Below are 485,688 nucleotides of genomic sequence, written 5' to 3' on the forward strand. Positions count from 1 at the left end.
GTTTCCAAAGAAGGCAGAGTCAGCAGAACAGGGAGCTGCCCCTGAACTCAGGAGAAGGCCTCTTTTCTGTGGCTGCTACTTTACATCATGACTTTCGAGTTTAACTGGGGAGGCTTTCCCATCTCTCCATCCATAGAGACCGAAACAGGGTCTGTCCCCGCCGCTGCCCCATGCTCTGCGTGACTGGTCCCAGCCATTAAACAACTTCCCTCCTGAACAGGGGGAGGCCAGGGCACTTTCATGCAGGATAGGGGCCCAAATAGTCACCCCGAGGGGCCACCACCCTCCTGGTGGATGCTACGAAAGCACCTGCAGACGGGCCTCTTCTCCCAGGAACATACCTGCCACCATCTCAGACAACTTTTGAGGGCCTCTTTCTTTCTGTCCGCAACGAACACCGTCCTGCACACTGGTGGAGGTAGGAAGTGTCCTCACCCGGGCAGAGGCCTTGGTGGCTGCGGGGCCCACGTCCAGCCGGCTAAACTCACTGATCCCGCTTCGGACAGGCCAGGCTGGGAAAAGTCCAGCTAGCCACAAACAACTTTCTTCAAGAGAATCAAACCATATACTTGAAGGGTGTTCAGAATAAATTTACAGGTTGATTGCGCTATTCTAAACACAGGCTTTCTTTATTTTTTTTAAAAGGAGCCCTAACTCCAAACATGAAGTCCAGTGAGAGATGGTGGCAATTGTCTTGTATTGCAGGGAGTGACAAGGTGCTGAGGAGACAATCAGCTTGGGGGCTCATGCCCCAGGGAGGACACTCCTTCCACTCCCCAAGCCAGTGAAATTTGGCACAAAAGCAAACCCCCGTCTCCACCCCCCCCCATGCCACTGCCCAGCTGGGCTGCCTGTGGCCCAAGGGTGATCCTGGGCGTGAGTCCCATGGGGCAGGTGCGTTTGGGTTGTGGTACAGGGCACAGCGCACAGCAGGGCCTCGCCACACATTTTTTGTATGAAAACAATTCTGTAGTTCCTTGCAGCTGGACCCAGGGCCATCCCTGCCCTATCAGGAAGCTGAAGAAGCCTGAGGCCTCAGGCCTCCAAGCCTGCCAGCTCTTGACAGACTCAGCTTGGCCGAGGGGACTTTTTCCTGTCTCTTTCAGACCAAAAGGAGCACTGGCTGTGAGCACCCCAAAGGTTGCGGGGCAACTCAGGAGCTTCAGGAGCAGGCTAGGCCAGGACTGCAGCAAGAGGCTAGCTAACACCCCGGCCACGCACCGCCCCAAACCCTGAGCACCACTGGGTGCCTGTTGTGCTTATGGGTGACCTGCACCGTCTTGCAGGACTGCACTGGCAGGGTGAGGCCAGGCCGGGGACTAGGGACATGTGGGCTTGTTCGGAGGCTGCTGGCTGCATCTGAGCCCTAGGTCGCTTCTGCTACTGTAAGTCGCACGGGGACTCGGGGCCTGCTCAGCCTGCCTGCCTCTTGGGCACAGGTAGGAAGGGAGTGAACACAGGCTAAGCATAGTGCCAGGCCCCAGGGCTGCCTTCATTTCCATCACAACATATACTGAGCCCTCAGGGCAACTTTACATCTACAGTCCTGGTGGCTGAAGCCCAGAGGTGGAGGGTCTCCCCTGGCTTGCACGCCAAGGCTGGGCCTCTTGCTGTGGGAACTGCCTGGCCTGGCTCTGGGAAGCTCCTCAGGAGCCCCAGGGTGTGGGAAGTCATAGGCTTCACCTCACCCAGGCCTCGAGTCCAGAGGACAGCTGCTTTCCTGCACCTCACCCTGGGGTCCCTGACCCTCGCCCAGCCCCCTTCAGCAGTCATAATTTACGTTCTGTGGAAACAGATACTGAGATGGGGTTTGAGGTCCAGATGTTTATTGGGGGATGGGGTTTGAGGTCCAGATGTTTATTGGGGGATGGAGGCAAGAGGGACAAGGGAGGAGTAGGGCCGGGGGCAGGCCCCTCCAAGCCTTGGCCAATTGCCTGCATCTGCGGGACTGACCAGGCCCTAAGTCGCAGGACGTGGGCCGTCGTGAACGGGGGTGGGGCGGCCCTTCGCAGCGGGGACCTGGGTATAGCATGGCCGCGTCCACCTCCCAGCCTCACTGACGACCGACGGCCAGTGTCCTCCTTGGGAAGCTGGACCCTCTTCCTCTTGCGCAGCCCTTCCCGGCCGCCCTGGCCTCTCTAGACCGCAGGTCCCCCAGCAGTTTCAGGGAGCCTGCTCGTCGCCACCGGGTCCCCCGGGTACCTAGCTCCAGGCCACACCGCCCCGCAGGAAGCCCCCTCACGCCTCTCGCCGGCCAGCCGCGTTTGCGCAGCTCCCGTGGTCCCGTTTCTGACCACGGCACGGGCTCCGGGAGCGCAGGCACTTCAGAGGACCCAGGCCCCAAGCAGCTGCGCCCAGCGCCCGGTGCTCCGCGAGCGGGGGCGGCTGGACCCGGACCTCCCGCCTCCTTCCTCCTCCCTGAGGCACGGGCTCCCGCAAGGCCAGGCCCACGACGCGCCTGCTGGCGGGCAGGGGGCGGCCGCGCGCGGGCACGGCCTCGCGCCCGCGCGCGCGCCCGCGGCCCACGCCGGATCCCCAGCCGTTGGACCAGCCCCGAGCGCCGCGCGCTACGTCAGCGCTCCCACGGCCGCGCGCCCACGGGCTCGGCGGCGCCCGCGCGGGCCCGGCTGCGGACGCGGATTGGGCGAGCGGGCCGTGACGTCACCGCGCCCCCCGCGCGCTCCGGCCTCCGTGCTCCGGGCCCCGGGTTTTTGATTTTGCCGCCGCCCGGCGCGCGCGCGGCGGAGGAGAAGGAGCGGGAGCGGGGCGCGCACTCGGGCGCTGCTCGGAGGCGGCTAGCGGGGTCCCGGCCCCCGCCCCCTCCCCCGCGCCCCGGCCCCGCGCGGCGAGGATTTGAAAAGCCCGGTCCGCAGGCAGCGCCAGCGCGGCAGCCAATCAGCGGCGCTCGCTTTTCCCGCGGCGCCCGCGGGCGGCGGCGGGCGGGGCGGGAGCCTGGGCCTGGCCGCGCTTCGCCGCCGCCGCCGCCGCCGCCGCCGCCGCCTCCGCCCCCTCCTCGCCGCCCCGCCCGCCCGCGCGGCCCCCACCGCCGCCGCCGCCGCCGCGCCCACGGAGCCCCGCCGCCGCCGCCCGGAGGACGCGACGCACCTCAGGTCACTGGGCGGCCGGGCCGGCCCCGAGCTCCCGCCGACGCGGGGCCGGGCGGGGGGGGCGGGCGGGCGGGCTGGGCCGCGGCCTGGGCACCGCGGCGGCCCCGAGCGAGTCCCGGGCGGGCGGGCGGCCATGTTGGGCCCGCCGGGTCGCTGCACCTGTGCGGACCGGGCGGGCGGCGCCTTTGTTCGGCGGCGCCGAGCGGGCCGGCCGGCCTTTGTGCGGGGCGCCGGGCCCGGGCCGCGGGCGGTGGGAGGGGCGCCCCCGGGGCGCGGGGCCGCGGCTGGCCGACTCGCGCTGACCGTTTGTCAGCTTCGCGGGCGCGGGCCCGGCCGGGGCCTCGGCAGGTGGCGCGGCCTGGGGGGCTCGGCCCTGTGGGGGGCTCGGGGAGACTCGGCCCTGTAGGGGGGCTCGGCCCTGTGGGGGGGCTCGGCCCTGTAGGGGGGCTCGGCCCTGTGGGGGGCTCGGGGAGACTCGGCCCTGTGGGGGACTCGGCCCTGTGGGGGGGGCTCGGCCCTGTGGGGGGGCTCGGCCCTGTAGGGGGGCTCGGCCCTGTGGGGAGACTCGGCCCTGTGCGGGGCCCGGTCCTGTGGGGGGGCTCGGCCCTGTAGGGGGGCTCGGCCCTGTGGGGAGACTCGGCCCTGTGCGGGGCCCGGTCCTGTGGGGAGACTCGGCCTGTGGAGGGGTGCTCGGCCTTGTTGGGGGGCTCGGCCCGCGGTGGGGGGGGTAGCCGGCCGAGTGGGGCCTGACGGGCGTGGAGGGTGCCCGCACAGGAGCCGCGTGGTAAAATCTCGACATTTGAAACGCCGGCCGCGAGCTTCGCCAGCAGGAAAATGGACGAGGGCAGTTAGGACACTGCGGTCCGCCCGGAGGAGTGGCGCCTTTGACATGCAGTTGAAACTTGGTATCAAAACTGAGGTTCTAAACTGAGGTTCTGACGCGACCACTTTTGGGCAGATAATTAGGACTCCTTTCTTTTTATATTGTTTTGAACAGACCTTGTAAAAAGAAGGGCGATTGGATAAAGAGTGACCTCAGAGCTAGGTGAGGGAAGTTCTTCAGTTCTGCCACCCAGTTCCCAGGCCCTGACTTTTAAAGGTGTTAAATACCAACGTATGTTTCTTAATCCCCAGGCAACTTAAACACCTCACTTGACTATCATAGTGTTGGTGCATTAAGTCCATTTTATGTATTGTATTTAAATAATTGAGATGGACAGTAAGTTAGGGGCTGTTCCATTTATGAAGCTTGGACTTTAATTTTTCTGACTGTTTTAAATGTTCTAGTCACATATTTGAATACAGTGAGAGCAACGTTATTAAAAAGCACAACTCCTAATGGCAGCTTCAGGAAAGGTGTCCTTTCGTGGGTGTTTTCCATGGGCTCCTGCCTCTCACAACTGATGAAAGCTTACATCTCAGCTGCCGACTGGAAATGAAGGGTTCATGCCTCAAGCACGATGACTTTGAGTCATTTCCTCTTCTTTCCTTCCATTTTCTCAGCCACCCAGCAGTCTTCAGCCGGGGGCCCATGGCTGACCAAGCGAGGGTTACTGCAGGGCTGTGACTCTGCCCAGGCTTTTGTGAAGGACTCCTGTCTGTTGAGTACAAAAACCCTTCCCTCCCGACCGCCTGACGCCTCCCATTCTGGCAGTAGGCACCCGATTGAAGAGTAGATGAGTAACTTTACAAATTTCAAAGAATGATTAGCATTTTATTCGCATGTGTGCACATCCGTGGCATGTTCATGTCATTTGTAAACTAAGTCAACTTGGGATGTTTGGTAATATACAGAGCAAAACGAAAGGGTGAAAGGCTGCCGGGCTTGGGGACCTGGTTCACGGTTTGCTGGTCTTGGGTCTGTGGGTACCTGCCAAGGTGGAAGGGGCTCAGTGAAGGGAGTTCCCTTCAGCTGCACCCCCCTAGAAGTAGTCAGCCTTTAAAAGACTTGTTCCTCAGTCAGAGTGTAAACTAATTAGCTGCTTCCTTTTATGGTTTGTCGCTTCAGTGTCAAACATGTGAAAGTAGGGGAATTAGACTTACCGAAGAGTGCTGCTGAGAAGTTGGAAAACATTGGAATGAAAGTGTGCTGTATGTGATGCAGAATTCTGGTCGCCAGATAATAGCGTGGATGTGCCAGAGTGGGGCTAAGGATAATAATCCAAGCTTATTTCACGCCGTCCTTTTAAATCTGGGCAGATAACTTTTCTGAGTAAAAGCTTTGATCAGCGGGAACTGAAGACATAAGTCTTTGTCATCATTATTCTGAGATAGAGGTTTTTTTCCCCCAGATCGTGGCCTGTCTGTGGCTTTGGGGAAGCGTCTTAACCTCCTGGGCTTCTGTCTCCTTTTGCCCACCTGTGGTAACTGTGTCCTTGCTCCCCACACCTAGATGCTCTTTCCTGACCCCAGGCCTTTCACCGAAGGCTGTCCTTGGGCACAGAGCATGCCGTCTGCCCTGCCTTCTAATGGTACACTGCCTTTCTCCCTTGCTGGATGGGCCTCTGAGGAGGTAGACTTCCTGGTCCTCCCCATGGCAGGAACACGGTGTGAGCTGATGGACCAGTCTCATGGCTCAGGGCTGAGCAGCAGCCCTTTCAAAGCCCACGTCTGGCCTGTCTGCCTTTTCTCTGTCATGTTGGAGTAGAGAGGGACCCTCCAGCAAGGAGCCATGGGCCTGGCTGTGGGTCACACACACTGTTCTAGCCGTGTGGCTAAGGCCCTGTATACGGGCAGCCTGCTACTTTCCCTCCCTTTTTTTCACCGTAGCTGATACACATGTTGAAGGAAAAATAATTATGACACACTGCACAAATATAAGAGCAGCTAATAACATGTACCAGCCTCCATGATGACGCAAGAAGCTGTACTTCTGCTAGACCTCCTCGCTTGCCTATTTCTCTGTTGCTGGGCAGGGTAAGAACAAGAAGCTGTGCGATACAAGAGCTGGACCTGAGGTAGAAGCTTTAGAGGATTAGTCTCAGACCTTGTAAACTGCATTTACATGATTCGTTCATTTCTTTTTCAAGAATGGTTATTCTGTGTAAGCACTTTGGCAGAAAAAGACTTCTGTTGGCTTCCTAGGGGTTCTTCTTCATTTCGTCTGTTGGTTGCAGGGTAGCTGTTAAAGGAGCTGGTTGATGTGATGAGATTCGGTTTGCTGTTAGAAAAGAGAGCCACGACAGACCTTACAGTGGCTTTCCTAAAATCCAATGGCCATGGGTGAGTTTTCCAAGTGTCCTGATTTCTGCAGTGCTTCATGCTAGAGAATGAAAACTGTGAGTGTTGATTGAACTGAGTGGGGAGACTTCTCAGTGGATGTGTAGGGGAAAAGTGTGCTTTTTTTTTTACTGGAAGACATTAAGACATGAATTTTTAAGTTCACTGGTTGACTGAAGCTGGCATTGAGAGTTGCTGATACGAATTGTATTTGTTATGCTGTTAAGATATATGTGTAAATTAGCAATGTGTCCATGCTGCGTGTGTGGGTTGATATGTGCTTTAGCCGCTTTGTGAGTGGCGGTGTGTCCACGCTGTGTGTGTGGGTTCACACGTGCTTTAGCTGCCCTGTGAGTTGGTGGCATTTTTATGCTGCGTGTGGATTCACACGCACTTTTGCTGCTATGTTATGGAGGCCTAAGGACCAGAAAGCTGTTGGCATTGCAGTGGGTTCTCTATACCCTGGCCGGCCTAGTCTTTGTAGGAGGCAGGTGTGAGAGTGGCAGTGCCTGCTTAGTGCCTGTTGGAGTTGGAGTCCAGCCCTATGGGGCTTCTGGTTTTCATGGCACTTGGCATGTGGCCCACACCTGGCTTCTTAGCCTCATCTCTTGCTGTTGTGCTTTCTCTGAATCTTTGCATTGTCAATTTTTATACCCCTACCCCACCCCAGAAGCGTGTGTTCTTGCTTTCCCCTTTTTATTCCTCCTCTCTCACCCCGGCCTTAGCCTGGGCCTCCCTGCTGATACGCCTTTGCTAGTGCCTGGTGGAGGAGGCCCTCGCATGCTGACCTTGACACTTTGTGCTTTACTGATCTTCGAACCTTCTCTGCTTGTGCTCTGCTCCGGCCCTCAGTCACGCTTCTGCCTCAGATCATTGTGCCTCCCCAGAAACCTGCCTGGCTCAGCCCACACCTTCCCTTGGACTTTACTCAGCCTTCCCCTTCTCAGGGCACAGTCCCTGACCACTGCTTCTGCCGTGGTGATTTCTCCACAGCACCCATTGTCCCTGACAGTCTGTGTGTCCCTGCTTGTCGAGAGGGTGGGTGCACTCTCCTTGGCTGTGGTTGCCCTCGTCTCCCTGGCACCTAGAAGGTGCTGAATGGCTCCCTGGCATTCAGTGAATGTCGGGATAAGGGAGTCTTCCTCATTGTGCAGCACCTGGTCTGCACTGTGTTGCCAGAACCGTGTCCCTGACAGAAGGGTGGGAGCGCTGGCTCTGGGCTGGGGCTGGGATGACGAGGGCTCTGCTCCTGGGCCAGTACCAGGGATGAGAACTGTGGCTTTTGGCGCAAGTAGTGGGGGTGGGGAGGGGCAGACAGAGGTACAGAGTGAGGAGGGAGGTGGCTAGGAGAGCCTAGTATTTAGTTTGAAACTGGGTGGATGGTACCGTTTTTTTCTCTTGCTGTGAACCAATGAAAGGGAAGGTGGGCGTGGTTTCTGATCTACCTGTCTTGGCAAAAAGAACCTCTTATCCCACCTTGCTTCCTAAAGCGTGTTCCTGGTGCTACCCTGTCCACCTGGAGGAGGAAATCCTGCAGCTTGTGTGCAATGTGTGGCCCTGCCTGTCTCTGGCCTCTTCAGTGGCCGGTGCCTGGGGTTGCTCTGGGGCCTGACTGCCCTGCTGCCTGCGGCTCCTGATGATCCGATCACCTTCGCAGGGATCTTTGCTGGTGCTGCTCCTGCTTCCGGTGCGACTGTCTTTTGTTGCCGCCATCTTCACGGCTTGGTCCCTCACCACTCCCAACGCTCTTCTCATCCCGCATGTCACAGACCCTGTGGGCACTGGATTCTGTGGTGACAGCTAGCACACTGATGGGCTCTTGCCCCCTCCCTTCCCCTTCAGGTTGTGACCTATCCAAGCAAGTACCCTCTGACTTCTCTGCATCCTCTGGGCTTCCGCCAATGCCTGGAGGTACTCACTGAACACATGAAGGTCAATCTTGGTTTTTTTTGGATTTTCCTAAGGATTTTTAGTTCATAAAAGTAAGAATTCCTAGATTTTTCTTCATTAAAATAGTTGTTAGAAATAGGAGGCTTCTGTTGCTTCCCCCCCCCCCGAAGAATTCAGCATGGGTGCCACCTCTGTGGAGCTTTGCGTGGGCAGTGAGTGTCTACAGCAGGAGACGGGACCTCAAGATGCAAGGCTGTGAGGGATGGTACCGATTCTGTGCCCAGGGACTTGCTCTCTGCCTCCCAGGGGCAGTTTGACTTAGAGCAAAAGCTGTGGAAGGGAGAGGCCGTCATATGTTTGTCGGCTTGTGGGGCAAAGGACTTTTCTCCATTCCCTGAATGCATAATTGTGCACTGACCGTGTGATAGCAGTGAACAAAGACCTAAGTCCATGGCTGCATGCGACGAGAGGGGGGATAGGGTCATAGACACAAGGCCTCATCTGTGGAGACCTAGGTGTAACCTGGCCAAAAAAAGTCAAATTTGAGTCTGATTGAATCTCTCTGCCCGACAACCAGTTTGCAAGAAATGTAGAGAAGAGAGGAACATGCTAAATTATACCACAGAGTTGATATTAGCAAACTACAGGGTCAATAACCTGGTCTCTTCTGCAATTAAAAAAAATGAGATTGGTGCTGGAGCAGAGAGCTGAGGGCATTTGGGAGTTCACCAGGTAGTGGTGTGTGTGTGCGAATATTCCACACAATGAATGACAGGAGATTGGCGGCCTTTCCACTAATTGCAGTCGAGAGCTAATCTGCCCCTGAGTCAAACCAATTAGCTGTAGAAACACAACTAAAACCATTTTTGATATCTGAGATAATTTGAGATTTTGAACACTGACTAAATTTGTTATTGAAATTTTTTTTTAAGCTGTGTTAGTGGTTTCATTATGGTTTAAAAAAAGTATGCTTTCTTACGTTTTAGAGATGCATACAGATGAAATGATATGCAATCTGGGATTTGCTTCAGAGCTCTGTGGATGAGGGCTGGAGCCGGACTGCCCAGGTTGGCGGTGGCTTGGGTACTTGTGGTCCCGCTGTTCCATCCATCTTGATGTTTATTCAAATTCTCCGTAATGAAAAGCAAAAAGAGACTATGTTGAAGGAAAGACCCAGGTGCAAGTAGTAGGGTGCATCTAGCTGGGGGTTGGGGGTCAGGGAAAATTTTCCACTGAGGTTGGTGTTGGAGCAGAGAGCTGAGGACGTTTGGGAGTTCACCAGGTACTGGTGTGTGTGTGTGTATTCCAGGTAGAAGGAACTGTCTGTGCCAAGACCCTGGGGTCGGTTGGGGAAGAAGACTGAACCCAGATGGGAACTGTGTGATAACTGGGCTAAGTGTCATGGGGCTTTTCACCCTAAGGGCAGGGCGAGGCCCTGGAAGGGTTTTTAGCAGAGATGCGCATGAGCTGGCATGTGTAAGCCTGTGAGTATGCGTGCATATGTGTGTAAGCCTGTGAGCACGTGGGCGAGCGTGTGTAAGCCTATGTGCATGTGGGCGGGTGTGTGTAAGCCTGTGCACCCATGGACAGGCGTGTGTAAGCCTGTGCACACACGGATGGGTGGGTGTGAGCCTGTGTGCCCGTGGACTGGTGTGTGTAAGTCTGCACCCGAGGGCCGGCACATGTATGCATTTGCCTGTGGGTGTGTGAATCTGTGTGCGTGTGTACCTGTGGGTGCGTATGAGCCCTGTGTGGGTGCTCAGTGTGTGTAGATGTGGGCCTGTGTGAATCCACTTGCTTTGTCAGACTGCACATGTGGGTGCTCTAGACAGAGTTGATGAATGGGTGATAGGGAGAGTCAGGCGTGGCAGGCCACCCTGGAGAGTCTGTCCTGGGTCCTACCTTGCCTCTTCTCTCTGCTCTGTGTGCCCTTTAGGATCAGTGTCCCTGCCCCCTTGAAGTTCTGTGTGGCCACAGCCCTTGCCTCGGCTTGTGGAAAGTGAGGTGTCGCTTCCTTGTGGATGCTGAGGTCTGTGCTTTATCACATTCCCTTTTTCCATTCTCTAATTGTGGACATGCACAAATGAGCCACTCTCAGCCTGGGCACCGAGTCTCCTAGCCGGCCTGCAACCGTGTTTCCCATGAGGGAGAAAGAGACTTCCACACGTTGGGCTTGTGGCTGCGCCATAACCTCATCCTGTGGCTCTCAAAGCCTAGTGCCAGACTGACAGCACCCACTGACCTGGGAACTTCTTAGAAATGCAGATTGTCAGGTCAGAAGCTCTGGTGTAGGGCCAGTGATGTGTGGGCTAACAAGCTCTGTAGGTGCTTGTCATGCACCTTGGAGTGAGGGCCTGCCCTGATGGACACAGCCAGGTGGTAGAGTGCTGTCAATCCAGGTGAGAGAGGAGGTACCTGGAGCGTCTGGGAGTGGTCCATTTGGTTGCTTGGCTAGGAGGGGTGTCAGTGAAGTTTTTGTCTGATGGAACTAGATTTATGGAGCGTATAAAATGTTTTTTATACGCATTTATGTTTTTCAGGGTTCAGAAGCAAGTAAGGAAAAGCTTTGGGGAAATAAGGAAAATGTTGATTCACTCTGGATGTTAGCTTCTCACTGAAGCCCACATCGACCTGCTCCATTAAAATTGCTCCCTTTTGCCCTTCTGTCCCCTTTGCCCTGTTCACCCTTTCTTGCAGCAGTGATCAGCTCACTTGTTATGTTCATTACTCATTACTTGTCTCCTGGCCTGGATGGACGCTCTGAAGGCAGTGTTGCTGTGTGCCTGGAACCACACTAGCTGTGGCAGGTGCCTGGTGTGTGCACGCTGAAGGTGGGTGCACTTTGAAGGTGCTGGGAGGATGGCTGCCTGCAGAGGCCTCACCAGTAGAGACACCAGCACCCAGCACTGCTCTCACCAGGACAGAGAGCAGGTAGCACAGGTGGAGCAGGGGAAACGAGGCCCCCTGAGCAGCCCCTCCTGCGTTTGCCTGGGGCTGTGTTCCTTGTGGAGTCCCTGTCTTGTCTGCTGCACCTCCTGCCGCGTGATGGGCTTAGAGGGACGTGAGAGCACCTGGCATGAGAACATGGGGAAACCTGCCTTTAGGCAATATATGCCTCCCCAAACTGAGGGAAATGAGGTGCCAGGAGAGGCAGCACCCCCTGAAGCGAAAACTTGCAGAACAAGACTTCTGAAAGCTGCATGTGGAAAAGTTAGGTTTCTCTTAACTGTTCTTTATCTGAAATGGTGTACATTGTTTGTGGAGGCTGAGTTGCGATGATGTTAAGAGTTTACTGGGTTTTGTTGAGTTCTGAAATCTGCAAAAGAAGCCCCTCTCTCCTTGTGACTAGGCTGCTTTGACGTGGGGCTGGTTCTCGTGAGCGTCCGTCTGTGGAGGCTGAGCACTGGTGGGGTGGCAGTGGCCAGTGGCTTAGGTGGCCATTGCTGAATTCCGTGGGAATGTGTTCATCCGTGGAGTAAATGAACAAGGTTGTGGTTGAGGCCGGTCCCTTGGAGGGCCACTGGGGGTGTGTGGTGGTTCGGAGGGAGCGGGACAGTGTATCCTCAGCGTTGCCCTCCTGGCTTCTCTGGGGAGGGTCTGCTCATTCTGTGGACGCAAGCCTCTTAAAGGACACACTGTTGTCCTGCAGCATGCATCCAGGAGACTCGTTTTCAGGGGGATTTGGCCTGGCCTCTGCATCCCTGTCCTTGGGCCATGATGGGCTGGGACATGTGTGGGGGCTGGGCCCCCTTGGCAGGTTGTTCTCTTACATTTGGGACTCCCCTTGCTCCCCTCCTGAGGCCTTGAGCCACACACGTCCTTATGGTTTTGCGCACTTGACTGCTGGTGGTCCCTGGGCATAAGGGTTGGACAGGCTGTGATGCAGCAGAGGCTGAGCTGGGGGTCCGGCTTGGGTGGGCAGGTGCTTCAGTGCCTCCTTATGGCAAAATAGAAGGCTCGATTGTTTAAAATAGCTTCTCATCAGAAAATAAATTTTATTTCTACAATATGGAAAAGTAAAATTATGACTACATTATTACTAGTCACAACATTCAGATCTCTGTCCAACTTACCTTTTCCTCTGTCAAACTAAAACATGCACAGTAAAGGCAGTTTGTTCTAGGAGGCGTGTAACAAAAAATAAGCATTCCTAGTTCCCACTCTGAAAGGCAACTTCTTTGCTCTTTTAGCTGTTTTTTATGGTACCAAACTGCGTTTAAAAAACAACTTGCTTATTTTGCTGATTTTAGAACTTCAAACATTCTGTCTTAAGTCATCTGTGGGAGATGTGGAGTTTCTCTCACTCCACTTCCCTCTGTTTACCTTCCCCACTTCTTCCCAATGTCCTGCTGTTTCTGTCATCTACTGCTGCATAATAAGCTGTTCCAGAATTTAGTGGCTGAAAACATTGCTACATTTATTTGCTTAGAATTTTGCAGTTTGAGCATGGTTTGCCAGAGCTGTGCTGTGGGCTCCCTGGAAGGAAGCCCATCCGCCTGGTCTGCAGGCTGCCCAGGAACGGGGGGAGAGCCACAAAGAAGGTGTGGCCACTTTTTTTTGTGTGTGTATGCTATGTAGTGGGGGTCACGTTTCATTCTTTTCCATGTGACTATCCCGTTATTGCAGCACCACTTGTTTTTGTTTTCTTTCTTTGGCATGCATAGGCATGGGATCCAACCCAGGTCTCTGCATGGTGGCTGAGAATTCTACCACTGAACCACCTGTGCACCCTGTTTGGCCACTTTTAAAGCACCTCAGTTGTATAACAATTTTTGGTTAAAATTAATATTTGTCGCTTATTGTTTTCATCTAAACTATATACTGTGGTTGATTGTATTTACCTTCTTGTACGCTGTTTTGTTTTTTTTTGATGGTAATGATGAATCTTATTCACTTGGTTTTCCATGTATCTACTACTGCTGACTCAGCTGGGGTTTTCCAGATGAGCTGCATGAAGGGCTTTTATGATACAATTACCCTAGACCTGTCAAGCTGATTTTCCTCTCGACACTTCCTCCTCGTGTTCTGTCCTGCTCTAGACTTGGCTTCTTGAGACATGGAGCTACTGTACAGCCATTCCCTCCTATTCCCTCTTGTCTTCTGGAGTGGACTGCCATTTCTTGGCTCCCCTGTCTTCCTTGATTTCCTTCCTGTTTGCAGACTTCTTCTGGTTTTATCTTAGAAAGAATGTAGAGGATCACCTATTCTGTACGTAGGCTTGTTCCATGGCTTGACTGAGTTATAGGGTGGATATAGTGCAGCATTGCTTTGTTATTTTTGGACTTCCCATGGGTATTTTCTTCTCTTTTGAGAAGTCTGATGCCATTGGGATTTCTGATTCTTTGGATAGGACCTGTTTTTTTCCTCTTTCTTTCTGGAAGTCATGTTGGTCTTTTTTGCTTTTAGCGTGTGGACACTTGATGGCCCTGTCAGCTTTTTTGTTTTCTTTTAGAGCAGTTGTACGTTTGCAGAAACATCATGCAGAAAGTACAGAACTTCTATATACCCTATCTCCCACAATTTCCCTATTAACGCTTTGCATTAGTGTGGCAACTTTGCTACAATTTACGAAACAATAGTATTATAATCATGCTATTAACTTTAGCTTACTGTTTATGTTAGGGTTTACTCTTGTATTATACAGCTGTATGGTTGTGTGTATGTGCATAACCTACATACAACCTAAAACTTCCCTTTTTATCCCTTTTCAGATATACAGTTCAGTGTATTAATTACATGATAGAGCTGTGCCTCCATCCCCATCATCCGTGGCCAAAACTTTTCCATCAGCCCAGACAGAAACTTTGCACTGGTTGAGCATTGATTCCCCACACCTCTTCATCACTCGGCCCCTGGGAACCTGTATTGTAGTTTCTTACTTGATGAATATGCATATTCTGCTTATTTCATAGGAGAAATCATGCAGTACTTTTCCTTTTGCTTCTGGTTTATTTCACTCAGTACGTATTAAAGGTTTATCCATGTTGTTCCATGTATCAGAACTTTATTCCTTTTTACAGCTGAGTAATAAATATCCTGTTATATGTATATACCACATTTTGTTTATCCATTCACTATTGATACAGTTGGGTTGCTTTAATCTTTTGGCAATTGTCAGTAATGCCAGTTCTGAACATCAGTGTGCAAATGTCTGTTTGAGTCCCTGCTTTCAGTTATTTTGGGTATATATGTAGAAGTGGGATTGCCAGGTCCTATAATAATTCTGTTTAATTTTTTGAGGAACCGTGAAACTGTCTTTCACAGCAGCTATACATTCCCACCAGCAGTGAATGAGTGTTCCTATTTCTACACATCCTCTTCAACACTTATTTTCCTTTTTTTAAGAGTAGCCAATCTAGTGGGTGTGAAATGGTATCCCATTGTAGTTTTGATTTGCATTTCTGTAATGGCTAATGACTTTAAGCATCTTTTCGTGTGCTGATTGGCCATTTGTCTATCTTCTTTGACGGAGAAATGTCTGTTCAAGTCTTTTTCTTATTTTTTAATTGGGTTATGTGTCTTTTTGTTGTTGCTGTTGTTGAGTAATGGAAGTTATTTTGACATATTCTGGATTTTAAACCCTTATCGGATATGTGATTTCTAAATATTTCCTTTTTTTTTTTTTGTCACAGGCAGGCACTGGGAACCGAACCCAGATCTCTGGCATGGCAGGCGAGAACTCTGCCTGCTGAGCCACCGTGGCCTGCCCGGTTTCTAAATATTTTATCCCATTTTATAGGTTGTCTTTTTTACCTTCTTGATAAAATCCTTTGATGCTCAAAAGTTTTTAAATTTTGATGAAGTCCTGTGTATTTGTTTTTATCTTTTGTTGCTCATGCTTTTGGTGTCAAGTCTTGGAAACCAGTGCCTAACACAAGGTCCTGAAGACGATTCTGTATGTTTTCTTCTAGGGATTTTATAGTCTGGTTCTTACATTGATGTCTTTGATCCATTTTTAGTTAATTTTCATATGTGATATAAAGCGTAGGAGTCCTCTTTCTTTTTTTTTTTTTTTTTGCGTATGGCTACCCAGTTTTCTCTACACCATTTGAAGAGACTATTTCCCCATCGAGTGAACTTGGCACTCAAAAGATCAATTGGCCATAGATGTGAGGGTCTATTTCTGAGCTCTCGGTTCCATTGCACTGGTCTATAGGTCAGGCTCTGTGCCAAGGCCATGCTATTTTGACCACTGTAGCTTTGTAGTAAGTTTTATAAACTCTCCAACTTCTCTTTTCAAGGTGGTTTTTGCTATTTGGGGTCACTTACCCTTCCATGTAAATTTTAAAAACTGTTTTTTTTAAAATTTTCCAATTGACAGTTTATTCTAGGTATAAAAGACTCTTTTAACCCATATCTACAAGAAACACTCATTTATTCATGTGGATTAAAGAGTGAATTAAGTTAACTTTGTTTTTTTTTTCTTTTTTTATTAATTAAAAAAAGAATTAACAAAACAATTAGAAATCATTCCAATCTACATGTACAATCAGTAATTCTTAATAACATCACATAGTTGCATATTCATCATTTCTTAGTACATTTGCATCGATTTAGAAAAAGAAATAAAAAGACAACAGAATAAGAATTAAAACAATAGAAAGAAAAAAAAAAACAAAAACAAAAAACCTATACCTCACATGCAGCTTCATTCAGTGTTTTAACATAATTGCATTACAATTGGGTAGTATTGTGCTGTCCATTTCTGAGTTTTTATATCCAGTCCCGTTGTACAGTCTGTATCCCTTCAGCTCCAATTATCCCTTCTCTCTCTTTTTTTTTTTAATTAATGGAAAAAAAGAAATTAACCCAACATTTAGAGATCATACCATTCTACATATGCAATCATTAATTCTTAACATCATCACATAGATGCTTGATCATCGTTTCTTAGTACATATGCATTGGTTTAGAAGAACTAGCAACATAACCGAAAAAGATATAGAATGTTAATATAGAGAAAAAAATAAAAGTAATAATAGTAACATCAAAACAAAACAAAAACCTATATCTCAGATGCAGCTTCATTCAGTGTTTTAACATGATTACTTTACAATTAGGTATTATCGTGCTGTCCATTTTGAGTTTTTGTATCTAGTCCTGTTACACCGTCTGTATCCCTTCAACTCCAATTGGCCATTATCTTACCCTGTTTCTACCTCCTGCTGGACTCTGTTATCAAGGACATATTCCAAATTTATTCTCGAATGTCTGTTCACATCAGTGGGACCATACAGTATTTGTCCTTTAGTTTTTGGCTAGACTCACTCAGCATAATGTTCTCTAGGTCCATCCATGTTATTACATGCTTCATAAGTTTATCCTGTCTTACAGCTGCATAGTATTCCATCGTATGTATATACCACAGTTTGTTTAGCCACTCTTCTGTTGATAGAGATTTCGGCTGTTTCCATCTCTTTGCAATTGTAAATAACGCTGCTATAAACATTGGTGTGCAAATGTCCGTTTGTGTCTTTGCCCTTAAGTCCTTTGAGTATATTCCCAGCAATGGTATTGCTGGGTCGTATGGCAATTCTATATTCAGCTTTTTGAGGAACCGCCAAACTGCCTTCCACAGTGGTTGCACCATTTGACATTCCCACCAACAGTGGATAAGTGTGCCTCTTTCTCCGCATCCTCTCCAGCACTTGTCATTTTCTGTTTTGTTGATAATGGGCATTCTGGTGGGTGTGAGATGATATCTCATTGTGGTTTTGATTTGCATTTCTCTAATGGCCAGGGACATTGAGCATCTCTTCATGTGCCTTTTGGCCATTTGTATTTCCTCTTCTGAGAGGTGTCTGTTCAAGTCTTTTTCCCATTTTGTAATTGGGTTGGCTGTCTTTTTGTTGTTGAGATGAACAATCTAACTTTGTTTTTTAAACTTTTGGAAGAAATGTCTTAAAAAAACCACAAAAAAACCAAAAAACCCCAGACCCATATAGTGCTCAATCTATATTTTAAAAAATAGTATTTTATTTATACTCATATATGAAAAAAAATGGTTGTATTATCATGTTTACAGACATCAATACCAATATTGGAAACCATGTTCACTAACAAATCACATCTGCATTTTATAAGAACACACAAATAGTGAAATAGTGATTGGGTATAGTTAGCAGAGTGCGTGAAAAACCCATTAGCTATAATTTGTATTTTAGGTAAAGAGCAGAACCCTCTGGAAAGAATAAAACAATTAGTAAGGTCATTTATACTGCAAAATAACATATATTTATGTGTATACATATATTCCTACATATATAGTAAACATAGTGATTGTACTGATTTATTACTTTTGCTAAGCCATTTTTCTTCCTCACAGTCAATGCAAAAAATAAAACTGAACATGAAGAGAAATGTGTGCTCATTATAAATACTGATGTAGTGGAAAGGGTCTCTGAAGACTTCGGAGTATTATATACCAGGGAACTCTTAATGGCTCACGTGGACCAATGTTCCACTTGGCTTCTGAGCCACTGAAAAAGACCTTGTTCATATCTGGTGACTGAACTAACTCCATGGGGGCTGAAACAGACGGAACCATTTTTGTAGTGTTACTAGACCTCATAAATAAGAAAAGACCCTATATAAGAAAATAGTAACAGACTGAAAATTATATATGTGGTTCTTTCTTAGTGTAAGGTGGAAAAGGATCCTTGCTTGAGTACATGGATACAAGAGATATTATGGTCTAAAGATTGCTGGAGTGACAGTGTGCTGGTATAGTGAAGGTAAGGTCCTTATCGAGTCCACTGTCAGATTAAGACACTTCCACAGCTTGTCTCAGTTCTTCACATAGTGGAGCAGTTTCTTTTTCTAGACTGACAATTCATCCTGTGTTGGCTGCTTCTGGCCATGAAACTCACCACCAAAGATAACTATTAAAGTGAACCACCTGGCAGGTGTAACAGTAACATATAAAACTTTTGTTTTTTGAAAGTCTGTTTGCTTCCTTAGTCAGTGTTGCTGAGGCAGAAGTCTTAGTGTGTGCTCTGCGGCATTATCATCGGCCACTTTAGTGACAGATGCACCATCTCTGTCTGATGCAATGATGGCATGGAGCCCTCCAACACTTGGTAATTTTAAAAATTTTTTATTTAGGAAAAGAAACAGTACACTTATAACTACCAAAAATGGATATCTTTGTTAGCTTAACCATAGGCATATTTAAATAAAATGTCCATATAATCATTGAAAAGCCTGTGTTTGCACAGTAAGTTTTATAAAAGACTTGGTAATTTTTTATGCAGGAATTGTTTTAGGTCGTCTGCTTTGAAGAGCCCCTTTCCCCTGCAGGATCAATTTCCATGCCTGGATTGCTGTTCTTGTACTGCCCGGGCTCTCCCTGCTGTCACTTCAGGAACAGCTTCAAAGACAGGTTCCTCCACATAAATTTGATGATTGTCTTTTCCTTTTCTGCAGAGAAGGTTGTTGGGACTTTGATTGGAATTGTACTGAATTTGTAAATTGCTTTGGGTAGAAATGACATCTTAACAATAATTAGCCTTCTGATCCATGAGCACTGAATGTCCTTCTATTTATTTAGGTGTTTGATTTCTTTTAGCAATTTTTTTTTTTTTTTGCATGGGCAGTCACCAGGGATCGAACCTGGGTCTCTGAGAATTCTGCCTGCTGAGCTACCCTGGCCCGCCTTAGCAGTGTTTTCCCATGTAAAAGTTCTTTACATCCTTGATTACATTTATTCCTAGATATTTGATTCTCTTCTTTGCTGTTATAAATGGAATTTTTTTCTTGATTTCTTTTTCTGATTATTCATGGCCAGTGTATGGAAACACTACTGATTTTTGTGTGTTGATCTTATACCCCACACTTTGCTGAGTTCATTTATTAGCTCTAATAGCTTTATTGTGGAATTTTCAGGATTTTCTATGTATTGGATCATATCATCTGCAGACAGGGAGAGGTTTACTTCATCTTATCCTATTTTATTTCTTTTTCTTGCCTAGTTGCTTTGGCCAGAACTTCCAGTACAGTCATCCTTGTCTTATTCCTGATCTTGGGAAAAAGCTTTCAATCTCTCACTATTGAGCTGGATGTTAGCTGTTTGTTTTTCATAAATACCCCTTATCATTTTAAAGATATTTCCTTCTGTTCCTAGTTTTTTAAGTGTTTTTATCAGAAGAGTGCTGAATTTTGCCAAATGCCTTTTCTGTATTAATTGAGAGGATTGTGTGTTTTTTTTCTCTTCATTTTGTTAATATGGTATGAATTGATTTTATGTTGAACATTGCTTGCATAACTGAAATAACTATCATTTGATTTTTTAAAATTTATTAATTAAAAAAATAAGAAACAAAACAACATACATAATCAGTAATTCACAATATCATCACCTAGTTGCATATTCATCATTTCTTAGAACATTTACATTAATTCAGAAAAAGAAACAAAAGGACAATAGAAAAAGAAATAAAACGAACACAGGAAAGAAAAAAAAGAAAGATTATACCTATCATACCCCTTACCCCTTGCCTTCATTGATCACTAGCATTTCAAACTAAATTTTATTTTAACATTTGTTCCCCCTATTATTTATTTTTATTCCATATGTTCTACTTGTCTGTTGACAAGGTAGATAAAAGGAGCATCAGACACAAGGTTTTTACAGTCATACAGTCTCATTGTGAAAGCTGTATCATTGTTCAGTCATCATCAAGAAACATGACTACTGAAACACAGCTCTACATTTTCAGGCAGTTCCCTCCAGCCTCTCCATTACATCTTGGATAACAAGGTGATATCTACTTGATACATACGAATAACCTCTAGGATAACCTCTCGACTCTGTTTGGAATCTCTCAGCCATTGACACTTTGTCTCATTTCCCTCTTCCCCCTTTTGGTCCAGAAGGTTTTCTCAATCCCTTGATGCCAAGTCTCAGCTCATTCTAGGGTTTTTCTCAATCCCTCGATGCTGAGTCTCAGCTCATTCCAAGATCTCTGTCCCACGTTGCCAGGAAGGTCCACATCCCTGGGAGTCATGTCCCACGTAGAGAGGGGTAGGGTGGTGAGACTGCTCATTGTGTTGGCTGGAGAAAGAGGCCACATCTGAGCAACAAAAGAGGCTCTCTTAGGGGTGACTCTTAGGCCTAAATTTTAAGTAAGCTTGACCTATCCCCTGTGGGGTTAAGTTTCATATGAACAAAACCCAAGACTGGGGGCTCTGCCTATAGCTTTGGTTGTCCACACTGTTTGTGAGAATATCAAGAATTCAACTTGGGGAAGTTGAATTTTTCCCCGTTCTCACCACTCCCTGAAGGGGGCTTTGCAGATACTTTTCCACTCACTGATTGAATCACTCTGGGATTCATCAGGGGATCACTCTGGACAAATCAACAAAATCTCATGTCCTACCTGAGATTCCAAGTACTTATGACGTTCAATCAAACTATCTACATAAGTTATATTAGGAAATGCACTAGTCAAAATATAAATTTTGTAACAAATAAACATTTTTTGCTTTAGTCTCACATAGAAGGTGACATTTTAAAATATTAGTTATCATCTATTTTCAGTACCCTTCAATAATGAAATTCCTTTGTTCTTCCTCATGCAAAAACATTTTTAAAATTGTACCTTGTACATTTCTATCATTTGATTTTGTTGAATAATTCTTCTAATATACTTTTGGATCTGGTTTGCTGGTATTTTGTTACATAATATTCATGAGAAATATTGGTCTATAGTTTTCTTGTGATGTTTTTATCTGGCTTTGATATTAGAATGATGCTGACCTTACAGAGTAAGTTGGAAAGTGTTCCCCTGCTTCTATTTTTTGAAAACGTTTGGGTGGAATTGGTGTTCTTGGAATATTTGGTAAAATTCACCTGTGAAGCTGTCTGGTCCTGGGCTTTTTATTTGTTGGGACTTTTTTGATTATTGGCTGTTCAAACTTTTGATTTGTGGGATGGCTTCTTGAGTTATTTCTTTGTTTTCTTTTTGGAACTCCTAGTATTGATTGGCATAGTCCTCACATTTTTTTTTTCTCTCCTGTACCATGCCTTTCTTCTCCCCCTTTCCTGATTAGTTTTCTTTTCTCACTCCCTGTTTACCCTCTTCTCCCTTCCTTCTCTGCCACCCTCTTTTCCTTCCCCTCTTCCTTTCCAACTTTCCTTCCTCCTTTCCCTCTCTCCTTCCTCCTCTTCTTGTTTTGACTCAACTGTAGCTAGCCCTTGACGAGATTGCCGGCAGCCCCTGACATCTGGCTGTCTCTTCTTGTTGTCGCAGGAGCTGTATGGTACTGTTGGGTAGGGGGGGCTGCTGTTGGTATTGGTGGCCCTTGGCTGAGGGCTGATTTTTGGGTGGGAGGTCCCCGACTGATGAAAGCTCTCTGTGTGGGGTGGGAGGTGGGCCCTCCGAGCAGTCCTCTGGCTTCCTGCAGGGGCTGAGGGCCAGACAGGTCACCCCAGGACTTTCCTGAGACTTGCTGTTCTCAGAGGCCCCCTCCTACTTCATCGGGCCCCATCCTTAGCTCAGCCTCCTGTCTTGCTCTCGTAGGAGCAGGGTCAGCTGCCAGGCTGGGTGGCACAAGGCCGAGCTGTGACTGTCCGATGTGGCTGTGAGTCGATTCCCATTTAGACTTAGAGTGGTTCCGGTTTGGGGAGCAGATGCCTCTGCTGTATTCAGCTCATCATCCTTATGCCTCATGTATGTTTGAGAGGGAAAAACAGATACATGGCGATTTAACTTAATGTGCTTAGTACCTTTCCCATTCAACAAAGGATTTTACATATTAAAAAGTGAGAGAAAGTTCATGGAACATAAACGTCGCCATTTTCATCAATTTAACATGTGCACTTTGGTGGTGTTTTGTAGATTCACAGTATTTTGCAACCATTGCCACAAACTAATTAGAGAACATTTTCACCACCCCAATAAGAGAGACCATATCATTAAACAGTCCTTCGCATTACCTCCTTTCCTCAGCCCCTTGCAGTCCTGAATGTACCTTCTGTTCTAGATTTGCCTATTCCGGACATTTCCTATAAATGGAATCTTAAATTATGTAGCCTTTTGTGTCTAGGTTCTTTCACTTAGCATCACGTTTAAAGCATTCATCCATGTTGTTGCACATATCAGAACGTCATTCCTTTTTACAGCTGAAAAATATTTCCTTGTATGGACAGACCACACTTTGTTTAGCCATTCATCAGTTGACGAATGTTCGAGTTGCATGGGGCTATTTGTAAAAAAGCTACCATGTACATTTGTGTGCAGGAGTTGTGTGAACCTATGTTTTCAGTTCTCCTGATGTGTACCTAGGAATGTGTTTGTGGGGTGATTGTCTGGTAATATGAGGTTTCGCTTTTTGAGGAACTGCCAGGCTGTTTTCCACATGGGCTGCATTATTTTATATTCCTGCTAGCAATGCATTAAGGTTCCAAGGATTTGACATCTTACATTAAGAAATATAGAGTAAAATAGAACAGTCAATAATTGGGATCACAGAGAATGCCAACTTGTGTGTGATCCTGAGGCCCGGGCTGAGGCCGAGGGCAGGGCAGCAGGATGAAGATGCACCCAAGACTCCCACTTTCTTTCTTCTCTTTCTTTCTTTCTTTTCTTTCCCTCTCCCTCTCCCTTTCCCTCTCCTTTTCCCTCCTTTCTTTCTTTCATCTATCTATCTGTCATCTGTCTATTCATCTATTTATCTATCTATATCTATCATCTATCTATCTATCTGTCTGTCTACCTACCTACTTATCATCTGTCTATCTATCTATCTATCCCTTCCTCCCTCCCTCCATCCCTCCTCCCCTCCCCACCTCACTTCTTCATGGCCCAGACTCCCAGGACACAGGCCAGCAGCTGCTGCTCTGAGCAGACTCTCTGTTTCCTAAAGGGATGCGCTCTGTTGGCAGTGTCTTGAGTGGGAGTCCTGCCCAAGAGTGCAGCCTGTGTGGCGTTGGGTCCTCACGTAACCGTGTGCCTCACGTAACTGTGCTCCTCACGTAGCCGTGCTCCTCACGTAGCCGGGTCCTCACGTAGGGTGTTAAAGCCCAGAAGGCAAGCCTGGGGCTTGTGCTAGTGTTCCCTAGAGAACAGAGCCAACAGAAGAGCTCTGTAAATAGGTTTATAAAGGGGTCTCAAGCACCCGTGGGGATGGAAGAGCCCAGAATCTGCAGGGCTGGCTGCAAGGCTGGCGGCTCTGATGAAGGGTCTGGACGAGTGCCACAGGAGAGGCTCGCTGGCTGGAGAAGCAGTGAAAAAGCCTCTCTTCTTCCTTAAAGCCTTCAACTGATTGGATTCTCTTGTTGTGGGAGACACACCTTAGTTGATTGCACATCCAATCAGCTGACTGATGACTTAATACACTAGCCTTCTGGTTTATCAGCCAGCCATGAAGTATCCTTGCAAAGGTCAGGCCAGTGCTTGCCTGACCAGATACCTGGGCCTCATCGCTTGGCTAAGTGGACCCCAGACCCCAACTGTCAGCCACAGGGCTTGTGTACCCGCAGTCCAGGAGGGGAGCCCTCCCTCTCTTTCCCCTGCTGTAATACGTAGGTCTGACCTTATCCACCTCTCCCTCTAGAACGTAAGCTCCTCGCAAAGAAACAAGGAGCCTGTTCTCTTGGTGCTCCAGGACTAGTTTGGAGTGGTGGCTCTCAGTGGCCAGGTCCTTCTCCTGTCCTGCTGAAGGGGCCTGTGGCCCATACCACCCTGACCCCATTGTCAGGCTCTTAGCTGAGTGTGCTACCCAGTCCCAGCTGGGGGTCTCGTGGCTCTGCCAAGATGCTCTGGACATGAAGTCATGTGCTGCCCTAGGCCCCACTCTACCTGTCTCTGCCCTGCTGTGGGGCCTCTTCGTGCTCTTTTGGACAGAAGAGCAGTGGTGTTTTTAACAGTTCATGTTATAGTCTATGAAGAGCTTATGACCAAAACCAACCTGATGCTGACTGTTCCCACCCCTGATTCGTGAACCCCTCAGAAAACCATGGAGGCTCTTTTATTTGTTTTTACTTTTAATTTTTTTTTACAGAGACTCCTTTAACTATTAATTTTTGTTTTTAACCTTTCCATATTTCACTGAGTGCCTCACTATTTTCCTTCTTTTTTGCAGTGAACATGTTACATTTGTAATTTTAAAATATGTAAAAAGGAAAAAAAATATGAATAATAGAACTTCTTAAGTTGTTCGTCTTTTTACAGCACCGTGGTCTAACATAAACTTGATTCAGCTGAACCAACTTCCCCGGGCTTGACATCTCTCATCCCTTCTGTTTTCCGTGTCCTTGTGAATTTAAACCTTTTTTGAGATTCTTTTCATGTGATTTTAATTGGGGTTTCTGGTAGAACTGGAGATCAGTGTGAGAAGTGATGCCTCTGTCTTTTATTTATTAATAAAGGCATTCAGCATACAATACGAACATTCTTTTTTTCATCACATAGTTGCATATTCATCATCATGATCATTTCTTAGAACATTTACATCAATTCAGAAAAAGAAATAAAAAGCAGAAAAAACAAATTCATACATAACCATACCCCTTACCCCTCCCTTTCATTGATCACTAGCATTTCAGTCTACTAACTTTATTTTGACATTTGTTTCTCCCTATTATTTTTAATCCATATGTTTTACTCATCTGTCCATAAAGTATATAAAAGAAGCATCAGACACAAGGTTTTCACAATCACGCAATCATATTGCGAAAGGTCTATCATTATATAATCATCTTCAAGAAACATGGCTACGGGAACACAGCTCTACATTTTCAGGCAGTTCCCTCCAGCCTCTCTGTTACAGCTTAACGGAAAAGGTGATATCTGTATAATGCATAAGAATAACCTCCAGGATAACCTCCTGACTGTGTTTGGAATCTCCCAGCCACTGACACTTTACCTTGTCTCATTTCTCTTGTCCCCTTTTCGGTTGAGAAAGTTTTCTCAGTCTCTTGGTGCTGAGTCCCAGCTCATGGCTAGGATTTCTGTCCCACGTTGCCAGGAAGGTCCACACCCCTGGGAGTCATGTCCCATGTAGACAGGGGAAGGGCAATGGGTTTGTTTTTCGTGTTGGCTGAGAGAGGCCACATCTGAGCAACAAAAGAGGTTCTCTTGGGGGTGACACTTAGGCCTAATTTTAAGTAGACTTAGCCTATCCTTTGTGGGGTTAAGTTTCATATGAACAGCCCCCAAGATTGGGGGCTCAGCCTATTGCTTTGGTTGTCCCCACCGCTTGTGAGAATATCAAGAATTCTCCACTTGGGGAAGTTGAATTTTCCCCCTTTCTCACCATTCCCCTAAGGGGACTTTACAAATACTTATCTATTCACTGTTCAAGTTCTTCTGGGATTTATCGATCACCTCTGTCTTTTAAAATGTAAAGGTCGTTTTGGAATTCACAGCTTTTCTTCCCTCCCTTTTTATATCCTGTTCTTTCTGACCAAGTTTAGATTCTTGCTCAAATCTATCCTTTAGCGTTTGTTTTGTGAAATGCATATGAAACTCCCTTACTCTTTGCATGTCTGAAACGTATTACTTTGCCCTCATGCTTGGGTGATAATTTAGCTGGCATAAAGTTCTAGCTGGGTGCTGACTCCCTGAAGTGCTTCCAACGGCTTGTGTGCTTGCATACTTGGGGAGGCGGGACGTGAGCACAGCCCTCGTGCTGCCCCTGCTGTTGCCACGCCTCCTTTATCTTTCACACTCTGCACTTCAGTGTGATGTAGTCATCTGTGGATTGGTTCTCATTTATCTTGTGCAGAACACTGGTGCTCTTTTTTTCCCCTTAAACCTTTAATTTTGAAATAATTCCAAACTTACAGGATGGTTTCAAAACAGCCTTGGAGAGCTGGTTGTCTCTGTCATGCTGCTGGCACACACAGCACCTCCCGTTTGTGTCGTAAGGAGAGGAGCAGCCCCTTGTGCAGCCACAACAGGCAGTCCAGTCACCACACTTGAGCCTTATGGCCCCTGGAAGCCTTGGCCTCTGCCCGCATTTTCTCATGCCCCACTCATGCCCTTTTGGGACGCTGGGGGGCCCATGATGCTACTGCAGCTCCCCTGCCCCTGCCCCGGGGCCTGGCACCACACAGGGGCTGTGCTGCTGCCCCCTTTGCTCTTGATGGTGGGACGCGGCCCTCTTCATCTCTGTAGGCCATGGTGTGGGCCCTACCCCAGGGGTCTGCGCCCATTGCCGCGGTATTCAGCACTGCCAGAGCCGGTGCGGGGTGCATGTCCTCCGCCTTGGGGTGAGTCCTCCTGAGCCGCGGGTCTCATCCTTTGCATCCTGGCTGATTTGATCTGCTTACCGTTTGTGGTGATTTTTCGTCATACTTGACTGATCTAGGTCTATAATTTCTTTTTTCAATTGAGCTAAAATTCACATAACATACAGTTAGCCATTTAAAGTGTACAAACCAGTGGCATGTGCTGCACCCACTTTATAGCTTTTTTTAGCATTCACTTTTTTTCTGGTTTTGGTTTGCCAGCTTTGAATTATGTTTTAGGAACTTTCCATCATTGTATATGCTCTGGAATAATTTGCTTAATGGAAATAATATATTTATGTAGTAAATAGCATGCAGCAGTTGAAAGGATTGGCCTGGATGGGAGGGGTGGAGGCATTGCTGGGTCAGGTGGCAGAGCAGGGCATTTGAGGGATGTAGCCAGGCATGGCAGTGGGTGCTGCTGACACGCCATTTCGAGAATAAAGTGGACTTCATCTTAGTGTGTTTTGGTTTTGCCCTTCAGCACTGACCACTGACCTCTGACCTCTGAGAGGCAGCCCCTGGGGCTTGGGCTTGAATCTGGCACCTCAGGGTGGTAGGGGCAGCCTCATTTTCTCTGGATGCCCTCCCTCACGGGGTCCTAGACACAGCTCCAGAGCCGCGCGGCCCTCGCTGGGTGCTCTCTCGGGCCGGCCACCTCTGGCCGTTTCCTGTCCTCATCCTTGTGTCTGGAGACTCTGCTTATAACACACACGCTCCCAAGTCCAGGCTAGTTGTTGCCATGACCTGAAGCTCATTTTTCTTTCATTTCAAGAGGACCTGAAGCCAGTGTGGGAAAATGCTAACCATGGCCATTTTAGGGGAGACCAGGGCTGTGCTGCTGCCCTTTGTACTGCCCTAGCTTCCTGCTGCTTTTGGTTAGCTTTGATATTTCTCTTGAAATGCTAGACGAAGTGCAAGGTTTACTAATTTTTTGTTATAACTTTGATGAAAATAAAAACTTGTAAAGAGGTAAAGTGGTCAGTGGCTTGCAGTGCTGTAGAAGCAAAGGCAGAACCTTGGGGGCCCAGCCTTCCAGGGTTCCCCCCGATGCAAACTAAGGGCAGTGAGAGCAGAGAGAATATTACACAACACACAAATAAATGAGAAAATAAGGAGAAATAAGACTGGAAACACATACAGAGACTTAAGATATTTAAAATAGTGATACTGAGTATGTTGAAGGATTTCAGAGAAACTTTAAAACACCAGCAGGAAACAAGCACTTTGGAAAAGTGTGGGGAACACACAGACTGTAGTTAACAGACCCAGGCAGGCAGCTTGAAATGACGTCCTGGCTCCCTGTACTTCCAGCCATGCAACACTGGGTATACTACAAGAGAAACCAGAAGTTTGAGTTTTTTTGTATAAAGTATTTTTATGTAAAATATTGGCAGCGAATGCATATTTATCTTTCTTTTGGCTCTGCGTGTTTGTGTTATTTTTCAGTAGTTGGCCAGCTAAGAGTGCAATGTGTGTCCTCACTCGCCACAGTCCACCTGGAGTTACGTCACTGCCTCTTGGCAGCTGCTTGGGATGACTTCCCCCCCCCCCCCCCCCATCCCTGTCCGAGCTGCAGGTGGTGGTTTGGTCATTCTGTGTTGCAGCTATAGAATTTATAAGCCCAATACAAGGTTAGAATTTGTGCTTTATAGTTACATGAATTTTAAGGAAACTCAAGAGCAGGATAGTCTGTTCGGCCTTCTCATATATTTACCACGTCTGGTACCTTTAATTTCTTCCTAAAGACCTAAGTTTCTGTCTGATTTCATTTCCCTTCAACCTGGAGAACTTCCTTTTGCATTTTTGTAGTATGAGTTAGCAGCAACAGATTCCTAGTTTTTGTTTTTCTTTAAGTGTCTTTAATTTGCCTTCATTCTTGTAGGCTGTTTTTGCTGGATGTCAGATTCTGGGTTGACAGTTTTTCTTTCAAGTACTTTAAAAATGTCGTTCTGCTGACATCTGGCCTCTTTTCTAATCAGGTAAATGAACAATTGTATCATATTGTGTATATAGCAGGTCTTTTTAAAAATTTTCTCTATTTTCAAGATTTTCTCTTTGATTTTCAGAAGTTTGACCTGTAGCTCCAGATGTGATTTTCCTTTTTGCACTTGGGGTTTTCCAAGTTTCTTGAATCTATAAATTTATGTCTCATCAAATTTGGGAAATTTTTGGCCTTCCCCTACTCCCGAATAGTTTTTTCTTCTGTTTCAAAAAGACACTTAGCCTTTTTGGTGGCATTCATACCTTTTGATACTGTTCCACAGATAGCTGAGGCTCTCTTCTCTGTTTAAAACATACTTGTTCTCTGATTTTTTAGACTGGATGGTTTCTTCTCTTTTTCCCTGTCCCCTGACTCTTCTGTCATCTCCATCATGCCGTTAAGCCAGTCCTGTGACTCTTTTGATCTCAGGTATTGTATTTCTCAGTTATAGAATTTAAATTTTACTCTTTTTCACAGTTCCTTTTTCTCTGTTGGGATTTCCTTTTATTCTGTCATCAGGAGTATATTTTCCTTTATGTCCTTGAGCATAGTCCTTTAAAATTCTGTCTGCTAAGTTTCAGCATTCATCTAGGCCATCTCAGGGTTGGTTTCTATCATATGTGTGTATCTTCATGTACCTACTAATTCTGGGTCGTATCCTGGGTATTGTGAAAGGTGCACTGTACATGATCGGGATTCCTCTACATGAGGTATGTTCCTCCCATGAGTGATATTTTTGTTTGCTGCTTTTGTTTCTGTTCAGTAGCTGGAATCTAGTTCCAGGTATTTTCCAAGCTAGGCTTCTTGGAGCCTATTCCACACAGTGTCAACCTGAGATTGGGGCAGAATTTAAATGCATAATCTGGTGCTCCCTTTCTGTGGCTCTTGCCTGTTGGAGGTCCTGCCCCTCCTACTGCTTTTGCAGTTGCTGCAAACTCACCTTGGGCACAAAACTGTGAAGATCAGGAGATCCCCCCAGTGCTTTTACCTTTCTTGCAAGTGTTCATTTCTGATCCAGTCTCCCTGCTTTTGGTGGGAGTGCCATCAGGTAGTTTTTGATATTTTGTCCAGCATTTATAGGTGCGTCTGTGGGATAGCTGGTCTGGTATGAGTGCCTCAGCTGTTATTGGAGAAGGAATCTACTCTTAATTTGCCCTTTAAAAATCTGTGAGAATTGGTGTTGAGCAGTCTAATACCTTTTAAGCTAAACTGGAGTGTGAGGCTGTTTTAAATATTTTCTTTTCTTCCTTGGGGCCCCCTCCCCAGCCGCCTGGCTTCCACTCTGGCCTCTCCATGGAAACTGCAGGTGGCAGGCACCTATTGCAGTTCCTCGGGTTTCCCGCCTGGGTTCTGCCTGTGATCAGTTTGGGTTATTCAGTTCTTGGTCTCAACGGCTGCTCTCTGCAGCTCCCTGCCCCTTCACACACACTTGTGAGCAGCAGCCCCCAATCACGACCATCACAGCTGTTTCCAGATGGGGGAGCAGCATGGTCTCTGTTTGAGCACCACTAGCCCCCCCCATCAGTGAGCCTCTCCAGGCCTTATCGCTCTCACCTCCTTCCCATCTGCCGGTGCCTGACCACCACCATCTCCAAGGGACCTCTTGGGCACCTCAGCCTGGGTGGAATCTGCCTGTTTCTGGTTCCTGTCTGCCCTTTGATGTTCTGACCCACACACCCTGCTCACCTCACTGGGGTCCCCTGTCTGGGACCACAGCTGCTCCTTGAAGCAGCCCGAGGGTGATCTAAACCCAGCACCCGGGGGCCCTCCTGTGCTGCTGGTGCTTCGGATTAGTTGTTTTCTCCACATTGCAAAGTAGTGGGTGGCAGCTAAATATAGCATTCTCTTACTGCAGTGCTCCTTGTCCTGAGTGCTTGAACTGTGGGGCAGAGCAGAGCTTGGGATGCTCGACCCAGCACCCAGTGAAAGCTGCCTGAGTCATTCTCCCTTAGCGAATCGAATCTCTCTGGGAGGATGCTGCATCACGAACGGGCAGTCCTGGCCTGGTAGCCCCCCAGGAGCGGGTGGGCTGTCCTTGTAGCCTGGCTGACCATGTGCCATTGGGCATGTTGCTGTACAAGGAGGGCTGGGACAGATGGCTGAAGCTCCCCTTCCCCCCGTGACTATTTGTGGCCCACTGGTGTGGTCCTAGTATTGTGCTGGCTATATCCCCCGTCAGTGCTGCATTGTCCTGCTGCCGAGCGAATCTTGGGGATAATGTTCATTGAGTTTGGTGCCATCGCTACGTTGCTAGTTAGTGGCAGAGGTGGGGCTTGCCTTCAATGCCCCACCCTAACTTTGGTGTTTTTTTTTTTTTTTTTTTAATTCCTTGTGGCCTTTCCTTTCAACTTGATTATTTCGAGATTGTGTCATTTCTTATCAGATTAGAACTACCTCCTGTGACCTAAATCATTATATAAAACATTATAAATTGCCTCAGAAAACACAAAGTGGTAGAGGGATTGGCATACTTAGCCTCAGCTTTAAATGCAATGTATTTTTTTTATTTAATGCTACAGTGTTCGAAGAGCGGTGGCATCTGGGCTGAATGCGCTTCAGCATCAAACGGTGTTCTCTGCGGTTCAGGAAATTGTAAAGTGCATCAAGATGAAGCAGACACCAGAAATCCTTGGCAGTGCAAATGGAAAGACTCAGAACTGTGAAGTGAATCGTGAGTGTTCTGTATTCCTCAGCAAAGCCCAGCTTTCTACCCCTCTGCAGGAGGGTGCCATGCAGAAATTTAACGGCCATGATGCGCTTCCCTTCATCCCAGCTGAGAAGTTGAAAGATCTCACTTCCCGTGTATTTAATGGAGAACCTGGTGCCCATGATGCCAAATTGCGTTTTGAGTCCCAGGAAGTGAAAGGAATTGGGACACCACCTAACACTACGCCCATCAAAAATGGCTCTCCAGAAATTAAGCTCAAAATCACCAAAACATACATGAATGGGAAACCGCTCTTTGAATCTTCCATTTGTGGTGACAGTGCTGCAGATATGTCTCAGTCAGAAGAAAATGGCCAAAAACCAGAACGCAAGGCCAGAAGGAGCAGAAAGAGAAGCATAAGATATGACTCTTCGCTGGAGCAGGGCCTTGTTGAAGCAGCTTTAGTGTCCAAGATCTCGGGTGCTGCTGACAAAAAGGTAATTCTGAGTATTTCTGTCTGGGACTAGGTAGGAAGCAGCCGCACATGACAGCGAGCAGTCCCATGAGAGCTGCGAGGGGCTGACGCGTAGTGAGAAAGCAGGTGGGCAGCAGCCTGCGCAGATCAGAAGGCAGGTGGCCATACCTGGAGGCCCCAACCACTGCTGAGCGGTTAGGAGGTCTGGGGAGGTTAACTAAGGTCCATGTTAAAGTGGCCAGGCAGAGGCAAAACCAGTTTCTAAGCCTAGGTCTAGGCAGTTTCAGAGACCTTGACCTTCAGGCTGTCCCCCCTCCTAAGTCACATCTCCAGAGATGTGCTTCAGTCTATTTAAGGCCCCTGGAGATGGGGTAGGATTTGGCATGGGGCTCTGAAACCTGTACTGGAAGTGAGCAGGAGCAGAGCTGTTCAGTGGTCTTCTCTTTGCCCCATGCTTCCCTGTCCCTGGCCAGTGAGCACGTGTCACCTGGTCAGAGACAAGGCAGAACAGCCGGTGGCTCCATTTTGCCACCATCTTAAAATGACACTCAGATGGTCTGGGTATGTAAATGTGTGTAAGCTAAGTAATACAGCTGAGGAGACTTGGTCTTGGCAGGTGGCAGTTGGGGCCCCCTCCAGTGCCTGGGTTCACATCCTTGGGCCTGGCTGTCGGGAAGGTGCCTGGTGCCTTTCTTCTGACAGCGTTGGGCCTGACTTCTTGTTGCAGCCCCTCATCTACTTGCACTTATCAGTGCTGCAGCCTCAGGGCCCAGGAAAGGAAACAGGAAACCGGTTTGGGTTGGTATTGTTACCAAGGTTGGAATATTTAGTCTAATAGTCTAAACTATAGTTGAGGGGTTTTACTTAAGATTTCCACAGGTAGGCGGGGGAAAGGCCAGATTTTTTTGCAGTAGTTCATAATTCATTAAAGAGCTTCGAAGCTTTAAAAAATAGTTTTTCAGGTACCTGGGAGTTGGTTAGTTCTTGGTAATGATGTAATTCAATGGTGAATTTTTAAAAATCCAGTTTAGGACTGGACAGATGGTGTGACTTTGCAGGGCACCCAGGTGGCATGGGCCCTCATGCTCTTCCCCAGGAGTGTTCCTGAGCATGCTCAGGCCTGGTCTTCACTCCTAGCTCTGCCATGTGGCAAAATTTCGCCAAAATTATGAATCACTTGACTTTTGAATCTCTGTCTGCCCAACAGGGATGATAATACTCACCCTTGTGGGGGGTCATGGGGCTTAAATGGGACCATAAAAATGAGATGTCTTGCACACTCTGGGAGCGCATAGTGTGGCAGCTCTGCCTGTTCACCCTCACATGGCTGCTAGCCTCTTTTCATAAAGGAGGAAACTGAGTCCTGGAGAAGTTCAATGATTTGCCCAAGAGTTTAGAGTGGAGGATCAGCAGTTTACACTGAGGTCTCTTTAGTGTGACTCTTTCAATTGCTATCCTGTAATAATTTTATCCCATCGGATTAATTTAATGGGGTAAAGATGCCTGCAAGAAGAAACGGTGACTTGTCTCACCTAGGAGAGAGGGGGAAGCCATATGGTCCTTCCCCTTCCTTTGTAGTCTGGGCCAGTAGGCAGTGGGGACAGAGGATAAGGAAGGCTAAAAGCCTGTGCTGGCCATGCTGCTTCCTATTGGAGAGTGGAACTAGGAAGCAGGTCGAGAGAAGTTCAGCCTTCTCATAAGCCCCTGTCCTATAGATGAAGAGACTGAGGCTACGAAAGCTCCGGACCAGATGGCGAGGGGTGAGCTGGAACATGGGGTAACCCACTTTTCCAGAGAACTGATCTTTAGCCATATGGCTGTGGAGGGACTTCAGAACGTAGAGCCAGTGTTTCTGAGAATGCCATTTTTAGCACATGGATAAAGTACTGTGAAACACACTCGACAAGCTGAGGAAATAGACATCGAGACCTTCATAGGGTTGAGCACCCCCAGTGTGCCAGGCCCTGTGCTGGCCTGTAGTGGAGAACAGGGAAGGGGCAGGGGGCAGTGTTGATGACCTGATACCGGGGCTCCTACTTAAACAGTGAGTAGGAGCGGGCTTGTTTTTCAGGGGTGTGAATGTGCAGTAATCTTTTGTCTTCTGCTTGGGGAGGCCAGGTTGGATAGAGCTGTTTGATGTCTTAGGGTTTGTCTTTTGTCATTGTTCATTTTCAGACTACAATTAAGAAAGAGTCCTGTTCAAATATTGGCAGAGACAAAGAACATCTCCTGAGATTCAGCGTTGGTGACTTGGTGTGGTCCAAGGTGTCGGGCTACCCGTGGTGGCCATGCATGGTTTCTGCTGACCCGCTGCTCCACAGCTACACCAAGCTTAAAGGTACTGGGTTTGAGGCTGGGTCACTTTTGCAACTTTACTTAAAGTTTGTGATTGAATCAGATTTGATATATTACATTTCCTTTTGTATTCAGCTTGGATTTGTGTTTCATCTGATTAAGCTTAGATTGAGGCATTAAAAGATCAGCGGGTTTTACCTTGTATTGATTTTCAGGTTTTATGATAAATCATTTATTACTTATATGTATAATGATTTCATATTTCATGTAGCTTGCAGAAATAGTGTTATATACAACGTTTACATGAGAAAAATACGTAATTTTTTTTTCTTAAACCTGTGGGAAGACGGGGAAAAAACCTAGAAATTATTATCTTTGGTCTCATGAAACTTGGGAATTTAAATTTGTATATGTGACAGCTGAAGCGCGTGTTGCAGTATAATATGTCACTGATACAGGTTAGAACGGATAGTAATTTCACATAATGATTAGACAGTATTTAAATATGCTTTTAGAGGAGAAGCAAGCAAGGCATCTGGAGGTATGAGATTTTTCTGACAAGTTTTTCTAGAGTAAAGTTTGAATTTAGTTTGGGGAGATGCACTGTGGCAAGGAGAGCATCAGAGCTAAGCAAGAACGAGTGCTCCTTGGACCTGTACTGCCTTTAGAAGCATATGAGCTAATGCTCTTCTGGCTTGCTTTTTAAATGAAGCATTTTGTTTGTTTAAAAAAACTTGAGCTTATAGTTCAAAGTGCAGCGGTACAGGGGATACTCATCTAGGCTTCACTTAAGTCCACCAACTTTATTTTATATTGCACTTTTTTTCTTTTAATGCTTTTTATTGTGAAATGTAACAAGTAGTTACAGAGGAGATTTCAAAGTTTAACTAGTTGATGTTCTGAAGAGGCTAGCCCCTCTGGGTTTCAGGGCTTATCTGGCCTAGGAACCCTCTGGAGGCAATACGTTTCAGGAAAGTAAACTTAGTGCATGAAATTTTTATGGAGTCTTAGGTAGAGCCCTAGGTGTTCTTTAGGGTTAACAGGAATGATGTTGGTTGGGGTTTGGGAAACTGTGACAATTAGCAATATTTAGCTGAAGCTTGCATAGGAATAACCTCAAGAATAGCCTCTTGTGAACTCTCTTAGCCACTGATATCTTGTTTTGTTACATTTTCCCCTCTTTGCTCTGGAAGGCATTTTGATACCACGGTACCAGGGCCAGGCGTATCCCTAGAAGTCATGTCCTACGTTGCCAGGGAAACTTTCACCCCTGGATGTCATGTCCCACATAGAAGGAGGGTAATGATTTTCCTTGGACTGAGAGAGAGAGAGAGGGAGAGAGAGAGAAACTACAGAAATAAGTTTCATAAGAACAAGGCTCAAGATCAAGGGCTTGGCCTACTGACTTGGAAGTCCCTAATATTTGAGACAGTATCGGGTTTTCCCTGTGGTAAAGCTTAATAGTTCCATATTTTTTTCTTGTATTTTGTGAGTGTTTTTTAATTCACTCCCCAATATCTTCTGGGATGTATTCGGGTATTACGGTAAGCTGTACAGAATTTATAAGCCCTCATTCTTATTCTGGGTGCCATGTAGTTTGGGTTGTTTAAATGAGCTATTCAGACATGTTAAATTAGATTATGTACTTCAGGAAATTTAGGTTTTGGACAAAATAAACCTCTCTTCCTTTGTTCTCATACAGTAGTTGAAGTTTTAAAATACTGACAATGCCCTCCTTACCCCTGTATTCTGATTTACCTTATTCCCGACCCGATCGGCTTCATTCTTATCTCTAATTGAAGAATGGTCTCTTTTTCGATTTTTTAACAGTTGTTGTATGTAATAATGCTGCTGACTTTCAGAACTGCAGAACTCGAGCTCTGAGTCTCACGTATCACATAGGTAGCCAGATTTCCAGGGAAATACTGGGTTGTTAATATTAGCATAGCCTCTTAAAATCTAGAAATAACAGTTACAGCTCTGGACTAAATTTGACTGCTATACTAGCTTTTAATCTATGCCCCCACTTAATTATTATTTTTATTAAGATATCTTATGCACATATAGTTTATCCAAAGTATTACAATCACAGAATCATCACATATTTGTGTATTCATCACCATGATCATTTTTAGAACATTTGCATCACACCAGAACAAGAAATAACAAGAAAAAACAAATATATATCCCATACCCCTTACCACTTCCTCTCATTTACTATTAGCATTACAATCTGCCCAATTTTTTATTTTACTCTTTATCCCCTCCCCATTATTTATTTATTTTTTTGTCCTGTTTTTTTTTTTTACTCATCTGGATATCCAAACCCTGGATAAAGGAAGCGTCAGCCACAATATTTTCACAGTTGCAAGATCACATTGTAAAAGTTATGTAGTTGTACAGTCCTCTTCAAGAATCGAGGCTACTGGAACACAGCTTAACAGTTGCAGATACTTCCCTTTAGCCATTCTAATACACCACAAATTGAAAAGAGATATCTGAAGTCCTGAAACCTCGAGGGCCCAGACTCTCCAGAACATCAGCTAGTTACATCTCCCTACCCATATTATCGACTACCCTTCCAACATGAAAAAGTTAGAATGGCCATAGCCCAAATACCCCTAAAGAGTGAGAGGAAGATCAAGGGTGATGGTAGAGATATATAAAGAAGGTAGGATTTAACAAATGAATATGATTGCTGAATCATTAAGTTGATATTTCTTTTAGTCCCCAATATCTTTGAGCAGTTAGAAGTAAAAACCTAAAATTGTGAAATTGTAACCCATAGCAAACTCTGAGATCTGTTCTATAACTAGTTGTGCTGTGCTTTGACATTTATTGCTTTTTTGTATATATGTTATTCTTCACAAAAAAGAAATAAAAAGTCAACTGTGATGATAAAAAATATTTATTCCTTCGAGCCTCCTATATTCTGGAGTAGCTAGAAGGAAAATCTGAGAGGATCGCATGGTAGCCCATGACGGACTCTGGGATCTGTCCTATGACTACTTGTTGAAGAGTATTTTGAAAACTATTGCTTTTTTCTTTCTTTGCTTTGTGTATGTATTATACAGTAAAAAAACCTAAAAAACAAAAAAAAGGGGATATCTGTATATGCATAAGAATAACCTCCAGGATAACCTTTCCACTGTTTGAAATCTCTCCGCCACTGAAACTTTATTTTGTCTCATTTCTCTCTTCCCTCTTTTGGTCAAGAAGATTTTCTCAATCCCATGATGCCGGGTTCTGGCTTGTCCCTAGGAGTCAGGTCTCACCTTGCCAGGGAGATTTATACCCCTGGGAGTCATGTCCCGTGTAGCAGGGAGGGCGGTGAGTTCACCTGCAGAGTTGGCTTAGAGAGAGAGGCCACATCTGAGCAACAGAAGAAGTTCTCTGGGGGTGACTCAGGCCTAATTTTAAATAGGTTTAGCCTATCCTTTGCAGGAATAAATTTCATAGGGGTGAACCCCAAGATCGAGGGTTTGGCCTATTGGTTTGGTTATCCTCAGTGCTTGTGAGAATATAGGGAATTCTCCAAATGGGAAAGTTGAATATTTACTTCTTTCTTCCCAGTCTCCTAAGAGGACTTTGCAAATACCTAAGAGGACTTTGCAAATACTTTTTCATTCTCTGCTCAGATTATTCTGGGATGTATTGGGGTATCACACTAACTTGTACAAGCCAACAAGATCTCATGCCCTATTCAAGATAGTATGTAATTATGGTGTTTGAGAAACCTGACCATACAAATTAAATTAGATAATGTGGTGTCAAAAATATAAATTTTTCACCAAATAGACATCGCTTTCTTTGGTCTCACACAGAAGTTGAGGATTTGAAATAAAGACCCATCTTTTACCCGTATTCCAGTTTACCTTGGTCTATCCAGATCAGCTTCACTCGTAGCTATACTCAAATCTGATCACTTTTTAAAGTTTTTAGAAAGTTGCTGTATGGGGTAATGCTGACTTTTGCATAGCTTCAAAGCTCTTAACTCTGAAGCACAGGTGTCACATAAATACCCAAAGTTCTAGGGAATGACCAGGTTATACACAAATAGCTCAGTATCTCAGAATTTAGAAATAGCGTTTACAACTCTGGAATAGATGTGACTGCTGTAAGAGCTTATAATCTAGGTCCCTTTACAGTAGGTCCCAACCTTATAACGCATGCTCTCAGCTTCAGTTCTCTGAGTTTGTATGCTATAGTTAGTCCATATGAGTGAGGCATGATAATATTTGTCTTTTTTGTTCAACATACTGTCCTCAAGTTTTATTCACCTAGTTGCATGCCTCACAACCAGTTTTCTTATAGGTATTTTCTAAAAGATACTGTACAATATTTGTTCTTTTGTTTCTGGCTTATTTTGTACCATATAGTGGCCCCAAGGTTCATTCACCTCATTGCATATCTCACGACTTTCTTCTTTCTGTAGCTGCACGATATCCCATCATGTGTATACACCACAGTTCGCCATTCTGCTTCTCACTCAATGCGCATCTCCATCTGTTGGGCATCGTGTATAACGTCCAACGTCAACAATCCCACTGTCTCCCATTATCCTCGATTAGTTTTATAATCGTCATCACTCTCATTTTTAGACACTTTTCATTGCTCCAAAGAGAAAAATAACTGATAAACACACCCTCACCAAATAGAAAGTCCAAACCTCTCCTCAATTCTTGTCCTCCCCTCCCCACAATTATTTACCCCTGGAATTGCCGTGGGACTGTCGATGTCTTCCTGTTAAATATAGACCATACCATGCAATAGTAGTTTTCCTCCATACTCCTCTATTATTGACTCTTTATATGAGATTCGTGCCTTTCAAGTAGTTCATGCAAGAACTTATATTTGTAGTGTCAATCGGTGGAATACACGGCTCTATACAACGCCTTTCAATCATGTTCACCTTGAATATGGCAATATTTCTTATAGACCCATTAATGAACTGCGTTCACTTCTGTCCATTCCCTTACGTTTAAGTTCAAGCTCATTAGCTATTCATTCATCCATCTCTAGGTCCCCTATATTCTATATTATAAGCCTCTAAATTTACCTTTACCAGAGTGATAATAGCAAAATCACACCGTCTCTGTCTTTTTGTGTCTGGCTTATTTCACTGAGCATTATGTCCTCAAGGTTCATCCATGTTGTCATATGGTTCAGGACCTCATTTCATCTTACTGCTGCATAATATTCCATTGTATCAATATATTACATTTTGTTTATGCACTTGTCTGCTGATGGGCACTTGGATTGTCTCCATATTTTGGCAATTGTGCAAAGTCCCGCTGTGAACATCAGTGTGCAAATGTCTGTTTGTGTCACTGCTTTCAGCTCTTCTGGCTATATACTGAGTAATGGTATTGTTGGGTCCCTAGGGTAAGTCAGTATTTGGTTTTCTGAGGAATCACCAAACTGTCTTTTATAGTGGCTGTGCCATTATATATTCTCATCAGCAGTGAATAAGTGTCCCAATTTTCCACATCTTCTCCAACATTTGTGGTTTTCTGTTTAATAGCAGCCATTCTTACAGGTGTGAGCTGATAGCTCATTGCTGTCTTGGTTTGCATTTCCCTTATAGCTAATGAGAGTGAGCATTCATGTGCTTTTGAGCCGTCTGTATTTATTCATATCCTTTGCCCATTTTATAATTGGATTATTTGTTCTTTTGTTGTTGAAGTGTATAATTTCTTTATGTACGCAGGATATTAAGCTTTTATACAATATATAATTTCTTTATGTACACAGGATATCAAGTTTTTATCCAATATAGGTTACCAAAAATTTTCTCCCATTGAGTTGCTTGTCTCTTCACCTTTTTGATGAAATCCTTTGAGGCACAGATGCTTTTAATCTTACGGAGTCCCCATGTATCTATTTTTCTTTGGTTGTGTGTGCTTTGGTGTGTGAAGTTTAGGGAGCTACCGCCTATTACTTGCTCTTGAAGATGTTTCCCTCTAATTTCTTTTAGGAGTTTTATGGTACTAGCTCTTACATTTAGGTCTTTAATCCACTTTGAGTTAATTTTTGTATAGCGTATAAGGTTGGGATCCTCTTTGGCTATTGATATTCAATTCTCCCATGCCCATTTATTGAAAAGACCATTCTGTCCCAGTTCAGTGGATTTGATCAGTTGACCATAGATGTGGTGGTCTGTCTCCATACTCTTGGTTCGATTCCATTGGTCAATACTTCTGTCTCTGTGCCAGTACCATGCTGTTTTTGCGTTATAGTAAGTTTTAAAGTCAGGAAGTAATAGTCCTCCCATTTCACTTTTCTTTTTTAGGATCTCTTTAGCTATTTGTAGTCTCTTTCCCTTCCAAATGAATTTGATCACTAGCTTTTCCAAGTCTTAAAATAGGTTGTTGGAATTTTGATTGATATTGTTTCAGATCTGTGGATCAATTTGGGTAGAATTGACATCTTGATATTCAACCTTCCTGTCTATGAGCACAGAGTGTCTTTCTACCTATTTAAGTCTTCTTCAATTTATTTTAATAATATTTTATAGTTTTCTATGTACAGATCCTTGACATCCTGGTTAAGTTTATTCCTAGATACTTGATTCTTTTATTGCTATTTTAAATGGAATTTTGTCTTTAATTGTCTCCTCAGGTCATTACCTGTGTATAGAAATATTACCGATTTTTGTATCCCGCCACTTTGCTGAATTTGTTAATTAGCTCAGATAGCTTTGTTATAGATCTTTCAAGGTTTTCCATGTACAGGATCATGTCATCTGCAAATAATGAAAGTTTTACTTCTTTCCTATTTGGATGCCTTTTATTTCTTTGTCCTGTCTGATTGCTCTAGCTAATAAGTACAATGTTGAATATAGTGGTGACAGAGGGCATCCTTGTCTTGTTCCTAGTCTTAGGGAGAAGGCTTTCAGTCTCTCATCATTAGGTCCGCCACCTTTGAACGTCTTGTTAAACTGCAACATCACACTTCCATGTGGCCATACCATCTGAGGGCATCATGGCCTTCGCCCCTAGATAGGCCAGCAGGAATCTTCCATGAACAGGAACAACTCCTGACCCACCCAGTGCTGCACCCACCCTTATACAAACGTGGAATCGCCAACACAGTCACCGTTGTAGTCTCTACTCACATTTCCGTACTGTCCCTGGGATTGCCTTTTCTTCAGTCCAGGATTGAATTGTTTGTATTGCATTTGGCTGCCACACCTCTCCAGCCTTCCGCATAGAAGGCACTCCCGGCCCCCATGCCCATTGTTCATGCCATTGCGTCTGCCACGTCGGTCTGTCCCTTACAATCAGGTGTAGGTCAGAATGGTCAGGCAGGGCATCTCTTCAGTGCTGGAGGTGGTGGTGAGAAAAGTTGCTCAGGCTTGGAAGCTTGAAGTGTGGTTGTGACCACTCACTTCTGACTGGGGGAAGAAGTGGGCTGCCCCCTGCCAACCCCCAGTCAGAGGCCAGCAGTGTCATGCTTCAGCCCTCCACAGAGACGCCATCAGGCTCAGGGGAGAGAAGTCTGCCACAGAGGGCTGATGCTGTGTTAGAAAATCCATTTAGGAGAGTTGGGGCCTATGCCCTCCACCCAAGAAGAGACTTGAGATCCATGAGGAGATGTGGGAGTCAGGGAAGAGTAGAGAAGAATATGCACAGAGCAGGTGAGAAAAGCCGTTTGCCAGTCTCCAGGCACATCCCCTGTCCTGCTCAGCAGTGGCTGCTCACTTTGTCGTGGACAGAGGTGGATAGGCCCTGCTCAGAGAGACCAGGCTCCCACACGGCCTTGATGCTTGTCTGAATTGTGTATTTGTTGGGTTATAAAATGGTAACTGTCCACTTTATCATGCTTTACATATTCAGTTAGCTGATATTTTTCTGTGAAAAATGAACACCCTCCTAAAAAAAAGTTACTTATGTCATATAGTCCTTGTTTTTTTTTTCCCTTTTACATTTTAAAAATTGTGATAAAATATACGTAACATAAAAGCATTTTAGCCATTTTTAAGTGTACAATTTGGTGATATTAAGTACATTGACAGTGTTGTGTGACTATTACCACTGTTTCCAGGACAGTTTCATTGTCCCAAATAGAAACACTATACCCACTAAGCAAAACTTCCCCGCTCTCCCTCCCGCGCCCCGCCCCAGTCCCTGGGAACTTCTATTCTGTTCTCTGTCCAGGATCTGCCTACTCCAGACACCTCACCTCATGTCAGTGGAGTCCTGCAGTAGCTGTCCGTGTTGTCCCATGTATCAGGACTTCAATCCTTTAAAAAGGACTGACTCATAATCCACAGTTTAGATGGGCCACAGTTTGTCATCTGTTGATGGACACTCAGGCTGCTGCCACCTTTTGACTGCCATGAATAATGCTGTGTGAGCATCGGATACGGGTATCTGTTTGAGTCCCTGTTTTCAGTTGTTTTGGGTATTTTTCTAGGTATGGAATTGCTGGTTTATAATAGTAGCTCTGTCTTATACTCTGAGAAGCTGCCAAACTGTTTTCTACAGCAGTTGTGCCCTTTTACATTCCTATCAATGATGAGCAAGGATTCTAATTTCTCCACATCCTCACTAACACATGTTTTCAGTTTTTTGATAATAGCCATCCTGGTGGGTGTCATGTAGTATCTCATTCCAGTTTTAATTGGCATTTCCCTAATGGCTAATGATGTTGAACACCTTTTCATGTGCTTTTATTGGTCATTTGTATATCTTTCCTTTGTCCATTTAAAAAAAATCGTGGTAACATATATACAACATAAAGTTTCCCATTTTAACCACTTTTAAGGACCTTTTCCAGTTGTAGTTCTAGCTTCTACTCTACTATTTGGAGGCTCTGGTGCCCCCAGGGACTGACCGGGAAAGTGGGGTGTGGCGACCCTGCCCATTGTTCCCTTGGGCCTTGCTGCCCTGCCCAGTGCCTCTTCGTGCTTGTGAGAATGCCTGACATTGTCACACCTCCTGTCAGGTCCACCTCACACTGCCCATGACACGAGCTGTCAGTGAGACTTGCACATAGTCCCTTCAGCTGGGACAAAATGGAATTTGTATGGATTACAGAAAACCATAAAAGTAGGAGAAAATTGTCCTACGTTGTTACAAATTTCTAGATAGGAAAGAACTTTAAAAATGTTACTTGTATGTATTTTACAACTTTGGTCAGACTATAGTGTTCTCTTTTGCTTTTTTTTTCACCTGTCATGTTAGGAGTATTTTTCTGTGTCACTGATCACTCACAAACATGATGTAAGTTCATATTATTTCATCATTTATACTGTTACGGTGTTTTTTAATATAAATAATACTATGACATATATCTCATTTTTATGACCAAGGAAAGCTCTTTCAAAGTATCACAGTAATGGAAGAAGTTACAGATCTCTTTATGTCTTTTTGAATCATAAGTATTTTAAAATCAGAGACATATGCACACTTATAAACAAGTCAGATTGTACTGAAAGAATAATAGTGAGAAGTAATCCCTTGCCCTTCCCTCCCCCTCCTCAGAGGTAATTATTTTTTAACTCTTTCAACATTTTCTTCTAGCTTTAAGTGCTGTTTTTAAATTCATCACTTAATAATTTTCTAGTGACTTTCTGTTCTGGAAAATGAAGAGCGCTCACTTAGCAGCTCTTTCCCACCTTGATGCCCGTCTGGCCACACGGTAGGGTGGAGCTTCTTCCTCCCGGCTGAGCAGTCAGGCCACAGCCCTTGTGCCTGCCTGTGCCCCACCCCCTTGGCTGCCCCCCATGAACACTGGGTGTGAGGGCTTGCCTGTGCCGCAGGCTGGTCGGAGGAGCTGGAGTCGAGCCAGGCCATTGAGCTTCCTTGAGCTGGAACTGTCTCTTTTGCTGATGTCCTGTGTTGTTTCTTGACATGGCACCTTTTTGAGGGTTTTGCAAGGGAGAAGAGACAAAGGAGTGCATTTTCATCTGTCTGTCTCACTCAGTTTCGTATCTAAGTCACCTATGGATGAGCCAGTGGATTTTCCCTCCTTTGGCCTGGAGCAGGGCAGGGGTGAGAGGAATTGGATTGATTTCCAGGTTTGCAAATTCAAACAGTTTCAAGTAAAACAACTTCAAAGCAGCTCTCACCTGCACACCAGGAATTACTAATAGATTTGCTTAGGTTCATCCCAAATTCTCTATCTCAAGTTCTAACATTTTATTTTAAAACTAGGTCAGAAAAAGAGTGCACGCCAGTATCACGTACAATTCTTTGGAGATGCCCCAGAAAGAGCTTGGATATTTGAGAAGAGCCTTGTAGCTTTTGAAGGAGAAGGACAGTTTGAAAAACTGTGCCAGGAGAGTGCCAAACAGGCTCCCACAAAAGCTGAGAAAATGAAGGTGATAGATGGTTCTTTTATTAAGTAGACTTTCAGACAAAAATTTTATTTTTATTCTTAATATTATATATAATGTTTTGAACTTAAGGTTGCTTAAAATATTACAGGCTTCTTATTTCTGTTTGTAGTTGTTTACTTTTGCCTAAGTATGCTATGTTAGGAAATAGGACAGGTTTATTTAGACATAATTTATTATTGTTTACTCATTTGATAACTCCCAGAAGTGATTGGTTTTCCAATTTTTATTTTTCTTTACATGTAAAGAAAATAGATTGCATTAATTAATGGAATCAGAATTGATTTCTAGTTTAAAGAAACATTATTCATAATACTCAGTTTTTATGTTGAGCTGAATTCTGTCTAAATCCTTCTAAGTAAATTGGTTTTATAGTTTTTTACTTTTAAACTTACGTAACATTTCAAAGTGTCCTCCTTCTTTATAGTTAATTAACTTTTATATTTTTATAATGTTTATGTTTTTTTTTCCAGTTGTTAAAACCTATTTCAGGGAAATTGAGGGCCCAGTGGGAAATGGGCATTGTTCAAGCAAAAGAAGCTGCAAGCATGTCAGTAGATGAGCGCAAAGCCAAGTTCACCTTCATCTATGTGGGGGACCAGCTTCATCTAAACCCTAGCGTGGCTAAGGAAACTGGCCTCGCTGCTGAGGCTCCAGGAGAAGTGGCTGAACTCACAGGGGTCCCTGAAGAAGCTGCTGTCACCCCGAAGTCAGTGACAGAAGAGGGCGTTCCCATCAAGAGGAGGCGGAGAGCCAAGCTGTCCAGCTCTGCTGAAAACCACGATGGTGAGGCCGGGATGGCCAGTGCCACTCCTCAGAAAATGGCCGATGCAGACCCCAGAAGAGGAGTGGTGTCTCCTCCTGGGAGAAAGAAGACCCCAGCCTCCACCCCACGAAGCAGGAAGGGAGGCGCGCTGTCCCAGTTCTTGGTCTTCTGTCAGAAGCACAGGGACGAGGTCGGTGTGGTAACAGATTCTGAGTTGATGGGCCCTGGCCCTGGGTCTCCGAATGGGCAGGGCCTGTTGTGAGCCTCACACCTCACATCGAGGTTGGGTCTTAGATTGCCCAGCTTTAAACACAAAGAAGCCGTGTTCATGTTGCAGACCAGGGCATTTTGACCCTGGGGGGCAGAGCTCCTTCCTCACAGTGGGTTATTAGAATGTTCTTCAGAACAGGATGAGGCTACCCTGGGAGAGCTGGAAGCTGGTTTCCAGAGACTGTACTTTGCTAGGTGCCTGCCTTAATGGCCTGGCTCTCAGGGTAAGTTTTCTCCAGGGACCTGCCCTGATGCTTCCAGTAGGTTTTATACTCATTAAAAAAACCCAATGTATCCACTGGTATGAAGTGTGTTGAAGACTTATTTCTATGATATTTAAAAGGACAGTAATGTGTCAGTGACTAAGATATGTAAGTACTTCTGAAGGGTTTTCCTTGAAATATGTGTTCTGTTAGTACATACTCAGGGCTCAATTTCATTTTGAAGAACCAGAGGGACCAGGCCCCCCCCATTTTTTGTTATGTTAAGTATTACTTGAAATAACTGGGTTCTGTTTAGTCTAGGGCTTAATGCTTTTGTTTTTGCATTTATTTTAATTTTATTTTCTTGGGAATTTTCTATTCCAAAGTCTAAATCTATATGGTGATTAAAATTACCAGTATAAAATAGCATTGGCTTTCCACAATTTTTCTATGAATGTCTTTCTTTGGGGGGAGTATTGTGTGATGCATAGGTTGGGAATAGAATTTGGGTTTCACGCGTGGCAAGTGGGCATTATACCTCACAACCACCTGTGCACCCACCATGAGTGTTTAACCAGCACCTGTTTGTGGCGGGTGGCCTGGCTCAGTGCGGGGTGGGGGGGACCCATGGAATTCAGGCTGAGATGCATAAATGAGTGATTATGGAGCTGTTAGAAATGGTCACGATGCAGCATTTTATTCTCCCTGGGCAGAGTTGGCAGGGCTTCTGGACAAAGGCATTAGAGCAGTGCCCTCATGAATAGCCAGCAGGTCTTCTTTCAGGAATGCGAAGGTGGTTTAATGGCAGAAAATCTGTTTGGATTTACTTTGATAACAGATTAAATGATCATCACAGTAGATGGAGGAAAAGGATTTATTAAAATTCATTTCTCTTTCATGATAAAAAGTTAGCAAACCGTAATAGTAGGGGATTTCCTTCATCTGTTAAAGAGTGTCTGTCAAAAACTTTCAGCAAGCATCATCCTTACTGGTGAAACTTTTAGAAAATCATGAAAAAGGCCAGATGTCTCTGTCCCCAATATTAAACATTGCATGGAAAATGCTAGTTGTACAGTAAGACAAGAAAAAGAAATAAAAAGGCATCACTGTAAAGATAGAAATAAAGCTGTCACTCATTGTTGGCAGAGATGACTGGCTATTTGGAATCCTTGAGAGAGTCTGCAGATAACCTTTAGAATTAGTTAGAGCTCACCATGGGTTGGTGGGTGTAGGAACAATGCAAGATTCAAGGGCAGCCACCAGAGGAAATGTCGAATGAAAAAAGATGCTGTTCATTAGTAGCAACAGAAATGTATGGAATAAATATAAAGAAATATGTGTTTAACTTTGGAGAAAAATAATGGACGTTTTAGCAGACCTAAATAAATAGTGATATTATATTCAAATATAGGAAGATTCAGTATAGCGAAGTTGCCAGTTTTCCCTATATTAGTCTGTAAATTCAGTATGATTGTATTATAACCCCCAAGAGGGATTTCTGTGAACTTTATAAGCAGATGCTACATAGCCAAATTTGACTACTAGAGCTAATAAACGAATTCAGCACAAGTGCAGGCTACAGAATTAACACACACAAATCAATTGTGTTTCTATACACCAGGGGTAAAAATCAGTTGAAAATAGAAATTAAAAACAATTCCATTTTGCAACAGCTTCTAAAAATATAAAATATTGGGTGAAGGGTGCATGGGTGATTCAATGGTAGAATTCTCACCTTTTATGGGGAAGACCTGGTTCGATTCCCAGAACATGCACCCCCCCTGCCCCCCCCACTCCCCCCACCCCCCAGAAAAACGAAAGATGGTGGCACAGTGACAGAGGGCTCACCTGCTATGCCGGAGACCTGGGTTCAATTATGGGTACCTGCTCATGCAAAAAAAAAAAAAAATTTGCATATATATATTTGTATATACAAATATATATATAAATAAAAGTATATATTTATATATATATATATATAAAAGTATAAAATATCTAGGAATAAATTTAACCAAGGAGGTGAAAGATTTGTATACTAAAAGCTATAAAACACTGCCAAAAGAAATTAAAGAAGACCTAAATAAATGGTAAGACATCCCATGTTCATGGAAAGGTAGTCCTATTATGATCAGATGGCAATACTGCTTAAAGAGATCTATACTTTTGACCCAAACTCTACCAAAATTCCAGCATCCTTTACTGCCGAAACGGAAAAGCTGATCCTCAAATTCATATGGACTCAAATAACCAAATAACCAAAACTGTCTTGGTTTTGTGCTTCCTAATCTCAAAACTACTACAAAGCTACAGTAATTAAAATAGTGTGGTCCTGGCATAAGGATAGACATGGAGACCAGTGGAGTAGAATTGAGAGTCCAGAGATAAACTTGCACATCTATGGCCAGCTGACTTATCAACAAGAGTACCAAGTACATCGATTGGAGGAGGATGGTCTCTTCAATAAATGGTGGTGGGAAAACTAGAAATCCACATGCTAAAAGAATGAACACGGGCCCCTACCTCACACCATATACAAAAATTAACCCTAAGTGGATCAAGGGCCTACACATAAAAAACCATAAATCTCTTAGAGAAGAAGATAGGAGGAAAACTACATAGCTGTGGATTTGGCAGTGATTCCTTAGATTTTATACCAAGAGCACAAGCAGCAAGAGAAAAAATAGATTAATTGGACTGTGTCAAAATTAAAGTTTTGTATATCAAAGGACGTTATTGAGAAAGTGAAAAGACAACCTACAGGATGAGTGAAAATCATTAACTGTATGTATTAGTTTGTTAAGCTCCTGGAATGCAATATACCAGAAATAGAGTGGCTTTTATAAAGGGAATTTAATAAGTTACAAATTACAGTTCTAAGACCATAAATATGACCTAATTAAGGGATGCTAAGATAGAAACCTTGGCTCAGGGAAGGGTGATCTGGGAAGGCACGTGGTTGCCATCTGCTGTTCCCAGTTCCGTTGCTTCTAGTGGTTTCCTCTCTAAGCATCTGTGGGTCTTCACTTAGCTGCTCCAGGACAAAATTCTGAGTTTCATCTCTTAGCTTAGCATCTGCCAGGGCTGTAAGTCTCTTCTTTTTGGGTTCTAGTTATTTCTGTGAGTCCATGCTTAGCACCTGGGCTATTTCTCTCTCAATCTCTAAACATCTGCATTGGCTCTGAGCTTTCTCCAAAATGTGTCCTGTTTTAAAGAACTCCAGTAAACTAATCAAGACCTCCTGGAATGGGTGGGGTCACCTCTCCATTTAACTCAAAGGTCACACCCACAATTGAGCATGCCACATCTCAGTGGAGATAATCTAATCCGCCCTATAATATTGAATCAGGATTAAAGGACATGGCTTTTCTGGGGTACACAACACTTTCAGATCGGCATATCTGATAAAGGTTTAATGTAAAAAATACATAAAACAAATCCCTACAACTTATTAACAAAGACACAAACCAATTAAAAAATGGGCCAAGGAGTTGAGTTGCCGTTTCTCTAAAGAAGATATACAAGTGGCCAGTATACATATGGAAAGGTCAACATCACTAAACAGCAGGGAAGTGCAAATGAAAACCACAATGTGGTCCCACTTCACAAGCACTAGAATGGCTGCTATTAAATGGAAAATAATGAGCATTGGCAAGGATGTGGAAAAACAATATTCCTTATAACATTGTGTAAACTGGTGCAGCCACTGTGGAAAACAGTTTGGGCTCCTTAAAAAGTTAAACAAAATTACCATGTGACCCAGAAATTCCACTCTTAGGTATATACCCCCAAAAATTGAAAGTAGGGATTCACACAGAAATTTGCAGCGTTCTTAGCAGCGTTATTCACAATTGCCGAAAGGAGGAAGCAACCCAAGTGTCTACCAGCTCAGGAAGTGGCGCCAGGCTCACCGGTGGGGAGAGGGTCAGGGACTTGGGGAGAGGAGGGCTCTTCTTGAGTAAACCAAGTGAATCACCAACCATCAAGGAGCTGCATGAAAATTAAAATTTATGTGCAAAGGACACCATGAGCCAGATCAAAGGAAAGCTATGTTGAGACATTTGGAAGGAAAGGGAGAGAATGTTTGTTTGGCACCCTACAGAAGAGTGCTGGATGGGAGGAGGACCTCGGCCTCAGACTGCAGACCAGGTTTGCGTGGGCCAGGAGGCTCTGTCAGCACCAGGGTCCAGGAAGATGAGCTGCAATGGGAACAGCCTGCCCTGCCTAGGATCCTCACCAGGGTGGCCGAGGGCCACCTGCCAGAACCGCTTTTGGGAAAGATTTGGCAGCATCTGGTAAAGCTGAAGCTGCATGTTCTTTTGGTCTTACGATTTCCCTCCTAGGTGTCTACTCTGGAGAAACTTTTGCCCTTGTACCTGAGGAGACAGGTGCCCTGGCATTGAAGCTGTAAAGTGACGAGGGGGACAAGCCAGTTGCTGTATCTGGGGAGTGGGATCATGTGCACAGGTTCAAACGAGCCAGCTGTATGTCCAAGGGGAGAGCAAGTTGCTGCAGAATACACGTTATATTGTCTGTGGAAAGTTTGAAGAATGCAGCATAACCACTGTTTAGTTTTGCCCACTCATCTACCTACAGCCATCCAGAGAACGCTGAGATGGTACATGTCTGTCCAGGAGCTGAGAAGACCACCAGGGAGGTGCTGGCCTCTGGGGAAGGGCTGTGGCCCTTAAGCAAGGCCATGTGGCTTGTGGGGGCAGCTGGGATTGATGCCGCTTCTCCCGGTCCTGCTTCTTAGCTCAGTGGAGGCCCAGGTCCCTGGAAGGCCAGCATTCAGTCTCGCTTGGTGGGGGGAAGGCCAGACAAGGACCCTGTTTCCAGTCTGTTTCTTCAAGGCCTCTCCAGTCTCAAAACAAGATACATGAAAGAGTTGAAGCCACTGCCTCGAAGCCACCCCTTTTCTTTTAGGGGGCCCAAATTGATTGTGGGAGACCTCTAGTATCAGGAAATATTCTGAGCGCAAATGGAAGCTGGTTGCTCCTGAGAGTGTGGTCAATCTGGTCTGGGCCCTGAAGGCTGGGGCACATGGGGAGTTGCCCTCCCAGAGGCTTCCAGGCCGGCTGCGGGCAGAGGGGCTGCTACTGGAACCTCCTTGTGCTCAGCCAAGGGACACAGCCTTGTTCAAAAGGCTGCCTGTTGTGTTAGCATTGTCATCTTTCAGTTAGTGGTAGCGGTTATGAATTTTAGGCTTCTACAAAAATGGCCAGAAAAAAAAAATCCTATTACAAATGGGTCCACACAGGGATGCTGATTAAAATTAAGAACTTGCCCTTGGTGGAGGGCAAGATTCAGTCCCCAGCAGAGGTCAGTTTCCAGCTTCCTTCCTGTAAATGAGAATCGTGAGATTGACTTAAAGCATTCCTTTACCTTTGTCTCCGATGCTTTGCATAGATGTGCAGTTTCCGAATGTGTTTGGTGATGTGCTGGGAACACAGCGGCAGAACAGGTGTGGGAAGAGAGCTAGGGATGGTGTGGAGGGCAGGTGTCTGTGGGATGGAAGGAGGCCCGCCCCATCCCTTTGTTCTTTTGTGCATGCGAAGAACCGAGAGCCACCAGAATCGGGACCTGGGAAGAGCTCTCCGGGGACTGCCGTGTGGGCAGGACTCTGTCAGCAGCCTCTTCTGGCCCCCGTGTCTACTTTCGGGAGGCTTTTGAACCTCACCCACTACTCACTTTCAGAGATTCATTAGGTTCAGCCAGTGCACTTTGTCCAAGTTCTTTATCCCTTTGTTTTCGTGACCTTGAGTCATTGAAGCTCTGTGGGGTAAAACAGCCAGTTTATTATGTCACAGTGCAGATGGAGGCTTGTGGGACAGGAGGCAGAGTTCTCCCCACCTGCGAGCAGCAGTGGGAAGCTCTCATGGGCTCCAGCACGCAGGTGTGGGGAGCAGGTAGTGGGAGCAGAGGAAACACAGACTGGGGATTTGTTTTCAAGTGTTTTTGTCTGTCTGAAATACTTCGTAAAATACGTGGAAGTAGCCACTCCTTGAGTGCTCCCCACAGGTCAGATACCAGGCCAGCATGTCCCATCAGACTGTGCCCAGTACTCGTGACAGCCTCTCAAAGCAGGTGTAAACTGTCCCAGGCAGGCGAGGGGGCCCAGTGGGCGGGAGCTGAGGGCCTGGCGGGCAGTGGGCCCTGCCATGTGCATGGCGCTGACCATCGCCCCAGCACTGCTTCCTTAGGAAGCTGTGGGCTTTAGCGAGAGCCCCTGTGCTATTGGCCCGACCCTTGGAGTGCGCAGCATGTGGGGAAGAACGAGGGGTGCTGCCCCCTTCCCAATGGCAAGCTCCATGGGGGCGGGGTCAGAGGGATGGCTGAGGTTGGTGGGAGCTGCCTGGTGGGGAAGGGGGCTTCAGGGAGTGGCAGGTGAGGGGTGGCCGGGCTGTCTCTTGAGGTTAAGAAGCGCCCTTGTCGGGTGTATCCCATGTTCCCCAGGGCCGGGCATCTGGCCGCGTGGTGCCTTCTCACTGCCTCCCCGCTGTGTTTGCAGGTTGTGGCCGAACACCCAGATGCTTCCGGGGAAGAGATTGAGGAGCTGCTCGGGTCGCAGTGGGGCATGCTTAACGACAAGCAGAAGGCGCGCTATCACACCAAGTTCGCCCTTGTGGCCTCCCCCCACACCGAGGAGGGCTCTGGTAAACATACAGCTGAGCCGGGGCACTGCCTGGGCACACTTGGGAGCTGGCAGCGAACTCTTCTGTAGCTGCAGGGAGTGGCATCCACTCCTCACCTCCGACCTGGGGCGCCTGTGTCGCCAGGCGTGTTGGTTCCAAGAGGCATTTCCACATTTCCCCTTGGTCGCCATGAGAGCGGTTCTGTGCATAGTCCTGTCGAGCCCTCTCCAGCTGGGTGGGTGGCCTGGGAATCCAGGCTTAGGTGACTTTGGGGCCAGGCAGCAGACCAGCATCCCCGGGGTCAAGTGCCCTTTTCACACTGCTGTGGGGGGTTGGCTTAAGAGGCCATGGAGGGGGTGGCTGCGGGCTGACCTCGGTGGTGGCCTCTGTGCTCGTGCTCTGGAGGCGTCAGCCAGAGAGACTAATGGTGCTCCTTAGCTTTGACAGCGGCGAGATAAGGGCGACTCAGTACCACGAGATCCTGGAGAGAATGCGTAGTGATGAGATTTGTGGTCTCTGCTTGGATGCACAGGAAAATTGAACTTTTTAATGTAAATAAGTGTGGCTCATTTGAGAATCAGTTTAGAATATCAGCAATCGTGTATTTCTTAGGGCTCATCACTGAAGGGTTTTGAAGAGGCCAGATACGGAATGTGTCGGGCTCACCCAAAAGGAGGCCTTGGTGCCCTGGCTGGCCCCTCCAGCACAGCCCCAGTGCTCTGGCTGCAGCTGCTCATGCATCACACCTCCTTTCTGCTATTTCACAGATATTTCCATTTTGACTTGGGGCTTTATAGACCCTCTTGCCAATTTCCTGATTATATTAATGCTGGATTTTGTTCCATTTGCTCAGTGTGCATTGCATTCACTGTGACTTAGTAACAATCCACCTGACCATCAGTACACCAAATCCAGAAGAGTGTCACTGCTCCATGACTGGGTTTTAAAAATGAGTCCAGTTTTCCCAAAGCTGGATTGGACTTCCCTCTAGGTGTGAGCTGTGGTCTGACACCGTGCCATGTGTTTGGTCACCATAAGCAGTGGCTGGGGCTGTTGGGCGTGTGCTGGCCCTTGGGTGCCCTTTGACCTCCGTGGTAGGTGGCTTCAGTGCCAGCCAGCAAAAGCAGTCCTTGTTGTGTGCTATCACCTGTCCTGTTGTTTTGGTGTTAGTAGCTCACACAGAGGCCCACCTGGCTTATTTCCATAAGGAACCATCTCTGTCTTCCAGGGAAAAAGGGTGCACATGCAGACAGGATTCGTGCACTAGCTGTAGCCCTGGGGGCAGTGAGCTGGGTGCCTGTGCCACTCTGGCTGGGTGCTGCCCTTCAGCCTTGCAGGGGAAGGTGCTGAGGCTCTGAGCCAAGGGCTTAGGGGCTCTGTGTGTGTGCTGGCCAGGGGTCCTCTTGAGGGATGCCCGTCCCCGCTGAGGCCCCATGGCTGCCCTGGCCCTCCAGTGTGCGGGTCTGTGCGTCTTCGCGGCCTCAGTCTGTCCCTTAAGCCCGAGCCTCTGCCAAGCAGTCCTGCGAGTGAGTACGTCAGGTCTGTATTTACAGTGAGCACTGGTGTGTCCCTACCAGTCTTCTCTTTAGAGTTTAGGTTCGTATCATAGCCTTATCTTAAGACCAGAACCATAAGCCTTGGATTAATTGGTACTTCTGGACCCAGTACAGCCACAGCATGTAGAAAGCCCTTAGTGTGCCCACACAGTTGTAGTCTTGCTGCTTAAAGTGGTTCTTTGAGGAAATGTCTAAAAAGTAACAAGTTGTGTATTGTTTTCAAGTTCAACTTAAATTTCTCTTGTCTGTGCATGTCAGGAAGTAAAAGATTTTTTAAAATCCTGGGTTTAGCTGTAAGGCTTTTAGTACTGCTTAATATTATTATAGAAATGCCAGTCCCATAACTGCAGGTTCGATGAAAGTTTGGTGCTGTCGGGTGTTCTGGATGGGTTGGGTCTGGAATGCATAGGTCTCAGTGTGGGGAGGGGGTCTTAGGGCTTTCCAGAGAGGCTGGGCAAAGTTTCTAACGTGAGTCCTCCCCCGCCCCGATTCCAAGGTAACTTAAATGGGAAAAAAAGGAGCCACACAAAGAGGGTGCAGGACCCTGCAGAAGAATTTGAAGTTGAGGAAGCACCGAGGAAGAGACTGAGGACGGACAAACATGGTCTTCGGAAGGTAACTGCATCTGGGTGCGGCTGGCGTGTCCCTGGTGTGGGTCCCTGAGTGATGTGTGGGTACAGCTGTGTGAGCCCGTTCTAGATGCTTAGGGCTTCTCTCCCTGACCCCCTCCGCTGCAGGGGCAGACGCATCTGGGTGCCTTCTCCACCAGGGACGTTTACACAGAAACTGCCAGTGTGTGGTTAGCAAAGAAATAAGCATCCAGACACTTTAAGTAGCACTTGCCTTTTAGGTTTGACAAAATTGCATCTACAAATGTCCCTTATCATTAAGACTTCTTTATCTTTTGCTTTGTTTTTATGCTTAAAACAACAAAGCTTTATGTCTCAATTACACATTGTATAATTGTGAAACAGTAGAATATCTGCTCCCTATTTCCCGCATCCAGAGAGCATCATAGGTGTGGTGCTGGACAAAGAGAGAAATAGAGGATTGTGCAACACTCTTAAACCCTTCCACCCAGAAGCAACTTCTGATTTGTTTCCTCGGTCCAAGCAAATCACAGAGACAGAGAGTTGTAATCCTACTGTATTAGCGAGAAGGAGAGGTAGGAATAGTGGTGAGCAGCATTAATATTTATCACTGTCCCCAAGAGAATAAGTGAAAGGAAATAGCAAGATTTATTGTTCAATCTTGAAGAGCTTTATAGGGGGTGCAAGGGTAGTTCAGTGGTAGAATTCTGCCATGCAGAAAACCCGGGTTTGATTCCCAGCCCATGTACTTCCCCCAAAATACAGACAAGCAGACAAACAAAAAGCCAAATATAAAAATTCAGCAAATGGTGCTCAGTAACGGGATACTTACATGGAAAAAGAATGAAATGTGACCACTGCTGTACAGCATACCAAAAAAAAAAAAAAAAAAAAAAAGCTATATGTACTTTATATTCTTGATATGTGTTAAATATTTCAGGAAGGATATATTGATATAACGTGATATCACTATATAAATGTAGAGTACCAGATGGTAGAAAGGCTTAATTTCACTTTGTGATTTTATATCTTAAATATTTCATATCATATGTGACTACTGTCTACTCAAAATGTATTTAAAGACAAAAATGAGAATATAGGCCCTAAAACATAAAGGCTTGTGAAGGAAATCCACATTTGCCTCCTCTTGAAGAAGATTATATCAGGGTTTCCAAAATGTGTGAATCCAGAAGAGATTTTTATTTTTATTTTTATTAATAAAATCAATCAACATACAATATGAACATTCTTTTTTTCATCACATAATTGTATATTCATCATCATGATCATTTCTTAGAACATTTGCATCAATTCAGAAAATGAAATAAAATGAAAACAGAAAAAAATTCGTACATACCATACCCCTTACCCCTCCCATTCATTGATCAGTAGCATTTTTACTGGATTTATTTTGACATTTGCTACCCCTATTATTTATTTTTGATCCATATGTTTTACTCATCTGTCCATAAGGTAGATAAAAGAAGCATCAGACGCAAGGTTTTCACAAAGATTTTTTTTTAATTAAAAAAAATTTGTTTAAAGATCTGGTAGTCATGGCTTCTAAATAAGATTTCAAAGTAGAAGATACTTTCAACCTCAGAGACGAAGTTAATAGATCTTGTTCTGAAATGAACTGACAGTGATCAATGTCCATGAAAAAGATAGCAAGATCACCTATAATGCAGCTATCCATTTTAAGAACAGTTGATTCATAAATGCATTAGTTTGTGAGGAGTGAACTCCCTGATAAGTGTACCTTATGAAAAATATTAGACAGCAATTAGAGAGGAACTTGGGCTCTTGATGACAGCATAATGGATAGGACATACCTCCTCCATCTGTTCAAAGAAAGCCCAACTACTTTCTTTTGTTTTTATTTTTTTCCTCCTGCTCATCTTTTTTTTTTATCACAGTCTACTTTTTGTTTTTTTTTTCTTTTTTTGTGAAAGCCTCGTATATATAAAAGCAAATTTTCAAAGCACATTGCAACAATTAATTTATGGAATAGTTTTCAGAATTTGGTGTGGGTTGCAATTCCACAATTTTAGGTTTTTACTTCTAGTTGCTCTAAGATACTGGAGACTAAAAGAAATATCAATATTATGATTCAATAACAATGATATTCACTTGTTAAACCTTATCTTCTCTGTATAACTCTACCATCACCTTTGAGCTTTCTATCGCACTCTTTAGGGGTGTTTGGGCTATGGCCATTCTAAATTTTTCATATTGAAAGGGTCTGTCACTAATATGGGGTAGGGAGATGAAACTATCTGATGTTCTGGAGAGGCTGGACCCTCTAGGTTTCAGGACTTATCTGGTCCAGGGACCCAACCAGGGAGGTTGTAGGTTTCTGGAAAGTTACTTTAGTGCATGGAACCCTTGGAGTCTTAGATACTTCCCTAGGTGTTCTTTAGGATTGGCTGAAATGGGCCTGATTAGGGGTTGGCAGGTTATGATAGGTAGCACGGTCTGCATGAAGCTTGCGGTAAGAGCAATCTCCAGAGTAGCTTCTCGACTCTATCTGAACTCTCTCAGCCACTGATACCTTATTTGTTACAATAGGACTTATTTTTAAATGTGTAAATGATGAATTGACATGAGAACATAAAAATCCACTAATGATATGTTAAACTTCAAGAAGAAGTTTTTAAAAGATCCATTATGGGCATTAAAGGTAGACTTTTATGAGCTCCTTTATGAGCTCCTTCAATTTATTAGTAATTGTATTATTACTTCATGCCACTGTTTACTCACTGCAAACGGCTGTCAGGCTATAAAGGCCCACTGTGGGTGCAGCCTCGGGCCCAAGGGTCAGCATGTCCCCAGCATGCCCGGAGGAATGAGTCGCTTGGCACCTCGGGGTGAAACTCACCACCCATGTAGCTGATGTGCCTGTCTTGTGGCTGCTTCATCTTGTAGAAGCTGGGAGCCATTGTAGAGTACTGCCCAGCATGGATAATGTAACTGCTTAGACATCCCATGAACTTCTTCATGGGCAGGGCATTTCAATAGACTTGGTGCCTGGCATTTGTCTGTAGTTATTTTATTGTAGCTCTGATGGAGTGGTTGTATGTGTAGGACTTGAATAAAGTTTCATTCTGCTTTCTGCTGATTTAAATTGAGTGTTTCTCTTGTTCTGGTTTTGTTTTATTTGAAAGAATGGAAAATAAGTCTCACATATGCTAAAAAATAAGTTTGTGGTAGCTACCTCACTTAACCTATTTAAGTCACATTTGCAGTTCAGGACAGCAGGCAGCTGGGCCCCTTCTGCTGGCCCTCAGGGCACTCTGGGGCACCTGTGGTAAGATGAGTAATTGACAGTCACGGATCCAGCAGTGACTGGGTTAAATCTACCTTGAGTCACTGAAGCGCACAGTCTCCAGGAAGCACACAGGCAGTATCTCCTCTGTCAGGGGACTGTGAGCACACACTCTCAGCTTGGCTGGTTTGAGATGTTGGTATGAGGGATATACCTAAAAAACGTGTGATCCCTGGACATTCAAAATGTCAAAACACATTAGAAAGCTTCGTAGGAGTGTTTTTTTCACTAGTGGCTCACCTGCCATTTCTGTTTCACCCTTCTGATATGCAGGGCCCTGTTCTGAGTGCTGTGCACGTGTGGATTTGTCCATGTCCTCGTGACCCCCTCCTCCCCCAACCTGGGTGGCTGAATCACTTGTGCTGTCCCCAGGCAATTGGATCACAGGGGCTCTGCCTCCTGAGCTGGCGCCCTGGCCATGGGGCAGCCCTGCCTACTGCCTTCGGGAGGACATGTTCCAGCTGCATTATTCAGATTGAGAGCTGGACATGGTCTGCTTTCTTTTTTCCCTTCTGTTTTTCTCAGTTATAAAATGTGTTTTGTTGACGATCTTTATTTGTGAGGTTTATCCCAAGCTTGTCTCAGAATTGGAAATTGTCAGGATAGTGAATTAAAGCCCTAGTATGGATGCTGACATGACAGGGCTTACTTTTAAACCTTTAAACGGATCGGGCACCCTCGGGGCCAGAGGAGAATATGTGTCTGATTTACACCCGAATTCATAGCAAAGCTTTGGTAGCATCCTGAAAAAAATTCCCAGGAGGCATCCTACGAGCATAACTAGAGCAGCTTCGGGTGCTGCCTGCCCACCCTCACCTCCCTGAGCAGGAGCAGGTGTTTGCAGGAAGGCTTGGTCAACCCGGGCCGCTCAAAAGTTGCCAACGGGGCAGCCGCGGTGGCTGGTGCGTGGATCTCGAGTACGTTTCCCCAGGAAGGCACTTCTGTCCTGCAGCTCTGCAGCAACCATTTCCACCATGTGCATTCACATTAGACGTTTTCCTTTCTTTTTCTTTGTTCTTTTCTTTTCTTTTATAACAGAGAGAGACCATCACTGACAAAACAGCCAGAACAAATTCTTCTAAGGTCACGGAGGTAGCCTCCTCGCTAAAGAGCCAGGCAGGTAATGTGGTCGGTACCCCCTCAACCCCACTTTCTACTTCTGGGGGCTGGACTGCACTGGGGACTGGGCACATGTGGGGCAGCAGGGTGGCCCGGCCTCACACAGCCTCTGGTCTGCGGGGAGGGGCTTGTGCATGTGAAAAGCAAGTGTGCATGCATGTTTCACTCAGAGGGAGAGAGCAAGAGTGTGGTGGGTGGGGAGGCCCAGGGAGGCCCCAGAAGGGTGAGGGGAAGTCAGCTTGGTGCAGTGCGGGTGTTTGTGTAATTTAAAAAGAAGCCATTCGAACGTGAAAGTTGTTTTAAGGATTCAGCTACATTTTATTGAAGTCACTTTTCTATTGATTGCTATTTGACTTTGTTCTTTTCAATGTAAAGTTACAGTAGAGAAGTGCTCTAGAACAAACCTTTCCAGGTTTCCTTCTGGATGGTGAGAGCTGTGGCTATAGATTCCCCCATGCTCTGTGTCCTGGTCCTCCACATGTATTGACTAAAAACAGAAGTGGAGATGGCATGTTTCTACTCCACACTTGAAGAAACTATCTTCAAATACTTGTGAAAAATAACTAAACAGTGAAAGAGGTCATCAGATTCCCTTTTCTCATTTTTTCTCACTAGTTTTTTATATACCTGTCTGATAATTGGTCACAGAAAGTGCACCATCTCCCACCCTAGTTAGGAAGTGAAAACACTCACAGGAAGAGAGCACGTGACAACTAAGGATGGCTCGTCCCCTTATTTAGCAGGAGGCACTGTACTGTTTTTTTTTCTCGTTGAGCACGTGTTTCTCTCTGTTCATTTTTAAAAGTTTTATTCACACGTTATACTATCTAGCCTAATTGTATAGACGTGCCTTTGCCACCGTGCTTTGTCTGAAGATAATTCCTTTTCTACCACAAATAATCTGTACCCCTCCTCCCTGCACTCCCACCTGTTGACATTTAGTTTTGGCGCAATGCCTTTGTTACATTCAGCGGAAGCACATTAAAATGTTACTGTTGACTATAGACCCTACCTTACGTTGATTGTACTTTTTCCCATATATCATCTATTTTCAACACCCTGCAATACTGACATTCAATTGTCCTCCCTCATTAATTTGTACATTTAATCACTATCATTGTACACTTTAGGCATTCCTAAAATATACCATCTCAGTCTTTATCCTCTGTCTTTCCTTTTTTTTTTTTTGGTGTTGGATCTCATTTTTTTAAATTACTTTTTAAATTTTTAAAAACTATAGCAACAAACACAAACATTCTTAACATATGATCATTCCATTCTACATATATAATCAGTAATTCACAATGTCATTACATAGTTGTATATTTGTCATCATGATCATTTGTTAGAACATTTGCATCAATTCAGAAAAGGAAATAAAAAGAAAACAGAAAAAAATTCATACATACCATACCCCTTACCCCTCCCTTTCATTGATCACTAGCATTTCAGTCTACTAAATTTATTTTAACATTTGTTCCCACTATTTATTTTTATTCCATATGTTTTACTTGTCTTTCCGTAAGGTAGATAAAAGGAGCGTCAGACGCAAGGTTTTCACAATCACACAGTCATATTGCGAAAGCTATATCATTATACAATCATCTTCAAGAAACATGGCTACTGAAACACAGCTCTACATTTTCAGGCACTTCCCTCCAGCCTCTCCATTACACCTTAACTAAACAGGTGATATCTATTTAATGCGTAAGAATAACCTCCAGGATGACCTCTCAACTCTGTTTGGAATCTCTCAGCTGTTGACACTTTAGGCTTAATTTTAAGCAGTCTTAACCAATCCTTTGCGCGGTTAAGTTTCATATGAACAAACCCCAGGATTGGGGGTTCAGCCTATTGCTTTGGTTGTCCCCACTGCTTGTGAGAATATGGAGAGTTCTCCACTTGGGAAAGTTGAATTTTCCCCCTTTCTCCCCATTCCCCCAAGGGGACTTTGCAAGTACTTTTTTATTCACTGTTCAAATCACTCTGGGATTTATTGGGGCATCACTATGGACAAACCTACAAAATCTTATGTCCTACTCAAGGTTCCATGTACTTATGGTGTTCAATTAAGCTGTCCACATAAGTTATATTAAGAACTGCACTAGTCAAAATATAAATTTTATACCAAATAAACATTTTTTGCTTTAGTCTCACACATAAGTTAAAATTTTAAAATATTAATTGCTGTCTGTTTTCATCACCCTGCAGTATTGACATTCCTTTGTTCTTCCTCATGCAAAAACATTTTTAAAATTGTACATTTAGTCACTGTCATTATACACTCGAGGCATTCCTAGATTATACCATTTCAGTCTGTATTGTCTATCTTTCCTTTTGGTTTCACATGTACCCCCAGCCCTCTTCCCTCTATCGTTCTCACATTCAGCTTCATTTATTGTACTTATATTATTGTGCTACAATCAGGTAGTATTGTGCTATCCATTTCTGAGTTTTTACAATCAGTCCTGTTGAACAGTCTGTATTTCTTCAGTACCAATTGCCCAATCTTGACCCTATTTCTATCTCCTGTTAACCTGTTAAACTAATCTTTTAAAAAACTACATTTGTGAGCAATTGGAAGTTTCAAACCCTGGACATTTGATGCTATAAAGGGATTAAGTATGATACTGGTGTTGTGTTTATATGTAAACCTTTATTTTTTAAAGATGTGTATTAAAATTTTTAATGATTGAAATGAGATGTCTGGGATCTGCTTCAAAAATCTTGGGGCGGGCACCTGGACAGGGCCTGGCAGGCAGCTTTGGCTGGGTCTATGCTGATGGAATCGGGCCTAGGGCCAGGGCCAGGCAACCATGCTCAGGGCTCGTCGCACGGCTTGTCTGCTTTGTTCAGGTCTGGATTTTCCCACAGTAAAAAGTTTAGCCCTCAGTATCCAAAGGAACTGAAAAGATTCATCTTTAGAGCTTCATTTAAAAGAGGGATGATGATAAAATAGCAGAGAGATTGAGCTTTTAACATTTCAAGCTTTACTTTATAAACCAAAATTATTTTACAGCAATGAAAAATCTGTCTGATGCATGCAAACCACTGAAGAAGCGAAACCGGGCTTCCGCAGCTGCGTCCTCTGCTCTGGGGTTTAGCAAAAGTTCATCTCCTTCTGCGTCCTTAACTGAGAACGAGGTAAAATGCTAATAATGGTGGTTCCTGTGGCGTTCACGGGAAGGCCACTTTGTACCCCAGGGGAGTGGGCGTGGAGGCCAGGCTCCGGGAGCCGAACATTCACAGTTCCCAGAGACTGAGGCGAGTCTTAGGCCCTCTGAACTAGACTCTGAAGTTCATGAAATGGGAAAGCCACGGGTTTTGCCTGTTTGAGCATTTCAGGTATAAATACACTCACATGGCATAAATGTCGGTGTATATGGATATACTTCAGCATCGACGCAGTCAAATTGTTCTTAAACTCTGTCCTGCACACTTTGTGTCCCCTCTAGCCATCACACTGCAGTTTCCCACGTGTGTCAGCTGAGCTTGGTTATAGGCGCTTGGACCAGGGAGTTCAGTGTCGGTCCGTGTGCCCAGCCCAGGCTCACTGGAACAGTAGAAGGTTCCTTCCCCTCAGGCCCCCCCTTAGCTTGGGGGCTACACGTTGGGGCCTTTTGAACTCTTAGAGACCTGAGTGCTGAGGTGAGACAGAGCTGCAGGTGTCATATAAGACTTCTGTTTCCTGGACATGTCAAATATGCGATAGCAAAATAGTAGCAGTCTGAAGCTGCTACCTGCCATCATTGTAACATGACATGCAGACTTAATTGTCCTAGCTAAAGTCTCTGCCATTGCTAAAAATGAAACAAACAAAAAAACGGCGTCAAAGACAAAAAGTAAAAAAAATGAAGATGTGACATATTGTCATTTCTTTTTATTTTCAGAGGTAGTTTTGCATTCCTGATTTTAGTGACTGCCTTCGTGGGGCTTACTTTCAGCTTTAATTTCTCTGTGCTTTGTCCCCTGTGGTTCTGTTTTTGTAAGTGTACAGCGTGGCTGACCAGGCGTTACCTGGTGCTGTTTGGGCAGGGCCTTGAGGCAGCGCAGGGGGGCCCGTGGCTGGGACAGCCTAGCCTTGGCCCGTGCCCTTCCCCTGCTGCTCCCGGGACGGCCTTGTGGGTAGGTGCCCTGCCCAGCCCAGATGCCCAGGGATCTGGGCAGTATGATAGAGCATCCCAAGAACTTCGGGCCTTACTGCTCTCCACCTTGATGGTGGGGTGCTGTCAGGGGGCTCCCTTCAGTCACTGAGACCACCTGAGTGGGGGCATGGGGCTGCTCGCTGGGGGACTGGGTTCCCTTCTGGTTCAGCATGTATGTAATGCTACGTGTCCCTTGTGTTTGTACGCAGTGGAGAAAATGCAATAAGAATTCTTCACCAAACCTCTAGGAGCTATGGAAACACAAAAAGCAGATTTTATGAATTAAATACAAATTACTTTTCCTTTTCTCTTTTTTTTCTTGTCCAAGTTTAGTTTAATAAGCTAGATAATTAAATGAAAGGTGATCTACAATTCCAAAGAAGAATATTAAACCTAAAAAGTTTTAATTCTGTAGATCCTTTAACTTAAGTAGGCTTTTTTATTAAAACATTTTTGATGAGTGTTTCTTTCCTCATACATTGGTCCATTTACTTGGCTGAGTTTTTACCTAGACTGTGGTCAGATGTAGTTGGAAGAGAAGAATGGAGGCTCCTGAACTCTCGCCGGTGGCTCCTGGGCAGGAGGGAGCTGTGTGGCCTAAAGGCTATGCTTTGGAGCAGCCCTGCCTGAGGTCCACACCAACCTTCACCAGGATTGGTGAAGCCTCATAGCGTTAGGCAGTTGTTTTGAACTTGGGAAAACTGAGATGAACTATTTTATCATCACTACCCTTAGTTGATTTTTATTTCTGTACAACCTGGAGGCTGATAGATGATTAGTTATTAGAGAAAGCTCTTCCTGCATTTTAAGGTGTCCTAGAGACCCCGTGGAACGCACGGAGTCCCTGGCACAGAAACATCATATAATGCCTTTTCCATTAGGCCACCTTTGTGTGCTTTATACGAAGCTTTCATTAGAGTTAATTTTTATACAATTAAACTGTTTACTAAAACAGCAGTAGGTGACCAGAAAAGACTGATCTGTTACATATCAGTGGTATTGAACTGTTCTAGACATTCATGTTGAATTGCCTGTGAGCATGAGGCCAAATGTAGTGTTACATACAACACAAGCACACACACACACCCCTACCTGTAAATAGCTGGGTCCAGTTGTGCTGTAAACCGGACAGTGTGGGAGCTCCTGTCTGTCAGGGCTTGGGCTGACTCCTCACCAGAGTCTCCGCCTCCTGGGTGCCCGTGCTTTCTTCCTTCAGTCATGTTTGGTTGAGAGAAGGCGTTTTCTTAGGGTTGGTATTTCAGACACACACGTTAGGTTGTAATGTGGCTTACAAACAGAATTTGTGTTGAAATAACTATTCCTACATTGTACTGTTATGTTGCTTTAGTGAAGAGAATAGATTAACATTATTCATGTGCATGACAAAGGTGGGGAAGGAAGTGATGTGATTTAAGTGTTTTGTGACTGCATTCATTTCTTATTCCCTTGGCAGAGCCAGCCCTTACCTTTTTTGCCTTCACTGATAACAGCTTTTGTGGGAGCCCACATTAGCAAAGCTGGATGGGGGTGCAGCTGCCCTGCACTTCCCCCTCCCAGTGGAGCAGTGCCCGAGACCCTGCTGCCCACCACCTCTCCTCAAACACTCACTGGCATCCTTTCCACGACCATTTTGTGGAAGATGGGTGGCAGTCTGTTTTTACTGGTATTAATAAACACACATATAGTGAAGAAAACATCACACATTTTAAGACCAAGGTAAGATAACCTAATAAGGCTACTTCCTCAGCCACGCTCATCTCTGTGAGAGAAACACATTCAGATTCCAGCGATGAGTGTAGATTTCAAATTGAGACAGGGCACAGTGGAGCCACAGCTCTCTTGGGGGTGTGGTAGTGTCTCCGCCTTGTCGTTAGACGTGAGGCTTCTCTCTCAGTTCTTAGCTTTGTTTTTATTGGAAAAAATGTCAGTGTCTGTATCCTCAAAAACAAAGTAACAGCACATGTTAAAAGGAGTACTTGTCAAATATATTCTCATTGCCAATGGAATGTATTCAGTACTGTAGATATTAAACTAAATTTCTGACATAAAAGGCAGGAAGAGTTTTTATTCTGTCCTTTTTTACTAAGCAGTTTTGTTATATTATATGGAGTACATTTTTAGGAAAAAATAATCATTTACAGTATCATGGTGAACCATTTATCTCCCGACTTCAGATTCAGTAACTGCTCTCTAGTGGGTACCATAGTTGGGTGATTTAGACCAACTGGTTCATCAGTTGCTTGTGAAGAAACACAAACGCCCTTCAGCCATTGTGTCTGATGTTTGATTCTTGGGTTTCCGCATGCTTGCATGGTGAGGAGGCATTTCCCTTGTTCTTGAAGCACATGGAAGCAAGACACATGCTCTTCACGCCCTGGCCCATTCCCAGCAGGCGCACAGGTGTGTTTGACCCTGGTGCCTTTGTCTCCAGGGCTCAGGGCTGTGGCGCATGTGAAACCCCACCTCGGGCGCTGGCGCCTGTGGGGACAGTAATGGATATGACAGTAAAAATAATGAAATGACCATCATTCCGTTTTTGTCCAAAAATATTTGTTTTGCTTTGGCATGAAAGATGATTCTTTTGACTCCATCATGCGCGTGGGGATAAAACGAACCCAGAGGTGACAGAACACTGGGCTTGTTTGTGCGGCGTTTTAGGGGCCAGGACTGCTGGGCAGGTGGTTGGCTGCTCGTTTGGCCCTGCCTAAGTGCAGTGGAGGCAGCGGCATCAAGATGGCCCACGAGTGGTCTAAGCCAGGGTATTCCCAAAGGACACGAAAGAGCGCGGGAGGTAGAATTCTCTGACAGTCGCTAACTTGAAAAGTGTGAAGAAAGGATAGTTGATGTAAAGATGGCCTCACCCAGGGTAAAGACTGCAGGTGAAGGGCTTTGGGAGAGAACGGAGGGATTTTGTTGGAACTTGCTTCATGCTGAGTTGTGTGGGTAGCCAGCTAGCTAGCTGGCAGGTGATGGTGTGGCCCTGGAGGTATGTGCACGGTCACCCAGAGGACAGGGGATCTCCTCTACAGTGGAGAATGGAGTGTCTGCAGAGCATCCTCATGTCACTGTCCACTGAGCACCGAGGGCGTATGGAGGGCCAGCCTGGGAGTTGGGTGGTGTTCTCAGTGGGGCCTGGTACTCTTTGCCTGGGAAGTGACCAGTGAGACAGGGGCAGGTGGGCATAGCCTGTGGTAGTGGGAGGGACAGTCCCAAGTCAGGCGGAATTGTCCCACACCAACGCCAGTGGTGACTTGTGGAGGAGCACTGGAAGAGGGCAGATCATTCCAGCTTGTAGCTTCCTGAAGGAGCGGAGCCACAGGGCTCCTGTGGGAAAGATCTTAAGGATGGGCAGTAGTTTGTCTGGCAAGAGTTCAAAAATTCTTTATGCTACCCATTTAGCATGGAATTCATTCCCACAGCAAAGTGAAAGTGAGCACATTCTGGTCTGAGACATGCAGACTGCCTATTATTGAGTTGGGTCTCACTTATGCTATGCATGGCAGCATTGTAGTGACTTCACTTGGCTTTCGGCAGGATATCACAATAGTGCCTGTCACAGGAAAGTAGCTGTGGGGAAGAGCACTCCACTACAGAGCTCCGAGGCAGTCACGAGAAGTGAGTACCTGTCTGGATGTATGGCAGGTTAGATTGTAGGTGGTCTGGAAATTGCCTCCAGACCTGCACCCTACAGTGCCTTCCAAAGACAGAGCCAAGAGCCCTGGGCTGGCAAGTCTGAATACCTATTTCTTAAGCTGCTTGGGAAAAACCACCCCACCTGCTCCAGGTAGACCCCGTTTCTCTCTCAACCCTCTCTTCAGAGCTAAAAAGGTGTCTTTCTTCAGCTGTGATGAGTTGTTGTGGACATGCATCTCAGTCTTCTCTTCAGGAGATACTGTATTGGTTCGACTCTCCTAGCTGAAAATAATCCGTTTTTAAGAAATGGTTCCTAAAAATCAGTGGAACATAGGTGAAGAATCACAATAAGAAAGGGAAAGTTTCATCTGGAGCTAGGCAGGGGTCAGCTTGGCAGGAGGGTGGGGACCAGGCCCACCCCATGCCCCGTCCTGCCCCACCTTTGCCCCTTGCCCCTCTGAGGTGGGGTAGCCTACTTCTCTGTGGATGGAGTTCTGCGATCTCCACAAGGACTCTTTCAGCTTTCATTTAGGTTCTGTGGTTTTCATTGGAATAGGTCCTGCAGAGGCATAAAAGGTATTAGAGTGGAGTTCCCAGGGAATTCAGGAGTTGGACAGGGAGAAACCCCCGCCCGTCAAGTTGAGGCCGCCTGCAGTCCTGTGAGACCTGGAGCGTGAGACAGGGCTCCTGTGGCCAGAAGCCTGTGCCAGGGCAGACTGGAGAGCAGGGCTCCCCTGTTCCAGCCCAGAGGCTACCGAGGGGTGTGGCTGCAGGCTTGTTCTAGAAAAGGAGAAAGGTAAGATGCTCCATGAACATCCGGTTCTAAGCCTGCCTATTTTCTGTGTATGTGTGTTTGGCTGAAATGATAGAAAATGCCAGGAGAGAGTTCTCAGCCCCAGGCCTGGTTGTCCTCCAGTCCAGCGCGTGACCGTGTGGAGGGGAGGGAAAGGCCTCCGGTTGCATCTCATTCAATAGGAGGAGGAGAGCTGGCTAGCAAGCCCTAGGTGAAGCCACACTGGGAGAAGAAGGCTGGTTTAAAATGGGCCTCTCCTGTCTGCTAGTGATAGATGAAAAAAGTTACTCTCGCTTTGGTAAATTTACTCATTTCCTTTTCATTTGATTTCTGACTTCATGTACTTCTCAAACATATCCAGCCCTTCTAAATTATAAATTCCTTTTAAGGGTTTTTTTTTTGTTGTTCAGACTTTTTATATATAGACCATTTGAAAATCCTTTTAACTTTGTGTGATGCTTTGGAACTTATTCTTTTAAAATCAAGATTCATGACTTCAGCTTAAAAAACCATATACAAGAGAAAATCGGTCCTGAGGACTATGGCTTAATCTGTCTTTAGATTCTGAGTGTAATTTGCCACAAGAACTGATGAGCTCTCTATCTCACTGGGAAAGTTTTCTTGGAATGCTGTCATACCTCTTATTGGCTTACCTGCTTTAAAAGTTGTATTTAAAGAAGTAGACTGCCTCCTGCCCACTTGAGTAGTTTTAGTCAGTAGAATTAATTCTCATCCGCTTGTGCTCTGTTTACTGTTTTACCTCGAGGTTTAGAAAGTACTACCATCTCACCAGCAAGTGGACAATTGTATGCGTCGCATCCAGGCTGGGGGGCTTGTCTGCTGCCGAGAGGTTCCTGTGGTACCTGGTGGGCTTGAACCACCACCAGGTGCCTCTGAGCTAACTAGTTACATTCTAGACCCAAATTCAGATTGGCCTGTTTAGGGTGGACACGCACATACACTTCTTGGGCTTTTTGCATATACTGTTCTGGTATCAATTTTGAAGCACGACAGCCCTCAGACCTGCCTTAGCTGAGAGAACCGTCAGGTGTGGTGGGGGTGCCGTCCAGGGGGGAGGGGGCTGCCGGCCCGATAAGACCTGTCCACAGGGCAGCCCTTGCTTTCAAGTTTTCTAGGGTGACACTTGGCTGCAGACCAGGCCCTCCCCCAGGCCCTCCTTCACCTGCTCCCCAGGGGTTGCTCTGCTGTGGACGAGCTTGGGCCAGGGGTGGGCTGGCAGGAGGTTCTGGGGACCCATGTTACTTTTGACACGGGCAGGTATTGGGACCGGGTGCGGCCACCTCTGGGCCCAGTGTGGGTCGGAGGTGGCCGTGAGGCTTGGGTGCCCAGCGGCAGATTGGATGGCCTCACTGATCAGAGCCGGCCCTAGCCCTGCAGTCGGGAGGCAGCTAGGAAAGGCCTGGTCTCTGTAACCAGAGGGTCATTTTAACAAACAACTTTTCAACTGTAGTATTTCAGGTGATGGACGACTTATTTTAAAATTATTTTAATTCCACTCTAATATTTTATTGTGATGTTAACTTGATAGACCTGTTAGAAATTAATCTTTTGATTTTAAGCTCATTACGTATGCTGAGCACAAGATTCTTATTATTTGTAAATCCAGAACACTGTGTGAACCTATTTCTAGTTATCGATTTCTCCCTTTACAAAACGTGAGTTAAACATGAAAATGATAATGTTGGTATATAGAAATATTTATTGTTCAAGGTCTGTAATTGTATTTCAGAAACGATGTGGTATTCACCTTGTGAAGGGATTTGCTCTGTCAAAGAACGGGATTCAGTTTGTGTAACACTGCCCAGAGCTCAGAGCTTGCCTTCCAGTCACAGGGGCAGCGCCGGCTGCTGATGGAAAGCCAGGTCCTTCTGCACGTAGTTGTTTCTAGAAGTGGGTTCTGATATGTTCACTAGGTCACGTTCTGTTTTGTAATGCCATCCTGAAAACTCCCTGTAATTGTATTGAGGAAACTACATCCCCTGCACTAAAGTAATGTATTTCTATGACCAACAGGCAATTTGATGATATAACATAATGAGTAGAGATTAGAGAACATATTTTCAGATTCAAGAAATGTTCCCAAAGTCAGGATCCAGCTGCTTGGGAGCCAGCGACCGGGGTGGCTGTCGTGTGTGTGCAGAACGACGAGCAGGTCTGACGGTCTGCGTCGTTCTGCCACCACGTTTCTCTGTTCCAAATGCATCCTTCTGGATATGGATAGATCCCAAATGCCGTACTCTGACATGTGGGACTGTGGTGATGGGACCGTGGAGGTGAATTTACCGCTTTCACATGTGGCACCTGGAGTAAGTGCCCCACCTGCCTGTGGAGGAGATGCGCTGATGTGTCCTGCCCCTCCCTGGTGGGCGCTGGCTGATACCCGCAGGTGCGGGGGGTCTGGGGGGAGAGGTCACGTATCCTGGACTGTGCCATTTCAAGGTTTCCTCACACAGACATCACTCTGTACGTGTATCTCCGAGCCCAGGTAGCCAGCCCTGTGTGTGTCTTTAACATTTGTATTGCCACTCAAAGTATGTATTCCATGTTTATTTCTTCAAGACAGACTTTGTTAATTTAGGAAATAACTCCAAGTGGAAACGTGCTAACTTTTTCTGTAAATCTTAAATAAAAGGTGCTTTTCCTTCCTCTGACCCAGGCCTGGTCTGTGTTTTCTGTCTTTCTCTCCATACATTTTTTTTTAGCTTTTAAATTTGCCCCAGCCATGCTGAGGGGAGAACATGGGTTGGTGGGTCGAGCCCAGCACCCCCCGCATGAACCCACATTGGAGCTCACTCTTTTCTTTGTGCTCGGTTCTCTGTCAGTGAAGTGAGCTGGCAGTCATGGTAGCCCTGTGGGCTGCCCACTCTGCCCTGGCTGGCTCCCCACACGTGCGCCTAGCATGTTTCATGCGCGCACAGCACCCCCGTGACTCCACATTTGCGTGACACGATGCAGGGGGGTCTGAAGCCAGAGCGTTGTTTCCAGTTGGTTCCTTTCTGGGTACTGACATGAAAGGGGTAGGGGTCTGCTGTGTCAGGGCCAGCCTCGTGGCCCCCAGCCTTGGCGACATGGTACTGCTGTGGCTGAGTGTTGGCAGCGCTGCTACTTCCATCTTCCTGGGCAAGTCGAAAGAGCCACGCATGCGTCAGGCACACGGGGGGGACTGGGGTGGGGGTGGGCCCCCGTGTCCCCACCCCCCTACCAGTTAGAGTGGCCAGTGGCCAGCCGAGGGCCAGCGCAGGGCTGAGGACGGGAGGACTGTGGGCGGAGGCAGGGGGAGCGGCGGGCTGTGTCTCTCCGTATCCCCTGGTGCTTTTGTGGAGCCGGCTCTGAAAAGCTCACCAACAAGGCTTCAGGCCCAGCCGCTTGCCTGTGGTTTGTAACGTGGCCCAGTTCCCGTTTCCAGCCCTGCGCACCAGCAGCCAGCCTGTTCCCACCACCGTCTCCTTGGAGTGGTTGAGCATAGAGGGCGTGGAGCTTACCCTTTTGCTCTGTTCCCCTCCCCCAAATTCAGTTTTCACTATTTATTTACAAGACTTAAATAAAAAACAAACATTTTTATTTAAAAAATAAATTTGGTAGACAAGTTTTTCTCGTTATATACTGGTTGAGTGAGAATGGACTTGGTCGTTTATGTAGAACAACCAAGGTGCGGTTTTAACCCCATCTTGAAAGGTCTCTATAAAACAAAGGAGGACTGGAGGAAGCAAATGAAACACAGCTGGCAGGGCATTACATTTGCTCAAGATCCGGCGACTTTCTCCCAGGCCTCTTCCTCAAACTCCAGTGTTCACAAACGGACATATTTTAGCTTGCCTTCTCCTACCTTCTCAGGTAGGCAGGAGCAAATGGACTGTGAAATATCAGAAGAGAAAAATCCCACTGGGGAGGGAGGAGACATCAGACAGCTCAATCCCAAGTGTGAGGACTATGGAAAGCTGTGCCCTGCCAGGGGCCAGCACGCGCCGTATGTGTGTCCTTCCACAGCGGGGGCACTCAGCTGCCACCCTGACACTGCATCTGGGTCCCTCTAAACATTTGGTTTTAATATGCTCTTCTAACCTTAAAATGGTTGGACCTGAAGAAGGGTTAAGAAAGGTCAAACTTCTCAATCCACAAACCAGTCTTTGCTCACCTGTTAGAGCACATTGAGTTTTCATAAAGTTATTTCGTTTTTAAGAAATAGTAAGACAGTGTTAAATCTTACGCTTCTTGTATACATGTATGCTCAATATTCAACAGAATACGGTCCATTTCTAAATGCTCTGCACACCTTAATTGAGAAATTCTATTACCAGAAAAGCTAGCTGATGTGCACCCACAATAAGTAACGAGTGGAAGGGCCAGGCATGCCGCAGCCTCTTTGGTCCGTATCTGATGGGTTTTGCTGTGGACAGAGCATGGTGCGTGGCCCCCATTTCTTCCGCTGGACTGTGACCTGTCGCCCGCATCCTTCCCCTCCAGGTCTCGGATGGCCCAGGAGACGAACCCTCGGAGTCTCCCTATGAAAGTGCAGATGAGACACAGACTGAAGTGTCTATCTCGTCTAAAAAGTCTGAACGAGGAGTAACAGCCAAAAAGGAGCACGTGTGCCAGGTGAGAGGAAGGAAGCTGTTTGGCTTCCGCGTCACAGCCCCTGGCTGGGCCTGGGGCGGTGTGAGCTTGTCCATGGCACCTTCTATCCTTCCTCTAACCCCATCCTCCTCCACTGCTTTTGGCTGGAGTGAGACTGCCAGTGGATGCGAGGATTGGGGTGCTCCAGTGAGTATCTTTTGTCTGTTTGTAGTGTGTGTTCATCCTGCGCGTTCTATCTACACACTCACGTATAGACCAGCACACTTGTAAAGTGGAGAAAAACGGGTTGCACCAGGTGCAAGTGCACTGGTGCCAGGTTCTGGGCAGAGACGTGAGCTGGGTGGTCCCTTGGACTCGGGGGGGACCCTGATGGAGGGCCGCTGGGAAGTGGTGCTAGCCTGGTGCCTACCACACAGCCGCCGCTTGGTCCCTGTCAGTTAACTGGGTTGGGGTTGTCCTAGTTGTGTGTGAGGGAGCTTTAAGCAAGACCTGGTCTGGCTTCACTCGAAGCATCAGTACTGGGTGCTTCTTGGGCCACAGCAGGTCCCTGTGCGTGGACGACGATGGACAGAACTGAGCACTAGCCTTGCAGAAGGACTCGTGCTCGAGGCTGGCTGATGTCCCTTGTGTCCCCGCAGGTGTGTGAGAAGCCCGGCAGCCTCCTGCTCTGCGAAGGGCTCTGCTGTGGTGCGTTCCACCTCTCCTGCCTTGGGCTGGCCCGGAGACCGGAAGGCAGGTTCACCTGCAGCGAGTGTGCTTCAGGCAAGTCCTGTCCCAGCGACATGAGCAGAAGAGACGAGGGCTTTGTGACTCGTCTGCCTGTAGCACTGGTCCCTCTGTGCTTGCTTCCTGGAGAGGGTGCTGATCTGTGTTTATGGACGCTCCCATGCTGGTGGAGAGCCTGCCCCCTTCACCCACATCAGGGGTGGTGCTGGTGCTGTCACAAGTGCCTGACTGGCAACTACTGGGAGCATGCAGTTCTTTGTGAGCAGGCACCATAGATCGGAGCTTCAGCCTCGAGAAAGAACAGCCCTGAGCTCTGCTGTTGCCATGGGCCCCACAAGACACTCCCTCGGGCACAGTCAGGGTGATGCCTGGAAGCACACCACACAGCCACGGCCCCTCTGGCCACAGGTGTCCTCTGGTAATGAGACCCCCCTGGGTCTCGGGAGAGTCCCCTAAACCAAGGTGTGGCTGTAGAGCTCCTTGCCTCCAGGTGCGTTCCTGCCTGGGATCACACACAAGCTTACACTTGTCCCAAGCGACTGCACAGCCTGGGCCGAGGCATGGTGGCACCGGTCTGAGTAGTGAGACTCTTGTGTTTCCGGCGAAGCTGGGGCTCAAGCTTGGTAACCCTCGAGGGCTGGGTTTTCAGTGAAGCGTTCTTGGACTAGTCAGCCAGGTTGGAAATAGAACAGGCATGTCAGCCATGTGGTGGCCTCAGAGAAGGAGCTCGTGGAAATCTCACCCTTTGCATCTCCCACCCCTTTCTTAAACCCTTTTCAGGGATTCACTCATGTTTTGTGTGTAAGGAGACCAGGTTGGACGTCAAGCGCTGTGCTGTATCTCAGTGTGGAAAGTTCTACCATGAAGCATGTGTGCGAAAATACCCTCTGACTGTGTTTGAAAGTCGGGGCTTCCGCTGCCCTCTCCACAGCTGCGTGAGCTGCCATGTTTCCAACCCCTCGAGTCCAAGACCATCCAAAGGTACAAAGAGCTCTCACCTCTGTGTGCTGGCCCTGAGCCACCATGCAGGGCTGGTCCCGAAAGGTGGCCATCTCCAGCAGGTCTATCCTCTCATCCCTTAGATGAGCTAGCTTGTTCTTTGACAGAGGGCCTGCCCCTCCCTTTTCTTCCTTTGCTGAATTGCGTTTCAGAGGATCTTAATTTTGGATGCTGGGGGGAGGTATCTTTGACTCTTGACGTTTGGTTTGTTCTGGTTTTAATGATCCTTTATATCTGAGAAAGCGTATTTGAACCAAATTGCCACTGCAACATTTGCTGTTCAGTGGGTGGGGCTGAGGATGCCAAATTAAGTGCCCTTGTAGGCCCCAGTGGTTCTCACCGTGCACAATTCTGCCTTCCTGGGGATGTTCTGTGACGCCTGGGGACACGGGTGTTCCAGGCGTCCGGGGGTGGAGGCCAAAGATGAGGGCAAATGTCCCACCACCCCAGGACAGGCCCCGCTGCAGAGAACAAGCCAAGGGCGCCAGGCCCAGAAACACAGCATTTTCTTGAGCTTGGCATTTCCTCAGTGGCTCCTGCCGCACGTCTGCCCTCAGGAAATAGGTCTTCGTGACACCTCTAGAGTGAGCCTCCCCCTCCCACTGGAGTCACGTTTCGGTCAAATACCTTAAATTGGTTTCCACACTCAGAGAGACACAGCCCCTCACTGGCTAGCTTCTGGCCTGGCCCGCCCTGCTGGGGCGTCCTCAGGGGCTTGAGTGCTGTGTGTTTGCCCGCAGGTAAAATGATGCGGTGTGTCCGCTGCCCCGTGGCCTACCACGGAGGGGACGCCTGCTTGGCAGCTGGCTGCTTGGTGCTCACCTCCAACAGCATTGTCTGCTCGGGCCACTTCACCGCGCGCAAGGGCAAGCGGCACCATTCGCACGTCAACGTCAGCTGGTGTTTCGTGTGCTCCAAAGGTGAGGCGGCCGGCACGCTCCTGCACGGGGGAGTGGGCGTCGAGGGCTGGCCGTGCTGCCGCCCTGCTCCCTGTCCACTGATATCTGTAATGCTTTCTGTATTTTCATGTTTAGTAGTAGATCATGATATTTCTAAATTAACCATAATTGCTTAGCAGAATTGTGGATAAGTATTGCTGGTGAATGCAACACTTGCTTTTCTCTTTACTTCGATTGTTCCTTTTAAACTAGTCCTTAAGGCTCAGATGTGTAACAGCTGTAGAGGGCTCAGCAGCAGCTCAGCCCGCCCACAGCCCCCCACTTCCCTTGCAGGGGGAAGCCTCCTGTGCTGCGAGTCCTGCCCGGCCGCCTTCCACCCTGACTGCTTGAACATCGAGATGCCTGATGGCAGCTGGTTCTGCAACGACTGCCGGGCCGGGAAGAAGTTGCACTTCCAAGATATTATTTGGGTTAAACTTGGGAACTACAGGTGTGAGAAATAGAGTCCTATACTTTTATTTTTATGCCTTTTTATTAAAATGTGTTCATGTCACTTAGATTAAAGTACTAAAGTATTGAAATTATTGTTGCTCTTTCTGAAGACTCTGTGAACCCTGTTTTTAATATTTATAATAGATGGTGGCCGGCAGAAGTTTGCCATCCCAAAAATGTTCCCCCAAATATTCAGAAAATGAAGCACGAGATTGGAGAGTTCCCTGTGTTTTTCTTTGGGTCTAAAGATTACTACTGGACACACCAGGCGCGCGTGTTCCCGTACATGGAGGGTGACCGGGGCAGCAGATACCAAGGAGTCCGAGGGATCGGGAAAGTCTTCAAAAGCGGTACCAAGACGCGCGTGGGGCTTCCAGATGGGGGCGTGGCCGTGTTCTGCTCCTTCTCTCGGTCGTCATTTCAGGACTGAGCTGAATAGCTGTAGTTTTTATTAAAAATACACGAAGTTTTCTCATTGATTGGTTGAGGCGCAAATAAGATCTATTCAATAACTTCTGTTATGTTGGTTTGTGTTTAATTTCATTAGAATGCATTAAGACCTAGTTACAAGAAATTAATTTTAATATTAACTTAAAATAGTATTTATTTATTTTGTGTACCCCAGACTACCTTGGCTTATCTGGCGTCTGCCATCTGCATGGGCTGGGGTCAGGTGCTAGGTGTGGGCTGTGGGCGGGAGGAGAGCCACGGTGGCACTGGGCAAGGGCGATATGCAGGTGGCGTGCGGCCCCTTCCTTGGAGGGGCACGTGCACAGCAGGGGTGAACGAGCCTGCTGGAGGGGGCGAGCACATGCACTCGCTCCCTTGGGGGTACCCTACTGGGCCTCCCAGCACAGTTAGGCACCCGAAGGTTTAAAGAAGAGGGAGTGAGCATCAAGAGATTTTCAGAAGTTACTGTTCTTGGAAGACAGAGGCGCTGGGATGCTGAGCTGGACCAGCAAGTGCATGTTGCCATCAGCTGCAGAGAGGCAGGTTGGGTCTGACCCCTGTGGTCACCACTCACTGGTCTCAGCAGCCTGTTCTTTCTCGCTGGCCCTCAGCACCCTTTTCTGCCTTGACACAAAAAGGAGTGCATTTTTGTTTTCAGTGTTAGGAGAGTGAGTCCCAGGTACTCATGTACCTTATGCCACACTGGAGGGTGGGGAGCCCAGGCCCGATTTGAGCCTGTGCCGGGCAGCTGCCCTGGGCCCTGTGAACATTCAGGATCAATCCGTGGAAGCCAAAAAGTTGGCAGAAAAATGAAAATTTAAAGTATAGTGTTAAAAAATAGAGCTTGAAAGGGTAGATGCAATTCTCCACTAAAACTGTTACTAGCATTTTATTGACTTTTTTTTAGCACTGCAAGAAGCTGAAACTCGCTTTCGTGAAGTAAAGCTTCAGAGGGAGGCCCGGGAAACGCAGGAGAATGAGCGCAAGCCCCCACCCTACAAGCACATCAAGGTGAAGCTCCAGAATGCGCTGTATGGAGGGGGCCCTCTGCAGTGAGGGGTTGCATCGCTGGCAGAGTCCTGATGCTGGGGGCAGAAGGTAGTCCTGAGTGAGCTCGAGAGGTAGACAGCAAATGCTGCTGCCACCAAGAGTGTGCCCTGTTGGCACAAGCGTGACTGCCAGGCAGGGTGCAGCCCATGGCAGTTGGGGAGTGTTTGCGGGGAGTGGTCTTGGTTTTGCCTTCAGGTGTGCGGCTGACTTTGGTAGCTAGAGAGGGGCTGGAAGCCAGTACTGAGCAGGGCTCAACAGAGCAGCAGGGACAGTTGAACTGGCTGTGCTGAGTCATCCGCAGATGCTGCAGACAAACCCAGGTAGAGGAGAGACTGGTGGAGCCTGGCTTGGCCGGCCTGGGGTCCTTGAGGTTTTGAGAGCATTGGGAGACGATGGTGTGGGGGGCCATGGGCTTGGTGAGGGGCCACAGGGTAGAAGAGGGCATGGAGGTAAGGAAGGAGGTAGGTCCCTGGTTGTCCTGCTGCTCTAGCACTGGTTTTAGGAGAAAGTGCAGCCAAGGCATGCAGGTGTCTCATTTCTTCCTGAGTGTGCTTTGCCCCCTGTTCCCCTGTGTGGTCTGTGGTCTCCGCTTCTGATTGTACGGCTCTCCAGTAGGCTGCAACAACGCTTGTGCTGCTGCTTGTGCTCCACTAACTCCAGGGTCCCTGCTCGGCTTGTCCCATCTGGGCTGAGCTCTGATCTCTGTGGGTAAACAGAGCAGCCTCTGCCATTTAGCATTTCTTGGGATGGTTTCCCAGGAAAGGAAGCACTGGGCTAAAGAGCACAAATAGTTTTAGATTCTTGAGACGTATTTCCAGATTATTCTCCAATGTGTTGTACCAGTTTGCCTCATGACGAGATCTGAACAGGGCATTTTTCTCTAGAATTACACATTTCTGGCTTAGTTTGTTTTTGGCTCTCTGCTCTACTTTTTTTGCTTCGTCGCTCTTGTCCTGTCAGTGATACAGCACAGGCTTCCCGAGGCAGGGGAGCCCTCTGCCCAGGGCCTTGGCAGGACGTAGCCTCAGGTTGTTGAGCAGCTGGGGTGCTGCCCAGAGACTCCCTCCGAGGCCTCTGCTTGCCGCCCTGCACAGTGCGGGGCTGTCGGTACGCACTGCCTCTTGTGGTCTGTCAGCCTCCGCGCGCTCCCAGAGCAGGGAACACAGGTGCAGAGATGGAACAATGGGGGCTCAGGGGCTGTTCACACCTCGGAAATCTCCAGCTGCCTATGCCAAGGGGCAGAGAGAGTGGCTTCTGATGGCACCCCCCAAACCCTCAGCCTCCCAGCCAGGGCCCCTGAAGTTGGGGACCACTGTGAATGGCCAGCAGCCACAGGCTGGGGTGGGTGGGAAGGGGCCTGAGTCTTGACGTCTGCCGTGGGTCAAGGCGGCTTGTGTTCTCCATGCAGGTGAATAAGCCTTACGGGAAAGTTCAGATCTACACAGCGGATATTTCAGAAATTCCCAAGTGCAACTGCAAGCCCACAGATGAGAACCCCTGTGGCTCGGACTCAGAGTGCCTCAACAGGATGCTCATGTTTGAGTGCCACCCACAAGTGTGCCCTGCGGGCGAGCGCTGCCAGAACCAGTGCTTCACCAAGCGCCAGTACCCCGAGACCAAGATCGTCAAGACGGATGGCAAGGGCTGGGGCTTGGTCGCCAAGAGGGACATAAAGAAGGTGGGTGCCCTGAGCTCGCTGTCCCGCCGCTGGGGAGTCGGGGGTGGCAGGGTGTTTCCTCACTTAGGCTTTTCTGTTGCATTTTTGTATTCATGTCTTTTAAAAAATGTTAGGTTGAATGTTGTGAATCCATAAGTTACATGAAAGTTACGTAAAGTAAGCTCATAAATTCTCTTGAAACACATGTTAAGGCTGAATTAAATGTTTGCTGTCATGACATGGAAGATTTGAGAGGTAACATTTCCCACGGCCTGGCCGCCAGGAGGCTGGGTTGCTGCACTGGGCTGTTGTTGGTGGGGAGAGAGTCCTGGGCAGGGCTGGGCTGGGCGAGCCCTTTAGAAGAGCCGAGGCCTCTCAGATCTGCCCCCGAGGTGCAGGCTGGGGCACCAGGCCCACCCCCACCTGTACACCAGCTCTTGTTGCACCCCATCCCTGCACTCTGTGTGCTCAGGGCCACGCTTGGTGGGTGGCCGCAGACTCCAGGTTGGCGTCCTGGCTGACCCGGCTCAGGGACAGCTCTGGGACACATGGCCCGACTCCTGCCTGACTGCGGCCAGTGCGCTCGAGCCTGGCTGACTCTTTCAAGTCCCTTCCTCTGCTCAGGACGTGGACCCTGTGGGGGAAAGCTGTGTGGAAACGTGAGTTACGCACAGCGCCCTCGGGAGAAAAGAGAGGTTGGAAGCCAGGGTTTTTTACAGTGTGGCAACTTCAAAAATAAAGCTGGAATGGGTTTTCCATTGACAACCTTCATTTCTAAAATATGTATAAAGTCACTTAAATTATTTGCCCTTATGGGGACGTAGAAGACAGTGCCTCAGATTAGGACATACACATGGTGCCCTGTCCTGGAGCTCCTACTTTGATCTAAAGTTGCTGGTATGTTCTTTTTCATCGTCACGCTCTGATTTGCAGGGAGAATTTGTGAATGAGTATGTGGGGGAGCTGATTGACGAAGAAGAGTGCATGGCAAGAATCAAGTACGCCCATGAGAATGACATCACTCACTTTTACATGCTCACCATAGACAAGGTAATGCTGCATGTCTGCACAGCTGCCCTCCACGGGGGCAGGGGAACAGTGTCGTGTCTTCTACTTGGTTGCTTTCTTTGGACATCTGCATGCTTTCTCTCAAGTGGGCAGTGTCCTTGGGCATGTGTGCAAGCAGAGGTGGGAGCCGCACGCCAGATCCTAGAGGTCTGTGTGTCTGCGCATCGAGTGGAGAGTGCACACAGCAGGACAAAGTGCAGCTCAGGAAGGCCAGTGTAGCTTTCTGGGTAGGAAGCATGGTCTTGGATGGCTGTTTACTACTTGTCTAAAGCCCTGACTTTCAAAAATGTGGGAGCACAGATCTGCTTGAGGGTCTCTGTTCTCAGAGACAGAGCTGAATGTAGACAGCTCATGTGCAGGTGGGGAAGGGGGAGACGCTCAGACAACTCGAGGCAGAGGGCGGTGCTGTCTGTCAGTGGACAGTGGACGCCTGACCATGGTGCCATCGCATTTGTGACCGATGGTCACAGGTCATTTGCAGCCCCTTCACGGTGGCGGCCCCACCCACCCCGGCTCCCGTCTCACAGGTGAGGTGGCTGAGTTCGCGGGCAGGTGCCAGGCCCCGCAGCAGCCAGGCTTTCCCGGGCTCTTGTCCCTGGCTGGCAGTGTGGTCTGTCCTGTTGTCTCGAGCTTGTCCGCAGGCTGCCTTCTTCGTGTCTCAGTGCTGTTGGGAGGTAAGACAGAAGCTCCTCATTGATATCACTGAGGGATGGAAAGACCGAATCGAGAAAGCAGGCACAGTTCTTGTTTCTGCCCCATAGGGCCCCTCATCTCGTAATCCAGCAGAAAAGAGTAAACTAATAATAGTGCTTGAAAACAGGGTGGAAGATGATCACAGATCAGATGTTTTGAATAATTCGCAAAAGTGAGAAAGAAGATGTGATGGGCTCTCAAGAGCGGAGGTTGCTATGGAAAGGAGGGTGGTTCCAGGGGCCATGTCAGGGTCACTATGGAGCTCCCCAAGCTTTGCCCGGCTCTCATGGCCTGGACTCTCTCACCAGGCCAGTGGTACAAAGGCAGGAGGTTCTCGATGGCAGAGGTTGAAGAGATGCCTGGAGAAGTGTGTGTGCCTTGATTTGGATCCTGAATTGGGCAGGGGTGTGTGTGTGACACATAAAGGACATTTTTTGGACAGTGAGGGAAATTCTGATTCAGACGAGATGCTGTTTTTGATCTTTGGTGTCTCAGGTGTGATAGTTCAAAGCTATATGGAGCCCAGGAAAGCATGTTCTTAAGCCTAACCCACTCCTGTAGGTGTGGGCCATTATGAGTATGGTCTTTTGTGTGTGATACATGTTATTGAGGAGTCTTAATCCTTTATAAGAAGGAAGTTGAGACCAAGTGAGAAAACCCTGCTAAAGGCTGCAAAGGCGCACCTTGTCTGATCAGAAGGACGTGCTCCCCAGCCATCCCCAGGCCTCACACCCCCGGCCAGGAGTCCAACTCTGCTTGATGTTCACTGTGCTGGGATGGCCGAGGCCTGAGTGGGCGGCCCCGAGAGAAGGAACTGATATGTGTCTGACAATTTAGAATCATCTGGAGAATAGTGCTTGATGACAAAATGTGAGACAGAGCAAGGTCTGTGGTGTAGGGACTGCTGATGCGAATCTGTGGTTTGCGTGGAGGGTTCGAGATGGCACTGCACTTTGGGAGCAGCTTGGAACAGAGGCGCACAGACCACGTCTTTGGGGCAACCAGGGGACAGGCACACCCATCACCCTACAAGGACAGGCAAGCAGACAGAAATTCCTGAGGAGGAAGACCAGTCCAGGTCTGGGAGTTGAGGATACAGTGGAGCAGGACTGAGATTTTAAAAGGGAGCAGTTGTTGAGGGCAGCAGAGAGAGGTGTTGGAAGTGCCTAGGAAGCTGAGGGGACACATCTTGGAAAGGACTGTCTTCCAAAGGAAAGGAGGGAATATTCTGGAAGGCAGAGAGGCTCTGAGAGGGGCGTCCTGGAAAGAACCTTCCTGCAGCTCCCCTTGAGAAGGGCCGTGAGGCAGGAGGCTCAGAAGACTGCGTGGCCCACGCTGGCACCACCGACCAACTGTTCCAAGAAGTCTGATGCCTCCAGAGGGCTATGATAGGAAAGAAAAGGCCTGACTTAAAACAGTAGATTGCCCTGTAAATAGAAGAAAGTCACTGGAAAAATATTGCTAAAAAGTTGGTGAAAACTAGGCCCCAACACTCAATGCAAACTTTTTTTTTTTAACAAAAAGCAAACGGTTTCTTATTTCTTATTCTTTTTTTTTTTATTAGAGCAGTTGTAGGCTTATAGAAGAATCATGCATAAAGTTCAGAATTCCCATATACCTCCTTAAGGTATGGAGTTTCCATGTTGTTAAATTTCCTGTTTAACCACTTAGGAGTGTACAGTTCAGTGGTGCTGACCACATTCACAGCGTGGTTCTCCCATTACCTCACATGGAAGTTCTGTACCCATTAAATGTCAGGACCCTGGTTCTCACCCCCACCTCTTCTGCCCCTGGAAACCTTTATTCTAATTTCTGCTTATGAATTCACCTCTTCTTATTCTTCATATAAGTAAGATTGTACAGTATTTGTCTTTCTGTCTCTGGTTTATTTCACTCAGTATGGTGTCTTCTAGGTTCATCCATGTTGTCCCATACATCAGAACTCCACTCCTTTTAAAGGCTGGTAAGACCCAGTTACATGGATTTACCACATTTGTTTTCCCAGTCCTCTGTTGAGGGGCACTTGAGCCGCTTCCATGCTTTGGCAGTTGTGAATAATGCTACCTTGAATGGCAGTCTGCACAGTATCTGTTTGAGTCCCTGCTTTCGATTCTTTGGGATATGTACCTGGTCGTGGGACTGCTGGGTCATATGGCAGTGCTGTGTTTAACTTACTGAGTAGCTGCCAGGCAGTTTGCTACAGCAGCTGCACCATTCTATGCTCCCAGCAACATGGAAGGGTCCCTATTCCTCCACATCCTCGCCAACACTTCTTTTTTTTTTTGATAGTAGCTATTCTAGTGGGTATGGAGTGTTTTGTTTTTTTTTTTTTTAGCTTTTTTTATTAATTAAAAAAATTAACAAACAAAACATTAAGAGATCATTCCATTCTACATATACAATCGGTAATTCTTAATATCATCACATAGTTGCATATTCATCATTTCTTAGAACATTTGCATCAATTTAGAAAAAGAAGTAAAAAGACAACAGAAAAAGAAATAAAATGATAACAGAAAAACAAGATTATACATACCATACCCCTTACCCCTCGCTTTCATTTGCCACTAGCATTTCAAACTAAATTTATTTTAACATTTGTTCCCCCTATTATTTATTTTTATTCCATATGTTCTACTCTTCTGCTGATATAGTAGCTAAAAGGAGCATCAGACACAAGGTTTTCACATTTGCAGAGTCTCATTGTGAAAGCTATATCATTGTTCAGTCATCATCAAGAAACATGGCTACTGGAACACAGCACTACATTTTAAGGCAATTCCCTCCAGCCTCTCCACTACATCTTGAACAACAAGGTGATATCTACTTAATGCATAAGAATAACCTCCAGGATAACCTCTCAACTCTGTTTGGAATCTCTCAGCCATTGACACTTAGTCTCATTTCACTCTTCCCCCTTTGGTCGAGAAGGTTCTCTCAATCCCCTGATGTTAATTCTCAGCTCATTCTAGGGTTTTTATCAGTCCCTTGACGCTGAATCTCTATAGAGTGGTTTTTGCACGTTAATTTTATATCCCACCACCTTGCTGAATTTATTAGCTCAAGTAACTTTGCTGTAGATTTCTCAGGGTCTTCCAAGTGTAGTATGTCATCTGCATATAATGAAAATTTTACTTCATCCTTTCCAATTTGGATGCCTTTTATTTCTTTGTCCTGCCTGATTGCTCTAGCTAGAACTTCTAGCACAATGTTGAATTGTAGTGGTGACAGTGGGTATCCTTGTCTTGTTCCTGATCTCAGGGGGAAAGCTTTCAGTCTCTCTTCACTGAGCATGGTGCTGGCCATTGGTTTTTCATATATGCCCTATATCATATTGAGGAAGTTACCTTTGATTCCTAACTTTTAAAGTGTTTTTATGACAAAAAAAAATGTTAAATTTTGTCAAATACTTTTTCTACGTTCATTGAGATGATCATGTGATTTTTCCCTTTCAATTTGTTAATGTGCTGTATTACGTTAATTGATTTTCTTGTGTTGAGCCATCATTGCATTCCTGGTATAAACCCCACTTGGTCGTGGTGTATAATTCTTTTAATGGGTTGTTGGATTCACTTTGCTAATATTTTGTTGAGAATTTTTGCATCCGTGTTCATTAGGAAGATTGATCTGTAGTTTTTTTTTTTTTTTTCTTGTAGCAGCAGCTTTACTTGCTTTTGGTATTGCAGTCATATTAGTTTCATAAAAAGAGTTAGGTAGAGTTCCTTTTCCCTTAAGTTTTTGGAAGAGTTTGAGCAAGATTTGTGTTAGTTCTTTCTGGAATGTTTGATAAAATTCCCCTGTGAAGCCATCTGTCCTGGGCTTTTCTCTGTGAGAAGATTTTGATGATTGATTAAATCTCTTTATTTGTGACTGGTTTGTTGAGAGCTTCTATTTCTTCCTGAGTTCAGTGTAGCCTGTTTATGTGTCTCCAGGAATTTGTCTATTTCATCTGAGTTGTCTAGTTTGTTGATGTATAGTTGTTCATGATATCCTCTTATGATTTTTTGTATTTCTTCAGGGTCTGTGGTAATGCACCCCTTCTCATTTCTGATTTTGTTTATTTGCATCCTCTCTTTTTTTCTTCTTTGTCAGTCTTGCTAGTGGCCCATCAATTTTACTGATTTTCTCAAAGAACCAACTGTTGGTTTTATTGATTCTTTCTATTGTTCTTTTGTTCTCCCATTCCTTTATTTCTGGTTTAATCTTTATTATTTCTCTTCTTTTATTTACTTTAGGGTTAGTTTCCTGTTCTTTCTCAAGATCTTCCAGGAACTTTTTTTTTTTCCTCAATTTTTGCTCTTTCTGTTTTTTTTTTTTTTTTTTTCCCCGCATGGGCAGGCACTGGGAATCAAACCCGGGTCTCTGTCATAGCAGGCGAGAACTTTGCCTGCTGAGCCACTATGGCCTGCCCTTTCTTTTTTTTTTTTTAATATAGACATTTAGGGTAATAAATTTCCCTAAATTTCTCTCAGCACAGCCTTTGCTGCATCCCATAAGTTCTGATATGCTATATTCTCTTTTTTTTTTGAATGGGCAGGTACTGGAACTAGAACTCAGGTGTCCGGCATGGCAGGTGAGAACTCTGCCTGCTTAGCCACCGTGTCCTGCCCTGTATTTTCATTTTCATTTGTCTCCAAAATAGCTTCTGATTTCTCTAGCAATTTCTTCTTTGACCTATTGTTGTTTAAGACTGTTTTATTTTATCTCCATATATTTGTGAAAGTTCTTGTTTTTTTGGTGGTTATTGATGTTCAGTTTCATTCCATTATGATCAGAGAAAGTGCTTTGAATAATTTCAGTGTTTTAAATTTATAAAGACCTGTTTTGTGCCCCAGCATATGATCTATCCTGGAGAATATTTCATGAGCACTAGAGAAGAACGTATATCCTGGTGTTTTGTGGTGTAATCACCTATATATGTCTGTTAGGTCTAATTCATTTATCAAGTTGTTTAACTTCTCTGTTTCCTTGTTGATCTTCTATCTGATTGTTTTATCTATAAAGGAGATGGGGTATTGAAGCCTCATACTATTATTGTTGAAACATGTATCATTACTTCAGTTTTGCCAATGTCTGTCTCATACTTTGGAGCTCCTTGATTGATAGCATAAACATTTATGATTGTTATTTCTTCTTGGTGAATTGTCCCTTTTATTAATAGATAATGTCCTTCTTTGTCTTTTCCGATATCTTTACATTTAAAGTCTATCTGATATTGTATAGCTACTCCTGCTTTTTTGGGTTATAACTTGCATGGAGCATCTTTTTTCATCCTTTCACTTTTAATCTATTCGTATCCTTATGTCTAAGGTAAGTCTCTTGTAAGCAGCATATAGCTAGGTTATATATCTTTTTTTTTTTATTAATTAACGGAAAAAAAGAAATTAACCCAACATTTAGAAATCATACCATTCTACATATGCAATCAGTAATTCTTAACATCATCACATAGATGCATGATCATCGTTTCTTAGTACATTTGCACATTTGCATCGGTTTAGAAGAACTAGCAACACAACAGAAAAAGATATAGGATGTTAATATAGAGAAAAAAAATAAAAGTAATAATAATAGTAAAAAACAAAACAAAACCTATAGCTCAGTTGCAGCTTCATTCAGTGTTTTAACATGATTACTTTACAATTAGGTATTATTGTGCTGTCCATTTTTGAGTTTTTGTATCTAGTCCTGTTGTACAGTCTGTATCCCTTCAGCTCCAATTACCCATTATCTTACCCTGTTTCTAACTCCTGCTGGACTCTGTTACCAATGACATATTCCAAGTTTATTCTCGAATGTCGGTTCACATCAGTGGGACCATACAGTATTTGTCTTTTAGTTTTTGGCTAGACTCATTCAGCATAATGTTCTCTAGGTCCATCCATGTTATTATATGCTTCATAAGTTTATCCTGCCTTAAAGCTGCATAATATTCCATCGTATGTATATACCACAGTTTGTTTAGCCACTCGTCTGTTGATGGACATTTTGGCTGTTTCCATCTCTTTGCAATTGTAAATAATGCTGCTATAAACATTGGTGTGCAAATGTCCGTTTGTGTCTTTGCCCTTAAGTCCTTTGAGTAGATACCCAGCAATGGTATTGCTGGGTCGTATGGCAATTCTATATTCAGCTTTTTGAGGAACCGCCCAACTGCCTTCCACAGTGGTTGCACCATTTGACATTCCCACCAACAGTGGATAGGTGTGCCTTTTTCTCCGCATCCTCTCCAGCACTTGTCATTTTCTGTTTTGTTGATAATGGGCATTCTGGTGGGTGTGAGATGATATCTCATTGTGGTTTTGATTTGCATTTCTCTAATGGCCAGGGACATTGAGCATCTCTTCATGTGCCTTTTGGCCATTTGTATTTCCTCTTCTGGGAGGTGTCTGTTCAAGTCTTTTTCCCATTTTGTAATTGGGTTGGCTGTCTTTTTGTTGTTGAGTTGAACAATCTCTTTATAAATTCTGGATACTAGACCTTCATCTGATATGTCGTTTCCAAGTCTATATCTTTTAATTGGTAAGTTTAGTCCATTAACATTCAGAGTTATTACTCAAAAGGATTCAAAAAGTTTCTTTAATCCGTCATCTTATCCTTTGGATTTTATTTGTCAGATCTATATGTTCTTTTTCCTCTTTCTCTGTTTATCCTTTGATGTATCCGTACTGGTACTCTTCAATTCTGTGCCCTCCAGAACTCCCTTTAGTATTTCTTGTAGGGCTGGTCTCTCGTTGACAAATTCTTTCAGGCTTTTCTTGTCTGTGAACATTTTAATCTCTTCCTCAATTTTGAAGGACAGTTGACTGGGTACGAAATTCTTGGTTGGAAGTACTTCTCTTTCAGGATCTTAAATGTATCATACCACTGCGTTTTCACCTCCATGGTGCTAGTTGAGTAGTCTGAACTCAGCCTTATGTGGTTGCCCTTGTATGTAGTAGATTGTTTTTCTCTTCCTACTTTCAGGATGTTCTGCCTCTCTTCAACGTTTGAGAAACCAATGAGTATGTTTCTTGGAGTATGCCTATTTGGATTTATTTTATTTAGAGTTCTTTGACTTCCATATTTATGTCCTTTATCAGGGTTGCAAATTTCTCTCCATTATATCCTCAACTACTATTTGTAGCCCTTTGCTCCTTTCTTCTCTTTCTGGGACACCAGTAATTATTATAATTTGTGCACTTTCTTTTGTCCATCATTTCCCTGAGATCCAATTCAAATTCTTCCATCTTTTTTGCCATTTTGCTGTTTTGAGTGTTCAACATCATTTGTCCTGTCCCCTAGTTAACTTATTCTTTCTCATGCCTCTTCAAATCTGCTGTTGTGGGTCTCTAGTATGTTTTTTATTTGGTCTACAGCATCTTTAATCTCTGTGATATCTGCTATTTTTCTATTTATTCTTTCAAATTCCTCTTTATGCTCTTCTGGTGTCTTCTTGATATCTTTATCCCATTTATTTTATTTAGTAGAGTTATATGAACATCTTTGATTAGTTGTTCCAATGTCTGTGTCTCCTCTGGTATTTTAGTTTGGTTGTTAGTCAGGACTATATTTGCCTGCATTGTGATATGCTTGGTGCTCTTCTGTTGTCTTCATGGCATATAAATATCTTGATTGGTTTACTTTGGAAGTTGATTTCCTTCTGTAGTCTAAAGCCTTTTATTTGTGGGATGGATATGGAGCAGGATGCAGGGTGTGGCATGGGGCATATCAGTGTGGTGATGCATTGCAGCAGAGGTTGGGAATTCTATGCTGGTGCCTCTGGGCATGGGCGCCCAGCAGCAGGACGATGTGGCTGTGTGGGTGCATGTTTCTGGGGGGCAGGGCCTTGGTGTGCGCTGGTCTAGGACACGGGGCCCTTTGTGTGAATGCACAGAGCTCAGTGCTTGCCCAGGGCTGCGGGGCATGACTAGGGACCATGCACATGTACAGATGTGTGAGGGCCATGAACTGATGTACATAGTTCATCAGCCTGGGTATGGCTGTAATCGCCTGCACGCTTTACATGTGAACCACCTGAACAGGCAGGGAGGGGGAGGTAAGGCTCAGGGAGGGGTGGGGCAAGACTGCACTTGTGCAGAAGAGGTGGGTTGGGCTGGGGCAGGTGTGAGCGTGCTGGCGTTGGGATGTGGGGTGGGTGACGGGGTTTAGGTGTATGGGGTGTGGAGTGAGTCGTGGGTCGCAGGGCTGCACTGGTGAGGGTAGCGTGTTTAAGGAACATGCCTTGGCTTGCTTCCTGGTCCCTGTCTCCCAGTCCGTGCACTCCTGAAGGCTCTGGGCTTCTGCATTAGGCTCTTCACACCAGTTGGACAGTCTCTGGTTCTCTGCTTCTGAGTTCCTCAGCCTTTACAACCAGGGCCTCCCTATGTGGTGCAGAAGGTTCTCCCAGGTCAGTTGTACCCTGGAATCCCCATTTCATTTGCCCTTCCGTCCCTTTTCTAACTGTTAGCAGGGTTGAACTCGACCTATTCTATTCTGCCATCTTCCCGGAATGCTCATTGTGGTTTTGATTTGCCTTTCTCTAATGGCTGATAATGTTGAGCATCTTTTCATATGCTTTCTTGCCATTTATGTTTCTCCTTTGGAGAAATGTCTATGAAAGTCTTTTGCCCATTTTTAAATTGGATTGTCTTTTTCAGGCATAGCTAGAGTTCTTTTTATATTCTGGATACTAACCCATATCAGATAATATGATTTCCAAATATTTTCTCCCATTCTGTCAGTTGTTTTTTTCACCTCCTTGATAATGTCCTTTGATTCAGTAAAGTTTTCAACCATTATGAAGCCCCATTTATCTTTTTTTGCATCTCTTTGCTTGTGCTTTTGGTTTAAAGTCTAAGAATCCATTCTCTAATAAGTTTCCCAGCACGTCCTCCCTGTGCTTTTGTCTTGGCATTCCATAGTTTTACTGCTTATAGTTAGGTCTTTGATCCATATTGAGTTAATTTTTAACATGGTGTACGGTAGCATTCGGACTGGAATTGCATTGAATTTAGTTAGTCTTCCAATCCATGAGCCTGGGGTTTCCTTCAATTCATTTCAGTCTTCTTTGATTCCCTTCAGCAATGTTTGGTTTTATAGTTTTCAGAGTATAAGTCCTTTACAGCCTTGGTTGATTCCTAGGTGTTTGACTCTTTTACTTACCATTGTAAATTGGAATTTACAGTTGTCTTGGTTTCTTTTTCAAATGGTTCATTACCAGTTGTTCTAGTTTGAAGGCTGCTGTAATGCGATATACCAGAAATGGAACAGTTTTTAAAAAGGGGAATTTAAGAAGTTGCAAGTTTACAGTTGTAAGGCTGTGAAAATGTCCAAATTAAGGCAAGGCTATGAAAATGTTGACTCTAAAGCATCCAGGGAAAGATAGTGTATCGGTTTGAAAGGGTTACGTACCCTAGAAAAGCCATGTTTTAATCCTGATCCGTCTTGAGGAGGCAGCATTTTCCTTTAATTCCTGTTTGTACTGTAGGTTGGAATTATAATTAGATTATCTTCACAGAGATGTGACTTACCCAATTGTAGGTATTAATCTTTGATTAGAGAGAGATGTGACTCCACCCATTCCAGGTTGGTCTTGATTAGTTTACTGGAATCCTTTTAAAAAGGAAACTTTTTGGAGAGAGTCATGAGAGAGCCACAAGATCCACAAGAGCCAAGAGCCCATGCAGCCAGAAACTATTAGAGATAAAGAAGGAAAACGCCTCTGGGAGAGCTTCATGAAACAAACAGCCTGGAAAGAAAGGTAGCTAACATCGCCATGTTCACCATGTGTCTTTCCAGGTGAAAGAGAAACCCTGAATATCATCGGCCTTCTTAAACCAAGGTATCTTTTCCTGGATGCAGATTGGATGTTTCTATAGCCTTGCTTTAATTTGGACATTTTTGCAGCATTAGAATTGTAAAGTTGCAAGTTAATAAATTTCCTTTTTAAAAGCCGTTCTGTTTCTCATGTATCGCATTCTGACAGGTAGCAAACTAGAACTGATATCTTGGTTCAAGAAGGCTGATGATGTCCAGGGTTTCTCTCTCAGCTGGAAGGGCACATGGCGAAGTCTGCTAGCTTTCTCTCCTGGCCTCTTGTTTCATGAAGCTCCCCTGTGGATATTTTTCCTTCTTCATCCCCAGAGGTCTCTGGCTGTGTGGGATCTCAAGCTTTTCCCCAAATGGTTCTCTCTTAAAGGGTTCCAGTAAGCAACCGCACCTTGAATGGGTTGAGACACATGTCCATGGAAACCATCCGTTCTAGTTTGCTACCTGCCAGAATGCAACACACCAGAGACGGATTGGCTTTCAAAAAAAGGGGATTCATTGTATAGTTCTTCAGAGGAAAGGCAGATAACTTTCAACTGAGGTTCTCTTTTACATGGGAAGGCACAGGGTGATCTCTGCTGGTCTTCTCTCCAGGCCTCTGGGTTCCAACAACTTTCCCCGGGGTAATTTCTTTCTGCATCTCCAAAGTCCTGGGCTGAGCTGTGAGTGCTGAGATGAGGTATGCTGAGCTGCTTGGGCTGGGCTACGTTTTGCTCTCTCATTTAAGTACCGGCTAATTAAATCAAACATCATTCACTGCAGCAGGCACGCCTCCTAGCCTACTGCAGATGTAATCAGCAACAGATGAACTTCACATGCCATTGGCTCACGTCTGCAGCAGTAGAGCTAGGTACCTTCACCTGGCCAAGTTGACACCCCGAATCTAACTACCACCCATCTAATCAAAAGTTACCACCCAAAATTGAGTGGGTCATATCTCCATGGAAACAATAAAAAAGCACCTGCCCAGGGATTTATTCAAAAAAATTTTTTTTATAAAACCAAACAACATACAAACATGAACCTTCTTAACATATGAATATTCCATACTTGGTGTGTAATCAGTGGCTCACAGTATCATTACATAGTTGTATATTCATCACCATGATCACTTCTTAGAACATTTGCATCACTCCAGAAAAAAAGACATAAAAAGAAAAAAAATACTCATACTTACCATACCTCTTAACTCCTCTCGCTCAATAACTACTAGTATTTCCCTCTACCCAATTTATTTTAACATTTGTTCCCCCTATTATTTATTTTTAATCCATTTTTTTTCTCATTTGTCCATATCATCGATAAAAGGAGCATCAGAACAAGCTTTTCACAACCACACCAGTCACTTTGTGAAAGATGTATCATTATACAATCATCTTCAAGAATCAGGGCTGCTGGAACACAGCTCTGCAGTTTCAGGCACTTCCCTCTATCCTCTCTAATACACCTTAAACTAAAAAGAGGATATCTGTATAATGCGTAAGAATAACCACCAGGATAACCTCTTGACTCTGTTTGAAATCTCTCAGCCACTGACTCTTTATTTTTGTCTTACCCCTTTCGGTTGAGAAGGTTTTCTTAATTGCTTCATGCTGAGTCCCAACTTATTCTAGGATTTCTGTCCCATGTTGCCAGGAGGTTTACAGCCCTGGGAGTCATGTCTCACATAGAGAGGGGGAGGTTATTGAGTTTGCTTGTTGTGTTGGCTTAGAGAGATAGGCCACATCTGAGCAACAAAAGAGGTTCTCTGGGGGTGACTCTTAGGCCTGATTTTAAGTAGGCTTAGCCTAGCCTATCCTTTGCAGGGATAAATTTCATTTGAACAAACCCCAAGATTGAGGGCTCAGCCTATCCATCTAGCAATACTGATAGAGGATTAAAGAACTTGGCTTTTCTGGGTATGCCACAGTTTCAAACCTACACACCAGTGTATAGAAACATAACTGATTTTTGCGTGTGGTCTGTGCTCCAACACTTTGCTGGATTCGTTTATTAGCTGTAGTACCTTTGTTGCGGTGTTTTTTTTGTTTGTTTCGTGTATTTTCTGTATATAGGATCATGTCATCGGCATACAGGGAGAGGTTTACTTCTTTCTGTCCTATTTGGAGACCTTTTATTTCTTTTTCTTGCCTAATTGCTTTGGCCAGAACTTCCAGTACAATGTTGAATAAAGTGGTAACACTGGGTACCCAGGTCTTCTTCCAGATCTCAGAGGGAAAACTTTCAGTGCTTCACCAGTGAGTTGAAAGTCAGTTGTGGGTTTTTCAATATGACTTTTATTATGTTTCACATGACCTTTATCATCCTGAAGGTAAGCATTATCTTGTTCATCAATTCCAATTTTTTTCAGTGGATTTATCAAAAAATGATACCAGGTTTTGTAACATGTATTTTCTGCATCAAGTGAGATAATCATGAGAGTGTTTTTTACCTTCATTTTATTAATGTGGTGTCACATTGATGGGTTTTCTTATGTTGGAGCACCCTGATGTTTCTGAGATGAATCCCGTTGATTAAGGTGTGTAACTCTTTTAGTGTGCCATTGAATTCTATTTACTAATATTTTGTTCATAAATCTTCTATATTCATAAGGGATTTTTTCTTCTCTTATGATATCTTTATCTGGTTGGTATGAGGGTAATGTTGGCTTCATAGAATGAGTTAGGAAGTGTTCCCTACTCTTCAAATTTTTTCAAGTGTTTAAGCTGGATAGGTGTTTATTTTTTCCCTTTCTTTCTTCCTTTCTTTTCCCCAGAGAAGTTGCAGGTTAAAACGTAGTTCTTTTTTAAATGTTTGGTAAAACTCACCAGTGAAGCCATCTGGTCCTGGATTTTTCTTTGTTGGGAGATTTTGTTCATTTGTTTTTCCTCCTGAGACAGTTTTATTCACACACCAGACAATCCATCTTAAATGTACAATCACTAGCCCTCAGTGTAGTCACAGAGCTCTGCTCACTTTGCCACAGTCGATATGCAAATATTTTTATAACTCCAAAAAGAAAGCCCCATGCCTTTTTTATTTTTTTTTACATGGGCAGACACCGGGAATCGAACCCGGGTCCTCGGGCTTGGCAGGCAAGTATTCTTTTTATGCCTTTTATACCCCTATTACTGACCCTTAGCTTCGGTTTGGTACCTCTGTAACGGGTGAGGGAAGAGCATTATAATGTTACTGTTGCCTGTAGTCCATCATTTGCCTTAGGTACATTTTCCCTCTATACCACCTATAGCTGACACCTTGTATTTGTGTTGTACATTTGTTCTACTTCATAGAAGAACATTCTTATATTTGAATTATTAGTCACCTGCATAATCCACAACAGCATTCACTATGTTATTCAGTTCCATCTTTCATCCTTGATACACAGGACCCTAAAATCCCCTTTTAACCACAATCTCACGTGATTCAGCGCTGTCATTTACACACACGATAATATGCTACCATCACCTCTATCCATTTCCAGACACTTACAGTCAACCTTATTTTAAAAGTCCTGCACAAATTAAACATCAGTTTAATAGTGAAAGTTTTACTTCTTCCTTTCCAATTTGGGTGCCTTTTACCCCTTTTTCTTGCCTAATTGCAATAGCTAGAACTTCTTGCAGAAAGTTGAATAAAAGTGGTGAAAGTGGGCATCCTTGTCTTGTTCCTGATCTGAGAGAAAAATCTTTCAGTATTTTATGGTTGAGTACAATGTTAGCTGTGAGTTTTTCACAGATGCACTTTATGTGATCAGGAGGCTTTCTTCGATTCCTATCTTTCAAAGTATTTTTATCAAAAAAGGATGCTGGAGTTTCTTAAATTGCTTTTCTGAATCAATCGAGGTGATAATGTGGTTTTTTTTCCATTTGATTTATTAATGTGGTGTTCTACATTAATTGACATTCTTGTGTTGAACCACTCTTGCATATCTGGAATAAAACCCACTTGATGATGGCGTATAATTCTCTTAAGCTGCTGTTACAGTCGATTAGTAAGTATTTTGTTGAGGATTTTTGCATCTGTATTCATTAGAGAGATTGGTCTAATAGTTTTCCTTTCTTGTACTATTTTTATCTGGCTTTGGTATTAGAGTAATGTGGCCTTCACAGAATGAGTTAGTGTTCCCTCCTCTTCAATTTTTTTTGGAAGAGTTTGAGCATGATTGGTATTAATCCTTCTCTGATTGCTTGGTAGAATTTGTAAAGCCATCTGGTTTTGTGCTTTTCTTTGTTGGGAGGTTTGGATAACTGATTGAATCTCTTTACTTGTGATTGGCTTGTTGAATTTCTTCTCCAGTCAGATTCCAGGAAGTTGTCCTTCCTGGATTCTAAATTGGCTAGTTTATTGGCGTACAGTACTTCATAGTATCCTCTTGTGCTGGTTTGAAATGATGTATGTACCCTAGAAAAGCCATGTTTTAATCCTAATCCCATTTGTAAAGGTAGCCGTTTCTTCTAATCCCTATTCAGTATTGTATGTTTGAAACTGTAATAAGATCATCTCCCTGGAGATGTGATTTAATCAAGAGTGGTTGTTAAGATGGATTAGGTTACAACATGTCTCCACCCATGTGGGTGAGTCTTGATTAGTTTCTGAAGTCGTATAAAAGAGGAAACATTTTGGAAAATGAGAGATTCGGAGCGCGCAAGAGAATGCTGCAGTACCACGAAGCAGAGAGTCCACGAGCCAGCGACATTTGGAGATGAAGGAAAACGCCTCCCGGGGAGCTTCGTGAAACCCGCAGCCAGGAGAGAAAGCTAGCAGATGACGCCTTGTTCACCATGTGCCCTTCCAGATGATAGAGAAACCGTGACTGTGTTTGCTATGTGCCTTCTCACTTGAGAGAGAAACCCTGAACTTCATTAGCCTTCTTGAACCAAGGTATCTTTCCCTGGATGCCTTAGATTGGACATTTCTATAGACTTGTTGTAATTGGGACATTTTCTCAGCCTTAGAACTGTAAACTAGCAATTTATTGAATTCCCCTTTTTAAAAGCCATTCTGTTTCTCATATATTGCATTCTGACAGCTAGCAAATAGAAATATCTCTTATGATCTTTTTTTACTTCAGTGGGGTCAGTGGAAATGACCCCCCCCCCATTTCTGATTTTATTTGTTTGCATCTTCTCTCCCTTTTTCCTTTGTTCATCTAGCTGAAGGTTTGCCAGTTTTATTGATCTTGTCAAAGAGGTGACTATGATTTTGTTGATTTTCTTTATTATTTTTGTTCTCAACTTCATTAATTTCTGTTCTAGTTGTTGTTATTTCTTTCCTTTTCCTTGCTTTGGGATTACATTGCTGTTCTTTTTTCTTGTTCATTCAGGTGTGCAGTTAGATCTTTGATTTTAGCTCAAGATCTTGCTCTTTAATGTGTGTTAAATTTAATGTACAAATTTCCCTCTCAGCACTGCCTTTGCTGTATCACATAAGGTTTGAAATGTTGTGTTCTTGTTTTCATTTGCCTCAAGATATTTACTGATTTCTCTGCAATTTCTTCTTTGGCCCACTAATTGTTTACATTTCTGAATTTTTGTATTTATCTGAATTTTCCAGTGCTCTGGCTGTTACTGATTTCCAGATTCATTCCATTATCATTAGAGAAACTGCTCTGTATAAGTTCAGTCTTTTAAAATTTTATTCAGACTGTTTTATGCTCTAGCATGTGGTCTATGTTGGAGAATGATATCTGAGCACTTGAGAAGAATGTGATTCCTACTGTTTTGGGATGCAATGTTCTCTAAATCTGTTAGGTCTAGTTTATTTATAGTATTATTTAGGTTCTCTGTGGCTGTTTTTTTTATTAATTAAAAAAAGTAACAAACAAACAAAACAATAAGACATCATTACATTCTACATATATAATCAGTAATTCTTAATATCATCACATAGTTGCATATTCATCATTTCTTAGAACATTTGCATCGATTTAGAAAAAGAAATAAAAAAGACAACAGAAAAAGAAATAAAACGATAATAGAGAGAAAAAAGTTATACATACCATACCCCTTTCCCCTTGCTTTCATTTACCACTAGCATTTCAAACTGAATTTATTTTAACGTTTGTTCCCCCTATTATTTATTTTCATTCCATATGTTCTACTCTTTTGTTGATATGGTAGATAAAAGGAGCATCAGACACAAGGTTTTCACATTCACAGAGTCACATTGTGAAAGCTATATCATTGTTCAATCATCATCAAGAGACATGGCTACTGGAACACAGCTCTACACTTTCAGGCAGTTCCCTCCAGCTTCTCCACTACATCTTGAACAACAAGGTGATATCTACTTAATGCATAAGAATAACCTCCAGGATAACCTCTCGACTCTGTTTGGAATCTCTCAGCCATTGACACTTTGTCTCATTTCCCTCTTCCACCTTTTTGGTCGAGAAGGTTTTCTCAATCCCTTGATGCTAAGTCTCAGCTCATTCTAGGATTTTTCTCAGTCCCTTGATGCTAAGTCTCAGCTCATTCCAGGATCTCTGTCCCACGTTGCCAGGAAGGTCCACACCCCTGGGAGTCATGTCCCACGCAGCGAGGGGGAGGGTGAGACTGCTCATCATGTTGGCTGGAGGGAGAGGCCAGATCTGAGCAACAAAAGAGGTTCTCTTGGGGGTGACTCTTAGGCCTAAATTTTAAGTAGACTTGACCTATCCTTTGTGGGGTTAAGTTTCATATGAACAAACCCCAAGACTGGGGGCTCAGCCTGTAGCTTTGATTGTCCACACTGCTTGTGAGAGTATCAAGAATTCGACTTGGGGAGGTTGAATTTCTCCCCGCTATCACCATTCTCTGAAGGGGGCTTGCAAATACTTTTCCACTCACTGATCAAATCACTCTGGGATTCATCAGGGCATCACTCTGGACAAGCCAACAAAATCTCCTGTCCTAACTGAGATTCCAAGTACTTATGACGTTCAATCAAACTATCTACATAAGTTATGTTATGAAATGCTCTAGTCGAAATATAAATTTTGTAACAAATAAACGTTTTGTGCTTTAGTCTCACACATAAGGTGACATTTTAATATATTAATTACCATCTATTTTCAGCACCCTGCAATAATGACATTCCTTTATTCTTCCTCTGCAAAAACATTTTTAAAATTTGGACATTGTACATTTCACTATTGTTATACCCTCTAGGCATTCCTAGATTGTACCATCTCAATCTTTAACATCTATCTTTCTTTCTAATTTCATTTATGTCCCCAGCCCTCCTCCCTCTATCATTCTCACATGCAGCTTCATTCAGTGTTTTCACATAATTGTATTACAGTTAGGTAGTATTGTGCTGTCCATTTCTGAGTTGTTTTTTTTTTTTTAATTTTTTATTAATTAAAAAAAATTACAAGAAACACAAACATTCCCAACACATACACTCAGCAATTCACAATATCATCACATAGTTGCATATTCATCATCATGATAATTTCCCAGAACATTAGCATCAATTCAGAAAAAGAAATTAAAAGACAACAGAAAAATATAACAAACAGAAAAAAATTTTTTTAACGTGCCATACCCCTTATTGATCCCTTTCATTGATCACTAGCATTTCAAACTAAATTCATTTTCACATTTGTTCCCCCTATTATTTATTTTCATTCCATATGTTACTCTCATCTGTTGACAAGGTAGATAAAAGGAGCATCAGACACAAGGTTTTCACAATCACACAGTCACATTGTGAAAACTATATCATTATACAATCATCATCAAGAAACATGGCTACTGGAACACAGCTCTACATTTTCAGGCAGTTCCTTCCAGCCTCTCTGTTACATCTTGCATAACAAGGTGATATCTACTTAATGCATAAGAATAACCTCCAGGATAACCTCTCGACTCTGTTTGGAATCTCTCAGCCATTGACGCTTCGCCTCATTTCACTCTTCCTGCTTTTGGTCGAGAAGGTTTTCTCAATCCCTTGATGCTGGGTCTCAGCTCATTCTAGAGTTTTCTCAGTCCCTTGATGCTGAATCTTAGCTCATTCTGGGATTTCTGTCCCACACTGCCAGGAAGATCCACACCCCTGGTAGTCACGTCCCACGTAGACAGGGGGAGGGTGGTGAGTTTGCTTGCTGTGTTGGCTGGAGAGAGAGGCCACATCTGAGCAACAAAAGAGGTTCTCTTGGGGGTGACTCTTAGGCTTAATTTTAAGTAAGCTTGACCTATCCCCTGTGCGGTTAAGTTTCATATGAACAAACCCCAAGACTGGGGGCTCAGCCTATAGCTTTGATTGTCCACACTGCTTGTGAGAATATCAAGAATTCAACTTGGGGAAGTTGAGTTTTCCCCTGTTCTCACCATTCCCCGAAGGGGACTTTGCAAATACTTTTCCACTCACTGATCAAATCTCTCTGGGATTCATCAGGGCATCACCTGGACAAACCAACAAAATCTCATGTCCTATACAAAGTTCCATGTACTTAAGGTGTTCAGTCAACTATCTACATAAGTTATATTAGGAGATTCACTAGTCAAAGTGTAGATTTGTACCAAATAAACATTTTTTGCTTTAGTTTCACACCTTAGTTGAAATTTTAAAATATTAAATACCCTAGTACTTTCTTCTACTATTTTTCTTTCTGGATTTTATATGTCATAATCAAATTTTCCTTCTTTTTACCTTTACTCATAGTCTTCCTTTCTACACTCTTCTCCACACCTCTCTCTTCTGTCTTCGTATCTGTCTCTAGTGTTCCCTTTAGTATTTCTTGCAGAGCTGGTCTCTTGGTCACAAATTTTCTCAGTGATTTTTTGTCTGAAAATGTTTTAATTTCTCCCTCATTTTTGAAGGACAATTTTGCTGGATATAGAATTCTTCGTTGGCAGTTTTTCTCTCTTAATAATTTAAATATATTATCCCACTGTCTTCTCGCCTCCATGGTTTCTGCTGAGAGATCTGCGCATAGTCTTATTGGGCTTCCGTTGTATGTGATGGATTGCTTGTCTCTTGCTGCTTTCAAGATACTCTCTTTCTCTTTGACCTCTGACATTCTGATTATTAAATGTCTTGGCGTACGTCTATTTGGATCTATTCTCTTTGGGGTGCGCTGCACTTCTTGGATCCGTAATTTTAAGTCTTTCATAAGAGTTGGGAAATTTTCAGTGATAATTTCCTCCATTAGTTTTTCTCCTCCTTTTCCCTTCTCTTCTCCTTCTGGGACACCCACAACACGTATATCCGTGCGCTTCATATTGTCTTTCAGTTCCCTGGGTCCCTGCTCATATTTTTCCCTTTTTTCCTATAGGTTCTGTTTCTTGTCGGATTTCAGATATTCCGTCCTCCAGTTCAGAAATCCTATGTTCTGTCTCTCGAAATCTACCATTGTAGGTTTCCATTGTTTTTTTCATCTCTTCTACTGTATCTTTCATTCCCATAAGTTCTGTGATTTGTTTTCTCAGACTTTCAGTTTCTTCTTTTTTTTCTCTCCTTGCCTTCTTTATATCCTCCCTCAATTCATTGATTTGGTTTTTGATGAGGTTTTCCATGTCTAGTCGTATATTCTGAATTAATTGTTTCATCTCCTGTATGTCATTTGAATTGATTGTTGATTTGTTCCTTTGACTGGACCATATCTTCAATTTTCCTAGTGTGATTTGTTATTTTTTGCTGGCATCTAGGCATTTAATTACCTTAATTAGTTTATTCTGGAGATTGCTTTCACTTCTTTTATCTAGGGTTTTCTTGCTGGATGAATTTGTTGTCTATCTGTTCTTTGACATTCCGTTCAGCTTTATCTGGACCTTTTGCTTAAGTTTTGTTTAACAGAGGAGAATTTTTCAGTTTTTGTTATCTTGTTTCTTGCCCTGCTTGTGTGGTGCCTTTCCCTCCCCCCACACACACACTTAGGAGGGTCTACTTAGATATTATAGACCCCAGCCAGACTTTTCCAGACCAAACTGGCCTCCTATCAGGAGGAAAGAGTCACCTGCATCGGTTTTCCCTGAGGGTGGGACCCAGCATGTTGAAAGACTTTCCTGTGACGTCTCTGGACTCTGTTCTTCTCATCCTGTCCAGTATGTGGTGCTTGTCTGACTGCAGGTCCCACCAGCATAAGATGATGCGGTACCTTTAACTTTGGCAGACTCTCCCTGCTGGGGGTGTGGTGGAGACAGAGGAGAGGTTGTAGGCTGGTTTTAATGGCTTCAAATTACCAAGCCCTGGTGCCTGAATTCCTTGATGGAGGGATTCCACCTGAGTTGGGCTTCACCCCTCCCCTGGGGAAGGCACAGGCTACAGATAAGCCCCCAAAAGAGCTCACTTCTGCCTATGCCTGGGGCAGTTGCAGCCTGAAAAGTCCTGCCGCTGTATCCAGAGGCAGTCAAGCCTTTGTAGAGACACAGCCACAAAAACCTCTGTTTCCTTCTTTTTTTTTCCCCCCCTTTTTCTGTCAGTCCTTCCCCCTTGGTGCAGGGGCAAAAATGAGCAACATCCGCTTTGATCAGGTTCACCTAAGCTGGGGGCCTATTTTTAGTAGTCAGAATTTGTTAATTAGTTCCACAATTGGCGTTTGATTGTGCCCAGTCCCTGCTGCTGGTAAAGTCCTTTCCTTTTCCCTCTGGGAAGCGGCCTGTGGGGGAGGGGCGCTGGCCGCCACAGCTTTGGGAACTCACGGTTCTGGGGGGTGCTCGCAGCAGGTCCAGCTGGTCCAGACTGGGATATGCTGTGTGTCTGGCCACTGACATGGCACCAGCAGCTGTTCTGTACTGTTTCTGGTTATTCAGTAGTTGTTCTGGAGGATGAACTAAAATGTCCACCTTGCTAAGCCACCATCTTTGTCCCCCTCTGTAGGTAGATTCTTCTCTGTGGCTGTTTTGATCCTCTATCTAGATGTGTTCTCTCTATTGAAGAGAGTAGTGTGTTGAAGTCTCCAAATATTATTGAGGAGATGTCTATTGCTCCCTTCGGTTTTGGTAGTGTTTATGTTATGACATTGGAGCACCCTGGTTAGATTCATAGATACATGTATTTTTTTTAGCATGTTAATATTTATTTTAAAAATTTTATATATTTTTTACACGAAAGTACATTTATTTTACTTGTACTGATGTTGTTTTGAAACTGATATACTTTTTTATCACCAGAACCTACTTTTTTGCTTTTTTTGTGTGAAAAATAACATATATATATAAAAAGCAATAAATTTCAAAGCACATTACAACATTTAGTTGTAGAACAGCTTTTAGAGTTTGGTATGGGTTACAATACCACAGTTTTACGTTTTTACCTTCTCTGTATAATCCCATCACTTTTGAGCTTTCTCCCAGTCTTTAGGGGTGTTTGGTCTATGCCCATTCTAACTTTTTCATGTTGGAAGGGGCTATTGATAATATGGGATGGGGGATGGAATTAGTTGATGTTAAGGAAAGGCATGCCCCTCTGGTTTCAGGAGTTACCTTGTCCAGGGACCCATCTGAAGGTTGTCGGCCTCTGGAAAGTAACTCTAGTGCATTGAGCCTTTGTAGAATCTCATATAAGCCGTAGGTGTCCTTTAGGGTTGGCAGGAATGGTTTTGGTTGGGATTTGGCAACTTGGTAACAATGTCTAACTGTAGTTTACTTAAGCATGACCTCCAGAGTAGTCTCTTGACTCTGTTTGAACCCTCTAAACCACTTTATTTGTTACACATCTTTTCCCACTTTTGGTCAGGTTGGCATTGTTGATCCCATGATGCCAGGACTAGGCTCAACCCTGGGAGTCATCTCCAATGTTGCCAGGGAGACTTTGATCTCTAGATGTCATGTCCCACGTAGGGGGGAAGGCGATGGTTTCACTTACAGACTTGGAGTGAGGACACATCCGAGCAACAAAAGGTCCTCCAGAAGTAACTCTTAGGCATACCTATAAGTAGGCTAAGCTTCTCTGCTACGTACATAAGTTTCACAACTGCAAGCCTCAAGATCAAGGGCTTGGTCTATTGATTTGGGTGTCCTCAATGTTTGTGGATATATTGACAGGGGTTTCCCCAGTGGTAAAGTTTAATAGTTCCATATATTTTCTCCCATCCCTCAAGGGACTTTGCTAGTAGTCTTTTATTACCTGCTTAATATACTCTGGGATGTTTTCAGGCATTACATGAAGAAATACAGGATTAAAGGCTCTCATTCTTATTCTGGGTTCCCTGTGTTGGGTTGTTTTAACGATCTATCTGAACAGGTTGAGTTAGATTATGTGCTACAGAAAATTTAGGTTCTGGATAAAATAAACTTTTCTTCCTGTGGTCTCACAGAATAGGTAAAGTTCTAAAATATAGACAATGTCTTCTTCACCCCTGTGTTCTGAATTACCTTAAGGCTGACCTGACTGGCTTCATTCTTATCTCTAAATAGCAGGTTATACATACATAAACAGCTTCTCAAAATCCAGAATTAAGAATTACCACTCCAGACCGAATGTGACTGCTTTAAGAGTTTACGATCTATGCCTTTTTCTTATAAGTATTTTCTAAATGAGACTATACAATAATTGCTCTTTTGTTTCTGACTTATTTTGCCTTGCCAAATATCCTGCAGGCTCATTCACAGTGTTGTATGCCTCACAACTTTGTTCCTTTCTGTAGCAGCACAATATTCGATCATGTGTATAAACCATCATTTGCAAATCTACTTCTCAGTCCGTGCATCCTTCAGACACCTCCATTCATTGGACATCATGTATAATGTCCAAAGTCAGTAGTCCATCAACACTCTCAATTTTTACATACTTTCGTTGTTCCCAAGAGAAAGATAACCAATAAACATACCCTCACCAAGCAGAAAATCTCAACCACACTTTAATTCTTATTTTTCTTCTTTAAAAAAAATTTTTTAGGGCCACAGTGGCTCAGCAGGCAAGAATGCTTGCCTGCTATGCCCGAGGACCTGGGTTCGATTCCTGGTGCCTGCCCATGTTAAAAAAAAAAATTTTTAAACATAACAACATACAAACATGAATGTTCTTACTATGTGATCATTCCGTTCTTGGTATGTAATCAGTAACTCACAATATCATTGCATAGTTGTATATTAATCATCATGATCATTTCTTAGAACATTTGAATCAATTCAGAAAAAGAAATAAAAAGAAAAAAAAATTCATGCATTCTGTTTTAGTTTTCTAGCTGCCAGGATGTAACACACCAGAGACAGACAGAATGGCTTTTAATAAAAGGGGATTTATTTAGTTAACGTATAGTTCTTCAGAGGAAAGGCAGCTGTCAACTGAGATTCTTTCTTACCTGGGAAGGCTCAGGGTAATCTCTGCTGGCCTCTCCAGGCCTCTGGGTTCCAACAACTTTCCCCTGGGTGATTCCTTTCTGTATCTCCAAAGGCCTGGGCTGAGCTGCGAGTGGTGAGATGAGGTATGCCGAGCTGCTTGGACTGGGCTACGGTTGAGTTCTCTCATTTAAGTACCAGCCAATTAAATCAAACATCATTCATTGCAGCAGGCACACCTCCTAGCTGACTGCAGATGTAATCAGCAACAGATGAGCTTCACATGCCATTGGCTTATGTCCACAGCAATAGAACTAGGCACCTTCACCTGGCCAAGTTGACACTTGAATCTAACCACCACATGTCCACCCCTTGTCAACTAGGCAACTACATGCATCACCTTAAACAATATTAAAGTTGCAAAAAATTCTCTTCTAGCTGTGGATCTATCCCAAAACAAGTTATCTGGTGCCAATATGCAAAGGAGGACATTCACAGGATACAGGTTTTCATTTCCTTAGGGAGAAACTGGAAGGAACACAGGCATCACAAGACCCAAACAGTTCTGCAAACCTGCAGGGCAAAGACCATTGGATTTCAAAGTCTGAAACTCATTTATCCTTCAGCTTTAGAAAGTGGCAGTCCCACCCTTTTCAAGGGCCTATACAATGGCCCACCTCTTTCCAAATCAACTACAGGGGACATTGAGGAGATCACCTTTTTCTCGGCTCCACCTTCTCCAGGCATCGGGGCCACACCTGGGCTGTCTGCCATGTATGGGGCACACGCTCAACTCTTCCATGTGGTGGCAGCCAGGCTCCCCCTAGTCCCCAAGGAGCGTGCTGTACCTTTTCCAAGGCCTCAGGCGGCAAAACTCTTCCACTACAACAAGGTGGGGGACTCATTGTCTCCATGTATATGGGTGAATCACTTTCCTGGCCAGATTTCTTGGCTTCAGACCTGAACTTCCATGGTTCTCACTCTGCATGGTTCTCACTCTGCAAACTCCAATTTTTCCCTCTTGTTGTCCCCCTTTGTCCAAATTGGTGGTGGTAGTGTTAACATCCACAGTCTTGTCAAGCACTCCAGGACTTCTCCATCATTTTCTTCACAGTTCCTCCAAAATCTTCCCCTTATCCATCCAAAAGACTGTTCCAACATGTCTGGTATTTGCAAACTGCAGCAGCCTCCCAATTCTGGTACCAAATCTGTTTTAGTTTGCTAGCTGCCGGATTGCAACACACCAGAGACAGATTGGCTTTCAATAAAAGGGGATTTATTTAATTAATTTATTGTTCTTCAGAAGCAGGGTAACTTTCAACTGAGGTTCTTTCTTACATGGAAAGGCACAGGGAGATCTCTGCTGGCCTTCTCTCCAGGCCTCTGGGTTCCAAGAACTTTCCCCAGGGTAATTCTTTTCTGCATCTCCAAAGGCCTGGGTTGAGCTGTGAGTGCTGAGATGAGGTATGCCGAGCTGCATGGGCTGTGTAACGTTGAGTCTCTCATTTAAGCACCAGCCAGTTAAATCAGACATCATTCATTGCAGCAGGCAGGCCTCCTAGGTGTCTGCAGATGTAATCAGCAACAGATGAGGTTCACATGCCATTGTCTCATGTCCACAGCAGTAGAACTAGGCACCTTCACCTAGCCAAGCTGACACTTGAATCTAACTACCACACATTCCATATCCCTTACCCCTCCCTTTCATTGATCCCAGCATTTCAATCTCTAATTTTTTTTAACATTTGTTCCCCCTATTATTTATATATTTTTAATCCATACATTTTACTCATCTGTCCATACCATAGATAAAAGGAGCATCAGACACAAGGTTTTCACAATTACCTACAGTCATATTGCAAAAGCTATATCATTATACAATCATCTTCAAGAAAGATGGCTACTGGGATGCAGTTCAACATTTTCAGGCACTTCAGATGATATCTAAATAGTGTGTAAGAATAACCTCCAGGATAACCTCTCGGCTCTGTTTGAAATCTTTCAGCCTTTGACAGATTTTGTCTCATTTATTTTGTCTCATTTCTCTCTTCCCCCTTTTGGTCTAGAAGGTTTTCTCAATCCCTGCATGCTGAGTCCCAGCTTATCCTAGGATTTCTGTCCCACGTTGCCAGGGAGGTCCACACCCCTGGGAGTCATGTCCCACGTAGAGAGGGGGAAGGGCAGTGGGTTTGCTTGTCGTGTTGGCTGAGAGAGAGAGGCCACATCTGAGCAACAGAAAAATTTCTCTTGGGGTGATGCTTATGCCTAATTTTTCAGGCTTAGCCTATTCTTTGCATAGATAAGTTTCATATGAACAAACCCCAAGATTGAGGGCTCGGCCTATTACTTTGGTTCTCCCTACTGCTTGTGAGAATATCAGGAATTTTTCACATAGGGAAGTTGAATTTTCCTCCTTTCTCACCATTCCCCTAGTGGACTTTGCAAATACTTTTTTATTCACTGTTCAGATCACTCTGGAAGTTATTGGGGCATTACTCATGATTCAGTTAAACTGTACACATACCTTATATTAGGAAATGCACTAGTCAAAATATAAATTGTGTACCAAATAAACATTTTTGCTTTAGTCTCACACATAAGTTAAAGTTTTAAAATATGAATTACCATCTATTTTGAATACCCTGTAATATTGACATTCCCTTATCCTTCCTCATGCAAAAGTATTTTTAAATTTGTACATTTAGTCACTATCATGATACACTCTAGGCATTCCTAGATTAAACCATCTCAGTCTTTATCATCTATCTTTCCTTCTGATTTCATTTGTGCCCCCAGCCCTCCTCCCTCTATCATTCTCCCAGTCAACTTCATTCAGTATACTAACATTATTGTATTGCAGTTAGGTAGTATTGTGCTATCCACTTCTGAATTTTTAGTCAGTCTTATTGCACAATCTGTATACCTTTAGCTCCGATTACCGAATATCTTACCCTATTTCTATCTCCTGATGGTCTGTGTTCTTAAGTAAAATTCTCCAAGTTCATAGTTCATATCAGTGAGACCATACAGTATTTGTCTTTTTATTTCTGGCTAATCTCATCAGCATAATGTCCTTAAGGTTCATCCATGTTGTTACATACTTCATAACTTTATTCTGTCTTACAGCTGCGTAATATTCCATCATATGTGTATACCACAGATTGTTTAGCTGTTCATCTGTTGATGGTCATTTTGGCTGTTTCCATCTCTTGGCATTTGTAAATAATGCTCTGATAAACATTGGTGTGCAAATGTCCGTTTGTGTCCTTGCCCTCATGTCCTCTGAGTAGATACCTAGCAGTGGTATTCCTGGATCATATGGCAGTTCTTACTTAGGTTTCTGAGGAACTGCCAAACTGCCTTCTACAACGGTTGTACCATTAAAAAAAATTTTTTTTATGAATTTTTAAAATTGAAAAAAAATGACAAACACATTCTTAATATATGATCATTCCGTTCTATATATATAATCAGTAATTCACAACATCATCACATAGTTGCATATTCATCATCATGATCACTTCTTAGAACGTTTGGATCAATTCAGAAAAAGACATAAAAAGACAACAGAAAAAGAAATAAAACGAAAACAAAAATTATACATACCATACCCGTTACTCCTCCCTTTCATTATCACTAGCATTTCAAACTAAATTTATTTTAGCATTTGTTCCCCATTAGTTATTTTTTATTCCATATGTTCTACTAATCTCTTTTTTTTTTTAAATTTTTTTATTAATCAAAAAAAGAAAAGAAGTTAACACAACATTTAGAAATCATTCCATTCTACAAATGCACTCAGTAATTCTTAGTATCATCACATAGATGTATGATCATCATTTCTTAGTACATTTGCATCGATTTAGGAAAAGAACTAGCAAAACAGCAGAAAAAGATATAGAATGTTAATATAGAGAAGAGAATTAAAATAATAATACTACTACTAATATATATATATATAAAGGAAAAAGAAAAAAACAAAAGATACAAACACACAAACAAACAAACAAAAAACCATATTTCAGGTGCAGCTTCATTCAGTGTTCCAACCTAGTTACATCACACTTAGGTATTATTGTGCTGTCCATTTTTGAGTTTTTGTATCTAGTCCTGTTGCACAGTCTGTATCCCTTCAGCTCCAATTACCCATTATCTTACCCTGTTTCTAACTCCTGCTGGTCTCTGTTACCAATGATATATTCCAAGCTGATTCTCGAATGTCGGTTCACATCAGTGGGACCTTACAGTATTTGTCCTTTAGTTTTGGGCTAGACTCACTCAGCATAATGTTCTCTAGGTCCATCCATGTTATTACATGCTTCATAAGTTTAGTCTGTCTTAAAGCTGCATAATATTCCATCGTAGGTATACGCCACAGTTTGTTTAGCCACTCGTCTGTTGATGAACATTTTGGCTGTTTCCATCCCTTTGCAATTGTAGATAATGCTGCTATAAACACTGGTGTGCAAATGTCCGTCTGTGTCTTTGCCCTTAAGTCCTTTGAGTAGATACTAGCAGTGGTATTGCTGGGTCGTAATCCATTCTGCCAGTCTATGTCTTTTGATTGGGAAATTCAGTCCATTACCTTTTAGTATTATTACTGTTTGGATAATATTTTCCTCTACCATTTTGGCTTTTGTATTATATATATCATATCTGATTTTCCTTCTTTCTACACTTTACTCCATACCTCTCTCTTCTGTCTTTTCATATCTGACTCTAGTGCTCCCTTTAGTATTTCTTGCAGAGCTGGTCTCTTGGTCACAAATTCTCTCAGTGACTTTTTGTCTATAAATGTTTTAATTTCTCCTTCATTTTTGAAGGACAATTTTGCTGGATATAGGAGTCTTGGTTGGCAGTTTTTCTCTTTTAGTAATTTAAATATATCATCCCACTGTCTTCTAGCTTCCATGGTTTCTGCTGAGAAATCTACACTTAGTCTTATTGGGTTTCCCTTGTATGTGACAGATTGTTTTTCTCTTGCTGCTTTCAAGATCCTCTCTTTCTCTTTGACCTCTGACATTCTAACTAGTAAGTGTCTTGGAGAACGCCTATTTGGGTCTATTCTCTTTGGGGTGCGCTGCACTTCTTGGATCTGCAAATTTAGGTCTTTCATAAGAGTTGGGAAATTTTCAGTGATAATTTCTTCCATTAGTTTTTCTCCTCCTTTTCCCTTCTCTTCTCCTTCTGGGACACCCACAACACGTATATTTGTGCGCTTCATATTGTCATTCAGTTCCTTGATCCCCTGCTCAAGTTTTTCCATTCTTTTCCCTATAGTTTCTGTTTCTTTTTGGAATTCAGATGTTCCATCCTCCAGTTCACTAATTGTAGCTTCTGTCTCTTTAGATCTACCATTGTAGGTATCCATTGTTTTTTCCATTTTTTCTTCTTTGTTCTTCACTCCCATAAGTTCTGTGATTTGTTTTTTCAGATTTTCTATTTCTTCTTTTTGTTCAGCCCATGTCTTCTTCATGTCCTCCCTCAATTTATTGATTTGGTTTTTGAAGAGTTTTTCCATTTCTGTTCGTATATTCAGCATTAGTTGTCTCAGCTCCTGTATCTCATTTGAACTACTGGTTTGTTCCTTTGACTGGGCCATATCTTCAATTTTCCGAGCGTCATCCAGTATTTTCTGCTGGTGTCTGGGCATTTGATCAGATTTCCCTGGGTGTGGGACCCAGCTGGTTGAAAGCTTTTTCTGTGAAATCTCTGGGCTCTGTTTTTCTTTTCCTGCCCAGTAGGTGGCGCTCGTGGCGCTCGTCTGTCTGCACGGCAGTCGGCCCGGGAAACCGCGCGTGGAGGCAGGGGTCGCTGGCCGCCGTGGCTTAGGAGAGTGCTGGTCCTAATTGTCCAGCTGGCCCGAAACGCCAAGCGTGACGGGAGGGCCCCGCTATCCAACGTTCCCAGTCAGACTGGGGAGCCACATGCGTGGAGGGGACCCCAGTCGCCAGCCGCCCCGGCCCGGAAAATGCGCGCCCCTCGGGTATCTCACCGCAGCAGATTCTCCCTGCCCGTTCAGCTGTTCCAGAATGGGGTACGCTGTCTTTTTGGTCTCTGTCGTGACTCCAGGAGCTGTTTCGTATTGTTTCTGTTTCTTTAGTTGCTTTTCTGGAGGAGGAACTAAGACCCGCGCGTCTTACTAAGCCGCCATCTTCTCCGGAAGTCTGTTCTACTAATCTCTTGACAAGGTCTGTAAAAGGAGCATCAGACACAAGGTTTTCACAATCACACAGTCACATTGTGAGAGCTATATCATTATTCAATCATCCTCAAGAAACATGGCTACTGGAACACAGCTCTACATTTTAAGGCAGTTCCCTCCAGCCTCTCCATTACATCTTGATATAACAAGGTGATGTCTACTTAATGCATAAGAATATCTCCAGGATAACCTCTTGACTTTGTTTGGAATCTCTCAACCATTGATACTTTGTCTCATTTCATTCTTCCCCCTTTTGGTCAAGAAGGTTTTCTCAATCCCTTGATGCTGGGTCTCAGCTCATTTTAAGGTTTTTCTCAACCCCTTGATGCTGAGTCTGAGCTCATTCCAGGGTTTCTGTCTCCCGTTGCCAGCCAGGTCCACATCCCTGGGAGTCATGTCCCGTGTAGACAGGGGAGGGTTTGCTTATTGTGTTGGTTGGAGAGAGAGGCCACATCTGAGTAACAAAAGAGGTTCGGGGTGACTCTTAGGCCTAATTTTAAGTAGGATTGACCTATCCTTTGTGGGGTTAAGTTTCATATGAACAAAGCCCAAGACTGGGGGCTCAGCCTATAGCTTTGGTTGTCCATACTGCTTGTGAGAATATCAAGGATTCAACTTGGGGAGGTCGAATTTTCCCCTGTTCTCATCATTCCCCGAAGGCGACTTTGCAAATACTTTTTTATTCACTGATCAAATCACTCTGGGATTTATCGGGGCTTCACTCTGGACAATCCAACAAAATCTCTTGTCCTACTCAAGGTTCCATGTACTTATGGTTTTCAGTTAAGCTATCTACAGAAGTTATATTAGGAAATCCACTAATCAAAACATAAATTTTGTACCAAATAAACATTTTTTGCTTTAGTTTCACACATAAGTTGAAATTTTAAAATATTAATTACCGTCTATTTTCAGCACCCTGCAGTAATGACATTCCTTTGTTCTTCCTCATGCAAAACCATTTTTAGAATTTGTACATTTAGTCACTATTATTAGACACTCTGGGCATTCCTAGATTATACAATCTCACTCTTTATTGTCTATCTTTCCTTCTGATTTCATTTGTGCCCCCAGGCCTCCTCCCTCTAACATCATGACTTTTGAACACAGAATACTTCCATAGTATGTAACACCTTAATTGCAGTTATCAAGTTCAAGAAATTTCATGTTGTTAAAAAAGCTTACATTCTACATTACAGTTTTTTCTTATGTATTATGTATTTTCTTGTATTACATATACGTAGTATCGTGCTGTGCATTTCTGAGTTTTTATATTCAGCCCTGTTGCTCAATCTGTATCCCTTTACCTCCAATTACCCAGTATCTTACCCTATTTCTGTCTCCTGATGGTCTCTGTTACCAACGAAATATTACAAGTTCATTCACTAATGTCAGTTCATATCAGTGACACCATACAGTATTTGTCCTTTATTTTCTAGCTAATCTCACTCAGCATAATGCCCTTAAGGTCCATCCATGTTGTTACATACTTCATAACTTTATTCTGTATTACAGCTGCATAATATTCCATCGTGTGTATATACCACAGTTTGTTTAGCCACTCGTCTGTTGATGGACATTTTGGCCATTTCCATCTCTTTGCAATCATAAATAATGCTGCTATAAACATTGGTGTGCAAATGTCCGTTTTTATCCTTGTCCTCATGTCCTTTGAGTAGATACCTAGCAATGGTATTGCCGGGTCATATGGCAATTCTATATTTGGTTTTTTGAGGAACCGCCAAACTGCCTTCCACAGTGGTTTTACCGTTTGACATTCCCACCAACAGTGGATAAGTGTGCCTCTTTCTCCACATCCTCTCCAGCATTTGTTGTTTTCTTTGGGCATTCTGGTGGGTGTAGATGATATCTCATTGTGGTTTTGATTTGCATTTCCCTAATCGCTAGGGAAGTTGAGCATCTTTTCATGTCCCTTTTAGCCATTTGAATTTCCTCTTCTGAGAAGTGTATGTTCATGTCTTTTGCCCATTTTGTAATTGGGTTATTTGTCTTTTTGTTGTTGAGTTGAACAGTCTCTTTATATATTCTGGATACTAGACCTTTATCTGATATATCGTTTCCAAATATTGTCTCCCATTGTGTAGGCTGCCTTTTTACTTTCTTGACAGAGTTCGTTGATGCACAAGTGTTGAAGTTTCAGGAGTTCCCATTTATTTCCTTCTTTTTTCAGTACTCATGTTTTGGATGTAAGATCTAGTAAACTGCCTCCTATTATAATATTTATAAGATACTTCCCTACATCTTTTTCTATAAGTTTTATGACCTTAGATCTAATGTTTAAATCTTTGATCCATTTTGAGTTAATTTTTGTATAGGGTATGAGATATGGATCTTCTTTCATCCTTTTGCATGTGGATATCCAGTTCTCTAGGCACTGTTTATTGAAGAGACTGTTCTGTCCCAGTTGAGTTGGCTTGACTTCCCTATGAACAATCAGTTGTCCATAGAACAATCAGTTGTCCATAGATGAGAAAGTCTACATGTGAACAATCTATTAGATTTCATTTGTCAGTATATCTATCTTTATGCCAGTACCATGCTGTTTTGACCACTGTAGCTTCATAATACCCCTTTCAAGTCAGGTAGTATGAGACCTCTGACTTCATTTTTTGTTCTCAGGATATTTTTAGCTATTCGGCACCCTGCCCTTCCAGATAAATGTGGTTATTGGTTTTTGTATTTCTGAAAAGTAAGTGTTGGGGATTTTAATTGGTATTGGACTGAATTTATAAATCAATTTAGGTAGAATTGACATCTTAACTATATTTACTCTTCCAATCCATGAACACGGTATGCTCTTCCATTTATTTAGGTCTTCTGTGATTTGTTTTAGCAATTTCTTGTAGGTTTCTTTGTATAGGTCACTTGTATCCTTAGTTAAATTCATTCCAAATGAAATAAAAATAATATTTTATTTTTTTGATTGCAATTGTAAATGGATTTTTTTCTTGATTTCCCTCTCAGATTGTTCATTACTAATGTATAGAAACACTACAGATTTTTGAGTGTTGATCTTGTAACCTCCCATTTTGCTGTACTCATTCATTAGCTCCATTAGTTTTGCCATGGATTTTTCATGGTTTTCAACATATTGTATCATATCATCTCAAACAGTGAGATGATATGTTTAGTTCTTCCTTTCCAATTTTGACGCTTTGTATTTCTTTTTCTTGTCTAATTGCTTGGGCTAGAACTTCCAATACAATGTTGAATAACAGTGGTGATAGTGGACATCCTTGTCTTGTTCCTGATCTTAGGGGGAACGTTTTCAGGTTTTCCCCATTGAGGATGATCTTAGCTCTGGGTTTTTCATATATTCCCTTTATCATGTTGAGGAAATTCTCTTCTATTCCTATCCTTTGAAGTGTTTTCAACAAGAAAGGATGTTAAATTTTGTCAAATGCCTTTTCTCCATCAATCGAGATAATCATGTGGTTTTTCTGCTTTGATTTGTTCATATGGTGTATTACGTTAATTGATTTTCTTATGTTGAACCATCTTTGCATACTTGGGATGAATCCTACTTGGTCAAGGTTTATAATTCTTTTAATATGCTGCTGGATTCGATTTGCGAGAATTTTGTTGAGGATTTTTGCATCTATATTCATAAGAATGATTGGTCTGTAGTTTTCTTTTCTTGTAGTATCTTTGTCTGGCTTTGGTGTGAGGGTGATGTTGGCTTCATAGAATGAGTTAGGTAACATTCCCTCCTCTTCAGTTTTTTTTGAAAAGTCTGAGCAGGATTGGTACTAATTCTTTCTTGAATGTTTGGTAGAATTCATATGTGAAGCCATCTGCTCCTGAACTTTTCTTTTTTGGGGAGCTTCTTAATGACTAATTCAGTTTCTTTACTTGTGATTGGTTTGTTTAAGTGCCGTATTATATTAATTGATTTTCTTGTGTTGACATACTTGCATTCCTGGTATGAACTCCACTTGGTCATGATGTATAATTCTTTTAATGTGTTGTTGGATTCAATTTGCTAATATTTTGTTGAAAATGTTTGCATCTATGTTCATTAGGGATATTGGCCTGTAGTTATTCTTTCTTATAGCATCTCTGCCTGCTTTTGGTATTACAATGATTTTAGCTTCATAAAATGAATTAGGTAGTGTTCCTTTTTCCTCCATTTTTTTGGAAAAGTTTGAGCAGGACTGGTGTTAGTTCTTTTTGGAATGTTTGATAAAATCCTCCTGTGAAGTCATCTGGCCTGAGCTTTTCTTTGTAGGAAGATCTTTGATGATTGATTGAATCTCTTTACTTGTGATCAGTTTGTTGAGATCTTCTGTTTCTTCTGTTTCTTCCTGAGTCAGTGTAGTTAGTTCATGTGTTTCCAGGTATTTGCCCATTTCATCTAAGTTTTCTTATGATTTTAAGATTAGTATCGTCTTATGATTTTTTTATTTCTTTAGGGTCTGTGTTAATGTACCCCTTCTCATTTCTGATTTCATTGATTTGCATCCTTTCTCTTTTTTTCTTCATCAGCTTTGCTAGTGGTCCATTGATTTTATTGCTTTTCTCAAAGAACCAAATTTTGGTTTTATTGATTCTTTCAATAATTCTTTCATTGATTCTTTCGTTCTCCTATTCATTTAACTCTGCTTTAGTCTTGTTATTCCTCTTCTTTTTGCTTTGGGATTAGTTTGCTTTTCCTCCAGGTGAGCAGTCAAGTCCTTAAGTTTTGCTCTTTGTTTTTTGTTTTGTTTTGTTTTTTTCTTTCTGGTTTTTTAATACAGGCATTTAGGGCAATAAATTTCCCTCTGTTCATTGCCTTTAGCACATCCCATAAGTTCTGATAGTTTGTATTCCCATTTTCATTTGTCTCCAGATAGCTACTGATTTCTCTAGCAGTTTCTCCTTTTACCCACTGGTTGTTTAAGAGTGTGTTACTTAATCTCCATATATTTGTGAAAGTTCTTGTTCTTTGGTGGTGTTTGATTTCCAACTTCATTCCATTGTGATCAGAGAAAGTGCTTGAATAACTTCAATGTTTTAAAATTTATAAAGAACTGATTTGAGTCCCAGCATATGACCTGTCTTGGAGAATGTTCCATGAGCACTAGACAAGAATGTATATCCTGGTGTTTTGGGGTGCAACGACCTATATATATGTGTTTTAGGTCTCATTCATTTATCAGATTGTTTAACTTCTCTATTTCCTTGTTGATCTTCTGTCTGGTTGCTCTATCTATAGAGGAGAGTGGTGTATTGAAGTCTCCTACTATTATTGTTAAAACATCTATTGCTCCCTTCAGTTTTGCCAATGTTTGTCTCATGTACTTTGGAGCTCCTTGATTGGGAGCATAAACATTTATGATTGTTATATGTTCTTGGTGAATTATCCCTTTTGTTAATATATAGTGTCCTTCTTTCTCTCTTATGATATCTCTATATTTAAAGTCCCTTTTGTCTAACATTAGTGTAGCTACTCCTGCTTTCTTTTAGTTACAGCATGCATAGAACATCTTTTTCCATCTTTTCATTTTCAATCTATTTGTATCCTTGTGTCAAAGGTGAGTCTCTTGTAAGCAGCATATAGCTGAATTATATTTCTTTATCCATTCTGCCATTCTGTATCTTTTAATTCGTAGGTTTAGTCCATTAACATTCAAAGTTATTACTATAAAGCATTTCTTGAATCCACCTTTGGAGATATTATTTGTCAGATCTATATATACTTTCCCTTCTTTCTCCTTTTGTCCCCCCCGCCCCTTTCTTTTTTATCCTTTAAGTTACCCTTACTGGTGCTTTTTGATTCTGTGCCCTCTTCCAGACTCCCTCTCCTGTTTCTTTTTTTTTTTTTTCCCCAGCCGACTGAATTCCCTTTAGTATTTCTTATAGGGCCAGTCTCTTGTGGACATATTCTCTCAGCTTCTGTTTGTCTGTCAAAATTTTTATTACTCCCTCATTTCTTTTTAACATTTGTTTTTTTATTGTGAAATATTTATATCAAAAAGTAATAAAATTCCAAATACTTTTAACAAGTAGTTATAGAATAGATTTTAAAGTTTGGTGTGGGTTACAGTGCCACAAGATTGTTCATTTTTCCTTCTAGCTGCCCCGAGACCCTGATGACCAACAGAAATACCAGTAGGATCATTCAGCAGTCATACTCATGTTAAATCCTATCTTCTCTGTCATTCGCTTCCTTCTCTTTTTTTTTTTTTTTTTTTTTTTAAAGGAAAGACAGAGAGAAGGAAGGAAGGATGGAAGAAAGGGAAACATTTTTAAACATTTTCTTGTTTTATTGTATTTTGTTTTTCCGTTTTTTGTTACATGGGCTGGGGCCGGGAATCGAACCGAGGTCCTCCGGCATAGCAGGCAAGCACTTTGCCCGCTGAGCCACCGCGGCCCGCCCCGCTTCCTTCTCTTTAAATAACATATACATTGTTCTAGTTTGCTAGCTGCCGGAATGCAATATACCAGAAACAGAATGGCTTTTAAAAAGGGAAATTTAATAAGTTGCTAGTTTACAGTTCTAAGGCCAAGAAAATATCCCAATTAAAACAAGTCTATAGAAATGTCCAATCAAAGGCATCCATCCAGGGAAAGATACCTTGGTTCAAGAAGGCCGATGAAGTTCAGGGTTTCTCTCTCAAGTGAGAAGGCACATGGCGAACACAGGGCTTCTCTCTCAGCTGGAAGGGCACATGGCTAACACGGTGTCATCTGCTTGCTTTCTATCCTGGCTTCCAGTTTCATGAAGCTCCCCGGGAGGCATTTGCCTTCTTCATCTCCAAAGGTTGCAGGTTTGTAGACTCTCTGCTTCACGGTGCTGCAGCATTCTCTGCTCTCTGTGAATCTCTCATTCTCCAAAATGTTTCCCCTTTAAAGTACTTCAGAAACTAATCAAGACCCACCCAAATGGGTAGAGACATGTTGTCACCTAATCCAGCTTAACAACCACTCTTGATTAGGTTACATCTCCAGGGAAATGATCTAATTACATACAGTATTGAATAGGGATTATTCTCCCTCTACGAAATGGAATTTTGATTAAAACATGGCTTTTCTAGGGTAGATCATTTCAAACCAGCACATACATAAAAGCAATAAATTTCAAAGTACATTGCAACAATTAGTTGTAGAACAGATTTCGGAGTTTGGTATGGGTTACAATTCCCTAATTTTGGGTTTTTATGTCTAGCTGTTCTAAGGTACTGGAGGCTAAAAGAAATATCAGTATAATGATTCAGCAATCATATTCATTTGTTAAACCCGACCTTCTCTGTATAGCTCCACCATCACCTTTGATCTTTCTCCCACTCTTTGGGGGTATTTGGGCTATGCCCATTCTAACATTTTCATGTTGGAAGGGGCTGTTGATAATATGGCATGGGTGGATTGAATTAGTTCATGTTCTGAAAGGGCTAGCCTCTGTGTATTTCAGGACTTATCTGTTCCATCTGGAGGTGGTATGTTTTTGAAAGTTACCCTAGTACCTGGAACCTTATAGAATCTTATATAACACCCTAGGTGTTCTTTAGGATTGGCTGGAATGGTTTGGCTAGGGTTTGGTAAGTTATGATAGTAGCAATGCCTAACTGAAGCTTGCATATGAGCAACCTCCAGAGTAGGCTCTTTACTCTGTTTGAACTCTCTCAGCCACTGATACTTTATTTGCTACACTTCTTTTACCCCTTTTGGTCAGGATGGTATTTTTCATCCCACATTGTCAGGGCCAGGCTTATTCCTGGGAGTCATCTCCCACGCCACCAGGGAGACTTTCATCCCTGGGTGTCATGCCCCATGTAGTGGGGAGGGCAGTGATTTCACTTGGGCTTAGAGAGAGAGGCCACATCTGAGCAACAAAAGAGGTCCTCTGGAGGTGACTCTTAGTCATATCTGTAAATAGGCTAAGCTTCTCCACTACATACTTAAGCTTCACAAGAGTAAGCCTAGATCAAGGGCTTGGCCTTTTGATTTGGGTATCTGGGGTTTCCCTAGTGGTTAAGTTTAATAGTTCCATAATATTTTCCCCATCCCTCAGGGGACTTGGCTAGTCCGTTTTGATTATCTGCTTAATATACTCCAGGATGTATCCAGGCATCACATTACGTTATACAGTATTAAAGACTCTCATTCTTATTTTGGGCTCCCTGTGTTTGGATTATTTAAAAGATCTATCCAGACAAGTTGAGTTAGATTATGTTCTCCCTCATATTTGAAGGATAATTGGCTGTGTGAACAATTCTTGGCTGGAAGTCTTTCTCTTTCAGTATCTTAAATATATTATACCACTGCCTTCTCACTTCCATGATGCCACTTGAGTGGTCCAAACTCAGTCTTATGTGGTTTCCTTCATATGTAGTTGATCGTTTTCTCTTGTAGCTTTCAGGATTTTCTGCTTCTGTTCTACATCTACATTAATATGGGTCTTGGAGTACGCCTATTTGGATTTATTCTATTTTGGGTTCATTGTACTTCTTTGATTTGCATATTTATGGGTTTTATATGGGTTGGGAAGTTATCCCGAATTATATCTTCAACTATTCTTCCTAGCCCTTTATTCTTATCTTCTCTTTCTGTGACCCGATAATTCATGTATTTGTGTGCTTTGTTTTGTCCATCATTTCCCGGAGATCTAATTCAGTTTTTCTATCTTTTTTGCCATTTGCTCTTTTGTGTGTTTGAAATCAGTTGTGCTGTCCTCTAGTTTGCTTATTCTTTCTTCTGCATCTTTAAATCTGCTGTTGTGTATCTCTAGTATATATTTTATTTGGTCTACAGCATCTTTAATCTCTGTGATATCTATTTTTTTATTCTTTCTATATTCTAGTCTTCTTGATCCTCTTTATGTCATTAGCCATCTGATTGATTTTATTTAGTAGAGTTGTATGAACACCTTTGATTAGTTGTTCTAAAGTCTGTGTCTCCTCCAGTGTTTTGATTTGGTCGTTAGCCTGGGCTGTGTCTGCCTGCATCGTGACATGCTTAACGATCTTCTGTTGCCTTTGCGGCATGTAGAGTCTTGATAGGGCTACTTGGGCATTGATCTCCTGCAGTAGTCTGAAGCTCTGTATTTGCAGGATGGATGTGGATCAGGACGTGGGGCGTGGGGTGGGGCACCACAGCGTGGTGATGGAGGTCTGTGCAGATGTGCGGGCCTCAGGGTGTAGGGTATGGGACACACAGGTTGTGGCACAGACACCCACGTGAGCACCTGCCAAGTGCGGGAGCAGGACACTTGTGCTGCTAGGTGGGTTGCAGGGGTTGAGAGGTTGGTGCACAGATGCTTTGGGTGCCTTGGCGGGCAGGATATTGCTGCGCATGTGCACGAGTCTGGGGTGCTGGGCCCTGGTGTGCATGGCCCTGGTGTGTGTGTGTGCACAGAGCTCAGGGTGGGTGGGGCGGGGTTGCAGCACTGCAAGGGCTGGGGACAGGTGTGACCTGGTTATGCAGGTGAGCACCTGCAGCCTGGCTGCACAGGTGAGAGGCTGGGAGCATGTTTGTGGGTCTCAGGAGGGTTCGGGTAGGCATGTGCGTGTGTGTGGGTTCAGGATGTGGGTCAGGGCAGAAGTGTTTAGAGCACGGTGCAGGGAGGCGAGTGATGGGGTTCAGGTGCATGGGACGTGGGGGGGTCCGGGGAGGGGGCTGTGCACATGGGTGTAGCATGTTCGAGGAACGCAGCATGGCTTACTTCCTAGTCCCTGTCTTCCCGTCTGTGCACTCCTGAGGGCTTCAGATTCCCGTTCCGAAAGGGGCGCCATAGGCCGTTTGCACGAGCTGGACGGTCTCTGGTTTTCTGCATCTCAGTTCTTCAGCTTCTGCAGCCAGGGCCTCCCTGTGTGGTGTACAAGACCCTCCCAGGTCACTACACCCTGGGATTGCTGTCTGGGTCATTTTTCTGTCACTTTCTAGCTATTTCTTGGAGCAGGGGTGAACCTGACCTATCCTATTCCACCAACTTCCTGGAACTCTCTCTTTTTTTAAGGTAATTAGAACTCTAAAATTTCCTCTCAGCACTCCCTGTGCTGCATTCCAAAAGTTTTGGTATGTTTTTGTTGTCATTTGCCTTAAGTTATTTCCTGATTTGCCTTGTGATTTCTTCCTTGACCCATGTTTTAGTTTACTAAAGCTGTGGAATGCAGTATGCCAGAAATGGGTTGGCTTTTATGACGAGGATTCATTAAGTTACAAATTTACAGTTCTGTGGCCATAAAATTTCCAAACTAAGACATCCAGGGAAAGATACCTTGACTCAAGAAAGGCGGCCGCGTCGGGAACCCCTCTGTCAGCTGGAAGTCACATAGCTTGTGTCTGCTGGTCCTTTGGCTTCTGGTTTCAGATGGCTTCCTGAGGGCGTTTCTTTCTACATCTCTAGTCGTGTCTGTGTCGGCTCAGCTCTTTCCCTCTCTCTGAGTTCTCCAAAAGACCCCAATAAACTACTCAAGACCCACCTTGAATGGGAGGAGTCACATCTCCATGGAAACAACCTAATCATAGTCTCCACCCTACAATATTGAATCAGGTTCAAGGAACGTGGCTTTTCTGGGGTACATAACAATTTTAAACAAGCACAACCCATTTGTTGTTGAACAGTGTACTGCGTGATTTCCACATATTTATATATTTTCCAATTTTCCTTCTGTTACTGGTTTCTAATTTCATTTCATTGTGGTTGGAGAAGATAAGTTGTATGATTTCAATATTTTAAAATATACTGACAAATGTTTGTTTGCTCCTGGAGCACGATGTGTTCACTGGAGCGGACTGTGCGCTCTGCTGTTGGGTGGAGTGCTGTGCGTGTGCCATTAGGCCTGATGGGTCCAGAGTAGCGTTCACGCCCTCTGTTTCTCATTGATCTTCTGTCTAAATGTTTTATCCTTCATTGAAAATGCGGTATTGAAGTCTCCAACTATTATTGTAGCATCATCCATTTCTCCCGTCAGATCTGTCAATATTTGTTTCATACATTTGGGGTCTCTGCTGTTAGGTGCATATGTGTTTATAACTTGTTGAGTTGACTTTTTCAATCAGTGTATAGTGTCCTTCTTTGCACCTTGTAACACAACTTTTTAAATCTGATGTTGGTAAAACTGCCTGTATTAATCACGATTTTCCAGGGAAATATATGAGATTTATTATGGGAATAGGCACCTAATTCTGTAGGGCAGGCTGCAAGCTTATAACTCCAAGGAAGGTTTTGATGAATTCTCCAGTAGAAGCTCACTTGCAAAGTAGAGATGAAAATCATTCTTTCTGACTGCCGAAATCCTTAGTTATCCCTTTAAGGCCCTTTGACTGGAGAGTAACCATTTATATTCAAAGTAACTTCTGTTAATGCAGGATTTCTGCCAGTTTGCCATGTGGATTTTTTAAGTCTCATACCTGTTTTGCTTATTAATTCTTCCATCTCTCCCTACTTTTGTATTTATTTGGTCTTTTCTAGCAAACTGTTTTGAGTATATTTTTCACATTTTCGTCTGGTTTCCTGGGGGCTTAAATTTAATTTCTTAACTCTGTAACAATCTCATTTGATTTGATGGCAGCTTAACCTCAGTAGCCTATACCAAGTGTGTTCCTGTGCGCCTCTGTCTTTTATGCTATTCTTGTCACAAATGATATCTTTATGCATTTTGCTTCCATAGATTTAGCATTACTCCTTTCTTTAAAAATTTTTTTTTGTGAATTATATATAGGAAAAAAAGCAATAATTTGCAAAGTACATCTTAACAAGTAAGTACAGAACAGTTGTCAAATTTTGGTATGGGTTACCATTCCACATTTTCAGATTTTTCCTTGTAGCTGCTCCAGAACCCTGGAAGCTAAAATAAGTATCATTTTAGTGATTCAACAGTCATACTTGTTAAATCCTATCTTCTCTTTTATACCTCATCCTTCTGTGATCCTTCTCCCAATCTATAGGGATCTTTTGTGTTCTGTCTTTACTGTTTCATTTTGGAAAGGGCTGTCGATAATATGGGATACAGGGATGGAACTGGTGGATGTTCTGGAGAGGCTGGCCCCTCTGGGTTTCAGGACCCATCTGGTCTAGGAACCATCTGGAGGTTGTAGGTTTCTGGAAAGCTAACTTAGTCCGTAAAACCTTGTAGAGTCTCAATTAGAACCCTAGGCGTTCGGTTGTTTTTTTTGGTATGCTGTTTGGTGGTGGTCACATTTCATTCTTTTCCATTGAGTATCCCCTTATTGCAGCACCCTGTGCTGAATTTTTGTTTCTTTGGTTTTTCGTTTGTTTTTTTGCTTGCTTGTTTGTTTAGGAAGTGCATGGACCAGGTTCAACCGTGGGAATTGAGTCCCACATTGTCAGGAAACTTTCACCCCTGGATGTCATGTCACACATTGGGGGAGGGTTATGAATTTCCTTGCACAGTTGGGTTTAGAGAGAGAGAGGCCACATCTGAGCAACTTAAGACGTAACTGTTGACCATAGCATGCAATTTTAGCTTTCCCCCTATATCCCTCTATTATTGACACTTTGTACAAGATCAGACCTTTGAAGGAATTCATGCAGCGCTATTTATAATTGTAGAATTAATTGGTGGAATACATGGCACTATACATCTCCTTCCATTCATAATCACTTTCAGTATGGCAATGTTACTTACAGCCCCACCCAGTACATCCTATCACTTCTGTCTGTTCCCTAACATTTATGTTCAGCCTCTCTGAGTAGCCTTTCCCCCATCTCTAGCATCTGTGTGCCTCTAGGTCCCCTATATTCTACAGTGTGACCTCTGAGATGACCTTTACCAGAATCATAACAGCAAAATCACACAGTAGCTGTCCTTTTGTGTTTGACTTTTTTCACTCAGTATTATGTCCTCAGGGTTCATTCACATTGTCATGTGCTTCGGGAATTCATTTTGTCTAACAGCTGGATAATATTCCATGGTATGTATAGACCACATTTTGTCTATCCACTCGTCTGTTGGTGAGTACCTAGATTGTTTCCATCTTTGGCAGTTGTGAATAGTGATACTATGTACATCAGTGTGCAAATGTTTGTTTGTGTCACTTCCCTCAGCTCTTCTGGGTGTATACTGAGTATTGGTATTGCTGGGTCATAGGGCAACGTAATATTTAAGTTTTCTGAAGAACTGCCAAACAGTTTTCCCCCAGCAGCTGTACCATTATACTTTCCCACCAGCAGTGAATAAGTGTTCCTATTTCTCCACATCCTCTCCAACATTTGTAGTTTTCTGTTTGTTTGTTAGTAGTTATTCTTATAGGTGTGAGGTGGTATCTATTGTCTTGATTTACATTTCCCCTATAGCAATGAAGATGAGCATCTCTTCATGTGCTTTTTAGCCATCTGTGTTTGTTCTGTGGGAAAATGTCTATTCATATCCTTTGCCCATTTTAATTACAAATTGGGTTGTTTGTTTTTGTTGTTGTTAAACTGTATAATTTCTTTATGTACACAGGATATCCAACTTTTATCCGATACGTGACTTCCAAAAATTTTCTCCATTGAGTTGGCTGTCTCTTCACCTTTTTGACATAGTCAAGGCACAGATGCTCTTGATCTTAGGAGTTCCCATTTATCAATTTTTTCTTTGACTGCTTGTATTTTGGGTATAAAGTTTAAGAAGCTGCCTCCTGGTGCCAAAGGGTACAATGATTACAGACCAGAAGGGGGAGTTGTGGTGTGTACCTACAATGGACTACTGAGGCCCCTGAGGCATATGCAACTAGGTGAATGAACCTTAAGAGCTGTATGTTGAATGAAAGGTCAGGAACGAAAAGAGAAATATTATCATGCTTCACTCATATGGGCTAACTATAATATAAAAATTTGGTGAACTAAAGTCGAGAGCATGGGATATCAGGTTGGGGCTTATTATAAAGGGTCCTAGATTGTAAGCTCCTACAGCAGTCACAAAAATTCAGGAGGTGTAACTGTTAATTCTAAATTCTGAGATACTGAGCTGTTTGTATATAACATGATCAATCCCGTGATGCTGGGTCCTGGCTCATCCCAGAATTTCTGTCCCATGTTGCCAGCGAGATTTGCACCCCTGGGAGTCATGTTCCATGTGGTGGGACACTTGCCATGTCAGCTTTAGAGAGAGGGAGGCCACATCTGAGCAACAAAAGAGGTTCTCTGAGGGTTACTCTAAGGCCTAATTTTAAGTAGGCTCAGCCCATCTTTTGTGGGGTAAGTTTCATATGAACAGACCCCAAGATCAAGGGTTCAGTCTGTTGATTTGGTTGTCCCCACTGCTTGCGAGAATATCAGAAATTCTCCATGTGGGGAAGTTGAATATTTTTTGCTTTTTCCCCATTTCCCCAAGGGGACTTTGCAAATACTTCTTTATTCACTGTCTATATCACTCGGGGCATCACACAACCTGGACAAACCAACAAAATCTCATGCCCTATTCAAGATTCCATGTATTTATGATGTACAGTCAAACTGACCACACAAGTTAAATTAGGAAATGCACTACCCAAAATATAAATTTTGCCCCAAATAAACATCTGTCCCTTTGGTTGCACACAGAAGTTGAAGTTTTAAAATATGGATAATATCATGACCTTACCCAGTCTTTTGATATAGTTTAGTCCTATCCAGATCAGCTTGTAGGAAGATTTTTGGTGGCTGATTGAATCACTTTATTTTTAATTGGTTTGTTGAGCTCTTCTGTTTCTTCTCAACTGAGTTATTTTTAGTTCATGTGTTGTCTAGGAATTTGTCTAGTTTGTTGGCATATAGTTGTTCATAGTATTCTCTGATGATTTTTTAAAATTTCTTCAGAATCTATAGTAAAGATCCCCCTTCTCATTTCTGATTTTGTTTGTATCCTCTCTCTCTTTTTGTTTGTCCGCCTAGCTAATGGTCCATTGATTTTATTGATTTTTTTAAAGAACCAACTTTTAGTTTTATGGATTCTTCTTTTTTTGTTCTTGAGTTTTTTTATTTCTGCTTTAATCTTTGTAATTTGAAATCTATTTCTCTTATGGTTAGTTTGCTTGCTTACGCTTTCTCTAATTTCTCCAGTGAGCATTTATGTCTTTGAGTTTTCCTTGTTCTTTTTTAATACAGGCATTTTAGGGCAATAAATTTTCCTCTCAGCACTACCTTTGCTGCATCCCGTACATTCTTATATGTTGTATTCTGATTATCATTTGTCTCTAGATATTTCCTGAATTCCCCCAGCAATTTCTTCTTTGACCCACTGATTATTTTAAAGTGTGTTGTTTAATCTCCATATGTTATGAATGTTCTGGTTCTTTGGTGATTATGAATCTCCAGCTTCATTCTGTTGTTGTCAGAGAAAGTGCTTTAGATAATTTCAATCTTATTAAATTTATGAAGACCTGCTTTTTTGTCCCTGGATATGATTTATCCTGGAGAACATTCCGTGAGCCCTAGAGAAGAGTATGTGTCCTGGTGCTCTGTGTTGTAATGACCTATATATGTCGGTCAGGTCTAGTTCATTTATCCCGTTGCTAAAGTTCTGTGGTTGTTCTCTTTGTAGAGGAGAGTACTGTACTGAAGTCTCCTACTATTACTGTTGAAACATCAATCGCTCCCTTCAGTTTTGCCAGTTTTTGCCTCATGTACTCTTTTGCTCCTTGATTGGAACCATAGACATTTATGATTGTTATTTCTCCCTGGTGAATTGTCCCTCTTATTAATATTCAGTGTCCTTCTTTGTCTCTTATGGGGTCTTTACATTTAAAGTCTATTTTATCCGATTTTAGTACTCCTGCTTTCTTTGGTTACAGCTTTCATAGACATCTTTTTCTACCCTTTCACTTTCAATGCTTTTGTGTCCTGTGGTTTAAGATGCGTGTCTTGTAAACAGCATATAGATGGATTTTTTTTTATCCATTCTGCAGTCTGTATCTTTTAATTGGTGAGTTTAGTCCATTAACGTTCAAAGTCATTACTGAAAAGGCATTTCTTGAATCCACCATCTTATCCTTTGTTTTTTATTTGTCAGATCTATATTTTCTTTTCCTGCTGTCTCTTTTTATCCTTTAAATAACCTTTACCGGTAGTCTGCAATTCTGTGCCCTCCTCCAGGCCTCCCTCTCCTGTCTTTTTTTTTTTTTCCCAGCTGACAAGGGTCCCTTTAGTATTTCTTGTGGGGCAGGTCTCATGTTGACTAGTCCTCTAAATCTTTGTCTTTGAAGATTTTAATCTCTCCTCCAGCTTTGAAAGATAACTTAGCTGCTTAAAGAGTTCTTGGCTGAAAGTCTTTATTGTACATGATGATACCGCTGCCGTCTGAACTCAGTCTTATGGGGTTTCCCTTGTATGTTGTAGATTGCTTTTCTAGTGCTGCTTTCAGGACATTTCTGCTTTTCTTCATCATTTGACAGTGATGAATATGTGTCTTGGAGTAGGCACATTCGGATTTATTCTATTTGGAGTTTGTTGGTCCTCTTTGACTTGCATATTTACTTATTTTATAAGGGTCGGGAAATTTTCCCGGGTTTTATCTTCAATTAACCTTCCCAGGCCTTCTCTCCTCTCCTCTCCTTCTGGGGTACCAGTGATTCTTATATTTGCTTGCCTCTTTTTCATCATTTCCCAAACAGTCAGTTACATATTTTTCCATCTTTCTTGTTATTTGTTATTTTGTTTCCTCTTGTTCTATTGTTTGGTCTTCTAGCTCACTTATTCTTCCTTCTGCTTCTTTTATTCTGCTGTCGTATGTCTTTGGTGTATTTCTAGTATGTCCCACAGTATCTTTCATCTCTGTGAAATGTGATATTTTTCTATTTAATTTTCCTAATTCTTTCTTATGCTCTTCTAGTGTCTTCTTAATATGCTCTATTTCTTTATACATATTCTTGAGAGTTTTTCATTATTCTGTGTACCCTGCAGTTTTTTTATTTGATCAATTTGCTTGGTCATGGCCATTTCTTTCTTTCTTCTTTTTTTATATTTTTATTGAGAATTCTTCATACACATACAGTCCATTACTGTAGGCAGGTCAAGTGGTGACCCAGGCCTATGGCCCCTGAGCTGGGGCACACGGGGTGTGAGAGCTGCATTCTAAAGACATCTCTGCTCCTGGGTTTACTTGGCCCAGTCACATGCATAGCTTTGTCCCAGTTCACGGGCGTCATCGTTGTGGAGACATCTCTTAATACTCCCCGCACCTTGGGGTCACAGCCCTGTGACCTCCACACCCTGCAGGGATGGGGCCTCCTAGCCCCACAGAGGGCATCTGGAGTGCATGTTCACTGCCCTGCCCTCCTTGCCTCCTGAGTGAGGTCCCCAGCCAAGCAGTGAGATCTGGAGTCGTCTGTTTTGGTTTCTGGTCTGCACAAAGCGCGTGCCTTGAGCTGGGTTGTTTACAATGGGGATTCACTAGATCCTAGTTGTGAGGTTCAGGGTGTCCTCAAGGTGATGCTTTCTCTGAGACGTGCTTCGGCCTCACAGCCAGGCTCGCTGCCACGTCTCTTAGTCTCTCCCTTCTCTTACAGCGTCTCTCACGGGCTTTGTTGATTTCAGTTTCTTGCTTCTGTGACTTTCTCTCACTGTCTCTTTGCATTTCATTTTCTTATAAAAAACTTCAGTAAAAGGATGAAGCCCCACCCTGATTGAGCCCTCACCTTAGCTGATGTGACCTCATCCAGAGTCCTACTTGCAGTGGGTTCACACCCACAGGGATGGGTTAGATTTTAGAACACGTTTTTCTGGGATACGGACAGCTTCAAACCACCACAGCTTCCCAGGGATGAGGAAGACTGGGCTGCACTCCCACAACTCACCATTTTCCCCATCTAGTGACTGGTTCATTTCCCGAGTGGGGTGGGGTCTGCCTTGCTGCTCAGCTCACCTGGCTTGGCCTTCTCCATGTGGTCTCGGCCACCCGCAGAGAGCGAGAGAAAGGGACTGGTTTGGGGGTGTCCCTTCCAAGTGGACAAGGGCCACCATAGTTTCCAGCACAACAGGCGATGCACTGCTGCTCCATTGTGACTGTGGCACTGGGACATCCCCTTCCATAAAGCTGGTCTTGGGTGGGCGCCATGCAGAACGGGCCTGAAGCCCAGTGTTACCTTCCAGGACCGGATCATTGATGCTGGCCCCAAGGGAAACTACTCACGGTTCATGAACCACAGCTGCCAGCCCAACTGCGAGACACTCAAGTGGACAGTGAACGGCGACACGCGGGTGGGGCTCTTTGCCGTCTGCGACATTCCTGCAGGTACAGGCTTGGGCTCGAGGGGCTCTGGGGGCTCAGGGGGCTCTGGGAGCTCGGCCATCTTGCCCCATTCTTTGCAAAGGGGTGCTGCTGCAGGTATGAGTCATGGGAGTGTCACGTGCCAGTCTGAGGCACCTTCAGCCTCACGAGGACAGCGTCCCAGTGTGGTGCCTTCTCTTTCCTCTCCTCCCAGGTACAGAGCTGACCTTTAACTACAACCTCGATTGCTTGGGTAACGAGAAAACAGTTTGTCGGTGTGGAGCCTCCAACTGCAGTGGATTCCTTGGGGACAGGCCCAAGGTAAAGTCGTGGCAGCTTCCCTGCAGAGGGCTGTGGGCTCCATAGCTGACGCAGCTCCCACTTATGGGGCCTCAGGGGCCACCAGAGCCCCGTGATCTCCCTGGGCTCCACGGGACTCTGGTCTGAGGGCCACGGCCTGTGTCACAGCTTGGGGTAGGAACTCCGACTTCGGTGTCTGCCGCATCACCAAGCAGAGAACAGTGCTGCTCCCACCTTCACAGTGAACCCACCGCAAAGGATGGGGCGCCCCCTGGGCCTTTGCTCTGATTCCTGTGCTAAATAAGTGAGGTCCAGGAAGAGCCCCTCACCTTCTTGTGCCTCCCGAAGTTCCTGTGTCTCAACACTGCCCACTGAGCCCCGAGTTTGCCTTATTGCAGTGTCAGGCTGTGTGGTTCTCGTCTGGAGCGAACCCTATTTCATTCTTTATTCTAGACCTCGGCATCCCTTTCGTCAGAGGAAAAGGGCAAAAAAACCAAGAAGAAGCCCAGGAGGCGCAGAATGCGAGGTGAAGGCAAGAAGCCGTCGGAGGACGAGTGCTTCCGCTGTGGGGATGGGGGCCAGCTGGTTCTGTGTGACCGCAAGGGCTGCACCAAGGCCTACCACCTGTCCTGCCTCGGCCTGCTCAAGCGGCCCTTTGGTGAGCACCCGCACTGTGGGGGGTGGCTGGGGGGGCAGCGCCCTGCCCTTGTGTGGCCAGGAGCTGAGGGACCCGAGTCAGCTGAGGGGGCCTGAGCTGGCTGAGGGGAGCGTCTGCAGAGGGAGCTTTTCCCACAGGGAAGGGCCCAGGGCAGCCTCAGCACGTCTGGCCCCGGAGCTTCCGGAAGCCGACAGCTGGATGCAGCCCGTCTCGGGGAGAAGCAGCCTCTGGTCCCCGGGGGGCACAGACCTGGCTCCTCACGGGGTGTACGGGGGCTCCACTTATTGCCACCACCCGTGTCAGATTCTGGATGGCAGGTGGCAATTTTAGGATCCCAGCAGAAAAATTAAGTGACTCTTCCACAAAGACAAGAAATCCAAAAGCTAAGTGAGTTAGACATGTTTGACTGTAAACCAGACATACAGTTCTCATGTGGCTAAGAGGACAAACGGAGGCTAGAGCAGACAGATGTGAGGGAAACACTTTTGGCGGAGGTAGCCTGGCGCCTTTACAAGGTGACCCAGAGAAGCTCCAGCAGGGCGCAGGGTGAAGGGCGGGCCGGCGCGGCCCAAAGTACCAGCTCCTGACAGCTGGACGAAGCCCTCGTTGCCGCCCCGTGTAAGGAGTCTCAGCAGGCGTGTGGAGCCGAGGCTCCACTGTTTGTGCTGACAGTCTGTCTCCTTGCAGGGAAGTGGGAGTGTCCCTGGCACCACTGTGACGTGTGTGGCAAGCCTTCTACCTCCTTCTGCCACTTCTGTCCCAATTCTTTCTGCAAGGAGCACCAGGACGGGACGGCCTTCAGTACCAGCCCCGATGGGCGGGCCTACTGCTCTGAGCACGACTCGGGGGCTGCGGTGGCCCGAGGTGCTAAGACTGAAAAGCCCCTCCCTGAGCCCGGGCGGCTGAGGGGGCGGCGGCGGCGACGGCGGCGCAGGACCACAGACACCAAATAGCCCCGGGCCATGCCGGGCCGCCCGGGGCCAGCGCCTGCTCCCTGGGACACGGCCCGGGGCTCCTGGGCTCCCTGCACCCGTGTGCCTGCACTGACACCCCCGAGGCCGCCCAGGGCAGGGCGAGTCCCTCTGCTGCCTGTGGGGCCACGTTAGGTGGGAGTGGAGGCGCACGTGAAATGGTTTATCTCACCCGAACCTCTAGCGTAGTCTTTCCCCAAAGGGTCACTATTAACTCTCTAACCTTCAGCGTGACTCGGCCACCGTGCAGGCATCCCTGGAGGCCAGTGTCGCGGCCACCATCTTGCTCTTATCAAAACAGATGTATGATTTTTGTACTAATGTGAAATTTTTTCCTCAAAATGCTGCTTCTTGTCCTAGTGAGAAGCCAGCCCGTCTGCTGGGAGCGCCAGGCTTGGGGCAGCATTTTGGGAAAATGTTTTGTATATTTTTCTCATTTGGCTCTTTTTTTTTTTTAACGAATTTCTGGCTTTTATTCTCAGTATATTTTTGCTTAACTCATTTTACAAATCACCACCGACCGAAATGTGTTTCCTGCTGTGTGTGTGGCCTGGGGGAGGAGGCCCGGCCGGGCAGGGTGGTGGGTGGCCTGAGCCTGGACCGCCGGCCACCCAGGGGCCTCACGGAGACCCAGACAGGGGCCTACGAGGGTTCTTGAAATCCCTCTCCCAGTCCGACGACAAGCTTGGTGTCCCCAACTGCTGGCGCCCAAAGCCCCTTCCTTTCTCCCAACTGAGGGGTCCGCTCGCAAGAAGCCGCTGCCCTAGTGGGCTCCCAGTTACCCTGGCTCGTCCCACAGAAGGAAAGCACTAGAGGAGCAGTAAGTTTGCTATGGAGGACTTTTCTTTGCTGGGGTTTCCTCCAGCCCTGCAGTTTGGGGTCTCTGTGAGTGGGGGCCATGCCCCTCACAGCACCCACCCTAGCTTCTTAAGGGCCCAAGGAGAGCACCCATGTGCAGGGCAGCTCACATATTGTGGTCGGTGAGAATCAGAAAACTGCTACTGACCTCCAGTCCACTTCGCTCCTCATTTTTGGTTGTGGCCTCGTGAAGTGCAGAAATTTCCGACTCAAGCCTCACTCCCCACTTGCCCACTGGAGGGTCTGCTCCGGGTGGAGGTCTGGGACACCCTCCCCAAGCCCAGGCTGTCAGGGATGATGGACCAGCCCGTCCTTCTGGCCCCTCTCCCTGTCTTGGTGCTGAGAAACCACACACACCAGAACACCTTTGTAGAGACCCGGCCTCCTGGGAGTGCGCATGTGTCCGGGGGACACACTTGCCAGGGAAGGCCTGGCCACCTGGGGTGCGTTCCCTGGAGCACTGACCCCTCCCAGCTGCCCACAGGCCTTCACAGTGGCAGCTCTGCATGGTGAGAAGCCATGCTCCCATGCCTCTGTCCCCTGGTGGTGGAGGGCCTTTGGGGACCCTGCTGGCCAGCACAGCCAGGGCTCTCTGGAGTTCCAGAAGACCCTCACACCACTGCAGGGACCCTGCACAAGGTAAAACCTCCCAGGTGGTTTTGCAGTGCACTTTGGGGAGTAGATTAACTTATTTTTATATTTGGCAGTAGTAAAATCTTGCGGCTTTTGACTCACGTTGACATTGCTACCCAATCCTTCTATGATCTTTCTGAAGGAAATACTGCAAAAATTATTTCAAATATAGTTGTCCTCTTTCTCCAAACTGCTTAACTAATGAGGAAATAACACTATCTTTGAAAGTCTGTGGAAGAGCTTCTACAAGCTGAGTGGGAACACAGCTTTAGGGGCCCGGCTGCATGGGGAGGGCCGTTCCTGCACACACACCCCTCCCTGAGGCTGGGGGACAGACCTGTGCCCCTGGCTGCTGATTCACTCGGGAGTCTGGGGGGCCTTGTTTTTGATTCAGTGACTTTCTGACTGTTGGCACCAATCCTTTGTCATTAATGTGAAGCAGACACAAAACAACACAGAACAAAACTGCCCAAATACCTTAGAATTCCACGGCTTCAGGAGTCGCCCCCAGAATCTGTCAGGTTGGCTCTGGTGGCGCCTGCCAGGCCTCACGTGGAAATGCCATAAAACCTCACCCTGCCGTGCTCCCGGGCCTGGCACAAGCGCGGCGCCACAGTGCTCAGGCAGCACCGGACACAGGCGTGTCGGGTCCCACACCCTACGCTAGCAGGACCGTGGGGGAGAGCCTGGCTTGGAGGCCCCCGCCTGGGCCCGCACACACTCAGGTCTGTGCCCCGACTTGCTGGAAGGATTTACCTTGATACATAAACCGTGACGTGTTTCATCACCCACTTTCCAGAACTACCTTGTTTTCAGAAACTAAAACCCATTTCAATTAAAGTTACTGCAACAGACTGTCAGTTGCCAAATATCTCGACCCTCTGAGCAGCTGTGCGAGTGCCATGGGCAGTGAGCCTGGCCCCACGTGGGCCCCCGAGATCGGAGCTCCGCGGCCCAGAGCCAGCGGGGAGCAGGGGTGCCCGCAGGTGCACGCAAGGCCAGGCAGCAGCTCCTCCTAGGCGTCCTGGGTGCTACCGCCAGTTCTGATAGTTAGACTTAAAAACTTGAAATTCTCTTTTGGGGGAAATATACTGAAATGTAGATTTAAGCATTGCCAGTTGGGGAAATAGCATTTAAAGTGGAAAGTTGTGTTCTAAAATTGTGTATGAGTATTTTTGTATTAAAAACATTTTAAAGGCTTTTTTCTTAAGCTTATTTTCATGAGGGGTTGTGTCTGGAAGCTCTGACTGCTCTGGCCCCTGGGAGGTCAGTGAGGGGTGGGGTTCACCCTCCTCAGCGGGGGGTAGGAGGGTGGGGGGTCTGATGCGGCCCCCACACCCAGAACTGCCACTCAGCCTTCGGCCTGCAAGAGCAGCAGCAACTCTGGAGCAGACCCTTGCAGATTTAGAGTTCCTTCGAAGACTTTCCCCTTTTTAAAAAAAAGTTTAGTTCCAAATATCCATCAAACATAAAATGGTCCCAACCATCAAATTGCAGCCGGCTGAGCTCAGCAAGTCACAGGGCACCCCACCTTGACCTGAGGCGGGGCGGGCTGGGAGCTGCCCCAAACACAGCCCTGGGGCCTGCTTTAGAAAAAGCTCAACTTTAATTATTCAAATTGTTTTACAAAGAAAATAGGTACCTGAAGACTGGTCTTAAATGTTCACGACTATACAAAAGACAAGTACAAACCCCCCCCCCGCCCCGGGGAAGCAGGTGGTCTTTGGAATTGTCGGGGTCCCTGCCCGGTCCCCTGCAGCGTTGGACGCGGCCGCTGGCCCCTCAGCCTCGGGGGACGGGAGGGGTGTCCCCACAGGCTGGGACAAGCCCTTGGCCATGGTCAGTGGAATATCTTTAAGAAAAAAATTTTAAAAAAAGGTAAAAGGCTAACAGGTGGAGCTGTTGCTAAAATTAGGAAGTTACAACTTTTTTGGTTAACTCTCAGAATTATGGTACTGAATCCAAAAATCTTCAATCACACACAAAATAACCCATATTAAAATTTTAAAAATAAGCCCAAACACCCTGGAGAAATTAATCTAAAAACTTAAATAGGCTGGGGCTCAGCCGCACATTGGGAGACCCGGCCTGCCGGCTGTCCATCTGTCACCCAGCTGAGCCAGCTCCGCGTGCCGGCCCTGCGGCGGGGGCCTAGGACCCGCTGCTCATTGGCTTGTACTTCTTGAAGCGCGTCCACTGGCCCGTGGCGTAGTTCATCTCGAACACCGTGTCCACCAGCATGGTGGTGCTGCCCTGGCCGTCGGCCTTGGGCAGGTCCTCTGTGTGCTCGCTCAGCTTGATCTGGATCACGTCACCCTGCTCCTGGCACGGGTTCTCTGTGGGCATGGGGGGCACTGCTGGGCCGGCCTCCCCCACCCGGCCTGCACCCACCACAGTGGAGCGGGGGGGACGCACCTCGGGAGCCTGCAGTGAGTGGAGTGGGGGGGTGCTGTACCTCGGGAGCCCGCAGTGGAGTGGGGAGGGGGGAACGCACCTCGAGAGCCCGCAGTGGGGTGGGAGGGACGTACCTCGGGAGCCTGCAGTGGGGTGGGGGGGACGCACCTCGGGAGCCTGCAGTGGGGTGGGGGGGACGCACCTCGGGAGCCCGCAGTGGAGTGGGGAGGGGGGAACGCACCTCGGGAGCCTGCAGTGAGTGGGGTGGGGGGGACGCACCTCGGGAGCCTGCAGTGGGGTGGGGGGGACGCACCTCGGGAGCCGGCCATGAAGCCGAGGATCAGGGCCTTCTCGGGCCGCGTGACCTTGTTAGCAGTCTTGAACATCTCCTGTGCGGCGAACATTTGCTCCCGCTGTGGGCAAGATGCGGCGTGAGTCCCAGCCTGGCGCCCTGGACTGCCCCCGCCCTGGCCCCGGCTGGCGAGGGCCACCCACCGTGAGGGACAGGCGCTTCTTGGGCTGCTGCTGGGCGGGGGGCTGGGCCTGCGGGGTCACGATGGCCACCGGGGGTGCCTGGGCGGCAGGGGCGGCGGCAGGGGGCGAAGTGGGCGTCAGAGGCGAGGTGGGTGCCGTAGGTGTGGCCGGGCCCAGGCTGCTGCTGTACAGTGGGGCACGCTGCTTGAACTGCGCCGGGAGTGCGGGACTCGGGGCGCCGGGCTCCTCGGGGGGGCGGCTGGCCTGCAGGCTGGCTTCCCGGGCCGACGGTGCTGTGGGCAGAGGGCGGTGAGCAGGCATGGAGGGGGAGGCTGCCCGACAGCACCCCCAGGCCAGAGGGTGCCAGGAACCTGGTGCTGGTGACGGGGTGGGGTTGGGGGGCTCACCAGGCGGCGTCTCAGCAGTGGGGGTGTAGGACGACGCTGGGACCACGCTGGGCGTGGCGGGCAGGTAGCTGGTGGATGGCAGCGCCGGCTCGCTGTTCAGAGCCCCCAGTTTCTAGAAGACAAGAGTCCTGGTCCCTCCCAGAAGAGGCCCCCCCACTGTGGGACAGGACCCTCCTCAGCGCAGGGCAGAGGGTCTGGGAGGGGCGGCTCCCGCCAGCTGCCCCCAGGGCGTTACTAAAGGAAAGCCCGTTCGTTCACACAACACTAGGAAACAGCCATGTGACAGCAGCCCCCATGCAGGGCCAGAGCTGGGCACCGCCTTGCCCAGGTCCCCCAACCCCCCACTACCCCCATGCCCGGATCCCTCAAACCCCCACACAAGACCCCCTGAAACCTCACACTCGGAGCCCCTTGAGACCCCCAGGCCAGGACCCCTGAGTGTCCTATGCCAGGATCCCCCAAGTCACCTGTGCCAGGACCTCTCATGCCCAAACACCCCCCAGAGGTCCCCAGGCCCAGACCCCTGAGCCATCTTACTCTGCTCCCCTCGCCTCCTGGCCCCTCATAATCTCTCTCGCGACTACCTGCAGGGCAGGCATCACCACCCCTGCCTGACAAAGGGGAAACTGGGGCGCAGCACTGAGGGAACTTGCCTGATGAGACTTGGCAGAAACGAATCTCCTACCCACGCATGACAGCACAGTGGGTGCCGTCACTCACACACACACACACACACCCTCGCTGTCCACATATGTGCACGCACACACACACACTCTTGGGGAAACACGGCAGTGCACAGCAGCTGGGACAGCAGCGTAGCCTTGAAGCGCAGGGAAGCCGCTGGGAGCCCACCTGAGTGGACACTAGGCCAGCCGCGTAGTCCGGCGTGGCATTCTCGATGACCGTCTCCTCCTTGGCCTGCTTCTCCACCACATCCGCATCTAGTGACAAAAGTAGAGTCCTGAGCAGGGTCTGGCAGCAGCCCCCAGGCACAGGGCTGCGTGCGCCGTCAAAGAAACTACTGCACAGGAGAGGTGCTGGCACCGCATCCCTCCCACTGGACCGTCCTCTTGCAGAAAGAGAGAAGAGCTGTCCGTGCAGTGAGAGTACGAGCCTCCACTGTCCAAGGAGGCACGGTGTGCTCTGGACATGAGCCCCCGCGTGTCTGGCTTGGGGTGCGGCCCTTTCCCGGGTTACCATGGCCACTGGGCCCATGGGTGCCTGGCCACCCCCAGCACCCCCAGGGAGCTCCCGGGATGGGGCCCTGCACCCACCTAGCGTCTTCCTTCTTCTCTTTGCCTCTCGGCCAGCACCCACCATGTCCAGCTCCGAGATGTCCAGCAGCTGCCAAAACACACACATCTGTGCACTCAGCAGGGGCTGGGCGGCAGGGGCAGCAGCACCCATGGACCCGGCCTGCCCACCTTCACTCCACGTTCCTTCCGCAGGGGCGTCCTCGACGGCGGGATGGGCGTCCGGTTCCCCGTGGGGCTGAAGACGCTGGGGGTCGGGGGGCTCCGGAACGGTGCCTGCTTCGGGATGCCTTTGAGGGGGGCTGGGGAACAGTGGCCTGGTCAGGTGCCGCGGCACCCAGAGAGGGAGCTGTGTGGGCTCCCTCCCTTCCCTGCCACACCCCCACACAGAGTGCCCCCAGGCCCCCAACACACAGGACACCCCCGGTCCCAAATACACGGGGCCCCCAGGACTCCAAACACACAGGGTGCCCCCAGGACCTCAAACACACGGGGCACCCCCAGGGCCCAAACGTATAGGGTGCCCCCAGACCCCAAACACACAGGGCACCCCCAGGACCCCAAACACATGGGGTGCCCGCAGGCCCCCCAACCACTGAGGGCACCCCGCAGACCCCTGAACCACTGCCTGAGACAGTGTCTTCCTAATCCCTGCTGTGACGTGGCCCAGGCCCTCCACCACCTGGACCCCTGCAGGGCAGGCGGTCTGCAGTGGAGACCCTCGCTGGCAACCTGACCACGTGCTCTGAACACAGGAGACTTGTGTCCTTTCTCAACATGGCTGTCTGGCCGGCCTTCTCCCTCGCGCCCGGGGTGCCGCGACTGCCATGCGAGGGCAGAAGGAGCTGGTGGGAGACGGCAGAAGTACAAAGCCAAAGGCCAAGGGGTCTGGCCTGAGTGGGGAGCCCCTGGTCAGCACCGGGGCAGGAGCAAGTGGCAGGCGTGGGGCCTGTCCCCATGCAGTGAGTGGTCAGCCAACGCCCAGTCCCCTGGCCGGGTTCCTGCCTGATTCCCTGGCCCTCATCGCTGGGCCGCAGGCTGGGCAGCCGGGTAGGAGAGCACGAAGCCCATGGGCCACGAGGTGCAGGGCTGGAGGGACACGACTACCCTCTTGCCCTTTGGGCCGCACTGCCCAGAGACTTGTGACAACACGGCCCGGTCCTGGCTGGATGCCGGGAGGCAACCCCCTTTTCTTGTCACAAACTTCCCGTTCTGCTTGCTGGGTGTGCAAAGGACTGTGCTCCCCTCTCTACAGAGTGGCGGGCACAGATAGAGAAGGAAACTGAAGGGCAGGCGACCCTGCGGCGGATTGGGGGGCTGGTCTCCAGGCCGCCTCTGCCTTGTTCCCCAGCAGCAGGAACCTGCTGGAGCCCCAGAGCAGCCCCTTGCGGACGGATGGTGCCCCAGACTCCCCCAGGACCTGGGGTGAGGAATGGAAGACCGACTCCTGCTGTGTCCAGCCAGGGTGCCCTGGGGCCCAGAGTCACGGCGGCCGCAGAGGGCTAGGCAGACGGCCCTGGAGCAGCCTCCCCCGCGCAGGGTGCCCACGAGGCCAGAGCTCCTCTGCGGGAAAGGCCCTGCCCTGCGGCCGACTCAGCCGCCGGCGCGCGCTCACGTGCTGTCGGGGAGAAGACGTGCGCGCTCAGGGGACCCCGCTCCCGCCGCGAGCCTTACTCGTGGTGTCCACCTTCCGGAGCAGCCCGCGGCCCTTGGCGTGGAAGGGCACTCCCGCGCTCCTCTTCAGCTGCTGCGCCGTCTCGGTGGCTGCAACGACAAAGCCCGCGTCAGGCCAGCCCGGACGCCAGGCGCATGCTCACGTTGTGGACGCGGCACCCCGAGTCCCCAGGCTTCCTCACAGGCACCCCTTTCCTGCGAAGACCAAGAGAACTCAAGGCTACAAGATTTTCAGGCAGACCCTGTCCTCTGTCGAGTGGCCCCGCACCCTGGCGAGCAGAGCCCCGCGGGAGGGGCCGGGGCAGAGCCTCGAGGGCCGGCAGCAGCACGAAGCACACACAGCCCAGCCGGCGCGTCTCGGCACAGTCTAGAGCCTGCAGACAGGATTCCACGCGGGTGGGGGGAGGTGGGGCGACATGAGCAGGCTCCGTGTGTGCGCACGCGCGTGAGCATGCACGTGCAGGGGGTGTGCGCGCGCACGCGCTCTGAGCAGGCACGTGTGTGGGGGGGTCATGAGCAAGCTCCGGAGTCAGCAGGGCAGACAGGACGACGACGACCTCGGGACGGAGGGCCGGAGCTGGCTCTGACCCCAGGTAGGGTGGCAGCGCTCAGGACAGCTAGTCCGGTCCCCTCGCAGCCGCTGTGAGCGCGGTCTGGAGTCTTTGCAAACAGGACCCTGACGCCTGGGGGGGTTCCGGACCACCCACTACTGAGCGGTTTAGTGAAATCTGGCTTTTCCTCTGCTTCCCTGCCTCCCCCAGCCCCCCAGGTGCCAAGGCCGCACATGCGCACAGCCCCCCCAACAAACCGCACCTGCGCACAAGCCACACCTATGCACAGGCCCCTCCAGGCTGCACCTGCGCACATGCCCCCCCCAGGCAAACAAACCACACCTGTGCACAGGCCCCACCCCACCCCCAGGCCGCACTTGCGCACAGGCCACCCCCCCCACCCCCAGGCACACAGGCCGCACCGGCTCCGCAGCAGTGAGAGGCTTCCCTAGAAACGCCCGTGTCACCGCCGTGCTGCCCTTGGCGCGGCAGCAGCACTCACACTTCTGCAGCAGCTCGGCCCGCAGCGTTGCGCTCTTGGGCTTCCGCTTCAACTGGAAGTGCTTCACGGGCGGTGTGAGGGGCCCGGCCAGCGCGGCCAGAGCGTTCTTGTTCAGGTACTGGCACTCCAGCGGCAGCATGGCCGACGCCTCGCACTCGCTCACTGCCCGGGCGGGACGGGACACCGTGAGGGGACCACGCAGGCCCTGGAGACCCGGCCCGGCCCGGGCAGCGCCCCTGCTCTCCAGGGGCTGTGACCCCTCTGGGGAGGCCTGGCCGAGAGCGCAGTGGCCAGGCTCAGGGTTCCCGGCTCCACCGCCCCGCCCCCGGCGCACCCTTCTCCCTGAGCTCCCCGAGGACGTCCTGTACGTTCGGGTTCTGCTCCTCCAGGTCGAGGTTGAGCAAGCCCGTGTCGGGGAAGGACTTGAGGATGTCGGCTACCATGAGCACCCAGGGGTCCGAGTCCAGGGCGGCCAGCTGCACGATCTCCATCAGGGCATCCTTCATCTGCCGAGAAAGAGCACGCGGCCCTCAGCAGGCTGCAGGATAGGCGCCAGCCACACCCCGTCCCTCCGGGGACCCCTCACCTACTTCCCAAAGCACCACCAGCCTGTGGCGCGGCTGGGCCCCATGCCTGAGAGCCGTAGCTGTCCGCGGGCCCGGAGCACCCACAACTCCGTCCACAAGCACGGGGGGCTGCCCGGGACCCTCCTGGGGCATCTCGGCGGCCAGGTCCTCACGGGACCCTCTCCTGCCCTGACCGCTGTCCCAGCCTCCACTGAGGACAGGCTGGGTGATACGGCTGCCTTGCTTGTGCGCAGGGAGGAGAGGAGCCCCGGGGACAGAGGGCACCAGCCGGGGATCCGCAGAGAGGGGTGTGCAGGGGAAGAGCAGGTCCCCGCAGCACCCAGCGCAGCAGCTCCACAGCTTGGGGCAGGGTGCTGGGGCCAGCGAAAAGAGGCAACTTGGGCCATGTGCACCTGCAAGCTTTGCAAGGCTGCCCCCAGGCCGGGGAGCATGAGGGGGGCCGGCTGTGCCGCGCCTGGGGGAGGGGGGCAGGGAGCAGGACACGGGCCTCCCCACCCATTGCTCGGGGCTCAGGCCCTCTCCCTCAGACACGGGAGGAAGGGCCGCGTGGTGGGGGGCAGGGCTGGTGGAGCATGTGGCCCCTGCAGGCTGGGCCCGCAAAGGGTGGGCACCCCTGCCCTGCGAGAGCTCTGAAGGGCCCCCATCCTTGTGCGCCCCAGCCACGGCGGCCGGGAGTGGTGGTGGTGGGGGGCGCAGGTCCTCTTGGGTGGTCCCCCACCACGGCAAGCACTGGGACGCCAGGCTGCTCGTTCAGCCGTGCCAGCAGCCAGTCTGCCCAAGAGGACCTGTGCCCCGCCCCGCCCCCAGCTGTCCCTGGCAAAAGAAAACGACGGACAAGACCCTTGAGTCTAAATCTGTCTCTAGTGGCCGCCAGCAGTCACCCCAGACACGCCCTTGGTGCTGGAGGAAGGTGGCCACCCACAGCCGCGTGGCACACGGCCTCAGGCCCCAGGAGGTGGGAGGGGCACAAAGAGCCAGAGCCCTGGGCCCTGCTGGTAGCGATGCAAAGGGGCAGTGGCTGGAGTATTTGGCAGCTCCTGAAAATGATGACACAGGTGCTGCTAAACTGTATATTTCAAAATGCTTCAAGTGGAAGTTCTATGTTAGGAGTTTTACCCAGTGACAACAGTTAAACGCAGGTCATTGCAGCCCCAGGAGCAGGGGCAAGCGAAAGACCACACCTCGGCAGCTCCGGCAGCATTATTCGTATCGGCCAAACATGCAGACACAACACACGTCCATGGACAGAGAGGGACACAGCAACGTGGTCTCAGTGCAGCCGCAGAGGGTCAGCTTCCACCCACGTACCAGGGACGGCCCCTGAGACCACGGCGCTGAGTGATGGGGAGACTGTGGCAGCCGGGGATCGCAGTGGGTGGGGGTGGCCACCCCTGAGCAGGGAGCTTCCCTCGGGGGTATGGCCCCGGTTGGTGATGGTGATGATGGGCGCACCCCTCTGATTATTCCCAAAGCCATGAGTTGTTTTGTTATGTACAAGAATGGGTTTTATGGGACATGATTACATCCAGTAAAAAAATTATATGAGCAAAAACGGGTAGGTAGCATCCAAGGGGCATGTGCAGCCAAAGCCCACAGCCTCCAAGCTGGTGCCTCCCCAGGGCTGTGTCTGGGAACATGGGGACCAGCGCAGGAAGGCGTTGCCCTGGCTTTGGCTGGGCACCCCGTCCCCAGACGTCGGGAAGGCAGGGACTCTCCCGGGAACGGGAAAGGCCAGAGCCCCCACCCTCACCCCCACGTGGCTCCAGCCCCTCCTGACAGGCAGCAGCTTCAGTGCTGTTCTAACTCAGCAGCCCCCAAAAGGGAACCAGCAGTGGGACTAACCTAAGATCGCGGAGAAAGGGAAACAGGACACCCTAAGAAGAAAGCTTTAAAATGACAAGGACCCCAAAGCAGGCCTGAGCTGAGCAAATGAGCAGGCTGAGAGACACACCACAAAGACATCTGGGCACCCCTGCCATCCCCAAAAGTCCTTCAGAGAACCTGATAATCTCACTGCAAACCTCCTATGAAACAGCAAATAAACAAACCCCTCAGGATCATTCAGGAGAGAAGGACTAACAGAGTCTTCCCACATACTAAAAGGTATTTCCAACCCCCTATAATTAAGCTGAGCTCCTTAACTCTCACTTACACCACAGCAAACTTCAAACAGAAAGGAGATTTCTGATATGAAAAATAAAATCATACAAGTTCTGGAAGAACTTCCTCTGTGTGACTGCTAAGTGAGCAAGACCTCTGTAAGGATGAGCCCAAACTAGGAGCCATTAAAGAAACAACTGAATTTCCCTGCATATATTTCACGTGAGAAAAATCCAAAAACTCTAACCCCGATAAACTTTTCTGAACAAACTTGGGAAATATACTTGTAACTCATATTGCGGGTAATAAAATATATAAAGAGGTTGATCCTACAAATCAATAAGAAAAACTTTACCAAACATTAGAAAAATGGTTCAGAGGTCTTAAAAATGCAAAAATATACTTCATTCACAAAAGGAGAAATGAAAATGAAAACTACAAAGAGCCCCCTGGGGACCCGTGGTGGCGAGTCGGGGGACTTGAGGGCCGAGCCCATAGCACACCCCCAACCCCCACGGGGTGGCACTCCTGGGAGGGAGGGACCACAGTGACTCGTCCCAAGCAGGGGCGCAGCAGACCAAGGCTGACGTGAACCGGTCTCACCTGCACTCAGGAAAATGCACGAGGACTCCTCAGGGTTGGCCAGACAGACAGACCGCAGGGCAGCGCTGTCTAAACAAAGCAGGGCCCCACCGCGACCCTGAGTATGTCCTGTGAGGTGGGAGGAACGAAGTTCCCCCCAGGCCCGAGGGGCCCCTTCCCGGGTGCCCACACCCAGCCCTGCACCCCGGCCCAGGCTGCGGGGACAGGGATGGGACGCAGCCGCGAAGGTGCCCTTGGCGAGAGCAAGAGGAAGCCGACTCCACCCAGCTTCCTGAAAGCCCACGAGGGGAGAAGCAGTGTTCCACGAAACACCAGAGAGGCAGGGAGTCCCCTTAGGCGGGCACTCTGCCACGGATCCCGACCTCCGTTCGGGAACCTGCTGGTGTCTCCACGGTCCCCGCACCCTCGGCTGCCCTGGGCGCAAACTCCGGGGACAGGGAGCAAGAGGTGAGGGAGGGGGGCCCGGGTTGCAGCGCCTCTCCCCACCCAGGAGAGGGCCTGGGTGTTGGAGGGGAAGAGGGGTGTGGGCGCTGGGCAGGGAGGAGAGAAAATGCACTGACTCCCCCACCCCCAGGCCGGACTCCGAGGTGGGGGAGAGGGCACCTCAGAGGGGAGCACAAAACTTCCAGGACCCCAGAGTATGTTAAAACTGGAGACACAGAAAGACAGGCGGAAGAGCTCACGGGCAGGAGAGAGCGGGCAGAAGGCGCGGCCGTGCCCAGACAGCAGGCGCTGATGCCCACACAGGGACCCCTGGATTCAGCACCCGCAGGCACAGGGGAGGGCAGGAGGTGGGCACTCGGAGGAGGAGGGCTGCAAAGGCAACAAGCCCACCCAGAGGGGCCCAGGGAGGCAGCACAAGGGGAAGTGGAGCAGGCCTGGGGGTGAGCACCTGGACGGGCTCAGCCAACGCATACCCCACACCCCCTGCGTGTGGGCCCCGACAGACCTACGGGGGTGGGGTGCACGGAGGGCGCTGGGGCCGCAGTAGGCCTTGCAGCCACGTGGGATGCCTGTCGCACAGTCTTCTATTCATTAACTCACCCTCCAGTCTCGCAGAAAGCATTCTCAGCTCACGGGCTTTAGAGAAACAGTTTGCAGGCCTAAATTTGCCACCCCCTGGGTTAGAGATAGAGTGACATGGGTATTGTATATCATATTGTATAATACTAAAAATGATTTTTTTTACAAAAGAGCAACTTGAATGGGGAATATAAGACAATATAATTTACATCATGTATCAATTAAAAATTCATGTCCTAGTCAGCATTATAAATCGTAAGGGAAATGCAATCCACGAGGAGCTACCTTGCACTTACTAGGATGGCTGTTATTAAAAAAAAAAAACGGAAGAAACAAGGCCAGAGAGGACACAGAGACCCCAGGCGCCCTGCCCAGCGAAGGAGGGGCTGGACCACGGTGCGCGCCATGGGAAATACCCGGGGTTCTCAGCAAGGCAGACAGAATAACTGGGGTCCAGCAAGTCCACTTGTAGGCATGTTCCAGAAAGTACCGAGAGGTGCGCGGACAGACACCTGTAGACCCAGGAACAGGAAAAACAACATGGCGCCCCCCACATCAGTCAGCCCCCAAAGGAGGTGAGGCACTGGCACAGGCTGCAACACGATGAACCCTGCAGATGTCCTGTGAGTAGAACAAGCCGGAAACAAAAGGACAAACGCTGTATGACTCCACTGATGTGAAACACAGAGATAAGCAAATCCACAGAGACAGAAAGGAGACTAGAGGCCACCTGGGGCGAGGGGAGGGGAATGGGGACTCATCACCTACTGGGCATGGAGCTTCTGTTGGGGGGAAAAAGGTTTGGGTCACAGATGCTAGTGATGGCAGCTCAACACTGGGAATGCAACCCATACCACTGAACTATGCAATTAAAAACAGTTAAAAAACGGGAAATTATGTGTTATATACATGTTACCACAATACAAATAATTAAAAAAATAAATGCTCCAAAGGATTTCGACAGACACTTCACCAAACAAGATTTATGAATGATAAGTAAGCGTAATAAAAGATGCCCAACATCAATTGTCATTACAGAAATGCAAATTAAAATCACAGTGGACTTCTGAACACCTGTTAGAGTGCCCGAAACTAAAAAGACTGGCCATGCCAAATCCCAAATCCCAACAAGAACACTGGGCAAGTGGGCCCTCTGGCATGGCTGGTGGGAAAGAAAATGGTACAACCACTTTAGAAAGCAGTTTGGCAATTTCTCAAAAACCAAACATATAAGTACCATATAACCTACCATTCCTCCCTTAGATATTTACGCTAGATAAATAAAAAAAAATGTCCATAAATATAGTTAAGATGTCAATTCCATCCAGATTGATTTACAGGGTCAACACAATCCCAATCAAAATTCCAACAGCCTACTTTGCAGAAATGGAAAAAAAACATCAAATTTATTTGGAAGTGCAAGGTACCCCAAATAGCCTAAAACATCTTGAGGAAGAAAAACAAAGTTAGAGGACTCACATTTTCTGACTTTAAAGCATATTACAAAGCTACAGTGGTCAAAACAGCATGGTACTGGCATAAGAACAGACACATTGACCAATGGCACTGAATTGAGAGTTCAAAAATGGACCCACATCTACGGTCAGGTAATTTTTGACAAAGCGGCCAAGTCCTGTCAACTAGGACAGAACAGTCTCTTCAATAAATGGGTTGAGAGAACTGGATATCCACAACCAAAAGAATGAAAGAGGACCCCTATCTCATACCCTATATAGAAACTAACTCAATATGGATCAAGACATATTTGAGACATAAACAGCCAGTATGATAAAACTCCTAGAAGAAAATATATAGAAGCATCTTCAGGGTCTTGGGTCATGCAGTAGTTTTTTAGACCTTGCACTCAAAGCACAAACAATGAAAGAAGAAACAGATGGGTGAGACCCCCTCAAAACTGAATACTTTTGTGCTTCAAAAGACCTTGTCAAGAAAGTAAAAAGGGGGGCGGGCCGCGGTGGCTCAGCGGGCAAGAGTGCTTGCCTGCCATGCCGGAGGACCCCGGTTCGATTCCCGGCCCCAGCCCATGTGAGAAACGAACAAACAAACAAAATATATAATAAAAATAAAGATGTTTCCCTTTCTTCCTTCCTTCCTTCTCTGTCTTTCTTTCCTTCCTTTAAAAAAAAAAAAAAAAAAAAAAAAAAAAAAAGAAAGAAAGTAAAAAGGTAGCCTACTCAATAGGAGAAAATATTGGGAAAACACATATCTGATAAGGGGCTTAATATCCTGGACATATAAGGAGACACTGCAATCCAACAATAAAGAGACAAACAATCCAACTTAAAAATGGGCAAAAGACTTTTCCAAAGGGAAAACAGACATGGCTAAAAAGTACCTGAAAATATGCTCAACATCACTAGCTATTAGGGAAATGCAAATCAGAACCACAATGAGCTATCATCTCACACCCACCAGAATGGCCATTATAAAAAAATACAGAAAACTACAAGTGTTGACTAGGATGTGCAGACACGGGAACACTCATTCACTGGTCACGGAAACGTGCGGCCACTGTGGAAGGTGGTCTGGCGGTTCCTCAGGAAGCTCGGCCCAGAGCTGCCCTATGACCTGGCAAGCCCACTGCTAGGCATGTGCTCAGAAGGACTGAAAGCAGGGACACAAACAGACATTTGCATGCCTATGGTCACAGCGGCATTACTGACGATTGCCAACAGAAGGAAAAGGTCCAACTGTCCATCAACTGATGAGTGGATAACAAAGTGTGGTGTACACACATGATGGAATATTGTTCACCTGCAGGAAGGGATGAGGTCCTGATGCGTGTGACGCATAGATGAACCTTGAGGACAACATGCTGGGTGAAATATGGCGGACCAAAAAGATAAATATGTATGGTCTCACTAATATGAACTAATCACAATGAGCAAACTCTGGGAGTTAAAATCTAGAGTATAGGGCAGGTGCAACAGTGGCTCAGTGGCAGAATTCTCGCCTGCCATGCCGGAGACCCAGGTTCGATCCCTGGTGCCTGCCCAGGCAAACAATAATCTAGAGTAGAGTTTACTAGGGACAGAATGGGAGGAGAGAATGGGCAGATGACGCTTAAGGTGTGCAGCATTTTTTTTTTTTTTTTTTTTTTTAAAGGAAAGACAGAGAGAAGGAAGGAAGGATAGAAGGAAGGAAGGAAGGAAGAAAGGGAAACATTTTTAAACTTTTTCTTGTTTTATTGTATTCTGTTTCTCCGTTTTTGTTACATGGGCTGGGGCCGGGAATCGAACCGAGGTCCTCCGGCATAGCAGGCAAGCACTTTGCCCGCTGAGCCACCGCGGCCCGCCCGTGTGCAGCATTTTTAATGAGGTTGATTGTAAATGTTTGGAAATGGATACAGGCGATGGTAGCAAGATAATGTAAGTATAATTAACCGTGCTGAGGCCGAGTGTGGCCAATGGGGGAAGTCTAGGGCTGTGTGTGTCACTAGAAGGGAAGCCTGAAGCTGAAACCTGGGACTGTATCACACAGTGAACCCTTCTGTGGACAATGACTGTGGTGAACTGTACAAATATAAGAGTGTTTCTCCATGAACTAGAACAAACGGAAGCCACTATTGCAAGGTTTTAGTAATAGGGTGGTAAATGGGGAAAAAATGCACCTAATGCAAACTACGGACTGCAGTTGCCAGTATCACTGTAACACTTTCTTCAGTCGTAACAAAGGCACCGCACCACCGCTAAGCGGCAACAACTCGGAACAATAACAATGTTCTCAAATTGACTGTGGGGTTAACGCGTAACTCTGCAATAATACTGGGAGCCACTGATTGTACGTTTGGTGGATTTATAGCGTATGACTAAAGCTGTTGAAAAACAAACGTCCACACCAGGACAGCCCCACGTGCAAGGTGCACACAACAGCAGACCACTGCTCAGCATGAAGAAGTCCTGGCCCCCGACACAACCCAGGGTGCTTCTCAAAGTTGTCAGCTGAGACACGCCAGACAAAACATGCTGTGTGGCTCCTGCCATATGACATTCCAGAAAATGCAACTCAACTGACAGCCAGAAAGAGGTCAGTGGTTCTGAGCACAGGGGGCTGGGGTGCGGCAGGAGGGGCTGCACCAAGGGGGGGTGAGGGAACTTGGGGGAATGAACAGCTTCATTCTCTTGACTGTGAAGATGGTTTTCAAGGTATAAACATTTCAAATTGTGCACTTTAAATATGTGCAGCTTATTTTATGTCAATTATACCTCAATAAAGCTCTAAAAACACCCCAAAAGCAATTGCATTTTAGAGACCACATGTGAAGAGATGTGTACTGGACAGAAGAGGAGGGCTGCTGCCTCAAGGGTCATGGATGGAGGACTTGAGGGCAGGGGTGGGGAGGCAGATGGAGAGACTTGGTAAGAGCATGGCTGGATGCACATCACAAAAGGAGGTCATTAACAGACTGGACAAGAAGTCAGAGGTGGCCACACAGAGAAGAAAATGGGGACAGTGTGAAAGGAAGGTCCCAGACAAGCAAACAGCAGGTCCGGCGTGCAGGCACCTGAGTGGAACGCAGAGAGAAGGGGGCAGCATGCTCCCGGACGAGACAACAGTTACCCGTTTTCCAGAACCGACGACAGATAATTCATACATGCAGAAGTTCAGCAAATTGCGTGGGATAAATTTTTTTTTAATGTTGCCCCTGAACAGATCACAGGAAACTGCAGCACGGAGAGGGAAGATGCTGCCCAAGCTGGCTCAGCCCAGGACCCCCAGGGAAACCCGGGGCGGGGTGGCCCAGGCATGGGACCCACTGTGGGGGGCTGCACCAGCAGCCAGGGGCATCAGTATGGGGCATGGGGTGAGGGTAGAACAGCCAGGAGGCGGTGTCTGGGCGTCCTGCTCTGCCTGGGCTGCACCAGCAGCCAGGGGCGTCAGTATGGGGCATGGGGTGAAGGTAGAACATCCAGGAGGCGGTGTCTGGGCGTCCTGCTCTGCCTGGGCCCGCACACAGGGCCAGCAGTGGGGCTGGCCTGGGAAGTGCACCAGGGCCCTCAACAGAGGGAGGGTGGCTGTGGCATGGGCTGGGTTGAGGCTGCGCATGGGCCAAGGTGTCTCCGAGCCTCAGTCTTGCCAACAGTTTCCGACAGCCACATTTCTGAAGTCCTATGAACTGGGAGAACAAAGTTTCTCCAGGATAAACCAGCCATGGCCACTCAGAGAAGGGGCTGTTGTGAAACTTTACAGTTGCATGGTGTCCTTGGAGCAACACTGTTTCCTGTTAGGCCCGCAGCTGGTGTTTTCTGTCCATTAGTCCTAATTTCTCATTTTCTCGATGTTAAAGCAGTCACAGGAAAAAGGGAGAGAACCAACCGCAAGTCTGATCGATGGTTTCTTTGCCAACAGCACCAGGAAGCCAGAAGATCAAGGTAGAGTATCTTGAGGGGGCTGGAGGAAGTAATGCCCGTTCTAAGATGCCATATCCAGCACAAACAGCTTTCAAGAATGATGGTGCGTGCAGACACTGCGCATAAACGGGAAAGGGTAAGCGCTCCTCACCAGAGGGCACCCTTGGCAGAGGGTGGAGGGCGGAGGGCAGGCCGGACCCCAGGGACCCTAAGCAGACACTGCGGCCTGGGTGCATGGTGGCCCAGGTGGGCTGGTGCCTGGAGGGCAGGAAAGGGCGAAGCACTGAAGTGTGCTAACAGCGGGTAGGGGCACTAACTGCGGACCTTGTAAATTAAGTATTCATATTATAATTTCTAATGTAACTACAAAATCAGAGAACCCAGTGGGGGAGAGGGGAAGGAATACAAAAAATATGTCATCTAAAAGAGACAAGGAAAAAAATAAATACAGAACAGGCAGGACAAAAGAAAACTGGAAAGAAGACAGCATGGAATCCAGAAACAACCGCAATGACACTGAATCCCAATGGAATTGGGCGCCAATAAAAGCTGAAGTGCGGGCGGCAGAGCCCAGGCAGGCCGCTGGGGGAGCCCCACCACACCATGGGGTGCAGGCAGTGGTCAGGGAGGGTGCAGAGCTGGCGAGGGACAGGCTGCCCCACGCCCGGGCTGTGAGACTCTGGTGCCCGGCCAGCCCCTGCACCAAGAACCTGTCAAAGGACCAGAAATGTGGGGGGCTGGGCCGACGTGCCCCTGGGGGTGCCCTCCAGCTGCAGAGCTAACAAACAGAGTCTCTTTCAGGGTAGATTTTTGTTTTAAGTATGTAGATTTTTTGCTGGTTTGTTTCACCACTCCCTAATTCAAATTTTAGTAATTCAGCAGTCAAGAAAACGTACACCCACTGAGTTTATGGAAGCAAAGTGAAGTGTGCAAACATGGACGAGGAGAGAAGCTAACTTTAAATGTCTCAGGAACGTGGACTGAAACTTGTAATTCACTGGCTTGGGTTGGAATCAGATTTTGCTTAAACATTTGCACTTTACTTAGATCTTGTTTTGCTGTTAGGGATGAACTCTTTCGAATTATCTAATGTATCCTGTCACACAGGGCGACAAGATACCAGAGAGAACCATGTAAAGGCAGAGGAAACGGAGGGGCACTCAGCTCATTTTTCTTCTGATCTGGCTTTGAGGATGAACTCTGAGCAGGCTGCACCCACTGGGACACTGTGAACACACAGGCACCCAGGCACCGACCCTGCACCCCGAGGTCTCCTGCGGCCTTCCCGGGGGTGGGTGACCAGCCCGGGAGGCAATGCCCGCAGCGCCTGCGGCACCCGCAGCGCTCCCATTTTCTGATAGCCCTTAAGAATCACCCGCACCAGGACGTCGGGGCCTGCGTTCCTACGACGCTCTGTGGTCAGCAGCCACCTGCACCTGCATTACATCCTAGACCCCTTTCAATTCTCCTTCCCTGGTCAGAAATCACCCTTCAAAATCAGGGACCTGACTCGTACTTCTGCACCCTTTACCAACAAAGGAAAATACTTATGACTGGAGCCTCTCCTCTTCCTGCCGTTAGCCAGGAGCAGCTGCTTCCTGCTTCGAGGAGGAAGGGCCCCTCACAGAGCTGGCGAGCTGGGGGCAGGACTCCACTCAGAAACACGAGTGTTGGCAGGAGTCCCTCGGAAGCACCAGCCTGGCCCCCGCCCCTGCCGCGGGCACAGAGCTTCACCTCTGAGTGGTGTCCTCAAGGCAGCCTTAAGTAACTGAAGAGACACAACTAAGGCCCAAAGTGGACAAGGAGGTGTAGAAAGGCATTTTTAATGCCAATAAAAAGAAAGGAAACAAACACAAAAAATGAAGATGCTTTTCAGAAAAGTAAATGGCCCAGAATGTCCTGGGCCTTTCAGTCTAGTTAAATGAGGTCTTTATTATAATTTGTTATAACATATACTGATAAAAGCCAAGAATAAACTATATATATACATATTTAAAGCAATAAAATAAAGCTCGCGTACCTATATTAATGCTAGACAAAAATGACCTTCCAGGATGAAACGTGACCTCACACAGAGACCCCAGAGACCCCTACCTGAAGATGTGCAGCTCAACTCATCTGCAACACCTGCATGGTGCGCACAACTCTAATCTGTGTACACCTAGTAACAGCCTCAAAGCACACACGGTGCAGGTGGTAGAGCTCTAAGAAAGAACAGACAAATGCACGATTATAACGGAGATATTAACGCACACCCCCCTAACTGATGAAGCAACAGACAAATCAGTAAAAATAAAGATTTGTTCAATGTGATGAAACAGATTTGACCTAATGAATACATACTGGGAAATGGATCTCAAAACAAGGGAATACATTTTTACAAAAAACCAACCATACACTTTGCCATTAAGTAACTGAACAAATTTCAAATGAACGAAATAATTTAGACAAGTTCCCTTAAATAAGAGCTCAGTCAGAAATCACTATTAAGAACACAAGTAAAATCTCTCCCCCTCCAATATTTGGTTGGAAGTTAAGAAACATTTCTAAATGACAGGAGTCACAGAAATTGAAACTGTAGATTGATAATGAAAATATTATGTATCAAAACTTCTAGGAGGTGGGAGAGTTCTCGCCTAGCCACACAGGAGACCCAGGTTCAATTCCGGACGCCTGCCCATGTATTAAAAGAAAAAAAAACTTGTAGGATGCAGCTAAAGGCATATTCAGAAGAAAATTTATGTGTGTGTGTATATATATTAGGAAAGAAAAAAGACTGAAAAAATGGGGTCACCATCCACTTTAAGAGGTTAGAAAAAGAACAAAATAAATACAAAAAAAGCAGAAGGAAGAAAATAATGAAAATGCAGAATATAATGAAATGGAAAACAAGCACAACAGAGAACAGTGACAAAACCAAAACATGATACTTTGAAGAGCTCATAAAATTGACACATATCTGGTGAGATGGATCAAGAAGGAAAAATATTAGAAAAAATATATAACATCAAAACTTAAAGAAGACAGCAACTGTTAAAAACTCTGAAAAAATGGTCAGACTCCCATTAGAGCTATGAATGGAGCTGATGCGGGCAGGTCAGAGCACAGGGTGAGGATGATACTGACCATATTTTAAAACTCCAACTTCAGTGAGAGACCAGGGGAAGAGATGTTTATTTGGCACAGAATTTACATCTCCTGTAGCACACTAGCTTATGTGGCCTGTACGGTCAGCTGTTCGAACACCACAAGCGCCTGGCCCCTGGAACAGGGAGTGAGGTCATACTGGTAGTCCAGGTAGGTGTGACGCCCCATACATCCCAGAGTAGTCTGGGCAGAGGGTTAAAAAGTATTTGCGAAGTCCCTTAAGGAACTGGGAGAAAGGTGGAAACATTAAACATCCCCACCTGGAGAGGCCGTGATAGTCTCACAATCATTGGGGAGTGTCAATTTGACAGGCCAGGCCCTTGATCTTGGGGTTCACCCCTGTGAAACCTATTCCCGCAAAAGAGTACCTAAGCCTACTTATAAATAGGCCTAAGAGTCACCCCAGAGAACCCCTTTTGTTGCTGAGATGAGGCCTCTCTCTCTACGCCAACTTGGCAGGTGAACTCACTGCCCTCCCCCCTACGTGGGACATGACTCCTAGGGGGTGTAAATCTCCCTGGCAATACGGGACAAAGATCTGGGATGAGCTGGGATCCGGCATCATGGGATTGAGAAAACTTTCTTGACCAAAAAGGAGAAGAGAGAAATGAGACAAAGTAAAATTTCACGACTGAGAGATTTCAAACAGAGTTGAGAGGTTATCTGGAGGTTATTCTTATGCATTATATAGCTATCCCTTTTCAGTTTAGGGTGTACTGGAATGGATGAAGAGAAGTACCTGAAGCTGTACAGCTGTGTTCCAGTAGCCTTGATTCTTAAAGACAACTGTAAAACAACACAGCTTTGACTATGTGACTGTAAAAACCTTGTGACCGACACTCCCTTCATCTAATGTATCGACAGATGAGTAAGAAAAAAAAAGGCAAAAAACAAACGAGGGGGGAGAGGGGATGGGATGTTTTGCGTGTTCTTTTTCTCATTTTTCTCTTTTGGAGTAATGAAAATGTTTAAAAATCGATGGCAATGACAAATGCACAGCTATATGACGATACTATGAACCACTGACTGTACAATTTGGATGATTATATAGTATGTAAATATTTAACATATCTCAATAAAATTGTATTAAAAAAAATTAAAGAATATAAAATCAAGAAGCAATACTTGAAAATCTTCCCGTAAAGAAAACCCCAGACCCAGACTTGTTCATTGCCAAGTATGACCAAACATTTAGGAAGAAATAATTGCATTATAAACTCTCCAAAAAAGAAGAAAATAGGGGATATTCTACAACTCATTTTATGAGGGTAGCTAAGCTCAATACCAAAGTCTGGTAAAGACTCTGAAAGTAAAATTATAGGTCAACCTCAGCCATGAACATAGATGCAAAATTCCTATACAAAATACCAGAACAATACAATCAAACAACAATATAAAATGACCAAGTCGGGCTTATCTCAAGAATGCAAGTGAGGTCTACGATGAATGCTATTTTGTTAATGTGGCGGGTTCCATGTCAACAGATTTTTTTCAAAAGGATTTGAGAAAATTCAAAATTAACTCCCATTCCCATCCTCCAGGATGACTGCTTCTGTTCCCTCGGCTGCTCAAGCAGATGCCGTGAGACAGCTGGACTTGAACAGGGAGTGGGTTCATTCATCGTTTTGAGGCCGGGAGAATGCCTGGACATGGCACCCTCAAGGCAGCCCTCTCTGCCCAAAGAGCAGTGCCCTGGGTTAGCTGCTGGGGACCCAGCTCCTGGGCCACATGCCAAGGCATGTGGTGGCGTCTCTCCTTTGTCTTCAGGGTCTTGTCGATTGCAGCTTCTTGCTCCCGTGGCTTTCTACCTGCATTTCATTCTCTTAAAACACTCCAGGAACAGGATTTAGACCCACCCTGGACGAGGCGGACACTTCTTAACTGAAGTAGCTCATCAAAATGTCTTACTTGGGGGACAACCAAAGCAACAGGCTGAGCCCTCAATCTTGGGGGTTGTTCATATGAAACTTAACCCCACAAAGGATAGGCTAAACCTACTTAAAATTAGGCCTAAGAGTCACCTCCAGAGAACCTCTTTTGTTGCTCAGATGTGGCCTCTCTCTCTCAGCCAACACGAAAAACAAACTCACCACCCTCCCCCTGTCTACGTGGGACATGACTCCCAGGGGTGTGGATCTTCCTGGCAACGTGGGACAGAAATCCTAGGACGAGTTGAGACTCAGCATCAAGGGGTTGAAAAGACCTTCTCGATTGAAAGGGGGAAGAGAGAAATGAGACAAAAAATGTGTCAGTGGCTGAGAGATTCCAACCAGAGTCGAAAGGTTATCTTGGAGGTTATTCTTACACATTAAATAGATATCACCTTTTTAGTTAAGGCATAACAGAAAGGCCTGGAGGGAACTGCCTGAAACTGTAAAGCTGTGTTCCAGTAGCCATGTTTCTCAAAGATGATTGTACAATGATATAGCTTTCACATTGTGACTGTGTGATTGTGAAAACCTTGTGTCTGATGCTTTTATTTACAGTATGGACAGATTTATAAAACATATGGATAAAAAATAAATAGGGGAAACAAAGGTTAACATAAATTTAGTAGATTGAAATATTAGTGGTCAATGAGAGGGAAGAGTCAGGGGTATGGCATGTATGAGTTTTTTCTTTTCTCTTTCTTTTGCTGGAGTGATGCAAATGTTCAAAAACATGATCATCGTGATGAATACACAACTATGTGATAATACTGTGAGCCACTGATTGTACACCAGGTATAGAATGTTTGTATACAATATGTTATGTACAATAAAAATATTAAAAAAATATATTTATAATTTTTTAAATGCCCTATTTACAATAGGTTTACACCCACAGGGATGGATTGTATTTAAGAACATGTTTTTTTGGGGTATATACAGCTTAAACCACCACAATGGCTAGATCAAAAAGACAGATAATAACATGTGGTAATACATGGAAACTGGAACGCTTATACACTGTTGGTGAGGATGTAAAATAGTGCAGCTGCTTGGAAAAGTTTGGCAGTTTCTCAATATACTAAACATGAAGTTACTTTGTGGCCCAGAAATGCCACTCCTAGGTATACACCCGAGAGAACTGAAAACATATGTCTATGCAAAAACTTGAACCTGAATGCCCATAAGTAGCATTATTTATAACAGCCAAAAAGTGGAAACAACCCAAATGTCTACCAGTTTCATTTACCTGTGAATGAATGAATAAAATGTGGTGTGTCTGCACAATGGAGTATTTATTCAGTCATAAAAAGGAATGAACATTGATACCTGCTATGACAGGGAGGGACCTGAAAACATGCTCAGTGAGGGAAGCAAACACAAGAAGCCACATTTATATGATTCATATTAAAATGAATTAAAAATAAACCAGAACAGGCAAATCTATAGAGAGAGCAGATTAGCAATTGCTTTGGACTAGGGCTGGGGGCTACTAATGAGTACAGGATTTTGGGGGGAGTGAAGGAAAAGTTGGGTGAGGTTTACAACTCTGTAGAATACACTAAATTCCACTGAACTGACATTTTAAATGGGTGAATTGTATGGATATGAATTATATCTCATTAAAGCTACTTAATTAATTAGTGGTTAAAGAATTTTAAAAAATTATAGGATTAGAAGAAAACTTCTATAACCAGATAAAGGGCATCTTTCAAAGGCAACAGGAAACAATATTTACTAGCAAAATATTCCAAATTCTCCCTTTGTGATCAGAAAGAAGAGTAAATAAGATTATCATTCTTTCTTTATCACAATAAAATAGGGGTTCCTGGTGAATAAGGCAAGGCAAGAAAAAGAATAAAACTTTAAAAGATATAAGCACGGGAAAGAGAAGCCAAATAATATCATATATACACAAAAATGAAGATTCTACAGAAAACATACTGCAACTAATAAGACTTTAGTACAGACTCATCATCTCAAAATCAGTGGCAGGTCACCGGGAGCTGGGCTGGGGCAGGGAAAGGGGAGCTAACGCTCTGCTGGCACAGAGTTCCTGTCTGGGGGGATGGACAGGTTTGCATAATGGGTGGTGGTGACAGTAGCACAACGTATGAACGCAATTAATACACTGAATTAGCTATTTGACTTTGATGAAAGGGGGGATATTATAGATTCATATGTTCCTAGAATAAAAACAACAGCAATAAAAAACATTAGAACCACAAAACACAAACGGTGGACCCTAATGTAAACTATGTGATACACTTAACAGTTTAATCATATTGTTTCATTAACCCTAACAAGGATACCATGCTAAGGCAAGGTGTTAACACCAGGGAAAACGGCAGGGGGAGTGTGTGTGTGGGGGGCGGGCAGGTATATGGAAGCTCTGAATTTTATGCAAAAAAATTTTGTCTTTTTTTGTAAACATACAATTTCTCTAATAAAAAATAAACCAGAAATTAATTGCACTTCTATTAACCAGCAACAGAAAATAAAACTTAGCAGATGCTATTTACAAGAACATGAAAAAATAAGAAGAACCTAGGAATATATTCAACATAAAATGGAAAGATATTTAAAAAGATCTAAGTAGGGAGAGGCCCCTCTTCTCAGACGGGAAGTTTCGGTGGGCTGAAGGTGATTTCACCCCAGAATGTGTTCTACAACCCCCAGATTGTGTGTGTGTGTGTGTGTGTGTGTGCATGCGCGCATGCATGTGTAACCTGAGGTGAACTGCAAGTTTACACAGAAATGTAAAGGGTCAAGCCTGGCCCAGCGCCACCTGCAGACAGTAGAGGAGGTGTCCTGACAGGTGTGGACCCCTCACCCCCAGGGGCTGACAGGTGGGTCCCCGCAGGGCACGACAGCAAAGGACAGCCTTTCAGCAGCCAGCATTCAGCCACTGGCTAGCCATGGGGAGAACAGTCAACGTGGCTGCCACCGCCATGCAAGTGTCCATGTGAGTGGACTAAAGACTCAACTGTGAAAGGCAAAACAACCCAGCTTTGATGGGTAACTCAGGGCGTTTCCTAAGGAAGACAAACAGCTGAGCTGTAACAGGGACCAGGAACACATCCGTCTACATTAACACGAAGGCTTCTGTCCATCCAAAGCTCCCAGGAAGAAAGGTAAGTGAAGCCCAAGTAGGAAGATATTTGTAACATCTGCAACTGAAAAAAAGACTGACAGCTAGCAACCATTTTTTTAAAAAGAGAGAATACTCCTCTAAAGCAATGAAAAGAAGGGAAAAAGATGTGAACAGAAGAGTCACAGTAAAAAAGAAAACTAAAGAATAAATAAGCACACGAAAAGATGCTCAACCACATTAAGAATGCAGACACAAATTAAAATCACCAACTGAGAACTCCGTGCGCCCACAGACTGGCACGTTTCGGTGAGGCGTTCACGAACTAGTTTGATCACTCTGAAAAACAATTTGGCGTATAATCCTAGAGCAGTGGCTCACCCTGGGCACGGCACGGCCCCTGAGGGCACGGCACGGCCCCTGAGGGCATGGCACAGCACGGCCCCTGAGGGCACAGCAGGGCCCTGCCTCCAGGTGCTGAGCTGGGCACTTGCCAGTGTCTCCCTTGGGTGCAGTGGCTGAGCTGCCCGCTGAGCAGTGGGCACGGCTCGGCCCGGCCACCAGCTCCCCCAGCCTCCTGCCGCCTGGAGAATCCCACAGCAGGTGCCAACCAGAGAAGACACGAAGATGCACAGCAGACACCCCAGGATTAAGCTTAAAAACAGGGAGCCCAAACGCTACTGTTCGGAATTGTTACATAGTCGATAAAATTACAGAGAAAAACAAAGAAATGATGACCATAGGGGTGGGTTGGGCAGGAAGGAGAGAGTGGGGGGGGGGGGGTCCTCACAGGTGGTCATGTCCCGGCCAGATCACTCTGCTGTCAGCTGTTAAACTGAACAAATGCTTTAGGCATTTTTTGAATATATGCTACATTTTACAATTAAAAAAACAATTGTAAGGGAAAGTAATGTAATAACAATCGCACTCCTTGCTGGGAAATGTTTCAGTAACTATGGTGCCTGGACACTGAAAACAAAACCATTTTGTTTCATTTTGCACAGAAGGCGACACAGCACACAGTTAAGAAAAACAGAGAAAAGAAACCTTGTCCCACGACTCAGAGTGACGCCCTCAGGACCCAGAGCGACCCCGGCGCGGGGCGCCCAGGTCCAGCAGCCACACTGCAGCCGCCGACCGCCCCTGCCCCGAGCCCGACCTCCCCTGCCCGCGCGGCCTCGCCCCCGCCTCGGGCCTCCCCGCGCCGTCAGCACTGACCGGACCCCCCTCCTCTCGGCTCCGCTCCACCTCGCCCCCCACCCCCTTCTCATTCCCAGGAATCTGGTCTCCGAAGGGGCGGCCAGCTACACCCCGAACCTGGGGCTCGCTCCCGCCGCCGCGAGGGCTGGGGGTGAGGGGGGCTGAGGGGCTGGGGGTGAGGGTGGGGGTCCGGGGGTGTGGGTGAGGGTCTGGGGGTGAGGGGGGCTGAGGGTCTGGGGAGTGTGGGTGAGAGTCTGGGGGCGGGGTGAGGGTCCGGGGGGTGTGGGTGAGAGTCTGGGGGCGGGGTGAGGGTCTGGGGGTGTGGGATGAGGGTCTGGGGGGTGTGGGTGAGGATCTGGGGGGTGTGGGTGAGGGTCCGGGGGTGTGGGTGAGGATCCGGGGGTGTGGGTGAGGGTCTGGGGGTATGGGTGAGGGTCTGGGAGGGGATGAGGGTCTGGGGGGGGATGAGGGTCCGGGGGTGTGGGTGAGGATCTGGGGGTGAGGGGGGCTGAGGGTCTGGGGGTGTGGGATGAGGGTCTGGGGGGTGTGGGTGAGAGTCCGGGGGCGCGGTGAGGGTCCGGGGGTGTGGGTGAGGGTCCGGGGGTGTGGGTGAGGATCTGGGGGGTGTGGGTGAGGGTCTGGGGGTGTGGGTGAGGGTCCGGGGGTGTGGGTGAGGGTCCGGGGGTGTGGGTGAGGGTCCGGGGGTGTGGGTGAGGATCTGGGGGGTGTGGGTGAGGATCCGGGGGTGTGAGTGAGGGTCTGGGGGTGTGGGTGAGGATCTGGGGGTGTGGGTGAGGGTCTGGGGGTGTGGGTGAGGGTCTGGGGGGGGATGAGGGTCTGGGGGGTGTGGGTGAGGGTCCGGGGGTGTGGGTGAGGGTCTGGGGGGTGTGGGTGAGGGTCTGGGGGGGATGAGGGTCTGGGGGGTGTGGGTGAGGGTCCGGGGGGGGGGGGGGGCGGTGAGGGTCCCTGGGGAGGGACGAGGGCCCGAGAGAGGCGTGGCTGGGAAGATGCAGTGCCGGCTCCGCGCCCGCGCCCGCGCCCCCGCCCTCCGGCCCCGCGCCGGCGCTCACCTCGTCCACCGTGCGGCGCGGGAGGTGCAGCGTCCCGAGCAGGAGCTTGAGCTTCACGGCGGACGACAGGCCGTGGAAGCAGAGGCGGATGTTGTCGATGACCGCGGCCGTGAGCAGGGACGCGATGCTGGGCGGGGCCCACAGCTCGTCAGTGGCCCCCAGCTTGTTGTGGAGCCACAGGCCCGTATCGCTCTCCCGCATCGACGCCATCTTGGGGGGGGAGATCGAGCGCCGCTGAACCGGCATCTTATGAAGACACCTACGCGCCGCAGCGAGGACCCCGCAACATGGCGGCGCCCGGCCGCGCAGCAGGTCACGGTGACGTCACTGGCGGCTCGGCGTCCCCGCCCCAACGGGGCGGGGCTCCCAGCGAGAACGCTTCTGGTAGGCGGACGCGCCTCCGGGAAACTTCGTAGCGTCGGCCGGGAGTCCGAGCGACGGGGTGCCGCCGCGGGGAGGACGGTCGGCTTCCGTAACACATCATGGCGGCGCCCGGGGCCGGCTCTCTGGAGGCCGCGGAAGATGACGCTAGGCGGGCGTCGCATTTTCGAGTGGTGCCGCGCCGCCGGACATGGGGGCGGGCTGGGCGCGGGCGAGTCCCCGCGTCGCAGCCCGGACGGCGGGTGTCCGCGGCTCGCCGGCCTGCGGGAGGCCCGGCGCCGGGCAGCGTCCGCCGCGGGAAGGACTCAGGGTCGCGGCTCGCGCTGGCGCTTGTCCAGTCCGCGGGCGGGAGGCGGCCTCCTCGCCCCGCGCGCTCGCGTCCACTTGCCCGGCCGGGACCGGGCAACCCTCGACCCTCGGACAGCGGCTGGTGCCAGGGCCGGCCGTTCCTTCCGGAGAAGCAGCTGTGGATGCGAGGCCCCCTCGGGCCGCGGCCCAGGGTCGGGAAGGCGGGGGAGCCCGCAGTCAGCTGGGGGCGCGGCCGGGGCGGGGCGCGGCGGGGCGGAGGGTGCCGTCTCCAGCCGCAGGTCGCCGCCGGGGGCGCGGGCGAAGCTGCCCGCAGCCGCCCCTGTCCGGCCAGGCGCCGAAACGGGGGTGACGCGCGTCCGTCTCGGGCCCCCCTGAAGGCCGCACCCCCCTAGGGGAGAGGGTGCGACCTCCGCCTCGCCACCCGACCGGAGCCAGCCTCGGCGAAGGTGGAGGGAGGGGCAGAGATGCCGCCTCGGCTTCCAGGGCCGCTGGTGCCCTGGCCTCGCTCCTTCCCGCCGGGCAGCCTCCGGCCTGGGCCCCGGCGCTCCTGAGGCGGCGAGGGGGGGCTGCGCGCGTGGCCGGTCGCGGGGAAGGGGCCCTGGAGCGCGGCCCTGGAGAGGCTGCGGCGGTGCGCGGGTCGCCCCCGCCCAGCCCTCCGCCCTCCTCTTTCTTGGAAACTGCCTCCGCCAACCCAGCCTCCTATCCGCGCCCAGCGCGCTCCATCCCCGGAGCCCTCGGGGGGCCCGGTTCCCTTTTGGCCTCCCCCCCTTTCTTCCAGACCGACAGGTGAGGTGTGTCCACCTTTCAGTGGCCGCCTGTCGGGCCGCACCGGACTCTCTGGCTGCTCAACGTAGATCCCCGTCGTCTGGGCTGACCGGCCCCCTTTGCCCGCACGTGGGACCGCAGCGGCGTGGTCTGACGTCCTGGCTTCGCCCGCACGCCGTGCCGTCTCCTCCAACAAGTAGCTCACTTTTCTGGGCTTGAGATGCTGAACAAGCCTCCTCGAACCCTGAGGATGTATCTCTCAGCCTCGAAGTTTCGTGTTTCAACCAGACCCACCTTCCCGGGCAGCGGAAGCACACAGGGTGTTGTCTCGAAGCCCCGGGGCCAGTCCCCCTGCGCGTCCTTCCCGCGGTCACCTGGGCCCCTCCCTCTGCCCCGGAGGTTGAGTCCTGTTTGGAGGGGGCGGAGGAGTCCCGCAGGGCTCCCGGGGGCCCAAGGTGAGGGCGGGTGAGGTGGCAGGGGGCGGGACCACCGGGATGCCCACCCCCGAGGACAGCACAAAATGAGAAGGGAGCTGCTGGAGCTCCAGCGGAGTGTGGGGAGGCTTCAGCATACACTGTCAACGTCTTAAAAAATAATCGGTTTATGTAACAGCAAGGAACAATCAGGAATTGAGATGTAATGAACAATACCATTTACAGTGGCATCAAAATATAACGTACCTAGGGATAAAGGTGACAGAAGATAGGCAAGAGCTGTACGTTGAAAACTATAAAGCTTTGCCAGGAGAAATTAAGGAAAGCTTCAATAAGTGGAGAGATTTATTATGTTCACGGATTGGAATACTGTAATTTTAAAACTGTCAGCCTTCCCTAAATTGATTTACTGATTCAATGCTATCCCAATCAAAATGTGCAAACCAAAACCTGGAGGAATTGTCGCGCTTATTCTTAAATGTATGTAGCGATGCGAAGGTTCCAGGATAGCTGCGGCTGTTCTGAAAAGGAAGAGCAGGGCAGGAGGGTTTCAGTCGGGAGCAGGCAGGTCGCTGAGCGTGGGAAGTCGAATTTCCAGGGCTGGGGCAAGGCCGGAGAGCGGAGCGGCCCGAATGGGCTCCAGGTCCCTTTTGGGAGTGATGAAAACATTCCCGGGTTAGATGCAGTGACCTTGAACACTTTGTGAATATACTTAAAAGCACCGAGTTGAACACCGTAAAAGGAATTACATATCAGTAAAACACACAGCAGTCAAGAGGAGCAGATTTTTGCTACATGCACAACTGGATGAGTCTCAAAATAATTACACTGCCCGACAGAAGACGGAACCTTTATATAAAATGGTGGAAAATGCAAACTGACCTCTAGTCCCTGTTATGTGGGGAGGGGGATGCAGCAAGGGGCAGGAGGCCGGGGCCTCTAAAGGGCACGAAGAGACTGGGGAGATGTGGGTGACACTGACTGTGGGGTGTCCTCCCCAGGTGTCAAGGCCTGTCACTCTGCACACTTTTCATGTGTGTTCATTGTATGCAGCTGTGCCTTAGACCTGTGAAATGGTGTACAAAGAAATGTAACAACTTCACCTTCCTAATAAAAATACAGTTCCTTGAAACTGTTGAGCTGTGTTCTAGTAGCCTTAATTCTTGAAGATGATTGTATGACAACACACTTTTACAATGTGATCGTGTGATTGTGAAAACCTTGTGTCTCATGCTCCTTTTATCCAGCATATGAACAGATGACTAAAAATGTGAATACAAATAAGTAATAGGGGGAGATAAGGGGTAAGAATTGGGTAGATGGAAATACTGTGGTTCAATGAGAGGGAAGGATACAGAGTATGGGATGTATGAGTTTTTTCTGTTTATTTTTCTGGGGGGATACAAATGTTTTAAAAATTGCTCATGGTGATGAATACACAACTATGTGATGACATCCTGAGCTATTGATTGTACACCATATTGGACTGTATGTGTGTGAAGATTTGTCAGTAAAAGTATTTTTAAAAAATACAGGTCCTTTGGGTACTTTTTCTAGGACACTTTTACTCCATTTTTCCCTTTTTGATCTATATGTTGTCATGTGTTTTAATTCTTTTTCTCAATGCCAGGAGAAATTAAGTTATGATTGTTTAGTGTACTCACTGCCCCTACCCCTTCATCTCCGTCACCTGATGTCCCTCTGGCTTTGTCCCCCTGTTTATTCTTACCCGTTGTGTCCTCCATCTGGGATCCCTTTATCTCAGCCAGAAGTGCATCTTTTTGAATTTCCTCGGTGGGGATCTGGTGACAGCTTTAAGTCTCTGAACATCCTCATTTTGCCCTTGTGTGTGTGTGTGTGTGTGTGTGTGTAAACTTTAAAAAAAACCAAGGCGCACAAAATGACATCCCATGGACCGTCTCCCACCCCAGGGCTGAGCTGGGACAGGGACCGAGCTCAGTGGCCGAGGGAGCTGTGCGGGCCTCAGAGTCCTGCCTGTTGAGATGGCGCAGCGGCCCCGGCCCAGAGCCTGCAGCTTCCCTGTGGGGGTAGGGGCAGCTGGACCCTCTGCTGGTTCGGCGTCCTGCTGGGTCCCCCTGGGTCAGCTTTGGGGCCTGGCTGGGGAATTCCCAGGATCCACTCTCTTCCCCTCTCCCAGCCGAGCCCAGGGCTGAAGGGGATGCGTCTCCAGGAGAAAATGTGCCCGAAGCTGAACCTTTAAAAACTCCAATTCGGGCCAGAGAAACGTGAGAAATAAAGATCCTGGGCTGACAGGGAAAAGGGAGTACACCTTACACACAGAAGCGTGCACCCCTGACTAGGCACGGTGGAGCTTCCCAAGTAGCCCCGCCGCAAGTCCAGCCCTGTCCCAGAGGGGGGCGGGGGAGCGGGGTGTGAGGGGAGGGGGAGGGGCGCAAGGCCCTGCAGGGTGAGGGGGCGGGGCCTGGCTGGTTGCGTGGGCACGTGTCCCAGGCAGCTCGTTCCAAGGTCCTGGGGCAGAGGCGTGGCCCGGGCGGGCGCAGGCTGGGGGCTGGAGGTGGGGGCTGATGGGCAGGGCCCCCTCCTTTGAGTTCACTTGTCACTCTGGGGGTGATGTGGGAACCGGGCGTCAGCGAGGAAGTGCCCTGAGTCCAGGGAGGAGACGGCTCCTTGAGCAGGCCGCAGGGAGCGCGGATGAAGGGGCTCCAGGGGCCCCCGCGACCGTGCGCGCCTCCGAGCACCCCTGAGTCCCGGTCACCCCCACCGCAGCTGGGCACCTTGTCGCTCCCAGGCGCTTCCCGGCACCGGTGCCAGCGGTGAGGCCGGGGAAGCCTTTGGGTTTGGGGGAAGATGTAGTTGGGAGTTCCGCTTTGGACACGCCCGCTTTGGGGAGTCTTTTTTCCGCTGGGCGGAGATGTCCAGTTGGGGTGACAGGCCCGGGCTGCAGACGAACTTACAGTTCTCACCGCGAGGTGCCCACAGGCGGGTTCCACGCCGCAGGCGGGTGTGGGTGGCGACGAGGCCGCGGGCCTGGGGCGAAGGGCAGAGGTGGTGGGCGCAGGAGGGCGGCAGGGCCCGGCAGGGAACCAGGGGTCACGTCGGGGGAGGCCTGAGGACCCGGGCGCGGCTCGGGGCGTTGGGGGGGGGGGGGCGGCAGGAGGCCCAGGCCTTCCGGGGTGGCGTAAGGAGAAAGGGGAGGAACGGGACGACGAGGAGGGCGTGGGAAGGTGGTTTTGTGTGTACAGAAGGAAATTCCACCCCGCCTGGCTGCTGAAAAGACGCCTCCGGTGGAGCAGATGGAGGAGAGGAGGCGGCCGGCCCAGGGCACCGGAGCCCGGGAGGCGCCTGGGAGCAACAAGGTGCCCAGCTGCGGTGGGGGTGGTCCGGGACTCAGGGGAGGTCGGAGGGGGCGCAAGGTCGCGGCAGGGGCGGGAGGGCACGGGGGCAGCGGAGAAGGCGCGGGAAGAGGGGTCGAGGCGCGCAGGGCGGGAGGTGCGGCTGGAAGGCCCAGGATCCGAGAGCGGGGAGCCCAAGGGGGGTGGGCGCGGGCGGGGAGCTGGTCTGACCGCCCGAGACCTGGCTCGACCCTCGCTCCTGGGGAGGGTGGTGCCCCCTCCCTCGGGAGGCTGCTTCTTGGCGACCCCCGCGCCCGTCCCGCACGGCTCCGGAGAGAGCAGAGCGCGGCCCCGCACGCGTCCGAGAACCGGGCCCGCCGTCCCTCCTCCCAGGCTCTGTCCCCAGCACCCTCCACCTCGGCCCCCACCCGACCTCGGGGCAGCCAACCCGCGTCCAGCCAGGACCCGCGACCCTGACTACGGGAGGAGGAGTGCCAGGGGGCGACGTGTCCCTTCCCGCGTCAGGGGGACAGGCGGCCCGACGGCCGAGGGGAAGAGGGCTGAGGGGTCGAGGCGGCGGGGGGGGGGGGGGCGCCAGAGACGGCGGGGGGGGGGGCGCGCCAGAGACGGCGGGAGGGCGGTTGAGGCCGCGGAGGGGCCGCCGTCCACCCGGCAGGGGCCCTGGCTGGAAGGAGGGATGGGCTGCTGGTGGGGAGGACCCGGGCAGGTCTGGGACGCGGCCCAGGGCGCCTTCCCTGGAGCTCTCCGTTTCGATGGGCGGCTGGGCCTGGCTCCGACGGCAGTGGGGCGCTTCCCTCCCCGAGGGCACCCCGCCGGACGCCCGCAGCGCGGGGAGCTGTCGGCTCCAGGAGGGTTGCTGGACTGGGGGCGGCGCCGGGTGGCCGTGGGGAGGACGCTTGGGAGGGAGCGACCGGGAGAGACCGGCGGGCCTGTGGCCTCCACCCCGCCACACGCCCGAGGGTCAGGGAAGAGGCCGGGCCGGGGGCAAGGACTCGGGGCGATGGGCCCCACGAGGCCACAGACCTGGGCCGCCCCGGGTCCCGATTTCCGGGCTGCAGTCCGACTCTAGACCCGATCTAGGGGCCCGGGGGGCGCGGGCCGCGGTTCGCGTTCACCCACTCGGGCCGCCCCGTGCGCCTCGGCCCCTCCTTAGGATCCGCCCCAGGGACACCGGAGCCACGGACCCTGAGCTCCCTCCGCGTGGCTCTGGCTGGCGACGCGCTCGGTGGTCCGCCCAGACTCCGCCTCCTCCAGGCAGCTCTTCCGGTTCCACCCCGTGGGCCCCGGCATCCCCGAGGCAGGGCTGGGCCCGCGGGGGGCGCGCAGCCAGTGCTGTCCCTTTAAAGCAGCGCCCGCGTCCTCTCGGGGTTTCCATGACGACGACGTCGGCTGGGGGACCCGGGCGGGGTCGCGCCGCGGCGCATGCGGGATGCGCCGCGGACGTAGGTCGTCTTCCCGAGTCGCCGGCGCTGCCTGTCGCGGGGTCTCTGAGCGCGGTAAGGGCGGGGGGCGCGGGCGCGGGGGCTTCGCGGGGGCGGGCGTCGGGCCCCGCTGGCCGGGCCGGGAGTGACGGGCAGCGGGCGGGGCTGAGCGCGCTCCCCGTTGTTGCAGGGCGGCCCCGGGCTCCTCGGCTCGGCCATGGCCCTCCCGCCGCCGCGCAGGTCGCTGATGTCGCCGCCGCCGCCGCCGCCGCTGCTGCTGCTGCTGCTCGGCCTCGCGCTGCTGGGCGCCCGGGCCCGCGCCGAGCCCGCCGCCGGGAGCGCCGTCCCAGCGCAGAGTAGGTGCCGCGTGCGCCCGGCCGGGGGCTCGGGGCCGAGGGTGCGTGCCGGGAGGCGCGGGAGGCGCGCGGCGCCTTTGTTCCCAGGAGCGGGACCCCAGCTCCTACCCCTGCTCGCAGCCCGAGCTCCCGGGCCCGCCGCTTCGGGGCTGGGGTGGGGGCCCGGGAGGGCCCGGGTGGGGTGGGCGGGAACACCGACGCCCCCGTGTCTGCCCCGGACCGCGCCCCCCGCAGGCCGCCCGTGCGTCGACTGCCACGCCTTCGAGTTCATGCAGCGCGCGCTGCAGGACCTGCGGAAGACCGCCTCCAGCCTGGACGCGCGGGTGAGCGCCGGGCCGCGGGGGCGCGAGCGCGGGGCAGGGCTCCCCACCCTTCTCGGGCTCAGCGTCTGTGACCCTCCGGTTCCAGGGCTTACCCATCAGCTGCCCTTGCCGGGTTTGCTCTGGGCGTGGGGAGTGCAGCAGTGATTGGCTGTCCAGTCCCCCAGCCCAGTCCTCACTGGGTAGCTTTCCCTGTGACCCCATCCCTGTGGCTAGGGGACCCTGCGGGAGGACCACCAGCCCCAAGCTTGGACGCCCCGATGGGGCAGTGTGGCCCCGGAGGCCGAGGAGAAATTGAAGTCGAGAAATAGCTGTCCCCTTTCTCGGGGCTCTGGGAAGGAGGAGGCTGGGAAGGGACAGGGAGCTGAGCCCCGGTGCCCTGGCAGGGGCCCAGGACCACAGACCAAAGGGAGCTGGGCAGGGGCTAGGGTGCAGGGCGACTAGGGGTTTCAGGCCCTAGAACCCTTGATGAGCAGCCACCGGTTCAGCCAGGCCTGTTTCACTTAGGGCAAGTGGGGACTCTGTCCCAGGAAGGGGAGGGGACGGGACTGGAGTGGAAAAGAAGGGAGACCCCACCTCCCCCCAGCCTGCTCCCCTGCTCTGGCCAATTCCAGAGGGTCCAGAAACAGGCCCTAGGGTGGAGGGCCAGAGGCTGCACCTGCCCGCGGTGGGAGGACGAGTCCCTGAGGGGGTGCCTGAGCACAGAGAAGGCAGGGATGAGCCCCCAGGTGTAGGGAGCTGCACACGGACAAGGATGGGAGGCAGGGCTGGGTGCAGAGGGTCTGGTGGGGGCATGGGGAGGCACAGGGGCAGGGGGGGATGTGCATGAGGCCAGGGAGGCATGGGGTTAAGGGGCAAGTGGAGATCAGCCTGCCTTGGGGAGCAGGAGAATTGGGGTGCCCAGGGGTGCTGGTAGGGCCCTCACGGCTTGTTGTTGCTTTGCAGACGGAGACCCTCCTGCTGCAGGCAGAGCGCCGGGCCCTGTGCGCCTGCTGGCCTGCCGGGCGCTGAGCCCCCTGGGGCCCCCGCCTCAATAAATATGGCCCAGCCCACCTCTGCGTCCTGTCTCCCTGCTCTGGCCATGCGGCAGCCCTGGTTGGGTCCTTTCTGGGCCTCAGTTTCCCCAGCAGTCCCCTCAGGCTGGGGCCCGTGGCATGTGGAGGCAGATGGCGCCTGCACAGCCACCCACTGGCTTCGGGCCTGGCCTTGGCAAGTCCAGCTCCTGCCTCGGTGCTGGGGGTACAGGGGTGTGGGGGCGCTGGAGAAGCTGGCCCTGAGCCCACTCTTTCGCACAGGGTAGGGCGTCACATTCCGCGAGTCCCCCGAATGTAGGAGGAGGGAGGTCGTGCTGGTGGTCCCTGCTATGGCAGGGGGCTGGCAAGGAGCAGACCCTGGCAGGAGTCGGGCCTGCGTGACTGGGAGGGAAGGCTGACCCCCTGGGGCTTCTCTGTCAGCCTTGGGTGCTGGAGGGAGGCCCAGGGGCCAGTGGGCACGTCCCTTCCGGCCTCCCACAGCTCCAACCCTGGGGCTGCATGTCCCACCCTTGGCCCCTGTATCAGGCCATGCCCGCTCCATGTGGTGTGCACAGCACACAAACCCTGCCTCAGCAAGCCACCCCACTCTCCCACCCTCCCATCCTCCCTTCCTGCCCTAAAAGTTTCTCCAGGTGAGACTGCAGCCTTCCCCCAAAGTCCTGCAAGCTCCTGGTCAGAACCACATCCGGGTTGGGGGCTGCCCACCAGTGGCCGCCCCCCAACCCGGCACCCCCTCAGCCTGATGCCCCCCCCCCGCCTTCTCGGGTCGTCACCTGGACACTCCCTGTCCACCTCCCAGGGGGACACCAAGGTCTTAGCTCCCAGGTCCCCTCTGCCCACTCTGTTGTGTCATTATTTTTATAGCTCCTGCTGGAAACCTCTGTAACACATGACAGACAGACACACAGACAGGTGGTAGATACACAGACACCCCCAGACATCTATATTTATATTTACGTCCCTAATGCGTGTTTTGTGAGCTCAGCTGCGTCTGTCCTGCCCTTCGCCCACTGGCTTTCCAACCAGAGACTGTGCAGTCTTCGGTGCCTTCGTGCCTGGAAGGGACTGGAAAGGACTGGAAGGGCATGGAAGCACCTGGAAGGAGAGCTCAGCCACCACGGGGAGACAGTCAGATGTGGGGTACTGAGGAGTCTGAAGAACTGAAGCAACCAGAGAGAGCCTGAAGGGGGTGGGGTGGGAGGTCCCAGGGCCCTGGCAGGCCTCTGCCCAGTGGGTCCCTGTGCCTGGGCGTGAGCTGGGTGAGGGGCAGCGGCTGGGCTGGGTGAGGGGCAGGGGCAGTGCTGGCGCCCATCAGCTGGCCTTGGCCCGTGGCTGTGCCGAGCTGCAAGGGAGACGGGAACGGGGCCTTTATTCTACGCTCAGGTCGCGGGGTTTCGCAGATGTGCAGGTTGGCACAGTGCTGGCTGGTGTCAGTACGCGCCATGCAGTGAACGGGGCACACTCATACCAAACATGATTTGTGTACCTGCTGGTGCAGTGTGACTGGATGTCGTGTATTTTAGTGCCATCTCTCCTGGGCAGCCGTGAGCCCTAACTGACTGGAGGTTCTGCTGCTGTAGAAGACGGGATGGTGGAGGGTGCGTGTGCTAGGACACCCCATCTCTGGAGGTGCCCTTTGGGATGAAGGGGGGGGGCGTGGGCCCAGGTGGACAGCCCCGAGACCCTGTGTCCGCTCTCCAGGCTGCAGGGCAGTGGGAGGGCTGGGAGCCTCGGGGGCACCCGCTGGGTGTGGAGCTGGAGGGATGCAGCGTGATGGCTGGCGGCCCAGGAAGCTACTGGTGCTGGGGGGGCCAAATCGAGGCCACAAGTGGGGTTCGGGGTGCTCGAAAGCGGGGCCGCAGCATCCGGTTGGGGGTGGGGGGCGGTCCAGAGGAAGAAGAGCTGGGGGGGTGAGGTTGGGAGGTCGGGGGCTTGGGACCTGTCCCAAGTCCTGAGCAGAGGGGTCCTGGGGCAGCTGGAGAGAAAAGTCTGGAAGGGGGGCTGGGGAGAGGAGGTGGGGGCAGCAGCGCTGGCACTGGGCGGAGGGGTGGCTCCGCCGTACTGAGTGGGCAGAGAGGGGAGGGGGAGACTGGGGGTGAGCCCCCCCACATAGGGCACCGGCCTCGGAAAGGAGAGTCAGTGTGTCACATGCTGCCGAGGCCCAGCAGGGAGCGAGGCTGACCACTGGACTCGGTAGCTCTTGGCCTTGGTGACCCTGGCAGGAACAGGCAGGGGTAGGAGGGACGGTGGCATTCCCAAGAGGATAGAGGGGTGCGGTGGGGGCGCAGGTGTAGACGGCTCCCGCAGGGTCAGTGAGGTCAGAGCCAGCGGCGGTCACACGCTGTCCTGCTCTTCCACTGGTACACTCCTTAAGAAACTGGCCCGACTGTTGTCACTGTAATTCGTGGCCCAGCCAAGCCGGAGCTGGTCTGTTAGCTTCCCAGTGCAGTTTTTGTGTTCCCTGGACTTTGAGCTCCCTCCATTTCTCCCCAGTGCTGTCTGCCTGTGTCCAACCCCCCACCCCCACCAGGTCCCCTACCCTCCTGCTCCCCGTGGGCACGCGTTCCCTGTGCCCATCACACCTTCTGTCTCTGTTCTAGCCAGAGTTTCGGCTCCTGTCCCTTACTTTTTGGCTTTTATCCTAGTTTTGCTGCTGCATGTTTTCAAGAAGCCTCCTAATAAAAGAGTGTGTGGGAAGTCAACTTTCTGACTCGGCCTGTCTGAAACGCTCTCTGTGGGCACGGGAGCCAAGGGGCAGCCCTCCCACCTCAGGGCCTTTGCACCTGCTGTGTCCTGCTCGCCCAGGGCCCCGTCTGTTCCTGGCAGCACCTCGTCCCTTATTTCCTTCACACCCTCGGGAGGCTCCTGGCCTCCCCACAGGGTGGGAGCGCCCCAGGAGGCAGATGCTCTGTTCTTTTCAGGTGACCTGGGAGGGAGTTCACAGGCTCCCCGGTGAATGCAAGGGCAGGTGGGGAGGTGGGCCCCAGTCCAGACCCCACCCCCGCTCACCCCCATCCCCCCCTCCCCTCTACCCCCAACCCTCACCTACCTGTCCTTCCCGCTTCTGCCTGCCCTGTGGCCCACAGCGCTGCTCACCCCCCTACCCCATGGCTGGCGGGGACACCCGGTCACAGAGCAGAAGCCCTGAGGCTCAGCGGGCTCTGGGGCTGCCCTGTGACCCCCGCAGGTCTGGGGGCCCAGCCGACCCTGCCCCAGCAGTATCCAAAACTTTGCCCTCTGCCTGAGGGGTGCTCCCCCCCATGTGCCAGCCTGGTCCTGGCACTGTTCGCTTCTCTAGGCCAGGGAGGCTGGAGCATGAGGGATGGGCAGGCTATCCTGCCACGGGGGGGGGGGGGGGGTGTCACACGGACACTGGGACTTCGAGGGACCATCTGATGCCCGGTCCCTGCCCCTCTGGCCCTGGGCCTGGCTGGGGTGTGTGGATGGGGGCAGAGGAGGGGCAGCCTGAGGTGGGTGACCTAAGGCCATGGGGCCTGCCCAGCCCCTGGGGTCTGCCCCCCTTCCCTGGCCCCCACTCTTCAGTGTCCCACAGGCTGCCCTGGGTTGGCGTCGTGGGCTTCCCCACCTCCAGCTGCACTCACCGCCATCAACCCCGGTGCCGTGCCCTGTGCTGGGACACTAGTCCCGGGCAGGGGTGCAGGGGCGTGGAAAACATCCGTGAGTTTCTCTGAGATTTCCGGAGATTCCATCTCTTTCCTGAAAGGTGGCACCTCCGCGCTTCAGACGTGCCCTGGCGACTGGGAACTGCGTGTGTGCGCGCGCGCGCGTGCGTGCTTGTGTATGTGTGTGCATGCCCGGCTGCGCCCCCTCCCCGGGGCCCTCACGCTAGGACAGGACCCCTTAGCCTCTGGTTCCGCGGCGCGATCCCGCGGGCGCCACCGCACAGCAGGGCGGGCTGAGGTCTTCCAGGCTGGGACCCTGGGCCTCGTGCCGCCTGCGGGGCTCACGCTTCGGGCACGCGGGGTGACGCGCCGAGCGCGGGGCACCGAGCCGCAGGGAGCTGGAATCTCCAAGTGCAGGGCCGGAGGCGCTGCTCTCTCCGAGCGCGGACGCCGTTGTGGGGCGGGGTGTGCGGCCCCCTTTCCCTGTCCCTGCCCGGCCCGCTCGCCGTGTCCGGGGCACCCCCGCGCCCGCCCCGCGAGCACCTGCACCGAGGCCGTGGGGCGCATGCGCGGGCGCGGAGGGCGGGGGCCGGGCCGGGAGGGGTCCTGCGGGCCCCGCACCCCCGCGGGGAACGGATGTGCGGGGACGGGGGGGGGGCGGCGCCGGGCTGCGGGCGGCCCAGACCTCGGACCCTGAGGGTTCCCCCCTCCCGCCTGCGCGGCCTGGCTGCGGGGTCCCGGGCGCCCCCTCCCCCGGGCCGGCGCCGCGTGCAGACAAAGGGGGCGGGAGAGGCGCGGGAGCTGCTTGCGTGGCCGCGCCGCCGCGGGGCGGAGGAGGGGGCCGGGGCCGGGCAGGAGGCGCCCAACCCGCTCCCGCTGGCCTTCGGGGTCTACGCGGAGCCGACACCGCCCCCGACTTGGAGCGCCCCCCACCCACGGCCCCGGAGCCCCGCCCCGCCCCGCCGCGCGCCCGGGCCCAGCCTCGCCATCACCATCGCCGCCGTCCCCGCCCGAGCGCGCCCAGCTCGCCGGTGCCCGGGCCGCCGCCAGCGCCCAAGTGTGCCATCGGCGGGCGGCGCGCGGAGGCGGCGGCCCCCGCCCCCCCCGGATCACATGGTGACCCTCGGCAGCCAATGCAGTGGACGCTAGGACCCTGCGGGACCCCGGGTGCCGAGATTGCACCGGCTCCGCTGCATTATAAATCCTTCTCCAAAATGCGGCGCAGCTCCCCGCGCGCCCCGGCCGCCCGCCGCCTCCGCCCCGCGCCCTGAGCCCCGCAGCCGCCCGCCGTCGGGAGGCGCCGCGCCCTCGCCCCGGCCGGGCCGTGCCTTCTCCGCGCTGCGCCTCCCGGCCGGCTTGCATGCGGTGCGGGCCGCCCGACATGGTCTGCGAGACGAAGATCGTGGCCGCCGACGACCATGAGGCGCTGCCGGGGGCCCCGAAGGACGCGCGGCGCGGCCCCAACGCCGCCATGTGGCCCCCGCTGCCCGCCGCGCCCGGGCCCGCCGCCCCCGGCGCCCCGCCGCCCGCCGCCCAGCCCCGCGGCAGCCCGGCCGGCGCGGGGGGTGCGGGGGGCCGCGGCGTGTGCATTCGCGAGTTCCGCGCGGCCGAGCAGGAGGAGGCGCGCCGCATCTTCTACGACGGCATCATGGAGCGCATCCCCAACACGGCCTTCCGCGGCCTGCGGCAGCACCCGCGCACGCAGCTGCTCTACGCCCTTCTGGCCGGTCAGTGCGCGGGCCCCGGCGCGGGACGCGGGGCTGCGGGCTGCGGGGCCTCCGGGCCCGGCCGGCACGGCGCCGCCCGCCTGCCGCAGTCCGGCCCGCGCGGGGCCCTGGGCACGAGCGAGCGCGGCGGGCCCCCTGGGGACGGCCTCCCGGGGCCGCCCGCACCCCCGATTCCGAGCCTGGAGGGTCAGCGCTGACCCGCAGACGCTCTGCCGCCAGCACCCCGCACCCGCGGCCTCCGAGCGCCGAGGCCGGGAGTCCCGCACTCCCGCGCCGGACCCGGGCCGCGGCGGGGCGGTGGGGATGAGCGGGAGCCGCGCGGGGTGCCCCGCGTAGGGGCGGGTGACGGGGCAGGGAGCGCCCGCCGCTGAGGCTCGGCGCGCGATGCGGGGAAACTATATATAACGCGCGGGGCGGGGGAGGCTCTTTTGCGGGGGGGGGGAGTCCGCCGGCGGCCCAGGCTGCGGGGGGTGGGGTGGGGGGCGCGCCGGCGAGGCCGCGCGGGGGCCGGGGGCGGACGAGGGGCTGCCGGCCGATCCCCGTGCAGGGCGGCCCTGCCGCGTCTGGGCGCCCCTCCTCGGGCCGAGAGCCGGGGAGCCTCCTTCCACCTTCCGGACCAGCCGCTGCCGGCGGTGGCGACTCCGCCAAGGTCACGCCGCACAGGCCGCTCGTCCCCGCGCGCCGCCCCCACCTCCGCAGCCTAAGTGCGGCGCTCGGCCTTCTCGGGCCCCGCGTGCCAGCGGCTGGGGGGTGGTCCCCAGTCCCGGCCGGGAAGAAGGTGGGAGCCGGCCCGCAGCCGGGCTGGGACCCCGGGCTGCGCTCCCGAGGGGGCGCGCGGGCGGTGGAAAGTTTGGAGAAGAGGGAGCGGCCGCGGGACAGCCGGACCCCCCCCCCCCGGTGCCCCCCGGCCCGTAGCGCAGGTGGCCGCGCCGTGCTGACGCCCGCGTCCGCGTCTCCCCGCAGCGCTGTGCTTCGCCGCCACGCGCTCCCTGCTGCTGACGGGCCTGGCGGCGGCCGCGCTGCTTGCGCTGCGCTACTACTACAGCCGCAAGGTGGTCCTGGCCTACCTGGACTGCGCGCTGCACTCGGACATGGCCGACATCGAGCGCTACTACATGAAGCCGCCCGGTGAGCCGCGTCAGCCTGCGGGCCCGGCCCTCCCGCCCCCCGGGGTGCTGCCACGGGTTGGGGCGCGGAGGGTGGGGCGGGGAAGGCCGCTGGGGTCCCGCTGGTGGACCCCGGGGCAGCGGGACCGGCAAATCCTGGAGCTTCGGGGCCTGTGTGGTGTTGGGGGGGGGGGGCAGAGCACCCGGGGAACCTTGCCCTGCGCCCGCAGTCAAGGGTAGGGGATAGGACAGGGGGCTGGAGGGGTGCCCGACCCGCCCGGGTGCTGAGAAAGGGCCTGGCAGGAGGCAGAAGGTGGGGGCTCTCTGGTGAGTGTGGGGAGACCCGGGAACGTGAGGGCAGCAGGGCGGGCTCCGGGCACCTCTCCTCTGCAAAGCTGCCCCCTGGTCCTGCATGCTGACCCGTCCTGGGGGCTGGTCCTGACCCTGTCTGGGTCCCACCCAGCTGGTTCCCAGTGTTGGTCTTTCTAGACCCTTCCCCAATCCCAGAGGACCTGATCCAACTCACGGAAGCTCCAGCTTCAGGCCCCTCTGTTGGGGAGGGGAAGGAGGGGAACTGTGAGCCCAGGCGGGGAGCAGAGGGGGACATGGGAAGAGGACAGAGTATAGGGAGCAGAGGGGATGTGGCTGGGGACCCTGCCCTGGGTGGCCCCGTCTCCCTGGTGGTGAGGTGGGGTGGGCCTTGCATACCCCTCTTGGGACTTCTGGTGCCCCTGCAGGCAGGTCCCATGGGGGAGGAGATGTGGGGACAGGGGCTCCCGGGGCCATGCTGATTGTGCCCACGGAGGCCAGGCATGCCCAGGCCACAGGGTGCTGGGGTAGGAGAACACCAGGGCTGCCCCGACCTGTGGTCTGGGTGGGTGAGCACGGTGTGTGGGCTGAGATCCCCTGGGTGGCGGGCAACCAACTGGTGGTGGGGAGGGGCACTGGGTCCCCCTTGGAGGGGGTCTTGAGTGGGGGGGGGGGCACAAGGCCTGGCTGAGGCAGCTTCTGGGCAGGAGTCCCTGCAGACCAATGCCAGAGGGCCCACCCGTGGCTGCTGGGACAGGGGGTGGCTCTCCTGGGGACCCTCGGGCCGAGTGGGGTGCAGGGGACCGGCCTGCATTGGCTCTCTTCTGCCTGTGGGGGAAGGGTGGGCAGTTGGGGTGCAGTGGATGTCAGCACCTGCTCCCCTTAGCCACCCCTGTACTGGGGGCCCGTGTGAAAGCCGTGGGGCACCCACCTCAGAGATTGTGGGGAACAGGAGTGCTGCCCTGTGGGGTTCAATGCCTCACACAGGGGAGATGTGGGGGTACCTTCTGGGCAGGAACAGAGGCAGGGGCCTTGGGGAACAGCAGGGGGCTGTGGGTGGGGGCTGGTGAGGCCCGAGCCCTGTCCTGAGCTCCCTCATGGGCCCGTCTGCATGGGCTTGGAGAGGCCCCTCAGGCAGCCTCCAAAGGGGTGCCCACCCCAGCCTGGTCCCTGCTCCTGAAACCCCGCAGCCTTCTGGAGGACCCTGGTGACCCTCGGCCCATTTTTACCAGGGTGGCCAGGCCTTCCCTGGGTCCCATCCCTCCCTGGGCTCCGTACCCCCCTTTGTCTCACTCTGTCCCTGCCAGCATGGGACAGTGATTGGGCCAGACTGGGGGTGGAGCTGCTGGTATGCCTGGCGGGCACACTGCCTAGGAGAGGCTGGGGTCAGCTGGTATGCGGAGGTGCCCGTGCTGCCCGTCCTGGGGAGCCGCCTGCATTTCCGAAGTCCCTCCACGCAGACTCCCTGATGCATTGGGATCTTGGCCGGGCCCAGAGGGGAGGGAAGGTCACAGGACCAGCGACCCTCCGGGCAACCCCTACCCCCTCAACCACCCTGCCCTGAGGTCAGCCTGCCTGTGTCCCCCGCCCCAGCGTGCCCCCCCAGGGTCACCCAGCCCCTGCAGGACTTGTCCAGCTGTGCCGCAGGCCCTGCCGCTCTGGCCCTGATGGGTATGTGTAGACGGGCTTGTGCGTCTCAGGGTGGCTGGGGGTCCAGGTGAGGTGAGCGAGTCACCCATGGCTGCAGGTGCTTGGGGGAGGCCAGGCTGGGGGTTGGGGTACACTCGGCCAAGGGCTGCCCAGCCTTTGGTCCCTGGGGCTGTGAGGCTGGCCTTAGGTCACCATCCTGCCCTGGGCAGTGCAGCTGGGAGCGGAGGAAGTCCTGGCTGTGGTGCCATGGTGGGTCCTGGCAGAAACTGGCATTGCAGGACCAGACCCTGGCCAGCCTGGGCCCCTGGGGCCCCAAAGGAGCCTTTAGATGCATTATGGCATTGCCTGGTATGGGCAGGGCTTCAGTTTCAGTGATGAAGTAGCCAGGTTCTGAGTGGCTCAGGAAAGAAAGCCCTAGCACCTGGGGCTTCTTGTCATGCTCCCAGCAGGAACGGCTGGGCCGGGCAGGTTCTTACCAGGGAGGCAGATCTCCAGGTGCCTCCTGGATGGGTGGGGGGCTGAGCTGCCTCCTCCACCAGCTGCAGCCCTGGATTGTGGGGTCTCAGTCGTGGGAGCCAGTCTTGCCAGGCCGGGGTGGGTCCCGGGGGCCGGGGGTGGGGGCGCTGCGAGGCTTTGGGGCTCCCCCCTAACCGCCCCCTTCTCTGCAGGCTCCTGCTTCTGGGTGGCTGTGCTGGACGGCCACGTGGTGGGCATCGTGGCGGCGCGAGGCCGCGCGGAGGACAACACGGTGGAGTTGCTGCGCATGTCGGTGGACTCGCGCTTCCGCGGCAAGGGCATCGCCAAGGCGCTGGGCCGCAAGGTGCTGGAGTTCGCCCTGTTGCACGACTACGCGGCGGTGGTGCTGGGCACGACGGCCGTGAAGGTGGCCGCCCACAAGCTCTACGAGTCGCTGGGCTTCAGACACATGGGCGCCAGTGACCGCTACGTGCTGCCCGGCATGACCCTCTCGCTGGCCGAGCGCCTCTTCTTCCAGGTCCGCTACCACCGCTACCGCCTGCAGCTGCGCGAGGAGTGACGCCGCCCGCCGCCCGCCGCGGACACGGGCCCTGGCGCTGCGTGTTGGGTTCTTCCTTTTCGACGCCTGCCACTCGGCTGTCCGGCCGGCTCTCCGGGGCGCGGGGCCGCTGCTCGCGCTGGGCTCTCGGGGGGACCCCGTGGGCGGCCGCGGAGCCGCCCCTTCCCCCACCCCAGGAGTGACCGGCGGGCCCCGTCCGCCCTGGCGCCGCCGGAAGATGCTTCTCGGGGCTGCCGCCCTCCGGGGAAGGGGCTGCGGGCCGGGCGCCGCCTCCCACGCGCAGGACCTCCGCCATGGGACCCCCTGGGCGCCCATCGGGCCGTGACTCTGGCCTGGCCGGCCGGCTGGATCAGGGGTCCCGGGGGGCGCGGCCGCGGGCCCCGCTTTGCTCCGTGCATGCCGAGGAAGAGCCTGCCCAGCATGCCGCGTGCCCGCCGCCGCCCGCCCGGGACCCCAGCACCTCGGCTGGCGAGCGCCCCTGGCCCCGAGCCAGCCATAGGGCCCACGTGCTGCCGGCCCCTTCCACTGCACTCCAGGGGGCTGGGCTTACCCCTCCCCCGCTCCCTGCTTCGCCCGCCTGGGCTCTGCTCTGCCATCTCGTCGTCTTTCCTTTGAGCGTCCCCCTGTCCCTCCCGGGCTTGGCCCATCAGTGTCATCACTGGGGCGTGGCCGCTGCACAGCGAGGACCCAGCCCCTGGGGAGAGAGTGTGGGGGGACCCCGCTAGTGCTCGGCCAGGGCCCCGAGGGCCCCCCTGCTCTCCGGCTGACGGGGCCGGGCCTGCTGTCACCACCACAGCTTCTCCCAGCCTGAAACCAAACCCATTTTTTAATAAGTTATTTAGACCGAATAGCAACTCTGCATGACTTTAACTCTTGGGACAAACGGTAGCTGATCCCTTAACACGCACGCACGCCTTGGCGGCCAGGGAACTTGTTTCTGGCCCAATGTTAGCAGGGTGGGGGGCTGGGTGCACGAGGGTTTCCGGGTCTGAAGTTTGGAGGGAGACCCTGATTTAGCCCACCTGCCCCCAGGTGCACAGCCTGGGTCACTTGGGGTCTCTGGTCCCCTCTCGGTCCCCAGCATTTGGACACCAAGGCAGGACGGAGCAAATCTCTGCGGCCTCCGGAGGCTGCCCTTGGCGGGGCTGGAAAGGAAGAAGGGGGGTCTCTGCGGGGCTCCCTAGGGTCCAGGGCCTCTGGGTGCAGGGGGCTGTGTAGGGGAGAGGAGGGTGCGATGGGCAGCGTGGGCCAGGCCGACTGCCTGGGGCGCAGATGCCCTGGCGGCCCCATTACGAGGGGTGCAGGGAAGGGGTGGCGGCCATGGGGCCCACTACAGGACCGCGGAGGGGATGTCCCTAAAAAGGCCTTTCAGAAATCCGAGACTCCCCCGGCTCAGCCCGGCTTCCTGGCCCAGGCAAATGTGGGCAGGGCCCTGTACAGACCCCTCCCCTGTACACTTCCCCTGGTGGCGCCCGGCCCCGCGTGGGGCGGGGCTTTGTAGACTGTACAGAAATTGGCATCCTATTTTCTTGCAGCGGTCAGATTTTGTTAACCTGGATTATACAGACAGACGTAAAGTGTTTTAGCAAAATGGAAAGCAAACAGTTTGTGCCTTTTTCCTCTTCCTGTCGGGTTAGGTTCCAGCTTGGGGCTGCTTCTACTCGGTGCGGGGCGCGCTGGGGGCTGGGGCAGCAGGGCAGGGTGCTGGAGCCCAGACCCCGCCAGCTGTCCTTGATCCTGTGCCTTTTGGGGGCTCCAGGCCCTGGGGGAAGGGACCGGGGGTGCCTGCAGGGGCTGTGGGTAGCCAATGCCCCCCAGACACTGCCCCAAGCCCTTGGCTGGCATTGCTGCCGGGCGGTGCGCTGAGGGGCCAGACACTGCAGAGCCTTCCCCGAGGGACCAGGTGGCATCTGTGCGCGTGTCCACCGGCCGTGAGGGTGGCAGGGTGGGCTTCCTACGTCTCTCCTTGGCAGCATGCTGGGCTTGTGACTTTTCTTCTTCCTGCCTGTGGCCGCGAAGGCTTGGCGGCATCTGGGGGTGGGCTGCGGGTCCTGGGGCTTCCGCTGTCCACCTGCGCCCCTCTCCTGAGATGGCAGAGGGGCCCCTCCTGCCAGGCAGGTCTTCCCCTGCGTCCCCAGACAGAGGCCGGCAGGGGCTCAGTAGGTCCACCAAGAACCCCTGGGGAGCATAGCATGCTGCCCATCCCCGAGCTGGGCTGGAGGCAGGGGGCACGTGCCCTGGGGTAGGGACTTTACACATCGGAAAAGTCCTGCTGCCACTTCTTTCTCTCTGTGTGGCACCCCCCCCCCCCCAGTTCCTGGTCAGCACCCTGTGCTGGGGTCCCTGGACCTCCCCTCCTCTCCCTCCCTCCTGCCCTCCTGGCACCCAGACTTGCTGCCTGGCAGGGTGCAGAGAGAGGCAGCCTGGCGCCTGGGGCACCTTGGATTTACATGGTCTGTTCTGGGGAGTGGGGAGGGTGGAGGGGGTGCGAGGAATACTCCGAATGTGTCCTTTAAATGTGCTTGGCACATAGACATGGGGTACCCAGCTCCTGTGGTGGGGGACAGGCTGAGCACCCACAGCTTTCAGGGCCCTGCCTGGCTGAGAGGTGGCTGGGTGGCCCTGGGAGCTGCTGCCCCTGCCCGGGAGGTCCTTGGGACAGCTGGCCTGGGGAGCTGGGACTCAGTCAGGCCCAGGGTTGAGCAGAGCCCATCTACACGGGGCTTCTGTCCTGGAAGGCGATGGACTACTCCCGACCAGGAGAGGAGGTGGAGGTGCCCCTGGAGGGAGCACCCCTGAATGCTGTCCAAGGCAGCGGGCCCTACCCTGCCTTTTGGTGGAGCCGACCTGCAGCTGTGCTGGAGGTCAGAGAGGGACAAAGGCGGCTTCTGGCAGGTGAGCAGGGAGTACTCCCTGCCTCCCCCCACCTGTGCAGAGGCGGCTGCTGGGGGCTGTTCTTGGCCCTGGCAAGCTCTCAGGTGAGGTCTCTGGGGGGGGGGAGGGGCTGGAGGGGGCAGACATGGGGATGCCCTTGCTCTTTGGTGCCATGGGACGCTGTCCAGTGGAGAGGGACGTGGCAGGGCAGCGGCCAGCCTTCCCCCCCAGCACCCTGAAACGAGCCAAGGAGAAGGGGCCCTGCCATGTGCCATTGCTGGGTATCATTTTTTTATAGCAATAATTAGTTATTTTAAAGGTGTGTGTGTGTATGTTTGCGTGTGCAGGCATGTGTGTGTGTGTGTGTATGTGGGCATGTGTGCACGTGAGATGGCATAAGTGACTCTGGGGTTGAAGGCCAGCAAGGCAGGCCTCCCCAAGGTACAGCCAAGCTGCCATTGTCCCTGCCACGTCCTGCCTGGGGCCGCCTGCCCTCTGCCCACCCCTGTGCCTGACTCGCTGGCCCAGGACAGGGCCCTCTGGCATCTGGGCAGATAGGTGGCTGTCCCCGTGAGGTGAGGCAGGACCTGCTGCCCTGGCACCCTCGGGTGGCCCCAGAACTCAAAGCCCCTCAGGGGGACCACGGGGAGAGCAGGCTGGTGGCGGTTTGTTGGACTCCTTTTGAAGGGACCACGTCACCCCAGCCAGGGACTGGAGGGAGGTGGGGACGCAGGGATGGGGTGGCACGCGCCACGTGGAGGGGTGTATGAGAGCGTGAGCGCCCGCCTGCTGGCGCGGGGGCGGGGGGTGTCGGCTGTCTTGACTCATTTTAGTTTGTTCCTAAAACTGTGGTGCGACCACGACATGGTGATTGTCCTTAGAGTCCAGGAGGTGCCAGAAACACCCCAAGGGCTCGGGCGGCTGCACAGGAGCTGGGGCCTGAGAAGAGGGGCTCTGGGGCAGCTGGGGGGTCCAGCGTGTGGGGAGCTTCAGTTCAGCCGGCCTGGCTTGCAGCGTGGGAGCCCCGGCACAGGATGGGAGTGGTATGCCCCACCCCGTACTGCTCCAAAGCTGCTGATTTTCAATAAAACCAGAGTTGAAGGAACCCGTCTCTGAGTGCTTTCTCGAGGGTGCTGGGCCCCCTGCTGGGACTGAGCCGGGCCTCCCAGGGCTCTGTCGGGGAAGAGGCCGTGGGCATCTCACCCTGGTGCTGACATCTGAAGGCAAAGAGCGAGAGCTGGCCTGTCCTCCCGCGGCCCCCGGAGGTCTGGATCTGCGGCTGAACCCGAGGACTGCCGCCCTCCCAGCACTGCTGCCTCCTGTGCCCTGGCACTTTCACGGCCTGGTGCCTTCGCTCTCCCTTTGGCCCAGGGATGGCGAACCTGCACCCCACTGAGGGCCCTGGCCACCGTCTTCCTTGTCCTCCTGGCTCACTCTGGTTCAGATGGAGTCATGACCCAGTGGGTGTCAACCTGAGGTTGCAGCCGAGGGCAGAGGTCCTGCTCCCTCCCCCCACAGCTCAGAGGACAGCTGGGGTCCCCAGACCTCCTCGCCCCTTCCCCACACCCCCGGGGCGCCTGGAACGGGGATGGCCCCTGATGCAGGGCAGGCAGGACTGGGTGGGCTGGCGGTGGGCGTCTGGGTCATGTGGGGTCTGATGGGGAAGGGTCTGTCCTGGGCACGGGGTGCAGAGCAGGCTGGGACAGTGAAGCCACGAGGACGGGGGGCTGGGGGCAGGGCATGGGCGGCCTGAACTCAGAGCGGTGGGCTTCAGCATGGAAACTCCTGCCCTCATGCCGGTGCGCACCTGGGGGTGCCCACCTCGTCGACAGGGAGCCCGGCCTGGCTGGTGATGTCGAGTGAGGTCCCCACCTCCTCTCCCTCTGCCCGGCTCATGCCCCAGGCCGCTTCCCCGCCCACCCTTGCCTGGCCCAGGAGCCATGAGAGACTGACCTGGAACCTCCGAGGAGGCTGCCCTGGGGCCATGCCCAGGGGACAGAGAGCAGGCCCAGCCCTGGAGAGCCCTGGCCTGGTGGGTCTGGAGGCCTGCAGTGGGGCCAGGGCCGGCACACTTTGGAACCTGCAGGACAGCCTTGATCCTGGGACGGTCCCCAGCCAGATGCTCCCGTGGAACTGGGGTGGAGAAGGCAGGGAGGCCCCCGGGCTTGTGTGCGTGGACGCCGAGGGCCCCATGTGAACACGCATGTGCACATGCAGCCACACACACGGCCAGAGCCCAGCACAGTGGCCAGCACAGGGACCAGCACAGGGACCAGCGTTCCCAGCTGGGCTGCAACCTCAGGCATGCCACAAAGCCAACCAGTGTCGAAGCCACGGAGAAACGGCTGCTTTGTGCAGCAGGGGCTTGTCCTCCCTGGGTGTCACCAGCCTGAGCCCCTGGGCCCTGGGTCCCAGCCACCTCTGCCTGCTGGGTACAGGGGGGGCCAGCAGGATGAGGCCAGAGGGGGTCAGAGTGCCCTCCTGGCCCCCCGTGGCCTGCACACGCAGCAGCTTGTGGAGAGAAACTCAGAGGTGGAGGAGAGGGTTGCATGGGACACAACGGCCAGTGCCCCCGAGCCCCCAGAAAGATGGCTGGGTTGCGTGAGCTCTGAGAGACGCTGCTGTGTAAAATGCAGCCATTCCTTCTCAAGAAACTCAAAGGGCCCTGCCTCAGCCGCAGCCCTAAGCCTGTGTGGTGTGGCCAGTTGGCATGCCCACCCAGCCTCAGCTGGGGCTGTGGGGACCAGTGACACTCAGGGCTGCTCCCAAGGAGCCCCTCTTGGGTAGCACAGGAGCCCAGTGGGGAGCTGTGGTTAGGGCTGGGAAGGGGCGTGGACACCAGCCAGCCAGGTGCACAGGCACAGGCCAAATTCCAGCACTCGCACTCACCAGCCATAGTGCTTATACCAGGGACTCAGCCTTCTGGTGCCTCAGTTTCCCCACCTGTAAAGGGGGCCCCACTGGCTGTGGGGCACTGAGGGAGGTGAGCAGCAGGTTCCCTGTGCAGCTGGCTGCAGGGGGTAGGGAAATGGGTAATGATTGGAGTTCCAGGGGTCACCCAACCAGTGGGTGCCCATGGGCATCCACTGACCTGAGAGAATGGGCCCAGATGCTGCGGGTGTGGGGCTGTATCCAGGTGGCTGGGGGAGCAGATGGGAGGAGGCCCAGGGGAGTTAGACAGGTGGCTGGCAGGGGGTCAGGTGGAGCCAGCAGGTGGTCAGACGGGGGTGGCAGGGCTCAGGCAGGGTCCTGTCTGCCAGCAGGGTGATGAAAGCCATCGAGTGTGGGGAAGCCTTCTCCCTCTGAGGCTCCACTGGGAGGGGGGCGGGGCTCACCCTGCTGAGTGGCCCAGCACTGGGCATCGGTACCTCCCACCCAGCGAAGAACTCACTTGGACGCCAGCTGGGCTGTGCACGCACCATTTACTCCAGGGCAGGAGCAGGCCACGAGGGGTGGAGGGCTGCTGAGCCCTGCTCCCGTCAGCTCTGGGTAGAGCTGGCCCAGGGCAGCTCGCAGGGGCCGTGGGCAGGGCCAGGCGGCCGGCCGAGGCTAGTGCGCTCTTCCCTCTGCTGCCCGGGGTTACCGACCACATGTCGACAAGACAGGCTCAGGCCAAGGTGGGTGCTGTAGGGGTGGCGGCTGCCGTGGGACCCTGCGGCCAGGCTGACCCGGCTGTTGGTGGGAGGAGGGACATGGCGTGGGCCCTCCTGCAGAGGGGCCAGGCAGCCCCACGAGCGGCCGGCACTCAGGTTCACCTTCAGGGGCACCTGCGGGTGGTGTGGAGGTGAGTCCTGGGCAGCCCCTTCCCCTGACACAGAGAGACCCCCGACGACACCCACAGACAACCCAACACTGCTATGTGCACGCACTACCCCCACACACGGGTACACACACTCCTGCACCCATGCACGCATTCACACACATATGCACACAACAAACATGCGTTCATGCACACACACGCTCTCACACGCGCGCGCACACACACACACATACACACAGACTTGTCCAGTAAGAGGCATGCTCACACACCCTTCTCCCTGCCATGACCCCTTGACCTTGGCTGCACCCCCACCTGACAGGGTCTGGGGTGGGTGTTAGCCAGCTCAGTGGTGCCAGGGGGCCCTGCTGCCCAGGTGGGGGTAGGAAGCTGGTGACAGGGGCCCTGAGGGACAGGACTCTGTCTCTGTCTTGCTGATCTTCCCCTCCGCAGATGGCAGGGCTGCCGCAAGGGGAGCAGTGGGGGTGCGTGGGGAGCAGCACTTGGGGGGAGAGAGCTAGCCCTCCTAGCACATGTCACCCCTCCCGCCTGATAGGGATGCTCTCTCTGATCCCACTCAGGGGGGCTGCAGGGCCTGGCACCCCCTCGTTACCTCCTCCCTCTTTCCCGGGGCCCTGGGGGAGCCTGGTGGGAGCAGCCCACCTAGTTGGGCCAGGACCCTGAACTCCGAGGTGGAGCTGCAGGTGGGGGCCACCCAGCTGTGGGGAGTGGTGTTGGGATGGGGAGGCCTGGGGAGGGCGGGTGGGGTGGTGGTCTGGGGCACAGGCGTGTGCGGCAAGGGCCCAGCGACAGGGATCAGGTGTCACCCCCCACCCCTCACCCAGCCCGGTCCTCACCTGCAACCGCAGCTCGACCGTCTGCATGTGCTGCACCGACTCCATGCAGCCCCTCACCAGCGCTGTGAGAAGGGAGACAGAGGCTGCTTCCCAGAGTCCTCTTCCGCAGAGGATTTACCCTGCCCGGGGCCCCGAGGCACCCTGGCTCTTTGTGGAGTCCACGCAGCAGCACAAACCAGCCGTTTAGGGCCATAGTCCCTACAGAGAGCCCCTGGTGTGTCCTGTGGCTGCTCCCAGCTCCCACCAGCCACCTCCACTGCCCAGGGTGCTGTGGAAAGCCTCTCACCTCACACCCACCTGTGGGCCCGAGGGCCAGAGCAGTGCTGGGAGCCTCCAGCTCCACTCTGCACCCCACTCCCTCCTGGCCATGAAGTAGGGCAGGACCCCAGGCTACCCACTCCTCTCCTGCTGGCCTTCACCCCTCACTCTCCAGGGCGCACCCCTGTCAGGGCACCCCAACTGCCCACCTGATGGCCACAGCGCCAGGGCACAGCACCCAGGCATGTGGGAACTGCCTCCCTGAGTCTGGGGACATGGGGTCCCCAGAATCCCCTAGCAGAGAGGTGATGCCTCAGTGACAGCCCCCCAATATGAAGACCATCTGCAGGTCCCGAGTGCCCCTCCGACCTTCACCTAGCTCTCCGTGACCTCAAGGTGCCAGCCCCTGGGGGCCTGGACAGCTCAGAGGAGGCACCCAGCACTTGTGCAGGGGCAGCCAGCCCAGGATCCTGTCTGGGCATCTTGGGCGTCTCTCCAGCTTGTCTGGCCTCTCTGCCCTGCCAGGGCCCCCAGTGACTACGGGACAGGGCCCTGTGTGGCCCATGCTGGCCATTCTGCTGGATGCAGCCCTGGACACAACCTTGGAGACACACAGAGCTGCCCGATGCCCCAGCAGGGCATTATCTCTGTTATTCCCCTGAGATAAAAGCACCCCACTGCTGTGAGGCTTGGGGTTCACCTGCAAATTCCGGGACCTGCGACTCCTCCACTTCAAACAGCAGCTCGTCGTGGATTTGGGCAACCAGCCTGAAAGACATGGGGTGCATGGGGGCGTGAGAGGCCCGGTTCAGCCGGAGGGACGCGCGCTGTGGGCTGCAGGGCTCTGAGCCTGAGGTTGCCTGCTGTCCCTGGGGTAGGGGGCCTGGAAGAACAGCTGGGGAGGCGGTGGTGAAGAAGTTCAGAAGTGAGCCTGGTGAGCAAGACGGCCCCTGGTGAGAAGGGTCCCCCCCGCTTCTCCCCTTCTCCTGGTCCCAAGCCGGCAAACCGATGCGGCCTCAGGGTACTGAGCAGCTCTTGGGTACAGGGTAGCCACGTTCAGGGTCGCGAAGCAAAGGACAACTCCCTTGAACCTGGGAGAAGGCTGGTGGTGGACGGGGGGAGGGGAGGAGGCCACGGACATGGGACTTGGGGTGAGTGCCCTCTGCTGACCAGGCAAGCTGGAGCACCCAATTCTGGAATGCCAGCTTCGGGAGGGTGCTAGGAGGGGAGGATTAAATGCTTTTTTTTAAATTTTAGTTTTGGAAGTCAAATAGTCACTCAATAAAATTTAAGTACATAAAGATCCGAAAGTGCAAGATGGTCCCCCCATGCCCCTCGTGCCCCAGGCTGGAGCACAGGGGGTGCTTCTGCCCCAGCTCCGGCAAGGACTGGGGAGGCCACATGGGCCTGTTCCCACCCCGGACAGCTGCCTGGGAGGGGCCTTTGGGCCGGGGTCGCCGGGACCACCCAGGTCCTGGCAGTGCCACCTGTGTGTGTAGGGGGCAGTGTCTCTCAGAGCCTCGGTGACTTGGGCATCTGGGCGGGCCCCTATGCCTCCAGCTTCACCCGCTCCCTCTCCTCCTGCTTTGGGCCATGGACAGGGCTTGACCTTGGCCTCTGGCATAGGCAGGAAAGAAGGTGGTGTTGGGCCCCTGGCACCTGGCTGAGCCATGGCAGCCCCTACCCCTGCCAGCCCCTCTTCATGAGCCCCGGAAGGCTTTGTCTGCTTGCTGGATGGGGCCTCCAGGGCAGGGCTGTGTCCCCTCCTTGCCACCCTGCTGACCATCCATGGCAGGTATGGTGGCTGGAAGAAAGCTGCCTACAGACCCCATGCTCCAAGGGGCACTGTGGTGGCAGCTGCAGGCCCAGAGTCCCCAGGGAGCTGGGCTGTATGCGAAGCTCACCACGGGGGGCCCACCAGGCTGGGTGAGGGCTACTGGATGGTGACTCACAGCTGGACGAGTGGCCGGCCTCGCCAGCCACACTGGATGTGGCCAGGGCCTCGGCAGGGGCCTGGATTTTGGGGTCGACGGCTGGGGTGTGTGGCAGAGACTTGCAGCTGCTCTCCACGTCAGCCCTCTACTCTGGTAGGCTGAGATGGGCACTGTGACGGTGACAAACTGTCTTTCCCAGCTCCTTCTGAGGGCTGGCCTGTGAGGAGTGTGTCCCGCAGCATCCAGGATGGCTGGGAGCCACGTACCCTGTGGACTGTCACAACTCACACCATCTTTTGTCTGGAGGGCGCTGTGACAGCTGGAGCAGCCGCCTCCACGGCAGCAGGGCAGGAAGGGGCCAGGAGTTGGCACCTCAGTCCTGCTGCCCCAGTCCTGGAGCCCATGTCAGCAGCTGCTGTGCTTCTGAGCTTCCCATTAGGGGGAACGTCCTGCTCCTGGAGGCTGAGCTGCTGCCTGGGGCCTCTGTTATGGTGGGCTAGCACACAAACCAGCGGGTGCAGCCCCTGCCCCCAGGCTGGGCCCAGGATGCCGAGCACTTGTCCTCCACAGTGGCTTCCAGGCCCTTAGTCTCCTGGGGCTGACTCCAGGGAGGCGGCCTGGATTTCATGAGCAGACTCTGGCCAAGGGCTGGGGTATTGCCCTACCAAGCAGGCAGGGGAATACAGGAGAGGTGCTGGGGCCGGACTGGTCGCAGTGGTCCTGTGCTCTCAGAGGCTTACTTCAAGACCTCTGTAGAAATCTTTGGCTCTCAAGGTGATTTAATTTTCAAATGGACAGAAACCTCAGAACAGTCACTTGTAACTTTTTCCAGATTTAGAAAAAACAGTGTTCACACTTCTTGAAATTACATTGTGAAATTCTGAGCTGCTGTTGTGGCACCAGCTAAGAATAGGTTTGGAATTGTTAGTCACATAGACGTCACACTCACAGCTGAGTGCAACACTTCGCCACACTTCTCCTTGAAAATGGGGGCATGGAACCAAGAGGGGCAGAGGACGCTGCAGTGGGAGCTGAGGGGAGCAGGGCCTGAGACGCACGCTGAGGGTGCTTCACGCCCTGCTCCAGAGAGGGGCTGCCACCGGGCCACATCCTGCCCCTGCAGTTGGTCCATGGTGGGGGGGTGCCGCTTCCACGGGGAACATTCCAGAAGTGCTGCCCTCGTTTCCCGTCTCTGATGCGCCCCCTATGTAAGATGATACTAAGTGCGTGTGAGGTGGCGACCCTCACCCCAGGCCCAGCCGTTCTCCAGGGGTCCAGCAGCCCTGGTCCAGCAGTCCCCAGACTCACTCAACCCTGCAGGAGGCCTGTCTCCACCCTTTGCCTAGGGCCTGCCTGATGCTGCAGGGGTGTCCATGGCGATGAGGCCTCACCCTCCAGGGACGTCCCCTCAGCCCTCCACACTGGGCCAGGTCCTCTGAGACTTGGCCATGTCCTTGGTCCCCACTGTTCATGCTAAGTCTCAAGCTTTAGCTTGGGGCCCCCCTGGAGAGGGCTTGGTACCCTGGTGCCCACCTGGGTGGAGAAGGCTGCAGAGCCTCGGCCTCCTCCTGGCCCCCACGGGGCTCACAAGTGGTACACGGTGGCAGGCGGATGCTGGTGCCGGGATGTGGGGCCTCAGGCCAGGCACTGTGAGTAGGCAGCAGTGTCACCTTGGCAGTGCCACAGGACAGGTCTGAGCTGGCTGGCACAGGCGGCACGGGTGGCTTTTGGGCATGTCCTGAGCAGCAAGTGGCCGTCGATGTTCCCTGCTGCACGTCTCTGTCCTTGCTCCACACCTGGCCATGTGTTCACGGGGTCATGGGGCAACAGGGTCATTCCACCTGGAGGGAGAGGCCAGGCCAGAGCGGGTGGCCCCAGGACAAGAATGGTAGCCGTGCAGAGGTGCTACTGCACCTCCATGCTCTGCAGAGCGGGCCCCCTCTCTCGCCCCTGCTGCATCTCTGGGTGGGCACATCTGACCCTCAGTGTCCCCTACACCCCACCCTCGTGCCCCTCATGCCCACTGCTGCCAGGTCCTGCCACTGCCCACAGCTCCCCCCCCAGGCAGGTTCTGTGTGCTCTTGGTGGAGCCATCATTGGGCACTCGCTGCCCTGGCCGATACTCTGTGTCCAGAGTGCCAGGCTGGAATGGATGCACAGCTCTGGTCTGGGGTCTATGCAGTCTCCAGGAGTCCTTGACCAGCCTTGCAGCACCCCTGGCCTCTTCTGTGGGTGTGGCTGCGCATCCCAGTGCATCTCCCTCGGGCCTCGGGCAGGGTCCAGGGCAGCTGCTGGCCGCTCCCTGCCTGCACCGTTCTCCAGCAGGCCCCTGCCTTGCGCCTTTCCTGTCCAGTGCTGCCTCTCCCTCCATGTCCCTCTGAGCTGCTCCCCTGTGGGATGGGGGCTCTGGTCCTCCACTGGCCCTGGGGAGGGAGAGCGCATCCTCCATGGTGCCCATGGTATATGCGGTAGGGTGTCTCTGGGCTGACACTGCACATCGCCGACACCCTCAGCGACCCTCTCCCAGCATTCACCCTCTGCCTCCTTTTCTGCTGTGTGCAGGTGCTCGGTGTATTTCCACTTTCAGCTTGGGAGACATGTTAGGCCCAAAGGAGTGGCCTGACCATACCTTAAGGCAGAGATGGGGAACCAGCAGCCCTGGATGCCCATCAGGGCAGGACTCTCAGGGCTCCGGCCCCTCTCCCTGGGGGTGGATAAATACCGGCCCCGGCAGCACACACTGCCTCTCCTCTCCAACCAGCAGGGTTGTGTGGAGTGCTGTCCACCAGCCCCGACAGAGCAGCGGGCCGGGGAGGCCAGGCATGGTGGGGCCTCTTCCTGCCCGTGCGCACCTTGTGAGGTGAGTAATGCATGGTCCTTGGCTCCAGGTTTCCGCTGCGCCCGAGCCTGTGTTCCCGCCATGCTGCGCGGGGGCAGCAGGGCCCCAGGACTGTGCAGGGGCAGCCGGCCATGTCCACAGAGCCGCATACTGAGCGCATTCTCCCGCACCCACAGCGAAGGGCGGATACTTTCCCGCAAAGGTGCTGCGGCCCCTGGAGGAGGAGCCGGTCCACAGGCGCAGGAGAGGCCGCACGCTGCACAGACCCAGGCTGGGTGCCTCCTTCGGAGCCTTGGTTTCCCGCCTCTCCTCCCAGGTGTTGGTGGCCCTGTCTCAGCAGCCTCCTTCCAGCTCCGACATTTTGTGAAAGCCAGAAAGCCTTTTCATAAAGGTGCCAGTCAGAAGGGACAAAAGGAGGAACTCAATTTTTTAGCTGAATGTTGATGACTGAGCTGGTGACACAGGTTGGGATGAGAGATGTCTCTGGGTGACAGCTCTGGGCCTGAGGCCTGGCTGGCTGGATCTCATCAGGCTCTGCAGGACCTGGAGCCCGAGGGGGGCGTCTCTCCTTCCCAGGGGTGCAAGGGGGGTGGCCCCCTGTCCTGAGACGGAGGGCCACCATGATGCTCTGGGGCAGCCGTCCTGCCTGCAGCCCCTGCCCGTCCCCTGTGCATTTCACTCACACTACCTCGGGCAAAGGCTCAAGCCTCCACTTAGCCGGCCTCTGCTCCTCTCAGACACTGTCTAAACCCTTCATATTACTCCTGGAAGAACAAATCGAGTTTAAACATGCAGAGTATGAAATGTCTGTAATACCCACAGATCTACTTTGTTTTCTGAAACAACACAATCCATTTCCATGTGCTGACAACAGCAAAATGGCCTGCCAGGCTGTTAAGTTCCTGAGTGAGTACAAACCGTCTGTGCTCAGCTTTCAGAAAGACTCTGTCACCAAAAAGACCCTGGACCCTCCTATGTCAATTTATTTTATTAATTCCACAAAAACGGAAAATGAGTCCGCCTTCTCCAGCCTGACAATGCCATAGGCTCAGGGCACTGCTTGCCTTTCGGACCCTGCCCTAGCGGTGACCAGCACAGGCCACTCATCCTACAGAGCTGGCGATGTGAGCAGGACACCTGGATTTCAGGAACGAGTCAGAAAGCCATGAAACACCCTAGGCGGCTCAAGGGTGTCTGGCATTGGCATGTGTGCATATGTGTTGGAAGTGGGAGAGAGGGCATCAAGACATAGAAGGAGGAACTTAGTGAGAGGAAAGCTTGTCACTGTCTTCTCTGGCCTCCTGACAACCCCAGTAACTGCAAGATCTGCACCAGCAGCCCAGGCCCCAGGCGAGGAAGCAGCAGGGGACGGAGTTGGTAGTTACACCTGCTGCCCGCCATGCCCCCGGCATCGCCCCTCCCTACCCCTTCCCCAGACCATCCCCCCAAGCTGCCCTACCCAGGGCTTGAAAGTGAAGCCTGGGCCAGGGGAAGTGCCCTGAGGATGTGAAATCATATGAGAGACCAGGAAAAAACTGCAAAGCTTCCAAAGAGAAAGGGCGAACCACCTACAAAGTCAGTTTGATATCAGATTTATCCACAGCAACTCAGAATGCAACAGGACATTGGAGATTTGAATCTGAAATTTTGTGTCCATCAAAACTGCCGTTCCAATGTGTGAGTGTGACGGAAATGCGCCCGGGTGCCACACAAGTTTCATAATAAATTTCTAGAAGAACATGCAGAAAAACCGAAACAAACCCAGGAATGCTTCAAGAGCCATGGGGGGTGATCACATACCTTGGTAAGACTTCATATTAAAAACAAAAAGCTCGAACAAGGTGAAAGAAAAACTGAAAGTATATATACTAATCAAGAACTAAAAACACTAGGTGGTGTTAGTATGTTTAGGGAATACAGAAAAAAAAGAGAAAAAAAGACATGGGAAACAATTTGTCATTTCTTTGAGAGCGGGAATATGCAGAAATAAGTAAATTTAAGAAACCAGTCGTTCAAATAAATATGAATTAAGAGCAACTGCCATAAGAACAAAGGGAACGCATAACTTAAAACAGCAGAACAAAAACTCCCCTTATCTAGTGGAAAGCAGGAAAGGATAAAGGACAAAAGAATAGAGTACAACATGGAATGTATGAAATGAGGACAGAAATAAGCCCTCTTATATTAGAAGTTAGAATAAATATAAGTGGGTTAAAACTCAATTAAAAAACAGGAACTCACAGGTTGGATTTAAAAAGACAAGATTCAATAACAAAACAGAAACAAGAAGTGTAAAATAAAATGATGTAAAAAAGATATACTGGGAAAATGTGAACTGAAAGAAAAGTTGAGGTTATATTCTTAATATTTGATAATGTAGAATTTAAAGCAAAATATATCATAAGGAACAAAGGAGGACATTATATGTTGATAAAAGGAACAAAAGAACAAGACATAAACATTGCAAGCATATGTTCATCTAATAATACAGCTTCATAACAATTTTAAGCAATAACTGATAGAACTGCAGGAGAAAATTAAGGGAACAATTCTGATTGTAGATTTTGATATATCCCTTGCAAAGTTGACGGAGCAAGCATACAAATCAAGCAAATATAGAAGATCTGAACAACACATGCAGTAAGCTTGAGCTACTAGAAATATCCGGAACTCTAAACTCAACAGAATTCAGAGAGGGAATTTCTTTTCAAGAAAACTTGGAACATTAGCACAAAATAGACCAGGTTTAAAGCTGCAATACATTCTAAAAGATCAGTGTCATCAAGACTATGTATTGTGGCCTTAATTCAATAAAATTGGAAATTAATACCAAATGATGAGTTAAAATCACCACATATTTGGAAAGCAAATAACTCAATAAACTGAGTTTTTGTTCTGCTGCTTTAAAAGTTATGCGTTCCATTTGTTCTTATGGTGGCTGCTCTTAACTCATTTATTTGAACAACTGGTTTCTTAAACTTATTAATTCTGCATATTCCCTTTATCAAAGAAATGACAATCATTTCCCATGTCATTTTTTTCTTTCTTTCTTTGTTCCCTAAACATGTCAGCAATAGAGAAAACTCAAAGAAATAAGAAAAAAGGAAATATAAAGATGCAACAAAAATCAATGAAATGGACACCGAAATGAATAGATGGAGAAGATTAAGTAACCAGAAGCTGGTTCTTTATCTGAAAATGTGGGCCATTGGCATGGTGAAGGTCGAGCCCAGGGGTGCTGGGAGCTGGGATGCAAAGTCACGGAGAACAGAAGCTGCATTCCAGGGCCCCGGGTGGGGTGGGAGGAGGTGCATGCTGGGTGGGAGGGGGACACCCTTCTGGGGTCTGACGTGATCCTGGGGACTCCTGAGGCCCCCCGGAGAGGAGCAGCCTGGAGCGGTGCCCTGCACCCATTGTAGGACCTTGGCCTACAGTGTCCCATTGCAGGGCTGTGGTGTCCACTGCCTTGGAGGGGCAGCTGGTGTGGAAGGGCTGGGGGAGACCTGCATTCCTGAGCTAGTGGAGGGGACAGGCCTGTGACTTCCAAGGGAGAGGGGCCTGCGTGAGTTGGTTGATATGCCTGCTGTGCGGGGAGGGGTCTCCTGAGGGTCTCTTGGAGAGAACGCTGGCTCAAGGGCCACTTGGCGTGGGGCCTGATGGCTGCTAGGCAGAGAGAATGAAGAGTGCATGCACGGGACGCAGCAGGTGTTGGTTGGCTTGCAGCAGGTGTGTGCCTACAGGGCAGTCACAGAGGGCCCACTCAAAGGACAAGCCATCCTCGCTCCTGCCTGGTCCCCAAAGAGTCAGACCTCTGCCTGGGCTGGTGCCCCCAGGCTGAGCACTCTCTCACTGACCTGGCCATCAAAGTTGGGGAGGCAGCCACCGCAGCGAAGACGTGGACCATGGCCAGCTTGCAGAGGTCCGCGGCCGAGCCTGTGGGCACAGAAGGTCCTTTGCACTAACAGGGCGAGACGGAGCCCCTGCCGCCAGGGGAGTGTGACACATGGACACAAAGGTGGTGGCTTCAAACACATGTTCATGATCTCACACTTCTCGGACAGGAGCCCAGCATGCTTCAGCCGGGCCTCTGCTCAGGGAGCCAGGTGCGGCCGCGGCACCCATCTGAGGCCTGCCTTGGGAATTTCCACACCCCTCCATGCCTGAAAGGGGGCTGGCAGGATTCATTTTCTTGCGGCCAGACACCTGAGGCCCTGTCTCCTTGCCAGCTCTCAGCTGGGACCCCTCAGCCCCCAGAGGCCATGCAGGTCCCTGCCATGGCGCCCTCCCCAACATGCAGTTTGCTCCTCCAAGGCCACCCCCTTCCATCTCTCTGACTCTGATTGCTAAACCTTCTCCTAAAGGGCTCACCTGGCCAGGTCAGGCCACCAGACAATCTCTCTTTTGGTCAACGCAAAGCCAGCTGATTGGGGACCGCATTGACACCTGCAAGCCCCTTTGCCACTCAGCATGTTCTATTTAAGGGAGTGAAACCCCATCACGGTCCAGGTTCTGCCCACACTCAAGGAGGGGATTACCAGGGTGCACCCGTGGAGGCAGGGATCCTGGGAGCAGGTGGAATTTGGCAGCCGCCCCTGGTAACAGGATGAGTGGACCTCGACACAGCTCAGGTAGATGCAGGCTCAGCCTCATCACCTCCACTTTCTAATCCCACTGTGGTGCAGCATGCCATGCGTGAAATGGGGATGTTCTGCTAGCTCAACGGTCTGAGTAAGGAGACGGTCCATCCCTTGGCCATGCTTTGTCCGGGCGCCTCCAGTCCAGGCAGTAGGATCTGATAACAGAAACAGGCTGAACAGGCGGGTTTCTATTGGTGTCTTTAAGTTGCTTTGGTATTCATGCTTCCCGAGGTTAATGAAGTAAAAATTCTTGGCCTGTGGCCCAACTCTCTCCAATGCAAAACAATTCTTCTCGGAAAATGCTTGGTCTGTTTTCCTCCAGTTCCAGGGATCCAGTCGAGGCTGTGAGCATGGTGGAACAAAGCTCCCAGCTCCTACTCTCCAAGTCATGGGGGGTCTCAGGCCGTGCAACCCCCTCCCCGAGGTTCCAGCGGGCTGCCACCAGCCCTCGTTCCTCTCCTACAGGCCGTGGAGAAGAGCCTCTGGCTCTAAACAGTAACTTTCATTGGGATTGGAAAGTGTTTATTTTAGACACATCCCCTTCCAGCTACTTACTTACAAGTCTGTAACTCATTCTGCACACTGCAGCACACGTGGGTGGCATGCTGCTCACAGTACAGCACCCTGTGTTGCTCACAGTGGGCCAGGCTTTCCTCTTGGAGGTGTCTTTGGCACTGGGTGCTCATCCTTGAGTATTTGGAAATGGCCAGAAGCCGAGCAGAATCAGAGCTGGTGCCTGTCAGGCAGGCACACCTCTTGGAGTAGAGAGAAGGGGCTTCTCGTTCACCACCTCTGCAGCCATGCCTCTCCTGATGGAGAGTCTCAGGACTTGGTGACCGGGTCCTTCTGGTGGCCTGTGATTCCTACTGATGGCCTGTGACCCTCTACTTAGCAGCTGGTGCTAGGCTCATGCTGGCATCACCACCAAGGCTGTGAGATGGTGGTTCTGAGAATCATTTTACTTTTGAAAAGACTTACCTAAAGAGAAAGCAGATGTTCCCTAAGGCAGAACACAGAGGTTCTGGGTGGGTCAGTGGCTCTGGTGTGAATATGGCCTGGGGTTGGGACCCCTTAGGGGGCAAGTCACAGAGCATCTAGTGCATACCTTGGCGTAAGAGCCTGCCTGGAGCCCAGAGGGGCACTGGACACTCTGAGTCTAAACGATCGCTTGGTGGGTGGGCCCTGCTCCAGGCACATGGGTCAAGAATGTCCACTACGTTAGGAAAAGTGGGCAGACTTGAGATACGAGGTGGGTGTGGGGGCCAAGAGCAAGTAGAAACAGTGAGGTGCGAGCTGGGTAGCGGGCTGGCCTCGTCTGACATCAGGCTCAGCGCTGGCACCTGTGAGGTGCTCTGCAGCTGTCTGTTAAACAGACAACCAGTAGGATCCCTCACTAGGGGAATGGTCAGGGCAGGGAAGGGGCTGGGGTGGGCAATGGGGGTCCTCGTTAGCTTGATTTTATGGCTAAAGCTCCTAGTGAACTTTTAGAATGAGATGTTTTGTGTTTGATCAATTCTTTTTGGAAGGACTCTTCCAAAAATAGTTTAAACCACACCTTGTCGGGTAGACAGGCCCGAGGTCACATCTTGATAATTTCTTCATGTGCAGGAGTCCACAGCGAGGTCAGAGTTCCCAGGACTTCAGGGGCTGACAGTGTCCCCAGCACATGTGGTGGGCTGTCTCACTGCAAGCCGGGCCTGAGAAGGATTCTGTAGCCCTGTGGACCCCAGCCCATCTGGTCTGCACTGCCCGGTGGGCTTGGGCGGGCCCATGTGAACTGGCGCTTTGGCCTTCTGCCTCACCGAGCCCTCCTGCTCTCCATCTGCGGGGATCCCTAGGCCTCTTAGGCCATGGTTGCTCTTGCGGTAGGGTGGTCTCCACAGGACCCTCTGGGAGAATGTGGCACCTATGCTTGGAGACGTGGCTCCAGGGGGACTGGGGTCTCTGCACTTCATCTGTGATCTGTGAGGCTAAGGACCCCCAAGGCACAAGCCTTCATGCAGAGATGGCTGCTTTTGTACTATTGGGGTGCTGGAGCAAAGGCGAGTAGGAGTTTTCACAGCCAGAGGCACGCAGTTCGAGCTGACTTCTCCAATTGCCTCTTCCCTTCTGGGGTGTGTCCTTGACAGGGCACTGCTGGGTGTGGGATGCCTTACACCCAGGCATGCAGGAAGTCTGATGGAGGGTCCCCAGGCCAAGGGTCAAGAGACTGAGCTCTAGTGCTGGCTATATAAACTCATAAAGCCTCTGTGTCCCATCTCTGAGCATGGGGTGGCATTGCTCAGTTCACCTCCAGGGAATGTTGCCATCATAAAAAGCTGTGTGCTAAGCCTGATCTCCACATCTCCTGCAGTAACTGCCAATGAGGACAGTGAGGCACAGGGCGCTCTCTGGAGGAAGGTCACTGGGAACAAGAAATAATTCAGCGATATTCTAATGCATTAGACACAGACCTGAAGTTGTTAAAAACCAGATGGAAGACAGCTGCAGAGCTGGGGGAGGAGAAGGTGGCAGCAGGCAGCCATCAGCCCTGCCTCCAGGTCTGCAAGAGGGCACACAGTACCTTGCACCACGAAGTTCACTGCCTGCCGCTCTGCTTGTGCCCGAAGCCGCTGGTCCTGTGCACGGATCCCTGGCAGGGATCTCCTTCTGCCCATGATGGAAGTCACATACCCTAGGGTGACAGGAAGGGGAAACTAGATGAGGGACAGGACTCCCCAGGCAGTAAAGCGCTCTGGTGGCCTCCCACCCTTTGTGGTGCAGCTCCCCTCTACAGCCCAAGGGCTGACCGTGAGAGCACCACTGGGGCTCTCACACAGAGGCTTCCTGGTCTACCTCAAGGCCAGTGGGCCCCTTGGGGGGAAAACAAGGACCCTGCAGTAGCATGGCTTTTGCTTACCTGGCAGCCAGCTTTTGCATTCTTCTCTAACAACTAGCTGAGCTTAGATCTGAAGCTGGACAATGGAGGGCAGTGTGTACACTACAGGAATTGTGATAATCCACTTGTGGAAGTCAGGCAGAAGTGATCGTGGACCATATGGCAGCTGGGGCGGTAGAGGAAGGCACCTACACATACACTCAGTCTGTGTGAGAGTCCACGTCTCTACATGTGAGGGCACAGCTAAGTTTTGTAGGACCCTGAAGCGTATATAATTTTGGACACAAAATGAATGAGAATGTGCTGCACTGGTTGAGTGTATTCCTGAGCACTGAGGAATTCTGTGTTTAACAAGGTGTTGGTGACAAATAAATCCTCCTTTTATGAGTTTACCTGTCTGAGGACTGGGAGAATTTCCCACATATATACTAATTATAAAAGTGACAATGTATATTGCACACCTACTCTGTGCCAGGCAATATATGATTAAAGTCTCCTGATAGTCACTGGCAATGAGGTCAAGGAAGAACTATACTTCCTACTGGATAGATTTGGTTTCTGTATCTTTGCATGTCTAACCATTTTTTCCTAAATGCCGGCCATAGTGAATTTTATGTTGTTGAGTGCTAGATTTTGTTGCCTATTTTAAAGAGACAGTTAAGTTACTTGCAGATCCATTTGATCCTTTCAAGGTCTGTTTTTAGGCTTTGTTACGGAGGGTTCTGCCTTTAATCCAGGGATAGTTTCGTCCTAATACAAAGGGGGCCCCTCTGTGCTTTCTACTGAACGTCTCAGATGTTCAGGGAGGCCTCTTCTTCACTCTGAATGGTCAGAACACAAACATCTCCCAGCCCCATGTAGGCTCTGGGACTGTTCAGTTTTCTGCGGTGCTGTGATTATTTTGCTTGGTTCTGTGGAGTTTCATTCTATGCACATGTATTTTAGGATTAATAAACAGACACAAAAAGGGAAGCCTTTATACCTTGGAGTTGGTAGTGATTTCTCAGATATGACAGCAGAAGCACAATCAACAAAAGAAAAGATAGATAAAATGGACTTTGTCCATTATGCTGGGCTGCAAGGCCAAGCTTGAGCATGCTGTGGAGTGCCAGCACTGCACAGGCAGGGCAGAGAGTGCCCAGGTGCCAGTCAGCTTATGGGGCTGGTCCAGAGGCTCTGGAGTCCCGGCAGGGGTCCAGGAGAGGCAGCCCCCATAGGTGGGTGCACAGATATTGCTTGTGCTGAGGGAATGGGCTGGAGTATGTGGGAGTTCTTGGGGGAGGTTGGTCCTGCTGAGGCCAAAGCACATGGGAGAAGACCGTGCCCAGGCTGCCCGCTAGGGTCCCAGTTCCCCCCGTTGCCCCTCCTCCACCTCTGCTGTCTACTGATCCCTCCGTGTCCCATCTCTGTGAGTTTTCAGCTTTTCACTCCTTCACTCTCATCTCAGTGGTGTCTCTGAAGGGAGAGGAAACTTCTGCTTTGAGCCCAGAAGTCAAACCTTCTTTGGAGGGCAGGGATTTGAAGTCATGTGGTCAGGGAGAGCCTCGGGCACCAGGCCAGCTGCCAGTGAGCCCCATTGCCTGGCCTAGCACACACCTCAGAGACAGGAAATGAGGGAAATACTTGAATAAAACAAAAAAACAAATCTGCTTCCTCAACAGTTATCACTGTGTCAGCTTCTCAGGAAATGGACCTGATGACGCCTGCTCTTCTCACCTTGAGCAATGGCAGTAGAGCTCAAATCTGAAAAGCAGCACCCTGCCCGGGGTTTTAGGTGATCATGGGCACGCCTGGGCCTGGGGCCCGGCTGAGCCATTTCCAGGTCCAAGCCCCCCTGTTCTCAGAGAGCACTTGCGCTGTCTCATGAAAACAAGACTCTTAACCAGTCAAGTGGGGTGAGAACCTGCTTGGGGCCTGGGAGGAATTCTCTTACCCAGGGAGGAGGGGTGTGGCTGTGCCCCGGAGAGCAGGCGGGGCTCTCCCTCCCCAGGCTCTGGCTCCGCCCAGGGCAGACCCCCTTGCCAGTGGGGCCCTGGCAGCCATCCCATAGTCGTGCTGGAGGCCTCTTCATTATTATTCTTTTGTCTTTTTCAATACACTCTCCTAATTTAAGAAATAGTCCAAGCATGTGTATGAAGGGGAATTGATGTAACAGATTCCAGCAAGCCCCAGGCAGCTGAGTGGCACCCTAACCACGCGTCCGTGTCTGAACCGTGTCTCCTCCTGGACACAAGCACCACAGACACGGGCGACCCCACCCTCGCCCCCCTTGTCACGGCCCCACGGGATGGCGAGCCAGGCAGGACCGGGACGACCCCACGGGGGCACCTTCTGCACCGGCCAGACCAGGCCATCTCAGCAGGGTCCTCTGCCCACAAAGCACCCCGGGGGGGCATGCCCCCATTCCAGGCAGGACAAAGGGGCAGGCGAAGGGTAGAGGGGCGTGCCGACAGCGAGTCTCTTTTTTGTTTCCTCCCTCCCCTCCTTCCTTCTATCCGAAAAACAACAGCTCCCCCAAAGACCCCCCAGCAGGCTTCTGCCCCCGGCTGGAGCTGGCTCTCAGGCCACTGAGCTTGCCGTAAGGGGGTCCAAGGAGATGGGTCTCTCCACAGGCCCTGCTGTGCTGCCCCACCCAAGTCAGGAGCCGAGAAGGGAGATGGCCCTCGGGCAGGCGGCCAGCAACAATCTCGCCCCCACTTTTTATCTTTGCCTACACATGGCTGGCCAGATTTTACAGTTTTGTCAATGTGATGGGCGTGGAATGCTAACTTTTTTGTTTTAGTTTCATTTCTCAGGTCACTAGTAAGGACAAGCATCATTTAATGAGTTTATTGGCTGTTGAGTTTTCCCTTCTATGAAACTGCCTGTTGCTCAATCTTTCTTATTCATCTGTGGAGGCTTTTTTTACATGATGGATAACAATATCTTTGTCCAGTGTGTGGCTTGCCTTTTCAGTTTTTAAATGATGCTTCTTTTGGGTGAATGGGGAGCAGAATTTTTAATTTTTATGTAGTCAATTTACCTTTTTTCTCCCTTTGTGCTTTTGAGAGATTTGTATATGAAATCCTTTCCTACTAGAGAAAAAAAAAGTTAAAGTTTTTTTTTCAGATATAGAACTTTAATCCCATTAAAAATATTTATCTTTAATTGCAGTAAAATATATATAACATAAAAATCATTAAACCAATGTAAGTGCACAATTCTTGGACATTAAGTTCACTGATAATACTATGTGACTTTGACCACTATTTCTAGACCATTTCATCTTCTCAAATTCAAACTCACTTAGCAAACATTCCCCTTTGCTGCTCCCTCCAACCCTGGCATGCTGGTTTGAAAGTGTTGTGTACCCCAGAAAAGCCATGTTCTTTTTTCTGATCCAATCTTGTGGGGGGCAGCCATGTTTCTTTTAATTGTGATTCAATATTGTGGTATACAAACTTTGGATTGTTTCCATGGAGATGTGGCACACCAAATTGTGGGTGAGACCTTTTGATTAGATGGAGATGTGACCCTGCCCATTTGAGGTGGGTCTTGATTAGTTTACTGGAGTCCTTTGAAAGGGGAGACGTTTTGTAGAGAGCCAGAGCCAACAAGAGACCTAGACATTTGGAAATACAGAACGAAAATGCCCCTAGGGAAGCTGTTTGAAACCAGAAGCCACAGGACCAGCAGATGCCAGCCACATGCCTTCCCAGCTGTCAGAGGTGTTCTGGACCATCGGCCTTTCTTGAGTCAAGGTATTTTCTTCTGGACACCCTAGTGTGCCAATTTGAAAGGATGTATGTACTCTAGAAAAACAATGTTTTAATCCTAATCCCATTTTGTAAAGGTAGCCATTTCTTCTAATCCCTACTCAGCATTGTATGTTTGAAACTGTAATTAGATCATCTCCCTGCAGATGTGACTCATTCAAGAGTGGTTGTTAAACTGGATTAGGTGGAGACCTTTCTCCACCCATTCAGGTGTTCTTGATTAGTTTACTGGAATCCCATAAAAGAGGAAACATTTTGGAGGAAGAGTGAGATTCAGAGACAGCAGAGAAGAACAACATAGCCACAAGAAATAGAGAGTCCATCAGCCAGTGACCTTTAGAGATGAAGAAGGAAAATGCCTCCTGGGGAGCTTCATGAAACCAGAAGCCAGGAGAGAAGAAGCTAGCAGATGACGCCATGTTCACCATGTGCCCTCCCAGCTGAGAGAAAAAACCTGACTGTGTTCGCCATGTGCCTTCTCACTTGAGAGAGAAACCCTGAACTTCATCGGCCTTCTTGAACCAAGGTATCTTTCCCTGAATGCCTTCGATTGGACATTTCTATACACTTGCTTTAATTGGGACATTTCCATGGCCTAAAAACCATTAACTTGCAACTTATTAATTCCCCTTTTTAAAAGCCATTCTGATTCTGGTATGTCGCATTCCAGCAGCTAGCAAACTAGAACACCTAGTCTGGATATTTTTATGGCCTTAGAACTATAAACTTGTAACTTAATAAATTGCATTTTTAAAAGCCATTTCATCTCTGGTATATTGCATTCTGGCAACAATAACAAACTAGTACACCTGGTAACGATAATCCTGCTTTCTGTTTCTCTGGGAATTTGCTTATTCTAAGTATTTCATATAAGATAAATCACAATTTTTTTGTCCTTTTGTGTCTGGCTTATTTTTCTCAATATGGTATCATCAAGGTTCATCCTTGTTGTAGCATAAACTTTACTTATTTTTACAGCTGAAGAATATTCCATAGTATGGAGAGATCACATTTTATTTATTCATTCATCTGTTATAGATACTTGGGTTGCTTCTATCTTTTGAAAATTGTTAATAATGCTGCAATGAACACTGGTATACAAATATCTATCTGAGTCCCTGCTTTCAGTTCTTTTGGGTATAAAATGAGGAGTGGAATTGCCAGGTCAGACGGTATTTCTGTTTAAATTTCTGAGAAATCACCAAACTGTTTCCCACAGTGTCTGCACCATTGTGTAATCTCACCAACAATGTACGACAGTTCGCTTCCCCACATCCTCACCAACATTTATTTTCAGTTTTTTTTTTAATTAACAGCTATCCTAATGTATGAAGTAGCATCTCACTGTAGTTTTAATTTGCATTTCTCTAATGGTTAATGAGGTTGAGCATCTGTTATATACTTATTAGCCATTTCTCTATGGAGAAATGTCTATTCAAATCCTTGGTCCATTTTTAAATTGGCTTATGTTTCTTTGTTGTTGAGCTGTACTTCTTTATGTATTCTGGATAACAAACCCTTATGGATATAGGGTTTCCAAATATTTTCTCCCATTCAGTAGGCTGTCTTTTTACTTTCTTGATAACATTCTTTGATGCATGAAAATTTTAAATTTTGATGAAGTCCATTTATCTATTCTTTCTTTTGCTGCTCATGCTTTTGGTGTAAAATCTAAAAATTCATTGCTGCCTACAAGGTACTGAAGATAATTCTGTTTCTTATAAGAGTTTTATAGTATTAGCTTTTATATTTAAGTCTTTGATCAATTTTGAATTAATTTTTGAATATGGTGAGAGATAGGGGCCCACATTCATTCTTTTGCATGTGGATTTCCAGTTGTCCCAGCACCATTTGTTGAAGAGACTATTCTTTCTCCATTGAATGGACTTGGCTCCCTTGTCGAAAATCAACTGGCCAAAGATGAGGTTTAACTCTGGACTGAATTCTATTCTATCAGTTTATATGTCTGTTCTTTTATTTTTTCTGGAAGAGTTTAAGAAGGATTGGTGTTAAGTCTTCAAATGTTTGAGAAACATTTTCACTTCATATATTTTTGGGCTCTGTTGTGATGTGCATATACGTTTATAATCATTATATCTTTTCAATGGACTGACAGTCTTATCAATATATAATATCCTTCTTTGTCTCCTGTAATCTTTTTTGACTTAAAGCCTATTTTATCTGACAAAAATATAGCCACTCAGGTTCTCTTCTGATTACTGTTTGCCTGGATTATTCTTTTACACCATTTTACTTTCAACCTCTTTGTGTCTGTCCCTAAAGTGAGTCTTTTCTACATAGCATATAGATGGATCATGCTTTTGCATCCAATCTGCCAATCTCTGCTTTTCAATTAGGGAGTTTAGTCCATTGACATTTAAGGTCATAACTGAGAAGGAAGGATTTACACCTATCATTTAGCCAATTGTGTTCTATATGACCTGTATGTTTTTGTTCCCTGATTATTCTATTACTGCTTTTTTTGTTTTTATTTAGTTCTTTTTTTGTGATGTGCCATTTTGATTTCTATCTTCTTTTCTTTTCTCTCTCTTTTTAGTTCTTTTCTTAGGGGCTACCTTTGTATTTACAATGACCATCAGACTAATAGCATCCTAGTTTGGCTAGGGCCAACCTAGTGTCAGCAGTAAACAAACTCAATTTCTGTATATCTCCATCTTCCCTCCCCTTTATATCGTTACTGGCTCAGTTTATATATTAAACATTTGTATGCCAATTAACATAGATTTATAAGTTATTTAATGTATTTGCATAAGTTATATAAGGGATAAAAACCAGTTAAAAACAAAAAGTACCACAATACAGGATTTTATATATACCTACGTAGTTACCTTTACTAAATGTCCTTTATTTCTTCTTATGGCTTTGAGTTGAGTTGCTGTCTAGGGTCCTTTTATTTCATCCTGAATGACTTCCTTTAGTATTTCTTGTAGGGCAGGTCTTCTGGTAATGAGCACGTTCAGCTTTTGCTTCTCTGTAAATGTCCTAATTTCTCCATCTGTGAAAGACAGGTTTGCCAGATAACAGAATTCTTGGTTGATAGTTTTATTCTTTAAGGATCTTGAATATGCCTTCCCACTGTCCTCTACACTATATGGCTTCTGATGAGAAATACGCTGTTGATCTTATTGGGGATCCCTTGTATGTGACAAGTTGCTTCTGGAAGCTGCTTTAAAAATTCTCTGTTTTGGGACTTTGACAATTTTGCTCTAATATGTCTTTGTGTAGATCTCTTAGAGTCTATCCTGCTGGATTTTGTTGCATTTCCTGGATATGTAGATTCATGTCTTTTGTCAGATTTGGGAAGCTTTCAGCCATATGTCTTCAAATACATATATATTTTTTGCATATTTTTCTCTCTCTTGTCCTTCTGGGACTCCAATGATGCACATGTTGGTACACCTGACGGTGTCCCACAGGTCTTAGGTTCTGTACATTTTTCTTCATTACTTTGTCTTCTGCTCTTCACAGTACATAACTCTATGGTCTTATTTCTAGTTCACTGCTCCTTTATTCTGCCTGTTCAAATCTGCTGTTGAATCCATCTAATGAATTTTTCATGTCAATAATTACACTTCGCAGCTCCAAAATTTGCTTGGTTCCTTTTTATAATTTCTATCTCTTTATTTTGTTCAGGCAACATTTTCCTAATTTCTTTTAGTTCTTTGTCTATTGCTCATTTAACATATTTAAAGTCTTTAGTTGATTTAAAGTCTTTGACAGGTCCAATAAATGAGGTTCCTCAGGTATGGTGTGCCAGTTTGAAACTGTTTTGTAACCTCAAAAAGCCATGCTCTTTAAATCCTAGTTCAATATTGTTGGGTGGGATCTTTTTGATTAAGGTGTTTCCATAGAGATGTGACCCATCCACTTGTGGGTAGGACTTTTTGATCAGGTGGTTTCCATGGGGATGTGTCTCGGCCATTCAAGGAGGGTCGCTTATTAGAGTCCTTTAAGAGGGAACCATTTTTGAAAAAGCTTCAGCACCAACATAGAGAGGTTTTTTTTGGAGATTGCAGAAAGAAAATGCCCCCAGGGAAACTGTTTGAAACCAGAAGCTAAAGGACCAGCAGATGCCAGACTGTGCCTTCCCAGATAGGCCTTACTTGAGTCAAGGTGTCCTTTATCTGGATGCCTTAGTTTGGACATTTTTATGGCCTTAGAACTGTAAACTTGTAACTCAATAAATTCCTTTTATAAAAGCCAACCCATTTCTAGTATATTGCATTTCCAGAAGCACTAACAAACTAAAATAGATAGTTCCTGGCAAATTCTTTTTTCCTGAATAGGCCATAGTTGTTCTTTGTGTTGTTGTTGAGGGTTGGAGGCATCAATTTCCAAACAAATTTTTGTTTTCAAATGAGGAATGGAAAGAGAAGAGAGAAGAAAATAGGTTCTTTCTCTTTAAGTCACCTCTGCCACTTAGGGGGTTTAGAACAATGGCTGCCCTCAGAGATGGCCTCCCAACCATCTGAGGTAGCTGATCCAAAGCAGTGGTCAATAGTCAGACTCTACCCCCCACCCAGGATTTTGGAGGACCAGCTTCTTATAGTCCACCTTGTCTCCAGCAAGGAGCCAGGGCTGCAGCCCCCACTGCTGCCTGCCAGGGGGCTGGGTGTGTGAGGGAAGGTGGCTGCTGCTCCAAGGGTGAAATTCACAATATTCATCCCAATTTACCACCCTCTTCCTCTGGCTCTTCCCTGGGTGCTCCACAGTGTTCCACTAGACTCCAAGTTTCCAAATAGTTGATTCATACTCAGTAGTTGTTTTCACAGAGGGTCTGATTCCCTGAGCTTTATACTGTGTCATCTTTCAGTCCTCTAACTGGAATATTTTTTAAATCTCATTTTAAAGTGTGATCTTTACTGTAAGTTTTTAATAGATGGCCTTTGTCAGGTTAAGGAAGATTTCTTCTAGTATTAGTTTGCTAACTCTTTTATCACTTGTGAGTGCTGAGTTTTGTGAATGCTTTTTCTCAATCTATTATTGATTCTTTTTTGTTCTCTGTTTCATTAATTTTTGCTTTTAAATTTGTTATTTCCTTCCTTTTTATACTATGCTTACTCTGCTGTTCTTTTTGAAGAGTCTTGCATTGAATACAACTCTTCTATGTTCTCATATTTCTTTCTTGGAAGCCACAGACTGCATTTTTATTATTTTTACATTTTCAAGATACATTTTTATAAAATTTTCTAAAGTTTACAGATATTTAGGATATTTACCTCTCTCCTGATTATAAAAAGAGATACTTATTGATCACCATTATGTCATTATTTTATCATTTAGCATTACAGTTTATCTTTTAAAAGAACATCAGAAAGTTAGGTTTTTAAATAGTCAATAGCTACAAAAATTAGTGACATTTAAAAAAATAAATCTGTTTTTGTGCTTACTGTTTTTCACTTATAGGTTAATTTTTCTTCCTGTTGAAGTACATTGTTTTAGTTCATTTACTTCATTTTGTGAAGTTGAGACAATAAAAAACTTTCTTCAGTATTTGTCTGTCAAGCCCTTTGTTTTGCCCCCTCCTGTCTTACAGGGTGGCTAGTAAACAACTCTAGGTTGAAGATATGACTCCATTTTCTTCTAGCATCTTTTGCCACTGATGAATAGTTAGCTATCAGTCTAGTTTCTGTTCCTTTGTAAAAAAACCTGTCTTTTCCCCCCATATTTAAAAGGATTGCCCACATTTATCCTTTATTTTCTGTGGTTTTGCTACATTAGGTCTGGATGCGGTTTTCATTAGTCATCTTGCCTGGTTCTGGTGTATTGAACTGAGGACTCAGATTTTTTTCAATTCTGAAGAATTCCCCACTATGTCCTCAAAAGTTGTGACTCCACCATTTCCTCCATTCTCTTCTGAAAATTCTAGTCTTCCCTGGCTGGATCTTCTCACTCTGTTCTCTGTTTCTTACATGCCCTTTTTTTTTTTTTGGCATGGGCAGGCTCTGGGAATCGAACCCGAGTCTCCTGCATGGCAGGCAGGAACATACCCTTGTTTTTGTGGTTTATTAATTTTTCCCTTGTTTTCCTGTACTGCATTCTTGAGGGCTTCCTCCATATTTTTTTGTTCCATTCTGTAATTCAATATTCAATTGTGTCCACTCTTGAGTTTATCTTAGCCATCATGTCTTTAATTTCATGTATTTTTCTCTAAAATTTTAACATTTGTTCATAGCCACCTGTTCTTGCTTTGTTTCTGTTTTGGTCTTAATTCATTATTTCCTTTAAATAAAAGTCACGCGCTTATCTTTCTAACCATCTGAAACATACTTATTCCATCTGGAATGAATACATGTCTGGTGGTAGCTAATTTTACTGTCTGCTTTCATGGTGTTAATCTTCTTTGTGCATTTTTTACTTTTGGTTCGTGGCTTATTTTGACAAGAAGAGTGCTTGTTTTTGATTCTTTCTCTGCCCGTTGGTACTCCCCCACCATTCCCTTCTTTCCTTCTGTGATACCTAAGGAAACCAGCATTAAAATGTTGATTTTCAAGTCATTGCTTGAGGCGATACTGGGGACAACATGAATCCAGCTGCCTGGCCAGCAAAGGGCTTGTTTTAATCCCTGACCCCAGGCTGTGTCCACTCCTTCTGGCCCCAGGCCACCACTCACCAGTAGACAGAGCTCAGACAGCATTGTTCATGGAGGAGAAGGCTGCTGGGCATGGTGGGAAATGGGAGGCCATTCTATCTCTCAGCCAGGCCTGGCTCTGGGCCCTTCTCACTCAGAGCACTTTTAGCCTTATTCATCCAGCCAGGAAGATCCACTCACCTAGTTACTCACCTGCCCATCCATCTGCTCATCCAGCCACCCATCCAGACTCCATAGACATAGAATTCCACCTAACCACATACTCACCTACTTACCTGTTCAACCCACTGCAAGAGCCCAGAGCAGTAGAACTCACCTGGCTGCTGTAGAGCAGGAATGGAGTGGTAAACTGCCAAGAGCTTTGGGGCAGTCAACTTACCTGTTTGGTGACACTGGGCTATGGTTGCTTGGGCAAAGTCCTTGATTTTCTTGTATTTCTGTAAAAAGCTCTCCAAAAACTGAGCAGCTTCCTGAACAGTAACGCCCAGGCAAGCAGCAAGCCGCTTCTTACCTGTATAAGTCAGAAAGGATCCAGATCAGTCAGTGCCTCACGCACACCCAATGAGTACTAAGGGCCCTACCTCCAGGGCTGACCAGCCACACCCATAGTGAGCCTCCAGAAGGCCTCTTGGTGATCTGGAGACTCGGTCAGTGTGGCATAATTTTATTCTTGGCCTGGTGGCTTAGTCTCTTTCTCTCCCTCCCTCGCCATTTTGGCACGTCCGGTTCTTCTAAACCTCTGAATAGTGATGATGCAGTCTTGTCTCTTTAACCCTATTGGCCTTCTCCTTAGTCCTCCACCTGCCCAACATCCTCTGCTACGGGTACACTCAGGAACAGCATCTCTATGGTCACAGTCACTCATCCGTCCTCCCTGTGTGATTGGCTACCCTCCCCTGGAGGCCACGCCCTAACTCCGCCTCTCCTCAAACTGTATATAATCCGGGGCTGGCCGAGCCTCATGGTCTTAAGCTTCTGGCGGCCCCGGCATAAGTGTCTACCAACAATAAAGTTACCTCGCTTCATGCCTTAATTGACTCGGCCTCCAGTCCTTTAGACCCACAGCGAGGTCTCCTGCACGCGCCCCTTGGACCCAGACCCCCGGCTCGAGCCCCTTTTCTGCGTGCGGCAGTGTCGTCTAGCAAGCAGTGAGAAGCTGAGGAGTAGAGGGTCCCCGATAGTTTAGCGGTTGGGCCAAAACCGCAGGTCAGCACCACGGGTCTTTCTCCTCCACCACTTCCTCCCCGGAGCTGCACTGAGCAGGACAGTGTTTGGCTTTACCAGTTGAGGTGCTAAGGGCTGGAGGTAAAGCAATGAATGGAGCAGGTGTGGTCCCTGCTCTCAGGTGGTTCAGTGGAGGACCAGGGGAAGGTGGAGGTGGGCCCAGGGAAAAGAGGAAGAGAAGAGAAACTTCTATCACCAAACCAGGAGAAAACACCCTCAGGGCAGCCTGTCCTTAGAATTTTCATTTTAAGACAACACACATGGTTTCTAGGGTCCAGCTGTCCTTTGCAACTTCCTGTAGAAGGCCTCTGGCTGGCTCAGTCCCTAACCCTGGGCCCAGCACTGGGAGCCTCGTCCCTGCCAGTGCAGGCCCTGTGACCATGGGTCTGTGCTGAGTCCAGCTCTGTCACCTATGGGAGGCTCCGTGTCCCTGGGGGAAACTACCTGGCCAGTAACCAGCTCTGTTTCTTCATCTACAAATTAGGAAAAATAATCCTTACTCACTCAACAGACACGTCTTAATTTCAACCCACGTTCCTGTGGGTGTGAAATATTTAAACTAGGATCCTTTAAAGATGTTCCTAGTTAGGGTGTGGCCGAGCAGACCGGAGTGGGTCTTCATCCTGGAAGTCAGTGACAACTGGAAGAGCAGAGTGGGACATGAACTCAGCACCCATCCGAGGCAGAGGCATGAGCCAAGGGATCCACGGGCTGTAGCACCAGTGCTGCAGACTTCAGGGAGAAAGCAGGCCCTGTCAACACCTTGATTTTGGACTTCTAGCCTTCCAAGTCAAGCAAGCAATAAATTCCTATTGCTAAGCCCACCCAGTGTGTCCCTGCCACAGCAGCCTGGCAAGCTGAGACCCCCATCGAGGCTGTGGAGGGAGTTGGGTGAGCTGAGGGGGTGCTGCATGCAGAGACTGGGTCCCAGTTGGTACTTCATATGCAGTTGCTCCCAGCCATTTCCTGTGTTCCTGGGGAGCCATGGCTGGGGCCAGGCATGGGCCTGCCCGTCCTCTGCACCAACTCAACTCTGGGGTCACATTAGAGGGTACCCCAAGGGGCCTTAGAACAACATGGTCCAGAAGCGATGGCTCAGGGTAGAGATATGAAGACCAGAGAAGAGCTCTCTGGAGGGTGGGCCAGCTGACTGCTCCTAACTGGTCATTTCTTTGTCCAAACCACCGCCGGCAGGCCAGCTGGTCCCTCAGTGGGTCTGGACAGAAGAGTGCTCAGGGCTTGGGAGAGTGAGTAGAGGGCAGCCATTGCTTCTCCAGCTTGGCCAGGAGAAATTGGAAATTCAGGGACCCCTGTGTTCCCCAGTGTCCCCCAGGAGGGAAAGTCTTGATAGCCCATAGTTCTACTTCTCTGGCCTGGCCTGCCTGCCTGTGCTGGGTTATTTGGCTGGAAATGAAAAAATTCCCATTTCCCCTTTAGGGCTTAATTAAGACCATGTGATAGTTTCATGAATAAGTTATCATGTGTTTTGCTACATTTTAGTGCAACAATCCAGCCACACCTCTTACTCTCTGTGGCTTCCAGTCCCCAGCTTGCAGTCATGGCCCCGATGGAAAATTCCATGGCTCTCAGCAAGGAGTCAGCTGGTAGCCAGCGACTCAGGCTGCCTCCAGATGGCCCTGGGCAGGACCCTGGGCATGCCATGGTCATCACTGCTCATCCTCAGCTCTCTCCCACCTGGGGCTGAGCTTGGCCCCAAGTGGGCTGCCTTTCTCTGCTCCTGAGCTTGGCTCTACCCCTCACCCTCCACCCCTGCCCCATGGCTCCTGACCCTGCTTGGTCACTGGGCATTTCCAGGCCAGTTTCCTTCCACCCAGACTTCTCCTGCCTGACTCCGCGGACACCTTCAGTTCAGCCCACACCGTCCTCGCAGTCCACTCCTTCCTCAGTGCTCCCAGCACAGGCTGGCTGCTCTCTTGTCCCCACCCCCAGGCAGCGGGGCTCAGGCCTTGTCCTCTCAGGTGCACACCTGCAACACTCTTGACCCAGCGCCTGCCTTCTCTCCCACCCCTCCAGCAATCCCCTACACCATTGCTAGAGAAATTCTAACCTGTGGATCTGGTCACGGTATCCACTGCTTACAACTTTCAGCTCCTCATGACCCACTGGTGAAGGTTGGGTGCACTGCATGGATAAAGTCCCTCTGTGACCCAGCTCCTGACTTCCTCTCCAACTCTGTCTCTTGCCCCCACCTGCTGCACACGATCATCTGTCACATGGGAAAGCATATGGCTTGCTCTGCTGGTCTGCTCTTAGCTTGTCTGGGGCAAAACTCTGGGTTCTAGCTTGCTTAGCATCTCAAGAGAAGGCACATGGTGATGTTTGCTGTGCTCCTCTGCTGGCTTCTGGTTGCAAATGGCTCTCACAGATCCTGTGTGTCCTTCTGGCGTTTTCCTTTGCGTCTCCAAAAGTGTGTGTCTGAGCTTTCTCCTAAATGTTTCCCTGTGTCAGGCTCTTTTAAGGACTCCAGTAAACTCATCAAGACCAAGGTTAAATGGGTGGAGTCACATCTCCATGGAAACAACCCAATAAAAAGGTTCCACCCTACAATATTGAATCAAGATTAGAAGAGCAAGGGTTTTCTGGGGTATATAACAGTTTAAAACCAGCATGGGTACCCAGAAGCAAGTCACTGTGTTCCTTTCCAAAGGCTCTTCCCTTGGGTGGGAGCATTTCCTGATGTACACAAAGGATACTGCATCTTCCACACTTCCAGAGACCAGAAAATGTAGCCTCACTGGGCATGGAAACAATCTCTGAATTGAGTTACCTGGAAACATGAGCTCTGTAGGGAACAGCCAGAACATGAATTAAAAGATGATGCTTTCCCTTCCGTGACCATGGAATATCTGTTATAAACACAGGCACTGGCTAGGTAAATGTTAATAGAGTGCAGGGATTAAAGGCACAGGGTCTAGACTTGGACAGGTTTAAAAAATTAAAAAAAAACTTCTCTTTTATAGAATCTTTATTATGAATGGTCAATGTGAAACATGTGAAAAACATGGAAGTCATTGCTTGTGAAGTCATTTGCGTGTTTTAGCTGCAGCGATGCAACATTAAGTTCATTGCTATATATGAGTACAGATTTTCTTCCTGGGCCATGTAATTTGGAGTGTGCTCTTTACCAGAGTAATAATAGTGAAATCATACAGTATCTATCCTTTTGTATCTGGTTTATTTCACTCAGCATTATATCCTTAAGGTTCATCCACATTGCCACATACTTCAGGACTTCATCTCACTTTACTGCTGCATAATATTCCATTGTGTTCATACACTATATTTTGTTTATCCACTCACTCATCAGTTGATAAGCACTTGAATTGTTTCATCTTTTGCCAGTTATGAGTAGTGCCACACTGGAGTACAAATGTCTGTGTCACTGCCCTCTAACTCTTCTGGGTATATACCAAGTATTGGTATTGCCATGTCATAGGACAACTCGATATTTAGTTTTCTAAGGAACCACCAAATTGCTTTTCACAGCAGCTGTACCATTATACATTCCCACCAGCAGTGAATAAGTGTTCCAATTTCTCCACATCCTCTCCAACATTTATAGTACTCTATCTGTATAATAGCAGCCATTCTCATAGGTGTGAGATGATAACTCATTGTAGATTTGATTTGCATTTCCCTTATAACTAATGAAGATGAGTATCTCTTCATGTGCTTTACAGCCATTTGTATTCATCCTTCGGAAAAATGTCTATTCATGTCTTTTGCTGATTTTATAATTGGGTTGTTTGTTTAGTTATTGTTGAGTTGAATAATTTCTTTATGTACATAGGATATCAAAGCTTTGTCCAATATATGGTGTGCCAGTCTGAATCTATGGTGAACCCCAGAAAAGCCATGCCCTTTAATACTCATTCAATATTGCTGGGTGGGAGCATTTTGATCGTTTCCATGAAGATGTGACCCACCCAATTGTGGGTAGTAACTTTTGATTAGATGATTTCCATGGAGGTGTGTCTCCACCCACTGAAGGTGGAGTTGCTTGCTGGAATCCTTTAAAAGAGGAAACATTTTGGAGAGAGTCTCTTTTGGTAAAGCCACGAGAAAGCAGACACGCCCATGTTTGCCATGTGCCCTTCCAGCTGAGAGAGAGACGTTGAATGTCGTCGGCCTTCTTGAACCAACGTATCTTTCCCTGGATATCTTAAATTGGACATTTCCATAGACTTGTTTTAACTGGGACATTTTCTCGGCCTTAGAACTTTAAACTAGCAACTCATTAAATTCCCCTTGTTAAAAGCCGTTCTGTTTCTGGTATTTTGCATTCTGGCAGCTAGCAAACTAGAACATATGGTTACCAAATATTTTCTCCCATTGTGTTGGCTGCCTCTTCACCTTTTTGACAAAGTCCTTTGAGGCCCAGAAGCTCTTGATTCTGAGGAGTTCCCATTTGTCTATTTTTTCTTTCATAACTTGTACTTTGAGTGTAAAGTTCAAGAAGACGCTTCTTTTCACTAGGCCTTGAAGATGTTTCCCTGTATCTTCTTCTAGGAGTTTTATGGTACTGGCTTTTATATTTAGCACTATGATCCATTTTGAGTTATATATTCCAACTTTTTCATGTTCCAATAATGTCCTTTTGAGTCTTTTCTCTTCCCTTATTATATCTCATCCAGGATCACGTATTGCATTTAATTTGTATTGTCTCTTTAGTTCTTTCTTTTTTTATTGTGGGAACATATATACAACATAAAGTTCCCATCTCAACCCCTCCCAAGCACACCCTTCAGTGGGATTAATCACATCCACAATGCTGTGGTGCCCTTGCCACTTTCTGTTACTAAAACCTTCCCATTCCCCAAACAGAAACCCTACATCTATCAAGTAACTCCCCATCTCCTCTGCCCCTGGCAACTTGTAGCCTACTTTTTCTCTATGAGTTTGCATATTCTCTGATATTTTCTTTGTAGTATCAAGGGGCCTAAATTTAATATCCTAAATTTATAACAATCCTGTTTGCTTTGAAACCAACTTAACTTCTATAGTATACACAATCCATGTTTCTAAACTCCTCTGCATCCCCCCACGCAGTTCTTGTCACAAATTACATATATACACAGAGTGAGTTCAAAACCTATGATTTATCATTACATTTTATGCATTTACCTCGTAGATCCTGTAGGAAGTAAAAAGTGGAATTAAAACCAAAAATACAACAGCACATTTTTGTACAATAAGCATTTATATTTACCTATGTCATTATCCTTACTAGAGATCTTTATTTCTTGATGCAGCTTCAATCTACTATCTATTGTCCTTTCCACCCAACCTGCAGAACTCTCTTTAGAATTTCTTTTAAGGCAGGGCTTCTGGTGATGAAGTCTTTCAAGCTTTTGTTTATCTGGCAATGTCATCTCTCCCTCATTTTTGAAAAATAGATCTGCTGGATTTAGAATTCTTGTTTGGAAATTTTTTGCTTTCAGCACTTTAAATCTCTCATACAACTGCTTTTATGCCTCCAAAGTTTCTGAGGAGTAATCAGCACTTAATCTCATTGAGGCTCTCTTTTACATGATATGTAGATAATCCGTGGCATCTCTCTTTATGCTTGGCATTTGAAAGTTTGATATTTCAGTGTGGGTCTATTTGGGTTTATTCTGTTTGGAGTTTTTTTTTTTTTAAGTGTTTTGGATGTGTTTATTCATGTCTTTCATCAAGTTTGGGAAGTTTTCAGCCATTATTTCTTTGACTATCCTGTCTGCCCCCCTCTCTCTTTCTTTTTCTGGGACCTCCACAATGTGTATGTTGTTACATTTTAGGACATCCCACAGGTTCCTCAGACTCTGTTTAGTTTTCTTCACTCTTTCTTTTTTCTGCTCCTCAGACTAGAAGATTTCAATTGCTTTATCTTCAAGTTCATTGATTTTTCTTTTTCTGCCAGTTCCTACCTACAGTTGAATCCTTCTAAGGAATTTTAAATTTCTGTTACTGTGGTCTTCATTTCTGTTTGGTTCCTTTACATAATTTCCATCTCTCTACTGATATTCTGTGTTCATCTATTGTTTTCCTGCTTTCCTTTAGTTTTTTGTTCACGTTTCCCGTAGTATTTGGAGTATATTTAGGACAATTTTAAAAAGTCTTTGACTTCCAGGAAGATGGTGAAATAGGATAGGTCGAGTTCACTCCTGTTCCAAAGAGCAGCTAGAGAAGGGACAGAAAAGAGACTGGGAGAGCGATTTCAGAGTGTAAGTGACCTGGGAGGGTCTTCTACACCACATAGGGAGGACTTGGTTGAAAAAGCAGAAGAACTGAGCCACCGGGAACCAGAGACTGGCCAGCTAGTGCAAACAGCCTAGTGCATCCATTTCCAGACGGAGGCCCGGAGCTGTCAGGATGCACAGATGTACAACCCTCGTCTGTGCAGTCCCCCACCTTGTGCATGCACACAAGCCTGTCCCAGCCCGACCCACCTCTCCCGCGCAAACACACAGTCTCACCCCGGCCCTCCAGAGACCCGAGTACCCATGGCCAGCCCCTCAACCCCCACCTCCGCCTCCCTGACCCCTGAAGAAAGTCACCTTCATTCTTGGGCCAAACCCGCATCCAGCCCATACAGGCACTCAACCCAGCCCCCCACTGAGCTCTGCACAGGTGCACATCAGCATTCGGCCCCCAGATGTATGTATTCACATACATCCACTCACGCACCACACCCTCAGCTCTAGGCAAGTGCTGACCTGCGCATCTCGGCCACACCTGCCCCCAACAGGCACAACCCCACCCCACTGCCCCGATCTCTGTACGTATGCACAGCAGGGCTCTGTCCCCCAGACCAGTGCACACCAGCACCTTGCTCCCCAGATCCACACACCAACACAGCCATACCCACCCTGCCAGGCACCCATGTATCCATGCACAGACCTCTTGACCCCTGTATCCCCCCCACCTGCCCCCCACCTGCCCAGCGCATGGGCACACTCTTGCCCCACCCCACAGCACAAGTGCCTTTCTCCCATACCTGGCAGGTGCTCTCAGGCACATCTGTGCCACACAGCCTCTGCCCTGCACAAGCAGGTACCCTTACCCCACCCCACTGTTGCACCTGCAGACTCTTGCTAGGGCTCTGTCCACCCATCATCACCCACCCCTGACACACATCTCACAAACTCTGAGACCTGTGCACCGTCCCTACACACTAGCTCATCCACATCCCAGCCCCCCTGGGCCCCTTCCCCTGCACAAGGACACACCCACGCCCAATCCTCCCTATGCCCTGACTTCTGTGCCTGTACACCACATGTGACATCCATGACCCACCACATGTTTCATGCGCCCACATACCAACCCCAGCATAGCTGCTCAGTCCCCCCATCCACCTTCTGCAGCACCCTACCTCTGTGTCCCCCATGCCACACCCTGCTCCTGCACTTCAAGGCCTGCCTGGGCTGCACCTCACCCCCACGGCCCCCGCACCACATGTCTATAACCTCATGACCCACACCCCACACCAGAGGCACCAGCATAGAGTTCCCAACCCATGCATATGCCGGCACCACAACATGTCACTGGACTGTTGTGCCCTCCTCATGTCCTGCATCCTGCTCCATAGACATCCCATAAATACAAAGCTTTAGAATACGAAGGAAATTGACATCCAAAGTAACCCTATCAAGATATTTACGTGCCACAAAGACAACAGAAAATCACTAGCAGATAAAGATGCAGACAGATACAGTCCAGTCTAATGATATTAAAACACTGGAGGAGACACAGACTTTGGAACAACTAATCAAAGATGTTCATATAACTTTACTAAATAAAATCAGTGGGATGGCTATATAAAGGAGATCAAGAAGACACGAGAAGAGCAAAAAGAGGAATTTGAAAGAATAAATAGAAAAATAGCAGGTATCACAGAGTTTAAAGATGCTGTAGACAAATTAAAAAAAACATACTAGAGCCATATAACAGCAGATTTGAACAGGCAAAAGAAAGAATAAGTAAACCAGAGGACAGGACAAATGATTTTCAACACCAAAAAGAGAAAATGGCAAAAAAGAGGGAAACTTTTGAACTGGATCTCAGGGAAATGATAGACAAAACAAAGCACACAAATATAAGAATCATTGGTGTCCCAGAAAGAGAAGAGAAGAGTAAAGGGCTAGGAAGATTAGTGGAGGGTATAACGGGGGAAAACTTCCCAACCTTTATAAGTGACATAAATATGCAAATCAAAGAAGCCCAAAGAACTTCAAATAGAATAAATCCAAATAGGACTTCCCCAAGACACATACATACTAATCAGTCTGTTAAATGTTGAAGAGAAGCAGGAAATTCTGAAAGTGGCAAGAGAAAAACTATCTACTACATATAAGGAAGCTGCATAAGACTGAGTTCAGACGACTCAAGTGGCACTACGGAGGCAAGAAGGCAGTAGTAAGATCCTGAAAGAGAAAGACTTCCAGTCATTCTGCACTCAGCCAAAGTGTCCTTCAAAACCGAGGGAGTGATTAAAATTTTCACAGACAAACAAAGGCTGAGAGAATATGTCAACAACAGACTAGCTCTACAAGAAATACTGAAGGGAATTCTGCCAGCTGAAAAAAAAAAAAAAAAGACAGGAGAGGGAGGTCTGGAAGTGGGCACAGAATTGAAGAGTACCAGTAAGGGTAACCTAAAGGATAAAAAGAAAAAGAAGGAAAAGAACATATAGATCTGACAAATAAAATCCAAAGATAAGATGGTGGATTCAAGAAATGCTTTATAGTAATAACTCTGAATGTTAATGGACTAAACCTACGAATTAAAAGATACAGATTGGATTAAGAAATATAATCCAGCTATATGCAGCTTACAAGACACTCATTTTTAGATACAAGAGTACAAATAGATTGAAAGTGAAAGGATGGAAAAAGATGCTCCATGTAAGCTGTAACCAAAAGAAAGCAGGAATAGCTATTCTAATATCAGACAAAATAGACTTTGAATGTAAAGACATCATAAGAGATGTATTAGTTAGGGTTCTCTAGAGAAACAGAATCAACAGGGAACACTTGCAAATATAAAATTTATGAAAGTGTCTCACGTGACCGTAGGAACGCAGAGTCCAAAATCCACAGGGCAGGCTGCGAAGCCGATGACTCCGATGGATGGTCTGGATGAACTCCACAGGAGAGGCTCACCAGCCAAAGCAGGAATGCAACCTGTCTCCTCTGAGTCCTCCTTAAAAGGCTTCGCATGATTACATTTAGCATCACTAATTGCAGAAGACACTCCCCTTTGGCTGATTACAAATGGAATCAGCTGTGGATGTAGCTGACGTGATCATGACCTAATCCTATGAAATGTCCTCATTGCAACAGACACGCCAGTGCTTTCCCAGTCAGATAAACAGGTACCACAACTTGGCCAAGTTGACACCTGTCCCTAACCATGACAAGAGACAATGAAGGACACTATATATTAGTAAAAGGAACAATAATCAAGAAAAAATAACAATCATAAATGTCTATACTCCAAATCAAGGAGCCAAGGTACATGAGACAGACATTGGCAAAACTGAAGGGGGCAACAGATGTTTCAACAATAACAGTAGGAGACTTCAATGTATCACTCACCTCCATAGACAGAACAACCCCACCAGAGAATCAACAAGGAAACAGAAAATTTAAACAATTGGATAAACGAATTAGACCTAACAGACATATATAGGTTGTTAAACCTCAAAACACTAGGATATACATTCTTCTCTAGTGCTCATGGAACATTCTCCAGGATAGATCTTATTCTGGGGCACAAAGCAGGCCTTAATAGGTTTAAAAACATTGAAATTATTCAAAGCACTTTCTCTGATCACAGTGGAATCAAGCTGGAAATCAATAACCAACAAAGAACAATAACTTTCACAATAGATGGAGATTAAATAACACACTCTTAAACAATGACTGAGTCAAAGAAGAAATTGCTAGAGAAATCGGTAGCTACCTGGAGATGAATGAAAATGAGAATACAACTTATCAGAATTTATGGGATATGGCAAAGGCTTGGCTGAGAGGGAAATTTATTGCCCTAAATGTCTATATTAAAAAAGAAGACAGAGGGTGGGTCACGGTGGCTCAACAGGCAGAGTTCTCGCCTGCCATGCTGGAGACCTGGGTTTGATTACCAGTGCCTGCCCATGGGGGAAAAGCAAAGACAGAGCAAAAATTGAGGAATTTACTGCTCACCTCAAGGAACTTGAGAAAGAACAGCAAACCAACACCAAAACAAACAGAAGAAGAGAAATAAAATTAAAGCAGAGTTAAATGAATGGGAGATTAAAAGAAAAACGGAAAGAATCAATAAAACCAAAAGTTGGTTCTTTGAGAAAATCAATGAAATCAATGGGCCACTAGCAAGGCTGACAAAGAAAAAGAGAGAGAAGATGCAATAAACAAAGTCAGAAATGAGAAGGAGGTCATTAGGACAGATTATGAAGAAATAAACAAATCATAAGAGGATACTATGAACAACTATATGCCAAGAAACTAGACAACTTAGATGAAACGGACAAATTCCTGGAAACACACAAACAAAATACACTGACTCAAGTAGAAAAAGAAGATTTCATTCAACAAACCACTCATAAGTAAAAAGATTCAAATAGTCATCAAAAATCTTCCTACAAAGAAAAGCCCAGGGTCAGATGGCTTCACAGGGGAATTTTAACAAACATTCCAAAAAGAGCTAACACCAATACTGCTCAAACTTTTCCAAAAAATTGGCGGAAAAGGAAAACTACCTAACACATTTTATGAAGCTAATATCACTTTAATACCAAAACTGGGTAAAGATGCCACAAGGAAGGAAAACTACAGACCAATCTTCTTAATGAACATAGATGCAAAAATTCTCAACAAAATATTAGCAAATCGAATGCAACAGCACATTAAAAGAATTATACACTGGGAAAGCAAGGATGGTTTAATACAAGAAAATCAGTTAATATAATACAGCACATTAACAAATAGAAATGGAAAAATCATATGGTCATCTCGATTGATTCTGAAAAAGCACTCGACAAAATTAACATCCTTTTCTGACAAAAAAAACTTTACAAGGTAGGAATCAAAGGTAACTTCCTCAACATGATAAAAGGCATAAATGAAAACTTATAGACAGCACTGTACTCAATGGTGAGAGGCTGAAGCTTTCCTCCTAAGATCAAAAACTAGACAAGGATGCCTTCTGTCACCACTATTACTCAACATTGTACTAGAAGTTTTAGCAAGAGCAATCAGGCAGGAAAACAAAATAAAAGGAATCCATATTTGAAAGGAAGCAGTAAAACTTTTATTATTTGCAGATGGCATGATACTATACTTGGGAAATCCTGTGAAATCTACAACAAAGTTACTTGAACTAATAAACAAATTCAGCAATGTGGCAGGTTATAAAATTAATGTGAAAAAATTAGTAATGTTTCTATACATAAGCAATGACCTAATCAAGGAATCAATTAAGGAAAAAATTCTGTTCAAAATAGCAACTAAAAGAATTAAGTATCTAGGAATGAACTTAGCTAGGGATGGAAAGGACTTGTACACAGAGAACTATATAGCATTGTTAAGAGCAATCAAAGAAGATTTAAATAGGTGGAAAGATATTCCATGATCATGGATAGGAAGGTTAAATGCAGTGAAGATGTCAATTCTACCCCAAATTGATCTGCAGATTCAACACAGAATCAATCAAAATTCCATCAACCTACTTGAAGACTTGCAAAAGCTTAATTTCCAAATTCATATGGAAGGGAAAGAGACCCTGAATAGCTAAAAGCATCCTAAAAAAGAAGAATGAAGTGAGAGGATTAACACTCCCCAATTTTAAAACTTATTATAAAGCCACAGTGGTCAAAACAGCATGGTACTACCACAAAGGTAGAGGCATTGACCAATGGAAATGAATTGAGAGTACAGAAATAGACCACTAAATCTATGGTCAACTGCTCTTTGACAAGGCCCCCAAATCCAATGAATTGGAACAAAACAGTCTTTTCAATAAATGAGCATGGGAGTACTGGATATTACTAGCCAGAAGAATGAAAGAGGACTCTTAACTTACACACTATACAAAAATTAATTCAAATTGGATCAAACACCTAAACATAAGAACTAGCGACATAAAGCTCCTAGAAAAAAATGTAGGGAAACATCTTCAAGATCTAGTAACAGGAGGTAACTTTCTAAAACTTTACACCCAAAGCATAAACAACAAAATAAAAAACAGATAAATGAGAACTTCTCAAAATCAAATGCTTTTGTGTCACAAAAGACTCTGTCAACTAGGTGAAGAGGCAGTCAACTCAATGGGAGAAAACATTTGGCAATCACACATCTGATGCACGTTTGATGTCCTGTATACATAAAGAAATCATACAACTCAACAAAAAAGAACAAGCAACCTAATTATAAAGTGGGCTAAAGATATGAAACAGACATTTTTCTGAAGAGCAAATACAGATGACTAAAAAGCACATGAAGAGATGCTTACTCTCATTAGCTATAAGGGAAATGCAGATCAAGACAACAATGAGATACCACCTCACACCTATTGAATGGCTGCTATTAAACAAACAGGAAACTACAAATGTTGGAGAGGATGTGGAGAAATTGGGACACTTATGCACTGCTGGTGGGAATGTACTGCTGGTGGGAATGTATAATGGTACAGTTGCTATGGAAGACAGTTTGGTGATTTTTTAGGAAACTAAATATTGAGTTACTCCCCGACCTGGCCATACCACCACTCGGTATATACCCAGAAGATCTAAAAGCAGTGACACAAACAGATATTTGCACATCGATGTTCATAGCAGCTCTTTTCACAATTTCCAGAAGATGGAAACAATCCCAGTGCCCATCAACAGACGAGTGAATTAACAAAATGTGATATATTTATACAATGGAATATTCTTCATCAGTAAGATGACATGACATCCTGAACCAAATGACAAGATGGATGAATCTTGAGGACAAAATGCTGAGTGAAATAAGCCAGACACAAGAGGACAGATACTGTATGATTTTAGTTTTATGACCATGGTAAAGGTAAAATCAGAGGCTTACATATGATCCAGAAATACCATTGCGAGGTATCTATTCAGAGGATATGAGGGCAAGGACACAAACAGACATTTGCACACCAATGTTTACAGGAGCATTATTTACAATTGCCAAGAGTTGGAAAAAGCCCAAATGTCTATCAACAGATGAGCAGCTAAACAAACTCTGGTATATGCATACAATGGAATATTATGCAGCTGTAAGACAGAATAAAGTCATGAAGCATGTAACAACATGGATGGACCCTGAGGACATTATGCTGAGTGAGATTAGCCTGAAACAAAAGGATAAATACGTATGGTCTCACTGATATGAACTAACATTAATGAGTGAACTTGGAGGAATTTCAGTTAAGAACAGAGGCTATCAGGAGATAGAAATAGGGTAGATATTGGGTAACTAGAGCTGAAGGGATACAGATTGTACAACAGGACTGATTGTAAAAATTCAGAAGTGAATAATACAATACTACCTGATTGTAGCACAATAATGTAAGTACACTGAATGAAGCTGAATGTGAGAATGATAAAGGAAGGAGGGCTGGGGGCACATATGAAACCGGAAGGAAAGATAGATGATAAAGACTGATACAGTATAATCTAGGAATTCCTAGAGTGTACAATGATAGTGACTAAACGTACAAATTTAAAAAATGCTTTTGCATGAGGAAGAACAAAGGAATGTCAATATTGCAGTGTGTTGAAAATAGATGGTCATTCATATCTTAAAACTTCAACTTCTGTGTGAGACTAAAGCAAGAAATGTTTATTTGGTACAAAATTTATGTTTTGACTAGTGCATTTCCTAATTTAACGTATATGGACAGTTTAATTGAACACCAGAAGTAAGTGGAACCTCAAATAGGGCATAAGATTTTTGTAGGTTTGTCCAGGATACTGTGATGCCCCAATAAATCCCAGAGTGATCTGAACAGTGAATAAAGAAGTATTTGCAACGTCCCTTTGGGGGAAAGGTGGAAAATTTAACTTACCATGTGGAGAATTCCTGATATTCTTGCAAGCAGTGGGGACAACCAAATCAATAGGTTGAGCCCTCAATCTTGGAGTTTGTTCCTGTGAAACTTATCCCCACAAAGGATAGGCTAAGCCTACTTAAAATTAGGCCTAAGAGCCGCCCCCAAAGAACCTCTTCTGTTGTTCAGATGTGGCCTCTCTCTCTCTCTAAGCCAATGTGGCAGGTGAACTCAATGCCCTCACCCTCTCTATGTGGGACATGACTCCCAGGGGTATAAGCCTCTCTGGCAACGTAGGGCAGAAATTCTACAATGAGTTGGGACTCAACACATCAAGGGTGTGAGAAAACCTTCTCAACCAAAAGGGGGAAGAGAGAAATGAGATAAAATAAAGTGTCAGTGACTGAGAGATTTCAAACAGAGTTGAGTGATTATCCTGAAGGTTATTCTTTTGAATTATATAGATAATCCCTTTTTATCTTATGGTGTATTAAAGTGGCTAGAGGGAAATGCCTGAAAATGTACAGCTGTGTTGCAGTAGCCACGTTTCTTGAAGATGATTGTATAATGATATAGCTTTCACAATGTGACTATTTAATTGTGAAAACCTTGCGTCTGATGCTCCTGTTATCTACAGTATAGACAGATGAGTAAAAAATATGGATAAAAATAAAGAAATAATAGGGGGAACAAAGGTTAAAATAAATTTAGTAGATTGAAATATTAGTGGTCAATGAAAGGGAGTGGTAAGGGGTATGGCATGTATGAGTTTTTTCTTTTTTCTTTCTTTTTCTGGAGAGATGCAAACGTTAAAAAAAAATGATCATGGTGATGAATACACAACTACGTGATGATATTGGGAGCCACTGATTGTAAACCATGTCAAGAATGTTTGAATGTCAAGAATATTTGCACATCAAGGATGTTGATGTGTCCGTTTGTTGTTCATAATAAAACACTTTAAAAATACGGATAAAAATAAACAAATAATAGGGGAACAAAAGTTAAAATAAATTGGGTAGGTGGAAATACTAGTGGATGGTGAGAGAGGGGTAAGGGGTATGGTATGTATGAGTTTTTTCTTTTTATTTCTTTTTCTGGAATGTTTAACATGTTCTAAAAATGATCATGGTGGTGAATACACAACTATGTGATGATATGGTGAGCCACTGATTGTGCACCATGTATGAAATGTTTGTATGTTAAGAATGTTTGTGTTTGTATGTTGTTGCTGTTTTTTCAACTTCTTTATTGCATAATATAACATATATTGTATGTTGCTTTAGCAATAAAAATATTTTAAAAAAGATATAATGAAACAACAACTTGATTTCCCTTATTATAAAATGAGAAATGCTTATTAAAAACTGGAGGGACCATCTATTAGTGGTGACAAAAGGGTCTATGATGAATATACCATTCCCCTGGTTTTTAGTTTTTTTATAAGCACTTTTATTGAGATATATTCACATATCACACAATCTATCCAAAGTGTAAAATCAGTGATTTGCAGTATCATTATGTGGTTGTTCATTCATCACCACAATCAATTTTGGAAAATTTTCATTACTAAAAACAAGCAAAAAACCCCAAAACATCCCATACCCCATATCCCTCACTATTATTGACCCTTAGAATTGGTGTGGTCCATTCATCACTGTTGATGAGAAAATATTAAAATATTAAAATATTACTATAGCATTTAAAATATTAAAATGCTATAGTCCATAGCATGCAATAAGTGCAATTTTTCCCATACACGACTTACTAACTCCTTGCAGTAGTGATATACATTTGTTCTACTTCATGTGAAAATATTTTTTGTACTATTAATCACAGTTATTGTCCACCAAAAAAAAATCAGAGGCTTATAATACAGAATATAGGGGACCTAGAGATACACAGAAGTTTGAGATGGGTGAAGTTTGCTAATGAGGTTGAACTTAATTGTTGGGGAACAGACAGAAGTGAAGTCAATTCACTAGTGCATCTATAAGTAATATTACCATATTGAAGGTGAACATGATTGAAATGGGTTGTATAGGGTCATGTGTCCTACCAATTAACATTGCAAGTATAAATAAGTTCTCGCATGAACCACTTGCAAAGGTATGAATCTTGTACAAAGAGTGTATAATTTCAGGGTATGGGGGGAAAATGCTATGTATGCTCTGGGCTATGTTCAACAGATAAATATTAACAGTACCGCAGCAATACCAGGGGTACATAATGGGGGAAGGGACAAAAGAGTTAGGGGGAGGGTTGGATTTCCTATTTGGTGAGGGTGTGCTTATTGGCTATCTTTCTCTTGGGAACAATGAAATTAACTCAAATTGAGACTGCTGATAGATTGTCAACTTTGGACATTATACATGAGACCCAGTAGACAGAGATGGGTGAAAGATTCACTGATTGAGAAGTAGATTGGCGAACAATAGTGGAAACAGATGATCGAACATGGTGCTGCTACAGAAAGGAACGAAGTCGTGAGGCATGCAACAATGCGAATGAACCGGGGAGGCAAAATAAGCCAGAAACAAAAGAGCAAATATTATATGATTTCATTTAGAAAATACTTACAAGAAAACAGGTGCCTAGATTGTAAGCTTTTATAGCCGTCACATTTAGTCTGGAGTGGTAATTATTATTTCTGGATTTTGAGGGGCTGTTTTATATATGTATAACCTGATATTTAGAAATAAGAATGAAACTGATCTGGTCGGGATTAAGGAAATCCAGAATACAGGGGTAAGAAAGACATTGCATGTATTTTAGAACTTCATTTACTCTTTGAGAACAAAGGAAGAAAGTTTTATTATGTCCAGAACCTAGATTTTCTGTAGCACATAATCTAATTTATCTTATCTGGATAGATCATTTAAACAATCCAAACACAGGGAGCCCAGAATGAGAATGAGAGCCTTTAATTCTGTATAGCTTCATGTAATACCTGGATACATTCCAGAGTATATTAAGCAGATAATCAAAAAGTATTGGCCAAGTTCCTTGAAGGATGGGAGAAAAATTATGGAACTACTAAACTTTACCACCAAGGTAACACCAGATACTGTGCCAAATACTAGGGACACCCAAATCAATAGTCCAAGACCTTGATTTTGAGGCTTGCTCTAGTGAAGCATATGTAAGTAGTGGAGAAGCTTAGCCTACCTATAGGCATGCCTAAGACTCACCTTCAGATGACCTCTTTTGTTACTCAGATGTACCCTTTCTTTCTCTAAGCCCAACTCTGCAAGTGAAATCACTGCTGTCCCCATTATGTGGAACATGACATCCAGGGGTGAAAGTCTTCCTGGCAGTGTGGGAGATGACCCCCAGGGATGAGCCTGGCCCTGGCACCATGGGATCAACAATGCCATCCTGACCAAAAGGGGGAAAAGAAGTGTAAGAAATAAGGTATCAGTGTCTGAGAGAGGTCAGATAGAGTCGAAAAGCTAGACTGGAGGTCACTCTTATGTATGCTTCAGTTAGACGCTGCTACCTATCATAACTTGCCAAACCCCAACCAAAACCATTCCTGCCAATCCTGAAGAACACCTTTGCAATATATAAGATTCTACAAAAGTTTCGTGCCCTAGGGTAACTCTTCAAAACCTACAACCCCTAGATGGGTCCCTGGACCAGATAAGTCCTGATATGCAGAGGGAACAGTCGTTACAGAACATCAACTAGTTCCATCCCCCTATCCTATATTATCGACAGCCCCTTCCAACATGAAAAAGTTAGCATGGGCATAGCCTAAATACCCCTCAAGAGTGGGAGAAAGGTCAAAGTTTATGGTGAAGCTATACAGAGAAGGGTGGGTTTAACAAATGAGGATGAGTGCTGAATCATTATACTGATATTTCTTTTAGCCTCTAGTACCTTAGAGCAGCTAGAAATAAAAACCTAAAATTGTAGAACTGTAACCCATACCAAACTCTGAAATCTGTTCTACAACTAATTGTTGTAATGTATTTTGAAATTTATTGCTTTTATGTATATATGTTTATTTATTTATTTATTTTTAGGGGGGGCAGGGAGTATATGGTCCTAGAATCTAACCCGGGTCTCCCATGTGAAAGGCAAACAATCTACCACTGAACCTTTATATAGGGTTTTTTTTTTTTTTTTTGCATGGGCAGGCTTCTGGGAATCAAACCCGGATCTCTGGCAAGGCAGACAAGAAATCCTCCACTGAGCCACTATTGCACCGCTCCATATATGTTTTTTAAAGAGAAGGAGGAGTATAACAGAGAAGATAAGATTTAACAAATGAGTATGACTGTTGAATCATTATACTGATATTTCTGTTGGTCTCCAGTGTCTTGGAGCAGCTAGAAGAAAAATTGAAAAATCATGGAACCATAACCCATATCAAACTTTAAAATTTGTTCTATACCTACCTGTTAAAATGTACTTGGAAATCTATTGCTTTTTGTACATATATTTCACAATAAAAAAAAGTATCTGCTGGAATGCCCCAGGTCTGATCCTCCTCATTGACTGTTTCTAATGCTTTAATCTTCTCCTTTCCCTGGGCCATCACTGTCTGTTTCTTTGCATGTTTTGTAATCTTTGTTGAAATCTGGACATTTTGATATTTTAACATGTTATCACTGGAATTTAGACTCTGAGGAGTCTATTCCTTAAGCTTGTACCCAGCTAATACTATGACAGAGCTTTCCCTGAATGAAAAAAAAAGGGAATAAAGAAAACTCCCTTCCCAGTTTTTGCAGATGGACGTGTATGAAAGCTCTCCTTTGGGGCGTATTCATATGAATTTAGAGAACAGCTTTAAGCAAGAGTGCAGGAGCCTCCTTCATCCTTTTTGCACATACTTCTTGTCTTGGACATGCATGTGTGGCCCTAGAAATTCCTCCATTTGCACAGAAAAGCTTCCGCTCTTCCCTAGGAGAGTTTTCTCAGGGTCTTGGCTATTGCAGCATATGTCTCACTGCCAGCAATCCTCTGCCCCAGCAATCATGATCTGACTGCTCCCCTGAGTCTGCTGGAGGAGAGCTCTGTGAGCTGCCTGTTATATGCAGGGACAGTTGTGGGTTGGTGAGCCAGCGGGTATGTCCTAGTTCAGTCCCTCAGGCTGCCACCAGACACACTGGGCCAGACAGACAGACATACTACCAGCAAGTACACACAGGTCAGCCTGTTCCCTCCAGACCGAGGAGCAGAATTCCCCACCGGGAACTGAGCTGGTGAGGAATGTGAGAGGGATAACTCAGGGCGCCATGAGATCTGCCTGCTTTTAAGTGGCCTTTTCTGATTTGGCACTCACCCTGTGACTGCTGTCCTTTAACTGTTTTCTGGAGCTTTGAGAAGGACGTGTCTGCCATTTCTTGCCCGATGTTCAGAGTGCTGATGGGGAGAATGGAGCAATTGGGCTGGTTCTCTTTTTCCTGGGATTTCTCCCTCAATTTCCAGCTGTTCTGATTGTCTCAAACTCTGTCCTTTGATTTGTCAAGCTGGTAGGAATATGGATTTCTATTAAATTTTAACTACCCATAGCATTGACTGAGGCTTGCCTTCAGGCTAAGAGCTGTAAAAATGGGAAACCTGCCCTGTACTATTCCTTTGTTCTAAGTGTTAACCTCCTTCCAGTTTCTGTCTGCTTTTGGTCACCGTCCAGTGCTCCCAAGGAACTGTATTCTATATTTTCTCCAAAGGTGATAGTTGATACTTATAGGAGTATCAGTCTAATGGGAGTTGCTTGGCCACTCCTAAATATTTATGGCTAAGAACTCCTCTCCTTTCTACTGTAGAGCTGTTGCCATGTCTGAAGGGTAGTCAGTGGCCAAGGTCCCTGTACACAAAGAAAGGCTGTCTACAAAAGGAGGACCTGACATCTGCAGCTCCAGAAGCAGAGATGAGACACTGAGAAGGAGACAGAGGGTCTGGTCAATCTTCCAGGCCCTGGATTCCTGTTCCCTGCTCTTTTGACACCCTTGCCAGTGGGACTGTCACCTCTTGGGCAGGCCAACCTTGGGCTCTGTTCTGTCCTCCATGGGCACTGACCCTTCTCTTCATATCACTCTTCTCCACACAGGGGACTGCCCTGTCCAATTGGTCAGGTTTCTGCTGTTGAAGTTCACACGGCAGGACTGCTGCCCTGAGAGCACCCTGGTACCCCAAGTGGGGCAGTAGGCCCTCCCCAACTCTTAAATCACATGTGAACATACAGTTTGATATTTCCCACAGGTGGCCAATTATATCTTCTGTGTGTGTGTGTGTTTGTGTGTGTGTCACAATTTTATCTTTAGGAAGGCAATCTTAACTCCCTTGTTTCCAACTGTTCTTTTGCCTCACACATATTGCCAACATCTCCTTATTTTTGTTTATATTTTAATAAGTGCCTGGCACATAGTGGCTAATGCAAGCTGGAGGTGACTCCTGCTCATCTTTCAAAGTCCAGCTTAGGTATGGATGCCTGGGCAGTCCTTCGTGACTCACTGTCCAGGTTAGGGTCCTCCTCTGGGCTCCCTCAGCACCCCAGAACCCTCCTATACATGTACTTATTACACAGTGCTATAATCTCAGGCTGACTCATGAGTCTCTCCTTGACAAATCCAAGTTCCTGGGGAGTAGGAAATGGGCTTTCCTGGTGTCCAGCATGAACACGGCATGCAGCAAACACTGAATAAGTGCTTGTTGCTCAAATGATGATTGGGTGTGGAAGCAAATTTAATAAGGTCAAATAATTAGAGAAGACTCAAGTGCTAAATGGACTCTAGAAACAAGACAGGAGTGAGACGTTCCTTCCTGAGGTGGTGAATTCCCAGATTCCTGACGGGCTCCATGGTGGCTGTGAGCAGGGTCCAAAGGTGGAGGGCACACCCATAGTAGGAAGACATCTGAGTCCTGTGGCCTGAAGTTGGGGCAGGGAGCTAGTGGGTTGGACTGGTCCTCGGGTAACTGCTTCCCTACTGCTCTGTGCACTCCCTCCTCCTTCTGGAAGGGCCAAACTTAGCCCTGCAGAGGCTCCTACACGCCAGATCAAATTCAGACACTGCAGCCCTTTGAGCATCTTCTCTCCTTATTTCTCACAGCCAACTGCTTCCTCCACTGTCTTTTGTCACTGTTCTTGCAACTATCACATCAACACAGTGCCTTAAAACTTCTGCGAAAGGTGGCTCATAGCCACATTTCTACTTCATGTCCCTAGCATTCATATCTGCAGCTTCCAGACTCCTCAGTAATGTGCGTATAAGAAGGTTTATCATTGCAACCCATCGAACGCTGGCAGTTGAAAGATGCCCCTCTACTGCATTTCTAGAGGTTCGCGTGGCAGCCAGAAGACCTGGCAAATCCACGTGGGTTGTGCAGCCCCAGCTCTCATGGTTCTGACGAGGCTCTGATTGCAAACACAAGGAGACAAGATGCAGCCCTGAGCCGGTGCCAGCAGATACACCCTAATTCTGGCTGCTGAGCTGGGCGAGAACAATGGGAACAGCAGAGACGAAGGCTTAGGGTGGGAACCCTGTGTCACTATCAGGGCTAAAAGCAACCAAATTACCCTTTTCACAAGCATCACAGCTAATGACTCACTGATTACTTACAAAGTGTAGCTTTCTCCTCTACACCTCCCCCCAAAATAAACTTAGAACCCCAAGAAGGGGTATTAATGGGAAGAGGGGTGCATCCCACCATCCCCACCTAATGGCTGCAGGGACTGCGCAGCAGAGCCCGTTGTGCTGCAGAGCCCATCACGCAGCACATCTGCCCACCTCGCCCTCTCCCGAGGGGAGTATAGGTGATCAGCCCCAACCAGGGTGGAAGATGCCAAAGAAGACACCCTAAAACAGCCCACTCATTTGGAAAACAGTTATTGAAATGCTGCCTGAATGAAACAGGACCCACACCTGGGGCCAGGTGATTAAGACGTGAGCCAACAGTACACCAGGTATTGCTCCAACAAGCGAAGGAGACAAGTGTCATTCCCATCCTCCCTACCAAGGAGGGGCACTAGGTGGTCACAGCAGGACTCAAGGCCTGGCTGCCTGGTCCAGAGAGGGCTGGCGACGTTCTGCCTGTGGAGCTGAAGCTAAGGGTGTGTCTGTAACACGTGCTACTAGAGCAAGGACACACAGCATCAAGGTCTATGATTTGGCAGAAGGTTGTCTCCCCACACCGGAGGCCTGGGAAAGTACAGGGCACAGAAGAAAGAGGCAGAGGGGATGAAATGGACCAACTATGAGAAGAATCAATCCAATGTCATGCATTTAGGTCTTTAAAACACAGTTTCTTAGCCTGTTTCTCAACAACTCTGTACACAATCAGCATGTTTTCAAAAGGAGAGTAGAGCAATCGCCAAGTTCACTCATTTGTTCAACAAATTTTTATCGTGTGCCTACTCTGTGCCAGGCAGTGAGCAAAAGGAACAATATCCCTGCCTTCCTGGAGCTCCCATTCCAGAGGGGAGGTGAGCCAGAACAGCTGAGCAAGTACAAAGTGTGCCGAGGGTGGAAAGCACTTTGGGGGGATAAAGAGCAAGGAATGGGGCGGCTGCAACGGGAGGTTGGGAAGGCGCATCTTCCTAAGGCAGTGCTGAAGGCAAGCCCCAGAGGTGGCCCTGTGGCCTCTGACATTCACTCCCTTCAGTGTGGGTGGGGCCCGCGGCTCACTTCTGAATAGCAGGATACGGCAAAGGGGGTGGGATATATGTGATCACATGATGACATTACATGAGGCCACGGCCCGCCTAGCTGGCATCTCTTACTCCCTTGCTGCCATGTTGTAGACTGCCCAGATGGGGGCCCCACGTGGTGAGAAGCAGAGGGCTGCCCCTAGGTACTGAGGGAAGTCCCGGGTGACACCTTGAGTGCAGCTTAGCAGAGGACCCAACTAAGCTGAGTCCAGACTTCAGGCCCACAGAAACTGAGAGGAAATATCTGCATTGTTTTAAGTTGCTAAGTCTGGGGAAATTTGTTACACAGCCATGGATAACTAATACAGTGGTCAAGGAAGGCTGAAACTGGAACATTTGAGCAAAGACCTGAAAGAGGTGAGTGATGAGCCCTGTGGACATGTGGAGGAATGGTGGTCCAGCAGAGGGGACAGCAAGTATACGAGCCATGGGGTGGGAGGCAGCCTGGCTGGTGTGAGGTCCTATGCCCATCACAGAAAATGCTTTACGGTCATGCAGAAGGGCTGCTCTGGAAGTGGACCTACAGAACTGCAGGCACGGTGCAGAATTGCGAGGCAGCTCTTGGGGAGAGTTTGGTACGTTTGTCCAATTCTTCCTGTACTGGAGTTTGTTCACTTTGCTGCCTTTCCTTGAATGAACAAAGTATTTCCATGACAGAGAGATGAATTATCTTCTCAGGGTCTTGGCCCAAGCTCTGCTGCTCAAAGGGAGAAGGGGGTCTGCACTGGCCTGGCTGCAATGACCTTTCCTTAAAGAGGGGCTGGCACGCCAACAGCCTCTTCCAACCCTCTCCCTTATTCTTCTGAGAGAAAATCAGGCCACACTGACTCAGCATGACATAGAGAGAGAAAAGAATTTAAAAAGCTAGATAGCCATGGTCAGAGAGCCTAAGGAAGAGGAGAAAAAGGAAGAACAGGAGAGTGGAGAAGGCGTGCTGGCCTTGGGGTCTAGGGTTTACTGACAAGGAGGGTCAGGGAGGAAGAGGGGGAAGGAAGAGGAAGAGGAGGAAGAGGAGGGAGGAGAGGAGGGACAGGAGGCAGCCTGCAGAGAAACTAGGCACCCAAAGCTGCGGCCTGCAGCCATGCAATGGGGTGGTGTTTTTTCCCGTCCTGTGGCTGTAGGCTGGCCCAGCCTGAGGCTGCTCTGCCTGTTGCGGGACTCTCCCTAGCTGTGTGGTCCCGGGAGGTGCGTGCGTGCTGAGCAGCGGAACAAGTCCAACTACAGGTATTCTCCAGTTGCAATTTCAATTTAAAAAGCCGTGGTGGGGGGAGAGGGGGCTGGGTACGTGTGGGTGAGGGTCCTGTGGAGGGTCTCAAAGCACAGAAATGACTTCTTCAGTGCACACCGCACCTACTGGCCCGGGGAGAAGGTGCCAGGGGCAGGGTGGGTAAAGGTCTGGGGAACCTGCGCAGGACCTGGGCACCTCCAGTGTTTCCCAGGGGTCCGGGAGTGATGCACAAAAAGCCTTGCTGGGGGGAGCCCCAAGGCCCACCGAGGCCGCTCACCTACCTGCCCCATAGATAGCGGCATACACCACCTTCTTGGTCTGCTCCCTGTCGGCATGTGACACGTGGCCCACGGGTATGTCCTTCCTGCGGGGAAAGACAGTGGGTGTCAGGCAGCCAGGCCTCTCTCTGGGGGCAGGGGCCGCTGGGAGTCCAGACGCAGCCCCGTGGAGGTGAGTGGGCCCGAGCTGGAGGGCAACTGCCTCAGGCCCTAAGCAGTCCTTGGCCTCTGCATCACCTCCCAGATGGGGGCTAGAGCCTGCAGCCGAGATCCCTGAGGTCCACAGGGACCACAGGGCTGCCCCCCACCCCCTCAGGGGCCCGCTGCAGCCTGCGGCTTGTCCCCGAAGCCAGGTCTCCCCAGGGCTTGCCCTGGTAGAACCAGCTGGTGAGGCCGTACCCGAGCCTCTCTCGGGGCGTGAGGGGCCCAGGCAGACTCGCCCTCTGCCTTCCCTCGTGCAGCTCCTGGGCCTCTTCACCTGCAAGGTGGGGATTGTAGGATAGCCAAGTGCCCAGGTAAGGCAAGCCCCAGAGCGGCTGCGCCCCAGGGCCTGCGGGACCCGTACCCTGTGGTCTGTATGCCGCCCAGCCCTGGGCCTCAGTAGTGCACAGACCACATTTGTCTGGGGCCCAGCTCTGGCCAGTGTGGGAGGCTGCTTGGGAGTGCAAACAGGATTGTCCTTGAGGTCCCCCAGGAGGGTTTTTTGGGGTGTATGTCCACCCAGCAACTTCCAGGCTCCCAGCTCAAGGGAAGATTAAGTCTCTTTCCCAGAGCCTGGCCCCTGAGAGCTGGCACGGCCCTCAGATACCACCTGGGCCACTCTGTGGGTGTTGGCCTTTGCAAGGAGGAAGCAGGCCCGGTGCTGCAGCCCTGCTCAGGGCTCTCCCCTGATGACGCATGAGAGCCTTTCCTACTTACATGCAGAGGCTCTAAGAGGCAGCATGGTGAGCAGCCATCCCAGCAGCTGCCTGGCAGGTGGACCTCCCCTCCCCAGGTCCTGCCCCTGGGTCCTGGACCCTGGGCCCCTTTCCTGGCAAGCCCAGGTCTCAGTAGCCACCTCTGAAATCTACAAGCATGTTCAGTGTCTAGCCCTGGTGACTAGGACTGTCCGGCTTTTTGCTCTCCATTTCTCATTAGAATTTCTTAGACCCAGAAGAATGAATTACTTGAACATAAGCCAATGCTAAGTTCAACCGCAAAGGAGATCAGGAAGAATGGCAGCCACTCTGTGTGGACCACAAGCGGGGGTGGAGGTCCCAGTCCTCAGGTGTGTGGGAGGCTCAGACCTGCCAGGCACTGCCTCCATGCTTGGCCTGGGTCCGTTTTCTAGGGGAGGAAACTGAAGTGCACAGTCAGGTAGGGCGAGGCCTTGGACCGAGGACGCTGACACAGCCCACACGCTTCCCACTATGTTGTCAAGACCAGGGGCGAGTCTCGTGCAGCAGTGGGTGGGCTGGGAGGCCCAGGACCAGACCCTCAGCTGGGGCAGAGAGGAGACTCTGAAAGTGGAGAAACCCCTGGTTTTTCAAGGGTCGTTGGGCTGTTATGCTGCCTAACCTCAAAGGCAGTCCTGGCTGACTGCTTTGCTGTGCAGTGGTAGAACATGTGATGAGATGCCGGCCACCTGAGGTCACCTGGAAGTAGGCGGTGCGCCTGGAGGGCGCAGAGCTTAGGGGAGGAGGTGCAACACTGAACGACAGTAGCTACGGACTGTATTTGACAAGAAATACATCAGCTCAGAAAACAAACGACTGCTGTGCACAGAGAGATGAATGAAGTTAGACAGAGTCTAGAAATCTGGGCACTGGGAAGGGCTGGAAGAAACAACTGCTTCCCAACCCCAAAGAGCAATGGACGACATTGAGAAATGCCTGAAAGCACAAAATTGATTACAATTCGGCCTTGGGGAAGAATCAGCCAAGGATACTGATGGCCTCCCTATACATTGTTAAAGTCTCTGAGAGCCTCAAGTTTCCTCAGGGACCAGGTGTAGCTCTGCCAAAGGCTGTAAAAGCACACAGAGCTGACTAGAGTCAAGTAGAAAAAGGTCACCTGAGTTTCAGAGAGACCTGTATAACCAAGACAATGCCTAGCCCAAAGAGACCTTGCCCCGACCTCCTAAGGCAGGAAGAGGCAGGGAAAGCATGCCCTCCTCAGAGACGAGCAGAGAGGATGAAGGAAAGGTGGAGCCCAGGGCACAGGAGGAAGCCTCTCCCAGGATGGGAGCAGGCCAGATCAAGGCCACTCCCTGGGCAACCAGAGCACCATGGTCAGTGAGTGCTGTGCTCCCTCCTTCCCTGACCAAAGAAGAGCATTTATGCAGCTGTCCAGACCCCACTCCACAGCTGGGCACTCAGGAGACTCACAGCTGCTCGCTCTCCAACATGATTTAGGGAGTGTGGTGCAACCTCCCAGATGCAGAAAGCAGACTTCACAAAGCCCATGAATGATCAAGTGAAGTTTAGACCAGGAAAGCAAGGTTGGTTCAGTGTTAGGACACAGTAACAGATCTAAGAATGAAACTGATTATCTCCACAGATGTCAGAAAAAGACTTTTACAAAATGGAATACCTATTCCTAATAGACACTTGAGAAAATAGGAATGGCCGAATACTTTCAAATGAAAAACTAAAATACTTCAAGCCTAAATTTCAGCTTGCTTAATGAGGAAATACCAGAGGCATTCCTACTAAAATCAGGAACAAGGCAATGATGCCCATTTTCTATTTAAAATTGTTCTGAAAGCACTAGCCAACACAACTAGATAAGAAAAAATAATTAGAGACACAAGAATTGGAAAAGAAAAAAAAACTATCTCTAGTTACAGATGACATCATAACATGCCTAAAAATCCCTAGAGAAGCAATGATAAAGGAATTTAGGAAGGTAACAGGAAATAAAATTAACATCAAATCAAAAGCCCTCATATACATAAATAATAACAGTAAAAACATATAATGGAAGAGAAAATCCTATTTATAATATCAACAAAATATATGAAATAGGGATAATCATTACAAGAAATGTATAAAATCTATATGAGATAAACTTTAAAATACTTTGAGAAATGTACAATTTCTCTAATAAAAATAAAATAAAAACAAACCTATAGAACTATATAACACAAAGAGTGAATCCTAATGTAAACCATGGACTATAATTAATAATATAGTTATAATAATATTGGTTTATCAAGTATACCAAACGTACCACACTAATGCAAAATTTTAATAGGAAATATGTGGGGTATATGGGACAGGAATATGGGAGCTTTGTACTTTCTGCACGATTTTTCTTTAAACCTATAACTTCTCCAATAAAAATAATAAATTAAAAAAAACACCCCTGAAAGACACAAAAGTAGATTTATTTTTTATGAGAAGGTGTAGAGTTACAGAAAAGTCATGCATAAAATACACAGACAAAAGTAGATGATCAAACAAAAAAGGCATCCCTAGTTCTTTTTGTTAATTATTCTTTATTTTTTTACATTCCTATGACATCCCTAGTTCTTGACTGATATATCTCAACATCAAGATGCTAGTTCTCCAAAGTCGTGAATACAATGTGATCTCAATAAAAACACAAACAAGGTTTTTTTGGAGCTAGATAAAGTGATGTTAAAGTTCACACAGAAAAATAAACATACAAGAATAGGTAGAAACACTGAAACAGAAGAGCTATGAGTGCGGACAGGACTTACCAGTGTGTCTACCATGAGAACAGTGTGGTACTGCTCCATTCATCTATATACATTATGTATGTATGTATACACATATGTATATGTGTATAATATATATATGTATATTTATATGTAACGTACAATGACAACACAGTTGTAGTGAGCTCCTTAGAGAAATGGCTGGTTCCAGGAATAGGGCAGAAAAAATATAAGATGAGTCAAAAACATCTTGCATGCCAATATATAAGGAAGATTCAATATTGTAAGGTGTTAACTCCCTATAAATTTATTTATACAGATAATACAATTGTAATAAAAATCCCATCATCTTTTTTTATGGGAAATTTTGTAAGATAATTCTAAAATTTATGTGGAAAAAGCCAATAAGGAAAAGCTGAGTGGACTTGCTCTGTCAGGTTTCAAGACCCATTAAAAAGGCACAGAAATTAAGTGTGATGGTTAATTTCATGTGGCTAGGTTATGTTGTCTAGTTTTTTGGTTAACACTGGCCTACTTGTTACTGTGAAGGTATTCCATAGATGCGGCTTGCATCTACAATCAGTTGATGCTTCTACAGTCAACTGTGGAGGCTGACATCAGCAATTTAGGTATTTTCCTCATCTGATCAGTTGGCGTCCTTAAGAGCCAAAACTCTTGGGTTTCAATGGTCAGGAGAAATTCTGCCTGAACTTCAACACTGGGCCAACTTCAACACCAGCTCTTGCCAGAATTTCCAGCCAACCAGCTTCCCCTGGGGAATATGGACTAAGGATTTCAATATCTCCTTTATGGGAGTCTCCAGCTTGCCGCCTGAACTTGCAGTTTGGACTTGTGAATCTATGGTCATGTGAGCCAATGCTTTATAATAAATCTCTTTCTATATACGCACACATATATCCTATTGGTTCTATTTCTCTTGGAGAATCCTGACTAATACATGGAGACCCTGTGATCAGTGCACAGGATCAAATATATCAATGAAGCAGAATGGATGGCTTAGAAATAGACTCAAGCATGTATGAAAAATTGATATAAGTCAGAAGAGGCACTGCAAAGCAAAAGAGAAATGAAGATATTCAATAAATGGTGTGGTACGACAGGCTATTCATATAGGAAACGTAAAATTGTACCCCTCCAGGTAAATTAAAAACACTAGATGGCATTTAAAAGTCATATAAATTATTTCCATCAAAAATGCATAATCTGAATTCAGTCATGAGAAACAATCAGGCAAACTCAGTTTGAGGCACATTCTACAAAATAACTGGCCTGTATTCTTCAAAATGTCAATGCCCTGAAAGACAGTGACAAAAAAAAAGTAGGATCTCTTTTGTTGCTCAGATGTGGCCTCAGTCTCTCTAAGCCCAACTCTGCAAGTGAAATCATTGCCTTCCCCCTTACGTGGGACATGACATACTGGGGTGAAAGCCTCCCTGGTGATGTGGGAGATGACTCCCAGGGATGAATCCAGACCTGGCACTGTGGGATCAACAATTCCATCCTGACCAAAAGAGGAAAAAGAAGTGTAATTAATTAAAGTGTCAGTGGCAGAGAGAGTTCAAATAGAGTTGAGAGGCTACTCTGGAGGTTGCTCTTACACAAGTTTCAGGTAGACCTTGTTACCTATCATAACCTGCCAACCCCCACCAGGACCATTCCAGCCAACCCTAAAGAACACCTAGGGCAATATACAAGATTCCACAAGGGTTCCATGCACTAGAGTAACTTTCCAGAAACCTACAACCTCCAGATGGGTCCCTGGTCCAGATAAGTCCTGAAACCTAGCCCAGCCTCTAGAGAACATCAGATAGTTCCATCTCCCTACCCCATATTAATGAGTAAACCCTCCAATATGAAAAATTTATAATCACCATAGCCCGAACACCCCTAAAGAGAGGGATGTTGGAGTTATACAGAGAAGATACGATTTAACAAATGAATATGAATGCTGAATCATTAAGTTGATATCTCTTTTAGTCTCCAGTATTTTAGAGCAGCTAGAAGTAAAAACCTAGTATTGTGAAATTGTAATCCATGTCAATATCTGAAATGTGTTCTACAACTAATGGTGGTGCTATGCTTTGACATTTATAGCTTTTTTTGTATATATGTTATTTTTCACAAAAGAAGAAGGAAAAAAAAAGTTGATTGCTATGATAAATAAGTATTTAAGCCCTCTAGCCACTTATATTCTGGAGCGGCTAGAAGGGAAAATCTGAGAGGATCGTGTGGTAGCTCATGACACACTGTGGGATCTTTCCTGAAACTATTTGTTGAAGAGTGCTTTGAAAACTATTGCTTTTTTATTTGTTTTCTTTGTATATATGTTATACTATACAATAAAAAAAGTTTTAAAAGTTTCTGTGAAGGATGTTATTGGGACAATTAGTATTGTTTTAATATGGCCTGCATATTAGATCATACTATTGTACCAATGTTCACTTTCCTGAATTGGACAATTGTACCATGGATACTGGAGCTTACCAGTCAGGGTTCTCCAGGGAAACAGAACCAAAAGGAAGTGTGTGTGTGTGTGTGTGTGTGCATGTGCATGTGTGTGAGAGAGAGATTTATTATAGGATTTGGCTCACTTGACCATGGGATTGGCAAATTTGAATTCCATAGAGCAAAGTTATGAACTCTGATGAAAGTTTTTAATGAATTCCCCGCAGGGAGAAGCTGGCTGGGTGAAGTAAAGATGGAAATTCTCCCTTCTGACTGCAAAATAATCAGTTCTCCCATTAAGGCCTTCAACTGATTGGAAAAGCCTCCTGTCATTGCTGAAGGCACTTTCCTTTGTTGTCTGTAGATGAAATCAGTCATCAATGCAAGTAACTGACTCATGATTTAAATCCACAAAATACCCTCATAGTAAGAGGTTGGATCCCCTAACCTAACCAAGTTGACATGTGAGCCTAACAGGAGAAATCAGTATTCTTTGTAAATACATACTGAAGTGAAGAGTCATGAGGTCTATCATATAACCTCAAATGGCTCATCAAAGCAGTACTAAAAACCAATACTATCACTAGATAGACAGAGAAAGCAAATGTGCCTACATGTTAATATTTGGTAAATCTGTGATAGAGCATTGTACTATACTTTCAACTTTTCTACAAGTTAGACTTTTTTTTTCTTTTAAAAATATTTTTTATTGAGAAATCTTCACACATAGTATACAATCAGTGGCTCACAATATCATTACATAGTTTTGTATTCATCTAAAATTGAAAATGTTCAATTTTAGAACATTTGCATCACTCCAGAAAGGGTTAGACTTTTTTTTTCAAAAAGAGAAGTGAAAGCAAAGTTAATATAGGTGATTATCTTTAAAATCTCAAGGAAGGGAAAGAGTTATTAATAAGACACAAGAAGTATTCACAATAAAGATCAATAAATTCAGCTGCATTAAAATTAAGAACTTCAATCCCTTAAAAACAATAAAGGAAAAGATACAGTCAGGGCAGTATCCACAACATATGAAGGAATCCTACTAATAAAAAAGAGAAACAGATACTCTAAAATAATAATAAGCAAAACATGAGATTATATTTTCATACATTTTTAAGAGGAAAAAAATGCCATTACAAACCCACCAGATTGGCAAACACAAAAAATAATCAGAGAGGATGTAGAGAAATGGGAGTCACTTTGGCAAACGATTTTACAAAAACTTTTTCTAATGAAAAGACAGGCATACTTTATGACCCAGCAATTACACTCTTGGTCATACACATTAGAGAAACTTGTGCACATACACATTAGGATAGAAAGCAAGAATGTTCATAGCTGCAATTTTCTTACTAACCCCAAACTGGAAACAATCCAATATCCATTAACAGTAGAATGGATAAATAGTGAAATAATTTTTTGATGGAATACTATTCAACAAACACAGAAAATAGTATTATATAACAATACAGACAAATCTTACAAACAAAATATTTACAAAAAGAAGCAAATACAAATATATATACACACACACACACTCACACACACATATATTCAGTGTAAGTAAATCTCATAAAATAAAAAAATAGGCAAAATCTATACTGCTTAGGAATTCATTCTATAAATAAGAGGGAAATGATTATTATAAACTTTAGTATAGTAGTCAGGCCCAGAGAGGAGAGAAGACAGAAACAAGATAGAACATTTGAAGGACTTCTGAGGTAGAACAATTAAGGTAGTTTCATAGGTGCCAGCAATGTTCTGTATCTTCTCCTGAATAATGTTTGCTTTATAATTATCCATTAAGCTTGAATTTTATTTTATGCTACGTTCTGCATATATCTCACCATAAAATGCTTTTTAAAAAGCTTTTCTCCCCCTTGTCACTAGCTCTTTATATATTTATTTATTTTTTTAGTATTTGACAATGACCATCCATCGCCTCTTGGCTTGCATTGTTTCTGAAGAGAAGCCTGTAGTCATTCTGTTTCCAGGACATTTTTTCCACTAGAGGCTTACTTTAAGCTTTCTCCTTTATCTGGTTTTCAGCCATTTGACTATGATGTGATGTGCCTTGGTGTTGCTTTCTCTTTTCCTCTGTTTGGGGTTTATAAAAAATATAAACCTACTTGCATCAGTGGGTTTATAGTTTCACAACATTTGAATCTATTTTCCCCACAATTTTTTTTTTTTTTTTTTTTTTTTTTTTTAAAGACAGAGAGAAGGAAGGAAGGATAGAAGGAAGGAAGGAAGGAAGAAAGGGAAACATCTTTAAACATTTTCTTGTTTTATTGTATTTTGTTTTTCCGTTTTTTGTTACATGGGCTGGGGCCGGGAATCGAACCGAGGTCCTCCGGCATAGCAGGCAAGCACTTTGCCCGCTGAGCCACCGCGGCCCGCCCAACCCCACAATTTTTTCTAAATTTATATTTCACCCCTCCCTTCTAGGACCCCAATTGTGATGGTTTGAAGCTGTACATACTCAAGAAAATCATGTTCTCAAAGTTAATCCATTCTCGTGGGTGCAGACCCATTGTAAAGAGGATCTTTTGGTGCATAGGATTTTAACTTAAAATCTGACCCTCCTCAGGGTGGGTCTTCATCCTCCCACTAGAGTGCTTTTTAAGAGAGTGACATTCAGGAACATAGATAGGAAGCCACAGAAGCTCAGAGACAAAGCCCTGGAAGCAAGAACCTGAAAGCAATGAAGCCAGGAAGAGAAGAGAGAGAACAGGAGATGCTGCCATGTGCCTTGTCATCTGACAGAGAAGTCCAGGTTTCATCTTGACAATATCTTGATTTGGACATTTTCCTGACCTCAGAACTGTAAGCTGGTAAGTTAATAAATCCCCACTGCTAAAAGCCAGCCCACTTCTCATATATTGCATTTTGACAGCTATAGCAAACTAAAACACCCATTTACATGTATATTAGACCACTTGATGTTTTCTCATAGATCACTGATATTCTGTTAATTTTTTTCAGTCTTTTTTTCTCTTTGTGCATAATTTTTGGCTAGTTTTTACTACTATATATTCAAATTTAACAATCTTTTCCCCTTCAGTATCTTAATCTTTTCTTCTGCTATTAATTCCATCCATTGCATATTTCATTTCAGATATTATATCAAGAAGTTCCACTTGGGTCTTTTTAATACCTTCCATTTTTCTCCTTATATTTTCCCTCTTTCCTTAAAAACATACAGCATATTTATAAAAGCTATTTTAATATCCTTATCTTCTCATTCTGTCTTCTCTTTCATTTCTGGATCTATTTTTATTGAACAATTTTTTCCCACCATGTCATGGGACATATTTTTCCTGCTTCTTTACATGACTGGTAATTTTTTATTATGTGCCAGATATTGTGACTTTTATGTTGTTGAGGGCTAGATTTTGTTGTATTCCTTTGAATACTGCTGTGCTTTGTTCTGACATGTAGTTAACTCACCTGGAGTCACTAATTCTTTCAAGTTTCGTTTTTAAACTTTGTTGAATGAGTCCAGAGAAGCCTTTAGTCTAGGGCTAATTTTTCCCCACTACTACTGAAGACTCTACCCAATATCTCAGTATTATGAGATCTTTCCACTCTGGTGGATTGGAAAATTACTTATTCTCAGTACAGTGTGAACATGGGGGATTATTTGTTTTACTATATTCTGTTTCTTTTCTAGGTCTAGGGAAGTTTCCTGTCACATATCTGAAGATCATTACTCAGCTGAAGACTGAGTTCTGCATTTTCAGTTATCTCTTCCCCTCTTTCTCTCTGTTCAATCCCTAGTCTCTGGGCCAGAGATTTTCCCACAAATTCTCACTGTCTTGGTCTCTAGAACTCTGATCTCTGTCTTTTCAATTTAGAGAAGTCAGTATTTGGTTTCCCCTCTGTGACAGTCAGATTGATGTGTCAACTTGGCCAGGTAATGGCCCAGTTTTCTGGTCAAGCAAGCACTGGTCTATCAATTGCTGTGAGGACATTTCATGGACTTAAATCATGAGCATTTTGGTTGCATCCACAGCTGATTACATCTGCAGTCAGCTAATGGGAGTGTCTTCTGTAATGACTGACACTTAACCTAATCATCTGTAGGCTTTTAAGGAGAATTCAGAAGAGAGAATCTCTCTTTTCACTTCAGCCAGCCAGCCTCTCCTGGGGGTTTGTTGAGAATCTTCACTGGAGCTGCTAGCTCATGGCCTGCCTTACAGATTTTGGACTCTAAGTGGTTGTGTGAGACACTTTCACATCTCATATTTACAGATATCTCCTGTTGCTTCTGTTTCTCTAGAGAACCCTGACTAATACACCCTCTCTGTGCTTCAACCTGGAAACTTCTGACAGGCAGAAAGCCTTTTGGTCTGGTCCAGCTACTGATGCCTTGGGAGTAAAAATGGCTAGGCTGAAGAATGCCAGGAAATGGCAGGAAAGGGAATCTTTGTAAGAAATCTGATAAGAGTGTGCACTACTCTAGCCATTCTGGAGAGTAGCTTGGCATTACTTGACTAAATTTTAATAAATTGCATCGATAATACCACATTTTATTTATCCATTTACCATTGATAGACATTTGGGTTGTTTCCACTTTTTGTTATCATGAATAATGTTGCTATGAACATACATGTACAATGTTTTGTGTAGATATGTTTTCAGTTCTCTTCCAGCTAGAGGTGGAACTTTTGGGTCATATGGTGAGTTCATGTTTAACTTTCATGAGGAACTGCTTTACACAGCATCTGTACCATTTTACATTCCCAAAAGAAATGTATGGGGGTTGCTTACTTTTATCTTGTAGGAAAGAACTGAAGATCAGTCTTTCACCTCTTTATTCAAATATTCCCCACAAAACACAATCCTGAAACCCTTAATGAATAAACTCTTTCAAGGGAAATCCGATTGGATGATTCACTGTTCCTCTGAGCAGCCCAGCCTAGTAGAAATCTATATTTCATCTCTGTGGGCAGTGCCTCACTCTGGGCAGCCAAGAGACTCATAGAGTTGCCGCTCATTGTTAGCCCACATGATGGTTGACAGCTGGAGTTGTGGCTACAGGAGGAAGCAGGGCCTTGATGTGTAGATTGGCCTTGGGACATAGAGCAGGGCTGCCCAATTCTCTCAGCTTCCGGGCCCAGACTCTGAGTTCTAGCCAGGGCAAGATGAAACAAAGGTCACAATTGTCAGCCGCCCACTCCCACCATCCTCCGCTTCAGTATGCTGCCCACTCATTTATGGGTCCTGTGCTGGGGCTGCTAGGGAATTGAGTGAACCACACTGGTTCCCCTTCAGAAATGTGCAGAAATGGGGCACACACATGCACATAATTCAGGATAACACCAGGGCAATAACATAACAGTTACCATTTACTGAGTGCCTACCAAGTATTCCCCAGATCTTCCCTCCAAGGACGATCTTTTTTTTTTTTAACATTTTAAAATAAATTGTGAAATATAACATATATACAAAAAGTAATAAATTTCCAAGTATGTTTTAACAAATAGTTATAGAACAGATTTTAAAGTTTGGTATGGGTTACAGTTCCATGATTTTTTTTGCTTCTTCTAGCTGCTCCAAGACACTGGAAACCAACAGAAATATCAGTATGATGTTTCATCAGTCATACTCATTTGCTAAACCCTACCTTCTATTTTTCTTTAAATAACATATATACATAAAAGCAATAAATTTCAATGTGCATCACAATAGTTAGTTGTAGAACAGATTCAGAGTTTGGTGTGGGTTACAATTTCATAATTTTAGGTTTTTATTTCTAGCTGCTCTAAGGTACTGGAGGCTAAAAGAAATATCAGTATAATGATTCAGCACTCATATTCATTTGTTAAGCTTGACTTTCTCTATATAGCTTCACCACCATCTTTGATCTTTCTCCCACTCTTGAGGGGTATTGGGCTATGCCCATGCTAACTTTTTCACGTTGGAAGGGGCTGTCGATAATATGGGGTAGGGAGATGAAACTAGTTGATGTTCTGTAAGGGCTGGCCCCTTTGCATTTCAGGACTTATCTGGTCCAGGGACCCATCTGGAGGTTGTAGGTTTCTACAAAGTTACCCTAGTGCATGGAACCTCTGTAGAATCTTATATATTGCCCTAGGTATTCTTTAGGATTGACAGAAATGGTTTTTTTGGGGGTATGGCAAGTTATGATAGGTAGCAATGTCTAGCTGAAGCATGTGTAAGGGTGACCTCCAGTGTAGCCTCTCAACTCTATTTGAACTCTCTCAGCCACTGATACCTTATTTGTTACACTTCTTTCCCCACTTTTGGTCAGGATGGCATTGTTAATCCCAGGGTACCAGGCCAGGCTTATCCCTGGGTGAGCTTCAATCTTGTAAACTTAACTGTCTGGTTGACACTGCCAAATGGATGCACACAGACAGCTCAAGTTCAAAATGTTTGAAACCTGCTTCTCATCTCATTTTCACTTGTGGTGAATCATCATGCCCCCTGGTTGCTCATCCTTGATTCCCTCTGTCTTCCCCTCACTATATCCAAATCATCACCAAATCTTGCTAATTCTACCTGCTAATATATCTAGGCACTGAACTTCTCCCCATCTCTCCTGACCTATCCCTCACAAATATTTACGGCCTTTCCTACCCCTAGGACCTCTGCCCAGCAGCCACAGTGCAATGTAAGAGCTTCCTCACCATAACCACAACCATTCATGCCAATCTTAAAGAACACCTAGGGCATTATAAAAGACTCTACAAAGGTTCCATGCACTAGGGTAACTTCCCTGGTTTCTGGCTTAATAGAATGAGTTAGGAAGTAATCCCTCCACTTTTATTTTTTGGAAGAGTTTGAGAAGAATTGCTTGGTAGGATTCAGCAGCAAACCTTTCAGTCCTGTGCTTTTTTGTTGTTGTTGCTAGGAAGTGTGCTGGTTTGAAAGGATTTATGTACCCTAGAAAAGCCATGTTTTAATCCTAATACCATTTTGTAAAGACAGCCATTTCTTCTAATCCCTATTCAGTACTGAACATTGGAAACTTTAATTAGATTATTTCAGTGGGGATGTGACTCAGTCAAGTGTGGATATTAAACTTGATTAAGGGGAGATGTGTCTCCACCCATTTCAGGTGAGTCCTGATTACTTTACTGGAATCCTTTAAAAGAGGAAGCATTTTGGAGAAAGCTTCAGAATGACATAGCCACAAGAAGCAGAGTCCACCAGCCAGCAACCTTTGGAGATGAAGAAGGAAAACGCCTCCTGGGGAGCTTCATGAAACAAGAGGCCTGGAGAGAAAGCCAGCAGATGCCACTGTGTTCGCCACGTGCCTTTCCAGATGAGAGAGAAAGCCTGACCATATTTGCCATGTGCCCTTCTGGCCAAGAGAGAAACCCTGACCATGTTCACCATGTGCCTTTCCACTTGAGAAAGAAACCCTGAACTTCATCGACCTTCTTGAATCAAGGTATCTTGCCCTGAATGCCTTAGATTGGACATTTCTATAGACTTGCATTACTTGGGACATTTTCATCGCCTTAGAACTGTAAACTTGTAACTTATTAAATTCCCCTTTTAAAAAGCCATTCCAGGCGGGCCGCGGTGGCTCAGCGGGCAAAGTGCTTGCCTGCTATGCCGGAGGACCTCGGTTCGATTCCCGGCCCCAGCCCATGTAACGAAAACGGAGAAACAAAATACAATAAAACAAGAAAATGTTTAAAAAAAGATGTTTCCCTTTCTTCCTCTCTTCCTTCCTTCTATCCTTCCTTCCTTCTCTCTGTCTTTCCTTTAAAAAAAAAAAAAAAAAAAGCCATTCCATTTCTGATATATTGCATTCCACCAGCTAGCAAACTGGAACAGGAGGTCTTTAATTTCTGATTCAATCTCTTTACTTGTTTACTGCTGAAGTTTTCTATTAGGCAATTTGTATCTTTCAAGTTATTTGTGTATTTCATCCAGGGTTTCTAATTCGTAAAAATTGGCATATAATTGTTGATAGTACCTTCTTGTAATCCTTTTGGTTTCTATAAGGTGAGTAGTAATGTCCTCACTTTTGCTCCTGATTAAGTTGTGTCCTCTCTTTTTCTTTTGTCAGTCTGACTAGTTTGCTGATTTTTTTTTTAAAAAAACAACTTTTTGTTTTGTTGACTCTGTTGTTATTTCTATTTTCTATTTATTTTTAGTTTTATTCCACTGTAAACTAAGAAGATACTATGTATAATATCAATATTCTAAAATTTATTAAGATCTGATTGTTGCCTAACATGTGGTCTATCCTGGACATGTTCACTGGAACTTGAGAAGAATGTGTATTCTGGTGTTGTTGTGTGAGAGTTTCTATGTATGTTCATGAAGTTTAATTGGTTATAGTGTTGTTCAGGTACTGTATTTCCTTATTATCTTCCGTTTAGATGTTCTATCAATTATTGTAAAACTATTTCTCCCTTCAATTCTGTCAGTTTTTGCTTCATACATTTGGGGGCTGTATTGTGAGGTGCATGTATGTTTATAGTCATTTTATCTTATCTACCTGGTAAGTAATTCTTTCCCTGCATCTCATTCCTTTGAGCTCAGTCTGGCCTCACTTCTTCAAGAAGCCATTCCTGAGCCTAGACTAGATGCCCTCTCAGTACCTGTACTTTTGTGTAACTAGATGAAGGAATTAGTTGCATTATTCAAAGTCCATCTTCCAATTGACTTCTGCCTTGTTTAGGGCAGGGTGACCCCTTTCACTGCAGTATCAGCCCAGGAGAGGTATTCAGTTAATATTGTTGAGTGGATGCCAAGAGGATTATCTTGGAAGGGAGATACCTCATTCCCACTCCCAAATGAAAACCTGAGGTCATACAACTAGTGAATGGAGAGCCATAATCAGAGCCAGAAGGAAGGGTGGGAGGCAGGAGATCCTTCCATCAGCTTCCAACAGTGGGATGAGGCTTTGGCAATGTGGGTGCAGAGCCAGCCTCTACAGGAGAGGAGACTCTGTGGACTAGCTGATTGGAGAGGATAGTGCCTAGTCAACTTGACCTGCTACCCACCGCTGCAGCCCAGTTCTTACTCCATTCTCTGTAAAATCCCAGCTAAGTGTCCCCTCTCCTTTCTGCCAACACATTTCCAAACAATGAATACTGACTTCCTAAACCCCCACGGTTAAGAGCAGAGTGAGGCTCCAGAGTACACTGTCTTGGTGAGGATGGGCTCCCTGCCCTGCCCATGCTGCATGGCTGGGGCTGGTCACTCTCATGGCTAATGATAGTATCTAACTCACAGAGTTTGTTGGAAATGAAATGATTTGTGCTTAAAACAATGCCTGGCATATAGTAGGTAATTAATAAACGCTAGTTATTTTTCTTGTTAAAGGGACAGAAAGTGGAGAAGAAAGAGTGAGAGAGTCCACCTGGGCACAGAAGGGAGAACATTCACAAAGTGGTCAGAACAAAAATATAAATTCAATGAGTTTTTCTGCTAATTCTCTATGACAGCTCCACAACAAGCCATTTATTGCACTGTCTGCTGGTTTAAAAGAATGTATGCCTCCTAGAAAAGCCATGTTTTAATCAAAATTCCATTTCATAAAGCTAGAATAATCCCTATTCAATACTGTATGTTTAAAACTGTAATCAGATCATCTCCCTGGATGATGTGATTTAGTCAAGAGTGGTTGTTAAACTGGATTAGGTGATGACATGTCTCCACCCATTTGGGTGGGTCTTGATTGGTTTATTGGAGTCCTATAAAAGAGGAAACGTTTTATAGAATGGGAGATTCAGAGAGAGCAGCACCACAAAGCAGAGTCCACAAGCCAGTGACCTTTGGAGATGAAGAAGGAAAACGCCTCCCAGGGAGCTTCATGAAACCAGAAGCCAGGAGAGAAAGCTAGCTGATGACGCCATGTTCGCCATGTGCCCTTTCAGATGAGAGAGAAACTCTGACTGTGTTCACCATGTGCCCTTCCACTTGAGAAAGAAACCGTGAACTTCATTGGCCTTCTTGAACCAAGGTACCTGTCCCTGGATGCCTTTGATTGGACATTTCTACAGAGTTGTTTTCATTGGGACATTTTCTCGGCCTTAGAACTGTAAACTAACAACTTATTAAATTCCCCTTTTTAAAAAGCCATTCCATCTCTGGTATATTGCATTCTGGTAGCTAGCAAACTAGAACACATTGCATGTATCGAAGTCTCTTAAAATGTAAGAACCCTTTGAAGGTACTTTTGTTACAATTATTCTTTCCTCGCTCTTCTCAGCATGTGGTGTAGTTGTCTGTGTGTTACAGTGCCAGAGGTCAAGGTCACCTCCCCCTCCCTTCGTCCCCCTCCTCTGCAAGACTAACCCATCTTCACTATCTCCATGGGAAACAGAGAAATGAGCAATGTCATCAGGCATGCAGAAACTCTTCTCTTTGACAATGGAGAAATAGCTGCTAACATTTTTTATGGAAAGTGATATTGTGCTCAATATAGGAGCTGGCTATGGTACTTTGCCTATTGATCTGTGCATGTCACTACCATGCTGCTTGGAAGAATATTAAAAATCAGGAAGCTCCAAGGCTGATAAAACACTAAATTGTCTTAAAATCACCAATGATTGTAGGAATACTTTAAGGAATTAAATGTGCCAGGGATCTGACCAACCTTCTAATAGAAGAATCTGAAAGATTAAACAATTCCATTTAGGGGGAAATGAATGAGTAAGGGGAAAAAAACCTATGAAGCACAACTAATGATGAGAGATTAGAGGAGATCTTTGTTATAATTAATCATTATGGTAGCACTTTCTTACTGAAAACATTGCAGGGTCTAGGAATAAATAATAATGTGTGGTAACTGAATGTTTAATCATGTGCATACCTTAAAACCAGTATTGTAAATTGTATCCTAAAAGAGCAATAATCAAAATGTTACAGTATGAAATCCTAATTGCATATATATTAAACATTATTTAAAAAGAAATATCCCTTTTGGGAAAAGCAATAAGAATATTTCATTGAATGAATGAAGTGTAAATTCTCCCTTTAGTTCTGTTAATTTTTGCTTCAAGTATTTTGAAGTTCTCTTATTAGGTGCACGTAAATTTAGGAATGTTACATTTTTAAAAAATTCTTTTTCTTTATTAGAGAAGTTGTGGGTTTACAGAACTATCATGCATAAAATACAGAACTCCCATACACCAACTCACCAACAACAACTTGCATTGGTGTGGAATATTTGTTACAACTGATGATAGCACGTTTTTATAAATGTACTATTAACTGAAGTCGATGGTTTAATTTAGGATTCACTATTTGTCTAATGTAGTTCCATGTTTTGTTTTGTTTTTTAAAGCAGGGACTTTTTATGTTACAATCTAACATTTCCCCTCTTAATCATATTCAGATATATATTTCAGTGTTGTGAATTGTGTTCACAATATTGTGCTACCATCACCACCATCTATTATAAAAACATTTTATAATACATGTTAAGGGTTAACTTTCCATTCCCTATCCTCACCTCATTCCCTGGTAACCTATATTTCAGATTCTGACTCTATGAGTTTGCTTATTCTAATTGTTTCAAGTCAGTGAGATCATACAATATTTGTCCTTTTGTGTGTGTTTTATTTCACGCAACATAATATCTTCAAGGTTTATCTGTGTTGTTCCATGTATCAAAACTTCATTCCTCTTTAAGGCTGAATGATATTCTATTTGTATCTATGCACCACATTTTATTTATCTATTCACTGGTTGATGGACACTTGGGTTGCATCCATATTCTGGCAATTGTGAATAATGCTGCTATGAATATTGGTGGACAAATCTGTTTGAGTCCCTGCTTTCAGTTCTTTTGGAATATACTGAGTAGTGGCATTGTCAGGTCATATGGTAGTTCTATACTTAGCTTTGTGAGGAAATGCCAAACTGTCTTCCATGGTGGTCATACTATTTTACATTACCACCAGTAATGAATGAATGTTCCTATTTCTCTGTATTCTCTCCAACACTTATTTTCCATTTTTTAAAAAAAATAGCAGCCATTTCAATGGATATGAAATGGTATCACATGTGGTTTGATTTGCATTTCCCTGATGGCTAATGATGTTGAACAATTTTCATGTACTTTCTGGCCATTTGCATATCTTCTTTGGAGAGATGTGTATTCAAATATGTTCTAGTTTGCTAGCTGCCGGCATGCAATATACAAGAAACGGATGGATTTTTAACAAGGGGAATTTAATGAATTGCTAGTTTACAGTTCTAAGGCCAAGAAAATGTCCCAATTAAAACAAGTCTATAGAAATGTCAAATTTAAGGCATCCGGGGAAAGATACCTTGGTTCAAGAAGGCCGACGACATTCAATGTTTCTCTCTCAGCTGGAAGGGCACATGGAGAACAAATGGCGGCGTCTGCTGGCTTTCTCGTGGCTCTCCAAAATGTTTCTTCTTTTAAAGGATTCCAGCAAGCAATTCCACCTTTACTGGGTGGAGACACACCTCCATGGAAATCATTTAATCAAAAGTTACCACCTACAATTGGGTGGGTCACATCTTCATGGAAACAATCAAAATGTTCCACCCAGCAATACTAAATGAGGATCAAAGGGCATGGATTTTCTGGGGTCCACCACAGATTCAGACCGGTACAAAATATTTTGTCCATTTTCTAACTTGGGTTTTTTTGTCCTTTTGCTGTTGAATTGAAGGATTTCTTTATATATTTTGGATATTAAATATTTATCAGAAATGTAGTTTCCAAATATTTTCTCCCATCATGTAGATTGCTGCTTTACTTTCATGATAAAGTCATTTGAGGCATAAGTTTTTTATTTTAATGAGGCACCATATATCTTCTACTTATTTTGTTGCTTGTGCTTTGGGTATAAGTCTAAGAAACCATTACCTAACACAAGATCCTGAAGATGTCTTCCTATGTTCTCTTCTAAGAGTTTAATAATTCTAGCTCTTATATTTATGGCTTTGATCCATTTTGAGTTGATTTTTGTATATGGAATGAGGTGTGAGGTAGGGGTTGTCCTTTTTTTTTTTGCAAATGGAGATCTAGTTTTCCCAGTGATATTTGTTGAAGAGACCATTCTTTCCCAGTTGAATGAGCTTTGCCCCTTTGTCTAAAATCAGTTGGCCATAAATGTGAGGGTTGATTTCTGAGCTCTCAGTTTGATTCCATCGGTCTATATGTCTTTTCCTGTGCCAGTACAATGATATTTTTATTTCTGTGACCTTGTAATAAGTTTATGATTGGGAAGTGTCAATCCTCATTCTTCTTTTTCAATATGTCTTTCACTATTAGGGGCCTCTTACCCTTCCACATAAATTTGATGGTTGGTGTTTCCATTTCTGCGAAGAAGGTAGTTGGGAATTTTGATGGGGATTGCATTGAATCTATAAATTGGTTTGGGTAGACATCTTAACGATATTTAGTCTTCCAATCCATGAACATGGAATGTACTTGTTTTACTTTGCTAGGCTGCTGAAAGCAATATACCATGAAATGAGTTGTCTTTTAACTATGGGAGTTTATTAGTTTACAAGCTTATAGTTTTGAGGCTGAGAAAATGTCCAGAACAAGACATAATTAAGATGATACTTTCTTCCTGAAGACTGGTGGCCAGCGATCCTGTACTCCTCCATCATATGGTAAGGCACATGGTGGTGTGTGCCTGTCTTTCCCTTCTCTTCTGGGTTTCATTGCTTTCAACTCCTTGCTTCTGTGGCTTTCTCTCTTTCTCTGTATTCATCCCATTTATGAAGGACTCCAGTAAGAAGATCAAGACCTACCATCATGAAAACCTATTTACAATAGGTTTACATCTACAGAAATAGGTTAGCTTTAAGAACATGATCTTCTGGGGTACACACAATTTCAAACCACTACAGTTCTTCCATTTATTTAGGTCAATCTTTGATTTCCTAGTCCATACAAATTTATTGACTCCTACTGGTATCATGGATTTGAAAGTGTGAGAAAGATTTTTGAACTCCAAAGAGAAATGTAGTTCATTCAAGATGTTGTTTCTTTCTCTTTTTTTAATGCTATTTTATTGATATATATTCACATACCATATAATCATCCTAAGTATACAATCAATGGCTCACACAGTATCATATAGTTGAGCATTTATCATCATCATCAATTTTTCAACATGTTAATTACCCTAGAAACAATAAAAATAAGAATAAAAACAAAAGTAAAAAAGAACACACCAAACATTCAATACCCATTACCCCCCATTACTTATTTTTTGTCTTTATTTTCTTACTCATCTGTCCATATGCTAGATGATGATATAAAGATATAACTTTTACAATGTGACTGTGTTATTGTTAAAATCTTGCTTCTGATGCTCCTTTTATCCAGGTTATGAACAGATGAATAAAAAAAGGGATAAAAATAAATAAATAATAGGAAGAGATACTGTGAGTCAATAAGAGGGAGACATCAGGGGTATGCGATGTGTGAGTTATTTTTTCTTCTTTTTATTTCTTTTTCTGGAGTGACACAAATGTTCTAAAAATGATCATGGTGAAGAATACACAACTATGTGATGATATTGTAAGGCATTGATTGTATAATATGGTTGGACTGTAATGTGTGTGGATATTTCTCAATAAAAATATTTTTTTAAAAAAGAATCAAGGCTACCAGATTACTAGTTCAATGGTTTCAGGCATTTCACTCTAGTTATTTTAATATGGCAAAAACTGAAAAGGGATGTCTATATACTGCAATAATCTGTACAAATAAACAAAGTCTCACTCCCGATTCAAGGTTCTATGTAATTATGGTGTTTGAATAAAGTGACCACACAAGTTAAATTAACTAGTGTATGACAGAAAACATAAATTTTGCACCAGATAAACATCTCTTTCTTTGGTGTCACACAGAAGTTGACATTTTAAAATACAGTCAATATCATCCTTTACCCTTTAGTCTGATTTACCTGAGTCCTAACAGATCAGCTTCATTCATATCTCTAATTGAACTCTCATCTCTTTTTCAGCTTTTAAAATAGTTGCTGTATGGGGTAATTCTGATTTTCATAGCTACAGAACTTGAACTCTGAGTCTCAGGTGTCACACAGGTACTCAAAGTTCCAGAGGACAACTAGGCTATACATAAAGAGCTCTGCATCTCAGAATTTAGAAACAACAGTTAAAATTTAGGAATAGTTGTGACTGCTGTAGGAGCTTACAGTCTAGAAACCTTTACAATAAGCCTCCCACTGATACCCTATACTCTCAAATTCAAGTCTCAGAGTTTGCACACTATAGTTAGTCTATATTAGTGGGGCATTATATCTGTCATTTTGTTTCTGGCTTATTTCACTGAACATACTGTTCTCAAGGTTCATTCACCTATTTGCGTGCCTCACACTTCCTTCCTTCTTGAAGCTGCTCAATATTTCATTCTATGCAGACACCATCATTTGCCCTTCCACTCATTCTTTGATTTCTTTTAGCATTATGTTGTAGTTTTCAATGTAGAAGTCCTTTACATTCTTGGTTAGATTTATTCCTAGATTTTTTTGTATGCTGAATGATGGGGTCATATTTCATTATTTTTCCATGTGAGTATCCTGTTATTGCAGCTCCACTTGTTGAATTTTTGTTTGTTTTCCTTGTTTTCTTTTGTTTTTTGGGGAAGTGCATGCACCGGGAATTGAACCCGGGTCTCCCACATGGCAGATGAGAATTCTATCACTGAACTACACTGGCACCCCAGATTCCTAGAATTTTTATTCTTTTAGTGGCTATTGTGAATGGAATATTTTCTCTTGATTTCTTCTGATTGTTCACTGCTTGTGTATACAAACATTACCGATATTTGGGTGTGGGTCCTGTACCCTGCCACTTTGCTGAATTCATTTATCAGCTGTAGGAGCTTTGTTGTGAATTTTTCAGGGTTTTCTGTATATAGGATCATATCATCTGCAAATAGGGAATGTTTTACTTCTTCCTTTCCAAATTGGATAACTTTTATTTCTTTTTCTCATCTAACTGCCCTGGCAAGAACTTCCAGCACAATGCTGAATAATAATGGTGACCCTGGGCATCCTTGTCTTGTTCTTGATCTTAGAGGGAAAGCTGTCAGTCTTTCACCATTAAGTGGGATGTTAGCTGTGGGCTCTTCATACATGCCTTTTATCCAGTTACGGGCTTTCCCTTCTATTCCTAGTATTCTAAGTGTTTTTATTTAAAACGGGTGTTGGATTTTGTAAAATGCCTTTTCTACATCAATTCAGATGATCATGTAGTTTCTTCCCTTAGTTCTGTTAAGGTAGTGCATTATATTAATTGATTTTCTTACGTTGAACCAATCTTGTGTACCAGGGATTAATCCCAGCTGATCATGGTATATAATTTTTGTAATATGATGTTGGATTTGGTTTGCTAACATTTTGTTGAGGATTTTTACATCTATATTCGTAAGAGATATTTTGGCCTGTAACTTTCTTCTCTTGTAGTATCTTTATCTAGCTTTGGTTTGAGGCCAATCTAAATTGGCCTTGTAGAATGGATTAGGGTGTTTTCCCTTCTCTTCAGTTTTTATGAAAAGTTTGAGTGGGAATTGGAGTTCAATCTTCTTAGAATGTTTGGCATAATTGCCCTGTGAAATCATCTGGTCCTGGGCTTTTCTTAGTTGGGAGGTTTTTGATACTGACTCAATCTCTTTACTAGTAATTGGTTTGTTGAGATCTTGTAATTCTTCTTGAGTCAGTGTAGGTAATATGTGTTTCTAAAAATGTGGATATTTCATCTAGATTAACTAATTTATTTGAGTGCAGTTGTTAATAGTATCCTCTTATAGTCCTTTTATTTTATTTCAGTGTGGTCAGTAGTAATGTCCCCCCTTTTCATTTCTGACATATATTTGTATCCTTTCTTTTTTTCTTTGTCAGTCTAGCTAAAAGTTTGTCAATTTTATTGATCTTTTCAAAGAACCAACTTTTGGTTTTGTTGATGATCTCTATTATTTTTTTTTTTGTTTTTTCTTCTTTTTTTTCTATTTCACTTATCTTCATCAAATCTTTTTTATTTCTTTTATTCTGGTCACTTTGGGGTTAGTTTGCTCTTCTTTTTCTAGTTCTTCCAGTTGTGAGACTAGGTCTCTGATTTAGGGTCTTTCTTCTTTTTCAATAGAAGCATTTAGAGCACGTATAGCTCTAAATGTATATTTCCTCTCAATACTGCCTTTGCTGCATCCTATAAATTTTGGTATGTTGTATTTTCATTTTCATTTGCCACAAGATATTTCCTAATTTCACTTCTGATTTCCTCCTTAACCTACTGGTTCTTTAAGAATAAGTTGTTTAATTTCCATATATTTGTGAATTTTCCAGTTTCCCCTCTGTTATTGATTTCTAACTTCATTCTGTTGTAGTCAGAGAATATACATTGTATGATTTCAATATTTTTGAATTTATTGAGACTTGTCTTGTGACTCAACATATGGTCCATCCTAGAGAATGATTCATACACACTCAAAAAGAATGTGCATTCTGTTTTTGTTGGGTGAAGTGTTCTATATATGTCTGCTAGGTCTAGTTGATTTAGGGTATTATTGAAGTCTTGTACTTCCTTATTGATATTCTGATTAGATGTCTCCTAATATTAACGTAGAATCATCAATTTCTCCCTTCAAATTTGCCAGTATTTGCTTCATATATTTTGGGGCTCTGCTATTAGATGCATAAATATTTATAATTGTTATATCTTCCTGTTGAATTGTCCCCTTTATCAGTATATGACCATTTTTGTCCCTCATAACGGTGTTTGACTCAAAGTCTATCTTATTCAATATTAGTATAGCTACCTGTTCTAGTTGGCAAGCTGCCAGAGTGGGATGAATAGCTTTTAAAAACAGGGGAATTTAATAAGTTACAAGTTTATAGTTCTAAACCTATAAAAATGTCCAAGCTAAGACATTCAGGAAAGAATACTTTGATTCAAGGAAGGTGTATTAGTTATGGTTCTCTAGAGAAACAGAATCAACAGGGAACACTCGTAAATACAAAATTTATAAAAGTGTCTAATGTGACCATGGGAAGGCAGAGCCGAAAATCCACAGGGTAGGCTGTGAAGCTGACGATTCCGATGGAGGGTCTGGACGAACTTCACAGGAGAGGCTCACCAGCCGAAGCAGGAAGAGAGCTTCTCTCCTCTGAATCCTCCTTAAAAGGCTTCCAGTGATTAGATTAACCATCACTCATTGCAGAAGACACTCTCCTTTGGTTGATTACAAATGGAATCAGCTGTGGATGCAGCTGACATGATCATGATTTAATTCTATGAAATGTCCTCATCGCAACAGACAGGCCAGCACTTCCCCAACCAGACAAACAGGTACCACCACTTGACCAACTTGACACATGAACCTGACCATGACAGTCCACCCCTTGTCAACTTGGCAGCTATACATACCACTTTAAACCATACCTGATTTCTAAATAAAAAACAATAAAACACACACTTTTTCTTTCACCTAACAATACTCAACTGTCCTGCACATAACTGGAAACACATTAAATCTCTCCAGAATAGGGTGCAAATCCTTGGGTAATATTCATTCTTCAACTTGATATCTTACAACTTAAATAGTACAACATGAACAAAACAGCATTACAGTCCTCGTTTCTGTAACTGATCACATGGTCAAAGTTCATATTTATCACTACCTTCTTCAACTACTCATTCCATGTTCCCTTTACTCTCAGCAAGCACTTCAGCTGGCCGTGGTTGTTTGCCTGGTGGCCGTGGTTGTTTGCCTGGTGGGGTGACCCAAATCTTCATTCCTGAAGTTTCAGAGCCATTGGTAGTCCTGTTTGGATTGGGTTGTTGCAGTTTTCCATTGATTTTAATCACAGGGCATGGTAGTACTAAAAGACGCCCTAGGGGATCTCCTATATTCCAAGAAAACTCTTCTTTCCTTTTTTTTTTTTTTTTTTTAACATGGGCAGGCATCAGGAGTCAAACCTGGGTCCTCTGGCATCGCAGGCAAGCATTCCTGCCTGCTGAGCCACTGTGGCCCAAGAAAACTCTTCTTTACCTCCATTATGTAGTTGCAGTTCTACTTCCCCCTGATACTCAGGGTCAATCATCCCAGACAATAATGTAATCCCCTTTTTGGCTTGTTGATCCAGTGGCATAAGTAACCCAAAGTGACCAGGTGGCAGTCTTAGATTCTAGTTCAATGGAATCATTGTTGTTTCTCGTGGTGGAAGCACTCCCCGTTTCAGAACGAAAACCTGCAGACCAGCAGAGCTCAGGGTCACATGGATAGGAAGCAAAAATTTTCCTAGTAGATCACTAGGGGTAACAGTGAGTGGTACCACTCCCATTTCCACCCCTTGGTTCCTGGACCTATGGATCCTGGCTATGGGAAAAACAGCACCATACAGCAGATGCTGATTCAGAGCATATACAGCTTCCTGGAGAACATTACCTTAGCCTTTCAAGGTATTGCTACCTAGTTGGCACCGTAATTGAGTTTTCAAAAGGCCACTCCACCGTTCTATCAATCCAGCTGCTTCTGGATGATGGGGAACATGGTAAGACCAGAGAATTCCATGAGCATGTGCTCATTCCCGCACTTCATTTCCTGTGAAGTGTGTTCCTTGATCAGAAGCAATGCTGTGTGGAATACCATGACAATGGATAAGGTATTCTATAAGCCCACGGATGGTAGCTTTGGCAGAAGAATTGCGTGCAGGGAAAGCAAACCCATATCCAGAGTATGTGTCTATTCCAGTTAGAACAAATTGCTGCCCGTTCCATGAAGGGAGTGGTCCAATGTTATCAACCTGCCACCATGTAGCTGGCTGGTCACCTCGGGGAATGCTGCCATATCGGGGGCTGAGTATAGGTCTCTGCTGCTGGCAGATTGGGCACTCAGCAGTGGCTGTAGCCAAGTCAGCCTTGGTGAGTGGAAGTCCATGTTGTTGAGCCCATGCATAACCTCCATCCCTACCACCATGACCACTTTGTCCATGAGCCCATTGGGCAATGACAGGAGTTGCTGGGGAAAGAGGCTGACTGGTATCCACAGAACGGGTCATCTTATCCACTTGATTATTAAAACCTTCCTCTGCTGAAGTCACCCTCTAGTGTGCATTCACATGGGACACAAATATCTTCATGTTTCTAGCCCACTCAGAAAGGTCTATCCACATACTTCTTCCCCAGACCTCTTTGTCACCAGTTTTCCAATTATGGTCTTTCCAAGTCCCTGACCATCCAGCCAAACCATTAGCAACAGCCTGTAAGTCCGTATACAAATGCACCTCTGGCCAGTTCTCCTTCCAAGCAAAATGAACAACCAGGTGCACTGCTCAAAGTTCTGCCTACTGGGAGGATTTCCCCTCATCACTGTCCTTCAAGGACACCCCAGAAAGGGATTGTAGTGCTGCAGCTGTTCACTTTTGGGTGGTACCTGCATATCGTGCTGAACCATCTGTAAACCAGGCCTGAGTTTTCTCTTCCTCAGTCAATTCACTGTAAGGAACTCCCCAAGAGGCCATATCTCTTGTCTGGGAAAGAGAAGGCAATGTGGCAGGAGTGGAGACCATGGGCATTTGGGACACTTCTTCATGTAACTTACTTGTGCCTTCAGGACCTGCTCTGGTCCTATCTCATATATACCATTGCCATTTTACAATAGAGTGCTGCTGCTCACGCCCAACTTTATGGCTTGGTGGGTCAGACAACACCCAGCTCATGATAGGCAACTCAGGTCTCATGGTAACTTGGTGGCCCATGGTTAAGCATTCAGTCTCTACTAAGGTCCAGTAGCAGGCCAAAAGCTGTTTCTCAAAAGGACAGTAGTTATCTGCAGCAGATGGTAAGGCTTTGCTCCAAAATCCTAAGGGTCTGCATTGTGATTCTCCTATAGAGGCCTGCCAAAGGCTCCAGACAGCATCTCTATTTGCCACTGACACTTCCAGAATCATTGGATTTGCTGAATCGTACGGCCCAAGTGGCAGGGCATCTTGTACAGCAGCCTGGACCTGTCACAGAGGCTCTTCTTGTTTAGGTCCCCACACAAAATTAGCAGCTTTTCTGGTTACTCGATAAATGGGCCGGAGTAGCACACCCAAATGAGGGATATGTTGTCGCCAAAATCCAAAGAGACCAACTACGCATTGTGCCTCTTTTTTTGGCCGTAGGAGGGGCCAGATGCAGCAACTTATCCTTCACCTTAGAAGGGATATCTTGACATACCCTACACCACCTAGAAATTTATCTAGGTGGTGTCCCCTGTATTTTTTTTTTGATTTATCACCCATCCTCTGACACGCAAATGCCTTACTAGTAAGTCTAGACTAGTTGCTACTTCTTGCTCACTAGGTCCAATTAACATGATATCATCAATATAATGGACCAGTGTGATGTTTTGTGCGAGGGAGTAACAATCAAGGTCCCTGCGGACAAGATTATGACATAGCTGGAGAGTTGATATACCCCTGAGGTAGGACAGTGAAAGTCCTTGTGTTAGTTAGATTCAGTTGTCAGCTTGGCCAGGTGAGCATACTTAGTTCTGCTGCTGCGGACACAAGCCAATGGTACGTGTACCTTATCTGTTGCTAATTACATCTGCAGTCGGCTAGGAGGCGTGTCTGCTGTAATGAGTGATGTTTGACTTAATTGGCTGGTGCTTAAATGAGAGAACGCAATGTAGCACAGCCTAAGCAGCTCAGCATTCCTCATCTCAGCACTAGCAGCTTAGCCCGGGCCTTTGGAGATGCAGAAAGAAGTCACCCTGGGGAAAGTTGTTGGAACCCAGGGGCCTGGAGAGAAGACCAGCAGAGACCATCTTGTGCCTTCCATGTAAGAAAGAACCTCAGTGGAAAGTTAGCTGCCTTTCCTCTGAAGAACTAATAAAATAAATCCCCTTTTATTAAAAGCCAATCCCTCTCCAGCCAACACAACAAGCAAACTCACCACCCTCCCCTTGTCTACGTGGGACATGACTCCCAGGGGTGTGGACCTCCCTGGCAACGTGGGACAGAAATCCCAGAATGACCTGAGACTCAGCATCAAGGGATTGAGAAAAACTCTAGAATGAGCTGAGACCCAGCATCAAGGAACTGAGAAAACCTTCTCCACCAAATGCGGGAAGAGTGAAATGAGATGAAGTGTCAACGGCTGAGAGATTCCAAACAGAGTTGAGACGTTATCCTGGAGGTTATTCTTACGCATTAAGTAGATATCACCTTGTTATCTAAAATGTAATGGAGAGGCTGGAGGGAACTGCCTGAAAATGTATAATGATATAGCTTTCACGATGTGACTGTGTGATTTTGAAAACCTTGTGTGTGATGCTCCTTTTATCTACCTTGTCAACAGACGAGTGAACATATGGAATAAAAATAAATAATAGTGGGAAGAAATGTTAAAATAAATTTAGATTGAAATGCTAGTGATCAATGAAAGGGAAGGGTAAGGGTAAGGGGTATGGTATGTAAATTTTTTTTCTGTTTTTGTTTTATTTTTCTGTTATCTTTTTATTTCTTTTTCTTAATTGATGCAAATGTTCTAAGAAATGATCATGATGATGAATATGCAACTATGTGATGATATTGTGAATTACTGATTATATATGTAGAACGGAATGAGCATATACTAAGAATGTTTGTGTTTATTTCCTGTAATTGTTTTTTTTAATTAATAAAAAATTTTTTAAAAAAAGGAAAAAAAAAGCCAATCCATCTTTGGTGTGTTGCGTTCTGGCAGCTAGCAAACTAGAACAGTCCTGTTGGGACTTTAGTCTAGTCATAGGTCTGGAAGAAATGAGGGGTCATAGGGGTGGGTCATGAAAAGAATTAGAAATATCTTCCAAGCCATTTGCTTCAGGGCCTTCATTTGCAGTTTCATCTGGTGACCTTGCCAGCTGAAAGCAAACTGCTTCTGGTGGTCCTTACTAATAGCTATTGAGAAAAAAGCATTTGCCAGATCAATAGCTGCATATCAGGTACCAGGGGATGTATTGATTTGCTCACGCAATGATACAACATCTGGAACAGCAGCTGCAATGGGAGTTACCACCTGGTTGAGCTTATGATACTCCACTGTCATCCTCCAAGACCCATTTGTTTTCTGCACAGGCCAAGTAGGAGAGTTGAATGGGGATGTGGTGGGAATCACCACCTCTGCATCCTTCAAGTCCTTAAGAGTGGCAGTCATCTCTGCAATCCCTCCAGGAATCCAGTATTGCTTCTGATTTACTATTTTGCTTGGTTGGGGCAGTTCTAGTACCTTCCACCTGGCCTTTCCCACCATTATAGCCCTCACTGCACAAGTTAGAGAGCCAAGAGCCAATGTGGGGATTCTACCAGTTGCTTAGTATGTCTATACCAATTATACATTCTGAAACTGGGGAAATAACTACAAAATGGGTCTGGGGGCCCACTGGACCCACTGTGAGATGGACCTGAGCTAAAACTCCATTGATCACCAGGCCTCCATAAGCCCCTACTCTGACTGGTGGACCAGAGTGATGTTTTGGGTCTCCTGGAATTAATATCACTTCTGAATCAGTGTCTAATAATCCCGAAATATCTGATCATTTCCTTTTCCCCAGTGTACAGTTACCCTGGTAAAAGGCCAATCTCCTTGGGGAAGGCTTGGAAGAGGATTAACAGCATAAATTTGTGGCAGTGTAACAGGGTTCTCCCCCAAAGGGACCTAGCCTCCCTTCATTCAAGGGGTTCTGGGTCTGTAAATTGTTTCAAGTCTGGAAATTGATTAAGGGGCCATGACTCTGTATTTTTGTAATTCAGGTTAGACTTCTGTTCACTTGACCTGGAACTCTTTTGTTTCTACAGCTCGAACAAGAATTTAGTAAACTGCCCTTCTATAGTATTTCTAGGTACCCTATGATTTACTAGCCAATGCCACAAATCTCTGTAAGCCATATAATTTTGACTCCTAATTTGAGTTTGCTGTCTATTATAATAGCTACGTCTACCCTGTCTTTGGCAATTAAGTGCTGTCACCTGGCTTCTGCCAACTCGGAATCCTGTCATCCCCATTGTGTTTAAGGATTCCACCTCAGTGACAGCAGTTCCTATAGTAATATCTGACCTATAGAGAAGTGCAACCACAGAGCTCTTCAGGGATGATGGTGCTAGTCTCACAAATTTATTTCTCACTGTTCTGGTAAAAGGTGCATTCTCTAGACATTCCTGGGGTGTAAGAGCAGGCTTTGCATGATAAATCCACTCTAACATTCCAATCTCTCTAAGCCTCTGAATCTCTTCATCCACATTATACCAGGGCAGTTCTGGCATTTCAACCTCAGGTAATGTTGGCCACCATTTGATCCATGTTTCAACCAACCATCCAAACAAACTGTTAACACCTTTTCTAACCGCTCAAGCTATAACACTGAATGCAGAATCTCTGCTTAGTGGGCCCATATCAATAAATTCAGCCTGATCCAGTCTTATATTCCTCCCACCATTATCCCATACCCTTAAAGTCCATTGCCAGACATATTCCCCTGATTTCTGTCTATATAAACTGTAAAACTCACACAGTTCTTTTGGAGTATAATGTACCTCCTCATGTGTGATACTTTGTATCTCACCTTTAGGGGCCTGTTGGGACTTTAGTCTAGTTATAGGTCTGGAAGAAATGAGGGGTGGTGGGGGTGGGTCATGAAAAGATTTTGAAATATCTTCCAAGCCATTTGCTTCAGGGCCTTCATTTGCAGTTTCATCTGGTGAAACAGGATTAATCACTCTAAGGTTAATCCCTTCAGGAACAGGTTGGGTGGCCAAGTCCTCAAGGCAGGCAAGGAGGTGGGGCGGTTATGTCCTCAGGGTAAACTATTACAGGGCTATCTAGAGAAGACTCAGCATGGCCTAGGATTTCAACCTCTCCCCCAACATCATTATCAATCCATATGTCACCATCCCATTTTTCAGGGTCCCACTCCTTTCCAATCAATGCCCTCACTTTAACGGCAGACACCATGCAACACTGAGATTTCAGTTTACATTGCAAAGCTGTTACTCTTAACAATAAGATTCTGAGTCTGATTTTCAGAGATCTCAAGTCTTCAGCTACAGGAAATAAGATTTTCCTTCAGGATACTCATAGAAATGTCTACATCTGTCAGATGGCGCTTAAACGTCTCGTTTGAAGCCTTTAAGCCCATCCCTTTCACTCCTTAATGTAGCCAGTGTATTTAACAATAACCAGCGAACATCTCTATACCTCTTATTTCCACAAAACTGTAAAGGTGTCAAAAACATTATCTCCCAGAGCCTGGCTTCATACAAGCGAAGCATTAGGAGAATCTAATGGTGATATTTTGACTATCTTTTTTGCCAACTCACTCCATGGATTGGTAGTGTCATCTTGATTATGGGAATCAGAGTTCTTAGTACCTTTGAGTCCTGTCAGAGTAGAAAACCATGCATAAAAACCCATTTTTAAGATTCTGTTTCTTAAAAACCACTCCTGATACCAAGATGTATTAGTTAGGGTTCTCTAGAGAAACAGAATCACCAAGGAACACTCGCAAACATAAAATTTATAAAAGTGTCTCACGTGACCGTGGGAATGCAGAGTCCAAAATCTGCAGGGTAGGCTGTGAAGCTGACGATTCCGATGGAGGGTCTGGACGAACTCCACAGGAGAGGCTTGCCAGCTGAAGCAGGAAGAGAGCCTGTTTCCTCTGAATCCTCCTTAAAAGGCTTCCAGTGATTAGATTAAGCAACACTCATTGCAGAAGACACTCCCCTTTGGCTGATTACAAATGGAATCAGCTGTGGATGCAGTTGACATGATCATGATTTAATTCTATGAAATGTCCTCATCATAACAGACAGACCAGCACTTGCCCAACCAAACAGGTACCACCACTTGGCCAAGTTGACACATGAGCCTGACCATGACAGAAGTCCTATGGGTCTGCAACACCTCTGTAAGCTGGGAAGTCAAGTAGCTGGCATCTGCTGGTCCCTTGCTTCTGGGCTCTGTTGCTTTTAGTCTCTGCTCCTGTGGGGTTCCTCACTTTGATTCTCTGGGGCTGGCTTTCATCTCACGCTTCCTTTGGCTCTCTCCAGGTTTCAGCTTGCTTAGCATCTCATGGTGATATCTTGGGCTCCAAACATCTCCAAACATTCATATTTCTGTTCTCCAAGTGTTGGCATCTGTGTCAGCTCTGCTCTGAGGTTTCTGTAGGTTCTACCTCTGTTGGCTCTGTTGCTTCTGTCATTTCTGGCTCTCTCCAAAATGTCTCCTCTTTTAAAGGCTTCCAGTAAACTAATCAAGACACACCTGGAATGGTGGAGTCACATCTCCATCTAATCAAAGGGTCACACCCACAAATGGGCATGTCACCTCTCTGTGGAGACAATCGAATCAAAAGTTTCCATGCTACAGTACATACAGTACATATCAGGATTAAAAGAAACAGCTGTTCCCACAAGATTGAATCAGAATTGAAATATGGCTTTTCTGGGGTACATAATACTTTCAAACCAGCACACCATACACAGCTCTCTTTTGGTTACTACCTGCATGGTATATATATTTTTCCATCCTTTCACCTTCTACCTACTTGTATCTTTGTATTTATGGGAGTCTCCTGAGGACAGCATACAGCTGAGTCATGCTTTTTTTAGCCATTCTCTCAATCTCTACCTTTTGACTGGAGAGTTTAATCCATTTATATTTAAAGTCGTTACTGCAAATACGAGACTTTTTTCTGCCATTTTGCTTTTTGACCTTTGTAAGTCTTATACCTTTTTTGACCCTCACTTCTGTTAATGTCTAGCTTTTACATTTATATGATTTTTTGTGTTGCCTTCTAAGGAACTCAATATGGTGCAACACAAAAAATCAAATAAATGTAAGAGCTAGACATAAACAGGAGTGTGGGTCATTCTTCAAAGGTATATTTCTATGTTAATATGTTTTTCATCTATTTTTCTTGTGGTTACCATGGTGTTAAAACTTAACATACTAGGGCGGGCCGCGGTGGCTCAGCGGGCAAAGTGCTTGCCTGCTATGCCGGAGGACCTCGGTTCGATTCCCGGCCCCAGCCCATGTAACGAAAACGGAGAAACAAAATACAATAAAACAAGAAAATGTTTAAAAGATGTTTCCCTTTCTTCCTCTCTTCCTTCCTTCTATCCTTCCTTCCTTCTCTCTGTCTTTCCTTTAAAAAAAAAAAAAAAAAAAAAAACTTAACATACTAAATATATAAAGTTATGATTATGGTATTTGGTTTGATCCCAACTGAACTTCAATAGCACACACATATACTTTTCCTATAACCCTCTGTCCTACCAACACCATTTTTTTCTACTTGTTACCACTTACATATTTGAACATTGCATTTCAAAAATATATATTTATCATAACTTTTTATGTGTTTCCATTTAAGCACATGTAGAAAGTAAGAAGTGGAGTTACATACCAAACAATACACTACAATAATACTGGCATTTATAATTACCCAAATGGCTACCTTTACCACACTCTTTATTTCTTCAGGCTGCTTTGAACCATTGTCCAATGGCTTTTCTTTTCTGTCTGAAGAATTAACTTTAGCATTGCTGGTAGGGCAGGTCCCAGTGGTGATGTAATCCCTCAGCTTTTGTTATCTGGGTATGTCTTATTCTTTCTCTCATCCTAAGTCTCACTGGATAAAAAGTTCTTGGCTGGAGTTATTTTCTTTGAGCGCTTTAAGTACTTCAACCCACTACCTTCTTGCCTCCATGGTTTCTAATGAGAAACTGGCATTCAATCTAATTGGGACTCCCTCGTACATTGCTTTTTTCTTGCAGTTTTTCAGAACTCTCTTGTCCTTTGTATTCAATCGTGTGATCAATATATGATGAGGTATATTTTTCTTCATGTTTAAGCTGTTTGTTGTTCTCTGGGCTTCTTGGATGTGCATATTCACATCTTCTGCTAAGTTTGGGAAGTTCTCTGTCATTATTTCTTTGACTATTCCTTCTTTTCCTTTTCCTCTTTCTTCTTCTGGGACTCCTACTGGAGTTCCAGAATATGCATCTACTGCCGCACTTGATGATGTCTCAGAGGTGTCTAAGGCTATTTCTGCTGTTAGTAATTCTTTTTCCTTTATGTGTCTTAGCCTGGCTCACTTCAAGTGTCTTGTCTTCGAGTTCACTGATTCTTCTTCAAGCTCTAATCTATTTTTGAAACTCTCCTGGGCATTTTTCATTTTAGTTATTATGGTCTTCAACTCCAGTAGTTCTGTGTGATTCTTTTATAAAATTTCAGTCCCTTTCCTGAGTCTCTCATATTGCTGATTTATTATTTTCCTGATATATTCTAGTTATTTCTCTGTATTTTCCTTTTTGGAAGGGGGAAGAATGGAAGACACATAGAAATTACTGGCCCATAGTAATTCTGAATTTTCACTGCGTAATATTGAGGGGAGCCCTTCTCTGGGGTGAGAAAGGGACCTTGATTAGGTCCAAAATTTACTCCCTGACAGTATCTTTCCAGTAGATTTTGCTCCTTCTTCTGAGACTTCCTTTCACATTACCTTCTTGGCTATATCTAAAGACAGCATTGAAGAATTTGCTCTCCTTCTGGATGAACAGATTTTCCAGGTTACTTCTTGCCTATAGAGATTTGAGGCTTAACTACTGATTTAGGTCTCAAACAATCACAGTATCTTTTAGCCCACACTCGTGGTTCTCTGAGAAGTACCTCTCTCTCTCTCTCTCAGAAATGTGACTCATTTTTCACCTATTGACAGATCGGCTCCATGTGCCAATGGACATGCCTACAATTCATTTGGAGAAAAATCCCTCTCCTTACACTTCAGTGAATTTATCAGGAACTTGTGGGAGAGCTACCCCTAGATTTTTGTTTTCCCCAGAAATATGTTGTATAACTGAAAGGATTTATGGGTGTCATCTTAATTCTTTAGAGATATTAACAGTAGTTATTAATATCACACATTTGACTTGTTTATAGGCTGTGTTTTAATTGGATTTTATTGCTCAAAGGCCTTCTCAGGTTTTTCTTTTACTGGTTAGAATAATTTATAAATTAAAATGTGCAGGTCTTAGAATGAGCTGAGACTCGGCATCAAGGGATTGAGAAAATCCCTAGAATGAGCTGAGACTCAGCATCAAGGGACTGAGAAAACCCTCTCAACCAAAAGGGGTAAGAGTGAAATGAGACAGAGTGTCAATGGCTGAGAGATTCCAGAGTCAAGAGGTTATCCTGGAGGTTATTCTTACGCATTAGACAGATATCACCTTGTTAGTCAAGATGTAATGGAGAGGCTGGAGGAAACTGCCTGAAAATGTAGAGCTGTGTTCCAGTAGCCATGTTTCTTTAAGATGATTGTATAATGATATAGCTTTCACAGTGTGACTGTGTGATTGTGAAAACCTGGTGTCTGATGCTCCTTTTATCTACCGTATCAACAGACGACTAAAACATATGGAATAAAAATAAATAATAGGGGGAACAAATGTTAAAATAAATTTAGATTGAAATGCTAGTGATCAATGAAAGGGAGGGGTAAGGGGTATGGTATGTATGATTTTTTTCTGTTTTCTTTTTATTTCTTTTTCTGAATTGATGCAAATGTTCTAAAAAATGATCATGATGATGAATATGCAGCTATGTGATGATATTGTAAATTACTGATTATATATGTAGAATGGAATGATCAAAATAGGAATGTTTGCATTTATTTGGGTTTTTTTAATATTTAAAATAATAATAATAAAAAAAGAAGTCATGATACAGGGGGGAAAATGTGCAGGTCTTCAAATTTCTAGACTCTCTTTATTCCCTTTCATTCATATATTGGCCAATCCTTTTCTGAGTTTGTCTCTTTCGTGTAGCACCTTGTCAAATGCAGACAACAGCAACCAAAGCATGGTCTAGCATTTTGTTGGCCCACCTTAGCCTAAAGCCACAGGCTCATAAGGGCAATGATTTACCTTCCAAGCTAAAAGATATGGCAGTTCTATCAAATGTTTCACAGCTAGATAACTTGGATTGCTATCCTCCAGCCTCTAATAATCACTTACTTACTGGTTGCAACTTTGTCTTATAGCCAGTGCCACATGTTTTAGGATTTGTTATGGAAGCCAATTACTTCTGAAATTGAGTTCCTCAGATTCCATGATAGGCCAGCTTATGTTGCAATATTAAATCACTTTGGTGGCTTACAAAAAAGAATAGTTTATTCCTCACCCATACTGCATACATTTACATCGGAGGTTACTCCACCCTTTATAGGATGGAGAAGCTTCTGTCAACAATTTTTTGTCAATTATTGCAATAGAGGGAAAAGAAAACACAAGGACCCACATGTAGTTTCTTAAAGGTACAGAACAGAAATATATGTGTCTCTTCTACTCACATTTCATTAACCAAAGGAAGGCATGGGGCTGAGCCTGACATCTACTGTGTAAGGAAGAATGTCTTCCTACAAGGAAGGGAAGCCCTAGGCAATAATACTACTTACCACACTTGCCTTTCTAGAATAAAATACCTCTGAGAAATACCAAAAAAGAATATCTTGAGCAAAGGAAAAACTAATATAGCCTACAATTAAAACATTTTCTTTCATGTTTCAGTCTGAAAATATTGTATTGAATGTATGCTGAGGAATGAATGTTCTTTCATGTACATTTTGTAAAATTTTTAGGAAACCATCTATTCAGGTGGTAAAGATTACTGTAAAAAAAAAAATGCCTTGGTGGCCTGTCTTGGCTCCCAGCAGTACACAATGGCTGTGTTTTTTTCACATGAGTTTCAAGTCCTGAAGCTGGAGTCAGCAATTCTGAGGTTTGCTCTTAGCTCTGATGCAGATCCCCTGGGCAAATCCCAGCTCTCTGGATTTCAAGCTAATCTACAAAATCAAGAGTTTATAGGTGATTTCATAGATTTCCTGCTCATCTTCATTTTTGTATATCATCTATATAATCTCAAGGGTGTTTCAAGGGAATTATTATTTGAAAATGTTACTATGTACCTTATAATATGATACTGATTTGTCTTTTTAATTTTTGTCGTTCAAACGATAACATATTTACATGGAATAAATATTTTTAAAAGCATTTTGATCTTGCTGTCTTTTTACCATGTGCTATTCTAGTCCTCCTTTTGTATCATAAAAATCATTTCCACAGCAACCAATTATAGTGTAAGTCAGAAGCTGGATTACTACTGCTGGGAGGGAATTAAAGCAACCACCTTCCAAATAGTAAAAACTTCTTATTTTTGAAGTTCTCACAAGAATTAACACAAGCTAATAAAATGTATGAAAGTTTTATACAATTAAAAATATACAACATCTAATATAGACATGAGCTTTTCAAGTTGGCTTTATGAGTGGCCAGCATAATATGAATTTGAAGATAATTTTTTCTGCCTGATATTCTGCACCTTTACAAAAAATCTTTTTGAGCATATATGTGTGGGTCTATTTCTGCCTTCTCTTTTCTGTTCCACTGATCTGTATATTTATGTCTTTGCCAATACCAGACTGTCTTGATTACTGTAGCTACACAGAAAGCCTTAACATCAGGTAGAGTGATTCCTCCCACTTCATTCTTTGTTGAGATTGTTTTATCTATGCTATGGCCTGTATTCTTTAGAATAACCTTGTCTGCCTACAAAAACACCTTGCTTGCTTGATTTTTTTTTAAGTAATTTGTTTATCATCTTGCTTGCTTTTTAAAAATTATTTATTTTTATTGATATATATCATATATTCACATACCATTTAATCATCCGACATGTACAATCAATGGTTCACAATATCATCATACAGCTGTGCATTTATCATCACAATCAACTGTTTTTTCTTTTTTGTGAAAAATAACATATACAAAAAAACAACAAATTCAAAGTACATTGCAACAATTAGTTGTAGAACAGATTTCAGAGTTTGGTATGGGTTACAATTCTGCAGTTCTTGCTTGCCTTTTAATAGTGATTGAATTAAATCTACAGATCAGTGTAGGGAGAACTGACATCTTTATTATGATCAGTCTTCCATTCTACAAACATGGTATGTCTCTCCATTTAGGCCTTCTTTGGTTTCTTTTATGAGCAATTTGTAATTTTCAGCAGGCTGACCATGTACATGTTGTCTTAAGTGTATATGCTGGGAGCAACTGTAAATGGTACTGTGTTTTAAATTTTGGTTTCTCCATGTTGTGTGATGTCAGATGCAGGTGTTTTGTAGATGCTCTTTACCAAGTTGAGGTAGTTCTCATCTATTACTACCTTACTGAGAATTTTTATCATGAATGGATGTTGGATTTTTTCAAATGTTTTGTCTGCACTGATTGATATGATTCTATGATTTCTAGTTTTTAACTTGATGATACAGTGGAGTATATTTATTGATTTTCAGATGTTGAATCAGGCCACCATACCTAGAATAAATCCCACTTGGACATAATGTATAATTCTTTTCATACATTTTAGATACAGTTTGCTGATATTTTGGGGAGGAATTTTGTATCTGTATTCATGAATGATATTGATCTGTAGATTTTTTTGCTCTTGTACTCTCCTTGTATGGCTTTGGCATCAAGGAAATGTTGACTTCATAAAACAAATTAGGAAGTGTTCCTTTTCTTCCGTGTTTTGGAAGAAATTGTGAAAAACTGGTCTTAATTCTTCTTTAAAAGTTTGATAAAATTCTCCAGTGAAAGTTTATGTATCTAGGAATTTCTTTTCAGGAGCTTTTAAACTAAAATTCAATTTCTTTAATGATTATAAGACTACTCTGGCTATCTATTTTATCTTAGCTGGGCCTGATAGTTGGCTGGGTTTGGTAGTTGCAGTTTTCGAGAAATTGTCCTATTTTCCAAATTGTTGAAGCTGTGAGTGGCAGTTGTTTATAGTATTCCCTTATTATCCTTTAAACATCTGAAGCCTCTGTAGTGATATCCCTATTTCATTCTGAAGATCGTTACTTCTTCCTTCACTTTTTGGTTTGTTTTGTTTTGGAGTACATAGACTGGGACTCAAACTTGGGTCTCCTGCATGACAGACAAGCATTCTAACACTGAACCAACCGTGCACCCCCTGTTCTTTACCGTTGTTTTTGTCAGTCCTATTAGAGTTTATCAATTTGATTGATCTTTTTCAAATACCAGTTCTTTGTTTCACTGATTTTCTGTTTTCTAGTTTCAAATTCATTAATTTCTTCTATCTGTATTATTTCTTTCCTTCCCTTTACATGACTTTATTTTGTTCTTCTTTTCCTAGTTTCTTGAGCTAGAAACTTAGATTAGACTTACAGATCTTTACTCATTTCTAATGTAAGCATTTAGCTAATGCATTTAGCTATGCATTTTTCTCACAGCATTGCTTTAGCTACTTCTGCTCAAAACTTTGACAAAAATGTTTTGCTGTAATAGTTGGTTAGCAACCACCAGAGTCACTTTGGGCTGACTGAACAAATAACACGCTTGGAGATCTATGCACAAACACTTACTTTGAATCACAGATAGATTCTCTCACATACTCTAAAGAAGAATATCCACTGCACTATTTCTTCAAAGCATTAAGATGGCAATAAATCTTAAAAGTTAATGAAATAAGAAAAATACACTTCCTGCCTAAACAAGAACCATCTTCTTAGACTTCCCATACCTCTGGATAGAGGGCAAGGGTGTCATTTAATCTACTGCATGCTTTACAAAATCCTACATTATCTTAAGTCCTGTTTGGAGGGAAAGCAAAACTAAGAAAGGACTTCTTCTGGGAGAAACCACACAGAGGAAGACAGGGAGAGCAAACCCCACAGGGCACATTGTGCAAGGTGGAGGGAGAAGGAGACACAACTAGTAAATGGCAAACATATAAAAAGATGCTCAAATCAATACTCAAAAGGGAAATGACAATCAAAACCACAATAAGATACTACTTCATACCCACTAGAATGGTTATAACCCAAAAGACAGACAATAACAAATATTAAGGGTGCAGAGAGATTGGAACCTACATACATTGCTTGTGGGAATGTAAAATGGTGTAGTCATCTGGTGCTTCCCCATACAAAAAAAAAATAATGGTACAGTTACTTTGCAGAACAGTTTGGAAGTTCCTCAAAAATTGAACATATTTGCCACTGAGTTGTACACTTTAAAATGGCTAAAATGGTAACTGTTACATGAACGCATTTTTTAAAAGTTAAAAATAGAATTACCATATGACTTACCAATTCCACTCCTAGAAATACTTCCCAAACAATTGAAAACATGTTCTTATGAAAACTTATACATAAATGCTTACAGCAGCATTATTCATAATAGCCCAAAAGTAGAAACAACCCAGATGTCCATCAACTGATGTATGGATAAGCAAATTGTGGTCTATTCATACATGGAATATTTTCCAGTCATAAAAAGAAATGAAGTTCTAATATACCTTACAATGTAGATGAACCTTGAAAAAATTATGCTAAATGAAAGAAGCCAGTCACAAAAAGCCACATATTATATGATTCCATTTACAAGAAATATCTAGAATAGGCAAACCCATTTAGACAGAAATTAGATTAGTGGTTCCTAGGGGCTGGGGAAGGGTGACTGGGGAGTAAATGCTAATGGGTACAGGGTTCTTTGGGGTGATGCAAATGTACTAGAATTATATAGACGTGATGGTTGCACAACTTGTGAATAAACTAAAAATCACTGAATCATGAACTTCAAAAGGATGAATTTTATGGCATGTGAATTATATCTTAATTAAAAAGAAGAGAATATATGGTGAGTGCTGCAGAAACAGAACAAAGCAGAGTTTTCACAGGAACAGTGGCAAGGGAGGCCAGGAAGAGAACCAGGACGGGGTGGTTCCAAGGTGCCAGGGGTCTAACACATCAGTACAGGTACCCTGTAGAGTCTTCTAGCTCTTCTGTGCTTGCTTTGGGTGGGGTGGGTGACAAGGTAAGAGGCTGTCCTTGCTGGCCTTGGATCTCAGGGCCAACTGCACCCTGAAGAAAGGTAACCATTGTCTTAGATGTGATGAGTTCCAGGTTTCAAATGGAAAGGAAAGCAGAAGTAGATAACAATGAAATTTTATGTAAAGAAGAATGAAACATTGTGAGAAAGTATGGGGAGTAAGTGCACACTTATTTTGTACCAAAACAGTAAATAATTTCTTTTTAGGGTTATCGGCAATCCTAAGCAGTTTTTTTCAGCAGAGGGCCAGGAGCAGGTCCACAAGGGGATATTAACAATGCTACAGTGAATATGAAAAACAGAGGGAATATGGATGAGGGTTAATATGCAGAGCTGTGCTGGCTGTGCACCGCACAAGGCTAGGAGGTGCTATTCACAGTGATGTTTAAATGTACGGCAACCCTTAGAGATGTCCTTATCTTGGCAACAGAAGATGCTTCTTTTGAGACATGAACCTTTGAAGTGTGGGAAGATGACCTGTAAAGAAATACTAAGACAGTGGAAGGAAGTTGAGTAGCTCATGTCTGAGGCCCTTGACTTTTGTCACTCAAGTGAGGGAGAGGTCCTCTTTGAGATTAAGAGGTTTGGGTGTACATTTCTAGAAATTCAAAAAAGGTTTGAGCAAGAGGAGAAAAGATGCAGAGACCATGAAGACCCTATTCAGGTCTTAGGTCAGATGTACTGCGGACTAACAGCGCTTTAAGACTTTCTCCAGGACCCTAAGGTTGCACGATGGGAATGCAGATAATGCGGGTTACTCAGAATGAGAGAGCGGCAGACAGGGAGGGAGGAAAGGTCAAGGAGCGCACTGTCTTAAGGGATGGTGTGTACCGAGGGGGCTGAGTGGAGAGGCATATGAGCCCTTGCATGTCTTCACGGACTTGTTGATTGACCCACAGACAATTCCTGAGTGCCTGTCCAGTAAGGTGCTGGTCTCCTCTCTGAGAAGATCAAAGATCAGGAAGACACAGTCTAACCGCTTTTGCTGGGAAGGAGGGACACTGATAAGCAATTACTGCATAATATGAGCGACAGAACTATGTGCAGGGCCTCTGAGGGTAGACGGAGGGCTTGGAGATGAGATCAGTCCAACGAGAACAAAAAGCAGATTTGACGGAAAGGTTCAGAGGTGGAAAAAGGTACAGGACAGTGAGGCTAGTGGGTCAGACCCCAGGGAGAGTGCAGTCCCCAGGACTGGTGGAGAGAAAAAGAGAGGAAGCACTGCAGGACACGGGAGGTAGCAGGGATGTGAGGTTAATGCTGCATGCTGCACTTCCTCCTCACACACTTTCCACTGAAAGTGGCTTACTCACCCAGCACACGTCATCTCATGCTGTGCAAATATTTCATTATTCTTTGATTTTTGTAGCTTTTCCTGCTGTTACCATCATAAATATAATTTCCACTACCATTCTTTAAAATCAAGCTTAGTATATACTAACTTTCTCACTCCTCTATCACCTTTATGCAAAATATTTCTTCCTGAAGTTTCTGTTCAAATGAGAGTCTTGTTGAGGTGGAGTTTTGGAGAGATGTTTTCTGGTCTAAATGGAAGTTTGGATTCTATTCTATTCATTCATTTATTTGAAAGATACTTGCTGGGTCCTCATGACTACTATGGTCTGACAGTGAGCAGAGCGGACATGCTCTCGTCCTCAGGGAATGGACACTGGGGTGGGGCAGGGAAGGAACAAAGGGTAACCTGTTATGTCAGGGCATCGATGTGCCAGGAAGGAAAGATGGGGCATTTGTTGACTCTCCCAAGAAAACCTGAGGCCATCTGCTTCTGGAATTCTCTTTTAGTTTGTGTCACTGTCCTTATGGTGTAAGCCATGTTGGGCAGAGACTGTTACCTGTAGCCAGGTGCACACCTAGTCCATTTGATGGGGCAGGAGGCTCATACTCCCAGCACCATGGGGCTTTGTTTACTTGTGTTGACATTTATCTACAGGGCACAAAGGACTTGAACTTTTGATTTTTCTAATATTTCTATTATACTCTCTGGCATAGTGAAAGCTATTAGTTCTTTCATAATTAAGAAACTCTTGGCTTCCTAGTTATCTACTCTTTTCAAAATGATTAACTACCAGAGAAAAATGTAATTTTGTTCTTATGAAAATAGCCTTGGAATAACTTCAGGCTGCTAAAATCATGCCAGCATTCTTGCAGATCTGATAATATTATAAGCTCATATATCTTACCACTGTGAAGTCAGGGTTGAAAATACATCATCTCTTTCAGGTTCCTGGAATAACTTCAAAAGTTCTGGATCCCCAGATAAGTGTGCAAGAATGCGCAATTCAATCTGTGAAAAGTCTGTGAAATAGAATTCTGTATTAAGTCAGATTCTCCCAGTGACATCCTTAAGTGTTGCTACCTCACTGTCTTCCCCCACCAACCCTCAGACTTCCTACCGTTTTGCTTCCCTCCTCACTACTACATCAGCGCCCCTACCTCCCATGTGCTGGGATCCTCAGCCTCAGGCCCACTAGCCATTCCCTGCTTGCAAGACCAAGAGACCTCTCTTTGCCTCCGGTGAGGCCAGCAGTGCCTCCAGGATGGGCTAGATACATTCACTGATAAAATATATCACTATTTTATAATGGGCCTTCAATGTGCTAGGCTCTGCTCTTAGGATACACTGGAGAAGAAAACAGACAAAAATCTTTTCTCATACACCCTACAAGGGGGAGAGAGAGTAAATTATTCAGTGTGTTAGAAGACAATACATGAAACGGGAAAACAGAGAAAGGTAAGGGGCTCTGGGATTGACAGAGTGTTTGGGGGGGGCATAGGGGGTTGCAGGTATGAATACCAATGTCAGCCTCATCAAGAAAGTGCTATTTGAGCAAAGGTACAAAGTGGGGGAGGGAGGGGTACCAAGATGACCTGGGGTGGGGGGTGGGGCCTAGATAATGGTGGGGCAAGATGATTTCAGGGCGGGGTGGTGGAAGGTGTTCCAGCAGCGCAAACAGCCTGGACAAAGACCTGAGGTGAGTATGTCTGGGTGTTGGGGGAACAACCAAATGGCCAGTGTGTGAGCTAGTGAGCAAGGCAGAGAGCAACAGGTAAAGAGGACAGAGAGGGGAGAGGGGGCCTCACTGAGTGGGGCCAGGGAGGGGTACTCGGGATCTAGGTATGGGAAAGTGAGGGGACACTCAAGAGCTTCTGGAAGCAGAAGATCTGCTATTTACGATGAATAAGAAATCTTGTTTCACATAAGCATTTGCCTTAGGATTTATTTCAGAGAATAATTTCTATAAGTACCTTCGACTTATTCAATTTCTGGATATTCTGAACTATATGAAGACACCTATCTTGAGCTACAATTACACACAATGTCTTACACAATTACACACAAAGGTTTATGAGTACCTGCTGCCAGGAAGGTGTGGCCTTTGGAAGAAACAAACATGGTCCTTGGAGAGATCAGGAGGATTTCATCTTCTGTACCTGAACAAGCATTTGGAGAGCAATTGGGGAATTTGGTCATGAATCATCTCAGCTGGTCCTCATACAAAATTATCTTAACATCATTCTAAAGTCAAAAGAGCACAAATTTCTGATTTTTCAAAATATTTTTATTAAGGTACTTTAAACATATAACTACTAAACATTAAATAGACTTGCGATTTTCTATTCTGTTTAGAATTTCTTAATGAAGAAAAGAAAACCCAGAGATTGACAAGTAAGAGCAACCTAGGAACTCGCTCAGCCTCATTGATTAGAAAAATGAGCATTCATTCTATGGTTTCCCCACCGGGTCCATTTTAAAGAGACAGTTGGAAACAAAGTTGCTCCTAATTACCTTCCAGAGCAAGTGGAAGTCTGACTATGTGTATTTTTAAAAGGACTGCTCTTCAGGCTCAACTGTCTATCAAGTCCTCCTGGGCAGCAGAGCCACAGGCCAACGAGACAACCCAGCAAGGGGCACTGATATTTACCGGAAGCCTCAAGAGAAAGCAGGTCTGCTCAGCTTTGAACTTTCTCTTTTTGAGAAACTAAATCCTCAGCATTATAGTGTAATAGCTTAAAACAGAGAGGAGTTTTAGTATGTTTTATAAACATTTCTGATGGTTTTCAGACTTTAACAAAACCCACTGCTATTGTGTGTTTGTTTTTTCTTTATTAGGAAGGTGGTGGGGGAACGATTGGTAGGAGTGGAGCTACTTTCTTTGTATAATTATCATCTATTTTAACTTGTAAACTGCTAAAAGGGAGGTACCATATCTTTTTAATGTGTTTTTTGCCTCAAGGTATTTTTAAATAGCAATCATGCAGATACAGAAGAGAACTTCAGTAAAGTGAAGAAGTTAGTTAATACAGAAACACTATTATAAACACTTCTAGGGTTTTAGAAAAAAAGTTATGCAAAATTTTAGTAAAGTAGGAAAAAAATATAAGTTACCTTTAAAGTTTCGAGGCTTAGTGATTTGAATTGGGTGTTTAGAGATACCCTGGATGTTCTGTCAATAGTAAAAGAGTGGCTTTAGTCAAAATACACAGTTAAATTAATTTGTACCATTTAAAGTTATTTGAAGTGTCACATTTTAGTATACATTGACTGAACAAGTAATCCCAATGATTAATGTATAAACATATTGATGTTTAGCACGACTGTCTGATTTTGAAATATCACATTGATGGAAATACCGCCGAGTATAAGCAGCAACTCGGAGAACAACACTTTCTTCCTCCAGGTTGTCTGACCATGCAGTAGCCACATGCAGACAGCGTTTCTTTTAGTGGTAGCTTAAATTATGAACTCAGTTCATTTCTTAAAAACTTTATAAAATATGCTAAAGGTAGATTTCTATGAAATTTATATATTGTATTTTCACTTAAAAAATGTATTTTAGAGAGGACTGCGGGGAAGAGATGGTGGGACAGGAAGCTCCAGGAATCACTCCCTCCATCAAAACAACTAAACAACTATGAACTGGCAGGAACTGTCTGAATCAGCTATTTTGGAACTCTGGAGTCCAGCTGAAAACTGTGCAGTGTCCAGGGAAGAGCCAGAGGAAGAGGCTGGTAAATTGTAAATACTGGTGAGTCCCCTTCCCTTGGGGCAGTGACTCTGACCCCCTTCCCCAGCCTTAGGCTGGCAGCACTGGGGAATGCGGCCAGGCACCTGGGGCAGCTTGCTGGGTGGGCTGTAAGAACCGAGGCCTTCGAACTCCTGGTGTATATGGTCTGATTACTAACCATGGCTGTTAATCAGTTACTCCAGGTGGCTGGGGGCCTGCTCTGAGGGCAGCCACTGTTCCAACCTTCCTCAGGCAAAAGCAGGAGAGGAGTGTTGAAGAGGCAGGACCTATTGTTTTTCTTTCCATTCTCCCTTTGGGAGCAAAAATAGTTAGGAAAAATCACAAATTGATGGCTCCGGACCACAAAAGAACAGTAACAACAAAGCCTAACAACCCCGGAGTGGGAGAAGGAGATTGCCAGTGTCATAACAGATACTTACAATGTCCAGTTCTCAACAAAGATTCATAGAACACATGAAGAAACAGAAAAGAATGGCCCATTCACAGGAAGAAAAAAAAAGATTTTGCCAGAAACCATCCCTAAGGAAACACATACATTTTATTTATTGTCAAAGACTTTAAATCAACCGTCTTGAATATGTTCTCTGAGCTAAAGAAATCCATAGACAAAGAACTATAGGAAATTAGGAAAACATTGTCTAAACAAAATACAAGATATGACAGCTATAAAAGAAACCAAACAGAAGTTTTGGAGCTGCAAAGTACAGAAATTAAAATAACAACCACACACACAAAAAATCAGACAGATTCAATGGCAGTTTTGAACAGGCAGAAGAAAAGATCAGTAGAATAAGAAAATAAGTGTCTGAAAATAAGACAAGTGAAATTATCCAGTATGAGGAGGAGAAAGAAAAAAAAATAATGAAGAAAAATGAACAGAGGCTGAAGAACCTATGGGACACCATCAAGCACACCAACATGCGCACTGCTGGAGTTCTAGAAAGATGAGAGAGAAATGAGCAGAAGAAGTATTTGAGGAAATAATGGCTGCAAACTTCCCAAATCTGATGAAAAATACGTATATATACACCTCAGAAGCTAAACAAACTCCAAGAAGGAAAGACTTTAAGATAACTACACCAAGACACATTAGAGCAAAATTGCCATCAAAAGCAAAGAGAGGCATTTGAAAGCAGCAAGAGAGAACTGACTTGTCACATACAAGGGATCCCCAATAAGATTAACAGTGCATTTCTCATTAGGTACCATTAGACAAGAAGAAACTGGGAGGGCATATTTAAAATCCTAAAAGAAAAGAAAAAAAACTATCAACCAAGAACTCTATATTTGGCAAAATTATCTTTCAAAAATGAAGGAGAGGGTGCACGGGTGGTTCCATGGTAGAAGGCTCGCCTTCCATGCGGGAGACCAGCATTCAATTCCTGGACTATGCACCGCACACCCCCCCCCCCAAAAAAAAAATGAAGGAGAGATTATGGCATTTACAGATAACCCAAAGCTTAAAGAGTTCATTACCAAAAAACCTGCCCTAAAGGATGCTGAAGGGAGTCCTTCAGGCTGAAATACGAGAACCCTAGAGAATAACTCAAAGCAAAAAAGGGAAATAAAGAAGACTACTGATAAAGGCAATTACATAGATAAATTTAAAATCCTGTGTTATTGTGCTTCTGGTTTATACCTGCTCCCCACCCCCACATGTGACATAACAGGCATCAAGTAAAAAACATCTTAAATCTATGTTAATGGGTATAAAATGTATAAAGATATCATGAGTCAATAACGATATAAAGGGGGAGAGAAGAGATACATAGGAGCAGAGAGCTTGTACACTACTGAAATTAGGTCGGCACTAGTGAAACTAGGCTGGTATGAATTTAAGATGTTAACTGTAATTTCAAAGGTAACCACTACCAAAATCACAAAAAATATATAGAAAAAAAGAGAGAAGAAGGGAAGCAAGTTGGTACATTACAAAAAAAACCCCAACTAAATGCAAAAAGAAAAGCAGTAATGGAATAATTGAGGAACAAAAACCATACAAGAGATACAGAAAACGAATAGCTAAATGGCAGTAATAAATTGTTCCTTTTCAGTTATTACTCCTTAAATGTCAATGGGTAAAACTCAGCTAGTAAAAAGCACAGACTGTTAAATTGGTTGAAGAAGCATTATCCACATATATACTGCCTACAAGGGACTTGTTTAGGTACAGAGACACAAAAAGGTTGAAAGTAAAAAGTTGGAAAAAGATAGTCAAAAGAACTGGAATATTATTGGTTGGACAAATTAGACATTAAGTAAAAAAGATTAAGAGACAAAGATGAATATTATATATTGATAAAAGTTTCAATCCAACTACAAGACACAATGATTATAAACATATATGCACATTAAAAAACAGCCTCAAATTTTATGAAGAAAAAATTGACAGAATTGAAGGGAGAAATAGATAGTTCAACAATAATAGTTTTCAATAGTTGATAGAACATCTAAGCAGAATTACTAAGTATGCTGGGTTGAATCTGTGGTGGAACCCAGAAAAGCCATATCCTTTAATCCTCATTCAATAATGTTGGGTGAGAGCTTTTAGATTGTTCCCATGGAGATGTGACCCACCGAACTGCAGGCAATACCTGTTGATTAGATGGTTTCCATGGAGATGTGTCTCTACCCATTCAAGGTGGGGTTGCTTACTGGAGCCCTTTCAGAGGGAACCATTTTTGAAAAAGCTTCAGGGCCACAAGAGCCCATGCAGCCAGAGACCTTTGGAGATGAAGAAGGAAAATACCCCTGGAGGAGTTTTATGAAACAAGAAGCCTGGAGAAAGATAACGCCATGTTCGCCATGTGCCAGCTGAGAATAAACCCTAAACATCATCAGCCTTCTTGAACCAAGGTATCTTTCCCTGGATGCCTTAGATTGGACATTTCTATAGACTTGCTTTAATGTGGACATTTTCACAGCCTTAGAACTGTAAACCTGCAACTTAATATATTAATTCCAGTTTTTAAAAGGTGTTCTGTTTCTGGTATATCGCATTCTGGCAGCTTTCAAACTAGAACACTAAGGAAATAGAGGGCCTGAACAACACTATGAGTCAACTAGACCTAAGGACATATATAGAACATGCCACACAACAATAGCAGAATACACATTCTTCTCAAGTGTACATGAAACATGTTACAGGTTTGACCACATATTAGGTGACAAAATCTTAATAAACTTAAAAATATTGAAATCATACTAAACATCTTCTCAGACTACAGTGGAATAAAGCTAGAAATCAAGACAGAAGGAAAACTGGAAAATTTACAAATATGTGGAAATAAATTGACATACTATTAAACAACCAAAGTAAAATCACAGAGAAATTAGGAAATACCTTGAGATGAATGAAAATGAAAACAAAATATACCAAAATTTACGGGATATAATGAGGGCAGTGCTGAGAGGGAAAGCTATAGCTCTAAATACTGACATTAAAAAAGAATAATGATCACAAATCAATAACCTACCTTCATACTTAAAGAAACTAAAACAAGAAGAGCAACTAAATCTAAAGTCAATGGAAGGGAGGAAATAGTAAAGAGTAGAGAAGAGAAAAATGAAATCGAGAATATAAAAACAACAGAAAGAATCAACAAGAGCAACAGTTTGGTTTTTTGAAAAGATCAATACAATTGACAGGGCTTTGGCACACTGACAAAGAAAGATAAAGGACACAAATAACTAAAATAAGGAATGGAAGTGCAGACATTAATACCAAACTTTCAGAAACAAGGTATTATATAACAATTATAGGCCAACAAAATAAAAAAACTAAATGAAATGGAAAAATTCCTAGAAACATACAAATTACCTAATCTGATGCAAGAAGAAAGAAAATCTCAAAAGACCTGTTACAAGTAAAGCAACTGAGTCAGCAATTAAAAACCTCCCCAAAAAGAAAAGTTCAGGACTAAATGAATGGTTTCATTGCTGACTTCCACCAAATACTTAAAAAATATTTAACACCAATCCTTCTCAAACTCTTCCAAAAATAGAAGAGAAGGGATTACTTCCTATTCATTCTATGAGCCAGTATTACCCTGATACCAAAGCCAGAAAAAAGAAAGCACAAGGAAAGAAAATTACAGATCATTATCTATTATGAAAATAGATGCAAAAATCCTCAACAAAAAGCTGGCTAACCAGATCCAACAGCACATCACAAGCATTATGTACCATGACCAAAGATTTATTCCAGGAATTTATTTATGTATTCCAGGAATACAATGATGGGTCAACATAAGTCAATCAAGCAATGTGGGCGCCACAACAACAGAATGAAGTAAAAACACAACAACAACATGATCTTTTTAGTTGACACAGAAAAGCATTTAAAAAATCCAACATCCTGCTATGATATAAATGCTCAGAACACTAGGAATAGAAGGGAAAAAGCTACAGCAAAATTATACTCAGTTGTGAAAGACTGTGATTTCCCCCTCAAGATCAGGAACAAGACAAGGATAGCTGCTGTTACCACTGTTACTCAATATTATACCAGCAGGTCTAGCCAGCTCAATCAGGGAAAAGAAAGAAAAGGCATCATATTGGAAATGAAGAAATCGTTTTATCCCTATTTGCAGATGACATGAGCCTATATAGAAAATTTCAAAGCTACTAGATCTAAAAAATGAATTCAGCAAAGCTGCAGGATACTAGATAAACATGCAGACATCAGGTGAGGTTCTAGACCACATTAATGAACAATCAAAAAAGGAAATTAAGAAAACAACCCCATTTACCATAGTATCTAAAAGAATAAAATACCTAGGAATAAATTTAACCAAGGAGCTGAAAGACCCACCCAATGAAAATTACAAATAATTATTGAAAGAAATTAAAGAAGACATAAATAAATGGAAATGTATCCTGTGTTCATGAATTGGAAAACTTAAAATTGTTAAGATGTCAATACTGCCTTATACAATCTACAAATTCAGTGCAGCCACTATAAAAATTCCAGCAGGTTTCTTTTGCAGAAATAAAAAAGCTGATTCTCAAATTTATATGGAATTTCAAGGAGCCCCTCATACCCAAAACAATCTTGAAGATGAAGAATAAAGTTAGAGAACTGACAGTTATTGATTTCCAAAATTGCCCAAAGCTACAGTAATTAAAACAGTGTGGTCCTGACAAAAGGATAGACTTATAGGCAAATGGAACAGAATCCCGACTCAGGAGATTATCCCACACTTCCATGGCCTGTTGATTTTTGACAAGGGTACATGTCCATTCAATGGAGACAGAAAAGTCTGTTCAACAAATGGACCTGGACAACTAGAAGTCAACGTGCAAAACAATGAATGTGAACCCCTGCCATCACCATACATAAAATTAATTCAAAATGGGACAAACACCTAAATACAAAAGCTAATACTTTAAAACTTTTACAAGAAAACATAGGGAAATATCTTCGGTTCCTTGCAGTAGGCAATGGATTTTTATATTTTATTCCAGAAGTACAAGCAACAAAAGAAAAAATAGATAAAATGGATTTCATCAAAATTAAAATCTTTTGTGCATCAAAGGACATTACCAAGAAAGTAAAGACTGCCTATACACTGCATTTTCAAATGTGAGAAAATGTTTAGAAGTCATATATCTTATAAGGGTTTACTTCCAAAATACCTAAAGAATTCCTACAACTAAAAACAAAAAGACGAACAACCCAATTAAAAATTGGCCAAGGCCTCAGTCTCTCTAAGCCCAACTCTGCCAGTGAAATTACCCTCCCCTTTAAGTGGGACATGACATCCAGGGGTGAAAGTCTCCCTGGAGACATGGGAGAGGACTCCCAGGAATGAATCCAGACCTGGCACTGTGGGATCAACAATTACATTCTGACCAAAAAGGGGAAAAGAAGTCGAATTAGTAAAGTGTCAAGGGCACAAAGAGTTCAAATAGAGTCGAGAGGCTACTCTGGAGGTTGCTCTTACACAAGCCTCAGATATACCTTTTTTTTATTATGTTTTTTATGATCATTCCAGTCTACATATATAATCAATAATTAACAATATCATCATATAGTTGCATATTCATCATCATGATCATTTCTGAGAACATTTGCATCAATTCAGAAAAAGAAATAAAAAGAAAACAGAAAAAAATTTATACATGCCATACCCCTGACCTCTGCCTTTCATTGATCACTAGTATTTCAATCTAAATTTATTTTAACATTTATTACCCCTATTATTTATTTTTATTCCATATGTTCTACTCGTCTGTTGATAAGGTAGATAAAAGGACCATCAGACACAAGGTTTTCACAATCACACATCACATTGTGAAAGCTTGTATCATTATACAATCATCTTCAAGAAACATGGCTACTGAAACACAGCTCTACATTTTCAGGCAGTTCCCTCCAGCCTCTCCATTACATCTTGACTAACAAGGTGTATCTTTTTAATGTGTAAGAATAACCTCCAGGATAACCTCTCGACTCTGTTTGGAATCTCTCAGACTTTGACACTTTATTTTGTCTCATTTCACTCTTCTCCCTTTTGGTTGAGAAGGTTTTCTCAATCCCTTGATGCTGAGTCTCAGCTCATTCTCAGGGTTTTTCTCAATCCCATGATGCTGAGTCTCAGCTCATTCTTCAATTTCTGTCCCACCTTGCCAGGAAGGTTCACACCCCTGGGAGTCATTTTCCACGTAGACGGGGGGGGGGGGGAGGGTGGTGAGTTTGCTCGTTGTGTTGGCTGGAGAGAGAGGCCACATCTGAGCAACAAAAGAGGTTCTCTTGGGGGTGACTCTTAGGTCTCATTTTAAGTAGGCTTGACCTATCCTTTGTGGGGTTAAGTTTCATATGAACAAACCCCAAGATTGGGGGCTCAGCCTATAGCTTTGATTGTCCGCACCGCTTGTGAGAATATCAAGAATTCAACTTGGGGAAGTTGAATTTTCCCCCTTTCTCCCCATTCCCCAAAGGGGACTTTGCAAATACTTTTTTATTCACTGTTCAACTCACTCTGGGATTTATCAGGGCATCACTCTGGACAAACCAACAAAATCTCATGCCCTACTCAAGGTTCCATGTACTTATGGTGTTCAATTAAGCTGTCCACATAAGTTATATTAGGAAATGCACTAGTCAAAATATAAATTTTGTACCAAATAAACATTTTTTGCTTTAGTCTCACAAATAAGTTAAAATTTTAAAATATTAATTACCATCTATTTTCAACACCCTGCAGTAATGACATTCCTTTGTTTTTCCTCAGGCAAAAACATTTTTAAAATATGTACATTTAGTCACTATTATTATATACTCTAGGCATTCCTAGATTATATCAGGTATACCTTTGATACCTATCATAACCAGCCAAACTCCAACCAGGACCATTCCAGCCAATCCTAAAGAACACCTAGGGCAATATATAAGATTCCACAAGAGTTCCATGAAAGCGAGTAACTTTACAGAAACCTACAACCTCCAGATGGGTCTTTGGTCCAGATCAGTCCTGAACACTAGCCCAGCCTCTCCAGAACATCAGATAGTTCCATTTCCCTACCCCATATTAGTGAGAGACCCTTCCAATATAAAACATTTAGAGTTGCCATAGCCCAAATAAGCCCAAAGATAGGTATGGAAAGATCAAAGGTGATGGTGTAATTATACATAGAAGATATGACTTAACAAATGAATATGAATGCTGAATCATTAAATTGATATCTCTTTTAGTCTCTAGTATTTTAGAACAGCTAGAAGTAAAAACATAAAATTGTGAAATTGTAACCCATGTCAAAGTCTGAAATATGTTCTACAACTAATTGTGGAGCTGTGCTTTGAAATTTATAGCTTTTTTGTATATATGTTACTGTTCACAATGAAAGAAGGAAAAAAAAGTCGATTGTGATGATAAAAAAGTATTTAAGCCCTCTAGCTTCCTATATTCTGAAGCAGCTAGAAGGAAAAATCTGAGAGGTTTGTGTGGTAGCCCATGACAAACTCTGGGATCTGTCCTGTAACCACTTGTTGAAGAGTGCTTTGAATACTATTGCTTTTTTATTTCTTTGCCTTGTATACATGTTATACCATACAATACAAAGAATTAAAATAAACAAAACAGTGGCCAAGGATTTGAATAGATATTTCTCCAAAGATGCTATTTAAACGGGCAATAAGTATATCAAAGATGTTCAACCTCATTAACCATTAGAGAAATACAAGTTAAAACTACAATAAGATACCACTTCACACCCACTAGGATGGCTGTTGTTTAAAAAACTGGAAATAACAAGTGTTGGTGAGAATGCCAAGAAATAGGAATCCTTGTATATTGTTGATGGAAATTTAAAATGGTGTAGCTGCAGTGGCAAACAGTTTGGCAGCTCCTCAGAAAGCTAAATGCCCAATTATCTCATGATCCAGAAATTCCACGCCTAGGTTTATACACTAAAGAACTGAAAGCAGTGAGTCGGACAGATATCGGTACAGCGACATTCATTACAGCATTATTCTCAATAGCCAGAAGGTGAAAACAACCCAAGTGCCCATTAACAGACGAATGGATAAACAAAACGTGATCTATCCCTACAATGGAATTTTACTGAGCCATAAAAAGAAATGAAGTGCTGGTACATGCTATAAAGTAGATGAATCTTGAAGACATGTTGAGTGAAATAAGCCAGACACAAATGGATAAATATTGTATGATTCCTCTTATACAAAATACTTAGAATATGCAAAGTCACAGAGACAGAATACGGAATAGTGGTTACCAGCATTGGAAGGGAGAGAGGATAGAAAGTGAGTACTAAGTGAGTCTGAGTTTTGGTTTGGGATGATGAAAATGGTCTGGAAATACATAGTGATAAAAGCTACACAGTTATTGTCAATGTACTTAATGTCAAAGAATTGCCACTTAAAATTATATAAAAAAAGACCAAAAGTATGTGAATATGACATTATTATTCTTTACATTATTATAATTTAATTTTATATTGTGCTTTAGAAAACAATAAAATATAAAAAACAAATATTAAAATGTATTTTAAGATACTAGTCTTATTTTAAGACTCTGGTCTCTTCTCTCACAATCCTTCACCCATGCCTCTGGTGCTCTTGCCACTTGGTACCTTCCTCTATCTTAGTCCCTGTAGCCTGCCTTTTGGCTAGTGGCCTATATGTCTGCATCCCCTATAAACCCTTGGGGACATTTGTTAAGCCTCTTTGCACCTTTCCACCTTGAGGCAAGGTATGCTACGTCGCAGTCCCTCACAGAATGGACTGGTGGCTGACTACCATCCTGTTTACACTATGTAAGACATGAGAGTTTCTGCTACAATATTCTTTGATTCTTGGCAGCCCATTAAACAGTGATTTGCTGTGCTGCCTGGTAACGGAGCTTCATGGTGTTAGCTCGTTTTGACTCCCTGCTTTGACCTGATGAGCGGTGCACAATGTCCAAGTGCTGCATAGGCACAGTGTCATCTCACAGGTGATGTTTGGGCTTTGCCAGCAGCCCTGGGAGGGGTAAGAAAGGCATCATCATCCTTACACTCTTAGATGAGGTCAGTGACACTTGGAGATGCTGAGCCATTGGCTCTCAAGCTTTCTGTACATTAGAATTGCATAGTTCCCTTTAAAAAAAAACAAACAGATATTCTCAGGAGAAGCTCAACAGTAGAACAGAGGTGACAGAAAAAAGAGCCAGTGACTTTGAAGAGAGATCAACAGAAAGTATCCAGTCTGAAGGAAACACAAGAAAAACTTTGAAAAAACAAAAAGAACATAGCCTTACAGATGTGTGGGATAATACAAAAAGGACAATACCAAACTGCATCATTTTAGACCCTGAAGGGGAAAAGAGAGATTTACGCAGAAAAAAAATTTAAGTAAAGACTTACAAGAACTCTCTCAAATATAGTAAAAGACACAATATTTTTCTGCTCAATTTTTTTTTCTCAAAAAGCTGAGCAAACCCCAAGACAATAAATTAAAGTGACAACAGAAACAAGCAGGCCAGGAAACACCATAATCAAACTGCTGAAAACCGAAGATGAAAAAATAGTGAAAGTTGCTAGAGGGCTGTGACCCATTCCACATAGGGGAGCACTGACCTCAACGACTGCTGGCTTCTCATCACACAGAGGAGCCATGCAGACCAGAAGGTGGTGGAACAACTTCCTACTGTCCATCCAAATTCCCTATCCAGCAAATATATCCGCCAGGAATGAAGGGGACTTAGGGACATTCTTGAATGAATAAAAATGAAGAGAGTTTACTGGCAGCAGATCTACACTAAATGAACTACTAAAGGAAGTTCTTCAGGATGAAGGGAAATGTTTCTAGAGGGAACTCCGGGACTTAAGGAGTGAAGACCAACAACAGAAACAGTAAATATCTGGGTAAGTATAATAGGCTGCACAAGTTCTTTAAAATATTTATCATTGTTGAAGGCAACAGTGCCTTCTGGGGTGTTTTCAATGTATGTCAACATAATGTATTATAACAACAATTATAACATGAAGTGGTGAACTACTGTCTGTAGGAATACTATGAAAATAAGGTTCTGCCTGTCTCTCTATCTATTTTTCTATCTATCTTAGACACACTGTAAACAGTTCGGGGAGTGTTATAATTTTTTTTATTAAACTTTTTTTAAATACCAAAAAACACCAAACAAATGCAAACATTCGTAGCTCTTAACCATTCTGTTCTATATTATAATCAGTAATTCATAATATTATCATATAGTTGCATATTCATCATCATGATCATTTCTTGGAACATTTGCATCTATTCAGAAAAAGAAATAAAAAGAAAACAGAAAAAAATTTATACATACCATAGCCCCCACTCCTCCCCCTCACCGATCACCAGCATTTCACTCTAAAATTATTTTAACATTTGTTCCCCCTATTATTCATCTTTATTCCATATGTTTTATCTGTCTGTTGACAAGGTAGATAAAAGGATCATCAGACACAAGGCCTTCACAATCACACAGTCACATTGTGAAAGGTATATCATTATACAATCATCTTCAAGAAACATGGCTACTGGAACACAGCTTTACATTTTCAGGCAGTTTCCTCCAACCTCTTCATTACATCTTGACTAACAAGGTGTGTCTTTTTAATGCGTAAGAATAACCTCCAGGATAACCTCTCGACTCTGTTTGGAATCTCTCAGCCTTTGACACTTTATTTTGTCTCATTTCACTCTTCCCCCTTTTGGTTGAGAAGGTTTTCTCAATCCCTTAATGCTGAGTCTCAGCTCATTCTAGAATTTCTGCCCCACCTTGCCAGAAAGGTCCACACCCCTGGGAGTCATGTTCTACGTAGACAGGGGGAGGGTGGTGAGTTTGCTTGTTGTGTTGGCTGGAGAGAGAGGCCACATCTGAGCAACAAAGGAGGTTCTCTTGGGGGTGACTCTTAGGTCTCATTTTAAGTAGGCTTGACCTATCCTTTGTGGGGTTAAGTTTCATATGAACAAACCCCAAGATTGGGGGCTCAGCCTATAGCTTTGATTGTCCGCACTGCTTGTGAGAATATCAAGAATTCAACTTGGGGAAGTTGAATTTTCCCCCTTTCTCACCATTCCCCAAAGAGGACTTTGCAAATACTTTTTTATTCACTGTTCAACTCACTCTGGGATTTATTGGGGCATCACTCTGGACAAACCAACAAAATCTCATGCCCTATTCAAGGTTTCACGTACTTAATGGTGTTCAATTAAGCTGTCTACATAAGTTATATCAGGAAATGCACTAGTCAAAATATAATTTTTGTACCAAATAAACATTTTTTTTCTTTAGTCTCACACATAAGGTGACATTTTTAAATATTAATTACTGTCTATTTTCAGCAACCTGCAGTAATGACATTCCTTTGCTTTTCCTCATGCAAAGACGTTTTTAAAATTTGTACATTTAGTCACTATCATATACACTCTAGGCATTCCTAGATTATACCATCTCAGTCTTTATTATCTATCTTTCTTTCTAATTTCATTTGTGCCCCTAGCCCTCCTCCCTCTATCATTCTCACATTCAGCTTCATTCAGTGTTTTAACATAATTATATTACAGTTAGGTAGTATTGTGCTCTCCATTGCTGAGTTTTTATATTCAGTCCTGCTGCACAATCTGTATCCTATCAGCTCCAATTACCCAATATCTTACCCTATTTCTACCTCCTGATGGTCTGTGTTGTCAACTGAAATTCTCCAAGTTTATTCACTAATGTCAGTTCATATCAGTGAGGCCATACAGCACTTGTCCTCCTTTTTCTGCCCAATCTCACCTAGCATAATGTCCTTAAGGTCCATCAATGTTGTTACATACTTCATAAATTTACACTCTCTTAGGGCTGCACAATATTCCACCATATGTATATACTACAGTTTGTTCAGCCACTCGTCTATTGATGGATATTTTGACTGTTTCCATCTCTTCGGAATTGTAAATAATGCTGCTATAAACATTAGTGTGCAAATGTCCGTTTGTATCCTTGCCCTCATGTCCTCTGAGTAGATACCTAGCAATGATATTACCAGGTCATATGGCAATTCTACATTTAGCTTTTTGAGGAACCACCAAACTGCCTTCCACAGCGATTGTACCATTTGACATTCCCACCAACAGTGGATAAGTGTGCCTCTTTCTCCACATCCTCTCCAGCATTCGTCATTTTCTGTTTTATTGATAATGGCCATTCTAGTGGGTATGAGATGATATCGCACTGTGGTTTTGATTTGCATTTCTCTAATAGCCAGGAAGCTGAGCATCTCTTCATGTGCCTTTTGGCCATTTGTATTTCCTCTTCTGAGAAGTGTCTGTTCAAGTCTTTTGCCCATTTTGTAATTGGGTTGGCTGTCTTTTTGTGGTTGAGTTGAACAATCTCTTTATAAATTCTGGATACTAGACCTTTATCTGATATGGCGCTTCCAAATATTGTTTCCCATTGTGTTGGCTGTCCTTTTACTTTCTTGATGAAGTTCTTTGATGTGCAAAAATGTTTAATTTTGAGGAGTTCCCATTTCCTTCTTTATTTCTTGAATGCTCTTGCTTTGGGTGTAAGGTCTAGGAAACTGCTTTCTAGTATAAGATTTATAAGATATTTCCCTACATTTTCTTCTAACAGTTTTATGGTCTTATAGCTAATGTATAGCGTCTTTGATCCATTTTGAGTTAGTTTTTGTATAGGGTGTGAGATATGGGTCTTCTTTCATTCTTTTACATATGGATATCCAGTTCCCTAGGCACCATTTATTGAAGAGACTGTTCTGTCCCAGGTGAGTTGGCTTGACTGCCTTATCAAAGATCAATTGTCCATAGATGAGAGGGTCTATATCTGAACACTCTATTCGATTCCATTGGTCAGTATATCTATCTTTATGCCAGTACCATGCTGTTTTGACCACTGTAGCTTCATAATATGCCTTAAAGTCAGGTAGTGTGAGACCTCCGACTTCATTTTTTTTTCTCAGGATACTTTTAGCTATTTGGGGCACCTGCCCTTCAGATTAGCTATTTGGGGCACCTGCCCTTCCAGATAAATTTGGTTATTGGTTTTTCTATTTCTGAAAAGTAAGTTGTTGGGATTTTAATTGGTATTGCATTGAATCTGTAAATCAATTTAGGTAGAATTGACATCTTAACTATATTTAGTCTTCCAATCCATGAACACAGTATGCCCGTCCATTCATTTAGGTCTTTGTGATTTCTTTTAACAATTTCTTGTAGTTTTCTTTGTATAGGCCTTTTGTCTCTTTAGTTAAATTTATTCCTAAATATTTCATTCTTTTGCTTGCAATTGTAAATGGAATTCCTTTCTTGATTTCCCCCTCAGATTGTTCATTACTAGTGTATAGAAACACTACAGATTTTTGAGTGTTGATCTTGTAACCTGCCACTTTGCTGTACTCATTTATTAGCTCTAGTAGTTTTGCTGTGGATTTTTGGGGTTTTCAGCATATAGTATCAATCATATCATCTGTAAACCATGAGAGTTTACTTCTTCCTTTCCAATTTTGATGCCTTATATTTCTTTTTCTTGTCTAATTGCTCAGGCTAGAACTTCCAATACAATGTTGAATAACAGTGGTGATAGTGGACATCCTTGTCTTGTTCCTGATCTTAGTGGGAAAGTTTTCACTTTTTCCCCATTGAGGATGATGTTAGCTGTGGGTTTTTCATATATTCCCTTTATCATTTTGAGGAAGTTCCCTTCTATTCCTATCCTTTGAAGTGTTTTCAACAGGAAAGGATGTTGATTTTTTTTTGACTTTTTTTTTTTTTTTTTAACATGGGCAGGCACCGGGAATCGAACCCAGGTCCTCTGGTATGGCAGGCAAGCATGCTTGCCTGCTGAGCCACCGTGGCCCGCCCAGGATGTTGAATTTTGCCAAATGCCTTTTCTGCATCAATTGAGATGATCATGTGGTTTTTCTGCTTTGATTTGTTGATATGGTGCATTACATTAATTGATTTTCTTATGTTGAACCAACCTTGCATAATTGGGATGAATCCTACTTGGTCATGGTGTGTAATTCTTTTAATGTGTTGCTGGATTCGATCTGCTAGAATTTTGTTGACGATTTTTGCATCTATATTCATTAGAGTGATTGGTCTGTAGTTTTCTTTTTTTGTAGTATCTTTGTTTGCCTTTGGTATGAGAGTGATGTTGGCTTCATAGAATGAGTTAGGTAGCTTTTCCTCCTCTTCAATTTTTTTGAAGAGTTTGAGCAGGATTGGTACTAATTCTTTCTGGAATATTTGGTAGAATTCACATGTGAAGCCATATGGTCCTGGACTTTTCTTTTTGGTGAGCTTCTTCATGACTGATTCAATTTCTTTACTTGTGATTGGTTTGTTGAGGTTGTCTATTTCTTCTCGAGGCAATGTTGGTTGTTCACACCTTTCTAGAAAGTTGTCCATTTCATCTACATTGTCATGTTTATTAGCATAAAGTTGTTCATAGTATTCTCTCATTACTTCCTTTATTTCTGTGGGGTCAGTGGTTATGTCTCCTCTTCCATTTCTGATTTTATTTATTTGCATCCTCTCTTCTTCTTTTTCTCAACCTCACAAAGGGTCCATCAATCTTATTGATTTTCTCATAGAACCAACTTCTGGTTTTGTTGATTTTCTTGATTGTTTTCATGTTCTCAATTTCATTTATTTCTGCTGTAATCTTCATTATTTCTTTCCTTTTTCTTGCTTTGGGGTTAATTTGCTGTTCTTTCTCTACTTCTTCCAAGTGGACAGTTAATTCCTTGATTTTTGCCCTTTATTCTTTTTTGATATAGGCATTTAGGGCAATTAATTTCCTTCTTAGCACTGCCTTTGCTACATCCCATAAATTTTGATATGTTGTGTTTTCATTTTCATTTACCTCGAGATATTTACTGATTTCTCTTGTAATTTCTTCCTTGACCCACTGGTTGTTTAAGAGTGTGTTGTTGAGCCACCACAGATTTGTGAATTTTCTGGCACTCTGCCTATTATTGATTTCCAACTTCATTCCTTTATGATCTGAGAAAGTGTTTTGTACGATTTCAGTATTTTTAAATTTATTGAAACTTGCTTTGTGACCCAGCATATGGTCTATCTTTGAGAATGATCCATGAGTACTTGAGAGAAAGGTGTATCCTGCTGTTGTGGTGTGTAATGTTCTATAAATGTCTGTTAAGTCTAGCTCATTTGTTGTATTATTCAAATTCTCTGTTTCATTATTGACCCTCTGTCTAGACGTTCTGTCCATTGATAAGAGTGTGGAATTGAAGTCTCCAGCTATTATGGTAGATGTGTCTATTTCTCTTTTCAGTGTTTGCCTCACGTATTTTGGAGCTTTCTCGCTCAGTGCATAAATATTTATGATTGTTATGTCTTCGTGTTGAATTGTTCCTTTTATTAATACATAGTGTCCTTCTTTGTCTCTTTTAACTGTTTTACATTTGAAGTCTAATTTGTTGGATATTAGTATAGCTACTCCTGCTCTTTTCTGATTGTTATTTGCATGAAGTATCTTTTCCCAACCTTGCACTTTCAACCTATGTCTATCCTTGGGTCTAAGATGTGTTTCCTGTAGACAGCATATAGATGGGTCCTGTTTTTTAATCCATTCTGCCAGTGTATGTCCTTTGATTGGGGAGTTTAATCCATTAACATTTAGTGTTATTACTGTATGGGCAGTACTTTCTTCTACCATTTTGCCTTTTGGATTTTATATGTCATATCTAATTTTTCTTCTTTTTACCTTTACTAATAGTCTTCCTTTCTGCACTCTTCTCTACAACTCTCTCTTCTCTCTTTTTGTATCTGCCTCTAGTGCTCCCTTTAGTATTTTTTGCAGAATCGGTCTATTGGTCACAAATTCTCTCAGTGATTTTTTTGCATGAAAATGTTTTAATTTCCCCCTCATTTTTGAAGGACAATTTTGCTAGATATAGAATTCTTCATTGGCAGTCTTTCTCTTTTAGTAATTTAAATATATCTGACTTCTCGCCTCCATGGTTTCTGCTGAGAAATCTATACATAGTCTTATTGGGCTTCCCTTGTAGGTGATGGATTGCTTTTTTCTTGCTGCTTTCAAGATTCTCTCTTTCTCTTTGACCTCTGACATTCTGATTATTAAGTGTCTTATAGTACCTCTATATGGATCCATTCTCTTTGGGTTATGCTGTACTTCTTGGATCTGTAATTTTAAGTCTTTCATATGAATTGGGAAATTTTCAGTGATAATTTCCTCCATTAGTTTTTCTCCTCCTTTTCCCTTCTCTTCTCCTTCTGGGACACCCACAACACATATATTCATGTGCTTCATACTGTCATTCAATTCCCTGACTCCCTGCTCATATTTTTCCATTTTTCCCCCTATATTTTCTTTTGCTTGTTGGATTTCAGATGTTCCGTCCTCTAGTTCACTAATCCTATCTTCTGCCCATCGAAATCTAACATTGTATGTTTCCATTGGTTTTTCCATCTCTTTTACTGTTCTTTCATTCCCATAAGCTCTGCGATTTGTTTTTTCAGACTTTCAATGTCTTCTTTTTGCTCATTCCTTGCCTTCTTTATATCCTCCCTCAATTCATTGATTTGGTTTTTGATGAGGTTTTCCATGTCTGTTTGTACATTCTGAATTAATTGTTTCAACTCCTGTATCTCATTTGAATTGTTGGTTTGGTCCTTTGACTGGGCCATAGCTCCATTTTCCTAGTGTGATTTGTTATTTTTTGCTGGCGTCTAGGCATTTAATTACCTTAATTAGTTTATTATGGAGATTGTTTTCACTTCTTTTACTTAGGGTTTTCTTGCTGGATGAATTTGTTGTCTGTCTGTTCTTTGACATTCAGTTCCGCTTTTTCTGTACCATTAGCTTAGGTTTTGTTTGACAGAGGTGAATTTTTCAACTCTTGTTTTCTTGTTTCTTGCCCTGCCTGTATGGTGCATCCCCCCCACCACCTTTAGGAGGGTCTACTTAGGTATTACAGACCCCAGCCAGACTGTCCCAGATCAAACTGCCCTCCTGTCAGGAGGAAAGAGTCACCTGTGTTAGTTTTCCCTGAGGGTGAGACCCAGCAGATTGAAAGACTTTCCTGTGAAGTCTCTGGACTCTGTTTTTCTTATCCTGCCCAGTACATAGTACTTTCTGCCTGCAGGTCCCACAAGCATAAGATGATGCGGTACCTTTAACTTCAGCAGACTCTCCCTGCTGGGGACATGGTGGAGACAGAGGAAAGGTTGTAGGCTGGCTTTAATGGCTTCAAATTACCAAGCACTGGTGTCTGAATTCCTTGAGGGAGGGATTCCACCTGAGTTGGGCCTCACCCCTCCCCTGGGGAAGGCACCGGCTCCAGACAAGCTCTCAAAGAAGCTTGTTTCTGTCTATGCCTGGGGCAGTTGCAGCCTGAGAAGCCCTGCCACTGCATCCAAAGGCAGCCAAGCCTCCATAGAAACACAGCCACAAAAACCTCCAAACCTCCGTTTTTTTTTTTTTGTTTTTCCATCAGCCCTGCCCCCTTAGCGCCGGGGCAAAAATCAGCGACTTTCACTTTGACCAAGTTCACCTGATCTGGGGCCTATTTTCAGCAGTCAGAATTTGTGAATTAATTCCATACTTGATGCTTAGTTGTGCTCAGCCCCTGCTGCTGGTCAAGTCCCTTTTCTTTCCCCTCTGGGAAGTGGCCTATGGGGGAGCGGCGCCGGCCACCATGGCTTGGGGAACTCACGGTTCTTGGGGGGCTTGGAGCTGGTCCAGCTGGTCCAGACTGGGGTACGCTGTGTGTCCAGTCACTGATGTGGCCCCAGAAGCTGTTCTGTACTGTTCTTGGTTATTTAGTAGGTGTTCTGGAGGATGAGCTAAATCCCACACTTTGCTAAGCCACCATTTTGGCTCCTCTGATGAGAAATTGTTGATCTTATTGGGGTTCCTCTGGAGGACTAGGTCCTTACAGCCCTCTCAGGCACCAGCGAGCTACCCAGGAGCCTGGGTTGCAGTCCCCACTGCCATCTGCCTTGAGCCTGGGGCTGGGAGGTTGTGGCCACTGCTCGGTGGGTGAAATTCACCAATATTTACTGCAGTTTACAGTCTCTTCCTCTAGCTTTTCAATGCTGCACAGTGTTTCAGGAGACTCTCCAGGAAGTGTTATAGTTTTTGCTTTCACCCATGATAGATATTTTAAAGAAACTGAACAAACTCATCTATTATATTTATCACTTATAATAGCACCAAAACGAAAAACCCTTTAGAAATACATAGGTATATAGCTGTATATGCTGAAAACAAAAAATTCCTGATTAAAGAAATCAAAGAAACTCCAAATACTCTGTTCATGGATTGGAACACAGACTCAATGTTGCTAAGATGTGAATACCCCTCAAATTTATAGACCCAAATTGATCTATAAATGCAATCCAATCATAATGAAGATCCCAGCAGGATTTTTTAATAACTATTTTCAAGCTGATTCCAAAATTTATGGATCATAAACCTAAATTAAAAAAAAGTAAAACTTTAGAGGAAAGCTTAAGAGAGAATCTCTATGATTTTGGGTTAGACAAAGAGTTTTTAGATATACACCAAAAGCATGATGTATAAAAGTAAAAAATTGAAAAATTGAACTCCATCAACTTTAAAAAACATATGGTTATTGAAATAAGACTTAGACTGGGAGAAATTATTTTCAAATCACACCATACTCAGAATATTTGGAGAATTCTGAAAAACTCAACAATGATAGGTATTCCTAGAATGGGCACAGTGAGGAGTTTGCCAGTTTCTTGTGATGCCAGGGTTATGTTGACACTAAAGCCACACAAAGACATCAGAAAAAAAGTACAGACCAACATCTCTTATAAAAATAGACCCAAAAATCCTCAAGAAAATATTAGAAAAACTAAATCTGGCAACAACAACAAAAAATTCCTGACCAAGTGAATTTCTCTCAGGAAGAAGGCAAGGTTAGTTTAAAATCCAAAAATCATTAGTAGAATTAAAGACAAAATCACATAATTGCTACAATAGATACAAAAAAAAGCATTTGACAAAATCCAATACTTATTCATGTGAAAATATCTCAAATAGTTAGGAAAAGAAGAGAATTTCCTCAACATGATAAACAGAATCTAAAAACTTACTTTGAGTCATTTCAGTGTCTACAGCTGTAGAGAATAAGCATGTGTTTCCTATCCAATAGCATTTTAAGACAGGATCAAATCATAATGCAGCGAATGCATGTGGCTAAAAGGTCTTGATGAGCACTGTGAGATATCAGGGCAAACTGGCAAACAATTCCTAAAACCATTTCCCAAGGTATGGAAGACATCAGTTTTAATGAAAGTGGTTTTACCACAGGAAAGGGGGATATAAAAGTTTCCTATTTGTGTAGGAAAGCAGTAAGTTTAAATAGATCACTTTTTTATTAATATGAAGGAAACCTTTTAATAATTAAATGTCAATTTTTATATTTTACAAGACAACAAATAGGATAACAGAAACCTCACCAAATATCCAATTTAGATAGCATACTTAGTTAAATATGTTTTATAATTTGAACACTTTAAGAAAAGCTAAAGACAAATATTTTGTCTTTTGACCAAATGGAAAGACATGATCTTAAGAAGGGACTTTTTTTAAAAAAACAAAAACAGGACAAGACTTTTTTTTTCCCCATAATTTTTTTTCCCCATAATTGCTGGCAGGTATCAACCCAACTCCCATGCATTCCCAGTAATCTCAAATGGTGTCTTCTTTTCTATTTTCCTGCAGTGACTGTTCTGTCCATGGTGACATGCAAAGCAGGAGGGCTTTCACACTGGACAAAAGCAGCCAAGCCTCAGCCGCTGTGCCTGCTGCCAAGTCACAGGGAAAGCAGGGTGGGGGCAACAGTGCACCCCAGCCCAAGACAGATGGGACAGAAATGTGGCTCACTCTGATTTGAGACCAGAAGAATAATTGCTGAACAAGAAACATTAAAACATTCTCTACCACAACTTCTCTTATGAAGTGTCCCAAAATATCTAAAGATAAGAGTTATGATTAAAATAAAATAAATCAGCTGTTAAAAACAGAACCAGGATTTTCTTTTGGTGAGAAGGACCAAATGCATCCATAAAGTTTATTGTCATGCTAGGCACTTTTTAATAAAAACTAAGTTTTTTATTTTAGAATAGTTTTAAGGTAAAGTTGCAAAGACAGTAAGTAGAGTTCCCCTGCACTGTCCACCTGGTTTTCTTCTTGTTCCATCTTCCTTTGCTGAACCACATTTGTCACAACCAAGAAACAGCAATGATACATTGCTATTAACTGAACCTTGCGCTTTATTTGGATTTCACCAGCTTTCCCCTAATGTCCTTTATTTATCCCAGAACCCCGCTCAGGACATCAGATGGCATTAACTTGTCACATTTTCTTAGCTTCTCTTGACTGTGACGGTTTCTCATAACGTTTATTGCTTTTCATGGTCTTAACTGTTTTGAGGGGTAATGATCGGGAAGAGTGGTTGGATTAGGATTGTGGTTTTTGGGGATAAAGACCCCAGAGGTGAATGCCCTTCTCCTCACTTCCCGACAAGTGGCTGGGTCATCAACAGGACTGGCAACCATTGGTGCTGACCTTGACCACCTGGCTTTGCCAGCTTTCTTCATTGTAAATTATGTTTTTATTGCCCCCTTTTCTATACTCTACATCACTAAGTGTGGCCCATAGTTAAAGGCTAAGAAGTTAACACACCAAGCATTCTCCTAAGTGCAATGAGAGAGACCAAGCGAGAGTAGCATTGTGAGACAGTTTACTAGCTGGTGGAGAGTGGGTCCAACAGCTAATCAAATATTCAGGCAGCAGCTGTTAGAGCAGGGGCACAGATGTACTCAGTGGCATTGAGGACTAATTATACAGATGGCAGCTGCAGGTTCAGTGAGGCTGCAGTGTTAGAAAGTGAATTTAGGCTAACAAGAGGCAAAGTTGGGTGCCCAAGACTTGCAAATTCCCTTCTAGATACTCTTTCAACTACACTGTGATGGAAAATGCTGGAGAAAGCAACCTGCTGGGCGTTAAGACAAGGAGTTTGGCCTGCAACATTTCTTAAATTTGTTTGCTGATGAAATCCTTTTCACAGAATGCCTTTTAACACCTCACAGAACATGCATTCCTTCTGAGCTGATCCTGAGTTGGAAATTTTGACTTCCTGGTCTCTGCCTGAAACATTATTTTCCCCCAGACCTTAGCAAGTCCAGCTCTTTTTCAATATTCAAGTTGCAGCTCAAATGTCACCTACTCAGTGAAGTCCTCCCAGAACACCTAAACCACCAAAGCATCCCCTGCCATCACTTTCTACTACCATCTCCTTGTTCATTTTCTTCAGGGCACTTACACACTGTAAATCTGTTATTTATTTACACATCGATGGGCTGTCTTCCCTACTAAATGAGTGAATGCATGAATGAACCAACTAACAAATGGTGCTGTCATTCCAGTTGGTTCCCCCAAGTCCCAGGAAGGCACATCTGAGACTCTTCATGTCCTTTCATCTCCTCAAATCTCTCAGCTGTCTTACCTCCTGGATGTCTTCTAGTTCATTCCCTCTGCCTCCTTCCCACCGCCCATGTCTTAGTTCAGTTTCTGGTCATCTCTTTCTTGGGCCTTTAACAACACTCTCCCAGCCATGAGCTAAACAAATCTATCATTCATTCCTTCAACTAATGTGTTTTTGAACCTAACCTATTCTAGACACCCTGCCAGGAGCTGGGAAAATAAGCAGTGGGCAGGGGAGGCAAAGTTCTTGTCCTCATGGAGCTTCATTCTACTGGGGAGAGATAGACAATAAATGAAAGTGACAGACATGGTTTATTTTTTAAAGTTTCCCAAACAATGGAAATTGGAAGTAATCTGGGACAATTTTCTCTCAATTCTATGCTTCTTTAGGGTATTAATTTTTCTGTTGTGAATGTGGACATCAAAATGTTTGAAAACCATTTCCAAGACCCGGTTGAAATAAGCCCAGTTGGACTCTGCACACACTGAGGCCCCCTGGCCACAGTGCCCTCCAGCATCCCCTGACTCAGAGGCCCATCTACACCTCTGGGTACCCCATCTCCCATCAGTGGCTGGAGGGAGAAGCTATTACTGGAAGTTGGGTATGTTAAAAAAAAATAGGAGACATGGAACTTTGAGTAGAGCATAAGATTGTGTAGGTTTGTCCAGAGTGATGCCCCAGTAAATCCCAGAGTGATTTGAAAACAAAATAGGAGAACTGATCTAGAAAAATTCAGTGTTAGTCTTTACTTCACATTCAGCAAAAGGCAAGGCGCTGGGGTAACTTTTTAGTTATACAATTTAACATCTGTTAAAATATCAGTGGTTGTAAGTGAAATGTTGAGTAGGGAATGGCTGTGACTCCTGGTGAAGGCAGGGCCATTTGTGAGTCAAGCACCGTCCCATTGCCTATCTACTTGGGAACTGCATTGCCTGGCTGTCTTCATAAGCCTATCTCTGGCGAAAGCTTCCACATCAAAGGTGCAATACCCAGAAAGAGGCATAAATCTAGTAACAGTTATGGCAGCCTTGCTTTTACTTACACGGCTATGGAATGAAACTGAATGGAACTGATACGGTGCCACTCTTGCACTGGCTACAAGAGCGGGCATGCTGACTTTGCATGCTCATCACTCTGTGATCACGGCAGAAGCTACTGCAACAGCAACAATGTCTTCCCTACATGGTTTCAGGTGCTTTATAAGCTGTTGGAAATGAGTGAACAAACTAAATTCCAAACACACGCAACTTTCAGGGGGCATGTTATATCCACAGCACCCCTTACACCTCCTAGCACACAGGAAGAATCAGTAAATATTAGTTGAATGAACAGAACAAAAACTATATAATGTTCCTAATAGCCTTACAAATAAGGCATTACTTTTAACGTTTCACAGTTGAGAAAGTGAGGTTTCTAGAGTTTAACTAACTTGCTCAGTCACACAGCTAGTAACCCGGCTGGAATTTGAACTCAGGTCTGCCTAAAACCAAGGTTCTGTTTTTTCTGGCATTCTACTGACAAAGCTAGATGACTCCTAAAATTGCTTTATTAAGAATATAAGGGAAGGGAAGATGGCGGCTTAGGTGGGATTTAGTTCGTCCTCCATAGCAGCTAGTAAATAGCCAGGAACAGGATAGAACAACTGTTGGGGCCATGTCAGTGACCAGACACACAGCATACCCATCTGGACCAGCTGGACCAGCTGCGAGCCCACTCAGAACCGTGAGTTCCCCAAGCCACAGTGGCTGGCGCCCCTCCCCAACAGGCTGCTTCCCAGAGGGGAAAGGAAAGGGACTTTCCTAGCAGCAGGGGCTGAGCACAAGTAAGCCTTAAGTGTGGAATTAATTCACAAACTCTAACTACTAAAAATAGGTTCCCAGCTCAGCTAAACCTCGAGTAAAAGCAGAGGTTGCTGGTTTTTGCCCTGGTACACAGGGGCAGTGCTGACAGAAAAAGAAATAAGAAAAAAACAGGGTTTTTTTTTTTTTTTTTTTAGATCTGAAAAGGTCTGGGCCCTGCAGGAAAGGAGGGGGCACATAGGACCTGGAGATACACAGAACAACATACCAACTTAAGCTCTTGATTGGTAAACCCGAGCAATGGGGTCCTGCTCTGAAAAGGATTTTTCTTTTTCTCTTTTGTGGCTGTGTTTCTATGGATTGATTACTCTTTGGATACAGCTGCAAGGCTTCTCAGGCTCCACTGCCCCAAGCATAGGCAGAAACAGGCTCGTTCGAAAGCTTGTCTGGAGTCTGTGCCTTCCCCAGGGGAGGGGTGGGGCCCAGCTCAGGTGGAATCCCTCGCTCAAGGAATTCAGACTGCAGGGTCTGGAAAAGGGAAACAATTAAAGCCAGCCTACAACCTCTCCTCTGTCTCCACCATGCCCCAGCAGGGAAAGTCTGCTGAAGATATAGGTACCACATCACCTTATGCTGGTGGGATCCGCAGGCAGAAAAGCACCACATACTGGGCAAGAAAGAAAAAACACAGAGTCCAGAGACTTCATAGGAAAGTCTTTTAATCTGCTGGGCCTCACTCTCAGGGAAAACTTATGCAATTGACTCTTTCCTCCAGAGAGGAGACCAGTTTGGACTGGGAAAATCTGACAGGAGTCTATAATACCTAAACAGACCCACCTAAGGGGTGAGGGAAAGGCACCATAAAGGGAGTCCAAGAAACAAAAAAAAAAACAAGAACTGAAAAATTCTGCTCTGTTAAACAAAACCTAAGCTAGACGACTAGAATAAGGTGAAATGAATGTCAAAGAACAGATAGACAGCAAAGTCATCCAGCAAGAAAATCCTAGGGGGAAAAAAAGTGAAAGCAATCTCCAGAATAAACTAATTAAGGTAATTAAGTGCCTAGATGCCAGTAAAAAATAACGAATCATACTAGGAAAATTGAAGACATGGCCCAGTCAAAGGAACAAACCAATAATTCAAATGAGATACAGGAGTTGAAACAATTAATTCAGAATGTTTGAACAGACATGGAAAATCTCATCAAAAATCAAATCAATGAATTAAGGGAGGTTATAAAGAAGGCAAAAAAAGAACAAAAAGAAGAAATTGAAAGTCTGAAAAAACAAATTACAGAATTTATGGGAAAGTAAGGCACAGTAGAAGAGATTAAAAAAACAATGGAAACCTACAATGTCAGATTTCGATAGGCAGAAGATAGGATTAGTGAACTGGAGGATGGGACATCTGAAATCTGACAAGCAAAAGATAATATGGGGAAAAGAATGGAAAAATATGAGCAGAGACTCAGGGAATTGAATGACAACATGAAGCACATGAATATATGTGTTGTGGGTATCCCAGAAGGAGAAGAGAAGGGAAAAGGAGGAGAAAAACTAATGGAGGAAATTATCACTGAAAATTTCACAATTCATATGAAAGACTTAAAATTATAGATCCAAGAAGTGCAGCGCACCCCAAAGAGAATAGATCTAAATAGACGTACTCCAAGACACTTACTAATCAGAATGTCCAATGTCAAAAAGAAAGAGAGAATCTTGAAAGCATCAAGAGAAAAACAATCCATCACATACAGGGGAAGTCCAATAAGACTATACATAGATTTTTCAGCAGAAACCATGGAGGTGAGAAGACAGTGGGATGATATATTTAAGATACTAAAAGAGAAAAACTGCCAACTGGGAATTCTATATCCAGCAAAACCGTCCTTCAAAAATGAGGGGGAAATTAAAACATTTGCAGACAAAAATTCACTGACCAAGAGACCCATGCCTCAAGAAATACTAAAAGGACACTAGAGACAGATAAGAAAAGACAGGAGATAGGTGTGGAGAAGAGTGTACAAATGAAGACTATCAATAAAGGTAAAAAGAAGAAAAATTAGATATGCCATATGTGCTGGTTTGAAAGGATGTAGGTCCCCTAGAAAAGCCATGTTTTAATCTAAATCCTATTTCATAAAGGCAGAATAATCCCTATTCAATACTGTATGTTTGAAACTGTAATCAGATCATCTCCCTGGAGATGTGATTTAATCAAGAACGGTTGTTAAGCTGGATTAGGTGATGACATGTCTCTACCCATTTGGGTGGATCTTGATAAGTTTCTGGAGTCCTATAAAAAAGGAAACATTTTGGAGAATGAAACTGATACAGAGAGAGCCAGTGAAGAATGACATTAGCCATGAGAAGCAGAGAGTCCACCAGTCAGTGACCTTTGGAGAAGAAGGAAAACATCTCCTGGGGAGTTTCATGAAACAGGAAGCCAGGAGAAGAAGCTAGTAGATGATGCCATGTTCACTGTGTGCCTTTCCAGATGAGAGAGAAACTGTGAATGTGTTTGCCATGTACTCTTCCACTTCAGAGAGAAAGCCTGAACCTCATCGGCCTTCTTGAAGCAAGGTATCTTTCCCTGGATACCTTTGATTGGATATTTCTATAGACTTGTTTTAATTGGACCTTTTCTTGGCCTTAGAACTGTAAAGTAGCAACTTATTAAATTACCCTTTTTAAAAGCCATTCTGATTCTGGTATATTGCATTCTGGCAGCTAGCAAATTAGAACACCATATAAAATCCAAAAGGCAAAATGGTAGAAGAAAGTACTGCCCATACAGTAATAACACTAAATGTTAATGGATTAAACTCCCCAATCAAAGGACATACACTGGCAGAATGGATTAAAAAACAGGACCCATCTATATGCTGTCTACAGGAAACACATCTTAGACCCAAGGATAGACATAGGTTGAAAGTGCAAGGTTGGGAAAAGATACTTCATGCAAATAACAATCAGAAAAGAGCAGGAGTAGCTATACTAATATCCAACAAATTAGACTTCAAATGTAAAACAGTTAAAAGAGACAAAGAAGGACACTATGTATTAATAAAAGGAACAATTCAACACGAAGACATAACAATCATAAATATTTATGCACTGAGTGAGAAAGCTCCAAAATACGTGAGGCAAACACTGAAAAGAGAAATAGACACATCTACCATAATAGCTGGAGACTTCAATTCCACACTCTTATCAATGGACAGAACGTCTAGACAGAGGGTCAATAATGAAACAGAGAATTTGAATAATACAACAAATGAGCTAGACTTAACAGACATTTATAGAACATTACACACCACAACAGCAGGATACACCTTTCTCTCAAGTACTCATGGATCATTCTCAAAGATAGACCATATGCTGGGTCACAAAGCAAGTTTCAATAAATTTAAAAATACTGAAATCGTACAAAACACTTTCTCAGATCATAAAGGAATGAAGTTGGAAATCAATAATAGGCAGAGTGCCAGAAAATTCACAAATCTGTGGTGGCTCAACAACACACTCTTAAACAACCAGTGGGTCAAGGAAGAAATTACAAGAGAAATCAGTAAATATCTCGAGGTAAATGAAAATGAAAACACAACATATCAAAATTTATGGGATGTAGCAAAGGCAGTGCTAAGAAGGAAATTAATTGCCCTAAATGCCTATATCAAAAAAGAATAAAGGGCAAAAATCAAGGAATTAACTGTCCACTTGGAAGAAGTAGAGAAAGAACAGCAAATTAACCCCAAAGCAAGAAAAAGGAAAGAAATAATGAAGATTACAGCAGAAATAAATGAAATTGAGAACATGAAAACAATCAAGAAAATCAACAAAACCAGAAGTTGGTTCTATGAGAAAATCAATAAGATTGATGGACCCTTTGTGAGGTTGAGAAAAAGAAGAAGAGAGGATGCAAATAAATAAAATCAGAAATGGAAGAGGAGACATAACCACTGACCCCACAGAAATAAAGGAAGTAATGAGAGAATACTATGAACAACTTTATGCTAATAAACTAGACAATGTAGATGAAATGGACAACTTCCTAGGAAGGCAAGAACAATCAACATTGACTCAAGAAGAAACACACAACCTCAACAAACCAATCACAAGTAAAGAAATTGAATCAGTCATGAAGAAGCTCACCAAAAAGAAAAGTCCAGGACCAGATGGCTTCAAATGTGAATTGTAGCAAACATTCAAGAAAGATTTAGTACCAATACTGCTCAAACTCTTCAAAAAAATTGAAGAGGAAGAAAAGCTACCTAACTCATTCTGTGAAGCCAACATCACCCTCATACCAAAGCCAGGCAAAGATATTACAAGAAAAGAAAATTACAGACCAATCTCTCTAGTGAATATTGATGAAAAAATCCTCAATAAAATTTTTGAAAATCGAATCCAGCAGCACATTATAAAACTTATACACCATGACCAGGTAGGATTCACCCCAGTTATGCAAGATGGTTCAACATAAGAAAATCAATTAATGTAACACACCATATATCAACAAATCAAAGCAAAAAAAGGCCACATGATCATTTCGATTGATGCAGAAAAGGCATTTGAAAAAAAATCAACATTCTTTCTTGTTGAAAACACTTTAAAGGATAAGAATAGAAGGGAACTTCCTCAACATAGTAAAGGGAATATATGGGAAAACCCACAGCTAATATTATCCTCAGTGGGGAAAAACTGAAAACCTTCCCCCTAAGGTCAGGAATAAGACAAGGATGTCCACTATCACCTCTGTTACTCAACATTGTGTTGAAAGTTCTAGCTGGAGCAAAATTAGACAAGAAAAAGAAATACAAGGCATCAAAATTGAAAAGGAAGAAGCAAAACTCTCACTGTTTGCAGATGATATGATACTATATGTCAAAAACCCTGAAAAATCCACAGCAAAACTACTGGAGCTAATACATGAGTACAGCAAAGTGGCAGGTTACAAGATCAAGACTCAAAAATCTGTAGTGTTTCTATACACTAGTAATGAGCAATCTGAGGGGGAAATCAATAAAAAATTCCATTTAAATTGCAACCAAAAGAATAAAATATTTAGGAATAAACTTAACTAAAGAGACAAAAGGCCTATACAAAGAAAACTACAAGAAATTGTTAAAAGAAATCACAGAAGACCTAAATAAATGGAAGGGCATGCCATGTTCATGGATTGGAAGATTAAATAAAATTAAGATGTCAATCCTACCTAAATTGATTTACAGATTCAATGCAATACCAATTAAAATCCCAACAACTTACTTTTCAGAAACAGTAAAACCAATAACCAAATTTATCTGGAGAGGCAGGGTGCCCCGAATAGCTAAAAATATCCTGAGGGAAAAAAATGAAGTTAGAGGCCTCACACTACCTGACTTTAAGGCATATTATGAAGCTACAGTGGTCAAAACAGCATGGTACTGGCATAAAAATAGATACACTGACCAATGGAGTCGAATAGAATGTTCAGATATAGACCCTCTCATCTATGGACAACTGATCTTTGATAAGGTAGTCAAGCCAACTCACCTGGGACAGAATAGTCTCTTCAATAAATGGTGCCTAGAGAACTGGATATCCACATGCAAAAGAATGAAAGAGGATCCATATCTCACATCCTATACAAAAACTAACTCAAAATGGATCAAAGACCTAAACATTAGATCTAAGACCATAAAACTGTAAGAAGAAAATGCAGCGAAATATCTTATAAATCTTATACTAGAAGGCAGTTTCCTAGACCTTATACCGAAAGCACGAGCATTGAAGAAATAAATAAATAAAAGGGAACTCCTCAAAATTAAACATTTTTGTGCATCAAAGATCTTTGTCAAGAAAGTAAGAAGACAGCCTACACAATGGGAGACAATATTTGGAAATGATATATCAGATAAAGGCCTAGTATCCAGAATATATAAAGAGATTGTTCAACTCAACAACAAAAAGACAGCCAACCCAATTGCAAAATGGGCAAAAGACATGAACAGACACTTCTCAGAAGAGGAAATACAAATGGCCAAAAGGCACATGAAAAGATGCTCAACTTCCCTTGCTAGTAGGGAAGTGCAAGTCAAAACCACAATGAAATATCATCTCACACCCACCAGAATGGCCATTATCAATAAAACAGAAAATGACAAGATAAAATATCTCAGGATAGTTTTAGCTATTTGGGGCACCCTGCCTCCCCAGATAAATTTGGTTATTGGCTTTCCTATTTCTGAAAAGTAAGTTTTTGCAATTATAATTGGTATTGCATTGAATCTGTAAATCAATTTAGGATTTAGCTGGAGAGGATGTGGAGAAAGAGGCACACTTATCCACTGCTGGTGGGAATGTCAAATGGTACAACTGCTGTGGAAGACAGTGTGGCGGTTCCTCAGGATGATAAGTATAGAATTGCCATATGATCTGGCAATATCATTGCTAGGTATCTACTCAGAGGACATGAGGGCAAGAACACAAACAGACATTTGCACACCAATGTTTATAGTAGCATTATTTACAATTGCCAAGAGATGGAAACAGCCAAAACATCCATCAACAGATGAGTGGCTAAGCAAGCTGTGGTATATGCATACAATGGAATATTATGCAGCTGTAAACAGAATAAAGTCATGAAGCATGTAACAACATGGATGAACCTTAAGGATATTATGCCGAGTGAGATTAGCCAGAAACAAAAGTACAAATACTGTATGGTCTCACTGATATGAACTGACATTAGCAAATAAACTTGGAGAATTTCATTTGGTAACAGAGACCATCAGGAGATAGAAATAGGGTAGATATTGGGTAATGTGAGCTAAAGGGATACAGATTGTGCAACAGGACTGATGGTAAAAATTCATAAATGGATAGCACAATACTACCTAACTATAATACAATAATGTTAGCACACTGAATGAAGGTGAATGTGAGAATGATAGAGGGAGGAAGCCTGGGAGCACAAATGAAATCAGAAGGAAAGACAGACAATAAAGACTGAGATGGTATAATCTAGGAATGCCTAGAGTGTATAATAATAGTGACTAAATGTACAAATTTTAAAAATGTCTTTGCATGAGGAAGAACAAAGGAATGTCAATAATGCAGGGTGTTGAAAACAGATGGTAAGTAATATTTTAAAACTTTAGCATATGTGTGAGACAAGCAAAAATGTTTATTTGGTACAAAATTTATATTTTGACTAGTGCAGTTTCTAATATAACTCATGTGGACAGCTTAATTGAACACCATAGTACTTAGAACCTTGCGTAGGGCATGAGATTTTGTAGGTTCAGATAAATTCTAGAGCAATTTGAACAGTGAATAGGAAAGTATTTGCAGAGTCCCCTAGGAGGAAAGGTGGGAAAGGGGGAAAATTCAACTTCCCCAAGTGGAGAATTTTTGATATTCTCACAGGCAGTGAGGACAGCCAAAGCAATAGGCTGAGCCTCCAATCTTGGGGTTTCTTCATATGAAACTTAATCCCGCAAAGGATAGGCTAAGCCTACTTAAAATTAGACCTTAGAGTCACTCCCAAGAGAACCTCTTCTGTTGCTCAGATGTGGTCTCTCGACAGACACAGCAAGCAAACTCCCCGCCCTCCTCCTCTCTACGTGGGACATGACTCCCAGGGGTGTGGACCTTCCTGGCAACGTGGGACAGAAATCCTAGAATGAGCTGGAACTCAGCATCTAGGGATTGCGAAAATCTTCTTGACCAAAAGGGGGAAGAGCGAAATGAGACAAAATAAAGTGTCAATGGCTGAGAGATACCAAACAGAGTTGAGAGGTTATCCTGGAGATTATTCTTACGCATTAAATAGATATCACCTTGTTAGTCAAGATGTAATGGAGAGGCTGGAGGAAACTGCCTGAAAATGTAGAGCTGTGTTCCAGTAGCCATGTTTTTAGAGATGATTATATAATGATATATCTTTCACAATGTGACTGTGTGATTGTGAAGGCTTTGTGTCTGATGCTCCTTTTGTTTACCTTATCAACGGACAAATAAAACATATGGATTAAAAATAAATAAATAATAGGGGGAACAAATGTTAAAAAAAAAAAAAAAAGAATATAAGGGAAGGGTGGTGGGGAGGTGGCTCAATGGCAGAATTCTTGCCTGCCATGCCGGAGACCTAGGTTTGAGTCCCAGTGCCTGACCATGTTAAAAAAAAAAAAAAGAATATAAGGGAAAACAAAAACTACAACAACAAAAAGAGAGAGAAGAACCACTGGTACCAGCTGCAGAGGAAGGGCCATGCCCACATGCTCATGTAAAGTGCCGTGCCGGTGGTGAGCATGTTGTCATTGAGAAGTTGGGACTTAAAGGATGATTCTGATTACTGAATTATTGTGTAGATACTCTGTTTTGCTTTCTGTTATATTAGGGTAGACAGAGGGAAATACCTGAATTCTGTAAATTGTTAATATAGCTGCCTTGATTTCTGATAATGATTGTATTGCTTTTATTTGCCCCTGTGATTGTAGAAACCTTGTGACTAACCTTCATTTGTACCCATTTTTTCAGTTTTTCCAACTTTAGAGTCTTGTAAATCACTAAAGACAGTCCTTAATGTTTATTCATGGAGGGTCTTGGTCAGCCTAGAACTAACCTACCCCAAGTCCACAGTTATCTTAATAACCGAGACCTAAAGAAAATGGGCCTGCCTGACATGTGCAGTAGCTTAGACTTTTAACCTATAAGCCATCTATATCTCACCATAACACTAAAAATCACTCCCATCATATTAAGACAACCATTTTCTTACACACATTCTGTGACTAAGCATGCAATCAATCTGCCCATGCTCAATAATTAGCTCATCTCTTATTATATGATTTGGGCCCACTTTTAATTTACAGAATTAAAAAACTGTCCATTTTTTAATTCTATAAAACTATCAGAATTACTGCAGCTTGGGGAGACAGATTTTAGGCCAGTAGGCCATCTGATCTCCTGCTATGTACCTAATAATAAACTTTTTCTCTCTTTGAAACTGCAGTGTCTCAGGAATTGGTCATTTGAGCTCATAAGGCAAAAGAACCCACCACCTGTGTCCGGTCACATGGCCCAGCCAGGGCATAGAAAGCAGGCCTGGAGCCTGGGGCAGCACTGCCAGGACCTGTAATGCGTTCAGGGCACTGTGGGTGGTTCAATGGCCATGGTAGCCATGGAATGCCTTCCCCTGTCCTTCACCTCCTCAAAACCTCTTCTCATTCGTCACCTTTTCAAAATGTCATACTTGACTCTTCTCTTTAAAATTTTATTACCCAAATGTTCCTGGTCTTTCCCTGCCCCTGACTTTATATTTCGTCATTTTCTATAACATTACTTGCCTCCTGTCAGTCTCTACCCAGGCCCCAGTCTCCATGAGGGCAAACAGAAAGAGCTCAATAAATGTTTGTGGAATGAATGGGGTGTGGCAAGAAATGGGGGGGGGAGGCGAGCAGAATCAGACCGCCAAGAACCCTGTGTGTAGAATAGTCAGCCTGTATCCTGGAAGCTCTGGGAGCAACTGAAGAATCATAGGGTCATATTTGCACTTTAGAAATATTTTTCTTGCAGGATAGTTGAGAGGTTGGTGAACAGGACAGTGAAACCTGAGAGGGGAAAAGCAAAGAAGGCTGGGAGTTAAACAAGAGGGAAAGAGAACCGAACCAGGAAGCAGGCTCCAGGGGACCGGTGCATGCTTGATGAGGATGAACCATCACTGAGGTGGGGACCCCAGGAGGAAGGGAAGACAGTATAAAACTGGTGACATCAAAAAAAAAATGGTGACATCAGTTTGACTTTTTATTTGAGATGCCTGAGGGAAAGGTAAATGGAGAGAGATTTGAGGCTCATTAGCATAGACATGGGAGTAGAAGCCACCTATTAAAGAAGTGTCTAGGGGAGAGGGCTCAGAAGGAAAAAGGAGAATTACAGACATCCAAGGAGTGAACAAGGAAGAGTCCAGGAAGGAGACAGAGAAGGAAGAACCCCAAACGGTAGGGAAGGTCCAAGAAAGAGCAGTGAGAAGAGGACCAAACCCCAAGTAGCAACCAAGCCAAAGCAGTGGGGTTAGTAGACTCAGGGCGTAGAGGGAAAAGGAGGCACTGGGAGGACGAGGCTCAGCTGGGAGGGATGGGTCAAGCAGCCTGAGCCCCACCAACAGGATAGGAGGCTGGCAGAGCCCCAGGCCCAACCCTAGGGGTGGAGCAAAGACCCACACTGCAGGACCGCATGGACATGGGCTAGGCCACCACAGAGCCGGGGAACCTCTGCCAAGTGAGGAAAGGCCACAGAGCCTGAGACCCCACATCCTGGCCCAGGGCCAGGCGGGGTAACATCACTGTCCTGGCACAACATGACTTGAAGGAGATCATGGGCATTAGGACCAGGTGGCTACTCCACTGGCAGGCTACAACCAACACTTGGAAAACTGACATGGAATAGAACAGAAACTAATAGCATGCATTCACACAGTGGTACCCTGGGCGTAAGATACTCTAATTATCAATGTCTCAGCACAAATGAGGTGCACAGAAAGGTCTAGAGTATCCCAGGTCCCTGGTGAAGATTCCTGGAACAGAAGAGAACTGCTCATTTTATGCTCAAGAAATAGAAAAACATTAAATCATGAAAATAAAGCACAGCCATAAAAAGCTCTTTCAAGTTTCAAAGAGTGGTACCGATTTAGCAATAAATAATTATATAATTCATTAAAATCTTGTTGATATTTTGATAGATATTTTACACTATATTATCTAGAAGGACATTCATCATTAGAATGATTTCAAATTAACCACTATACCATTTATGTAGGAAGGTCCTGATGAAAATTGCCCTTAAACATTACACCAAGGAAAGCAAAGCTCATTTCATATAGCGTAGTATGTGCCCTGAAGAAAAACTTCACAAGAATCATTATCAAATAACAACATATGGATGGCTGGCACATAAGAAAAAATACAACATTTCCTATAAGAACTAAAAAGATAGAAATAACTCATTGTTTTTCACTGCATTCAAAGGGAAATTAGTTACATTAAACATCTCATGTAGCAGGTTTAAAATTTATAGTCTTCATTTCTGGTAAGGGCAGGAAAAAACAACAATGTAGTCTTGCCATTTGTGAGGGCTAGTGGTTGTTTGGAGCCATGCAGTGTTCTCTTTTCTTCTCCCTTTGGGAACCGGAGCTTGGATTGTCATAAAGGCATTGTCAATCAGCAGAGCCTATCTTCTAACCAGGTCTAGTCGAAAGACGGATGTTTCAGGCCATGGCAACACAAGGAGATACTCCTGAAGGTACCTGAGAGAGATGCTTCCCCACACTTCCTTGGAAGCTACCTGGAATGAAATCTTTCCCATAGCAATAAATGAAGAAAATATCTCCAAGTTGTGCTGGGAGAGTCTACATGGGCATGATGAGGGGAAGGCCAAGCCGGAAGGAAAGGCAGAGGGTTAGAGAGGCTGGGCGTGCTTGTGCAGCTGGGTTGCCAGACCAAGCCTTGCCTGAAGTCAGTCCTACCTGGGACATCAAGTCAGGTGAGCCAAGAGATCCCCTTAATTACTAAGACCATTTGAGTTTGGTTTTCTGTTATTTGCAACTCAAAGTTCTTGAATGAATACATGGATTAACTGGATTAACAGTATTTAATCACCCAGTTTATACTTCCAAGGAGGATTACTAAATTACTATAAGATTCATTCTCAGTCTAATCGAAGCTCAAACAAAATTTCTCCCATATCAGTCATTCTCCCTCCACGTGTGATGTCTGGGGAAGGGGAGGGGGCTTATATAGCCCCATGGCTCTCTATCCCTGCCAGTCTCTGCCTTGCATTGCCTTCATACCCTTCCTCTCTGCAGCCACAGTAAAGTGTCCATGACTGATATGGCCTATAGTTTGCTATCCCATCATGGTCAGTATCTGATGGTCCCTGATTTGCTATCTTGTCCTGGCCTTGGCTTTTGCCGATTCTACTGTCCTTCTGAAACTGAGTCATATCTGCCCTGTGGCCCTGCCATGCTGTCCATTTCCAAGGGTCTGTTTCTGTGCAGTCAGAACTGGGCAGACATGGTGATCCTTGATGCTCATGTCCTTGACTTCCACGCCCATCTCCAGGGACTGCAGGAACTCTCCTAGTTTTCATTCATGCCCTTTTGGACCCCAGGTAAACTTGACAGGAGAGAGTGGTTTCAAGCTCCCTCTGCCCAAACACTCAACACCCTGTCTTACCCTGAAGCTCTTGGAAAGGCTGCAGTCTCCCAGGCTCTAGGCTAGAAACAAAGCCTCAGCCCCTATGTACTGTGTAACCTTGGGGGGTGGGAGACTGGATTCCCCATCTCTGGTTTTCTAGCCCCACTCTGTGTTCCTATCCTGGAGTCAAAGCCCCTTCAAAGATACTAATGTGCACCTCTTGACTTCCCCTCTCAAGTCTTCTTAGTACCTCTTCCAAGCCCAGAAGTAGCCCTCATCTCCTTCCTATGAAGTAGAACTGCCCATACATCCTATTTTATAATCTTACTTTATAATCTTAAGCTTGGAGAACACAAGATTCTAAGTCTTGCGATTTAAAGGGAGGCTTCTGAAGCTCAAAAGTTTTTAAAACCACTTTTTTTCTCAAATACTGGATGCTTATTGAAAGCAGAAAATGTATTTACACAAAAGTACTAGGAGTGGGTTCACTTCCCAGTGCCTGCCCATGCAAAAAGAATTTTTAAAAAGTACTAGGAGTAATGGCTTGAAGGCAAGAGAAAGCATAAGGGGTGAAGGTATGCTACAGTAAATCAAATCATTATTGTAACATGACAAAATATTAATTTACTTCAGCTCAGTTAGATTCTATAAATCTGGTACAAATATGCCAGTAAAACACTGAACATATAGTTATGAAAAAAGAGAACTAAGGGGTACAAAGACTCAATAACAAAGCAACCAATACAGAGCTATCCTGCTAAATGGTGCCTGGATTTTAGCACGTCCAATCAATACAGCCATAGTATTTTTAAAAGATTAAACGCTAACCTAGAATAAGAATGAAGACTCAGGATACCAAAGAATTCATAAAAATAGAATGTGAAAGGTCAGGCATTTTGAATTACAAAATGTTGATAAATTCTGATCCACATCACAAGTGGTCCCTGCCGTGAAATAAGGACATTGACAAAAACAGGTACTGCTGACGTAGAGATATTAGAACAGACACCCCAAGCCACCACTGATAGGAAGGTATTGGACGAGGAGGAAATGGAAGACTGCGGCTCTCGGCACAGCAGTAAGAACAAAGACCCTCAGCACCTTTCCATGAAGAAGGCCTCTGTAAAAATAGAGAGGCGGGGTCACAGCTTTAAGAGAGACATAAAAGACAAAGATCGAAACAAGGTAAGAACCCTAAAGTGTCTGGAGGTGGGGGAGAGTGGGAGGAGGAACTCATGACCCGCTCAGGACCAGGGCAAAGAGCATGACAGTACAGCCTGGGAAAGAGACTTGGTCCAGTTGCCAACAAGCTGGACTCTTGACTGCGATATCTAAAAGAAATTATTTTTAAAAATGAGAAGGCAATTCAGGAGTAAATTATACATCTAGTTTTGCATTCAATAAACACTCAGTGCCTACCACATTCCAGGCACAGAGCCAGGGCTGGGAATGTATCAATGAAATAGGCAAAAAGGTCCCTATTCTCATGGAATTTACAATTAGTGAGGTAAAGAAGTAAACAGGTAGTTAAACACAGTGAATTCAGCACTGTGATGGGGGAAGAATAGGGATACCATACGAAGCTTTGATAATGTAAAAATTGTTTCATCAACAATTCTAATGCTAGGCAAACATAAAGAATGTAGGATTTTAGGTGAGCTAAACATTAATGGACCAGAGGTGCGCATGAGGGGGTGAGGAGCACTGGGCTGAGTGGCCTGTTCTGAGGCTGAAGAGGGGCCTTGATAAAGAAGGCGCCAGGGGTCAACAGCTTCGACCAGCACATGGAGCAACGACAGCAGCCAGGAATGATGAGCGACACCAGCGAGCATGAATCCCGTTCTGCTTCCAGAAGTGGAACTGCTCATGGATGTGGGAAATCTGCAAGGCATACCCCTGCAAGGTCTCGATCCAAGGAACATGTTAGGCATTCCAAATCAAAGTCCAGGTCCAGATCTGAATCTAGGTCTCAATCCAAAAGAAGTTCTTCAAGGTACTACAGAAGGTCACGGTCTTGGTCCTGCTCTGAGACGACCCATAGCAGGTCTTACAGTCGAGATTATAGCAGACAGCATAGCCACAGTCATTCTCCCACATCTACTCCCAGGGTTCATTACTGGAATTTGGGCAAATCCTGATCCCAACGGTTGTCTTGGCGTATTTGGGTTGACCTTGTACATGTACATCACAGAAAGAGATCTAAGAGAAGTGCTCTCTAAATATGGCCCTATTGCTGACGTGTCTATTGTATATGACCAGCAGTCTCAACGCTCAAGAGGATTTGCCTTTTGAATATTTTAAAATTGTAGATGATGCCAAGGAAGCTAAAGAATGTGCCAATGGACTGGAGCTTGATGGTCAAAGGATCAGAGTTGATTTCTTTATAGTTAAAAGACCTCATACCCCAACATCAGGAATTTACATGGGGAGCCCTACCTATGGCAGCTCTCACCATCGGGACTACTGTGACAGAGGATAAGATCAAGGCTATGATGACTGGGACTACTATAGTAGATCATAGAGGAGGTGGTGGAGGAGGTAGAGGATGGAGAGCTGCTCAAGACAGAGATCAGATTTACAGAAGGCAGTCACCTTCTTCTTCATACAATCATGGAAAATAGAGATCTACATTACAGATCTTGATCATACTTATCTTGCCACTAGTAAAGTAGGAAGTTGAAGACTTTTCCTGAAACCAGCCCTAGAGTTCAGATATGTTTGTGGACAATATTTTGTATTGTCTCCTGTTTAAAAAGGTAACAGTGCCACAGGGGTAAGGAAGACATTGTCTATATTCTAGAACCTCACTTACTCTTTGAGACCTAAGGAAGACAGGTTTGTCTGGAACCTAAATTTTCAGTAGCACATAAATAATCTAACTCAACCAGTCTAGATAGATCATTTAAACAATCGAAACACAGAGAGCCCAGAATAAAAATCAGGGCCTTTAATCCTGTATAGTTTAATGTTATGCCTGGATACATCCCAGGGTATATTAGGCAGATAATCAAACAGTATAGGCAAAGTCCCTTGAGGGATAGGAAACCCTTGATACTCTATCAAACATTAGGGTCACCCAAATCAATAGATCAAGCCCTTGATCTTGAGGCTTCCTCATGTGAAGCTTATAGTATGTAGCAGAGAAGCTTAGCCTACCTATAGGTATGCCTCAGAGTCACCTCCAGAGGACCTCTGTTGTTTCTCAGATGTAGCTTCCCTCTCCCTCTAAGCCCAACTCTGCAAGTGAAATCATTGCCCTCCCCACTACATGGGACATGACATCCAGGGGTGAAAGTCTCCCCGGTGGCGTGGGAGATGACTCCCAGGGATGAGTCTGGCCCTGGTACTGTGGGCTAAGAATGCCATCCTGACCAAAAGGGGAAAAGAAGTGTAACAAATATGGTATGAGTGGCTGAGAAAGTTCAAACAGAGTCAAGAGGTTACTTTGGAAATCACTTCTACACAAGCGTCAATTAGACACTGCTACCCACCACAACTTGCTAAACCCCAAACAAAACCATTCCTGCCAATCCTAAAGAATTCCCAGGGTAATATATGAGATTCTACAAAAGTTCCATGCACTAGGGTAAATTTGCAGAAACCTACAACCTCCAGATGGGTCCCTGGACCAGATAAGTCCTGACATGCATAGGGGCCAGCCTCTCCAGAACATCAGCTAGTTTCATACCCCTATTCCATATTATCAACATCCCCATCCAACATGAAAAAATTAGAATGGCCATAGCCCAAATACTCCTAAAGAATGAGAGAAAGATCAAAGGTGATGGTGGAGTTATATAGAGAAAGTCATGTTTAACAAATGAGTGCTGAATCATTACACTGATATTTCTTTTAGTCTCCAGTACCTTAGAGTAGCTAGAAATAAAAACCTAGAGACGGCTGTAGGGCTTGTGTCCATGCCAGAGCCTGGGCAGACTAAGGGTACAGAGTACTGAGGGTGAGAGGTGGCACCAGCATGGCGGCCAAGTCTGAGTAGTTCAATCCTCCTGTTTCTCGCTGTCGCTGTCACCAGGATCCTTTAGATTGCATGTGTTGGTTGTAAGCCTGCCAGGACTCCGGTCCACTGGTTCTCCCACCAGTGCCAGCTCTCAGGTCAGCAAACCAGGTAACTCGTCCTCCCAACCCATCCACTGGCCCATGGGCCGGGACCATGGAGGATGTGAAGCTAGAGTTCCCCACCTTTCCACAGTGCAAACAAGATGCCGGGGAATGGACCTATCCTATGAGACAAGAGATGTAGGAACATCAGACACAAGTTTTCACAATCACACAGTCACATTGTATCTTCAATAATCAAGGCTACTGGAACACAGCTCAACAGTTTCAGGAAATTTTACCTGGATTGTTTTTAGGCCCATATTCTTCTGCTATGAAATGCAAACTACCCATGCTACAGAAACATGGAAAAAAAACGTACAATATGCATTAGACAAAATATAAAAGTAAATTTTATTAAACCAAGCTTTCAGCAATTATTTAGCTATGTAGTGTTGGATATTGCAGAATATCCAGTTGAAAATATAATACATTTTTTCCCCCACGACTAAAGAATTTATTGATGGGAGCTTACAAGCTGGAGGAAAAGTTCTTGTCCATGGAAATGCAGGGATCTCCAAGGATATTGCCTTTTTTATGGCATACATTATGGAAACATTTGGAATGAAGTACAGAGATGCATTTGTGTATGTTCAAGAAAGAAGATTTTGTATTAACCCTAATGCTGGATTTGTCCATCAACTTCAGGAATATGAAGCCATTTACCTAGCAAAATTAACAACACAGATGATGTCACCACTACAGATAGGAAAGTCATTATCTCCCCATTCTGGTACCACAGGCAGTTTGAAGAGAACACATGAAGAAGATGATGATTTTGGAAACATGTAAGTGGCAACTGCACAGAATGGCTGACTCAAGAGCAACAGTATAGAAGATGTGAATTTCTATTTGAGAAGGAGAAAATACTAGAGACAACAATAATGTAAAATGGTAAAAAAAAAACAAAGCTAAAATTGTAGAATTGTAACCCATATCAAACTCTGACTGTTGTACTTTGAAATTTATTGCTTTTTTGTATATATGCTATTTTTCACAAAAAAGAGAAGGAAGAGTATAATAGAGAAGATAAGATTTAATAAGTGAATATGACTGCTGAATTAATATATTGATATTCCTTTTAGTCTCCAGTGTCTTAGAGCAGCTAGAAGAAAGAATGAAAAATCACAGAACTGTAATCCATACCAAACTTTAAAACCTGTTGTATAACTACTTGTTAAAATGTACTTGGAAATTTTTTGCTTTTTTGTATATATGTTATTTTTAACAATGAAAAAAATGTTAAAAAAAATAAAGGCAAAATCAAAACAATTTCAGGCATACAAAAGCTGAAAGAATTAACAAACAGGCTGGCGAGGCGAGAGATACTGGAAGATATCCTGAAGGTAGAAGAAGGATAACAACAGCAAATGGAAGTCTGAACCCACATGAAGAAATGAAAAGTGTCAGAAATGGTGGCAACATGGTAAAGATTGAAGATCTCTCATTATTTAAATATATTTAAAAGAGAATTGACTATGTAAAAATAAAAAAATATAGTGTGAGATTTATAACTTTATATAACTACAAAGAATAACACTCATAGTAGAAAGGCCAGGAGGGAATAAATGGAAATGTCCTATTATAAGGCTCTTATATTAAACATAAAATGGTATTACATTACTTTAAGGCAGATAATGATAAATTAAAGTTGTATACTGAAAGCCCAAAATCAACCACTAAAATAGCAAAACAGTTATAGCTAACAAACCAAAACAGAAGATAAAATAAAATCATTAAAAAAAAATCAATCGGTAGCAAGACATTGTAAATGTAAAATTAGTTATATTTGAAAGGGGTTAAAAATGGGAAATACTAGGTTGTGTTTACACTACCAGACAAATTTTTTTAAAAAAACATAGAACTATACAACACAAAGAGTGAATCTTAATGTAAACTATGGACTATAGTTAATAGTGTAATTATGAAAAAAATTGTTTCATCAATATTTCATCAATTTTCACAGATGGCACACTAATGGAAATAGAAACTTTCATTTGATAAAAAAATGAGAAAAGCAGAGAGGGAAACATGGAACAACTGAGATGAATAGAAAAAAAAAGCAGCAAGATGATTGACTTAAACTTAACCCTAAGAATAATCATATTTGCTCTAATGGACTAAAATCCCAATCAAAAGACAGATATTGTCATAATGGATTAAAAAACAAAATCTGTGCCAAAAGATGGAAACAATCCAAGCACCAATCAACAGATAAGTGGATAAATAAAATGTGGTGTATATATATATATATATATATATATATGATGGAATATTGTGCAGCAGTAAGACAAAATGAGGTCCCAAAGCATGTGATAACATGGATGAACCTTGAAGACATAATGCGAGGTGAAATAAGTCAGACACAAAAGGACAGATATTGTATGATTCCACTATTAGGATTCTGGTAAAGGTCATCGTAGAGGTTACACCATAGAATATAGCAGATCTAGAACTACACAGAAGTTAGAGATGGGTGAAAGGCTACCCAAAGAGGTTGAACTTAAATGCAAAGGTACGGACAGAAGTGATGGTAACTAACTAGTTGTAAGTAACATTACCATATTAAAGGTGAATATGATTGAAAGGGGATGTATTCTGCCATGTATCCCACCAATTAAATCTATAAACAAGTTCTTGTATGAACTATTTCAAAGGCTTGATACTGCACAGAGAGTCAATAGTAGAGGGATATAGAGGGAAAACTAAAGCTGCATGCTATGGCCAATAGTTAACAGGAAGACATCAACAGTACCACAGCACTACCAGGGGAACTAATTGGTGTGGGGGGGTGGGGGAGGACAAGTGACAAGGGTAGTTTTGATTTGATATTTGAAGAAGCTGTGTTTATCAGTTCTTTGTCTCTACAGACCAATGAAAATTGTCTAAAACCGAAAGTGCTGTTGATTGTACAACCAAGTGAGGATACTGTAAGACATGGTTTGTTTATTTTTTTTTATTATTTATTTATTTTTTTAATTAACGGAAAAAAAAGAAATTAACCCAACATTTAGAGATTATACCATTCTACACATGCAATCATTAATTCTTAACATCATCACATAGATGCATGATCATCATTTCTTAGTACATTTGCATTGGTTTAGAAGAACTAGCAACATAACCGAAAAAGATATAGAATGTTAATATAGAGAAAAAAATAAAAGTAATAATAGTAAAATCAAAACAAAACAAAACAAAAACCTATAGCTCAGATGCAGCTTCATTCAGTGTTTTAACATGATTACTTTACAATTAGGTATTATTGTGCTGTCCATTTTTGAGTTTTTGTATCTAGTCCTGTTGCACAGTCTGTATCCCTTCAGCTTCAATTACCCATTGTCTTACCCTGTTTCTAACTCCTGCTGAACTCTGTTACCAATGACATATTTCAAGTTTATTCTCGAATGTCCGTTCACATCAGTGGGACCATACAGTATTTGTCCTTTAGTTTTTGGCTGGATTCACTCAGCATAATATTCTCTAGGTCCATCCATGTTATTACATGGTTCATAAGTTTATCTTGTCTTAAAGCTGCATAATATTCCATCGTATGTATATACCACAGTTTGTTTAGCCACTCTTCTGTTGATGGAGATTTTGGCTGTTTCCATCTCTTTGCAATTGTAAATAATGCTGCTATAAACATTGGTGTGCAAATGTCCGTTTGTGTCTTTGCCCTTAAGTCCTTTGAGTAGATACCTAGCAATGGTATTGCTGGGTCGTATGGCAATTCTATATTCAGCTTTTTGAGGAACCGCCAAACTGCCTTCCACAGTGGTTGCACCCTTTGACATTCCCACCAACAGTGGATAAGTGTGCCTCTTTCTCCGCATCCTCTCCAGCACTTGTCATTTTCTGTTTTGTTGATAATGGCCATTCTGGTGGGTGTGAGATGATATCTCATTGTGGTTTTGATTTGCATTTCTCTAATGGCCAGGGACATTGAGCATCTCTTCATGTGCCTCTTGGCCATCTGTATTTCCTCTTCTGAGAGGTGTCTGTTCAAGTCTTTTTCCCATTTTGTAATTGGGTTGGCTGTCTTTTTGTTGTTGAGATGAACAATCTCTTTATAAATTCTGGATACTAGACCTTTATCTGATATATCATTTCCAAATATTGTCTCCCATTGTGAAGGCTGTCTTTCTACTTTCTTGATGAAGTTCTTTGATGCACAAAAGTGTTTAATTTTGAGGGGTTCCCATTTATTTATTTCCTTCTTCAGTGCTCTTGCTTTAGGTTTAAGGTCCATAAAACCGCCTCCAGTTGTAAGATCCATAAGATATCTCCCAACATTTTCCTCTAACTGTTTTATGGTCTTAGACCTAATGTTTAGATCTTTGATCCATTTTGAGTTAACTTTTGTATAGGGTGTGAGATATGGGTCTTCTTTCATTCTTTTGCATATGGATATCCAGTTCTCTAGGCACCATTTATTGAAGAGACTGCTCTGTCCCAGGTGAGTTGGCTTGACTGCCTTATCAAAGATCAAATGTCCATAGATGAGAGAGTCTATATCTGAGCACTCTATTCGATTCCATTGGTCGATATATCTATCTTTATGCCAATACCATGCTGTTTTGACCACTGTGGCTTCATAATATGCCTTAAAATCAGGCAGCGCGAGACCTCCAGCTTCGTTTTTTTTCCTCAAGATGTTTTTAGCAATTCGGGGCACCCTGCCCTTCCAGATAAATTTGCTTATTGGTTTTTCTATTTCTGAAAAATAAGTTGTTGGGATTTTGATTGGTATTGCATTGAATCTGTAAATCAATTTAGGTAGGATTGACATCTTAACTATATTTAGTCTTCCAATCCATGAACACGGTATGCCCTTCCATCTATTTAGGTCTTCTGTGATTTCTTTTAGCAGTTTTTTGTAGTTTTCTTTATATAGGTTTTTTGTCTCTTTAGTTAAATTTATTCCTAGGTATTTTATTCTTTTAGTTGCAATTGTAAATGGGATTCGTTTCTTGATTTCCCCCTCAGCTTGTTCATTACTAGTGTATAGAAATGCTACAGATTTTTTAATGTTGATCTTGTAACCTGCTACTTTGCTGTACTCATTTATTAGCTCTAGTAGTTTTGTTGTGGATTTTTCCGGGTTTTCGACGTATAGTATCATATCGTATGCAAACAGTGATAGTTTTACTTCTTCCTTTCCAATTTTGATGCCTTGTATTTCTTTTTCTTGTCTAATTGCTCTGGCTAGAACCTCCAACACAATGTTGAATAATAGTGGTGATAGTGGACATCCTTGTCTTGCTCCTGATCTTAGGGGGAAAGTTTTCAATTTTTCCCCATTGAGGATGATATTAGCTGTGGGTTTTTCATATATTCCCTCTATCATTTTAAGGAAGTTCCCTTGTATTCCTATCTTTTGAAGTGTTTTCAACAGGAAAGGATGTTGAATCTTGTCAAATGCCTTCTCTGCATCAATTGAGATGATCATGTGATTTTTCTGCTTTGATTTGTTGATATGGTGTATTACATTAATTGATTTTCTTATGTTGAACCATCCTTGCATACCTGGGATGAATCCTACTTGGTCATGATGTATAATTCTTTTAATGTGTTGTTGGATACGATTTGCTAGAATTTTATTGAGGATTTTTGCATCTGTATTCATTAGAGAGATTGGTCTGTAGTTTTCTTTTTTTGTAATATCTTTGCCTGGTTTTGATATGAGGGTGATGTTGGCTTCATAGAATGAATTAGGTAGTTTTCCCTCCACTTCGATTTTTTTGAAGAGTTTGAAGAGAATTGGTACTAATTCTTTCTGGAACGTTTGGTAGAATTCACATGTGAAGCCATCTGGTCCTGGACTTTTCTTTTTAGGAAGCTTTTGAATGACTAATTCAATTTCTTTACTTGTGATTGGTTTGTTGAGGTCATCTATGTCTTCTTGAGTCAAAGTTGGTTGTTCATGTCTTTCCAGGAACCCGTCCATTTCCTCTAAATTGTTGTATTTATTAGCGTAAAGTTGTTCATAGTATCCTGTTATTACCTCCTTTATTTCTGTGAGGTCAGTAGTTATGTCTCCTCTTCCATTTCTGATCTTATTTATTTGCATCCTCTCTCTTCTTCTTTTTGTCAATCTTGCTAAGGGCCCATCAATCTTATTGATTTTCTCATAGAACCAACTTCTGGCCTTATTGATTTTCTCTATTGTTTTCATGTTTTCAATTTCATTTATTTCTGCTCTAATCTTTGTTATTTCTTTCCTTTTGCTTGCTTTGGGGTTAGCTTGCTGTTCTTTCTCCAGTACTTCCAAATGGATAGTTAATTCCTGAATTTTTGCCTTTTCTTCTTTTCTGATATAGGCATTTAGAGCAATAAATTTCCCTCTTAGCACTGCCTTTGCTGCGTCCCATAAGTTTTGATATGTTGTGTTTTCATTTTCATTCGCCTCGAGGTATTTGCTAATTTCTCTTGCAATTTCTTCTTTGACCCAGTCGTTGTTTAGGAGTGTGTTGTTGAGCCTCCATGTATTTGTGAATTTTCTGGCACTCTGCCTATTATTGATTTCCAACATCATTCCTTTATGGTCCGAGAAAGTGTTGTGTAAGATTTCAATCTTTTTAAATTTGTTGAGACTTGCTTTGTGACCCAGCATATGGTCTATCTTTGAGAATGATCCATGAGCACTTGAGAAAAAGGTGTATCCTGCTGTTGTGGGATGTAATGTCCTATAAATGTCTATTAAGTCTAGTTCATTTATAGTAATATTCAGATTCTCTATTTCTTTGTTGATCCTCTGTCTAGATGTTCTGTCCCTTGATGAGAGTGGTGAGTTGAAGTCTCCAACTATTATGGTATATGAGTCTATTTCCCTTTTCAGTGTTTGCAGTATATTCCTCACGTATTTTGGGGCATTCTGATTCGGTGCGTAAATATTTATGATTGTTATGTCTTCTTGTTTAATTGTTCCTTTTATTAGTAGATAGTGTCCTTCTTTGTCTCTTTTAACTGTTTTACATTTGAAGTCTAATTTGTTGGATATTAGTATAGCCACTCCTGCTCTTTTCTGGTTGTTATTTGCATGAAATATCTTTTCCCAACCTTTCACTTTCAACCTATGTTTATCTTTGGGTCTAAGATGTGTTTCCTGTAGACAGCATATAGAAGGATCCTGTTTTTTAATCCATTCTGCCAATCTATGTCTTGATTGGGGAATTCAGTCCATTGACATTTAGTGTTATTACTGTTTGGATAATATTTTCCTCTAACATTTTGCCTTTTGTATTATATATATCGTATCTGATTTTCCTTCTTTCTACACTCTTTTCCATATCTCTCTCTTCTGTCTTTTTGTATCTGACTCTAGTGCTCCCTTTAGTATTTCTTGCAGAGCTGGTCTCTTGGTCACAAATTCTTTCAGTGACTTTTTGTCTGAGAATGTTTTAATTTCTCCCTCATTTTTGAAGGATAATTTTGCTGGATATAGGAGTCTTGGTTGGCAGTTTTTCTCTTTTAGTATTTTAAATATATCATCCCACTGTCTTCTAGCTTCCATGGTTTCTGCTGAGAAATCTACACAAAGTCTTATTGGGTTTCCCTTGTATGTAATGGATTGTTTTTCTCTTGCTGCTTTCAAGATCTTCTCTTTCTCTTTGACCTCTGACATTCTAACTAGTAAGTGTCTTGGAGAACGCCTATTTGGGTCTAATCTCTTTGGGGTGCGCTGCACTTCTTGGATCTGTAATTTTAGGTCTTTCATAAGAGTTGGGAAATTTTCAGTGATAATTTCTTCCATTAGTTTTTCTCATCCTTTTCCCTTCTCTTCTCCTTCTGGGACACCCACAACACGTATATTTGTGCGGTTCATATTGTCCTTGAGTTCCCTGATACCCTGTTCAAATTTTTCCATTCTTTTCCCTATAGTTTCTGTTTCTTTTTGGAATTCAGATGTTCCATCCTCCAAATCACTAATTCTATCTTCTGTCTCTTTAAATCTATCATTGTAGCTATCCATTATTTTTTCTATGTTTGCTACTTTATCCTTCACTTCCATAAGTTCTGCGATTTGTTTTTTCAGTTTTTCTATTTCTTCTTTATGTTCATCCCATGTCCTCTTCATGTCCTCCCTCAATTTATTGATTTCATTTTTGAAGAGGTTTTCCATTTCTGATCGTATATTCAGCATTAGTTGTCTCAGCTCTTGTGTCTCATTTGAGCTATTGGTTTGTTCCTTTGACTGAGCCATATTCTCAATCTTTTGAGCGTGGACAGTTATCTTCTGCTGCTGGCGTCTGGGCATTTATTCAGATTTCTCTTGGTGTTGGACCCAGCAAGGCTGTAATATTTTTCTTTGAAATCTCTGGGTTCTGTTTTTCTTATCCTGCCCAGTAGGTGGCGCTCGTGGCACACGTTTGTCTGCGGGTCCCACCAGTAAAAGGTGCTGTGGGACCTTAAACTTTGGAAAACTCTCGCCGTCCTGGGGGTTCGCTAGCCGAAGCGGCTTGAGCCGGCCCGGGGTCCGAACGCAGGGAGGGTGTCCGAGCGCAGGGAGGGTTGCTGGTCGCTGCAGCCAGGGAAAGAGCCCATCCGAATTTCCTAGTCGGCCCTGGGCAACAAGCGTGGCGGGAGGGCGCCAGCGGCAGCGGCCCGCCCGAGAGAGTGCACGTTCCCCGGGAGTCACGGGGTCACCGTTCTCCGCGGCCTGGGGGTTTCCGATCCAATTCTCTCAGTTGGTCCGGGGGCTGCGCGTGGTGTGGGCGCCAGTCGCCTTGGTTTCAGGGGACCACCTCTCCAATTCTCCCAGCCGGCCCGGGAAGGGGGAAGGGAGTAACTCCGGCCGCTTGCCACCCCGCCCGGTAAGGCCCGCGCGCCTCGGCGATCTCACCCGAGCTGCTTCTCTCAGCCAGCCAGCCGTTCCAGGATGGGGTACGCTGTCTTTTTTATCTCTGTTGTGGCTTTGGGCGCTTTCTGTATCATTTCTACTCCCCTAGTAGGTGTCCTGGAGAAGAAACTAAGATCCGCGCGTCTTACTAAGCCGCCATCTTCCAGGAAGTCTCAGCAAATTGTCGGTTTGTTTATTTTGGACATTATCTATGATGCCAAATAGATGGAGGGAGCCAAAAGATACAATCACTGAGATACAATTATATGATGGAATATGTTGTGGTTACAAAAAGGAGGACCATCGAGGGGCACACAACGAATTGCACAAATGTGTTGTGCAAAATAAGCCAGAAACAAAAGAACAAATATACTAAGGTCTCTTTCAGGAAATACTTATGAGAAAATTGAAGGCTGGATTGTAAGCCCTTATAGCAGCCACACTTAGTCTCAAATTGTATTTCTAGATTCCGAGATGCTGAGTTATATGTTTATCAGCTGGTATTTTCCTGGAACTCGGAGCAACGCTATGACACCTAAGACCCAGAAATGGAGTGCTGCAGCCCTGAAAGCTAGCACAGCTGTATATGATCATGGTCAAAATGACTGAAAAAACACATCAGGCCTCAATCAGAGACAACAACAAAGCCAGTCCGGCTGGGACGGAGGTAGATCAGAACACAGGGCGAAAGACAACAGTGTGTGTACTTAAGACCTTTACCTGCTGTGCGAGACCAAAGACTGAGAGATTTATTACATCTAGAACTTAAATTTTTGGTAACATAAAACCTAAATCAACCTGTCTGGATAGCTCACTTAAACAACACAAACTCTTAGAACAGGAATGAGGCCTTGTAATTCTGTATAGCTTAACTGAATACCTGGGTACATGTCAAACTATGGTGGGTTGATAATTAAAAAGTATTGGTAGAGTCCCTTGACAGTCTGAAGGAAAAAAAAATGTGCAACTACTAAACTTTCCCTTCTGGGAAGCCCTGGGTATCCTCTCAACCATTGGGGGCTCCCAAGAAAATAGGTCAAGCCCTTGATTTTGAAGCTTGCCCTTACAGAACTTATTTCAGCAGTGGAGAAGCTAAGACTATTATAATAAGGCCTAAGAGCTGCTTCCAGGAAACTTCTTTTGTTGCTCATATGTGGCCTCTCTCTCTAAGCCCAACTCTGCAAGGAAAATCATTACCCTCCCCTCCTACTTGGGGCATGACATCCAGGGGTGAAAGTCTCCCTGACAACGTCAGGTGTAATGAGTCTGGCACTGGCATTGTGGGATCAACAATGCCTTCCTGATCAAAAGGGGGAAAAGACGTTAATAAAATAAAGCATCAGTGGCTAGGAGACATCAAATACAGTCATGAGAGTATTCTGGAGGTTATGCTTAAGCAAGCTTCAGTTAGCTAGTACTAACTGTCATGGTTTGCTAACCCCCAATCAACGTCACTCCTGTTGACTCTTAAGAACACTTAGGGTTTGAACTGAGATTCAATCAATAATTCATGCACTAAGTTTGCTTTCCCAGAACCTATAATTTCCAGAAGGTGCATAGGCCAGATAAATCCTGAAACCCAGAGGGTCCAGCCTTTCCAAGACAATCAACTAATTACATCCCCCTGTCCTTTAGTGTTGACACCCCTTCTCAACATGTAAAGTCAGAATGGGCATTGCCTAAAGATAGATTGGGAGAAGGATCAAAGAAGAAGGAGGAGTTATAGCAGAGAAAACAGGATTTAATAAATGAGTATGACTGCTGAATCACTGTATCGATATTTCTTCTAGTCTCCATTTTTTTGGAGCAACTAGAAGGAAAAATCTGAAATAGTGGAATGGCAACCCATCACAAACTCTGAAATCTGTTTGGTAACTACTTGATGAAGTGTACTTTGAAAAATATTGCTTTTTCTTTCTTTTCTTTGCATATATGTTATATTTCACAATAAAAACTTTCTTTTAAAAACAGCAATACCCAACTATATGCTGCCTATTAACAAGTACGTTAAAAGGATGGGAAACACATGGTAACACTAGTCAATAGAAAACTAGAGTTTTTATTTTAATATTAAAATTAAGTTACATATTTATTATTTATATATCAAGATAAGGATGCCAACCCTACTCACTGTTCTACAACACCGTACTGGAAGTTCTAGCCAGAGAAATTTTGCAAGAGAAAGAAATAAAAAGCATCCAAATTGGGAAGAAGAAGCAAAACTTTCCCTATTTTCACATGATATAATCCTATATATAGAAAATCCTGAAAAAGCTACAATAAAGCTGCTAGGACTAATACATTCAGCAAGTGGGTTCAAGATGACATGCAAAAAACAGTAGTGTTTCTATACACTAGCAATGTACAATCTGAAAAGACAACCATCAAATTCATATGGAAGTGTAAGGGGATCCAAATAGCTAAAACCAAAAAGAATAACAAAGTTGGAGGATTCATACATCCCGATTTTAAAACTTATTACACAGTCACAGTAATCAAAATAGCACAGTACTGGCACAAGGAGAGACAGAAAGATGGAAAATTGAAATGGTCAGGTAAGCATGGCCTAACTGCTGATGCAATGTTGTTTAATGGCTGGTTGATAAACCAGAATGCTGCTGTACTAAATTATCGGCCAGTTGATTGGAGCTGTGGCTGATTATATCTATGATCAACCAAGGGCATGTCCCTCACAAATGAAATAATTCTATCAGTTGGATTTGATTTAATCAGTTGAAGGCTTCTAAGGAAGAACAGATAATTTTCTCTGCTTCTTCAGCCAGCAAGCCTCTCCTGTGGAGTTTGTTTAGACCCTTCATTGGAGTTGCCAGCTTCACAGGCTGCCCTACAGATTTTGGACTCTTGCATTCCTACGGTTGCATGAGACCCCCTTATAAATTTCATATTTATAGATATCTCCTGTTAGTTCTGTTCCTCTAGAGAATCCTGACTAATACAACTTGATACTAGGAGTAGTTCTTGAGAAACAGAATCTGAAAAATGGGTTTTTATAATCAGTTTTCTACTATAGTTAGCCTAAGAGGCACTAATGACTCTGTTTCAATAATCAAGATGGCACTGACAGTCTATGGGGTGAGCTGGCAATAGAGATATACAAAATATCACCATTAGATTCTGCTAATTGTATGCTTATAAGAGGCAAGTGCGCTCTGGGTGAGAGTGTTTCTGATGCCTTAACAGATTTTGTGGAATTAAGAGATATAATGAATGTGCCAGTTTGAAACTGTCATGTACCCCAAAAAAGCCATATTATATAATCCTTGTAAATACTGTTGGGTGGGATCTTTTTTTATTAGGTTGTGTCCATAGAGATATATGACTCATCCAGTTGTGTGTGGGACCTTTTGATTAGGTGGTTTCCATGGAGTTAAGATATCTTTCTCCAGATACTTTAGTTTGGACATGTCTATGGCCTTAGAACTGTAAACTTGCACCTTAATAAATTCCCTTTTAAAGGTATTCCATTTCTTGTATATTGCATTCTTGCAGCTTAAGCAAACTAATACAATGATGTTGGCTGGTTGTTGTTATACACAATGGATATAGATATGAGGAAAAGGGATGAGCTGAAGTGAAATTTGCAACTTAAATGCTGTATGAAAAATGCAAGTTTCCATGTGTGCCCTAAAGGAAATCTTATTTCCTGTGGTCACAGATTTAAGGTCTCTGAAAATCAGACACACAGCCTCACTGTGTGAGTAACAGATTTACAACATAAACTAAAACCTCAAACTTGCAGGTTTCTATTGTTAAAGTAAGGGCTTTGATTGGAAAAGAATGGGATCCTGAAACTTGGAATGGGCAGAAGCCATGTGGCAACAGTTCATCACCATAGAAGAGGTGGGTGTGGCCGCCATAGTGGAGCCTGGACTGTAAGCCCTTATCCAATCCAGGCAAGACTACCAATGGCCCAGAAACTTCAGGAATGAAAATCTGGGTCACCCCACCAGGGAAAGAGCATGGCCAGCTAAGCTGCTTGCTGAGGGTAAAGGGAACATGGAATAGGTAGTAGATGAAGGTAATGATAAATATGAACCATGACACACAACCAGTTATAGAAAGGAAGTCTGTGATGGCATAAATATTTCCTTCCTGTTTTGTTATGAGTATGTTTGTATTTGTACATAAACAAATACCTTGTTTTCCTTTTATCATATTACATAAATTATATTGTTCATGTTATATAGTATATCAAGTTTAAGAGCCAATCTAACCTAAGCACTTGCACCAGATTCTGGAGAGATGTAGTGTAATACGCAGGACAGTTGAGTATTGTTAAGTGAAACATGCCTGTGATTGTGTTCTATTAAGAAATTAATGTTTCAAGGTGATGTGTATAGTTGCAAGTTGACAAGAGATAGACTGTGATGGTTAGGTTTGAGTGTCAACTTGGCCAGTTGTCTGGTCAAGCAATTACTGGCCTCACTATTGCTGTAAGGATATTTCATGGCTCACTGATAAACCAGAAGGCTGGTTTATTAAATCATCAGTTAGTTGACTACAGCTGTGGCTGACTACATTTACAATCAACGAAGAGTACATGTCCCGCAAATGAGATAATCCAATCAGTTGGTTTTTATTCAATCGGTTGAAGACTTATGGAAGAGAGAATTTTCACTGCTTTTTCAGCCAGTGAACCTCTCTTGTAGAGTTCCTCAAGACACTTCAGTGGATTTGCCAGCTTCAGAGCCTGCCCTACGGATTTGGACTCTTGCATTCCCTCGGTTGCGTGAGACACTTTTATAAATCTCATTTACAGATATCTCCTGTTGGTTCTGTTTCTCTAGAGAACCCTGACTAATACAATTAATGCTGAAATTGTGTAGAGTTTCTATTAGATTGATGGAAAAATTTGGGTAATGGATGGTGGTGATGGTGGCACAACATCGTGAATGTAATTATGAGCATTGAATTATACATTTGAATGTAGTTAAAAGAGGAAATTTTAGGTTACATATATGTTACTAGACTAAAAAGTTTAGAAAAAGAAAACACAGGAATGTACAAACAGTAAACTATAATGTAAACCATTGATACAGTTAATAGTCCAATTATAAAAATGTTCTTCCATCAATTGTAAAAAATGCACCATACAAATGTGAGGTGTTAAAAAAGAATGGTATATGAGAACTCTGTATTTTACACATGATTTCTGTAAACCAACAACTTCTGCAATAAAATATTTTAAAAATAAAATAGCGGTTATTTTAATATTAATATTACATTGAATTTTACTATTTGTATTTATGTTTTAACTAATTTAATTAATACTAAATTAATGCATTAATTTTATTAATTTACTAAATCAATATATTAATATTAGACAAAATATATTTCAAAGCTAAGGAATAAAGAATGTTATTTCATAAAAATATATGAGTCAGTTCATCAGGAGGACATAACAGTTTAGGATTAAACAACTGGCTTCAAGTAACAGAACTTCAAAATATATGAATGAAACCCTAAAAGGTGACAGAGAGCTGCTCTAGAAAAAAAGAACAATCCACAATTATAGTTGGACATTTCACTGCCCCTCTCTCAAAACCTGACGTAACAATCAGACAGAAAATCGGCAAGGACTTGAACACCACTATCAACCAAATTGATCAAACTGGCACTTACAGAGCATTCACCAGACAGTAGCAGAATATGCATTCTTTTCAAGTGCACAAGGAACACTTACCAAGAGAGAACATCTTCTGAGCCACAGAAGTCTGAATAAATTTAAAAGGAGTCAAGACATGCAAAGTATGCTTTCTGACCACAATGGAATTAAATTATAAATAATTTAATTACAAAATTGTCTGGAAAATCACACAATATCTGGAAACTAAATTACAAGCTTCTAAATATAACCCATGGTTCAAAGAAGACTTTAAAAGAATTACTAGAAAGTTTTTTAAACAAATGAAATTAAAAATACAACATATAATTCATGGGACATCATTTAAGCAATACTTCAGGAAGACGTCCAGTAAAATGGTGATGTTAGAGTCAGAAACTACAACACAGGCTACTGGGACTGGGAGGTGTTAAGGGATGGGGAGTTAATGCTTAATAGGTACAGAGATTGTGTTCGGGAGATGGAAAAGGTTTGGTAATGGATGGTGGTGATGGTGGCATAACATTGTGAATATAATTAATACCACTAAATTGTACACTTGAAAGTGGTTCAAATGGGAAATTTTAAGTTGTATAAATGTTACTAGAATAAAATTTTAAAAAACAAACTCAGAAAACTGCATAATATAGAGTGAATCCTCTTGTAAACTGGGCCATAATTAATAGTATACTTAATTGTTTCATCAATTGTAACAAAGGGACCACACTAATGCAAAATGTTAATAATGGGGAAAACAGTATGTGTGTGTGTGTGTGTGTGTGTGAAGGGGGATATGGAAAATATACTATAGGCGTATCTTTCTTTTTAAACCTCCAATTGCTGTAATAAAAAGCAAACAAAACTTTTTAAAGGATGGAAAAAATATACCATACAAACACTAATCAAAAGGAAGTTGATCTCTGCAAGTGAAATCATTCCCCTCCTCCCTACGTGGGACATGACATCCAGGGGTGAAAGTCTCCCTGGAGATGTGGGAGATGACTCCCAGGAATGAATCCAGACTGGCACCGTGGAATCAACAATTCCATCCTGACCAAAAGGGGGAAAAGAAGTGTAATTAATAAAGTACCAGTGGTAGAGTTCAAATAGAGTCAAGAGGCTACTCAGGAGGTTGCTCTTACGCAAGCTTCAGGTAGACCTTTGCTACCTAACATAACCTGCCAACCTCCAACCACAAGGGTTCCAGGTACTAAAATATCTTTCCAGAAACCTACAATCTCCAGATGGGTCCCTGATCCAGATAAGTCCTGAAACCTAGCCCAGTTTCTCCAGAACATCAGATAGTTCCATCTCCCTAACCCACATTAGTGAGAGACCCTTCCAGTATCAAAAATTTAGAATTGCCATAGCCCAAACAAGCCCAAAGAGAGGTATGGAAAGATCAAAGGTGATGGTGGAATTATATATAGAAGATAGGACTTAACAAATGAATATGAATGCTGAATCATTAAATTGACATCTCAAAAGTCTCTAGTATTTTAGATCAGCTAGAAGTAAAAGCCTAAAATCGTGAAATTGTAACCCATGTCAAAGTCTGACATATGTTCTACAACTAATTGTGGTGCTGTGCTTTGAAACTCATAGCTTTTTTGTATATACGTTATTGTTAACAAAAAAAGTAGATTGTGATGATAAACAAGTATTTAAGCCCTCTAGCCTCCTATACTCTGGAGCAGCTAGAATGAAAAATCTAAGAGGATTGTATGGTAACTCATGACAAATTCGGGGATCTGTCCTGTAACCACGTGTTGAAGAGTGCTTTGAAAACTATTGCTTTTTTATTTCTTTGCTTTGTATATATGTTATACTACACGATAAAAAAAGTTAAAAAAGAAAAAAAAAGGAAGCTGATGTGGCAATACTACCTTCAGACAAAGTAGACTTCAGAGCAAGGAAAATTATTAGGGCTATTACATAGCAATAAGCATGTCAATTCCCTAAGAAGACATATTAACTCTAAACTTATATATATGATAGCAGAGCTTCAAAATCAATGAAACAAAAACTGACAGAATAGGAAGGAGAAATGAACAAATCCCCAGGGAACATAGCAGACACTATACCTAGTCTCATACAGCTTATATTCTAGTTGGGGGACCAAATGCAAATAATATGTCATGGTATGACAAATCTAAAAGTGAGGCTGCACTAGAATAACAAGTTGGGTAGTCAAAAATATTCTTCCTGAGGAAAACACATTTAAGGTTACATCTGAACATGTGAAAGCCTGAGGTTTTGCAATCCAGGCAGTGGAACAGGAGTGCGCCAATATGGCTGAACAAATAAGCAAGAAAAAGAGAGGGGCTGGGTACATTCAGAGTGATGGGGCGGGAGGGGAGGTTTGGGAGCAGGTTCCGAAAGGTCTTACAGATCAGTGTAATGTGCTTGGGTTTTAGTCTAAATGGATGGGGAGGCATGGGGAGATTTTAAAATAGGAATAACTTGATTTAGGCTGTATTAAAAAAAAAAAAAACCTGACTAGCAATTATACTCAAGTGGGAAAAAATAAGTAACTTCAAATCTCTTTCATTAATCAAAACAAAATTATTTGCCTCTTCAGAAAATATTGGGAAATCATGTAGGAAATTGCTAATGAATTACTAGACAAAAATCTCTAACTTTTGAAAGGAAGAATAAAAAATAATTCTGATTCAAATCACATCTTCTCAATGTTTTAAGTGACATATTTTATGTATAAAATAAACATACTTACAATAGTTAACACATTTTTAAAGACTACATATGTGTGGGCATATTATTGAGACAGGAGTTGATCAATGGAACCAACTATTCTTTTACAGTTCTTAAGTAAACTGTAATTGGCTAAAGCTTCATTAATATGTCAAAATATGGGGAAAGAAATGGGTGAACCAAAAGAAAAAAATGTTTTACATTTTTCCTATGATCAAACCCTACTGTGATGCACAAGTAAACAAAGCATGGTGGTGATGAGGTCGGCAGAGTTGGCTGGTCACAATACTGTGCTCCTGGGAGGGGTGTGTGTGCCTACGTGTGTGTGAAAACTAGATTTCCGGACATTTTCAGAAACGGTATCTTTGAAAATATCAATTAACTATATTTTGTGTACTTTAATCCCCCCAAAATGCAATTCAAACTCTAAAATGGCACTATCCTGTGACCTACACAATATCTGGTTAAATAACTTTTCAGCTGGACAAATTAAGTTTTATATGTAAAATAATGAAACCACAGAAATTCTATACGGAAATATTTTGGGCAACAATGAAATTACCTAAAATTTAGAGTGTTGATAGATTGTTGACTTTGGATATTATACGTGATGCGCAATGAATGGAAGTGGCTGAAAGACACACTGACTGTGAAGTAGATTTGCAAACAATGGTGTATACATATGATTGAATATTGCACTGCTACAAAAAAGGAACGAAGTTGTGAGGCATGCAACACTGTGAATGAACCTGTGGGGCACTGGGCAAGGCAAAATAAGCCAGAAACAAAAGAGCAATTATTGTATGGTCTCATTTAGAAAATACTTATAAGAAAACAGAGCCTAGATTGAAAGTTCTAATAGTATTTACATTTAGTCTGGGGCAGTAATTGTCATTTTTAGATTTTTGAGGTGCTGTATTATACATGTATAACCTGTTATTTAGAGAGAAGAATGACGCTGATCAGGTCAGGATTAAGGTAATTCAGAATACACGGGTAACGAAAACAGTATTTTAGAACCTCATCTTCTCTTTGAGACCAAAGGAAGAATGGTTTATTTTGTTCAGAACCTAAATTTTCAGTAGCTTATAACCTAACTCAATCTATCTATATAGTTCATAAACAATCAAAACACAGGGAGCCCAGAAAAGGAATGAGGGCCTTTAATCCTGTATAGCTTAATGTAATGCCTGGATACATCCCAGAGTATATAAAGCAGATAATCAAAAAGTATTGGCAAAATATGGAATTATTAAATTTTACCACAGGGGAATCACCTGATACTGTGTCAAACATTAGAGTCACCCAAATCATTAGGTTAAGCCCTTGATCTTGAAGCTTATGTATGTAGCAGAGATTCTTAGCCTACCTGTAGGCATGCCTAAGAGTCACCTCTGGAGGACCTCTTTTGTGGCTCAGATGTGGCCTCTCTCTCTAAGCCCAACTCTGCAAGTGAAATCATTGCCCTCTCCCCTACATGGGACATGACATTCATGGATGAAATTCTCCCTGGCAGTGTGGGAGATGATTCCGAGGGATGAGAGCCCTGGCACCGTGGGATCAACAAAGCCATCCTGACCAAAAGGGGGAAAAGAAGTGTAAGAAATAAGATATCAGTGGCTGAGAGAGTTCAAATAGAGTTGAGAGGCTACTGTGGAGGTCACTCTTATGCAAGCTTCAGTTAAACATTGCTACCTCCCTTAACTGACAAAACCCCAACAAAAACCATTCCTGTCAATCCTAAAGAATACCTAGGTGTTATAGAAGATTCTACAAAGGTTGCATGCACCAGGGTAACTTTCCAGAAACCTACAACCTCTATATGGGTCCCAGATAAGTCCTGAAACCTAGAAGGGCCAGATCTGAGCAACATCAACAGTTCCATTTCCTTATCCCATGTTATCAACACTCCCTTTCAACATGAAAAAGTTAGAATGCGCACAGCTCAAATACCCCTTAACAGCGGGAGAAAGATGAAAGGTGATAGTGGAGTTATACAGAGAAGGTAGGATTTAACAAACGAGTGCGACTGCTGAATCATTATATTGATATTTCTTTTAGTCTCCAGTATCTCAGAGTAGCTAGAAATAAAAACCTAAAATTGTGGAATTGTAACCCATACCAAACTCTGAAATCTGTTCTACAACTAATTGTTGCAATACGCTTTGAAATCTATTGCTTTTTTGCATATATGTTATTTTTCACAAAAAAAAAAAGAGAAAAAAATTTTCTAGCCTCCCGTGTTTTAGAGCAGTTAGAAGGAAAAATCTGAAATAATGGAATGGTAACCCATAACAAACTCTGAAACCTGTTCTGTAACTACTTGTTGAAGCGCACTTTGAAAATCATTGCTTTTTCTTTCTTTTCTTTGTATATATGTTATATTTATCAATAAAAAATTAAAAATAAAGTTCTATAAAGAAACAGAGTTAACTATTTAGATGAGAAAGGCCTTTCTGAGATAACACCATGGCAGAAACAACGAAGGAACGCCACAGCGAGAAAACCCCCCATAGAGAGTAGGGAAAGATATTGCCACGTGCTGCCATGGAAGCGCCAAGGGCTCAGAGTGCTCAGGAAACAGCCTAATCACAGGGATTAAAAGTAAAAATGGAATAGCCTTCAACCCAGTAATTCCACACCTGAAAAATCTATCCCCTGGAAATACGAGTACCAAAATACAGAGGGATGCTTATTGCAACTTCACTCTTGGAGGGTAAGAACTGGGCGTGATGCCCACGCCCACCGATGGGGCAGTGGTAAGACGGACTGCATACCCAGCAGGGTGCAGGGCACCCACCAAGAAGAATGAAACAGAACACGTCAGATGGTCTGTAGAGATTTCCAAGAGTTAAGAAAGAAAAGCAAGAGCAGAAAATTAAAATTCTAATTCTATAAAGTAAATAATGATAATGTCATGTGCTTGTGTATATATTGTAGTTCTATATAGGTCTGTATAAGATTTTACTATAGGCCTGGAGGAAAACATGGGAATACATACTCCAGGTTTCAACCATGGGACTGGGGGTGGAGGGCAGCTGAAATGAGTAGGGGTGGGAGCAGGTGTCTACACTAAAGACAACATGGACGGCAGGACCCCACCCCAACAGCTCCAGGAAGAGTGTGTATACATAAAGGGACAAAGTAGAGGAAGGCCACCAAAATGTTCATGGGAGCCAGCTCAGGGCTGGGGGGTTTCCAGTGACTTTTACTTTCTTATTTATATTTCTATATTGCTTGAATTTTTAGAATCACCCCAAGTTATTTATACAGTAAAAAAGCCATTTTAAGTCTGGCAAATCAGAATATATATTTAAAAATTTAAGGGAAAAACAGTTCACTATTTTACAAAGGCTTAATCTTTATTATATAAGGAGCTTTTCCATATCTATCATATCTATAGGGAAAAAAAGAACATTGTCCAGAAAAATGGACAAACAAAATGAACAGGCAAGTCATCAAAGAATATATTTTTTCAAGGTCAATCTCAAATAGTTTTTAAAAATTTTTTGCATGGGCAGGCACAGGAAATCAAACCCAGATCTCTGGCAGGCTGGTAAGAATTCTGCCATTGAGTCACCATCACACCACCTCCCAAAAAAATTAAAAAAAAAATTTTTAAATAAACCTCATATAGTTTTTAAATAACTGGAAAATTAAAGATATGACAAACCAATCAACTCAGGAAACAGTAGCCAAAAGGAAAATTCCTTATGTAGGCAAGGAGGTTGGGAAACAAGCATTTCACATATGTGTGGTGAGATATAAAAATAATTGTTTTTTCTGGGGGACAATTTGGCAATACATAAGAAAAGCCATAAAAATGTGCATGCCCTTTCACTCAGCATTTCTACTTCTAGGAATTTATTCTATAGAACCCATCAGTAAAATCTACCAAGCATGTACATATAAGTATGCTTACTGCATCTCTGAATAAAATAATCAAACCTAAAACAACTAAAGAACCAACAATAGGGACAACCATTAAGTGGAACTGTTCAAACGATGAAGTAGACTTTCAGTTAAAGATGGCTGAAAGCACACATTGTGTTTACATCTTCTCCTGTCAAAAATTTAATTAAAATTACAGAAAAAGAAGTAAAACAAGAGCCTCACTAAAAAGCTAGGACTGCTACCCACAATCCAGAACCATTAGAAATTTCTGCAAGAGAATGAAGTACAGCAAAAGATAAACCTGCAAATGTAATAGAATAAGTGAAATTATAACTCCATACAGACAAAAGCAAGGGCCTCCATGAAAGTGAGTTTTCCCTTGGTTAAGAGAAGGGGAGCAATTAACTGAAGAGGGTATTAGTTTCAGCAGAGCTATAACAGTCACAGAAGCGCTCTCTCAAGAGGGACATCCAGCACGAGAGACGCTTCGCGGGGACGCATGGCCAGAGAGCTCACAGTCCCAGTGAGGTGCCCTGCACCAAGACGCCCCAGCTTCCTGTGCACCCTGGTGCCAAGTCCGCCCTACTCCAGTCCTTTCTCTTCCTTGCAGTCTCCCAAGGTAGGTCTTTTCTGCCCAGGCAATCTATGTCAACTATCCACGTGCACACACGGAGTCACTCCATACTATTCACCCAGGCCACAGTAACCCCATGGGGTAGTCAGGAGTATTACAAAAGGGAGTATTACAAAAGGGATACATTTTAAAATTCTATAACCGTCTATATTATTTAAATTTCTTTAAAATGAACATACATTCATCTGTATATTTAACTCATTATAGATTTAGATTCATATTTATTGCTGTATCTAAGCATTAACCACAGTTAGTTCCTCATAGAGGAGTGACTTTGACTAGCTTCTTTATATTTCTTTTCTGTATTTAGGAAACGTTTTGGAATGAGAATAGTCTCCTTTAATTAAAAAACATAGGTATCTTTAAAAATAGCCAAGTGCTCTAAGTTTTATTAAAGCTGCATCATAAATTCAAGGGCATTTATAACTTTTTTCATCAGATCTCACCTTCAACAGAAAAATGGGGGTGGGGTCACCAGAGCCTAAGATATTTCAACCTATTTCTGGACATCAGAAGCCATCTGTCCAGTATAGACCGGGGAGAGGAAAGGAGGATGTCCACTTGCCCACTGGGGGGCCTGCTTTGCTGCAGTGGAGGAGCCCCTCCCACACACATCATGAGGGTGAGGACCACATGTTCTTAGAACACAGTGGACTCTAAGTAAATATGAGCTAAATGAGCAAACAAAATAAAATACACTCTCTTAAATATAGGGGCTGTTTCTTATAAAGGGATAGCTTCACATCGTAAGTATGTAGGTAAACACACATCTAGGCAAAACTTCAATTACAAGGCAGGAAATTGGCATTTAACAAAGTAGAAGCTAACTTACAGGATGCTTGGCTGAAAGTCTCCCGGTCACAGTTCCAGTTTGATTCCATGTAGAGGAAATGAAGCCCTTATCAGTTAAGAAGAATTATTTTAAACTTTGAACAATGTGATGCTGAGTCAAGAACATGCTGAACCTTCAGTTCCTCGGCCTATGATACACAACACTCCCACAGAGGTCAAAGAGTGATAGTTGTGAACTCTCCACTCTGAAATGTCTCTGGGACTACAGAACTCCTGGAGCATGATCACGGATAGGGGAGGAAGGAAATCATTCCCTGACCTGTGGAAACTGCAGAAAGGAAAGGGAAGACTTTATGTTGTCTCTCCCCTGTACAAGGGGAAGGAAGTGGCAGTTGGACAGTCCTGTCATTGTGCACCCTCAAACAGGGCAGTTTCCTCATCTATGAACTAAAACAATGATATGTACCTCAAATGATTCCAGAAAAGAGATGTAGTAATACACAAAAAGGCACATGGTCAGCTGTAGGGTTTCCACAGTAAAACAAGGTCCTAAGTCATGTCAATTTACGTTGTTCAGAGACCCAGATAGTCATAAAATCATGGTTTCTTGCTTCAAGAACATGATTTACTATTTTTTTTAGGTTACACATTATACTGGTTTTAAATTTATGTACCCCAGAAAAGCCATGTTCTTTTAATCTTAAATCAATCTTGTAGGGACAGATCCATTAGAGGGTGGGTTCTTTTGATTGGGTTGTTTCCATGGAGATGTGACCCACCCAATTGTGGGTGTCACCTTTTGATTTGAATATTTCCATGGAGTTGTGACCCTGACAATTCAAGGTAGGCCTTAGCTTACTGGAGTTTTTTAAGAGGGGAACATTTTGGAGAAAGCTCAGATGTAGATGTTTGGAGATGCTTGGAGAACCGACAGAGAAGGAAAACTAAGACATACATCTGGAGATGCAGAAATTGCCGAGAGAGCCATCAGAACCCAGAAGCTGGAAGAGAAGGACAGCAGACGTGGCCATGTGCTTGCCATGTGACAGACAAACCCCATATACTGACTTTCTTGAGTGAAGGTAACATCTTATTGGTGCCTTAGTTTGGACATTTTCACAGCCCTAGAATTATAACTTATACCTTAATAATCCCCTTTTTAAAAGCCAGTCCATTTCTGGTATATTGCATTCTAAAAGCTTTAGCAAACCAAAACACACATGTATCTGAACTCATCTACTAACAATATTCTTAATAACAGTCTCTACTTTTTCTTTTTGATTCTAGTTACCTTTTTCATGCAAGCTAGCAATCCATCTACAAAGGTTGACTTGATCTTGTGGACCTAAATGACAAAATCAAGAGTAATCTTTATTACTATTTTTTAAGTATTTAAACAGGAAAAAGTTTTGGGGCAGTATCTCATCCAGTGCTGGACAGGAAACACGGATGTCACCTAAGATGTTTCCAGGGGATCCTGAAATGGCCTTGGGTAGTACCCAGGATTCAATAACAGAGCCACAAGGAAAGATGTCACCCTACTTCCTTTTTTTTTTTTTCGCATGGGCAGGCACTGGAAATCGAACCAGTGTCTCTGGCATGGCCCATTTCCTTTTAAATAAATTTTTAATATTGGAATATTTTAGATTTGTAGAAAAGTTGTAAAGACAGAGAGTTCCTGAATATCCCTCACTCAGTTTCCACTACTGGTGTCCCCTTTGTAACTCTCTTTCAGCCCTTGCATTACTTCAAGGAGAAAACTCAATCTGGTACCTACATGCTCTGCAACAGCTGCCTCGTCCTGACAAGGACTGAGCAGACCAGCAGTGGAGGACAGATCAGTGCTGACAGTAAGGGCAGTGGTAAGATCTGTAAACATACAAAACAGAGGGTGCCTGAAGAAAGAGGCAGGCACACAACTATGGGGCACCTGAGCAGTGAGAGGGAAGGGGACAGCATCAGTGCATCATTGGTAAATGTTAATGCAAGACCCTAGAACCCTGCCCTGAGTACTTCAGTCAGCCTGGAAAGGAGGGAGGGGTAGAGGCTTTCAGACACCCATCAAAGTCTACTCCACAAAAATCACACAATAAGGACATGCAAACTGTCTCCTTACGAAGTTCACTAGTCTTCTCCCATTCCTGACTGCAGGATTCACAATGCTGAGCAGGGTTGATTACAGACTTGAGAAAAATCATGTTGAAGGACAAGGAAGCATGGGCACCGAAGCCTCTTTACAAAATAACTCACCTCAGGGTCATCTACATTTATCGCAAAACTACGTGCACTTAAGAACAGTATCTGAATTACTTCGGTGAGGAGGGAATTTCCTCTTCATCATCAATTTATTTAACAACAAAAAAAGTAACTTACCTGCCTATATTCCAGAATTATCTTGGGTAATGGATGAAAGGCTTGCAGAACATTTAACTAAAAAATGAAAATAAATATCACCAATATAATCCCCTCATTTTAACATTTCAAACACTTATTTTGAAATTCAATATTCAAATTTTTAACATTTTGAACACTTATTTTCAGCTGGAAAAAGTCCTCAAAATAAATCTTGTAAATTGGTAATATTCTCCAAAATGTAGATTTATAATAATCTCTATTCACCAGGTGTCTTAATCCCTTCCAAAATTATTCCATTTTCTGCTTGGGAGCTAAAGACACTTCACATGAGACTGGAAATACTTGAAATCTAAAATGGTGACATCTAAATCCAGTGCACATGAATTGCCACAGAGGGAAAAACTAAGAAAATGCTTACAAATACATGATTCAATATTCTAGGAACACCCAACAGCTGAATCATGGTTATCTGGGCCTAATTTCAGGTAGTCAGCACTGGAATATGATTATGATTTTTTTTTCATTGTAAACATGATATCTTTATATAATCATCTTCAAGAATCAAGGCTACTGGATTTTTTGAAAACATTTTTATTATGTTATTCACATAAAATTAATTGCTTTATATTCCATGGCACTCAACAGATTCACAATTTTGTACAACCACAAATGACGTTCCAAAACATTTTTGAAATCTCAAAAACATATTTTGCTATATGAATAAAGCAAGTTATAAAAGGCCATATATTGCATGATTCTACTTACATGAAGTGTCTAGACTAGCCAAATCAATAGAAACAGAAAGGAGATTGGTGGTTTCCAGGGGTTGGAGAGGGAGGAAGGAGGGGTCACTGCTTAAAGGGTGTGAGCCTTTATTTTAGGGAGTTGAGAATGTTTCGGACCTCAGTAGAGGTGGTGGTTGCACAACATTGTGAACGTACTAAATGCTACTAAATTACTCGCTTTAAAATGTTTAATTGTGTGCTATGTAAATTTCACCTCAATTTAAAAAAAAAAACAGGAAAAACCATTTTCATCACCCCTAAAGAACTTCATACCCATTAAGCAGTCACACCCCATTTCATGAGACAATCATGTGTTTTCTTTTTCTTCATTCTATTAGTGTAACATATTACACTGATCGATTTCTCTATGTTGAACTAACCCTGTGTTCCTGCAATGAATTCCACTTGGTCATGGTGTATCATTCTTTTAATATGCTGCTGGATTTAGTTTACTCGTATTTTGTTTAGTATTTTTGCATCTGTATTCATAAAAGATGTTGGTCTGAGTCTTCTTATAATGTCTGCCTGGCTTTCACATCAGGGTAAAGCTGGCTCCATAGAATGAGTTTGAAAGTATTTCATCTTTTTTATTTTTTTCAGAGGTTGAGCAGGATTGGTGCTAATTCTTCTTTAAATGATCAGTAGAATATACCACTGAAGCCATGTGGTCCTAGACTTTTTGTTAGGAGGTTTTTGATCACATGTCCAATTTTTTTACTTGTTAGAGGTCACTGATCATTTTATATTTCTTCTTGAGTCAGTGTTGGTATTTGTCAGTGTGTGTATTTGTAGGAAATTTTTCATTTCATCTAGATGATGATGTAATTTGTTGTTAAAAATTGCTCATAGTAGTTTCTTATAATTCTTTTATTGTTGTAAAATTGATAATGTCCCCACTTTCATTTCTGATTTCAGTAGTTTGTCTGTTTTTTTATGTCATTCTAGCTAAAGGTTTGTCAATTTTGTTGATCTTTTCAAAGAACCAACCTTTTATCTCACTAAGTTTGTCTACCGATGCTTTTTAACTTTTCTTATTGTATAAGGTAACACATATACAAAACAAGGAAAGAAAAAAGCAATAGTTTTCAAAGCACACTTCAACAAGCAGTTACAGGACAGATCCCAGTGTCTGTCACGGGCGACCATACCACACCATCATTTCAGAGTTTTCCTTCTAGCTGCTCCAGAACATTGGAGGCTAGAAGGATAAATTTTTTTATCATCACAATTGACTTTTTTTTTCTTTTTTGTGAAAAATAACAAATATACAAAAAAGCAATAAATTTCAAAGCACAGCGCAACAATTAGTTGTAGAACAGCTTTCAGAGTTTGGTATGGGTTTTGTTTCACTACTCTAAGATACTGGAGACTAAAAGAGATACCAACATAATGATTCAGCAGTCACACTCGTCTGCTAAACTCGACCTTCTCTGTATAACTCCACCATCATCTTTGATCTTTCTCCTGCTCTTGAGGGATATTTGGGCTATGCCCATTCTAACTTTTTCATGTTGGAAGGGGCTGTCAATACTATGGAGCTGGGAAATGGAACTAGCTGACTTTCTGGACAGTTCTGGGCCCCCTAGGTTCCAGGATTTATCTGCTTTTGATTGATTTTTTTAGTGTTTCTGTGGAGGCACAGGACCTTGGATTACCTACTCCAATATTTTTGGTGACATCACCGGCTATGATTTCTTTAATTAACTCTTAAAAATTGAAATATGAATACACTCAGAAAAGTGCAAGATCACTGTTGAATTTCTACAAAGTGAACAACTTGTATAATCACTGTCCAGATCAAGGGATGCAGCATTATAGATGCTCCAGAAGCCAACTTGCTTCTTCGCTAGAGTTAACCATCTCCCTGACCGTTATCATCACAGATCACTTTTTCCAGTTTTTCAACTTTTCATCAATGGAATCTTTGTGTAGGTACTCTTTGTGTATGGCCTCTTTTTCTCAACATTATGGCTTTAGAGTTCACCCATATTGTTGCATGAACCAATACTTCATTTATTTACATTGCTGTATAGTATTAAACTTCATGAATTTATCACAATTACTTGTCTGTTGCACTACTGATGGATATCTGGATTGTTTCCAGTCTAGGACTATTCTTTTTATCACTTAGTTGTGTATTCATCACCATGATCATTTTTTTACAATATTTGCATCACTCCAGAAAAAGAAATAAAAAGAAAATACTCATACATCCCATACACTTTATCCCTCCCTCTCATTGACCACTAGTATTTCCATCTACCCAATTTATTTTATCCCTTATCCCCATTATTTACTTATATCCATATTTTTTTATTCATCTGTACATACCCTGGATAAAAGGAGCATCAGACACAAGGTTTTTACAATCACACAGTCACATTTTATAAGTTATATCTTTATACAATTGTCTTCAAGAATTAAGGCTACTGGATCAGCTCAACATTTTCAGGTACTTCCCTCCAGCCACTCCAATACACCATAAACTAAAATGGGAAATTTATATAATGCATAAGAATAATCTCCAGAATAACCTCTTGACTGTGTTTGAAATCTCTCAGCCACTGAAACTGTTTTGTCTCATTTCTCTCTCCCCCATTTTGGTTAAGAAGGCTTTCTCAGTCCCATGATGCCTGGTCCTGGTGAATCCCTGGAGTTCTGTCCCACACGGCGAGGGAGATTTACACACCTGGGAGTCATGTCCCACATAGTGGGGAGGGTAGTAAGTTCACCTGCGAGTTGGCTTAGAGAGCGAGGTAGGACTATTCTTAATAGTATGCTATGAATATTCTGGTACCTAGATTTTAGTTTACATATGTACACAGTTCTGAATATTTTCATAAAAACCTATGAAACTGCTGGGTCAACATTAGTAGATTTACTGTCAGACAGTTCTCCAAAATTAATGTACAAATTTATATTCTCATCAACCATGCATGAATGGTCCAACTGTTCCCTAAATCTCTGCCAATGCATGGTATTGTCAGTTTCAGTTTTAGCCATTTTAATGATGTTGGATGCCACTCATGCATCTATTAACTAATTGGTTATTCTCTGTCATCAAACTCCTGTTCATGTTTTTTGCCTATTTAAAAACTTGGTTTATCTCTTTCTTCTTGATTTTTAGGAATGGGTTATTTTGGATAGGGTTTTTATTTCTTTGCTTTTTTTTTTGTCAGTTATAGCTATTGAAAATATCTTCTTCCCCTCTGTGGTTTCTTGACTTTTCACTTGTTTAATGCTATCTTTTCATGAATATACATTCTTAATTTTACTGTCACCCAATTTAGCACTTTTCCTTTTAGGCTGGTGCATTTTGTGCCCTGTTTAAGAATTTTTACCCACCTCAAGGTCCTGAAGATATTCTCTCATGATCTCTTATAGTCGTTATTATTTTATTTTCTACATTTAGATATACAATTCACTGAGAATTCATTTTTGTGCAGTGTGAAATAAGAGTCAAGATGCATTGACCAGACCTCAACTAGAAATATAAAGAAATTGATCTGGATAGGACCAAGGTAGATCAGAAAGATAAAGGATTATATCATCCATATTTTAAAACTTCAACCTTTGCATGAGACCAAAGGGAGAGATGTTTATATGGTGCAAAATTTATATTTTGGGTAGCACATTACCTAATTTAACTTGTATGGTCAGTTTAGTTGACCACCGTAAGTACACCGAATCTTGAATAGGGAGTGAAATTTTGTTGGTTTGTCCAGGTTAGTGTGGTGTCCCGATACAGCCCAGAGTAATTTGGGCCATGAATAAAGAAGTACTTGCAAAGTCCCCTTGGAGGACTGAGGAGAAAGGAGGAAATATTCAACTTTCCCATTTGGAGAATTTCTCATGTTCTCACAAGCAGTGGGGACAACCAAATCAACAGGCTGAGCCCTCGATCTTGGGGTTTGCCCCTATGAAACTTATTCCTGCAAAGGATAGGCTAAGCCTACTTAAAATTAGGCCTAAGAGTCATCCCCAGAGAACCTTTTTTGTTGCTCAGATGTGGATTCTCTCTCTAAACCATCTTGGGAGGTGAATCCACTGTCCTCCCACACTATGTAGGACATGAGCCCCAGAGGCAAAAATCTCCCTGGCAATATGGGACAGAACTACTGGATGAGCCGGGACCCTGTATCATGGGATTGAGAAAGCCTTCTTGACCAAAAGGGGAAAGAGAGAAATGAGATAAAATTTCAGTGGCTGAGAGATTTTAAACAGTTGAGAGGTTACCCTAGAGGTTATTCTTATGCATTATATAGATATCCCTTTTTAGTTTATGGTGTATTAGAGTGGCTGGAGTGAAGTACCTGAAACTGTTGAGCTGTGTTCCAGTAGCCTTGATTCTTGAAGACAATTGTATAAAGATATAACTATCAAAATGTAACTGTTTGTGATTATAAAAACCTCGTGTCTGATGCTCCTTTAGTCCACGGTATGGACAGATAAATAAAAATATATATGGATAAAAAGATAAATAAAAATAGGGGAACAGGGTGCACAGGTGGTTCAGTGGTAGAATGCTCGCCTTTCATACAGGAGACCCAGGCTCGATTCCCAGACCATGCACACTCCCCCTCCCCTAAAAAAAATAGGGGGTATAAGGGGTAAAATAAATTGAATGAACAGAAGTACTAGTAGTCAATGAGAGGGAGGGATAAGGGTATGGGATGTATGAATTTTTTTTCTTTTTATTTCTTTTCCTGGAGTGATGCAAATGTTTCAAAAAATGATCATGGTAAAGAATACACAACTATGTGATGATATTGAGAGCCACTGATTATACAATATGTATGGACCATATGTGTGTAAAGATTTTTCAATAAAAATATATTTATTAATTATAAAAATAAAAGTTAGAAACAAGGGGAAAAAAAAGATGCACTGACCCAGTATCATTTATATATATATGCATATGTAGCTATGTTTTTGGATTCTTTACCCTGTTCTATTAGTCTATTTTCCTATATTGAGTTGACACTGCATGGTATTGCATAATTAATTCCCAGTAATTCCTATTCCTTTATAATTAATGTTGATCATTCCAAAGTTTAAATCCTCCAATAGTGATTTTTTCCAAGATTATCTTGGCTCTTTTAAGTTGTTCATATTTCCATATAAAGTTGAGAATCAGCCTGTCAACTTTTACAAAAAAAATTCTGCGAGGATGTGAATTAGGATTGTTTTGAATATATAGTTCTATTTGGGGGAGAACTGATAATGTGCTTTTAGTTAACAGTATAAACCAATGAATTGTATTGCCTCCTTTTTGAATAGACAGAACAAAACAGCCTTGGCCAACCATAGAAACATAAAAGGAGAGTTAACATTGGCATTCTTGGATGCAAGCACTTCCCAGAGGGAAAGAATCTTGACTCAGTGTAATACAGATCTGTGGTTTCTTAGAAAAGCTATCCCTGGGGGGATGAAAGAGCAAAGAAAATCCTTATACAAGAAAATTGTATAAGATCAACTAACTCTTTGTATCCCAATTCCTTATTCACAAAATAAATTTCTAGCCAACAGTCTTTCTGCAGAGCTTGATCCAAGCAGTCTGAGAACACTTGAACAGAATTCAGGGTGTAATCAAATCAATAGTTGATTAAAGAAAAGGAGGCAGAGTGCTATTAACTGGCTGCAGCTCTGTGAACTTTACTGAACACTCTTTGTTAGCTCCCAATACAGTATTCTCTTGATCTCTTACTCTCTGGCCTCTCGGTAGTCTCACTGACAGCTCCTTTCTCTGACCTCTCAATGTCAGTTTCTCAGGGTTTGGTTCTGGGCGTCTTCTATTCTCTATTCACTCTTTTCCTAAATCAGTGGATATCAATGCTGGCTGCACATTAGAGTCACCTGAGGAGTTTCAGAAATCCTGCCCATGACTGACCCACCCAACCCAGGGATTCTGATTTGGTGTATCAGTAGCAGGCCCTGACATCAGTGTGTTCCCAAAGCTCCCAGGGGATTCTAATGCTTACCAGTGTAGAGAACCACTATCCCAGGGTGACTCTAATGAAAACTGGCTGACAACTTCCAAGCTCATACCTCCAGTACAAGACATGTCTTTCTCCCTGTCTATAACGATACGCTAGCCACAGACACTTGAGCAGCCCAAGCCCCTCCCCATTTAATAGCTGATTCCTTATTTTTTATGCAGCCAGTTTCTTAAGTTCAAATTTCAGTTTATACACAATTTCTTCAGAGTTTTTCCTGACTGTTCAATCTAATGTTTCACAGGCCCCTGTGTTTCTCTCTGTGGTTCGTAGCCAATGTGTACTCGTATGTTCACTGGTGTGTTCACTTGCTCACTGTCTCTTTCCCTGTGAAAATGCACATTCCATGATGGCAAGGACCTTCCCTACTAAATTATGAGTGAGTCTGGCACAGACCCAGGGCTGCAGTGAATGAGAAGACACTGTCTTGCTCACTACTATATCCCCAGCCCCACAATCAGCTGCATCAGATGGGCAGCATATCAGATGCCCATAGATAAGTGATTCCAGTCAGTACTTGATGCCCATGGAAGTGCCCTACAGTGTGTCAGTTCAGCAAGTTGGGGAGTCCGCAGGGTAACTCCCTTCTTTTCATGCTGAGATCCAAAGAGCAGTTAGCCCAGGCTACCTGAATGACTCCATTAAAGGAATAGCCCGGTACTCCAGCGGTCCTGATCCCCCGTTCAAATTACCCTTTCACTGGACCCCTATGATGTTCAAGAGAAATAAGAGCGTGTGTTGTCAAGGAGGAACACTTGTGTCTCTCCCCACCTGCATATTGTTTCTAGAGCAAAGGAATTTCCACTGGCATCTCTCCGGAATACGTGGGGAGGAACTCAGCAGCACGTTGTGCCCCAGGTACAGAGGACTCAGCCTTGCACAGCTGAGAGGCACATGTCCTTCAGACACTTGGGGCATCTGTGAAAACTGACTGTAAGTCTGGCCACAACTGCAAGAACTGTCAAAGAATTAACATACAGATCATGTTCTCTCATAACATACAGAACATGCAGTTCAAATGACTGCATGCCTTTCATTTAGAAATCAACACAAAATATCTAAAAGCCCCCATACATTTGGAAAATCCAAAACCCCCTCAACTCGAACACAACTCAATGGTCAAAGAATAATCATAATGGAAATGAGGAAGTATTTGGAATTAAACAATTAGAAAACTATTACATTTCAAAACTTGAGGGACTTAATCAAAATTTATTAAGCATCCATGACATCCCAGGCATTTCCAAGCACTGGGAATATACCATAAACCAAATAAGTCCTTGCCCTCCTAGAGTTTAAATCTAGTTGGGAGAACTGCACGAGCAAGTACATGTGTGAAACCACACACCAGTTCATTCAATCATGTAATACCATGGAGGAAGGCAGGAGGAGAGCAGATGGTGCTGGGGTGGGGTGGAAGGGGTTGCATGTTAACGAGGATGCTCAAGGAAGGTAACCTGGGGGCAGGGCCTAAGGCAGCACGGAGGGAGCCCTGGGGAAGGGCTCTAGGAAGACAGGGCAGACATCCAAACGGCCTGAAGCCGAGAGCCTGGTGCATTCCAAGACAGTGAAGGATGGTGTAGCAGACACAGTGGTGAAGGAGAGAATGGGAAGGGACAGGCCAGACCACTTGGGCCTTTAGGCCACAGGGAGGATTTCGGCTTGACCATGAGGAAAATGGAAGCCACTGGAGAATTTTAAGTGAGTGACATCATCTGAATTGGATTTTAAAAAGTCCCCTTCTGGGTGCAGGTAGCTGAAGTGATATGAAGCCAAGGAAACATGTGCTTGTGAATAGGACTGAGACAACAAAGAGGGGAAACTGAGGAACTGGAGAGAGGAGAGATAACTGCTGGAGGAAATAAAGAAAAAAATACTGCATGAAAATGTAAAAAATACTCCCTTTTATGTTGAATATGTCTCTGTGTGATATATCCTGTCCTGTCAAGTTGTTCATGTATAAAAACAAATTACAGATAGCATACAAGGGATTTCTCAGTTTGCTACATACCAACAACCCTCTAGTATGTCTGTAGAGATGCACAGGCTTGTGTAGGTGAGGAGGAGCTGGGGAGGGACATGGGACACAGTCTGACTGTTAGTACCAGTCACTTCAGGGCTTGGCAGTGGGGCAAGGGCAAGGAGGGTCACCTTGGCTTGATACACTTTCTACTGTTAACCATATACTGTGACTTTTAATTTGAGAAGTGTGAAATAAAAAATCTCAGCTAAAAAGATGGCTGATGACCACAAACAACATCTAGGGCTTTGTCTGAGATTCTATAAAGGTTCCATGTACTATGATTACTTTCCAGAAACCTACAACCTCCAGTCGGGTTCCTAGGCCAGAGGGCCCAGCCGCTCCAGAACATCAACTAGTTCCATCCCCCATCCCATATTATCAACAGCCTTTTCCAACATGAAAATGTTAGAATGGACATAACCCAAATACCCCTAAAGATTGGGAGAAAGATCAAAGGGAAGGTACAGTTACAACAGAGAAGATAAGATTTAACAAATGAGTATGACTGCTGAATCATTATATTGATATTTCTTTTAGTCTCCAGTGTCTTGGAGCAGCTAGAAGGAAAAATCTAAAATTGTGGAACTGTAACCCATACCAAACTCTGAAATCTGTTCTATAACTAATTTTTGTGGTGAGCTTTGAAATTTATTGCTCTTTTGTATATATGCCAATTTTCACAATAAAAAAATGTTTTTTTGAAAAAATAAGATGGCTGAAAGAGAAAGACATTTGAAAAGGAAAGTGATTTCCAACAATTATTTCAAGCCTCTCCCTGACAATCTTCTGCTTAATTAAATGAGTCTGAGACCAGAAAGAGATGTTTGTTTTTTCAAGCAAAGGTCAAACCACAAAAATTCCTAAAAGAATAAGGCAATTTCAAATATATAAAGTATTTCATCAAATTAAATGAAAAAAAAAAAAAGATGCAATTACGTGATACCACTTGTGTGATAAAAAGATACGTATTTGAATATGGTTGGATGGGTATGTAGTAACTGGAAGAAGACATGAAATAAACTTGTCCTACTGGCCTCCACTGGAAAGGGAAATGGGAGGCCAGAAGAAAGTAGAGGGAAGGAGCCTTAATTTTCAACTGAAAACAAAGGGTATGAATTATCTAATAAAAGCTAACAGTTTTTAAATGCACAGAATAAATAACATTACTTATTTAGTTACATAAGAGAGTAAGGCTAATATGATTTATGTTGACCATATCCTTGTGGGAAAAAATTAAGGCCAAATTGTCTTAATTCTGTCTAAAAGAAAACATACCAAAACAGACAAGAGTTATATTCCCTTTCTTATATTATTGGTCGCCCGGAATAACCAAAGGAACAGTGAAGAAAAAGACAATACTGCCAGCTGGTGCCAGCACGGAAAATAAATCATGCTTGTGGCAAAAATAGCCTAAGATCCCTCACAACTTAAGTGCAGACCAGAGTAGGAAATGTTTGACTTTCACAGATAGCTCTTATTGTTATAACTTCAAGCCCTATTGCCCATAGCCACTGGGCAGCTAACATTTTAAGAGAAACAAATAGCGCAGTTTAGGGCAGCAAGACAGAGTTTCTCAAGAAAGATGGAGTTCTGTTCCCCAGAGTCACCCACTGTCCCAGTGTCCAGGGAGCAAAGAGCAACATGTATCTCAGTTCTAATGTGCCAACTCGAAGCCACTGGTTCTGGGGAAGCAGTAAACAAGTTACATGAGGTCTCTGATCTCGAACAACCTATATTCTAATGGAATAAACAAGTCACTGCAGTAACTTCAGACAATGAGGTAAGTTCTATGCAGAAAATAAATCAGGGTGATGATAGGTAGAGAGTGGGGCCTTACTCTAGCCTTTGGATCAGAGAAAGCCTTTCTGAAAACAATATTAAAGAGGACAATCGGAAGCCAGCTGGGCAAAGTCTGTGGGAAGTCATCTACACTGAGGTCACAGCTTGTGCAAAAAACCATAGTAGCAACAAGCATCTTCAGCTCAAGACAGGCCAGGGTGGCAGGGAACTGGGAGGAGGGAAGAGAGCAGAACGACGTGAGGCCAGAGAAGGGGTTGAGAGTGAGGGTTTTATTCTAAGTGTAATGGGAAGCCACTGGAAGCTTTGATCAAGAGACTAACATAATTGTTCTAGTATTGTTTTAAAACTTTTTTTTTTGGAAATAGTTTCACACTTACAGGACAGTTACAAAAACACTATAAACCTCATGCAGGAACTCCAATATACGCTTACCCCTACCCCAGAAATTCACCAATTTTGCCACATTTGCCATATCTCCCTCTCTTTCCTTCCTTTCTATCCTTCCTTTCTATCTATCAATCTGTTCATCCATCCATCCATCCATCTTAGCTATCTGCTTTCTGAACACTTGCGTGTAGGTTGTGTACACCATGTTCCTTGAACACTTAATTCTGCCATATACATGTCTTAAGAACAAGGATATCCACTTATGTAGCCACCTTAAACGCAGTTATCAAGTTCAAGAAATTTAACATTGATACAAAGCTTAGTCTATAATTCCAACTTCTTTCTGTGCTCCAGTAATGCCCCTTTCAGCCTTTCTGCGTCCCTTGTTAGATCCCATCCAGGATCATATATTGCATTTGTTATTCTCTTTTTTAAAAAACTGAAGGAATATATATACAACTAAATTTTCCTATCTAACCACTCCCAGCATACCACTAAGTGGGATTCATCACATTCATAATAGCATTACCCTTATCACTTTCCATTTCTAAAACTCTCCCATCTCCTCAAACAGACATCTTATACCCATATTATGCATTAACTTCCAATTCCCCCTGCCCCCCAGCTATGGTAACCCTTACTTTACTTTTTTTTTTTAACTTTACTTTTTTTACTTTATGAGTTTACATATTCTTTGATATTTTTTTGTGGTTGGTTACCATGGGGCTTAAATGTAACACCCTAAATCTATACAATCTCATTTGCTTTGATACAAACTAAATTTCAATGGTATACACAACTATGTTCCTATAGCTCCACACCTGATGTGGTTCTTGCCACATACATTCTGTGCGTGTCTTTAAACACTGTGCTGGTTTGAAGGGATTATGTGCCCTAGAAAAGCCATGTTTTAATCCTAATCCATCATCAGGAGGCAGAAACTTCTTTTTGTTGTTGTTGTTGTTAAATCTTTTTTTAAAAAATTTTTTTATTATAAATAACATACGAACATTCTTGACATGGTTAAAATCAATGGCTCACAATATCACCACACAGCTGTGTATTCATCTCCATGATCATCTTTTTGAACATTTGCATCTATCTAGCAAAAGAAAGAAAACAGAAAAAACTCATAAATGCTATGCTCCTTACCCCTCTCTCTCATTGACCACTAGTATTTCAATCTACTCAATTTATTTTAACCTTTGTTCCCCCTATTATTTTTTTGTTGTTGTCAAATCTTTTTTTTTATTATTAGAAGTTTCTTTTAAGCCCTATTCAGTACTATAGGTTGGAAATTCAGTTAGATTATCTCCAGGGACATGTGACTCACCCAACTGTGGGTATTAACCTTGGATTAGAGGGAGATGTGACGCCACCCAACCCAGGTGGGTCTTCATTAGTTTACTGGAATCCTTTAAAAGAGGAAGCATTTTTGAGAGAGAGAGAGAGTCTCAGAGAGCCACAAGAACCATGAGAGTCCATGCAGCCAGAGACCTTTGGAGATGAAGGAGGAAAACGCCCCTGGAGGAGCTTCATGGAGCAAGAAGCCTGGAGAGAAAGCTAAAAGACGTCTCCATGTTCACCATGTGCCTTTCCAAGTGAGAGAGAAACCCTGAACTTCATTGGCCTCTTTTGAGTGAAGGTAACCTCCTGTTGGTGCCTTAATTTGGACATTTTTATAGACTCACTTTAATTGGGACATTCTCTTGGCCTTAGAACTGTAAAACTGAAACTTAATAAATTCCCCCTTCTAAAAGCCATTGTTTCTGGTATTGCATATCAGCATCTAGAAAACTAGAACAAACATCATGAGATCAAAAACCACTGATTTATCATTATATTTGATGCAGCTGCCTTTTAGATCCTGTAGGAAGTAAAAAGTGGTGTTCCAAACCAAAAGTACAATAATACCCCTGTCGTTACCCTCATCAGAGAGCTTTATTTTCTCATGTGGCTTTGATCTGCTGTCTGTTGTCCTTTCCTTTCAACCTGCAGAGATCTCTTTAACATCTCCTGTAGGACCCCTCTAGAGGTGGTGAACTCCCTCAGCTTTTGTTTATCTGGGAATGTCTTAATCTCTCCCTCATATTTGAAACACAGTTTTGCCAGAAATAGCATCTTTTGTTTCAGCACTTTTTTTTGTTTTACCACTTCCTTCTTTCCTCCATGATTTCTGATAAAAACTGGCACTTAATCTTATTGAAGATCCCTTAAAGGTGATACACTGCTTCTCTCTTGCAGCTTTCAGAATTCTCTGTCTTAGACATGTGGAAGTTTGATTATAATATGCAATGGTGTAGATCTCTTTGGGTTTACCCTGCTTGGAGTTCATTGAATATCCTAGATGTGTATATTCATGTCTTTTGTTAAATTTGGGGAGTTTTCAGCCATTATCTTTGAATATTCTCTATCCCTTTCACCCTCTCTTCTCCTTCTGAGATTCCCTCAAAGTGATTGATATGTTTGATAGTGCCACACAGTTTCCTCAGGCTGTTTACTTTTCTTCATTCTTACTTCTTTCTGCTCCTCAGACTGGATATTATCAATGGTCTTATCCTCAATTTCACTGATTCTTTCTCCTGCCAGCTCCAAACAGTGGTTGAATCCCTCTAATGAATTTTTACTTTCTGTGTTACTGTGGTCTTCAGCTCTGTTGGGTTCCTTTTCGTAATTTCCTTCTCTCTACTGATATTTTATTGGTGTTGGGTGGTCTATCATTTTTCTAGTTTCCTTTAGTGTTTTGTTCATGTTCTCCTTTAGCTCTTTGAGCATATTTAGGACCTTTTTTTAAAAAAAAAAAAGTCTTTGTTTGGTATGTCCCAGGTCTAATCTTCCTCACTGATGGTTTCTAATACTTTAATCTTCTCTTTTGCCTGGGCTATCACCTCATTTCTTTGTATGTTTTCTAACTTCTCTTGAAACTTGATCATTTTGATATTTTAATATGTTACTGGTGGAACTTTGACTCTGAGGAGTTTATTCCTTAAGCTTATATCCAGCTAGTATTATGGTAGACCTTTCCTTGAATACCAGAAAAAAAAGTTTTGTATTTTTTTTTTTAAAAAAAAGGAGGAAAAAAAGAAAATAGCTCTCTCAGTCCTCTGCAAGTGCTTTGTTTCAGGGCTTATCCATACAATAAGTTCAAAGAACTCCAGGCCAAAGCATAGGGACTTCCCTGATTCTTACTGAGCATGAGTCTTGTCTTGGGTATGCATGTGTGTGGCCCTCATCCTCCACCTGCTTCAAGTGTCTCCTCTTCTTTAGTTTCCTCATGGTTCCACATACTGCACTCATGTCCTACAGCCAGCAATCCCTGCTCCAGGGAGCATCACCTGATGGTTCTCTCAGCATTCTATAGGAAAATTCTGTGAGATGCCTTCTACACAAGACAAGTTCTGAGAAGGTGAGTCCCTTGGGGTGCCATCAGACAGGGTAAACCAGACATTCATGCTCTCAGGGTGGGCAAACGGGCTACTCTGCTCCCTCTGGAGCTGGGACCAGGGATCCATACTGAGAGCACAGGCCAGCTCTATGCGAGCTAAAGAGGGATGGGGGGCTAGCCAGGATGCCACAAGATACAATTGCTTTTAAGTAGTCTTTTTCTTGATTTGATGCTTGCCCTGTTACTGCAGCTCTTTAGCTATTTTCTGGAACATTGAGAAAGATCTTTCAGCCAGTTCTTGCTGGTGGTTCAAAGCTTCTGTGGGGGGACAGAGCCCTGAAACATCTCAATTTGCCATCATATTCTATTGTTTTTAAAAGATCATTTTGCCTGAATGTGAGGAACAACTAATAGGGGTAAGACTAGAAGCTGGGGGACCAGTTAGGAGGTTTCTGAAGTAATCTATGTGAAAAAGACCAGGGCAGTGACAATGAAGATGGAGAGAAGTAGGTAAACTCAAGATATTTTGTAGGTAGAGATTATAAGCCTTGCTGTGGCGTGAGATTAAGAGAAAGTCAAGGATGACTCCTAATAGCCAAAATTTATTGATTTTTGAGAGGTTGTGTCAACATTGTCCTAAGTACAGTTTTATACACACACACATACTCACTGAATCCTCACAAAATTTCATAAGGAAAGTACTATATAATCTTTCTTTTATGGATCAGGAAACTGAGGCACAGAGAAGTTGAGGAATTTGAGAAATCTCCTGCAGGGAGACACTGTTGACCCATGGTGACCCAACCACTACTCTGTCCTGCCTCTGAGGGCCTGGGGGGAAGTGGACTATTTAATGAGATGAAGAAACTCGAAGAACAGGTCTGGAAGAGGGCAGTTTCAAGTCTCCTTCAGGGAAACCATCAGTCCACAGAGTCCTCCATTCACTCAATACATATTGACAAAAAGCCAACAGAGGCCTTATATGAAGGAGTCAGTAAGTGGGTGCTCCGCCAGGGATGTGTACTCTAAGCTGCCGAGAGAGGGTTCAGGCAAGCATAAAAAGTACACTGCTTGGAGAGGCGACATGGATAGGGAAGGAGTCTAGAAGAACACCTTCCTCTCCCTATTCAATCAAGAGGTGGATGGGGCCAATTTGGAACCTTAATAGGTGCCTTTCAGCACAGTAACATCCACCTGCCCTCTACTCTGCATTTTTAGTAATGTTACCTACTGGCTTCTGAATATCTATTTATATACTGCTATTCTAATCGAGTAGAATTCCACTACTCCTGCCTTTTCAAGTATTTATTTTTCTCAAGAAAAGGGTAGTTAAAATTTTCTAAACTACATATGAAGTGGAGACAGGAGAAGACTAACAACCTTTCCCATTTCAAGTCACTTGCTTGGACCTGAAACAAAGACTTGGTGACTGGATTGGCAAAAAGGTGGTTTCCAAAACAAAATCCTCCCGAATTATCCTTTGCAGGAAATCATGTCTCTCAACTGCTTCATTGTCTTCCTCTTCTCTTGGTTCATAGCTAGGAGAGCAATCTAGGGAGAGACAGAGACCACCTCTCCACTCAAGGGGAAATAACACAATTAAACCCACCCTGGGGTAGGCACAGCTGCAAGTATGGTCGAGCAGTTGTCCTCATGAAGCCCAGGGCTGGATTAAGAATTGGGTCACGTGTGTTGCAGATGGTTTATTCCAAAATAGAAAAAAACAATTTTGAACCTTACCACAGATTCTGAGGTGGATAGGTGTTTCCGCAGCACAGTTTTGGGAAGAGACGTCCTTTCACATAGGAGGTGTAGCTTTAACTTGCCGAATAAAATCTTCAATGAAAGCCATTTACATACAATGAGAGATTTCCAGATTTGAAAGAAACCAAACATTACGATAACAAAATAAAATTAGAGTACAACCTCTGCCTAATCTTTGAGTAAGAAATATATTTTATGAAAGAACCAAAAATAGCTTTACCTCTTGAGGTTGATTATTACCTGTTATAAGTTATAAAATATATTTTATGAAAGAACCAAAAATAGCTTTACCTCTCGAAGTTGATTACTACTCGTTATAAGAAACTGCTCTCCTGCAACAAAATGAGCTTCTTGTTCCAATTCCTTGAGCCGAGACTGTGAATGTCACAAGCAAAATTAATCTCATTAATAATTTTCTCAATTTAAAATTATTTAATGTGGTCATCACATAATTCCTAACACAAACAAATCTTTCAAAATAAAAATAATCTATGATTTACCAAAATAGACGTTAAAATACATATTTTAAGTCATGGTAGAACATTCAGACTCATACAATCACCTTGTCCTAAACCTAAAGAAACAACTGAAATAAATAAAAATGGTAAATCATGCACCAAAATGAGAGAAGAAAAGAATGAATCCTCCCTGAATATCACAACTATAAAAGAGATCCAACATCAAATTTCAAAGCATCCACTAGAGAAAACTAGAAAAGGAACGTGACCTGACATCAACCCTCAAAGCTTCCTTCCACAGACTGGATGGCAACCACAGTGATGGCTAGTGGTCTTTCCCTTTACTGTGGGAGCAGTTCACAGGGGAAATCAATGGACAAAGTTCTGGAAAACTGCACCAGATCTGAATTGGGACAGTAACCCAGGTAAAGGGGTGGGGAGCTGGGAACGGTTCAGGTGAAAAGTCCTAATGCAGCCCAGGAAGGCCTTCCCCCATAGCTCATACATACAGTGTTGGACAGAGCAGCAGGACCTGCCAAAATGAAAATCCCTCCCATTTTGGTAGGAGAAAACTAGAATAAAAGAACTTTTAAAAAACAATTACAGGGGCAGGCCACGGTGACTCCGCAGGCAGAGTTCTCACCTGCCATGCCGGAGACCCAGGTTCAATTCCTGGTACCTGCCCATGCAAAAAAAAAAAAAAAAAAAAAAAAAAAAAAAAAAAAAAAAAATTACAAAAGAAAAAAGCAAGCAGAGATTAAATCAACCAACTCTGTGGTGAAATGACATCTCCCTGTTATTCTTCAGCAAATAAGAATAGCCTTTCAGTTGATTCTGAAAAAAAGCTGCAAATATGATCCAGGGAAACTAGGAGAGGAACAAATAAAATAAGATATAATGTCTGGGCAAAAAGAAGAATCCAGAAACTATCACCTCAGTAAAATATGCCAAAACTCCATAGTAAAAGAAATAATAAAAAAGTAATATAAGGGACAAAGCAGTAAAAGAAATAGATAATAAATCCCTTTAGGAATAAGTCATACTTTAGGAAATGAAACAATCCAAAAAAAATTGTTTAAATTCAAAGATTTTGAGAGAGAAGAAGCTGTGAGAGAATGGCACAGTAAGTTCACACTTGAATAAATTCATTGTTTTTAAACACATAGCAATAATAAAGTATAAACAAGAGAAAACAAAAAGACACAGGCTCAAAAACACAGCTAAACATCTGTAAGGGGCATAAATAAATAAAGCTACAAAGCAGTGAGCAAAGCTGAGGCTAAAGCCCAGCAGAGCTCCAGATCCAGAAGGAGAGCTGGGGGAAGATCATGCTAACAGACAGGGGTTAAAAGTGCTCCATTTGACACAAATGGCTAAAAAGCACAGGAAAAAGGCATGCAACCATGTGAATGAAACTGTGAGACACTGAGTGAGGCAAAACAAGCCAGAAATGAAAGAACACTTATGGTATGGTCTCCTTTAGAAAATACTGATAAGAAATCAGAGGCCTAGACTGTAAGCTCTTATAGCAGACACATTTAGTCCAGAGTGGTAAGTATTACTTCTGGAATTTGAGAGGCTGTTTTATATATCTATAATCTGTATTTAGAGATAAGAATGAAGCCAATCAGGTCAGGATTAAGGTAATCCAGAACACAGGGGTAAGGATAACATTGTCAATATTTTAGAATCGCACCTACCCTTTGAGACCAAAGAAAGAAAGTTTATTTTGTCCAGGACCTATATTTTCTGAAGCACATGATATAACTCAACATGTCTGGATAGCTCATTTGAACAACTGAAACACAGGGAGCCCAGAAAAGCTTAATGTAATGCCTGGATACATCCTAGAATATATTAGGCAAATAATCAAAAAGTATTGGCAAAGTCCCTTGAGGGATGGGAGAAAATATACAGAACTATTTAACTTTACCATCAGGGAATCTGTTGATACTGTGTTAAACATTAGGGACACCCAAATCAATAGGCCAAGCCCTTGATCTTGAGGCTTACTCTTGTGAAGCATATATAGCTAGTAGAGAAGCTTAGCCTATCTATAGGCATGCCTAAGAGTTACTTCTCAAGGACCTCTTTTGTTGCTCAGATGTGGCCTCACTCTCTCTAAGCCCAGCTCTGCAAGTATAATCATTGCCCTTCCCCCTCCGTGGGACATGACATCCAGGGGAGAATGTCTCCCTGGTGGCGTGATAGATGACCGCCAGGGATGAATCTGGCCCTGCACCTTAGGATCAACAATGCAATCCTGACCAAAAGGGGGAAAAGAAGTATTAACAAGGAATCAGTGGCTGAGAGAATTCAAGTAGAGTTGAGAGGTTACTCTGGGGTCACTCTTATGCAAGCTTCAGTTAGACATTGCTACCTATCATAACTTGCCAATCCCCAACCAAAATCATTCCAGCCAGTCCTATAGAACACTTAGGGCAATATGTAAAATTCTACAAAGGTTCCATGCACTAAGGTAACTTTCCAAAAACCTACAACCTCCAGATGGGTCCTTGTACAAGCTAAGCTGGTCCAGAACATCAGTTAATCCCATCTCCCTACCCCATATTAGTGACAACCCCTTCCAACATGAAAAAGTCAGAATGGCCATTGCCTAAATATTCCTGAAGAGTGGGACAGAAAGATCAAAGGTGATGGTGGAGTTTATATAGAGAAGGTACACAAACAAACATGATTTCTGAATCATTAAATTGACATTTCTTTTAGTCTCCAGTATCCTAGAGCAACTAGAAGTAAAAACCTAAAATTGTGGAATTGTAACCCATACCAAACTCTGAAATCTGTTCTACAACTAATTGCTGTGCTGGGCTGTGAAATTTATTGCTTTTTTGTATATATGTTATTTTTCACAAAAAAAGGGGGAAAAAGTCAATTGTGGTGATAAAAAAATATTTATTCCTTCTAGCCTCCTATATTCTGGAGCAACTAGAAAGAAAAAGCTGAGAAGATGGTATGGTGGCCCATGATAAACTCTGGAATCTGGTCTGTAACTACTTATTGAAGAGTGCTTTGTAAACTATTGCTTTTTTATTTCTTTGCTTTGTATATATGTTATACTATAAAATAAAAAAGGTTAAAAAAATACAGTGAGATATCATCTTAACCTATAAGAATGGTCGCTATCAAGCAAACAGGAAACTACAAATGTTGGAGAGGATGTGGAGAAACAGGACAGTTATTCAACGCTGGTGGGAATGTAAAACGGTACAGCTGCTGTGGAAGACAGTTTGGCAGTTCCTCATAAAACTAAATATCCTGTTGCCCTAAGACCCAGCAATTCCACAAGTTGGTATATTCCCAGAAGATCTGAAAGGAGGGACACAAACAGACATTTGCACACTGACGTTCATACTCATAGCAGCATTATTTACAATTGCCAAAAAATGGAAATAATCCAAAAGTTTATCAACAGATGAGTGGATAAACGAAATGTGGTTTGTACATATACAGTGGAATATTATGCAGCAGTAAGATAAAATGAGATCCTGAACCATGTGACAACATGGATGAAACTTGAGAACATCATGCTGAATGAAATAAGCCAGACACAAAAAATCAAATATTATATTATTTCACCAATATGAACTAACTAGAACATGTAAACTCAGAATTTAAAAATGTAGAATAGGCTACTAAGAGATACACAGAAGTAGAGAAGGGGGAGAGGTTACCTAATATGTACAGAATTGTTAACAAGGCTGAACTGAAATGTTTGCATGGATAGAAATGATGGTAGCCCATTACTGGGATTTTAAGTAATAATGACATATTGTAGATGAAGTTTATTGAAAGAGGTTGTTTAAAGTCATGTATGTAAGTAAGTTCTTGCATAAAATGCTACAAATGTAAATTAAAAATATAGGGGTATATGGGGAAAAAACATAGCTCTTGCAAACTCTGGACTACAGGAACTGTAATATTTTAATTTTCTTTCTCCAACAGTAATAACAACAAATATACTATACCAATGCTTTGGGTCAGCAATAGGAGGTGATAAGGGGTATGGAAGACTTCGTATTTTATTTTTATTTCTGTCCTGGAGTAATGAAAATGTTCTAAAATTGATCATGGGGATGTATGCACAATTATATGATGATGCTGGGAACCTGTGATTGTATACTTTAGATGGTTTGTGTGATGTGTGACTATATCTCAATAAAATCAGGGGGAATAAAGTGCTACATTCGAGAGAGGAATCCAGAGCCAGGATGTATCAGTTAGCCACTGCTGAATAACTACCATAAACCACTCTTCCATTTGTTCGTGTTTCTGTAGGGCAGCCATTTAGATGGGGATCAGTAGAGTGCCTGGGCTGCTGGTCTTGTCCAAGCCATTCATGCAGCTGTGGTTCTGGTGGGTGACTGGTGCTGGATAGTCTCCAAAGCCTCGCTCATGTCTGGTTAGATCTGGTTGCAGGTCTCCAGCTAGCTAGTCAGGGCTTAACAAGGTGGTAGGGTTTGAAGACGGCAAGCCCCAAAGAGTAAGTGCTTGTCAAGCCTCCACCTGCATCCCATTTGCTGATGCTAAATCAAGTCATAGGGCGAAGGCCAGAGCCCATGTGGAAAGGACCAGATAGGACTGGGTACAAGGACCTGGCTGATTCACCAGGGCTGGCATCAGGGCAGTCAACAAGTCTCTCCTCTGGCCCCAATGATTCCTGTCCCCTGGATGTGCAAACTACACTAAGCACTCTCAGGACTGCCCAGTCACACACTCAGGTCTGGACACAGCTGAGGTTTCTCAATTGTGACTCCTTCAAATCCAGAGCCCTGTGAACTAAAAAGATAAGTTATTTGTCCCCTGACACACCCATACAGTGGTGTCACTTATTCAGCTGAAAGAAAATAATTCCAGATGGAAACACAAAACTTCAGGAAGGAATGAAGAGTAACAAAAGGGTAAATATTGTATAAATATAAAAGAATACTGACTGTTAAAAAGAACACTAATAATTTTGTTTAGAGAATTTATACTACATATAGAAGTAAAATACACAACAGCAGCAGCATAAAGAGCAATGGGAGAGTAAACGAAATTAACCTGCTAGAAGAATACTGAGCTCTTTCTCCGCCAGCAGCGCTCCCGCTGCCAGCCAACCAGTCCTCCTCTCCCTCTTTCTCCGCCAGCGGTGCTCCCGCCGCCAGCCAGCCAGCTCTCCTCTTCCCCCTTCTCCGCCGGCAGTGTTCCCGCCACCATCTTATCCTTCCCTTTCTCCTCCTGCTCCGGCGGCTCTCCAACCACCACCGTGCCCTCTGCCGCCTTCACCAGCTCCTCCACCACCGTCCTCGACAGCCTTGCCACCCTCACCTTTCCTCCTCCAGAACAGCTACTGGGGGAGAGGAGACGATACAGAGCAGCTCCCGGAGCCAAGACGGAGATCAAAGGGACGGTGTACCCCATCCTGGAATGGCTGACTGTCTGGGACAACCAGCTCGGGTGAGATCGCCGAGGGGCGTGGGCTTTCCCGAGCAGGACGGCAAGCGGCTGGAGTCCCTCCCTTCCTCCTTCCCAGGCCAGCTGGCAGAATTGGGCAGGTGGTCCCCTCAGGCCGCAGCGACTGGTGCCCCAACCACGCGAGGGCCCCTGGACCAACTGAGAGAGTTGGGTCGGATATCCCCAAACCGCGCAGAACGGTGACCAGGGGGGTCCCTTCCAAACACGTGACTCCCCGGTCCGGCTGGGAATGGTGCACTCTCCCGGGCTGCGGCAGCGGACACCCTCCTGCCGTGCTTGGCGCCCCGGGCCAACTAGGAAATTCGGACAGGCGCTCTCACGGGCTGCGGCAGCGGGCGACCCTACCCGCGTTTGGACCCCCGGGCTGGCTGGCACTCTTCCAAGCCGCTTCGGCTGGCGAACCTCCCCCACGGCGAGAGTTTTCCAAAGTTAAAGGACCCACAGCACCTTTTACTGGTGGAACCCGCAGACAAACGTGTGCCACGAGCGCCACCTACTGGGCAGGATAAGAAAAACAGAACCCAGAGATTTCACAGAAAAATTTTTCAACCTGTTGGGTCCAACACCCAGGGAAATCTGACTAAATGCCCAGATGCCAGCAGAAGATAACGGATCACACTCAGAAAATTGAAAATATGGCCCAGTCAAAGGAACAAACCAATAGTTCAAAGGAGATACAGGAGCTGAAACAACTAATGCTGAATATACAAACAGAAATGGAAAACCTCTTCAAAAACGAAATCGATAAATCGAGGGAGGACATGAAGAAGACATGGGCTGAACAAAAAGAAGAAATGGAAAAACTGAAAAAACAAATCACAGAGCTTACGGAAGTGAAGGATAAAGTAGAAAAGATGGAAAAAACAATGAATACCTACAATGATAGATTTAAAGAGACAGAAGATAGAATTAGTGATTTGGAGGATGGAACATCTGAATTCCAAAAAGAAACAGAAAATATCGGGAAAAGAACGGAAAAATTTGAACAGGGTATCAGGGAACTCAAGGACAATATGAACCACACAAATATACGTGCTGTGGGTGTCCCAGAAGGAGAAGAGAAGGGAAAAGGAGGAGAAAAACTAATGGAAGAAATTGTCACTGAAAATTTCCCAACTCTTATGAAAGACCTAAAATTACAGATCCAAGAAGTGCAGCGCACCCCAAAATGATTAGACCCAAATAGGCGTTCTCCAAGACACTTACTAGTTAGAATGTCAGAGGTCAAAGAGAAAGAGAGGATCTTGAAAGCAGCAAGAGAAAAACAATCCATCGCATACAAGGGAAACCCAATAAGACTATGTGTAGATTTCTCAGCAGAAACCATGGAAGCTAGAAGACAGTGGGATGATATATTTAAATTACTAAAAGAGAAAAACTGCCAACCAAGACTCCTATATCCAGCAAAATTATCCCTCAAAAATGAGGGAGAAATTAAAACATTCTCAGACAAAAAGTCACTGAGAGAATTTGTGACCAACAGACCAGCTCTGCAAGAAATACTAAAGGGAGCACTAGAGTCAGATACAAAAAGACAGAAGAGAGAGGTATGGAGAAGAGTGTAGAAAGAAGGAAAGTCAGATATGATATATATAATACAAAAGGCAAAATGGTAGAGGAAAATATTATCCAAACAGTAATAACACTAAATGTCAATGGACTGAATTTCCCAATCAAAAGACATAGACTGGCAGAATGGATTAAAAAACAGGATCCTTCTATATGCTGTCTACAGGAAACACATCTTAGACCCAAATATAAACATAGGTTGAAAGTGAAAGGTTGGGAAAAGATATTTCATGCAAATAACAACCAGAAAAGAGCAGGAGTGGCTATACTAATATCCAACAAATTAGACTTCAAATGTAAAACAGTTAAAAGAGACAAAGAAGGACACTATATACTAATAAAAGGAACAATTAAACAAGAAGACATAACAATCATAAATAATTACGCACCGAACCAGAATGCCCCAAAATATGTGAGGAATACACTGCAAACACTGAAAAGGGAAATGGACACATATACCATAATAGTTGGAGACTTCAATTCACCACTCTCATCAATGGACAGAACATCTACACAGAGGATCAACAAAGAAATAGAGAATCTGAATATTACTATAAATGAGCTGGACTTAACAGACATTTTAGGACATTACATCCCACAACAGCAGGGTACACCTTTTTCTCAAGTGCTCATGGATCATTCTCAAAGATAGACCATATGCTGGGTCACAAAGCAAGTCTCTACAAATTTAAAAAGATTGAAATCATACACAACACTTTCTCGGATCATAAAGGAATGAAGTTGGAAATCAATAGGCGGAGTGCCAGAAAATTCACAAATACGTGGAGGCTCAACAACACACTCTTAAACAACAAGTGGGTCAAGAAGAAATTGCAAGAGAAATTAGTAAATACCTCAAGGCGACTGAAAATGAAAACACAACATATCAAAGCTTATGGGACGCAGCATAGGCAGTGCTAAGAGGGAAATTTATTGCCCTAAATGCCTATATCAGAAAAGAAGAAAAGGCAAAAATTCAGGAATTAACTGTCCACTTGGAAGAACTGGAGAAAGAACAGCAAACTAACCCCAAAGCAAGCAAAAGGAAAGAAATAACAAAGATTAGAGCAGAAATAAATGAAATTGAAAACACGAAAACAATAGAGAAAATCAATAAGACCAGAAGTTGGTTCTATGAGAAAATCAATAAGATTGATGGGCCCTTAGCAAGATTGACAAAAAGAAGAAGACAGAGGATGCAAATAAATAAGATCAGAAATGGAAGAGGAGGCATAACTACTGACCTCACAGAAATAAAGGAGGTAATAACAGGATACTGTGAACAACTTTACGCTAATAAATACAACAATTTAGATGAACTGGACGGGTTGCTGGAAAGACATGAACAACCAACTTTGACTCAAGAAGAAATAGATGACTTCAACAAACCAATCACAAGTAAAGAAATTGAATTAGTCATTCAAAAGCTCCCTAAAAAGAAAAGTCCAGGACCAGATGGCTTCACATGTGAATTCTATTAAACATTCCAGAAAGAATTAGCACCAACTCTCCTCAAACTCTTCAAAAAAATCGAAGTGGAGGGAAAACTACCTAATTCATTCTATGAAGCCAACATCACCCTCATACCAAAACCAGGCAAAGATATTACAAAAAAAGAAAACAACAGACCAATCTCTCTAATGAATATAGATGCAAAAATCCTCAATAAAATTCTAGCAAATCGTATCCAACAACACATTAAAAGAATTATACATCATGACCAAGTAGGATTCATGCCAGGTATGCAAGGATGGTTCAACATAAGAAAATCAATTAATGTAATACACCATATCAACAAATCAAAGCAGAAAAATCACATGACCATCTCAATTGATGCAGAGAAGGCATTTGACAAGATTCAACATCCTTTCCTGTTGAAAACACTTCAAAAGATAGGAATACAAGGGAACTTCCTTAAAATGATAGAGGGAATATATGAAAAACCCACAGCTAATATCATCCTCAATGGGGAAAAATGGAAAACTTACCCTCTAAGATCAGGAACAAGACAAGGATGTCCACTATCACCACTATTATTCAACATTTTGTTGGAGGTTCTAGCCAAAGCAATTAGACAAGAAAAAGAAATACAAGGCATCAAAATTGGAAAGGAAGAAGTAAAACTATCACTGTTTGCAGACAATATGATACTATAAGTCAAAAACCCGGAAAAATCCACAACAAAACTACTAGAGCTAATAAATGAGTAGGGCAAAGTAGCAGGTTACAAGATCAACATTCAAAAATTTGTAGCATTTCTATACACTAGTAATGAATAAGCTGAGGGGGAAATCAAGAAACGAATCCCATTTACAATCACAACTAAAAGAATAAAATACCTAGGAATAAATTTAACTAAAGAGACAGAAAAACCTATATAAAGAAAACTACAAAAAACTGCTAAAAGAAATCACAGAAGACCTAAATAGATGGAAGGGCACACCGTGTTCATGGATTGGAAGACTAAATATAATTAAGATGTCAATCCTACCTAAATTGATCTACAGATTCAATGCAATACCAATCAAAATCCCAACAACTTATTTTTCAGAAATAGAAAAACCAATAAGCAAATTTATCTGGAAGGGCAGGGTGCCCCGAATTGCTAAAAACATCTTGAGGGAAAAAAACGAAGCTGGAGGTCTCGCGCTGCCGGACTTTAAGGCATATTATGAAGCCACAGTGGTCAAAACAGCATGGTATTGGCACAAAGATAGATATTTCGACCAATGGAATCGAATAGAGTGCTCAGATATAGACCCTCTCATCTATGGACATTTGATCTTTGATAAGGCAGTCAAGCCAACTCACCTGGGACAGAACAGTCTCTTCAATAAATGGTGCCTAGAGAACTGGATATCCATATGCAAAAGAATGAAAGAAGACCCATATCTCACACCTTATACAAAAGTTAACTCAAAATGGATCAAAGATCTAAACATTAGGTCTAAGACCATAAAACAGTTAGAGGAAAATGTAGGGAGATATCTTATGAAACTTACAATTGGAGGCGGTTTTATGGACCTTAAACCTAAAGCAAGAACACTGAAGAAGGAAATAAATAAATGGGAACTCCTCAAAATTAAACACTTTTGTGCATCAAAGAACTTCATCAAGAAAGTAGAAAGACAGCCTACACAATGGGAGATAATATTTGGAAATGACATATCAGATAAAGGTCTAGTATCCAGAATTTATAAAGAAATTGTTAAACTCAACAACAAAAAGACAGCCAACCCAATTACAAAATGGGAAAAAGACTTGAACAGACACCTACTAGAAGAGGAAATACAGATGGCCAAAAGGCACATGAAGAGATGCTCAATGTCCCTGGCCATTAGAGAAATGCAAATCAAAACCACAATGAGATATCATCTCACACCCACCAGAATGGCCAGTATCAACAAAACAGAAAATGACAAGTGCTGGAGAGGATGCGGAGAAAGAGGCACACTTATCCACTGTTGGTGGGAATGTCAAATGGTGCAACCACTGTGGAAGGCAGTTTGGCGGTTCCTCAAAAAGCTGAATATAGAATTGCCATATGACCCAGCAATACCATTGCTAGGTATCTACTCAAAGGACTTGAGGGCAAAGACACAAACGGACATTTTGCACACCAATGTTTATAGCAGCGTTATTTACAATTGCAAAGAGATGGAAACAGCCAAAATGTTCATCAACAGAAGAATGGCTAAACAAACTGTGGTATATACATATGATGGAATATTATGCAGCTTTAAGACAAGATAAACGTATGAAGCATGTAATAAAATGGATGGACCTAGAGAACATTATGCTGAGTGAGTCCAGCCAAAAACTAAAGGACAAATACTGTATGGTCCCACTGATGTGAACGGACATTTGAGAATAAACTTGGAATATGTCATTGGTAACAGAGTCCAGCAGGAGTTAGAAACAGGGTAAGATAATGGGTAATTGGAGCTGAAGGGATAGAGACTGTGCAACAGGACTAGATACAAAAACTCAAAAATGGACAGCACAATAATACCTAAGTGTAAAGTAATCCTGTTAAAACACTGAATGAAGCTGCATCTGAGCTATAGGGTTTTTTTCTTTTGTTTTGTTTTGTTTTTTACTATTATTATTACTTTTATTTCTTTTCTCTATATTAACATTCTATATCTTTTTCTGTTGTGTTGCTAGTTCCTCTAAACCAATGCAAATATACTAAGAAACGATGATCATGCATCTATGTGATGATGTTAAGAATTACTGATTGCATATGTAGAATGGTATGATTTCTAAATGTTGGGTTAATTTCTTTTTTTTTTCCGTTAATTAATAAAAAAAAGAATATTGAAGTGCTTGGGAAGAGGTAAAAATATTAATTATAAATGTACTGTAAGAAGTCAAGAATAAATCCTGTAATTTCTAGAGTAAGGGAGCCACTATAGGAATGTAAAATGTTTTGACTAACAAAATACTAGAGAATAAAATGGAAAGAAAATGAAATCATAAAAATTTTCAAGTGAACTAAAAGAAGACAAAAAAGATAAAAAATAGATGGGGAAATGGAAAACAAATAGTAATACAGTAGTCTTAAACCCAATTAAATCAGGATTTACATTGAATGTAAATTTGACTCAACATGCTCCATTTTTAAAAATCACACTGAATTAAAAGAAGACTCATCTACATGTTCTTTAGAAGAAATATATTTGAAATAAAAGAACATATAGATAGGTAGAAGTAATGATTGAAAGAATATCTATCATGTAACATTAACCAAAATAAAAATGGTATACCTATAATAACATCAGAGAAAACAGACTTAAAGGTAGAAGTACTACTAAAAACAAAGAGAAATATTGCATAATGATGAAAGAGTCAATTAAACAGGAAGGCATTACGACCCTAAGTGTGTGTCAAACTGACACAACTGACATAATCAGAAACTATGCCCAACAATGAAGAATATAAACTGTTTCCAAGTATATAGAGAATGTTTTCCAAAATAGAACATATTCTGGTTCAAAATGCAAGTCTCAACAAGTCCGTATGAAATCATACAGCCTATGCTTTCTGTCCGTAGTAGAATAAAACTATAAATCAATTATAGCAAGAGAACTCAAAATTCTCCAAATGTGTGAAAATTAAGGAACACATTTCTAAATAATGGATTAGTCAATTAAAAAACGACATGGAAAGTACAAATTATTTTGAACTGAATGATAATGAAAATTTTACTTATTGAAACTTTTGGAATGCTACATTGCTTAAAGGGAGATTTAATTTGTGGGATGCTACAATGCTTAGAAAGAAACTATAACTTTAAATACACATGTTAAAAAGAAGGAACACAGTGATCTACTTGCTAATTCTTCTTTTGAAATGTCCTATCCATTGCTTCCTCAGTCTTTATTATCACCACCCCTTTCTTTCTCTTGGCTAAAACAGAACTGAGATGAAAATGTATAGTACTAAATGCCTACATTAGAAAAGACGAAAGGTCTCAAATCAATAATCTAAGCTCCACCTCAAGAAGCTGAAAAGAGAAGAGCAAAATAAGTCCAAAGCCAGCCTACACAATGGGAAACAATATTTGGAAGTAACATATCAGATAAAGGCCTAGTATCCAGAATATATAAAGAGATTGTTCAACTCAACGACAAAAAGACAGACAACCCAATTACAAAATGGGCAAAAGACATGAACAGACACTTCTCAGAAGAGAAAATACAAACGGCCAAAAGGCACATGAAAAGATGCTCAACTTCCCTGGCTATTAGGGAAATGCAAATCAAAATCACAATGAGATATCATCTCACACCCACCAGAATGGCCATTATCAACAAAACAGAAAACAACAAGTACTGGAGAGAATGTGGAGAAAGAGGCACACTTATCCACTGTTGGTGGGAGTGTCAAATGGTACAACTGCTGTGGAAGACAGTGCGGCAGTTCCTCAGGACACTAAGTATAGAACCACCATATGATCTGGCAATACCATTGCTAGGTATCTACTCAGAGGACATGAGGGCAAGAACACAAACAGACATTTGCACACCAATGTTTATAGCAGCATTATTTACAACTGCCAAGAGATGGAAACAGCCAAAACATCCATCAACAGACGAGTGGCTAAGCATGCTGTGCTATAAACATACGATGGAATATTATGCAGCTGTAAACAGAATAAAGTCATGAAGCATGTAACAACATGGATGGACTTTAAGGACATTATGCTGAGTGAGATGAGCCAGAAACAAAAGGACAAATATTGTATGGTCTCACTGATATGAACTGACATTAGCGAACGAACTTGGAGAATTTCAGTTGGTAAAGAGACCATCAGGAGATAGAAATAGGGTAGATATTGTGTAATTGGAGCTGAAGGGATGCAGATTGTGCAACAGGACTGATGGTAAAAATTCAGAAATGGATAGCACAATACTACCATTGTAGTACAAAACTGTAATACAATAATGTTAGAACACTGAATGAAGGTGAATGTGAGAATGATAGAGAGAGGAGGCCTGGGGGCACAAATGAAATCAAAAGGAAAGATAGACAATAAAGACTGAGATAGTATAATCTAGGAATGCCTTGAGTGTATAATGATAGTACTAAATATGCAAATTTAAAAATGTTTCTGCATAAGAAAGAACAAAGGAATGTCAATAATGCAGGGTGTTCAACATAGGTGTTAATTAATATTTTAAAACTTTAACGTGTGTGTGAGACAAGCAAAAATGTTTATTTGGTACAAAATTTATATTTTGACTAGTGCATTTCCTAATATAACTTATGTGGACAGCTTAATCGAACACCATAGTACTTGGAATCTTGGGTAGGGCATGAGATTTTGTAGGTTTGTCCAGAGTGATGCCCAGATAAATCCCAGAGTGATTCGAACAGTGAATAGGAAAGTATTTGCAGAGTCCCCTAGGAGGAAAGATGAGAAAGGGGGAAAATTCAACTTCCCCAAGTGGAGAATTCTTGATATTCTCACAGGCAGTGAGGACAGCCAAAGCAATAGGCCGAGCCTCCAATCTTGGGGTTTCTTCATATGAAACTTAATCCCGCAAAGGATAGGTCACATCTACTTAAAATTAGGCCTAGGAGTCACCCCCAAGAGAACCTCTTCTGTTGCTCAGATGTGGCCTCTCTCTGTCGACAGACAAAACAAGCAAACTCACTGCTCTCCCCTTCTCTACGTGGGACATGACTCCCAGGGGTGTGGACCTTCCTGGCAATGTGCGACAGAAATCCTAGAATGATCTGGAACTCAGCATCAAGGGATTGAGAAAATCTTCTCAACCAAAAGGGGGAAGAGAGAAATGAGACAAAATAAAGTGTCAATGGCTGAGAGATTCCAAACAGAGTCGAGAGGTTATTCTTACACATTAAATAGATATCACCTGTTTAGTTAAGGTGTAACGGAGAGGCTGGAGGGAACTGCCTGAAAATGTGTAGCTGTATTCTGGTGGCCATGCTTCATGTTTCTTGAAGATAATTGTATGATGATACGGGGCACGAATGACTGTGTGGTTGTGAGAGCCTTGTGTCTGATGTTCCTTTTGTCTACTTTATCGACGGACAAGTAAAACATATGGATTAAAAATAGATAAATAATAGGGGGAACAAATGTTAAAGTAAATTTAGTAGGTTGAAATGCTGGTGATCAGTGAAGGGGAGGGGTAAGAGGTATGGTACATATGAATTTTTTTCTGTTTTCTTTTTGTTGCTTTTTCTGAATTGATGTGGGTGTTCTGAGAAGTGATCATGATGAATACACAACTATGTGATGATACTGTGAGTTATTGATTATATAACAAGATCATAAGAATGTTTGTGTTTGTATGTGGCTGTGTATCATAAATAAAAAATAAATTAATTTAAAAAAAGTCCAAAGCCTGCAGATTAAATGAAACAAATAAAAGCAGAATTCAATGAAATTGAAAAAAGAAATATGACAAAGAAAATAATGAAACAAAAACCTGGTTCTTTGAAAAGATCAACAAAATTTATAAACCTCTACCAAGACTGAAAAAAAGAAAGATTCAAACTTTAGGAACAAACAAGAGATACAACTACAAATCCTGTAGTCATTGAAAAGATAGAAAATATTACAAAATAACTCTACACACATTCAAAAGCTTAAAAGAAGTGTATCAATTCCTTGAAATGCACAAACTACCAAAACTATGCCCCATAATTAAAAAGCTTCCAAAAAAGAAACCTCTAAACAAAGATTATAAAACACGGATGAAAGAAATTAAAGAAAATCTAAATATATGGTGAGACGTACCATGTTCATATATTAAAAGACTCAATATGGCAAAGATGTCAGTTCTCCCCACATTGATCTATTATTCCTATCAAATGAAAAATTCCATGAAGTTTTTTTGTAGATATAGACAAGTTTATTCTAAAATTTAGTTGAAAAAGCAAATGATAAAGATGAAAAACTGCATGTTAAGGCTTACTATTGCTAAAATAAAATTCAGGATGTCATTAGACTAGGGTAAGTGGCCTTGGCCAGTTCCTGACCAATAAATTTAAGAAGTAAGATTGAAAAATACTAATGCTAACCAATCAAAACAGACACTTTCACAAGGGGTTTTCCACCGGAAAACAGTCCAAACAATACAATTCAGCTTAAATATCCAATCTTAACATTTCCTCACTTGTTTCTGCATTTGCCCTATATAAGTTTCTCCTTTCCACTCCCTTAGCAGAGTTCCTCACCACTTGGAGTTTGGCATTGCCCAATTTGAAAAAATCATTTATTGTCCAAATAAACTTTAATAAAATTTTAAATTACCTCACGTTATCTTTTATACTATGCGGTTACACGAATCAAGAGAGTGTGGTACTGATGGAGGAAAAGACACATAGATCAGTAGAGTAAAAAAGAGAACCCAGAACTAGACCAACACAAATTTATCAATTCATTTTTTACAAAGGGACAAAAGCAATTCAATGGAGGAAAGACAGTCTTTTCAATAAGTGGTGCTGGACAAGTGGATATCCATATGTAAAAACATGAACCTCAAACTAAACCTCATACCAAATACAAAAATTAATTTAATCCACATGGATCATGGATTTAAGTGTAAAATGTAAAACAATAAAACTTTTGGAATAAAACAGAAAATCTCTGGGATCTAGGGCTAGGCAAAGAATTCTTAGATTTAACACCTATGAAAGCATGATCCATAAAAGTCCTCATCAAAATTAAAACCTTAATAAGCTGAGACACAGCATCAAGGGATTGAGAACATCTTCTACACCAAAAAGGGGAAGAGTGAAATGAGACAAAATAAAGTGTCAGTGGCTGAGAGATTCCAAACAGAGTTGAGAGGTTATCCTGGAGGTTATTCTTACGCATTAAATACACACACCTTGTTAGTCAAGATGAAACGCCTGAAAATGTAGAGCTGTGTTCCAGTAGCCGTGTTTCTTGAAGATGATTGTATAATGATACAGCTTTCACAGTGTGACTGTGTGATTGTGAAAACCTGGTGTCTGATGCTCCTTTTATCTACCGTATCAACAGACAACTAAAACATACGGAATAAAAATAAACAATAGGGGGAACAAATGTTAAAATAAATTTAGATTGAAATGCTAGTGATCAGTGAAAGGGAGGGGTAAGGGGAATGGTATGTATGATTTTTTTTCTGTTGTCTTTTTATTTCTTTTTCTGAATAGATGCAAATGTTTCAAGAAATGACCATGATGATGAATATGCAACTATGTAATGATATTGTGAATTATTGATTATTTCTGTAGAACGGAATGATCATAAAAAAAATTAAAAACTTGCACTGAGGATGAAGAGGCAAGCCACATACTGGGAGAAAATATTTGTAAACCATACATCTGACAAGTCAAATATCTGAAATACATATATAACTCTCAAAACTTCAGTAGAAAAGCAAACAATCCAATTACAAAATGGGCAAAAGATATGAACAGATAGTTCACCAGATAGGTAATATGGATGGCAGTAAGCACATGACAAGCTGTTTACCACCATTAGCTGTTAGGGAAATACAAACTAAAACCACGATAAGATGCCACTACACATCTATCAGAATAGCTAAGATAAGTAAGAGTGACAACACAATACAGATGAGGATGCTGAGAAAATGGGTCACTCATGCATTGCCTGTGGGAATGTAAAAGTGGCACCACCCTTCTGAAAAATAGTTTGGCAGTCATAAAGCTAAACATACACTAAGCATATGACCCAGCAATCACACTCTTGGGCCTTAATCCCAGAGAAATGTAAATTTATGCTTATACAAAAACCCTTACAAGAATCATCATGGTAGGTTTATTCATGATAGCAAAATACCAGAAACAACCCAAATGCCCTTCATTAGGTGAATGGTTGAACAAACTCTGGTATATCCATAAAATAGGATGCTACTCAGCAATAAAAAGGAATGAACTATTGATACATGCAACAACCCTGATGAAACAATAGCATTATGCTATTGAAAAAAAAGCAATCTTAAAATATTACATATACACTGAAAGAAGCTGAATGTGAGTATGATCGAGGGAGAAGGGCTGGGGGCACATATGAAACCAGAAGGAAAGGCAGAGGATGAAGACTGAGATAGTATAATTTAGGAATGCCTAGAGTGGACAATGATGGTGATTAAATGTACAAATATAAAAACATTTTTGCAAGAAGGAGAACAAATAAATGCCAAAGTTGCAGGGTGCTGAAATAGATGATAGATGGAAAAAAGCACCATCAACGCAAACTAGGGTCTACAGTCAAAAGAAACACTGTAATATGCTTCCACTGAATACAGATGAGGCCTAACAAAGTCATTATGCCAAAACTAAATGTCGACAGGTGGGGGGCATGGGGGAGGGGTAAGGATTTTTTTGAGGCAGAAAAGGAAATGCCTTCAGATAGAGTAAGGTGGTGAAGGCATGTCTATACACTTATGCTGGATTATATGATGTGTGAATAAAGCTGTTTAGAAATGAATAGAGAGAAATGAGTGCTAGAGAAAATGCAGAGAAAGTGATGTACCTATTCACTGCTGGTAGGGAAGCTGAGAGCTACAGCCCCTTGGAGGGCAAAGTGGTGGTTCCACAGGAGGCTAGGGGTGGGACTGCCACAGGATCCTGAGAACCCATTGCTCAGTATATACCTGGAAGAACGAATGGACATTTGCGTACTGGTGTTTATGGCGGCAGTATTCGTGATATACAATGGATGGAGGTGGCCTAAGGGTAAAACAACAGAGGAATGGAAGGGGGAACAGCAGTCACAAGAAGGAATGAAGTTGTGAGGCATGCAACTAGGTGTATGAACTTAAGGACTGTATGTTGAATGAAATGTCAGGAACAAAATGACAAGTGTTATCATGCCTCAATCATATGGACTAACTATAATATTAAAAACTCAGTGAACTGAAGTCAAGAACATGGGTTATCAGGTTGGGGCCTATTGTAAAGGGCCCTAGATTGTAAGCTCTTACAGCATTGTAACTGTTATTTCTAAATTCTGAGATACTGAGCCATTTGTTTATAACCTGGTTGTTCCCAGAAACTTCAGGTATTTATGTGACACTTGAGACTCGGTTAGAGCTCTGAAGCTATGAAAGTCAGCACTACCCCATACAGGAACTGTTTTAAAAGTTGAAAAAGGGATCAGACTTCCAGTAGAGATATGAAGGAAGCTGATCTAAATAGGACTAAGGTAGATGAGAATACAGAGTAAAGGACAATATGGTCCATATTTTAAAACTTCAGCTTCTGTATGAGACCAAAGGGAGAGATGTTATTTGGTGCAAACTTTATATTTTAGGTAGTTTATTTCCTAATTTAACTTATATGGTCAGTTTAGCTGAACTTCATTAAGTACATGAATTCTTGAATAGGGTGTGAGACTTTGTTGGCTTGTCTAGGTTAGTGGGATGCCCTGATATATCCCAGAGTAATTCGGGCAGTCAATAAAGAAGTATTTGAAAGATCTCCTTGGGGGAATGGGGAGAAAGGAGGAAATCTTCAACTTCCCTATTTGGAGAATTTCTCATATTCTCACAAGCAGTGGGGACAACCAAATTAATAGGCCAAGCCCTCAATCTTGGGGCTAAGTTCATCCCTATGAAATTTATTCCTGCAAAGAATAGGCTAAGCCTACTTAAAATGAGGCCTAAGAGTCACCTCCAGAGAACCTCTTCTGTTGCCCAGATGTTGCCTCTCTCTCTAAGCCAACTCCCCAGGTGAATTCACTCTACCTGCCCCCCACACACACACACACACTCATAGGACATGACTCCCAAGGGTATAAATGTCCCTGGCAATTTCCCAGGAGGAGTCAGGATCTGGCATAAAGGGACTGTGAAAGCCTTCTTGACCAAAATGGGGAAGAGAGAAATGAGACAAAATAAAATTTTAGTGTCTGAGAGATTTCAAACACGGTGGAGATGTTTTCCTGGAGATTATTTTTACATATTATACAGATATCCCTTTTTAGTTTACGGTGTATTGGAGTGGCTGGAGGGAAGTACCTGAAACTGCTGAGCTGTGTTCCAGTAGCCTCAATTCTTAAAGACGATTGTATAACGATATAACTTTTAAAATGTGACTGTAGGATTAAGAAAACCTGTGTCTGTTGCTCCTTTTATCCAGGATATGGACAGATGAGTAAAAAAATGTGGATTAATAGGGGGGACAAAGGGTAAAATAAATTGGGTTGATGGAAATACTAGTGGTGAATGAGAGGGAGGAGTAAGGAGTATGGTCTATATGAGGTTTTTTTTTTTTGCTTTTTATTTTTTATTTTTGGAGTGATACAAATGTTCTAAATAATGATCATGGTGATGAATACACAACTATGTGATAATATTGTGAGCCACTGATTGTACACCATGTTTGGAGTGTTTATGTGTGTGAAAATCAATAAAATATATATTTTTAAAAGTTACATACTGTATGATTCTACTTTCCCAACATTATTAAAATAGCAAAACTATCAAGATGGAGAATGGATTGGTGGTTTCAGGGGAAGAGGAGGGAGGGGTGTGAATATAAAGAGGTAGCCCAAGGAAGTTATTTTGTGGTGATGGTATATTTTGTGGTGAAGGGGTGTGACTTGACTGTGGTGATGGTTACATTTATCTATACATGGAATGAAGACGCACAGAAAAAAACACACATACGAGTGAATATAAGTTAACAAATGTTAAGGTCTGGAGCCTACTTAACAACAATATACCAAACTCAGCTTTCTGGTTTTGGTATTGTACTACAGCTATATAAGATGTCGCCATTTGGGAAATTTAAGGGAAGGGTACACAGGACTCTACTATTTTTGCAACTTACTGTCAGTCTGTAATTATTTATAGATGAAAAGCTTTTAAAAAAAATCAATAATCTACCAGATCTCGTTATGAAAAATATGTATCTAGACTCCTAGGGATGAGTCTGGCCCTGGCACAATGAGATCAACAATGCCATTCTGACCAAAAGGGGAAAAAGTGTATCAAATGAGATATCAGTGCCTGAGAGAGTCAAAAAGTTGAGAAGCTATGCTGGAGGTCATTCTTACGCAAGCTTCAGTTAAGACATTGATACCTATCATAACTTGCCAATCCCCAACCAAAACCATTCCAATGAGTCCTAAAGGACACCTAGAGCAATATATAAGATTCTACAAAGGTTCCATGCAATGGGGTAACTTTCAGAAACCTACAACCTCCAGATGGGCCCCTGGACCAGATAAGTCCAGAAACCTATAGGGGCCAGCCCTTCCAGAACATCAGCTAGTTTCATCTCCCTACCACTTATTATTGACAGCCCCTTCCAACATGAAAAACGTAGGATGGGCATAGCCCAAATGCCCCTAAAGAGTGGGAGAAAGATCAAAGGTGATGGTGGAGTTATGGAGAGAATGTAGGGTTTAGCAAACAAGTATGAGTGCTGAATCATTATACTGATATTTCGTTTAGTCTCCAGTATCTTGGAGCAGCTAGAAGTAAAACCTAAAATTGTGGAATTGTAACTTATACCAAACTCTGAAATCTGTTCTACAACCAATTGTTGTGCTGTACTTTGAAATTTATTGCTTGTTTTGTATATATGTTATTTTTCACACACAAAAAAATGATAATAAAAAATACATATATTTCTTCTAGCCTCTGATGTTTTGGAGCAACTAGAAAGAAAAATCTGAGATGATGGTATTGTCGCCTATGACAGATTCTGGGATCTGTTCTCTAACTATTTGTTGAAGAGTGCTTTGAAAACTATTACTTTTTTTCTTTCTTTGCTTTGTATATATATACATATTATACAATAAAAAAAGTATGCATCTATTGCTTCAATTTAGTTCTCATTGCCAAAACCCCTTTCTCTAGGCGCATGAAAAGACGCTCAACTTCCCTGGCTATTAAGGAAATGCAAATCAAAACCACAATGAGATATCATCTCACACGCACCAGAATGGCCATTATCAATAAAACAGAAAATGACAAGTGCTGGAGAGGATGTGGAGAAAGAGGCACACATCCATTGTTGGTGGGAATGTCAAATAGTACAACCGCTGTGGAAGGCAGTTTGGTGGTGCCTCAGGAAGCTAAGTATAGAGCTGCCATATGACCCGGCAATACCATTGCTAGGTATTTACTCAAAGGACATGAGGGCAAGAACACAAACGGACATCTACACACCAATGTTTATAGCAGCATTATTTACAATTGCCAAGAGATGGAATCAGTCCAGATGTCTATCAACAGACGAGTGGCTAAACAAGCTGTGGTATACACTTACAATGGAAGATTACACAGCCGTATGACAGAATAAAGTAATGAAGCATGTAACAACGTGGATGACTTTGAGGACATTATGCTGAGTGAGATTAGCCAGAAACAAAAAGACAAATACTGTATAGTCTCACTGATATGAACTAACATTAATGAATAAACTTGGAGAATTTCAGTTAAGAACAGAAGTCATCAGGAGATAGAAATACGGTAGATATTGGGTGATTTGAGCTGAAGGGATACAGATTGTGCAACAGGACTGATGGTAAAAATTCAGAAGTGGATAGCACAACACTACCTGATTGTGGCACAATAATGTAAGTACAATGAATGAAGCTGAATGTGAGAAGGATAAAGCAAGGAGGGCTGGGGGCACACATGAAACCAGAAGGAAAAATAAACGATAAAGACTGAGACGGTGTAATCTAGTAATGCCTAGAGTGGCTAAATGTACAAATTAAAAAATGTTTTTGTATGAGGAAAAAGAAAACAAAAAAACCCTTCCTCTCACCTGGCCTCCAGTTTAGTTGTTTGCTGCCTCTATTCTCTCTATGTACCAGTCTACTCCCTGCTACCAGGTTCATTCTGCAATTCTGACTTCCCCATGAGTAACTAGTGGTTGGTTGGCAATGGTGCCAGCTGAGCCCCAATCTAGGTTCATTAGTCTCAATACTAAAAGAATTTAGAGGCAAGAGGGTCAGTAGAAATCAGTAGTAAAGTTTATAAAAGAGGAGAGAGAGAACATGTTAAAGATGTTAATGCAGACGTGCCCAAGGGAGGGACACACTGTGTGGAGTAGGCTAGCATGTTTTATAGGAAAGTTTTGTTGATAACTGGTTTCCATAGTAACCTTTGAACAAGTGTCTTCTTTGTGCAGGTTCCCAAGGTGGTCTTTGGGTGCCAGGCGACATTTTCTTTGTTTTAGGAGGTTTTATGAGGAGATAGTTAGCAGAATTTATGGTTTGTTGTCATCTACCTAAAATTTGTCTCTGGACAAGGGTTAACAATCTTTATGACTCTATGCTTCCTAATATTAGCTAAGAGTTTGCTTTGGGATCAGAATTTTACAAGCCTTTACAGTTTGGGGAGGTTTCAATGGTTTGGGAGCTTTAGGGAAATTTTTGTCCCAGGAAGTTTGGAGCTCTATATTAGTTCCTGAGGAGCTAGATAAGAAAACAAGGGACTTGCAGTTGTCTGTTAACTCTTTCAGAACTGAATAGGAAATCAGGGATTTACAGCTGTCCTATTTTATCCTGCTTTAATGCACCTGCCTGGTCTCCAGACTCTCCCCCTATGGCCCACACATGCTTCTCTGGGCTCCAATTCTACCCCGTGACCACTCAGCTCCAACAGTCTGATTTCCATACTGAGCTCTAAAGAGGCTCATCCACTCTAGCCTGGCTCTTTAACCTGGCTTGTCTCCTTTCCTTGGACAGTGCTCAGCTTCTTTTTTTTTTTTTTCCCCCATAACCAGGTCCTACCCCAAATCATGCCTCACCCCCAACCAACCCTGCTCCAGGCATACTGCAAATGTTCCAGCTCACACTGGTCTTTCCCTCAAACCTCCAAATCCTTTATGGTCTGTATCATTCATTTTAGGACAGAATCATATTTCATTTTAAGCGTGGCATTCATTCATACTCATTCAATTTCTTCATTTATTCCTTTACTTATTAATTCATCAAATACCTATTAAACACAGTGTGGTGGGTACTGTGAAATACAGTATAGGAGTCCCCCATTCAGGAACATCCTCTGGAGATTGCCACAGCTGAAAAGAGCCATCTGGCCCAGGGTTACACCCCTTTCCAAGGCAGCCTGTGTCCAATAACTATTCCATGTGGAGGGTAGTAAGATCTCAAACCCTCACCCAAACTCAAGACAATTTCGAAGGTCCATCCCAGCTTTAAGGCTCCCTGTCGGGTTCGAGGAGGCCTCTATGGGAACTGATTTAGAGCTCAAGTTCTACCTCTGTCCAATTCTGCTTCTTGCCCTTCCTTCCACAGGTGTTGATCCTAAGACACTCCCTAAAGTCATCCTTGATGTTAAATAATAATAATAATAATAATAATAATAATAATAATAATAATAAAAGGCCTAAGCTTACATCTCAGGGAATTAGAAAAAGGGTAATAAATTAAACCCCAAAAAAGTAGAAGGGAGACAATATTAATAAAATAGAAAGCAGCCACATGACTGAAGATATCAGAAAATCCAAAGCTGGTTCTTTGAGAAGGCTAACAGAAATGAAAACTCTGAGGGTAGGACTTATTAAGAAGTGCCAGGTACCTCCCTGTAGGAATCGAAGATAAAGAAGGAAAGCACTAACAGTAGCCAAGGGCAAACCAAGAAGGGAAGAGAAGGGAACTTATTCTAGAACCATCTGCAGTAGAGAGCTGACAAACACACATTGTAGGGAATAATAATTTACCCCAAGGAGTGCTGAGGTCCTCTCCATTTCTTCTTGGTTTATCTGAATGTTATGGCTTTCCATCACTGTGAGGCAAAAACCAAACAGAACATATTTACAGTGTATTAAAGAAATTTTTTTTAGTGAAAGAAGGGTAAGAACTAATCCCGCTGCCCTGAAGAGGACAATAATGACAGTAACTAACATTTACTCAGGGCCTCCTGCATGCAGCCTCTGCAATTATATTGACTTGCACTCCTGTCTCATAGTGAGAAAGGAGCTCCAAGAGGGAACTCACTCAACTTATAAGGTGCTGGCAGAGATGGAATTCCGACCAACAATGACCCACACGCAGTGCACGTGGGCATGTGGACACGTACTGCCCAGCCACAACTCGGCCCTTTGCATGCACAAAATGGAAATCCCCACTGGCTAGCTGGGGTGCAGAAGCATTGGGCTATCCTATATATACATCAGGACCAGGGACAGAGGCAAGGACAGCTCGCAGCCCTGCAATCCTTCAAGGGAGGTCTCGAGCCTCCAACATGCTAAGGAAGGAAGAGTTAAAGCACAACAAATAAGGATTAGAGACAAATACTAGCATGTAAGATGCCTAGAGAGACTTCTTCCTCTGCTCTGCTGCTTCTCGGGACTATGAGGGCTTGGATGGGCTCACCCTCGGCAATAGCACAAGACAGAATCAGACATGACCTAATTGTCAGAATCTTCTAATCCTGCTAGACCCCAAGAGGCACTGCAGTCCAACCCCATCAGGTGGTGAAAAGTCGAAATAAGGCTTTCTATCTCCTCAGAACCCACCCTCTAAATAATTTGAGAGAAAAATGCATTCTCAAGCAATATAAAGAAACTGTGCTGGAGCTGTCATATACACCAGAAAAGGCCATGTTCTTTTAATCCATTCCTGTGGGTGCAGATCTGGGTTGTAGGTGGGACCTTCTGATTAGGTTGTTTCAATTGAGATGTGACCCACCCACTTCAAGGTGGGTCTTAATCCTTTACTGAAGTCCTTTTTCAGGATAAAAGACAGAAAAAGCCCAGAGAGCTCAGAGAGAAACACCCAAAGAGAGCTTAGACAGAGAAAAGTCCTGGAGATGCAAAGAGGATTCACAGAAGCTCAAGAGAGGAGGCCACTGGAACCAGGAGCTAAAAGCAAAGAAACCAGGGAGCAAAGGACCAGGAGATGCCAGCCATGTACCTTGCTATCTAACAGAGGAACCCTGGATGCCAGCAGCCTTTCTTCAGAGAAGGTACTGTCTTATTGATGCCTTAATTGGGACATTTTCCTGGCCTCACAACTGTAAATCTATAAACTAATAAATACCCATTGTAAAAGCCAATCCATTCTTGGTATTGCATTCCTACAGCTTTGGAAAACTGAAACAGATTTTTCATAAAATGACTATAATACTCATCATTATGGTTACCTTACCTGCCAAAATTGGTATCAGAGGAAGTTCCAAAGTACAAAATAGTTGCCATAAACCACAAACCTGTTTCACAGGAGAAAATCATATCAACATTACTTTAAATTACAATTTCTATCCTTTCTTACCCAACATTCACTCCTCTTGCCCTTCCCCCTTCCTAATAAAATTTCATGCAAGTATCTTATTTTTATTCTAAGACCTGACAGTCTTTAGAAATATCAGAGAGGGCAAGCCATGACCCCCAATCCTTGTTTACTTTTTCTCATTTTTAAGATTTATTTAGGTATTTGTGAACTTTTAGTCTTTCCTTATAATTTCAGAATAAGATTATCAATTTCCAAAAAATTTAATTAGAATTTTCATTGACTTTGTCGATTAATTTGGGGGAGAACTACAATCTTTACAGCAAGTGATCCTGGCCAAGAGCATGAAATATATCTCCATTTATTCAGACCATCTGCCATTCTCTGTACTAGAGCTTTCATCTTTTTTATTTCTTCTTGCTGCCATCTGAAGAGTCCTCTGCCTCATCTTCCAGGCTGCTCTTCAGCTGTGCCCTGGCATTCCCTGCTTGTCCTCTTCCCACCATCCCAGATCCCTTTTCACTCCTGTTCTTTGCCCAGGTGTGGGAGAGAAACAGACCCCCTCCAGACCACAGCATCTGAACTCCTTGGCTCTCTAGTTGATTTTCTCACATGAGGCACTAGCAGGGGACTGGAAGGTAGGCAGGGAGTTAAGTGGGTTTTCCCTCTCCCCACCCTCTTTTCACTCATTTGCCACCCACAGCCCAAGCTTATGGTGTCCAGTTCCTGACCAGCCACGGCTGCCATTCTCCTGGGCTTCTGTTAACAGCTCACTCTCTAAGCCCAGGCATAGAAAAGCTCCCACTTCCGGCTATGGCCAATCCCTGGCTGCTTCTCCATCTCTTGCTGGCACCCTTAACCCTGCTCAGATCTCTACAAAAGTCCCTGCACTGGACTCTTCAGTTTTTCCTTTAAACAGCTGGCTGCTTCCCTGTGAGTCTCAGACTGAGTTGAGCTGTGCACACTTTATTAATGAGAATAAACTCTCAGCTTTTACGTGTGTGTTGCATTAGAAATCTTCTAGCTGAAACAGTCTTCCTCTCATTTGAGAAAGTGCTAAATTGAAAATGTTACAATTGTCTTCAACCTGTAGAAAACATATTTTAAAACTTCAGTTCTCATCATTCTGGATTTCCTTTGAGTGACATGTAGAATGCAATGCTTTATTTTCTTTCACATTTAAAGACCCTGAAGGCATTGCTTCCTGTGAGTAAGAATGTGAATGAAGACACAACTGATGTGTCAATGAGAGCAAGCAAGAGTTCCTGCCAACCAAAAATAATTATTAAAAAGTCTTGCCTTCAATTGAGAACAAAGGTCCATTGTAAGTCTGTAGAGCATCCTCAGGTTCACACATACATTCCAATTCTTTAAAAGAGCAAAAGTATTAAAAGTTAAGTAAATTTGGCAGCAATGTCCACACAATCTATGAAGTGACACAACTCACAAAAAAGTTCACTAGCTACATTCCGACTTGTCTCTCCACGTGAGATGCTATCTATTTGATAGTTACCTGAAGTCTCCACTGCTGAGAGGTGTCCTTTTGTGGGTGTATGGAAGAGCAATTTATCTACAGCCCAGCATTTTCTCCCCAACCCAAGGTTTCCTCAAAAACAGAACCACAGAGGGTGGTGCAACAGAGGCTCAGTGGCAGAATTCTCACCTGCCATGCCAGAAACCCAAGTTCGATTCCCGGTACCTGCCCATGCAGAAAAAAAAAGAACGACAGAGAAGGGCAATGATTGAAGAGTGGTAGAGACAGGAAGGTGAGGAACCAGTATCTCCTTGTTCCACATCCTAACACACTCAGCCCCTCATTCTACCACTTATGCAGCATCCAGTCAAGGAGTCGTGATGCCTGCCCTACACACTCCACACTTCCTCCCTCTCAACTCAATTCTCACCTAGAACAGACAAAGACAGAGGCCCTGGAGAATCAGTCAATGGAGTCTGTACTCAACTGAGAGTCAGGGTAGCTGGGGTGAGACACAGTCCCTCAATATACATTCTCATACGTTCCACCTTTGACTCCAAACTCGAGGATCCCGTTTACAGACTCATTCTGTCTAGGTCCACAAGAGTTTGTTTCTCTGCTAAAGGCTTCAGATTGGAAACCCTCACCCCCAGTGAACCAATGGCTGTATGCCCATGTTCTGGCATTTGTTTTCTGGTCATTTCCTGCTCTCAATCTTCTACAAACAGCTGGTCAGGAAGACACTAGGGGAGGCGGTACTGCAAACATATCACATAAAGATCTTGGCTGCTACCTGGCAGAATTCCACAGTGGGTCAGGATGAGTCTTCTAGACCACAAGGGCGACTGTGTAACTTTCCACTTTAAATAGTTTTCCAATTTGAAAGCTTCTCCAGGACAAGATCAAACTTAGAGTGGCTCACAAGAGCCTGTATGATGGTCGCTGCCACGCTCTTCTGCAGTTCTATCTCCATCATTCTTCTTGCTAAGTGTTGCTGGGCTCTCCTCCCAAGGGAATTACATTCTCTCACTTGCCTTGCCTTTTCCATGCTGTTACCTATTCCTGAAATACTTCCTCATGTTCTGAACAAGTCATGTCCCCTCTTCAGGGAAGCATGGTATGGAGGATCCCAGCATCCATCTCCTGCCCCTCATGCCCTACATGGTTCTGCTACTGAACCCATGAAAGCACATTTGCCCAGCAGCCTTCCTTATAGATGTGTGGCCGTGGCACCTGTTTCTGGCCATTAGGATGTAAGAACTCCATCCATCTAGGAGTTCTCTTTTCTACCTGAGTGGGACTGAGGGGCCTGAGACGCTTCCAAAAAGCAATGGAAGCAGATGGCATGCTAAGAGAAATGTTCAAAGGCTCAACACAGTAAATAGCTGCTATAGCCCTGCCTGAGGCACCAGTCGGCTTCTGATCATGGAAGAAAGTACCCCTTGCAGGTAGCTGGCTTTTGTTTCTTGCAGATGTTCCCATTCTAACTCATATACACATATAGTAGAAAGGAAATGGACATCAAAGTCAAAAATCCAACATGTGAATCATGGATTCAGCCTGCGTGGGGTCAAGGTATGTATCTGTTAACCTTCTACACCTCAGTTTTCTCATCTGTAAACTAAGCCTGATAACTCTGAGCGGCTGGCTCCTTCTGGTGACCTTCTCTATGGGGCACTGACCCTCACTGACACCAGGCAGCCTTCGCAGGACAGCCAATCAGGATATCATCTCTGCCCTAGGGCAGGCATGCGACATAGCAAGAGAGAGAAAATGCACTGAATGCTCATATTCTGAATCTTGGATAAAAGCAGCATGAGGATGGAAAGGGTCATGGGTCAGTGTTGGTCCAGGCCTATTGGTATTGCTCTCTGGATCCCCAAAGTTGCCTGGCTCCCATTTTTCCCGAGGCCTGCTTCTGCGAGCTATCCCATGTCCTTCTGATAAACCTCTTTTTTAATTAAAGTGGAGTAAGTCTCTTATTTACAACCCAAACCCATCAGGGATACAAACATCTACCATATAGAACACCTAGGAGAGAGACAAGCACTGACGTATGCCCCAGTCCCACACCTGCCAGGAGCTGCCTTGCTCTGACAGTTCCATCCCAGTCAGCCACTCCTCTGCATCCCTCAGCATTCTACAGATGCTTCTAGTATTGCTTTGGAAACATGACTGCTCAATTACAGCTATCAGCACTGAAACTGAGGGGCCTGACAACACTCCATGCAACCCCCATAATACCCCTCCCATGGTGGCCTGCTGTGGCCATGGTGAAGCTTTCTATATGTGGGCTCCAGACACAGTTCTAGGAGCTATAAGCTATGACTGTTCTCCTCCAAAGACTGTTCCTGATGACTGCATACCTACAAAAGGAAACACTTGGAAAGAGGCCCAGGGCAGTTTCAACAATCTTCCCCATGTGCACTGCTGAGGGACCATCCCCAGGACTCTGTCACCACAGCAGGATCAGGCCCAGTCTGTACAGCCACATAACCTGCAGTCAGGATTATGATAGCACCTCTCCGTTCACAGTGCAGGCAATTCGGTGACACAAGAGAAACTGCTGAGAAAAATCATGCTAAGAATTAGATTTTCCAGGGACAGAAATCATCCATCCTTATTCCACATCCTTCATGAGAAGGTTGGGGTCAAAAGAATTTGTACCATAATCACAACTTGATTGAACAAAGATTTAACATAAACGACCACATTAAAGAGCCAGGTACTTTGATTCTCAAATTAAATGATCCCGACATGCTGGAACAAGGGAACCATTTTAAAAGCATCTGTGGACTATATTCAAAAGCTGCAATGAGAACAACATGCAAAGGAACTTGAACACAGGACAAGAAACTAGAACATGCTAACCAGCATTTGTTCTGCAGGATACAGAAACTTGCAACGTAGGCTTGAGATCATGGACTTTCCCTTATTCCATCCAGGGGTCTTTGTTCTCCAAATTCGGTAAACTGTGTCACCAAGCAAGAACTCATTCTAGAAAACTGCAACTAGGACCTCCTTCAGCATCATGCAGCCCTAACTTGCACAACTCTCGATCTCACAGATAGTACCGCAACCTTCAACAGCAACCTCGGAACTGGGCCTGAGAGCAACCAACTCTATAGCATCCCCATCAAAATGGGATCTACAACAGAAGACAATCCAGACGGACAATACTCCTTCTCCTGTTGGCATAACTGATCCACTTCTTTCTTCGGTGTTCCTGAGGGCTTCCAAGAAAAGGAGCAGCATTCTTCACCATGAGGAGATGGAGAATGCTTGTTAGGAAACCCCACCCTGACCTACATCCTCACAGACGGCTTCCTTTCTTGATTAGATTTAATGATTTATCTGAAGGGATTTTCTTGATAATTTTCCTTTAATATAAATTTTTTCATGCATTATCAATACCCCAGGATATATTTTATTTTTAGAATTTTGTGAAATGGACTTGTATTCTATTTTACAACTACAAATGCCTCCAAAGCATTGTACAGTAAGTGTACAGTATCTGTGAACTGTATTTACAATGGACTTTAGCTTTCTGAGCAAGACAATTTTGTATCAGGGAGAGCCTGTCCATTTTTATTCAGGGGAAACTCGGTTTGAGGTTTTATGCCTATGACTTCCTTGAAAATTAAATGTAAGGTTTAATCGAAAAAATATATAATATTCAAAAAAAAAAAGAGAAGAATGAGAGAGAAAGACAATGAGAAAAGAAACCCACACTAACACTTTTCCATTTATAAATATATTGATTCATTGGTTCTGCCTTAAAGATACAGAACCTTTCTAGCATCGTTTAGTCTTTATACTGCAAACTATTTCAAGAAATACTATATTCTGCAAAAGAAAAAAAATGCGGCCATTTTCATGAGGATTATCTGGTTAGAAAACGTAACTGATATCATTACTTAGGAGCATCTGATTCAGCAGAGAGACAAAACTAGGCTCTGAAATAGAGACTCTAGTTTTACTCTCTTTTTCGGTAATTCAAATTTTCATTAAATATATTTTATTTTTACATAGAAATCAATGTACTTTCAAAGTAAAATATTGATGAGCACTGAAAGTTTGTTTTACCTTTTTTATTTATTTTCACTGTTGATATGAAAACCAAACTGGGCGCATTTCTAATTGGCTTTACTATTTTTATTTTTAAATTATGTTTTTTGGCTTATGTAATTTGTACAGATTCTCTATTATCATGGTTCTTTTCAATATGTTTATGTTAATTTTTAAGAATATATATCTTAAAAATTGCAAGTTTTTGATATTTTTTACAAAAAAAAGATTTGTTCCAAATAAGTGCAAAGGAATGTTGACAATGTTCTGTTTACTATCAGACAATCTATGAAAAAGAAAAAAGGTTTTTAGAAACCTTAGGGTTGCATTAAGGTTACTAAAACTTTATCTTAAGACAACTCACCACAGTATTTCCTGAGGAATTTCCATATGTGCTGTTCACTTGAACTGTGGTGGACTTCTCAAAGTATTTTGCAATCAAATCTTCAAAAGAAGGCACTGCATCACTAGGATCTATAAGCCATGCAGCAATTCTAGGATCTAGCCCTATACAATCAGCAACTGAAGAGAAAAAGGTTATTTATCAACCCAAGAAAAATGACTAATTGTACTTTTTCTTGCTTTTACAAGGTTTTCAAGGTTAATAACAATAACAATATTATTATAAATAACAATATAATATTGTTATTATAAATAACAATAACATTACTATCCCCTCAAAATAGCAGAGCTAAGTATAAAGTGAGGCTACATTAGTTGAAAGTAGATATGAATTTAAGATAACTGAGGCTAAGTAAAAACCATGTAGTTTTGAATATAATGAACCTAGTACTATTATACAAACCTAATGATCAAATCCTAAATACCATTTTGTCTAAATGCCATTTCCCACTAAACTAACAGGCTCCTTAAAGAAATGGCTGTTTCCTTGAGGCTGGCCCCCCTCTTCAGACCATAAATCAGAGTGGATATCCCAGACTACCAGGGTTGGATGACAAGGACTCATTTCCTAAGTGGGAAAAGACTGTGTGCACACACCTGTGCAATGACTGAAATTCATCAAATGTGTTTAAATCCAATTGTTCATAATTATACTATAACAAAATATATTCATATCACCTTTGATAGATTCTAGGGAACTGAGAATTTTAAATATGTAATTGTTCTAGTTTGCTAGCTGCCGGAATGCAACACACCAGAGACGGATTGGCTTTTAATAATAGGGGATTTATTTTGTTAGTTCTTCAGAAGAAATGCAGCTAACTTTCACCTGAGGTTCTTTCTTACGTGGGAAGGCACAGGATGGTCTCTGCTGGCCTTCTCTCCAGGCCCCTGGGTTCCAACAACTTTTCCTGGGGTGATTTCTTTCTGCATCTCCAAAGGCCTAGGCCGAGCTGTGAGTGCTGAGATGAGGAATGCCAAGCTGCTTAGAATGTGCTACGTTGAGCTCTCTCATTTAAGCACCAGCCAATTAAGTTAAACATCATTCATTGCAGCAGGCACGCCTCCTAACCGACTGCAGATGTAAATCAGCAACAGATGAGGTTCACGTACCATTGGCTCATGTCCACAGCAACAGAACTAGGTGCCTTCACCTGGCCAAGTTGACAACAAAATCTAACTACCACAGTAACTAAAGGGAATGAGTGAAGCTTTACTCTTACCTTTTCTTTATGAACTAAAGTTAGGGTAGCCAAATAGATGGGAATGATTACTCTTTACAGAAGTATTGTGGGTCGTAAATGCAGAAGCTACAATAGATCTCAAATGTCACCATTTTGCAACCTCTCTCTTTAATTAATAAACCTACACAATGATCATCAGTACCTCTTAACATCCTAACGAGAAAAGCAAACAGACATTATGTTCTGACAGAACTGCATAATTCAACCAATGAAGTAGTACTGCCTCTCCAAAATCTAACCCGAATTTGATCAAGCTTCTAAATCTAATTGCTAGTTTACAAAAAATAAGAGAGAAAAGATATGTTGAATGACAGGGAAATGCAACTAACAAAATCCATTCTGTAATACTATAGGACAAAGAACATGGTTTCTTTAACAACAACAAATGAAAGGAAATAAAACAGATGAAGGGTGAACACAGAGAATGAAAAGAGATTACATATATATTAATCTATCCCAAGGTACAGACCTTGTTTAGATCTCAAGTCACACAAACTTAAAAAACAAAATAAAGAGCAAAAAAATACAAAACAAACAAAAACATGGATAGGACACTTGGGAACTGTAAACACTGACTGAGTATTTAATAATGCTAAAAAATTATTGCTGATTTTTGAGGAAGATGGTAGAGACTTGGATGTACATAGAGTTATAGGGGAAATAAGATTGGCCATAAGTCAATAACTGTTAGAAGGTAGAACTCTGTATAAGTTGAAAATTTTCTATAATAAAAGAATTTTTTCCAATGTTTTATTATGAATATCTTCAAATACGTAGAAAAGTTGAAGGAACTATATATCGGACTGTGATGGTTAGGTTCTGGCGTCAACGGTGCTGGTGTCGACTTGGCAAAGTGATGATGCCCAGGCATGTGGTCAGGCAAGCACTGGCCTGACTATTGCTACGATATTTCATGGCTGGTTGATGAACTGGAAGCCTGGTATATTAAATCACCAGTCAGCTGATTGCCTCTGTGGCTAATTACATCTATGATCAACTAAGGCGTGTCTCCTATCAATGAGAGAATCTAATTAGCCGAAGGCTTTTAAGGAAGAAGACTTTTTCACTGTTTTTTCAGCCAGTGAGCTCTCCTGTGGAGTTCATCCAAATCCTTCATTAGAGCTGTCAGCTTCACAACCTGCCCTGCAGATTTTGGACCCTTCCATTCCCACGGCTGTGTAAGACACCTTTATATATTTCATATTTACAGATATTCCCTGTTGGTTCTGTTTCTCTAGAGAACCCTCACGAATACAGCTCGGTACCAGAAATGGAGTTGTTCTTGAGAAACAGAATCTTAAAAAATGGGCTTTTATAATTGGCTTTCTACTCTGATTAGACCCAGAGTCACTAATGACTCTGTTTCCAATAATCAAGATGGCTTTGATAGTCCATGGGGTGAGTTGGCAAGAGAGATACACAAAACATCACCATTAGATTCTGCTAATTGTATGCTTATAACAAAGCAAGGCTCTGGGTGAGTGTTTTTGACACCCTTACAGAGTTTTGTGGAATTAAGAGGTATAATGATGTGGGCTGATTGTTGTTAGATATGCTGGAAACAGTGATGAGGGAAAGGGATGAGCTGAAGGCTTCAAATTTGCAACTTAAGTGCTATATGAATGATTTAAAAGTTTCCATGTTTGCCATGAAAGAAAATTTTACTTCCTGTGGTGACAGACTTCAGATCTCTGAAAACCAGACATAAAGCCTCATTGTACGAGTAGCAGATTTACAACACAAACTAAAATCTCAACCTTGCAGGGTGTCTGCTGTTAAAGTAAGGGCTTTCATTTGAAAAGAATGGGATCTTGAAACATGAGATGGGGATACATGGCTTGATAATGATAGGGATGGGGGGATGGAGTCCCTAGAATCTGCTGAGCCTTTGCTAGATAGACCTGTAATGGATTGCCCTGAAGAAAGAGCTCTTGACCTCCAGTCTACCCAGAGGAGTCTGTCATCCAACCCCCACCTAATGAGATTAACCCTCCAGTGCCTGCTAACCATGTAATCACTTTCCCTGGGGAAACAGTCATCATTCCTCTGTCTGGAGGGAGTAATCCTGTTTTACCAGGTGAAATTGAGAAAAGAAATATCCTGAAGTAACTGGCTTGAAAGATGCTTCTATTTCTTTTCATAACCCACCCCCACCACCCCTCTTTTCTTCAAGACCTATTACTAAAGTCCCAACAGGCCCTGAAAGGTGAGGTAAAAATGTGACCCATGAGGAGGTACACTATACTCCAAAAGAACTGCATGAGTTTTCCATTAAAAACAGGTAGAAATCAGGGGGTTAGGTGTGGGAATGTATATTAAGGGTGTGTGATAATGGTGGAAGGAATATAAAGTTTGATCAAAGTGACTGCTATGGGCCCACTAAGCAGAGATTCTGCATTCAATGTTGTAGCTTAAGGGGTTAGAAAGGGCATTAACTGTTTGTTTAGATGGTTGCCTGAATGGATTCAAAGGTGGATGACATTTGATTCCTGTCCCATGAACTTTCTCCACCAAAAAAGGAAAAAAGCAAGCAAACAAAAAAATTCAACAAATGGTGCTGCAATAATGGGATACTCACATGGAAAAACAATGAAATGTGACCCCTACCATACAGCATACAAAAAAAAAAGTGGCCGACATTACCTGAGGTTGAAATGCCACGATGCCCTGGTATAATGCAGATGAGGGGATCCCGAGGCTTAAAGAGATGGGAATGTTCGAGTAGACTTATTACAGAAGACTTGCTTACACACCCCAGAAATATCCAGAGGACACATTCTTCACCAGTACATTGGGAAATAAACTTGTGACACTAGCTCCATCATCCCTAAAGAGCTCTGTAGTCTTCCTTCTCTGTAGGCCAGATATTACTGTGGGAACTGCTGTCACTGAGGTAGAATCCTTAAACAGAATTGGGATGATTGGATTCCCAGTTGGCAGAAGCCATGTGGTAAAAGTTAATCACCACAGACAAGGTGGGTGTGTCCTCCGTAATGGAGAAAAGACTCAGAGCAGTAGTCAAAATACTCTGACTCACAGAGATTTGTGGCATTGGCTAGTAGACCATGGGGTACCTAGAAGTAAAACAGATGGGCAGTCTACTGAATTCTTGTTTGAGCTGTACAATCAGAAGAATCCTAGGTCAAGTGAACAGAAGTCTAACTTGAATTACAAAAACAGAGAGCCACAACCCCTTAATCAATTCCAAGACTTCAGACAGCTTATAGACACAGAGTCCCTTGAATGAGGGGAAGGCCGGATACCCTTGGGGAAGGACCCTATTACACTGTCCCAAATTTCCAATCAAACCTTCCCCAAGGAGATCTATGGCCTTTTATCAGGGTGACTGTGCACTGGGGAAAAGGAAATGATCATATATTGGGGGGATTATTAGATAATGGCTCAGAATTGACACTAATTCCAGGAGATCCAAAACATCACCCTGGTCCACCAGAGTAGGGGCTTATGGAGGGCAGGTGATCAATGGAGTTTTAGCTCAGGTACTGACAGCTTTTGAGAAAAAGCATTTGCCAGATCAGTAGCTGCATACCAGGTACTTGGCAATGTATTGACTTGCTCAAGCAATGATACCACATCTGGAACAATAGCTGCAATTGGAGTCACCACACGGTTGAGTTTACTGCAATCTACTAATCTACTGTCATCCTCCAGACTCATCTGTTTTTTGCACAGGTCAGATAGGAGAGTTGAATGGAGATGTGATGTGAATTACCACATTTTGTGGTCATTTCCCCAGTTCCAGAATGCATAATTGGAATCAAGATACTTAGCAACTGGCAGAATCTCCTCACTGGTTCTCTGACTCATGAAGTCAGGGCTACCACGGTAGGAAAGGCCAAATGGAAGCCACACTAGAAATACCCCTACCTAGCAAAATAGTGAATCAGAAGAAATACTGTATTCCTGGAGGGATTACAGAGATTAGTGGCACTCTTAAGGACTTGAAGGATTCAGGCGTGGTGATTCCCACCACATCTCCATTCAACTCTCCTATCTGACCTGTGCAGAAAACAGATGAGTCTGGAGGATGACAGTAGATTACAGTAAACTCAACCAGGTGGTGACTCCAATCGCAGCTATTGTTCCAGATGTGGTATCATTGCTTGAGCAAATCAACACATTGCCAGGTACCCAGTATGCAGCTACTTATCTGGCAAACGCTTTTTTCTCAAAAGCTGTCGATAAGGACCATCAGAAGAACTTTGCATTCAGCTGGCATGGCCAGCGGTATACCTTCAATGTCCTACCTCAGGGGTATAACTATTCTCCAGCCCTATGTCACAATTTTGTCTTCAGGGACCTTGATCACTTCTTCTTCCCGCAAGACACCACAATAGTCCATTATATGGTTGATATCATGTTGATTGGACCTAGAAAGCAAGTAGCAGCAATTTCTCTAGACTTATTGGCAAGGCATTTGTGTATAAGGGGATGGAAGATAAATCCAACAAAAACAGAGGGGCCTTCCACCTCAGTGAAATTTCTAGGGTTCTATGATGTGGGGCATGTCGAGATATCCCTTCTAAAAAAGAGGCATAATGCCTAGTTGGACTCTTTGGATTTTGGAGACAACATATTTCTCATCTGAGTGTGCTACACCCATCTACCAAGTGACCAGAAAAACTCTAGTTCTGAGTGGGGACGAGAACAAGAGGAGGCTATGTGATAGGTTCAGGCTGCTGTGGAAGTTGTTCTGCCACTTGGGCCATATGATCCAGCAGATCCAATGGTGCTGGAAGTGTCAGTGGTAAACAGGGATGCTGTCTGGAGTTTTTAGCAGGCCCTCATAGGAGAATCACAACACAGGCCCATAGGGTTTTAGAGCAAAGCCTTACCATCTACTACCGAAAACTACTCTGCTTTTGAGAAACAGCTTTAAGCCTGCTACTGGGCCTTAGTAGAGACTGAATGCTTAACCATGGGCCACCAAGTTACCATGAGACCTGAGTTGCCTATCATGAGTTGTCTGACGCACCAAGCCATAAAGTTGGGTGTGCACAGCAGCACTCCATTATAAAATGAAAATGGTATGTAAGAGATAGGGCTCGAGCAGGTTCTGAATAGACAAGTAAGTTACATGAGGAAGTGTCCCAAATGCCCATGGCCCCCACTCCCACCATATTACCTTCTCTTTTCCAGACCAAAGCCTCTTGGGGAGTTCCTTACCATCAGTTGACTGTGGAAGACAAAACTCGGGCTTGGTTTACAGATGGTTCTGCATGATATGCAGATACCACCCAGAAGTGGACTGCAACAGCACTACAACCCCTTTCTGGGATGTTCTTAAAGGACAGTGGTGAGGGAAATCCTCCCAGTGGGAGGAACTTCGAGCCATACACCTGGTTGTTCAGTGTGCTTGGAAGGGAAATAGGCTAGGGGTGAGTTTGTATACTGACTTATGGGCTGTTGCTAATGGTTTGGCTGGATGGTCAGGGACTTGGAAGGCACATGATTGGAAAATTGGTAACAAAGAAGTCTGCAGAAGAAGTATGTGGATAGAACCTTTCTGAGTGGGCAAAAGAAAAATGAAGATATTTTTGTTCCATGTGCATGCTGACCAGAGGGTGACTTCAGCAAAGGAAGGTTTTAATAATCAAGTGAATAAGATGACCCAATCTGTGGATGCAAGTCATCCTCTTTCCTCAGCCACTCCTGCTGTTGCCCAATGGGCTCATGAACAAAGTGGGCGTGGTGGTAGAGATGGAGGTTATGCATGGGCTCAGCAACACAGACTTTCATGCACCAAGGCCAACCTAGCTACAGCCACTACTGAGTGCTCAATCTGCCAGTAGAGAGATCTCCAATATGGCACCATTCCCCAAGGTGATCAGCCTGCTACCTGGTAGCAGGTTGATTACATTGGCCCACTTCCATCATGGAAGATGCAGTGATTTGTTCTAACTAGAACAGACACATACTATGGATATGGGTTTGCCTTCCCTGCACGCAATGCTTTCACAAAAACTACCATCTGTGGACTTACCGAATGCCTTATCCACTATCATGGTTTCCCACACAGCATTGCTTCTGAAGAAGGAATCCCCTTCACAGCAAATACAGTATGGGAGTGGGCACATGCTCATGGAATTCTCTGGCCTTACCATGTTGCCCATCATCCCAAGGCAGCTGTGTTGACAGAACAGTGGAATGACCTTTTAAAGACCCAAATATGGCATCAAATAGGTGACAATACCTTGCAGGCCTGTGGAAATGTTCTCCAGGAGGCTGTGTATGCTCTGAATCAGCAACCATTGTATGGTGCTATTTCTCCCATTGCCAGGGTCCATGGGTCCAGGAATTAAGGGGTGGTAATGAGAGTGGTACCACTCACTAACACCCCTAGTGATCCACTAGGAAAATTTTTGCTTCCTGTCCCTGAAACCTTAAACTCTGCTGGTCTACAGGCCTTAGTTCCAAAAGTAGTAGTATTTTACTAGGATACATAACAATGATTCCATTGAACTGGAAGTTAAGACAGCCATCTGGCCACTTCGGGCTTCTCATGCCACTTAATCAACAGGCACAAAAGGGGATTATTGTTCTGACTGGGGTAACTGATCCTGTCTATCAAGGGGAAATAGGATAGCAACTACACAATGGAGGTAAAGAAGAGTTTTCCTGGAATACAGGAGATCCTGTAGGGTGTCCCTTAGCACTACCATGCTCTGTTATTAAAGTCAATGGAAACTACGACAACCTAATCCAGGCAGGATTACCAATGGTACAGAAATTTCAGGAATGAAGGTTTGTGTCACTCCACCTGGCAAAGAACCACAGCCAGCTGAGATGCTTGCTGAGGATAAGGGGAACATGGAATGGGTAGGGGAAGAAGGTAGTGAAAAATATGAACTACAACTAGTTACAGAAATGAGGACTAGGGTCACATGAATATTTCCTCCCTGTTTTGTTATGAGTATGTTTGCACTTGTACACAAACAAATATCTTGTTTTCTTCTTATACGACATAAGTTGTATTGTTCATGTTATAGTATTTAACTCATAAGATATGAAGCCCATTCCCAGTTGCACACAGGACAGTTGAGTACTGTTAGGCAAAACATGACAGTAACTGTGTTCTATTTGGATATTAAGCGTGTTTCAAGGTGATGTGTATAGCTGCCAAGTTGACAAGGGGTGGACTGTGATGGTTAGGTTTTGGTGTCAAATTCGCCAAGTGATGATGCCCAGTTGTCTAATCAGGTATGCACTGGCCTGACTTGCTGCAAAGATATTTTGTGGCTGGTTAATAAATAATCAGTTGATTGTATCTGTGGCTAATTACATCTGAGATCAACTAAGGTATGCCTGTCTCCACCAACAAGATAATTCAATCAGTTGAAGGCTTTTAAGAGAGGAGAGAGCCATTTTCTTCTTCAGCCAGTGAACCTTCCCTGTGGTGTTCATCCAGACCATTTATCAGAGTTGCCAGTTTCACAACCTGACCTATGGATTTTAGACTCTTTCATTCTCACAGTTGCATGAGACACCTTTATAAATCTCATATTTACAGATATCTCTTGCTGGTTCTATTTCTCTACAGAAACCTCACTAATACATGGACTTTCAAATACCCATCATCTAGATCTTTCAATTAAAATTTAGCTGTATTTGCTTTATCATGTATCTGCCCTCTAGAAAAAAAAGTTTAAAGAAAATTCTTTATTATTTTAACCAAAAGTGTTCTATATAATTCTGATGTTAATTATACTGGACTGTAGTTTAATTCTTAAGGAAATTTAAAGTTCTCTATGGTAACAACAAGTTGTACTTTGACTATGATGCTTAAGTTAACTCTCTTCTGTTTAAACTATAAAAGTAACATATACCTGTAAAAAATCAAGTAACATAGAAATATGGAGGGAAAACTTCTCTTCTTCTTTAGGCTATGGGGCTCGGCAGACCTCTGGGTTATGCAACTTCTCATCCGTCCTCACCATCTTTCCATTCTTAAATGGAATCACAAAACTATAACTTACCATGTCTCCAATTGCCATCATCACCAAAGAACTGGAGCACTGTTCTCACAAAATCCTTAGCATTAAAACAGATAATGGGACATTCACCTTTCAGCATTTGAAATAGTAATCTCCTACAGGACAAAAAGAAATTCACTGATTTAGGCATTGCTTTACATCTATTGAGTCTGGAAAAATATTATCACTACTGCTTCTCATAGCTACCACTTACATATAGCACTGTCAGACATTCTTCTAAGTACCTTACATGGATTAATTTTAAAATCCTATAAGGTGGGTAGGATTTATTATTTGCATTTTATAGATGATAAAGCAGAGACAGAACGGTTGAGTAACATACCCAAGGTCAGAGAGCTGTTAAGGATTGTATTCTTGCCTAAAATTCTTGCTCCACAATTTCTGTAAACTGCTCAAGGCCATGTCTTCAGCAAAGTGTACCCTGCTTCCCTATTCTGATGTCCTTCTGCGGTCCATGTTTAACCATAGCATTGATCACAGCCACTGTATAAATCTGTGTCTTGAAAGCTCATCTCCTCACGAGCTCCTTCGATATGAGATAATATCAATTAACATTCATTGAACATGGGCCAAGTACTATGTTAAGCACTTCACAAAGACTGCTGTATTGAAACGTCATCAATTATCCTATTAGGCAGGTCTTAGATCCATTTTACAGATGAGGAAACTGAGGCTCAGAGAGGGTAAGCAATTTGCCCAGGGTTACACAACTGAGAAATGGCAAAGCTGGAATTTGAGACCACATCTAGCTGTTGCAAGAGCCCAAACTCTAAGCCACTAAGCTATAAATTCCTTTCTGGCAAATGCTTATTAATACATTAGTGAGGATCTTTGGACAGAGTTTAAGCAGGAAAAAAAAAAAAAACAGGAGCCCATTTAGTTCTGCCTTCAAAATCAATCTGTAGTTAGATTTGGCTAATCATGAACTATTTTTAGGTTTTCTGAACTTTCTTGTCTTATTTCTCTTTGGCTTCCCCTAAACAGGTAAGCATGCAGAGCAGGGAAAACAAGATGCCAACACCTTGATTAGACTGGACTGGAGAGGCAGTACAACAGGAAAGAGAAGAGGAAGGGGGCATGAAAAGCTTAAGAGGGGAAAGAACTAGGGACAACTGATGTGTCCCTTTCCACTTGGATACTCCTTCATGCTTGAAATCTGGAGGTACTTAATGAGATACCCTAATAACTACAGTATCATCAACTAATAAGAGATGCAAGCTAGCTATTTCTATCTTGATAAGACAACAACAAAAAGACTATCTTGTAAGCTAAAACAACAGTGTTTATAAGTCAGTTATGTTATTTGCAAAACAAAAAAGGTAGTTATAAAATAAAATAGCTCGAGTCAAGAAGGTTGAGTTCAAATCTCAAGACTCATATATAACTTTAATTATCTATCTAAACCTCAGTTTCCTCAACTACAAGTGGATTAATAAAACCTAACCTACAGAGCTGATGTGAGAGCTAAGAAGACCATGTGTGTGAAAAGACCATGCACAGTTGTTAAATAAAGGTTATGAATATTTTATGTAATAAAATTATGTGTTTGAATTTAAGTATGATTTACTTAATAATTTATGTAAATTCATTTTGAACCTCAAAGATACTACCATACAATTGTATTCCTCCCAGTAATATGGTACTTGAGGCAATATCCTCATATAACCATCCCGAAACTTATAAAAATTAAGCCTCAATATTCATCCACTCAACAAATAAATATTATCAAGCACCTTCTCTGTTCTGGTCACTGCTCTTAGTGGTGGGGATACAATAATGAAGAAAATTGATTCAACCCCCAGAGAAGGCCACAAGAAAGGCTATGAAACCTCAATACCTGAACCTCTTTGTGGGAGAGAAAGCCAGTTTTGCAGAGCTGAGGGAAGGATCCAGGAAGCTTCTTTGGTGCCTGTCATTTCTGTAATTTGTATGCATTCCTTTTTTATTTTATTTTATTTTTTGTTGTTGTTACAGTCTTATTTTTTTGCTTTTTTTTGTTTTTCTTTTTGGATGCATTTTATTTTACATGTCTCTGAACATGTCAAAAATTTAAATAATTAAAATTGAAATTTGGGTTTGGATTTATAATGTATAAATTTGTAATTTGTGACAAGAACTAGACAAAGATGAAACTGAGAGGTATAGGAACATAGTTTGTATATGCTACTGAAGTTGTTAAGTTGCTATCAAAGCAAATGAGACTGTTATAGATTTAGGATGTTAAATTTAAGCCCTATGGTAACTGAAAAAAAAAATCAAAGAACATACATACTCACATAGACAGGAAATAGAATATAAGTTACCAGGGAAGGGGCAATGGGGAGTAAATGCAAAATGAGTGTAGGGTTTCTGTTTGGAGTAAAGGAAAAGTTTTAGTAATGGAATATGGGATTAGTGCAACATGTGAATGTGATTAATCCCACTGGTTGCTTGGAAGGTGTTGGGATAGGAAGGTTTATGTTTTATGTTTCCGCAATTAAAAAATAAAAAGGAAAGAAACAGAAACTGAAGAGATAATGACAATTAAATGCAATACATGATATTGATTGAGATTTAAGATTGGAGGAAAAAATGCTCAAAAGAACATCATTAGAGCATAAGAAAAATTGGAATATAGAATGCAAGCTTTTTTAACAACACGAAATTTCTTGAACTTGCTAATTGCAATTAAGGTGTTACATAAGTGAATATCCCTGTTTGTAGGAAAAGTACTATGGAAGTATTATGTGTTCAAGAGTCATGATGTTAGAAGGGAGGAGGCCTGGGGGCATAAATGAAATCAGAAGGAAAGATAGACAATAAAGACTGAGATGGTATAATCTAGGAATGCCTCGAGTGTATAATGACAGTGACTAAATGTGCAAATTTAAAAATGTTTCTGCATGAGGAGGAACAAAGGAATGTCAATAATGCAGGGTGTTCAACATAGATGGTAATTAATATTTTAAAACTTTAACGTATGTGTGAGACAAGCAAAAAATGTTCATTTGGTACAAAATCTGTATTTCAACTAGTGGATTTCCTAATATAACTTATGTGGACAGCTTAACCAAACACCATAGTACTTGGTACCTTGCATAGGGCATGAGATTTTGTAGGTTTGTCCAGAGTGATGCCCAGATAAATCCCAGAGTGATCTGAACAGTGAATAGGAAAGTATTTGCAGAGTCCCCCAGGGGGAATGGTGAGAAAGGGGGAAAATTCAACTTCCCCAAGTGGAGAATTTTTGATATTCTCACAGGCAGTGGAGACAGCCAAAGCAATAGGCTGAGCCTCCAATCTTGGGGTTTCTTCATATGAAACTTAATCCCGCAAAGGATAGGTCAAGCCTACTTAAAATTAGGCCTTAGAGTCACCCCCAAGAGAACCTCTTCTGTTGCTCAGATGTGGCCTCTCTCTCTCAACAGACAAAGCAAGCAAGCTCACTGCTCTCCCCCTCTCTACGTGGGACATGACTCCCAGGGGTGTGGACCTTCCTGGCAATGTGGGACAGAAATCCTAGAATGATCTGGAACTCAGCATCAAGGGATTGAGAAAATCTTCTCAACCAAAAGGGGGAAGAGAGAAATGAGACAAAATAAAGTGTCAATGGCTGAGAGATTCCAAACAGAGTCTAGAGGTTATTCTTACACATTAAATAGATATCACCCTGTTTAGCTGAGGTGTAATTGAGAGGCTGGAGGGAACTGCCTGAAAATGTGGAGCTGTGCTCTGGTGGCCATGTTTCTTGAAGATAACTGTATGATGATATGGCTGTCGCAGAGTGACTGTGTGGTTGTGAGAGCCTTTTGTGTCTGATGTTCCTTTTGTCTACCTTATCGATGGACAAGTAAAACATATGGATTAAAAGTAAGCAAGTAATGGGGGAACAAATGTTAAAATAAATTTAGTAGGTTGAAATGCTGGTGATCGGTGAAGGGGAGGGTAAGGGGTCTGGTATGTATGAATTTTTTGTTTTATTTTTATTGCTTTTTCTGAATTGATGCAGATGTTCTAAGAAATGATCATGATGATGAATATACAACTATGTGATGATAGTGTGAATTGTTGTTTATATAACAAGAATGGAATGATCATATAAGAATGTTTGTGTTTGTACGTGGATATGTATCATAAATAAAAAATAAATTAAAAAAAAAAAAGAAAAAAGAAGAGTCATGATGTATACAACCTGCTCAGGAGAGCCAAAGAGAAAGACAGGGAGAGAGAGTGATAGAAACAATGATACAGTAAAAATGTAAATGCTAAAATTGGTAGATGTGAATATCCGGAGGTGGGATGGGGGTATGTTGACGTTCTGTGGGGGGTGTTATACTGTTTCATATATATATATTTTTTCTTATTCACAAATCTTCACACACATACATTCCACGCATGGTGTACAATCAATGGCTCACAATAGCATCACATAGTTGTGTATTCATCACTATGATCATTTTTAAAACACTGGCATCACTCCAGAAAAATAAAAATAAAAAAGATAAAAACTCATACATACCATTTCTCTTGCACCTCCCTCTCATTGACCACTAGTACTTTCAGCTACCCCAATTTATTTTACCCCATATCCCCCCTACTATTTATTTAATTTTTATCCATATATATATATTTTGGGCAGGGCACGGTGGCTCAGCTGGCAAGAATGCTTGCCTGCCATGCCAGAGGACCCAGGTTCGATTCCTGGTGCCTGCTCATGTTAAAAAAAAAACAAAAACAAAAACATACATATATATTTTTTTACTCATCTGTCCATACTCTGGATAAAAGGAGTATCAGCAAGATTTTCACAATCACACAGTCACATCATAAAAGTTATATGTTTATACAATCGTCTTCAAGAATCAAGGCTACTGGAATACAGCTCAACAGCTTCAGGTTGTTGTACTATTTTTGTAACTGCTCAGTGACTTTGAAATTATTTCAAAATAAAAAGTTTAAAACACTGGGAATTTGGGAAATTTTAAATTTAGAACAGAACAGACATGCAAGTACTATATATGATAACTAATAGAGATTTCTTGCCTGGCAAATTGATGATGTGCCTCTTGTTCTTGGCCCCAGATAGAAGACTGCCCCACTTGTATGAAGACACACATATCATCTGAAGGGAGCTCCTGCACAAGAACACCACCAGAGGCTGAGATGTCCAAGGCAGGATCACTGCCTTCCTCCTCTTGGCCCTTCAGTAATACTACAATTCCTTTAACAGAGGAAATTAGAGCCTGTGAATACACAAGAGGACAAAGTTTCAAAATTTAAAAAAAAAACACTTATTCAAGGAAAATGTTATATTTTATAATAAAGCAATATAAAGACCTGAAATTAAACTTGTAAATGGACAGCCCTTTTAATGACAGTCAAGGCCTAAAGCCAAACTCATGCTTTTACCTCAAAATCTGTTCTCCTCCTACGCTAGTTTGAAAAGATTATGTACCCTAAAAAAGGCATCCATCTTGTGGATCTCTTAGTCCCTAGTCAGCACTATAGGTTGGAAACTTGAATAGGTCATCCCCATGGAGATGTGACTGACACAATTGTGGGTATTAACCTTTCATTAGATGGAGCTATGACTCTATCCATTCCAGGTGGGTCTTGATTAGTTTACTGGACTCCTTTAAAAGAGGAAGCATTTCGGAGAAAGCTTGAGAGCATCCAGAGAGCAAGGAGAACCATGAGAGCCCACATAGTCAGAGACCCTGGAGATGAAGGAAAACGCTCCTGGGGGAGCTTCATGAAACAAGAAGCCTGGAGAGAAAGCTAACAGATGTTACCATGATCACCATGTGCCTTTCCAGTTGAGAGAGAAACCCTGAACTTCATCAGCCTTTCTTGGGCGAAGGTAACCTCTTGTTGGAGCCTTAATTTGGACGTTTTTATAGACTTGCTTTATTTGGGACATTTTCATGGCCTTAGCACTGTAAACATGCAACTTATTAAATTTCCCCTTTTAAAAGCCATTCCATTTCGGGTACATCGCATTCCAGCAGCTTGCAAGCCAGGAGAGATTTTGGTACCAGAGAAGCAGGCTGCTGCCACCAACAAAACATATATATGATCTGTATTCTTAAAATTATAAAATGCCGATGAAAGAAATTAAAGACCTAAATAACAAAGAGACATACTAAGTTAAAGGACCAGAAGACTCAGCATAGTAAGTATATTAGGCCTCCCAAGTTAATCTATTGAACCAAAAAGGTCAATAACCTTAAGTACAAGAAACATGAAGAAAACTCGACCAAGGCATATTATAATTGAATTGCTTAAAACAAGTGATTTAAAAAACTCAAAAAGTTCAGTGGTAGAATGCTCACCATCTGTGCAGGAAACCTGGGTTCGATTCCCAGATTATGCACCTAAAAAAAAAAAACTCTAACAGCATGAGAAAAAACCACTTTATAAAGGCAAAAACGAAGAACAGGGGCAACAGAAGATTTCTGGTGGGAAATAAAGTAAGGTCATAGGCAGTAGAGCGACATCTTCAAAAAGAAAGAAGTGAAAGAATAAAAGTGGCAACTATAATTCTTCAGCCAGCAAAACAGCTTTCAAAAATGAAAGGTAAAGGAAGACTTGTACACTAAACACTACAAAATATTGCTAAAAGAACTCAAAGATATAAACAAATGAAGAAACAACTTGTGTTCATGGATCAGAAAACTCAATACCGTTAAGACAGCAAATATCCAAAAACAATCTATAGATACACACAATATTGAACTCCCTAATTTTCCTCTTTGTCTCCTACATATCCTGGACTAGGCACTGGAAATACTCACAAGGAAACCCAAATGGGTGGAGACAAAAAAGCCCAAAGAAAAGACTGCCATCTCAAGCAAAAGGACTAATAAAGGGACAGCCAAGAGAGCCAGCAACCTTTTTGACAATACCCACCCTACCCAGGCAAAAAACACAGAAATTCCACCCCCATCAGTAGAGGCAAGTAGAGAGTCTACACTTTCAATCCCCGCATAGAAGCAACAAGACATCGCTTTCCATCCCTGCAGGATCATCAGAGGCCCAGTGAAAAGCCAGGACTTCCACCCATGCTCATTAGCAGAAAGCCCCCCTCTCTCCTCATGATGTCAGCCAAGGCCAAGTGTGGATGTGGGACTTCCACCTCCTCCTGATAGTAAAAAAGTGTTACCCTCCTCCCCCACCAGTGTGCTATCAATGGAGAGCTGCTAAAATGGAAGATATAAAATCCAAAGCCTTGTAATATAACACCCAAAATATCCAGGATACAATAAGAAATCACTTATACCCAAAATTTTAAGAATCTCAATTTGAATGAGAAAACTTGAATGACAAACAATAAATGCTAACATTACAAGACTACAAGATCCTAGAATCATCTGGCAAGGATTTTATTTTAAAAATGCTCTACTGAGCAATTATGAACATGCTAGTAATGAATGAAAAAAAATAGAAAGTCTCAACCAAAAAAAAGAAGAGTCTAATAAAAATTTTATAGTTGAAAAATAAGTAACTGAAATAAAATAACTCACAGGATGGGTCAGGTTGGAGGGAACAATATGAAATCATTTTCATATTAAAGTAAAATATAATAAAAGCATTAAGTATGAATATAAAAATATTAGTTTTACTACATGTATTTTGCTGAAAATATCAGTAAATATTTCATAATACCATATTACCATATCAAAGATTTTTTTTAATTTAGTATTAAAAACACAAAAGTTATTCAATTTTAAAACACAGAACATAGAAGGTTTATGTAAAAATATGAATATAATCAACACTAGCTAAAATTAGTATATAAGTAGTCTCACTAACTGACAAAATACACAAAAGCTCTTGGGCTATAACCATATATTGTTAATCACTTACCATTTGTTAGGATTGAACCATGTCCTCCACAGAAGATACATTCAAATCTTAATCCACGTTCCTGTGGGTGTGAGCCCTCTTGTAAATAGAACCCTCTGAAGATGCTATAATTAGTTAAGGGGTGTCCAAACCAAATAAGGGTGGGTCTTAATCCATACAACTGAAAGCCTTATCAAGACAGGAAATTCAGTCGCAATCAGTGAAGAGGTGTCAGAAATCAGAAGTAGAAGCCAGAAGTCAATGGAACCCAGAATTCAGAAGTCAGTGGAAACCAGAAGAGAAGACACAAAGAAAGAGAGACTGTCATGAGACACAGGACTGCCATCACCAGAATGCTACCAACATTCTGGTAGCAGGGAGAAGGCATGGCCTTGCCAACATCTTGATTTTACACTTTGGGACAGTTTGAAGCTGTATGTACCCCAGAAGAGATCATGTTCTTTTAATCCATTCCTATGGGTGTAGACCTATTGTGAGTGGGACCTTTTGATTACGTTATTTCCGCGGAAGAATGCCCTAGGTGGGTCTTACGGCAGAACACAGTAAAAAGCCCCAGTGAGGCTAAGAGAGACAAGCTAAAAAGGAGAAAGCGGTAGAAGTTCAGAGAGGAAGACACTGAAACCAGAAACTGGAAGCAACGAAACCCATGAGAGAAGGGAGAGAAAGACCAGCAGACGTCACCATGTGCTTTTTCATGTGACAGGAGTCCCAGATAGCTAGCAGCCTTTCTTTAGGAAGAAGACATCATCCTGATGATGTCTTGATTTGAATATTTTTCAATCTCAGAACTGAAAACTTGTAAATTAATAAATCCCCATTGTTACATTGCATTTTGTCAGCTTTAAACAAACTGAAAGACTTCTAGCCTTCAGTTGTGAGATAAATTGTTTACTGAAACCAACCTTTTATGTGATATGTGTCATAGCAGCTCTGGCAAACTAAGATAACATTAGAGGGGGGAAAGGGGCTTAAAATCTTATTTCTTATTCTCCTCTCAAAATCTGACACTAAGAAAATTGGCTTCTTTTATGCTGTCCGCCCATCCAAACAAAACCAAAAACTGTTTACTGACCTGGTCAGTACTTAGCTGGGTTGAACCATCCATATACATCAGAGTTACCACAAGGGCTGCTGCCTGTTTGAACATTTCAATCAGCTGGCTTTTCTCAAACTCTTCCAAATACCTAATATCACAAAAATGGTTTTTAAACGCTCTTGAGTTCCCAGAATTTAGGTAGGATTCAACCTCATCATCATCATCTCGTAATGTCATATGTTTACTTGTCTTCTCTAATGGATTACTGCATGCAATATGTTTTCTTTTAAAATTCATGTTTTCCTTGTTTTCATTATTTGTATTTTCCATTTGGAAATGTTTTCTTGTATGTCCTATTTTCTGTAGAACTGAAGCCTTCTGAATACACGGTGGAACTAAACCACCGGAAACAGGCAAGGAGCTGATGGTCTGCTTTTGGGCAGTAGACAATTGATCTATAGGTCTGGCTGTTGAAGGCTGGGGACACAGCTTGATGGAAGCTCTTAATGTTTGGGTTGTTAAAGAATTAAGATTCTGTAGGAAAAAGAAAATATTATATTAGAATATGGATTCATAAGATATATCTACAATTTGTAAGCTAAGTTCTAAGCTGACGAGGGGATAAAAAGCCTCATTTTATCTATGCTCAACTTTCTAAGTGAAATGAATCAGTGCCTTCTAGAGTAGGGATTTTTTGAAACCAAGGAAGAAGTGCATATGTAAATCGCAGGGCTGAGTAGGGACAAGTTCAAACAACCCTGGCCCCAAAGCTGTTCTGGAAATCTTTTGCATGTAACAGGAGCTGCCAGGGAAGGGAGTGAGGCACACGTGTGTAGAGTGAAGAATCAACAATTCACAACATCCAAGTGGAGACCATTCATGGAGAAAATGAAGTCATCCACACCATTTGATAAGTCATTCTGGCCACTTATGCTCTTTAACTGCTCAAATAGCCTTTCTATCAGTTAGAAGCTGTTTTTGGTTTTTAGCGACTGTTAGCACGGCTACACCCCAGATCTTTTCAAGGGGCCTACTCCACATGAGCCCCCTAAACCCTACCACTCTGTTACCTCTTTCCCTTCCCAGCCTACAAGATTCTCCCATGCTAAAGTAAAACCCCTCCTTGGTCTTTATTATTACTCTACTCCCTTTCTATCGAAGGCAGACTTCTAGGAAGAGAAGCCCATCCTCATGGCCTACAGGTCCCCCTCACCCCTCCTATTTATACCAGAGCCTTTGAAGATTGTACTTTCCCACCCCACCCTCCCCTTCTTTCCCCCTTCTCCATACGACTCTGAAAGAGCTCCCACTAAGATCACCAATTTTGAATCCTATAATCTCTGTTATAACTCAATTAGATGGTGAAACACCCATCTATTCCTTGTGTGTCAACTTTGCTTTCAAAATTCGTTTTTCCCATACAGAATTATACTATTAATGGCTTGGAGTTTGAAGTCATACAGCCTCAGTACACATTTCAACTTTACTATATACTACTTGTGTGACCATGTCTCAGTTTCCTCATCTGAAAAAAAATGGGAGTCATCTCATAGGGTTGCTGTGAGGAGTCATAATATACCTTAAGCCCTCAAAATGGTAACAGTGCATAAAAAGTATGTCTAAATCATCCCCATTTTGCGATAAAGAGTTTAAGTTAGATTAAGTAAAGCGGGGACTAGAACAGGTTGTGTGGCTCCAGAGTTCATGTCCTTACCACTATTCTGCCCCCACCATTTCATACACAAGGCCTTTGAAAATAGACCTTTGCTTATCTCTCCTCTCCAGTACAACCTATGTAACTCAGCCACTGTGAATTTTATACTCCAACTTTTCTGAACTTCTATTATTTCTACTTTCCCAAAGTTCTAAGCTATCTTCCCTTATTAAACTAAAAAGAAATTCTTTGTCATCTTTCCCTTGTTCACTAAAGGTGGAAGTCTTTACCTGACCAACTCAGACATAATTTCACATTTCAAAAAGAGTTCCCATGGGATGAGCCAAGATCTGGCATCAAGGGATTGAGAAAGACTTCTTAACCAAAAGGGGAAAGAGAGATATCAGACAAAATAAAATTTCAGTGGCTGAGACATTTCAGAGTTGAGACGTTATCGTGGAGGCTATTCTTATGCATTATATAGATATCCCTTTTTAGTTTATGGTATATTGGAGTGGCTGGAAGGAAGTACCTGAAATTGTTGAGCTTTGTTCCAGAAGGCTTGATTCTTTTTTTTTTTCTTTTTCTATTTATTTAATTATTCTTTATTTATTTACTTATTTTTTAAATACCAAAAAACACCTAACAAACACAAACATTCCTATTTTGATCATTCCGTTCTACATATATAATCAGTAATTCAAAATATCATCACATAGTTCCCTATTCATCATCATGCTCATTTCTTGGAACATTTGCATTTATTCAGAAAAAGAAACAAAATGAAAACAGGAAAAAAATTTATACATACCATACTCCTTACCCCTCCCTTTCATTGATCACTAGCATTTCAAAATAAATTTATTTTAACATTTGTTCCCCGATTATTTATTTTTATTCCATATGTTCTACTCTTCTGTTGACAAGGCAGATAAAAGGAGCATCAGACACAATGTTTCACAATCACACAGTCACATTGTGAAAGTTATTTCATTATACAATCATCTTCAAGAAACATGGCTATTGGAACACAGCTCTACATTTTCAGGCAGTTTCCTCCAGCCTCTCTATTACATCTTGACTAACAAGGTGCTATCTACTTAATGCGTAACAATAACCTCCAGGATAAACTCTTGACTCTGTTTGGAATCTCTCAGGCTTTGATACTTTGTCTCATTTCACTCTTTCCCCTTTTGATCCAGAAGGTTTTCTCAATCCCTTGATGCTGAGTCTCAGCTCATTCTAGGGGTTTTTTCAATCCCTTGATGCAGAGTCTCAGCTCATTCTAGGATTTCAGTCCCACATTGCCAGGAAGGTCCACACCCCTGGTGGTCATGTCCCACGTAGACAGGGAGAGGGTGGTGAGTCTGCTTGCTGTGTTGGCTGAAGAGAGAGGCCACATCTGAGCAACAAAAGAGGTTCTCTTGGGGGTGACTCTTAGGCCTAATTTTAAGCAGGCTTGACATATCCTTTGTGGGGTTAAGTTTCATATGAACAAACCCCAAGATTGGGCACTCAGCCTACAGCTTTGGTTGTTCACACTGCTTGTGAGAATATCAAGATTTCAACTCGGGGAAGCTGAATTTCCCCCCGTTCTCACCATTCCCTGAAACGGACTTTGCAAATACTTTTTTATTCACTGTTCAAATCACCTGGGATTTATCAGGGCATCACTCTGGACAAACCAACAAAATCTTATATCCTATTCGAGGTTCCATGTACATATGGTGTTCAATTAAGCTGTCTACGTAAGTTATATGAGGAAATGCATTAGTCAAAATATAACTTTTGTACCAAACAAACATTTTTTGATTTAGTCTCACACATAAGTTGAAATTTTAAAATATTAATTACCATCTATTTTCAGCACCCTGCAGTAATGACATTCCTTTGTTCTTCCTCATGCAGAAACATTTTTTAAATTTGTACAGTCACTATCATTACACACTCTAGGCATTATACTATTTCAGTCTTTATGGTCTATCTTTTTTTCTGATTTCATTTGTGCCCTCAGCCCTCCTCCATCATTCTCAAATTCAGTTTCATTCAGTATTTTAAAATAATTGTATTACAGTTAGGTTGTATTCTGCTGTCCATTTCTGAGTTTTTACATTTAGTCCTGTTGCACAATCTGTATCCCTTCAGCTCCAATTACCTAATATCTTACCCTATTTCTATCTTCTGATGGTCTCTGTTGCCAACAAAATTATCCAAGTTTATTCACTAATGTAAGTTCATATCAGTGAGATTATCCAGTATTTGTCCTTTTGTTTCTGGCTAATCTCATTCAGCATAATGTCCTTAAGGTCCATCCATGTTGATACATATTTCATGACTTTATTCTGTTTTACAACTACATAATATTTCATTGTATGCATATACCACAGTTTGTTTAGTCACTCATCTGTTGATGGACATTTTGGCTGTTTCCATCGTTTTGCAATTGTAAATAATGCCGCTATAAACATTGGTGTGCAAATGTCCGTTTGTGTCCTTGCCCTCATGTCCTCTGAGTAGATACCTAGCAATGATATTTTCGGATCATATGGCAATTCTATCTTTAGCTTTTTGAGGAACAGCCAAACTGCCTTCCACAGCGGTTGTAACATTTGACATTCCCACCAACAGTGGATAAGTATGCCTCTTTCTCCACATCCTCTCCAGCACTTGTCATTTTCTGTTTTATTGATAATGGCCATTCTGGTGGGTGTGAGATGATATCTCACTGTGGTTTTGATTTGCATTTCTCTAATAGTCATGGAAGTTGTCCATCTCTTCATGTGCCTTTCGACCATTTGTATTTCATCTTCTGCGAAGTGTCTCTTAAGTCTTTTGCCCATTTTGTAATTGGGTTGGCTGTCTTTTTGTTGTTGAGTTGAACAATCTCTATAAATTCTGGATACTAGACGTTTATCTGATATGTCACTTCCAAATATTGTCTCCCATTGTGTAGGCTATCTTTTCACTTTCTTGATGAAGTTCTTTGATGTGCAAAAGTGTTTAATTTTGAGGAGTTCCTATTTCTTTCTTGCTTGCTTTCTTGAATGCTATTGCTTTGGGTGTAAGGTCTAGAAAACCGCCTCCAAATATAAGATTCCCTACATTTTCTTCTAACATCTTTATGGTGTTATATCTAATATTTAGGTCTTTGATCCATTTTGAGTCAACTTTCATATAGGGTGTGAGATATGGTTCCTCTTTCATTCTTTTGCATATGGATATCCATTCTCTAGATACCATTTATTGAAGAGACTGTTCTGTCCCAGGTGAGTTGGCTTGACTGCCTTATCAAAAATCAATTGTCCATAGATGAGAGAGTCTATATCTGAACGCTCTATTCGATTTCAATGATCAATATATCTATCTTTATGCCACTACCATGCTGTTTTGACCATGGTAGCTTCATAATATGCCTTAAAGTCAGGTAGTGTGAGACCTCCGACTTCATTTTTTTTTCCTCAGGATACTTTTAGCTATTTGGGGCACCTGCCCTTCCAAATAAATTTGGTTACTGGTTTTTCTATTTCTGAAAAGTAAGTTGATGGGATTTGCATTGAATCTGTAGATGAATTTAGGTAGAATTGACATCTTAACTATATTTAGTCTTCCAATCCATGAACATGGTATGCCCTTCCATCTATTTAGGTCTTCTGTGATTTCTTTTAACAATGTCTTATAGTTTTCTTTGTATAGGTCTTTTGTCTCTTTAGTTAAATTTATTCCTAAATATTTCATTCTTTTGGTTGCAATTGTAAATGGAATTTTTTTCTTGATTTCCCACTCAAATTGTTCATTACTAGTTTATAGAAACACTACAGATTTTTGAGTGTTGATCTTGCAACCTGCCACTTTGCTGTACTCATTTATTAGCTCCAATAGTTTTGCTGTGGATTTTTCGGGGTTTTCAACATATAGTATCATGTCATCTGCAAACAGTGAGAGTTTTACTTCTTCCTTTCCAATTTTGATGCCTTGTATTTCTTTTTCTTGTCTAAGTGCTCTGGCTAGAACTTCCAACACAATGTTGAATAACAGTGGTGATAGTGACATCCTTGTCTTGTTCCTGATCTTAGGGGGGAAATTTTCAGTTTTTCCCCATTGAGGATGATGTACGCTGTGGGTTTTTCATATATTCCCTTTATTATTTTGAGGAAGTTCCCTTCTATTCCTATCCTTTGAAGTGTTTTCAACAGGAAAGGATGTTGAATTTTGTCGGATGCCTTTTCTGCATCAATCAAGATGATCATGTGGTTTTTCTGCTTTGATTTGTTGATATGTTGTATTACATTAATTGATTTTCTTACGTTGAACCATCTTTGCATACCTGGGATGAATACTACTTGGTCATGATGTATAATTCTTTTAATGTGTTTCTGGATTCGATTTTCTAGAATGTTGCTGAGGATTTTTGCATCTATATTCATTAGAGATATTTGTCTGTAGTTTTCTCTTTTTGTAATATCTTTGTCTGGCTTTGGTATGAGGGTGATGTTGGCTTCATAGAATGAGTTACGTAGCTTTCCCTCTTCTTCAACTTTTTGGAAGAGTTTGAGCAGAATTGGTACTAATTCTTTCTGGAATGTTTGGTAGAATTCAGATGTGAAGCCATCTGTTCCTGGACTTTTCTTTTGGGGGAGCTTCTTCATGACTGATTCTTTACGTGTGATTGGTTTGTTGAGGTTGTCTATTTCTTCTAGGGTCAAGGTTGGTTGTCATGCCTTTCTAGAAAATTGTCCATTTCATCTACATTGTTGTATTTATTAGCATAAAGTTGCTCATATTATCCTATGATTACTTCCTTTATTTCTGTGGGATCAGTGGTTATGTCTCCTCTCCCATTTCTGATCTTATTTATTTGCATCCTCTCCTTTTTTGTGTCATTCTCGCTAAGGGTCCATCAATCTTAATTGATTTTCTCATAAAACCAGCTTCTGGTTTTGTTGATTTTCTCAACAGTTTTCATGTTCTCAATTTCATTTATTTCTGCTCTAATCTTCATTATTTCTTTCCTTTTGCTTGTTTTGGGGTTAGTTTGCTGTTCTTTCTCTACTTCTTCCAAGTGGACAATTAATTCCTTGATTTTTGCCCTTTCTTCTTTTTTGATATAGGCATTTAGGGCAATAAATTTCCCTCTTAGCACTGCAGTTGCTGCATCCCATAAGTTTTGATGTGTTGTGCTTTCATTTTCTTTTGCCTTAAGATATTTACTGATTTCTCTTGTAATTTCTTCCTTGACCCACTGGTTATTTAAGAGTGTGTTGTTGAGCCACCACATATTTGTGAATTTTCTGGCACTCTGCCTATTATTGATTTCCAACTCCATTCTTTTACAATCTGAGAAAGTGTTCTGCATGATTTCAATCTTTTTTAATTTATTGAGACTTGCTTTGTGACCCAGCATATGGTCTATCCTTGAGAATGATCCATGAGCACTTGAGAAAAAGGTGTATCCTGCTGTTGTGGGGTGTAATGTCCTATAAATGTCTGTTAAATCTAGCTCATTTGTTGTATTATACAAATTCTGTTTCTTTATTGATCCTCTGTCTAGATGTTCTGTCCATTGATGAGAGTAGTGAATTGAAGTCTCCAACTATTACGGTAGATGTCTATTTCTCTTTTCAGTGTTTGCCACATGTAGTTTGGAGCATTCTGGTTGGGTGTATAAATATTTATGATTGTTATGTCTTCGTGCGGAATTGTTCCTTTTATTAATACATAGTATCCTTCTTTGTCTCTTTTAACTCCTTTACATTTGAAGTCTAATTTGTTGGATATTACTATAGCTACTCCTGCTCTTTTCTGTTTGTTACCTTCATGAAATATCTTTTCCCAACCTTTCACTTTCAACCTATGTTTATCCTTGGGTCTAAGATGTGTTTCCTGTAGACAGTATATAGATGGGTCCTGTTTTTTAATCCAATCTGCCAGTCTATGTCTTTTGATTAGGGAGTTTAATCCATTAACATTTAGTGTTATTACTGTACGGGTAGTACTTTCTTCTACCATTTTGCCTTTTGGATTTTATATGTCATATCTAATTTTTCTTCTTTTTACCTTTACTCATAGTCTTCCTTTCTATACTCTTCTCCACATCTCTCTTTCCTGTCTTTTTGTATCTGCCTCTAGTGCTCCCTTAAGTATTTCTTGTAGAGCTGTCTCTTGGTCACAAATTCTCTCAGTGATTTTTTTGTTTTGTCTGAAAATGTTTTAATTTCTCCCTCATTTCTGAAGGACAGTTTTGCTGGATATAGAATTCTTGGTTGGCAGTTTTTCTCTCTTAGTAATTTAAATATATCATCCCACCGTCTTCTCGCCTCCATGGTTTCTGCTGAGAAATCTACACATAGTCTTATTGGGCTTCCCTCATAGGTGATGGATTGCTTTTCTCTTGCTGTTTTCAAGATTCTCTCTTTCTCTTTGACCTCTGACATTCTGATTAGTGTCTTGGAGTACATCTATTTGGATCTATTCTCTTTGGAGTATGCTGCACTTCTTGGATCAGTAATTTTAAGTCTTTCATCAGAGTTGGGAAGTTTTCAGTGATAACTTCCTCCATTAGTTTTTCTCCTCCTTTTCCCTTCTCTTCTACTTTTGGGATACCCACAACATGTATATTCGTGTGCTTCATATTGTCATTTAATTCACTGAGTCCCTGCTCATATTTTTCCATTTTTTCCCCTATATTTTCTTTTGCTTGTTGGATTTCAGAAGTCTCGTGCTCCAGTTCACTGATCCTATCTTCTGCCTCTCGAAATCTAACATTAAAGCTTTACATTGTTTTTCTCATCTCTTCTACTGTGCCTTTCATTCCATAAGTTCCATGATTCGTTTTTTCAGACTTTCGATTTCTTCTTTTTGTTCATTCCTTGCCTTCTTTATATCCTCCAATTCACTGATTTGATTTTTGATGAGGTTTTCCATGTCTGTTCATATATTCTGAATTAATTGTTTCAACTCCTGTATTTCATTTGAATTGTTGGTTTGTTCCTTTGACTGGGCCATATCTTCAGTTTTCCTAATGTGATTTGTTATTTTTTGCTGGTGTCTAGGCATTTAATTACCTTAATTAGTTTATTATGGAGATTGTTTTCACTTCTTTTATCTAGGGTTTTCTTGCTGGATGAATTTGTTGTCTGTCTGTTCTTTCACATTCAGTTCAGCTTTTCTGGACCTCTTTTAGCTTAGGTTTTGTTTAGCACATCAGAATTTCTCAGTTCTTTTGTTTCCTTGTTTCTTGCCCTGCCTGTATGGTGCCTTTTTCCCCCCACCCTTAGGAGGGTCTACTTTGGTATTATAGATCTCAGCCAGATTTTCCCAGACCAAACTGGCCTCCTGTCAGGAGGAGAGTCATCTGCATCAGTTTTCCCTGAGGGTGAGATCCAGCAGGTTGAACGTCTTTCCTGTGAAGTCTCTGGACTCTGTTTTCCTTATCCTGCCCAGTATGTGGCGCTTGTCTGCCTGTGGGTCTGACCAGCATAAGATGATGCAGTACCTTTAACTTTGGCAGACTCTCCCTACTGGGGGCATGATGGAAACAGAGGAGAGGTTGTAGGCTGGCTTTAATGGCTTCAAATTACCAAGCCCTGGTGTCTGAATTCCTTAAGGGAGGGATTCCACCTGAGTTCGGCTTCACCCCTCCCTGGGGAAGACACAGGCTCCATACAAGCCCTCAAAGGAGCTTGTTTCTGCCTATGCCTGGGGCAGCTGCAGCCTGAGAAGTCCTACTCCTGTATCCAAAGGCAGTCAAGCCTTTGTAGAAACACAGCTACAAAAATCTGTTTTGTTTTTTTTCTTTTTCCATCAGCCCTGCCCCCTTGGCCCCAGGGCAAAAATAAGCACCCGCCACTTTGACCAGGTTCACCTGAGCTGGGGGCCTAATTTTAGTTCAGAATTTATTAATTAATTCCACAATTGGTGTTTGGTTGTGGTCAGCCCTACTGCTAGTAAAGCCCCTTTCATTTCCCCTCTGGGAAGCAGCCTGTCGGGGAGGGGCGCTGGCTGCCACGGCTTGGCGGACTCATGGTTCTGGGGGGCTCGCAGCTGGTCCAGCTGGTCCAGACTGGGATGCGCTGTGTGTCCGGTCACTGACTTGGCCCCAGGAGCTGTTCTGTAGTGTTCCTGGTTATTTAGTAGGTGTTCTGGAGGACTAAATCACGCACCTTGCTAAGCCGCCATCTTGACACCTCCCTCTTGATCTCAGAGGCCTTGATTCTTGAAGACAATGTGTAAAGATATAACGTTTATGTTATGACTGTGTGATTGCGAAAACCTTTTCATCCAGAATATGGACAGATGAGTAAAAAAAAATAATAAATAAATAATAGGGGGAATAAAAGGTTAAAAAAAATGGTAGATTGCAACACAAGTGGTGAAATGAGAGGGAGTGGTAAGGAGTGTGGGATAAGTTTTTTTCTTTTTCCTTTCTTTTTCTGGATTGATACAAATGTTCTAAAAATGACCATGGTGATGGGTCCCCAACTATATGATGATACTGTGAACCAGTGATTGTACACAATGTATGACTGTATGTGTGTGAAGATTTCTCAATAAAAATGTAAAAAAAAAAAAGAGATCCCAGTCTCTTCTTGCCACCACCAAGAGAAAAATAAACAGCAAACCAAAACAGAGTAAGAACTGGCTTAGCTGCCTTTTCTGTTGCTCCCAGAGCACACTGGACTCACTTCTCTCATGGTACTTCTCACACAATACTGTAGGTACCTAATGTACTCTGTCTTTCCCTTCCACTTTTTATCCAAATTAGATCACAGTTTCTTCAGAGCTAGAACTCATTTTTTTTTAATTTACCATAGAATCTTCAGTGTATAGTATATGGTAAACATTTAATAGGTATTTGTTGAATACATGATCTGTTTAGAATTATTCATATTTGCAATGATCTACCTTTTTTCCCAGTGATTGATTCTTCTTATCCTCAGGTAGTACTGAATACTTATCACTGGATTTGTTCTCCACTCCTGCAGCTTTTAAAAACACACACAAAAATATAGGGCATTAAAGAACCAGTGAAATCTAAATCAAATACTTAGCTAAACATTGAAAACAGCCTCTACAATCATGCTACTCACTCATTTTTAATTTGTATTTAAAGCAATGCAAAAAAATTCACAATCAAATGCATATTACTACTACAGTAAACCACTTATGTAAAGTATTTTCAAATTAATTGGAGACAGGTCTGTATAACAGTGAAATGTTTATTGATAATTATTACTTTGTATTTGCAATTGAATATTTATTTCTGAAAACCCAAGGTCAACATTTTATAGAAACCTTATGTTAAGTTTATAAGCTGCTGGAATGCAATAAACTAGAAACAGGAATGGCTTTTAAAAAGGGAATTTTAATAAGTTATAAGTTTACAGTTCTAAGCCTATAAAAATAAACAAACTAAGGTATCCAGAGAAAGATACCTTAGTTCAAGGAAGGCCAATGGATCTGCTAACAGCTCTGTCAATGGGGCAGTCCACATGGCAGCATCTGCTGGTCCCTTGCTCCTAGGCTTCATTGCTTTCAGCCTCTAGTCCTGAGGGGGCTCTTCACTTTGATTCTCTAGGGCTGCCTTGCATCTCTTGGCTTCCCTTGGCTCTCTCCAGTTTCTGACTTGCTTAACACCTCATGGTAATGTCTGCTGGGCTCCAGGAATCTCCAGACATCCGTGTCTCTGTTCTCCCAGTGTCGCCATCTGTGTCAAGCTCAGCTCTGAAGTTTGTGTCAGCTCTCTCCCTGTCGGCTCTGCTAGTTCTCTCCAAAATGTTTCATCTTTTAAAGCACTCCAGTAAACTAATCAAGACCCACCTGGAATGGGTGGAGTCACATCTCCGTCCAGTCAAAAGTTCACAGCCACAATTGGAAATGTCACATATCCATGGAGACAGTCTCATCAAAAGTTTCTGCCCTACAGTACTGAATTAGGATTAAAAGAAATGGCTGTCCCCACAAGATTGAATCAGCATTAAAACATGGCTTTTCCGGGTACATAATATCTTCAAACCAGCACATTTTATAAATATAAAGGCTTGAAGAAATTCTTAGACTGAGTAATATTGTAATGGAAAAATTAAGAGGTTCAATAAAACACCATTAATACAAACTTCCTATTTATATTTTATTTTAATTTTAATAAACCTAGGATGAACAGGTGACGGAACCAGGATCCAACCCCAGGCCACATGACACTGGAGTCTGTGCTCTAAGCCATTATGACATACAATGCCTCCATAGTAGCCATAACAACCAAGAAATATAAATGGGGAGGAAATTTTCATTTACAATAGAAAAAAGTTACACTTAGAAAAAGCATAACAAGAAAGGCACAAGGCCCTAAATGATGAAAACTTAAAATCTTACAAAGTTGCATAACATAAAATCGGTACAAATGGAAAGACAGCATTTGGGTATGTATCATAAAATTTTTAATTCTCTCAAATATACATTTCATGCAATTTCAGTTGGTGACCCTAAAAGGTTCTTTTAATTGAATTAAAGGATTTCAAAGTAAATATAATATACTGAATACCTGAAAAGAGACAAGAAATTTAAGTTCAAAAAGTTTTTAAAAAATCAGACTTTCTTTACTAGATTATCAGAATATACTCTAAAGCCACTGTAATCAAATCAACATGGTATTTGAATAGGAATAGATAAAAGACCTCTAGAACAAAAAAGACAATCCAGAAACTGGCCCCAGGACTTATGAGAATTTAATATACTACAAAGATGGTATTTAAACTCAGAAGAAAAGGATAGATTAATCAATAAGATTGACACAATTAGTACTGTATCTAAAAGAATATATTTGGAAAAAATATTTGGAACAAAAATGGCAAAGGGTTAATATTTATATCATACAATAAGCTCTTATATATTGAGAAGACAGACAACCAATAGAAAAATGAGTGAAAAACAGGAATAGGCAATATATAAGAAAATAAACACAATCAGCAAATAAACACAATATTCAAACTCACTAGCAATCAGGAAAATTAAAATTAAGGTAAATATAATTAGGGATAGAGTGGAAGAGGGAGTCTCATGCATTGTTAGTAAAAATGTGAATTGTTAAAACCATTTTACTAAGTAAACTGTCAATATTTATTAAAATAAAAAATATATATGTTACCAGGGATAGGGTATGGGGATGTGGGTAGGGAAAGGGAAGTTAAGGCTTAAAATGCACAGAATTCCTATTTGGAATGATGTAAATATTCTGGTAATGGGGGATGGTGCTGATGGTGGCACAACATTGTGAACATAATTAAGAGCACTGAACCATGTATCTGAATGTGGTTAAAAGGGGAAACGTTAGGTTTAAAATAAAATTTTTTTTAAAATCCATGGAACTGCACAACATAAGCAATGAATCCTAAGTTAAACCATGGAATATAGGTAATAGCACAATTGTAAAAATATGCTTTCATCAATTTTAACAAATGTACCACATTAATACAAGATATTAATAATAAAATGGCTATGGGAATCCTGTATTCTATTCATGATTGTTCTGTAACTCTACAACTTCTCCAATAAAAACAAACAAAAAACAAAGCCAAGAAAAGGCAAGACAACCAAGAAAAATATATTATGTCCCTATTAAAATGAGATATTAAATTATGTTGTACACACATATATTATTTCTAAATAAAGATAGACTGATTCTGTTTTCAAATAGCAAAACTTAGCATTGTAACAAAGCATTTTAAAAATTACCTGTTGTTCTAGTCTGCTAGCTGTCAGAATGAGATATGCCAGAAATAGAACGGCTTTTAAAAAGGGGAATTTATTAAGCTGCAAGTTCACAGTTCTAAAGCTGTGAAAATGTCCAAATTAAAGCAAGAATATAAAAATGTCCAAACTAAGGCATCCAGGGACAAATACCAGCATTCAAGAAGGCCAATGACGTTCAGGGTGCTTCTCTCAACTGGAAAGGCACAAAACGAACATAGTGACATCTGCCAGCTTTCTCTTCTGGCTTCTTGTTTCATGAAGCTCCCCCAGGGGCATAACCTTCTTCAACCCCAATGGTCTCTGGCTGTGTGGACTGTGGGGGCTGTGTGAGAACCATGGGTTCTCATGGCTCTGAAGCTTTTTCCAAAATGTTTCCTCTTTTAAAGGATTCCAGAAACTAATCAAGACCCACCTGGAATGGGTGGAGTCACATCTCCCTCTAATCAAAGGTTAATACCCACAACTGAGAGCATCACATCCCCGTGGAGATAATCTAATTAAGTTTCCAACCTACAGTAGTGAATAGGGATTAAAAGATGGATCAGGATTAAAATATAGCTTTTCTAGGGTATATAATCTTTTCGAACCTGCACATCTATGAACAATAAATATTTATATTACCAAGTCTTCTAAAGGATAACAATAGTTCAGATTGTAGTCAATGAGATGGATATTTGTTTTATCAACATTTATACTTTTCTAAGTACCTGTTATCAAGACTTGTACATGACTCTTTGCAATGCTAACAAGGGTTTAAAGGTTGTTGCTTTTTTTTAAGGGTTTAAGAGTTGTTACTTTTTTGTTTAAAAATGTGAATACTGATAAAAATGTGTGTATATAAACATAAACAAAGTATGTTTACATACATGCACATATACACACACACACATATTTATATATATATATACACACACACACATATATACATGACCCTTGAGAATTGGGAGGAGGTGGACTTCTCCAAAATGTGCACAAGATGGGCTTCTGGGGATATAGCTGCTCTGTTTCTTGAACTGGGTGCTAGTTACATAGGTGTGTTCAGACTGTGCAATTCTGAGCTATAATCTTAGGATATGTGTACTTTTCGTGCATATATGTAAAGTATGGAGGGAGAGAGAGAATCTTAAAAAAGAAGGGAGGGAGGGAGGAAGGAAGGAAGGAAGGAAACATATTATTCAATCAAGCAACTCACTCATGGCTGATTCCTATAAATATATGCTACAATACATAGATTTATACTAAAATGTTTATGACTTTATTATTCATTATGGCAAAAAAAATCTGAAATTGAGAAATAAATTATGTAACATCCATACCAGGAAGTATATAGCCATTAAAAGAATCAATTAGTTATATCAGTTGACTTAAAAATACAAAAGTTTGTGTAAATATGGCATTTTTTAAAACAGTGACAAAACCTTTCCATTTGCATATACCAATATGTGGTACATATACACTGGCTTAGTTCAGGTTCCCTGAGAGCTAGGCACAGATGAAGGTTTACAATCAGAGTTTATTGGGGAGTGCTTTCAGGATCAACATCTGTAGGCGAGGTGAAGGAAGCAGGACTGGGCCAAGGAAGAAAGTGGGAGGGGATACAATGGGACTGGGCAAGGCAAACCCATGCCTGGAATGCACATCAAATCCAGTCAAGAAGAATTCCTGGACCTTCCAGGATACAAGGGTCCAGTGTTATCAACTTGCCACCATGTAACTGACTGTTCTCTTCAAATGATGGTGCTACTGGGGTCTCAGCATTTGGCCTCTTTGTTGGAAGGCTGAACATCCAGCAGAGACAAAGACTAGATGGGATATGGTGAGCAGACACACCAAGCTGTTGGAACGAGGCATGGCCTCTGCCCCAGCCCCATGGTTACTCCATTAAGGAGCCCAGAATCCAGCAAGAGAATAGGAGATGACAGAGGCTGACAGAGGTCAAGTGGCCAAGTAATTCTGTTAACATGGTTGCTTGATGCCTCCTCTGTGGTGAATGTCTTTTAGTGGGATATACTTCATATCCATTCCCATCTATATACCTTGTTCCAAGACTCCTTGTCCCTCATCTTCCAAACTTTCTTATTCCAGGTCCCTGACCAAACAGTCAAGTTATCCATTCCCCAGAGGTCCAAATGTTTTCTACCTCTTCATGTAAAGTAAATGATCAAGTACAGTGCCCAAAGCTTTACATATTGGATTTCCCCTGCAGTTGTGGACACAAAGGAGAAGTTCTTGAAGAAAATTAAAGTGCTACTCTAGTAAACATATGAATGGTAAGAAAGTGAAACAGCCTTACTGTTGATATGGAAAATGTTTTAGAGGCCTGGATAAAAAAAATCAAAGCAGACAGATCATTCCCTTAAACCAAAGCCTAATCCGTAGCAAGGCCCTAAATCTTTTCAAATCTATGAAGGCTAAGAGAGGTGGTTCAAAATAAAAGTTTGAAGGTAGTAAAGATTGGTTCATGACGTTTAAGGAAAGAAGCTGTCTCCATGACATAAAAGTGCAAGGTGAAGCAGCAAGTGCTGTTGTAGAAGCTGCACTAAGGTATCCAGAAGATCTAACTACAATAATTGATGAAGGTGGCTACACTAAACCAGATTTTCAATGTAGGCGAATAGCCTTCTATTGGAAGGAGATGCCATGTAGGACTTTCATAAGCTAGGGAAGAAAAGTCCATATCTGGATTCTATCAAGAGGCTGACCCTCTTGATAGGGCCCTTGAAAATTGATGCTAAATCTACTCTGTGTTCTATAAATGGAGCAACAAAGCCTCGATGACAGCACATCTTTTTACAACATGTTTTACTAGAATACTTTTAAGGCCACTGTTGAGATGTATTTATTCAGAAATAAAGAATCCTTTCAAAATTTATTGCTCGTTGACAATGCATCTGAGTCATCCAAGAGCTTTGATGGAGATGTACAACAAGATGAATATTGTTTTCATTCCTGCTAACACAATATCCATTCACAGCCCATAGATCAAGGGCTTTTATACATTTTGTAATACATTTTGTAATATACATTTTGTAATATAGCTGGCATAGATAGTGACTCCTCTGAAGGATCTGGGCAAAATAAATTGAAAACCTTCTGGAAAGGATTTATCATTCCAGATGCCATTAAGAACATTCATAATTTGTGGGAGGAGGTTAAAATATCAAAATTAACAGTAATTTGGAAGTTTATTCTAACCCTCATGAATAATTTTGAGGAGTTCAAGATTTCACCGGTGAAAGTGACTGCTGATGTGACAGAAATAGCAGAACTAGAATTAGAACTTTAACAAATGAGGAGTTGCTTTTTATGGATGAGCAAATAAAGCAGTTTCTTGAGATAAAATCTACTCCTGGTAAAGATGCTGGGAACACTGCTGAAATGACAGCAAAAGATTTAGAATATAACATCAACTTAGTTGGTAAAGCAGTCACAGGAGTTGAGAGGATTGATTCCAATTCTGAAGGACTATGGTGAGTAAAATGCTATTAAGCATTGCATGCTACAGAGCAACTTTTGTGAAGAAAGTCAACTGATGGGAAGACTTCATTGTCTTATTTCAAGAACTTGTCACAGCCACCCCAACCTTCAGCAACACCACCCTGACCAGTCAGCAGCCATCGACACCAAGGCAAGATCTTGATGATTATGACTCACTGAAGGTTCAGATGATGACTAGCATTTTTTAGAAATAACGTAATTTTTAATTGCAGTAGGAATGCACATTATTTTTTTAGATATAATGCTATTGCACACTTAATAAACTAGAACATAAACATAAGTTTTATATGCATTAGGAAACCAAAAAAATTGTACGGCTCACTTAATTGTGGTATTTGCTTTATTGCAATGGTCTGGAACTGAACTCACAATGTCTGAGATATGCTTGTATTCTTCTTTTCCCTTCATGTATAATTTATCAGGATAAATAGCCATAGGTCCCTCTGGAGGAAAGAGGGGGGAATAATTACCTCAGTCACCTGCCATGGTGCTTGCTGCAAGGTCTTTCCTCTTGGGAACCTGGCCTGTTCTCCAGTCAGGTCTGAAATCACTCATTATTGTGCCTACCTTACTTCTGGACAGTTAAGCACCACTACCTGGCCTCTATTTCAGGATTCTATCACCCCAACTGCTAACAGGGACCATCTCCTACCATCAACCATACCCCACAGAGAATTCCACCACCACTGGGATTCTCAGTAAAGCTGAAATCTTCACTGAGCAGAAGATTCTTTGGAAGCAGAGCATTCTTCATTGCTTTGGTAAATGGAGTGTCTTCTTGTTATCTGCTGAGTTTTCCAGTCTCACACATTAGCCACTCTAGTATGTCCACCTCTGAGGTTTTTCATCCCTTCTTCCACCATCTGCCACAGCAGTACTAACATTCCTACTTCACTTCGTGTGAATCACCTCCTCTAAGGTACCAGGAGCCATTCTAGCAGCATGTTCGCACTATCTGTTGGGTTCCTTCTCAGGGTGTTAAATATGGGAACACTCCCTTTAGAGTGTTCGCATATCAATAAACTCTCCCTTACCCAACCCTTGGTTCCCTACCCCTTGATTCAGCACACTCAAAATTCAATCCCATAAATTCTCCCAGGTCCTTCTTGTACATGCTGGCTATGTTCTGCAGCTCCTTTGGGGGTAAAGGATCTTTCTTCTCTGTACTAGTAAACTTACATACTCAGCTAGAAATTCACCACTCATTGCCCTCTTGTAGTCCTGGAGCTGAATCCTGTAAACATTTCCCCTTTGACACCTGGCACAATGTTAAAACTTTGTCAGTAGAGGGTGCTAGAAGGGCACTGCAAGAGGAAGGGATTCTCTAAGTCAACTCAGCAGGTGATCTGATTGTTCTCCTCACCACATGGGACATGACGCCCAGCAGTGTAAATCTTCCTGGCAACAGGGGACAGAAATCTCAGAATGAGCTGGAACCCGCATCAAGGGATTGAGAAAGCCTTCTTGACCAAAAGAGGGAAGATAGAAATGAGACAAAATAAGGTTTCAGTGCTGAGGGATTTCAAACAGTGATGAGAGGTTATCCTGGGGGTTATTCTTATACATTATACAGATATCCCTTTTTAGTTTATGGTGTATTGGAGTGGCTAGAGGGAAGTACCTGAAACTGTAAGGCTATATTCCAGTAGCTTTGATTCTTGAAGATGATTATATAACAATATAGCTTTTACAATTTGACTGTGTGATTGTGAAAACCTTGTGGTTGACGCTTCCTTTATCCAGGGTACAGACAGATAAGCACAAGAATAAGAACAAAAAATAAATAATGGGGGGGGGGTAAGGTGTTAAAAAAAATTGGGGGTACATTGAAACACTAGTGGTCAATGAGAGGGAGGGGTAAGGGGTATAGGATGTATGTCTTTTTTTCTTTTTCCTTTTTTTAGATACAAATGTTCTAGAAATGATCATGGCAATGAACATACAACTATGTGATGGATACTGTGAGGCACTGATTATACACTTTGGAGGGACTGTATGTTATGTGGAAATATCTCAATAATTTAAAAAAGGGGGGGGGGGCAGGCGTCTCTTTCTGGTTCTTGTGCTTACATCTCTTCCTGCTTCTGCAGCTCTTGGCCAGCATGCTATGACACCCAGTGGCGCTCATTCCTAGAGTTTCAGCAGCAACCACAAAGGCAGCTTCCTGCCTAGTTCTGAAGGTGCTCCAGCTGGCTTACCAAGTTCCAGCAGCTCTCCATGGGCAGCTTCCCCTGAGTTCCACAGGCACCCAGCCAGCTTCTAAAGGAATTCAGCAATACCCAAGATGCTGTCAGTGGTTTTCCTGCTTGCCAGACTCAGTCTATGGAATCTCAGCTAATTTCTTGGCCTTCCAGTGGACTATATCCACAGCTTTTCCAACAAGGCATTCATCTCAGTTTTGGGGAGAATGCCTGTTCCACAACTGTTCTTTCCTTCAGCACTGTACTTCAGCCTTAGGTGTGGTGTTTGCTCCCTGTATCTGCTATGCCTCTGTTCTTTAGAGTTCTCTTTACTCCTTGGTAGCTAATTCCATTATTTATTTTAAACTGTACTTGTTCAAATTACTATATGGTTTCTGTCCTTTGACTGGACTATGTCTTCTATATCTTCTTAGGAGGCCCAGGATCACAGCCAGGTTATACGGTGACTTAAGGGCCAGGAGGAAGAAGGTGGCTGATCCTGAGGAAGCATGTTATTGTTCAAGACGTAAGCCTCCGCACTGTATTCAAGTAATGGGATAGTGTAGGCCTTTAATAAGAGGCCTGGGCCACTGCTGCAGGTCCAGAGGGTTCAGAGTATCTGGAACTAAAGACTTGCATTCATTGACCCAGATGTCCCATTCTGCATGTCAAGGTCTGGTTCCCTTTTCTGATCAAGAAACCTTGAGAAGGCAGATCTGCCAAGGCTGAGAATTCAGTTTTTCTGGGGTTCTGCAATTCTTGGTATTAAATCCTGAGCCTGGGGCTGCCAGTTATTAGTCTCTTTATAGCTGTCAAGGAGGTGCTCCATCTTTCACATTTAGCCTTTAATTGCTTATTAATCACCCTCAGCCTTTGTTTCTTTTCAAAGGTTCTACTAGAGAACATTATGCTGAGTGAGACTAGCCAAAAACTAAAGGACAAATACTGTATGTTCCCACTGATGTGAACCGACATTAGAGAATAATCTTGGAATATGCCTCTCCTTTTCTTCTTAATCCATGCTAACAACTTAGTAAGTACCCTTTATAATTTTTGTCCATATTTTTCCCTGGTTATAAGTATAGAGAATAATCTTGGAATATGCCTCTCCTTTTCTTCTTAATCCATGCTAACAACTTAGTAAGTACCCTTTATAATTTTTGTCCATATTTTTCCCAACAGAGACCATCAGGAGATAGAAATAGAGTAAGATAATGGATAATTGGAGCTGAAGGGATACAGACTGTGCAACAGGACTGGATACAAAAACTCAGAAATGGACAGCACAATAATACCTAATTGTAATGTAATTATGTTAAAACACTGAATGAAGCTGCATCTGAGGTATAGTTTTTTTTATTTTTATTTTTTTCTCTCTATTATCATTTTATTTCTTTTTCTGTTGTCTTTCTATTTCTTTTTCTGAATCGATGCAAATGTACTAAGAAATGATGAATATGCATCTATGTGATATTAAGAATTACTGATTGTATATGTAGAATGGAATGACTTCTAAATGTTGTGTTAATTTTTTTTAATTAATAAAAAAAAAAAAGGTTCTACTGTCCTCAGTAACAGCAACCCAATTCCACTGTCTTCCATTATTCTGTTACTTTCACATCGCTGTCATTCAGCTGTCCCAGCCTGTGCAGCTGCTTCTACTCGTATGCCAGGCCAGTCCACCTTTGGTGAAGCTTTAATTGCACTCCCAGACTATCAGCATTTCACCTATAACTTGTGATGAAGTCATGGTTACCACACTGCCTGAATGAGCCAACTCCAAATGCCCATGTTTACTCTCAGACCACTCAAGGCACCAATGGCAGCAGATCATATTTCCCGAGAAGGAGACAAAGACCTATGCAGGAAGTTTACCAGGGAGTGCTCCTGGGGCTCAGAAGGACTGGGCTGAGAGGGAGCTGAAATGTGATGCAGCTGCAACAAAGGTCTCAGCCAATCCCAGTGGAAGAAGGGTGGTCTGGTGGGCAGAGCACAGCCTCATACACACATACACACATACACACACACACACACCTCACATGCTTGCAAGCTATACTTATAACCAGGGAAAAATATGGACAAAAATTATAAAGGGTACTTATTAAGTTGTTAGCATGGATTATGAAGAAAAGGAGAGGCACAAACAAAGAGAAAAAGGCTGAACTAAGAAAACAACATGTATATGAATCATTTCACAATTTTATATAAAATGATTTATATGTGTGCATAAATATGTAAAAGAAACCTTAAGAAAATGTGGAATTATGGACTTTCTTTCAAACAAAAATAAAGTATCATGAGAGTCCCAAAAATGTTGAAAATGTCTACAACATACATAACAAAGGATTAAAGTCCTTCATATGAATATTATATATAAGTACAAATCAGTAAGAGCCGAATTCACAGATCCACCGATAGTTATTCCCTGCAACTGTTCTTGCTCCAGTTAAGAACAGAAGTCTCAGTCAGTATCCCAACATGGCTGGGGTGGGGAGAGGGGAGAGGCCTCACCAACAGGTAAGGAGAAATATATTTTAAAAGTCACCTAATCAACAGTGAATTAAAAAGTATTTGCAAAGTCCCGTTCGGAAAATGATGAGAAAGGGGGAAAATTCAACTTTCCCATTTGGAAAACCGATATTCTCACAAGCAGTGGGGACAACCAAATCAATAGGACGAGCCCTCAATCTTGGGGTTTGTTCATATGAAACTTAATTCTGCAAAGGATAGGCTAAGCCTACTTAAAATAAGGCCTTAAATTACCCCCCAGAAAACCTCTACTATTGCTCAGATGTGGTCTCTCTCAGCCAAAATGACAAGCAAACTCACTGCCCTACCCATCTCTATGTGGAACATGACTTCCAGGGGTGTGAACCTTCCTGGAAACATGATACAGAAATCCTATAGTGAGCTGGGACTCAGCATCAAGGGATTGAGAAAACATTGCCAACCAAAAGGGGGAAGAGAGAAATGAGAAAAAATAAAGTGTTAGTGGCTCAGAGATTTCAGAGTCGAGAGGTTATCCTGGAGGTTATTCTTATGCATTATATAGATATCACCTTTTTAGTTAAAATATAATGGAGAGGCTGGAGGGAACTGCCTGAAAATGTTGAGCTGTGTTTCAGTAGCCATGTTTCTAGAAGATGATTGTATAATGATAAAGCTTTCACAATGTGACTGTGATTGTGAAAACCTTGCGTCTGATGCTTTTATCTACCTTATCAACAGACGAGTAAAACATATGGATTAAAAAAAAAATAAACAGGGGAACAAATGTTAAAATAAATTTAGTATATTGAAATGCTGGTGATTGGTGAGGGGGAGGGGGCATGGTATATACAAATATTTTTCTTTTTTCTTTGTATTTCTTTTTCTGGATTGATGCAAATGTTCTGAGAGGTGATCGTGGTGATGAATATACAACTACTTGATATTAATGTGAGTTATTGTTTATATACAAGAATGGAATGATCATATGATAAAAATGTTTGTGTTTGTATGTTATCTTTAAAAAAAAAAATTTTAAGTCACCTAATCAGAAATCACTTCGCCTTTCCAAACCTCTTGCTGCAAAAGGTAGTAAGCCCTAGCCTGACTGAAATTCTCTTATTCAGGATAGTTTGTATCAAATCTTTCTTCCCTCAGGACTAGAATCCCTAACTCCCATTGTAGAGACATACATAGGCTGAATTCCAGTCTTCTCTGAAATGTATGAGTCGTAAAAACCAGGCTAAAGTCATAAAAGATCCAACAATACAATGGCTTAAAGAAGAAAAGGGAAGTTTATTGCCCTCTCATGTTTGGAAGTGGTCCTAGTCAGTGGTGTGTGGCTGTTTCATGAAATTATTTAGGAATCTGTTCCTTCCAGCTTGTTCTTCCACAATCTTCTAGGACACAGCTATCATCCACAAGGCTGGAAAGGAGTCATTTCAGGTTCCAACTGGTGGGAAGGAGAAAAATTACAGAGGAAGTCTTCCAACCTGGCCTAGAATGGCCCACACCACTTGAGCTCACATTCCATTGACAAGAATCTGACCATCTACAGTAAGACTGAAAGATGCAGTCTAATCATATATGTAACGGAAGAATGGATTCTTGTGTGGTGGACAACTAGTAGTCTCTGACAAAAGGTCTTTGGAGCAATAGGTCTTTGGAGCAATATAAAATGCCCAAGATGTCCTCATCTTGGTTACCAGAAATGTCAAGATGATGGTTACCTTGCAACAGGGAGAAAGTTGTAATTGAGAAGAAAATGTTTTGGAGTGCTGGCACTGTAACTAGCAGCTAAATCAATGTTCTTCATTTCATTAAACTGTTTTTTTGCATTGTTAATGTGGTTTTTTTTTTTTTTTAACACAAAAGGGTTTTTAAAATTCTATGCGTTATTATAGGAAGACATATCAGGAAAAGAAGATAACACTCTAATCTTTACTGGATTTCTATTTTAAGACAGAAAATGAGAATGCAAAGTGACATGTACCAGTTATATTGTTTGGCTTTAATTAGTGTTTGCAAAACCAAATATTTGTGGTTTATTTCGATTAATTTTGTATTCAATTTTTTTTTTTTGCTTTCAAAATATTTTTTAATTAGAGAACTTGTAGGTTTACAGAACAATCATGCATAAAATACAGGATTCCTACGTCCTGCCCGATTAGTAACAACTTGTATTGGTATGGAACATTTGTTGGAATTGATGAAAGCACTTTTTTATAATTATGCAATTAACTGTAGTACATGGTTTAACTTCGAGTTCATTGTTTGTTAGTGCAGTTTCATGGATTTTTAAAAATTGTTCTTCTATTGCCATATATACAACCTAACATTTCACCTTTTAACAACATTCAGATATACATTTCAGTGTTGTTAACTATGTTTACAATGTTGTGCTACCATCACAAGCATTCATAACCAAAATATTTCCATCTCTTCAATTAGAAACTCTGTACATTTTAAACCATAACTCCCTATGCCCTATCCCTATTCTAGAACACATGTTCTAGAATTTGACTCTATGAGTTCGTTTATTCTACTTATTTCTCATCAGTGAGACCATACAATGTTTGTCCTTTTGTGTCTGGCTTATTTCAATCAGCATGATGTCTTCAGATTTCATTTATGCTGTTGCATGTATCAGAGCATCATTACTTTTTCTTTTTTATTTGCATGGGCAGGCACTGGGAACTGAACCCAGGTCTCCGGCATGGCAGGTGAGAATGCTGCCTTCTGAGCCACCATGGCCCACGCAGAACATTATTACTCTTTGTGACTGAATAATATTCCATCGTATGAATGGCTACTATAAAAAAACCAACAGAAAATTATAAGTGTTGGAGAGGTTGCCAAGAAATAGGAATACTCAATCATTGCTGGAAGCCATGTAAAATGGTGCAGCCACTGTGGAAGACAGTTTGGCAGTTCCTCAGAAAGTTGAGTGGAGAATTACCATATGACCTGGCAATCCCACTTCTAGGTATGAACCGAAAAGAATTGAAAGCAGGGACTCGAAGAAACATCGAAGTTTTTAATCAAGTATAAATAAATTGGTACAAAATAGCAAAAAAAAAAAAAAAAACTGTAGCCAAATCTAAAGATTTGTGTTCCAAAAACCAGTTCAAAAATTTAATAATAGACAATAATAACAATTTCTGAACACAGAAAATTATTTTATGAGATTCTAGAGCATGTTGATTATAGCACTTGATATATAAAATTTGGATGATACAGATTCCTGCAAAAGCCAATACATCCTCTGTTAAAAGAATAGATAAAATCAAGTATTTAAGCCTGTACAATAATATTTTTTTTATTAATTAAAAAAAAATTAACAACATTTAGAAATCATTACATTCTACATATGCAATCAGTGATTCTTAATATCATCACATAGATGTATGATCATCATTTCTTAGTACATTTCCATCGATTTAGAAAAAGAAATAGCAAGACAACAGAAAAAGAAATAAAATGATAATATAGAGAAAAAAATAAAAATAAAAAATACAAAAAATATATAAAAACAAAACAAAACAAAATAAAAACTATAGCTCAGATGCAGCTTTATTCAGTGTTTTAACATAATTACATTACAATTAGGAAGTATTGTGCTGTCCATTTTTGAGTTTTTGTATCCAGTCCTGTTGCACAGTCTGTATCCCTTCAGCTCCAATTACCCATTATCTTACCCTATTTCTAACTCCTGATGGTCTCTGTTACCAATGACATATTCCAAGTTTATTCTAGAATGTTCGTTCACATCAATGGGACCGTACAGTATTTGTCCTTTAGTTTTTGGCTAGTCTCACTCAGCATAATGTTTTCTAGGTCCATCCATGTTATTACATGCTTCATAAGTTTATTCTGTCTTAAAGCTGCATAATATTCCATCGTATGTATATACCACAGTTTGCTTAGCCACTCGTCTGTTGATGGACATTTTGGCTGTTTCCATCTCTTTGCAATTGTAAATAACGCTGCTATAAACATTGGTGTGCAAATGTCCGTTTGTGTCTTTGCCCTTAAGTCCTTTGAGTAGATACTTAGCAATGGTATTGCTGGGTCGTATGGCAATTCTATATTCAGTTTTTTGAGGAACCGCCCAACTGCCTTCCACAGTGGTTGCACCATTTGACATTCCCACCAACAGTGGAAAAGTGTGCCTCTTTCACCGCATCCTCTCCAGCACTTGTCATTTTCTGTTTTGTTGATAATGGCCATTCTGGTGGGTGTGAGATGATACCTCATTGTGGTTTTGATTTGCATTTCTCTAATGGCCAGGGACATTGAGTATCTCTTCATGTGCCTTTCGGCCATTTGCATTTCCTCTTCTGAGAGGTGTCTGTTCAAGTCTTTTTCCCATTTTGTAATTGGGTTGGCTGTCTTTTTGTTGTTGAGTTGAACAATCTCTTTATAAATTCTGGATACTAGACCTTTATCTGATATGTCGTTTCCAAATATTGTCTCCCATTGTGTAGGCTGTGTTTCTACTTTTTTGATGAAGTTCTTTGATGTACAAAAGTGTTTAATTTTGAGGAGCTCCCATTTATTTATTTCTTTCTTCAGTGCTCTTGCTTTAGGTTTAAGGTCCATAAAACCGCCTCCAATTTAAGATTCATAAGATATCTTCCTACCCTTTCCTCTGTTTTATGGTCTTAGACCTAATGTATAGATCTTTGATCCATTTTGAGTTAACTTTTGTATAGGGTGTGAGATACGGGTCTTCTTTCATTCTTTTGCATATGGATATCCAGTTCTCTAGGCACCATTTATTGAAGAGACTGTTCTATCACAGGCGAGTTGGCTTGACTGCCTTATCAAAGATCAAATGTCCATAGATGAGAGGGTCTATATCTGAGCACTCTATTTGATTCCATTGGTCAATATATCTATCTTTATGCCAGTACCATGCTGCTTTGACCACTGTGGCTTCATAATATGCCTTAAAGTCAGGCAGCGTGAAACCTCCAGCTTCGTTTTTATTCCTCAAGATACTTTGAGCAATTCGGGGCACCCTGTCATTCCAGATAAATTTGCTTATTGGTTTTTCTATTTCCGAAAAATAAGTTGTTGGGATTTTGATTGGTATTGCATTGAATCTGTTAATTAATTTAGGTAGAATTGACATCTTAACTATATTTAGCCTTCCAATCCATGAACACGGTATGCCCTTCCATCTATTTAGGTCTTCTGTGATTTCTTTTAACAGTTTTTTGTAGTTTTCTTTGTATAGGTCTTTTGTCTCTTTAGTTAAATTTATTCCTAAGTATTTTATTCTTTTAGTTGCAATTGTAAATGGAATTCGTTTCTTGATTTCCCTCTCAGCTTGTTCATTGCTAGTGTATAGAAACACTACAGATTTTTGAATGTTGATCTTGTAACCTGCTACTTTGCTGTACTCATTTATTAGTTCTAGTAGTTTTGTTGTGGATTTTTCCGGGTTTTCGACGTATAGTATCATATCGTCTGCAAACAGTGATAGTTTTACTTCTTCCTTTCCTATTTTGATGCCTTGTATTTCTTTTTCTTGTCTAATTGCTCTGGCTAGAACCTCCACTACGATGTTGAATAATAGTGGTGATAATGGACATCCTTGTTTGGTCCTGATCTTAAGGGGAAAGTTTTCAATTTTTCCCCATTGAGGATGATATTAGCTGTGGGTTTTTCATATATTCCCTCTATCATTTTAAGGAAGTTCCCTTGTATTCCTATCCTTTGAAGTGTTTTCAACAGGAAAGGATGTTGAATCTTGTCAAATGCCTTCTCTGCATCAATTGAGATGATCATGTGATTTTACTGCTTTAATTTGTTGATACGGTGTATTACATTAACTGATTTTCTTATGTTGAACCATCCTTGCATACCTGGGATGAATCCTACTTGGTCATGATGTATAATTCTTTTAATGTGTTGCTGGATTCGATTTGCTAGAATTTTGTTGAGGATTTTTGCATCTATATTCATTAGAGAGATTGGTCTGTTGTTTTCTTTTTTTGTAATATCTTTGCCTGGTTTTGGTATGAGGGTGATGTTGGCTTCATAGAATGAATTAGGTAGTTTTCCCTCCACTTCGATTTTTTTGAAGAGTTTGAGCAGAGTTGGTACTAATTCTTTCTGGAATGTTTGGTAGAATTCACACGTGAAGCCGTCTGGTCCTGGACTTCTCTTTTTGGGAAGCTTCTGAACGACTGATTCAATTTCTTTACTTGTGATTGGTTTGTTGAGGTCATCTATTTCTTCTTGAGTCAAAGTTGGTTGGTCAAGCCTTTCTAGGAACTTGTCCATTTCATCTACATTGTTGTATTTATTAGCATAAAGTTGTTCATAGTATCCTGTTATTACCTCCTTTATTTCTGTGAGGTCAGTGGTTATGTCTCCTCTTCCATTTCTGATCTTATTTATTTGCGTCCTCTCTCTTCTTGTTTTTGTCAATCTTGCTAAGGGCCCATCAATCTTGTTGATCTTCTCACAGAACCAACTTCTGGTCTTATTGATTTTCTCTATTGTTTTCATGTTCTCAATTTCATTTATTTCTGCTCTAATCTTTGTTATTTCTTTCCTTTTGCTTGCTTTGGGGTTAGTTTGCTGTTCTTTTTCCAGTTCTTCCAAGTGGACAGTTAATTCCCGAATTTTTGCCCTTTCTTCTTTTCTGATATAGGCATTTAGGGCAATAAATTTCCCTCTTAGCACTGCCTTTGCTGTGTCCCATAGGTTTTGATATGTTGTGTTTTCATTTTCATTCGCCTCGAGATATTTACTAATTTCTCTTCTAATTTCTTCCTTGACCCACTCCTTGTTTAAGAGTGTGTTGTTGAGCCTCCACGTATTTGTGAATTTTCTGGCACTCTGCCTATTATTGATTTCCAACTTCATTCCTTTATGGTCCGAGAAAGTGTTGTGTAAGATTTCAATCTTTTTAAATTTGTTAAGACTTGCTTTGTGACCCAGCATATGGTCTATCTTTGAGAATGATCCATGAGCACTTGAGAAAAAGGTGTGTCCTGCTGTTGTGGGTTGTAATGTCCTATAAATGTCTGTTAAGTCTAGCTCATTTATTGTAATATTCAGATTCTCTATTTCTTTATTGATCCTCTGTCTAGATGTTCTGTCCATTGATGAAAGTGGCGAACTGAAGTCTCCAACTATTATGGTAGATGTGTCTATTTCCCTTTTCAGTAATTGCATTGTATTCCTCACGTATTTTGGGGCATTCTGATTCGGTGCGTAAATATTTATGATTGTTATGTCTTCTTGTTTAATTGTTCCTTTTATTAGTATATAGTGTCCTTCTTTGTCTCTTTTAACTGTTTTACATTTGAAGTCTAATTTGTTGGATATTAGTATAGCCACTCCTGCTCTTTTCTGGTTGTTATTTGCATGAAATATCTTTTCCCAACCTTTCACTTTCAGCCTATGTTTATATTTGGGTCTAAGATGTGTTTCCTGTAGATAGCATATAGAAGGATCCTGTTTTTTAATCCATTCTGACATTCTATGTCTTTTGATTGGGGAATTCAGTCCATTAACATTTAGTGTTATTACTGTTTGGGTAATACTTTCCTCTACCATTTTGCCTTTTGTATTATATATATCGTATCTGATTTTCCTTCTTTCTACACTCTTCTCCATACCTCTCTCTTCTGTCTTTTCGTATCTGACTCTAGTGCTCCCTTTAGTATTTCTTGCAGATCTGGTCTCTTGGTCACAAATTCTCTCAGTGACTTTTTGTCTATAAATGTTTTAATTTCTCCCTCATTTTTGAAGGACAATTTTGCTGGATATAGAAGTATTCGTTGGCAGTTTTTCTCTTTTAGTAATTTAAATATATCATCCCACTGTCTTCTAGCTTCCATGGTTTCTGCTGAGAAATCTACGCATAGTCTTATTGGGTTTCCCTTGTATGTGATGGATTGGTTTTCTCTCGCTGCTTTCAAGATCCTCTCTTTCTCTTTGACCTCTGACATTCTAACTAGTAAGTATCTTGGAGAACCCCTATTTGGATCTATTCTCTTTGGGGTGTGCTGCAATTCTTGGATCTGTAATTTTAGGTCTTTCATAAGAGTTGGGAAATTTTCAGTGACAATTTCTTCCATTAGTTTTTCTCCTCCTTTTCCCTTTTCTTCTCCTACTGGGACACCCACAACACGTATATTTGTGTGCTTCATATTATCATTCAATTCCGAGCCCCTGCTCAAATTTTTCCATTCTTTTCCCTATAGTTTCTGTTTCTTTTTGGATTTCAGATGTTCCATCCTCCAGATCACTAATTCTAACCTCTGTCTCTTTATATCTACCATTGTAGGTTTCTATTGTTTTTTTCATCTCTTCTAATGTATCTTTCATTTCCATAAGTTCTGTGATTTGTTTTTTCAGACTTTCCATTTCTCCTTTTTGTTTATCCCATGCCTTCTTCATGTCCTCCCTCAATTTACTGATTTAGTTTTTGAAGAGGGTTTCCATTTCTGTACGTATATTCAGAATTAGTTGTCTCAGCTCCTGTTATCTCATTTGAGCTATTGGTTTGTTCCTTTGACTGGGCCATATCTTCAATTTTCCTGGTGTGATTTGTTATTTTTTGCAGTGTCTGGGCATTTAATCGGATTTCCCTGAGTGTGGAACCCAGCGGGTTGAAAGACTTTCCTGTGAAGTCTCTGGGCTCTGTGGTGTTTGTCTGTCTGTGGGTCCCACCAGCAAAAGATGTTGTGGCTCCTTTAACTTTTGAAGACTCTTGCTGCTGGGTGTGTGGTGGAGACAGAGGAAAGGTTGTAGGTTGGTTTTAATGGCTTCAAATTGTGAAGTCCTGGGATCTGAATTCCTTGAGAGAGGGATTCCACCTGTGTTGCGTTTCACCCCTCCCGCGGGGAAGGTTCAGGTGGTAGAGAGCCCTGAAAGCAGCCTGTTTCTGCGTTTGGGGCTGTTGCAACCTGTGTAATCCCAGCGCTGAGCCCAGAGGCAACCAAGCCTCTGTAGAAACAGCCGCTGAGGGCTCTGTTTTGTCCCCTTTTCTCTTTTTCAGTTAGCCCAATAGGCGACTTCCGCCTCGATCAGTTTCGTCTGTGCTGAGGGCCTATTTTTAGTAGTCAGAAGTTGTTCATTGATGCCACTATTGGTGTTAGGTTGGGCTCAGTCTCTACTACTGTTAGAAACTCTTTCCTTTCCCTCCAGGAAGTCGCCTGTAGGGGAGGGGCACCGGCCACTGCGGCTTGGGGAACTGCTGATCCAAGGCTCCCAGCCGGCCCGGGAAGCCGCATGTGTGGGAGGGGCTCCGGTCGCTGGCCGCTGCGGCTTGGGGAACCGCTGAAACGAGGCTCCCAGCCGGCCCAGGAAGCCATGTGTGTGGGAGGGGCGCTGCGGCTTGGGGAACCGCCGATCCGAAGTTCCCCACCAGCCCGGGAAGGAGGGAGGGAGGGGCTCCGGCCACCAGCCACCGCGGCCCAGGGAAGCATGCGTCGCTCGGGGACCTCACCGCAGTGGAGTCTCCCAGCTGATCCAGCCGTCCCAGACTGGGGTACACTGTGTGTTTGGGCTCCGTCGCGCCTCCAGGAGCTGTTCTGTACTGATTCTAGTTATCTAGTAGTTGTTCTGGAGAAGGTACTAAGACGCGTACACCCTACCAAGCCGCCATCTTCTCCGGAAGTCTGTCTTCAATTTTGATATTCATTTGATGAGTTGTTTTTTTTATTTTTAACTTTTTTATCGTATACTATAACATATATACAAAGCAAAGAAATAAAAAAGCAATAGTTTTCAAGGCACTCGTCAAGAAGTAGTTACACGATAGATTCCAGAGTCTGTCATGGGCTACCATACAATCCTGTCGTATTTTTCATTGTAGCTGCTTCAGAATATAGGAGGCTAGAAGGCTTAAATATTTTTTCATTATCACAACTGACTTCTTTTCCTTCTTTGTGAAAAATTATATACAAAAAGATATAAATTTCAAAGCACAGCACCACAATTAGTTGTACAACATATTTCAGAGTTTGACGTGTTACAATTCTACAATTTTAGGTTTTTACTTCTAGGTTCTCTAAAATACAGGAGACTAAAAGAGATATCAATTTAATGATTCAGCATTCATATTCATTTGCTAAATCCTATCTTCTCTGTGTAACTCCACCACCTTTGATCTTTCCATCCCCCTCTTTAGGGGTGTTTGGGCTATGGCAGTACTAAATTTTTCATATTTGGAAGGGTCCGTCACTAGTATAGGATAGGGAGATGGGACTATTCACTGTTTTGGAGAGCCTGGGCCCTCTAGGTTTCAGGACTTATCTGGACCAGGAACCCGTTTGGAGGTTGTAGGTTTCTGGAAAGTTATTCTAGTGCATGGAACCCTTGTGGAATTTTATCTATTGCCTTAAGTGTTCTTTAGGATTGGCTGGAATGATCCTGGTTGGGGGCTAGCAGGTTATGACAGGTAGCAAGGTCTAACTGAAGTTTGCATAAGAGCAACCTCCAGAGAAGGCTCTCGACTTGAATTCTCCCTGCCACTGATACTTTATTAATTACACTTTTCCCCTTTTTGATCAGGATGGTATTGTTTATCCCAGAGTGCCAGGTTTGGAGTTATCCCTGGGAGTCATCCCCCATGTCACCAGGGAGACTTTCACCCCAGGGTGTCATGTCCCACATAGTGGGGAGGGCAATGGTTTTATTTGCAGAGTTGTACTTAGAGAGACCAAAGCCACATCTGAGCAACAAAAGAGGTCCCCCAGAAGTCACTCTTAGGCATGCCTATAAATAGTCTAAGCTTCTCTGCTCCCTACATAAGCTTCACAAGAGTAAGCCTCCTGATCGAGGACATGGCCTATTGACTTGGGTGTCCTTAAAGTTTGACACAGTTTGATATGAGTTTTATTTACAGTATTTTACTTATAAGAAGGAAGATCTGATTCAATGAAAGCTAAGTATGTGGCAAGAAATCAAGTAGGTCTCAAGTTTAGCATTAACCATATATAATCCACCAGCAATCCAATTTGTATGTGATTATGTTACATAAAACTGCAAGGGAGTTTTATGCTAGGGAGACTATCTCTTGCTCATTTTGAAAAGATGGAGAGGACCATCTGGAAAGGAGGTTAAGGGCAGCTTCCCACAGATAGTCTGCAAGAAATGAACTCATACCAAGAACCTGTAAGAAACTGAATGCTGCCAACAGCCATGTGAGCTTGGGAGCAAGCCCTTCTCACGTGAGCCTCAGCTGAAGCTCCTAGTTAACTATGTGGCTGTGGCTGCGGCTTTGCCTGACCCACAGAAGCTATGTTCCTTTAAGCAACCAAGTTTGTAGTAATATTGTTACAGGGCAATAGATACTACAAAACCCTTAAGAAAACTCCACTCTTTTTCCAAATAAAAGGATACCTTACAGAAAAATAGTAACATAACTTTTCCCATTTTCCTTTCAATTTTTAAACAAAGCGGGACTTTAACAGGATATTTCAGGAGCATGAGTTTACATAAGATAGATTGAATGCCATGACTTTTTCTCAAGAGACTCAGACTACCAGAGGTTTTCCATTATTAATATCAGTTTTTGAAGGTACATTCTACTCTGTCAAGGGCCCTTGCTTTTATTTTAGAATCAGGTTTGATTCCTGGCCCATGCATTTCCCATGCACAAAATAAAAAATTAAAAAAATCAACAAATGGTACTACAATAAACGGACAGTCACATGGAAAAAGAATGATACATGACCTCCACCATAAAACACACAGAAAAAAAAAAAGAATTTTATCTTACAGGAATTTTACCTCAAAAAAAAGCGGGAAAAAAAAAACTTATTTATTTAGTGACTTCTATTTTAGTAAGTCACAGAATCATCAGATGCCTGAATGTGAACAGATCAAAATGTTAAGTACACTGTATCTTAAATCTATAAACTGCATTTACATCCAGCTTTTGCTGTAATATTTAGAAAAATTCCCAATTACTTCACTTCAAATATAATTACTCAACTGTATTTCAACCACTTATAATCAACTCTGTAGGAAAATAAACCACAAGTTATTATCTCAGACTTGTGAATATAAAATTAAAACTGCATTGCTAGAAGCAGAAAATGAACTCTGATGTTCCAACATTTCATCTACTACTGTGTGCATGTCACTGCTTCTACTATCACAAATACCACCTAATACACATGTCACAGGCACATTTATTCACAAATCCCCTGATCTTTGCACTAAGAGTCTACATTTCTACTGGAGAACACACATACTATCAATAACAATTCTCTTGTCCACCACATACAACATAAAATACTATGAGCAGGTTCAATGACCTGAGAGCCAAGGCTGAAGCAATAGGCACTGTGAAAGCGCTCATATCCTTTAAGAATACTTAAAACATCTGACCCAAATTCTAAGGGATATTTGACCGAAAACCTGAGAGTGTCATGACTTTAAAGAAATGAACACCAAGGGAATATGAACTTCACTGAGATGCTTAGTCAGCACTGAGACAAGGGGTCAGTGGAGGGACAGTTAGGCTTCATTTCTGTTTGTAGACATGGAATTTTCCTACTCAGCATAGTTCTATGGAATAATCTGCAACATTTCATTTTCAAACCTTGGTCCTCAAAATATTTAACATTCGAGATAAAAGATTCAAAAAAATTACTCACTCTTTTCACTCTCTCTCCAGTTCCTATAATCCACTAAATCAACTGAATGCATAGCAGACATAATCTTCTGTGCAATACTGGAGAGTGGGGTCTTAGAGAGATCAAAGCCTACAAATGACTCATAATTTTCCATTTTCATAAAAACCTAAACATAAAACAAATACCTATATATTAATTCTGAGACTTCAAAATAAGAAACATTTAAGTTACTTGAAAAATGTATATATGGAGCCTTTCATAAAAATTACTCCAAAAATCATAATCATAGGAACAAGGCATCAATCACTTCCATAATACAGATAGGATAGCAAGAGTAAAATAAAGATTAGAGGCTCCACAGGGTATTATGACAAATAGTGAAGTAAAGAATGTATTTTTTAGTTAACCAATCTTTAAGGAGTCAAATACTTCCTTAGGTTTGAAAAATGGCTGTCAATATTTAAATATGCACATCTAATAACAAAAATTACAACTGAATTGGGTACTTATCACAGACACACAAACAGCCATTCTATCAATTACAGTGACGACCTCTCAGGTTCCTGGCTTGAGTGGGTGAAGTTATAGGGGCCAGTATAAAGCATGAATATGTGGTTACACATCTAATATATCTGGCACAAATCTAAACAAAATTTGCTACATGAACCAAGAGACCAGGTGACATATTTTTCCACAAAACTGGAGAAAAGATTAAGTAAATGCTCTGTTCCAAGGTAGGATAGGAAAACAACACAACAATAAGCAGCCACTCAAGTGACCAGCAGCTGACAACAAAATCTTGGGCAAAATTTATTCCTCCAAATTTTTCAAGTCTATCAAGATCTACTACATAAATTCTTAACATACAAATACAGTAATGGGCAAAACATTTTTGGCCAATGGATTACAAAAATCAATAGGGCTCATGTCCATTTTCTGACAGTTATGGCTGTAAAGTAATTCCATAAAGACCACCTAAAATGTAGATTTTTAGATTGGTATTCCGTATTAAAAGCAGGTAAGGCATTTTCTTGAAGGTAATATCTATGCTTTCTCTTTGCTCTATAATGTTCACATGGTATTTAATATAGGCCATGTATAAACTGGACACTCTAGAAGCTTTTGACATATATTTGATAAATATGCTACTTCAAGTTATTTCATATCATCTCTCAAAAAAATAGTTATGGAGAGCTATAACCAACTGTATTTAAAAATATTTACATTATATAATAAGGCTTTTCCCCTGTAAGTTAAAAACTAACAGGACTAAGTATCTCACCCACTGAAGCTGGCACCAAGCAAATGTTCAAGTAAAAAAATACTGGAAAACTTTGAACAAACATGTTATATAAGGGAAAAAATTGACGCAATATTTGAATTCATTAAATGAAATATTCCATTGACAACAAATTCTAAAATTTAGGGCTTTTTACATATATCTTGTCCTCTTAACATATAAAACATGGCATATTTCAAATCAATATAGTAATTAAAGGTTCAGATTTTAGTAATTTTCAGTCTTTAAGACCAACAACTTTCATCTTTGACTGATTTTCTAAATTCTCCACAATATCTTTCAGATAATCTTCATCTTTAAAAAAATACACATATAATTCTCTTTCCATTTGCTGCAGTTTATTAGTTGCCAAAATTTTTCTTTTTGACTTCACATCAGCAAGAACATCAGTAAGGAGATGATTTAACTTATTCAATTGAGATTCAACTTGATGAAACTGCTCCGTTACCTCCTAGAAGAGGGAAATGAAAATATTTTTAATTCAAGAACTTTATTCATAACACCAATAATAAATTTGAAATGTATTTTACATGGAAAGAATCAAAATGATTCAATTCCCACAATTTTAACAATCAACCTCAATTAAAAATCCAGTTTAATATAAATTTTATGTACAAACATTTGCAACACTTTTCATAGGTTAAAGGTATTCAAAACAGACTTCTACTTCCTACTGTAAAGTACCTGATCTGTTCTGTCTATTCATATATTTAACAAATATGACTGATTGCCTTCCACACATCAAAGCACTATTTCAGAAACTAGATATATTAAAACTAACAAAACCTCTTGTTTGAAGATTACATTCTACTTAATCACAGCCACACAAGCCTGATCTGTTTACTGTAGCCCAAGGAGGCACCCAGGGACCCTTAAAATGAAGTAATTACCAGTAAAAAATAATGGGCTCATTGACAAAAAGCTCCAGTTTTTTCATCCATTGTCACAGAAGAGAGAATTACAAGTGTCACTCAATAACAACAAAATCCAGATTTAATGATAATTTTCCTGCTCAAAAATCTAGACCTGATAGGAATTCCAAGATGGCGTGGAATCTAGCTCATCCTCCAGAGCAGCTAGTACATAGCCAGGAATATTATAGAACAACTGCTGGGGCCACATCACATCAGTGACCGGACACACAGTGGACACAGTCTGAACAAGCTGGACCAGCTGCAATCCCACCCAGAACCACGAGTCCCTCAAGCCGACAAGGCCAGCACCTCTCCCCTACAGGCTGGTTCCCAGAGGGGAAAGGAAAGAGAATTTACTAACAGTAAGGGCCTGAGCTCAACCAAACTCCAATTGTGGAATCAAATTCTAACTACTAAAAATAGGCCCCTAGCTCAGATAAATCGCAAATAAAAGATAAAGTTACTAGTTTTTGCCCTGGCACAGAGGGAGCAGGGCTGATGGGAAAAAAGAAAAAAAGAGATTTTTTTGGATGGAACAGCACAAAAAACTTGAAAAGGTCTGGCACCCTAAAAAAAAACAGAGGGGGCACATAAGACCTGAAGATACATAGAACAATGTACCAACTTAAGCTCTTGATTAACAAACCTGAGGAACACAGGTCCTGCTATGAAAAGGATTTTTTTTTGCTTTGTTTCCTCTTAACTGCTCATTAGATACAACTGCAAGTCTTCTCAGGCTCCAACTGCCCCAGGTAAGGGTGGAATTAAGCTTGTCTGAGAGACAAAAAAAGCTAGTGAGGTGAAAAGAATTAATTTCCTGGAGACTGTACCTTCCCTCCAGGAGAGAAGTGGGGCCCCGCTCAGGTGGAATCCCTCCCTCAAGGAATTCAGACTCCAGGGACTGGAAAACTGAAGCAATTAAAACCAACCTACAGCCTCTCTGCCTCTCTTTGCCCCAGCAAAGAGAGTCTGCTGAAATTAAAGATATTGCTCCAGCAAAGAGAGTCTGCTGAAATTAAAGGTACTGCATTACTTCAGCTGGTGGGACCTGCAGGCAGACCAGCAACACATTCTGGATAAGATAGGAAAAACAGAGTCTAGAGGCTTCATAGGAAAGTCTTTCAACCTGGTGGGTCTCATTCTCAGGGAAAACTGATGCAGGTGACTCTTTCTTTCTAAGAAGAGGCCAGTCTGGTCTGAGAAAATCTGACTGGGGTCCATGATATCTAAGCAGATCCTAAGGAAAAAAAAAAAAGGCTCCACATCCACACAGGTCGGGCAAGAAACAAGAAAACAAGAATTGAAAAATTCTAAGCCATTAAACAAAACCTATGCTAGAAGTCCAGAATAAGCTGAACTGAATGTCAAAGAACAGACAGAAAACAAAGCCATCAAGCAAGAAAATTCTAGGTAAAAGAATGAAAATAATCTCCAGAATAAATTAATAAAGGAAATTAAATGCCTAGACACAAGCAAAAAATAACGAGTCATACTAGGAAAACTGAAGATATGGTTCAGTCAAAGGAACAAATCAACAATTCAAAGGAGATACAGGAGTTGAAACAATTCAGGATGTTAAAACAGACATGGAAAACCTCACCAAAAATCAAATCAATGAATTAAAGGAGGATATAAAGAAGGCAATGGGTAAAAAAAAAAAAAGAAAAAAAAAGAAATCGAAAGTCTGAAAAAACAAATCACAGAACTTATGGGAATGAAAGGCATAGTAGAAGAAATGAAAAAAAAACAGAAATCTACAATGTTAGATTTCAAGAGGCAAAGAAAGGATTAGTGAACTGGAGGACAGGACATCTGAAATCTGACAAGCAAAAGAAAACAGGGAAAATGGAAAACTATGAGCAGGGACTCAGGGAACTGAATGACAACATGAAGCACATGAATATACACGTGTGGGTGTTCCAGAAAAAACCCAGACCTGCTGAACCTTTACATTTAAAAAACTCAAATTCTTTACTTCCTAGCACTTAAATCAGACTATTAACAAGTTTTCATACCTTTGTAACTACATATTCTACTCATACATTTTCAGCCAGTATCACCAGAGGCTTCCAGAAAATCTATAGCTCTGCCTCTACCTCCCAGATTCTCAATGTGGTCTGCCAGCATCATAATTATCTGGGGTGCTTGTTATGAATACAGATTCCTACACCTCACTGCAGACTAAATTACTCAGTCCCTGGGGATAGGGCCAGGAATCTACAGTCTCAGTAGGCACCTCAGGTGATCCTAGTTTAGCAGTTCAAGAATGACTGCTTAAGATCTTACATGCCAGTTCCACAGAACTGTACTTCATAAGCTAAATTTTTAAAAAATCAATATATCATCCACATTTAGTGCTCTCCTTTCAGAAACTTAATACACTGAAAACAACAACCTCACCTTTAATTTCAATTAAAATACTAAAGATTTTAGTTGCCAAAATAATACTACAAATAGTGAAAAACGTTCAATTTCATTGATAATAAAAATGCAAATTAAAAATTAATATAGTGTCTTATACCTAACTGAGCTAGGGAAAGACATTAAATAACACCAACAAGATTATAGTAAAATTTGCCATACTTGAGTAATTCTAGGATGCAAGTTTTCACATTTTAACATATCTGAATTCAAGATGCAGTTGATTTCTGCATGCTGGTCAAGCACTCCTAAAAAAATGCCTGATCACCAACACTCTTGATGTATCGTGTGGAAAAACACAGGCAAGATCTGTGTCAAAAAGGGATTCAGAAAAACAAGACATCAAAGGTGAAGTTTTACAAATTCCTTAACCATTTTAATTGGTGTTCTAGTTTGCTAGCTGCTGGAATGCAACACACCAGAGACGGACTGGCTTTCAAAAAGGGGATTTACAGTTCTTTAGAGGAAAGGCAGCTAACTTTCAACTGAGGTTCTTTCTTACATGGGAAAGCACAGGGTGATCTCTGCTGGCCTTCTCTCCAGGCCTCTGGGTTCCAACAACTTTCCCCAGGGTGATTCCTTTCTACATCTCCAAAAGCCTGGGCTGAGCTGCGAGTGCCGAGATGAGGTATGCTGAGCTGCTTGGGCTGTGCTACATTGGGCTCTCTCATTTAAGTACCAGCCAATTAAATCAAACATCATTCATTGCAGCAGGCACACCTCCTAGCCAATTGCAGATGTAATCAGCGACAGATGAGGTTCACATGCCATTGGCTCATGTCCACAACAGAACTAGGCAACTTCACCTGGCCAAGCTGACAACTGACTCTACAGTTGGCTTCTTTTTTTTCCTTTTAATGTATGATAAAAATCTCTTATCTACATAAATCTAAAAACTCTCTTCTAATAAGTGTGATATAATTCTAAAAAAAAGAAAGCACCGTATCAATTTAACTGGCAGAGTTGGTTCTTTCTTAGCACTAGGTAAAATGATGGTGCACTGTATACTCTGCAGTGTCTTATACACACATAAATAGTGCTGGCAGCACTGTAAAAAGGTACAATATCTTTAAAAAGCAACATAATGGTATCAGAGAAAAAAATGTTAATGCTCAATGTGCTGGTTTGAAACTGTTATGTACCCCAGAAAAGCCATATTCTTTTAATTGTGATCCAATCTTGTGGGGACAGACATGTTTGTTCAATCCTGATCCAATGCTATAGGTTGAAATATCTTTATTAGGTTGTTTCCATGAAGATGTGACACACCCAACTGTGGGTGTGACCCTCTGACTACATGGAGATGTGACTTCATCCACTCAAGGTGGGTCTTGATTAATTCACTGTCATCCTTTAAAAGAGGGAATATTTTGGAGATGTTTGGAAAACCAACACAGGACTCTGGAGATGTAGAAGGAACTGAAAGAGCCATTTGAATGCAGAATTCAGGAGAGAAGAAATCTGCACCCAGGAGATGCTAAGCTAAGAGATGAAACCCAGAGTTTTGCCCCAGAGCAGCTAAGCGAGGGCCCACAGACACCTGGAGAGGAAACCACTAGAATCAGAAGCTGGAAGCAATGGAATCAGGTACAAGGACCAGCAGATACAAGTCACATGCCTTCCCATGTGACACACATGGGCCTTTCTTTGGAATCAAGGTATCTTTCTCTGGATGCCTTAGTTTGGACATTTTGAAGGCCTTTTTGAAGGCCTTAGATCTATAAACCAGTAACTTTAAAAATCTCCTTTATATAAGCCCATCTACTGCATTCTGGCAGCTTTGGCAAACCAGAACACCCAAGAAAGCCAATAATCCTATTTTCAAAAATGTATCCAAATGAAATTGCCCAACAACAAAAAGCTATATGCAAAAAGATGTACATGATTTTGTTCAAGAACAAACAAAAGAAAACATGAAGACTACCAATCCAACAATGGTAAACTGGTTAAAGAAACTAATTAAATCAACAGAGTATTCTAACACTAAAACTTTTAAAAATCGCTTCAAAATTGAAAATGTTTATTTTCAGTGGTGTGTTGGGGGGATATATGTCCCCTAGAAAAGCCGTGTTTTAATCTAAATCCCATTCCATAAAGGCAGAATAATCCCTATTCAATACTGCAGGTTCAAAACTGCAATCAGATCATCTCCCTGGAGATGTGATTTAATCAAGAGTGGTTTTTAAGTTGGATTAGGTAACAATATGTCTCCACCCATCTGGGTGGGTCTTGATAAGTTTCTGGAGTCCTATAAAAGAGGAAACAATTTGGAGAATGAAAGATTCAGAGAGAACTGAGCAGAACGACATAGCCACGAGAAGCAGAGTCCACCAGCCAGCAAACTTTGGAGATAAAGATGAAACATGCCTCCCAGGGAGCTTTCTGATACAGGAAGCCAGGAGAAGCTAGCAGATGACGCTGTGCTCGCCATGTGCCCTTCCAGATGAGAGAGAAACTCTGTGTTCGCCATGTGCCTTCTCACTTGAGAGAGAAACCCTGAACTTCATCAGCCTTCTTGAACCAAGGTATCTTCCCCTGGATGCCTTAGACTGGACATTTCTATAGACTTGTTTTAATTGGGATATTTTCTCAGCTTCAGAACTGTAAACTAGCAACTTATTAAATTCCCCTTTTCAAAAGCCTTTCTGTTTCTGGTATATTGCATTTCTGTAGCTAACAAACCAGAACAAGTGGTAAGGAAAAGTATTTACCTTGCAAATACTAGCTGTGCCAGTTTGAAAGAATTTATGTACCCTAGACAAGCCATGTTTTAATCCTAATCAATCTTGTGGGAGCAACAGTTTCTTCTAGTTCCTATTCAGCACTATAGGTTGGAAATTTGATTAGGTCATCTCCATGGAGATGTGACTCACCCATTCTACATGAGTCATGATTAGTTTACTGGAATCCTACAAAAGAGGAGACATTTGGGAGAGAGTGCCTTTTGAGAATGAGGAGAGAGCAGCAGAACCACCACAGAATAACAAGAGAACCACAGAATCTACCAGCCAGCAACCTTTGGAGATGAAGAAGGAGAATACTCCCAGGGAACTTCATGAAGCAAGAGGCCTGGAGAGAAAGCTAGAAGACATCACCATGTTCATGCCACGTGTCTTTCCAGCTGAGAGAGAAACCCTGAACTCCATTGGCCTCTCTTGAGTGAAAAACCCAACTCTTGTTGGTGCATTAATTTGGACATTTTTATAGACTTGCTTTAATTGGGTCATTTTCTTGGCCTCTGAACTGTAAACTAGCAATTTATTAAACTCCCCTTTGTAAAAGTCATGCCATTTCTGGTATACTGCATTCCAGCAGTTAGCGAACTAGAACAGTAGCCAAAGAAAAATGGCACAGAACAATTAATATTAGACCAAGAACTTTAAGTAAAAAACTTTATTATGACTAGATCATTATGTAATGCTAAATAGTTTACTTCACTGCAATTTTAGTACACCAGGGTAATAGTTCATTGCAATTTAAACTTGAATACAATTTATAAAATAGCCTCAAAATATATAAAGAAAACCTGACAGAATTTTAAGGAGAAATTCACCATTACAGTGTAGATTTTTACACAATCTCTCATATACTAATATCAAGTGGACAAAAATTAGTAATGGGAGATTTTTTAAAACCTGCTTTGAGGAAAGGTTGGCTATATTTTCTGATCAATTCTTCCACTGAAAAAATTTTAAAAACTGGATGAAATATTAGCAAAAATTAAAAATAAAAACAAAAACAATGAAGACGTTATAAGACATTAAAAGGAATTATGAGAAAAGTAAACAACCAGATTGCTGAAGGGAGCAACTTTTGCCCTAAGGGCAAATTGCCAAACGGAAAATTAGAATCTTTGTTTTGTGAGCTTTGCAAAGTAACTAGGAAGAAAATCAGTATGCAGAGTCCACAGAAGGTAGAGTTAAACAAGAGACCCTCTCCACAGTAAGATGGAGGACCCAGAAGAGAACCACCAGAAGGTCAGAGTGCACTGGAAGCCAGAGAGCCCTTGGTTAGAATTACAGCCCACAAAGGAACCACATGGGTCCTCCAAAGACCTCAGGCTCTGAATATGGCTTAAGGTTCAGAACTAGTACAGTGCCTGGCTGTCTTCTAAAGCACAATACAGAAAAAATGAAAGCAAAAGAAGAAAAATACTAAGCAAAAAAAAACCCTGGCGTAATGATAATACTATGAGGCAAAAAAGCATTTGAGCATCATTTCATGGTGATAGCAGAGTTTCCTTCACCAGAATGATAGTGATCTTAAATCTGTACACCCTAATAAATGCTGATGGGAAAATCTGGTTATTTATAGGCAAAAAATAAAATATTTTTATCATACATAAAAATAAACTCCTGTGAGTTAAAGACTTGAAATTGAAAAAGAAAAAATTTAAGAGTATAATAAGAAGGGATAACATTAGGACATCAAGAGAAGATTTCTTTAAAAAGATATAAAAGTATGATCATATGATAAGAATATTTGTATGTGGTTATGTATCATAAATAAAAAATAAATTAAAAAATAAATATAAAAAGATATAAAAAAGGGTAAACCATAAAGAGTGATAAATGAAATCAAGATTTGAATCTTCAAAAAAATATACCAGATATTTAGTCAGCCAAGATGATGGAGATGCTCCAAGGTCCCATTCCCCACAGAATCTTGAACAACTCTGAACAGGCAGAACCATCTTCCTCAGACCTCCAAAAAACAGTTAAACAGTTGCAGAAACTATTCATCAAATCAAGAACAAGATGACATAAAAATACAGGAAAACCTCATGGTACCCTTGCTGGCTTGTCTCCCACCCCTAGCTGGGTACTAGACTGCACTCTCAGTTCAGGCCCCTGGTAGTGGTTCCAGAGGAAGCAGATGTTTTAAAAAAGAAAAGTGAAGAGGGAAGACTAACACATCCTGACTTAAAAGCTTACTATGGAGCCATAATGGTCAAAACAGCATGGTACTGGCCCAAACATAGAAGTATTGACCAATAGAACTGAACTGAGAGTGTGGGGACAGACCACCAAATCAATGGTCAACTGATCTTCAACAAGGCCCCCAAATCCACTGAACTGGGACAGAACAGTCTTTTCAGCAAACAGGCATGGGAGAACTGGGTATCAACAGTCAAAAGAATGAAAGAGGATCCCTACCTTATACCCTATACAAAAATTAATTCAAAATGGATTAAAGACCTAGTTGTAGGAGGTAGCTTCTTGAAACATCACATTCAAAGTAAAATCAACAAAATAAAAAATAGATAAATGCTTTTTTTAATTTTAAAATTAAAAGCTTCAGGGTGAGCCAGAGTGGCTCAGCAGGCAGACTTCATGCCTGCCTTGCCAGAAACCCAGGTTCAATTCCCGGTGCCTGCCCATGCAAAAAATAAATACATAAATAAATAAATAAAAGCTTCTGCTCCTCAAAAGACTGTCAAAAAGGTGAAGAGGCAGCCAAATCAATGAGAGAATGGAAACATGTCAGATAAAGATTTAATATATGTGTACATAAAGAAATTTTACAACTCAACAACAAAACAAGCAATCCAATTATAAAATGGGCAAAGGATGTGAACAGAAACATTTCCAAAGAACAAATACAAATTAGATGCGCACCTTCATTAACTATAAGGAAATGTAAATCAAGATGACGATGAGTTATCACCTCTCACCTATAAGAATGGCTGCTATTATACAAACAGAAAAATACAAACACTGGAGAGGATGCGGAGAAACTGGAACACATTCACTGCTGGCAGGAATGTACAATGTTACAGCCACTGCAGAAGACAGTTTGGAGGCACCTTAGAAAACCAAATATCAAGTTGCCCTAAGACCTAGCAACACTCAGCATATAACCAGAAGAGCTGAAACATGTGACACAAACAGTATTTGCACAATGATATTCACAGCGGCACTTTTTACAATTGGAGAAAGATGGACAGGTGCCCATCAACAGATGAGTGGGTAAATGAAATGTGTTATACACATACGGTAGAATATTATGCAGCAGTAAGAAGGAATGAGGTCCTGAAGTGCATGACAATGCAGATAAACCTTGAAAACATAACGCTGAGTGAAAGAAGTTACACACAAAAGGACAGTTACTATATGATTTCACTATTGTGACTCTGGTAAAATTAACCTCAAAAGTTTACATGGTAGAATATAGAGGACCTAAAGTAAAGGTACATAGCTCGAGATGGGGAAAAGGTTACCCAATGAGGCTGAAGTTGAATGTAAGGGAATGGACAGAATGATGGTAACTAATTAGTGCAGTTATAAGCAACACGGCAATACTGAAGGTGAATGTTTAGTGCCCTGTATTCTATCAATTAACTTTACAATTATGAATAAGTTTCTCACGAACTCCTTCAAAGGTGTAATCTTATACAGAGTCAAAAATAAAGGGGTACAGGGGGAAAACTAATATTGCATGCTATGGCCTGTGGTTAACAGGTAGAGAGCAACAGTACCACAGCAATACCAGGGGTAAGTAATTCAGGGGGAGGGACAAGAGATTAGGGGAGGTTGATCCGATACTTGGTTAGGCTGTTTTTATTAGTACTTTGTCTCTTCGGACCAATGAAAACTGTCTAAAATTGAGAGTGCTGATGATTGTACAACCAAATGAGGACACTGTAAGACACACTTTACTTCAGACATTATCCATCATGCCCAATGGATGGAGGAGGCCAAAGGGTACAATGACTGAGAAGCCAAACGGAAACTGAGATATATATACACGAGGGAATATCATGCAGGTACAAAAAGGAATGAGGTTGTGAGGTACTCAATGAACTTAATGAACCTTGGGACAATGTGCTGTGCAAAATAATCCAGAATCAAAAGAACAAATATGCTAGTCTCTTTCAGAAAATACTTATAAGATCACTGGAGCCTAGACTATAAGCTCTTACAGTAGCCATACTTAGTCCGAAGTTCTAAGTGTATTTCTAGATTCAGAGAACTGAGCTGTATGTGTTTTTACTCTGTTAAAGCTGGTGGAATGCAGTATACTAGAAATGAAACAGCTCTTAAAAAGGGAATATGTTAAGTTACAAGTTAACAGTTCTAAGGCCATAAAAATGTCCAAACTAAGGCATCCAAAGAGAGATACCTTGACTCAAAATAGACAATGTCTGTCACAGAGGAAGCCACATGGCTGGCATCTGCTGGTCCTTGTTCCAAGTTCTGATGCTTCCAGCTTCTGATGCTAGAGGTTTCCTCTCTAAGCATCTCTGGTCCTTCACTTAGCTCCTCCAGGACACAACTCTGGGTCCTGACTTACTTAGCACTTCATGTGAAGGCACATGGCAACATCTGCTGGGCTCTGTATCTCCAAACGTGTGTCTAAGCATCTTCTCCCTCTGTCAGCATTCCCAAGTACCTCCAAATGTCTGCACCTCTCTCAGCTTTGCACTTTCTTCAAAATGTTTCCCTTTCTAAAGGACTCCAATAAACTAATCAAGACCAACCTTGAATGGGCAGAGTCCTTTCTCCATCTATGAAAAAGTCACTACACCACAACTGGTGCTTCATATCTTCACTGAAGTAATCCAAAGTTTTCACCCTAAACAACACGTAGGCCCCCACAAGATTGGATTAGGAAAGAAACCATGGCTTTTCTGGGGTGTGTAACAATTTCAAGTCATCACAATGTGTGTAACTGGTACTCCCTTGGCACTCTGAGTACCTCTGTGACATCTAAGATTCAGAGCTGGGGTTCTGCAGCTCTGAAAATCAGCACTGCTGCATACAATAACAGCTAAAGTAACTGAAAAAGAGATCAGATTTCAATTAGAGCTAAAAACGAAGCTGATCGGGCTGGGACTAAGTTACATCAGAATACCGGGCAGAAAATGACTATTTATGTATTCAACAGCTTTACCTACTGTATGAGTCCAAAAGCAGAGAGATTTTTGTCTAGAACCTAAATTTTCTGTAACACAGAATCTAAAATCAAACGATCTAGAAAGCTCAAACAACCCAAACACATGGAGCCCAAAATGGGAACAAGCGTTGTAATTCTGTATAGCTTAATGTGATACCCAGATACCTTCCAGACAAATGTGGAATCATAATTAAAAAGTACTGAGGTACTGGAGGGGAAAAGACAAAAGCATTGGTAGTAGAGTAAAAAAGAAAAAAAAAAAAACAAAAAATAAAGGAAAAGAGAATAAAGAAAAAAAGTTATTGGTAGAGTTCCTTAAGGGACTGGAGAAAATATATATAATTATTAAACTTTCCCACCTGGGAAACCCCAGGTGCTCTCTCAAACATTAGGGACTTTCAAGAAAATAAGCCAAGCCCTTGATTTTGAGACTTGCACTTACAAAACTTATTTCTGCAGTGAAGAAGTTAAGACCACCTATAATTATGCTTAAGAGTTGCTTCCAAGAAACCTCCTTAGTTTCTTAGACGTGGCCTCTCTCTCTCTAAACCCAATCCTGCAAGGAAAATCATTACCCTCCCCTCTATGTGGGCATGACATTCAGGGGTGCAAGTCTTCCTTACAACATAAGTCATGACTCCCAGGGATGAGTCTGGCCCTGGCACTGTGGGATCAATAATGGCTTCCAGATCAAAAGGGGAAAAAGAAAGGTTAGAAAAAAAACAAGATTATCAGTAGCTTAAGAGAGTTCAAATAGAGCTGAGAGGCTACTCTGGAGGCTACACATATGCATGCTCCAGCTAAATACTGCTAATTGCCATTTGCCAAATCCCAACCAACATCACACCCATTAACCCTAAAATAACCCTAAAAAAACACACCTAGGGGACTAACTGAGCTTCTATAAAAGTTTAAAGCACCAAGTTTACTCTCCTGAAACCCATTACCTCCAGAGGTAGTAGTTCCTAGGCTAGATAAGTCTTTGAAATCCAGAAGGACCAAACTCTTCAAGGATATCATATAACACCATTTTCCTAATCTATATTATCAACACCCTTTTCAACACGAAAAAGTCAGAAAGGCAAGAGATCCTTACAGAGCAGAAAAAGGATCAAAGAAGAAGAAGAAGTTATAACAGAAAAGATAGGTTTTAAGAAATGAGTATGACTGCTGTATCATTATACTGATATTTCTTTCAGCCTCCAAGGTTTTGAAGCAGCTAGAAGGAGAAACCTGAAATTGTGGAATGATAACCTATGACAAACTATGAAATCTGTTTTGTAGCCGCTTGTTGGAGTGTACTTTGAAAACCATTTTTTTTGTGTATTTGTTATATTTCACAATTTTAAATTGTCAAAGAAAAATCAGGCAACAAGAAATATGTAAGACATCTGAAGAGTATAGCTGTATGATTTCATTTCTATGAAATTCTATGACAGGGAAAACTCATCAGCAGTGAAAGAAAGCTGGATCATTAGTTACCTGGGAACAGGGAGGTGGGTTAGACCACCAAAGGGTAAGCAGGAACATTTTGGGTTGTCAGAAAAGTTCTATATCTTGACTAAGATGATAGTTACTTAGGTATTTCATTTGCCAAAACCCATCTTTTCACATCGAATGTTTTTTAAAAAAAAAACATTTTTTATTGGGAAATATAACATATATACAGAAAAGCAATAAATTTCAAAGTTCACTGTAACAAACAGATTTCAGAGTTTGGTATGAGTTACAGTTCCACGATTTTAGGTTTTTCCTACTGGCTGCTCAAACACACTGAAAAGTAAAAGAAATATCAATATAGTGATTTAGCAGTGATATACTCATTTGTTAAGTCCTATCTTCTCATTATTACACTTCCTTCTCTTTTGATCTTTTTCCCAGTTCTTAGGGGTATTTGGGCTATCTAGGTATCTGAGCAATAAGAGGTCCTCTGGAAGTAACTCTCAGGCTTGACTATAGGGAGCCTTAGCATCTTCACTACATAAATAAGCATCAAAAAAGCAAGCTTTAAGGTCAAGGGCTTGGCCTATTGACTTGGGAGTCCCGAATGTTTGAGAGTATTAGGGGTTTCCCTGGTGGTAAGGCTTATTAGTTCCACATTTTTTTTCTCCCATCCCTCAAGGAATTTTGCCAGTGCTTTTAAATTATCTGCTCAACATACTCTGGGATGCATCTGGGTATTACATTAAGCTATACAGAATTACAAGCTCTCATTCCCATCTGGGCTCCTTGTGTCTGAGTTGTTTGAATGATCAATTCAGACAGGTTGAGTTAGATTATGTGCTACAGAAAATTTAGGACAAAATAAAACTCTCTTCCTTTGGTCTCACTGGGTAAGTGAAGTTCTAAAAATACAATGTACTCCTTACCCTTAAATTATGATTTACCTTAGTGAAATGGGTATGTTTTAGGGCATGAAAATTATACTTCAATAAAACTAATTTTAAACTAAAAAAAAAAAAAGAAAGAAAGAAAGAAACAGAGAAATAGATCTCAACACACCAATAACTAATAAAGAGAGACTGAATCAGTAATCAAAAGTCCATTAAAAAGTCAGGACCTTAAAGCAAAAAAATGTTTATCTGGCACAAAATTTATATTTTGACTAATGCATTTCCTAATATAACTTATGTAGACAGCTTAATTGAATACCATATGTACATGGAACCTTGAGTAGAACATGAGATTTTGTGGGTTTGTCCAGAGTGATGCTCTGATAAATTCCAGAGTGAGTAGAACAGTGAATAAAAAAGTATTTGCAAAGTCCCCTTAGGGAAATGGTGAGAAAGGGGGAAAATTCAACTTCCCCAAGTCGAATTCTTTTTTTTTTCTTTCTTCTTTTTTTATATATTTTTTTATTAATTAAAAACAGAATTAACAAAACAATTAGAAATCATTCCATTCTACATGTACAATCAGTAATTCTTAATAACATCACATGGTTGCATATTCATCATTTCTTAGTACATTTGCATCGATTTAGAAAAAGAAAGAAAAACACAACAGAATAAGAATTAAAACAATACTAGAAAGAAAAAAAACAAAAAACCTATACCTCACATGCAGCTTCATTCAGTGTTTTAACATAATTGCATTACAATTGGGTAGTATTGTGCTGTCCATTTCTGAGTTTTTATATCCAGTCCCGTTGTACAGTCTGTATCCCTTCAGCTCCAATTACCCGTCCTCTTTTTTTTTTTTTTACTTAATGGAAAAAAAGAAATTAACCCAACATTTAGAGATCATACCATTCTACATATGCAATCAGTAATTCTTAACATCATCACATAGATGCATGATCATCATTTCTTAGTACATTTGCATTGGTTTAGAAGAACTAGCAACATAACCGAAAAAGATATAGAAGGTTAATATAGAGAAAAAAAATAAATGTAATAATAGTAAAATCAAAACAAAACAAAACAAAAACCTATAGCTCAGATGCAGCTTCATTCAGTGTTTTAACCTGATTACTTTACAATTAGGTATTATTGTGCTGTCCATTTTTGAGTTTTTGTATTTAGTCCTGTTACACCGTCTGTATCCCTTCAACTCCAATTGGCCCTTATCTTACCCTGTTTCTACCTCCTGCTGGACTCTGATATCAAGGATATATTCCAAATTTATTCTCGGATGTCTGTTCACATCAGTGGGACCATACAGTATTTGTCCTTTAGTTTTTGGCTAGACTCACTCAGCATAATGTTCTCTAGGTCCATCCATGTTATTACATGCTTCATAAGTTTATCCTGTCTTAAAGCTGCATAATATTCCATCGTATGTATATACCACAGTTTGTTTAGCCACTCTTCTGTTGATAGAGATTTCGGCTGTTTCCATCTCTTTGCAATTGTAAATAACGCTGCTATAAACATTGGTGTGCAAATGTCCGTTTGTGTCTTTGCCCTTAAGTCCTTTGAGTATATTCCCAGCAATGGTATTGCTGGGTCGTATGGCAATTCTACATTCAGCTTTTTGAGGAACCGCCAAACTGCCTTCCACAGTGGTTGCACCATTTGACATTCCCACCAACAGTGGATAAGTGTGCCTCTTTCTCCGCATCCTCTCCAGCACTTGTCATTTTCTGTTTTGTTGATAATGGCCATTCTGGTGGGTGTGAGATGATATCTCATTGTGGTTTTGATTTGCATTTCTCTAATGGCCAGGGACATTGAGCATCTCTTCATGTGCCTTTTGGCCATTTGTATTTCCTCTTCTGATAGGTGTCTGTTCAAGTCTTTTTCCCATTTTGTAACTGGGTTGGCTGTCTTTTTGTTGTTGAGATGAACAATCTCTTTATAAATTCTGGATACTAGACCTTTATCTGATATATCATTTCCAAATATTGTCTCCCATTGTATAGGCTGTCTTTCTACTTTCTTGATGAAGTTCTTTGATGCACAAAAGTGTTTAATTTTGAGGAGCTCCCATTTATTTATTTCCTTCTTCAGTGTTCTTGCTTTAGGTTTAAGGTCCATAAAACCACCACCAGTAGTAAGATCCATAAGATATCTCCCAACATTTGCCTCTATCTGTTTTATGGGTCTTAGACCTAATGTTTAGATCTTTGATCCATTTTGAGTTAACTTTTCTATAGGGTGTGAGAGATGGGTCTTCTTTCATTCTTTTGGATATGGATATCCATTTCTCTAGGCCCCATTTAATGAAGAGACTGTTCTGTCCCAGGTGAGTTGGCTTGACTGCCTTATCAAAGATCAAATGTCCATAGATGAGAGGGTCTATATCTGAGCACTCTATTCGATTCCATTGGTTGATATATCTATCTTTAGGCCAATACCATGCTGTTTTGACCACTGTGGCTTCATAATATGCCTTAAAGTCCGGCAGCGCGAGACCTCCAGCTTCGTTTTTTTCCCTCAAGATGTTTTTAGCAATTCGGGGCACCCTGCCCTTCCAGATAAATTTGCTTATTGGTTTTTCTATTTCTGAAAAATAAGTTGTTGGGATTTTGATTGGTATTGCATTGAATCTGTAAATCAATTTAGGTAGGATTGACATCTTAACTATATTTAGTCTTCCAATCCATGAACACGGTATGCCCTTCCATCTATTTAGGTCTTCTGTGATTTCTTTTAGCAGTTTTTTGTAGTTTTCTTTATATAGGTTTTTTGCCTCTTTAGTTAAATTTATTCCTAGGTATTTTATTCTTTTAGTTGCAATTGTAAATGGGATTCGTTTCTTGATTTCCCCTCAGCTTGTTCATTACTAGTGTATAGAAAGGCTACAGATTTTTGAATGTTGATCTTGTAACCTGCTACTTTGCTGTACTCATTTATTAGCTCTAGTAGTTTTGTTGTGGATTTTTCTGGGTTTTCGACATATAGTATCATATCGTCTGCAAACACTGATAGTTTTACTTCTTCCTTTCCAATTTTGATGCCTTGTATTTCTTTTTCTTGTCTAATTGCTCTGGCTAGAACCTCCAACACAATGTTGAATAATAGTGGTGATAGTGGACATCCTTGTCTTGTTCCTGATCTTAGGGGGAAAGTTTTCCATTTTTCCCCATTGAGGATGATATTAGCTGTGGGTTTTTCATATATTCCCTCTATCATTTTAAGGAAGTTCCCTTGTATTCCTATCCTTTGAAGTGTTTTCAACAGGAAAGGATGTTGAATCTTGTCAAATGCCTTCTCTGCATCAATTGAGATGATCATGTGATTTTTCTGCTTTGATTTGTTGATATGGTGTATTACATTAATTGATTTTCTTATGTTGAACCATCCTTGCACACCTGGGATGAATCCTACTTGGTCATGATGTATAATTCTTTTAATGTGTTGTTGGATACGATTTGCTATAATTTTATTGAGGATTTTTGCATCTATATTCATTAGAGAGATTGGTCTGTAGTTCTCTTTTTTTGTAATATCTTTGCCTGGTTTTAGTATGAGGGTGATGTTGGCTTCATAGAATGAATTAGGCAGTTTTCCCTCCACTTCGATTTTTTTGAAGAGTTTGAGGAGAATTCGTACTAATTCTTTCTGGAACGTTTGGTAGAATTCACATGTGAAGCCATCTGGTCCTGGACTTTTCTTTTTAGGAAGCTTTTGAATGACTGATTCAATTTCTTTACTTGTGATTGGTTTGTTGAGGTCATCTATGTCTTCTTGAGTCAAAGTTGGTTGTTCATATCTTTCCAGGAACCCGTCCATTTCCTCTAAATTGCTGTATTTATTAGCGTAAAGTTGTTCATAGTATCCTGTTATTACCTCCTTTATTTCTGTGAGGTCAGTAGTTATGTCTCCTCTTCCATTTCTGATCTTATTTATTTGCATCCTCTCTCTTCTTCTTTTTGTCAATCTTGATAAGGGCCCATCAATCTTACTGATTTTCTCATAGAACCAACTTCTGGTCTTATTGATTTTCTCTACTGTTTTCACATTTTCAATTTCATTTATTTCTGCTCTGATCTTTGTTATTTCTTTCCTTTTGCTTGCTTTGGGATTAGTTTGCTGTTCTTTCTCCAGTTCTTCCAAGTGGACAGTTAATTCCTGCATTTTTGCCTCTTCTTCTTTTCTGATATAGGCATTTAGGGCAATAAATTTCCCTCTTAGCACTGCCTTTGCTGCATCCCATGAGTTTTGATATGTTGTGTTTTCATTTTCATTTGCCTCGAGGTATTTACTAATTTCTCTAGCAATTTCTTCTTTGACCCACTCGTTGTTTAAGAGTGTGTTGTTGAGCCTCCAGATTTTTGTGAATTTTCTGGCATTCCGCCTATTATTGATTTCCAACTTCATTCCTTTATGATCCGAGAAAGTGTTGTGTATGATTTCAATCTTTTTAAATTTGTAGAGACTTGCTTTGTGACCCAGCATATGGTCTATCTTTGAGAATGATCCATGAGCACTTGAGAAAAAGGTGTGTCCTGCTGTTGTGGGATTTAATGTCCTATAAATGTCTGTTAGGTCTAGTTCATTTATAGTAATATTCAGATTCTCTATTTCTTTATTGATCCTCTGTCTAGATGTTCTGTCCATTGATGAGAGTGGTGAATTGAAGTCTCCAACTATTATGGTATTTGTGTCTATTACCCTTTTAAGTGTTTGCAGTGTATTCGTCACGTATTTTGGGGCATTCTGGTTCGGTGCGTAAATATTTATGATTATTATGTCCTCTTGTTTAATTGTTTCTTTTATTAGTATATAGTGTCCTTCTTTGTCTCTTTTAACTGTTTTACATTTGAAGTCTAACTTGTTGGATATTAGTATAGCCACTCCTGCTCTTTTCTGGTTGTTATTTGCATGAAATATCTTTTCCCAACCTTTCACTTTCAACTTATATTTATCTTTGGGTCTAAGATGTGTTTCCTGTAGACAGCATATAGAAGGATCCTGTTTTTTAATCCATTCTGCCAGTCTATGTCTTTTGATTGGGGAATTCAGTCCATTAGCATTTAGTGTTATTACTGTTTGGATAATATTTTCCTCTGCCATTTTTCCTTTTGTATTATATATATCATATCTGACTTTCCTTCTTTCTACACTCTTCTCCATACCTCTCTCTTCTGTCTTTTCGGTTCTGACTCTACTGCTCCCTTTAGTATTTCTTGCAGAGCTGGTCTCTTGGTCACAAATTCTCTCAGTGACTTTTTGTCTGAGAATGTTTTAATTTCTCCCTCATTTTTGAAGGACAATTTTGCTGGATATAGGAGTCTTGGTTGGCAGTTTTTCTCTTTTAGTAATTTAAATATATCATCCCACTGTCTTCTAGCTTCCATGGTTTCTGCTGAGAAATCTACACATAGTCTTATTGGGTTTCCCTTGTTGTGATGGATTGTTTTTCTCTTGCTGCTTTCAAGATCCTCTCTTTCTCTTTGACCTCTGACATTCTAACTAGTAAGTGTCTTGGAGAACGCCTATTTGGGTCTAATCTCTTTGGGGTGCGCTGCACTTCTTGGATCTGTAATTTTAGGTCTTTCATAAGAGTTGGGAAATTTTCAGTGAAAATTTCTTCCATTAGTTTTTCTCCTCCTTTTCCCTTCTCTTCTCCTTCTGGGACACCCACAACACGTATATTTGTGTGGTTCATATTGTCCTTGAGTTCCCTGATACCCTGTTCAAATTTTTCCATTCTTTTCCCGATAGTTTCTGTTTGTTTTTGGAATTCAGATGTTCCATCCTCCAAATCACTAATTTTATCTTCTGTCTCTTTGAATCTATCATTGTAGGTATCCATTGTTTTTTCTATCTTTTCTACTTTGTCCTTCACTTCCATAAGTTCTGTGATTTGTTTTTTCAGTTTTTCTATTTCTTCATGTTCAGCCCATGTCTTCTTCATGTCCTCCCTCAATTTATCGATTTCGTTTTTGAAGAGGTTTTCCATTTCTGTACGTATATACAGCATTAGTTGTCTCAGCTCTTGTATCTCATTTGAACTATTGGTTTGTTCCTTTGACTGGGCCATATTTTCAATTATTTGAGCGTGATCCGTTTTCTTCTCTTGGCGTCTGTGCATTTAGACAGATTTCCCTGGGTATTGGATCCAAAAGTTTGGAAGATTTTTCTGTGAAATCTCTGGGTTCTGTTTTTCTTATCCTGCCCAGTAGGTGGCGCTCGTGGCACACGTTTCTCTGCGGGTCCCACCAGTAAAAGGTGCTGTGGGACCTTTAACTTTGGAAAACTCTCGCCGTCCGGGAGGTTCGCTAGCCGAAGCGGCTTGAGCCGGCCTGGGGTCCGAACGCAGGGAGGGTTGCTGGCCGCCGCAGCCCCGGAAAGAGCCCGTCTGAATTTCCTAGTCGGCCCGGGACGACAAGCGTGGAGGGAGGGCGCCAGCAGCAGCGGCCCGCCCGGGAGAGTGCACGTTCCTGGGGAGTCACGGGTTTGGAAGGGGCCTCCCCCACCCGTCTCCGTTCTCCGCGGCCTGGGGATTTCCGATTCAATTCTCTCAGTTGGTCCGGGGGGCCGTGCGTGGTGTGGGCGCCAGCCGCCGCGGTTTCAGGGGACCACCTCTCCAATTCTCCCAGCCAGCCCGGGAAGGGGGAAGGGAGTGACTCCGGCCGCTTGCCGCCCCACCCGGTGAGGCCCGCGCGCCTCGGCGATCTCACCCGAGCTGCTTCTCTCAGCCAGCCAGCCGTTCCAGGATGGGGTATGCTGTCTTTTTTATCTCTGTTGTGGCTTTGGGCGCTTTCTGTATCGTTTCTACTCCCCTAGTAGCTGTCCTGGGGAAGAAACTAAGATCTGCGCATCTTACTAAACTGCCATCTTCTCCGGAAGTCCCAAGTCGAATTCTTGATATTCTCACAAGCAGTGTGGACAACCAAAGCCACGGGCTGAGCCCCCAGTCTTGGGGTTTGTTCATATGAAACCTAACCCCACAAAGAATAGGTCAAGCCTACTTAAAATTAGGCCTAAGAGTCACCCCCAAGAGAACCTCTTTTGTTGCTCAGATATGACCTCTCTCTCCAGCCAACACAACAAGCAAACTCACCACCCTCCCCCTGTCTATGTGGGACATGACTCCCAAGGGTGTGGACCTTCCTGGCAATGCACGACAGAAATCCTAGAATGAGCTGAGACTCAGCATCAAGGGATTGAGAAAACCTTCTTGATCAAAAGGGGGAAGAGTGAAATGAGACAAAGTGCCAACGGCTGAGAGATTCCAGAGTCGAGAGGTTAACCTGGAGGTTATTGTTACGCATTAAGTAGATATCACCTCGATATTCAGGATGTAGTGGAGAGGCTGGAGGGAACTGCCTGAAAATGTAGAGCTGTGTTCCAGTAGCCATGTTTCTTGATGATGATTGAATAATGATAGAGCTTCCACAATGTGACTGTGTGATTGTGAAAACCTTGTGTCTGATGCTCCTTTAATCTACCTTGTCAACAGATGAGTAGAACATATGCAATAAAAATAAATAATAAGGGGAACAAATGTTAAAATAAATTTAGTTTGAAATGCTAGTGAACAATGAAAGGGAGGGTTAAGGGGTATGGTATGTATGAATTTTTTTCTGTTTTCGTTTTATTTCTTTTTCTGAATAGATGCAAATGGTCCAAGAAACGATCATGATGATGAACATGCAATTATGTGATGATATGAATTACTGATTATATATGTAGAACGTAATGATCAAAATAAGGATGTTTGCGTTTGTTTGGTGTTTTTGGTATTTAAAAAAAAAATTAAAAGGTCTTCCGGAGAAGACGGCGGCATAGTAAGACACGCGGATCTTAGTTTCTCCTCCAGGACAGCTACTAGGGGAGTAGAAACGATACAGAACAGCTCCCAAAGACACGACAGAGATAAAAAACACAGCGTACCATATCCTGGAACGGCTGGCTGGCTGAAAGAACCCGCTCTGGTGAGATCGCCGAGGGGCGCGGGCTTCACAGGGCGGGGCGGCAAGTGGCCGGAGACACTCCCTTCCCCCTTCCCGGGCCGGCTGGGAGAATTGGACAGGCGGTCGGCGCCCACATGACGCGCGGGCCCCCGGACCAACTGAGAGAATTGGATCGGAAATCCCCAGGCCGCGGAGAACGGTGACGGGGGGGGTGGGCCCTTCCAAACCCGTGACTCCCCGGGAACATGCACTCTCCCGGGTGGGCCGCTGCGGTTGGCGCCCTCCCGCCAAGCTTGGCGCCCCGGGCCGACTAGGAAATTCGGACGGGCGCATTTCTGGGCTGCGGCGGCCAGGGACCCTTCCCGCGTTCGGATCCCGGGCTGGCTGGCACTCTTCCAAGCCGCTTCGGCTAGCGAACCTCCCAGATGGCGAGAGTTTTCCAAAGTTAAAGGACCCACAGCACCTTTTACTGGTGGGACCCGCAGACAAACGTGTGCGACAAGCGCCACCTACTGGGCAGGATAAGAAAAACAGAAGCCAGAGATTTCACAGAAAAATCTTACAACCTTGTTGGGTCCGACACCCAGGGAAATCTGACTAAAATTCCCAGACGCCAGCAGCAGAAGATCAGCAGCAGAAGATAACTGTCCACGCTCAGAAGATTGAGAATATGGTTCAGTCAAAGGAACAAACCAATAGTTCAAATGAGATACAAGAGCTGAGACAACTAATGCTGAATATACGAACAGAAATGGAAAACCTCTTCAAAAATGAAATCGATAAATTGAGGGAGGACATGAAGAAGACATGGGCTGAACATAAAGAAGAAATAGAAAAACTGAAAAAACAAATCACAGAACTTATGGAAGTGAAGGATAAAGTAGAAAAGATGGAAAAAACAATGGATACCTACAATGATAGATTCAAAGAGACAGAAGATAGAATTAGTGATTTGGAGGATGGAACATCTGAATTCCAAAAACAAACAGAAACTATCAGGAAAAAAATGGAAAAATTTGAACAGGGTATCAGGGAACTCAAGGACAATATGAAGCGCACAAATATACATGTTGTGGGTGTCCCAGAAGGAGAAGATAAGGGAAAAGGAGGAGAAAAACTAATGGAAGAAATTTTCACTGAAAATTTCCCAACTCTTATGAAAGACCTAAAATTACAGATCCAAGAAGTGCAGCGCACCCCAAAGAGATTAGACCCAAATAGGCGTTCTCCAAGACACTTACTAGTTAGAATGTCAGAGGTCAAAGAGAAAGAGAGGATCTTGAGAGCAGCAAGAGAAAAACAATCCATCACATACAAGGGAAACCCAATAAGACTATGTGTAGATTTCTCAGCAGAAACCATGGAAGCTAGAAGACAGTGGGATGATATATTTAAATTACTAAAAGAGAAAAACTGCCAACCAAGACTCCTATATCCAGCAAAATTATCCCTCAAAAATGAGGGAGAAATTAAAACATTCTCAGACAAAAAGTCACTGAGAGAATTTGTGACCAAGAGACCAGCTCTGCAAGAAATACTAAAGGGAGCACTAGAGTCAGATACAAAAAGACAGAAGAGAGAGGTATGGAGAAGAGTGTAGAAAGAAGGAAAGTCAGATATGATACATATAATACAAAAGGAAAAATGGCAGAGGAAAATATTATCCAAACAGTAATAACACTAAATGTCAATGGACTGATTTCCCAATCAAAAGACATAGATTGGCAGAATGGATTAAAAAACAGGATCCTTCTATATGCTGTCTACAGGAAACACATCTTAGACCCAAAGATAAATATAGGTTAAAAGTGAAAGGTTGGGAAAAGATATTTCATGCAAATAACAACCAGAAAAGAGCAGGAGTGGCTATACTAATATCCAACAAATTAGACTTCAAATGTAAAACAGTTAAAAGAGACAAAGAAGGACACTATATACTAATAAAAGGAACAATTAAACAAGAAGACATAACAATCATAAATATTTACGCACCGAACCAGAATGCCCCAAAATACGTGAGGAATACACTGCAAACACTGAAAAGGGAAATAGACTCATATACCATAATAGTTGGAGACTTCAATTCACCACTCTCATCAATGGACAGAACATCTAGACAGAGGATCAATAAAGAAATAGAGAATCTGAATATTACAATAAATGAGCTAGACTTAACAGACATTTATAGGACATTAAATCCCACAACAGCAGGATACACCTTTTTCTCAAGTGCTCATGGATCATTCTCAAAGATAGACCATATGCTGGGTCACAAAGCAAGTCTCTACAAATTTAAAAAGATTGAAATCATACACAACACTTTCTCGGATCATAAAGGAATGAAGTTGGAAATCAATAATAGGCGGAGTGTCAGAAAATTCACAAAAATCTGGAGGCTCAACAACACACTCCTAAACAACGAGTGGGTCAAAGAAGAAATTGCTAGAGAAATTAGCAAATACCTCGAGGCGAATGAAAATGAAAACACAACATATCAAAACTTATGGGACACAGCAAAGGCAGTGCTAAGTGGGAAATTTATTGCCCTAAATGCCTTTATCAGAAAAGAAGAAAAGGCAAAAATGCAGGAATTAACTGTCCACTTGGAAGAACTGGAGAAAGAACAGCAAACTAACCCCAAAGCAAGCAAAAGGAAAGAAATAACAAAGATTAGAGCAGAAATAAATGAAATTGAAAACATGAAAACAATAGAGAAAATCAATAAGGCCAGAAGTTGGTTCTATGAGAAAATCAATAAGATTGATGGGCCCTTAGCAAGATTGACAAAAAGAAGAAGAGAGAGGATGCAAATAAATAAGATCAGAAATGGAAGAGGAGACATAACTACTGACCTCACAGAAATAAAGGAGGTAATAACAGGATACTATGAACAACTTTACGCTAATAAATACAGCAATTTAGAGGAAATGGACGGGTTCCTGGAAAGATATGAACAACCAACTTTGACTCAAGAAGACATAGATGACCTCAACAAACCAATCACAAGTAAAGAAATTGAATCAGTCATTCAAAAGCTTCCTAAAAAGAAAAGTCCAGGACCAGACGGCTTCACATGTGAATTCTATCAAACATTCCAGAAAGAATTAGTATCAACTCTCCTCAAACTCTTCAAAAAAATCGAAGCGGAGGGAAAAGTACCTAATTCATTCTATGAAGCCAACATCACCCTCATACCAAAACCAGGCAAAGATATTACAAAAAAAGAAAACTACAGGCCAATCTCTCTAATGAATATAGATGCAAAAATCCTCAATAAAATTATAGCAAATCGTATCCAACAACACATTAAAAGAATTATACATCATGACCAAGTAGGATTCATCCCAGGTGTGCAAGGATGGTTCAACATAAGAAAATCAATTAATGTAATACACCATATCAACAAATCAAAGCAGAAAAATCACATGATCATCTCAATTGATGCAGAGAAGGCATTTGACAAGATTCAACATCCTTTCCTGTTGAAAACACTTCAAAGGATAGGAATACAAGGGAACTTCCTTAAAATTATAGAGGGAATATATGAAAAACCCACAGCTAATATCATCCTCAATGGAGAAAAATTGAAAACTTTCCCCCTAAGATCAGGAACAAGACAAGGATGTCCACTATCAACACTATTATTCAACATTGTGTTGGAGGTTCTAGCTAGAGCAATTAGACAAGAAAAAGAAATACAAGGCATCAAAATAGGAAAGGAAGAAGTAAAACTATCACTGTTTGCAGACGATATGATACTATACGTCGAAAACCCGGAAAAATCCACAACAAAACTACTAGAGCTAATAAATGAGTACAGCAAAGTAGCAGGTTACAAGATCAACATTCAAAAATCTGTAGCATTTCTATACAGTAGCAATGAACAAGCGGAGGGGGAAATCAAGAAACGAATCCCATTTAGAATCGCAACTAAAAGAATAAAATACCTAGGAATAAATTTAACTAAAGAGACAAAAAACCTATATAAAGAAAACTACAAAAAACTGCTAAAGGAAATCACAGAAGACCTAAATAGATGGAAGGGCATACCGTGTTCATGGATTGGAAGACTAAATATAGTTAAGATGTCAATCCTACCTAAATTGATTTACAGATTCAATGCAATACCAATCAAAATCCCAACAACTTATTTTTCAGAAATAGAAAAACCAATAAGCAAATTTATCTGGAAGGGCAGGGTGCCCCGAATTGCTAAAAACATCTTGAGGAAAAAAAACGAAGCTGGAGGTCTTGCACTGCCTGACTTTAAGGCATATTATGAAGCCACAGTGGTCAAAACAGCATGGTATTGGCATAAAGATAGATATATCGACCAATGGAATCGAATAGAGTGCTCAGATATAGACCCTCTCATCTATGGACATTTGATCTTTGATAAGGCAGTCAAGCCAACTCACCTGGGACAGAACAGTCTCTTCAATAAATGGGGCCTAGAGAACTGGATATCCATATGCAAAAGAATGAAAGAAGACCCATCTCTCACACCCTATAGAAAAGTTAACTCAAAATGGATCAAAGATCTAAAGATTAGGTCTAAGACCATAAAACAGTTAGAGGAAAATGTAGGGAGATATCTTATGAATCTTACAATTGGAGGCAGTTTTATGGACCTTAAACCTAAAGCAAGAGCACCGAAGAAGGAAATAAATAAATGGGAACTCCTCAAAATTAAACACTTTTGTGCATCAAAGAACTTCATTAAGAAAGTAGAAAGACAGCCTACACAATGGGAGACAATATTTGGAAACGACATATCAGATAAAGGTCTAGTATCCAGAATTTATAAAGAGATTGTTCAACTCAGCAACAAAAAGACAGCCAACCCGATTACAAAATGGGAAAAAGACTTGAATAGACACCTCTCAGAGGAGGAAATACAAATGGCCAAAAGGCACATGAAGAGATGCTCAATGACCCTGGCCATTAGAGAAATGCAAATCAAAACCACAATGAGATATCATCTCACACCCACCAGAATGGTCATTATCAACAAAACAGAAAATGACAAGTGCTGGAGAGGATGCGGTGAAAGAGGCACACTTATCCACTGTTGGTGGGAATGTCAAATGGTACAACCACTGTGGAAGGCAGTTTGGTGGTTCCTCAAAAAGCTGAATATAGAATTGCCATACGACCCAGCAATACCATTGCTGGGAATCTACTCAAAGGAATTAAGGCCAAAAACTCAAATGGACATTTGCACACCAATGTTTATAGCAGCGTTATTTACAATTGCAAAGAGATGGAAACAGTCAAAATGTCCATCAACAGACGAGTGGCTAAACAAACTGTGGTATATACATACGATGGAATATTATGCAGCTTTAAGGCAGGATAAACTTATGAAGCATGTAATAACATGGATGGACCTAGAGAACATTATGCTGAGTGAGTCTAGCCAAAAACTAAAAGACAAATACTGTATGGTCCCAATGATGTGAATCGACACTCGAGAATAAACTTGGAATATGTCATTGGGAACAGAGTTCAGCAGGAGTTAGAAACAGGGTAAGATAACGGGTAATTGGAGCTGATGGGATACAGACTGTGCAATAGGACTGGATACAAAAACTCAAAAATGGACAGCACAATAATACCTAATTGTAAAGTAATCATGTTAAAACACTGAATGAAGCTGCATCCGAGCTATAGGTTTTTGTTTTGTTTTGTTTTGTTTTGTTCTTACTATTATTACTTTTATTTTTTTCTCTATATTAACATTCTATATCTTTTTCGGTTATATTGCTAGTTCTTCTAAACTGATGCAAATGTACTAAGAAACGATGATCATGCATCTATGTGATGATGTTAAGAATTACTGATTGCATATGTAGAATGGTATGATTTCTAAAAAAAAAAAAATGGACAGCACAATACTACCTAATTGTAATGTAATTATGTTAAAACACTGAATGAAGCTGCATCTGAGCTATAGTTTTTTTTCTTATATATTTTTGTATTTTTTATTTTTATTTTTATTTTTTCTCTATATTATCATTTTATTTCTTTTTCTGTTGTCTTGCTATTTCTTTTTCTAAATCGATGCATATGTACTAAGAAATGATGATCATACATCTATGTGATGATATTAAGAATTACTGATTGCATATGTAGAATGGAATGATTTCTAAATGTTGTGTTAGTTAATTTTTTTTAATTAACAAGAAAAAAAAATTAAAAAACAAAAAGCCAGGACCTAATGGCTTCAACTGATGAATTTTATCAAACGTTCAACGAAGAATTAACATCCTATTCAAGCTCTTCTAAAAAAACTGAAGAGGAAAGGTGTGGTAGTTAGGTTCAGTTGTTCAACTTGGCCAGGTGACAGTACCTAGTTTTGTTGCTGCGGACATGAGCCAATGGTACGTGAACCCCTCATCTGTTGCTCATCTGCAGTCGGCTAGGAGGCGTGCCTGCTGCAATGAATGAAGTCTGACTTAACTGGCTGGTGCTTAAATGAGAGAGCACAACATAGCACAGCCCAAGCAGCTCAGCATACCTCACCTCAGCACTCCCAGCTCAACCCAGGCCTTTGGAGATGCAGAAAGAAATCACCCCAGGGAAAGTAATTCGAACCCAGAGGTCTGAAGAGAAGGCCAGCAGAGATTATCCTGAGCCTTCCCACGTAAGAAAGACCCTCAGGTGAAAGTTAGCTGCCTTTCTTCCAAAGAACTAACAAAATAAATACCCTTTTATTAAAAGTCAATCCGTCTCTGGTGTGTTGCATTCCAGCAGCTAGCAAACTAGAAAAAAGAGACACTTCCTAAATCATTCTACGTAGACCACCATTACCCTAATATCAAAGCCAGATCATAATATTAAAAGAAAAGAAAATTCTTCACTCAAAAATAAAATGCAAAAATCCTCAAGAAAATAGTAGCACACCAAATCCAAACAGCACCTTAAAACAATTAAACATCCTGATCAAGTGGGAATTATCCCAGAAATGCAAGGGTGGTTCAACATGTGAAAATCAATTAGTGTAATACACCAGCCCCCTTAGCAGAATTAAAAGAAAAAAACACATGATCTCCACTGACATCTGTCAAAAATCCAACACCCCTTCAGAAAACTGGGTTTAGAAGGGAACTTCCTCAACATGATAAACATATGAAATGCCCACATCATCTCAATGATAGAAAACTGAATTCTTTCTCCCTAAGATCAAAACTATGAAAAGGACGCCCAATGTCACCACTGTTATTAAATACCATACTGGAATGTTTAGCCAGCGCAATCAGGCAAGAGAAATAAAAGGCATACATATGGGAAAGGTATAAGTAAAACTTTCCAGTTGACAGATGACATGACCTTAAATACAGATAATCTAGAAAAACCTTCAACAAAGTTATGACAGCAAATAAACAAATTTAGGAAGGTGGAAGGATACAAGTTAACAACCCAAAAATCAGTGGTGTTTTATATACACTAACAAACACTCTGAAAAGGAAATCAAGAAAAATATTCCACCTACAATAGTAATTAAAAGAATCGAATGTCTAGAAATAAATTTAACCAAGGACATAAAAGACTTCTACATGGAAAACTACAAAACATTGTTGAAAGAAATTAAAGTCCTAAATAAATGAAAGCCACAAGATATAATTTCACAGCCACTCAGATTAGCTACTATTAAAAAAAATGGAAAATAAGTGTTAGCAAAGATGTAGAGAGATAGGAAGCCTTGTTGGTGAGAATGTAAAACAGTGCAGCTCCTGCAAAAAGACATTTGGCAGTTCCTCAGAAAGTTAAGTATAAAATTACCACATGACCTAGCAATCCCACTTGTAGGTATATACTCAAAAGAACTGAAAGCAAGGATTCTAATAGATATTTGCACACCAATGTTCTTAGTGGCATTATTCAGTCGATGGAATCAACCCAACTGTCAATCAACAGAACAAATAAGTAAAATGTAGTATATATATATACACAGCGGAATATTATTCAGTTTTAAAAAGGAAGTTCCAATACATACTACAACATCAATGAACTTTGAAGACACCATGCTGAGTGATACAATCCAGACACAATAGGACAAATATTGTATGCTCTCCATGACATGATATAATTAGAATGTGCAAATTCAGAGTCAGAAACTAGAATACTGGTTATCAGTACTGGGTGGGGGAGGGGAATTAATGCTTAACTGGTACAGTATTCTGTTAGGGTAATGGGAACATTTGTTAGAGAATGGTGGTGATGGTAGCACAAAATGGTGAATGTAATTAACACCACTGGATTGTATACTTCAAAGTGGTTAAAATGAGAAATTTTATGTTGTATATATGTTACCACCACAAAAAAGAACCATGAAACTGCACAACACAAAGAGTGAACCCTAATGTAAACTATGGGCTATAGTTAATACAACTAGAATAATACTGGTTCATCAACCGTAACAAAGGTACCACAGTAAGGCAAAATACTAATAACAGGGAAATCTCTGGGGAGAGTAGGTGCAGGTATACAGAAACTTTGCTTTCTGAACAATTTTTCTATAAACCCACAACTGCTCTAATAAAAAATACATAAATAAAGCAGTAAAAAAGAAGAAAAATAAGCACAGATAAGCAGTAAATATATACAACACATATAATCGACAAAGGATTAGTATTTGAAATAAACAACTCCTTCAAGTAAATTTTTTTAAAAAAGAACCTGAGAAATGGGCATAGAAAATGAACAAGTAATCGTCAGAACAAGCTAAATGGCCAACAAACAAGGGACGGGGCCTCAATGTTCCTACTAATTAGGAAATGCAAATAAATTACATCCTCAATGGGACAATACTTTAGACGCACAGGATTGGCAAAAATTTATAAATTAGACAACGCCATGAGATGAAAAGAACATGATAAATACTATCTCTTGAACACTGCTGATGTAACCTGGTACAACCACTTTGGAAAACAATTTGGTGTACCTTGTAAAAGTGAATTATCTGCATACCCCACAATGCAGCAATTCCACTCCTGGATATACACCAGAAGATCTTACAGATGTGCAACTATAACATATGCAATAAGGCTACCCATAACAATAGCACTGTAATGGCAAATACTGGAAATAACCTAAATATCTGTTGACAGAACAGAGAATTAAATTGTGGAATATTTAGATAATGGAATACTAACTTTAAAACAGAAAACTGTGAATGAACTAAAAATTTACATGTATCAATACAATGAATCTCAAAAACATAAGGTTAAGAAACAAGTTGTACAAGTGTAAGTCAAGTGTAAAAAGAGGGTTTTTAAAGACGTAAGGACAATTCTTTAACTGTTAAGATGGGTGAGAAAATACCACGGTGGTTTTATTACTTTTTTCTAATAATTAGTATAAATATTTTTCCTTTTGTGTGTCTGAAATATTTTAAAAAATTTTAACTCTTTGTACGCTTATCAGAACTATCTGAAAAAAAATTTATATGGGAACACAAATTAGAAGGAAATACGCAAAAAACACATTTTACATTCAGGCAATGGAATTTGAGGTAAATTTTCCTCATATTAACATTCTCTTTAATATCTTTTACTATAAATATTACTTTTAAAAGCATTTATAATTAATATAGTAAGCACCCACCTGATCACTAAGCAAAAGCTGACTTCCTCTTTGATACAAAGCATCACAAAGCTGGTCCACACCCTCATTCAGTTTGGACAGAAACAAAAAATGTTCTTGAGCAGATGCTGCCAGCTGATCTTGTACTAAAGAAACATCCTTCTTCAATTTCTCAGTCACTTCCTCCAAGTTACTATGGGTTCTAAACAATTCTTTTTTCTTATTCTCTCCTTCTAAAAGTTGACAGAGCCTAGAATGTGAAAATAAAAGCTACAGGAAAAAACTCTCAAGTCAGTACCATTTTCAAAATTACAATCCCCTGTATTAGGGACATTTGGGGATACTTACATATAAAAACTTTAAAAAATTAACTTTGCTGCTAAAGCAAGCACATGAAACCATTCCAACCCTAACTCTATTTTAGTATAGAAACATGTTTTCTAACTATGGTATATGAATCTCCATCTTCCAAGTTTTAGATACAAATTTTTTCATACCATTCACTGTCATTTAATCTTCTTCAAACAAGTATGTTTCAGAGATAACTCACAAATAACCTCTTCTTTCACAAAGCCCAATTTCGACGTAGTAGAAATAGCAAGGAACTTCAAAAGACCTAGCTCTGAGTTCCGACCCTACATGTGACCTAGGGCAAATCAGTATCTGGGACAATCTTCCCATCATCATACATACCTCTCTTACAGGATTTTGGTGGGATTAAAGAGAAAAAGTAAAACGGAAAATGGAAAAAAGTAAACAATAAAGAGCTATATGCAAATAGTAATAAACTTTTGCTATGCCAGTCTTGTCCGTATTTGGTCGATGAATTAAAATCTTGACGAGCCTGAAGCCACTTTAAAATGTCAACATTATGGCATAAAAATCTCTCATCTTATAAAGGCAAATGTAAAAATAAGGGGTGGCACCTACAAATATACCTGGAAAAAAAAGGTCTGCTCTTTTTTTCTTAGACTCAAATGAATTTTTTTAAAACAAGTTGGAACAGATTTCGTAAGACTGGCCCGAGTTCAGGGATGCCAATTACGATGCTGTGGAAAGTGACTCCACACAGATTCAGATGTCAATGGCACCCCCTAGAAAATGTGCAATGAGGCAGCCCTATTCTAGACCCTCATTTTATTTTAAGGAAACTAAAGGATCAGAAAATTTTACTCTAGTCCCAGAAAAAGACTCAGGAGTTTGGTAGAGATTTCTGAGGTCTTAGACTAGTTAAGCCCTCCAATTTTAGTATCTCCAGGCCATCAATTACTTAGACATCCAAAAAAAGGTTAAGCACTAGCATTCATTCTTAATTTGTCACCTGATTATACAAGAGAAATTAAGTATTCTACCCCTTTACCACCAATTTTTCAAATACAGTCAAAAGCCCCTGCCCAGCAATACCTACTAGACAGCTGTCCCAAATCGAAAATAAAGCAACTAAAAACAATTCCTAAAGGGGAATAAGACCTTGTATATATTCATTCCTCCAACCCACTGTCCTCCGCTCTACAGTATCTATTTCCACATGTAGCATGAATGGAAAAGGGAGCAAGAAATTTAAAAGAGAAAAAGAAGCATATAAAAGGAAAGTGGAAGAGAATATCAAGACCAAAAAAGAAGTGCAAAGAATTGTTAAAGCCTCCAACAATTTTATTTCAAACTCACTCGAGTATTTTACAAAAACAAAAGAAAAAAAAAATCACTCACTCATGAAGCAATGAAACATACCTCTGTGTTGAATAATCCTTGGTATCAATAGTATTTCTTGTATTTGTCTGTTGAGTTACTGATAGGTCTGTCAGCATCTCTAATCGCTGGTATAGCACCTTATTACTTTGACTAAATTCTTTAACCAAATTTTCGAGTTGACGATATATGTCCCAATGCTTTCTCAGTTCAATTTCATATGATATCTGCAGAAGTTCAAATGATGCCTTTTGCTTTACCAACTGATATAAAACTAATTCTTGTCTTGCCGTATAATAGTCTTGTTTAGCAATCTGCAGATCAAAATCTCCCTTTACCACTGGCATGTTCAACAACTGGGCATTCTCTCGTACCATGGCAGGCAAGCTTTTCTCTTTTATATGAGTGATTTGTTCTTCAAGTTTTAGAATTTCAGTGGTCAAGCTGGAAATTTTAGTGTCCAAGTTTTCTTTGCCAACAGCCTACACAAAGAAAAGCAATTAACATTTCAAACTGTAAGTATAAACTTGAAATAGTTTTAAAATTATTTTCACTTTCCATTTTAGATGATCAGATAATATGCTCAATGAATAAAAAATTATTTTATATCAGCATGTCAAAATATTAATATTAGAAAGATGTATATATACTGTTACACATATTTTTACATTCTGAAAGATAAAAATGTAGATTAAGCTGAAGGCCAGAATGAATTACTAAAATTTAATGCTATTACTACCATATGTACATGCATACACACACAATGATTAATAGATGTCTTATCAGCTTGTTCTACTTAAAATCACAACTAGCACACTGCTCACTGAATGCAAATATCTGCTAATTAAGTTTTTCTTAAAGTTAGTTATCCCAGTAGTCATATTCTCATAAGCGAAGTCGGATGATTTTGGTACTTCTATACAATTTTACAAGACTTCTATTATTCTAAAATTCTTGTCACTTATAGTAACTAATTTGGTGCTAGTGTTCAGGGATTCAGAAAAGTTTTATTTTGATTCTACTGCCTTATGACAAAATTATCTGCAGTATATCTGCACATTCTCAACAAGCAATCAGGGTTTCAGTCCACTGAACTTGGATCTCCGACATATTCCAGTCAGAGCAAATAAGGGAGTAAAACCACAGGAGGGCAAAAAAGACTCTTAACCCCTACTACATCATAAAGCAATAAATTTCCAGTTTAGTCTGTACCTACATTATCACCAATTTCAAATTCAGAATGTAAATTTAAGTTATTTTGTTTAAAATCAACTAGATAATCTGTGACTGGGGTTATAATTACTATTTCTGCCTTCCATCCATATAAAGATATTTATGTGAAACACTGATACATCACAACTAAACAAAGAAAATGTAATGACTCTTTATATCCCCTTTTCTAAAGTACCTTAATGGCAATAATACACTCTCTGTTCCTAACAATTACAACATGATCTGGTTACCTTTTTGGTTAGGCTGTGAAGATTCTCCTCTGCCCATTCTATACTCGACTTCATGTTCAAATTAGCTGCCTTCAGTTCAATTAACTGATGTTGTGCACAAACGTATGCTAACTGTAGCCTGGTCATCTCTAGCCGTCTCTCCTCAAGGACTTCTTGGTTATCACAAATAGATGGTGTTTGTATATCTAACAGTTGAAAATTTTCTTCATTTGAACTTTCAACTACTTCATGGATACCCTGAAAGAACTGTTTTTTGGTATATAAGGTTAAAGCTGCTGTGCTTTGCTCCTCCTGGCTTAGATACCTTTCCAAAGGAAATTGAGATAAAAACACTTGTGGATTCGTCCCTTGCCCTAAACTAGAATGTTTGAAGAACATCATCAATTTTGCCACCCCATCAGTAAGAACCTGAAGGTCATTACTGATTTTAGTATTCACAGTATTTAGACATTTTTGACTCTCCTTCAGCTTTTTGGTGGCTTCTTCTTCTCTCGCATTTAATCTCAGAGATTTGTGGCTAGTTATTGAAGTCATCAACTGGCATTTATTACGTCGCTGCAGTTTTAATTTCTTTAATTTCTGCAGCGCTTGAAGCTCATCCTCTAATGTCTCTAACTCTTTGTCATCCAGGCTAGGTGTCTTCAAATCAGAAGCTTTACAGGTTTTAAGAACTTCATCCAATGCTGCTTCTTCCAGGATGGGCTTGCCTGATTTTTGAAGAGTGCTAAAAGCTCCCAATTCTTCCTGAGACAACACGTTCTGTTCATTCACATTCCCACAGAACCACTTCAAAAATGATTCATCTTCAACAGTCTCAAACAACCAATCAAAATCTTCTCCGTTAAGAACATCAGCCTTGGGGTAACCGATTTTTTTTAATGTTTCCACAAATTCACTTCCACAACTCATTTTTTGGGGGGAACTAATTTTTTTATATAAACCTAATATGAGCTTATGATACTGACTTTAGAAAATAAATCCAAATACAAACAAAGCTAATTTTATGTTAAGTCCATAGAGAAGGGGAAAGATATTTTTAGAATCTATAGCGATTTCTCCTATGGGGAAAAGAAACAAGTATTAGGCCACAAATAAATAAAGTGATTATATTTTTAAAAGGAAGACCGGTAAGTATGACGTCATTATTTGGGAAGGCGCTAACAGTTGGGTGATTGTAGCTGAAATGTCTGAAGACGCATAACAATTATTCAGGACACAGCAAGGACATCCCATTAATTTTTCCAAGAATAAATTGATTTAAAGTCCATTATGTTTCATGGAGCAGCAAGTGCTTCGTTTTAAAAATCCAACTTTTAATTCAATTAAATGGCTGCAAATAAATCCAAGCCATCGTATGGCTAAGCAGCCTCTTTTCCTTGCCCATCATAATTAAGAAATCAGAAATAAATAGTGCAGTTTTTTGGGGGGGGGACAGAAATGAACGAGAGAGTATGCTTAGCATTTACCTCGACGACCCAGTTATCGTCCACCTTACACTCAAAAATCAATCTCGGGATTCAATGAACCTAGAGAAGAAAACCAGGATTCGGGCTTAAAAACTGAACCCCCAACTTTGGAAGCTCCCAAGCAGCAGCAGCCCTAAGGACACCCGGCACTTGCTGCTTTCCGCGGACGAAGCCCCCGGGCTGACGTGCGGATGGACTGCGACCGGGTGCTCGGGCACCCTCCAGCCGGGACCGAACCTGTGGGGTGGGGGTGACTCAATCACAACACACGCGCGAATCAACACACGCACACAAAACACCGCACCAGCGTTCAAACAAACCACGCAAACCCACACGCGAGGCCCGTTCGCGCCGCGCCCGCATCGCCTCAGGGCCGCGGCTCTTGCGGCCGCCCGGCTTCCCCGAGGGGTCCGCCTAGCGCGACCCAGGGCCCGCGGACGCCCTTCTCCTGCAGCTCCTCGTCCGGGGAACAGTGGCTGGGACCTGCGAAAAAGGAGACCCCGGGAACGCCGGCAACCTCACCTCGCCGAGCTCCCGCCCGCCTCTCGTCAGGCAGCCGCGCCACCGCCCTCCGCACTCCGCGCGCCTAGCACGCCTCGCACGGCCTCACGGGAGCGCCGCGCGGGAACGCCCCAGGCCAGCTCCCCGCGCACGCGCAGAGGGCCCAGGTGGCGGAGGCCACGGGATGGCGCGGAGCACGCCCCGCCCCGCCCCGAGCCCCGGGCGTCTCCCTGCCCAGAGTGCGCTGATTGGCCCCTCCCCGGGCCTGGCGTGCCCCGCCCCCAGACGGGACGGGACGGGACGGGGCGGGGCCGAGCCGCGCGCTCGGGTGATAGGGGGCTGGGGGCGCTGGGTCGCCGGGTCGCCGGGTCGCCTGGCCTGAGGGCCTGGGCCTGGGCGTCCTGCTCCTCACCTGCGTGTACCGACCCCCCAGACGCAGCGCTTCGCGCTCCGTACGCGCTTGCGGCAGCCACTTGCTCTCACCTCACCTTTAAGGTCTATTTACAGTTCTGCCTTCCACACCACCCCCAATCCCCTTCCTCTTAGGGCGCTTTACTGGGGGAGGAAATGGCTAGTGCATGGGCAGGAGCAGGGCAGCCCCCAGACGGCCTGGCCCAGCCCGGGCTCCGCGGCCCCGTTTGCTCGGGGTGGCTAAAAGCTGTGCTGCCGGGAGCACGTGCGCGCGGAGCCTGGAGCGCTGCGCGAGGCCTGCCACGTGTTCAGACAGTGGGCAGGTGTCACGGATGCGCGGTTCATTCCCAAGCCCTCACCTGGTCAGTAAGCAAACGCTGACTTCGTGTCAATAAGCATGGACGCTGTTTGCAAGGAAGATGGGAGAAACGGCCGTGTGGAGTCAAAAAAGCTGAAACGAGAGGGCTGAACTTGATACAGAACAGGTTGACGCCCTACAGTCTGATGAAACCAGAAGTTGCATGTTATCTTTATCTTTTGTGCTGGACAAAATCGTTTGCATCTTCCCCTACCCGGGACAGGACATCAGGGGTGAAAGGCTCCCCGGCAACCTGCCTGGTGCTGACACCCCGGGCTCAGCAATGCCTTCCTGACCAAAAGGGGGCAAAGAAATATGACAAAAGAATTTTATCAGTGACTGAGAGAGTTCAAATACAGTGGAGAGGCTGTTCTGGAGGCTACTCTTACACAAGCTTCAGCTAGACAGTGCCAATTGCCACTGTTTACCAACCCCCAAACAAAACCATTCCTATTAACTCAAAAGAACACACCTAGGGCTCTATCTCAGATTCTAGAATAGTTTCACACACTAAGATTACTTTCCAGAAACCTACAACATCCAGATGGGTTCGCAGGCCAGCTAAGTCCTGAAACCCAGAGGGGCCAGCCTCTCCAGAACATCAACTAATGCCATCCTCCATCCTATATTATCAACAGCCCTTTCCAATATGAAAAAGTTAGAAAGAGCATAACCCAAATACCCCTCAAGTGTGGGAGAAAGATCAAAGGAGAAGCCAGAGTTACAACAGAGAAGACAGGATTTAGGGAATGAGTTTGACTGCTGAATCACTATATCACTTCTTTTAGTCTTCAGGGTCTTGGAGCAGCTAGAAGGAAAGACCTAAAATTGTGGAACTGAAACCCATACCAAACTCTAAAATCTGTTTTATAACTACTTGTTACAATGTACTTTGAAATGTATTGCTTTTTTGTATATATGTTAGACTTCACAATAAAAAAAAGCTTAAAAAAAATCGTTTGCATCTCTACCAGACGATGTGTAACATAACAATCTTCTCCAAATTACCATTAAATCTTGAGGAGTGGGTCCTGGTGGTTAGCACTGGCCAGTTCAGTTAGCCGCCAGCCCGCCCGGGTCAAATGACAATGTTTTAGCTGCACGTCACATTGGAAGGGCAGTGAGTAGGTTCTCTGGATGATTTTCCTTAACACTTGAGTTTGGAGAGAAGAGAGGGAAAGTTCTAGGGCAGATATTGCACACTAATTTGCATCAAAGATGCTTCTGAATAATTCTTTCTGAAAGTGGATAATGCTCTGAAGAACAACCGTGGGCATAAAAACCACGGAGTGGGGCCCTGCCTGGAGACTTCGGGGCTGGGGCAGGGCGAGGCAGACCACCCCCCTACACACACACACACACACACACACACACACACACACACACACACACACACACACACACACACACACACACACACACACACACACACACACACACACACACACACACACACACCTGGTAGAAGAGGGGCACCCCCGCCCCGGACTTGGGGGGAGAAGCCAGGAAGGGGAGAGGTTAGGAAGCGGAGGCTGTGCAGGCGGGCAGATCCTACAAGAAATTTTGCTGAGGAGGCAAAGGTTGAGGGAGAGAGAGTGAAATAACACGCGGGGAGGGGGGGGAGCGCAGGGCTGAGGGCAGGATTCTTGGTTTTGTTTTGTTCTAGGAAGGGAGGAACTTGGGGATATTTATAGACTGTGAGGGGAACTCAGAGAAGGATTAAACCAGGGAAAAGGGGGCCAAGTGGGTGAGATCCAAGCACACCAGGCCTTTCTAGAAGGCCCCTTTCCCTAGCGGCTGGGGGGCTTCTTGGGCCCACAAACTCTCTGTATGATTTAGAATTCCTGACCACAGTTACTTGCCTGAAAAGTGTTTGTGGGCCATTAAAAAAACAGCAACAACATAAAAATATGGAAGAGCAATTATAACTCTATTAGCCCTCACAGCACAATAGCTTTAACTGTACGACTCCAAATTTTTTTCTTTGAAATTCTTATTTAAAAAGCATGTCTGCACTGAAGGTTGCATTTGAAATTTAAGAAAGCAAAAATGTTATGCTTATTTCTAGGATAAGCTTTCTTGCCTCCAAGAAAAATCGCTTCGTGGCTTTGGGAAGCTGTTCAAGGGGTCCAAAGAGACCAGAGACCAGCCCAAGAAAAGTCTGTGAGATACCGAGCTGGGTTTTTGCTGGGTTTTCTCCTTTAGAAATCTTGTTTCTCCTTTTGATAGTAAAGGGCATTGTTAAGTTTTAGAGAATGTCTCCTTGGGCTTTTTAAACTTAAGAAGGAGCAGTTTGATGGTAAAGAGGATTTATTTTTAGACGCAGCTTGCCGTTCGGGTGGTGGGGAAGGGGTGGGTGTGTTTAAGCAGGACTGTGACCCCCCCTGTCCTGTGCTTGGGGAGGTAGAGAAGGCGACAGAAGGCGGCAAAAGGCCAGACACAGGAGGCCCCTGGCGAGGAGGTAGGGCCAGGGCACCTGCTGCAGGGACAATATCAAGTGATGTTGATATTGGGACGCAGAGCGCTGGGACCTGCCGCCGGCACAGAATGGGGAGTGGGGGACTCAGGTTTCCAGTATGGGCAAGAAGGTGGCTGCTATCTGAGAAGGAACCAGGCTGGAGGGCAGAGGGGCAGGGAGTCTGTGCTTTTCCATCAGGCTGGCCTTGGGGACAACCTGCAAGCTCAGTCCCCAAACTCAGCCCGACCGCCAAAGAAGTTACCCGGCTCCCCAAAGTGGCCAGTGGAGAGGGCCATTCCCGCCTGGGGAGTTGGGAGGGTGGAGGCATGGGAGTGGGAGGGGAGCCTGCAGAGGGGGAATGGGGGGTCCCCAAGGCCCAGAATAAGGAGGTCAGAAGGCAATGAGGAAGGAGCCACTGAGCATTCAGCAGGCACATGGGGTGTCCCCGGTTCCATTCCGGAAAGATCCCTGTGGGACTGACATGCATGGGGCCACCCTGGCTGGGGCCATCACCCTGGGGTCTGGGGCCCAGCCCCTGAGGAGGCCACAGCTGAGCTGAGCCGGGGGAGGGGGAGGGGGTCAGGCCCAGCAAGGGCAGAGAGCCCACTGGGAAGGCGAAGCTGAAGCCAGGGCCGGGGTGGGCGCGGGGGGAGGGGAAAGCGCAGGAGAGAGTGGGCGTTCTGGCGTGGGTGCCAGAGAAGGATCTCAGGGATGGGGGCCATGGGACCAGCTAGAGGTCATCCTGCGGCTGCAAGGCGGTAGGCGGCAGGGCTGAGGCGGAGGCTGGAAGGTGGCCCTGGGGCCGCAGGGGTGTGGGAGGGCGGCTGCCCGAGGCCCAGCTCCTGCACTCTGACCAAGCTCAGCTCACCTCTGTGAGACGGGCGTTCAGCACAGGCCCTGGCATCTGCGTGCCCTCCATCCATAGAGAAGGGTGGCGGTAATGATTTAAATGATAGTACGAATTGTACGCAATCACACACAACACATTATATAATGTATAAAATGTATATAGTAATTATTTGGATATTTCAAATTCAAACTCCCCTGTTGACATTAGTGTTTCCCCCGTGTTCCCAGTAGGAACTGCCTTCTTCTCTAAAGCTCCCGGGGTGCGGGGCTCACAGGTTCAGAATCCACAGCCCCCCTGCCCCCCGCAAACTCACCTGTGGGTCCCCTTGCCTGCCTCAAGCCTGTCTGACACGGAGTCCCCCACGTTCCTGCGAAAGCCTGTTTGGGCCGCCAGCTCTGCGGAGCTCTCCAAGGCATGAGATGGGCTGTTCTGGGTGGAAGGGGGGACGGCACATTTCTCTTCCCTGGGCTGCCCTCCGCGGGCCCCCGGTAGACCCCTCAGCCCTCAAGTAGAGATCAGCCCAGGGGCTTGGTGAGCTTCCCCCTCTGTGGTGGGCTGTCTCCCCGCCTGCATGGATGGAGGGAATAGGTCGCTTCCTCCCCCACCACATTCAACAGCCCCCAAGACAGGCAGAAAGGGACCTCAGGTCTTTATGTCCACTGCAGGGACGACCCCCTCCCGGGATGGCCACGTGACCTCCCCCACCCGACACAGCGGGGTCCAGAGGCAACATCCATGCTTGGGGTGTCCGGGGATCCCAGACAACCCCCTGCCCCCCCCAAAAATCCAGCACCTCAGAGGAAGGGGTG

The 485,688-nt window shown here is 43.4% G+C and overlaps 6 protein-coding genes, 2 long non-coding RNA genes, 1 other non-coding gene and 3 pseudogenes across 22 annotated transcripts; 9 read left to right on the forward strand and 3 right to left on the reverse strand.

Moving 5' to 3' along the window:
• The first annotated feature begins 3,045 nt into the window (after window positions 1-3,045).
• On the forward strand, window positions 3,046-131,834 carry NSD2 (nuclear receptor binding SET domain protein 2). 8 transcript variants are annotated; one of them, XM_077136224.1, is made up of 23 exons: window positions 3,833-4,012; window positions 4,105-4,152; window positions 30,952-31,576; window positions 33,730-33,892; window positions 44,010-44,176; window positions 44,665-45,147; window positions 51,939-52,083; window positions 54,115-54,233; window positions 58,572-58,653; window positions 61,672-61,796; window positions 71,709-71,840; window positions 72,458-72,581; window positions 73,326-73,526; window positions 74,285-74,464; window positions 74,777-74,933; window positions 75,080-75,285; window positions 76,293-76,396; window positions 77,844-78,113; window positions 79,026-79,142; window positions 127,069-127,210; window positions 127,401-127,507; window positions 127,940-128,144; window positions 128,832-131,830. In XM_077136224.1, exons 3-23 carry the CDS (start codon window positions 31,040-31,042, stop codon window positions 129,095-129,097), a joined length of 4,032 nt encoding a protein of 1,343 aa, XP_076992339.1. In that variant the 5' UTR covers window positions 3,833-4,012; window positions 4,105-4,152; window positions 30,952-31,039; the 3' UTR covers window positions 129,098-131,830. The 8 variants fall into 8 exon arrangements, with proteins under 8 accessions (XP_076992335.1, XP_076992336.1, XP_076992339.1 ...); XM_077136223.1 differs by lacking the exon at window positions 4,105-4,152 and adding an exon at window positions 17,856-17,950; XM_077136220.1 differs by lacking the exons at window positions 3,833-4,012; window positions 4,105-4,152 and adding an exon at window positions 3,046-3,110.
• On the forward strand, window positions 126,834-126,955 carry LOC143663773 (small Cajal body-specific RNA 23). The gene has a single exon (XR_013166157.1).
• On the reverse strand, window positions 129,095-158,275 carry NELFA (negative elongation factor complex member A). Its single transcript, XM_077136227.1, has 11 exons — window positions 157,983-158,275; window positions 138,196-138,367; window positions 137,862-138,023; window positions 136,809-136,898; window positions 135,306-135,436; window positions 135,156-135,225; window positions 134,734-134,822; window positions 133,882-133,993; window positions 133,496-133,767; window positions 133,314-133,413; window positions 129,095-132,942 (listed from the first exon to the last, which is right to left on the reverse strand). The coding sequence occupies exons 1-11, from the start codon at window positions 158,226-158,228 to the stop codon at window positions 132,758-132,760; spliced, it is 1,629 nt and encodes a 542-aa protein (XP_076992342.1). The 5' UTR covers window positions 158,229-158,275; the 3' UTR covers window positions 129,095-132,757.
• A 4,197-nt stretch (window positions 158,276-162,472) lies between these two features.
• Window positions 162,473-166,355, forward strand: NICOL1 (NELL2 interacting cell ontogeny regulator 1). 4 transcript variants are annotated; one of them, XM_077136229.1, is made up of 5 exons: window positions 163,054-163,209; window positions 164,556-164,702; window positions 164,818-164,983; window positions 165,218-165,306; window positions 166,249-166,355. In XM_077136229.1, the coding sequence occupies exons 1-5, from the start codon at window positions 163,147-163,149 to the stop codon at window positions 166,312-166,314; spliced, it is 531 nt and encodes a 176-aa protein (XP_076992344.1). In that variant the 5' UTR covers window positions 163,054-163,146; the 3' UTR covers window positions 166,315-166,355. The 4 variants fall into 4 exon arrangements, with proteins under 4 accessions (XP_076992347.1, XP_076992344.1, XP_076992346.1 ...); XM_077136230.1 differs by having other exon boundaries at window positions 163,112-163,209; window positions 164,360-164,702; XM_077136232.1 differs by lacking the exons at window positions 163,054-163,209; window positions 164,556-164,702 and adding an exon at window positions 162,473-162,822.
• A 4,965-nt stretch (window positions 166,356-171,320) lies between these two features.
• On the forward strand, window positions 171,321-175,788 carry NAT8L (N-acetyltransferase 8 like). The gene is made up of 3 exons (XM_077136228.1): window positions 171,321-171,687; window positions 172,651-172,815; window positions 175,421-175,788. Exons 1-3 carry the CDS (start codon window positions 171,321-171,323, stop codon window positions 175,786-175,788), a joined length of 900 nt encoding a protein of 299 aa, XP_076992343.1.
• Window positions 175,789-180,874: 5,086 nt separating this feature from the next.
• POLN (DNA polymerase nu) lies at window positions 180,875-480,926 on the reverse strand. 2 transcript variants are annotated; one of them, XM_077136233.1, is made up of 25 exons: window positions 480,824-480,926; window positions 443,280-443,424; window positions 419,636-419,715; window positions 409,117-409,614; window positions 405,222-405,421; window positions 400,182-400,294; window positions 390,903-391,060; window positions 386,296-386,364; window positions 384,916-384,976; window positions 383,487-383,551; window positions 359,077-359,160; window positions 358,762-358,857; window positions 342,664-342,720; window positions 341,582-341,635; window positions 340,331-340,396; window positions 277,065-277,122; window positions 276,032-276,109; window positions 274,858-274,972; window positions 231,635-231,717; window positions 206,570-206,701; window positions 195,508-195,618; window positions 192,162-192,240; window positions 184,235-184,302; window positions 183,277-183,338; window positions 180,875-182,429 (listed from the first exon to the last, which is right to left on the reverse strand). In XM_077136233.1, exons 2-25 carry the CDS (start codon window positions 443,416-443,418, stop codon window positions 182,142-182,144), a joined length of 2,814 nt encoding a protein of 937 aa, XP_076992348.1. In that variant the 5' UTR covers window positions 443,419-443,424; window positions 480,824-480,926; the 3' UTR covers window positions 180,875-182,141. The 2 variants fall into 2 exon arrangements, with proteins under 2 accessions (XP_076992348.1, XP_076992349.1); XM_077136234.1 differs by lacking the exons at window positions 419,636-419,715; window positions 480,824-480,926 and having other exon boundaries at window positions 274,858-274,987; window positions 443,280-443,365.
• On the forward strand, window positions 276,511-298,146 carry LOC143662954 (uncharacterized). Its single transcript, XR_013165681.1, has 3 exons — window positions 276,511-276,622; window positions 277,516-277,704; window positions 297,936-298,146. It is a non-coding gene; the product is annotated as an uncharacterized LOC143662954 (long non-coding RNA).
• On the forward strand, window positions 312,895-316,298 carry LOC143663691 (uncharacterized; annotated as a pseudogene).
• Window positions 317,849-318,609, forward strand: LOC143663444 (serine/threonine/tyrosine-interacting protein-like; annotated as a pseudogene).
• Window positions 387,985-389,759, forward strand: LOC143663692 (microphthalmia-associated transcription factor pseudogene; annotated as a pseudogene).
• On the forward strand, window positions 420,999-429,629 carry LOC143662953 (uncharacterized). The gene is made up of 3 exons (XR_013165680.1): window positions 420,999-421,149; window positions 429,047-429,190; window positions 429,340-429,629. It is a non-coding gene; the product is annotated as an uncharacterized LOC143662953 (long non-coding RNA).
• Window positions 443,454-480,922, reverse strand: HAUS3 (HAUS augmin like complex subunit 3). Of its 3 annotated transcripts, XM_077136236.1 has the most exons (6): window positions 480,824-480,922; window positions 480,302-480,361; window positions 478,836-479,893; window positions 477,415-477,854; window positions 475,705-475,933; window positions 443,454-445,009 (listed from the first exon to the last, which is right to left on the reverse strand). In XM_077136236.1, the coding sequence occupies exons 3-6, from the start codon at window positions 479,742-479,744 to the stop codon at window positions 444,776-444,778; spliced, it is 1,812 nt and encodes a 603-aa protein (XP_076992351.1). In that variant the 5' UTR covers window positions 479,745-479,893; window positions 480,302-480,361; window positions 480,824-480,922; the 3' UTR covers window positions 443,454-444,775. The 3 variants fall into 3 exon arrangements, with proteins under 3 accessions (XP_076992351.1, XP_076992350.1, XP_076992352.1); XM_077136235.1 differs by having other exon boundaries at window positions 478,836-480,361; XM_077136237.1 differs by lacking the exon at window positions 480,302-480,361 and having other exon boundaries at window positions 480,824-480,903.
• Window positions 480,927-485,688: the final 4,762 nt, after the last annotated feature.

Source organism: Tamandua tetradactyla, chromosome 19, assembly GCF_023851605.1.
Source record: "Tamandua tetradactyla isolate mTamTet1 chromosome 19, mTamTet1.pri, whole genome shotgun sequence".
Lineage (NCBI taxonomy): Eukaryota > Metazoa > Chordata > Mammalia > Pilosa > Myrmecophagidae > Tamandua > Tamandua tetradactyla.

What these genes read in the sequence shown, in the direction of transcription:
- HAUS3 (XM_077136236.1), bottom strand. Translation starts at nt 479,744, where the DNA reads ATGAGTTGTGGAAGTGAATTTGTGGAAACATTAAAAAAAATCGGTTAC. An exon ending in TTCACAGCCTAACCAAAAAG is followed by an intron (nt 477,855 to 478,835) that starts GTAACCAGATCA and finishes TTCTTTGTGTAG; the next exon opens with GCTGTTGGCAAAGAAAACTT. An exon ending in AAGGATTATTCAACACAGAG is followed by an intron (nt 475,934 to 477,414) that starts GTATGTTTCATT and finishes TTCACATTCTAG; the next exon opens with GCTCTGTCAACTTTTAGAAG.
- NICOL1 (XM_077136229.1), top strand. Translation starts at nt 163,147, where the DNA reads ATGGAGGAGAGGAGGCGGCCGGCCCAGGGCACCGGAGCCCGGGAGGCG. An exon ending in TCGCGGGGTCTCTGAGCGCG is followed by an intron (nt 164,703 to 164,817) that starts GTAAGGGCGGGG and finishes CCGTTGTTGCAG; the next exon opens with GGCGGCCCCGGGCTCCTCGG. An exon ending in CCTCCAGCCTGGACGCGCGG is followed by an intron (nt 165,307 to 166,248) that starts GTGAGCGCCGGG and finishes GTTGCTTTGCAG; the next exon opens with ACGGAGACCCTCCTGCTGCA.
- NAT8L (XM_077136228.1), top strand. Translation starts at nt 171,321, where the DNA reads ATGCGGTGCGGGCCGCCCGACATGGTCTGCGAGACGAAGATCGTGGCC. An exon ending in GCTCTACGCCCTTCTGGCCG is followed by an intron (nt 171,688 to 172,650) that starts GTCAGTGCGCGG and finishes GTCTCCCCGCAG; the next exon opens with CGCTGTGCTTCGCCGCCACG. An exon ending in CTACTACATGAAGCCGCCCG is followed by an intron (nt 172,816 to 175,420) that starts GTGAGCCGCGTC and finishes CCTTCTCTGCAG; the next exon opens with GCTCCTGCTTCTGGGTGGCT.
- POLN (XM_077136233.1), bottom strand. Translation starts at nt 443,418, where the DNA reads ATGAAAATGGAAAATTATGAGTCATTTGTAGGCTTTGATCTCTCTAAG. An exon ending in CCCAGCTAAGTACTGACCAG is followed by an intron (nt 405,422 to 409,116) that starts GTCAGTAAACAG and finishes GTGTATTCACAG; the next exon opens with GCTCTAATTTCCTCTGTTAA. An exon ending in TAAGCCTCGAAACTTTAAAG is followed by an intron (nt 276,110 to 277,064) that starts GTAACTTATATT and finishes ATGCTTGTTCAG; the next exon opens with GTACAGAAGATGAAATCCTC.
- NELFA (XM_077136227.1), bottom strand. Translation starts at nt 158,228, where the DNA reads ATGCCGGTTCAGCGGCGCTCGATCTCCCCCCCCAAGATGGCGTCGATG. An exon ending in CGCGCCGCACGGTGGACGAG is followed by an intron (nt 138,368 to 157,982) that starts GTGAGCGCCGGC and finishes CTTTCTCGGCAG; the next exon opens with ATGAAGGATGCCCTGATGGA. An exon ending in GGCCGAGCTGCTGCAGAAGT is followed by an intron (nt 136,899 to 137,861) that starts GTGAGTGCTGCT and finishes TTGTCGTTGCAG; the next exon opens with CCACCGAGACGGCGCAGCAG.
- NSD2 (XM_077136219.1), top strand. Translation starts at nt 28,824, where the DNA reads ATGCCGTTAAGCCAGTCCTGTGACTCTTTTGATCTCAG. An exon ending in CAGCTACACCAAGCTTAAAG is followed by an intron (nt 33,893 to 44,009) that starts GTACTGGGTTTG and finishes TTTTAAAACTAG; the next exon opens with GTCAGAAAAAGAGTGCACGC. An exon ending in GTTAAACTTGGGAACTACAG is followed by an intron (nt 74,934 to 75,079) that starts GTGTGAGAAATA and finishes TATTTATAATAG; the next exon opens with ATGGTGGCCGGCAGAAGTTT.